The sequence below is a fragment of the Sinohyriopsis cumingii genome, unplaced genomic scaffold, assembly GCF_028554795.1.
Source record: "Sinohyriopsis cumingii isolate HCF-2022 unplaced genomic scaffold, ASM2855479v2 utg000160l, whole genome shotgun sequence".
In the NCBI taxonomy this organism is placed as follows: domain Eukaryota; kingdom Metazoa; phylum Mollusca; class Bivalvia; order Unionida; family Unionidae; genus Sinohyriopsis; species Sinohyriopsis cumingii.
In genome coordinates this window covers 8,698,666-9,103,978 of record NW_028315873.1, presented here as the reverse complement: position 1 = coordinate 9,103,978, position 405,313 = coordinate 8,698,666, and the positions used below count along the sequence as shown (strand labels likewise).

Genomic DNA, 405,313 nt, shown 5'->3' with positions numbered 1-405,313 from the left:
CGAGGAAGAGGTCTGAGGCTTCCAGGAACACTTCGTTAATTATTCCAGCATCAACTTTTGATTTACTTGATGCTGCTAAACAACTAAAAATGAAAAACTTCAGAGGTGTTTTTATGCTAGATCAATTCCCACAACGACCAAACAGCGTTGAAACAGGTATTATTAATCTTGATGATAATTCAGGACCTGGTATTCATTGGGTAGCAGCAGAATGGGTGAACAGACCAAATTACCCGAGCAAAACCCTTGTGTTTAGACCAAAAAAAATCCGTGCTCGTTCATATAGGTCATACCACGTCTACGATTATTGTTTGTCCCAAACAAGATTGTAGACGAACCCTCTCTGCTGCTATTCATGTTGCAAAAGAAATTTTTACCACCATATCAAGTTTGATGAATATTTCTCAACGCGTTCTCCTCATCTGTTTCATCTTTATTTATTCTATGTTTCAAGTAATATTCAAGTTCTGATGGTGGTTTTGGATTTACGTTCTTTCTTTTTCTGTAATAGTTCATCAAACTTCTGTATCGATCTCCACCGTAATTTTTGCAAATCTGATATAATCCTCTAACGCCATTGTTACATCCAACACAACTTCGTGGACCAGATTGAGGATTTTTCTTTAAAATATAATTATGTTTTTTACAATATTCTCCACGACACCTTTTGCTGCATTTATTTGTTGTTCCTTGAATTAACCACGCACAGTTGTTCATTATATTAATGATATCTGTTTAATTAAATTTATTAATTTATCCAAATATTTTATCAAGACCCACACGATAGTAGTTAAGTGGGATACTATACGTACAATGGGAATTAGCATTACGGAGACCCCTGGGACAATATACGTACAATGGAAATTTAACATGGCGAAAAATCGTGGGTCAATATACGTACAAGGGGATTTAACATGGAGAAAAATCGTGGGACAATATACGTACAATGGAAATTTAACATGGAGAAAAACGCTGGGCCACTTTAGGGACAATGGGAATTTAACATAGAGTTTGGGTCTGTCTAGGGACAAGGGAAATTAACATGGGGAATAGAGTTTGGGCTTTTGGCATTTTTTTTAATTTTTTTTTTAAAGTTTTTTTAAATTTAAATTTAAATTTAAATTTAAAAAAAGGGGTAGGCAATGGAATGGCTATCTCTTTTCGAGAAATATGGCTGGCCCTGAAAAGGGCCTTTGGGTTTATGTTAATGTATTCATTAACATAAATGGTACCGCATTGGTCTTCTTCTTGTCCTTAGGCTACGTCTCACTGTTGGTCCGTAAATCAGCACTCTTTTCAGGCATCCTTGTCTTTCTACGTAGATCCTAAGTATCCACAGGCTGGTGGGTATGTCCGTTCGGAACATCATGGAAGACACAAGCGTAGAAGATTGCACATCGGTCCACATCTTGAAGCGACGACAACAGGTGAATCAATGCACTGAACTGCGCTTATTTATAGGTAGAGGCAGGATTGAAACGGATTGAGTTCATTCACCAATCCAAACACGCGTTACAAAATTCAGTCAGCCCGCATCCAATCCGAAGAGAGTAGTCTGTGACGTCAGTTGGTCTATATAGATTCGCTAGCGCTTGTGTGCAGTCAATCTATGCGACAGTGATTCAACATGACGGAAACTCAGAAAACGATCCATTGGGGTGCACCAGCAGGGGAGACTGCCCAAGGGAACCCGGACTTACTTTCAGAAGAGGTAAATTGGGATTTTGTGGATTTTCTTACCTCGCAAGAATTTGTTCCGGAACCTTCGTTACCTTCTTCATTACCGCAAGTGGAGAATTTTAGACAGAGACAGAAAGAAGAATTGGAGAAATTTATGCAACGACAAAAGGAAGCGGAACAAGCTTTTCTCCTACAGCAACAGCAACAGCAACAAGAAGAGGTAAGAAAAAAAACAACAGCAACAACAGCAAGAAGAAGTAGCAGCAAAGAAACAAGAGGGTGAAAATCAAACGGCTACGGTACTGTTGGACATTTTAGCGGAGTTAAGAAGTCTGAAACAAATGTATCAGACTTCTTTATCACGACCGAAGAGAATACGACCTTCCCGAGCTAAACACGCCAACCCTGTGACTAAGCCTGTCGTACCACCCTTAGTGATTTCAACCCAATCATCAGAAGTAGGCCTTGGCCGTGGCAAAGGCTTAAGGCAGTTAAAGTTGATTGGTTAAACTCACTCCTACACCATAAAGAAAAAAGGCCCTTTTCAGGGCCACCCACATTTCTCGAAAAGAAATACAATTTCAACTTGCCAATAACTCAAAAATAAACCCACCCATTTTACCCTTATAGTACGTGTCTGTGTATGAGTGCGTGAGTGTAGCTTCTTATTTTAAAATCAAAACTCAAAGACACTTACCTTATATCATTCATGTATTCTTTTATCCATTTTTTTACAATCCAATTCACAATTCACCACAGAACACTTTAAAAAGTTCGTACACTTCTTCTTTTTCATTATTTAGTCTCTCTGTTTTTTGAATTTCTTCACCGTTTTTTCCTCATTTTCTTCCCTTCTTCTTTTCTTCTCCTGTTTCTTTGCCTCTTTTAAATAGAATTGTCTTCTTTCTTCCTCTTCTTCCTCTGAAGAATCCCTCTCTTCTTTTGAAGAATCCTTCTTTTCTTCTGACTCCTCTTGTTTCTTTTTTGGGCAATCTGGAGACCAATGTCCTTTTTCTTTACAATAATAACAGGTATCTTGACTTTTGTCTTTTTTAGCCCCTGTTTTTGTTCTTTTTTGACAGTCTGGACACTCTGAAGACCAATGCCCTTTCTTCTGACAGATATAGCAAGTATCTTGACTTTTATCTCGAAAGGAAGGAGAGTAGTCTGTCGGCTGGTCTGAAGAGAATTTTCTAATGACCCCTCGCAAAGCTCTGACGAAACGTTCCATCTGGGTAGTCTCTTACATCGTTGTGCTCAGCTTGAGAGTGAAATGAATAGTGAAAGGACAAGACACACACCCTTTTTATATACGCTGGTTTGCCAAGACTATAAATTAGTCTATGGTGTTTAAACTTGAGTCATTTGACGTTTTGCACTCAAGATGAAACGATCCCATTCATTCGAGAAGAAAGAAGAAGAAGAAAGTAAGAGGCAGAAACGTGATCTATCGCCTCGTACCAGGGCTGAAATCTTGGCACAGATTCATGCCAGTGATTTTGAAGAGGACATGAGTGAACCAGAATTTGAAACCTCTAAACCAAGTTCGTCACCCTTAGTCAACCCTGAAAAATACTATTCCATTCGAGAGACGGAAAAGCGCTCCTCTAGAAAATTTAGAACCACGGCTTACACCTACACGGTGAAGTTTAAAGATTTCAAGGCCGACGTACCCTTGGAGAAAGCAGAAGGGTTCATCACCGAGATGTGGGATTCTTTGCTCACCGCACTCAAGCGACAATGTCAACCCAAAGAAGACGATCGCTTGACACTATCCATAGATCACGACGGTTTGAAATCCCCTGTTTGGATCGAGTTTAGCAGACCTGCAGAACTAACCCCTTCCAAAATCATGGACAAGATTCAACACGTACAACAATCTAATGACCAGTTTGACATCACCGATGGTAAAGCCACACTGAAAATGGCCCACGTCTCTCTTCCTCAAGGGACAGGACGCAGAAAGATGTTATTGGTGAACGAGCTTCGCAGCATTAAGCGTAGTCTTGTCCAAATTCACAATCCTCATGACCAGATGTGTTTAGCCCGTGCCATCGTGGTGGGACGAACCTATGCCAACAAGAACGACACGACAGAATGGAAAAGAAACTGGAACACTATTCAACGATCCGATCGAGCCAAACAACGAAACGAAGCAGAACTCCTGTTGCAACAAGCTGGCCTGTCCAAAGACACACCCTGTGGCATTCCTGAGATGCAAAAATTGCAAGATGCCCTAGCTCCACGCTACACCTTGAAAGTGCACCCTCAAGAAATGCGCGGGTCTCTGTTGTTTCGAGGCCAGGATTTTAAGGACGGAAAATACATTCATGTTTATCATCACGATGACCATTTCGATACCATTACCAGTATCACCGGATTCCTGGGATACGGTTATTATTGTGAGAAATGTGATTATGGTTATAACAATCGAGAGCAACACAAGCATTGTGGATTGAAATGCCCAGGATATTTGGCCTCTCCACCCTGTCTGAGCGAAGAACCAGTGCCTTGTTCGACTTGTCTGCGCACGTTTGTCAGCCCTTCCTGTTACCAGCAACATTTGAAAACACAAGGTTCACAGAAGAAATGTGCTTGTCAACTCCTGAGATTGTGCCCTACGTGTGGACAAGGCATACTTACCAACAATGCCAAGGCACACGTATGTCGAGGAAAGAAAAAATGTCACATTTGTCACCACATCGTGGACTTGGAACACGAATGTTACGTGCAAAAATACCAACCCCCACCAGAGAAAGAGGACGGTCACAAGAAGAAAGGCAATTTCATCTTTTTCGATTTCGAATGCATGCAAGAGACTGGCATTCACATCCCTAATTTCTGCGTGGCTCATCGAGCGTGCGAGAAGTGCATTCAAGAACCTATCTTCAGTCACTGCCCTCACTGCAGCAAGATTCCTGGAGGACGTGAAAAAATCTTTCGGGGACCAAACACGTTAGCCGATTTTGCCCAATGGGTCTTAGACCCCATCGACAAGACGTGGAGCCAAGAGGACATCGAACGTTACGGAGATTGTCATCGTCATGCCACGGTGATGGCTCACAATTTCTCCCGATACGATGGACAGTTTCTTTTGAGGTACTATACGGAACATGGCACCGAACGTCCTAAAGTGATTTTGAACGGAGCCAAAATCATTTTCATGCAAGTGGGACAAGTACAGTTTAAAGATTCGATGAGTTACTTGGCCATGCCTTTGAGCCGAATGCCTAAAACGTTTGGAATGACAGAAATGGCTAAAGGGTACTTTCCACACTTTTTCAATACGGAAGCCAATCAACATGCCGTTCTACCCCATTTGCCTGAGGCTCACTATTACGACCCCGACAACATGCGTACCGAACAACGAGAAGCTTTCTACGCTTGGCACCAAGCTCACGCCTGGGACCCTTTCGACTTTCAGGAAGAAATGTTAAAGTATTGTCGTTCCGACGTGGACATTTTACGGCGTTGCTGTGGAAAATTTCGAGAACTGTTCATGGAACACGGAGGGGTCGATCCTTTGAAAGAAGCTTGCACCATTGCCAAAGCGTGTTCCTTAGTGTACCGCCAACGATTCATGCCTGAAAACACCGTGGCTGTCATCAGTCCTCAAACGACCCACTATGTCAACCGTCAATACTCGGTCAAAGCCCTACGTTGGTTACATTACTTGTGCGACAAGGAAGACAAATGGATTCAGCATGCCCGCAACGGAGGAGGCGAAAAGACCATCGGAACGTATTCGGTAGATGGCTGGGACTTAGAAAACCCCAAGATCGTGTACGAGTTTAACGGTTGCTTATTTCACGGATGTCCCGTCTGTTACCCTGACCGTGACACTAAAAATCAGTTTTTGCAACGAACCATGGAAGACTTGTACCAGGACACTTGTCAGCGACGCCTAAAGTTAGAACAGCAAGGATACCAAGTGGTGGAAATGTGGGAACACGAGTACGATCACCGTTTGAAAACCGATCCCGAGTTTAAACGCCTCGTGGAAAGTTACCAGTTCATGGACCCGCTCAACCCGAGGGATAGTTTGTACGGAGGAAGGACCAATGCCACCTGTTTGCTGTACCAAGCCGACGAAGAGAAAGGAGAAGAAATCAAATACTTGGACGTGTGTTCGCTGTATCCCTACGTGTGCAAATATTGTCGCTTTCCTGTAGGGCACCCGCAATTGTTCACGGAACACACTGACCTGAAAAACATTCGACAATACGAAGGCTTGATCAAGTGCAAAGTTTTGCCTCCCACGAACCTATACCATCCCGTCTTACCTCACCATTGTCAAGGCAAACTGATGTTTCCATTGTGCCGTACTTGTGCCGAAACGTGCAACCAGGACCAACCTTGCCATCACAGCCAGGAAGAACGTGCCTTGACGGGAACATGGGTCAGCGTGGAATTGTTCAAAGCTCTGGACATGGGATACCAACTGTTAGAAGTGTACGAAATTTCCCACTTTCCCAAGACACAACAGTACCACAAGGGTGACCCTACTCAGAAAGGCATTTTCGCCGACTACGTGGATGCCTTTTTGAAACTGAAACAAGAAGCCAGCGGCTATCCTTCCTGGTGTCACACTCCCGAAGACCAAATACAATTCAAAGAGAAATACTATGAACAAAAAAAAAACGAAGGCAGGCGATCGTTTGCCAAAGTGATGTTAAATTGCTTGTGGGGTAAAATGGCACAACGACCGTGTTTACCCAAGACGGAATATTTGACAGAACCTTCCCGCTACTTCCAGATGATTCACGACAAAACCAAATACATGAAACACGTGGACGTCGTTCGAGAGAATTTGATCTTGGTCAATTACGAAGAAGATCTGGACTTTGTACAAGACGACCCTTTTGGAAATGTCATCATTGCGGCTTACGTGACAGCTCATGCTCGCTTAAAATTGTACGAAGCTTTAGAACTGTTAGAAGAACGCGTCCTGTACTTTGACACGGACAGTTGCATTTACATCCATCACCCGATTCAACAGCACCCTGACATCGAAGGAGACCGTTTAGGAGCCTGGACAGACGAGCATCCCGACGACAAGATTCTAAGTTTCGTCAGTGGTGGTCCCAAAAATTACGGCTACGAATACCGGGACAAACAAGGAGAAGTGTACACGACGTGCAAAGTGAAAGGACTGACTCTGAATCATCGTACCAGTCGAGTGGTCAACTTTGGGGTATTGAAAGAAGCCTTGCAATCGGGAGAGGATGGAAACTTTAAAGTGACCACCTATCAACCGAACAAGATTGTACGTTTACCCACTCACCACATCGTCAGTCGACCCTTGGAAAAAGTCTATCAAATTGTATACCAGAAGCGAGTGCGATTCCCAATCACTTCACCTTACCGTACGGTCACGTCGGTATTGGTCTGTATATGAAAAGGAACCCTAGGCAAGATCGATAGTTCATTGTTCATTGAAGTAACTTACCATGTCGTTGACGAAGAAGAAACCAGATTGGTTAGGAGTCAAATGTTGGACATCACCGAGACCAGGGTTTTGAGGCTTGGACACAAGAGGTGGCCCAGTATGCACGAGAGTTATTCAAGGAAAAAAGTTACTTTTCAACCTGTGTTAGTGACGGTGCCAGAAGAACCCGTCACCCAGGACAGGACTGTCGTGGACAGGCCTGAAAGACCCTTTCGGGAGGACACTTGTGTGACCTTACCCCTACTATAGAACTGGTTAGAACTTTACCCAAAACATGTTGTACAGACACTTGTGTTTATTCCACGTTCATGGTTATCATGTGCCTTTTATTCTTGTACTTAAGCCTTTGGCTTTTATGCATTTTTGTCTTTCGTATTCATGTTTGAAACATTCAATAAACGTGTTCTGAAAAAGCATATAAACTCTTGTCTTGTTTGTTTTTTCGTGTCACAAGTGACATTCCTCACACCATGGCTACCTCTACTGTCTCTGCTCCCTCTTCCTCTACTGTCAAAGTCATCGACGAACACTTAGATCGTGCCATTTGGGAGGCTTTGTATCTTCGCCATCCCTTTAACATGCTCATTGCTGGACCTAGCGGTTCAGGCAAAACCGAATTCGTCAAACGTTTGATCGAACATAAACATCATTTGATCGATCGACCCCCTCAACGAATCGTGTGGTGTTACAAAGAGTGGCAATCGGCGTACAGCCTCTTGCGAGAAAGTCAAGGCGATTCCATCGTGTTTGTGGAAGGCATTCCTAAAGAAGACGACGGCATCGTCTCTGACTCCCGTCTAACTCATTTGGTCATTTTCGACGACATGTTAGGAGAAGACGAAGAAGAAATTAAACTGTGGTTCACGCGCAAAGGGCATCACCGTAATGCCAGTGTCGTTTACATCACCCAAAATTTGTTTCAACAAAGTAAAGCCCATCGCACCATCAGTCTCAATGCGCATTACGTGGTCTTGTTTAAAAGCCCTCGAGATAAATCGCAAGTGCAAGTCTTAGCCAAACAGTTAGGAACGCCTTGGCTGACTCAGGCGTACGACGATGCCACTCAAACTCCACACGCCTATTTACTCGTCGATTTGAAACCTACGACTCCCGAGGATTTGCGATTTCGTACCCACTTGTTTCACCACTGGTGCCAAGACGGAGGGCCTGTCCTGTACACGTCTCCGTCCTCGACTTCATTTCACTCCCCATAAAAAAATCTATAAAAACCTCAGACCCTTTTTCGTCTGTCTCACTCTCAGTGCGAACATGACGTCCCTTCAGTCGCATCTTCCCGTCAAATTGATTCGTGCCTTGTATGGCATCAGTCGAGAAAAAGATCCACAAACACGAGCTCGTGTCTTAGAAGCTAGTCTCAAAGAAGTCTTACGATGGTTCACGGTGACGGCACGTCAATTACTCCAAGGAATCATTCAGATTCCTCATCAAACCAAACGCTTTTTCGATCGAAACAAAGTCGCTTTGGTCCAACTGGCCGATCCCCGCATCGACACTCAAACCAAAAAACAAATCATTTTGAAACCTGGAGGGAGCGGTACTCTAGGTGGTGTCATCATTCGCTCACTCTTAAGATGGGATCCTAATGCCCCCAAAGTTATACCCAAGACAAAAGTCCAACGAAGCCCCAAGAAGAAAAAGACCAGGTCCCCAAGGAGAACTTCTCCAGTGGCAGGACCCTCCTCTGACCAGACACCACCCCAGAAAAAGAAAAGAAGCCCCCAGAAAAAGAAAAGTCCACAGAAAACTAGTCGCAAGAGAGGCACTTCGGCCAGGACGCAACCTTACACTCGCAAACCACGACCTGCCACAGCGGTGACTGCGTCTGCGGCAGCTTCACGTTTGTCCACTTCTCCGTTAATGACACCCAGAACTGAAGAGTACTTGGAGACGTTGATCACACCAAGAACTTCTCCGTTGATGACCCCCAAAAGAACTTCCCCAGTAGCAGGACCTTCCAATTTAGTGGCAGTGGCTGCTGCTCACAAAGTACCTTCTCCCAAAATCAAAGTTCAAGAAAGATCGGGCATGTTACAAAGTTTACTGGATTTGTCCAAGCAAGAACTGGCTCGATTTAGTCCGTTGCGTACCCCTGCACGACGTGTCATGCCTGTCCTCAAACTGATACGACGTAAAGACAATCAGTGGCGACGCGTTCCAGTATAAAAAAGGCCTGTGACCAAGTCGGGTATCAGTGTTTTTTCGGTGCTCCTGAAGACTCAAAGATGTCACCCTCCAGAAAACCCCAAGGAAAGAAAAGGAAAGGACTGCCACCACGTTTAGCCAAACATGGGGACATGTCATCTGTCCTGTCCAAAGCTTCTCCACCCCTACGAAAAAAACTCATTCAAACGGCCTCCAAAAAGGTCATCGATACCGTGTGCGAATGTTGTTTGAACGTTTTGAAAGGCACGATCCCTTTGTCCAAACACCAGAAACAATGTTAAAGCAAACATCGTCACGTTCTTCGCCAAATGGTTCGAAAGAAAATTCCCATTCGTCAAAAAAAGAAGATGTTAGTGCAACGTGGAGGTATTTTACCTCTCTTGTTAGGCCCCATACTGAAAGGAGTCTTGGGAACCATGTTGGGAGGACTGGTGGGAGCAAGATAAAAAGGCCTTCGGAAGTCCCAAGATCTCAGAATCGACCCCTGACAACCCCATGGAAGGACGAAAACTAGCTTTAGTGCCTTACAAACGATGGATGGAATACCATCGGTGGCAAGAACAACGCACCCCGCATTTACCTCCCAATCCCCATTTGAGCGAGATGTCCCAGTTACAACACGAATTGCAGTCCTTGATGGATCGCCAAGATTTGTCCGAAACAGAAAAATCGCAAAAGTACGGTCAACTCTTGCAACGACTGCAACTCTTTCACCAGAAAGCTTTAGACGAAACAGCTCTACCCACTCTGAAAGATTTTAAGATCTTGATGAAAAGTCCAGCACCATCACCAGTACCAGTACCAGTACCACCAGTACCCGTGACCAAGACAGAAAAAGGAGAAGAAGAGGAAGGGTTTCAAACTCCACCAGAAAAAGTTCGCAAGTTAACAACACCACCTACCTCCAGAATTGGATGGATTAAAAATATGATGGCCACCCCTTCTTCCTCACAAGAGAAAAAGAAAGTGAAGACAGAAGTGAAGACAGAAGTGAAACAAGAACCGATATCCCCCGCTCAGACATCCTTCTCCTCTTCGACGCCTATTGCTGGCCGCACACGCAAAGCATTACAATCCAAGAAAATACCCCAAGAGAAAAAGAGTAGCATCCTCCAAGAGTGGGTGTCTTATTAACACACCAACCAACACAAAAAAATGGAAAAAGTCTTAGCCAGCATTTACTACGATCCCTCCCATCCTGCAGGTTACGCAGGAGTTCAAAAATTGTATCGTGCTGCCAAAACTCGACTGAAAAGTCTCCGTTTACCTCAAGTGCAACGATGGTTACAAGAACAAGCTACCTACACTTTACACAAACCCATTCGACGCAAGTTTGCCAGAAGTCGCACCCGAGTGGAAGGCATCGATCATCAATGGCAAGCCGATTTAGCCGATGTCTCTCATTTGGCCAGCTACAATCGTGGCTACAAATATTTGTTTTGTGTCATCGACGTCTTTTCCAAATTTGCCTGGGTCGTGCCCTTGACTTCCAAATCGAGCAGCGAGTTAGTGCGAGCCCTGCAACGGGTGTTGAAACAAAGCGGTCGTCACCCTCTTCGATGGCAAACGGACAAAGGCACCGAATTTCTGAACCAAGCTTTCCAAAAAGAATTAAAGAAACGTGACATTCATTTTTTTACCACCGAGAATCCCGAAACCAAAGCCAGCATCGTGGAACGTTTTCAACGCACTTTGAAAGAACGCATGTGGAAATATTTTACGCATCACCACACTCTGAAGTACATCGACATCTTACCGCACCTGGTGCAAGCGTACAACCAATCTTACCATCGAAGCATCGGACGTGCCCCGCAAGACGTGACTCCCGAGAACGAAGTGTTGGTGTTTGAGCGCCTGTTTGGTACGTCCCCGACGAGGGCTGTCCCCAAGAAAAGTGGAGAGTTGGCCGTAGGAGATTGGGTGCGCATTGGCAAAACCAAACGCACTTTCGACAAAGGTTACTTACCTAACTGGGCGACCGAATTGTTTCGCGTCACTGGACGAGTGCATGGCCGTCATCCTGCCGTCTATAAATTGGAAGACATGAACGGAGAAGTGCTCAAAGGAACGTTTTATTTGCCCGAGTTACAACGTGTGACCAAAAAAGAAGACGACGTGTACGACATCGAAAGCATTCTCGAACGCAGAACCCGTAAAGTGGGCAAACGACGTGTCAAAGAAGTCAAAATACGTTGGAAAGGATATCCGCCCAGTTTTGATTCTTGGATCGACTCTTCGCAAGTCATCGACTATAAAAAGAAGTGACCATCATGCCTTTTCACACAGCAGACGCAGCTACGTCGACCACTCCTCCTTCCCCTAGTTCTTCTGTGCAAGATTTACAAAAACAACCCTTGTGGGTGTGGTGTGGAGAACGTGTGCCTAAAACGCAAATCGTCTTTTTCTGCCAAATCTTCGTGGTGTATTGTGTCATCGGGGCAGCCATCGCCAATTTGAGTTTGCAACAAGGAGACAAACAATTGTGGACCATTTTATTGAGCAGTTGCATCGGTTACCTGCTTCCTAATCCCTCCCTGAAATTCACCTCGAACGGGAACCCCGGGAACCTTGTGTCCAGTGCCAGTGCCAGTCACCACTTCAATCACAACCAGAACCCCATTTTAGACGGAGACACGCCTCTGACGTCCAGTAACCCCTCGGACAGTCACAGAACTCTGGAATTATGAGTCACCAAAACCAATTTTACTTAACTTTACCCAGTGACAGTTCCATGGAGGTGTTTCCCAAGAACACGTTGTGCTGTTACACGGCCAAATTACCTCAGGCCATCCAGTTAGATCACGAAGCCCATTGTGAAGTATCTTTAGTAGAAATGATTCACCCGACCCAAGTCCTCAATGTCCTTCCCAATCAAAATTTTTTTGATGTGGAAGTTCGTGACGAGCAAATGCAACAGTGGATGGATAGCAATGTCAAATATGACAAGAAAACCCGTACACAAAAGTACACCACCTATCACTTGTTCATTCCCCCAGGCTATTATTTTAGTGGTCAACATTTGGTCAGCACCATAACCTCCAGGTTTAATGTCGTGTTTCTGAAAGCTTTGGAGCATGTCAACAAAAATGTCACCATGGAGTACCACAAAGCAGCTCGTCGCTTCTTGATGAAATTTGAACGAAGTAAAATCGTGTCCATTTTATTTTGTCCTGAATTGTTTGACATGTTGGGCGGAGACATGGACATGAGAAAGACCATGCTCAAGAAAAACGAATTACCCATCGTTTACGACAACGAGTCTTTTAGCAAGTTATTTCGTGCCCCGGTAGAACTGAACCAAGGACTGAATTTGATGTTCGTGTATTCCGATGTGGTGGAGTACAACGTGGTGGGACACACCTCCGTACCGTTACTGCGTGTCATTCCTTTCAAAGTGGATTCTGCCACGAACGCTGACGAGGAAGGTGGAAACACTTACCACGTCCACCGCGAATTTGTCCATCCTCACTATTTGCCTGTCAGTAAGTCGTATTTGGACACGGTCAACATTGCTATAAAAGGAGATCTGGGACAAAATATTCCATTCACCAAAGGAAAAGTCACGGTGAAACTCCATTTTCGAAAACGGTTCTCTCACGACTCGTAAGTAAGTCATGTATCCAGTGTACCGAGGGGTTGCTCGACAGCGAGGACACGGTTTAGGAGACATGTTAAAATCGGCCTTTCGTTCGGTGGCCCCGGTGTTGAAACCGATGGTGACACGCGGATTGCACGCCTTGAAAGATGCGGCACTGACGCAAGGCAAAGAATTTCTCCAAAATGTCATCATCGACAAACAAAACCCTAAAGAAGCCTTCATGAGGGCAGGCAAAAATGTCTTGCTGCAAACGGGCAAAGACATTTTAGGCCAACGAGAAACACCTATAAATGCCCTGTACGCTACCGAGTCAGGCATTCAGCAAGGACAAGGCAGAAAGAGACGACGAAGAAAACACCCTTTCACCAGACTTCAAGCGAGAAAGGCCAAGAAAAGAAGAACCGTTCGAGACTTAGACGTTTTCGATTATTGAGAAAAGAGACAAAAAAATGATGCATCGAGAATCTTGCGCTTGTTCCAAGACGGAACTGGATCTGTTTGCCATGCCCCCTACCATGATGACCATGCAAGAATCCCAGTGGGTGGAATTTCACCCCGTCTCCTCACTGACCGATTCCGCTCCCATCGAGTTTGAAATCAAAGGACAGCCCGAAGATTACATCAATCTGAATAGCAGTTACTTGTACCTGAAAGTCAAAATTCTAGATAAGACTGGAGGTGATATAGACGATGAAGCAGTAGCTCCCGTCAACAATTTCATGCATTCCTTGTTCAGTGGAGTGGACTTGTACTTGAATAACAAACTGGTCAGTAGCAGCATGGATACTTACCCTTATCGTGCCTACCTGGAAAATCTCTTGACGTACGGAATAGATGCCAAGAACACTCATCTCAATGCCTGTGTGGTATGGGAAGCTGACGAACCTACCAAGTTTGAAATATTGGAAACTGATGAAAAGAAAGACAACAATGATGGATTTGTAGAACGAAGAAAGAGAATCACGGGAGCCAACACAAGTTTAGAACTGATGGATCGTTTGCATTTGGACATGTGGTTGCAAGAAAAGTATTTGCTGAACGGGGTGGATGTCCGCCTGAGACTGAATCGTAGCAGTGCCGCTTTCCATTTGATGGCTGATAGTGACGGTTACAAAACCAAAATCCTAGAAGCCAGACTCTACGTACGCCGTGTGGAAGTGTTACCTAAAGTGGGAAACGACATCAGTCAGACTTTGAGTAGAACGACCGCCAAGTATCCCATACGACGCGTGGAAGTGAAAACCTTCACCATTCCCAAGGGACAGCGATCCATGATCGAAGATCATCTGTTCCAAGGACAGTTACCCAAACGTTTGATCGTTGGTATCGTCGAGAATACAGCCTTCAACGGAGCTGCCGAAAAAAATCCTTTCTACTTTCAACACTTTGACGTGTCCAAAATCGAAGTCAGTCGCGATGGCAAGACCTTGTGTACCCGACCTTTCGAACCTGACTTTACCAAGAAGAATTACTTGAGATCGTACTTGTCCCTGTACGAAGCCACCGGACAGTTAGGAACCAATACCAGTCACGGTATTACGGACGAGGATTATGCAGGAGGCTACGCTTTGTGGGCTTTCGATTTCACTCCAGACCAAGGCAGCGACGAGGGACATTTCCACCCTATAAAATCCGGCCAGATTCGTGTCGAAATTCAGTTTAAAGACCGAGACCCTGATGAAACGGTGAACGTCATCCTGTATGCAGAATTCGATAATACCATAGAAATCAACAGTTTGAGAGAAGTCATCCTAGATTACTAGAAACCATGGAAGGCTGTTATCCCTCTTTACCTAGTGGAGAAACTTTTAGTGTTGGATTATTGTTAAAAAATGTTAGAGTTCTTGTTGTTTAGTGTTAAGTGATTTTTGAATAAAAAATGTTGTGTTTTGAAAAAAATTGTTTGATGTTATATTGTTGGATTATTGTTAAAAATGTTAGAGTTGTTGTTTAGTGTTAAGTGATTTTTGAATAAAAAATGTTGTGTTTTGAAAAAAAAATGCCTTTGTCTTTTGTTTAGCTATAAGAATGTTGGATTGATGCTCTTTCATTTCTTATTATCCCTCTCATGACACTCACTAAACGTTGCGACTCAAAAACCGTGTGGGGGATGTTTTCCTTCACTTCCGCGCTTTAACTTTAAGAACCGGGTTGTTTCCAGTCTAACCATCCATTGTCGACTCATCCTCCTAAGAAGATGTGCTCCAAACTAGCTAAACTCAATGAAGCCTACGTGAATTTGCATAGGGTCAGACACGGTCTGATACCGAAGCCAGAAGAAATAGAGAATGTGAGAATGTTAAAAATCACTGAAGACCTGATAGAAGAGCTCTTCAGAGAAGAAATGAACAGGGAAAAAGAAGAATGGACAGAGAAGTACAGACTTCAGAGACAGCAGCAACAACAACAACAAGAGCAGCAGCAGCAGCAACCTGAACCTGACAGAGGCTTTGTCGATTGCCGTATCGACACCAAAGAGTTCTTCTTTTCTTTCCGAAGAAGCAGACCTATCGCCAGAAGGTCTATCCTCAGAGGACATCGCATTCTTAGAAACTGAAAAAAGAATGCCATAGCAAACAAAAAAAAAACAGCCCTTTTCAGGGCTACCCCAATACTCTAGAAAAGAAATAACGATCGATTTGCCAATGTGTGTAGGTAGAGTAGTGTGAAAATAAACACTAACTCTTTTTTAAAAAATGTGAGGGTATGTGTTTGTGTGTTAGTAAGTGCTTAAGTAAGTTGGTATGAATAGTAGATTAAAATCATGTTTTTCTTGGTGTTTGAGGTGTATATTTGGAGTTAGATTGGATTGCTTTGCGTATGTCGATAGTCTAATGAAGTGATTTATAAAAAATTTTAAAATAGTGATGGGTAGCATAAAAAAGTGAGTGAGTGTTTCTTTTAGGTCCGCGCGTTGTTGTTTTTGGTCATGATGTAGGTAACATCAATTTTATGTTTTTTAGGGGGATGTTTTCCTTCACGTCCGCGCTTTCACTATAAATTGAAACTCGCTGGGGAGTCTAGCTACCCTTGTTGATTGATCAACACCAAAAATGAACACGAGACTGTCTAAACTGTTGGAACTTCATGTGCATCTGGAATATGCCAGGCGCCTGTTGAATGAACTGGCCGCGGAAGCCATTGTGGAGGAGGGAAGGATAAGAGAGGAGGAGGAAAGAAGAAAAAAAGAAGAGGAGGAGAGAAGATATAAAGAAGAAGAAGAAGAGGAAAGAAGATACAAAGAGGAGGAGAGAAGAAACAAAGAAGAGGAGGAGGAGAAGGAAAAGAAGAGAAGAAGAATAAATTTCAGAATCCCAGAGAGCGAAAATTGGGATTCTGAAGCGACATATCCTGCCTCTGCTCTCTCCCCCCAAAAAGTAAAAAGTAACTGGGGGATAAGATGTGTATGTGGCGCCAGGCCTGGAAGGTGCCACCATTAACCAGGTGTCCATGAAGTTCCAAAAAAACAGCCCTTTTCAGGGCTACCCAATACTCTAGAAAAGAAATAACCATCAATTTGCCAATGTGTAGGTAGAGTAGTGTGAATATAAACACTAACTCTTTTCTAAGATAGTGTGAGGGTATGTGTTTGTGTGTTGGTGCTTGTAAGAGCTAAGGTATGTTTGTGTGAATAGTAGATTATGTGTTTCTTTATTGTTTCTTAGCGTATGTGGAGAGTATAGTTTGGGTTTTGTAACCGCTCACGTACGATTGTGTGGATCGTAGATTATGGATTTGTTTATTGTTTCTTAGCGTATGTGAAGAGTATAGTTTGGGTTTTGTAAGCGCTCACGTACGATTGTGAGGATAGTAGATTATGGATTTTGTTTATTGTTTCTTAGCGTATGTGTTTGTGTGTTTGTGTTTGTGTTTGTACCCGCTCACGTACGATTGTGTGGATAGTAGATTATGGATTTGTTTATTGTTTCTTAGCGTATGTGTTTGTGTGTTTGTGTTTGTGTGTTTGTGTTTGTACCCGCTCACGTACGATTGTGTGGATAGTAGATTATGGATTTGTTTATTGTTTCTTAGCGTATATGGAGAGTATAGTTTGGGTTTTGTAAGAGCTCACGTACGATTGTGAGGATAGTAGATTATGGATTTTGTTTATTGTTTCTTAGCGTATGTGTTTGTGTGTTTGTGTTTGTGTGTTTGTGTTTGTACCCGCTCGCGTACGATTGTGTGGATAGTAGATTATGGATTTGTTTATTGTTTCTTAGCGTATGTGGAGAGTATAGTATGGGTTTTATTATATGAAATGAAAAAGTAGGGGATGTTTTCCTTCAAGTCCGCGCGTTGTTTGGTCATGATCTAGGTAAGATCAATTTTACGTTTTAGGGGGATATTTTCCTTGACGTACGCGCTTTAAGTATAAGAACCCACAGTATTCGTCGTTCAAACCATTCTGCAAAGAATAAAAAAGAAGATGGCTTCTAACCAAATGGACAAAATACAAACATTACAAGACGTTTTAGACAACTTAGGAATGATGGAGCAGATGTTGATAAGACTGGTTGAAGACCATTATTCCTATAGTCCCCATCGTGTAAAGATGGAAATTAATAACTTAAAAAAGGTAAAGGACAAGATTAGTGGTGTCATGAAAGAGATAAAGGAGGAGAAGGAGGATGAAGAGGAAAGAATAAGAATAAGCAAATGGAACGAAAAGATTGAAAAAGAAGAAGAAAATGAGAAGAGGAAGAAAGAAGAGGAGGAAGAGAAGAAGAAAGAAGAGCAGGAAAAAAAAAAGAAAGAAAAGAAGAGAAAGAGTGTTGGAGATAAAATAAGAACTTGGTGGAGAAAAAGAAGAAACTAGAAGCAGAAGAAAACCCAAAGGCCCTTTTCAGGGCCAGCCATATTTCTCGAAAAGAGATAGCCATTCCATTGCCTACCCCTTTTTTAAATTTAAATTTAAATTTAAATTTAAATTTAAAAAAACTTTTTAAAAAAAAATCCCAAAAGCCCAAACTCTATTCCCCATGTTAATTTCCCTTGTCCCTAGACAGACCCAAACTCTATGTTAAATTCCCATTGTCCCTAAAGTGGCCCAGCGTTTTTCTCCATGTTAAATTTCCATTGTACGTATATTGTCCCACGATTTTTCTCCATGTTAAATCCCCTTGTACGTATATTGACCCACGATTTTTCGCCATGTTAAATTTCCATTGTACGTATATTGTCCCAGGGGTCTCCGTAATGCTAATTCCCATTGTACGTATAGTATCCCACTTAACTACTCACGATATCTTGTTCTAGGATCATGTACATTTATTGTTATAAATCCATGCGGAGTAGCTTGCGCTCGTGAAAAGAAATTTCTGAATTTAATTATATCCATGTCACCGCTGCACCAAGTTTGATGAATATTTCGCAGCGTGTGTGTGTCTACGCCATTAAACACAACTAAAATATTACAATTGTCCCTGATTACTTTTGGTATTTGTGTATATCGCTGAGTAACATAGATAACATCTGTATTTTTATGTTTGCCGCGAGAAAATATCCTGGCTGGATTTGATTGTTTATCTAGCATCACATCATCATACACAACTAAATTATTAATAAATCCGTCTAAAACATCAACGGACGGTGCTTCATCAATATCTGTTATAAACTCTATGACATCATTATCTTCGTCCAGTAATCGCTCGTTTTCGTTAAAATCTTTTAATACTTCATAACATCGTTGATCATCAACGGATGGTGCTACTAAATACAATTTATCCCATTTCAACCATCTCATTATCAGATTAAGTAATAACTGCGTCTTACCCGATCCAGATGGTCCTATGATAATCATTCTGATGGAATTAGGTAGCGCAGGATGATGCTTAACAGGTTCTCGCTGCCGAGTTGCTGAGAAATCTATTATATCCATATATATTATAACATGAATTTATATTGTTTACGCTGTAGAGTTAAAACTCCGACTACTGATTTAGCTACAGTTATAACAAAAAATAAAAAAATAGCGTATGGTGGAAAATGTTCTGTGTGCGGTAGAAAGAAATTTTCGTTTTTACCTAATAAGCGCGGTGGTGATATTGCTAATTTGATGTCAAAGTTTCCAGGTACTCCATGGGCTAAATACCCAGGAGAAAAACATCTACCAGGATATAATTATTGCGGTCCTGGTACTCGACTCGATATCAGACTTGATAATCAGGATCAACCAAAGCCAGGCGAGGAACCAGTAAACGCTATTCATCGAGCTTGTCATATTCATGATGTAGCTTATAAAAGTAAAAATCTACAAGACAGACATATTGCAGATGTGAAATTAATTCACGCGTTAAATTCCATAAAAAATAAAAATATTAGAGAATCATTATCTAATTGGTTAGTAAGATCTGTGATGAAAGGTAAATTAGCGTTTGGGGCTGGTAATTAATAATGGAATTAATTTATTATTCACCAAGAGGATATTGGAGAGGCAAAGCAGCAATTGGTAAACTCGCTGATGCAGCAGCGGTTAAACATTCTACTGCTAGCGCGTGGTTATCCAAAGAGGCAATATGGCAAATTTATCTACTACCACCGAAACGAATTCAGTACGCGTATTTCGATGTTAGTGTTCCTAATGAAGTTCGTCAAGCAGATATTCTGTTTTTACCACATGATACTGTGCATGGAAAAACGTACAAGTACGCGTTAACTGTCATTGACGTTGCAAGTAGATATAAAGAGGCAGAGCCGCTATCAACGAAAACATCATCTGAAGTAGCCGATGCGTTTGAACGAATTTATCAACGAGGCGGTGGACCACAAGGTGGTCTGCGATGGCCACAGCTGCTACAGGTTGATCCTGGTAAGGAATTTCTTGGTCCAGGATCATCGTCGATGAAACGACATGATACCAAAATACGACGAGGTCATACTGCAGTTCACCGTGATCAGGCAATTGTTGAGCGATTTAATCGAACACTTGCTGAGCGGTTATTTGGATATCAATATGCTAAGGAATTTATTCAAGATAAAAGATCTCGTGAATGGGTTGCAAGATTACCAAGCGTGATAGCTGCATTAAATTGCGAGATCACACGAACAACCAACATGAAACCCATTAGCGCAATTACAAAAAAAAATATACCAATACAGCGAAAAGATACTGAAAAACAAAAAATATTGGGTGATGTTACAGTTAGATATTTATATGAACCGGGTGAACTTGAAGGTGGTAGCGCGAGAGCGACTGATCCTATTTGGAGTGTTACCACACACAAAATATCCACCGTGACAAGATCGCCAGGTAGACCTGCAATCTACAGACTAGATTCGGCTGCTCCTCAACGTGGATTTGTACGTGAACAACTACAAATAATTCCCACGGATACACAATTACCACCACAATCACTTAACTAGCATTGGTGGCAGCACCCAAGGCGCTGGCGCCTCTACGTCGATTACACTCAAGACAGGTCAACATGGTATTTTCTCGTGTATGACCGCGACTATTATCTTTTCTGTCTACGGTAAATTGTCTTGAATCATTACTCGAATACCTCCACAGCATTATACAATTGCAACTTGTGCAATGATTATTCTGCTGCTGTTTTAACTCAGTAATAAATTCAACATCAAGATCAAAGTCGCGTTTATTTTTTTTATCAGATTGTTTGTATCCGATTAATTTTTTTCTTATTATATCATCATCAATGACGTTGAATTTATTGACAATTTCAGGAATTATAATTCTACGTAATTGAGATATATTTCTCACCCTCGATACCGCTAAATAGACTAAATTTGACCACTCGATGTGATCGTCTACAATCCAGACTCGTGTGTCAGAAATAGTTAATCCCTGAGACGAGTGGATCGTCATAGCGTATCCCAACACCCATGGAGATTTGTCAGCGTGTAATGCATCTTCGACCACACTGATATCAACAGCGACAATATCATTTAATACGAGATTTTGCTTCTCAGTCTGTCCTGGAATATCAACATTAATATTCTGTTTTCGTGTATCTGATGGTCTATAACACAACGGTACGGGTAATTCTGAATATTTTTCTTTATGCAGCTGAAATAACTGCTGTTGTAAATCGTCTCTGACTATTTTTCTGCTTGCTACGATGAAATCGTTGGGTCTCCATAAATTTAAAAAAATCGTTCATTGAGGTCTCTCAGATCACTCCACGTATTATTTCACACTGAATTTTGTTTGATTGTAATCTGATTAATTTTTTAAATTCCTTTAAATTTGCATCAAGAGCTCTATGATCATCGTCTATTTCTTCGTAATAATCAACGAAATTTTTTAACCAATCATGTGGAGATGGTCCAACAAAAGGCGGTGGTTGACCATGATCGCCACACATTATTATAGCGGTATTTTTCGTCAACAACCAATCAAGAAACATTTTTAATGTATCCAACGACACCGTACATATCTCGTCCCAAATAATTGTTTTAGGTATATATTTTTCTCCCATTCGCTCAGGAGTCCATGTATCCCCGCGCCACCGAAAGAAACTATGATACGTGCACGATTGTACTTGCCGTTGTTTCATCTCGCGTGCAAGTCTATGTGTGGGTGTCAGCACGATCATATCTGAATTTCTAAAAACATTAATCGCTCGAGTCGTTTTGCCGCATCCACCAGGTCCATTGAGATATACTGTCTTATATCTAGTTATTGGATCACTCAACGATGGCGCTTTCGACATTTCTGATATTTTATTACACTTACGATAAAAATGTCTCATCGGAACATCTGACGATTCTGTATAATTGTGTAATATTTCCTTTTTTATTCTCCACGAACTCCATCGTTCATCATTACTTGTAAATTTCATAACAGACTCTAAATAATTACTCGAAATATAAAACGAATCTGTTGTGACTCTGACTGCGGTCTCAGGAAATCTATTAATCATCGATAATAAATTTATAGAAACATCAGCCAACATGGAAGATCTTAGATGAGTATACTGTGGGGAGATATCATTTATGTAACTAACGATCGTACCCAATTTTGTTCCGTCGGATAAATAAACACTTTCTCGATTTACAAATATATTTCTCGCTGTTGTATCAGCGATTATAAAATCGTACTCGGCATCATCTAAAATTAATCGTGTGTGATGTCTTTTATGATCATATGCACCACCCTGAGTAAATTTACCTATTATTTTTCTACCGAGATCTTTTGCGGTTTTGAGTTTAATCTCGAGAATTTTAGGAGCTTCTTTGATAATATCATCTTCGGAAACATCAGGACATTTTTCCTTAAACTCGCTAATAACTTCATCAGCACTAATAGAATCTGACATGGGCAACCAAACTTCGGTCTGCGCGTGATATGATATAATCGCCTCACTGACAACCAACGATGTCAGTACAGCACAATCTAGCATATATCGTAATAAAACTATAGGCGCCCAACGTTTTTCACAAAAATGTCTGCCAAACCAAACATAACAAATCTTGTGAAGATTTTTCTTAAGCTCGAATGATTCAACACAAGCGAATCCAGTCAGATCAAAATCAGGTAATGGTCCATTAATTGCCACTCGCGTCATCTCGTTTGTAGGGTGACCGAATCTTTTAAAGTATACAGAACAATCTCCGTATCCTAGAAAATTTCTTGGATAACATGCAACCATATCAACCGAAATAACATCGTTGTAATTATATTTGGTATTCCACAATCCGCCGTGTCCGTATTCGACGCAACTTGCGCTTACATCTTCAAGTAAATCAAATCATGTTGGTTTCCATGAATTTCTTTCTCTAGCGAAATGAGCCGCAACAGATGGAACGGTAAAGCAATTAGTTAGTAATTTGTCAGTATTTTCCGCGGAGTGCTTGCACTCTAAAAACTTCTCCACGAGATTTTTCATCTCGTCGTGGAGAGATTCTGTTCGATATATTTCAAAGTTTGGTCTAACAAACTGATCATATTCACCTTCCTCATTAATTTTAAATAACCATACCGATACAGGATCGTTTTTACTTATTTCGTTGATAAAATCAAACATATCTTGGGGGTAAAATCTAATAGTTCGAAATATTGTCACTGCGCTGGTCCATGCGTGCGCGTTATGATCAATAATATTTATTGGAGCTCCTTTCGATTTATATTTCGATTCGTACAGTACTTCTCCCTTTATTGTCGCTACGGTTATTGGAAATTTTAATATTTTTCCTAACTCAGCAACATCTTTTATTGTAGCACCGGTATCCTTAACTGAATCAGCCCACGAGTTTATTTATTTTTACGTCTTAAATCAGTTAATCCATTTCCACTTATCGCGTTTGTAAAGTGTTCTATTACTCGCTCGGCTACACAGTTTAACCTTGAAAATTTCATGGGTGTCAGTTTATCAACGTTGGGTTTTTTATTTATCTCATAGATTCCATAAATAACCGCTGTTACAGGATACGCTCGCTCATAATACGGTTTGTCAATACCCGTCAATAGACCCGGTCTGGAATTTTTACTTAATATGGCAATTTTATTATTACCAAGGACAGGATCATATTTGTCACGGATAATCCAACTACCTGTCTCTGTTAATACAATAAATTTTACTCTGAAGAAATATTTTTGATTGCCCTCATACTCAGCGATGTAGTTAATGATAGTTGCCGCTCGCTTGTCATTCATTGTGGCGTCCTTGACAGTATTGCGTATAATCTTGAACGTTGACCATGTATGAGATGCACCCTCCGTGTAAAATTCTTTCTTGGCGTCGTGAATTTTATTGATCAAACTTTTATTTTTCGGATCAACCAAATCTCGTACTGGTAAATCAGAAGATAGTCTGTCGAGGTTGAATTTATATTTAACAGGCCTAGTTTGGGATAATCTCTCAAACTCATTCATATAATTAAAACAAATATTTAAATAAAGAAAATTATATATATACAATGTCTCAATGCAGATGGTTGACGATCGGCTCAGTAAATCGATGCAACAAATCCTGCAGAAAGGAATTTTGTTGGATGCACTTACAAAGTATACGACGAGGAAGTCTTGGACCAATACCGTGTCTGCGATGTGGTATTGGAGTGCGAGGAAAAACAGGATTATGTGGAAAGTGCGGTGGAAAACGGTTCAGAGAACTTAAAAGATATTTTGACAAAAAAATTAATAATAGTGAAAACGCTATAAAATCCGTGGAGGATTATATATCAAGATTTCAGACAAACAATGATTTGAACAAATAATATTATTGCATATATGGAGCAAAATATATTTGTCCCACATCCTCTCATCAAGAATTACGAATCAGATCGTAATGGTGTTATTAGACACTGTAGGTTGAGGAGACCAGTTGGTCATGTCATTAATTCTGGTTATCTAGCGTTCACATATGAGGGAGGAAAGAAAAGCTATCTCTGTCATAGATTTGTGCATGAATGTCATAATGGGATGATGAATGACGGTCTTGTTATTGATCATGTTGACGGGGATCCTCAGAACAACTCCTTATCCAACCTTCGTGTTGTCACACAAAGCGTGAACTCTGCACGTGGTAATACTGGAAGATGTAAAACAATCGGAAAGAGGGCGGTAAATTCCACAAACACAGAAACTGGCGAAGTAATTATATTTCGTTCGATGTATTCAGCTGCGAAATACTTTGATATCTGCATGCCTTCAGTGCAAAAAGTAGCAGAAAATATATATAAAACCGCTTTCTCAAAAAAAATATAAGCAGAAAATCACCTTTCAGTACTGTTAACTATCATCACCACCTCGAATTATATTTTTTTTTGGGGGGTCAGAAATTGTCATTATTATACTACTTATTTTTTGACTCACGAAAGGGAGGTAATTTATGGTCATAATCATATACAACATTCAATGTCTGTGATGCCTGGTGGAGCAAGTTGAACAGTATGCATTACAGATTTCTAACTTACAAAAATATGCAGTTCGTGTATTTTTCTGCCCTATTAGAACAGTGCAACACATAGACATTACATCTAACCTACAGAAAACTGACATGTATATTCTAGCCTACTGAGTGCAGAATCCAGCGTCTAGTCTGTATCGTGTGGCGGGTTAATTTTAGATAATGTACAATGTACTGACTCATAGGTCCACGATAGTGTTTGGAATTAAAAATCAGTTGCATTTTCCTTGTTCAGTGCAGAAATATAATGCGAGATTGTGTATGTATGTGTGATTATTTATTTATCGAGTAAACTCCCTTTGACCAGTCTAGCAATTAGATGATCTAGACCGGATGTTCTATCATACATGGCGTGGTAGAGTAAATAGGAAATTCCTTAATTTAGCTTTGTTTGGTGAAAATATATCATATAAACGTATTTCTTGAATTCAGAATTGTATTTTGAGTAAATATATTCGAAATTAGTTCCTTTTCAATGATTATTAGCTATATATTAACTTCCGAGACATATGTTTGTAACAAGATTTGATAGCTCAATCGGTATCGTAGTGGACTGTGACGCTCGCGGTCCAGGATCGAATCCCCATGGCTGACAACATGTCGGTGGTTTGAGCATAATTGCGATTTTTATAATAATTGGGGGCTCCGCCAGATCCCCCCGCTCAGCAAAACTCAACCACATATCAACCGGTGGTTGATACATATTTTCGTATCACCCACAGGCTTGATTATTGTGGGTGGGTTTTTGCTGAGCGTATATGTTTGTGCCGTCCTTTATTCATTGTATATATTTCATTGATACTTAATGAACTTGCTAAAAAAACTCGTTTCATAATATATGTTTGTGCCGTCATTCATTCATTGTATATACCCATTTCATTGTACATACCCATTTCATTGTATATACCCATTTCATTGTATATATCCATTTCATTGTATATCTTCACCAAACACACCCTCTTGGGCCTCTAGTCCGTTGTTTGACGGGTTAGGGACTCTCATAGCGGGGTAGTGTTTCGTGTACCTGTACCTTGAACTCGCTAAAGACTCGATAGGGGTTCAGGGATAATTTTTTTGTATTTTAAAGATTTACATATTATATAATGAACCATGAAAATATCAAAGACATTATTTCTGCTATTAAAAAACTAGAAGAAAACGGAATTAATATATCTGATGAACTAATTCCTGAAAAAATAATATCTGATTTTGAAACATTAGAAGAACTTAAAAATGAAAATAAGTATGTTCTATCATCTCAATATAAGTTCATAAAGCGGATTCAGGCAGCTATGTTTCAGTCACTGGCTATGGTGAACGATGATCAAGTAAATGAATTTATTCCTCTTTCTGTTGCAATAGAAAAGATCAGGTCGGGATTATCCAGCGAATACGAAACAAAAAAAAACATTCAGTACCCGCATACGATACTTAAGAAAAATTATGTAAGCGGATAACGACTGAGTAGTAATATAATTTCCCTCACTGTATATCACATCAGAATTAATTTACATAAAAAAATAAAATATTTCAGAATAATAATAAAATATTTTTTGGAAAACTGATTGATTTCTATACTTTTAAGTACCAACCACCCCATCAGAATTAGCAAACTGATTGATTTGTATACTCTTAAGTGGCAATCACCCCATCAGAATTAACACACTAATTAATTTGTATACTTTTGAGTAGCAACCACCCCATCAGATTGATTCATAAAAAAATAAAATATTTCAGAATAATAATAAAAATATTTCAGAATAATAATACAATTTTTTTTGTAGTATTTTTTGGAAAACTGATTGACTTGTATAATTTTCAGTACCAATTACCCCATCAGAATTAGCAAACTGATTGATTTGTATAATTTTCAGTACCAATTACCCCATCAGAATTAGCACACTGATTGATTTGTGTAATTTTCAGTACCAACCACCCCATCAGATTGTACAAAATTGATTAATTTATCCCATCTGTGATTATATTTATTTATTCTGAAATATTATTTTTTTAAGTTGATCGAGTTTAATACAGGAGTGTGTATAATTTAGAATCTGATCTCTCTACAGATGATCTCGACTCATGAGCTCATCTAACTGTTCTCGCTTCCGTATTCATCAATAACTAAATTAACGCTAAATTACTCTGTTTTGAAAACACTGTTCTGATGGCGTTTTTCAAGTGTATAAAAAACAATCACGTGCTGGTACATTATATAACATTTACTGGATTAATTAAGATTTCACATACAGATTTATCACAAGCTCTTCTCCACGCATGTCAATTAAGCGATTAAGGTGGTCTGTGAGCTTAAAATTTATTCGTGTTAACATATTATTGTGACACCGCAGATACACAGGATTAGTTGGTTCTTGCACGATTAAACTTCCAGGGGGAACTTGTGGTGTAAATGTATATAGGATGTATCCTTGTTGAGCCTGATTTGATTTTCCGAGGCCTATTTGATAGCTGCCATCGACTACGTCACAAACCAGATTGACCACAATCGTGCTGGTTATATTAACGATTCCCGGAGATATGTGCTTACCGCCGCCATGTCGATCATTATTATGTCTGAGAACAGTTGGAGGTGGTGTTAGTTTTTTCCACGCATCGAGTATTTTAGGAAAATATTCATCAATGACATCATTGACAGATTTTCTTAATTTATCTGGATTATAATCAGGGAACTTAAATGTTGCAATATCAGCTTCGGATATTTTGTACTTGGTTGCAAAGGATTTTTTATAATCGCTTGATGACGCAAGAACTACATCTATAATTTTATTATAGATAATTTCAGAAGAATCAAGTATAAAATTTAAAACCTCTATGTACCTGATGATATTATCGCGCGCAGATGTCAAATCAGATAAATACTCCCGAAAACTATCATGTAAATTATTTAACTGTATTTTATGGTCTGAGTTCATTGAAGAAAATATAGGATCAATATCCAAAACAATAATACGTCTAATAAGATAATAAAAAATAGAGTCAGGATCATAATAAAGTCCTCCATCTATCACCGTTGGTTTTATTTCTATGTGACCTAACCAATTTGAATTCATTTCAATATCGTGACGAGAGCTATTTGTTGACGTAAAATCAGATTTTTTCGGTTCTGGTGGTCCTTCACACACCGGGGGAACATCCGGCCAACCTAGTACAGATCTTATCGTGGATTGATAAATATCAACGGCATAATCAGGAGAATGTATCTCAACCATCGAGAACAGCGTCGGTTCATGAACGTTAATTGATATTTTTGTTTCTTTTCCGGTTATTGATTTTATTCTACGTTGAAATTCTTCATTGATTTGTTCGATCTCATAACTACCAGTGGGTATTCCAACATCTATCCAGTCAGGAGTACCATCTGGTTTGTTCTTGTTAGCAAATACAAGCAAATTATTTGCTGGTGTACCATTAAATGATTTTGATCTGATATTTGGCCAGCTGTAATATACTCGTAATTGAGCTAATGCTATTTCTTTTACTGGAATTGTAGTAGGAAAGTTAATACTAAATTCAGGATTAGTTGAACTTACCGAGATCATCGTTATCTTTGGCGGAGTTGTGTTAGTCACGATCTGCTGGAGTAATCCTGTCATTATTAGTATTTATGTCTTTAATACCGATACCTTCGTCGTATATTTTAGTCATCATTGAAAACTCGACATCAGATATAATTCCATCACTGAGACTCGCTAATAACAACGAAGACAGCTTCGAGTATGCGACCGTCGCTGTATGCAATCTTATCATGTAATCGGATAATTTTTCATTCATGCAGGTGCATATTTTTTTGTGATGATATTAAGCTCACCTTCAATCGTTGTTGCTGCTGAAATACAAATAGTTACGGCTGCTGGTGCCATCATTGTCACCGCTGATAATATAACACCGGTTCCAGCAACAACAGCGGATACTGAATAAACGATCACGTCCACGATAACTAATCGTCGTCGATATTTTTGTACTTTTACTGTATATTGTTCGACTTGATCTTTTAGCGTCGCCTGCCATTCACGCGCTTGATTGTATCTGTATTGTGCACCGTCCATATATTTTTATGCAGTAACCAATTGAGGTGTTTCAGCTACAAATTCCAAACACCACCAGTAAGATGTTGCGGTTAATTTCTTATCATCTGCTTCCAGGATAAATATTTCTTCGGTTCCGCTATTTAATATAACAGATACAACCCCGAAAAACCTATCCGTTGAATGACGCCATGGATACGTTGTAAATATCTCAAATCGCGCACCACTGAACACAGACAGCCTGTACACGCCAGTGACTGTAGCGGTTTATTTTATGGTTTTATTTTGCTGCGACCATGTTGTAAATCCCGATGATACAGTGCATACGATATTTGTGATATGCCCAGGAGTTATTCCGGCTGGAATTTTAATCAAATTGGTTTTATTAACGATATCAGGAATCCCCGCTACGACGTTTTGCTGTGTTTGTTTGATCGTGTCTAAGTTAGTTTTGATATCAGAAAGTTTTATGTCAACGGAGTGCGGAATGCCGAAGAATTCTTCTGTGGTTCTTTGATGGTTTCTGCGAAATCTTGCAAAAGCGCCAACGTGAACGTCATACTCGGCCCGCAGCGTGGATAATTTACCATCTACGGTGTCGACGTATTTTTTTGTTGCTGCATCTTCGTCGGATGTTGGATCTCTTAAAACTACTATTTTATTTCCGTTCATGCTGAGTTCACCCGTCATTGTGTCACCGGTATTTTTTACGCGATTAGCAACGCTTCTTGCAATTTCATCTCTGATGGTTGTAAATGATACACTTGAATCTCTGATTCTACCACCGTCAGTAAACACATGAATATTATCTGTAGCTGCACCGAGTACTCGTCGAACTATATCATTCCATCTGATATTGCTCGTTTTTAGTTTACCATATCGATCTTGAAAAATAACGACCTCATCTGGGTCAACTCCAGCCAGGCTCATGATATCAGCGAGTTCATCTTTAGTCGCATACTTCGACAGATCAACATCGCTGGATTTTCTCTTAACGCGGAAAGATCTTCTTCCGTAAATATCAACCATTATATTTTAAGATCTATTTAAAACGCTTTAAGCGCAACGAATCGGTTGCTTGTATAATCATGTACAACTTTATGTGGCGGTTTGGATGATTTTGATATAGCGTCGAGTACATTAATTACTTCACGGCCGCATATTGGAGGATCTGTCATTGTTTGGGTGGGTAGCGTTGAATACCAAACTTTACAACCAGAGGTTCTTGTGTGGAGTGGTGCGACATACTTGATAAATTCAGCAGGTGGAGCTAACCCGTATGAATCAAAATAAACGATTCCACGTGGATCAACCGCGTATGATACCCAATGACTACCGGGTCCTGAAGTCGAGTCTAGATTAATAATACCTGTTTCGAGTTTGTTTGGTTGTTTTGGTAATTGATCTCGCATAAAAACACCTCTAAAGGCTTTTATTTTTAATCGTTTAGCAGCATCAAGTAAATCAAAATTTGATGCTGGAACATCTAACATGGGAGCCTCAGACCGCTTCCCCAGCGAGATCCCGGTAATCTTAGACCGCGTCCCTTTTTTTGTACCCATTTCCTGTTGCTTTCTTTAGAGCCATTCCAGCAGCTGTTCCAACAGCACCTAACGCGGCTGACTTTGCTACGGCTGGAGCGGCAGCAGCTATTAACGCTGGAATAGCCGCAAGAAGTGGAAATATACCACCCGTTTTAACCATGTCTTTGATGGCACTCGGAGAAAGACGTAATTGAACTCCAGTTTTTTATTCTAGGGCTTTATTGAAATGTTTAATCTGATTATTTGCCAACGATAATTTGTTTGGACCACCACCCATCTGATCTCGTTTTAGTGATCTTTTAGTTCCGCATTTGCTGGTGGTTTTTGATTGAAGCTTTTTGACCTGACCAGGAGTCAGAGTAACATTAACATGACTATACGACATTTTTATATAAATAATATTTTTCTGAATAATTAGAGATTTTCCACTGGTGCATCAACGACTCTCATTCGACCACTACCACCTTCAAGTAACATGGCTTTATCGCTGAGTATGACCGCGATTGCTCTATAATTAGCACCACCTGTATTCAATGTTGCTTTAAGATGTGCATCAACGACAGATTGTTTTGATAGATCAAGATGTTCCAGTGAAAAATAATAAATCGGATACAAAGTTCTGAAATCATATTGTGATATTTGCAAACCGGTATCAACATTTTGATCACGTCCCATGAATGACATTAAACGATGATATGCACGTCCTATACGATTCTGTTCATAATTTAGTTGTATATTTTCTGCTGGTTCTTGTTGTCCGTTTATCCGTAAAGAAATATCTGTGATACCTAGTTTATCAAATATCATATGAGAGTGAGTTTGTGAGCCTAATCGATTAGTATCCTGAAACGCAACAAAACTATTTCGCGGTGCAGAAACACCCTGTTGTGATGCTATATGCCATGTAAACTGACCGCTAACGTTAGTTTGCATACTATCTGTGCTTGTTGTTAACCATGACAACAAGGATTTACCACCAGTGTCCATGAAAGAAATTAATTTTTGTTCTAATGCGATCGTTGGAGTCATTACCGGCATCCATAGTGAAAGTTTAGACAATATTACTTTACCAGCATCACCAACAGGACTCCACAGAGCATCGTTGTCATCACCTTTTCGCACAAGAACAACCGTGTGTCTAGCTCCAAAAATAACCTTTCTAAAATTTCTACAAAATCCAAAAATATGCGATAGTGGAATTGCACATGAAAATCTTCTATTGTTTCCTAGTAACATATTTTTACGTGCTGCAAATCCCAAGTTGAAATTTTCGCTAGAACCATGAACCACTGGGGCCACATCAGCATCAGCGTTATTGGCAAAATTTCTTGGTCGTCTTATATTATACGGATCGCTTTCAGGGTTATTGGAGTTATCTTTCACAAACATCATTGTGGGACCTGCTGATCTTGTATAATCATCAGAATATCTTGCTAATCCTATTATTGTTGTAGCAACGTATACATCTTTCTGAATCGATTCAATATTTGTTCCATCGATCATATAAGTGGCGCTATCAAACAACGCCATAATCCCATTGTTGACAAAACCAACTTTTACTGCACCTCCGTAATTAGTATCATCAGTTTTTACAACTGTACCTTCTACCTCAAGAAAAGCCTCAGCGGGTAAAAAGTATCTACTTGTATCATGAACTTGTAGTTCAATTCTTCCACGTTGATCTGGTATTCGTGCCTCATAAGAATAAAACTGATAATCACGCACCGATTCATCTTTAAGGACAGGTGCCTCCATATCAAATGCTTCATTGGATTCACGTTTAAACATTTTATTATAATTATTTTCGTCTAACACGAAAACCGTGTTTGGAAACTCCACTTCCTGATATCATGCTTGAAATATTATTTCCTGATTCACTGAGTCTTTGATCTATCAAATTTGGTGTTATATTTCTTTCTGCCTCTTCAGATAATTCCGCTAGTTTTTGATTTGCAGCCTGATTTATTATTTTACTTACGTCTGCGGGCATAATTTCAGTACTTGCCAGTTTCACTGGTGGTTGTTGTTTTTGTCGCAATAATCGTGCTAGTCTTTCTTTGATTGCCGAAACTCCTTACCAGCAACATTGACAATTGCTCCAGGAGCTTTTTCACGAACAATATCGATAGCTTTCATCGATATTTGTTTTGCAACGGGTGCTGCTTTTGGAGTTATCCTTGTGAATAATCTCCGCACAACATCACCAAGTCCATCTCCGTAAGTAGCTCTGTAGATTGGTAATCGTGAGTTCACCGCTCTGACCTGTACAGGTTTACGATGATTATTATGTATGATCATCTTTTTTAATTTACTATTTATTTAACAACTAGTCATCAACAAGTTCATCGATAAGTTCTCGGTAAACTCCGATATCCATGATACCACCTTGAAATAATCGCCGACAAATATCAGCTGCTTCATTAATTATTTCTGGTGAATTATTTCCGGCACGTTTTCCTCCTATGAGAACTTCTAACCGTGACACATCATTAATGATATTATCAGGACATAAACCAGATCCTGTTTTAGGTTCATCTTGAGGTGTTTTAAATACTGATGGTTGCATCACCGGATAAAGTACTTCAGTGGTGACCGGGGATATGTCAGGTGAGTCACTTATTCGAAATCCATGTGGTGAATCTATCGGTGTAAATGTCATTGCCGGCGCAGAAATTTTTTTACGTTGTAAAGGTGGAGGAAGCTGATACTGAGCGAGTTGTTCTTGTTCTTGTTCTAGTCTCTCTCTGCGAAGTATTTCTACTTCTTTATAAAGATCTTTGTATTTCGAATCATCACTTTTAACCTGTCTTTTGTTTGCATGTATGCGATATATCCATTTAATAAGATCTTCATTTTTTACTTTTTCATGACGGGGTTTTAAAATCCCAGATTTGTCAGATATATAATCTAATATTTTTTCGGGTAATTTTTCTATTTCAGTATTCCTAATTTCTTCAACAACCCCTTCCTTAAATTTTGCAATTAATTTTATATTTTCTTTTACTGGCTTGAATTTAGGTGCATGTTCTTTTTGCACGTCGGCGACTTCAGTACGAAGTTTTCCAATACTTTCAAGAATTTCCTCACCAACAGGTGGAGGTTGAGCCGCAGCTATTTCCCTGGCTATGCCAGGTGGAAGATCTCGTAAAATCTTCTTTGTCTGTTTAGTTCTTCTTGCTATTTTTTCAGTTTGTTCTGCTGCTTGTTTTGATACCAGAAGAAGATCTTCTTTGATGACAGTTGTAACCTTTTTAGTAGCTGCAGTGACGGGTTTAAACAGTTTTTTAGTTTCTTCTTCGTACTCAACTTGTGCTTCTTGCTGCGCTTGTAGATTTTTTTCTAAATGAGTCTCTGACAGGAAGAAATTTTTTAATTGCTTCTAATCGTTCTCGTGCTATTCTTGCAGTATGAGATTCTGGATATACCATTATTTTAAATATAACAATTTTTTAATTGATATCAGCAGAGAGGGTGTAAATTTAATTAAACAGATATCATTAATATAATGAACAACTGTGCGTGGTTAATTCAAGGAACAACAAATAAATGCAACAAAAGGTGTCGTGGAGAATATTGTAAAAAACATAATTATATTTTAAAGAAAAATCCTCATGCTGGTCCACGAAGTTGTGTTGGATGTAACAACGGCGTTAGAGGATTATATCAGATTTGCAAAAATTACGGTGGAGGTCGATACAGAAGTTTGATGAACTATTACAGAAAAAGAAAGAACATAAATCCAAAACCACCATCAGAACTTGAATATTACTTGAAACATAGAATAAATAAAGATGAAACAGATGAGGAGAACGCGTTGAGAAATATTCATCAAACTTGATATGGAGGTAAAAATTTCTTTTGCAACATGAATAGCAGCAGAGAGGGTTCGTCTACAATCTTGTTTGGGACAAACAATAATCGTAGACGTGGTATGACCTATATGAACGAGCACGGATATTTTTTGGTCTAAAAACAAGGGTTTTGCTCGGGTATTTTGGTCTGTTCACCCTCTCTGCTGCTGGGTATCATACGCAATTTATCCACGTGGAATCGTTTATTTTGATTCGTACGGGTTAGGTCCACCACGTGAGTTTATCAAGTATGTCGCGCCACTTCACGCAAAAGTTTGGTATTCAACGCTGCCAACACAAACAATGACAGATCCGCCAATATGCGACCGTGAAGTGATTAATGTTCTTAATGCTTTATCAAAGTCTTCCAATGCACCTCATAATGTCGTGCATGATTATACAAGTAACCGCTTCGTTTTAAACAGATCTTAAATTATATAAACGTTGATATTTACGGAAGATCTTTTTCTACCAGCGTTACGAAAAAAATCGACGATACTGATCTGTCGAAGTACGCAACTAAAGATGAACTTTCTGATATTATGAATCTTGCTGGAGTTGACTGAAATGAAGTTGTTGTTTTTCAGAATAAATACGGTGTTTTAAAAACGAGCAACATCAAATGGAATGATATAGTTGGACGAGTACTCGGTGCGGTCATGTATAACATTCCAGTATTTACCGACGGTGGTAGAACCAGAGACTCATGTATATCGTTTGCAACCATCAGAGATGAAATTGCAAGAAGCGTTGCTAATCGTTCGAAAAACACTGGCGGCACAATGACGTACGAACTCAGCATGAATGGGAATAAGATGGTGGTTTTGAGAGATCCAACATCCACGAAGATGCCGCAACGAAAAAATACGTTGACATTAACTACAACACCGTAGATGGTAAACTATCCACGTTGCGGGCCGAGTATGATGTTCACGTAAGTGCGTTTATAAATCTCCGTAGAAATTTTCAAAAACTCAATAAAATCGCAGATGAATCCTTTCGTCATCTGTTGACCGTTGACGCAAAACTCTCTGATATCAAGACGAACATTGACACGATTAAAAAAACACTCGACGACATCGTAATTGGGATTCCTGAGCATTCAGCTGATAAGATTTCTGGAGTTGTGTCTATCATATTAAATAAAGGGGACGAAGAAATATTTATTCTGGAAGCAGCTGATATGAAATTAACCGCAACATCTTACTGGTGGTGTCTGGAATTTGTAGCTGAAACACCTCAATTAGTTACTGTATACAGTATAATGAGTACCTCAATCTACGTTCAAAAATTCAGGTACAATCAATCACGTGAATGGCAAATAAAATTAAAAGATACCGTCGAACAATACATGGTAAAAATAAATAACAAATACCGTAGACGATTAGTTATCGTCGACGTAATCGTTTATTCAGCATCCGCTGTTGTTGCTGGAACCGGTGTGTTATTATCAACAATGACAATGATGGCACCAGTAGCCGTGACAATCTGTATTTCAGCTACAACAACAATTGCAGATGTTCTTAATATCATTGCAAAAAAATATGTACTTGCATGAAAGAATAGTTGAATGATTATATGATAAAGTTACACACAGCGACAACAGCATATTCCAAGTTATCTTCGCTGTCATCATCAAGTGTTTGTGATGGAATAATGTCTGATTTTGAGTTTTCAGAAATGATTAAAATATATCACGATGGCACTGGTATTAAAGGTACCAGTATATTCAATAATGACATCACAAGAGCTACTCCAACAGATCGTGACAAGCACAACTCCGCCGAAAACCATGATGATCTCAGTAAGTTCGACTAATCCTGAATTTAACATCAACTTTCCAACTGCGATTCCAGTAAAGGAAATCGCACTAGCACAATTACAAGTATATTATAGCTGGCGAAACATCATATCAAAATCATTTGGTGGATTGCCAGCAAATAATTCGCTTGTATTTACTAATCAGAACAAACTTGATGGAACACCTGACTGGGCTGTTGTTGGGATACCAACTGTAGTTATCAGATTGAACAAATTAATGATGAATTTCAGCGCAGAATAAAATGAATAACCGGAAAAGAATCAAAAATATCAATTAACGTTCATGAGCCAACTTTATCCTCTGCAGTTGAAATACACTCGCAAGATTACGTCGTTGATATTTTTCAATCATCATTAAGATTCATACTAGTTTGGCCCGATGTTCCACTGGTGTATGAAAATCCACCACCACCGAAAGAAGATGAATTTTTTACTAACGAATCTAAAATGATAACTATTCCAAAATATTGATTTTCTTAACCATTTCCCGCATGGACAGATTCTATTTCTGCTGCTGGAATAGAACCTTTCCCATTAATAATACCTTCCCTTATTGATATCGATCAAAAAACTTCAACTACGATTGTTACTGAAAGATATTCCAGAATAATGGTTAGTAATATTAAAACTGAATATACAAATACATCCATGATATTGGTACAGTTATTTAAAAAATATATCATGGAGTATCCTAATAACGATCTGAAAAGGAAAATAATTGAAACAATACAACCTTTAAATCAAGTTTTGTCAGACATTATGCTAATCAGTATCTCGTTGATTTTATAAATAGAAAAACTAATATAGGTATGGGAGATAAAAGTATCAAACAAACTTATATTGATCATTATAAATTAACTGAAGCTGAATTACGGACATTTATATTACCAGGATTTGAAACTGAAAAGAATCACTCAACGATATTATCAACGAAAATTTTCCTAAAGTACTCGATGCGTGGGAACAAATGACGCCACCTTCAGTTATTCTTGGATACGATAATAATCCATACGGAGGCGGACGTCACATCTCACCAAAAATAGTTAATATAACATCAACGATACGGTTAATCTCGTTTGTGATGTAATCGATGGCAGCTATCAAATAGATCTTGGAAAGTCGAATCAGGCTCAACAAGGATAACTTTTATACACATTCACTCCGCAAGTACCCCCTGGGAATTTGATCGTGCAAGAACCAACCAATCCTGGTTATCTACGGTGTCATAATAGTGTCTTATCACGAATAAATTTCAAACTCACCGATCACCTTGGACGCCTAATTGACCTACTTGTAAATCTATATGTGAACTCTTAAGATTTTTATCGTGAAAATAATCTTCGTTTTCTGAAATTCATGAAATTTAGTCAAATTTGTCACTTTTTTCTGCTATTTTTCTTTGAAAATCAACTAAAATAACCGAGAAAAATGACAAATGGATTGTCGAAAAAAATATTTCTGATGATAAATATTACAGAATATTTCTGATGATAAATATTCCTGATGATGATAAATATTACAGAATATTTCTGATGATGATAAATATTTCTGATGATGATAAATATTACCGAATATTTTTGATGATGATAAATATTTCTGATGATAAATTTTACAGAATATTTATGATGAAAATTATTTATGATGATAAATATCACAGAATATTTCTGACGATAAATATTACAGAATATCTCTACTCAGCGCTGACAGAAGACAAACATTCATTTTCACTTTCACCAGTTACTTTGTACCGCTTCACGATCTGGCATAATTTTTCTTAATTGTCTTATACGAGTATCAATTGGGGTTTTTCTTGCTTCGTATTCACTGGATAATTCTGATCAATTTTTTTTTTTATTGCGATAGAGAGAGGAACGAATTCCTTCACTTGATCATCTTATACTGTAATTAGGGACTGAAATATCGCCGTCTGAATTCGTTTTACGAACTTGTACTCGGATGGTAGTGTGTATACTCCCTGAGTTTTAGGTTCTTCTAAAATTTCAAAATCAGAAATAATTTTTTCGGGATTCAGTATATCAATTCCGTTTTTTTTTCTTCTAGTTTTTTAATAGCAGAAATAATATCACTGATTTTTTCATGGTTCATTATACAGTATATATATATATATATATATATATATATATATATATATATATATATATATATATATATATATGTTGAATGTTGACATAAAATAAACAGTAGCATGATGAGTGGTTATCAATTCATGGGGGTCTCTTTCCTTCAGGCCTTTGTATCTTTCATGGGTCCTTTTTTGAGATCTTTCTTATGGTCTTCTCGGCACCCCACGACCGTTTCTTTTGGCCGACATTTTTTCTGAATGTTTTTGTGGGGTACCCTTCAGTGAGATTTAGAGCTTACATCCACGCTACTGTTTATTTTTGGGGGCGTCACAAGTTCTTTCATAAACATTCCTCCAGAGAATTTTCTAAGCGAAACGAAATGTTAGAATATTCAGAAGGTTGTTGTATGCCTTTTGAATTTCATGCACACCTCCCCCAGGATCAAACCCCAATGCAAGTGCAAAACGCACTCACCACGTTTTCTGACGTGGTGAGGAGGTGTACATGAAACGCTTTCGGGCTGGCGCCCTCATCTTATATAAGAAAAACCCTATTATCGGTACCGTCGACACTATGCCCGTTACGAGATTCGAACCACTGACCCCAGAAGGATAATTAGCCACGCTACCACTGCGCCATGTTCTAATCTACTGGTATATTTTCAGAAATTATTATATAGTTAACCGTTAACAGAGAAATCATTATATTATGAGGTTAACCGTTAACATTTCTCAGTTGGATGTCAAAATACAACTGAATTTTAGTTCTGAACACACGAATTCAGATTTGAACGTATTTCTACCTAACAAATCAGATTTGAAAACTTGGATAATATATGTACCCAAATATAATTCGGGAAACGTTGTGGCCACTCGTTTTGTTTTTTTAGCTATAATCACGGAAAAAATACAGATGAATCAAGAAACCGAACGAATTTAATGAACAAAAATATTGTTTTCTTAAAAAAAAAATTCTTCTTAAAAAAAAATATTATTTCTTATTTACCCTTACACGTACCGTAATTTCAAGTACAGAGGAAATAACAGTACTCTTCCCGTAAGCCAATATCGGCAAACAAGTACAGTTTTGTCGAATTAAGATTATAATATTACGATTTCTCAACTAACCACTATGAACATTTAGACGAGGCGCAAGTGTAACATTCATTCTTATCATGCATGCACAACAATTTTCCGCTTGCACCAGAATGTTTGTTGGTGATAGTACGTGGTAATATTCATCTGCGTATCTATATTTATCCGTAAATATGTCTATAGGTTTGTGACATGGTCAAAGGAGAGGTAACTATAGATGCGTTCCTCAACGGAGTTATCTCCCTTAAAAAGTTATAATTTTAGCGATGTAGAATACAATTTTTGTTTTAAATAAATGGATTATAAATATTAAATCCTACCGAGATAGCTTATATCTAACAATATTGGAAGATGATTTTCTGTTTATATTTTTTGAAGGAGCGGATTTGTATATTTTTTTTGCTACTCTTTGTACTGAAGGAATGCAGATATCAAAATACTTTGCAGCAGCATTCATTGATTGAAAAATTCTCTCTTCACCAGTCTCTATATTTATGGATACAACTACTTTGGCACTCTTATTACTACAGCCAGTGTTTTCAAATGTACAATTTTGACTTTGCGTGACAATTCTCAGATTGGATAAAGAATTGTTTTGAGGGTCTCTGTCAATATGATCGATCACAAGACCATCCTTGATCAACCTCTTGTAACACTCCTATGTGAATCGATCACAGTAACATTTTTTCTTCCCATCAACACCAAACATGAGATAACCATGATTATTAACAAAACCAACTGGTCTTTTCAACCTACAGTTTCTGGTGTCATAATTTGTCCCGATGATTACTTTGAGAACATAGGTAGATAATCCTCTGCACACTTTATAACTCTGTCACTGTCATTATTTTTCTTATCATAATATCTCTTGAGTTCCCTGTATTTGTTTACCACCACACTGTGCACACAACCGTGTTTTGCCTCTAACCCCAACACCACATCGCAGATACGGTATTGGTCCTAAGCTTTCATTACGAACACTTTGCAAATGATACCCGCAGAATTCTTTTACACAGGATTTATTACGAGGAGTCAGTGAACCTATCATCAGCCATTGACATTTACCTTTTGCTTGAGACATTGTATATATAATATTTCAATTTAAATGTTTGTCTTGAATAGAATAAGAACGAATTCGAGAGATTATCCAGGATCAAGCCATCTAAAGATAAATTTAATCTCGACGGAATATATCCTGACCTGCCAATAAAAGATCTAGTTGATCCGAAAAATAAAAGTTTAATCAACAAAATTCACGACGCGAAGAAAGAATTTCACAAAGATGGTGTATCTCACGTATGGTCAACGTTCAAAATTATACGCAATGACAAAGTCATCGACGAAGTCATGAAAGACAAATGAGCTGTAACTATCATTAACTACCTTGACAATCGAAAATATTTCTTCAGAGTAAAAAATGTTGTGCTAACAGAAACAGATAATTGGATTATCCTTGACAAATATGATCCTGTCTATCATAATGAAAAAATTGCCATACTGAGTAAAAATTCCAAACCAGGAATGTTGACTGGTATTGACAAACCGTATAATGACCTAGCGTATCCTGTAACAGCAGTTATTTATGGAATCTATCCGATAAATGAAAAACCAAGTGTTGATAATCTGAAGCCAATGAAAATTTCAAAAATAAATTGTGTAGCCGAACGAGTAACAAAGCATTTTATAAATGCGATGCGTGGAAACGGTCTGACGGATCTACGACATGAAAAAATAAACGAATGGGCTGGTTCAGTCAAGGATAAGGGAGCTACAATAAGCGATCTTGCTTAGTTAAAAAAAAATATTAAAATTTCCAATAACCGTAAAAACAATAACAGGGGAAGTATTGTATGAATTGAAATATATATCGAAAGGAGCTCCGATAAATATCGTTAATCATAACGCTCACGCGTGGACCAGTGCCGTAACAGTGTTTCCACGAGATTGAATTGTAAGATTTTACCCAGAAATATGTTTGATTTTACTAATGAAATAAGTAAAAACGATCCTGTGTCAGTGTGGTTTTTTAAAAGTTCACATGATGAAAAATATGATCAATTTGTACGACCTAACGGTGAAATATACCGTAAAGAATCTCTCCACGAAGAAATGAAAAATCTTGCGCAGAAATTCTCAACAGAAAACATTGACCAATTACTAAATAATTGTTTCACTATTCCGTCAGTTGCAGCTCACTTTGCAAGAGAGAAAAATTCGTGGAAGCCAACACGATTTGAACTTCTCGAATTCGTACAATTAAGTTGTTGTGAATACGGACACGGCGGATTGTGGAATACCAAGTATAATTACAACGACGTTATTTCCGTTTATATGGTTGTGTGTTATCCGGGAAGTTTTCTTGGAATGGGGGAGTGTTCTGGATACTTTAAAAGATTTGGACACCCCACAAACGAGATGACAAGAGTATCGATAAATGGACCATTAACCGATTTTGATTTAACCGGATTCACTCGTATTGTATTATTCGAGTTTGCTAAGAGTCTTCATCCTCTTTGTTATATTTGGTTTGGTAGGCATTTTTCAGAAAAAAATGCTGGGCACCAATGGTGCTGTTACGTTATATGCTTGATTGTAAAATATTGATATCGTTGATTGTAGGTGAGGCAATTATATCATATCAGAAGCAGACCGAAGTTTGGTTACCATCACCTGATGAGGATAAAACCGCAATGGATCTCGGTAGAAGAATTGTTGGTAAATTCATTCAAGGTGGAGCATATGAGCATAAACGACGTTATGCACAATTAATTCTAGATGATGTTTAATACGATTTTATAATCGCCAATATAACAGCGAGAAATATATTTGTATCTGACGGAACACGGCTGGGTACAATTGTTGGTTATACTGTTGGCGAGTCACCTCAGTATACTCTTTAAAGATCTTCAATGCTCGCTTATGTTTCTATAAACTTATTATAATAATATTATCGATGATAAATAAATTCCCTGACACTGCAGTCAGAGTTGCAACGGATTCGTTTTATATCGAAAAAAAAATACTCGAGATTACTGGCTCGTTCAACAAACACTGATGCATCCTGGGTTTCGTGGAGAATAAAAGAAGAAATGTTATATAATTATTTCGAATCCGCAGATGTTACGATTAAGGATATTTATTACAAAAATAATCAGATATCAGAATTATCATCTGCGGCATATGTGTATGATCCAGTATCCTAACATAAGACCGTTTATCTAAACGGACCTGGCGGTTCTGGTAAGACGACTTGAGCGATCTAATTACTTCGACGTAATTCAGATATGGTTATTTTACCACCTACACACAGACTAGCAAGAGAAATGAAACAACGAGCAGTGCAATCATGTACCTATAACAGCTTTTTTCTATACAATGTTGACACAAGGACTCCTGATAGAATGGGAGAGAAATATATTCCAAAGATTATAATTTGGGATGAAATATGTACAGTGTCGTTAGAAACATTAAAAACATTTCTTGATTGTTTTGTTTTTTTTTGTTTTTTTTAAATACAGCTGTGATAATGTGTGGCGATCACGGTCAACCACCAACTTTTGTTGGACCATCTCCACATGATTGGTGAAAGAATTTTGTTGATTATTATGAAGAAATAAATGATGATCATGGAGCACTTGATGTAGAATTAAGGGAGGTTAAAAAATTAATCAGACTACAACCGAATAAAATTCAATGTGAAATAATGCGTGAAATAATTTCAGAGACTTCAATGAACGACTTTCTGCAAACGTGGAGACCAAATGTTGCAAGTAGAAAAATAGTTCGTGATACACTTCAACAGCGGTTGTTTCAGTTACATAAAGAAAAGTTTTCAGAATTACCAGCTCCGCTGTGTTATCTACCAGCAGATACGCGACGTCAGAATATTGACGTTGATATAGCAGGACCCTTGACAGAGTCAAGGAAACAGAATCTAGTATTAAATGATATTATTTTAGTTGATGTCAATATTGTTGAGGATGCGCTAAAAGCAAATAAATCTCCATGGACGTTAGGATACGCGATGACAATTCACTCATCTCAAGGGTTAACTATTTATGATACGCGAGTTTGGATTGTCGATGATCGTATCGAATGGTCAAATTTAGTTTATCTCGCAGTGTCTAGAGTCAGAAGAATATCTCAGCTGCGGATAATTGTCATAGACGCTACAGAAACCACTGGCGGTGTCCTCGATGATAGTGATATAATAAGAAAGAAATTAGCTGGTTATAAACAGTGTGACAAAAAAAATAAAATAAAAAATATAAAACACCCGATTTTGACCTTGATGTTGAATTTACCACAGCGCTGAAACAACAGCAGAATAATCATTGTGCGAGCTGTAACGCAGTAATGTTGTCGCAGTACTCGAGTAATAATCCAAGACAATTCACCGTAGACAGAAAAGATAATAGTCTTGGTCATACACGAAAAAATACGATTTTGACCTGTCTTGAGTGTAATCGACGTAGAGGTGCTAGTTAAGAGATCGCAGTGGTAATTGCGTATCTTCGGGAATCACCTGTAATTGCTCACGTGTAAATCCACGTTGAGGAGCAGTTGAATCCAGTCTTTAGATTGCTGGTCTACCCGTGGATCTTGTTATACTAGATATCTTGTGCATCGTAATGCTCCAGATAAGATCAGTCGCTCTTTTTTTTACCACCTTCAAGCTCACCGGGTTCATATAAATATCTTACAGTCACATTACCCAGCACTGGCTGCGCTGAAAAATCATGCCATTGTACGGGTATATATTTTTTTTAAAATTGCATTAATGGGTTTCATGTTGGTTGTTCGAGTAATCTCATTATTTAACACAGTTATCACACTTGGTAATCTTGCAACCCATTCGCAAGATCTCGTATCCTGAATTATTTCCTTCGCGTATTCGTATCCAAATAACCGCTCAGCAAGTGTTCGATTAAATCGTTCAACAATTGCCTGATCACGATGAACTGCAGTATGCCCTCTTCTAATTTTAACGTTATGTCGCTTCATCAAACGATGATACTGGACCAAGAAATTCTTTGCCAGAATCAACCTGTAATAGTTGTGGCCATCGTAGACCACCTCGTTGATAAATTCGTTCAAAAGCAGAAGTTACTTCAGATGATATTTTAGCTGATAATGATTCTGCCTCTTTATACCTACTTGCAGCGTCAATGACAGTTAATGCGTATTTGTATGTTATTTGACGTCTTCCAAGTTTTATAGTATCGTGTGATAAAAACAAAATATCTGCTTGATGAACTTCATTAGGAACACTAACATCGAAATGTGCGTACTGAATTCGTTTCGGTGTTGGTAGATACATTTGCCATATTGCCTGTTTGGTTAACCATTTTTCAGCAGTAGAACGTGTATCATTCGCTGCTATACCTCTCCAGTATCCCCCCTGGACTATAATAAATTGACTCCATTTATAATAATTAATTAATTAATTACCATCCCTTAACGCCAGTTTGCTTTTCATCGCAGATCTTACCAACCAGTTAGATAATGATTCTCTGATATTTTTTTTGATTATATTGAATTTAATGAATGAATCAACTTTACATCTGCAATATGTCTATCTTGTAGGTTTTTATTTGTATAAGCCACATCATGAACGTGACATGCTTTATCAATATCATTTATAGGATACTCACATGGTTTTGGCTGATCTTGATTGTCAAGCCTGATATCATGTCGAGTACCAGGACCACAATAAATATATCCTGGTAGATGTTTTTCTCCAGGGTATTTAGCCTGGGGTTCCTGTGAATTTTGACATTAATGTAGCAATATCACCACCGTCTTTACGTTGAGTTCTGGGTAAAAACGAAAACGTCTTCCTCTTACATATTGCACATCTTCCACCATATGCTATTCTTTTATTTTTTTGTTGTAACAGTGGATAAATCAGTAGTTGGAGTTTTAGTTCTACAACGTAAGCAATATCAATTCATATAATTAGATATAGTATGGATATAATTGATTTCTCAGCGACTCGAAAGCAATAGCCTGTCAAGCACCATCCAGCGCTACCAAATTCTATCCAAATGATAATAATTGGTCCATCTGGATCGGGTAAGACGCAACTGCTACTTAATTTAATAATGAGATGGCTAAAGTGGGATAAGTTGTATTTGGTAGCTCCGTCAGCTGATGATCAGAGATGCTATAATGTACTTAAAGATTTTAATGAAAACGCAAGATTGTTGGATAAGCGCGGTGATAATGTCATCGAATTTATAACCGATATTGATGAAGCGCCGTCTGTTGATGAACCTATTACTAATTTTACTAATTTCGCTGTATATGATGATGTGATGCTGGACAAACAATCGAATCCAGCTAGGATTTTTTCTCGAGGCAGACATAAAAATACTGATGTGATTTATGTTACTCAGCGATACACACAAATACCAATAGTTGTGTTTAGTGGAATAGACACACATACGTTGCGAAATATTCATCAAACTTGGTGTGACGGTGACATGGATATAATTAAATTTAAAAACTTCTTTTCACGAGCACAGTCAACCCCACACGGATTTATAACGATAAACTTACATAATCCCAGAACAAGATCTCGTGTGGGCCTTGATACAGTATTTGGTTAATAGCGACAGAGAGTGCGCGGCCTCAAATTGGTTCGTTTTCGTAATATATTACGCTCTTGAGGAGTTTTCAGTCAGAGAAAAAAAATATATAAAAAATGAACTAACCCCCAAGAGGAACTCTTAGAGAGGGAATCCTCAACGTGGTTAGTTATTTTGATTTTTTAAGGTATTTACGTCATTTTAATCTGTTTTTTTTAGGAAGGCTTATTTCGGTATTTGGACGCTTCTAAAACTGGACTGTTCGCCCTCTCTGCTGCTACGACTAAGTCAGCAACATAGTCAACGACTCTGCGACCCAGTCGGCGACCCTGCGACCATGACTGCTACACATTCGACGACCCTACAATCCAGTCGGCGACACAGACGACGATCCAGTCGATGACCCTGCGACTCAGTCGACGATACAGTCAGCGACCACAGGACACCCATTCGACGACTGAGTCGGCAAGCCAGTCGGAGGCAAGAAGCCAGGAATACGACGTGTTCCAGCTGGGGTAGAAATCTGTCGCACTCTGGAGAGTCAGTTCTCAAACAGATTCAGCAGGGTATCACTCCAAATACAAAGACCTATCCTAAAGAACCCCGAGATAGCGATATTCGGGTAGTGTAGCCGAGAGAGTTTCTGCTGAAGTAATATTAATAATCCTAAGGAATTAAAACGGTGTTCCTCTCTCAATTGATTTTGCAATTCAGTCGTTATGTCATTTACGCTTTTAACGAAATTTATGCTATAGTTTATGTCGAGTTTTTAATTCATGTGACAACAAAGAATTTAAATATCTAAAATTGTATTTATTGTTGATTAGAACGTGCTTAATTATCCAAAACCCGGGAAGCACTCTCATTCTGATGATTGTCTTACTACAGTCCGACAATGTAAGACATCGACCCTGAAATTTATGTTTTGATGTCTAACATTGTGGGACTAAAAAGTCTCAAGAACCATTGATTTCAGCCTTGATGAACATTCATGCTGGCCTTTTCTCTTTCCCCGATGAGGGGACTATTTCGTATTTCGCCGACTAAAACTACAAAGCTTAAATTTTCCATAACACCGGTTTACCGGAAGTTTACCTTTTTCTATGCCCACGTGTATAAGTGTTGCGAATTCCTGCAGTTTTGATATTTCACAGCTACCGTGTGTCAGTGATGGTAGTGGAGCAAAGCTCTTCAGCCTTAGATAGAGCACAGCGATGTAAAGAAACAGGGCTTAGTTAAATTATAAACTTTAAATTTATCACTAAGCTTAACTGAATTTATTCTCTGATTTTGTTGATCACGCACTCACACTCACAAATTTTGGTCGTATCATTTATCGATTGTGTATGGTTATCCTTTGTTAATAATATCAATCCTTTATATAAAGGACCACTACAATTACAGAAAATGGCAGATCTTTTTATTAGAGCCCTTTGTAGAGATTGTAATAAATACAAAAGTGACTAACAACTTTCTGTATTCCAGAAAGCATCTTGATGCAGTAAAATGTCTGAGGCAAAGAAGAGACGAGTTCCAGAAAAGGGGAAAAGCTCTTTAACTGTTGCTGAAGACAAACACTCCAGTGACCCTCAGCATGAGAAAAGACCAGTTAGGAAGGTAAAGGTGCTAATAGAATAAAACATAATTTTGGTTTTTATGTTCAAATATAGAATGGGCATTATGAAGAAAAATAGTAGGTATGGGGTAGAGTTTAAATATTTCTTCCACACCCATTTTTAGAGCAATATTTTTTTGATGATTTACTGCATTGATATCTTTATTTCTGTTGGAATACCCCAGTACATCTTGCATTGTTTGATAGTACATTGATGTCAATATTACGGCTGGAAAATCCATGTGTATTAAGATCCATTTGCTAAATATTGTCAGACTGGTTCCCTACTCAGCAAGAGAATCCTCAAGTCTCAATGATGTTTCATTTAAATAATTTTTTATTTAGTTGGAAAATCGTGAATAATTTGTTCATCATTTTTGTTTATTATTTTGCTGATTCAGGTAAGAAATATAATTGACAGATTTAATACCAATACACAAATATGTATCATTACTCTTTGCAACATAGACATTGCATGTAGAAGACAAATAGACATGGTTGTCATCTGTATTGTGTTATATATCATCAAACTTGTATTGTATCATGGTATGTAGTGTATTGCGGCCCAAGTCATGTGTTCTATCATGGCATGTAGTGTATTACCACCCAAGCCATGGCGTGTTGAATTATGCTTTGTAGTGTATAACCACTGAAGTCGTGCTCAGGTGTTATCAATTACAAATCCAGCCAATGGGATTTTTAACATATTTTATTTACTGTCATTATCTAATGTTGATTGCAAAATATTGATATGAGAAACATGCATGCTTTATTTAAATGAAATCCACATGAAAGACTGAATATTATATAAATGCTATAATTTAAAAACTGTATTCAAGTATAGAATTATTTTTTACGATTGAATTTAAAACTATGTCACTTTCTGATAGACCCTGCTACCACATTTTAGTATGGAACAAAAATTGCTGCTCATACAAATTTAATATTAAGGATATTTTGGTAACTGCCATCCATGTCTCTATCACATCCTAAACCACTAGGTGGGGATTTACAGAATGTGGCAGCTATCTTGTTTCTATGGTAGTCATCTGCAATGTGGGGTGGGTCCTAGTTTAGGCTTCTTTCCATGTCGTTCCTAGGATAGAGATAGATGTCAGATATATCAAATTTGTACTATTTCAAGAGTTTGAAAACCAAAGTTTGTATATGCGGTCATATCAGGAGAAAACACACACACACTCATGCATACATACACACATATGTATATAAATATAAAATGTGGTTTGGATTTTTACCTCTTTTGTCACAGTCAAGAAGCAGGTAGTAAGGGAAATTATCAATACATGTAACAAAAATATAGAGATCTGAGAAGGCAGGCCATTTAAGTTGCTGTACTCATTTTGCAGCGCAATTCTGAATTATCAGTTTATTCACAGTTCCTGTGTTCACTTTAGGGTACACCATAACTTGTTCATGTTGACCTTTAGTGTACACCATAACTTGTTCATGTTGACCTTTAGGGTACACCATAACTTGCGACATAATCTTCTATACCTTAATTTGCTGGCTTTCAGTGTTGAAATCTTCAGAAAGCTTAATTATATCATACTTTGTATGGCTTTGTTTTATTTCAGACCCACGTGGATCAGATCAAGGAGAGTCAGTCACGAGGTTTCATAAAGCATGTTGCCACGGCAGCAAAGGTTTTGGTGGCCATGTTACTTATACCACCATTTCTGAATTATGCAGCATTGCAAAGGGAGATTACTCATCTCAAACCAGAAATAGGTACATGTAGGATCATGAACATAGTCTGCATAAACTTTCCTACATGTATATAGGGGTCATCACACTGATTTTAATTAGCATAGTTTTAAATCCACATATCTTTATAACAACCACTTCACTGCTAAAAAAGTTTTTGTTTGTATAATGAGGCATATTCAGATAATTGCATGGTTTATTTAATTGCAGAAAATATGCCTTAAAATTCTGGTACAGTTACAATCATTATTATCTTGTATAAAGTAAAATGTCAGCTATCTTTACCTCACATGGGTGTCAGCCACTTGTGGTTAATTAGTTATCTGGATATTATAGTTTTTGTGGAAATGTGTGGCTGTCAGTGGATATATCTGGAATTAATTAGTACAAAATTTATATTGTTTCCCATATATGTATTGGTAATTAAGGAAATATTAATATTTGTTTGAGATCTGACATGTTTAAGAGCAGAAGGGGTACAAACCATAAAATTAATGTCAGGATATAATAGATACATTGTGGATTATGGAATACCCACTCAGTCTGGTGGACATGGACAGAGGGGTAAGAGATTAAGTTCCCACTTGGAGCAATGGATGTTCACTCAGTCTGAAACATTTTCACCAAGTCTAGTGGAAATTCACTCAATCTTGCAAAAGTCTTTCACAGGTTTTATTGGAGCTGTACTATGTTTTATAGCACTCCTTGCTGATTCTGTGATGTTCGTTTCATGAGTCAACACACTAAACAAACAGATGGGAGAAAACCCAACACCATAAACCCGATCATGGCAGGTGCCAATGTCATATCATTAGCTGTACAAACAATACAGTCATTCTTGTGGTATTTATCAGTCGCTTAGCAAGGGATTCATGAAGAAGAATGAATGTAACATATGGATATTTTCTAACATATATCCATAACAGTGTGTTAATCATATACATCATAAAATTTTCCTGGCATTAAAGTACATCCCAGTTGATTTACTACATATGTACATACCTGCTAGCATATACAGAAGTGGAAATTTACATACAGTTCTGCATCAAGCAGTGACTTCCATGTTCTTGCTTGTATTTAGTTATTGTTAGTGTGTGAAATTTGCTCTGATATTCCTTGGAATTAGAGCGTCTATTCAGTAATTTGAGTATAAGCAAAAGGGTCACTTACTAGTCCACAACCTATGTTCCACTTGAGAAGTAGGGAAAAAACCCACTTGTCTGTGACTGCAGATTAAATCAATCCCAAACAACACTTTTTTTAAATTTCAAAGCTTTAGAGTTATTCCATATCAGCAATGCTTACAGATTATGACATGACTTCACAGTATATATCATGGTCTATCCTTGTCTATGTCCATGAGTGTTGTGCAATATCCTTCATAAAATACCAAATGCCTAATTAATTTATAAAAGTATACATTAACAAAATTAATGGAATGTGTGACTAAAAAGGGGATATGTAATAAATACAAAACCACATAAATGTTTTGTTCCGAGTCGTTGAAAGAACTATTTTGATATGGGGTAGGAACCTTGGCCTGACTACCTTGACATTCCTAACTTGTATCAAACTAGTTTTTTTCCTCACTCAGAACAAAATACACACACACACACACACACACACATATATATATATATATATATATATATATATACTCTTTTATGCACCGGTTGAGTGGCCAAGTGGTCTACAGTGCTCTCTGTTACGGATCACTGCCATCTCACCTCTGTCTGTGTGATTTCGAGTCTCGGATTCAGCCAATGTGGGTATGTGAGAAAGCTTGCCAGTAGCTTCTCGTGGGTCGGTGGTTCTTTCCGGGCTTTTCCCAGGTTCTTTGTGTGCTTAAAAATGGTGTTAAACCCTACAACAACAACAACTTCATATAGTTTTGTCTGTATATGGTATAGTGATAAATGAATTTCTAACGTATGTGACATTGTGATACATAAAGTTCTAATGTACGTGACAATGATGCATACAGTTCAGATACATATGATGTCGTAAATGCAGTTCAATTCATGGATATTTAATTTGCAATGTCTGTTATTTATTTTATTTTTTTTACATTATGTGTTATTGATAATATGGTATGCTGGATTTGTCCTTGTCCAAGGTCAAGTTCATTTTCTGTTTGACCTGAAGCCTTGATTTTCTTAACTCTGCAAAGAACTAATACACTTCTCACTCGATAACTTGCTCACAACGGGGTCCACAAACATAGGCCGCGCTATAAACGAGGGCGCGAGTTACAGAGGGACCTCTAAAAATTGAAAAAAGCAGCTTAGACATCAATAAAACCACAGCAGGGGGTACGTGGTATGGAACTGGGCTGTTAATGACTGAATCCTCATTTTATACTCACGTCGATAATAATTGTTAATAATACTCTTTCAATAATAAAAGTGTTAGTTTTTCTGTATAAATAAAATTCATTTTCAAAATATCCAATGAAAGATCGTTCCAGCTGGTTTCAACAACCATCATGTGCATACGAAAATTTCTGTGTATTACATCACTGCTTTTTGCTTTCTTGATTAGTCTGGTTCCCGGAATGTATTTAAAAATATAATGCCATGTCTGGAGAAAAAGTTGCAGTAAAATAGACTAACTGTTGATACACCACCAAACAAGATTCTTTTTTTAAAAATAGATATTTATTTTGTGAGACAATTGGCTACATCACATCTCAATTTTTCTATTGTTCAGTTATTACAGTATTGATATCGTGATTTCATTGAAAGTAAATAGTGAAACTTCTTATCATCCTTGAGGATATCTCTAAGTGCCAGTTTGGGAATTCAATGAAACTCCCTTGCCCACAATGGTCCATATCTGTGAAACCAAGTTCATTGTTTTAAGAAGTATTTGTTTTGCTTGGTTGCCTAGATGTCTTTGATCACAGATAATATTGAGTTGGTTAATTTAAAGTAGTTTAATTATATTCCATACACAATAACATTTATAACAGTTTTCGACTGATCAACTGAAGTGAGGTCACCCGACATATGGCGGGGGCTGCTAGAATTTAAGACGGATTTGCATGTCTTTTAACTTTTCTTTTATTCCACCTCCTTTATTTGATTCAAAATACATAATTAACGTGATAATATAAAGGAAGCCAGCTTTTAATTCAGTGCAACAATACAACAAATGCTTCTACAAGTCAGTTATGAAAGCATGGTCGGCACTTAATTAGGTTCTTGGAGAAACGCTTGTGGACATAGCTGTTATGGTAGATTGACACATTTTATGTTTAATACACATTGCATTTATGATGATTACACTTAAGAGGAACTAAAAGATAAAATTAAAAAATAAAAATTATTTAATTGTCATTTAAATATTAATGTACTGCCTACACTTCGTGTCAGTAACATTTTCTTTAAATGTCTTTAATTATACCAAGAATGTCGTTTGGAAAGAAAATGTAACTAATTATGTGACTTTCATTAAAAGTTGATGATTTCAAAATGTTGATTAAAATTTCCAGGTCCAATAAACCGTTTTTGACCATAAAACGAATGATATATCATTGTTTCAGTTAGCAATTTTGATTGCGATTTTCTTCAAGTTCAAGAAATGGGATCAATTTTGTTTGTATTTTATGGCTTAAAAAATGGGATCCATGCCTGACCCTGCATTATAAGTGGGTTCGCGAGTTATCAGGGCACGAGTTATCAAGGGAGTGGCGTACATAGCTAAAATATTCTCTGTGTGTATGGGTTAATTATTAGCATTACATGTATTATCTTTATCTGTGTGTCAAGGACTTCGTGTTTACCATGTTCTTTATTATAATTATTTAATCAAATAAACATTGGGAACATCGGGAACGTTTTTTCCATTAGATAATAGTTGTTATTGGAAAAATGTTAATTATGACCTGAGGTCAAATAGAGGACTTTATAATCTTGTTTTTCTAGAAATTATTCTTTTGTGCAATAAGATCTGAGCAGAATCAGTTGTATTTTTGATGTGTCCAGTACTTCATTTTTGGGCAGGAGTTATATTTATTCGAATTATTTATTCACTGGAAATGCAAAGTGCTAAAAAAAAATAACCCTTTTGGAAATAGCGACTTGAATTTATAGTGAAATTTCAAATAATAATTTATTCTTGGATTGTATTATTGTAATCCAACAAAAGACTTTTTGCACATCACCACTACAAAAGCCACTACAGGCACATCAAACTTCCAGTGTTGGATTTTATTTGCATTTCTACTTTAATCATTAGAATGTATGTCTGTAATTCTAGGATTATTTGGGATTTAATTAGCAATACCTTGAGTTCCTTTTTTCCATTGTTATTCGTTATTCTAAGGAAATACATTATTTGTTGAATTTTAGAAAGCCTGTAGCTTCTTACATCTGACAGTTTAATGCATACAGCATGCAGTTCTAATACATACGATGTAGCGGTTCATGCAGGTCTAATACATATGACAGCTATACATGCATTTTAATGCATACAGCATGCAGTTCTAATACATATGACAGCTATACGTACAGTTTAATGCATACAACATGCAGTTCTAATACATACGATATAGCGGTTCATGCAGTTCTAATACATACCATGTAGTGGTTCATGCAGTTCTAATACATACCATGTAGTGGTTCATGCAGTTCTAATACATAACATGTAGTGGTTCATGCAGTTCTAATACATAACATGTAGCGGTTCATGCAGTTCTGATACATACAATGTAGCAGTTCATGCAGTTTTAATACATACGATGTAGCGGTTCATGCAGTTTTAATACAAATGGTGTAGTGGTTTATGCAGTTCTGATACATATGGTGTAGTGGTTCATGCAGTTCTATTACATACCATGTAGCGGTTCATGCAGTTCTAATACATAACATGTAGTGGTTCATGCAGCTCTAATACATAACATGTAGTGGTTCATGCAGCTCTAATACATACCATGTAGTGGTTCATGCAGTTCTAATACATATGACGTAACAGTTCATGCAGTTCTAATACATACCATGTAACAGTTCATGCAGTTCTAATACATATGATGTAACAGTTCATGCAGTTCTAATACATACCATGTAGCGGTTCATGCAGTTCTATTACATACCATGTAGTGGTTGATGCAGTTCTAATACATATGATGTAACAGTTCATGCAGTTCTAATACATACCATATAGCGGTTCATGCAGTTCTAATACATACCATGTAGTGGTTCATGCAGTTCTAATACATACCATGTAACAGTTCATGCAGTTCTAATACATACCATGTAGTGGTTCATGCAGTTCTAATACATACCATGTAGTGGTTCATGCAGTTCTAATGCATATGATGTAACAGTTCATGCAGTTCTAATACATACCATGTAACAGTTCATGCAGTTCTAATACATACCATGTAGTGGTTCATGCAGTTCTAATACATACCATGTAACAGTTCATGCAGTTCTAATACATACGATGTAGTGGTTCATGCAGTTCTAATACATACCATGTAGTGGTTCATGCAGTTCTATTACATACCATGTAACAGTTCATGCAGTTCTAATACATACCATGTAGTGGTTCATGCAGTTCTAATACATACCATGTAACAGTTCATGCAGTTCTAATACATACCATGTAGTGGTTCATGCAGTTCTAATACATACCATGTAGTGGTTCATGCAGTTCTATTACATACCATGTAGTGGTTGATGCAGTTCTAATACATACCATGTAGTGGTTCATGCAGTTCTAATACATACCATGTAGTGGTTCATGCAGTTCTAATACATACCATGTAACAGTTCATGCAGTTCTAATACATACCATGTAGTGGTTCATGCAGTTCTAATACATACCATGTAGTGGTTCATGCAGTTCTAATACATGCCATGTAACAGTTCATGCAGTTCTAATACATATGATGTAACAGTTCATGCAGTTCTAATACATACCATGTAGTGGTTGATGCAGTTCTAATACATATGATGTAACAGTTCATGCAGTTCTAATACATACCATGTAACAGTTCATGCAGTTCTAATACATGTAGTGGTTCATGCAGTTCTAATACATATGATGTAACAGTTCATGCAGTTCTATTACATACCATGTAGTGGTTGATGCAGTTCTAATACATATGATGTAACAGTTCATGCAGTTCTAATACATATGGTGTAGTGGTTCATGCAGTTCTAATACATATGATGTAACAGTTCATGCAGTTCTAATACATACCATGTAGTGGTTCATGCAGTTCTAATACATACCATGTAGTAGTTCATGCAGTTCTAATACATACGATGTAGTGGTTCATGCAGTTCTAATACATACCATGTAGTGGTTCATGCAGTTCTAATACATAACATGTAGTGGTTCATGCAGTTCTAATACATACCATGTAGTGGTTCATGCAGTTCTAATACATACCATGTAGCAGTTCATGCAGTTTTAATAGAGTCATTTTAATTCACAGCATTCTCTCAGTTATTGATATTCAACATGAAATAAAAAATGAATTTTATGATGTTGTAGGAGAGCTGTATGACATTGGCTGGGGACAGAAACTCTTCTTAGCCTGTCAAGGAAAAGACCCTCCTACAGGTATTCCATTATAATATGTACACTCTACTACCTTATAAGTCAAGATTTAAAAAAACAAAACACAAGAAACATTTGCATGATGCAGTTTGGGTCTCAGCATATAGACCACAATAGAAAAAATCTGGTATTGCAAGCCAAATATAAATCTCCCCAAAACATGCCCATTTTGTACAGCATGAAGTCTGTGGCTGGTGATGTTAGTCCACAGAGAACTTTGTGCTAAAAGCAAAGTCAGTTATTAAAAATTTACATATAAGCCAGCATATGCAGTAACAGTAGAAAATATTCTTGTCAGTACATAGATGTTTTTGGCTAGATTCACTCCAGTTTATTAACGATCATATACAAATTATCATTTATGTATATTTTATAGATGGGGTTGAGTTGGATTGAGGTATAATAAATGCAAGTTTTGAGTCCCGCTAATTGGTAACTTTTGAGATAAATAGGTTACAAGGACTCATTTTGTAATCAAAGTTTAATATACACAACGGAGCAGTTAAAAATCCTGATTTAAGGTTACCTAAAATTTCTGATATTTTGCACTGAAATGTTGAATTATTTTGTGGACTAGGCAATGGTTTCCCCATGTAATTTCATTTTCTGGATATTTCAATAATTTTGTTCAGTCTTACCCATTGTCAACATGTGTTTTCTTCAGTTATTAACCTTTGTCTGTGAGAATTTTCTTTTAAATCTAATACAGATTTCATCTATGCTAATTGTTGAATATTTGCCACTTGTTTTTGGAACCAATCATATTCCTTGTATTATTAGCACAAACTCAGATATGATCTATGCTAATCATTGGCTGCAACTTGCATTAACAAATGAAACATGTCTATAAAAAAAATAATTGTCCAGTTTGCAGCATTTGCTGAAGCAAATCACCACCTGAAATTTTACATTTTCTTTGGAGAGCAACAGTGCCGGCATAGCATAATTGCTAATGAGTAAGGCATGGCCACCAGGGACTAGCATAATGTTCTGTCAGCTCATGGTCAGTATGCTGAATACATGGCCACCAGGGACTAACATAATGTTCTCTCAGATCATGGTCAGTATGCTGAATACATGGCCACCAGGGACTAGCATAATGTTCTCTCAGATCATGGTCAGTAATCTGAATACATGGCCACCAGGGACTAGCATAATGTTCTCTCAGATCATGGTCAGTATGCTGAACATTGGCCACCAGGGACTAGCATATTGTTCTATTAGATCATGGTCAGTATGCTGAATACATGGTCACCAGGGACAAGCATAATGTTCTGTCAGATCATGGTCAGTATGCTGAATACATGGCCACCATGGACTAGCATAATGTTCTCTCAGATCATGGTCAGTATGCTGAATACATGGCCACCATGGACTAGCATAATGTTCTCTCAGATCATGGTCAGTATGCTGAATACATGGCCACCAGGGACTAGCATAATGTTCTCTCAGATCATGGTCAGTATGCTGAATACATGGCCACCATGGACTAGCATAATGTTCTCTCAGATCATGGTCAGTATCCTGAATACATGGCCACCAGGGACCAGCATATTGTTCTGTTAGATCATGGTCAGTATGCTGAACACATGGCCACCAGGGACTAGCATAATGTTCTGTCAGATCATGGTCAGTATCCTGAATACATGGCCACCAGGGACTAGCATAATGTTTCCTCAGATCATGGTCAGTATGCTGAACACATGGCCACCAGGGACTAGCATAATGTTCTCTCAGATCATTGTAAGTTTGCTGAACACGAGGCCACCAGGGACTAGCATAATGTTCTCTCAGATCATGGTCAGTATGCTGAATACATGGCCACCAGGGACTAGCATAATGTTCTCTCAGATCATGGTCAGTATGCTGAATACATGGCCACCAGGGACTAGCATAATGTTCTCTCAGATCATGGTCAGTATGCTGAATACATGGCCACCATGGACTAGCATAATGTTCTCTCAGATCATGGTCAGTATGCTGAATACATGGCCACCAGGGACTAGCATAATCTTCTGTCAGATCATGGTCAATATGCTGAATACATGGCCACCAGGGACTAGCATAATGTTCTCTCAGATCATGGTCAGTATGCTGAATACATGGCCACCAGGGACTAGCATAATGTTCTCTCAGATCATGGTCAGTATGCTGAATACATGGCCACCAGGGACTAGCATAATGTTCTCTCAGATCATGGTCAGTATGCTGAATACATGGCCACCAGGGACCAGCATATTGTTCTGTTAGATCATGGTCAGTATGCTGAACACATGGCCACCAGGGACTAGCATAATGTTCTGTCAGATCATGGTCAGTATCCTGAATACATGGCCACCAGGGACTAGCATAATGTTTCCTCAGATCATGGTCAGTATGCTAAACACATGGCCACCAGGGACTAGCATAATGTTCTCTCAGATCATTGTCAGTTTGCTGAACACGAGGCCACCAGGGACTAGCATAATGTTCTCTCAGATCATGGTCAGTATGCTGAATACATGGCCACCAGGGACCAGCATATTGTTCTGTTAGATCATGGTCAGTATGCTGAACACATGGCCACCAGGGACTAGCATAATGTTCTGTCAGATCATGGTCAGTATCCTGAATACATGGCCACCAGGGACTAGCATAATGTTTCCTCAGATCATGGTCAATATGCTGAACACATGGCCACCAGGGACTAGCATAATGTTCTCTCAGATCATTGTCAGTTTGCTGAACACGAGGCCACCAGGGACTAGCATAATGTTCTCTCAGATCATGGTCAGTATGCTGAATACATGGCCACCAGGGACTAGCATAATGTTCTCTCAGATCATGGTCAGTATGCTGAATACATGGCCACCAGGGACTAGCATAATGTTCTCTCAGATCATGGTCAGTATGCTGAATACATGGCCACCAGGGACTAGCATAATATTCTGTCAGATCATGGTCAGTATGCTGAATACATGGCCACCAGGGACTAGCATAATGTTCTCTAAGATCATGGTCAGTATCCTGAATATATGGCCACCAGGGACTAGCATAATGTTCTGTCAGATCATGGTCAGTATGCTGAATACATGGCCACCAGGGACTAGCATAAAGTTCTCTCAGATCATGGTCAGGATGCTGAATACATGGCCAGATATCAGAGGGCCAAATTAGACTTGCATTATGTTCTGCCAGATCAGGTCATAATGCTGAATAAAGGATTTGGATTGCTGAAGGTTATAATTGATTGGCATTATATAAGAATACAAAAAACACATTGACCAGTTTCTGAAACATTGTCAGGGTTTTAGTCATTTTGTTACATGAAACTGATTATTTGAAAATATAAAATATATGAAATAATTTTATGGTTTTCATGACATATACCTATTATTGCACAACCTTTGTTGCAATATACCCCAGGATAAAGTAGCCTTGTGTAAAAACAGTAAGCTTTTAAGGTTGAATGCCATTAGAGTCAGGCTAACATGAATCATAATATTTTCAGGGCAGTTATGTTTTAATAATTCAGCCAAAAAAAAACTTTATTTAGGGAAAGATTATTGACTTTAAAAATTTATATTTAGCTAATCATTAAATCTTATAATATTCATGGATCCAATTTGCTGTGTTGTATTTTATCAAAGATTGGTTAATGTATTTTATGATTAAACATAATGACATAATGGCATTTCAGTAGTATCTTGTTTCTTGCTTAAACATAATGACTCGTGGCATTTCAATAGTATCTTATTTCATGCTGAGATATAATGACTCTTGGCATTTCAATAGTATCTTATTTCATGCTGAGATATAATGACTCTTGGCATTTCAATAGTATCTTATTTCATGCTGAGGTATAATGACTCATGGCATTTCAATAGTATCTTATTTCATGCTGAGATATAATGACTCTTGGCATTTCAATAGTATCTTATTTCATGCTGAGGTATAATGACTCATGATATTTCAGTGGTGTTTTATTTCATGCTGAGATATAATGACTCATGGCATTTCAATAGTATCTTATTTCTTGCTTAAACATAATGACTCGTGGCATTTCAGTAGTATCTTATTTCATGCTGAGATATAATGACTCATGGCATTTCAATAGTATCTTATTTCATGCTTAAACATAATGACTCGTGGCATTTCAATAGTATCTTATTTCATGCTGAGATATAATGACTCATGGCATTTCAATAGTATCTTATTTCATGCTGAGATATAATGACTCATGGCATTTCAATAGTATCTTATTTCATGCTGAGATATAATGACTCATGGCATTTCAATAGCATCTTATTTCATGCTGAGGTATAATGACTCATGATATTTCAGTGGTGTTTTATTGCATGCTTAAAGGTAATGACACATGGCATTTCCTGTAATGCTTTTTTTTAAAAGTAAAAATGTCTTTAATTTTGTCTCCTGCAGTTGTCATGGATGCTCCTACAGGTATGACGTCTGATGTTTGGACCTTGGTGTGGACCAAACTAGCCATGTACTCTAGAGTAGGTAGACCAGAAAAGCTTATGGTATAGTCTGTTGACTTTTGTCCGTCCATTGGTTAGCACATGTTTAATATCACAACTCTGAAACTACTTGGATGATTCCCATGAAACTTTATGCATCCATTAATTCCATGATGTTATTGGTTCCAGATGAAAATGGTACTGCTCAGACATCCATCACTCTAGAATGGATGGGCATATCAATATGGGGTTTTCAGAAAAAGACTTTCTATGAATTATAGTTGGATCGTTTAGGGGCCATCTTGAAAATCTTGTTATTTCTACTCATCTAGAATGGAGAATCATTACAGTTGAAGTTTCTTGTGAATGCAAGGTCCTGTATGAAAATTACGTTGGTCTGATATTCCATACAGCAATGACATTGACCGTCTTGAATATCTTACAAGTTTGTTATTACTGATTCTGCTGAATTTGTGTTTGTGTCAGTATGGGAAATTTGTTATGTCAGTATGGGAAATTTATTGTTGTGTCAATATGGGAAATTTGTTGTTGTTTCAGTATGGAAATTTGTTGTTGTGTCAGTATGGAAAATTGTTATGTCCATATGTGAAATTTATTGTGTCAATATGTGAAATTTGTTGTCATATCAATATGGGTAATTTGTTGTGTCAATATGGGAAATTTGTTGTTGTGTCAATATGGGAAATTTGTTGTGTCAATATAGGAAATTTGTTGTTGTGTCAATATAGGAAATTTGTTTTCATGTCAGTATGGTATTTTCACCTTAAAACTTCTTATGATGTCTTGTTGGTTTATTTGAAATGCTGCCAATCTGACTTCCATTTTGTCCACCACATCAGTCATCTTGAAATATTGTTATTGCTATTCGTTATGAATGGTAAGTATTATTAACATGATGTTTTGCCTTGTTAGTGTTAAGTAAAAATGGAAAGTAATTTTAACATGATGTTTTGTCTTGTTAATATTAAATTAAAATGGAAAGAAATATTAACATGATGTTTTGTCTTGTTAATATTAAATTAAAATGGAAAGAAATATTAACATGATGTTTTGTCTTGTTAATATTAAGTAAAAATGGAAAGTAATATTAACATGATGTTTTGTCTTGTTAGTGTTTAGTAAAAATGGAAAGTAATATTAACATGATGTTTTGTCTTGTTAGTGTTAAGTAAAAATGGAAAGTAATATTAACATGAGGTTTTGTCTTGTTAGTGTTTAGTAAAAATGGAAAGTAATTTTAACATGATGTTTTGTCTTGTTAATATTAAATTAAAATGGAAAGAAATATTAACATGATGTTTTGTCTTGTTAATATTAAGTAAAAATGGAAAGTAATATTAACATGATGTTTTGTCTTGTTAGTGTTTAGTAAAAATGGAAAGTAATATTAACATGATGTTTTGTCTTGTTAGTGTTAAGTAAAAATGGAAAGTAATATTAACATGAGGTTTTGTCTTGTTAGTGTTTAGTAAAAATGGAAAGTAATTTTAACATGATGTTTTGTCCTGTTAGTGTTAAGTAAAAATGGAAAGTAATTTTAACATGATGTTTTGTCTTGTTAATATTAAATTAAAATGGAAAGAAATATTAACATGATGTTTTGTCTTGTTAATATTAAGTAAAAATGGAAAGTAATATTAACATGATGTTTTGTCTTGTTAGTGTTTAGTAAAAATGGAAAGTAATATTAACATGATGTTTTGTCTTGTTAGTGTTAAGTAAAAATGGAAAGTAATATTAACATGAGGTTTTGTCTTGTTAGTGTTTAGTAAAAATGGAAAGTAATATTAGCATGATGTTTTGTCTTGTTAATATTAAATACAAATGGAAAGTAATATTAACATGAGGTTTTGTCTTGTTAATATTAAATAAAAATGGAAAGTAATATTAACATGATGTTTTGTCTTGTTAATATTAAGTAAAAATGGAAAGTAATATTAACATGAGGTTTTGTCTTGTTAATGTTAAGTATAAAAATGGAAAGTAATATCAGCATGATGTTTTGTCTTGTTAATATTAAGTAAAAATGGAAAGTAATATTAACATGATGTTTTGTCTTGTTAATGTTAAGTAAAAATGGAAAGTAATATTAACATGATGTTTTGTCTTGTTAATATTAAGTAAAAATGGAAAGTAATATTAACATGATGTTTTGTCTTGTTAATGTTAAGTATAAAAATGGAAAGTAATATCAACATGATGTTTTGTCTTGTTAATATTAAGTAAAAATGGAAAGTAATATTAACATGATGTTTTGTCTTGTTAATGTTAAGTAAAAATGGAAAGTAATATCAACATGATGTTTTGTCTTGTTAATATTAAGTAAAAATGGAAAGTAATATTAACATGATGTTTTGTCTTGTTAATGTTAAGTATAAAAATGGAAAGTAATATCAACATGAGGTTTTGTCTTGTTAATATTAAGTAAAAATGGAAAGTAATATTAACATGAGGTTTTGTCTTGTTAGTGTTTAGTAAAAATGGAAAGTAATATTAACATGATGTTTTGTCTTGTTAGTGTTAAGTAAAAATGGTGCTGATCTAATTCCATGACGACAATGTTGTTATCACTACTTCTTCTGAATGATAAATAATATTGCTGTGGCGTTTTCATCTGAATACTTCTTATTATGTTTATTATTTTTGTTTCTAGGTGTGTGTATATGACAGAGCAGGCCTTGGTTTCAGTGACAGGCCTCACCAGGTATGTAGCACCAGGTAAATAGCACCAGGTATGTAGCACTGGACAGTAAGAGGAAGAAAGTTCCTGCTCATTTTAGGTCATGTCACTGGCCACTGGGCTGTCAAAAGTTGTTTGGTCACTGGGCTATCAAAAGTTGCTTGCATACAGTTTGAACACTGGGCTATCAAAAGTTGCTTGCATACAGTTTTTCTACCATGATATAACCAGGATTCCAGCCATTTAAATGTGTCAAAAAGTGTGAGTGTGGGTTTATTATTAGAGAATTGTGTCCTAAATAAATAGTTGATACAATTATGTACAGATGGGATGGGTTTATTGTCTAGCATAGACCAATCATCAACCATGGGTTGTCATCAGGCATGGGTTATTATTAACCCCTACTCCTTCCTGCACCATTTGAAACTTAACCTAGTTAAACAAATAAATCTTTTAATGGGCTTTAAACCTTTGAATCGGAAGGTTGTGCAGGTGTTAAAATTCTATATATAGAAATTCCCCTCCCTACCAGACAGCAATGATCTGTATCTAATATAGTTATGGATTCCTCACTGGTAACGATCTTCATAGAAATTAATTATGTTATACAATGGATGGAAATGCTATGAGGTGGTTGAAAATTCAATTATAGAATCTTTACCTGGGGTGGTATTTCTATATGGATGAAAATTTAATTATAGAATCTATACATGGTGGTAATATTTCTATATGGATGAAAATTCAATTATAGAATCTATTCCTGGTGGTAATATTCCTATAAGGGTGAAATTTCAAGTATAGAATCTTTACCTGTTGGTAATATTTCTATATGGATGAAAATTCAATTATAGAATCTTTACCTGGTGGTAGTATTTCTATAAGGATGAAAATTCAATTATAGAATCTTTACCTGGTGGTAATATTTCTGTATGGATGAAATTTAATTATAGAATCTTTGCCTGGTGGTAGTATTTCTATAAGGATGAAAATTCGTTTATAGAATCTTTACCTGGTGGTAATATTTCTGTATGGATGAAAATTCAATTATAGAATCTTTACCTGGTGGTAATATTTCCATAAGGGTGAAAATTAAATTATAGAATCTATACCTGGTGGTAATATTTCTATAAGGGTTAAAATTCAATTATAGAATCTTTACCTGGTGGTAGTATTTCTATAAGGATGAAAATTCATTTATAGAATCTTTACCTGGTGGTAATATTTCTATATGGATGAAAATTCAGTTATAGAATCTTTACCTGGTGGTAATATTTCCATAAGGGTGAAAATTAAATTATAGAATCTGTACCTGGTGGTAATATTTCTATAAGGGTTAAAATTCAGTTATAGAATCTATACCTGGTGGTAATATTTCTATAAGGGTTAAAATTCACTTTGACCTGAAGAATAGATAAGAACTTGGGTCCATGAAAGGTCAGTATGAACATGAATATGCATTCCATTTGGTGACAAGGTAGACACATCATGTGGTACACAAATATGGTTACTAGGAAGACACATAATGTGGTACACAAATATGGTTACTAGGTAGACACATAATGTGGTACACAAATATGGTGACTAGGTAGACACATAATGTGGTACACAAATATGGTGTTTAGGTAGACACACAGTGTGGTATCCATATATGGTGACATAACAAACATTTGGTACACATATATGGAGATATGGTAGACACATTGTTTAGTACATACATGTAGGTAGGGCTCTACAGTTTCATATTTTGCATAGGGTTAGAATTTTAAAGAAAAAGAATTTCCATGGCTTTCCTCACTGGTTATACTTGCTATTTAAAAAAAAGACCATGTATATCTTAGGTATAGTTCAAAGAACCTTTAATTTCCTTTATTTTTGGTGTATGATTGAAGGGTGTAATATGGGTTATAGAGTATACAGCTTGGCCTTACTCCAGATGTGCACGTTACATAGTGCTAGCTCCACTTGGCCATTTTCACTTCCTGAACTTCAGTGGTAAATTGTATATAAAAAAAGAGCCAATAACTTTTTTTTAACATTTTTATATATTTGGTAATTCATTTATTGTACTTTCAGAAGTTGGTATTGTCTAGTCTATCAAAATTCATTTTCCTGCTAAGCTGCTAAGGATAGTGTACTTTAGAAAAATTCAGGCTGATTTTTGGAGCACAAGGGTACAATATCCACATTACATTAATGTATCATAGAGGTATGCCAACATTCTCTCCATTGTGCATATTTCAAATGCAAACAGCTTCACTTTACATACATCGCTCTCTAAAAAGTACATAATAACTAGTGAGTGCCCCCATAGTGACATAAACATATTTTTGGTACATAAATATGGTGACATAGTAGACTTAGTTTGGTACACAAATATGGTGACATAATAGACGCATTGGTACACAGATATGGTGGCATAGTAGACATATTGGTACACAAGTACAGTGATATAGTAGACATGTTGTTTGGTACACAACTATGGTAACATGGTAGTCACATTGCTTGGTGCATAAATATAGTGACATAAACACACTGTTGGTACATAAATATAGTGACATAAACACAGTTGGTGCATAAATATAATGACATAAATACACTGTTGGTACATAAATATAATGACATAAACACACTGTTGGTACATAAATATAATGACATAAACACACTGTTGGTACATAAATATAGTGACATAAACACACTGTTGGTACATAAATATAGTGACATAAACACAGTTGGTGCATAAATATAATGACATAAATACACTGTTGGTACATAAATATAATGACATAAACACACTGTTGGTACATAAATATAGTGACATAAACACAGTTGGTGCATAAATATAGTGACATAAACACAGTTGGTGCATAAATATAATGACATAAATACACTGTTGGTACATAAATATAATGACATAAACACACTGTTGGTACATAAATATAATGACATAAACACACTGTTGGTACATAAATATAGTGACATAAACACACTGTTGGTACATAAATATAGTGACATAAACACGCTGTTGGTACATAACTATAATGACATAAACACGCTGTTGGTACGTAAATATAGTGACATAAACACACTGTTGGTACATAAATATGGTGACATAAACACACTGTTGGTACATAAATATAGTGACATAAACACTGTTGGTACATAAATATAGTGACATAAACACACTGTTGGTACATAAATATAGTGACATAAATACACAGTTGGTACATAAATATAGTGACATAAACACACTGTTGGTATATAAATATAGTGACATAAACACACTGTTGGTACATAAATATGGTGACATAAACACACTGTTGGTACATAAATATAGTGACATAAACACTGTTGGTACATAAATATAGTGACATAAACACACTGTTGGTACATAAATATTGTGACATAAATACACTGTTGGTACATAAATATAATGACATAAACACACTGTTGGTACATAAATATAGTGACATAAACACACTGTTGGTACATAAATATAGTGACATAAACACGCTGTTGGTACATAAATATAATGACATAAACACGCTGTTGGTACATAAATATAGTGACATAAACACACTGTTGGTACATAAATATGGTGACATAAACACACTGTTAGTACATAAATATAGTGACATAAACACTGTTGGTACATAAATATAGTGACATAAATACACAGTTGGTACATAAATATAGTGACATAAACACACTGTTGGTATATAAATATAGTGACATAAACACACTGTTGGTATATAAATATAGTGACATAAACACTATTGGTACATAAATATAGTGACATAAACACACTGTTGGTACATAAATATGGTGACATAGTAGACACACTGGTACACAGATATGGTGGCACAGCATAAAAATTGGTTCACAAATATGGTGACATAGTCACTTTGTTTGGTACACAAATATAGTGACATAGTAGACATAATTTGGTATCATTATGATGACCGACACATTATTTGGTATCATTGTGATGACAGACATATTACTTGGTATCATTATGATGACAGACACATTATTTGCTATCATTATGATGACAGACACATTATTTGCTATCATTATGATGACAGACACATTATTTGCTATCATTGTGATGACAGACATAGCATTTGGTATCATTATGATGACAGACACATTATATGGTATCATTGTGATGACAGACACATCATTTGGTATCATTATGATGACAGACACATCATATGGTATCATTATGATGGCAGACACATTATATGGTATCATTGTGGTGACAGACACATCATTTGTTATCATTATGATGACAGACACATCATATGGTATCATTATGATGGCAGACACATTATATGGTATCATTGTGATGACAGACACATCATTTGTTATCATTATGATGACAGACACATCATATGGTATCATTATGATGGCAGACACATTATATGGTATCATTGTGATGACAGACACATCATTTGTTATCATTATGATGACAGACACATCGTATGGTATCATTATGATGGCAGGCACATTATATGGTATCATTGTGATGACATACACATCATTTGGTATCATTATGATGACAGACACATCATATGGTATCATTATGATGGTAGACACATCATATGGTATCATTGTGATGACAGACACATTATATGGTATCATTATGATGGCAGACACATCATATGGTATTATTGTGATGACAGACACATTATATGGTATCATTGTGATGACAGACATATAATTTGGTATCATTGTAATGAGAGACACATTATTTGTTATTATTATGATGACAGACATTATTTGGTATCATTATGATGACAGACATTATTTGGTATCATTATGATGAAAGACATATAATTTGGTATTATTATGATGACAAACACATCATTTGGTATCATTATGATGACAAACACATCATTTGACAGACACATTATTTGGTATAATTATGATGACAACCACATTATTTGATACACATGTATGGTAACATATTAGACATAATTTGGTAAACACATATGGTGACATAGTAGACACAGATAGATATAAATAGAAGTATCTGAAACAGTAATTGATGAAAATGAAGGAAACTTGTACATTTTTCTTCACATATAAACTTCAGGAGATTATTGCATATATTTCATTTTGATTTTTTTAATTATAGTTTTTGCTATTGATCATCCATTTTGTTTGATGCTGATACTTTTATTTGAAATCTTGTTTAATCGATACCTACATTTGAACAGACTTTGTTTTCTTTCAAAGTTACCATATCAGTAGTCCATTCAGTGGTCACATAGTAGATATTATGAGAAGGAAGTTAAAAAATAATATCCAATCATTTTAGGGAGAAAGTGATTAATTCAGTGAACTTTTTCTTTCCCTGCAGAATCATACAGATGCCGATGGACAGGATGGACAGAGTAACTACAAAAACAAATGGACCCCCTATACAGTAGAAAGGTAATTACAATTCCGATAGCATTACCTTGGTACACATGTGGATCTATAATGAAAACCTGGGCACATACATTATTGTTACTAGCTTAGTATACCCTGAAAGCTTGAAAATCTTTATTTGGTTCCATTCGTCTGTCCACACATGCATATATTTGTCATCCCATCATACATAAATAAAGCTATACTTCTGTCTGTCCATTCATATGTGTATACTTAAAGATGTGCATCTGTCCTGCCCATCCCACCATAGATGCATATGTATATCTGTCTTGTCCATCCCACCATACATACAGCTGTCTTGTCCATCCCACCATACATACAGCTGTCTTGTCTATCCCACCATAAATACATCTGTACAGCTGTCTTGTCCATCCCACCATACATACAGCTGTCTTGTCCATCCTGTCATACATACAGCTATACATCTGTTTTACATATAGCTACCACTCCGGTGGCCTAATGGTTAGAGCATCTGCTTCAGATGCAGGAGGTTGCGGGTTCGAATCCCAGCCAAGTCATACCAAAAACTTATGAAAATAGTACTAACAGCTGCCTTGCTAGGTGCTCAGCATTAAGAGGTTAGTGTTGGGACTGGTCGGCCTTGTGTCAGGACAATGTGATAGAGTGGGACATCATGCTACATGTCAGCAGCATGATGCCCCGTGCTAGACATCACTATAAACTGTCACACTGTAGACATCATAGCGATATGACTGAAATTAAACACACATATATACAGCTATTTTGTGTCTGTCCTTCCACATATACAGCCATACATCTGTCCTGTACATTCTAGGAAGCTTGTTACCATGGTGACACAAAAACTAAACATGACAAAGACAAACAAGATTTTGTAGGCATATTTCTTTTCCTATGTAGATGACTTGATTATCATGGAAATTGTGGATTTTACATGCATTTTTTGCTTCACCTTTTGAACTTGGACTTTTTATATTAGACATTGTCATCATCATTAAGCAGCAAGTGCTTGACCAAGGGAAATTAAATTTTTTTAAAGTGTTTATGTTATGTAAGTCCTGAAAATTCTAATTGCATTCTTAACGCTTAAGCCTATGCTTGTGTTTGATTAAGTTTTGAGAACATGATTCCTGATTAGTTTCATTTTGCGATTAAAATAACTTTGACAAGCTCTTTCAGGTTTTTTGTGGCATCATATTTTTTATCTCCAGTGGATCTTACATGTTTTTCATTTGTCTTTTTTTGTTTCTTATTTTGAGTAAAGTCTGGATACCTGAGCTTACGGGATATACTTGCATGTAGTCTGATCCATTTGCATGCAACATAGTCCCAGATCTGCCAGTGCATTCAAAGCCAGGATCCCAGATCTGCCAGTGCATACTAAGCCAGGATCCCAGATCTGCCAGTGCATACTAAGCTGGGATCCCAGATCTGCCAGTGCATACTAAGCCGGGATCCCAGATCTGCCAGTGCATACTAAGCCAGGATCCCAGATCTGCCAGTGCACACTAAACCAGCAGATTTGGTCTGTGCATACTAAGCCAGCAGCTTTGGTCTGTGCAGTTTGCTAGAGGCAATCAGTTGAACAACCAGCATAGATCTTTATCAAAGTCAATGTTGTTTGCAGTTGGACACAACCTATATAAGCATATAGATACAGTAATTGTATAATATAACTTGTATTGCAGGATGGTAGATGATCTACAACACCTTCTGACCAAGTCCAGTCAGCAGCCAAAGCCATTTGTTTTTGTTGGAGCTGAGTTGGGGGCACTGGTATCCCAGTTTTATGCTCAGCTGTATCCAAGGTGATTTATTGCAGTAGGACTAGATAATGTTGTCATTTTCTCTTATAAAAATTTATAATGTAAGTTTTCATAAGACAAATAAAGTTTTGAATGTGTACCACATTAATGTATATGAGAAAAAAAAGTAAGTAATGGCCAGAAGTGGAAGTGTCCATGTCCGGTGTTGATTAAAAATTACAATGTTAAGTTCAAACTTGGCTCAAGCTTTTCATGCTGATGATTGCTTAAATTACAGTCTGATAATTGAAATAAACACTAATTTTAAAACAATCTAGTTTGCATGATTGGGTGTAAGATTCCAATGGTTGAATTTATCCTAAATTTTAAACGTGCTAATTACATATGTGGTTGTTAAGTTGGTTACATATGTGGTTGTTAGGTTGGTTACATATAAATCTGTAGTTGTTAGGTTGGTTACATATGTTTTTGGTCAGTTCAGATGCAGAGTGTGAAACATATATTGATATGTTTTTGACAACAGGTATAATTTAATTTGGATATATACTCTAGCTTTCAAGGTTTTTGAAATCAGACAGAGAAAATCTGTATTTCACATGCAGAAAAACCACTGTTATAAGGTTTTACAACAACCTTACATTCCCCAGTTTTGTATTAGACAAGACTTGATCAAGTATACATGAGGCTGCAGCAAGATTACATGTGGCTGAGCCAAATTTTTCACACAACATTCAGACCCTGATGATAAAACTTTCCAATATGACACATATGAATAAAATAATGAGAGGCAAAGTCAAAGCAGCATATGGTGACTACTGATGTGACATTCAAATAGTAAACATTAATTGAAAATTTCCTCACCTTAATATAGAGTGTAAAACTTTAGTTTAAACTAAAATAATTCAGAGATGGCTAAGGTAATGGCTGTAGACAAACTTGTACTGCATATAGCTTGCACATTGATGCAGATGTGGACAGGTAAAAAAAGATGAAGTCCACTTTTATGGATAAGATTGTTTGAGATGGACAGAACTATTGATAATGTCCTCAGTTCAGCTTTGATCTATAATCAACTTTACATTTACTAATAATAATGAGAATATGAATTATAAATAACACTTAAATCTGTTTTTCAACTCCGACTTGGACAACAGAAGTGGTACATTTGGCTAGGTTGGTCACTGCAAAATATCCTATTTGTGGGACAGTACATGAATGTATTGTAGACAGCGTGTTTATTGATTATTGGGAAGGACTGATGATGGATATCAGGGAGTTTTTGTTACAATGTGTGTGTGTGCACATTCTTGCAGTATAGGGTCAAAATAGGCCTCAAATCAGGATAAGGGTCAAAATAGGCCTCAAGTCAGGATAAGGGAGACATGTAAGGAGGATGAGTATTTAGGTCAAATTAGGCCACTAGTCAGGATGAAGGTCAAAATGGGCCCCAAGTCAGGATGAGAGTCAAAATGGGCCCCAAGTCAGGATGAGAGTCAAAATGGGCCCCAAGTCAGGATAAGGGAGAATGTAAGGAGGATGAGTGTTTTACACATTCACATTCCATCTTGAAAAGTCTCAATACATGCTGATAGGGTATGTGGGAATTAGTCTGTATAAATGAGAAGTCTATATACATGATGATAGGGAATGTGGGAATTAGCCTGTATAAATGAAAAGTCTCAATACATGCTGATTGGGAATGTGGGAATTAGTCTGTATAAATGAAAAGTCTATATACATGATGATAGGGAATGTGGGAATTAGCCTGTATAAATAAAAAGTCTCAATACATGCTGATAGGGAATGTGGGAATTAGTCTGTATAAATGAAAAGTCTATATACATGATGATAGGGAATGTGGGAATTAGCCTGTATAAATGAAAAGTCTCAATACATGCTTGTAGGGGATGTGGGAATTAGCCTGTGTAAATGAAAAGTCTCAATACATGCTGATAGGGGATGTGGGAATTAATCTGTGTAAATGAAAAGTCTCAATACATGCTGATAGAGGATGTGGGAATTAGCCTGTGTAAATGAAAAGTCTCAATACATGCTGATAGGGGATGTGGGAATTAGCCTGTGTAAATGAAAAGTCTCAATACATGCTGATAGAGGATGTGGGAATTAGCCTGTGTAAATGAAAAGTCTCAATACATGCTGATAGGGGATGTGGGAATTAGCCTGTGTAAATGAAAAGTCTCAATACATGCTGATAGAGGATGTGGGAATTAGCCTGTGTAAATGAAAAGTCTCAATACATGCTGATAGAGGATGTGGGAATTAGCCTGTGTAAATGAAAAGTCTCAATACATGCTGATAGGGGATGTGGGAATTAGCCTGTGTAAATGAAAAGTCTCAATACATGCTGATAGAGGATGTGGGAATTAAGCTGTGTAAATGAAAAGTCTCAATACATGCTGATAGGGGATGTGGGAATTAGTCTGTATAAATGAAAAGTCTCTATACATGCTGATAGGGAATGTGGGAATTAGCCTGTATAAATAAAAAGTCTCAATACATGCTGATAGGGAATGTGGGAATTAGTCTGTATAAATGAAAAGTCTATATACATGATGATAGGGAATGTGGGAATTAGCCTGTATAAATGAAAAGTCTCAATACATGCTTATAGGGGATGTGGGAATTAGCCTGTGTAAATGAAAAGTCTCAATAGATGCTGATTGGGGATGTGGGAATTAATCTGTGTAAATGAAAAGTCTCAATACATGCTGATAGAGGATATGGGAATTAGCCTGTGTAAATGAAAAGTCTCAATACATGCTGATAGGGGATGTGGGAATTAATCTGTGTAAATGAAAAGTCTCAATACATGCTGATAGAGGATGTGTGAATTAGCCTGTGTAAATGAAAAGTCTCAATACATGCTGATAGGGGATGTGGGAATTAATCTGTGTAAATGAAAAGTCTCAATACATGCTGATAGGGGATGTGGGAATTAGCCTGTGTAAATGAAAAGTCTCAATACATGCTGATAGGAATGTGGGAATTAGCCTGTGTAAATGAAAAGTCTCAATACATGCTGATAGGGGATGTGGGAATTAACCTGTGTAAATGAAAAGTCTATATACATGCTGATTGGGGATGTGGGAATTAGCCTGTGTAAATGAAAAGTCTCAATAGATGCTGATTGGGGATGTGGGAATTAATCTGTGTAAATGAAAAGTCTCAATACATGCTGATAGAGGATGTGGGAATTAGCCTGTGTAAATGAAAAGTCTCAATACATGCTGATAGGGGATGTGGGAATTAATCTGTGTAAATGAAAAGTCTCAATACATGCTGATAGAGGATGTGTGAATTAGCCTGTGTAAATGAAAAGTCTCAATACATGCTGATAGGGGATGTGGGAATTAATCTGTGTAAATGAAAAGTCTCAATACATGCTGATAGGGGATGTGGGAATTAGCCTGTGTAAATGAAAAGTCTCAATACATGCTGATAGGGGATGTGGGAATTAATCTGTGTAAATGAAAAGTCTCAATACATGCTGATAGGAATGTGGGAATTAGCCTGTGTAAATGAAAAGTCTCAATACATGCTGATAGGGAATGTGGGAATTAGTCTGTATAAATGAAAAGTCTATATACATGATGATAGGGAATGTGGGAATTAGCCTGTATAAATGAAAAGTCTCAATACATGCTTGTAGGGGATGTGGGAATTAGCCTGTGTAAATGAAAAGTCTCAATACATGCTGATAGGGGATGTGGGAATTAATCTGTGTAAATGAAAAGTCTCAATACATGCTGATAGAGGATGTGGGAATTAGCCTGTGTAAATGAAAAGTCTCAATACATGCTGATAGGGGATGTGGGAATTAGCCTGTGTAAATGAAAAGTCTCAATACATGCTGATAGAGGATGTGGGAATTAGCCTGTGTAAATGAAAAGTCTCAATACATGCTGATAGGGGATGTGGGAATTAGCCTGTGTAAATGAAAAGTCTCAATACATGCTGATAGAGGATGTGGGAATTAGCCTGTGTAAATGAAAAGTCTCAATACATGCTGATAGGGGATGTGGGAATTAGCCTGTGTAAATGAAAAGTCTCAATACATGCTGATAGAGGATGTGGGAATTAAGCTGTGTAAATGAAAAGTCTCAATACATGCTGATAGGGGATGTGGGAATTAGTCTGTATAAATGAAAAGTCTCTATACATGCTGATAGGGAATGTGGGAATTAGCCTGTATAAATAAAAAGTCTCAATACATGCTGATAGGGAATGTGGGAATTAGTCTGTATAAATGAAAAGTCTATATACATGATGATAGGGAATGTGGGAATTAGCCTGTATAAATGAAAAGTCTCAATACATGCTTATAGGGGATGTGGGAATTAGCCTGTGTAAATGAAAAGTCTCAATAGATGCTGATTGGGGATGTGGGAATTAATCTGTGTAAATGAAAAGTCTCAATACATGCTGATAGAGGATATGGGAATTAGCCTGTGTAAATGAAAAGTCTCAATACATGCTGATAGGGGATGTGGGAATTAATCTGTGTAAATGAAAAGTCTCAATACATGCTGATAGAGGATGTGTGAATTAGCCTGTGTAAATGAAAAGTCTCAATACATGCTGATAGGGGATGTGGGAATTAATCTGTGTAAATGAAAAGTCTCAATACATGCTGATAGGGGATGTGGGAATTAGCCTGTGTAAATGAAAAGTCTCAATACATGCTGATAGGAATGTGGGAATTAGCCTGTGTAAATGAAAAGTCTCAATACATGCTGATAGGGGATGTGGGAATTAACCTGTGTAAATGAAAAGTCTATATACATGCTGATTGGGGATGTGGGAATTAGCCTGTGTAAATGAAAAGTCTCAATAGATGCTGATTGGGGATGTGGGAATTAATCTGTGTAAATGAAAAGTCTCAATACATGCTGATAGAGGATGTGGGAATTAGCCTGTGTAAATGAAAAGTCTCAATACATGCTGATAGGGGATGTGGGAATTAATCTGTGTAAATGAAAAGTCTCAATACATGCTGATAGAGGATGTGTGAATTAGCCTGTGTAAATGAAAAGTCTCAATACATGCTGATAGGGGATGTGGGAATTAATCTGTGTAAATGAAAAGTCTCAATACATGCTGATAGGGGATGTGGGAATTAGCCTGTGTAAATGAAAAGTCTCAATACATGCTGATAGAGGATGTGGGAATTAGCCTGTGTAAATGAAAAGTCTCAATACATGCTGATAGGGGATGTGGGAATTAACCTGTGTAAATGAAAAGTCTATATACATGCTGATAGGGGATGTGGGAATTAGCCTGTGTAAATGAAAAGTCTCAATACATGCTGATAGAGGATGTGGGAATTAGCCTGTGTAAATGAAAAGTCTCAATACATGCTGATAGGGGATGTGGGAATTAATCTGTGTAAATGAAAAGTCTCAATACATGCTGATAGGGGATGTGGGAATTAGCCTGTGTAAATGAAAAGTCTCAATACATGCTGATAGGAATGTGGGAATTAGCCTGTGTAAATGAAAAGTCTCAATACATGCTGATAGAGGATGTGGGAATTAGACTGTGTAAATGAAAAGTCTATATACATGCTGATAGGAATGTGGGAATTAACCTGTGTAAATGAAAAGTCTCAATACATGCTGATAGGGGATGTGGGAATTAGCCTGTGTAAATGAAAAGTCTCAATAGATGCTGATTGGGGATGTGGGAATTAATCTGTGTAAATGAAAAGTCTCAATACATGCTGATAGAGGATGTGGGAATTAGCCTGTGTAAATGAAAAGTCTCAATACATGCTTGTAGGGGATGTGGGAATTAGCCTGTGTAAATGAAAAGTCTGAATAGATGCTGATTGGGGATGTGGGAATTAATCTGTGTAAATGAAAAGTCTCAATACATGCTGATAGAGGATGTGGGAATTAGCCTGTGTAAATGAAAAGTCTCAATACATGCTGATAGAGGATGTGGGAATTAGCCTGTGTAAATGAAAAGTCTCAATACATGCTGATAGGGGATGTGGGAATTAATCTGTGTAAATGAAAAGTCTCAATACATGCTGATAGAGGATGTGGGAATTAGCCTGTGTAAATGAAAAGTCTCAATACATGCTGATAGGGGATGTGGGAATTAATCTGTGTAAATGAAAAGTCTCAATACATGCTGATAGGAATGTGGGAATTAGCCTGTGTAAATGAAAAGTCTCAATACATGCTGATAGGGGATGTGGGAATTAGCCTGTGTAAATGAAAAGTCTATATACATGCTGATTGGGGATGTGGGAATTAGCCTGTGTAAATGAAAAGTCTATATACATGCTGATAGAGGATGTGGGAATTAGCCTGTGTAAATGAAAAGTCTCAGTACATGCTGATAGAGGGTGCGGGGATTAGCCTGTGTAAATGAAAAGTCTCTATACATCTGATAGTGGATGTGGGAATTAGCCTGTGCAAATGAAAAGTCTCAATACATGCTGATGTGGTGGGGGTGGGAATGAGCCTGTGTAAATGAAAAGTCTCAATACATGCTGATAAGGGATATGGGAATTAATCTGTGTAAATGAAAAGTCTCAGTACATTCTGATTGGGGATGTGGGAATTAATCTGTAAATGAAAAATATCTATACATGCTGGTAGGGGATGTGGGAATTAGCCTGTGTAAAATGAAAAGTCTCAATACATGCTGATAAGGGATGTGGGAATTAATCTGTGTAAATGAAAAGTCTCAGTACATTCTGATTGGGGATGTGGGAATTAATCTGTAAATGAAAAATATCTATACATGCTGGTAGGGGATATGGGAATTAGCCTGTGTAAAATGAAAAGTCTCAATACATGCTGATAGGAATGTGGGAATTAATCTGTGTAAATGAAAAGTCTCAATACATGCTGATTGGGGATGTGGGAATTAGCCTGTGTAAATGAAAAGTCTCAGTACATTCTGATAGGGGGTGCGGGGATTAGCCTGTGTAAATGAAAAGTCTCTATACATCTGATAGTGGATGTGGGAATTAGCCTGTGCAAATGAAAAGTCTCAATTCATGCTGATGTGGTGGGGGTGGGAATGAGCCTGTGTAAATGAAAAGTCTCAATACATGCTGATAAGGGATGTGGGAATTATTCTGTGTAAATGAAAAGTCTCAATACATGCTGATAGGAATGTGGGAATTAGCCTGTATAAATAAAAAGTCTCAATACATGCTGATAGGGGATGTGGGAATTAATCTGTGTAAATGAAAAGTCTCAATACATGCTGATAGGAATGTGGGAATTAGCCTGTATAAATGAAAAGTCTCAATACATGCTTATAGGGGATGTGGGAATTAGCCTGTGTAAATGAAAAGTCTCAATAGATGCTGATTGGGGATGTGGGAATTAATCTGTGTAAATGAAAAGTCTCAATACATGCTGATAGAGGATATGGGAATTAGCCTGTGTAAATGAAAAGTCTCAATACATGCTGATAGGGGATGTGGGAATTAATCTGTGTAAATGAAAAGTCTCAATACATGCTGATAGAGGATGTGTGAATTAGCCTGTGTAAATGAAAAGTCTCAATACATGCTGATAGGGGATGTGGGAATTAATCTGTGTAAATGAAAAGTCTCAATACATGCTGATAGGGGATGTGGGAATTAGCCTGTGTAAATGAAAAGTCTCAATACATGCTGATAGGAATGTGGGAATTAGCCTGTGTAAATGAAAAGTCTCAATACATGCTGATAGGGGATGTGGGAATTAACCTGTGTAAATGAAAAGTCTATATACATGCTGATTGGGGATGTGGGAATTAGCCTGTGTAAATGAAAAGTCTCAATAGATGCTGATTGGGGATGTGGGAATTAATCTGTGTAAATGAAAAGTCTCAATACATGCTGATAGAGGATGTGGGAATTAGCCTGTGTAAATGAAAAGTCTCAATACATGCTGATAGGGGATGTGGGAATTAATCTGTGTAAATGAAAAGTCTCAATACATGCTGATAGAGGATGTGTGAATTAGCCTGTGTAAATGAAAAGTCTCAATACATGCTGATAGGGGATGTGGGAATTAATCTGTGTAAATGAAAAGTCTCAATACATGCTGATAGGGGATGTGGGAATTAGCCTGTGTAAATGAAAAGTCTCAATACATGCTGATAGAGGATGTGGGAATTAGCCTGTGTAAATGAAAAGTCTCAATACATGCTGATAGGGGATGTGGGAATTAACCTGTGTAAATGAAAAGTCTATATACATGCTGATAGGGGATGTGGGAATTAGCCTGTGTAAATGAAAAGTCTCAATACATGCTGATAGAGGATGTGGGAATTAGCCTGTGTAAATGAAAAGTCTCAATACATGCTGATAGGGGATGTGGGAATTAATCTGTGTAAATGAAAAGTCTCAATACATGCTGATAGGGGATGTGGGAATTAGCCTGTGTAAATGAAAAGTCTCAATACATGCTGATAGGAATGTGGGAATTAGCCTGTGTAAATGAAAAGTCTCAATACATGCTGATAGAGGATGTGGGAATTAGACTGTGTAAATGAAAAGTCTATATACATGCTGATAGGAATGTGGGAATTAACCTGTGTAAATGAAAAGTCTCAATACATGCTGATAGGGGATGTGGGAATTAGCCTGTGTAAATGAAAAGTCTCAATAGATGCTGATTGGGGATGTGGGAATTAATCTGTGTAAATGAAAAGTCTCAATACATGCTGATAGAGGATGTGGGAATTAGCCTGTGTAAATGAAAAGTCTCAATACATGCTTGTAGGGGATGTGGGAATTAGCCTGTGTAAATGAAAAGTCTGAATAGATGCTGATTGGGGATGTGGGAATTAATCTGTGTAAATGAAAAGTCTCAATACATGCTGATAGAGGATGTGGGAATTAGCCTGTGTAAATGAAAAGTCTCAATACATGCTGATAGAGGATGTGGGAATTAGCCTGTGTAAATGAAAAGTCTCAATACATGCTGATAGGGGATGTGGGAATTAATCTGTGTAAATGAAAAGTCTCAATACATGCTGATAGAGGATGTGGGAATTAGCCTGTGTAAATGAAAAGTCTCAATACATGCTGATAGGGGATGTGGGAATTAATCTGTGTAAATGAAAAGTCTCAATACATGCTGATAGGAATGTGGGAATTAGCCTGTGTAAATGAAAAGTCTCAATACATGCTGATAGGGGATGTGGGAATTAGCCTGTGTAAATGAAAAGTCTATATACATGCTGATTGGGGATGTGGGAATTAGCCTGTGTAAATGAAAAGTCTATATACATGCTGATAGAGGATGTGGGAATTAGCCTGTGTAAATGAAAAGTCTCAGTACATGCTGATAGAGGGTGCGGGGATTAGCCTGTGTAAATGAAAAGTCTCTATACATCTGATAGTGGATGTGGGAATTAGCCTGTGCAAATGAAAAGTCTCAATACATGCTGATGTGGTGGGGGTGGGAATGAGCCTGTGTAAATGAAAAGTCTCAATACATGCTGATAAGGGATATGGGAATTAATCTGTGTAAATGAAAAGTCTCAGTACATTCTGATTGGGGATGTGGGAATTAATCTGTAAATGAAAAATATCTATACATGCTGGTAGGGGATGTGGGAATTAGCCTGTGTAAAATGAAAAGTCTCAATACATGCTGATAAGGGATGTGGGAATTAATCTGTGTAAATGAAAAGTCTCAGTACATTCTGATTGGGGATGTGGGAATTAATCTGTAAATGAAAAATATCTATACATGCTGGTAGGGGATATGGGAATTAGCCTGTGTAAAATGAAAAGTCTCAATACATGCTGATAGGAATGTGGGAATTAATCTGTGTAAATGAAAAGTCTCAATACATGCTGATTGGGGATGTGGGAATTAGCCTGTGTAAATGAAAAGTCTCAGTACATTCTGATAGGGGGTGCGGGGATTAGCCTGTGTAAATGAAAAGTCTCTATACATCTGATAGTGGATGTGGGAATTAGCCTGTGCAAATGAAAAGTCTCAATTCATGCTGATGTGGTGGGGGTGGGAATGAGCCTGTGTAAATGAAAAGTCTCAATACATGCTGATAAGGGATGTGGGAATTATTCTGTGTAAATGAAAAGTCTCAGTACATTCTGATTGGGGATGTGGGAATTAATCTGTAAATGAAAAATATATATACATGCTGGTAGGGGATGTGGGAATTAGCCTGTGTAAAATGAAAAGTCTCAATACATGCTGATAGGGTGTGTGGAAATTAGCATGTGTAAATGAAAAGTCTGTATACATGTTGATAGGGAATGCGGGAATTAACCTGCATAAATGAAAAGTCTCAATACATGCTGATAGGGGATGTGGGAATTAGCCTGTGTAAATGAAAAGTCTCAATACATGCTGATAGGGGATGTGGGAACTAGCCTGTGTAAATGAAGTCTCAATACATGTTGATAGGGGATGTGGGAATTAGCCTGTGCAAATGAAAAGTCTCAATACATGTTGATAGGGGATGTGGGAATTAGCCTGTGTAAATGAAAAGTCTCAATACTTGCTGATAGGGGATGTGGGAATGAGTGTGTGTAAGCCTTGGTCTTCGATCAGTATCTAGCTACATTGTTTGTATCTAATTTTAAACAAAGACCTACATTATTTGTATCAAATTTTAAACAAACACCTACATTATTTGTATCTAATTTTAAACAAAGACCTACATTATTTGTATCTAATTTTAAACAAACACCAACATTATTTGTATCTAATTTTACAGACACTTTTTATACTCTGAACTGCAATCTACACAAGGACATGACACATGGAACAGCATCCACTGCCAAAACAAACTCATTTCTGCAAGAATTATTTTTACCCTAGAAGTTTGAATAATGCAACATCTAATTTGAATTTGTAAACATATTTGTCAAAATTTAGTGCAGATATGACTTAAGTAACAACTTACCCAACAAGGTTTGGTGTTATATACCAATATCTTCCAATCAGTAATTTGAAATGTATTCACCATATCATCATGTTTCCTAAACCATGTGTAGAAATAATTTCAAGAAGAAAACTTGACCTGGATACATTGGTAACTATTGTGAATGTTGTGTTGAAATGGCTATATTGATAACTTAAATTGAATACATTGATAACTTGAATCAGATACATTGGTAACTATGGTGAATTTTGAAATGGATATATTGATAACTTGAATTGGATACATTGATAGCTTGATTGGATACATTGGTAACTGTGGTGAATGTTGAAATGGATATATTGATAACTTGAATTGGATACATTGGTAACTATGGTGAATGTTGAAATAGATATATTGATAACTTGAACTGGATACATTGGTAACTATGGTGAATGTTGAAATGGATATATTGATAACTTGAACTGGATACATTGGTAACTTGAATCGGATTCATTGGTAACTATGGTGAATGTTGAAATGGACATATTGATAACTTGAATTGGTTACATTGATAGCTTGATTGGATACATTGGTAACTATGGTGAATGTTGAAATGGATATATTGATAACTTGAATTGGATACATTGGTAACTATGGTGAATGTTGAAATAGATATATTGATAACTTGAACTGGATACATTGGTAACTATGGTGAATGTTGAAATGGATATATTGATAACTTGAACTGGATACATTGGTAACTTGAATCGGATACATTGGTAACTATGGTGAATGTTGAAATGGACATATTGATGACTTGAATTGGTTACATTGATAGCTTGATTGGATACATTGGTAACTATGGTGAATGTTGAAATGGATATATTGATAACTTGAATTGGATGCATTGATAACTTAAATCAGATACATTGGTAACTATGGTGAATGTTGAAATGGATACATTGATAACTTGAATCGGATACATTGGTAACTATGGTGAATGTTGAAGTGGATATATTGATAACTTGAATCGGATGCATTGGTAACTATGGTAAATGTTGAAATGGATATATTGATAACTTGAACTGGATACATTGATAGCTTGATTGGATACATTTGTTACTATGGTTAATGTTGAAATGGATATATTGTTAACTTGAATTGGATACATTGATGACTTGAATCGGATACGTTGGTAACTATGGTGAATGTTGAAATGGATATATTGATAACTTGAATTGGTTACATTGATAGCTTGATTGGATACATTGGTTGGTGAATGTTGAAATGGATATATTGATAACTTGAATTGGATACATTTATAACTTGACTGGATACATTAATAACAATGCTGGATGTTGTAGTTACTCCACTGTCTGCCTGAAAATGTTTCTTGTATTTAATTAGATCATACTTTGTGAAATCATAGTGAAATAAAAATAGAGAAAGTATTTTAATAGAATTGATTTACATGACATAATTAAATGAATAGGAAGTTAGACAGCAAAGAATTTTCATGGCTTTCCTGTAAATAATGCATGGATCCTTGTGAGTCTCTTACAGATCCTGTCTTGTTACGTCAAGCAGAACTCTCCCAAACATTACTTTAGAGGTCATGTGACACTTCCACTGTGATTTTGAATCAAATAGAGTCTAGTCAATTGGAATTCACTGAAACATTTCTGGGGAGATCAGCTGGACTCGTACCTTTTGGGATCTTGAATCAAAGCTTGTCTTGTCAGATCAAACTTACCATACATTACTACATTTGACTTACCCTTTGGGATCTTGAATCAAATCTTGTCTAGTCAAATAGATCTTCTCTGCATGTTATTAGATAGGTCCATGTGACTCTCCCCTTAGGGATTTTGAATCGGATCCTGTCAACAAGAACTTATCTCTATGTTACTAGGGAGGCCCATGTGACTTGCCCCTTAGGGATCCTGAATCAGATTTTGTCTAGTCAGGGGGTGCTCACCAGATAATATGTACTTTTGAGAGAGTGACGTATGTAAGGTAAAGTAGTTTGCATTTAAAACATGCACAGTGGAGAGAATGTTGGCATACCTCTATGCTACATTAATGTAATGTGGATGATATTTCTTTTGGATATTGTACTTTTGGAAATTTTACATGATTTAAGGACACTGCTAACTAAAATGACTGCTCCCTTGTGTTAAAAAATCAGCCTGAATTAGTCTAAAGTACACTATACATAGCAGCTATTAAAATAGGGAAAATGAATTTTGCCAGACTAGACAATACCAGCTTCTGAAAGTCCAATGAAATGAATTACCAAATATGTAAAATGTTAAAAAAGTTATCAGCTCTTTTTTATACAATTTACCTCTGAAGTTCAGGAAGTGAAAATGACCAAGTAGAGCTAGCACTTTTTTGAAAGGTTCACATTTGAAGTACGGCCAAGCTGTATACTCTATAACCCATAGTACACCCATCAATCATACATCAGAATAAAGGGAATTAAAGGTTCTTTTAATTATACCTAAGATATACAAGGTCCTTTTTAAATAGCCAGTATAACCAGTGAGGAAAGCCAGGGAAATTCTTTTTCTTTAAAATCCTAACCCTATGCAAAATACGAAACTGTAGAGTGCCACCTTAAAGAGGACTTATCTTTACATTACTAGGGAGACCCATGTGACTTGCCCCTTAGGGATCTTGAATCAGATCTTGTCTAGTCAAAGAGAACTTATCTTTATGTTACTAGGGAGACCCATGTGACTTTCCCCTAAGGGATCTTGAATCAGATCCCTATAGTCAGATTGAACTCACCCATTCATTACTTGGGAGGTCAGTTTGACACTTCGCGTTGGTTTGGTTTTGTAGGTTTAATGCCATTTTTTCAGCACATGATAGGCTATATATGGCAGTGGAGAAACAAGCCAGGAAAACCCTGGGTAAAAATTAATATTTGGAAACTACTGGCAAGCTTTCTCTTACCGCAACAGGCTGAGTCAAGACTTGAATCCCCACAAGCAGAGATGAGATGTCAGTGACCTGTATAGGCAAGTTCCTTAGGCCTTTTAGTCACTCAACGTTTTCACTTTTCTTTGGGACTTTGACACTCAGCCACCAAGGTCCTCACTTTTTGTCACCTTGAATCAAATAATACTTAACAAAATGGAAATCAGCCAATCTTTTACTTCACCAGATTGTGTATGTCTGATATGTACCTTGCGGTTCCGAGTTTTTAATGTTTGCTCTTGAGTAAAGCCTTCTGAAATAGAGATCCAGTCTAGAGGTCCTATAATACTTAACACCATCTATTGAGATACAATAAAATACTTTATTCTTTATTTCCCTTCTCATTATGATCATGTATAAGAGCCAGTGTCAACCATCCATGGTCTGTGTCAACCATCCATGGTTAATGGTATTATTTAGGTGAACACTAAAAGTGCGATACAGGCCCACCTTTTTGCCGTGTGTTCCAAGTGTACATGGTTAAATCATCTTGTTAATGGAAATCATACAGATTTAGCATCAGTAGGACACTACTTCATATAATTGTGGTGTTATATTTTGTTTTCAGTGATGTAGCTGGCCTCATTCTAATCAACCCCATAACCGATGACCTTTTTGACCTTGATGGTGGGATCTGGAGACATCACTGGTGAGTTTATTTAGGAAAATATGTCACAGTATGTATGTGTGTTTCATGACAAGTCAGCACAATACTGGTTTAATAGTGCCAACTAACAGTTAAGTTCTGAAAATATAAAGATAAAAACCCAACAAATATTTTGCTAAAAAAGAAGCTGACATTTCATTCACAGGATCAGTTTAGTCTGAACTTACTGAGCTTATGTTTGGCATGATACTTAATGTTTGCTGTGGCTGCTGGATGATACCTAATGGTTACCATAGCTACTGAATGATACATAATGGTTACTATGGCTACTGAATGATATATAGTGGTTACTATTGCTATTGAATGATATCTAATGGTTACTCAGTCTACTGAATGATACCTAATGGTTGCTATGGCTACATAATGATACCTGTTGGTTTCTATGGCTACTGAATGATACCTAATGGTTACTATGGATATAGTGGATGATACCTAATGGTTACTATGGCTACTGGATGATACCTAATGTTTACTATGGCTAATGGAGGTTACAAAAAGCTCTGTAGAGTCAGCAGTGTAGTCACTGATTACACTCAGTTTTTTTTGGAGTGGGGGGGTGGAGTCTTGCCAAAGTAATGGAGTTTCAGGATTACAATATTTTCAGTGTTTTATTTCATGTTGCTGCCCATTAAACATTATTACCTTACATGCAGGTAATTTCTCCTTTCTTCTGATGTAAATTTTATGGATGTTCTAATCAAAGCCAGTCAGAATGATTGATGCATTACTATAGTTATTAAATCTAACTCTTCCGATCTTTTCAGGATGATTGATGTTTTACTGTACTGATTGAATTCATGTCGTTTGGTTAGTCAGGATGATTGATGTTTTACTGTACTGATTGAATTCAGATCTTGTTAGTCAGGATGATTGATGTTTGGTCTTCTGGTTAGTCAGGATGATTGATGTTTTACTGTATTGATTGAACTCAGACCTTCTTGTTAGTCAGGATGATTGATGTTTTACTGTACTGATTGAATTCAGGTCTTCTGGTTAGTCAGGATGATTGATGTTTTACTGTACTGATTGAATTCAGATCTTGTTAGTCAGGATGATTAATGTTTTACTGTACTGATTGAATTCAGATCCTGTTAGTCATGATGATTGAGGTTTATAACAGAATAGACCTGAATGGATGCTTGGATCGAATGACAACACAACATAATGTAACGAAAGATGAAAATTCATGAATTAATAAAAATTATATATATATATATATATATATATATATATATATATATATATAAAACAAATACAGTGATTCTTTCATGCTCCAAACATACGTCTCATTCAAATACTTTGTGCAAACATTCACAAATAGGGAAACAAAAAAAATTTCAGATGAAAGTGAGATTCAAATAACCTCTTGGAATGTACGTGAGATTCACATAATCTCATGTAATCAAAAATAAAGATTCGAATAATCTTATGTATTCAGAATGACTCAGTTATACTTATTTGAAACAACCAATTGAAACAAACATGACTCGAGTCATTTGTACGGCCATATGATTTATAAATATTTGTAAAACTTGCAAAATGTGTCCATGGACAAACCACACAGCTCTCCCGAATTCTTGGGTTGGCCCTCACTTGTATTGGCGATACACACCCTTCATGGATCCACCATGCCCACAAGTTTACAAACTAGCGGTTTCGTCTTGGTATGGCCTTGATGGTTACATCATATCGACCCACAGACTGCCAGACAGATAGCCTGAGATACCCGCACGCACATATGCACCAACAGCACACAATTTTCCTAGATTTTGTTGGCCCACTTGTATTGGCTACATCCTCCCTTCATAGGTCCACCATGCACACAGACATACATATAGAGAGCTACAGACAGCTTCAAACAGCTTCAGACAGCCCATAACAGCTACAATAAAACTAAACTGGTCATAATAATAGGTTTGGAATTAATATCTATAGATATGTGCTACTAAATGAAACTAAAAGCAACTTGTAATTCAAAAGTTCACAGCATTTTAAAACTGCATAGTAATAAATGCATCATTTCACTATATGACATTACAAACTGAATACGCTTCACATATCAAATAAAATAAAAATGTAACACTTACCCCTATGGCTGGAGAACACAAATGGAGAATGTTCACTCCTTGACAAGATCCATAGACCATTATGTTAGTTATAAATGGAACATGCCTTAAATCCACAGCAGAGTGAGTATTAGTCAGGGTAAAATACCCGTGGGTACCGTACTTTTAGTGAATTTCACCAAAATCTTATCTACGATGAGGTACATGTTAGTTCAGTTGCTTACATAGAAAAACAATTACTCACCCTAGGCAACGTTGTACACATGAACGACAAAAATGATCAAATCATTCTAAGACGAAACCAAGTTATTTCTTGCCTTATTCTGTGACAATGTTTTACTGTACTGATTGAACTCAGATCTGATTTAGTCAGGGTGATTGGTGTTTTACTATAGGGTACTAAGTACCAAAGCAGCTCCTATTTTGATTTTATTTTCTATCCTGAATAATTGCTGATATTTACTAATTTAAATTTGTTTGAGACTATGATTGACTGAGGTCAAAATCTAACCTAATAACAGGACATAAAACTATTATTTTGATCGAGTTTTATTTATTTCCAGGTTTGGTCACATAGTTCCATCCTATCAGACATTACAGCTTGGAGCAGCCATTGGCTTGGCACGGCTTGCCATTATGTTTGGGCTGCTACAGCATCCACTGCACATGGCCAGAGGAATTTCAGAGGATGTTGAGAAAAGACAGGTAAGACAGGCAGATACATTCAAAGACATATAAACAGGCAAACACAAATCTTGGGGCATTGTTATGATTTGAATTTGGCAAGGATCCCAAAATCTTCTGTTATGAAAGGTTAATTGAGTGTTACAGGACCTTGAAGAGCACAAGGTTGAACATACATGCATACATACATACATACATACACACACACATACATACATACATGCATACATACATACATACATACATACATATGTACATATGTGTGTGTGTACATATTGACATACAGATGGCTATCCTTGGTTGGCTCTTTGCCATTTCACCTCTGTCCACATGGGTTCAGGTCTCAGGTTTGGCCATTGTGGATATGTGAGAAAACTTGTCAGTAGCTTCCCATGGGTAAGTAGATCTTAACAAGGTTTAGCCTATCACAGGGGTCGGCAACTTATTTTACATAGATCTTAACAAGGTTTAGGCTATTACAGGGGTCGGCAACTTACTTTACATAGATCTTAAGAAGGTTTAGCCTATCACAGGGGTCGGCAACTTATTTTACATAGATCTTAACAAGGTTTAGCCTATCACAGGGGTCGGCAACTTATTTTACATAGATCTTAACAAGGTTTAGCCTATCACAGGGGTCGGCAACTTATTTTACATAGATCTTAACAAGGTTTAGCCTATCACAGGGGTCGACAACTTATTTTACATAGCATGCCACTTTTTCTGGATTAATTACAAATATAATGAGCACAAGCCACCAGTTAGAGAGTAACACTGTTAAAATCAAGATTTTTGGCTGCCCTTTGCATGCCACACAAGACCTCTTGATGTGCCACCTTGTGGCACATGTGCCATAGGTTGCTGACCCCAGGCCTATCAAATACTGAAAAACTGCATTAACTCTCAAAAGTAGACAGACATGTATGATTCCATCCATCCATCCATCTGGATGGACAAATGAGGTCCCAGATGGTCAACTTTAAGATGCATGCCATTATATGTCATTGGCATCTTACCATATGGGTTTTGAGTCTCAGGGTCAGTCAACAATGGTGTGCAAGAAAGTGCGTCGATAGCCAGTGGTTCTATCCAAGGATTACCTGGGCCCTTTTTCCACCAGCTATACTTACACCATTTATATAGCCTGTGATATGCAGAAAAATGGCAATATGTCCACATCATCAACAACAGCAACAACAAACAGACACAATTTACATAAATCCTGGCATGGTGCTAGAGGTTCCCTTATACAACATCTGTTTGGATAGCAATAGCATCCTCTACACATGGTTAAAGGAGTCTCAGTGGATAATCAGAAAACATAGGTATGCATACATACAAACATATGACAAGGTTTGTATGCACCTTGAATATCCTTGAGTTTTCACCAAAAGTTGACTATGTGTCCTTGAATATCCTTGAGTTTTCACCAAAAGTTGACTATGTGTCCTTGAATATCCTTGAGTTTTCACCAAAAGTTGACTCTCTGTTCTTGAATATAATTGAATTTTGTGTAGCTATATACTTATATATTTCTTTTGCTTTATTGTTCACATTTTGAAAAATAATTGGCATTCAAAATTGTTTGTTTGTGAGTGAACATGTCATCTGCTAATTGCATATATGTGGTCGTCCTTATACAACATCCTGTGGAACATTGCATGTGAATGGTCTCCCTTATACAGCATCCTGTGGAACATTGCATGTGAATGGTCTCCCTTATACAGCATCCTGTGGAACGTTGCATGTGAATGGTCTCCCTTATACAACATCCTGTGGAACATTGCGTGTGAATGGTCTCCCTTATACAACATCCTGTGGAACATTGCATGTGAATGGTCTCCCTTATACAACATCCTGTGGAACATTGCATGTGAATGGTCTCCCTTATACAACATCCTGTGGAACATTGCATGTGAATGATCTCCCTTATACAACATCCTGTGGAACATTGCATGTGAATGGTCTCCCTTATACAACATCCTGTGGAACATGTGCGTTCCGGGAGTACACTTTCTTAGTTCATGAAGAACCGCTCCGGTGGCCTAGTGGTTAGAGCGTCCGCTTCGGATGCGGGAGGTCGTGGGTTTGATCCCTGGCCGAGTCATACCAAAGACTTACAAAAATGGTACTAACAGCTGCTTCACTTGGCGCTCAGCATTAAGAGGGTAGTGCTAGGACTGGTCGGCCCGGTGTCAGGATAATGTGACTGGGTGGGACATCATGCTACATGTCTGCGGCATGATGCTGCAGTGCTAGACATCACTATAAACTGCCACATTGCTGACATCGTAGCGATATGACTGGAAAATTGTTAAAGCTACGTTAAAAAAATCCAAATCACATCCAAATCACAGTTCATGAAGAGTGTACCATGTGGTTGTTTACAGAAGGTCAACAAGTAAAACAAAGTGAATGATCACTAATGAACTATCCCTTTAAACAAAGTTCTTGTTGCTCTCACAAAAAATGGCTTGAGAGGAAGGAATGTAAAGACTGGCTTTGGAGAGTGACAAAAGTGCTTTGTAAGCATATAGCTTTCTATGTAAAAGGCACATTCTTAATTTGGCAGTGGGAGAGTTTGCATTGAACAGTTGTACAAGCAGAAATAAACATTCAACTTTAATAAATTTAAATTGACCTGGTGTTTCAATTACATGTGTCCATTACTGCGAAGCTAGCTACTGCCAATGTATCAACATGTGGAGCCCCAGATCACATTGACCTGAATTTGACCAGTTTGAGTAGATTTGCTGCAAATGCATCAGAGGTTTTGAAAGCAGAAATTTTGTGGTCTGTTAAAATTGTCACAAGCCATTTTAGGTTTCATTCTTGTGATGGCATTTCATATATTTTTAAGATCATGTTTCCAGACAGCACCATTGCCAAGCAGTATAGATGTCAAGAATGCAAGTCATGTTACCTTGCCAGTGTTGGTATAAACATCACATTTTTCACCATTTCTAGGGCAGAAAGCTTGAATGATGATCTTCAAGAAAAACACTCGGATATGCACATCAGAGTTGAATTGTTAGGACCTTATCAGCATTATGGTTCAAAACACTGAAATAACTCTTTCTGCAATGCAACTCAAATCACTGGCAGAATTGATGGAAATTGTTTTGACAGCATCTTCTTCTACTTTTGTGGCAGTCATGGAAGAATTAGTAAGAAGGCACTTAAGATACATGTACAATATAAATGTACAGACAGACAGACATGCAACTTGAAGACTATCAGGACTTATATCTTAAGACATATTGAGACTCCTGCAGTATGTGCATTTCATTGTCAGAGCAACCAGTAGAAAATAGAAGTTTACAGAAATGCGTCAAATCACAAGTACCACATATACAACATATACCAAAAACAAAACAGGTAATGTTTTTGCAAGGTAAGAAGGTATTGGTATATTCTTTTTGCTAGGCAGGTTGGTGTTGGTTCATTTTTTGGCTGGGTAGGATGGTGTTGGTACATTGTTTTGATAGGATGGCGTTGGTACATTTTTTGATAGGATGGTGTAGGTACATTTTTTGGCTAGTATGATGATGTTGGTACATTTTTTGGCAAGGAACAGTCAATAATGCATATCAATATTTGAACCACAAAATTTGAATATGATGCAATAATAGGCACTTTAAAGATGCTACAAGCCAGTCACTGTGACCTAATTTTGTGTTTTATGTTGAGTATTTGTATTTAGCAGAGAACTGCATTGATTGGTGCATTATTCGTCAACCAAAGGTAGGAGTGGTTAGTTTTACTCTTATATTGGCAAACAAGACAAGAAAATATATGTATATGACAAGTAACCAAATATTACATGTATATGACAAGTAACCAAATATTACATGTATATGGCAAGCAACCAGATATTACATGTATATGACAAGTAACCAAATATTACAAGTACATGACAGGTAACCAAATATTACATGTATATGACAGGTAGCCAAATATTACATGTATATGACAAGTAACCAAATTTTACATGTACATGACAAGTAATGAAATATTACATGTATATGACAAGTAACCAAATTTTACATGTATATGGCAGGTAACAAAATATTACATGTATATGACAAGTAACCAAATATTACATGTATATGGCAAGCAACCAAATATTACATGTATATGACAAGTAACCAAATATTACATGTATATGACAAGTAACCAAATATTACATGTAGATGACAAGTAATGAAATATTACATGTATATGGCAGGTAACCAAATATTACACGTATATGACAATAACAAAATATTACATGTATATGGCAAGCAGCCAAATATTACATGTATATGACAAGTAACCAAATATTACATGTATATGACAGGTAACAAAATATTACGTGTATATGACAATAACAAAATGTTACATGTATATGGCAAGTAACCAGATATTACATGTATATGGCAAGCAACCAAATATTACATGTATATGACAAGTAACCAAATATTACATGTATTTGACAAGTAACCAAATATTACATGTAGATGACAAGTAATGAAATATTACATGTATATGGCAGGTAACCAAATATTACATGTTTTTGACAATAACAAAATATTACATGTGTATGACAAGCAACCAGATGTTACATGTATATGACAAGTAACCAAATATTACATGTATATGACAGGTAACAAAATATTACATGTATATGACAAGCAACCAGATATTACATGTATATGACAAGCAACCAGATATTACATGTATATGACAAGTAACCAAATATTACATGTATATGACAGGTAACCAAATATTACATGTATATGGTGGGAAAGCCTGCCAGTAGCTTCATGTGGGTCAGTGGTTCTTCCCTGGGTTTTCCAGTGTTCTTCCTCCACCAGTTATACTGGCCGCCATGTATAGCCTATCTTGTGCTGAAAACTGGCATTAAACCCTACAACAACAACAACAACATGTTTATGGCAATAATAAAATATTACATGTATATGGCAAGCAACCAAATATTACATGTATATGACAAGTAACCAAATATTACATGTATATGACAAGCAACCAAATATTACATGTACATGACAAGCAATGAAATATTACATGTATATGACAAGTAACTATTCTTCTAACCCAATACCAAAGGTAATTAATTTGAGTTTATGGACCTGCTGTTCTAGTTGTCATATTATGATATGCTGTACCCAAAAACATATTTAGAAGAATGGTGATTGTTGGTACATGTCATACATCACCATCAAATTAAATTGCATTGAAGGAAAATTGAAGTGCTTGATTGTGTGTGCTATGTAATTTCGTAGCTTGAATGCATGATTTGTTTTTAAAAACTACAATTAATAAAATTTGTACTTTCAGAAACACTTGCTGTGTCATCCAAGACACCTGAGTACAGTGGTGGATGAGCATTACTTCATCAATGAATCTTTTGCACAGTTTAGGTAGGCAGCCTTGAAGCAGAATGGTGCTCTGTAGTACTTAAAAATAAAAACTATTTTTATGTATAATTGCCTATATGGGTTTACATATGGGAATTTGACAGTTGATGAGTCAGTTGAAAATCCGAGTTCACGGTTGACATACAACATATACCAGTAGGGACATCTTTGTGACAGAGTTGAAGAAAGTTTTTGAGGACCCTGGGTGGCCGAGTGGTCTAAAGTGCATGCATTTACTGATTACTTCCATATCACCTCTGTCCATGTGGCTTTGAATCTTCGACCTGGCCACTGTAAGTATTTGAGAAAGCTTGTTAGTATCTTCCCTTGGGTTGGTGATTTTCTTCCCAGGGCTTTCTCAGGTTCTTCCTCTGTCAGTTATACTGGCTAACATATATAGCCTATCATGTGCTGAAAATTGGCATTAGACCTACAGCGACAACAATGAAGAAAGTTTTAGTACATGCATGTTGATTGCTGTAGTCAAAGAAAGTACATGGAAGGAATTTATATAATAAGTACATGAAATTTAGAAATTGTGTTACATTAACATTGTCAATGTGTACATTATTCTGCTGTTGGGAGACATGTTGAACAGAACCAGAAATTATGCAGGTATTCTAAACTAATGTGTCTTAAATTGTATAGAAATAAATCACCAAACATGTTACATTTATATAAATAAATTACCAAACATGTTACTTGTATAGAAACAAATCACCAAACATGTTATGTGTGTAGAAGTAAATCACCAAACATGTTACATGTATAGAAACAAATCACCAAACATGTTACATGTATAGAAACAAATCACCAAACATGTTACATGTATAGAAACAAATATTGGGAAAAGTACGAGATTAAAATTCATGGTTAGTTTTGGTCATATGCATATGTAGGAACTGTACAATTAACATTTTACTTCTGTGTATTAATATGCATTAAGCATTTCTCTGGCATGTTTCATTACTTTTTATACAAGCTTTTATTTACTTTTGTTATTAAATGGTTTATCTTATGTTTTCCTTCTGAGGTCAGAGTTTTAAAATCTGAAAATCCTCTTTTTAATTTTACCCAGACACAATTAGTTGGAGTTGCTTTCAGAGGACACAGACCATTTTTGTCCACAATAAATGTGTAGAGGCATATGGTTTCTGCTTGCATTTCATCATGCATGGTTTTAGTTTTGTATTTCCTTGTGTGAGATTTTTCTGGGGATTACTTATAAGGTCTTGTGATTTAGTGTACAGATTCAGCCCAGATAGAAAAAACTGACACACTAAAACAATAAGTTACCATAACCAATATTTCATGCTTTTATTGAATAAAATTCCATGGGCATTTGGTCAGTGTATTAGATAACTTTGTGTATCATATTGCTGTATTTATGGAACCATTATGATGGGTACTACCACATTGTATCAAAGTAGGTCACTGGGAACTAAATGCAGTACACTGAGGACTTGGAATGAGCTTTCTATATGTCACCTTATCATCCATATTGTGGGTTATGTATCATTTTAGCTTTACCATTGTTTGTACATGACACCTTCATTTCAAAAGGAGGAGGATGTGACAATATTTCATGTTTTATTATATTTCTTCAAAGTTGCTTGTTTGGGATCAGCGTCATGTGCACTATTAACTCAACAAGTACATGACTTTATCAATCATGTGGGTAGTAGCTTTGTTGGCTTCAATATTGGAGAGTGATATGTTCATCATTTATATTATTTACTGAGATTACAGTACAAAATACTAAACTAATTATTCCCAGAAAGACAATACAAAACACCAATCTGGCCATTTTCCAAAAGGCAATACAAAATACCAATCTGACCATTCCCCAAAGATAACACAAGATACCAAGCTGACCATTCCCCAAGAGCAATACAAACTACCAATCTGACCATTTTCCAAAAGGCAATACAACCTACCAAGATAATCATTCCCCTAAAGGAACTTACAAAATACCATAATACCATTTTGACCATTGCCCACAAAGCAACACAAACTACCAATCTGACCATTCCCCACAAGTCAATACAAAATACCAATCTGACCAGTCCCCACAAGGCAATACAAACTACCAATCTGACCATTCCCCACAAGGCAATACACAATACCAATCTGACCATTCCTCACAAGGCAATACAAACTACCAATCTGACCATTCACCACAAGGCAATACAAACTACCAATCTGACCATTGCCCACAAGGCAATACCAACTACCAATCTGACCATTCCCCACAAGGCAACACAAACTACATGTTGACATGGATGTACAGTCTGCAGGGTGAGCTATGTCACAGGTTGACATGGATATAGTCTCCAGGGTGAGCTGTGTCACAAGTTGATATGGATATACAGTCTGCAGGGTGATCTATGTCACAAGTTGACATGGATATACAGTCTCCAGAGTAAGCTATGTCACAAGTTGATATGGATATACAGTCTGCAGGGTGAGCTATGTTACAGTTTGGCATCATACTCTGTAGGGTGAGCTATGTTACAGGTTGGAATTTTGGTACACATTCTGTAGGGTGAGATGTGTTACAGGTTGGCACTGACATGCAGTCATGGTGTGGGAGAAGAGATGTCTAACAGCCAAATACATTACACTGGGCTTCCTGCAAATACAAACAACTGCTGTATTATTAGTTCTTTATTTAAAAATAAAAATGCAAATGAATGATGAATACTTGTGAGTTTTGAATATAAAGTAACTTTTCAAAGATAAGTCCATTGTTAATGATTCTTCAAATTTTATATTTATATTTGTATCAAATTCACAGATTAATGTTGCATGAGTGAATCAGTTCACTGCTAGTGCCACGTCCCATCCTTAATTTCACCCAGGCTACTTTTGATTGTAACCTGGTCTGTTGATATCAAACACATTCAGGTACTGTGAGTTGAAACATTTTATGCCATAAGGTTTTTGCCTATTCATACAATCCATATATTCCTTGAAATATTTATTTAAGTTTGAGTTATCAACCATTTACTCTAAGTGATAGAGGAGCAGGGAATTCTTTGACACAAACAGTCAGTCGTATTTGTGTTTCTCTTTTCCAGAATTGCTCGATTGATGCGGACTGTGCCAGAGAATGTAACAGTAACTTTCCTGTCAGGAAATTATTACGATGAACAGATGCCAAGTGCACTGAACAAGGTACTATATTTCACCCTATTTTAAACCTAGGTGCCCTGAAGAAGATACCACATTTCACCCTATTTTAAACCAAGATGTCATGAATAAGGTACCATATTTCACTCTGTTTTAAACCCAGATGCCCTGAACAAGGTACCTTATTTACCCTATTTTAAAACTGGATTTGCCTTCACATAATGCACCAGTTATTATAAGAAGGCTTGACATTTAAATAATACTGATATGTCACTTATGCTGCAAGAATTCTTGTGCCATATTGTCTTGTTTCACTCCAGTATATACATGTATGTATGAAGGAATACAACAGTTCATATTAGTGTTCCCATGTCTGAAGTTGTACTGGGATCCAGGAATACAGGTGCCCATTGGTCTAGTCTAAATGAGGTATTTCTGGAATGGTGCCTTTAATTTACTGTGGTCTTTTTCTCAACCTGTCCTTGATATCTGCCTTACCCTTGGGTTGGGGAAGAAGCCCAATGATTTGATACCTGGTATATTGAAGGTCAATGTCACTGGAGCTGAAATATGTTTTTCCTTTCAGCATGATAGGTCAAGTTTCATCAACCTGGCTCATTATAAGGCATCATTTGCATCACTTGGGCAGGGGTAGCTTCTATTGATTTTGAGGCTGAGAGGTGAAAGGTCAAGGTCATTGGAGCCAGTAGTGTCATTTTTTTGTTTCTACCTGGTCAGATTGTGTAGATACAGCTTTATTGGTTGTCTATATTTATGAACAGGCACCTCTCTATCTATTTCCTGTGCCCAGATGTCAAAAAAGAACATCAATGCAGCTAACATAGTAATTTTGTGTTCCACGTACTAAATCAATATTTGTGCTTCAGTTGGTTAGGGTGATCAGTCATTCTTCTAATGGCAGCTTTGTATACATATAAAACTGATTAGCCAGTCAACTTTTGTTTTTAACTTATTTTCCTCTTCAACCACAGGCATGGGCAAAGGCAGAACAGAGTTTAATGTCCAAGATTTACCCCAGGGCACAACATATTGTGGTGAATGGTGGAGACAGACACCTGATATATAAAAACCCTTACTCAGTTATAGAACCAGTCCAGAAAGTTGTCAAACTGTGGCAAACAAGACACAGAACCAGCCAAGAAAGATAGCAATGATTTTATTTAGTTGTGTTTTAATTGTTAGCTAATTATTGTCCCTAACCTTTTCAGTGACATAAGACTAAATTTAGTTATTACTTTTCCATCAATGGCATCAACATTTGTAAAATACATGGTTTTCTATTAGCAGACATTTGCCAGAGCACAAGAAGAAATGTTTTCCGCCTAGGGGTTCAAAGTCATTTTTGTTTATTCTGGCAAATGTTTATATACAGTAAACCATCTATTATCATTACTCTTATGTGACAAACTATTGGTTGAACACATTGCATACTAAATGCATACTAATTGCATACTAAATGCATACAAAAATGAGGTTATGCATGTAAAAATATCCATATTAAAGCGGGATTTAAAATTCCAATGTTTGAGTTCTTTTTATATCACAAAACACAAAGTTCAACAAGCAAGAATGCAGCCTGATCATTTGAGAACTGTCTTGAAGTTTGGCGTTGAAGTCTTTGACATTCGCATAGTATGTAACGGAGGAGATGTATTTCCAGGAACAAATGTTAATGGTTCATAAATAACTATGGTAACCATTTTTTAAGTAGTGTTTGCTCCCTTTGTTAGCAGTGCCTGATTGTTTTAATTAATTTGCCCTCACAGATTTGTTGCAGTTCTCCTTCTACATGCTGATTCAATGTGCAGTTTATATATTTAACAAATGTTTATGCAATCCATACAGAATGTTAAGTTATGAAATCTTGTTTCAATTGTGATTCATCTACACTGTTGTATTTGAAATGTATTAATTATATACATTTTCGTATTAATAAATCAAGTGTTGCAGTGTGTATTTGTAGAGTCAAGCATTGTTTGTTATTTTTTCAAGCCATTTCTAAATCCTTAAACGTTTCATTCATTGCTCTTTTTCAATTTTTGTCTTGCTGGCAACAAATCTCACAAAGAATGAAATTTATGAGTGACATAGGTACTACTTAGTTCAGCAAAGTTACCATACATCTCAAATGATTTTTGCTTATGTTATGTCAATGACTTTGTGTGTGTGTGTTTGTATGTATGATTTGGATTTTTAACATAACTTTAACAATTTGGAGTCATATCACTACAGTGTGTGCAGTGTGGCAGTTTAGTAATGTCTACAACTGAGGCATCATGCTGCAGAAATGTAGCATGATGTCCCACCCAGTCACATTATATTGACACCAGGCCAACCAGTCCAACACTAACCTCTTAATGCTGAGCTCCTAGCGAGGCAGCTGTTAGTGCCGCTTTTATAAGTCTTTGGTATGACTCAGCCAGGGTTCGAAGCTGCGACCACTCGCATCTGAAGCAGATGCTCTAACCACTAGGCCACCAGAATATGTCTTTGTAATAGTGTCTTAAGTTTAATGATATGCAACGTACAGTTTCTAGTCTGTGTAACTTAAAGTAGAAGTCACAGTGAGGTTATTATATTATATGGAAGTCAGAGTTTTGTTTATGGGAGCTAAATGCTGTACGGACACAAATGTCACAGTCAGGCAGAGTGATCTCCTCTTGATATGGTACCAAATCCAGTCCAGTGTGTACCTCAGTTAATGATTGCATTCATACCATGTATCAATCACTCTCCTGGTGAGAGATCTTGCAAATCATCTTCAGTAATTTTGGATTCAATGTTAGTGTAAGAGCTAGTTGAAGGAGTTCCCTCCTCTCAATATATTTCCAACATTTTTGCACCTTTCTTTTGCAGACAAGGTCTTTTGATCTATTGCTGAATTACAACTTTGTTGTAATCACAGGTACCTTTCTGTACTTACCTGTGTGAGTCACAGGTACATCCTATCAGTCAGGGATATTAGTAACGATTGATAGTGTTATGCAAGTAATCATTGTGTTATACAAAACTTGGAGTTGCAGTGGTTATTTAAGTTAATGATTGATAGTGTTGTGCAGGTAATCATTGTGTTATACAAGTTCATGATGCACATTTAATTCTGTATAATTTCCACTTCAGTCGGAAATCTACTGGTACATTTTCTGAAGTTAATTTGTATCCATAGCATCCACTTTTTAGTTTTATTTTGTTTTTGGGCAGTCTCTTGGGCCTTTCTGTTAATTAAGTACACATCATACGGTTTATATAATGGCATTTATCCTATCCAACAGCTTGCATATCAGCAAGAAACTACATGGAAATGGTGTTATGTTATCCAACAACTCCTTGCATGTCAGCATGAATCTACATGAGAGTGGTGTTATAGTCTCTCTAGTGTAATGAGGGGTAACTCTTGCTTATTCTCTTAAGATATTATGATTGGGTAATACATACGTGGCAACCATTATGCTTTTGGTGTAATCATAACACGGTTTTTCCACTAAGTTATGTCTTATGCATAAATGTATTCGGATTAGGTGTTTTGGGTATATCCCCCTCCAAAAAATATTAATAATTTGTTTTCATGTTTGTATTAACATCCCATTAATCCAACACACCATATTCTAGAAAAGACTACTTGTATGTAACTAGGACATAAGAATACGCTTGTCCATAGACTTGCATACACTTTCCTAACAGAATTATGTTCTATTTATAACAGTTGCCCTATTTCCAAGAAACATGCTGGTTTCTCCTTTCAACTTTTGACCTCAGTTTTTATTTATAGCAGCTATATGGTTTAGGTAGGAGAGAACAGACTGGTTATCTAACTTTTACTCTTTGCTCACAGATTCTTTGTTCTAATTCACTTCTGGTACTGAACCAGTCTGTAAGTATTTGCTGCTAAAAGTCAAGTTTGATTTATTCTAGTTGATGTGTGTGTTAGAGCAAAAATATTTTTCAAATAATTTTACAAATGGATTAGGTAAAGAGGAAAAACTGATTCAGAGATGAATACATGAATTACACAATACAGTGTTCCATTGCAGGCTGTGTGGAAAGGATTTTAATACTGGTCATGGTGGTAAAACAAAGAAACCTTGAATTAACTCGTTTTACTAACTCCAGTACTAAGGTAACTTCATTTTTACAGCAGAACTAAATTGTGGATAAGAATTTTATAAATGTAGAGGCACTACCAAGTTCTTATTGAAAAACGGACTACCTTTAGCTGTACAGCTTAGTACTCTACTGGTGTGCAAAACATTCATTGTCTCACCTGGTTCAAAGTGTTTTGAAATGCAATATGAGAGTCTGTTGCTTTTTAAATCTCAAAGTGTTATATACAAAAACTTGAAGCAGTAATTGATGTTAAAAGTCCAGAGGGATATATAATTTTGTACATATGTTTATTGAATTTTTATCATGTTATATGCGAGTTACTCTTTTTCTGCTTGGATTACTCTTTTTGTCCACTTGGATTACACTTTTTCCTAGCCAGGGGTTGGCATGTATGGTAATATGTTTGAAGAAAAAACCAGTTTTTTTAGAGTAAAATATGATTGTTTGATATCCCTTACCCAATAACAAAACTGATAACCCTCCCAGCCACCCATTAGTAATATCTTACTAGGAGAGCATGCATTTTGCTCCAGTAGTAAGTGAACAACACATGATATGGTGCCAATCTCTATATCAAGGGGAATTACTCTGTCTGACCGCCACATGGCATGGTATTAACAGTAATAACATGATGTGCAAATCCCTATATCAAGAGGAATTACTCTGTCTGACTGTCACTTGGGAGATATGATTGTGTGTGTATTGTGAAAGAAATGTATTTCACTAGAAACATTGGTTCCTCTGATGATAAAGCCCAAGGCATTAAGACTTTTAATAGGTAAACTTTTTCTAAAAGAGCATTCTTACATGAGAAATTCCCAAAAAGTAGGATGGGTTTAGCATCAGAGAAGCAAGGAAATTATTCTCCAAATATGGAGATAATAAAATTGAAAATTATGGAAATTAAAATACAAAAATTATGAAACTATCCAACCCAAATTTTACAGAATAAAAACAGCAATGGTCTGGTTTAGTTTTGTGGCAATAAACACTATTTTCAGCACATGATAGCAATATATTTGGTGGCGGAAAAACGACCAATCCACAGGAGGTTACTGGCAGGCTTTCTCATATACCCATGTTAGTTGAGCTAAATTCATGCCGACTGAGGCAAGATGTGAAGGCAAGCACGTTAAATTACTCACACCCACCCACCCAGGACTGCCAAAACTGTAAGAACTAATTATCATCCTTAACAAACAGTCAGTAAAGATAGTTGTTAAAAGGTAAGGACTGGTTGTAAGCATAAACAAAGAATTATTGATAATAGCTGTTAAACTGAAAGGACTGGCGGTTAATCTGAAACAGTTGACGGAATAGACTACATATTACTTTGAGGACTCTTCATTTTATTAATGTGGCAATGCTGACTTAGGTTAAACTCAGATAAAACACAAAGTACCATATAAACAAGTATACCACTTAGTACAAAATATGTCTGGCACCATGTTTTATTCCTGAAATAAACACTTTTTCTCTCTCGTCGATCCATTTATAATGATTGGTAGGACTTAAATTATCATGTAAACTTATCTTGTCAGATTGCATAGAAACTTTCACTGTACACCATTACGTGACAAAATTCACAAGGCTTCTTGACATCATCATACCTTGGGTCATAATCTTGGTAGGATCTTTGTAACGTATAAAGCAACTCAAATACCAAGTTTTATTTGCTACAGATTTAAACCTATTGACTTGCTGTTGGACTTTCTTGGGTCACATTGACCTTGGTAGGATCTTTGTAACGTATAAAGCAACTCAAATACCAAGTTTTATTTGCTACAGATTTAACCTATTGACCTGAAGCTGTTGGACTTTCTTGGGTCACATTGACCTTGGTAGGATCTTTGTAACGTATAAAGCAACTCGAATACCAAGTTTTATTTGCTACAGAAAACCTATTGACTTGAAGCTGATGGACTTTCTTGGGTCACATTGACCTTGGTATGATCTTTGTAACGTATAAAGCAACTCGAATACCAAGTTTTATTTGCTAGATTCAAACCTATTGACTTGAAGCTGTTGGACTTTCTTGGGTCACATTGACCTTGGTATGAGCTTTGTAACGTATAAAGCAACTCGAATACCAAGTTTTATTTGCTACAGATTTAAACCTATTGATTTGAAGCTGTTGGACTTTCTTGGGTCACATTGACCTTGGTCTGTGGATTCCTAAATTCACAGGCTAATCTTTTGGCAACATGTAAAGCAACTAAAATATCAAGGTTTTTGGGGTACATGCTGAAGAACTAACATTAATGCCTGTAGACCTTGACCATTCACCTTTGCCCTTTCACCCGCCAATGTAAGTAGTTCTTTGTCTTTTATAGGATAAGCCACTTGCAAAGTTTGATGAAAGCTATATTGTTTTGCAGAACCCCATAACATAATTCATGTGTAAAAAAAACAATTAAATTTTTTTTCAAGTTGGAGCAATTTTATTTGACTGCATTCACAAGATGTGTCTATATGTATATACAGTATATGTTCTTACAACATACATAATTATACCATCACAGAATGCCATCATTAAACAACATCACTGACACATTAACTGAACTTGTCTTAAAAATACAAAATGGAAGATATATGTGACACGTTATTACTGTGATAAATAGAGGATATTAAAAAGAATTCTAAATTTCAATGAAATTTGTCAAATAAATTCCATTATTTCTATCTTTTGCAAACATTGGTAAATTAAAGATTGAAACAATGAAACTCCTTTCATAAATGAAACGGAAATGAGTACAAATGTAAAAATCAATTTATATTGTTACCAATACATCATAATGAGCGGCAGTGGAATAGACAGGAATTCAATTGGCACTGCTAACGTAAAATTAAACAACTGTGACATCACAATATGTCCCTCATACCAAGTATGATGTCATTAATTTTAAAAAAAAATTAAAAGAGGTAAAATAAAGTCGTGTGACATCTGATAAAGAAACACAAATGCAAACAGTGCCACCTGTTGTACAAATATAATGACACCCTGAAATAATTTTGTGGCCAAAGAATAAATTCGGAAAAATTATAAAGACACAAAATTTGTACAGCAAGTTATTATTAGGTATCTGTTTACTATTTCCAGCAGCAGGAAATTATGAATTTTTTTTCTTTGGGACATTTTCGTAAGTAATAACAAAATTATCACTACAGATATGAAATGGTTATCGCTACAGATATCAAATATTTTCATTACAGATATCAAATTGTATTCATTACACACATTTAATGCATATCATGACAGATATCAAATGATTTGGAAAATAAATTCTGTGTTGCATCAAGGGCAAAGCTATGATACTTGTACCGTTTGCCTACCTAATTTGCCGGCATCTAATATATACTGGATCCATGACAAAAAGGGTAAAAGTTCAAATCATACCACCAAATCAGCTGAGATCTGCAACTGTAGAGTGTCCTTACGCAAAGAACTTTATTCAACTGATATGGCACAAAATGATTACATGTTTTGCTTAAAAATAAAGTACCCAGCCAAATAAAACAATTGAGTTAAAAACATTTAGTTGCTTATTGCAAAATCAGTTGTCTAGAAATACCGTTGGAGTTGCCTTCTTTTAAAAAGTTGTAAACAGTAACATGAATGTGAGTATGTCACAGCACCAACACTATTTCATTCACTAAACAGGTTTACCTTGTCAGTTCAGTAGTGACTATATACATCTCCACTTTCGATCCTAATACTGTCCATCCCCGAAGTGGCCTAATGACAAGTGCTGACTAAGTACTATATATAATTTCTTCAAGCTGACTTGTGACCATCATATGGCCAGCCAACTGTTGCATCACTGCCTGTATACAATTTGTTTGAACACATTAACAGATAACACCTTGAAAGACTTTACATATCCATACTTTACATTATGCTATTTTTCACCCAACTGTAGTCAAATCTTTATGATACACTCAATATTGTGAGTTAAATTTTTGTGTAAATTCTGAAATTCAGTCTGATTTAGAAATTCATATATCAGTGTATAGACAGTACACAAACAACAGATCAGATAACCAAAACAGGGACAAACAGTGTAAACAGATCAGATAACCAAAACAGGGACAAACAGTGTAAACAGATCAGATAACCAAAACGGGGACAAACAGTGTAAACAGATCAGATAACCAAAACAGGGACAAACAGTGTAAACAGATCAGATAACCAAAACAGGGACAAAGACTAGAACTGAACACAAGTGGTAGACAGACTACATAAAAAAAAATAAAATACTTTCATACTTTTTGGTAAAAGTGTTCGTAATTTTAGTGTCAAACACACTATCTCTGTCTGGGTTTTATGTAGTGATTGTTACATAATTATACAGTTAATACATCAATTTGTAAGGATATATATATATGATCTGTATGCTTTTATACTGAATAATTTCATTGTTCTGATCCTATAATGTAATATGTACAAATTATTAGTACATACCAAGTAACATGTACAAAGTATTATTACATACCAAATAATGTGTACAAAGTATTATTACATATTATTACATACCAAGTAATGTGTACAAAGTATTATTACATACCAAGTAATGTGTACAAAGTGTTAACATGTATCAAGCAATATGTACAAGGTATCAATACACTATTTGTTGGCTAAAATATTAAACAAAAATGTGCACATCAACTGGCAAGATTGCTTTTTGATTTGTGGCCAGGCATGTGCTTGATCTAAAATATTTATTATCAGATCTTGTACAAATCATTCCATATTGCTGAATAATAACATTCAAAACTGAAAGAAAAAATATAATTTTCTAAAGGAACATTTTGTCTTGTTTAATCTCAAAATTTTAGAAAATATTGCATTACTGAAAACTTACAGTTTGCAGTTTAAAGACAGATGCAACCTAAGATTAATGAAGGCAGTTTGTATGCAAAGTGGACTTCAATTTCACAAATTAAATGTTTCCCCATATTGCTCAACAATTCCATTAGGGCTTTTCCAATCAAACATACATGGTACCAAGGGCTATTCCAATTAAACATACATGGTACCAAGGACTATTCCAATCAAACATACATGGTACCAAAGGCTATTCCAATTAAACATACATGGTACCAAGGGCTATTCCGATTAAACAAACATAGTACCCAGTGAAGGCACTTTTTTAAAACACATATACCAGATGTTTCTGAATATACAGCAAGTTCAAATGATCATGATATAAAATTCTAAAGTACATCAATGAGTTACAGCTTCACATTAAAAGTGCCTTCCCTGGGTCCAATGTGTGTTTTAATAGAACAGGCCTAAGATTGAATAACTAAACCAAATGATAATTCAGGATTTTCAAATAAGGTTGTCCAAAGAAAACTGCATCTAGTGCAAAAAGAATATTTTCCCTAAAGAGCAGGATTTTGTTTCTTCACAGACAATATTATTTACACAGATACTGATAAATCATTGCACATGACTATTACAATACAAACAGGGATAATGTAAGTATGGTTAACAGGATGCTACAGATATAGCATACACAATGTAACTAAACAATTTTTTTAGCTGCTGTTAAATATATGGATACATAGTATATTTCTTTGAAAGTACAATTAAATTCTCTCCTTTTTTAAATTAGATAAATGCTGGTAACAAAAACTGACTTTGGAATTTTGGCAGTTAACACAATACATAAGTTTTTAAGGTATCAAACATGAGTAAATGACATCTAGCTATGTAAGGAAATGACATGGGGCTATATAACCAAATAATATCAGGCTATATAACTAAATGACATCAGGCTATATGACCAAATGACATTGGGCTATATAACTAAATGATATTGGGTTATATAACCAAATGATATTGGGATATATAAGTAAATGATATTGGGCTATATAACTAAATGATATTGGGCTATATAACCAAATGACATTGGGCTATATAACTAAATGATATTGGGCTATATAACCAAATGACATTGGGCTATATAACTAAATGATATTGGGCTATATAACCAAATGACATTGGGCTATATAACTAAATGATATTGGGCTATATAACCAAATGACATTGGGCTATATAACTAAATGATATTGGGCTATATAACCAAATGACATTGGGCTATATAACTAAATGATATTGGGCTATATAACCAAATGACATTGGGCTATATAACCAAATGACATTGGGCTATATAACTAAATATACTTATGCATTAGTTTCATTCTTGAAGACTAACTGGAAATAATGGCAAGATACATCATCCAATTTAGGACTGAAAGTTACCTGAATGATGCAAAACACTTCAACCAGTGTTAAAAACCATATTCAATAGACGCTGGAGGACAACAATATTATCTCAAAACAATAAATGTAATATTTAGTTAATTTTATTCATCAATCTAATTACTGATAATGAAACATTTTGACAACAACAAAAAAAACACTGAAAATGTTATTTGATATTATTTTTAGCACCTATGAAGCCTGAGTAACTAAAGTTGTCCGCGTGAAAACTGAAGAAAGGAGTACAAAACACACCAACCAATACTCAACTGGTTCTACTGGATATGTGTCTTGGGAAGAAATGCAGAGAATTTCAGAGAAAATGCTGAATGCTGGAACACATTGTAGTGATTGGTTAATGCCATATATCTTAACAAATAACTCTGGTTCTGACACTAGGACATTATTTATTGACCCAATTTTACATAACAGGATATACATCATCAATTTTGATTGTGTTGGTTTAATGGCACATTAAATATATTGTCTATATCATGCAAAGGAAGTAATGATGTAGACCCTTTTCTGATGGTAGATTATTTGTGAACATTGATGGTTTTACAGGCATAAAAATCCATTGCATCTAAAAATGGATCTCAATTTGCAGAAGATCCTCAAATGCAGGCCGCCTCAAATAAAAAGCAACAGCAAAATTATCAATAACATCTTAAAATGCAAGGAAAATACATAAAAGTTAGTCTTAAAGATTGAAGGTGTCTGTTTGAATACCTTTCCAATACATAAAAGTCAGTCTTAAATATTGAAGGTGTTCATTTGAATGCCTTTCTAATACATACAAGTCAGTCTTAAAGATTTAAGGTGTTCATTTGAATGCCTTTCTAATACATACAAGTCAGTCTTAAAGATTGAAGGTGTTCATTTGAATGCCTTTCCAATAGAGAAAGGTCAGTCTTAAAGATTGAAGGTGTCTGCTTGAATGCCTTTCCAATACATAAAAGTCAGAATTAAAGATTGAAGGTATTCATTTGAATGCCTTTCTAATACAGAAAAGTCAGTCTTAAATAATGAAGGAGTTCATTTGAATGCCTTTACAATAGAGAAAAGGCAGTCCTAAAGACTGAAGGTGTTCATTTGAATACCTTTCTAATGCAGAAAAGTCAGTCTTAAAGATTGAAGGTATTCATTTGATTGCCTTTCTAATGCAGAAAAGAATGCCTTTTCAATAAAGAAAACTCAGTCTTAAATATTGAAGGTGTTCATTTTAATGACTTTTCAATACAGAAATGTCGGTCTTAAATATTGAAGGTGTTCATTTCAATGCCTTTCTAATGCAGAAAAGAATGCCTTTTCAATAAAGAAAACTCAGTCTTAAATATTGAAGGTGTTCATCTGAATGCCTTTCCAATACATAAAAGTCAGTCTTAAATATTGAAGGTGTTCATCTGAATGCCTTTCCAATACATAAAAGTCAGTCTTAAATAGTGAAGGTGTTCATTTGAATGCCTTTCTAATAGAGAAAAGTCAGTCTTAAATATTGAAGGTGTTCATTTGAATGCCTTTACAATACAGAAAAGTCACGTCTTAAAGATTGAAGGTGGTCATTTGAATGCCTTTCTAATTCAGAAAAGTCAGTCTTGCAGATTGAAGGCATTCATTTGAATGCCATTTCAATACAGATAGGTCTGTCTTGCAGATTGAAGGCATTCATTTAAATGCCTTTCTAATTCAGAAAAGTTAGTCTTAGATATTGAAGGTGGTCATTTGAATGCCTTTCTAATTAAGAAAAGTCAGTCTTGAATATTGAAGGTGTTCATTTCAATGCCTTTACAATACATAAAAGTCAGTCTTAAAGATTGATGGTGTTCATTTCAATGCCTTTCTAATGCAGAAAAGCCAGTCTTAAAGATTGAAGGTGTTCATTTGAATCCTTTGTCAATACAGAAAAGTCAGTCTTAAATATGGAAGTTGTTCATTTGAATGCCTTTCCAATACAATATAGTCAGTCTTAAATACTGAAGGTGTTCATTTGAATGCCTTTTCAAAAGAGAAAAGTCAGCTTTAAATGTTGAAGGTGTTCAATGGAATGCCTATTCAATACAGAAAAGTCAGTCTTAAAGACTGAAGGTGTTCATTTGAATGCCTATTCAATACAGAAAAGTCAGTCTTAAAGACTGAAGCAGAAAAGTCAGTCTTAAATATTGAAGGTGTTCATTTGAATGCCTTTCCAATAGAGAAAAGTCAGTCTTAAATATTGAAGGTTCATCTGAATGCCTTTCCAATAGAGAAAAGTCAGTCTTAAATATTGAAGGTGTTCATTTGAATGCCTTTCCAATAGAGAAAAGTCAGTCTTAAATATTGAAGGTGTTCATTTGAATGCCTTTCAAATAGAGAAAAGTCAGTCTTAAAGATTGAAGGTGTTCATTTGAATGCCTTTCCAATATAGAAAAGACAGTCTTAAATATTGAAGGTTCATTTGAATGACTGTACAATACTAAGAAGTCCATCTGAAAGATGGAAAGTGTTAATTTTTAATCTTTTTCCATTCTATACTTGAAATGCATCTACGATCTTAAAAAGATCACATGAGGTGTACTGAACAAAAGTTTCTTCCATTCAAGTTTGGTCTTCATTGTCAGTAGGTAATTTATATAATGATAGAAATGCAGAGCCACACATGCCGTATAAATGTATGTAAGCTTTTGGCAAATAAGTATTAGTTGCGGGGTCCGATTTTGGGGGATCTTATCTTGCACAACCCAAGCAATTAAAAATGAAACAAACACTGATGCCCCTGTTCGCAAGTACAGGCCAAAAAAATAACATGTTCTAGCATCACTATTTGAATGAATTCCTATGAAGCAAGTCCATAGTAATCACTTGGCAAAGTGTACACACTCTGTACAAAGGATACTTGCCAACAAAGCATAGGATTCAACCTTTGATTGTACTCTCATATAAAGCTTGTTCATCAAATGTGAACAGCCTCAGAACCGCTTTGAAATGTATAATTCAATTAAGATATCCAAAATGTTACAGAATGGCAATCTCTTTTTTCTTCAAAACAGATCTGGGAACTTATGTTAATGACGACAAGCAACAGCCACTGAGAACTTTTTCTCATGGACTTTTAAAGGGCTTCCAAAACTTTTCAAGGAAATTGAACTCTCTCCACATGCTACTTTCTTACTCCATAAACAGTTACAATGTAGATGGAAAACCACTAATTACTAATTAGCAAGCTAATACAGCAAAGGGATTAAATCTGTGCCATGTGACCAACCAAATTGTATCCCATTTTATGTACTTATCTACTGACTTTGGAAACAAATCTGTAGTTTAAAAAAAAACAGATTCTGCCAGTAGTAATGTCTTTGTATTCTCTAAAATAAATTAAAGTCATGGAAAACATTCAAGTTTTTTTCTTCAAGGAACTTAAAGACTTTTGAGATATAAACTTTCTCAAAACTAAAAATGTTTTCAAGACAAACACTTAAACAAAGTATGGAATTGTACGCTCAACTCTAAAGGACAGAATCAGTACTCTGCATCTACATGGTAATAAAAAAATTAAAAAGAATAATTGTCACGCACAAAATCTTTACATGTTAAAACTGTATTCGTCAATTGTTAATTAGATATATTTTATGATAAAAATGAACATATAAAAATTAAATGTGGCAAGATAAAGATTTCATTTCTAAACTAATAATTTTAAATAATAAGTATATGCAGCACATCTCATAAAATGACGTAAGGATCAGTTTAATAAAATCGAAATATGAAAACGTAAGATCTGTTAATGTAAATGGTCACCACAAGATCACAGAGAAAATGGCCAGGTTTTCTTTTAAAGCCTCAACTACTAACTTCCCAGAGTGCGTCGGTGGTTCTTCCCGGGGTTTTCCCGGGTTCTTCCTCCACCATTAATACTGGCCGCCATGTATGGCCTATTGTGTGCTGAAAAATGGCGTTAAACCCTACAACAACAACAACTAACTTCCCAGAAGCAAAAATATCTTCTAGCAAGGTAGTGTCTGATTTTTCTGTCTTTTTATGTTCAATTTTCTCTCCATTCAGTGGCCAAATCCCTAATACATGTATGGCCAAATCTCTTATATGGCCAAATATTTTACTTCCATGCTGGCTAAAAAAAAGATTGGTTTCAATGCCGGGCTTGAGAGGCACATGCTACAGGGACGCAGTTAAAACAGGGTCCAAAAGTTGACCCCATCTTTAATGTATTACTTTATAAATTACATGTAATAGTTTGAAATTATTGACTTTTATTAGCTTTTTCTTGAGTACTTAGTACATCTACTGTTGTCCATCTAAAACCTTAAAGCATCTGTTTACATTAATATACCTGGAAATTAGACTCATACTATAATCTATTGCAGTGCAGGTGCCAATTATGGCTTGGTCCTTGAGGATCGAATCATCTGCGTATCTCTGACTGAAGTGCTTGCTCAAATGATATTCAAATATAACATGAATAATAAAGAAATTTTCAAATATATTTTCCGTCTGAAAGTGGCACTTTACATGATGATCTTACAATCTGATTTTCCAGTTTCATAAGGTTTGATTTTCTTGCTGTGGCATTTAACGTACTTTTTCTGCACATTATAGGCCATACATGGCTGCCAGTATATTTAGTGGAGGAAGAACATTGAAAGAGCTCAAGAATAAACACTTAACAACCGGAAGCTACTGGCAAGCTTTCTACATTGTTTGAGCCGAGACTCTCACTGAAGTGACCACTTTAGACCACTGAACCACCTGAGGTCGCATGTTTAATAAGGAGACAAAATTTTGATTGGAGAACATGCTAAAGTTGAGATACATATATTTTACGAAAGTCAAGGTGCTAACCAAATGTGACAAAATGCAGATTAAAAACAATAAAATGCACAATTTTCCTGCCATGAACTTTGCTGCTAACATAACTAAAGTACAATCTTCAAGACTGCTGCAAAATACAATTCCTAAATTGTAACAAATATATACATATTTAACTGTTAAATCATCAAGAAAATTTAATTAAACGCTTAAAAAGAACTAGAAGATTGCAGTTTTCTAACTGAACTTCAAACTACATGCAAATTTCAACTTGCTGTGTCAACTGTCTAAAACTGTATCAAGTGACCAAAAAGAGGTCACTCTTACATCAACGCTCTATCTGTTGTCTGTTTAATGGTAAATTCTGCCAAAAAGATGCATAGAAAGAATTAAAACTTGCAAAATAGAATATAACAAACTAGAATATAACCGTGCATAAAAAGAATCTGTTGGTAATAATATGATGAATGTGTCAAGAGGAGTAACAGATTGATGAATTGATGAACTATTACAATCAATTCATTATTTGTTGGTCGTTTAATGTTAAAATGCATCTGTGGGCAACAAACTGATGAAGGGGAATAACTCTTACAATCAATGCACAATATGTTGGTTGCCTAATGTTAAATACTAGGCATCTGTGGCTAACAAATTGATGAAGGGGAATAACTCTAACAATCAATGCACAATATGTTGGTTGCCTAATGTTAAATACTAGGCATCTGTGGCTAACAAATTGATGAAGGGGAATAACTCTTACAATCAATGCACAATATGTTGGTAGCCTAATGTTAAATACTAGGCATCTGTGGCTAACAAACTGATAAAAACCTGTGTGACTTGTGTTTTTGATACACTATACCACCATATGAATTAGTAACACAAAATAATTAGAAATTCTAAAAGCAAACAATTAATGTTAAGATCTACTAAAGTCTATTTGATATATTTTATTCCACACTAGCAACATGTTATTTTGCATTAGCTTCAATTCATTCTTCTATAAAATGTATTCCATTAGTTTGAGCATGTTTTACAAGTAACATTGACACTACTGCTATCAGCTGCCTTCATGACAGTATAAATGAAAAAAGAATCTTTGGTTACATTGGTGAAAAAAGATGGCTTTGTACTGAAATTATGGGGTGGAAATTACTCTTGCACAAAAAATCCGACTCCACCTAACCCACTAAGAAAACAAAATTGTTAAGGAGATAAGAAAATAAATTACGAAAGTTCTGAACTTGGAAAAGTTATTAAATATTATATATTAAAAATCTTAAGATTCTCAACCTGTGTGGAAAAAACCTTTCTCTCCAGAATTTAGGTTCTGTTGCATGCTGTTGAAAATGTAAATACACACACACACACACACACACACATATCATTTTGGACTTCAATTACTGCTTGTTAATAATTTAAGTTTTAATAAAAAATGTTGTTAGCATTATGATGTGACTGTCCCAGCATAACTTATCTAGAAATTTAATGTAGTGTTCTAGAGAAACTATTATACTGGAAAGTCTTGGAAATATATTTAAATATGGATATTATTGCAATAGGAACCTTTTTATTGGTGAATAATTGCCAAGTCATTTGGAATTGCTTAAATTCATAGAAAACTGCAATGTGTTTTGGAATACACCAATTCATTTTTGTTTATAAATTTGATTTTTCAAGTGCTAGTGACCATAAGCCTGTACAAAATCAAGCAAAGTCATTGAAATAAGCAAATATATGCTAAATTGGCAGTTTATGGAAGATGAATAAATCTCAAAGCAGGAAGCACTACTTAATAATTATATATACTTCATTGAAATATAATCAGGTTCACAATTAATCAATTATTTTTATTAAAATTTATATTAAAAAAAGCGGTGTTTTAGTATTGACTCTTCTTCTAAATTATGGTCAAGAGAATGCATATTACAAGTGGATCCATAATGACAATACAACAGAATTGAGAAAAAAATAATGTCTTACTAATATTACTTTAGTATTTTAGAAATATACATGACAAAACTTGTCACCATATCCACTGAAAATTAACCATACTTCATTTCACATAATGAATTATTTTCCTTTTCTTAAAACCAAATTAATAAATTGCCTGCAGAGAGCATGTGTGTATGTTTGTGTTTAACACCTAACTGTGGAAAACACCAACCTGTCAGATCCATCTGGAACGTCATATCAGGGTCTGCACTCAGTATGTACTGTTTAGAGGTGTGACCAATGCACAGGGACAACTAACATACATCTAACTAGTGTTGTCCCTTGTTGGGAGAAATTTACTATTACACATTTCCAGATATAAAGAACACAGACTATTTTAGCGATCTACAAAATCTGTAATTATATATCCACTGAAACTGAATATAATTATTTGGCTCAGTATCAATCTATATTAGGTAAAGACCCTTATGTACAGCATCAACTGGTGAAGATCATATAGAACAAAAACTGCATATTAACATTTCCGATGATATCTAAACAAAGTTAGAATTGCAAGATGTGAATACATTTTTGTATGCATGAGTACACAGACTAACAGCTCTCAAAAATACAAATAACCCTTTATGTATTTAAAGAATATTTTCAACAACACTGGACCAATAACAAACCAATTCAATCTTTCTAGCAGGACCACTTATTGAAACAAAAGCAGGGCTGTCCATATTCAAACACCGCAGAACTACATCTACTACTGCATTATGCGACCACAGATATGGATCTATATTATACACCTTGCAAGAGGCCAATGTGGACCTCATACCATGTACCTGGCTTAAATAACAGTTGAGAATTTCTCTAAGCATTCTTACGTAGTATGATAAGAACAGAACTCAAAGTAAATTAATTCAAAACTTTTATATTGTGTCAGTTTTGTCTAGTTTGACAAAACTTATTTTCAAAGACACAGACATAGTTATTGTTTGTAGATTTGATTCCAAAATCAAACTTGTTTATGATTTCGATGATATAAACCATATTACCATGGTTTATTGAACTTACATGAGAAAGCAAATTTTGAAGTAAATTATGTTTCTCCAAGAATACTTACCGAATCACAATAAGTTAGGAATATTAGCCTGCTTCCTCATGAATCCAGCCCTACTAAAGACAAAAAACATCTTATCCTTGAAGCCACCAGATGTCGCCAGGTTTGAGCAAAACACTAATGTGGCTGCTTGCATGGCAGGGTGGTTGGTAGCATTTTTAAGTAATGTGATTGGGTAAGTATTCTCATAGAAACATAATTTGCTTTCTCCTTCGAACATGTTCCCCAAACACATTATGTTAGGACAATAAGTAATAAGAGGAGATTATACTGAGCACCTGACTTCTCCCTCGGGTATCCTTCTGAAGGCTAAGCACCCGACCTCTCCCTCGGGTATACTTCTGAAGGATGAGTGGTTGGATTCCCCATAAGAAGGATAACCCATTCTCCTAATAGCACAAGCAACACACCCTGGGGTCCCTTGCTCTAGGATGCTTATATGGTTGAGAAAATGAAGTTGAAATCTTCTCACTTAAACAAATTTTCACTGGCAAATCCAGCAAAGCTAACAGGCTGTGTTGATTGATCTAGCTGGGTCTGGTGGCCATCTGTGCTGCTGCCACCAACCCAACAAGATCTCTATGCAGTGCTAAATGTCTGAGGTAAAAACTCAAGAAGGTAGACTCTGCAAGCCAGCCAAAAGCTTCAATAATATCCGAGATTGAAACATTGTGTTTGAAAGCAAGGCTCACAGAAATGGTTCTAATCTTGTGAGCTATAATCCTCATGAGGCAACTCTGATCTTGCGAGATCTCAGAGTACGCTGAGCATATAACTTCAGCAATGAAGCATGGGCTTAGGGGTGATGTTTTCCAGCCTTGACCAGGAGGAACAGACATCTGCAAGAGACACGACTTGTCTATGTGTGGCTCAAGTAGTACTTGAGAGTGCAGACAGGATCTTACATGGCTGCTGCGCTCAAATTGTCTATGGAAGACAGAGGATGAATGATGATGCATTGGTTACCTATGGATGGCAACTGATAGTTGGCAACTAAGCCTGGTTCTGTAAGGAGGACTACCAAACTATCCACACTGAACTGAAAATAGTTCAGGTCGACTGAAAGGGCATGCAGCATGTAGAAGATAAAGGGGACGTGGCAGATTCAGGCTGGTAAAAAAGTCATTGCCAAGATGTACAAAATTCTGGGATGGACAAAGAGGTCTGACTTTCCCAGTTCATGAAAAGGTCTATATGGTCTAGAAAAACAATGAATTGATAACGATGTGGCAGTAAACAGAATGGGGAAATTAGCGACAGAAGGGGTGGATAAAGATGTGAAAGTATGCATCTGTCAGATCAATAATGACTGCAAATTCACCTATCTGATGGAGAGACTCCAGTTGATGACGGGCCTCCACCTGCTGTTTGCATTCCGAAAAGCTACAATCCTAAAAAAGACGCTGGGGAATGTGGCCTCAGCCTTAGCGCAAGCTTCCATGCCTTTTATGAGCGACCATATCCAGTTGTCAGAAGGCATCCATCTTCTGATCTATTCATCTAGAGGGGCAAGAAAATTATTGATGAAAGAAACTCGAAACCCCTCTGACTGATGTGAATCAGCACCCCCCTCTTTCAAAGGGAACAGAGGTGTTCAGTGAGCTCAAAATCGGTTTCATACCACCACTGTATTATTGCAACAAATGGAACAATGTGGGTACTCATGTGACTCAGGAGTTCCTTGCCCTAAGGCTTCTGAACATTCCTTCATACTGATGGGTACTGAGTGGTTCCAAATGCCTGTGTGTGCCTGAGGAGGAGGGACAGTACCTGAGCTACCTACCTCCAGTCTCCCTCGAGGCTTCCTCCAGAGCAGCGGGCACCTAAAGAGAAAGGGAGGGTATGATAAGGTAGGAGTGACATGGATCGCCCACATGCTACACATCGTATCAAGGAGACTGGTTGGACCTATCAAAGATCTGGCCATGGTATGGTAAGCAGCCCATGTAAAATACCCTAGCAAACCTGGCTGTCGCCTTCCAAGTGTGGGTGTTCAGTCTGTTTCTTCCTCCGCAATGACATCTACCATTTCTTTAGAGCAGTGGCTAGGGTAGGGACATTCAGAAGTAGCCAACTCCGATAAAAAGAAATTGTCCTTGACAGCGGCTGGAAAGCTAACTTCAGTCCATTCCTTGGTCGATTTGATGGAGTTCTGATGCACGCACTGTGTGACATGGCCTAACTGGGTCTACTTGCAGCACTAGATGAGACATGCCAAGTAGTATAAAGTCTCAATTCCATCCTCGTTAAAAGACAGGTTTGTCAGTGACTCATCACCCTCACTGTGTACCACATCCTCATCCAGCTCAGCATAAGTCATGCCATGTGGCCTTGATGACTTTGCTTGGTCATATCTAAGACATGAGCTCTCCCATGAGGATAAGCTAAGAGTAAGCCTTTCCAGCACTAAGGGCATCGCTGGGCCTTCCTGCACTGCCAGCCTGCTGCCTGGTGTAAACTGTGTAGGTCGGCCTTGAGACATGGCTTGACGGTTTTGAAATGTATTAGATCCAATGGATCTAGTGTGAATGGCGTGTTGTCAGCTTGGGTGCTGGCAGTATCCAAATGGCCTGGCAATCGCTGGTACTAGCTGCACAGAAGGCCTGGTTGAACGGATAGATTTCTCACTGAAATCTCGGGTATTGTAATGATAAGATTCTGATTGATCATTAAGATCCCCATATGAACTATTGGCTGGACTGTCGGTGTCAGCTGGACTATTGATGCCAACTGAGTTGCCAATATTTATGCACAATGCATAGTTTATTAAAGAAGGGAAAATGTATACATACTACAGACAGAACCAGAGTCATGGTAGACTTCCATGCTGAGACAAAACTAAACAAACACTAGTAAAATGTTGAAGTAACTAGGTTGCTAAAACAAAAATACTGTCATAACCACATGTTATGGATGCTGCATAACAGAAACAATGTATACATGATATAAACAAAACAGGAGTCATGGTAGACTTCTATGCCCTGAAGTTGCATATAGAATGTTTACATGATATTTTGCTGAAACAACACAAGAAACATAAACTAAAGCAGACACTAGTAATGTGTTGAAATTTCTAGATCACTAAAATCACTGTTGTAACTAACAGATCAGTGAAGTGACATCTCAGGAACCTATGGCCCTGTTTTAAACTTAGCTAATAATTAAACCATAATTCTATCAAAACAGTGTGAAATATGACTGAACAATTTCTCTATAAACCGATTCGGCCCTGATCCCGTCTGTAGGCGTGATGAGGCTGTACCCTACTTCAAAGCTCTGCAGCATCAAGGCCATTTAAGATACACCAACGTGGGTGGTATTAAAAAAAAGCAGGCAGATATAGCTCTAAAATGATATCAAATAATCTGGAAGTTCTAGTTGCACTACAAAATACAGAGAGAAAAACCTCATTTTTTGGACCCATTTTTTTTCACCCAAAATTCACTCGAGATCGGAATGCGATTTTGTGTCCGGATTTTAGACCTTTTGGCCTCAGATCTAAGGCATACCAGTCTTAACTGCACACAGACAGGTGAACCTTTGCAAAAACTAGGATAAGGTGGGCATTTGGAATAAATTGCAGTCTCCATACGAAAATGATGAGTATATAAAGCAATAAAAAATATTAAAAAACTACCATTTACCCTTCAGCTCATACCCAAGCAAAATAACCAATGGAAAATGATGTTTCTAATACAACTAGGCATTATTATCCTGGATAATCTGTTGAAAACCGCTGTATTACAATGCATTCAGAAATAGTACCCCAAATGTCTTTCCTACGCACATTTCAGGCAAAAACGACAAAAACCTCTAGGGCCGAATGAATTAAGGGCTCCATAACAGACAGAGCAAGCAAATCAAGACTAACTCGTAATGACCATGTGTAAGATCAACAATAGCATGGTGGGATGGTGGTCCTACAAGATAAGTCTGGTCAAGTATCAAATCTCTCAAAAAATTGGCAGAAATTGTAAAATAAAGCATACAACCTCTAGTAGACAACATAAATGCAAAATAAATGTTGGATGAGTCCACAGGAACACAAAAAAGGGCTGGATTATCCTAAGCTATTGCAATGCATGTGTCTCAGCACACAGCAAAACTAAAAACAGGCAATACCTGGTGGTATCAAGGGGAGTTAATGGTCAAGAGTTACTGCTCTTTGTTCATCTAAAAATAGACAGGATAAGACATTTTTCATCTTTAGTAGGGTTAGATATGAAAGGTAGCACGCTGATATTCCAAACGTAAGGTGATTGTGGAAAATATTCAAAGGAGAAATATTGTCTCTTGAAAGGTAAAACTCTCAGGCAATCAGATGCAAGTTCAGTCAATAAGAAGTAAAATGACCCAATTAAAGTGCATAGGCCTAACTCATAACAAAACCCACTCAACAACATCATCATATCAGCTTCAAGTTTCATCAAAATCAAGGCAAAATTATAGTCTCTAAAGTGGTCATATGCTCCATCAGATAAAAAGTAATTAATATTCATAGTTCTCACTGAATAAAACTGAGGGAACATTTTGATTATATACGACTATACATAAAATGTAACTAAGATCATGAGAGATATACAGTCTCAGAAGCAGTAACAAGCTCAGGCCGTTGGATGCAAATCACATCAAGCAATTTAAATGTGTGGATAGATATCATCATCGAAGTTGTTTCAGATCTAGATGATATAAGCTTATGTTCTGAATTTAATTTAATAAATATGACATCAAGCGTAGTAACAAATCATATGCAAGATCACATATATAATAAGCATGACTTGTTGGCTTCATCTCATAACCCAATGCTCAAAGATTTACATCAGAATCAAAGAGTGCAAAATAGTAACAAGCTTAGCCAATCAGACACAAGACAACTCAATAACACACATAGATCTCAAACCTGTACAAGATTTTGACAACATAAACCCAAAAACCAAGCTTGATAAAAAGTGTATCAGACATTTAGCATCCAGAGTGCAAGAGCACCTCAATAGACATGGATCTCACTCAATAAGCATGGATCTCACTCAATAAGCAAGGATCTCAATCAATAAGCATGGATCTCAATCAATAAGCATGAATCTCACTCAATAAGCAAGGATCTCAATCACTAAGCATGGATCTCACTCAATAAGCATGGATCTCAATCAGTAAGCATGGATCTCACTAAATATGGAACTTATTCAAATCTTGATGTTTGCTTGATCAAGAATCGTATATAGTCTTTAACAAGCTCAGCCAATCAATTAAAACATGACCTTCAGACCAATATCAGTTAAAGTCATAGAAGGAACAGTCCAGACCAATATCAGCTAAAGACATAGAAGGAACAGTCCAGACCAATATCAGCTAAAGTCATAGAAGGAACAGTCCAAATCCATATCACCTGGCATATTATACATCAGGGAACATTGAACAAGGCAGAAGCCTATCATATCATAATAAACGGCTACAGGAATAAATGCAATCTGAGGTCACCCATTGTGAAAGTTGAAAATTGCATCCTCTAAATGCACAAAAGCATAACAAGTTTAACAAATATATCTGTATACAACAAGAAAACCTAAAAATACATCAAATGAGTATTCTACGACCTGATCCTAAAGTCATGAAACATCCTAAGTACATTGATAACAAGGACTCTTCCAAGCATTTACTGTTCTGAAAGCTTCCAAGGTTACAGCATACAAATTTCTATTTTGCTATCTCAGTACTCTATGTATTATTCCAGATGCCTGAGTACTCTGTGTTATTTCCAATGTCCAAGTACTCTGTGTTATTTCCTATGTTCAAGTACTCTGTTATTTCCTATGTCCAAGTACTCTGTAATTTTTCTCATGTCTGCGTATTAATCTTATGTCAACATATTTTTTTTGTTTCATTACTTCATTATTTCTGATCTCAAAGTATTATTTCTGATGTTTAAATATTATTATTTCTGATGTTCAAATATTATTATTTCTCATAATTAAATATTATTATTTCTGTTATGTCTAAGTATTATTTTTGACGTTTAAGTATTATTCTGCTGTCTATTGGCTCTTCATTTGATTTCTGATTTTTTTTAAATCTTATGTCCCAACTAAAGTTTGTTTTCATTCACTGTCGTATATACAAAGCCTGGACTGTATGAGATAGGTGAACTCTCACATTCCATTCAAGAAGAATCAAACCTGACCATCATGAATCTTGATGAAATCCAACATGACAATAAGTGGTAGGACTGGACAATCCGAGGCAGTTACTGAGCGGAAAGAAAATAACCCAACAAATACATGTAACCAGTCTTCTCATCCATTGTTATTGACAGGAACAAGGCCATTGTAATCCAGTGTTAAATCTCATCAATGGTATATATCAATCTGGCAGAGGTTCGACAAAACTGATTGGAAATACACCGCGTCTGCTTGGGTCTCCTTCAATTTCTCCCTCCTGAAAGATATAGAGAAACTAATGAATACAATTTTAGGAAAATGCAACATTTTCCCATTTTTGTAATTTTAAATTCATACATTATTCATGATATCTCTCTCTCTATATATATGTACTGAGCTAAAGACAGACCTGCCAACGTAATCAGACCTTTTTAGTAAGGCAGTTGATGTTTCTTTATCAGTTAAACAAACTTTCCGTAATGTGTAGTGAGATAAGATACACTGGTTTTGTCAACATGGAAAATATCCATTTGAAAAGTTTGTAAGTGTGGTCTGATACAGTGAATGCAATATCATGTTTCAACTAAAAGGTTCATAATGTAAACATGAACTTTAAATTCATAATCTATGTTCCAAAACCCACTGGACGTCAACCCCCACTTGCAAAATCTCTCAACTCGATGTTTGATTTCTTTTCAATTTCATGTGGTGGCAAAAGTTATCTCCCCTGTCATGAGCAGTAATCAAATTGAGAAATGGTGTTTAATAAAAGTTAAATAAACAATGAATGAAGAACCATACCATAAACTTTCTTCCTACATGGCCTTATGGCCATTCTAAATAGATGATGCATTACGTACAGTGGAAAACATAATGAATAAAATACCATACCACAAACTTCCTACATGGCCTTATGGCCATTCTAAATAGATGATGCATTATGTACATTGGAAAACACACAACGAATAAAATCCCATACCACAAACTTCCTACATGGCCTTACGGCCATTCTAAATAGATGATGCATTATGTACATTGGAAAACACACAACGAATAAAATCCCATACCACAAACTTCCTACATGGCCTTATGGCCATTCTAAATAGATGATGCATTATGTACACTGGAAAACACACAACGAATAAAATCCCATACCACAAACTTCCTACATGGCCTTACGGCCATTCTAAATAGATGATACATTATGTACACTGGAAAACACACAACGAATAAAATCCCATACCACAAACTTCTTACATAGCCTTATGGCCAGATGAGTTACAATTTTAACTTTGACTTCCAAGTCAATGATGATGCCACCGGAAACATGATATCTGTGTTTCAGTATTGCTTTTCAGGAGATGTAATAAGAAGTCAGTTATGTACAGTATCCCCAAAATTATGTAAATTTAATAATGTATACATCATGTACAGTATCCAAGCAGTTATGTACCATGTTTTAATTATGTACAATATCCTAATAGTTATGCATCATGTTTTTCAACAGAAGTTGTTATCCTCTTTCTGAATATAACAAATTTCTTCAATTTATAAATAACTCAGCTTTCAAAAACTGTGATAGAAAAATTTCTCTGATCTGTGGTGTGCATTATTGTACTAGAGAAGAAATGGATACGAGCTGTAGACTGGTTATCTACCACAATTTTTCAAACTGCTTATGTAATATCCACAAAAATCTGTACCCATCACTTCCCTGTTATCACTCACCCATCTCTCTTCTTCATACTCCTGTATCAGGATCACAATTTGTCCTGCTCTCACTTACCCAACAGTCCCTTATCACTTACTGACCATTCCACTAGTATCACTTACCCACCAGTCCCTTATTATCACTTACTGACCATTCCACTAGTATCACTTACCCACCAGTCCCTTATTATCACTTACTGACCATTCCACTAGTATCACTTACCCACCAGTCCCTTATTATCACTTATCTGTCATTCCCCTATTATCACTAACCGACCACTCCACTAGTATCACTTACCCACCAGTCCCTTATTATCACTTACAGACCATTCCACTAGTATCACTTACCCACCAGTCCCTTATTATCACTTATCTGTCATTCCCCTATTATCACTAACTGACCATTCCACTAGTATCACTTACCCACCAGTCCCTTATTATCACTTACTGACCATTCCACTAGTATCACTTACCGACCATTCCACTAGTATCACTTACTGACCATTCCACTAGTATCACTTATATCCACCACTGTTATCATTTAGCTACTATTACCCTGTTAAAACTCATGCACCACTCTCCTATTATCATTTAATCATCACTCATCTATTATCACTTATGCAGCACTCTCCTGATATCACTTATGCACCACTCTCCTGAATCACTTATGCACCACTCTCATATTATCACTTATGCACCACTCTCCTAATATTACTTATCCACACTCTCCTGATATCACTTATGCACCACTCTCCTATTATCACTTATCCACCACTCTCCTAATATTACTTATCCACACACTCCTGAATCACTTATGCACCACTCTCCTATTATCACTTAACCACCACTCTCCTAATATTACTTATCCACACTCTACTGATATCACTTATGCACCACTCTCCTGTTATCCACCACTCTCCTAATATTACTTATCCACACACTCCTGAATCACTTATGCACCAATCTCCTATTATCACTTATCCACCACTCTCCTACTATTACTTGTCCACACTCTCCTGTGTCACTCATGCACCACTCTCCTATTATCACTTATCCACCACTCTCCTGATATCACTTATGCACCACTCTCCTATTATCGCTTATCCACCACTCTCCTGATATCCCTTATGCACCACTCTCCTACTATTACTTATCCACCACTCTCCTAATATCACTTATGCACCACTCTCCTATTATCACTTATCCACCACTCTCCTGATATCACTTATCCACCACTCTCCTAATATTACTTATCCACACTCTCCTGATATCACTTATGCAGCACTATCCTGATATCACTTATGCACCACTCTCCTATTATCACTTATGCACCACTCTCCTATTATCACTTATCCACCACTCTCCTACTATTACTTATCCACACTCTCCTGATATCATATACACCACTCTCCTATTATCACTTATCCACCACTCTCCTGATATTACTTATGCACCACTTTCTATTATCACTTATCCACCACTCTCCTGATATCACTTATGCACCACTCTCCTACTATTAGTTATCCACCACTCTCCTAATATCACTTATGCACCACTCTCCTATTATCACTTATCCACCACTCTCCTGATATCACTTATCCACCACTCTCCTAATATTACTTATCCACACTCTCCTGATATTACTTATGCAGCACTATCCTGATATCACTTATGTACCACTCTCCTATTATCACTTATGCACCACTCTCCTTTTATCATTTATCCACCACTCTCCTACTATTACTTATCCACACTCTCCTGATATCACTTATGCACCACTCTCCTATTATCACTTATCCACCACTCTCCTGATATCACTTATGCACCACTCTCCTATTATCACTTATCCACCACTCTCCTGATATCACTTATGCACCACTCTCCTACTATTACTTATCCACCACTCTCCTAATATCACTTATGCACCACTCTCCTATTATCACTTATCCACCACTCTCCTGATATCACTTATCCACCACTCTCCTAACATTACTTATCCACACTCTCCTGATATCACTTATGCAGCACTATTCTGATATCACTTATGTACCACTCTCCTATTATCACTTATCCACCAGTCTCCTACTATTACTTATCCACACTCTCCTGATATCACTTGTGCACGACTCTCCTTATATCACTTATCCACCACTCTCCTGATATCACTTATGCACCACTCTCCTATTATCACTTATCCACCACTCTCCTGATATCACTTATGCACCACTCTTCTATTATCACTTATCCACCACTCTCGTGATATCACTTATGCACCACTCTCCTACTATTACTTATCCACCACTCTCCTAATATCACTTATGCACCATTCTCCTATTATCACTTATCCACCACTCTCCTAATATTACTTATCCACACTCTCCTGATATCACTTATGCAGCACTATCCTGATATCACTTATGTACCACTCTCCTATTATCACTTATGCACCACTCACCTATTATCACTTATCCACCAGTCTCCTAATATTACTTATCCACGCACTCCTGAATCACTTATGCACCACTCTCCTATTATCACTTATCCACCACTCTCCTACTATTACTTATCCACACTCTCCTGATATCACTTATGCACCACTCTCCTATTATCACTTATCCACCACTCTCCTGATATCACTTATCCACCACTCTCCTAATATCACTCATCCACACTCTTCTGATATCACTTATGCAGCACTATCCTGATATCACTTATCCACACTCTCCTGATATCACTTATGCACCACTCTCCTATTATCACTTATCCACCACTCTCCTGATATCACTTATGCACCATTCTCCCGATATCACTTATCCACCACTCTCCTAATATCACTTATGCACCACTCTCCTATTATCATTTAATCATCACTCATCTACGATCACTTATTCACCACTCTTCTATTATCCCTTATCCACCATTCTCCTAATATCACATATGCAGCACTCTCCTAATATCACTTGTCTGCCACTCACCTATTATCACTAAAAATCACCATCCTCCTATAATCACTCACCCGCCACTCCTGTTATCACTTATTCACCACTCCCATATTATCACTTACCCATCACTCCCCTATTATCACTAACACAACAATCCCTTATTATCACTCACCCACCATTCCCTACCATCACTTACCCACAGCTCTATTTTAATTACTTATGCGCTGTTCCACTACTATCACTTACCCACCCAACTTTGACAAATTGCTTGTTACAGGACACAATACGCCAATAAAATTTAGATTAAAAATCATTCACGTTAAGCCCAAAAAACCAGATATGTCAACAGTTATGACAAAATACATATTGCAACAGGTGCTTGAATATTTTTTACCATTTCAACAAGTAAAGGTGAATGGCTGAATACAGTTGTATACTGTGCAGGGTACATTTTCATATGTGCAACTTGAAATTAATTTGCTGGAGTTCTTGCGCATTACTGCTTTCCAAGTGCACAAATTCGTACAAATTTTGCATGAATCATGCGATCGTGTACCCTGGGAGCATCTTTGCTACTATCACTTACCCACCATTCCTCTTCTTCCTCCTGTAGAAGGATCACAATTTCCCCGATGCGGAATGTCAGCTCATCATCATTATCTGCATCACAGTCATAAATTGCACGCCCTCGTCTGAAGTTGGCTCTTTTGGGCTAGCATGGAGGAAACAAATCACAATGCAAGTAAATAATAGTCATTACCGTATAAAAGATAACACCACGTCTTAATGATTATGATAAAAAAATCATTTTGATGAACTGCTAAAACTTTTCTAGCAAAACACCATTTAATTGATAGTGCAAAACTTCTGCAGGTGTACAATAACTGCTGTACTGAAAGGCTAACTAACAGAATTAAATTACAGGATTTTATATCAAATATATACTTTTTTCCTTAAAGGAAATTTTTAGGCAAATTTTATTTCTCTGAAATGCTTAACCATTACATTGAAGACCCCACCCCCCAACAAAAACCATCTTTCCATCTATAGATCATCTAGCTAAGGGGCAGCAACTCTTACACATTAATTCCACTTGTTCCCACTCTATGGCCACCCACATCCTAGATGTCACCAATTTAAGCTCGAGTGAAACATCACATTTGTGGGGAATGTGGGAGGATTGATAGTAATGTGATTGGCAAGTATTGTTTGAGAAACCTAATTTACTAAAACTTTTCCTTTCCCCATCCAAAACATTATCCAATCAGATTAAAACAAGGAGAGAAAAGCAAGACAAGGAGGGGAATCTTGAGCATGCAAGTTCTACCCACATCATCCTGTAGGTGCACAATAACTGCTGTACTGAAATCTCAACTTCTCCTAACCAAAACTTGGTACAACTTAATATAATTTATTCACACACATGGGAGGATGATCCCTGTGGGATGTCACCTTGGCAAAGGCCTCATATGCAAAGCTTTCAGGGTTAATCCAGAAAAAAGCGCATGGTCATGCCTGGGTCCAAGATTGTGCTGCCATGTATGATGTGTGGTAACTGTCTTGGCAGCTACCAGCTGCTTGACAAGATTGTGCTGCCATGAATGATGTGTGGTAACTGTCTTGGCAGCTACCAGCTGCTTGACAAGATTGTGCTGCCATGAATGATGTGTGGTAACTGTCTTGGCAGCTACCAGCTGCTTGACAAGATTGTGCTGCCATGAATGATGTGTGGTAACTGTCTTGGCAGCTACCAGCTGCTTGACAAGATTCAGCTCTCTTTTGCAAGGTCACAGAAATAGAAACTGTAGAAAACAGACTGCATACCATAAAAAGGACTTTATTTTGTCTCAAATTGAGACAATGTTTGATGGCCAGACTTGTGGAAATGGCTCCTATTTCACCAACTGAATTCTTTATGAGTTGTACCAGATCTGTGAGCATTCTTGGATTGTTAATTTGTGGTTGATGATCAAAGGTAACCTGTTTTTAGCAATCCTACCAGGTTACATCAGTAATAAAACTGAGCCATCAGAACTGGACTGTTTCAAGTTCAAATCCATGAACAGTGCACACAGCTCACTCACAGTGCATGCTGCGGATAGTGCTCTCAGGGAACAAATCTTGCTTGATAACCGCTTTACTGAGGTGAAGACAAATGATGAAACTCGACATGCTGAACCATGTCACAACCCAAAAGATGTTTCCTTCTGGGAACACCTTATGCCAGGAATCCTTTAGAAATTACATGTATGAAGAAAATGTTGGTCCAGACACATTTGGAATAAAGGCAACAACAGCTGTCTGAGCAGCATGGGGATGACCACAAATTTCCTGGGTATGTCCATTGCTAAATGAAGCAGATCACTGATTCAGGATCTATAGTGTCAGAGAGAGGGGCAATCAAAACTACTTTGTAAACCATTCCCCTTATTTGCTTGATTAGTTTCAGTAACTGAACAGCTGGAATGGATGCACATACCCATATTCCCTCCCAGATAACTGAAGTGACATCAATGACCCATGTTTCTGGTTCCAGGAATGGAGAGACAAAATGGGGAATTTGTGGTTCTACCTCATTGCAAATAGGTCAATTATCCGCCGGCCCCACATTGCACAGACTCAATGAAAGAAAGACCAATGCAGAGAACACTGAATTGTCCAACATTGTAAGAACCATCATCCTTTGGATGCATTCCACCAATGTTTGGAACACTGAGAACGGCCTTAATTTCCAAGAGAATAATGTTTTGATGTCTCTTACTTGATTCACTTGCTGCTAACAATTACCAAGCCCAGTAGCAAGTGTACCCAACAACCTGAAAAACTTGCATCTATATAGATTGTGATTTGTATTATGAGTCTTCTAAAAATACTCCTGCAATACTTCTACACATACTGCATACAAAACACATGGGGGTGAGGAATAATAATTTGTGAAAGCAAGACAGGTCTCATCATTTTCCTCCATAACTTTTGTTTCAAGTCTACTCTGTTAATAAGTAACAGAAGAGAGTGAAAAGCAACAAGCTTTGTAAAATTCAACAAATAATTTATTTCTCTAGAATACAAAGTGAAAATGAAAAATGAAAAAGAATAATCCCAGAATTACAGACATCAGTCCTAATAATAAAACTTCTTAACAAACTTTAGTGGAAATCAAAATTAAGTACAGAGGTGAAGGTTTTGATGTGCCTGTGGCACCCTGTGTCTTGTTTTGGTACCAACAGTCTTTTGTTGAAACACAGTAACATAATTCCAGGTTTGAATTCGCTATAAATCATAGTGAATGTCTCTGTCCAAGAATATTTATTTTTTATGAGGACTCTGTATTTCCAGAGAAAAATCACTTCAATAATTTGAAGAAATAAATTCCAGCCCAAATGAATACTGAACACAACAATAACAAATGAACACTAAAGCATCTGCACTTCATGCACCTGATTGAGAGGAAAAAAACAAAAAAACATGCATACCTTCTGTCTAGGGGCGGGTACAGGTGGAGGAGAGTCCTGTGGTGTCACAGCATTTGACAGTGGTCTGATACCTGAATGAGAAAACAAGTTCATTATCATGTACACTTGCAACAGTTGCTATTTTCAAAAACATATACCAATCCAAACAATCTCACCACACCACATTACCAACATCAACAATACCTTGGGCCTTTGGCAGAAGCTTTATGTCTCAATCAATGGCTACAGTCACTTGAAACACATTTAAAAATTAGAGCAGCTCTGGCAAGAAAACAAGCAAGCCAAACAGCCACTATTTCTGAACAGTGTTTTTCATGAGCATTCTTTCAAATGATTGCCAATAATTATATTTTGGGTAAAAAGTTCATCATTATGCATGTTCCATTCAATCAATTTTGAAATATAAGGTATATTTTTCTTAAATATTACATCTCTCTGCAAATACTTACTTATTCACATTAACATTACAACATATAAGCCAGTTATCTCCTGAATCCAGTCCTACCAAAAGACAAAAAATTCAGCTTTTCTGTCTACATTATATAGACAAAGGGCAATAACTCTTGCCCAGTACCTCCCACTGCCATCAATAGGTGTCACCAATTTTTAAACTGAGCAAACTACCAAAAAAGGGTTGATGGTAGGGTCTTTAAGTAATGTGATTGGGACAGTAGTCATGGAGAAACATAATTTATCAGAAAATCTGCTTTCTGCTTGGAATACAGTCCCCAACCACATTAATATTAAGAGAATAGGTTGGAGCAGTCTACTTGTGCCTTGGGTATCATTCAAGGGAAGAAAGGTAGGACTTCCTATGTGAATGATAACTTAAATCAACATGACATATGGTCACATTAACTATGACAGCTCTATCAGATTATTAAGATAATTACTGAAATCTTAATGTTAAATTTCACTGGCAACTCCAGTGAAATCATGATGCTGTGTTGGTTTAACTGAGTCTGGTATGCATCTGGGATGCATACACGAGACACACCAGATTCAAGTTTTGTCTCTGGGAAGCTAAACCAATGAGATAACAACTCTGTATGCTAGCCATCAGCTTCTGAGATGTCTCGGATCAAAACATTACCTTTGAACATGAGGCTAGAAAAGAGTGATCTAATTACATGAGCTGACATCCTTATGAGGTGGCTCTGACCTTTTGAGATGTCTGAGTTGGAAGAGCAAATAACCCACTAAATCCATGAAGAACAGGCTTGGGAGGTGATATCCTGCTTTCCTGGTGAGAAAATCATCTGCAGTTGCTGCAACTTTTCTCTGTGTGCTTCAAGTAGTGCTTGAGGGCAAGGACAGTATCTTGCATGTCCACTGCTCTAGACACATCTACAGACGAGAGGGAATGTATGACAACTCTCTGACTGCCATCGGCTACAAAGCCTGGTTGTGTCATGAGGATCACTGAACCATCCAATCTGAACTGAAGATAGGGTTGATTAAAAAGGCATGTAAACCACTCAGCCTCCATGCTGAAGCTAAAACTATCAATAAACTGGTTTTGTATGGCAACAGCTTCAGTGCAGTCATGGAAATAGGATGATGGAATTTGATCAATTCTAATCAAAACTGGCTAGAAGGTCTGAGAGTCTTTATCATGAGATATCTCTTATGTGTCAGATATCATGGAATGGCAGCCTTCGATGGCAATTGGTGCCTACTTTTCTCTTCACAAAGCCAGAGAAAAAGTCAGGCCACTCAAGGATCATACACTCAAAGGGACAATTTTATTGACTCAATACCAGTCCCTGGAAACATGCCACTCTCCCTCATAAACCTTCAGAGTGGAAGGCCTTCTTGCCCTTAAAATTCTCTCTATGATTGAAGGTGTAATTCTCTTGCAAGACTGGTTTGAAAAGAGTCAGGTGTGAAGAAGACAGTCTAAACATGTAGTGGAACACCTGCAACAATGGTCACTTGCAAAGATTCATTTTGGAAGTAATATTCCTGGGTAGGTGTAATACTAGAGTGAGTAGATCACTGACCCACCAAGCACTTGTTCCATCTTGTAGAATACTCTTGCAATTTTGACCCCTTTTTCCTGTATTATCTTTGGTAGTAAGACCATGTTGAGGGGTAGGCAAAGACACTGTATCCACAGCCCAAGCTTCAGGGTTTGGAACCAGTGAGATAAAGGTGGGCCATTTGTGGTTCCACCCTGCTGCATAAAGGTCAATTGTTGGATGTCCCCAAAGTGCAAAAATCTAATGAAAAACCAACTAAAGAACCTTTCCAAATGGATCACCTGACCCGTTATGTGGAGAAAGTCAGCCAGGACATTGAGTATGATGGCAGTGTGTCTGACTTGTATGTTGATCTGAATTTGCAGTACAAACAAATAAACTACCAAACCAGCATGCATAGGTCAGGCAATTTGGTTCAACCTTCTGTCTGTGGAGGTAGTCACCACTATCTGAACAACATGTAGAGAAACAATAGATCCCTTCTGCTTGGTTTACTTATCCCTCCATTGTGGGAAGTATGGCTGGATTAGGATTAGGATATTTTTTTTACAACGTAGCTTTAACTATTTTTCAGTCATATCGCTACGATGTCTGCAGTGTGGCAGTTTATAGTGATGTCTAGCACTGGGGCACCATGCCACATACATGTAGCATGATGTCCCACCCAGTCACATTATCCTGACACCAGGCTGACCAGTCCTAACACTAACCTCTTAATGCCAAGTGCCTAGCGAGGTAGCTGTTAGTACCATTTTTGTAAGACTTTAGCCGGGGTTCAAACCCACGATCTACAGCTTCTGAGGCGGATGCTCTAACCACTAGGCCACCGGAGCAGTCGCAGGTATGGCTTGTTTTCAAAATTAAAATAAGGGTGAAGCGGCATGTAAAGAAGTATTTTTTGAGCTGCCTACCTCTGGACTTCTTTAATTTTGCCCACATACAACAAAGGGGTAAGCCAAATGGCTTAAAATACCTTAAACTACTTCCTGTAGATGTATTTGGTGACATGATGCAAGTTGCTCACCATCTCTTAAACTCAGTTTGATTGTAGTTGCAACTTGTACATGTCCAAAGAACATCTTGCATCAAAACCCACTCCACTGTATATTCAACAAACAAAGTGAATGAAAGAACTCAAAACTGATTTCAAAATTCATTGAATGGTTTGTATGGATTAAATTGTTTCTTGTCAGTAATGAATCACTCTGCTTGCAGATACATCATTTTTTAATTTCTGTGCCAAAAAGTAAATTGCTGACACAAGGGCAAAAGTATGAATGCATTGACTTGCACCAGTGTATAACAATGAACAGTGATTTGAAACTGGACAGGTTCCATCAGTTCATGTTGCATACCAGCAACTATACTACTCTTGCCAAGTTTGGACTTCTTTAAGTCTATGATTTGTGATTTATTTTTAAACAAAAAATGCCTCAGAGAAGACAATACAGTCTAGTCTTAATAATTCAACTTATATGACTATTGTGTTACGACAATGAACTAAACAGGAGATGTTAATGAAGGTTATTGAGTTCTTCCATAATCCAACCATCAATTAGGACTATTTAATTTAATAATAGGAGAGACTAATGAAGGTCTTTCAATTTTCCCATAATGCAACCTTCAACATGGACTATTCTATTTAATAATAGGAGAGACTAATGAAGCTCTTTCAATTTTCCCATAATCAACTTTCAATTAGGACAATTTCATTTAATAACTGGAGAGGCTAATGAATGTCATTAAATTCTCCCATAATTCAACCTTCAATTAGGACTATTCCATTTAAATCTACCTGTTGGAAGATAACACTTTTTCTGTATGTAGCTGAGTGTCTGAATCTTTTTTTGGCTGTATAGTTTCATTTCTGTTTTATCGGTGGTCCCCTTAAAAAAAGTGCCTCCTCTCAACCACTACCACTTCCAGGCAATTTCTTTAGTGTACCATCTTTATCTGATGATAAGTCCAACAACATTTTTTACTGTACTGTATTTGTATGAAGATAAGTCCAACAACATTTTTTACTATACTGTATTTATATAAGTCCAACAACATTTTTTACTGTACTGTATTTATATAAGTCCAACAACATATCTTAACAACACTGGGAAATATTTAGTTAGGATATCTTTACCTGACAACAAATAAACCACGTACTGTGAAACAAATTACAACAACCATCATGGGATCTGATGTTTGAGGCATACAAATGTATTAAAGAATCATTCTAATATACTATGAATAAAGTGCATCATATGGAATTATTATATCATATTTATTTCTCATCCTGAGATAAACAATGTATTACATTTTTGCTCATTTAATAACTTGAATCTTCTAGTCAAATTGAAGGCTCATATAAGATAAAAGTTTTCTTCAAACCCATTCAATAAATTTCATTTTAAAAATAGGATGATAACTTGGTTGGTTGGTACATACTGGTACTTTGATCACAAAATCGGCTATATCATGCAGAGGAAATGGGAGCTAATCACCTTTCCCACCAACAGAGAGAGGCAGCTGACCAAATACGGCCTGGTGTGGTACTGACCCTACAAAACTTGGATTACCAGTTTCATGCTTTATCATGGCTTCCTAAGCAGTCAAAGACATGTACAACCCTCTATTTACAGTCAGAACAGGGAAAGGTTTATTCTAGATCATTCACAATGGAAATGCCAGATTGGTCCTATACTTATAAAGGAAATGGACTGCACTATATTTTTGAGACTTGACTACATATATGACATCCAGGTTGGCTTACTGTTATTGGCAAGGTCCTTGATTGGGTTAGTTGGTCTGGGTGGGACTGCTGGCTTAGCATCTCTGAAATAGATTAACATTAAAACTACATTAAACTACATGAATGATTAGATATTTCCTAGTATATGCCATAATAATTGATGATTTTCAATAATACATTCCATAATAATAGATAACATACAGATTGCATGCACTGAAACAATATTTTCAACCTGACGGTAACTTCTAGATACACTAGAACAAAATGTTCAACCCCACTGTTCTAGAGAACATACCAACTACATGCACTGCTATGTAACAAAATGTTCAAATGACTTGTGGATAACATGCTGACTGTATGTTATGTAACAAAATGTTCAACCCCCAATGTTCTAGATAACAGACAGGCTGCATTCACTATAGCAAAATGTTCCACTAGACTGTTCTAGATAACATACAGATTGCATACACTATAGAAAAATGTTCACGAAAGCCATACACACTGCATGTATTACATGTTCATTTCTTTCGGACTGCCACCAGAGCTAACGTATATGCATCAAGATTTGCCTTCAGTAAAGACTAAATACTGGTTATTGGTTCTGTCTAATGGAGTAAATTATTTCATCTTCAAAATACTCTATCTCTGCCATGATGCACTCTACAATTTTGTAATTACAAAAAAACACCCATAACACTAATGGACCTATTTAAGAATTAGCAGTTTCCATTTGAAAATTCCGTATAAAAAAATATAATCACTTAGGAAATGTGTGCTGTGCATCAGACTTCCACCCTACTTGGTGTGTGCAGATTGAAATAACACAACAGTAAATCACAAGGATGAATTCAGAAATCTATTAAGTTAACTGACTATTGCAAATAACTCATCTTTTACTATCCACCATCACCACCCTAAATTCCATTCTGAATATTCATCTCAAATTACAACACAAAACATTGCCTAATGGAATGAAAATGATTTTATAAAATGATCTCTTGTATCTTTAATACAGGTCTGAAGTCCAATAGACATCTTTAAAATTTGTCCTATAAATAAGTCATGTGGACTATTGGTTTGTATATAATATACATATACAAGTAAAAACATAGAGGTCGGCATATGACAGATCAGGAAATATGCCAAATTTATGCAGGGAACTTCTGACTTAAAATCAGGAAGAATTCCAGCCTCCCAATTTTTTGCATCCAAATGGACCAAAATGGAAACTAGTGGATAAATTTCCTTTCTCAATATTAAAACATGCGTATCATCTCATCATTTCAGTCCTTCACTGTAACTTGTGCATAGTTTGACCAACATGGTCTATTCTTTGGGGCCTTTCAATGGAATGACTATAAGGTCCAAGCACTTACACAAGAGGTTATGTGTGTAGTTTGACTAACATGGTCTATTCATTGGAGCCTTTCAATGGAATGACTATAAGGTCCAAGCACTTACAAAAGAGGTTATGTGTGTAGTTTGACCAACATGGTCTATTCATTGGAGCCTTTCAATGGAATGACTATAAGGTCCAAGCACTTACAAAAGAGGTTATGTGTATAGTTTGACCAACATGGTCTATTCATTGGAGCCTTTCAATGGAATGACTATAAGGTCCAAGCACTTACAAAAGAGGTTATGTGTATAGTTTGACCAACATGGTCTATTCATTGGGGCCTTTCAATGCAATGACTATATGGGCCAAGAACACATATAAAAAAGGAATTATTATGCATTTTCATGCAGGGTCATGTGTGATATAAAGCATGATGGATGCAGCATTATTGCTTTCACCATATATACTCATGTATAAGTTGTGTCCAAATGATACTAATAATATCGACTCTGATCTGTCATCACGTAATGCAGCAGTAAATCTGGGTCTATGCAGGTGGATCTGACCTGTACATTAGCATATATAGTGTACCTTTTTCCTGAACTGATTAGGCCCTATTTTCTATACAGTACAAAAAGCAAGCTAGAACAGTAACTAACAAAAGGTGGTGTGTACTTACACAATACCAGGTGGGTGATTTGGTGGAAAAACTGGCACGGCACCTACAAAACAAATTAAAGACAGCACTGTTGATCAAAAACCACTGATAAAAGTATACCACAGTTGCTCACAAAAAGAAACACATTTATATATATATATATATATATATATATATATATATATATATATATATATATATAGAGAGAGAGAGAGAGAGAGAGAGAGAGAGAGAGAGATAGATAGAGAGAGAGAGAGAGAGAGACTGATTTATAACATGAATCCACAGCTTAAATTTAAATGTTAGTCTATGTTGTAACATTGTAACATTAGGAAATGCCTGAGTGTGTGAAATATATTACATCATCAACCATTTTCAACATAATACGTCCACTCTGCATGTAAATAAGTACACAATAAGGTATTGAAAAGTAGTTGTGACGTCTCCCAATATAGTTGGAGCAAATGAAGCAAATGAACAATTTTTTTAGATTGATTTAACCAATTAAATTAAGTAAAAACATTTCAAGTGACACGTCCAATAAAATCTGGATGTTCCTGACAAATTATAGCTCCCATGTTCCGCTTATGAGATACCATGGGATAAAGAAATGTGAGATCTGTAGGCAATATCTTTTATATTTCTGACCAAAGTGGTGAGGCTGCTTATTAAGACAGCAATAACTATTACATGAAATACAGTATAATGGGTCAAAGTTAAAGCCCCAATGCAACCATTATGTGCTGACAGTCATACATGCCAAATCATCTGAATAATACTGATTCTTGAAATATAAACATCATTGGATTCTGTAAGATCACATAATATCAACATTATATGCCATGTAATTCCTACCCTGCCATTTTCCACATGTGTACGAATTAAACTAATGTTAACTGTTAACATCTGTGGTTCAAGCGATTTCAGTTGAAAGGTGGCATACAAGATCTGATGATATCACCATTGTACAGATGGTAGTTAATACAAGATCTGATGATGTCACCATTGTACACATAGTAGTTAATACAAGATCTGATGATGTCACCATTGTACAGATGGTAGTTAATACAAGATCTGATGATGTCACCATTGTACAGATGGTAGTTAATACAAGATCTGATGATGTCACCATTGTACACATAGTAGCTAATACAAGATCTGATGATGTCACCATTGTACACATAGTAGCTAACACAAGATCTGATGATGTCACCATTGTACACATAGAAGCTAATACCATGCTATGTTGGATTGTCTTCAGCCCATGTTCACCCTTCAATGTATATTCTAGTGCTCCAGCTGACCACCAAATTCACTCATCTTACTTTTATCTAATGCACATGTTTTCTTCTCAAATCTATTTACAAAACAGGCTTGTCTTGCTGACTACACTACATACAATCCTCAATGCTGATGACTACACTACATAAAATCCTTAATGCTCATGACTAGACTACATAAAATCCTTAATGCTGATTACTACATTACATAAACTCATCAATGCTGATGACAACACTACATAAAATCCTCAATGCTGATTACTACACTACATACAATTCTCAATTTTGATGACTACACTACATCAAATCATCAATGCTAACTACACTACATAAAATCCTTAATGCTGATGACTACACTACAAAAAATCCTCAATGTTGCTAACTACACTAAATAAAGTCCTTAATGCTGATGACTTCACTAAATAAAATCATCAATGCCTACAATACATAAAATCCATAATGCTCATGGCTACACTACATAAAATCCTTAATGCTCATGACTACACTACATAAACTCATCAATGCTGATTACTACACTAAATAAAATTCTCAATCTTGATGACTACACTACATAAAATCCTCAATGCTGATGACTACACTACAAAAATTCCTCAATGTTGTTAACTACACTACATAAAATCCTTAATGCTGATGACTTCACTACATAAAATTCTCAATTTTGATGACTACACTACATAAAATCCTCAATTCTGATGACTACACTACAAAAAATCCTCAATGTTGCTAACTACACTACATACAATCCTTAATGCTGATGACTTCACTACATAAAATCATCAATGCTGATGACTACGCTACATAAAATCCATAATGCTCATGGCTACACTACAAAAAATCCTTAATGCTCATGACTACACTACATAAACTCATCAATGCTGATGACTACACTACATACAATCATCAATGCTGATGACTACACTACATACAATTCTCAATGTCGATGACTACACTACATAAAATCCTCAATGCTGATAACTACATTAAATACAATCATCAATGCTGATGACTACACTCCATGCAATCATCAATGATGATGACTACGCTAAATACAATTATCAATGCTGATGACTACACTACATAAAATCCTCAATGCTGATGAAATCAGTTATACAGTTTGCTAAAGAAGTGGCAGCAATGCCTCTCTCTTTTAAATACAGTAAAGATATTACATAATGAAATAATAAACCTGGCGTTATATGGATTGTATTACGATTCTCCAAATTTCGAACATCTCCTGGTCGTAATGGCTCAGATGGGGAGCGTCTGTGTGTCCAGATTTCCCCTCGATCTGGATCAGAATTTGTACGCACGTGACTTCCAGCAGTACCATTCCCTGGAAGGGGTACAGGGAGTTTCTTGCGAGGGGGTAATGGTGGCTGGTCAGAGGAGGAAGTTGGACTAGTTGGGACTGTGAGTGATATTTGTTGACTAGATAAACTGTTATTTGAGCCTGGAACTGAAAATAAAAATATCAACAATAATTATCAGTGTTATGATTCTGTGTTCCAAATACTGTTGCTAGTATGGGTCAATGACGTGATAAAAGCAGTACAAAATATAAAAGTTACTGAATTTTCCTAATGAAATATAGACAGAGAATTATAAATATCCAGACAGAATGGAAAGTGCTATCCCTGGATTCCAATGGAAGACTGCTTGATAATAGTAGGCAGAATATAACACTGATTGAGTAATGTGATGTGATGTGATTTTGATTTTTAATGTAGCTTTAACAATTTTTCAGTCATATCGCTATGATGTCTGCAATGTGGCAGTTTATAGTGATGTCTAGCACTGGGGCATCATGCCGCAGACATGTAGCATGATGTCCCACCCAGTCACATTATCCTGACACCAGGCCGACCAGTCCTAACACTAACCTCTTAATGCTGAACGCCAAGCGAGGAAGCTGTTAGTACCATTTTTTAAGTCTCTGGTATGACTCGGCCGGGGATCAAACCCACGACCTCCCGCATCCGAGGCGGATGCTCTAACCACTAGGCCACTGGAGCGGTCACTGACTGAGTAACATAATTCTCTAATAACAATGAGAAACATAATTTTGTAATAACCTGTGGATCTGGGTTCGAATCTCTGTAGAGTACAAATTAAAAATTCTCAAACCTGTATGATAATATTATTTGTATTATATATATATATATATATATATATATATATATATATATATATATATATATATATATATATATATATATATAGGGGTGGGGGTGCTAAGCCTTTCCTTAACTGTACATCTTGGGACCAAAATGTTGTCTCTTTTATAGTGGTTACCAAAACAAATGAAATTGAAATAGTGTCCAAATGGCTTTATTTGAACCAGAATATGAAGCCAGTCTGCTGAGAAAACCAAGTTCCACTGGGGCAAGTATGGAGCTCAGCAGTCTCTGAAAACTGCTACAAAACTTATTTATCATTCCCTGCAGAGAAATGCGGACATGAGGGAGAAAGACAGATTCATGTGTTTTTTAATACCAATTCATTTGTATTACTAATTATGTACAGAAAATAGACTTGTGTTACTAATTATGTACAGAAAATAGACTTGTGTTACTAATTATGTACAGAAAATAGACTTGTATCACCAATTATGTACAGAAAAAAGACCATTTCATTCAATAGAGAAATATTGCTAAGCCTACTGGTGACTATTCAGTTCAGTATGTTCATATTATAACAAGAAAACAATGACAGCCAGATTACAAAGCTCTGGTTCGTCTTAATGGTCTTTTTGTCATGATCCTTCCATGTATCATATTATATTTGTCCACAAGCAATAGTGTACAAAACACTGTACTAAATGCCAAGTCATATAGGCAACAGTGTATCAAAACACTGTACTAAATACCAAGTTATATAGAAAGCAATGTACCAAAACAATGTACTAAATGCCAAGTTATATAGAAAACAGTGTACCAAAACAACGTACTAAATGCCACATCATACAAAAACAGTGTACCCAAACAATGTACTAAATGCCAAGTGATATAGAAAACAGTGTACCCAAACAATGTACTAAATGCCAAGTTATATAGACAACAGTGTACCAAAACTCTGGACTAAATACTAAGTCACATGTCTTTGCATGCAGCAGTTTGAGCAACTGCAGTAAATGCAAAGGTTCATGTTAATCAGTAGATACTAAAATATTTCTATAATAAGGTCACAAATACCTAGTTTTGACTAAAGCATCAAGTGTTTCTTATGATACATTTACATATAAAATTACCTGATTCCACATACAATAGTGCAGATCTACCAACCCTAAAGAGACCCCAGCAAACCAGTCAAGATTTTCCCCCATGTCTTATCAATGTAACAAAATGTCATATATTGCCAGTGTTAGCATGGAAACAAGAACTAAAAGTTTACAATTGCAATCTGATGCTGTGAAGGCAAGATTTTGTTCAAGTAAACCTACACTTAATGACCTCCAGTTTAGTTCAGAAAATGAAGTTCCACAATCTCTGGAGGTCTTGATCTCTCAATGCAATGTAATCTTTATGGGTTTTTATTCAATTCTTGTGGCATTGGCAAGCATCTCTCCCACCATGAGCACTACTCAGATCAACATTATATCTTGTGGCATTGGCAAGTATTTCTCCCACCATGAGCATTACTCAGATCAATATTATATCTTGTGGCATTGGCAAGCATTTCTCCCACCATGAGCATTACTCAGATCAACATTATATCTTGTGGCACTTGCAAGCATTTCTCCCACCATGAGCATTACTCAGATCAACATTATATCTTTTGGCATTGGCAAGCATTTCTCCCACCATGAGCATTACTCAGATCAACATTATATCTTGTGTCATTGGCAAGCATTTCTCCCACCATGAGCATTACTCAGATCAACATTATATCTTGTGGCATTGGCAAGCATTTCTCCCACCATGAGCATTACTCAGATCAACATTATATCTTGTGGCATTGGCAAGCATTTCTCCCACCATGAGCATTACTCAGATCAACATTATATCTTGTGGCATTGGCAAGCATTTCTCCCACCATGAGCATTACTCAAATTAACATTATATCTTTGGGGCACTCACCAGTTATTATGTACTTTTGAGAGAGTGACATATGTAAGGTGAAGTTGTTTGCATTTAAAACATGCAAAATTGAGAGAATGTTGGCATACATCTATGCTACATTAATGTAATATGGATGATATTTCTTTGGATACTGTACTTTTGGAAATTGTACATGATCTAAGCACACTGCTAATAAAAATGACTGCTCCCTTGTGATAAAAAATCAGCCTGAATTAGTCTAAAGTACACTATCCATAGCAGCTATTAAAAAAGGGAAAAATAATTTTGCCAGACTAGACAATACCAGCTTCTGAAAGTGCAATGAATGAATTACCAAAATAAAGTTATCAGCTCTTTTTTTATACCTGTGAAGTTAAGGAAGTGAAAATGACCAAGTAGAGCTAGCACTTTTTTGAAAGGTGCACATTTGAAGTAAGGCCAAGCTGTATACCCTATAACCCATATTACACCCATCCACCATACACCAAAATAAAGGGAATTAAAGGTTCTTTGAACTATACCTAAGATAAACAAGGTCTTTTTTAAATAGCTAGTATAACCAATGAGGAAAGCTGGGGAAATTCTTTTTCTTTAAAATCCAACCCTATGCAAAGTACGAAACTGTAGAGCACCAGCATTATATCTTGTGGCATTGGCAAGCATCTCTCCCACTATAAGCATTATATCAATATTATATCTTGTGGCATTGGCAAGCATTTCTCCCACCATCAGCGTTACTCAGATCAACATTATATCTTGTGGCATTGGCAAGCAACTCTCCCACTATAAGCATTACTCAGATCAACATTATATCTGGTGGCATTGGCAAGCATCTCTCCTGCCATGAGCATGACTCAGATCAACATTATATCTTGTGGCGTTGGCAAGCATCTCTCCCACCATGAGCATTACTCAGATCAACATTATATCTTGTGGCATTGGCAAGCATCTCTTCCACCATCAGCGTTACTCAGATCAACATTATATCTTGTGGCATTGGCAAGCATTTCTCCCACCTTGAGCATTACTCAGATCAACATTATATCTTGTGGCATTGGCAAGCATCTCTCCCACCACGAGCATTACTCAGATCAACATTATATCTTGTGGCATTGACAAGCATCTCTCCCACCATGAGCATTACTCAGATCAACATTATATCTTGTCCAATAGATGCAACTGTCTCCTTTAATGGCTTTTTTCCCACCATCAAGACTGGTTGAATTTCTTGATACTTATGCACTGACTGTGCTTTTTCAAAAGTCTGTTTTCTCATTGCCTTCAAAGCTTTTGTCTCCTGGATATTTCTAGACCATAACATAAGCCTGATATGTGGCATCATGCATGGTACACTTCAGTGTATGTGCTACTTCCCTGTGTAGTAAGTCTGGTCTCCTGACAAACACCAATCAATTGAATGTGAAAATTCCAGATCTGGACCAAACCTGAACAAGCCAATATTTGGATCTGATTGCAGTGGTCATATTATTCTCTTTGTGCTATTATTCCATAGGCCTGTAATTTAAGGATTCTTTCATTCTTTCAGTAAGCATTTTGGTGAAATTGTAAGGTTGGTCTAGTCTACTAGTGTCCAAAAACCTGAGCAACATACAACAGTTAATGTTGATCAGTGGTGTGTGAAATATTTTTCAGTTATCTAATGTTGATCAGTGGTGTGTGAAATATTTTTCAGTTATCTAATGTTGATCAGTGGTGTGTGAAATATTTTTCAGTTATCTAATGTTGATCAGTGGTGTGTAAAATATTTTTCACTTACCTAATGTTGATCAGTGGTGTGTGAAATATTTTTCAGTTATCTAATGTTGATCAGTGGTGTGTAAAATATTTTTCACTTACCTAATGCTGATCAGTGGTGTGTGAAATATTTTTCAGTTATCTAATGTTGGTTAGCAGTGCATGGAATATTTTTCAGTTAATTAATGCTGAGAAAGACAGCTAAATTCATGACTCTGCATAAAGAAAGAGAGTAAATGAGAAAGACAGTTAAATGCATAACTCAGCAAAAAGAATAAAAGTGTCTGCAAAAGAAAGGTAAATGCAAATCTTATGAGTTGATGGAAGACAGACTGATGCATGTATGGATGGACAGACAAGTGAGTGGAAGACAGATACCAGTACTGAGAGACAGACAAGTGGATGGAAGACAGATGAACACAATCAATCCATAGGCCAAAAGTTATTCTGCAATCTTGAAAATATTCAAACATCATAAGAAAGTAAATCTTTGAAAAAATACAGAAAAAATGAAATAATTACAATGAAATAAATTTTACAAGGTTTGAAGTTTTGGAATTTGTCATGACCATTGGAGTTATACAGACCATTCAACAAATGTAACTAGCTACACAGACTCAGATGAAGGATGAATAAGGTCAACTAGGATTCTAATCTGTTGGGGAACACCAAGGGATTCATTATACAGATAAGGTCAACTAGGATTCTAATCTGTTGGGGAACACCAAGGGATTCATTATACAGATATAACTACAAAGACTCAGATGAGAGGTCAAGATGGTAATTGAGATCTTAATTAAACAATTTAAATAAACCAGAAATAATATTATGTTTTAATTTAAATAATACAATAAAATTTCTCTCTGGTGAAGCAATTCCTTATTTTTCATTGTCCCTCAAAAAACTGATTACTGTGATCTAACTTGGGAAAAAGTTTACATATAAATCACAACCAAACCATGCACCCAATGGTATGCCAGCTGGCAAGATGACAAGCAAAACATGCACCATTGGCATGCCAGCAGCAAGATGACAACCAAAACATGCATCAATGGTATGCCAGCAGGCAAGATGACAAACAAAACATGCACCAATGGTATGTCAGCAGGCAAGATGACAACCAAACCATGCACCAATGGTATGTCAGCAGGCAAGATGACAACCAAAACATGCACCAATGGTATGTCAGCAGGCAAGATGACAACCAAAACATGCACCAATGGTATGCCAGCAGACAAGACGACAACCAAAACATGCACCATTGGTTTGTCAGCAGACCAACTGACAACAAGACCAAAAAACAATTGTGTGCCTACAGGCCAAATGACAACAAAAAAAACATTCACAAATGGTGTGGCAATCCAGGCCAACTTAGAACCAATTATGCACCAATGAAATTCAAGCAGGCCAACTCAAAAACAACCCATGCATCAATGGTGTTTATGGCAGGCAAGAAGATAAGGCTATATGGTGTTCATTTAAGTTCTTAAGCAGTGGGTCTGAATCAACTGTCACATGACACCAGTTGTTATCATCCTACACAACTGTTTTGTTAGCTGTAGACACAAAATGTGCCTTGTGTTACATTTTAATGTCTCCCTCTGGTAGTTCAGTATGTTCTGCATGGAGTGAAGAACACTGATCATGCTAAAACTGGTTGCATACAGCCACTGATGTACATTCTCATGCAGCAACTGGTACATATCCTCATGTGGTAACTGGTACATATCCTCATGTGGCAACTCACACATATCCTCATGTAGCGACTGGTACATATCCTCATGTGGCAACTGGTATATATCGTCATGTAGCAACAGGTGCATTTCCTCATTTCCTCATACGGCAATTGGTGCATTACTCTTGTGGAAACTGATGACAATTGGGGCACATCCTTATGGGGCAATTGGTGAATATCCCCAGGAATGAACAGAGAAGACACTGATTTACCAGTTTAGGATGGGACTTAAGGATGTCCACTATGATGGTACAACTCAAAATGATATAATCATTGCTTTATGATATCATCAGAGTGTATTATATGATCAGAGTGTAATATATGATCAGAGTACATTAAATCATCAGAGTGCATTATATCATCAGAGTGTATTACATCATCAGAGTGCATTATATCAGAGTGTATGATATCATCAGAGTGTATTATATGATCAGAGTGCATTATATTATCAGAGAGTATGATATCATCAGAGTGTATTATATCATCAGAGTGTATGATATCATCAGAGTGTATTATATCATCCGAGTGTATGATATCATCAGAGTGTATTATATCATCAGAGTGTATTATTGAACTCTAAGGTTATCTACTTTGACTGAATTACATCATGTGACAGAAGATCAGGGCCCAAACTGTGTTTACATTAGAAATGAATATATATATATATATATATATATATATATATATATATATATATATATATATATATATATATATATATATATATAACAGTATAAAAGTCACACAGTATGAGTGATGTCAGGTTGAATGTTACAGATAGCTACCAGAGCTCTAGCTACAGCTTGTAAAACAGGGGTGCAGGAATTTCTGTTAAAATCAACTTGCCCACAGACAAGTAACAAAAAGTTTAATTGTCTGTTAAAAAAAAGACCCACCTGTCCATATTTGTTTCATTCAATGTTTCATAATCTGGTTCCAGCTTCATAAGAAAACAAACTGGCTAGATGCATTCTCAGGACATTTCATTGTAGTCATGCACAACAATTTCAACTAAAACGTTTAACTGTCTAAAAAAAAGACCCACCTGTCCAGATTGTTTTCATTCAATGTTTCATAATTTGGTCCAAACTTCATAAGAAAATAAACCGTCCAGATGCATTACCAGGAAATTTCGTTGTAGTCATGCAAGATGCTTTCAAAATGTAAAGCAACTGGTTAAAAATAGCAGGTTCTTCATGGAAGCCCTATCCTCCAGCCAATTAAATTAATTATAATGCAGGTAACTATTAAGAGATATCACCTAAACCAATACTGTCTGTTCCATTGGTTGTATCCACAGAAGCTGTGACTGGTTTATGAAACAATTGATCAATTTTAGAATACATTATATAAATATACAATGCACCCGTATGGCACTTGACGGTAAGTATGAATGGCACTTGTGTAAACAACTCTCAAACAAAACCAGAATTAGTGTCCTTTCAAGTTAAAGAATACAATTTATTATCAACCGACAAGAAACCTTGCAAAAGTTCTCATTTGTAAGAACAAATTTCCATCTTGGATAACAAGGACAATGGATTTCGGCACCCCTGTTATAATATGTATATATTTTCAACAAACTGACTAAAAATACACCAATAAATACTTTCATGCATTCAAAGCATACAAAACATTTGTAAGCATTTAGTTTTCAGCATATTTCTCATGACACAAAAAAACAATAAATGTTAATTCCAATGTAATTAATATAAAATATGCCATCAAGACGTTGTGTTGTGCACATTTTAAATGATGGAACACAATTATGGTGGAAACCATTCACCAAACATTCGTATATCTGCCATGAGACAGGCCTGGTCTTTAAGACATTTGACACAATTTCAAAGGCATATTTGGTTTGTGTTTGTATGTTTTAATGGCACTTTTAGCACATTACTGGCTATATAATGCTGAAAAAATAGAAGGAAATTGCCCTTCCCCAACTATGTCTGGCCTTGGCTGGTAATAAAGGACACATTAAGGCAGCCAACCATGTTTGGCCTTGGCAGGTACTTATGGACACATGAAGGCAGCTGACCATGTCTGGCCTTGGCAGGTACTTACAGACACATTAAGGTAGCTGACCAACCATGGCCTTGGCAGGTACTTAAGGACACATCAAGGCAGCTGACCATGTCTGGCCTTGGCAGGTAATTATGGACACATTAAGGCAGGTGACCATGTCTGGCCTTGGCAGGTAATTAAGGATACATTAAGGCAGCCAACCATTTCTGGCCTTGACAGGTACTTATGGACACATTAAGGTAGCTGACCAACCATGGCCTTGGCAGGTAATTAAGGATACAGTAAGGCAGCTGACCATGTCTGGCCTTGGCTATTACTAAACCCATGACCCTTGCAATACAAGTCCAATACTTGATCAACTGAGCTACCACAGCTCCCCTCAAAGGCATGTTAAATGGCTTCATGATGTCTTCATGACTAAGATTTGATTTATATCAATGGCATGATAAATGACTTCATGACTAGGATTATATTTTATATCAAAAGTATGATAAAAGACTTCATGATTCTGTTTCATATCAAAAGCATGATACATGTATTCATGATAAAGGTTCAGTTTTTAAAAAGGCATGCTAAATGTCTTCATGACAAACCTTTAGTTCATTACTGAATGCATGATAACTGTCTTCATGGATAAGGTTTGATTTTATAACAATGGCATGAAAAATGTCTTCATGACTAAGATTTGATTTTATATCAAAAGTTGCAATGTACAGTATTTACAAAAAGATCCTATCAAAATATCAATGCATTTTAAATCGAAGAGTAAAAATAGTGAATGGATTAAAATTTTATCTATAGCTCATATCAAACATGATTCAGGCACATTGCTGACTTGTGATAATCATTTTCCTGCAGTAAATTCCAAACTAAGTTCAACACTTATGTCTATTAGATGTGCAAAGCTCATCTTAAAATATGACTTCAAGAATGCATATGTGCAATGTGTCAAGCTGAAAGAATATACATGAAATATTTAATAATAAAATGAGAGACTGCATTATACAAATGTTGTCAAGGACAAAGTAACACAGCATTATGCCAGTGTCAAAACTGCTTGGAACAAAACATAAATTATAAGGGTGGAGAGATCGACTAATATAATCAAACATCTTACTCCTGCTGCTCTGCAGTGAAGCAAGTTCACAGTTATAAAACAAATGTGTCAATGAATACTAGGTGGGGTTTTTCCTCTGTCCTTTTGAGGATGACTCAGTAACTTTTTTAGGAACTCAACCTGAACCCAAGCAATTGAATGGTTTAAACAAAACTGTTGAATTCTGTTGCAGGAGCATTACTAGGTCAATATCTTTAATCGGCTGAAATGCATTAAGTACATATAATATTGTAGTACACGTTTCATTTTAAAAACTCTGTCTGAATTATGCATTATATTGTCAGTCAGAAATCAGACCCTTTGTCCAAAAAATATTGCAGAAAAAAACCACCTGTCTCAAACATCTGTGCAAATGTATTAGTAAGAATTTAAATGGATTTGAATGGACCTAGCAAATGTTTTTAATTACAGAAATTATGCTTCTTTTTGCACATTTCTGGTCGAATTGCTATTATGAATTTTAAAAAAATATCTGACTGGTGAGTACTTCTACACAACTATTTACACTAATGTTGCATATTTTATATACATAGAACTAAATATTAAACATGTAACCACTGTTTAAAGTACTTGTTTAATATGGGAGAAGTTGATATTTAATATGCATTGATTTAAGACAGTAACTCTGCCAACTGTGCTTTTATTACACACCCGCCCCATCATTTTTAGGAGCATGCATCATTTTCTTCAGCTGACTTGGTTGATTATAGCATGGTTCAGTACATAACACTGTCATGTTTTATGAACCCAAACCATTGTATTATAGCAGGGGTCACATTGTACCATATAGACCAAGGGAAATAACTCTTACAGATTACATCCCTTTCCCCAATTATGTGGCCAGTCACATCCAAGATATAATTTTAAACTTGAACAAAACTTACAACAGAATGTTCACATCCATGGGGAAGGGTGAGAGGGATTTATAGTAATATGATCAGGCAAGTATTCTTGAAGAAACATAATCAACTACAAAGTTTTCATTCTCATCTTAATGCAATATTCAAATCAGAACATTAAGAGAAGGTGAAAATGCATGAGTATCCAATCTCTACCCATGTCATCCTGTCAAAGTCTGCTCTACTAATAGGATGAACTTTTCCAACAATCATGGCTGCACAGCTTAAGGTTATACCTTCATAATCATACAAAAGAGATCCTTGTGGAGTCCTGCATCTGGCTATTGACTTATCTGTTGTTGTTGCTGTTGTTGTTGTAGGGTTTAATGCCATTTTTCAGCACATGATAGGCAATACATGGTGGCTAGTATTAATAGTGGAGGAAGAACCTGGGAAAACCCTTTAAACCCTTTAAAGAACCACCAACCCACGAGAAGTTACTGGCAAGCTTTCTCACATACGTACATTGGCTGAGTCTGAGACTCGAACCCACACAGACAGATGTGAGATGGCAGTGATCCATAACAGTGAGTGCTTTAGACCACTTGGCCACTTGACTTGTCTGCAAATGGTTCCTAGACAAATCCAGTGAAAGCAATGAGGCCATGCCTGCAACTAGGCTGTGCTATTGTGAATGGGGTCTGGTAACTGTCCATCAGCCACCAATGGCCTAATAAGATTAAGCTCTGATCCATAAATATAAACTTAAAAATGTAGACTTGGCATAGCAGTCAGATCTTCTGGAGTCCTAACTAATCATGTGAGAGCTCAATATATGCCAATCTATTGATTCCACACTTGTGGGTTACATCTAGCTTTCCAGCCTTAACTGGTGGGAATAGCCTCTGACAGATACCAGATACCATGGCTGTTTTACATGTACCACTGGCAGCATCTCAGACTGTGAACTGAGATATGCAGTTTCACCTCTCTTTATGGGTTGATTGAGGTGAGGAGATGAATAATTACTTTGATTACCTGTAGAGAGTAAACTGTGTTCATAGCAAAATCCAGGTAAGGATTAGCACAATTGAGCCTTAGAAATGAAACTAAAATGCATCCTGCATATTAAAGCCAGTGGTTCAAACACGAATCTCATCAAGGCCAAGGAGAGGAGTTATTGGGAGTACAAGGTGAGCAAGCAGAGCTTGTATATGTCAATCTTGGAGAAAGATCCTTCATCTGGCCATTGTCATCTCTTCCATGATGGCTGAAATCATGGAATGGTATCCCTTAATCAGAATATATGCTAACTTATTGTCCTCACGAAGGAAATGAAAGAAGACAGTCAACTGAGGGGTTTGTGAGTGATATAAGATTGTTCACTCGATATCAGTCAGTACAAATATGCCACTTCTGCTTGTAAGACATTTAGAGTGCAGTGTCTTCTGGATGAAATCATCTACATGATTTAAGTGCAGATCTTTTCAAGTAAAGTCCAGGCACAAAGGATAGTTTCTCTGGACTCAGGTGGAACACTGATGCCCTCAGCTGCTCAATCAGTGTGCAGGCCAGTACACTTGGCTTGGCATAGCCCACTGTCAATGTTCTTTGGTCTTTATCTATTCTCAGATCTGCAAACACTGAAAAAATCAAAATCAGGAAAATCACCATTAAAAATCAGGAGGCAGGGTAGAAAATCTGGAGGTACATGAATAAGGTGTATATATCATGATAAAGATGTCTACTTTTGTTTTTTCAGTCCACTGTATGTTGCAGCTTTGTTTTTCTGCAAAAGTTCATAATTTATTTGTCCTTGGGTGCCAAAGTTTCTAACAAGAATAGCTTCCAGGGTTGATGCAAACATTCTGGCTCTTTGACTAGTTCTGTTTTATTTCTGACCATTGAGAATGCTCTCTCAACATTGTTGTTGCTATGCAGTACTGAAAGTATTAACAGCATTACTCTCCCAAGGGTTGGATGGAAACAACAGCTGGCCAGATCCATTATTTTTTTGTTCCTGAGAGTAACCCACTGATGAGCTGATCTTTCAACATTCAATTCTGCATCTAAATTGTAGATGTGGTCATGCTGAAGCTCTATGCAGATCATCAGTGTAGATTCTTTTTTCTGGAGTTGAAAAATAGGATTTATCTTAAAAATCGGGGAATTGGGAGATAGGTCCGAAAATCAGTATTCTCCCACTTTTTTTCAGTAGGGTTGGCATGTCTGTCTATACTAAACACGCGTAAGTGGTAGGCATCGGTACGTGACGCATAACTGTGGGGTGACAAAACTACAGGTAAATGACTTGTCATAAAGAAGGCTTCAAGTTACCAGGGTCATAACTTTTATCCAAGTGAAGCCTGGTAATTCCAGCAACCATTGCCAATTGCATGAAGCATAACTTTTATCCAAGTGATGCCTGCTAATTCCAGCAACCATTGCCAATTGCATGAAGCATAACTTTTATCCAAGTGATGCCTGCTAATTCCAGCAACCATTGCCAACTGCATGAAGGAAAACTTTTATCCAAGTGATGTCTGGTAATTCCAGCAACCAATGCCAATTGCATGAAGCATAACTTTATTCCAAGTGATGCCTGCTAATTCCAGCAACCATTGCCAATTGTATGAAGCATAACTTTTATCAATGTGATGCCTGCTAATTCCAGCAACCATTGCCAATTGCATGAAGCATAACTTTTATCCAAGTGATGCCTGCTAATTCCAGCAACCATTGCCAATTGCATGAAGCATAACTTTTATCCATGTGATGCCTGGTAATTACAGCAACCATTGCCAATTGCATGAAGCATAACTTTTATCCATGTGATGCCTAGTAATCACAGCAACCATTGCCAATTGCATGAAGCATAACTTTTATCCAAGTGATGTCTGGTAATTACAGCAACCATTGCCAACTGCATGAAAATTGTTCATCTTCTTCAAAACTCTACCAAGGCAATCACTTTAAATGCTTTATTAACTGTTGGAAAAGGAGTGCATTCAGAAAGTGACCAGATTACATATATTTCTTCTATTGCCAAAATTATATATATTTCTTCTAACGCCACACTAATGCTCAATTTCATCCATTTGATAGTTCAGCAAGTTCATGGAAGACAATGACATCATCCTCATTGATTGAGGTGGGGTGGGTGGGAAGGAATTGCCCCCCTCCTGCCCATTATGGAATCTGAATTTAGGTGAATACTCAATACATTGTAAATGGACAATTTAAAATATGTCCAACTCACTCTGCCCTTCAACTGCCTTTCTAAGACATTTGACCATACATCTTTAACCCACAATGCACACACAACGCATGCTTGTAACGGTAAACATTTAGTAAATGCAAGGCATGCCTCTTGCTTATCTTCATAAGCCTGATTCGCTTGCATTTCTCACACTTGCTTGACATCTCTGAAATGAAAGAAAATACAAGTGCCTACAACAAATATGCATATCATAGTTAGTAAGCAAACTTGTATTCCTGGGTGACATATGCAAAATACATGAAGCAGAAAATAACATGCAAGTTTTACTAACAGACATTACATGGACAATAACAAATGGCAGATTTATGAATTAATTCAACAGACAAAATGCAAATGTTACATTTGCTAGATATATCAATCTTACAAATTACAAACCCACTGACAATATTTCCTGGATGGTCTCAATGTATGAAAATTTCCATTGGATTTCAAAGGCACTGCAAAAAACCTTTCAGCACAAGCTAAACTAATGAACAACCAGGACATCGGAGGACACCTAGCAGAGGCAAGGGAGGAAAATCTAGAAGAGTTACTTCCCTCTGCTAATATGGTACACAGACATTTTTTCACCTTTCTGGTAGGGTTAAATTTAGGGTAGTAGAGGTAATGTATTTGAAGAAGAATTTGACGTAAATACAAACTTAAATCACTGCTGAATCAAATACAGGTCACAGATATCTAAATTTTGTCTGATAATAGTTTACTTAGATACATTTATACATAAAATTGTTTTCATTCTATGGGCAATGTTGATTAAAAAAACTCAGGTAACATGTAAAATGTAACCACTGCTGAGTAAATTAATTTTCACAGCAGCCCTAAGTACTTTTGGTGGACTGCATTGCTATGGTCAATAATACTAGATAAACTGTTAAACTAAACACTGAAGTTAAGCAGGGTGTGATGACTGGACAGAAACAATGATAAAGGTAACTCCTTCCACATTCAAGGAAGGATGTTCAAATATATAACGAATGAGAAAATATTATATCAATCAAGCCATTATGGACATATAATAAAAAATAAACCAATTTTAAGTCCAAACTTAAAATGCAAGCTTAGCAGTGTACAGAGGAATAAATACATGCATATACATTGAATAATGAAAGCAATTTCCAACCAGTCAAGTATAAGAAAATGACAAGGGTGAATTTACAATTTAAATTCTATCCATGCAATATGATAGCAGACACTGCAAGCATGTCATTTACATATGTAGATAGACAGGTTACCAAAGGATAATAAAAAGGTATCATTAAATGTTTGAAATGCAAATTTTCATTCCTTATAATGGCTGGCAATGAATGGACAGGTTATAGAGTTATGCACAAAGTTCATTCCTAAGAATCGCTGGCAATGAATGGATGGGTTATAGAATTATGCATAAGGTTCATTCCTACGAATGGATGGCAATGAATGGACGGGTTATAGATTTATGCACAAGGTTCATACTGTGATTCTACAGAATTAGTGAACAGTCATGACTTACAGTTTTTACTGATATTGTTTCGAAACCGTGTAGGATGAGTTAGATGTTCTACAAACGAAATAAAACAACACACTGGGTAATATGAAAACTGAAAACAGGTTTAAAAATCAAAATATATTATTTCTATAAATTCATAGACATTAGTGTCTGACATAATCTCACTATACTTCCATGCCAATATTACATTTATTATCAACATGCTGCTATGGCCATTATAAAAAGAAAATGTTTGTAATTAACACACTAAATTTAATGCACATAAACCATTTTTTTATTAGAAACATGGCCACAAATGTATAAACCCCAGAATCTAAGGTTTCTTTGCTACCATATGTACAATGCATTCATACAATTTGCTAAAATTTGGTAAAGGAACTTTAGAATAAAAGTTATTCAAAACCCATTTTTTTAAAAAAACACATTGATTTTAACCTTTTAACCCAAAATCCATAGGAATCTTCTACATCTTAAGAGCAAGTCTCCCAGAAAATGTGGTCAAAGTATTATGCAAAAAATATCTTGCTCTTTCAGTCACAATGACCTTGAACTTTGACATTGTGACCCCAAAAATCAAAGACTTCTGTCTCACACAAAACGTACATCATTCACTGACTTTGGTGTAGCTACATGGTCAATGACTGGAGTTTGTGTTTGGTTAGATATAGATGGTGGAAAACTCAAGACATTGTTCGAAACCATTTTTCTCTTCAGTCACTGTCACTTAGTCTTTGGACCTTTAGATAGGGTTCTTCCCCATCACAAGTGCAAACCATCCACCAAATATGAAATCACCTTGTAGATTCCAAAATGGATAATGTTCTTCCTTACCCAAAGTTCCTCCACAATGTTTGGAAACTGTGGATGGGTGTACAACTCAGATTATTGTTCAGAAATGGAAAAGACGCACAAATGGACAGGCTGACATACAAAATCATGACATACCTTACTTAGGATTTATCAAAAGATGCACAAGTCCAAACATTGATGGATTTGTCTTGGTGGATTAAAACAGATTTATTTAACATTACTTTCTGTTCACTGTAACTGCAACTTTAACTTTTTAACTCCAAAATTTAATTTCATAAACCATAAATATAATGCTCAGGAATGCAGTGTCTAACCTAATTTGCCTTGACATGACTTAAAAATACTGTGTCTAACCTACTCTGCCTTGGCATGACTTAGAAATACTGTGTCTAACCTACTCTGCCTTGGCATGACTTAAAAAATGATGTTTCTAATCTACTCTGTCATGGGATGACTTAAAAATGCCATGTCTAACCTACTCTACCTTGGCATGACTTAAAAATGCTGTGTCTAACCTACTCTGCCTTGGCATGACTTAAAAAGGCTGTGTCTAACATGCTTTATCATGGCATCATTTTATAATAATGTGTCCTACCTGCTTTGTCATGGTGTAATTTAAAATCTGTGTGTGATTTGGATTTTTAACGTAGCTTTAACAATTTTCCAGTCATATCGCTACAATGTCGGCAGTGTGGCAATCATGCAGCAGACATGTAGCATCATGTCCCACCCAGTCACATTACCCTCACACCAGACTGAAAAGTCATAACACTAACCTCTTAATTCTTAGTGCCAAGCAAGGCAGTTGCTAGTACCATTTTTATAAGTCATTGGTATGACTCAACCATGGATCAAACCCACAACCTCCCACATCAGAGGCAGATGCTCTAACCACTAGGCCACTCAAGTGTTATGACTGCACACCAAACAGAGAAATGAGCTAAAACAAAAAAACACTTACTGTAACCATGGAACATAAAAAGTTTCTGTCACCTACTATTGCCCATGATAAATGACACTAAGATGAATATGCCAATCAAATTCCACAGAAAAAAACACATATAGTGAAACTGAACTAAATACAGGAATTTAACATTACCAATGAGGAGTGAAAAGTAGGTCATAATTACCTATATTTGATAAAACCCTCAAAGATTAATAAACCCGTCAAGTGCTATGACTTACATACAATGGTGTCAGAGAAACTAAGCTAAATAGAAAATTTGAACATAATGGAAAAAGGAAGAAAATCAGATCTCCGTGACTTATTTTTGGCATGTGGTGAGCAGTGTCCTCCATCCAAGGTGAATGTACCAATTAAAACACAACTGTATGTACAACAGAGAATTCAGCTAAATGAATTCAGCTAAATCATAATGTTAATGCCTATACTGTAATTGTAAAATTTATAAAATAAGGACATATTCTGTCAAGAAAGCAAGGATATCACTTGATGCCCATCTCAAAGTTTAGACATTATGATGTCCTTATTTCCCTACAATGTATGCGTAATCAGTGATTTTGTGAATCTCTGCTAATCAAATTTCCCCTTTTAATAACATGTGCACAATAATAGGCACAACTGACTTGCCATGAACAAATTCTTTAACATTCATTGATATTAAATAAGCTCAACTTAATAATGTAAATGCTTGAGTTTGGGACCCTGGGTTGCTGAGTGATCTATGGTGCTTGCCTTTACAAATCAAACACACATCTCATCTCTGTCTGTGCGAGTCTCCACCCAATCAATGTAGATATGTGAGAAAGCTTGCATGTAGATACTGATGGGTTGGTGGTTCTTCCTGGGTTTTTCCCAGGTTCTTTCGCAACCAGATATAATTGCTGCCATGTGTAACCTATCATGTGCTGAAAAATAGTGTTAAACCCACACAACCAACCAAAAAATAAGCATTTCAGATAAATATTATCTGCAATACTGGTCTTCACATCATAAATACAGATGATTTTCCAGGTAGTGAAGCATACTGAAATGTTTCAAACCCCAAAAAAACAAATCAAATGCTTGACCTCTGACTTTTCTGTGATTTCCTAGTTATTAAAAGCTTTCTACTAACTGTGATTGGAGAGTCTGTAAAATTTTGTACTGGGAGTTGATGTCTTTTCTATTACATGCAGTTCTGATGTAACACCAATATCATAACACATAAATGCTGCTGCTGTGTTAATAATGAAGATAAACAAAGGTCAGTTTTATACTTATTCATTAAAAGTTATTTACCACATATATGTTTCTTGAAACTTACTAAATGACTTTTTGCAAATGATTATCTACTTAATACAAGTATTTTAAACCACACTTGGAGAGGTTGTTCATTGGCAGACTTGCTGGTTCTATCATTTGATGGCAATGACTTTACTATTTCCTGCAGTTCTATAACATACAAGATAATGCCATTGCCATAACATAAAACTGGCTTCCACTGTCTCACTAATGAAGTTAAACAAATGTAAGTTTTATCTATATTTATTCAAAGTTATTTATCCTACAAACACACATTTGTTGAAACAAATGGTCCAATCATTGGTATTGTTCTCATATAAAACCCACCCTCCATACAAACTGAAAGTCACATCACCTCGAATAACTATACATAAAGTCACATCACCTCGAATAACTATACTTAGGCTTGGCAATTCTATTTAGGCTAATACAGACTCTGAAAGTGGGAATTTTACCAGTAAAATTAAAACAGAATGCAAACATAACTCAAAATTAACAAATCGCAAAATCAGCACAAATGCAATGAATGAAATGCAAAATCAACACAAACGCAATGAATGAAATGCAAAATCAAGGCAAACAACATTCAGAGTGTATTTTTAAGCAATCTGAAAGTACAAAATGCTGAACAATGAAATCATAAAAAGATCAATAAAAAATGAATGGATTTCATGAGTGGATTTAAAAAATAATTATTTTCAAGTTGCCGCTAAATCTCCAGGAAGAAAATAATTTACATGCTAACCCCGAATCCGATTCATTACAATGTGCGAAAATTGACTTCTCTTTAAAGGTGAAACATTGTTCTAGTCAAGGTAGATATTAAAAACCACCACCAATGGGAAGGCATAATGTTTTTTTTTCCTGTACAAACTTGAATGTAAGGAAACAAAAATAAAACTTACACCAACAATGCTAAAACTACACATTTACACTGCTGCAGTAATATTCTACTTTATAATGAGGTCATTTGCCATTTTTTACCTTTGCTATTTCAATGAAGCACTTTTTAACTGGACAATATACAAAAGCTGAAGTTAGTTCTCTCCTTCTATCAATCTCAGAAATAGTTAATCAATCTTCTGTAAATAAATTTCCATTTCATTCCAAATGAGTGAAGATGAAATCAATGTATGAAGGAGATAGATGCAAAATCTGATGGCATTTCTGAGACAATAAAATAAAAATGATGAGATGTTAGAAGAAATGCAAATGGTAATGTAAGACCAGTGGAAAGCTAAACAGAACACAAATGAAACACATATGAAATGCAAATTTGGTAAAATTATCAATTTCATAGTCTGTACCCATGGTAAATGTATGTAGGTTCATCACCATGGTAACTGCATTAAGGATCATGACCTCATAAACTTGACTTTGGTTAATCACCATGGAAACTATACATACACTTATCACCATGGCAACTGTACAGTAAACATAAAATATGATGGCTTATAAAGGACCAAGCTTATCATATTTGGTGCACATGAATTGTTGATATAAGCATTACTTAAATGCATTAGAATCCTCATGTTATTACTCTCAACATATCAATTTGCAACTGTGTCATAGGAATTATATTTAGATAATTATAATATCTGATAACGAAAAGGAGAAAATCCCTATTACATAAAATTGACTCCTCCTGCAATATAATGACAATCTGCCATCATATTAAGCATGTAATACACTTAATCCAATAACTATGGAAATTGTACTTTGACTTATCACCATGGTAACCATACCATTGGTCTGTGTTGTAACGTACTTAGGCCAATCACAATGGAAATTATACTTCTGACTAATCACTATGGTAACTATGGCATTGGTCTATGTTGTACTGTACTTTACCCAAGCACTATGAAAGCTGTACCTTGACTTATCACCATAGCAACTATATGATGGTCTCACACTGTACTGTACTTAACCCAATCACAAAGAAAATGTAACTCTGACTTATACCCATAGTAACTATGCCATTGGTCTGTGTTGTACTGTACTTACTTCTAGGTTTTAACTGATGTGATGGTTGTAGAGGTCCAATTGTGTCACGGGCTAAAATCTGAGAAGGATCAATAAGACTAGTTGGTCTTGACTTTGGTTTTCTCACATTCTCCGGCTACAAAACAGAAACAATGCTTCAATTGAAACAAACAGATCACACACTTCCTTATGGATATTCTAACAACCAGTATTTGAGATTCTGTTAATCCTGAAAGGGATTATGTTGAAATGGAAGAAAAACACATCATGTGACACAATGTAAAATTTACATTTTGAGTGGGGAAAAATTAATTTATATGTACATAAGAATGAAGCTGGTTGCAGAGAGACCAGAAGGTAAAAATTCTGCTACACTTAAAGCATATAAATAAAAAAATTAATCAAAATAAAAATGCTTCATAACATAAGAACTGATGATGAGTCTAAAATTGTCACCACTGACAGGAAAACCTGGTACCCATACTCAGTGCTAATAGTAATGCCTGGTACCCATACTCAGTGCTAATAGTAATGCCTGGTACCTATACTCAGTGCTAATAGTAATGCCTGGTACCCATACTCAGTGCTAATAGTAATGCCTGGTACCCATACTCAGTGCTACTCTGTGCTAACAGTAATGCCTGGTACCTATACTCTGTGCTAATAGTAATGCCTGGTACCTATACTCAGTGCTAATAGTAATGCCTGGTACCCATACTCAGTGCTAATAGTAATGCCTGCCATACTCAGTGCTACTCTGTGCTAATAGTAATGCCTGGTACCTATACTCTGTGCTAATAGTAATGCCTGGTACCTATACTCAGTGCTAATAGTAATGCCTGGTACCCATACTCAGCGCTAATAGTAATACCTGGTACCCATACTCAGCGCTAATAGTAATGCCTGGTACCCATACTCAGTGCTAACAGTAATGCCTGGTACCCATACTCAGTGCTAACAGTAATGCCTGGTACCCATACTCAGTGCTAATAGTAATGCCTGGTACCCATACTCAGTGCTAATAGTAATGCCCGGTACCCATACTCAGTGCTACTCTGTGCTAATAGTAATGCCTGGTACCTATACTCTGTGCTAATAGTAATGCCTGGTACCTATACTCAGTGCTAATAGTAATGCCTGGTACCCATACTCAGTGCTAATAGTAATGCTTGCCATACTCAGTGCTACTCTGTGCTAATAGTAATGCCTGGTACCTATACTCTGTGCTAATAGTAATGCCTGGTACCTATACTCAGTGCTAATAGTAATGCCTGGTACCTATACTCTGTGCTAATAGTAATGCCTGGTACCTATACTCAGTGCTAATAGTAATGCCTGGTACCCATACTCAGTGCTAATAGTAATGCCTGGTACCCATACTCAGTGCTAATAGTAATGCCTGGTACCCATACTCAGTGCTAATAATAATGCCTGGTACCCATACTCAGTGCTAATAGTAATGCCTGGTACCCATACTCAGTGCTAATAGTAATGCCTGGTACCCATACTCAGTGCTAACAGTAATGCCTGGTACCCATACTCAGCGCTAACAGTAATGCCTGGTACCCATACTCAGTGCTAATTGTAATGCCTGGTACCCATACTCAGTGCTAATAGTAAGACCTGGTACCCATACTCAGTGCTAATAGTAAGACCTGGTACCTATATTCAGTACTCATAGTAAGACCTGGTACCCTTACTCAGTGCTAATAGTAAGACTAGGTACCCATACTCAGTGATAATGGTAACACCTGGTACCTATATTCAGTACTAATAGTAAGACCTGGTACCCTTACTCAGTGATAATGGTAACACCTGGTACCCATACTCAGTGCTAATAGTAACACCTGTTACCCATACTCAGTGATAATGGTAACACCTGGTACCTATATTCAGTACTAATAGTAAGACCTGGTACCCTTACTCAGTGCTAATAGTAAGACTAGGTACCCATACTCAGTGATAATGGTAACACCTGGTACCTATATTCAACACTAATAGTAAGACCTGGTACCCTTACTCAGTACTAATAGTAACACCTGCTATCCATACTCAGTGCTAATAATAAGACTAGGTACCCATACTCAGTGCTAATAGTAACACCTGGTACCCATACTCAGTACTAACAGCAATACATGATACCCATACTCAGTGCTAATAGTAATGCTATTTATTGTAATTACATCAATGCCAATAATCTAATGCTATTTCATGTATTTACATTGACACATAATCTAATGATGATGTTACAACTATATGATGGTCATAAACTAACAGAAGGAAGCAAAACAACAAGTTTTGTAAAACTTAATAAACAAAGGTTTAACTCAAAATGTGAAATGAACTTACAGTATCACGAAGTGAATCCAAAATAATCCTGGAAAAGTTCTATTAAAGTCCAAAATAATGAAAAGTTCCCAATATAAATTTCAGAATCAGAAATGTACTCATCTGCCAAGAATTGTAACACTGTCAAAAGAGCATTGTCCAGAACTCCCTTGAATAATTCAGAATAATATTATAGTCAAAATAAATTAGCATTTTTTTTATTTCCACTGAACAATCCAAATAAATGTTTTTCTCTAGTACAGCATAAAACACATCTGCAGACTTGAAGTTACAACAGGAACACAAGCAATAAGAACAACTCCAAAGTAGGAATGAATCATATTGCTCAGTTCTCTCCTTATATACATATTCAATAGTCTATTACAACTATATGCCTCAATATACCCCATGTGACAGATCTTTACTACTCAATCTAATATTTCAAGAAATCTATTCATGTGACCTAACTCATCCAATAGGAATTAACCTGATCCTTCTAAGAAACCACCTGACTGATCTGACCAACTGGAAAAAGGTTGAAACTCATAAACATATTTACTAATAATTCTATTATTAGTTACCATCAAGATGTATGTAAGTTTCTGTTTATAGATCCAATGTAATTTTACATTTACGAATATATTAAAACAGACCTCATGCATTAACAATATCCTGCAATAAATAATCACAACAATTTACAAACATGGATAAAATCTACAAAAATCAGACAAAATCATATACCAGGATATACAAAAAATATAGATATACATTACACTAATTAATGTAATTGCATCAATGCCAATAATCTAATGCTATTTAATGTAATTAAAACAATGCCAATAATCTAACGCTATTTAATGTAATTAATCAATGCCAATAATCTAACGCTATTTAATGTAATTAATCAATGCCAATAATCTAATGCTATTTAATGTAATTAATCAATGCCAATAATCTAATGCTATTTAATGTAATTACATCAATGCCAATAATCTAATTCTATTTAATGTATTTACATCAATGCCAATAATCTAATGCTATTTAATGTAATTACATCAATGCCAATAATCTAACGCTATTTAATCTAATTACATCAATGCCAATAATCTAATACTATTTAATGTAATTACAGCAATGCCAATTATCTAATGTTATTTAATGTAATTACATCAATGCCAATAATCTAATGGTATTTAATGTAATTACATCAATGCCAATAATCTAATGCTATTTAATGTAATTACATCAATGCCAATAATCTAATGCTATTTAATGTATTTAATGAATTTTAATGTAATTACATCAATGCCAATAATCTAATACTATTTAATGTAATTACATCAATGTCAATAATCTAATACTATTTAATGTAATTACATCAATGCCAATAATCTAATGCTATTTAATGTAATTACATCAATGCCAATAATCTAATGCTATTTAATGTATTTAATGAATTTTAATGTAATTACATCAATGCCAATAATCTAATGGCATTTAATGTAATTACATCAATGCCAATAATCTAATACTATTTAATGTAATTACATCAATGCCAATAATCTAATGCTATTTAATGTAATTACATCAATGCCAATAATCTAATGCTATTTAATGTAATTACATCAATGCCAATAATCTAATGCTATTTTATGTATTTTAATGTATTTACATCAATGCAAATAATCAATGCTATTTCATGTATTTACATCATAGACAATAATGTGATGCTATTTACTGTAAATATGTTAGCCATTGCTTAGTCAGCTTGCTAATTTCAAGGCACTGTATTTTCTCTGTAAATTATTCAATATACTGAACAATGTATCTGTTCTCCGTATAAACATACAATATTAAAGTCCTATGTATTTCAAGAGAAACTGTTACCAAGAAAACCAGTCTTGCCATTGCACAGAAGTATTCATATGAAGAAAATAATCCATTAATCCATGCATGGATATGAAATACCATATAACTTCACCTATTCATATGAATATAAGCACAACTGCGAAGAACTTGCAGACATATTAATCTAATTCAGGAACTGATGGGGGTGGGGTGGGGGAGTGAGGCAGTGTTTCAAAATGCAAAATAATGTTTTTTATTCATGCTTTAAAAATGTTCTGAGAATTTCTGTGTCATCAATGAAGTCAGATATATAACACAAGTAATTGTTTTGGTTTAATTCCCTTTGATAACATGGTTTAAATACCTTGGATTCCATTGTTTACTGCACTTTGATTCCATGGTTTACTGCACTTTGATAACATGGTTACCATCCCTCTAATATGTTTAACTTCCCTTTGATACCATTGCTTACTCCTTTTAGACACCATGGTATACTACCCTTTTACTCCATGGTTTACTGGATTTTGATATCATGGTTAACATCCCTTTATTACTGTAACCTATCTTTCATACCATGGTTTACTTCTTTCGATAACATGATTTACTTCCCTTTCATACCAGGGTTTACTTCCCTTTCATACCAGGGTTTATTACCCTGTGGTATGATGTATCAACCTGACAACATATGTGGATGATGCTGATGACACTGATGCATGGTGCCCATCATATGCTCATCTACACTCATCATTATGAACATGTATGAAACTGAGTTATCCCTTAAAATTCATAATGAGAAAAGATGAGGTATTATTGCGTGCACATACCTCCAGATCATCATCACTATAATCTTGAGGATTCATATCATCCTGAAAAAGAGAAAGAATAATTGCCATGTAGACTAAAATACATCTTCAAAACAGACAGTAAAATAGTATCAACAACAATAATACAGACAGTAAAACAGTATCAGCAACAATACTACAGACAGTAAAACAGTTATCAACAACAACACTCCAGACAGTAAAACAGTACTGCAGACAGTAAAACAGTATCAACAACAATACTACAGAGAGTAAAACAGTATCAACAACAATACTACAGAGAGTAAAACAGTATCAACAACAATACTACAGACAGTAAAACAGTATCAACAACAATAATACAGACAGTAAAACAGTATCAACAACAATACTACAGACAGTAAAACAGTATCAACAACAATACTACAGACAGTAAAACAGTATCAACAACAATAATACAGAAGACATTAAATTATATTATTTATATGCAGGAATATCAGACATTGTCACAATTTCTAAATATTCATCCACGTATCTATCTACAGATCTATCTTTGAAACAGCCAAAAGGCACTCAATGTGATTGTTACTTTGTCAAAGTTGTAATATTACTTTGCTTTCGTCCCATGCTAAATTTCACAGTGAAACCGCCTTCCCATGGGGTTACCTTTTTAAGTGTACCCAAATTCTGAATTATAGTTATGGTGTCACCTCCTGTCCTTTGGGTACCAAGTTAAAATGTACAAAATGATTTGAACTACACATGGACATTCAACCAATCTGTTTATATACCTCTTTTCATTGTAGGTTGAAATATTATGTCATGGATTTTATGTAAGTCTCAATTGGGTGGAATGGAAAAGGGGTTAGAGAAACTTAAAGTAACAGAAAGCAATTGAAATTTGCAGTTGTCAATTACTCTTAGCTTAGACCGCTCATGCAGCCTAAAAGGTTAGAGCATCCACCTCGGATGCAGGAGGTCATAGGTAGGACCCCCAGCTTAATCATGAAAGAGACTTATAAAAATGGTACTAAAGGCTGCCTTGCTAGTTGTTCAGCATTAAGAGGTTAGTGTTAGGACTGGTCAGCCTGGTGTCAGGATAATGTGACTGGGCGGGACATGATACAACATGTCTGTGACATGATGCCCCAGTGCTAGACATCACTATAAACTGCCACAGTGCTAGACATCACTATAAACTGGCACACTGCAGACATTGTAGCAATGTGACTGAAAAATACTTAAAGCTATGTCAAAAATGAAAATCACACACACAAGCACACTCTTAGTTTAACCTTTAATAGTGTAAATTATCCTGTCACATCCCTGTACAGTTATAATAGGAAAATTCAACACAGCATATATAATGTCACATCATTGTACAGTTATAATAGGAAAATTCAACAGCATATATAATGTCACATCATTGTACAGTTATAATAGGAAAATTCAACACAGCATATATCCTGTCACATCACTGTACAGTTATGATAGGAAAAGTCAACACAGCATATATAATGTCACATCATTGTACAGTTATAATAGGAAAATTCAACACAGCATATATAATGTCACATCATTGTACAGTTATAATAAGAAAATTCAACACAGCATATATCCTGTCACATCACTGTACAGTTATAATAGGAAAATTCAACATAGCATATATACTGTCACATCATTGTACAGCTGTAAATGGACAATTCAACACAGCATATATACTGTCACATCATTGTACAGCTGTAATAGGAAAATTCAACACAGCATATATACCCACTAATATGTCAGGTCCAACTGCAAACTGCATAGAAAAATATTTACAATAATGCTATGCTAGATCAGGGTCTATGTTGGATGGAGATGGACCCAACTTATGAGTGACTATTGATGGCACTGTTTACAATATCAAATTTTTGGGAAGTTCATGTCTGTAAAGTTATAACACATAAGCCATACTACATCATGTTCTTTACAAAAATAAGATACTGACAATGAAAATCATGTCCTTTCATAAGATATAAAATGTTTTTTAACAGGGTACCGCACATACCATGCCACCACATGTGGTTTAACAGGTCATCACACAGACCATATTGCATCATGCCCTTTAACAGGATACCATATGGACCATGTTGTGTCATGTCCTTTAACAGGATATCATACAGACCACGATGCATCATGTCTTTTAACAGGAAATCATGTGGACCATGTTGCACAAAGTCCTTTAACAAGATATCATACAGACCATGCCACCTCATGTTGTTTAACAGGTCATCACACAGACCATGTTGCACAATGTCCTTTAACAAGATACATACAGACCATGCTTCATCGTGTCGTTTAACAGGAAGTCATGTAGACCATGCTGCAACATGTCATTAAACAACATATCATATAGACCATGCTGCATCATGTCATTAAACAACATATCATATAGACCATGCTGCATCATGTCATTAAACAACATATCATATAGACCATGCTGCATCATGTCCATTAACAGGACCATATTGTATCATGTCATTTAACAAGATATCACACTGACCAGAGTGGATATTATTCTGATTAGACTTTCTATCTTCAAAGGTGAGTTAAAAATTGCTACTTACAGGTAGTTCCCATTCAAAGTTGACATGTTCGAACAAATCTTTTCTTCCAGCTAATGAAGCTTTTAACTGAAATGTAATTAAAAGAAAAATTAGTTATTGTACAATTTATAAAGACTGCTTTAACATCATGTACCAAAAGATTATTTGACTTCAAACAAGAATCCATCAAAGGGACTCACACTCTACTGGCCATAAATAATTTCCTTTTCTTTCCTTTAATTTTTTATTAATTGCGGAGTACTGAAACCATTTCAGACAGTCTTAAGAAATTCTACATACCAAACTTGGCTACAAAAATATTTTCTTAACGGTCTGATTTAACAAATCTGTAAGATACCTCATCACACATTTTTACATCGAACCTGGTCTCATGGATAGAAAATCATTAAACTTACCTCAGCACTTACGGAACATACCCACTTTCTATGTTTGGTTAAATGGATAACTATTATTTGGGGAGGGGAGTAAGTTACTGCAATGATCTCATTCAATGCATTCAACAGATACATCCACAAAATGGGTTGCATAAAAATCAATTAAAGTCATCATGCTAACTGGCTGGAACAGGTCAATACCCGAATCAAGAAATCTGACTTTAAAATTAAGGTGAAATTGCTGGCTAAAAATTTAGTGGAATGCAACGAAACTTGAAGTCTATGCATAATTCATTGGTATATGTACAAGTCACTGACTTCATACACTCAGTAAAGTACAAAAATCGAAACAAATGATCTTTAACTTTACCCCAACATCCACTAGATCTAGTATTGAAAATCCTTCATTTAAGTACAGATGTCCTGTTAAATCTACACTAATTTAAACAACTAGTTATATACTGCAAGAAGAGTCTGGGTGAAAACCCATGTGACAGTGCTTTCATTCATTCAAAAGGGGATAGTAAAAAACCATGGGACAGTACTTTCATTCATTCAAGAGGGATAGTGACAAACCATGTGACAGCACTATCATTCATTCAAGAGGGATAGTAAGAAACCATGTGACAGTGCTATCATTCATTCAAGAGGGATAGTAAAAAACCATGTGACAGTGCTTTCATTCATTCAAGAGGGAGAGTAAAAAACCATGTGACAGTGCTATCATTCATTCAAGAGGGATAGTAAAAAACCATGTGACAGTGCTTTCATTCATTCAAGAGGGAGAGTAAAAAACCATGTGACAGTGCTTTCATTCATTCAAGAGGGATAGTAAAAAACCATGTGACAGTGCTTTCATTCATTCAAGAGGGATAGTAAAAAACCATGTGACAGTGCTATCATTCATTCAAGAGGGATAGTAAAAAACCATGTGACAGTGCTTTCATTCATTCAAGAGGGATAGTAGAAAACCATGTGAAAGTGCTACCATTTATTCAAAAGGGACAGTAAAAAACCATCTGACAGTGCTTTCATTCATTCAAGAGGGAGAGTAAAAAACCATGTGACAGTGCTTTCATTCATTCAAGAGGGATAGTAAAAAACCATGTGACAGTGCTTTCATTCATTCAAGAGGGACAGTAAAAAACCATCTGACAGTGCTTTCATTCATTCAAGAGGGATAGTAAAAAAACATGTGACAGTGCTATCATTCATTCAAGAGGGATAGTAAAAAAACATGTGACAGTGCTATCATTCATTCAAGAGGGATGGGAAAAAAACCATGTGACAGTGCTTTCATTCATTCAAGAGGGAGAGTGATAAACCATGTGACAGTGTTATCATTCATTCAAGAGGGATGGTAAAAAACCATGTGACAGTGCTTTCATTCATTCAAGAGGGATAGTAAAAAACCATGTGACAGTGCTTTCATTCATTCAAGAGGGATAGTGATAAACCATGTGACAGTGCTATCATTCATTCAAGAGGGATAGTAAAAAATCATGTGAAAGTGCAACCATTTGTTCAAGAGGGACAGTAAAAAACCATTTGACAGTGCTTTCATTCATTCAAGAGGGATAGTAAAAAACCATGTGACAGTGCTTTCATTCATTCAAGAGGGAGAGTGATAAACCATGTGACAGTGCTTTCATTCATTCAAGAGGGACAGTAAAAAACCATGTGACAGTGCTTTCATTCATTCAAGACGGATGGTAAAAAACCATGTGACAGTGCTTTCATTCATTCAAGAGGGATAGTTAAAAAAAACATGTGACAGTGCTTTCATTCATTCAAGAGGGATAGTAAAAAACCATGTGACAGTGCTTTCATTCATTCAAGAGGGACAGTAAAAAACCATGTGACAGTGCTTTCATTCATTCAAGAGGGACCGTAAAAAACCATGATTATAGGCTAAGACCAGTCACTCCAAATGGTGGATGGACAATGGATGACAGGCCATCCCATAAGTCTAAGACCAGTCACTCCAAATGTTGGATGGACAATGGACAATGGATGACAGACCATCCCATAAGTCTAAGACCAGTCACTCCAAATGTTGGATAGACAATGGACAATGGATGACAGGCCATCCCATAAGTCTAAGATCAGTCAATCCAAATGTTGGATGGACAATGGACAATGGATGACAGACCATCCCATAAGTCCAAGACCAGTCACTCCAAATGTTGGATGGATAATGGACAATAGATGACAGACCATCCCATAAGTCTAAGACCATTCACGCCAAACGCTGGATGGACAATGGACAATGGATGACAGACCATCCCAGAAGTCTAAGACCAGTCATGCCAAATGCTGAATGGACAATGGACAATGGACAATGGATGACAGACCTTCCCTGTCTAAGACCAGTCATGCCAAATGTTGGATGGACAATGGACAATGGATGACAGACCATCCCATAAGTCCAAGACCAGTCACTCCAAATGTTGGATGGATAATGGACAATGGATGACAGACCATCCCATAAGTCTAAGACCATTCACGCCAAACGCTGGATGGACAATGGACAATGGATGACAGACCATCCCAGAAGTCTAAGACCAGTCATGCCAAATGTTGAATGGACAATGGACAATGGATGACAGACCTTCCCTTAAGTCTAAGACCAGTCATGCCAAATGTTGGATGGACAATGGACAATGGATGACAGACCATCCCATAAGTCTAAGTCAAGTCATGCTAAAACCATGCAAACTAAAGATAAGCATTTATCTGCTAAAATGACAATATTTGAAGTCATTAAAATTGATTCTAGTAAAAAAATTATTATAGTAAAATAATAAACAAAGAAAGTGTATTTAAATCAATGGAAAAAATGTTGTTATGGACTTTCTAGTATTTAAGCATCCACCTCAACAATGTAATTATGTGCCAAGCATTAACAACTTCCATACTCATCAGCTGCACACGTGTCGCTGCATACCACGGATTGCTCTTGGTGACACACAGCATTGTAAGTGGTCATGTATTTTGGGGTAAGATATATACCCCTTTCTCTCCATGTGTTTATAGGGAGAGAAAAGGGCATCGTGTTTAGATAATGCACTTTATAAATCAAGTGTAAAACCGCACAGATGCAGCTCTGCTGTCACATAATGCCTTGTTAGAAATGTAAAGCCTTATAATAAATTTTGTAACAGTCCATGAAATTCTTCAAACTATATTGAGTTGAAACAATTGTCTGATACAGTTAAAAGGAAAAGTTGCAAGTAAGAAAGGGGCCATAACCCCATAAAACTCTGTTGATGAATAGTGAAAATCATTTAACCTAGGTCTTCTAAATGTAAAGCCTCTCATCATATTTGTTGGTATCCATGACGTCTTCAAAACATGAGCCAAATCAATATTACTCATTGACAGGACAGAAGGGCCTAGGTAACACAATATGCCTTGACTATCCACTATATATATATGACAGGATGTGACAGAGGGGTCTAGTACTACTATATGCCTTCTCCATACATATGACAGGATGTGACAGAGGGGTCTAGTACCACTACATGCCTTCTCCATACATATGACAGAATGTGACAGAGGGTTCTAGTACCACTAAATGCATTCTCCATAGATGTGACAAGGCATTAAAAGCCTTTCATATCAGACTGAATAAGTCTCATGTCTTTTTTTACACAAAATTGTGGAATTATGTTACATCCAAAGACAAATAGGCTGAATTACATGATTCCACATTAATTCACATAAGACCATGTAACTTGAGTACAATGAACAGATTAGACCCTGAATCGTCTAGATGAGATATACAATTGCACATATGAATCCATAATATCATGTATAATTATGGTATTGAAGATTTCCCACCATAGGTCAACATGATAATATCCTTACCAGTTCTGCACAGATCTGGTTATTTGTCTCCACTGCAACATCCATTGCTGTCTTGCCCTGTGCATTCTTCAAAGATGCTATATCTGGTTTTGTACGTAGGATACATTTCATACATTCTGTTTGATTGTATTGTGCACATAAATGCAGCACTGTATCACCATTCTTATTAGGTCTTGATAAACAATTTCTGAAAACAGAAAAGAGATATGCAGGGCTTCCATTATGAAATCAACATAATGCTAATTTAGTGATTTCTTTTGTCAACACACTATAACATCTATGTAACCACTTTTCAATTTTTATATTTATGTCCCATGGAAAACTGGTTTTTGTAAAGTATCTGACAGCTTTAAAAACAACTTGTAAACTATGTCATTTTCCATAATGTCAATTAAAGATAATAAAACTAGAACAGACTACTAAATTTTCCCTGGTGTTTTCTAACTTGTCAGCAAAATGACACAAAAAGACCAAAATGTCAATTTAAAGAGTCACATGACTGAGGGACAAGCATCTTTGTGAAGTTCCTAAAAAGAACAGGTACACAAATGTCCAAATGGTATTTCCAGGAATTCAAGATAAGATTTTTAAAATATCTTTCTTAATGCTAAGTGTTGAAACCATAACTCATATTCCTGAGCAATAAGATTTTCAAATTAGCCATCATGTATGCAAGATCAACTCGATTTTCATATTGTTTATCAGCAAACAGGTAAATACAGCAAAGATAATGCAATATTTAAACCATCTGAATGTTTGTACATGCATACAAACATACATACATACATTACTTTACACACATACATACATACATACATACATACATACATACATTAAATTACATTGATAGGGCATGACTTTAAATATCATGTATCCTGCAAGTACTCTGAGGAAGTTGCCCATGCAATAAACTAAGTACCACTAACAAAATATCTTAGTGCAGTTCAATCAAACATTAATTACTTACAGGTTACAGTTCTGTACAAGGAAATCCACTAACGGCAACGTTGAACCCTCCTCAATTCTTACAGCTAAGTGAAGTGCAGTGTCCCCATTTGCCTGTGAAATACAATATTTGTATAATACAGTGTTCTGAAGGGAAACAATCTATAACAAACAATACCATGAATCAAACATATGACATAAAACTTTCATAGTGATTTATATATAAACTAAAATTCATTACTCTATTATCCATTCTGTTCGGGCAGCCACAGTGGTTAGCATGAAGTGGGTGCAGATTTAAATCCTACTGTAGGACCAGCCCAGGTTGGTTACTGTGATGGATCGCAGGGTAAGGCACTTTACTTCAACTGCATCAGCACTAATCTTCCCATGTTTCTGCACCATACATCACCAAACCAAACCAATCTCAGTTACAACTAAATACTGTAAAATTACTAATGTCAATTAGCGGAATGTCAGTAAAATTGGAACACTTCTTTACTAGTGCTATGGTATATCTGCAAACATTTCTTCCAGTATCTATAAACTTATTTATTACATATGTATGCTACATGAACAAGGTAATCAATATACCAACATTACTGGAAAGGAATTTGATACATAACGGTTCATAAAAACTCATAACTTATCTTGCTGCTATTTTAATTCCATATATCAAATTTCATTGCATGAACATAGTTAAGTGATCCTAACAGAAACAACCTGAAAACTGAGATATAATCACAAATATATTTTCAGGGAAATCAGGTCAAAAAATTATCACACTCTGAAGCTAACTTTGAGGAAAAGCATAATGACACTAAGCATAATGACACTGACACTAAGCAAAATGACACTAAGCATATTGACACTGACACTAAGCATGACAGTTAGCATAATGACACTAAGCATAATGATACTAAGCATAATGACACTTAGCATAATGACACTGACACTAAGCATAATGACACTGACACTAAGCATAATGACACTTAGCATAATGACACTAGGCATAATGACACTAGGCATAATGATAAGCATAATGACTCTAAGCATAATGACACAGACATTAAGCATAATGACACTTAGTATAATGACACTAAGCATGACACTAAACATAATGATACTAAGCATAATGAAACTAAGCATAATGACACTTAACATAATGACACTGACACTAAGCATAATGACACTTAGCATAATGACACTAAGCATAAAGACACTAAGCATAATGACACTAAGCATATTGACACTAAATATAATGACATCGACACTACGCATAATGACACTTAGCATATTGACAATAAGCATAATGATACTAACCATAATGACACTTAGCATAATGACACTGACACTAAGCATATTGACACTTAGCATAATGACACTAAGCATAATGATACTAAGCATAATGACACTTAGCATAATGACACTGGCACTAAGCATAATGACACTCAGCATAATGACACTAAGCATATATAATTATTTTCCTGAATTGGACAAGTTCTAACACTAAGCATATATAAATAATTTTCCTGAATTGGACATGTTCTAACACTAAGCATATATTCTGAACTGGACATGTTCTAACACAAAGTATATATAATTATTTTCTTGAATTAGACATGTTCTAACACTAAGCATATATAATTATTTTCTTGAATTGGACATGTTTTAACACTAAACATATATAATTATTTTCCTGAACTGGACATGAGCCAACACTAAGCATATATTATTATTTTCTTGAACTGGACATGTTCTAACATTAAGCATATATAATTATTTTCTTGAATCAGACATGTTTTAACACTAACCATATATCATTATTTTCTTGAATTAGACATGTTTTAACACTAAGCATATATCATTATTTTCTTGAACTGGACATGTTCTAACACTAAGCATATATAATTATTTTCTTGAACTGGACATTTAAGTGTATATAATTATTTTCCTGAACTGGACATCAGCAAACACTAAGCATATATAATTATTTTCTTGAACTGGACATGTTCTAACACTAAGCATAAATAATTATTTTCTTGAATTGGACATGTTCTAACACTAAGCATATATAATTATTTTCTTGAATTAGACATGTTCTAACACTAAGCATATATAATTATTTTCTTGAATTGGACATGTTTTAACACTAAGCATATATAATTATTTTCTTGAATTAGACATGTTCTAACACTAAGCATATATAATTATTTTCTTGAATTAGACATGTTCTGACACTAAGCATATATAATTATTTTCTTGAATTAGACATGTTTTAACACTAAGCATATATTATCATTTTCTTGAACTGGACATGTTCTAACACAAAGCATATATAATTATTTTCTTGAATTGGACATGTTTTAACACTAAGCATATATAATTATTTTCTTGAATTAGACATGTTCTAACACTAAGCATATATAATTATTTTCTTGAACTGGACATGTTCTAACACTAAGCATATATAATTATTTTCTTGAATTAGACATGTTTTAACACTAAGCATATATAATTATTTTCTTGAATTAGACATGTTCTAACACTAAGCATATATAATTATTTTCTTGAATTAGACATGTTCTAACACTAAGCATATATAATTATTTTCTTGAATTAGACATGTTCTGACACTAAGCATATATAATTATTTTCTTGAATTAGACATGTTTTAACACTAAGCATATATTATTATTTTCTTGAACTGGACATGTTCTAACACAAAGCATATATAATTATTTTCTTGAACTGGACATGTTCTAACACTAAGCATATATGTAATTATTTTCTTGAACTGGACATGTTCTAAAGCTAAGCGTATATAATTATTTTCCTGAACTGGACATCAGCGAACACTAAGCATATATAATTATTTTCTTGAATTGGACATGTTATAACACTAAGTATATATAATTATTTTCTTGAACTGGACATGTTCTAACACTAAGCATATATAATTATTTTCTTGAATTAGACATGTTCTAACACTAAGCATATATAATTATTTTCTTGAATTAGACATGTTTTAACACTAAGCATATATTATTATTTTCTTGAACTGGACATGTTCTAACACAAAGCATATATAATTATTTTCTTGAACTGGACATGTTCTAACACTAAGCATATATGTAATTATTTTCTTGAACTGGACATGTTCTAAAGCTAAGCGTATATAATTATTTTCCTGAACTGGACATCAGCGAACACTAAGCATATATAATTATTTTCTTGAATTGGACATGTTATAACACTAAGCATATATAATTATTTTCTTGAATTGGACATGTTATAACACTAAGTATATATAATTATTTTCTTCAACTGGACATGTTCTAACACTAAGCATATATAATTATTTTCTTGAATTAGACATGTTCTAACACTAAGCATATATAATTATTTTCTTGAACTGGACATGTTCTAAAACTAAGCATATATAATTATTTTCTTGAACTGGACATGTTCTAACACTAAGCAAATATAATTATTTTCTTGAATTGGACATGTTCTAACACTAAGCATATATAATTATTTTCTTGAACTGGACATGTTCTAAAACTAAGCATATATAATTATTTTCTTGAATTGGACATGTTCTAACACTAAGAATATATATAAAAAAAATCTTGAAATGGACATGAGTTAACACTAAGCATATATAAAAAAATTCTTGAAATGGATATGTGCTAACACAAATCTACACTATTTAAAGTCCTCAGATGCAAGAACTCTAAATATTTGATGGGGTAATATTAGTCATTTTACAGCATCATGATACAGTTTCATTCACTCTGATGTAAATATCAACAATTTTTAACCAATATCGTCATCAGGGCAAAAGTGTCAGAAGTTTAAACCTTATGCCACTGGGAGTTTTTTTCTTCAAAATTTTGGGTAACAAAAAAATTTTAACAAATATTTAACAAGGTAGAAAAACCATAGAGCAAGCAAGTATTCCACTACTTGCTACTATGTATTTGGAGCCCTGTTAAGTTTCAAAACTCCTGTGCCTTTATGGAAATTTTGCAATTTGCATTTATCACTCTGAAAAATTTCTTTTCCATTTCATCTGAAAGGAAAATTTTCAATATTTGATAAGGACATTTTCTGCATCATCTTGAATTGCCTGCATATGATATATATTGCATATAATATGTAGAATTGTGTCATGTCTGTCTTAAGTTTCCAGTCCATGTGCCAGTTGCCATGGATGCAAGATGCTGAAAGGAGTCTTAAAGTTCCTAACCTGAGCATATATTTTGCAGTTTCCAATATAGCAGTCTATGTGAGATGGTATCTCTTTGTATTAATAAAGCAGTCTATGTGAGATGGTATCACTTTGTATCAATACAGCAGTCTATGCGAGATGGTATCACTTTGTATTAATATAGTATTCTATGTGAGAAGGTATCACTTTGTATCAGTAAAGCAATCTATGTGAGATGGTATCACTTTGTATTAATATAGCAGTCTATGTGAGATGGTATCACTTTCTATCAATACAGCAGTCTATGTGAGATAGTTATCACTTTGTATCAATACAGCAGCCATGAGATGGTATCTCGGTATCAATTAGCGGTCTATGTGAGTTGGTATCTCTTTGCATCAACATAACAGTCTATGTGAGATGGTATCTCTTTGTATCAAAACAGCAGTCTATCTGAGATGGTATCTTGGTATCAGTAAAACAGTCTATGTGAGATGGTATCTCTTTCTATCAAAAAAGCAATCTATATGAGATGGTATCTCTTTGCATCAATATAAGTCTATGTGAGATGGTATCTCTTTGTATCAAATAGAAATTTATGAACTGTAAAACAATTTGATTTGTATACTGGCCATTGTATTCACTTTATTTTTTCATAAAAAATGGGAGTGGGGCAGAAAATGGCCATTATTCATTAATCTTTGTACTACTATGTGCTTCATTTTGAAAACACTTAACACAGTTTGAGCTAATTTGCTTGCATTATATGAATATAGATTGATATTCCATATTAAAGAACATAATGCAAACTGAAAATCAAGGGAAGTAGAAAGGAAATTGATGTTATTAAATAAGATGAACTGACGGGGAGTTTACTACACCTCTCTATTGATAACTCATGCACAACATATCCAAAATCATAGACCACACTATCCATAACGGTGAGAATTACTAAGGGATCTCTGAAAAATGAAGACAAGGATGACATCCTGACCAGACATCAAGAACACAAGGATGGGGGAATGGTTAGCAGCAATGTTTAATGGCTGAATGCTCGTTTTATAATTCACTGGGAATAATTGCCAATAAATATCTTTCTTAATGAAACTGTTCACTTCTGATATAAATTAGGATTATTTTCAAGATAAATAATGTACAAAATATTGTTAAAAGCACAACTCCAAGATGTTTCAACACATCAAGTACACATGTGCCCCATTGCCAAACATTGTGTACTCTGTCACTGCTTTTTACACAAAAAAAACAATATTGATATTGTTCAAATGGTAGAGACATTCTTTTTTATCTGTCAACAAACTAAACTTTACAAAATTGATTTTTCATTGAAAATCTGATGCAAGTAATAATGAAACTTCTGCTTACCCTTGAACGCCAATACAGGAATCTTAAGTTCAATACAAACTTTGGAACCTGCTTTTCCATAAATAACCGTACCTATCAAACAGACTTTGAATTGAATGAGTATTCCTTTTGCTAGGTTGCCTTGCTATCTTTCATCACATGTGAATGGAAAGGTTAATTTAAGGTAGTTTTAACTTTTGTTTTATTCCATGACCAATAGCTCTCAAATTTGCATGCCTTTTAATTTTTGTTTTATTCCATCTCCTTGTCTGATTGATACAAGAGACATAATTAGCATGATAATACAAAACAGGTCTACTTTTAACTGAGAGCAACAACACAAGTATGTCTACAACATATTTCACACGTGAATAGAGAAAGGCATTCTGCATCTATCCTGATTACACTGAAACAATTAAAATATACAACCAATACAAAAATTTCATAGAACAAAGCTTGCTATTTATTTCTTCAAGTGTTGCCACTGGCAGACCATGTGAGATTTTCACTGTCCAAATTACAAGAAATATTTGCTGCGAATTGATTTTATAAAAAGAAAATGCAACAAAAAATACAGGACTAATATAAGGTTGAAATTGTCACCAATATAATTCAAATTTCTGTACTCAAACCAACAATTTCGGACGATAAAACGAGAACTATATCAGGTTTTGTTTATCCACTTCAATCACGATTTTCTTCACATTCAACAAATAATGTAAATTCTTCTGGTATTTTCTATGTTAAAAAAGTGGGATCTATGCCTGCCCATGCATTAAAATCAGGTTCATAAGCTATCCATCAGGAAGTTATCAATGGTGGAGTGTACATGCTAGTTATCAGAAGCAATGTGTAACGGACAATAGTTAATCTCACTATACAACATTTTGTATCCTTCAGAATATTCTAAAAGGTTGCATGCAGTGATGATAAAATAAACAAAAGCTTTCAAAACCATTTAGAGTGTGTATTTTAACAAAATTACACTTGTTTTACAAAAGGCATCAACTTGTACAGAATTTGCATATCACTGCTACTGACCAAGTCTGGAAGTGCCGTCATCAGGTCAAGACCCTCCGCGTAGACTTGTAACAATGCCTGAATCTCACGACCTTCTATTGCTAACTTCAAGTCCTGAAGTAACTCAGATGTATCAGTACACGTCTGAATGGCAAAGCGATGCTGTACATACTTTGCCTGGATAAATTCTTCTCGTTCTTTCCTGTAAGAAAACCATAAATACTGAAAATACTGTGGCGAGACCTGTCCATAGAGGACACTCAAATGGATGCATCATATATATAGTGGACACGCAAATGGATAAAATGATTAATATTATCTAAACAAACGGGAACCAGCATTGCTTTTGGACAAATTCCCTCTTTACCAAAGCCAGTTTCTGGTTTAAACAATTAACTGGCCTGGATTTCTGTTGGAAAAGGAAAGACAAATCCAACAATAAGAAACAAAAGGAGCCACCAAAACAATCAGCTTGTAAAAAATAAAAATTAGTAAGAATGTTTGAAAATTATCAATTTGTGTTAAGCATGTTATACCAAAATACAAAACTAAAATAAGTAAATGATGATCTATAGTATGAATTTTAACCTATCAGATGTTAATTCTTTCATGAATATATGAGTTATGTGAATATACACTGCTGTGTGCCTAATATATATGTATATATATATATATATATATATATATATATATATATATATATATATATATATATATATATATTCATTAAATATTTGTCACTTGTATCACTGAAAAATGATAAATCTTTAGCAACTGAAACAAAGCAAAGAAAACAGCAATGGAATATAACCAAATGTGATCTTGAAGAATTAGATTTAGAAATAGAAAAATGATGAATTAAGAAAAACCTGCATCAAATAATTTTAGGAATAAACAAACACTGAAGTGATGTTAAGCATAATTTGCAATGTGTAAGTACTGTACCCATGGTAAACTAAAAGCAGCCTGTGAAATATGAGTTTTTACTTACCTTTATTTTATTTTAAGAGAAATCAGAAAATATGTAGATGCAAAATAAATAACACAAAAACAATTATAACAGTTTATAGACATGGTATTTTGTCTTCACATTTTTGTGTCTATAGGTATTCAGACACCAAAAAGTTTATATCTTTTACATGCATATAAGACTTGGGCAGGAAAACATTTATTATTTGCTCTGGTTTTATGGTTTATCATCATTACATTATGTCTTGTCTGTGAATGGCATGACAAAAGTAATACTAATGTTCTGTCACACACAGGCAAGACAAAAGGTAACACTCTTGTCATTCACATGCATAACAAAAGGTTTTGTTGTAGGGTTTAATGTCATTTGTCAGCACATGATAGGCTATACATGGTGTCCTGTATAAATGGTGGAGGAACAACCCGGAATAACCCCCGGAAAGAACCACTAACCCACGAGAAGCTACTGCCAAGCTTTCTCATATAACCACATTAGCCAAATCCAAGACTCGAACTCACACAGACAGAGGTGAGATGGCAGTGATCCATAACAATGAGCGCTTTAGACCATCTGGGGCCCCACGACAAAAGGTAATACATGTCTTGTTAAACAGAGGTGAGACAAATGGTAATAACTATGTCTTGTCATACAGAGGCAAGAAAAAAAGTAATACACAGGTGAGACAAAAAGTAATAGACCGGTGGGACAAAAAAGTAGTAACTACATCTTGTCATACACAGGCACAACAGGATTCAGCAGAGACAATATAGATAATACAAAGACAGAGAAAGAGAGAGAGAGAGAGATCAATTGAAAGACGAAGATGAATAGATGTAGAAAAATAAGAGACTTACATGGGACTATTAGGTTGAGGTTTTATTGAATGGTCTAATCTGGCCTCTAAAACTTCATTAAAGTTGTCATTTCCTATCATGCTCAATATCTGCAAAAGAAATATTTCTGTCTTTAATCTATTATATCAAAAATATCATTGATTATAAAGATATTATTGATTATAAAAATATCGTTGATTATATCAAAGATATCACTGATAATAAAAATATCATTGATTATATCAAAGATATCATTGATTATAAAGATATCATTGATTATAAAAACATCATTGATTATATCAAAGATATCACTGATTATAAAAATATCATTGATTATATCAAAAATATCATTGATTATATCAAAGACATCATTGATTATTGAGATATCATTGATTATTATAAAGATATCGTTGATTATGTCTTACCTACAGCAGGTACTATTTAAATTACAATAATCAACCTCTGAAAATACATAACATTGAATAATCTTGAAAATGACAGAAGTTATTGTTTTCTTCCCATGATCGAAATTTTGAATCAGAAATGATCCTGTTATTATAAGAAATTGTGCTTTTCTATTTAAGTCACATTCTATGTTCTACTGAGTTTTAAAGAGTTCATGTCTGAGCCAAATTTACAAAATTAAATAGTCAAAAGTACTATCAGTAAAGTATTTTCTAAACTAAAATCACCACACAATTACTTAATATGTAGAGACAGCAAAGTTGTAAATGTTTTCACAAAAAATCAAAATTGGTTTTGCTTCTGACGCTTCCAGTTTTGTTCATATTTCCAGGTGAATGATGTGCTAATTGTGTTGGTGTACTTTCAAGTACTTTGAAAGCACCTGCTATATATTTTATGGAAATCATTAATTTCAATAACTCTTTCTTTTAATTCTTTTAATTCACTGCTATCCTTCATCCAGAAAATTTGCACAAATCACACTTTTGAGATGATCTGTGCAATGGTTTCTGTGATGCTCACATACAAACATACACACATCCATTTTGTTTATCATGTTAAACCATTGACCTTAAAATCATTATCCACTTCTAGGCGATACATTTTACTCATTGAAAGTTGTCAGCTGTGTATGATCTTGTCACAAGTCAAATTTAACTCAGTGAAAGTCACAATTGAGGCCTGAAATTAAATATATGCATCATGCAATCCACTCGTATAATTCCTATTTGATTTCACAGATACAATACACAGCAAACCTTAATAGAGTAACCTATCACAATATACAACATAGTCATTGATATGGAATGTTTACCACTAAAGAAACAAATTTATTCCCACTTCAAGCTGCAATGGTCAGAAAGAGCCTTCAGAGTAAGCTATGGGGACTTCAGAGTAAGCTATGGGGACTTCTGATTAGGCTAGGAGGACTTATAAGTAAGCTAGGGAGACATACGAGTAAGCCAGGACAAATATAACATTAAAGAATCTAGGTAGTCATGAAACAAATACAAAAATTCAAATCTGTAACTAAGGCATCAATTGCAGGCCCCAATGGTAATGGCGTATTGTTAATAATATACCCTGAAAAAAACAGTACATACTTTTACGATGAGGATGTTGTACTTGTGACAATGCATTCCCTTACCATGATCCCAAGTACAAACAGTATGTGTGCCAAAACATGAGATGACTGCACAATCTGATGCCAGAATGTACAATGAATGAACATTCACAAAGTTAACCACCTTTGCCCCATTTCTAAAGAGCAGGTGCTCTGAATGGAACTAGGAGAATTATGGTCAAAATGAAGTGGACAAGTATTTGCTTTTGCAGACATCAACGTCAGTGTTTATTCAATACCTCCACTCTACTGAAACTCCAAGAATGCTGAGTACTTGAAAATTATTAGAATCCTTCATATACATTGGCATATAGTATACGAAAATACCAGCCCACCATGACAACTCTGTCTACGTTGACCTGTACATCTGACATGAGGTGGCATCGTCCCATCCAACACCGATGCATAATGAAGGATTATTTTTTCACATTCTTGAAAGAGAAATGAAGATCGAAATCAAAATGGCATATTGTTCATAAATAGGCCACATTCAAGTTGAAAGTACATACTGGAATTTTCCCTCTTAAAACAGTAAAAGTGAAGCATACATTGAAAAATTAAATGTAAACTGTAAATGACATTCAAACACATATCAGCATCTAATTGGTTGTAGTAATGATAATGCATAGCATCCAAATTTTTACTAAACTGGGGTGTAGAGTTTAACTGGTACACAGTTGTACTGTGATGTGGATCCTGCCTGTAAGTGTAACATGTGAACCAGTTTCTGTTATATCTCTATAAACACTAAAGAATTTTTACCATTAGTTTTAATTTATTCACCTGCATTTTTTGTCTCATTTAATTTCTTTTGATCCAGCCCACCTTTACCCTCATCTCTGAAAGCTGTTTCCATAGAAAAAGTTAATTTAAATGTAAATTGTGTTTTGCCAATAATACTTACCCGATCACATTAAGACATAAGCCTGCTACCTCCCAAATATAGCCCTAGTAAAAAGATGAAAATTTGTCTTTTCTATCTCACATAGCAAAAGGTAGTTACTTCCCCTTGCCACCATATGATGTCAGTAGTTTTGTTTTTAAGATGAGTGATATAACAACAAGGATGCTTGCATGGCATTATGGCTGGGAAGGTTTGTCAAGTAATGTGACCAGGTAGGTAATAAGAATTAACATTATTTGCTTAGAAGTTTGCTTTCTGTCAAATATATGCCTCGATCACATCAACGTTAGGAGAATAATTAAGAAGAAGAAGGAAATACTTTGAAAACTACCGATAGCTTGGAAGAAAGATTGGATTCCCTATGTGAACAATGACCCTATCTAAAGCAACACAGCATATGGTCAATGAACATTACCACACTGTCTAGTTAAGATGATTATTGAGATCTCTTTACTATCAAAACTCACTAGCACATCCAGCAAATCTAAGAGGCTGTGTTGATTAAACTGGGTCTGGTCATCATCTTAGCCTCAGCAAGAGGACCCGCCAGATTCAGGTCTTGTCCCTGCAAAGCTACACACCCCGAGATAAAAACTCCAGAAGGTCGATGCTGCATGCCTGTCAACAGCCTCTATGATGTATTAGAAACTTTGCCTTCAGATGTGAGAATTGCAGCTATCTTATTTCATGAGCTGAAATTCTCAAGAGGTGACTCTGAGCATATAACCCACCTAAGCCACAAAGATTTGACTTGGAACGTCATACCTGCTTGCTCATTTTCACAAGGAGAAAAAGACTTTTGTTCATTCCATGACTTGTATCTGTGTTCTTAAGTGGTGCTTGCGGGTGCACGGCCCCAGGTCTCAACTTTTCTACAGACAAGAAGGACCACATGATGACCATCTGACTGCCCACTAATTGTAAATGCTTTCTGGCTACTAAGCTTGGTTGAGTCATGATGTTCAACAAACTATCTGATTTGAACTGAATCTAGTTTGAGTCGACTATCAAGGCAAGTATCTCAACCTGTACGCCAAAAATAAAATTGTCAGGAATCTGGTTAGTATGGTAGCTACTTCAGCAAGACTTGGACTAATGGCTTGAATTTTTCTGACATAAGCCATGACAAGATCCAAGACAGACTACATTTTGAAACATTGTTAGAGATTTTGGCATATTCAAATAAAAATTGGATTGTAGATATGACAGGTTTTTATCATGACCAATATCTCTTCTGCCATGATACCTGAATGTTTCAGATAAAATGATCAGTAGCTTTTAATGGTAACTGGTGCCCACTATTTCTCTTCATAGAGCTTGATAAATAAAGTCAGCAAGTTGAGGGATTGAAGCACTCAAAGGGACTATGCTACTGAGTCAACATAAATTCCTGAAAACATAACACTTATAAGCATTCAGAGCTGGGAACTTTCTTGCTCTTGAGATTCTCTTCACAATCAAATTTCTAAACTCTTTCTCTTGCAAGGCTTTCCTGATAAGAGTGATGAAATGACAGGGATGTACACTTGCAACAATGGTAGTATGGAGAGATTCAGTTTGTACCTAAAATTCCTGGGTAGGTCCATTGCTGGATCATGTAGATCACTGACCAAGGTTTGTCCCATCCGTAAGGAGCAATCAGAATTATCATACAATCGTGTCCCCTTATTTTCTGTAATAATTTTGGTACTAAGACCACTGGAGTTATGCAAATATCCATAGCCCCTCCCAACAGATTGCCATTGGCGCTAGGCAAATATCCATAGCCCTCCCAACAGATTGCCATTGGCATTAGGCAAATATCCATAGCCCCTCCCAACAGATTGCCATTGGCATTAGGCAAATATCCATAGCCCCTCCCAACAGATTGCCATTGGCATTAGGCAAATATCCATAGCCCCTCCCAACAGTTTGCCATTGGCGTAAGGCAAATATCCATAGCCCCTCCCAACAGATTGCCATTGGCGTTAGGCAAATATCCATAGCCCCTCCCAACAGACTGCCAGTGCATCCAAGGCTCAAGCCTAAGGTACCTGAACCAGTGAGACAACTTTGTAGCAAAAAAGTAGATCATTGAATGCCCCCAATCCAAAAGATGAAAGAACCCTTCTGTATAACTTGAACCTTTCTGGGGAGAATGTCAGCCAGACACTGAGTCTTCTGGGAATGTATCTGTTTATTATTATACTGATCTGAAGTTGCCCAGCATTCCTCAAAAAACTGCCAAACCAACACACATAGGGCAGGTGATCTGGTGACCCCCTGATGGAGGAGGTAAGTCACCACTATGGAGTTGTCCAAGATAATCAGGACTGACATCTTGAAGAAACTGTCCTTCAACAACCGAATGGTATTTATGTTAGCTTCCATATGGACATTGATTTGAACAGGTAGTTGCCCTCCTCCCAATTGCTATTGACCTTATTTGAAGTCGGACAAGAATTGCGCTACCCAACTGTATATTACTGGCATGAAGCCCCAATGGAATGACTTTAATCACCCATTCATTTTGTGGAAATAATCGCAGGAGTTTGGTACCCCAAGCTGATTATCTACAGATGGTGGGGATGTTAAGTCAGCAGCATGAGACAGGAGAAACTTTGGTTTCTTACCTCCATAGCCTCCTATGACTGGTACAAACTTTGGCCTCCTTACCCATCTTCCATCCATTGTGGCAGGGATGGCTAGTTTTCAAAACATAGATACACCTGGAGCAGAAAGGTGGAGGGGTAGTACTTCAGCAGCCTGCTTCCAAACTTTGACAAATCTGCTCCAAAACTTGGGGGGGAGGGAGGGGCTGGGGGTAGTTTTATGCAGCAAAAACATGCACTATGACATATCAAATTGAGACTGGTAGAGGCAACCAACAAATTCACAGCTGAATGGTAAGCTTCTCTCTTAATGACCTGAGCGATTTGGGCCATCGACTCCAAGGCATGTTGGATGGCAGAGTTTTTCTCCCAAGTAAGAAAACCTGCCAAGGAGGCCAAATATAACAATGAAGACATGGCCACAATGTTCCAAACCCACTTCAGTGAAGCAGATTTTTTTATATTCCACTTTATAAAAGGCGGGGTTGGGCAGACATGTTAACCACCATGAGTTCAGTATGATAGGAGGTGGAATGTGTCTTGTACCAGACGGTTAATAAATTCCCTTCCATTTTGGGATAAATCATTCCCTGTGGCAACAATGATGTAATGCCATTGTCTCTATATAATTCATACCTAATACTCTGCAGGTTAGCAATGAATAAAAAAGAAGCAGATTTTTCCGTACTGGTACAGACAGCTGGAGTATAGATGGTCAAGTGGTCTGGTTTATATCAGTCCCAGCTGTATTGCAGGCATGTCTGAATGGATAGATCTATCACTGAAATCCCTATCATAATGTGCCTGGGTAGTCTTATGCCAGGAAAGACGGATGCCAAGATCTCTCTAATTATATTTGTAATTTTATGTACCATAGGCGTATTAAGATGGACAAATCTATCACTAAGATATCCATACTCGTAGAGAAATAAAGCTGTATACCTGACATGATGGAGGAATCTATAACTAAGATCCCCATAATTGTAACTGTATGTAGCTGTAGCCATGCTAGGATGGAAAATCTATCATTAAGATCTCTGTAATTGTTAAAAGATGAAGCCGTAATCCTGATGAGAAGGACGGATCTTTTAGTAAGAACTACTGATTGAGATGACAGGGCTGCTGGATGGACAGTTCATCTGGTTTGTTTATCATAGGCGGCTTAGGATGGATACACAGTAGTAAAGGATAGATCCACTGGATCTGTTAATAATCCCATGCACCAGACCCACAGGTCTGTAGACCTTGCTCAGACATGTGAGGGGACTTACATCACCTGGGCTGCCAACAAACTGGGATACACTCCCCAACTGTATCATAATTACTTGTAGGAATTATTAATTTTGCATCATCATTATCCTCTTTCTTTGCCTTCGTCAACTTTTGCAACCTAAGTCAATATACCCTCATACCATATAGCACAAACACTACATGGTACTGGTGAAGTACATTACGTACACACAAGGCATGACTTCCTTGGCCTTGAACTTGTTGCATTTATTATACTTATTATATTTATTATACAAATTTCAATGAAATGCACAACAAAAAAATATAAATTAATGATTCAGACTTAATAATTCACTAAACAATCACAAGTTATGAATTGGACAAGCAAACAATATGCAATGTGCGTGAAACCATGACTAGCAACATGAATCAACAATAGTGTCTTGTACCATGTGGTCTTAAAATTGCCAAGTCCGAGAAAGTGTAAAAATTTGAAAAATTATTCACAAAATTAAAAAATATTTAACACTTTTTAAGGATGAACACTAATACAAAAAAATTCAAAAAAAATCTTTTCTGCATGGTATAAATTTAACACAGTTTGGTTTGAATTCACAGGATGTGTCTCATACAATGTTGTACAAACACAACTCTTTCAAACTAGCAACAGCTGGTGGTGGCAAGGGGAGGTAATGAACAAATGTTATTGCCCTTTGTCTCCATAAGCTGGACTGAAAAGTCAAATTTCATCTAAAAAGTAGATGCTGGATTTGATAGCTAGGAGACTTATATCAGGGAACATATCTGATGGAGAAAATGATTGAACTGTATCACATCAGATGGATCTATCTATCACACTGGATGGATGTATCACACCGGATGGATGCATCACACCAGATGGATGTGGTGCCCGTAGTCTCATATCAGCTTGTGCAAATTAAAAAGCAAATTGCCATCTGCCATAATGTTTTGAAAGACAGACCTCCAGGAAAGATAGAGGATTAATTGATAACCTTGTCATTTGTCAAGAATATAATGTGGAGGTGATGTTCCCAGGTGGATTGATGAATATAAATACCCATACACAAAATCATCTCATCATACTGTATGCTCAAGGTCAGCTGACACTGTCTCTGAGTTATTTCTGGAGTCATAAATATAACGCACCTGATTAATATCAGCTATTTAATCTACATGCAAATGAATAAGATGGAAAAGCTATTCTTGTGGGACTTACATATTTTGTATAGTCTCATTATAGAGACTCTGAAAAACAATACTGAAAGATCAAATCCATGCTGAACTACAGAATGCTTTGGTTGCACCATATTTACTATGACAGATCAAATCTGTGTTGAACTGAGGTATTTTTTATTGAACCACATTTGCTATGACTGATAAAACCTGTGTTGAACTGAGGTGTGCTTTGGTTGCACCACACTTGCTATGACAGATCAAATCTGTGTTGAAGTGAGGTGTGCTTTGGTTGCACCACACCTGCTTTGTTTGATGTGTTCATGGTCTTGACACCTAATGGGATAACCAAACCTCTGCATATGGTAGCTATTTTTATGGCAGAATCAGCCATTATTTTGCAGAATGACCTTATTCCAATTATGTATAAAATCTCTCACAGATGTCATTATAGCATTTGTACAATCTGTTCCCAAAATGGAATTATGGGTTTAAAAGAAAGAAAAATAAAGCAAATGCTAGTATCAGTTCATCTGACATGTAATTTACTGGCTAATGCAACCAGAGAGTGCGTAAATTAAACAGATTAATAACCAATAATTGATGTGATGTGAAGTGATTTTGATTTTTAACATAGCTTTAACAATTTTTCAGTCATATCACTACGATGTCTGCAATGTGGCAGTTTATAGTGATGTCTAGCACTGGGGCATCATGCCGCAGACATGTAGCATGATGTCCCACCCAGTCACATTATCCTGACACCAGGCCGACCAGTCCTAACACTAATCTCTTAATGCTGAACGCCAAGCGAGGCAGCTGTTAGTATCATTTTTAAGTCTCTGGTATGACTTAGCCGGGGATCAAACCCACGACCTCCTGTATCCGAGGTGGATGCTCTAACCACTAGGCCAATAACTGTGATATGAACATCTTTAAACTGCTTACCACTGGCTGTGATGGGAACATATTTAAACTACTTACCTACTGCTGTTATGTGAACATTTTTAAAACTGCTTACCTACAGTTGTGATGTGAACATCTTTAAAATTACTTACCTACAGTTGTGAACATCCTTAAAACTGCTTACTAACAGTTGTGATGTGAACATCTTTAAAACTGCTTACCAACCATTGTGATGTCAACATCCTTAAAACTGCTTATCTAGATATGTGAAAATCCTTAAAACTGCTTACCAACAGTTGTGATGTGAATATCTTTAAAACTAACCAACAGTTGTGAACATCTTTAAAACTGCTTACCAACAGTTGTGATGTGAACATCATTAAAACTGCTTACCAACAGTTCTGATGTGAACATCTTTAAAACTGCTTACCAATAATTGGGATGTGCCTAATTGGTCAATAACAATACTCTGAGTTCTGGATACATGAACACCCAGCTGTCGATGAATTCCACAGCATTCTAAACAAATCAGGACACCCAGATTGGTTGACAGCCATTCTGGACCTGCAATTACATTAGGTAGCACATTGGTATTACTTGTTTCAATTAACATCATGCAGAATAATTAGAAGCAAATCAGTTTCACTGCTTACTCATATATTTCATAAGCGATGTTAACAGATATCAATACAGTCCTAAATCCAATAGATAATCCATAATCCATTACACAGCCCTAAATCCAATGCCCATCCATAATCCATTACAGTTCTAAATCCAATAGACAATACATAATCCATCACAGTCCTAAATCCAACAGACAATCTATAATCCAATACACAGCCCTAAATCCAATGGCTATCCATAATCCAATACACAGCCCTAAATCCAATGCCCATCCATAATCCATTACAGTTCTAAATCCAATAAACAATCCATAATCCAATACACAGCCCTAAATCCAATGGCCATCCATAATCCATTACAGTCCTAAGTCCAACAGACAATCCATAATCCATTGCACAGCCCTAAATCCAATGGTCACCCTTAATTCAACAATCCTAAATTATCAAAACTATACAAAAAACTAAGATTAGCAAAGTGGTACCTCTTAAAATACAAACAAAATTGATTATGTTCTTGAATCTGAATCATATGGTACTGACCGTTTATCTCATATAATTTCTAACATCTAAAAAATAATGGATATCTACATTTTCTGAGTGGATATGAGGAAATATTTCATGAGTGAAATGGACACATTGTATTGTCATGACTCAAAAACAACTAGTGACAATACAAAATGTTTCCACTTTACATGTGAAATATTTCCTATAATCTACAAAAAAATACTGTTTTCATATAAAAATGAATAGACTTTAAATTCTGTTACAAGAGAAAAAGGAAAAGAAGAAAAAATTAAATAGATCTAAATATGGAAATACAAATCTGAATAACATATATAAGGGTAGATATACTTAAAAAGAGCAAGATCCAAGTCTGACACCTACATCACAACTAATATACAGAAAACTATCCCTTTTTGACTTCGATCTAGAGTATAGGACATCAGAGCAGGGTGGGAGGAATGAGTGTGTGTGTGGTGTATGTGTGTGATTTAGATTTTTAACATATCTTTAACAATTTTTAGTCATATCACTATGATGCCTGCAGCATGGCAGTTTATACTGATGTCTAGCACTAGGGCATCATGCCGCAGAAATGTAGCATGATGCCCCACTCAGTCACATTATACTGACACCAGGCCAACCAGTCCTAACACTAACCTCTTAATGCTGAGTGCCAAGCGAGGCAGCTGCAAGTATCATTTTTATAAGTCTCTGGTATGACTCAGCCGGAATTTGAACCCGGGACCTCCCGCATCCGAGATGCACACTCTAATCAATAGGCCACAAGAGTGGCTGGAGGAATGAATCTTTGCAACAGTACCAGGTAAGTATAACATAATTATATTTACCCACCCAAAACACTACATTTTAATAGCAGTAATAATACAACACCTGTTACAAATGTATTGCCAAATTTACCAGGGTCAGGTCAGAAGCTGATGACCTCAACATCTCTGGTATTAAAAACTATTGTAAGTAGCTTTATGGTAGGTGTGTTCACTACTGGACGCAGGAAGGTCTAGGCCATATTTTGTGCTGTTACTATGAGACCCAATTAAAAGATGCCTTCGCTGTGATGCATCAAAGGTTGAGAGCAAAATAACGAGAAGATAGCATGGACCACCAAAAGCCAAAGATGAATGAGTCAAATAGGCCATATATACAGCAAGATGAATGATTCAAATAGGTCACACACACACACACACACACACACACACACATATATACATATATGTATATATATATATATAGCAAGATGAATGAGTCAAATAGGCCATATATATATAGCAAGATCAATGAGTCAAATAGGCCATATATATAGCAAGATGAATGAGTCAAATAGGCCATATATATATAGCAAGATGAATGAGTCAAACAGGCCATATATATATAGAGAGAGAGAGAGAGAGAGAGCAACAGACCTAACTTTATTGGCTTTAATTCTCAAAATGGAAAGGCCACTCTCAGTGAGGGACTGATAATCTCTCTTGATAATGACAACAAATCAACCGATAAATTGCTGATTGCAAAATATCAATGGAACAATTAATATATAGGAACAGATGCTTATGACTGTTCACTGCCCTTCTGAAGAAGCCAAAAAGTTCCTTAAAATCCTAAGAAAGCAAAGGATCATATCTTGATCAACCCCATCACAGACACAGCTAACATTAGGAACATCAAAAGGGTAACTGATTCTTAACCAGAAACCTATGTTGGTTACTCTTTTTGTTGTGGGTTCAATGCCATTTTTCAGCACAAAACAGGCTATACATGGTGGCTAGTAAAACTGGTGCAGGAAGAACCCTGGAAAATCCTGATAAGAATCACCAACCCACAGGAAGCTAATTGTAAGCTTTCTCACATAACCACATTAGCGGATCCTGAGATAAAAACCCATACAGACAGAGGTGAGACAGCAGTGATCAGTTTAGAGATTGGTTCAGGCAACCCTTAAAATCACTCAGATACCCAAAACTTAGGTTGACAAAGAGAAGCCAAATCATAATTACCATTGAACCTTAAACAACCCTTTTCTTCTGACAATGCATGAAGCTCAATCCTTCTCCTCAGTGAGGAAAGGGACACATGAAAAGTGTCTGAAGGGAAAGATTCTCAAAGGAAGCATTTCTAAAGTTTCATATGGATGGTTTGAAAATGCCAAAGAACACGCAAAAAGATTCCATCCTGACATAGTGAGCTAAATACTGGTTTCTGAAGCTCAAAATACCTGATGAGATCGGAACGATGGAAGTCACTGGCTGAATCCTTAGAGAAGATGACTGTTAGAAAGGTCTGCCCTACAGCCATTGACATTCTCCACAACAAGAAAGATTAGTAAATCTGCAACTACGCTCAAAAGGGGACAGATAAGATTAATGCATTTCCCACTGCAACAACCACAGAAGCTTTTCCACTTTGCATCATAGGTCAAGGAAGGGGATAGCATCCTTGCATCATAGATCTTGGAAGGGGATAGCATCCTAGCTGAACAATGCATTTGTCAATCCTTTGTTGAAGATTAGTCCTGGCTGATTGAGGGCTTGGGGTGAACCATGTGTTAAGGCAGAGAATCTGTAGACTACTGTGGAGGAGAGCTATGTGATGTGACAGCGGGTCCGTCCTCTGTGATAATCTCCTGGGCTCATAAACTGCTTCACCACAACTACAGGGGCCCACAAAAGGCTACCAGGATGAATGGAGCAGTGATGATCATGACTTTTGTAGAGCACCATGCAGAATCATTATTGATGTGAAAAGGAATATGCAGACAGATGATCCTGCATTAGACTTCAAGTGCTCACTGCCCAATGCCCAAGGGCCTCTCATCTGGGACTGGAGAAACATAAAAGATGAGGCTTGTTGAGTCTCTAAACAAATCAAATCCACCAAAGGTTTCCCCACATTTGGAAAAGTGCAACTGATGGGTATATGGACTGCAATGAGAACTGCAATGCTCCCTCTGAATAGGCTGTCTGATAAATGTGATGGACTTAGTGTTTTCGAATGAGGCTGCCCAACAGAGGAGATTCCTGACTTCTATGCAAAGAAAAGGAATATGTAATGATATGTTGTCTGATGTGACCAGTACACAATGATACCTATTAATCATGTAGGGCTAGAAACAATGCTCACATTTCCAGGCAGTTTATTTGAAGGGTTACTTCCTCCTGGGACAATAATCCCTGTAGAACTATGCCCTCTGGCTCCAAATGAGTTCCCTCACCTGAATCTGATGGGTTAACTGTAGAGAAAGGAGTGGAATTTTGAGATGTGAATTAGGACTCAAGACATAAACCAGTCCCAATTTAGCCACCAACTCAGATGGTGGTGAAAACTGTATCCCAGGGGTATTGAAGAAAGCTGTATCCCAGGGGTATAGAAGAAAATTGTATCCCAGGGGTATCGAAGATGAGAGAAGATCATTGTGCAGTCTCCAGTTTACGAGAAGCAGAACTGAAGAAAGCATAAGTAAAGTCTTTCTTGGGGAACAAAGTCAGCAATCAAGTTCCAAATCACCAGGAACATGTGGTTAAAGGTGAACCAATAATGAAGTCTATGCCGGAAGAGTTGATATGAAGTAAAGGAATTTTTTTATCTTTCTTGAGGATGGTTATAAAATTCAACTGCACATATCTTAAGTCCTAAGAAAGGATAAGATCCAACTTCTCTAGGTTTAGGATAAGACTATGATAGGTCACTGTGGTTGAACACAGGGACATGTCTTTTGAAAGAGAACCTCTGTTGATATTATGCATCAAATAGTCATTGAAATACTGAAGAATGTTAATCCTGAAAGACCTCATGTGGGATGTGACTAGCCCCATTACCCTGGAAAAAAATCTCTGGAAGTGGGGGCCAAGGCTGAACAGACAAGCCTGAAATTTAAATACCATCCTGGACAAGACAAAACCAGACATATTTTCCACATGTAAGGAGGATTGGGATGTGACAGTGTGCATCCTGAGGATCAATGGACTCTGACCAGTCATAGGCCTTATGGCATTCCTGACCAAGATAGGAATCTCTATTGTGAAGTGTTCTTCACAAAGAAATCTTTTCATGGCAAAAAAGAAAATTGTTAGTCATACATTTCCACCTTTATGACACCAGAAAGATCCAGATCCCAGCTTCACATCCCTTAAATGAGCCAATTATAACTAGTGAAAAAGGTGGTCCCATTATCAGGAAGAATGTTCCCAAAAATAAAGCCACTAACCATCCTTAAAGGTGGAATGGACCAACTCATTGTCCATGGCACCCAACCAAACCCTTGAAAACAGGGCTAGATGATCTCCTTCCAGGGTTCAACTCCCTAGGGCCAACCATGACCCTCCTTGAGAAAGAGGAAAGGGTCTGACAACATTCTCTATATTCTCTATTGGCTTTTCTGACCATCTCATTTAGCACATGATGGTTGAGATAATACTGAATTGTGACTGCTTGTGAGATTCCAGTTGCATATGCTTGAAAAATTTGGAAGAAAGGTCCACAATATGGTCAGAATGAGTGCACATCTTGGCTGTTTGGATAAGCCAGAAGACTCTGCCATGGACTGGAGCTGATGGTCTCCTAAAACCTGAAATGCCACAGAGGGGATTATTATCTCCATAAGAGAAGCAGACCTTAGAAGGTTCTCCCTGTGGTACAGGAACATCTTCAATGTCTCCAAAGATGCTTCCCAGCAGAGATGAAGTAGCTCTGCAAAGAGCACCATGGACATGTAGTACCTGACATGTTATCTTTGCTACAGCCTCCAGCACATGTGCAACTCTCCTATGGATGCTGCAAAACATGCTTGCCACACAGGCAAATTATTCTTCGACCAAAAATGAAAAGATACAGAAGCCTTCTGGGAATGGTGGGGAAGATGAGTAGGAAAAGTTTCATTCCTAATTGGAGGGAATTTAGCTTGGATGACAGATTATAAGTCTCAAAAAAGAAAGCAATGCAATAGTAGCAGGCACACATGCCAACCCAATGTGTAACTATTGCTAAAATAAGCTGCAAAAAGCATAATTTTGCATAAAAAAATGTAATATATATATATATATATTAAAAGCCATAATTAGAGAACAAGTGATGAAAAAGCTACATTTTATTTTTGCTATTACCTGATCTGCTGCTGGTTAAAATTCTTGTCACAAATGTGCAAAAGCTATGTGGATTAGTACCAGAATACAAACACAAAACATGCTAACCAATTATTATATAAAACACTCACTTTAACTAGTCTATATGTCTACTTTTTGCAGAATGATCTTAAAGGCAATGAGCATGTGTTCAGTCTGAGTGCTGTATTACATCACATTCTTTTTTAATTTGTAAAGCATTGCTGATTTGTCTTTTTTCTGATTGAACATGATCTGAAGTTCAAAATGTTACATCTGCTGAAACATTTAAGAGTCACATAACCTCCATCAGTCACATCTATAAAGCCTGTTTAACTTAATATGTATTGCCATGGGTTTTAAAGTATATACTAGTCTGCTGGGTATATATATATATATATGGTCTATGGTTCACATTGCCGGGGTGGGAGTGGGAGACAAGCGCCCCACTCCTCCAGAAATGTCCCATATGGGTTACATCTCTGATTGCCTCTGTCAACTAAAATCCAACTCCTGGCCTTCACGAGTGGTTTAGAATTGAAGTCCGGCGGACCACGTTTCCCCTAAACAGGAGGAGTGAAAGCGGGCCTCTGACGCCTTAAAAACAGTTACTTTGGGTAGATGGGACTCGTAAACCTTGGACGGTACCTCATCTAGGAGAAGGAAAACTCCGATTCAATACCTCTGCTGCCTTGCGGATATACCCACTCATGGGAAAGGCTAAGGGAGTAAATCCCAAAAGAAAATCCGGAGATTGAGTCCCTAAGGCGGTCTGACACTGACTTCAATGTCATTCCAGCAGCTCCTGCAACGCCGTTGGTGCCAAGCTGTCTCAGCATTCATCCTTCTCTTGGGCCCACCAGCTGCATGGAGAGGAGGATCTGCTGCATGGACAACAGCTGATTCTCCATACCACCCTGCCCAGGCTTCATAGCTCCACTGAAGAGGACACTCCAGAGTCATCATACAGCATTGGCACGAGAAGTAGCAGTTTACCGGTTCTAAGTCAAAGCTCAACTGGCGTAGAGCTTCGTGCAAGGGGTTACTTCTGACGGTGGGAGAGATCACGAGGTCTCACTGGACAGCTACCGCCTGCCTCAAGCTGGGCAGCCCCCAGTCAGTAAGGTGCTGCCTGCCATGGCCTGCCTGCTTCACTTGGTGTGTGGAGCTTAGAGAACCATCTCAACAAGTGGGCCACAAAACTACGCACCAGGAAAGACTCAAAGAAGAAATAAGACTCCAGCTCTTCGTTTTGCAGCCTGGAACATCAGGACCATGTGTTTTGGATTGACCACTGACCTATAGCAGATCGACGATGCACCGAAGACTGCCATCATTGACAGAGAACTCTCCCAACTGAACTCTGACATTACCTGCCTCCTGGAGACCCGACTGACTGACAGCAGCACCATGCTGGAAGCCAATTACATGTTCTTTTGGTAGGGGAAGCCCTTGGATGAACCTAGGCAGAATGGTGTAGGCTTTGCTGTAAAGAACATGCTTGGCACTTTCATTGAACCTCCAACATCAGGTACTGAGAGAATCCTTGCCCTCCGGCTGTCAAAATCCTTAGGCCCAGTCAACATCTTTAGTGTGTATGCCCCAACCCTCTGCTCCACCCACAAGGAGAAGGACAAGTTTTATGAAGCTCTGGATCAGGCAATATCCAGTATCCCCAACAATGAAGGCCTTTACTTACTAGGAGACTTCAATGCTAGAGTGGGAGCTGACCATGAGGCCTGGTCCACCTGTCTCGGCTTTTAAGGAAAGGGGCAAGATCAACAAGAATGTGCTGCTACCACATGTGTAACCAACACTTTCTTCAAATGCAAGGAGATCCACCAGGTGTCATGGAGACACCGACGTTCACGCCACTGGCACCAGCTAGACATCATCACCAGGCATGCAGAACTGGCCAGTGTCCTCCTCACCCGCCGCTACCACAGTGCCGACTGTGACACTGACCATTCTCTCATGGCCAGCAATCTGTGAATATTACCCAAGAAGCTGCACCATGCCAAGAAGGGTCACCCACGCATCAACACCTGCTGTGCAAGCAACCCAGAGAAAACACAGCAGTTCATCAGCAAACTGCAGGTAGCTCTCACTAAAGTTACACCTGATGAAACCATTGACTCCAAGTGGTCCCATCTCCATGACTATGTGTACAATTCAGCCATCACAGCTTACAGGAAGAGGGAGCGAAGAAATGTTGACTGGTATGAGGCAAACTGGGAGGAGATGGAGCCCGTGACTGAGGCAAAGAGGAAAGCCCTCCTGGCATACAAGACTGCACCTAGCCCTAGACCACCACAAGCCCTCAAGCCTGCAAGGAACAACGCCCAGAAGACCACCCGACACTGTGCCAACACCTACTGGCTGAACCTTTGAAATAGTATACAGACAGCTCACGACACCGGGGATGCAAGAGAAATGTATAAGGGTGTCAAGAAGGCGACCAGGCCCCCCACCTCCAAGACCGCCCCCCTCAAGTCCAAGACAGACGAAGTCATCACAGACCAGGGGAAACAACTGCAGCGATGGGTTGAGCACTATCTCAAGCTATATGCAACCCAAAATAACGTCAATGACACTGAACTGGATGCCATTCTTGACCTGCCTGTCATGGAGGAACTAGACACACAGCCCACTCTGGAAGAGCTCGGAAAAGCCATTGATTGCCTTACCTGTGGGGAGGCTCCTGGAAGTGACGTCATTCTGCCTGAAGTTGTCAAGAGCGGGAAACCAGCACTGCTCCAGCCCCTACATATACTCCTCTGCCTCTGCTGGGAACAGGGATACATACCAAAGGACATGCATGATGCCAACATCGTCACTTTGTACAAGAACAAAGGAGACCGTAGCAACTGCAACAACTACCAGGGCATCTTCCTCTTCAGCATCGTCAAAAAGGCTTTCGCCCATGTTGCCTTGGCATGCTTGCAGATCCTAGCCTCCCACGTCTACCCAGAGTTTCAGTGTAGATTTCAATAGACCTGACGAAGCCATTTGACCTGGTCAGTTGGAGTGGACTCTTCAGACTCCTGCAGAAGACTGGCTGCCCCCCCCACGTCTGCTTGCTTTCCTCATGTCGTTCCATGAGAACATGCACAGCACACTGTGCTTCAATGGCATAACATTGGAGACCTTCCCAGTCATCAGTGGAGTCAAACAAGGTTGTGTGCTTGCGCTGATGCTCTTCGCCATATTCTTCTCCATGCTCCTCCAGTACGCCTTCAAGGGCTGCAGCAAGGGAGTGTACATCCATACCAGGGCTGACAGCAAGCTGTTCAACATAGCCTGTCTCTGTCCTGAGACTAAAGTCACAGAGGTACTCGCTATTTGCCAATGATGCAACCTTGACATTACAAACGGAAGATGGACTTCAGCAGCTGGTATGCCACCTCTCCCACGCATGCAAGGAATTTGGACTGACCATCAGTTTGAAGAAAACGATCGTCATGGCGCAGGACACAGACTCCCCTGCCTTTGTCATCATCGATGGGTACAACTTGGAAGTTGTCTAGAACTTCACATGCCTCGGGTCCAACATCTCCAGCTCACTCTCCATTGATTGTGAGGTGAACGGCAGGATTGCCAAAGCAGCAGCAGTGATGGCCAGACTTAACCAGAGGGTCTGAAACAACCCCAACCTCACCGAGAAGACCAAACTGTGTGTCTACCACGTCTGCATGCTCAGCTCACTCCTCTACAGCAGCGAAACATGGACTACCTATGCAAGACACGAGAGGAAACTCAATAGCTTCCACCTGAGATGTCCACAGCACATTCAGCACATCCAGTGGCAGAACAAAATACCCAACACAGAAGTTCTACAATGCGCCAACATCAACAGCATGTTCTCCATTCTCAGCGAGAGGCGCCTTCGGTGGCGCAGCCATGTCAAGACAATGGACACGGGCCATATTCCCAAGGACCTGTTATATGGGGAGTTAGCAGAAGGTGAACAACTGACTGGACGACCATGTCTATGCTACAAAGATGTTTGCAAGAAGGACATAAGACGGCCAACATCAATGTTAACAACTGGAAGAGCTTTGCTAACGACTATTCCACGTTGCGTCTAGCTGTCAAGCAGGGAGTTCAAAAAGCCAAGGAAGACATGAGAAGAAAACAAGCTGAAAAGAGAGCTAGAAAGAAGGACAAACAAAAGCTTATTCTGGAGCTACACCATCGTTTCACGTAGATGGATGGATGCCAAAATTTATATATATATATATACACATACATAATTAATCAGTGAGGCTAAGATTGAAACTGAAGAAACCCATCTGCTTATTTTAAAATGTGTCATACACATTTGCTATAAATAGAAAATAAGGAATGCACATGTAGGTCTAGGATGGACAAATATAAAATTTACCCGATTTTTATGCAGCAGTCTTTATAGAATATTCTCAGATTTATAAACTGAGTGTGGTTAAAGTTATGACAAATAATTTATTGCTTCATTTTTATGTTTTTATCCACTGAAAAAGCATTATCCATACAAGGTGAGCATAAGACATAATTAGTTAGAAAAAAGCATAATGATTACACCAAAAGCGTAATGGATGGCAAGTATGAGCAGGTGATGTATTACGCTATTAAAAGACAATCTGGCACTCTCTTCTAACAAACCTGCAATATTTCCGATGCTAAATTTTCAATAAGTAAAGCTTCCAACCCTACAGATTTGCATTTAGTAGAAATTCTGAAAATAATTAATGAACAATACCTTGACAACAGCTCCGTCCACTTTGATGGTCAGTACTGAATTAGTGGAAAATTCCAAAATAAAACTAAAACCAACTATTTACACAACATACATGTACAAATATATCTGCAGTCATATTTACTGATATACTCAAACTGCACTTGTTCTTATGGCTTTTTGTAAAGATAAGATGCTGTGCCACTTTTGTGTCTTCCACAAAAAGCATGATGTACATTTATCTTAGATGGCTGAATGTAAGGACAATTTCTGGTGTATTCCAAACTAAACTTCTCTATCTGGGGAATATATTTCTTTTGCCCTGGTGGTGAAGACATTCTAACTGTATAAAATGGTATTAATCCAGAAGACGCATCACAAAAGAAACAAACTAAAAGAATGTGAAATCCAGTGAAAATGAAGAACAAACAGGATTTAGATTTAGTCTCAAGATCTTAATAAAACTGTCAGATGAACAAATAACAAGGTTTAAAATGGCACCAAATGGAACAAATAACAAGTTTAATATGGCATCAACTGGAACAAATAACAAGTTTAATATGGCATCAAATGGAACAAATAACAAGTTTAATATGGCATCAAATGGAACAAATAACAAGGTTTAAAATGGCACCAAATGGAACAAATAACAAGGTTTAAAATGGCACCAAATGGAACAAATAACAAGTTTAATATGGCATCAAATGGAACAAATAACAAGTTTAATATGGCATCAAATGGAACAAATAACAAGGTTTAAAAAGGTACCAAATGGAACAAATAACAAGGTTTAAAATGGCACCAAATGGAACAAATAACAAGGTTTAAAATGGCACCAAATGGAACAAATAACAAGGTTTAAAATGGCACCAAATGGAACAAATAACAAGTTTAATATGGCACCAAATGGAACAAATAACAAGGTTTAAAATGGCACCAAATGGAACAAATAACAAGTTTAATATGGCATCAAATGGAACAAATAACAAGTTTAATATGGCATCAAATGGAACAAATAACAAGGTTTAAAATGGCACCAAATGGAACAAATAACAAGGTTTAAAATGGCACCAAATGGAACAAATAACAAGGTTTAAAATGGCACCAAATAGAACAGATAACAAGGTTTAAAATGGCACCAAATGGAACAAATAACAAGTTTAATATGGCACCAAATGGAACAAATAACAAGGTTTAAAATGGCACCAAATGGAACAAATAACAAGTTTAATATGGCATCAAATGGAACAAATAACAAGGTTTAAAATGGCACCAAATGGAACAAATAACAAGTTTAATATGGCATCACATGGAACAAATAACAAGGTTTAAAAAGGCACCAAATTCACTCAAATTTATCCAAATCTGATGCTGCAGAATGTCTACATTGCAGGAGCAAAAATATGAACATGTGTGACTACATGTGACTGGTTCATCTAATTAGTGATGGTGGTACAAGCACAGAAAAATTATGAAATCAAGCAAATATCCGTAAAGTACGATATATAATAATCTTTCAATATATCACAAATTTCTACACTCGTCTATTCCAAAAATAGCCAACATCATTTGCTGTTTCAATAGTCTATTAATTTTTTTAAAAAAATGCTCAACTGGGATCGAGTGTCTTCAAAAAACAGACCAATACATTCAGCAATTCCACCCAATTTTGAACTCGGTTTCATGCCCAATGCTGTTCCTGGGTACTTCTGACAACATTTACCCATGAATATCATCTTAATCATGTTCTTTGAAACAGCTGTCTTCATTGCTGAAAGAACTGACCATTGCTATGCATATGTGCCACTTATTTACAAATCCAGTTGGGCCCATTTTCTTGACAAGTATTTCAAAAACTTCTGTTATAAATATAGATTAAAACACATTACAATGTTTGCTACTGGGCAAACTGTACCAATTAGATACAGTTCTACTAATGTTGTGACTAAAAGTAGGGGACTGTTATCACCACCACTGCTGATATCATGACTAGCACATAATGGGATAAAGGTTATTTTATTCCAGATTTAAGCCAATTCAGAATTTGGGAATTCATGATCTTTTTGCATGTGGCATGAATCTATGATTCGCTATCCAGAGTTGTAAAATTCATGCCAAAATCTGATAGCTGGCAAATCTGAATAAGTAGTTAGACTGAAATTTCCTGTTCAGGCAAGCAAATATTTGACAACAAATGCATTTTGAACTTTTTCTAGCTGCTAGATTACCAGCGCAAAATGAGGCATTTAAATAACACAAGAATAGCACAATAACAAAGACATATGCCAGGTTTACATAGATTCATTATACACAGAAGATTTGAGCCAGGTGGCTGAAATTTACTGACCTGGTGCTCCACAGTCGCAACAGACCCCGTTGCCGGGCAGTTGTTTGATTCTTTCAATAATGCTTTGAGTCAGCTCACGCACACTCTGGTTCATTGTCTGTGAGGTGCTGTTGTCCTGGAATGCCTTTAGAAGAACTTCCTCCTTAGCGTTACTTAATACTGATATCCACCTGAAAATATGACAACCATTATAAATACAAATCTGATCAAGAAAAATTGTACACTGAGATTAGCAATTGCATCAATAACTTTATGGTGTAATTTCAAATATATCAATTTGCTTGTTTTTATCTTTCATCTATTTGATTGTAAATGATTTAATATAAATGTATAAACCGGTTTCTGTTCTTCCAAAAAAACGGAAAATCCTAGTTTCATTTTGTCATTCTGCCTAACTTCAAAAAGGTCTACTACTAAGGGTATGTTCAGATTTGATTAAAATCTAAAGTAATGAATGGATTATTCTATGTGAATTGCTTGATTCTGACTGGACAGCGAACCCACTTGGACACTGATGTGGCAGGCATACATTTGGATTTTTCAATGATAAATCCACGCAAGAAAATCCTAAACATGGCAGAGATTGGTGAATTTGGTCCCCCTATAAACTAGTATGATGACAAGTTCTGATCAACAATACTACACGTAAGTGACACACACTTTAGTCCAAAATCCAAATGAATTCAAGCTGGGCCATCATGAGATTGGATCTATGTTTGTTGAAAGGAATCCAAGGCAAAGCAATAGAGAAACAAAGCCCTTGTGCAGTATGTTATCCACATTGCATTTTTTGGTGGAAGCTGTACGGATAATCCAATGTCACAGGCATGGAGCTGTTCCTAAGGTGTGACATTACTACTACTAATAATAATGACTTTATTTAAAGATGGTGACACAATTAGTTGCATGGAACTGATCTTCCTTGTGTCTCTCCATTAGATGCATATTTACATACAGAGTACATGTACAGAGTTACAACACAACATACACACATACACACGCACATGCACACACACACACAAAATCATTGATAATAAGCTATATTTATACAAGGACATAATAAACAATTTTAACTGAACATGCTCAAACTAGGTACACTGTGTATATATAATACAAAATCAATGAGACAATAAAGTGGAAGATTAGTGAATTCATACTTTAAGTTGTAATGGATTTATCAAATGAAACTGGTTCCACTCTTTATACATTGAATAAACTCATCTAATTTCATATCAATGTATAGTTGTTAGTTCTGTGACTCAGCTGGATGTACACATGACGTAAATTACTCATCAACTCCATCATGACTGTTTGCACAATGAAAAATACACATAAATTATTCATCAACTCAGTCATGACTATGTTAGCACAATGAAAAATACACGTAAATTATTCATCAACTCCGACATGACTATGTTCGCACAATGAAAAATACATGTAAATTATTCATCAACTCCGACATGACTATGTTCGCACAATGAAAAATACACGTAAATTATTCATCAACTCCGCCATGACTATGTTCGCACAATGAAAAATACACGTAAATTATTCATCAATTCCATCATGACTATGTTCGCACAATGAAAAATACAGCACTGAAGAGGATTACCGTACACAATAAATGTTTGATTAACTGATGATATATTTTTCTTCATTTAATAATTTCTTTCTTCAAAGCTAAACTGAAATTTAATTTTGCGAATACAGTGTGCTAATATCTCAAGCATTCAGGAGGCAATAGTTTTTACAGGCCCAGTCCTACATTGTCTATATTCATAGCTGGGACCTTGGTTTCAAAAACTGTTGGGTTCTGTAAAAGGATAGGGTGAAGTTAATTGGGAGCTGTCATTGATGCTAGGGATGTATAGTTCTTTCTTAAAGAAATGCAAGTCATCAATGACTCAACAACACTGTGGTAGATTTTGAATAAAGGCTGGTTCTTGCTTAAAATGTTTATGGATCTGGAAATTCTAAATGAAGCCGCTTAAAACAGGAGGTGTAAGAGGCTGAATATTCACTGCACATCCCTGGATTAAGAAGGGAATTGCAATCAAATATCTTCAAATCCACATGAGAATAGAGAAGCCTCCTGAAATATTAGTGTGAGCTAAACAGGGTTACCATACATGTGGAAAGGAAAATTGCTTGAACCAATACTGTATGTGAGCTGTGACAGACTGGAACCAGTGAAGTAAAAGTCTCGTGCCAGTCCATGTTGACTCTGTCATCGCAGTACAGGACTTCACGGGAAGATGAAAGGATTTGGGACAGAGAAGTTCAGGAAGGCAGACCACCAAACCTAGACTTGACTCCACCAGATACAAATCATGCCTTAACTGTAGTTCATGAGGAATGATGCCACCAAATGCCAGGCCTCAATGTCCAGTACTGTCTAACAAGTAATAAATCACCATGACCAGTAATGGGGTATATGATTGGTACAGAATATTCCTGGGCCAGTCCACATGAAATTCTGTACCCTGTACAAGTTGTACAGGTGTATGATTATCCCCCAGACTCAGACAGTTTAAATTTCTTGCAAGTCCCACATCTAATACATTGTGAAGTTTAATTAGAGAGACAAAACAAACACAAAATCATTCAAATGTCATGATTAGCATACACAGATGAGAATGCAATGAAATGACATTAGTGCTAAACAAAACCTACTGAAATTATCAAAATTCCAATATTAAGCAACCATTTAACTAAAGTAAGTTACCTACAAGGTCAAGTACTTAGATGGCATGAAAATGATATCAACTATAGGAATAGAGAAGATGGTGCAGTATCGCACATTATTTGATGTAACCGACAACTGAGATCCAAAATATTCATCAATGATGAGGTTAGAGCAAAATCTCAGTAAGAGAACTGATGATGAAGTTGGAGCAATACCTCATTGTGGGAATAGATGGTGAGGTTAGAGCTAAAACTCAGTAAAGAGAATTCATTGTGGGAATAGATGGTGAGGTTAGAGCTAAAACTCAGTAAAGAGAATTCATTGTGGGAATAGATGGTGAGGTTAGAGCAAAACCTCAGACAGTAAGAGAACTGATGATGAAGTTGGAGCAATAATTCATTGTGGGAATAGATGGTGAGGTTAGAGCTAAAACTCAGCAAGAGAATTCATAGAGGGAATAAATGAAGTAAACATTCCTAGCCATAAGAAAACTCCTTACATTGTTCAAACTTATCAAAATTGATAGGAACTTTTGATACCTATGAACAAGCATAGCTAACAAACAGAATAAGTAACTAATAAATAATGGAATCTGGTAACAAACCCTCGTACCATGAGGATACCTTTCTCATCTGATTTCTGTCTTGGTAAGCAGATAGCAGTTTAAATTTAAAACAATCTTAGAACAAAACTAGGCAGAAGACATAATGGCCTCCTTTCACTTGGAAAGACTATATTTTCAAGGTAGTGGAATGGCTACAAGTGCAATCTGACCTAATGTAAGTGAAAAAACTGAGTTTCAGCTAAATACAAACTGTAACCTAAATATCCATAAAAGATGGATGGACAGATATCAATCCACTATAGGCAGGGCTCATAACATTGAGAAAAATACAGTATTAGTTATACAATACAGCTTTTAGTATTAAATTACCAAACACCTATCCCTAATGAATACAATACAACAGTTCCTTTTTATACAAACTATAGAAAATGTAGCCATCAGAGGAGAGGTTGTTGATTCCACAGCTGTAAACTTCAAATGACCTTGACATATATCTGACTTGGCAGAGTTATGCATATTCTAAGTTATTCACACTAAAAGTCTTTGTGTGGAACAAATTGCAGTTTCAGTGCCAGCAATGATAACTTTACAGCTCAGCCGTAAAAACTGATTAGAACCAGCTACTGTTCAAGTCTAGTTATACTGGTCAAGTCTAGTTATACTGGTCAAGCAAGTCTAGTTATACTGGTCAAGTCTTGTTATACTGGTCAAGTCTTGTTATACTGGTCAAGTCTAGTTATACTGGTCAAGCAAGTCTTGTTATACTGGTCAAGTTCTGATGAAAAATATATGGTCCATGTAAATGTACACTGAGTTCTGAAACCATGAATGTAACTCTGACATTCATCATTAATAGCCTCTGACATAATGGCTGCTTATTCAACTGGCAGCTGCCAATCTGCAGTCAAATGCAACATAGAAGTTCAACAAACTAGGTAAAAGTTGACATTTCGTGTGCAACCCAAAAAATCAATTACAGTTCCAATAACCTCGACCTCTGTCCTCTCCACCTGAATAGCAACAGAAAGATGCCTCTCTCTCCAAGTGTAGTCTACCAATAAAGTCAGGTGAACTTTAAACCAGGAAACTTGAATTATCATCCAAAATCCAAAATAACTCTCTCCAAGTGTAGTCTACCAATAAAGTAAGGTGAACACTAACCCAGGAAACTTGAACTATTATGCAAAATCAAAAATAACTCTCTCCATGTGTAGTCTACCAATAAAGTCAGGTGAACACTAACCCAGGAAACTTGAATTATCATCCAAAATCCAAAATAACTCCCTCCAAGTTTAATCTACCAATAAAGTCAGGTGAACACTAACCCAGAAAACTTGAATTATCATCTAAAATCCAAAATAACTAAGTTCCAGAGAGGTCATCCATACCTACTTTGAGACAGAAGAAATCATGGGTAATGGAGGATGATAGCTGATGGGTGACAAAGTACTATAAGGATCAAGCCATCAGACATGTTCTCCTCCCTAATTTCGTCTTTTACAGACCATTTTTCCATCTTCCATCTTTCCTAAAGTGTGTGTTTGTGTGAGATTTGGATTTTTAATGTAGTTTTAACAATTTTTCAGTCATATCGCTATGATGTCTGCATTGTGACAGTTTATAGTGATGTCTAGCAGTGGGGCATCATGCCGCAGACATGTAGCATGATGTCCCACCCAGTTACATTATCCTGACACCAGGCCAACCAGTCCTAACAGTCTTAATGCTGAGCGCCAAGCGAGGCAGCTGTTAGTACCATTTTTGTAAGTCTTCTTTTCTAAAGTTATCTTTTCTTTCAACACGACTCACTGCTGATGCATTTTACACATTCTCTAATGGATAACCAATGGATCAATTAGCTATACCCATCTAGGTCACACTTCAATTGGAAATCGTTGATAGTTAATGCAATATGACAGCATATCTTAATCATAAAGCTGCAATACGACAGCAAATCTTAATCATAAAGGTGCAATATGACAGCAGATCTTAATCATAATGGTACAATATGACAGCAGATCTTAGGGGGCGCTCACCAGTTATTATGTACTTGTGAGAGAGTGACGTATGTAAGATGAAGTAGTTCACATTTAAAACATGCACAATGGAGAGAATGTTGGCATACCTATATGCTACATTAATGTAATGTGGATGATATTTTTGGGATATTGTACTTTTGGAAATTTTACATGATTTAAGCACACTGCTAACTAAAATGACTGCTCTCTTGTGTTAAAAAAATCAGCCTGAATTAGTCTAAAGTACAATATATATAGCAGGTATTAAAATAGGGAAAATGAATTTTGCTAAACTAGACAATACCAGCTTCTGAAAGTGCAATGAATGAATTACCAAATATATAAAATGTAAAAAAAAATTATCAGCTCTTTTTTATACAATTTACCTCTGAAGTTCAGGAAGTGAAAATGACCAAGCAGAACTAGCACTTTTTTGAAAAGTGCACATCTGAAGTAAGGCCAAGCTGTATACTCTATAACCCATAGTATACCCATCAATCATACACCAAAATAATGGGAATTAAAGGTTTTTTGAACTATATTTAAGATATACAAGGTCTTTTTTAAATAGTCAGTAAAACCAGTGAGGAAAGTCGGGGAAATTCTTTTTCTTTAAAATCCTAACCCTATGCAAAATATCAAACTGCAGAGCGCCACCTTAATATAAAAGTGCAACATGACAACAGATCTTAATCATAAAGGTGCAACATGACAGCAGATCTTAATCATAAAGGTGCAATATGACAGCAGATCTTAATCATAAAAGTGCAATATGACAGCAGATCTTAATCATAAAAGTGCAATATGACAGCGGATCTTAATCATAAAAGAACAATATGACTGCAGATCTTAATCATAAATGTGCAATATGACAGCAGATCTTAATCATAAAGGTGCAATATGAAGCAGATCTTAATCATAAAGCTGCAATATGACAGCAGATCTTAATCATAAAGCTGCAATATGACAGCAGATCTTAATCATAAATGTGCAATATGACAGATCTTAATCATAAAGGTGCAACATGACAGCAGATCTTAATCATAAAGGAGCAATCTGACAGCAGAGCTTAATCATAAAAGTACAATATGACAGCAGATCTTAATCATAAAAGTGCAATATGACAGCAGATCTAAGTCATAAAAGTGCAATATGACAGCAGATCTTAATCATAAAGGTGCAATATGACAGTAGATCTTAATCATAAAGGTGCAATATGACAGCAGATCTTAATCATAAAGGAGCAATCTGACAGCATAGCTTAATCATAAAAGTACAATATGACAGCAGATCTTAATCATAAAGGTGCAATATGACAGCAGATCTTAATCATAAAGTGCAATATGACAGGATATCTTAATCATAAAGGTGCAATATGACAGCAGGTCTTAACCATAAAGGTGCATGCATTCAATCAATGATCCCCATCTGTATATGATCAAATGAGATAATGGACAATCAAGTACATTGTTTGATCAAACCATAATTTTGAATTTTAAAAAAATAATGCATTAGGTATGACAAATCATGATAACTACAGTTAATTTACATGGTCTTTTGGGTTTGAAAAGTTTATGTGAGAAACTCATAATCTTGCTGTCAGGCAGCATCTCCAAGGCTCAGAATCATTATAGAATTGCCTCTGTTTAAATGTAATCTACTAATGAAATTTAATGAAAATGAGGCCAAGGACACCTGACTTATGAGCCTGAAAGGAAATCACATACTTATCTTGGACTTTGATATAGCAGCCTAAAAATCAATACACTTCTATCTCTACTCATAGGTAAGATACATACGAGGTTTGCAAAAATAAAAGACCACAAAACCACTTAATCTATAGACACTTTGAAGTCAATATCACTATATTAGCAGCAAATTTTGTCAATGGAAAGAAAATGTAAATGGTGGAATTTCATACATAAATTTAGCTGGATGTTAACTTAGCAGAAATGCAATGTTACTTTTCAAACATACTTAACATTATCTGACATGAAAACCAGGATAATAACAGTTGTGCTTCAAACCAAGTCTGTCTAATCACAATAATGCTAATCTATACATTTGTCCCTGAATGACTAAATGTAAAAGTACAGTTATAAAATCTTTATGGACCACTCCAGTGGTCTAGTGGTTAGAGTGTCCGCCTCGGATGCGGGAGGTCGTGGGTTCGATCCCTGGCTAAGTCATACCAAAGACTTACAAAAATGGTACCAACAGCTGCCTCGCTTGGTGCTCAGCATTAAGAGGTTAGTGTTAGGACTGGTCGGCCTTGTGTCAGGACAATGTGACTGGATGGGACATCATGCTACATGTCTGCGGCATGATGCCCCATTGCTAAACATCACTATAAACTGCCACACTGCATACATCGTCACACACACACACACACAAAATCCATATGTGATAATCATCTAACAAGACAAATGAAAAACAAGGACATATAATAAAAAACAAGCTGCAAGGATGGATGGAAATTGTTAATGAGTTTCACATTTTTTTGATGCATATCACAGAAAAGTTTAAGATTAAGCAAAAGGCAACTTTCTGGTTGAAAATGTTTTGTTTAGCCAAATAAAACCGAAGTATTTACAAAAATGTTGTGCATCATTTCATAAATTCTGAATTAAACTTTTAACTGATCATACCTTGGTTTCAATTTACTTACTTTTCCATTTCAGTCTGGTCATCAGCTTGAAAGTGGTATGTTCTGTTACCTGAAAACAAATGAAATGGTAATCAGTCTGCATCAGTCTGCACCCACCCCCAGAAAAGATTTGAATTTACTAACCTAAAAAAGAAAAACCTGAAGTCATGCAATATTTGTTGATTCTGACATTGTTTGTCAATGAATCTTCTTCTAAATCCTGTAGATTACTGTTTTTCACTTTCTCTAGTATAGCCATAGTGCATGACAAATTCTCAACATTTGAGATATTGACATACGAAGTACTAGAGTTGATTCACATGTATTTAGGCCACAGTGACCTAGTTAATGCTGTACTGGTTTAGATTTATTCAAAAGTAAAAATGTGTAAGACAGTGTTCTCAATACAAAGAAAATATTGAATGTGCATGACAAACAGGTACCAGTGACCTCCTTTAATTATCCAGACCAGCCAACCCGACCAAGAACTTCTCAAAAAGAGTCACAAATGCTCCAGTAAGTCACATTAATTTTCAGTAGGGTATAATATAATTTAATGTAATACTATTGTCTACTTGGAAAAATGCATTTAATAAGTTCAGAAATATGATATGAAACTAATGCAGCAAAGACAAACATCAAATTCAAACTAAACATGTTTGTAAAATACAATTAGACCTTAATTACCTCCAGTACAGTTTTAAAAAATGCAACTCCATGTTAGACTGATTTCAAAGACTTCTTGCTAGATCTCTGAATTTGATGTAATGTTTTGATTTAATTTTTAAAAACATATTTTCCTCAATTTCAAGTACTTAAGTCAACCATCTATCATGTCATGAGACACACTTAAATCGACAGGACATGATGCCCAATAAACATAACTGTTTTTCTGCTCTTTTCCAAACAATTTCAATATTACTTATTATACTTTTATGCTAAATGTTTAATATTTTATGAGATTTATTTCCTCTTTCATCTTAAATGTTTTGTTGTTTGACAACCATTTCTAGAAAATGCTATTATCACCAGTTTGATCAAGCAGGCAGAAACTATTAAAACCTCTGAGGTAGAAACTATTGAAACTTCTGAGGTAGAAATTATTAAAACCTCTGAGGTAGAAACTATTAAACCTCTGAGGTACTTTTATGACAGTTAGCCTGATTGTGCAGTCAACTCCAAAGAAATGGACAAGCCAGTTTTAATGAAAATATTTTATAATTTTTGCTTTTATTCAAAAAGCCTGTAAATTTAAAAGATATTTCCAAGAGATGTATGGTCAAATCATACAGCTATCATGGAAAAAAACACCACAAATTTGGCATAGATATTACAAATTATTTAAATTTTAAAACAAACCAAGACAATACAGTTCTGCTTAATATTAAACTGCAAAGTAACATGAAAATGTCAACAAATGGTGAAGGACATGAGAACACAGTAAAAGTCTTATCTACTCACCATGACTTGAGACCAGATCAAAGCATCTTTTACTGGGATCATCTGGAACCAGCTGAAAATATCAATTAGAAGGTACCAAGCTTGTGACCAAGTCAAAATAAAATGCAAAATAACTTTATAAGTACATGTATCAATTTATTCTAATGCCCTAACTGTGTCGGAAATCTTCAACACATCAAATGTTAAAATAATTGTAGTTTTTCAAGTAAACATGAAATTGGCTAATTAGGATGATAAAGCAGCATAGTGCAAATAACCTTGATTGAAAAACTTGATGTCCATATGGTGTTCAGGCTGTGATTAACAACACAATGATTATACCTTATTAAAGTTTAGCATATGGTGTTCAGGCAGTAATTAACCAACAGTGATTGTGCCCAATTTCATTCTAGCATATGGTGTTTAGGCAGTAATTAACCAACAGTGATTATGCCCAATTACATTCTAGCATATGGTGTTCAGGCAGTAATTAACCAACAGTGATTGTGCCCAATTACATTCTAGCATATGGTGTTCAGGCAGTAATTAACCAACAGTGATTGTGCCCAATTACAGTCTAGCATATGGTGTTCAGGCAGTAATTAACCAACAGTGATTGTGCCCAATTACAGTCTAGCATATGGTGTTTAGGCAGTGATTAACCAACACAGTGGCCATGTCCCAATTAGTCTAGCAAACTAAAGAATTATAAATAACCCAACCCTTCCTTAAAGTTTACTTAGTTTGACATACATGCTTATATACCAGTTCACAATGATTAACTCACTCTCCTCAAAATCTTTCAGGTCATATCACTACAATAATGATGGTTTAACCTGTAGGTGATCTATGCTTTAGTTCAGTGTCTCCACAACAGAAAATAAGAAATCTACGTCCCACTATCACAGCAGACCAAACTCAACGTAGCATCAGATGACATTATATTGTAACATTATTGATATATTTATATCTGTATAGGAAAACATACTATGCTGTAGAATCATTTGTCCTTGTATATTATGACATATTACACTGTAATATATTTGGTGCCTGCATATTATGGCATGTTACACTGTAATATATTTGGTGCCTGCATATTATGGCATATTACACTGTAATATATTCAGTGCCTGCATATTATGGCATGTTACACTGTAATATATTTGGTGGCTGCATATTATGGCATGTTACACTGTAATATATTTGGTAGCTGTATATTATGCCATATTACACTATATTAAATTTGTTGCCTGTATATTATGACATGTTAGAATGTTACATCATTGGTACGTGTACATTATGGCATATTACACTGTGAAATCATTGGTAAATATATGTCATGGCATATTACACTGAAATCATTAGTACATGTATGTCATGGTATATCACACTGTAATATATTTGGTGCCTGTATATTATGACATGTTATACTGTTACGTCATTGGTATATGCATGTTATGGCATATTACACTGTGAAATCATTGGTACATGTATATTATGGCATATTACACTGTAATATATTTGATGCCTGTATGTTATGACATGATAGACTGTTACATCATTGGTACATGTATGTTATGGCATATTGCACTTTGAAATCATCGGTACATTGTACATTATGGCATATTACACTGTGAAATCATCAGTAAATATGTCATGGCATATTACAGTGAAATCATTAGTACATGTATGTTTTGGTATATCACACTGTAATATATTTGGTGCCTGAATATTATGACATATTAAACTGTTACATCATTGGTATGTATGTTATGGCATATTACTCTGTGAAATCATTGGTAAATGCATGTTATGGCATATTACACTGTGAAATCTTTGGTCCTTGTATGTTATGGCATTGTACACTGTAATACATTTGGTGCCTGTATATTATGACATGTTAGACTGTCACATCATTGGTATATGTATGACATGGCATATTACTCTGTGGAATCATTGGTAAATGTATGACATATTCTCATGTGCTACCGTATGTGATCAATTACCATCAGCAACAAATCCAACAAATTTTTACTCCAACAGATTATATAAAATATTCATGATGTGCATCAAAGACACCAGTGATAAAATATCACCGTAAATACAGTCTAAATAGTAGTAAAAAAAAACATATCAATAAATACAGTTTGTTCAGTGTGGCATTTTACCACCAAATTTACACCAGTATGACCATGATATGCCACCATGTTATGCCACTAATGTGTGGCTTTATGTATTCAACAGTGTTACAATTTCTTACCACTTCTGTCAAAATCAAACTACATCAAAATACAATATTAATACAATATTTAAAAAATGTTCATTATAAAAAGTTGCACTCCAGAAAGAAACAACACTGAAATTCTGTAGTGTCAGCCATAACTAATGATGTCCATCAAGGTCAAGCTAGATTTCCACTCACCTTGACCTGGCAGGTCAGTAGATTCAATTTAACAGGAGCCTTTGTCTCCTAAAACAAAAATGACAAGCATTATGTAAATAACACAGGCATCACTCAACCAAACTTGAGTTGTGTGATCACATATAAAGGATCCAGCACTTGTGGAATCACATGTAAACTATTAAAAATTTGTGTAATCTCATATAAAGGATCAATAAATTATGAAATCACATGCAAAGGATTCAAGATTTATGTACCCACATAAAAAAGATTCATGATTTGTGTAATCACATGTAAAGAATTCATGTTTTCTTTAATCATGTTTAAAGGATTATTGACTTGTTTAATCACATGTAAAGGATTCATGATTTGTGTATTCAAGTGTAAAGTATTTGTGTTTTGTGTAATCACATTCAAAAGACTCATTTGTGTTACCACATGTACAGGATTCACCCACATGTCAAGGATTCATGATCTGTGTAACCACATGTAAAGGATTCATGATCTGAATAACGACATGTAAAGGATTCATGATCTGAGTAACCACATGTAAAGGATTCATGATCTGAGTAAAAACATGTAAAGGATTCATGATCTGAGTAACAACATGTAAAGGATTCATGATTTGTGTAACCACATGTAAATGATTCATGATCTGAGTAACCACATGCAAAGGATTCATGATTTGTGTAACCACATGTAAAGGATTCATGATCTGAGTAAACACTTGTAAAGGATTCATGATTTGTGTAACCAGATGTAAAGGATTCATGATCTGAGTAACCACATCTAACGGATTCATGACCTGAGTAACCACATGTAAAGGATTCATGATTTGTGTAACCACATGTAAAGGATTCATGATCTGAGTAACCACATGTAAACGATTCATGATTTGTGTAACCACATGTAAAGGATTCATGATCTGAGTAACCACATGTAAAAGATTCATGATCTGAGTAATAACAAGCAAAGGATTCATGATTTGTGTAACCACATGTCAAGGATCCATGATCTGAGTAACCACATGTGAAGGATTCATGATTTGTGTAACCACATGTAAAGGATTCATGATCTGAGTAGTCACATGTAAAGGATTCATAATCTGAGTAACCACATGTAAAGGATTCATGATCTGAGTAACCACATGTAAAAGATTCATGATCTGAGTAACCACATGTAAAGAGTAACCACATGTAACGGATTCATGATCTGTGTAACCACATGTAAAGGATTCATGATCTGAGTAACCACATGTAAAGGATTCATGATCTGAGTAACCACATGTCGTGTAAAGGATTCATGATCTGAGTAACCACATGTAAAGGATTCACGATCTGAGTAACCACATGTAAAGGATTCACTATCTGAGTAACCACATGTAAAGGATTCATGATCTGAGTAACCACATGAAAGGATTCATGATCTGAGTAACCACATATAAAGGATTCATGATCTGAGTAACCACACATAAAGGATTCATGATCTGAGTAACCACATGTAAAGGATTCATGATCTGAGTAACCACATGTAAAAGACTCATGACTCATGATCTGAGTAACCACATGTAAAAGACGCATATGATTAACCACACGTAAAAGATTCACGATTTTTGTAACCACATGTAAAGAATTGCTAAACCATAATTTGTAAAATTACAAATTTGTGATTTTTGTACTCACACATGAATGATTTATGACTTGTGTAATCCCATGTAAGCATTATAACAACATATAAAGTAAATCCATTTAACAGACAGGTTAATCAACAAAATGTAATGTAATAATAAAAGTATAATTTTCCCTCATTATAATGCTGTCCATTGGAGCCATAGAAAATACTGCATTATATTGGTGAGTCATTTTATATATATATATATATATATATATATATATATATATATATATATATATATATGCATGCCCATACTTGCCTTATAACAGTTACCGGATCATAATGAAAGGCCTAATAACAAGAACCATGTAAAAAGAATTATACTATAATGAATGGCCTTATATTTGGAACCATGTTATAATATATGGTCTTGCTGCAGGAACCATGTTATAATGAATGGCTTTAGTGTGAGGAAGTGCTGTGTGTATGTAGATAGGATTTAACATTTTAATCCTTGTTAGATAGTCAAATGAGTTTAGGCATCCAAAAAAGACATTAAAAAAAGACATTACAAAATTGTATCCAAAAAGACATAAAAATGTCATTAAAAAAGGCATGGCAAAAAAAAAACATCCAAAAAAGGCATCCAAAAAAAATACCTCAAAAAGGCAAAAAAATACAAAATACAAAGTGAAGATTTTTTCATATAGACATATCACTTATAAAATGTAAAAGACTTTGTCAGCATCAACATCATCAAACAACACACCCAAAAGACAAAATGGGTGCCCCCATTTATAGCCTCTTACATCATGCATGTGGGCATAATGGGTCTATTTTACATCCCAAGCCTGCACGGGATTGTAAAAATAAAGATTAGATGGGGTTTTCCTTTTCAAGAGTGAGAAGGAATATGAAGATACTCACATCAGAGTGACTTATCAACATGATGCCATCATTGATGCAACACTTCCTTTTCTGCCAGATCTTTTTAAATTTGCCCTCGCTCTTCTTTAGCAGGTACCCCTCCATCATACTGCCATGACTTTTGTTCCCTTGCAGTTGGTGGAGACTGTAGCCACAAGAATTTTGAGGAGCTGAGATTGTACTGGGCTAATAAAAATAAACAGTAGAGTAAAATTACAATAATTAAGGTCAATACAAGTTTTCTACAGTTAATGAAATCTAAAATACTTTGTATTCTTGGTGGGTTAGAATAAGTCATAAAATGACTAACACAATATGGAATAAAATTTATCTTTTCTTGACAAGACTTTTAAACACTTGTTAACTAAACAGTGTCAACACAATGTCTTGCAACTGATAATGATGTAACAGAACATACATTAATGAGAAATTATTTTGCTTCAGGAGGCTTGTCATTAGTGCTAAGGTCCATGATGTTACAAAATTATATAGGATTCCAAACAATCAACCTGTGACATTCACACTTCAGTAGAATTGTTGAAAAAGAAAAAGAAAGAACGTTGTTCTTTAGCCGTATTTTATCATGTCTGAAAATGTCATGGTTTCAATTTCATTTTAGCAAATAAATAAACCTACGAGTTCAGCTTTGTAGGCAGGGTACCCAAATTTTGTCTTTGTACATAACATAAACTTTTGTTTACATATCAGACCTGTCAATCCTTTAAAACAAAACTCACTATGTGATGCAGCAAAGATGACAATTTCCAACGTTTCCAATCATGCCTATGTACCTGAATACTTATTTTATACTAATGTGCTGATTTTTTTACTTTTAAGTGGCTAATTGTATTCTATTTTAACTGTATTTTGTCAAATTACACCATGACATAAAATAAAAACCTGACTGAAAAACAGGGAAAAAGCATCTGAGGTACCCATGTAAATTGACTGTAACAATTTAAATTTTCATATTTCTTGTTACTGTTACATGGTTCTAACATTTCAAACTATATATGCATTATCTTTGCCCCACCTCGTCTTCAAATCAAAGATATGCTAAGAAACTGATGGGAAAATTATTTGTGGAGCTTATTTGTAAAGCATCTATCTTTCTTGATTCAACTGAATTGAAAACTGAGTAATCTGAAATCCTATTACATTCTCTAGTGTTGGTTGCTGTGGTACTACCACTATAAGGAAAGCTGTTTTTAATGTTAATACTACTGTGGTAATACCACTAAGGAAAGCTGTTTTTTTAATGTTGATACTACTGTGGTACTACCACTATAAGGAAAGCTGTTTTTTAATGTTGATACTACTGTGGTACTACCACTATAAGGAAAGCTGTTTTTTTATGTTGATACTACTGTGGTAATACCACTAAGGAAAGCTGTTTTTTTAATGTTGATACTTCTGTGGTACTACCAATATAAGGAAAGCTGTTTTTTAATTGTTGATACTACTGTGGTACTACCACTATAAGGAAAGGTGTTTTTTAATGTTGATACTACTGTGGTACTACCACTATAAGGAAAGCTGTTTTTTAATGTTGATACTACTGTGGTACTACCACTATAAGGAAAGGTGTTTTTTAATGTTGATACTACTGTGGTACTACCAATATAAGGAAAGCTGTTTATAATGTTGATACTACTGTGGTACTACCACTATAAGGAAAGTTGTTTTTTAATGTTGATACTACTGTGGTACTACCACTATAAGGAAAGGTGTTTTTTAATGTTGATACTACTGTGGTAATACCACTAAGGAAAGCTGTTTATAATGTTGATACTACTGTGGTACTACCACTATAAGGAAAGCTGTTTTTTAATGTTGATACTACTGTGGTACTACCACTATAAGGATAGCTGTTTATAATGTTGATACTACTGTGGTACTACCACTATAAGGATAGCTGTTTATAATGTTGATACCACTGTGGTACTACCACTATAAGGAAAGCTGTTTTTTAATGTTGATACTACTGTGGTACTACCACTATAAGGAAAGCTGTTTTTTAATGTTGATACTACTGTGGTAATACCACTAAGGAAAGCTGTTTATAATGTTGATACTACTGTGGTACTACCACTATAAGGAAAGCTGTTTTTTAATGTTGATACTACTGTGGTACTACCACTATAAGGAAAGCTGTTTTTTAATGTTGATACTACTGTGGTAATACCACTAAGGAAAGCTGTTTATAATGTTGATACTACTGTGGTACTACCACTATAAGGAAAGCTGTTTTTTAATGTTGATACTACTGTGGTACTACCACTATAAGGAAAGCTGTTTTTTAATGTTGATACTACTGTGGTAATACCACTAAGGAAAGCTGTTTATAATGTTGATACTACTGTGGTACTACCACTATAAGGATAGCTGTTTATAATGTTGATACCACTGTGGTACTACCACTAAGGAAAGCTGTTTTTTAATGTTGATACTACTGTGGTACTACCAATATAAGGAAAGCTGTTTTTTAATGTTGATACTACTGTGGTACTACCACTATAAGGAAAGGTGTTTTTTAATGTTGATACTACTGTGGTACTACCACTATAAGGAAAGCTGTTTTTTAATGTTGATACTACTGTGGTACTACCACTATAAGGAAAGCTGTTTTTTAATGTTGATACTACTGTGGTAATACCACTAAGGAAAGCTGTTTATAATGTTGATACTACTGTGGTACTACCACTATAAGGAAAGCTGTTTTTTAATGTTGATACTACTGTGGTACTACCACTATAAGGAAAGGTGTTTTTTAATGTTGATACTACTGTGGTACTACCACTATAAGGATAGCTGTTTTTTAATGTTGATACTACTGTGTTAATACCACTAAGGAAAGCTGTTTATAATGTTGATACTACTGTGGTACTACCACTATAAGGAAAGCTGTTTTTTAATGTTGATACTACTGTGGTACTACCACTATAAGGATAGCTGTTTATAATGTTGATACTACTGTGGTACTACCACTATAAGGATAGCTGTTTATAATGTTGATACCACTGTGGTACTACCACTATAAGGAAAGCTGTTTTTTAATGTTGATACTACTGTGGTACTACCACTATAAGGAAAGCTGTTTTTTAATGTTGATACTACTGTGTTAATACCACTAAGGAAAGCTGTTTATAATGTTGATACTACTGTGGTACTACCACTATAAGGAAAGCTGTTTTTTAATGTTGATACTACTGTGGTACTACCACTATAAGGATAGCTGTTTATAATGTTGATACTACTGTGGTACTACCACTATAAGGATAGCTGTTTATAATGTTGATACCACTGTGGTACTACCACTATAAGGAAAGCTGTTTTTTAATGTTGATACTACTGTGGTACTACCACTATAAGGAAAGCTGTTTTTTAATGTTGATACTACTGTGGTAATACCACTAAGGAAAGCTGTTTATAATGTTGATACTACTGTGGTACTACCACTATAAGGAAAGCTGTTTTTTAATGTTGATACTACTGTGGTACTACCACTATAAGGAAAGCTGTTTTTTAATGTTGATACTACTGTGGTAATACCACTAAGGAAAGCTGTTTATAATGTTGATACTACTGTGGTACTACCACTATAAGGAAAGCTGTTTTTTAATGTTGATACTACTGTGGTACTACCACTATAAGGAAAGCTGTTTTTTAATGCTGACACTACTGTGGTACTACCACTATAAGTATAGCTGTTTATAATGTTGATACGCCAGCTGGATACAACATAGCTATAGTTTTACAACAGTCAATTAGGACTTCAAAAAAAAAAAATCTTTGAAAAATTATGGTGATTTATTCTTACATTTAATATTTAATCAGACACCGTAACTGCTACTGTAAATTAGAAAGAGAATCAATAAATCACACCAGTACTTGTTAAGAACCTTTACAAATAATTGAAAGTTTAGTGGTATAGTAGTTAGTTAAACCAGCAAAGATAGTTATGGATCTTGTGTTTATACTACATGTGAACTAATCCAAAAGCATTATACATCCCTCACTATTGTACCCTTTAACATGGACCACAATTTGTTATATAAGACTAAAATTACATCTATAAGATAACTGAGTATAAGCAAAACTCACTATAATGTGTTATACTCTAAAATACAATTCAGAGATGAATCACATGAAAACAGACCATATCTAAACTCCAAAATGCCTATACCATGTATGGATAGTTACAATGTGACAGGTTTTTCCCATTAGATTAAGACAAAAGAAGCATACATGTCACTATGAAAAGAAAGGATTAGAAACAGCACACATGTACTCTTGTCGATCTCAATATAAACTCGGCATAAACTTTCATGAACTTTATTACATTTTGTCATGATGCAAAAGTTGATTTAGTGACAAATAATCTGAATCCATGGTTAAAAAAATCTTTTCCAGTATGACTTGGCTGGATTTCTCTATTTTATCCACACAAGGTGGATTTTAATTTTTGGTCACCAAATGCATTCAATTTTTGAAAATAAAAAAACAGTAAATGGTCAGTTTCAAGGTCATTTTCATGATACAGTCAGTATGTGCAGTGACGAACATCAAGTGAATAATTTTGCAAAGGAAATATAAAAACTTGTCTACCCCAAATGCCCAGGGAAAAACATGGGATCCTTCAAATCGAAAATAAAAATAATACAAGCATAGTAAGCAAAATTTAAGTAAATGCATATGCTTTAAAAAGCAACTTAAAATATATAAAAATGACAACAGTTATAAACTTAATATAGTAAAAGGAAATGAGCATCACACAGTGCTGTATCAAAATCTGTAACATAAAGTACAAAATTATTTCAACTCCCCTACAACAAACGGTGCCACGTATATTGGCCAAAACAGCTGTTCTGAAGACTTCTCTGCTTTTTATTTTCATCCTTTTATTTTCCTTTTCAAACACTCAGATTTGCAAACTTCATATAGTTTTTGGTCGATTATTTTCCATGGCTACAAAAATCAGCAAGGACTCTGTGGTTGCTGCAAGCCAAAATGTACAGAATCCATGAGAAAAAAAATCACGTATCAACAATAGTACTCCCTTCTTAAATCCACCAAAAATTATCCATCTGTGTAAACAATAGGATTTACTTGTTAAGTCCATTAAAAATTACCAATCCTGGAGAACAATATGACTCCCTTGCTAAATCCATGAAAAATGTATTATTCTGTGTAAACAATATGACTCCCTTGCTAAATCCATGAAAAATGTATTATTCTGTGTAAACAATATGACCCCCTTGCTAAATCCATGAAAAATGTATTATTCTGTGTAAACAATATGACTCCTTTGCTAGATCCATGAAAAAGGTATTAGTCTGTGTAAATAATTGGAATCCCTTGCTAAATCCATGAAAACGATATTCTTCCATGTAAACAACAGGACTCAGCTGCTAAATCCATGAATTCAAGCAATAACATCAGTGCCAAAAATATCATATAGCGTGTACATGAGATAATGTGATACCTGTATCTCACTGGATGCACTTTCAGACAGGTGAAGCATAGTGAATGAAAGATAAAGTTTGAATTCTTGCTTTTTAAATTACATGCACAACAAACATGCTGTACATGAAACTAACAGTATATACATGAAACTAACAGTGTGAGAGAAATCTTCAACAACTGTATAATTACCACTAATCCCAAAGTTACTAACTACACAACATGATAACAATGTGACCATGTAAGGCGATCAACTATCAAAATTACCCATAATCCTCCTGACCAGCGGTGATGTGATTGCTTGGAATAAACAGTAAATGTGTTAAAACTCTCATGCAATTTTCAAAGAATAACATCTTTGTTCAACAGATTAGCAGAATCTATGAACAAATTTAGAAAATAAAGTCATGTTTATGAGTAACTTGATTTCCCAATTGATTTATAATTACACGTGGTTTGTTTGAACATATGTTTACAAGCAGCCTGGCTTATGTCAAATGATGCCACAATTTAATATTTATTACAGTCAAAGATATTCGCTTGAAAACATTGCCTGGATAATAATAATATTAATAATGATGCTTTATTTATAGAGGGTGACTCATTAGTCAAGGACTAGTCTCCCATGAGGCCCTCTTAAGGAGAGTATAACAATGCACATTATATGAAGATAGCAATAATTACTGTTTATTTTAACATGTTTAGTATTAAAATACTAAATTCCATTATCTGTTACAAACACATACATGCTCATGATATCTCTTCTTAAATACTCTAATATTTTCAGCAGATTTTACATGTAGTGGAAGCTTATTCCACAGAACTGTACCAGAGTACTGGAAGCTCTTTCTAAATTGCTCTGTTCTTGGTTTTGGTGGTAGAAGGTTTCCATGTGATATTGATCTCAACTGGTATTGTGTGAAAAAGGCCTGAATAAGTCCTGAAGATACTCTGGTGCAGTTCCATGGAGACATTTATATAAAAGAACTGCCTTGTGAAAATCTATCCTGTCATATATTGTGAACCATTTGAGTTCTGTAAATAATGCCTTCGAGGGATGATCAACAGATGTATCTAAAAGTACACATGCTGCTCGTTTCTGAAGTTTATAAATCCTGTCAAGCTCAGATTAGCAGTTTCCCAATACATTAGAATAATAATTCATTGTTGGAAGAATATATGACTTGTAGTTTCCACAGGTAAATATTTCTTGATTCTGCGAAGGGCAATTTTGGATGACAGTGTTTTACAAAGCTTATCAATATTGTCATTCCATAATAAATTATTATCTACAGACACACCTACAAGCCTTTCATGCTTGACATTTTCTAATGGATGATTATTTATTGCATGAGACAGTTTTGGGTTCCCTAACTTGTGTAGCTTTTGTGATGTCCCCAAAATCATACATTTTGTTTTACATTCATTAATTACCATCCTATTTTGCTGTGCCCAGTTTTGGACTCTAATAAGGTCTGAGTTTAATCTTGTTTGGATAACTTCAGCATCAGAACTAGATGCATACAAGGTTGCATCATCTGCAAACAAATCTATATTTGTGAATTCATTATTTAATGGTAAATCATTGATATAGATAAGGAAGAGCAGAGGGCCCAAAACTGAACCTTGAGGGACCCCTGAATGAATAGTGCGAATTTGAGAGCTAATATTGACAATGCTTACTTGTTGAGACCTTTGGTTTAGGTATGATCTAAACCAGTTTAAAGAAGGATTGTCAAACCTGTAACAGTTTAACTTTTGCAGCAGAATTTCATAATCAACAAGATCAAAGGCTTTCTAGAAGTCAAGGAAAACAATCCTAGTCATATGTCCATTATCCATTTCCTTCAGCCAAAGATCAATTAATTTGGTAAGTTCTGTTTGGCACGAGTGGTACTTTCTAAATCCTGATTGTGCTTTATGAAATAGAGTATGTTTCAAAAACTTTATAGACCTGAATGGCTACACGCTTTTCAAATAGTTTTGACAATACAGGAAGAACTGATATTGGTCTGTAATTTCTTGGATCATCCTTTTCTCCTTTCTTAAAGATAGGTGTAACCTTTGCACATTTCAGTGTTTCTGGAAAATTACAACTCATTATACTTAAGTTTATGATATGCGTTAATGACTTTGTTATTGCTGGTGCAGCAATTTTAAGAATTTGTGGACCAATACCATCCAATCCAGAGGATTTATTAATACTCACCTTAATTAGCATATAAAAAAGCTTCACTAACATTAGCTACTGAAAAATAATTGTTATCAGGAATTTTAGCTTTTATAAATAACAGAAGAGCACCAAGTTCAATTGGGATGTTAGTCTGGTTCTGAATACTGTTACTGGATACTTAAAAGATAAGTTCTAGCCATGCATGATTTTTCCATCTTCTCTTCACCTGGGGTCAACTTTTGAAGCACCACATACCACATGTGCTCCAACCATAATGTAAAGATGCTGTAAGTGGAACATGTGCATTTCACACATGCAAGGCATAACTCAGGTATATCTTCCCTATTTATTTTTTTAACACTGCTGTACTTAGCAAACATGTTTACTGAAACAATAAAGAGAAACAAGATAAATAAATTAACACCTAGAGTGTTAATAATTTGTTAAATAACACCCTTTATTAACAGACTGACAAGAGACAGTGTGTTTGAAAATGTGATTCACAACATGCAATAGTAATAGTGTATGGTACTATTGGTCTAAAAAATGACAGACCAAATATAAGAAAGCAACAAAATTCATCAATATTTTTGTAAATTCAAAACAATACACACCTACTGTTTCTGGATGAATATTACACAAAATAAATCCAAAATCTTCCATAAATGGATGAATTCAAACTTAATTTCACTTGGATTTATGAAAGTTGTCTAAAACATCTAGTTGCTGTATGCAAGCAAAGCTTAAAAACTAGGGACACTTAGTAGCAGCAAGGGGAAGTAATGTGCAAGAGTTACTGTCCTTTGACTATATGATATAGACAGAAAATACAAATTTTCGTCCTCTGGTTGGGCTGGATTAAGAAGGATTATATTCCTAATGTTAATGATATCTGGAAACATATTCAAAGGATAAAGCTTGAGCAGGCACCAAGCACTGCATTTTAACAGTTAATTCATCAGAATCATAACTCTTACATGATCAGGCCATTTCACTTGGTTTGATGAATGCAATCTTTTTGCTTTAGCCTGGCTCAAAAATTGGAATGACACATGCTGTTTGAGTAGTTTTTCTTTTTGTTCAAACAATCCTTGATTAAGTGTTTGATAAATAACTTATATAGTCAGTAATTAATCATGTAACAATAACAATCATATATGCTTTGTTATGTGCTAATGTTTGCTGGAACTGTGCAGAAAGCCTATGAACCAGGCTTAACCTCCTCAAAGCAGATGTGTATAGGAGTGTGTATGTTCTTAAATACATGACTTACTTCTTTATACGATGTCATGGAGCTAGTGAGATTCTTCTTGAGGTCGTTAAGTTTCTGCCGTTCTTCATTATGTTTCTGTTTGATTTGTTTCAGTTCATCTCCAAGTTTCTCAACAAATGTATGGTGATACTCAACTGTTTTCTTGCCCTCTTCAAAATACCTAAATAGCGAGGAAACATTAAAAATCAGAATTTGGGGAATTTTTGGTTCGTGTCAGCCACTAAATGATCTAAGAACCAACAGTAGTCAACTGAACAGAAACCTTAAGACAGTGTAACCTATTTTGTGGATGTGAATATTAGTGATAAAACTATATGAACATATTACAATTCATGGCTGCTGAAGCAACAATGTGACTAAATTGGAGCTATGTGCAACACTTTGAAACAACAGGAACACAGTGATGAAAACAATCATTCCTAACATAAGATCTACATGGGCCTGGTATTGCTAATTAGGTTTATACAATATCTTGCCATTTGTATGCAGAGACGAAGATCATAATTAACTGATATAAACCTATACTCCAAGTTTGATCAAAATCTGATATGAAATACAGCCTCTAGAGTAGTAAGAACCTTAGCTTTAAACAGACCAAATGTAGTAACCTCAGCTTTAAACAGACCAAATGTAGTAATAACCTCATCTTTAAACTGACCAAATGTAGTAATAATCTCAGCTCTAAACATACCAAATGTAGTAATAATCTCAGCTTAAAGACCAAATGTAGAAATAACCTCAGCTTTAAACAGACCAAATGAAGTAATAACCTGACAGCTTTAAACAGACCAAATGTAGTAATAATCTCAGCTTAAAGACCAAATGTAGTAATAACCTCAGCCTTAAACAGACCAAATGTAGTAATAACCAAAGTTCTAAATAGACCACATGTAGTAATAACCTCAGCTCTAAACAGACCAAATGTAGTAATAATCTCAGCTTAAACAGACCAAATGTAGTAATAATCTCAGCTTAAACAGACTAAATGTAGCAATAATCTCAGCTTAAACAGACCAAATGTAGTAATAATCTCAGCTGAAACAGACCAAATGTAGTAATAATCCCAGCTTAAACAGACCAAATGTAGTAATACCCTCAGCTTTAAACATACCAAATGAAGTAATAACCTGACAGCTTTAAACAGACCAAATGTAGAAATAACTTGACAGCTTTAAACAGACCAAATGTAGTAATAACCTCAGCATTAAACAGACCAAATTTAGTAATAACCTCAGCATTAAACAGACCAAATGTAGTAATAACCTCAGCATTAAACAGACCAAATTTAGTAATAACCTCAGCATTAAACAGACCAAATTTAGTAATAACCTCAGTTCTAAACAGACCAAATGTAGTAATAACCTCAGCATTAAACAGACCAAATGCAGTAATAACCTCAGTTCTAAACAGACCAAATGTAGTAATAACCTCAGCATTAAACAGACCAAATGTAGTAATAACCTCAGCTCTAAACAGACTAAACGTAGTAATAACCTCAGCTTTAAACAAACCAAATGCTTTTTAATATGCACAGATACCACTGATAATCGAATTCATCCAAAACATTGTGATAATATACCACTGATAATTGAATTCATCCAAAACATTGTGATAATATACCACTGATAATCAAATTCATCCAAAAACATTGTGATAATATACCACTGATAATTGAATTCATCCAAAACATTGTGATAATATACCACTGATAATCGAATTCATCCAAAACATTGTGATAATATACCACTGATAATCGAATTCATCCAAAACATTGTGATAATATACCACTGATAATCGAATTCATCCAAAACATTGTGATAATATACCACTGATAATCGAATTCATCCAAAACATTGTGATAATATACCAGTGATAATCGAATTCATCCAAAACAGTGTGATAATATACCACTGAGAATCGAATTCATCCAAACCAGTGTGATAATATACCACTGATAATCGAATTCATCCAAAACATTGTGATAATATACCACTGAGAATCGAATTCATCCAAAACATTGTGATAATATACCACTGAGAATCGAATTCATCCAAAACATTGTGATAATATACCACTGAGAATCAAATTCATCCAAACCAGTGTGATAATATACCACTGATAATCGAATTCATCCAAAACAGTGTGATAATATACCACTGATAATTGAATTCATCCAAACCAGTGTGATAATATACCACTGATAATTGAATTCATCCAAACCAGTGTGATAATATACCACTGAGAATCGAATTCATCCAAAACATTGTGAAAATATACCACTGAGAATCGAATTCATCCAAAACATTGTGATAATATACCACTGAGAATCGAATTCATCCAAAACATTGTGATAATATACCACTGAGAATCAAATTCATCCAAACCAGTGTGATAATATACCACTGATAATCGAATTCATCCAAAACATTGTGATAATATACCACTGAGAACTGAATTCATCCAAACCAGTGTGATAATATACCACTGAGAATCGAATTCATCCAAAACATTGTGATAATATACCACTGAGAATCGAATTCATCCAAAACATTGTGATAATATACCACTGAGAATCAAATTCATCCAAAACATTGTGATAATATACCACTGAGAATCGAATTCATCCAAAACATTGTGATAATATACCACTGAGAATCAAATTCATCCAAACCAGTGTGATAATATACCACTGATAATCGAATTCATCCAAAACATTGTGATAATATACCACTGAGAATCGAATTCATCCAAAACATTGTGATAATATACCACTGAGAATCGAATTCATCCAAAACATTGTGATAATATACCACTGAGAATCAAATTCATCCAAACCAGTGTGATAATATACCACTGATAATCGAATTCATCCAAACCAGTGTGATAATATACAACTGAGAATCGAATTCATCCAAACCAGTGTGATAATATACCACTGATAATCGAATTCATCCAAAACATTGTGATAATATACCACTGAGAATCGAATTCATCCAAAACAGTGTGATAATATACCACTGAGAATCGAATTCATCCAAAACATTGTGATAATATACCACTGAGAATCGAATTCATCCAAAACATTGTGATAATATACCACTGAGAATCGAATTCATCCAACACATTGTGATAATATACCACTGAGAATCGAATTCATCCAAAACATTGTGATAATATACCACTGAGAATCGAATTCATCCAAAACATTGTGATAATATACCACTGATAATCAAATTCATCCAAACCAGTGTGATAATATACCACTGAGAATCGAATTCATCCAAAACATTGTGATAATATACAACTGAGAATCGAATTCATCCAAACCAGTGTGATAATATACCACTGATAATCGAATTCATCCAAAACATTGTGATAATATACCACTGAGAATCGAATTCATCCAAAACATTGTGATAATATACCACTGAGAATCGAATTCATCCAAAACATTGTGATAATATACCACTGATAATCAAATTCATCCAAAACATTGTGATAATATACCACTGAGAATCAAATTCATCCAAAACATTGTGATAATATACCACTGATAATCGAATTCATCCAAAACATTGTAATAATATACCACTGAGAATCGAATTCATCCAAAACATTGTGATAATATACCACTGAGAATCGAATTCATCCAAAACATTGTGATAATATACCACTGAGAATCAAATTCATCCAAAACATTGTGATAATATACCACTGATAATCGAATTCATCGAAAACATTGTGATAATATACCACTGATAATCGAATTCATCCAAAACATTGTGATAATATACCACTGATAATCGAATTCATCGAAAACATTGTGATAATATACCACTGATAATTGAATTCATCCAAAACATTGTGATAATATACCACTGAGAATCGAATTCATCCAAAACATTGTGATAATATACCACTGAGAATCGAATTCATCCAAAACATTGTGATAATATACCACTGAGAATCGAATTCATCCAAAACATTGTGATAATATACCACTGAGAATCGAATTCATCCAAAACATTGTGATAATATACCACTGAGAATCGAATTCATCCAAACCAGTGTGATAATATACCACTGATAATCGAATTCATCCAAACCAGTGTGATAATATACCACTGAGAATCGAATTCATCCAACACATTGTGATAATATACCACTGAGAATCGAATTCATCCAAAACATTGTGATAATATACCACTGATAATTGAATTCATCCAAAACATTGTGATAATATACCACTGATAATCAAATTCATCCAAACCAGTGTGATAATATACCACTGAGAATCGAATTCATCCAAAACATTGTGATAATATACAACTGAGAATCGAATTCATCCAAACCAGTGTGATAATATACCACTGATAATCGAATTCATCCAAAACATTGTGATAATATACCACTGAGAATCGAATTCATCCAAAACATTGTGATAATATACCACTGAGAATCAAATTCATCCAAAACATTGTGATAATATACCACTGAGAATCAAATTCATCCAAAACATTGTGATAATATACCACTGATAATCGAATTCATCCAAAACATTGTAATAATATACCACTGAGAATCGAATTCATCCAAAACATTGTGATAATATACCACTGAGAATCGAATTCATCCAAAACATTGTGATAATATACCACTGAGAATCAAATTCATCCAAAACATTGTGATAATATACCACTGATAATCGAATTCATCCAAAACATTGTGATAATATACCACTGATAATCGAATTCATCCAAAACATTGTGATAATATACCACTGATAATCGAATTCATCCAAAACATTGTGATAATATACCACTGATAATCGAATTCATCCAAAACATTGTGATAATATACCACTGAGAATCGAATTCATCCAAAACATTGTGATAATATACCACTGATAATTGAATTCATCCAAAACATTGTGATAATATACCACTGAGAATCAAATTCATCCAAAACATTGTGATAATATACCACTAATAATTGAATTCATCCAAAACATTGTGATAATATACCACTGATAATCGAATTCATCCAAAACATTGTGATAATATACCACTGAGAATCGAATTCATCCAAACCAGTGTGATAATATACCACTGATAATCGAATTCATCCAAGCCAGTGTGATAATATACCACTGATAATCGAATTCATCCAAAACATTGTGATAATATACCACTGAGAATCGAATTCATCCAAAACATTGTGATAATATACCACTGATAACCGAATTCATCCAAAACATTGTGATAATATACCACTGAGAATCGAATTCATCCAAAACAGTGTGATAATATACCACTGATAATCGAATTCATCCAAAACATTGTGATAATATACCACTGAGAATCAAATTCATCCAAAACATTGTGATAATAGACCACTGAGAATCAAATTCATCCAAACCAGTGTGATAATATACCACTGAGAATCGAATTCATCCAAAACATTGTGATAATATACCACTGATAATCAAATTCATCCAAAACAGTGTGATAATATACCACTGAGAATCAAATTCATCCAAAACAGTGTGATAATATACCACTGATAATCGAATTCATCCAAACCAGTGTGATAATATACCACTGAGAATCGAATTCATCCAAAACATTGTGATAATATACCACTGATAATCGAATTCATCCAAAACATTGTGATAATATACCACTGAGAATCGAATTCATCCAAAACAGTGTGATAATATACCACTGATAATCGAATTCATCCAAAACATTGTGATAATATACCACTGATAATCGAATTCATCCAAAACAGTGTGATAATATACCACTGATAATCGAATTAATCCAAAACATTGTGATAATATACCACTGAGAATCAAATTCATCCAAAACATTGTGATAATATACCACTGAGAATCAAATTCATCCAAACCAGTGTGATAATATACCATTGAGAATCGAATTCATCCAAAACATTGTGATAATATACCACTGAGAATCGAATTCATCCAAAACATTGTGATAATATACCACTGATAATCGAATTCATCCAAAACAGTGTGATAATATACCACTGAGAATCGAATTCATCCAAAACATTGTGATAATATACCACTGAGAATCGAATTCATCCAAAACATTGTGATAATATACCACTGAGAATCAAATTCATCCAAACCAGTGTGATAATATACCACTGAGAATCGAATTCATCCAAAACATTGTGATAATATACCACTGAGAATCGAATTCATCCAAAACATTGTGATAATATACCACTGATAATTGAATTCATCCAAAACATTGTGATAATATACCACTGAGAATCAAATTCATCCAAACCAGTGTGATAATATACCACTGAGAATCAAATTCATCCAAACCAGTGTGATAATATACCACTGATAATCGAATTCATCCAAACCAGTGTGATAATATACCACTGATAATTGAATTCATCCAAAACATTGTGATAATATACCACTGAGAATCGAATTCATCCAAAACATTGTGATAATATACCACTGAGAATCGAATTCATCCAAAACATTGTGATAATATACCACTGATAATTGAATTCATCCAAAACATTGTGATAATATACCACTGATAATTGAATTCATCCAAAACATTGTGATAATATACCACTGAGAATCAAATTCATCCAAACCAGTGTGATAATATACCACTGAGAATCGAATTCATCCAAAACATTGTGATAATATACCACTGAGAATCGAATTCATCCAAACCAGTGTGATAATATACCACTGATAATCGAATTCATCCAAACCAGTGTGATAATATACCACTGATAATCGAATTCATCCAAAACATTGTGATAATATACCACTGAGAATCGAATTCATCCAAAACATTGTGATAATATACCACTGATAATTGAATTCATCCAAAACATTGTGATAATATACCACTGATAATTGAATTCATCCAAAACATTGTGATAATATACCACTGAGAATCGAATTCATCCAAACCAGTGTGATAATATACCACTGAGAATCGAATTCATCCAAAACATTGTGATAATATACCACTGAGAATCGAATTCATCCAAAACATTGTGATAATATACCACTGAGAATCGAATTCATCCAAAACAGTGTGATAATATACCACTGAGAATCGAATTCATCCAAAACAGTGTGATAATATACCACTGATAATCGAATTCATCCAAAACAGTGTGATAATATACCACTGATAATCGAATTCATCCAAAACATTGTGATAATATACCACTGATAATTGAATTCATCCAAAACATTGTGATAATATACCACTGATAATTGAATTCATCCAAAACATTGTGATAATATACCACTGAGAATCAAATTCATCCAAACCAGTGTGATAATATACCACTGAGAATCGAATTCATCCAAACCAGTGTGATAATATACCACTGATAATCGAATTCATCCAAACCAGTGTGATAATATACCACTGAGAATCGAATTCATCCAAAACATTGTGATAATATACCACTGATAATTGAATTCATCCAAAACATTGTGATAATATACCACTGAGAATCAAATTCATCCAAACCAGTGTGATAATATACCACTGAGAATCGAATTCATCCAAAACATTGTGATAATATACCACTGAGAATCGAATTCATCCAAAACATTGTTATAATATACCACTGAGAATCAAATTCATCCAAAACAGTGTGATAATATACCACTGATAATCGAATTCATCCAAAACATTGTGATAATATACCACTGATAATCGAATTCATCCAAAACATTGTGATAATATACCACTGAGAATCGAATTCATCCAAACCAGTGTGATAATATACCACTGATAATCGAATTCATCCAAACCAGTGTGATAATATACCACTGATAATTGAATTCATCCAAAACATTGTGATAATATACCACTGAGAATCGAATTCATCCAAAACATTGTGATAATATACCACTGATAATTGAATTCATCCAAAACATTGTGATAATATACCACTGATAATCGAATTCATCCAAACCAGTGTGATAATATACCACTGATAATTGAATTCATCCAAAACATTGTGATAATATACCACTGAGAATCGAATTCATCCAAAACATTGTGATAATATACCACTGATAATCGAATTCATCCAAAACATTGTGATAATATACCACTGATAATTGAATTCATCCAAAACATTGTGATAATATACCACTGATAATCGAATTCATCCAAAACATTGTGATAATATACCACTGATAATTGAATTCATCCAAAACAGTGTGATAATATACCACTGATAATCGAATTCATCCAAAACATTGTGATAATATACCACTGATAATCGAATTCATCCAAACCAGTGTGATAATATACCACTGATAATTGAATTCATCCAAAACATTGTGATAATATACCACTGAGAATCGAATTCATCCAAAACATTGTGATAATATACCACTGAGAATCAAATTCATCCAAAACAGCGTGATAATATACCAAGGAGACTCAAATTCATCCAAAACAGTGTGATAATATACCAATGAGAATCAAATTCATCCAAAACAGTGTGATAATATATCACTGAGAATCAAATTCATCCAAAAACAGTGTGATAATATACCACTGAGAATCAAATTCATCCAAAAACAGTGTGATAATATACCAATGATAATCGAATTCATCCAAAACATTGTTTAAATATACCAAATCTAACAAAGTCAATGCAAAACAAACCTGTAAGCTAATAAATCCAACTAAAGAGCTGATACCAATGTTTAACACATGCCTCATACTTAAGACAGAAATGTACAAAAAGCAAATCCAGCATTTTCCTTCATCAAACAGGATTACAAAAAGTAACCCATTAAACCAGACTGGAAAAAATATTGCTACTTATTGAAGGATCTAACAAAGAATATAACTTTCTCTAATTCATATTATTCAACTATTAGCAAGGAAATTCCTATCACTTCTGCTAAACTATCAACTAACTACATATGTAAATCGTATTAACATGATAGGTAAATGTTTTGACCAAAGATACAAATATACCACAGTAAGAATATCATTTTCTAATGATGTAATAAGTTTCATTTAAATACTTATGTTGCCATTTGGCTAATAAAAAATATTTCAGCCTTAAGTGCACTGAAGAAAATGTACATTGTAATTAATTCTAATGGTACGAGTATCTAGATTACATTTTAGTAACTAGTTACAGGTAAAACTATTTAATAAACTGACACTTAAAGAACCAATTCATTTTTGTTAGGTTCTACAGTTTCTACAAACAAGAGTCACCAGAAAGGACTGATGCTCTTCAGGCCAAAAGGATTTTCCAGGAACTTGTCATAAAAAAATATTTCATTCTTTTAACTCCTGAGCATTGAAAGCATGTTTGATATTCTTCAGCGATAACAAGCATTTCAAATTTTCAAATTAGCTCATGATGTGATATTGGTGCCATTTTGATTTAGGACCAGGCAGATATCATTTGAAACCTTTTGGTAAAACTTAATATAAACATACATTCAGGGCAATTGGAGGCAACAAAATTTCAAGATGGCATTCACAGTATCAGCTACACACTTAGCACCACTCTCATTCATAGTATCAGCTACACAGTCAATTAGCACCACTCTCATTCATAGTATCAGCTACACAGTCAATTAGTACCACTCTCATTCAGGTATACTTACAATTTTAAAGCCTTGTAATACTCAAGTAGATTATGTAACAAATCGGCTCCTTTCTTTGTCTTTATTTCATTCACCTTCACCAAATACTGAAAAACAACAAACATTTTTAGCCATACACATTGTCTCAGAAAAAGGGTTTGAATTCAACTTCTTAAAAGAAACTACCACTTGAAAAATAGAGAGATTGTTATTTCATAGAATATCAAGCGTTGGTTAATAATACCAATGGATCTGCAACATATTAAGTGCAAAGAGCCTGATTCAAGCAAAGGACGCATTATTCTTATCAACAATCAAATGAGAATGAGCATTTTCACCACCATTAAATATTTCTTAACATGAAAGTAACACAAGTTTTACAGTAACCTCAGTTATTGTGTAACATCATTACCATGAATATAACATGAGGTTTACCATTACCTCAATTTTATTGTGCAACATCATTAGCAGATATGCAAGAATGAAACCGATTCTTGTGTTGTCATGACATCCCATTCAATGGAAGTAATTTCCACTCAATCATTTTAATCCAACGAAGCAAGGCTAAACTGCAACCTTATATTTTATTGCTTTTTGTTATGGTATTGGAGGGGTATCTTCCATATCTTTTTCTATTTTTTTTTAATTATTTCCTGTGCTGATTGATAATAGAATCAGAAAACAACAAAAAATGTGACCTTAGGAAATACTAATAACTTCAGGAAAGCTTTAACGTTTCTAAATGAATATATATATTGCTAATTTCATTTTGGTAGTAGCTTCCATAGTCTGCAGTGAACTTCATCAATATTACAATGCACTCTTAGCCCTGCACCTTCCTGAACTTATGCTATTTCCTCAAGTCCTTTAAATAGTCTTATGTTCTACTGGTTGAAAAGAATTTTGTAGGAATTCATGTCAAGACTGAGTATTCTGTCCCTGTATTGCTTTTGTAATTCAATCATCTCAGATAGTCTTGAGGAACTCCAGCATACCAGATACTAAATTTGATAACCAAAATATTTCCTTATACAAATGGACCAATATGTTTGCAGGACAAGTATGGTACAAAATTCTTCCCAATCATTGCCCCTGCTGACCTTGAAATTTATAACACTGAAATCAACTCTGACCTTGAGGCACACAATGCTTAACTCAGTTCAGATATAATCAGAACATCCTCAACTCTTTCTAATGCAGGTCCCTGAGTGATCAAGTGGTCTAAAGCACTCACCATTGGACTGTGCCATCTCACCTCTGTCTGCATGGGTTCGAGTCTCCAGCCCAACTAACATGGGTACATGAGAAAGCTTACCAGTAGCTGTTCTGGGGTTGGTGGTTCTTCCCAGGATTTTCCCAGGGATTTTCCTTCACCAACTTTACTTGCTGCCATGTACAGCCTTTATCATGCTGAAAAATGGCATTAAATCCCCAAAACAACTCTAATGCAACTGTAATTTTTCTTACATAATCATCACCATCTTCTGAATTTATGTCAGCTTTGTACTTAATCCTATACACTGCCTGAAACATGAAAAGCTTTAATTCTGTTTGACTGAATATGTTTAATTTCTGTATATAGATTAATCTATCTTTTGCCAATTATGGTCTTTTACTGCTGGAGAAAATTTTCTTTTAAGAGGACTCAGTTCATTAAAACAGAGAGTTGTGAGACAGTTTCTGTGAGTCCACAAGACGCACAAACATTGGACATTAGTGTATCAAAGACAAGAATTTGAGAGTTCTGGAAGCAATGTAAGCACTTACAGTAAGCTATCATATATTGAAGAAAATGAATTGCCTAATGATGTAAGACTGTAATGACCTCTATACTTCTTGACCACATGCAAGCCTGTCTGCAGGTTTTAGGATTTTCATTTAATATGAAAGCTTCAACTGCACAATTTTTCATTCCTGAAATAGTGACCATTTCTGTATTTAAACTTGCATCAGATTTCTTGTATTGCATGCCACTTTCTTAATTAAAAAAAAAGTATCTAAAAGGAAAACAGTAAATGAGTATATATTAGAACTGACTTCCTTTATTGATAACCAAAAGAAAAAGTAAAAACATGAATTTTGTGTGTCTACATACCAAACACATCTGAAGTTGGAATATTTTTCATTTTATGTGTCTACATACCGAACACATATGAAGTAGGAATATTTTTAATTTTGTGTGTCTACATACCGAACACATATGAAGCAGGAATATTTTTAATCTTGTGTGTCTACATACCAAACACATATGAAGTAGGAATATTTTTAATTTTATGTGTCTACATACTGAACACATCTGAAGTTGGAATATTATTCATTTTACGTGTCTACATACCGAACACATCTGAAGTTGGAATATTTTTCATTTTATGTGTCTACACACCGAACACATCTTAAGTTGGAATATTTTTCATTTTACGTGTCTACATACCGAATACATCTGAAGTTGGAATATTTTTCAATTTATGTGTCTACATACCGAACACATCTGAAGTTGGAATATTTTTCTCTCTTTATCAAGCTCTTCTGCAACCTATATATAGAAAACAAGAAATTTCATGTCAGCTGACGAAATACTGAGCCATTGTTTATTTTACCAAATAGTGATATATTTAATTCACAAAAAACTCGGATTAGAAAATTCCCCATAATACAACATCTGTCTGCTTAATAATAATGTTACCTTCTGAAAGATTATACATTCATACAAAGTCCCTGTAATATCCCTGTAAATTTATCCCAAGTCCCTGTAATATCCCTGTAAATTCATCCAAAGTCCCTGTAATATCCCTGTAAATTCATCCAAAGTCCCTGTAATATCCCTGTAAATTCATCCAAAATCCCTGTAATATCCCTGTAAATTCATCCAAAGCCTCTGTAATATCCCTGTAAATTCATCCGAAGTCCCTGTAATATCCCTGTAAATTCATCCAAAGTCCCTGTAATATCCTTGTACATTCATACCAAGTCCCTGTAATATCCCTTTACATTCATACAATATCACTGTAATATCCCTGTAAATTCATACAAATTCCCTGTAATATCCCTGTACATTCATCCAAAGTTCCTGTCACATAGACTTTATACATTCAGCAAAATCACAAAACATTTTCAAAAACATTGCTGTCAGCAACCTTAAAAAAACCTTTTAATTATTACCACAACAATAACTACAATCAGGAATATTATCAGAAATTTATGAAAATTGTTTTCAACCAAACATTAAGGGTTATTTTTCACCTTAAAATTTACCAACAACTCACATAAGACATTTATTTAAGATGTAAATAAAAAAGCACTTGATAATTACCTCTGACCCAGTGAGCTCTTTCCTATAAAAGCCCTGTTCACTGGCCTGTTTCTTCTTCTCCTTCTCCAATTTGGAGCTAAAATAATAAAATACATACATTTTATCCAGCATATAGCTACTGTATTTGGAAAAATAAGACAGCACCAAAATGCACAAAACAAAATTTTCATCAACTTTGTTTTCAAAATGAAAACTATATATGGAAGAAACCACAAATGTCTGCCCCCATCCCTCAACACCACCCCATCCCAATCCTGGTGCTGAATTCAGTAGTTCAAACCACTGTTATGATCTACTCAGTCTCCTAAATCTTCATATATAATACAGTACTCCACCTCTATAATGATATTCATCTTCATACATAATACACTACTCCACCTCTATAATGATATTCATCTTCATACATAATATAGTACTGTCTCTATAATGATATTCATCTTCATTCATAATACAGTACTCCACCTCTATAATGATATTCATCTTCATACATAATACACTACTCCACCTCTATAATGATATTCATCTTCATACATAATATAGTACTCTGTCTCTATAATGATATTCATCTTCATTCATAATACAGTACTCCACCTCTATAATGATATTCATCTTCATACATAATACAATACTCCACCTCTATAATGATATTCATCTTCATACATAATACAGTACTCTGCCTCTATAATAATATTCCTCTTCATACACAATACAGTACTCTGCCTCTATAATGATATTCATCTTCATACATAATATAGTAATGTCTCTATAATGATGTTCATCTTCATACGTAATACAGTACTCTACCTCTATAATGATATTCATCTTCATACATAATACAGTACTCCACCTCTATAATGATGTTTGTCTTCATACATAATACAGTACTCCACCTCTATAATGATATTCATCTTCATACATAATACACTACTCCACCTCTATAATGATATTCATCTTCATACATAATACACTACTCCACCTCTATAATGATATTCATCTGCATACATAATATAGTACTCTGTCTCTATAATGATATTCATCTTCATACATAATACAGTACTCCACCTCTATAATGATATTCTTCTTCATACATAATACAATACTCCACCTCTATGATATTCATCTTCATACATAATACAGTACTCTGCCTCTATAATAATATTCCTCTTCATACACAATACAGTACTCCACCTCTATAATGATATTCATCTTCATACACAATACAGTACTCCACCTCTATAATGATATTCATCTTCATACATAATACAGTACTCCACCTCTATAATGATATTCATCTTCATACATAATACACTACTCCACCTCTATAATGATATTCATCTTCATACATAATACAGTACTCCGCCTCTATAATGATATTCATCTTCATACATAATATAGTACTCCACCTCTATAATGATATTCCTCTTCATACACAATACAGTACTCTGCCTCTATAATGATATTCATCTTCATATATAATACAGTACTCCACCTCTATAATGATATTCATCTTCATACCCAATACAGTACTCCATCTCTTCAAAGCTGCTCATCTTCATATGCAATATAGTACTCCATCTCTAAAATGTTGTTCATCTTCACACCCAATACAGTATTCCATCACTATAAAGCCTCAATCTTCATACTCAATACAGTACTCAATCTCTATAAAGCTATTCATCTTCATACCCAGTACAGTACTCCATCACTATAAAGCTCTTCATCTTCATGCTCAATACAGTAATACATTTCTATAATGCTCTTCATCTTCATACCCAGTACAGTACTCCATCTCTATGAAGCCCAAATCTTCATGCCCAATACAGTACTCCAACTCTTTAAGGCTGTTCATCATCATACCCAATACCACCACTCCATCGGTATTATGCTGTTCATGGGAACCATATAAGTGTGCTGCCTTATAGATGAGGTTACCATAGAGTACAATATTTTATACAAAATACAGTGTAACCCTGCTTCAGTACAAAGTGCCAGTGCATAATCTTATATCTGTTGCAATATTTAGTTGGGTAAATGGATGATGCAATTAATTATTTATGAAAGAATTCCTGGGACAAGTAGATGGATCATGATATGACTTGCTGACAATTCAGTCAAGTTAAATTTGGTGGTTTAGTTTTCGTACTGATGAAGAAACAAAAATAGTGCCAAGCAGTTTCAAAAACAATATGCAGTGGGATTAATGTTGATGGTTTGCAATTCCTTATTAAATAGATCAATTATTTTACTGATTTGGGTGATAAACATATTTTAGCAATGGCATTGTTTGGTGTATGGGTATGTAGGCTTGTTTATTTAACAGTAATTGGTGGTCTATTGTTTGTCCTGAATTAACAACAATTTACACACAATGAATTAAGGGCAAACGCACTGAAGAATCATTATCCTTATTGCCAACAGTACAAAAGTGCAAACATGCAAAGCTTGTTTCTATGGGGATTTCCATTTATTACTATTATATAATGAAACTGTATCCTTATCCATACCATGCCAGCTTCTTACTGTGGGGGATTCCCTATGTTTCTATTACATAATGAAACTGTATCCTTATCCATACCATGCCAGCTTGTTACTGTGGGGGATTCCCTATGTTTCTATTACATAATGAAACTGTATCCTTATCCATACCATGCCAGCTTGTTACTGTGGGGGATTCCCTGTATTGCTATTCCATATTAAAACTGTGTATTCATGTCTATACCATACCAAGCTTGTTACTGTGGGGGATTCCCTGTATTGCTATTCCATAATGAAACTGTATCAAATGTCCACACCATACCAAGCTTGTCATTGTGGGGTTTTCCCTGTATTGCTATTCCATAATGAAACTGTATCAAACGTCCATACCATACCAAGCTTGTCATTGTGGGGGTTTCCCTGTATTGCTATTCCATAATGAAACTGTATCAAATGTCCATACCATACCAAGCTTGTTACAGTGGGGGTTTACCTGTATTGCTATTACATAATGAAACTGTATCCATGTCCATACCATACCAAGCTTGTCATTGTGGGGGGTTTCCTGTATTGCTATTCCATAATGAAACTGTATCAAATGTCCATACCATATCAAGCTTGTCATTGTGGGGGTTTCCCTGTATTGCTATTCCATAATGAAACTGTATCAAATGTCCATACCATACCAAGCTTGTTACAGTGGAGATTTACCTGTATTGCTATTACATAATGAAACTGTATCCATGTCCATACCATACCAAGCTTGTCATTGTGGGGGGTTTCCCTGTATTGCTATTCCATAATGAAACTGTATCAAATGTCCATACCATACCAAGCCTGTCATTGTGGGGGTTTCCCTGTATTGCTATTCCATAATGAAACTGTATCAAATGCCCATACCATACCAAGCTTGTTACTCTGGGGGTTTCCCTGTATTGCTATTCCATAATGAAACTGTATCAAATGTCCATACCATACCAAGCCTGTCATTGTGGGGGTTTCCTTGTATTGCTATTCCATAATGAAACTGTATCAAATGCCCATACCATACCAAGCTTGTTACTGTGGGGGTTTCCCTGTATTGCTATTCCATAATGAAACTGTATCAAATGTCCATACCATACCAAGCTTGTTACTGTGGGGGTTTCCCTGTATTGCTATTCCATAATGAAACTGTATCAAATGTCCATAACCATACACTTCGTAAACAGGGCCACATTAGAGTGAGGGGCCAAATTAGAGTAAGGGGCAACATTAGAGTGAGGGGCCAAATTAGAGTAAAGGGCAACATTAGAGTGAGGGGCCAAATTAGGGATGTTGTATAAACACTTTACTGATACTCTGTTTCAAAGGGGCTAGATTAGTGTAAAACCACATTAGGGACGTTGTATAAACACTCTATCAATACTCTGTATAAAAGGGATCATAACAGTGAAAGGGGTCACATTAGGGAGCTGTATCATCAACTTACAATGGCATCATTAGCACAATTACTAATGAAAACTACATTCATACAATAATTACAACACAGCATTTAAACTCATACTTCAATCATTTTCAGACAAAACCTATCAATCAAATGATATCCATCAAGTCTGCTGGTACATATATTTGTCACGAAAAATAAACCACTACTTGTTGACTCAAACAAGTTCTGCTTTCCAACGGCCACATATAGGTATGATCTTCACATATTTTCATGTTATCCACAATTATTCATTCAGCAGTAATTGACTTAATTGACGAGTTTTTGAAGTCTACAAGTACATTATACTGATCTTCGCTCTGGACATCTTCCATTTCCCTGATAGTCTCCGTGACTTAATTAGTACACCAGTTGAGAAAATGTGATTTTAAATCTCTTCGCTGTAGTCTTTATTTATTGTAAAGTCTAGTGGTTGAAGTTGGTTTATACATGAGGCAGGATCAAACAAAGGATTCCATTATTTTTTAATCAGTTGGACTCTGATGGTCTTTGAACACATCAAATGTCGACTCTGCTAATTCCAATGCGTTAGGTGCAACTGTACTTTATTACCAATCAGGATAGTGTATATTTGCTGCCTTTGATGTCAGGGGTGAGTGATTGATCTTGACATGTGTTTGATTCATGTTCCTACTGTTTTAATCACCTAATGTGAATACCATTAGTTGTCAACATAGTATTTTCTTTTGTTTTCGTTACTTTGGGTATTTGGTATTACCAGAGGTCAATTCACAAGATACCTCCAAACATGCAAATTTTGACAGAAATATCAAATTAGGTACCCACAAAAATGGCCTTGTTTACAAAGCCATAAAAATTGAGACCCATCAAAATAAATTATACTACAGTATATGTTAAAACTTAAATGTAAAAAGACACGGACCTGCCTATCAATTTATCTACCTGACTGTACTATATATCTCTGTGGGTTGGGGGCCATAATGTCATAATGCCATACCCAAATCCATTTATGACACCAACATGGAAGACCAAGAAGGCATGTACTCCTGTTACTATTTCCTTTCTCTTATTTTCATTCATGAACAAGACCAATCTTTTGATGCTGATTAATTTACACAGATTGGTCAATAGATATATGTCCTTGCATTTTTCAAATAGTTTCCTCAGGAACAATCTGGGGTCCCCGAGTGGCTGAGTGGTCTAAACCGCTCTCCGTTATGGATCAATGCCATCTCACCGCTGTCTGCGTGGGTTTGAGTCTCTGATTCAGCCAATGTGGGTATGTGAGAAAGCTTGCCAGTAACTTATCGTGGGTCGGTGGTTCTTTCCAGGGTTTTCCTGGGTTCTTCCTCCACCATTAATACTGGTCGCCATGTATAACCTATCGTGTGCTGAAAAATAGCGTTAAACCCTACAACAACAACAACAGGAACAATCTGCATCTATATCTTACTAAATAAAATAAAAATATAGATAATAAAAGCAGATAACAGTAATTGGACTTAAATATATAAATTTTTAAATAGTATTCCATAACTAAATGCCATGACTATTATATACAATTCCATTTGAATTCTCTGATAGCAATCCCTTGTCAAAAAGTCCTGACTACTTGCACATACTGAAGTGATAGGTTTCCCTACAGTAATCGCTTGCCATCAAAGTCCTAATTACTTGCACACCTTAAGTGATAGGTTTCCCTATAGTAATCCCTTGTCAACAAAGTCCTAATTACTTGCACGCCTTAAGTGATAGGTTGCCATATAGTAATCTTTGCTATCAAAGTATTGATTACTTGCACACACCTGAAGTGATGGGTTTCTCTCACAGTATTTCCTTGCCATCAAAATCATGATTACTTACATACAACTTGAATGATGGGTTTCCCTCATAGCAATCTACTGCCAACAAAGTGATTACTTGGACACACCTGAAGTGTTTCCAAAATAGTAATTATTTGTCATCAAAATCATGGCAACTTAAACACTTTAAGCGATAGGCTTCCCTTTGCTTGCTATCAGAATCCTGGTGCCATAAAAATATATTGATTCTGAGATGTCAAACACTTCTATTTCTGGATGAGTGAATCCGTCTCCACATGAAGTAGTAAGCTGAATGGTGTGGGATGAGTGAATCCATCTCCACATGGAGTAGTAAGCTGAATGGTGTGGGATGAGTGAATCTTGTCTCCACATGGAGTAGTAAGCTGAATGGTGTGGGATGAGTGAATCTGTCTCCACATGGAGTAGTAAGCTGAATGGTGTGGGATCAACATTATGAAAGCCTATGACTTCAACTGGAGACAGATACGATCATAAGATTTATACCAAAATGCCGGCGGGCAAAATTTCAAAATATTTAAAAGAACTGAGACAATTTTATCTAATTTTGTATCAATACTGCATTTTATTTAGTCTGATCTCAAGAAAGGTAAAATATGCAGAGGGTCCTTATGAAAACAATGCCATCTTGTAGAATAAGAAAATATTTGCAATTAAGGTAGAATTTCAATTACAAAAGAACATGTCCTGACATTGTTTGTACTGGAACGAGTTCTAGCATAGATCACCATGAAGGTGCAAATTTTTACAAATAAATAAGCATATGGTTCCCACACTTTTTCTTGTTTTCACCACTTCCTCAAGATCTAAACACTGCAAAAAACAGTCCCTCAAAAGACTGACACTGAAAAGTCTCCAAAATAATTCCAGTCACCGAAGTCCATTACTGCTTTTAACTGCAGAGTTTACTGCTTTTAACTGCAGAGTTTTCTGTGTCTACATAGCCTATGGGCATGTACTTGGGAGTTCACATATAAATTTTTCAATTACTTACAATTTAGACTCATAATCCTTCCAGGCTTTATCAAAATTCTTCCTCAAGTCCCCTTTGACACCCTTAATGTCCCCTTTCAGGAAAGACTCCAGTGGAAATAAGAGACTGTTATTAAGGGATTTTGACTGAAACAAAAATATGCATAAATCATGCCTGAAGCTACAGCAATGCAACTTTTTCTGAAACTAATTTATTAGTGTTGGTTCTTTTATTTTCACAGATAGGTATTTGACCAAAAAAGCAAAGATTTTTACATTTCTGGTAAACATTTTTAGGTGTCTCAGATTGGGAAAAGGACATTGCTTTCGAAATGTCTCTGAATGGAAAAAGGACATGGTCTTCAGAATGTCTCTCACTGGGTAAAAGGCATTTTGTCTTCATAATGTATCTGATTTGGAAAAAGGACATTGTCTTCAAAATGTATCTTATTTGGAAAAAGGACATTGTCTTCAAAACATGTTTATGATTTGAAAAAGGACATTGTCTTCAAAACATTATTCATGATTTCGAAAAATGACATGTCTTCAAAACATTATTCATGATTTCAAAAAAGGACATTATCTTCAAAATGTTTATGATTTGGAGAAAGGACAGTGTCTTCAAAATGTTTATGATTTGGAAAATGGACAGTGTCTTCAAAACATGTTTATGATTTGGAAAAATAACAATGTCTTCAAAATGTTTATGATTTGGAGAAAGGACATTATCTTCAAAATGTTTATGATTTGGAAAAAGGAAAAATAACATTGTCTTCAAAATGTTTATGATTTGGAGAAAAGACATTGTCTTCAAAATAAAATTTATGATTTGGAGAAAAGACATTGTCTTCAAAATGTCTATGATATGGAAAAAGAACACTCTTCAAAATGTCTCTGACTGGGAAAAAGGATATTTTCTTCAGTGTTTCTGACCGGGAAAAGGTTTATGTCTTCACAGATTGTTAACTGTTTTATGTCTCTCAATCTATGCTTTGTAGCAGCTTGAAAAACCATGCCAATCAGTACCTCACATTGCTCGCAAATGACAAGGTACAATACAGGCCAATTCTGGCCCACAAATTAGTGATAAATTAAAGTGCTTGTGTGAGTATTTGTTATTGTTATGCCATATACATGATATACACTATTTGTCAATTGCAACATATGTACACATGTTATACTGATTCAGAATTAGTTTGAAATCAACGGTTAAATTTGTTTATAAATAAACGTGTGTTCAATCAAACACTAATTTTGCCAGATTTCTGCCTCTTTGAAGCCCTAAAAAACTAAAAGCACATTTGAGAACATGTTTCATTTTTAGACACATGATATTCGTTGTAATCATCTAATACATATCCAAATTTCATACATGTTCCAGTTTGATATGATCACTAATGAGCAGAAAAAATGAAGGCAAATTGTGTAACCTTTTCTTAACTATATGCCATTTTCCGTGCCATACAATTTTAGGGTTCACTTCACATTAAAGCAAAATGCCATTTTATGTTTCTTAAAAAACAACTGACATTCAAATGTCAATTCCTATATGTATGAGTCATTTTATTTTATTATTTTGCTGCATGTTGCATTTTGAGGCATTCTTTGGCACAAGTCATGATAAGAATATTCAAATGAAATACTCATGCAATGATGTACCTAAGAAATTCATCTGGGATCTTTTCTTTGAGAGCTGAACTGACAACCTAAAGAATCTAGCATAAAAAGCCTCAGCTGATACACTATCCCTTCCTTCCTTCATTCCTTCCTGCCCTTAAACAGAGAGATCTCTTCAGATCTAGCCAGTACACATACACATACCATTATCTGCCCACCAAAACCAAACTGACTTGGAAGCAAAAATGATGAGTCAGTAAAACAGATGGTAGCGGTTCAAAGGAAGCATTGTTCAACCATGTTTTAACTAACTGCATGTTTTGTTGGGGAAACAGGTCGAGGCCGCTGGTTGACAAGTTGAAATTTGGCTAAAGGTTTGAGAGATCTTTGTACTGAGGTATGTCTTTATGTGATTGAAAAATGTGCTTTCATCTCTTTGGAAAGCCACATGAGAAAGTAGGCTATTCGTGGTATCAAGGGCTGCATAAGAGTTGTTTCAGAAAGTCACATGAGAAAGTTGACTATTTGTGGTATCAAGGACTGCATGAGAGTTGTTTCAGAAAGTCACATGAGAAAGTAGGCTATTTGTGGTATCAAGGGCTGCATGAGAGAGTTGTTTCAGAAAGTCACATGAGAAAGTTGACTATTTGTGGTATCAAGGACTGCATGAGAGTTGTTTCAGAAAGTCACATGAGAAAGTAGGCTATTTTTGTGGTATCAAGGGCTGCATGAGAGAGTTGTTTCAGAAAGTCACATGACAAAGTAGGCTATCTGTGGTATCAAGGGCTGCATGAGAGAGTTATTTCAGAAAGTCACATGAGAAAGTAGGCTATTTGTGGTATCAAGGGGCTGCACGAGAGAGTTGTTTCAGAAAGTCACATGAGAAAGAAGGCTATTTGTGGTATCAAGGGCTGCACGAGAGAGTTGTTTCAGAAAGTCACATGAGAAAGTAGGCTATTTGTGGTATCAAGGGCTGCATGAGAGAGTTGTTTCAGAAAGTCACATGAGAAAGTAGGCTATTTGGTATCAAGGGCTGCATGAGAGAGTTGTTTCAGAAAGACACATGACAAAGTAGGCAATTTGTGGTATCAAGGACTGCATGAGAGTTGTTTCTTTCTCTACAGCACTGAGAGGATCCTCTCAATTTCCTGTCACAAGCTTTCAAAGGGGAGAGCCATCTTACCCAAGCAATTCTGTCCACTTGTTCACAGAAATATTTCTTTCTGGGCACTTGACATGAAACAGACATACAGGCTTCAGCATTTTTCTGTTCTGGGATGGAAAACATGCCTCAAAGCTAAGATGCTTCCTGTCAAATTTTGAACTGTATAAAGGCATGTCTATTTTTGGAAAAGCAGCCATATTTGATGACGTGTACCTACTTAAATGCCCTACATGCCTGGAAGCTTTCTGTAAAATCTGGTTAAATCTGTTAGAGTAGCTCATAACATGAAGCTTTATTTTCTATAATAATTGACTAATTTAGTAATAGTGGCCAATTTGGTATAATAATTAAAAGCCCTTTCATGCCAGTATGTCAAATATGGTCAAATTCTATTGCAAAAGTCACACAGGTCATGCATGTGTTCAGAACCAATTATTTCAGTTACAGTAATGGTTGTCATTTGATAAAATGACTAGCCATACATGTACCTTTAAAAGGCAATTATTCACTTTATACAGATCCTCATCCATCCATATTACTTTGGAAGGTCATTATTTACATACCAAAATGCACTTACGGCAAAATCAATGTTAAATTATGTGTGGACATGTTTGGTTGAGGTCAACCTAGAAGTGTGATGCCATACAAAACTGGACTAAATGTTGCATGCTGTGATGTCAAAATGAAAGCTAAACATTATTTTTACAAATCTGTACTACCTATGTTATGATAACTGGACCAAATGTTCTCTTGTTTTTACTCAGTTTAATACCTGACTACCAATGCAAAAGTCCATTGTGATTTCTATCTAGAAGATTTTTGATGAAATTTGAGGTGCAAAGCATTCAGTATTGAGGAACGAATAAACTTTGGTACTACTATTTTAGCTTTGAAGTTTAGAACAACAATTAAAATTTGAGTAAATGCTCACTCATGACCTTGTAACATTTAATATAGAGTGGTTATTGAGAAGTCATTTAAGAGTCTTTCCATTTCTAGTGAAACATGCCAGATTTGATGGTGAATTGCTTTTCCATTACTAGTGAAACATGCCAGATTTGATGGTGAATTGGTTTTCTATTTCTGGTGATACATACCAGATTTGATGGCAAATTAATTTTCCATTACTAGTGATACATGCCAGATTTGATGGTGAATTGGTTTTCCATTTCTGGTGATACATACCAGATTTGATGGCAAATTAATTTTCCATTACTAGTGATACATACCAGATTTGATGGAGAACTGGTTTTCCATTTCTGGTGATACATACCAGATTTGATGGCAAATTCATTTTCCATTTCTAGTGATGTATGCCAGATTTGATGGTGAACTGGTTTTCCATTTCTGGTGATACATACCAGATTTGATGGCAAATTAATTTTCCATTTCTAGTGATGTATGCCAGATTTGATGGTGAACTGGTTTTCCATTTCTGGTGATACATACCAGACTTGATGGCAAATTAATTTTCCATTACTAGTGATACATGCCAGATTTGATGGTGAATTGGTTTTCCATTTCTGGTGATACATACCAGATTTGATGGCAAATTAATTTTCCATTACTAGTGATACATGCCAGATTTGATGGTGAATTTGTGTCCATGCATAGCCAGAACACTAAAATGGTCATATTTGGGTCCATACATAGCCAGAACACTAAAATGGTCATGTTTTGACTCCATGCATAGCCATAACACCAAAAAAGAGCATATATGGTTCCATGCATAGCCAGAACACCAAATTGGGCATATATGGGTCCATGCATAGCCATAACACCAAAAAAGGGCATATATGGTTCCATGCATAGATACAACAACAAAAAGGGCATATATGGTTCCATGCATAGCCATAACACCAAAAATGGCATATATGGGTCCATGCATAGCCACAACACCAAAAAGGGTATATATGGGTCCATGTATACAAAAGGTCAGTTCTGACATTACAAGGTCTGTAAAATCTGTCATCAGCTCTGACATTGTTATTGAGAAATGTCTTAATATAGAAGGAAATACTGAAGTTAGATAGGATTCTTCAATGAAATAAGACCTGTTTACATTTGAATGCTGGAAGCTGCCTTTTGATGACTTTCCTGAATGATAACAACTTCCTTATAGAAGCTTTTAGTGGCTCTTGAACACACTTGTTGCCCATGTCTCTAAGTTCAAACCAATGCAAAGAGGTATCTCCATTAGTGTCATTAATACCCCATATAGCTCACAGGCATGGTAATTATTCTCATCCAGCTTTACATTATTACATATCCCACTCTAACCCTGCCCATTATTACCTATAATTATTACACATTCCACTCTTAAGCGTGATCATTCTTACCTATAATTATTACACATCCCACTATTAACCCTGCCCACTGTTACCTATAATTATTACACATCCCATTCTTAACCCTGCTCATTGTTACCAATGATTATTACACATCCCACTATTAACCCTGCCAATTGTTACCTATAATTATTACATATGCTACACCTAACCCTGCCCACTGTTACCTATAATTATTATACATCCCACTCTAACCCTGCCCACTGTTACCTATAATTATTACACATCCCACTCTAACCCTGCCCACTGTTACCTATTATCACACATCCCACTCTTAACCCTGCCAATTGTTACCTATAATTATTACACATCCCACTCTAAACCCTGCCCACTGTTACCTATAATTATTACACATCCCGCTCATAACCCTGCCCACTGTTATCTATAATTATTACACATCCCACTCATAACCCTGTTCATTGTTACCTATGATTATTACACATCCCACTCTTAACCCTGCCCATTGCTACCTATTATTATTACACATCCCACTCTTAACCCTGCCCATTATTACCTATGATTATTACACATCCCACTCTTAACCCTGCTCATTGTTACCTATGATTATTACACATCCCACTATTAACCCTGCCAATTGTTACCTATAATTATTACACACCCCACTCTTAACCCTGCCCACTGTTACCTATAATTATTACACATCCCACTCTAACCCTGCCCATTGTTATCTATAATTATTACACATCCCACTCTTAAGCCTGCCAGTTGTTACCTATAATTATTACACATCCCACTCTTAACCCTGCTCATTGTTACCCATGATTATTACACATCCCACTCTTAACCCTGCCCATTGTTACCTATTATTACACATCCCACACTTAACCCTGCCCATTGTTACCTGTAATTATCACACATCCCACAGCTAACCCTGCCCATTGTTACCTATAATTAGGGAAGGAAAACAATGGCATATACAGGTAAAATCAGTCAAGCATCACATTAAAGCAGACACCAGTTGTTGAGATGGATGTTTGAGAAAATTATTGAAATTATATATTTTCCAGACACTATGCATAGGTATAGAATCATCTGACATCTGTCTTGGCAAGAGGACAACATTTCAGCACTTTCATTTCTAAGAAGATAATGTTAAAGCCTTTTCTCCCATTTTTGGAAGGGCTGGTTTATTAGGCAGTTGATGTTCTCCCAATGTATTATAATCAAGTAATGTATCTGAATAAGAAAGAAAGTGGTAAATAGTGCAGTCATTTCTCCATACAGTAAGTTTACTTTACAACTGGCATTTTAAAGTGTTAATGAATTATTATATATAAAAATTATGATATTTCCAATGTATTACTAAACTCATCTGTGTCAGAAAAAAAAAACAAGATTTTTCTTGATAATGCAGTTCATTACAGCCACAAAAGTAAAGTGCTCTCTCTTTATTATGAGTTCATTACAGCCACAAAAGTATAATGCTCTCTATTTATGAGTTCATTACAGCCACAAAAGTACAATACTCTCTCTTCATGATGAGTTCATTACAGCCACAAAAGTACAATGCTATCTCTTTATGATGAGTTCATTACAGCCACAAAAGTACAGTGCTCTCTCTTTATGATGAGTTCATTGCTCTCTCTCTTTATGATGTGTACATTACATCTAGAAAAGTACAGTGCTCTCTCTTTAGGATGCCGTTCATTACAGCCACAAAAGTACAGTGCCCTCTCTTTATGATGCAGTTTATTAGAGTTGTACAAGTACAGTGCTCTCTCTTTATGACCCATTTCATTACAGCCATGCAAGTACAGTACTCCTTCTTTACTATGCAGTTCATTAGTCACACAAGTGATCCAAGTTGTAAACACATGTACTATATAATTATGTATGACCAATCAATGCATTCATAAGCAGATAAGCTGTATAGCAGGGTCTTTAAAAGCAGGCGAACTGTATAGTGAGGGGCTTTATAAGCAGTCTAACTGTACAGTGATGGGATTTATGAGCAGGCTAGCTGCATAGTAGGGGCTTTATATATGCAGGATAGCTGTATAGTGATGGGCTTTATAAGCAGCCTAGCTGTATTATAGGGGCTTATAAGCAGGCTAGCTGTATTATAGGGGCTTATAAGCAGGCTAGCTGTATTATAGGGGCTTATAAGCAGGCTAGCTGTATTGTAGGGGCTTATGAGCAGGCTAGCTGTATTGTAGGGGCTTATAAGCAGGCTCGCTGTACAGTGAGGGGCTTTATAAGAAGGATAACTGTACAATGAGGGATTTTAAAAGCAGGCTAACTGTATAGTGAGAGGCTTTTTAAGCAGGTTAGGTATATAGTAGGGGCTTTATAAGCATGTCAACTGTATGGTGAGGAACTTTATAAGAAGGCTTGTTGAATAGTAGTGACTATATCAGCAGGCTGGTGGAGCCCTGAGTGGCCAAGTGGTCTACAGCGCTTACGATTCCAGATCACTGCCATCTCACCTCTGCTTATATGGGCATTGAGAAAGATTGCCAGTAGCTTCTCGTGGGTCAGTGGTTCTTCCCAGGTTTTCCAGGATTCTTCCTGTTCTGATTATACTGGCTGCCATGTATAGCCTATCTTGTGCTGAATAAAGGCATTAAACCCTACAACAACAACAACATAAGCAGGGTGGCTGTATAGTGCAGGAATTAAAAGAAGGTACAGTAGGGGCTTTATAGCAAGGATCAGACACTTATAAATCCTAACTACTGTGAAAAGCATGTCATTGCGATGAGACACTTATAAATAAGACACATATAAATCCTAACTACCATGAAAAGCATATCATTGCAATAAGACATGTATAAATCCTATCAACCATGAAAAGCGTATCATTGCAATTAGACATGTATAAATCCTAAGAACTGTGAAAAGCATATCATTGCAATGAGACATGTATAAATCCTAACAACTGTGAAAAGCATATCACCGCAATGAGACATGTATAAATCCTAACAACTGTGGAAAGCATATCATTGCAATGAGACACTTATAAATCCTAACAAGTGTGAAAAGCATATCATTGCAATGAGACACTTAACAAATCCTAACAACTGTGAAAAGCATATTACAGCTATGAGACACTGGTTTTGCGATATTAAAAATGAGCGATGCAAAAGACCTATTAAGATCCTGAAGACATGTATTTGCCTAAGGTCAAGTTCTTACCATGTCCTCTAAGAGTGCAGCTAAATCTTTAGTTACTTTGGCAAATTTCTGGAATGCTTCTTCTGCAAAGAACAGAAAAATGAAACTGAAAAATTGCTGTGGACAAAACCACTAGGTCCTAAAATGTGTTTTTTAATTGTACATAAAGTTTGGATAGGAAGGAAATTAATACATATCTTCTACTGTTGGATATCTTATTCAAATGCAGATCTGTGCAACTTGTGTTCCAGCCAGAAAAAAAAAATATTAAGGTGCCAAGCTTTATCCCTCACATCCTGCAGTGTGCCCCAAAGCCTTCTCGAAGTGCAAAATTGATGTCTTTATAAACACTAATTATTTAAACTGGTTGTTCTGCATGGGTTTGAGTCTCAGATTTGGCCAATGTGGGCATGTAAGAAAACTTGCCAGTAGTTTCCCGTGGGTCAGTGGTTCTTTCTGGGGTTTTCCCGGGTTCTTCCTTCACCATTAATACTGGCTGCCATGTATAGCCTCTCATGTGATGAAAAATGGCGTTAAACCCTATAACAACAACAACAACAAAAATTGGTTGTTTCTATAGTTTTTCAAACATAAATCATTTGATTTTTAATTGATAGCAAGTTACATTAACTTGAATTAAATGCCAAACAGATGGTGTATGTCTTTTCCTTAAGCTTGCTTTAAGAACATAACGCAAGCTGTCTGGTTTGGAAACATATATGTCTTTAAAGTTCAAAAATAAAAAAGATGCCAATTAATTGTAAGTGTCAAAGTCTAAATATTCCAGGCATAACCCAATTTTGTAAATAAAATGTAACCAATGCATTTATGAACTTTAACATTTAAAAACATTTGTTGGTGATATCTGCATGCAGATCATAAATGTCAACGTTACTTGTTCAAAAATCAAGAAATAAAAGTTACAAACATCATTCAGTAATTACCATTTGGCAAGCAACAGCTCTTCCATAGCCAGCCTAATTTTCATGTGGAAAGGATAATTAATTTACTTAGCAACCACAACGTGAAACATTGCACTGATAAATTAATATACAGAAAAATTGCTGTGATAAAAAAAAAATCCATCATGAATAATAGCCATATCATTTATTCCATAAAATTCTTTTTCTTTATTATTAGTAAATTTTGACTACTGTTGATGTTCACACATAGATTAATTCCCATGTAATACGAATTACTACATGAATTTATGATATTGTACAGCCATCCCTGGTTTGTCAGCAATAAAAAGGACACCACATCCATCCCACCTTTTTATTTTTTATCACCAAGTAATCATAGTGGTCTACACATTTATTTCATTTTTGAGTAATGCTTCAGGTACAGTCAAACCTGTCTGAAGGATCACCTTGACTCAGCAGTCACCTGTTCACAATAGCCATTCTAAATCTTCTTTGGTCAGTGGCCATGTGTTAACAAAGCAGACATGTACTTAAAGTGGTCACTCAGTCTGTCCAAAACTAAATTTTTGCCTTGTGGGAAAGGCATTATTAGATAAATGTATTATGTAAATTGATGTGCAGACATTTTTTTTTATCTCACTTGTATTCTACACTGCAGTCACGCTAACAGTGCAACTCAAAAGATTCAATATGTTAAATTCAAAAGCATGGCAGTTTTTATCATTTAAGCAGAGAGTTGAAGTAATTCATTTGCCAGATGGATGGAAAAGTAGTTATCTCAAAAGAAATAGAAGTCACCTTTTGTGCCAGTGTAACAAGTAAAGTTAAATATCTTTATCTATTTGCATGTGGATTAATGATATCTCTAAAGATTAAAGTTAATCTTTCAGAAGAGATACGATATCCTTTGTTATTAGGGTCAGGGGTCATTAATAAACATTCAAAACTTGTCTGTAAAGACAGGCAAATTTGGGTCAAGAAGAATAGCCCCATACAGCTTCTTTTGAAATCCTATTCACAACAGACTTCTCACCACATACAGCTTCTTTTGAAATCCTATTCACAACAGACTTCTCACCAAATACAGCTTCTTTTGAAATCCTATTCACAACAGACTTCTCACCACATACAGCTTCTTTTGAAATCTATTCACAACAGACTTATCACCACATACAGCTTCTTTTGAAATCCTATTCACAACAGACTTCTCACCACATACAGCTTCTTTTGAAATCCTATTCACAACAGACTTCTCACCACATACAGCTTCTTTTGAAATCCTATTCACAACAGACTTCTCACCACATACAGCTTCTTTTGAAATCCTATTCACAACAGACTTCTCACCACATACAGCTTCTTTTGAAATCCTATTCACAACAGACTTCTCACCACATACAGCTTCTTTTGAAATCCTATTCACAACAGACTTCTCACCACATACAGCTTCTTTTGAAATCCTATTCACAACAGACTTCTCACCACATACAGCTTCTTTTGAAATCCTATTCACAACAGACTTCTCACCACATACAGCTTCTTTTGAAATCCTATTCACAACAGACTTCTCACCACATACAGCTTCTTTTGAAATCCTATTCACAACAGACTTCTCACCACATACAGTTTCTTTTGAAATCCTATTCACAACAGACTTCTCACCAAATACAGCTTCTTTTGAAATCCTATTCACAACAGACTTCTCACCACATACAGCTTCTTTTGAAATCCTATTCACAACAGACTTCTCACCACATACAGCTTCTTTTGAAATCCTATTCACAACAGACTTCTCACCACATACAGCTTCTTTTGAAATCCTATTCACAACAGACTTCTCACCACATACACCTTCTTTTGAAATCCTATTCACAACAGACTTCTCACCACATACAGCTTCTTTTGAAATCCTATTCACAACAGACTTCTCACCACATACAGTTTCTTTTGAAATCCTATTCACAACAGACTTCTCACCAAATACAGCTTCTTTTGAAATCCTATTCACAACAGACTTCTCACCACATACAGCTTCTTTTGAAATCCTATTCACAACAGACTTCTCACCACATACAGCTTCTTTTGAAATCCTATTCACAACAGACTTCTCACCACATACAGCTTCTTTTGAAATCCTATTCACAACAGACTTCTCACCACATACAGCTTCTTTTGAAATCCTATTCACAACAGACTTCTCACCACATACAGCTTCTTTTGAAATCCTATTCACAACAGACTTCTCACCACATACAGCTTCTTCTAAAATCCTATTCACAACAGACTTCTCACCTAAGCTGGCTGTTCTTCTCCTGTACAGAGCTGAGCTACTAGTTAATATGGATATTATTTTTAAAGTGTGGACAGTTACATCAAAACCCAACTTATAAGAGTTAGCTGACCAAGGAATCAGTGCCCTGTTTTTTTAATATGTAAGCACTCAATCAGTTGAGTAATCTGTGTATTATTATGTTACACAAAAAAACTAAGATCAGTGATTATTTTAAGTCAGTGAGGATTTATTTTATAGAATGGATTAAAATGCACAGGATAGATTAATCTTGTGCCAGAACATTATCCACTTTTTTGATGATGAATCTTGATATCAGCAAACACTGAACAATATTGATAATGTAATAATAATAATAATAATAATAATAATAATAATAACAATAATAATAATAATAATAATAATAATAATAACAATAATAATAATAATAATAATAATAACAATAATAATAATAATAATAATAATAACAATAATAATAATAATAATAACAATAATAATAACAATAATAATAATAATAATAATAATAATAATAATAATATTGGTGTTTTAAAGGTCATGATTAATCACAGGTAACTGTTTGCAATCAACATCCTAATTTCCACCTAGCTAATTACCTTTATAAATGCCCTGTATGTAATGGTCATCTGCCTTAAGCAGTATTGGTGCATATCTACCGTGACCACTCAGTGTATGCAAAATCTAAATTTTTGCCTCATGGGGAAGGTAATATCTTTTAAAGGAATATCATTCAAATTAATCTGCAGACATTACATGCCTTGTACTTCGAACTCCATTCACACTGACAGTGTAGTTCAAATGTGTCAGTACATGTATATTAAATTAAAAAGCAAGGCAGATTTTATCATTCAAGCAGAGAGTTGAAGCAATTTATTTGCTGGATGATGGGAAAAGTAGATGTATTATCACAGCAGAAATGGAAGTCACCTTCTGTGCCAGCATTACAGATACAGTTTGATGTTTTCATTTAATTTCTGTGAATTAAATCTATTTCTGGAGAAAAGTTTGTTTTTAAGAAGAGGTATGAGTTACATCCCTTTTCATTGGGTCAGGGATCATTTAATATTTAAAACTTGTCTATAAAGACAGGCAAAATTTTGGTTCACAATCACAATGAATAGCCATATACAGCTTCTTATGATTTCCGATTCATCACAGGTTTCTCACATAAGCTGACTATCTTTTGACCTGTGTATATTTGCATATAGAGGTCACCAGTATACAAGAACCAGTTTTGCTTTTTCCCCACAACTGGACACTAATGACAGATTTGACTCTTTGTTCAAAAACCAATTTTAAAAAAGAACAAGTGTACAGATGTCACCTGTGTACAATGGAGTTTTGTCCTTTTCCATGGATGGCCAACACTGACAGGTTTGACTGTATTTTTGTTCTTTAAAAATACATCCCACATTCAAATACACACACACATCTAATGTAAACATAAATAAACATTGTGCAAAACTTTTAAGAAATCTGTGATTAAAATATTTCACAAGAACATTTTCATCATATTTACATTCTTTATTATGGAAATTAGGCGAGTCTGCCATCATGGCTGCTGAAATGGATTTAAGACTGGCATCATATTCATTTGGACAAACTATCAAACATAAGACTGGCACTATATTCATTTGGACATCTATCAAACTTAAGACTGGTACCATATTCATTTGGACAAACTATCAAACTTAAGACTGGCACCATATTCATTTGGACAAACTATCAAACTTAAGACTGGCACCATATTCATTTGGACAAACTATCAAATTTAAGACTGGCACCATATTCATTTGGACAAATATCAAACTTAATAAGTATTTTGGTGAAAACCATGTCAATATGACCATCCAGTGTGGAGAAGTAGCACTAACAAGACTGTGATATGACCCAACTTGACACCATAAGAAGTCTTCTGGTGAAAACAGCATTTCAAGTTTCATGGCAATCCTTCAAGTAGTTTGGGAAAAGTAGTGATAACAAACTTGTGCTAATTGACGAAATGACACTGGAGATAAAACTGGTCATCATTCAGTAAGCTTTTCTGGTTTATGACCAGTAGAGCTAAGAAAAACAAACATGTAAACAAAACCTAATAGTAATATTAATAATAGCAAGTATAATAAAATTTATAACAGAAAATATAATCAAACAAAAGAAGTTCTAGCAAAATCCTACATTTCTATGAAAGTGACAATGACCGCAATGGGCCAGTAAGTATGTTACAGAATAAAATGTCTTAGTTCCATATTGATTCAACCGAAGGGTCAAGAAAATCCATCATGGCATTTAGAAAATGAAGTCATTCAACCCAAATATGAAGAAAATTCATCAATGAATTTAGAAAATGAAGAACTTCAATTAAAGCCTCACATGCACATTTTCTATGACTGTGATCTTGACCCCAAAAAGGCAAGCCATCATATCATCAAATGAATTGTCTTTGATTCATAATTATTAATCTCAAGTAAGAAGAAAATCTATCAAAGGGGTTTAGAAAATATAAGCAAATGAAAAATCTTCAATCAAACCACTGTGCCAATTTTCTCTATCAATGAAATTTGACTCCAAAAGCAAATGGTGCAAGCCAGCATTTCATAGAGTGAATTGTCTTAGTTTGATAAAGATTCATCCCCGTTATGATACAAAAATAAATCAAACAGTTTAGAAATTACATGCAAAACAAAATCTTTAACCAAACTATTTAAAAACGGTTGATGTCTCCATAGACTTTGAAAATTGACCATATCTTGATTTTGGCTAATATGGGCTTAAGAATAACACATTGTGATATATATATATAAGAAACTTACTTATTTCTGTTTCTTCATTGCTGGACCCTTTACCAATGCGATCCAAGTTCTCAGCTATGTCCTTCTCATTCTCAACATGTCCTGGTGTCAAAAATAAAACCGATAAGCAATTAATGACAAGAGGCAAAAATATGGATTAAAGACAGTAGTATATCTTCCAGAACATGGCAAGAGTTCACTAAATTAGAGCAAACAGATTTATCATTACAAACCTGAGAGCCAATAAAGATTTAAAGATGGTCAATACATATTGATCTCTGTCCAATACTATCACTCACAGGCATTACGTATGGATCTCTGTCCAATACTATCACTCACAGGCATTATGTATGGATCTCTGTCCAATACTATCACTCACAGGCATTAGGTATGGATCCCTGTCCAATACTATCACTCACAGGCATTAGGTATGGATCTCTGTCCAATACTATCACAGGCATTAGGTATGGATCCCTGTCCAATACTACCACCCACATGCATTAGGCATGGATCTCTGTCCAATACTATCACTCACAGGCATTAGGTATGGATCCCTGTCCAATACTACCACCCACATGCATTAGGCATGTATCTCTGTCCAATACTATCACTCACAGGCATTAGGTATGGATCTCTGTCCAATACTATCACTCACAGGCATTAGGTATGGATCTCTGTCCAATACTATCACTCACAAGCATTAGGTACGGATCCCTGTCCAATACTACCACCCACATGCATTAGGCTTGAATCTCTGTCGTAAACTATCACTCACCGGCATTAGGTATGGATCTCTGCCCAATACTATCACTCACAAACATTAGGTATGGATCTCTGTCCAATAATATCACTCATAGATATTACATATGGATCTCTGTCCAATACTATCACTCACAGGCATTATGTATGGATCTCTGTCCAATACTATCACTCAGAGGCATTAGGTGTGGATCTCTGCCCAATACTATCACTCACAAGCATTAGGTATGGATCTCTGTCCAATACTATCACTCACGGCTAGTTGGAATAAATTGGTTTCATGCTCTAACACCTAGATTATTGTCACTAAAATTACATTCTAATTGAAGAAACCATAATTTAAATCATTTTTCATCCAAGTAACATAAAATGTCCTACAAATACAAAGTACTAACACAAACACATCAGCTTAATGTCAAAACAAAAACTTTGGTTTTACACAAAATTCAATATACATGAAGAGATTGGACCTTTTTGGCTCGAGAAATTGGTCAGTTCTACATCAGTCATGTAAAGTGACAGAGTACATCATGATATTATATTCTACACCAAGTCCATAAATGTAAATCTACTTCACTTATAGCACAAATAATTTATGATATTTTTAGGAAAATTTGAAGAGGAATATTCTTAAGAACTAGTCATTCTATGAACCCTCTTGTATCTTTATCTAGTCATTGAATACCCTCTTGTATCTTTATCTAGTCATTCTATGAACCCTCTGGTATCTTTATCTAGTCACCAAATACCCTCTTGTATCTTTATCTAGTCATTATATGAATCCTCTTGTATCTTTATCTAGTCATTGAATACCCTCTTGTACCTTTATCTAGTCATTATATGAACCCTCTTGGATCTTTATTTAAACTGTCAGCAAAGCCCCAAGCTAAAGTATATACCCATTTTAAACTGTCAGCAAAGCCCCAAGCTAAAGTATATACCCATTTTAAACTGTCAACAAAACCCCAAGCTAAAGTATATACCCATTTTAAACTGTCAACAAAGCCCCAAGCTAGAGCACCACCAATGAACTGTGTTAGCAAACCCCAAGCTAAAATGTTACCCATTTTAAACTATGCAAACAAAACCCCAAGCTAAAGCACTATCCATTTTAAAATGTCCAAACACAACCTCAAGTTTAAATCATGTATCCCTCTTAAAGCATGAAAGCAGAAACCCAAGCTAAAGCACTATCCATTTTAATCTGTATAAACAAAACCCCAAGATAAATTGTGTACCATCTTTAAAGCATGTATGCAATACCCCAAGCTAAACCATTAACTATTTTAAACTGTTTAAACAAAATGCCAAGCTAAATTGTGTACCATCTTTAAAGCATGTATGCAATACCCCAAGCTAAACCATTAACTATTTTAAACTGTTTAAACACAATGCCAAGCTAAATTGTGTACCATCTTTAAAGCATGTATGCAATACCCCAAGCTAAAGCATTAACTATTTTAAACTGTTTAAACACAATGCCAAGCTAAATTGTGTACCATCTTTAAAGCATGTATGCAATACCCCAAGCTAAACCATTAACTATTTTAAACTGTTTAAACACAATGCCAAGCTAAATTGTGTACCATCTTTAAAGCATGTATGCAATACCCCAAGCTAAAGCATTAACTATTTTAAACTGTTTAAACACAATGCCAAGCTAAATTGTGTACCATCTTTAAAGCATGTATGCGATACTCCAAGCTAAAGCGTTAACTATTTTAAACTGTTTAAACACAATGCCAAACTAAATAATGTATGCCTTTCAATCCATCTGAATAAAATCCCACACTAAAGCATGACCCAATTTAAGCTGTGTAAACACAATGCCAAGCTAAATAATGTACACCTTTCAAACCATCTGAATAAAATCCCACACTAAAGCATGACCCAATTTAAACTGTGTAAGCACAATGCCAAGCTAAATGATGTACACCTTTCAAACCATCTGAATAAAATCCCACACTAAAGCATTACCCATTTTAAACTGTGCAAACACAATGCCAAGCTAAATAATGTACACCTTTCAATCCATCTGAATAAAATCCCACACTAAAGCATGACCCAATTTAAACTGTGTAAACACAATGCCAAGCTAAATAATGTACACCTTTCAATCCATCTGAATAAAATCCCCCACTAAAGCATGACCCAATTTAAACTGTGTAAACACAATGCCAAGCTAAATAATGTACACCTTTCAAACCATCTGAATAAAATCCCATACTAAAGCATGACCCAATTTAAACTGTGAAAACACAATGCCAAGCTAAATAATGTACACCTTTCAATCCATCTGAATAAAATCCCACACTAAAGCATGACACAATTTAAACTGTGTAAACACAATGCCAAGCTAAATAATGTACACCTTTCAATCCATCTGAATAAAATACTACACTAAAGCATGACCCAATTTAAGCTGTGTAAACACAATGCCAAGCTAAATAATGTACACCTTTCAAACCATCTGAATAAAATCCCACACTAAAGCATGACCCAATTTAAACTGTGTAAGCACAATGCCAAGCTAAATGATGTATGCCTTTCAAACCATCTGAATAAAATCCCACACTAAAGCATTACCCATTTTAAACTGTGAAAACACAATGCCAAGCTAAATAATGTACACCTTTCAATCCATCTGAATAAAATCCCACACTAAAGCATGACCCAATTTAAACTGTGTAAGCACAATGCCAAGCTAAATGATGTATGCCTTTCAAACCATCTGAATAAAATCCCACACTAAAGCATTACCCATTTTAAACTGTGTAATCAAAACCACAAGCTACTGTAATAACCATTTTGCACTGTGTAAGCATGACCAAGCTAAAGCATGTACCCATTTGATACTGAAAACACAACTAAAAGCAAAGGCATGTATCTATTTCAAACTATAAACAAAACACCAAGTTAAAGTGCCACCCAAATTTTAGTATAGTGTTGGGTTTTGGGGGGTTTGGTTTAATACCATTTCTCAGCACAACATAGGCTAAACATGGTGGCCTGTATAATTGGTGGAGGAAGAATGCAGGAAATCCCAGTAAGAACCAATGACCCATGGAAAGCTACTAGCAGATTTCTCACGCACCCACACTGGCTGATTTGAGACTCTAACCCACATGGACAAAGGTGATCTGTGAAGGCAAACCACCTGGGACACCTGTTTCAGAAAATTAGCATGCTAAAACTGAAACAGAGTTGGTACCTATTACAAATGAACTAATGCCACAAAGTTTGTCAGCTTTAGAATGTGATGAACTTTTAAAAAAAAGTTGACTCATAAATAAAACTATTCAGAGGGTTTGGTTTGTTTCTTTACAAAAGAGAAATACAAGTAGGTTATTTAGTGCCAGGGCAAACTGGAGTGAAGTGACAAGCTGATCTAGGCTGGTCCAATGATAGGATTCAAACCCACAGCCTTTCAGTCCTAAGTCTGGCATTTATCCACTGAGACACTGCAGCTCACTATCTCAAATGGACAGTCAATATGAATGATATGTGGAAGTATAACTAAAATGGAAGAAACTACATGATTGTGTATCTCCTACCACAAACCATCAGGAACAAATGGTACAGGAACAGAGATACAAGAATTTCAATGTAAAACAAGAATTACCTACTCTATTTTATTACCAAATAAAACATAGAAATCTGCCCTAGGAAGTTATATGTATGTGACCTAATGACCTATACAAAGCTGTTCTCTAGTACATACTCATCATCAATGAAGATAGTCAATATCTCAGTATGTTTATGTCCCCAGCAATTCCTCATTGATTTTGTATACAGTCAATCTATCAGTATGTTCATGTCCCCAGTAATTCCTCATTGATTTGTATATAGTCAATCTCTCAGTATGTTCATGTCCCCAGTAATTCCTCATTGATTTGTATATAGTCAATCTCTCAGTATGTTTATGTCCCCAGTAATTCCTCATTGATTTGTATATAGTCAATTTCTCTTGTATATAGTCAATCTCTCAGTATGTTTATGTCCCCAGTAATTCCTCGCTGATTTTGTATATAGTCAATCTCTCAGTATGTTCATGTCCTCAGTAATTCCTCATTGATTTGTATATAGTCAATCTCTCAGTATGTTCATGTCCTCAGTAATTCCTCATTGATTTGTATATAGTCAATCTCTCAGCATGTTTATGTCCCCAGTAATTCCTCATTGATTTTGTATATAGTCGATCTCTCAGTATGTTTATGTCCCCTGTAATTCCTCATTGATTTTGTATATAGTCGATCTCTCAGTACGTTTATGTCCCCTGTAATTCCTCATTGATTTTGTATATAGACAATCTCTCAGTATGTTCATGTCCTCAGTAATTCCTCATTGATCTGTATATATTCAATCTCTCAGTATGTTTATGTCCCCAGTAATTCCTCATTGATTTTGTATATAGTCAGTCTCTCAGTATGTTTATGTCCCCAGTAATTCCTCATTGATTTGTATATAGTCAATCTCTCAGTACATTTATGTCCCCAGTAATTCCTCATTGATTTTGTATAATAGTAAATGTCTCAGTATGTTTATGTCCCCAGTGTTCCTCACTGATTTTTTATATAGTCAGTCTCTCAGTATGTTTATGTCCCCAACTATTCCTCATTGATTTTAGACACATTAGAGACCCTGTCTGAAAAGACCATCATGGTCCCTTAAGACAGGTGGTCTTTCAAGACTGTTATATTTAATATACTAAGGACTAAGGTTGTACAATTATATTCAATATACTGAGGACTAAGATTGTACTGTTATGTTCAATATACTAAAAACTAATAATAATAATAATAATAATGCTTTATTTATAGAGGGTGACTCATTAGTCAAGGACTATTCTCCCTTGAGGCCCTCTTAAGGAGAGTATAACAATGCACATTATATGAAGATGGCAATAATTACTGTTTATTTTAACATGTTTAGTGTTAAAATACTAAATTCCATTATCTGTTAGAAACACATACATGCTCATGATATCTTTTCTTAAATACTCTAATATTTTCAGCAGATTTTACATGTAGTGGAAGCTTATTCCACAGAACTGTACCAGAGTATTGAAAACTCTTTTTAAATTGCTCTGTTCTTGGTTTTGGTATTAGAAGGTTTCCATGTGATATTGATCTCAACTGGTATTGTGCTGAAAAAGGCCTGAATAAGTCTTGAAGATACTCTGGTGCAGTTCCATGTAGACATTTATATAAAAGATTGGACTGATATATTCAATATACTGTGGACTAAGTTTGGACTGTTATATTCAATAAACTAAGGTCTAAGATTGGACTGTTATATTGAATATACTAGGGACTAAGTTTGGACTGTTATATTCAATATACTAGGGACTAAGTTTGGACTGTTATACTGAATATACTAAAGACTAAGATTGGACTGTTTATTCAATATACTGAGGATTATAGGACTGTTATATTTTGCACATTAACCCCTGGTGACGGGTTTACGTGGCAGGAGGTAGTAACCTACTGCCGAGCTCTGTAGCATCAAGGTCATGTATGATATACGAAAATGGGTGGTATTATAGAAAGGTAAACAGCCGTAGCTCGACAATGATGTCAAATAATCTGGAAGTTCTAGCTGCACTACAAAATACAGAGGGAAAAACCTCTATTTTTGGACCTGATTTTTTTCCACCCAAAATTTGCCCATTATTGGAATCCAATTTTGTGTCCAGATTGTAGACTTTTTAGTCTCAGATCTAAGGCAGACTGGTGAAATGCAAAAAGACAAATGAACCTTTGCAAAAAGTAGGACAAGATGGGCATTTGGAATAAAGAGTGGTCTTGATATGAATAAAATGGGTTTGTTAAGCAAAAAAATACCCCCCCCCCCAAAGAAAATAACTCAAACTTTTACCCTTCTCATCATGTACAAGCCAAACAGCCAATGAAAAACGATGTTTCTAACTAGGCATTATGTTATTGGAAAATCACCTGGAAGTGGCATTCTTAGGATTATTTCAGAAATAGCTTTCAAAATGTGTTTCCTACTTGAATTTTAGGCGAAAACGACAAAAACCTCTAGGAGTTAAGGGTTAAAATTGCACTGTTATATTCATTATACCAAAGACTAAGACTGGACTTATTTTCAATATACTGAGGACTAAGATTGGAATGTTATATTCAATACACTAAACACTGATTGGACTGTTATATTCAATACACCAAAGACTAAGACTAGACTTATTTTCAATATATTGAGGACAAAGATTGGAATGTTATATTCAATACACTAAAAACTAAGATTGGACTGTTATATTCAATATACTAAGGACTAAGATTGGACTGTTATATTCAATATACCAAAGACTAAGACTGGACTTATTTTCAATATATTGAGGACTAAGATTGGACTGTTATATTCAATACACTAAGGACTAAGACTGGACTGTTATATTCAATATACCAAAGACTAAGACTGTTTTCAATATCTTGAGGACTAAGATTGGACTGTTATATTCAATACACTAAGGACTAAGATTGGACTGTTATATCCAATACATTAATGACTAAGATTGGACTGTTATATCCAATATACTAAGGACTTAGACTTTAAACTTCTACTCTTCCTAATGGTATCATGTACTCATATAACAACAAGTCTTCCCTCCTTATCTAGAAAGATGAAATTTGTCCTTATACCCACTCTCCAATACAAGTGGAAAACACTTGTCCTTACATCCATACCTCACTCTTCAGTATAAATTGAGCAAATGTTTTGAAGCCTTGAAACTAATTTAAACACAGCTCCAGTTAAATTTTACCATTTAAAAGTCCCTTAGAAAAAAAAGAGCTCATGTTTGAATGTATGCAAATAAGATCTTTCAGAAAAAAATGATGACATAAAACTACCATTCTGCAGCAGGGTATAATTTTCTGTGCTAAGTATATCACATGACCATTTTGCTCTGGTTAACTTGCTTCATCACTCCATGATCCAAAAGACATAGTGGTTTCTACAGTAATAAAAATAGGTGGATGTGGCATATTATGCAGCTGTGATTATTACTCATAAAAAGCACTTACAAAGTGCAATAGCACTACAGCACCAAATTTACAAAACTTAAGCCTGACCTAAAATCTTAATGTATCCAGTGAACTGTGAAAAGTAACCTACTTTTTGCTAGCAGTGACAAGATTGATGCACACAAAAGGTTTTCAGTCAACAGTGTTGAGAAAATGATGCAAGAGCTGGCCATATGAAAGTTGATCATTGTGACCTACCTTTGCTACCACTAAATAGGCATATTCAAGATCAAAACATCCATAAAATGTTTTGACTATGCAAAGTGACATGCAATAATATAAGACAGATTGAGCTAAATGGAAGCAATCTTCAAAATGGAGAAGAACAAGCACGCTATATATTCCTTTACATCCAGGACAAATACTTACCTTACATTCTCACATAATTGAGACTCAACCGCAAACAGCACTGACACAGATCTGTCTTCATATAATCCATGGGCAGATCTGAGCCTGTGTAGTTTATGATGACTAAGCAAAAAAAGCAAAATAGACCCACATCTGCTGGAACATTATGTGAAGACAGAAACAAGACAATGAAGTCTGGTAGACCAAACAGTAACACAACATGGACCCAGATCTGCCATCATGCATGCACATATCTGGGTCTATCCACTTTCTAATGACTAATCAGCAGGAAAAACCCACATAGCCCCACATCTTCTGCATGTGTGGGCAGATCAGGGTCTAAGCAGTCATTTTGGACTAAACAGTAAAAACATGGACCCAGATCTGCCATCACATAATGCATGGACAGATCCTGTTCTATACACTTTGTCTGGACTAATCAGCAGAAGAAAAAAAAACATGAACAAAGGTCTGCCATCATAAAATCAGTGAGCCGATACGAGTCTATGTATTTTGCGAGGAGTAATCAGTTTTTTAAAAATACAACAGACAACACTGAGCTGCTTGCCTGTTCTGCTTAGGCAGATCTGGATCTATGCAAACTGTAAGGACTAGTCAGAAGAAGAAAAAACAATAGAACCAGTAATGCCATAGTATAATACATGAACAGATCTGGGCTATTTGTAAGGACTAGTCAGAAGAAGAAAAAACAACAGAACCAATAATGTCATAGCATAATACATGAACAGATCTGGGCTATTTGTAAGGACTAGTCAGAAGAAGAAAAAACAATAGAACCAGTAATGCCACAGCATAATACATGAACAGGTCTAGGCTATTTGTAAGGACTAGTTAGCAGAAGAAAGCAAAAACAATAAAAACAAGCAATGCCAAAGCATAATACATGAACAGATCTGGGTCTATGCAATTTGTAATGTCTAGTCAGAAGAACAAACAAAAAACACAACATAAACCAGTAATACCACAGCATAAAACATGAGCAGATCTGGTTCCATACAGTTTTGTTTTAACAAGGTAATCAGTTAACAGTACAACATATTCCCATCTCTGCTTGCAGATTATATGTAGGCAGATCTGGTTCCATGCAGTTTGTTATAAATAATTAGTTGAACATACAGCAGAGATCCATATGTACTTGCACATTATGTGTGGGGCAGATCTGGTTAAATACAGTTATATTTTATTTTGAAAAAATATATAGTAAGTACAACACAGATCCATATCTACTTATATGTGGGCAGATCTTTGTCTATGCAGTTTGTTTGAAGTAATCAGCGGGGGGGGGGGGGACAAAGACCCATTTCTGCCAACACAGGATATGTGGAGACCACAGTAGTGACCTTGTTTAATAAGTGTCCTTTATAAACAGGCATGCACAAAGGTAGCTGTCAGGGTTTCAATCTTGCAAATTGCTCCGTTTACTATGTTCTTGTTCTTTATCTATTTCAAGCAAAGAGAGATCTTCTGCAATTCAAAAAAGTTTTCAAAATGCACTTATTTCAAGTGACATAAAATTCCAGTTAGTAAATCCAGTATTACTGACCTATTCACACAATGAGAGCTGTTTGTTTAAACTATATATCAGCATTAACACTCCCTTCGCAATGCAAACTGGAGGAAAACTAAGCACCTTCAGCTGCATCCAGGATGTGCTTATCTGCCTTCCTGCAATCGTTCATTTTAAGATGATCACATGAGTCATTTGTCACTGATAGCACTGACTTTATTAATTTCTGATAGTAGATAGAACTTCCTATTATTTAAAGTATGTTTCCTGTTTCTACCATTACTTCCTTGCTAACTTCAACAAACTAACAAATTACTGTACTTCCTTATTTTGTTATATCTATCCTGCAGACCAGACCCAAACCCCAAACCCTACAGTATCCACCTCTTTTGTTTTCCTGGGGTGGATGGGTGGGTAAAGTTATACAAGCAAGTCCCAAACTTGGTGCATATACAGTACTGTGCCTATATATTTGAATGAATACAGTAGCAGATAAAGATGGGATGGGGTAGGTGGGGTGGGTTTTCTCCCATTTCTTGTAACAAATGTAGACATTTCAGTAAAGTATGGATGAATTTCCATCCACAATTAACCATTCTGTCTTTAAAACCCTCCTAAAAATAAATAATGGTTCTGTACAATGTACAGGTACTTGTTATCATCATAGGGGGCTTTGTAGATATACAGCCTTTATTTTACATACAGGAATTTGCATCATAAATAATGGATGCACATAATCATAAACACATGCAGCGCTAGCTCAGCTGATGGAGTACCTGACTTACAACCTATGTGACAAGGGTTCAGTACCAAGCCTGGCCAGAACAGACTGGCTGCCTTTTTGTGTACAAGTGCTATGACTCTATGGTAATAAACTAAGTAACAGAAAAAAGCAAAACCAAACTTAACAAAAAATTTAGTTATCAAAGCTATAAATGAAAATATGAGAGAAACTTACAGTATTGTGAACAGAATGAAAAATAATCCCAATAAAGTTCTATAAAAAGTTCAGATGAATGAAAAGTTCAGATGACTGAAAAGTTACATATAAATTTCAAAACCGGAAATGCTATGGTCTGCCAAGTATCATGACGTTGTCAAAATGTCATTGTCAACAAATGATTTAATTATTCACAATAGTTCCAGAATAATATTATAGTTCAGATAATGAGCACTTTCCATTTCCACTGAACAGTCCAGACAACTGTTTGTCATCTCAAATAACATCTATGTACAAAATAAAATGTGTTTACGAACTTACAACAGGAATACAACAAACAAGAATGACTTCAAAATAGGAATAAATATGATTGCTCAGTTCACTCCTTAACCCTTTACCTCACAGAGCATAGTTATAAAGTGGAGCGTGCTATAAATAGAACACCTGTTACATATTTGACTCTATAAGCATAGGCCTACGTGTGAACTGTTAAGCAATGTAGTGTATGTTATGTTTAACAGCAATTTTAACCATTTTACATTTTTGGTACAAGTCTATTATATGTGGAAAAATTTAAGAGTAAAGTCTGATTGTTATAGCTGTGTAATTATTTTTCATGTAAACTTTTGTTATGTGCTTTAAAATCTTGAGAGAACTTGTTCACCGTCATGTCAGTGAGGCCACGTGACCAACCGTAGCTACCATTTCTCATACTCAAAATTTACAAGTTTTTTGTCTGTGTCTACATCATTAAGTCATCTGAATTTGATAATTTATAAAAACTAATTGCTGCCTACATCAATATGAGAGCCTTTACCTAAGTTATTGAATCTTTCACAGTTGTGATTCTAATCTTGAAAACTTCGCAAGTACTGAATGAAATCTGTGACTGCCATTGAGAGTGGAGATTATGACCCAGATACTTTAAATAGCAGATATCAACCAGTGCATAAACAGTGACCACATGATCTGACGTAATTGTCATTCACAGAAATGAATGTAGTATCTAAGTAACAGGGGGTTTCCCCCGAAGGTGGTGCTATGAAAACCGGCTCAAAATGGCTGGTGTTTACAGCAGGCGTCAAAGGCGCTTCCATTTGAATGAAGTAGAGGCATCAAAAGGCGCTTCCATGGGAATGGAGTAGAGGCATCCAATGATGCTTGCATGAGGTAAAAGGTTAAATACTCCTTCTATTACAACAATATTTCACAAAATACCCCACATGACAGCTCTTACAACCAAATTTATCTTGAAATTGCCTGCTAATGTGACCTAGCCCAACCAATTGGAAGTTACTTAATTCTTGTAGAACAATGTAAACAGCAAAGGAGATGTTAACCCAGTCATCATTTAGTCTTATTATTAAGATTATTATTAGTGTGTGTATGTGAGATTTGGATTTTTAACATAGCTTTAACAATTTTACAGGCATATCGCTATGATGTCTGCAGTGTGGCAGTTTATAGTGATGATACAGTACCCATATATTCTAATACTGTCCACTGGATCCAGACTATACCAACATATAGTGAGATGGCCATATAATGAAGTACATGATATGGCATTCCCTCATTATAATACTGTCAACTGGATCCAAAAGTATACCACCATATAATGAGATGGCCTTATAATGATGTACATAATACAGTACCCCCACACTGTAATACTGTCCACTGGATCCAGAGTATACCACCATATAGTTTTGTTGTGATTTGGATTTTTAACGGAGCTTTAACAATTTTTCAGTCATATCGCTATGATGTCTGCAGTCAGGCAGTTTATGTTGATGTCTAACACGGGGCATCATGCTGCCGACATGTAGCATGATATCCCACCCAGTCACATTATCCTGACACCAGGCCGACCAATTCTAACACTAACCTATTAATGCTCTGCGCTGAGCGAGGCAGCTGTTAGTACCATTTTTATAAGAATCTGCTATGACTTGGCCGGGGATCACACTCACAACCTCCCACATCTGAGACAGACACAATGACCACTTAGGCCACTGGAGCAGTTCTCTAGCTAAAGACAATCTTTCTGCACAATTTACAAACATGAATAAAAAATACACAAATTAAATAAAAAACATGTAACAGAGTTACAAAAAACCATAGTATAATAACAACTAAGGAAATGCACTTAGCTCCGATTTCATTGGTATGCTATAGCCAAACAAAGTGCTAAACATGTCATTAAAACCATCCTGTCCAACTTATGATTACATAATATTTAAAAGAAATAATGTGGAATGCTGAACATTAAATCTTGCTTTAATGGAAGACCCTCTTTTTGTCTTACATGTACAAAAAGAACTTGAACATTAAGGATAATGCAGGGTGTAGATAATGTATGTATGCACAGACACAAAGACTGCTATGCGGAGCAGATATTAAGGTATGCTGCTTCCTTTGTATGACTGTCAAACATTTGTTGTTTTTTTAAGCTGTACTGATTAATCGCCCATATTCATAATTGGGCCAATTATTAGAACAATCGGTATAATCAGTATTGGCAGAAATAATCGGTGACGATGAAGAAAAAATCCAAAATATAATTTCGGTCATAACATTCATCTTCACGTGGCTTGAATTTTAAATCAGAATTAAATAGTGGAAATTAAGGAATAAACATTTGATTTGGGGGTTATTTGAAAGACAAATATATTCCTAACAGTAAATACTTTTTAACACACTTGCTGTAAACTACCACTGATTGTCTGCACACAACAAACTATCAATAGCATTCATGCACTCATCCCAATCACAGCAGCCAACCAGCCAATGAGGCCTCATGTGGCTGTTGAACTTCCAGCATACACATTAGCAGATAGCTAGGCAGATTAGATAGCTAGCGAAATTTCCAACTACTATGAAACTATAACTTAATATAGTTAATCTGTTCTTTAGCCAGTCATTCAATGCTGCTAATCAACAAATAGCAGTCGCACGCTGAGTCAGCTGAATGCTGACAAATATTACATAGCACTGATATTGGCAGGTCAGCGCCAGTGATGTTACCCCAGCTGCTGAGCTGCTTCAGCGCGCGACTCACAGTGTGGTTCATGCATCCATCCAGCCACGTGAACAACTTCGTAGTAACTTACTTTAAAACATTATTTTAAGAGCGCTAAATCGATTGGATTATTAACATTGACTAGCAATTGTACACTATTAAACAATGGATTATTGTTCTAATGTATGGGGAAACTGTGCCAAATCTGAGCTTGACAGGATTTATAAACTTCAGAAACGAGCAGCACGTGTAATTTTAGATGCATCTGTTGATCATCCCTCAAAAGCATTATTTACAGAACTCAAATGGTTCACAATATATGACAGGATAGATTTTCACAAGGCAGTTCTTTTATATAAATGTCTACATGGAACTGCACCAGAGTATCTTCAAGACTTATTCAGGCCTTTTTCAGCACAATACCAGTTGAGATCAATATCACATGGAAACCTTCTAATACCAAAACCAACAACAGAGCAATTTAAAAAGAGTTTTCAATACTCTGGTACAGTTCTGTGGAATAAGCTTCCACTACATGTAAAATCTGCTGAAAATATTAGAGTATTTAAGAAAAGATATCGTGAGCATATATGTGTTTCTAACAGATAATGGAATTTAGTATTTTAACACTAAACATGTTAAAATAAACAGTAATTATTGCCATCTTCATATAATGTGCATTGTTATACTCTCCTTAAGAGGGCCTCAAGGGAGAATAGTCCTTGACTAATGAGTCACCCTCTATAAATAAAGCATTATTATTATTATTATTATACATATTACCAAGCTTAACCATAACGTTGAACTCGAAACACTCAAGTTTAGTCTGGAATTACTACAAAGTAAATGCAGTCAACGAATCCAAAGTAAATTGCACACTTTGCAAAGCATGCATTTCCAGAGGTGGAAAGGATTCTAAAAACTATACCATATCAAATCTTGTCCAACACTTGCACTGCAAGCACATCGTCGAACACGGCCTGTGTCTGGCAGATAAAAAAGAAGAGGATGCTGCGCAGTTAACCTCAGCAGCTGCAGTAACTCCTCGTACTCCGACTATTTATGCCATGCTGGACCGGAAGCAGCCAATTGCATCTGACAACCCAAGAGCTATTAGTTGGCACAAAGCTGTTGCAGACTTCATGCAGCAGATGTGCAGCCATTTTTCATTGTTGAAGACATTGGATTTCAATATCTGATGGCCAAGGCAGGACCGGGCTATAAAATTCCAAGTCGAAAGTACTTTTCCACATCTCTGATACCTGCATGCATAAGGAGATACAAAGCAAGGTGTGTGATTTATTTTCTGCCCAATCTGACCTTAATTTGACCTCTGATACATGGTCAGACCTGTCCATCGGTTATGCCTTGTTGAGTCTTATGGCTGATGGAAGACTTTTAGTTGAAGCACGTGATTTTAGCAGCAATGAATCACACACAGGTGAATATCTGGCGAGCAAACTTGACAAATTATGCGAAGAATAGAAGATTCCCAAAACTCATATCCATGTTCTTCTGCGTGACAGAGGTACAAACATGGTTAAAGCAATGCATCTGGCTGAACTCGACAGCATCAGCTGTTTTGCACACACACTGCAGCTTGTTGTCAGTGATGTCATTCTGTTGCAACAAGCTGTCAAAGATGTCTTGGCAATGTCAAGCTCCATAGTCAGCAAGTTTTGGCACTCCATCCTGGCACAACAGCAGCTTGAAGAGCAGCTGGAAAATTTGGTGCTGCCATAAGAAACTCGTCCAGGATATACAAACACGTTGAAATTCTGCATACAATATGTTGGTTTCGTTATATGAACAAAAGCAAGTCTTGGGGGTTTAATCTACTCAGTATGACCTACCTAGTCTAACCGCCCAACAGTGGGTCTTGATTAACAATATTGTGGTCATTAGGCCTATTCGCAGACATTACCAAGGAAGTAAGTGATTGCCAGACATCAGTATCCATCATAATGTTGCTGGCTCGAGGGCATGAAGCAAGTCATGGTTTCAGACAAGGCACCATGATATGTAAATGTCACTGTACACATACTTTGCTGTCATTGCCGGCAACAAGAGGATTGTCTTGGACACCATCTTGGATCCACAATTCAAACATCACCTATTCTGCAAAGAATTACTTGCGACCAGATCAAAAAAATGGCTTAGAGCAAAATGCACCATAGTTGCATCAGCTGACAAGCAGAAGGAACCCCCCCCAAAAAAAAAAAGAAAAAGAAAAACTGAAACTTAAACAAATGCCACTGGACCATTAACGTTGAGTCTCTGGGATTTGTTTTATGTGGCTTGTGTTGAATCTGTCTGTACCGTCTTAATACATTAACCCCTGGTGACAAGTTTACATGGTGGCAGGAGGTAGTAGCCTACTGCTGAGCTCTGAAGCATCAAGGTCATCTAAGATAAACTAAAGTGGGTGGCATTATAGAAACGTAGACAGATGTAGCTTTACAATGATACCAAATAATCTGGAATTTCAAGTTGCACTACATATTACAAAGGGAAAAACCTTCTGTGGTCGAAATCTGATTCTGTGTCCAGATTTTAGACTTTTTGTTCTCATATCTAAGGTATGATCTACAGACAGACAGATGAACCTTTGCAAAAAGTAGGGTAATATGGGCCTTTGGAATAAAGAGTGGTCTCGATACAAAAATAATTGGTCCGTTAAGCAAAAAAATACCCCAAAATATAATCCAACTTTTACCCTTCTGCTATTGCGCAAACCCAATAGAAAATGATAAACTATGTTTCTAAGACAACTAGGCATTATGTTATTGAAGATCACCTGGAAGTTGATGAATTAGTATGTATTCAGAAATAGCTTTCAAAATGTGTTTCCTACTAAAATTTCAGGCGAAAATGACAAAAATATACAGGGGTTAATGTGCTAATGGGTGCATTTTTATGACGTCACCAAATCTGAATATTCCTTGCCTATTTTATTATTTATTTATTTAATTACTTGTGCATCAACATTACACATAAATTACAAATTTAGCCATTCCTTGATGATTTGTACAAAAAAATTAAAATCTTTGTTAAAGCATGCGTATTATTCATTTTATTTATTATTGGACTATTGTTATTACATTTGTTAGTCATTTATTGAAATACAGTAATGTCGACCTGCATCACTGAATGTAAGCTAAAAAACTAATAACTTAATATATTTTGATTCATTTATATCTTGAATTGGCAAACCATAAGTTTTATCAGTTAGTTTTAAAGTTTTATGTGTGTGTGATCATTGTTTTCTATAAATAGCGATGTACCTCTTATCTGTGTTCTGTTTGTTTTTGTACAGAAGTTCAAATTCACTTGCCTTATAAACAACTTTGTTATCACTCACAGCAAAATACATGCTTGCATTTCACATATAGGTTTATGTTTCTGATTCAGTCATTGTTATCAAACAAACAATAATGAAATAATTGATCTATATATATGTAATTGGTATCAACAATTTTAATAATTGGCAAAAAGTGACAGTGGTACAACTTTAGTTATTTTAACAAAACAAATGTCAACCAATTTCTTTGAATAGTGTTTGGCATGTTTCTGTATGTGGTATGTTGCTTTCCAGCTGCAGTTACTGTGGCAAATGTTGATGTTCTTCTTATTGTAGGGCTTAAAGTTAACGCCATTTTCAACACAAGATAGGCTATACATGGCGGCCATTATAAATGGTGGAGAAAGAACACAGGAAAACCCCAGAAAGAACCACCAACCCACAAGAAGCCACTGGCAAGTTTTCTCACATACCCACATTGGCGGAACCCGAGACTCGAACCCTGGTGACCAGAGGTACTGCATGGTAGGTTCACATGTTCATTTTTGAAGATAAATGCTTTTATGCAAACAAATAACCAATCACAAAGAAAGCAATCAGTATCATTTGTTGTCTTTGCTATGTGTTAATATTCCATGTGTTAAATGATAACCTAAAAGCCCACATCAATTTTTCTGCAGATTTAATTTCTTTGCCGTGATAACATAAAATATACTCTGGTAAATCATATTGCATAACCACAGGCTATGCCATTGTTTTGATTCTCGTAAAAGAGAAATCAGTGATAGAACACAAGCCTTGTGAGCTATTCAGTTATCAAGGTTTTGCATTTATCAGTTCATTCCATTCTCTGCATTAGTCGGATCATCTAACCAAAGATTATTAATCAGAGCTCAAACCAGCTGCTTAATATGAACAATGGTCTTGTTCTGAACTACTTACAAATATATAATTCGACAACTTCTATCAACAATGTGAAAAATGAAACTTGACAATTTGGCTCCAATGTTGTTATCAAAATGAATTCCTGCCATTGTAACAGAAGCATTAAGCAACCCAGCTGTACAAAATCTCAAAAGTTACTTGGACCAGGATAATCATGTACCCATTATGTTGTATTACATATTGTGTATCAATGATATAATGGTATATTTATCTCAACCCATTATGTTGTATTACATATTGTGTATCAATTATATAATGGTATATTTATCTCAACCAGTACACTTCTGCATCAGATAAAATTAATCTTTCAATTTTTTTCTTTTCCTGTTCATTTTCTCATTGCATACTATTCATCGAACAGAAAAATGAGATGAACTGGTTCAAAAGCATTTCTAAATCATTAATAATTTTAGTAAAAGTTTCTCTCTCTGTCTCATAAAATAGGAAATCCAACCACTACTGTACAACTTACTATAATCAGTTACACTTAACATTAGAAACCTTTTTGATTCGTAAAAGTTTAAGTATTCCCTGATTTAAAAGCTTTATCCATCGAGTACCCTCATCACTCACACACAGTCAAGATGTCCCTGTCATATAGTAGCCTCATCATTCACACACAGTCAAGATGTCCCTGTCATATAGTAGCCTCATCATTCACACAGTCAAGATGTCCCTGTCATATAGTACCCTCATCATTTACAGTCAAGATGTCCCTGTCGTATAGTAGCCTCATCATTCACACACAGTCAAGATGTCCCTGTCATATAGTAGCCTCATCATTCACACAGTCAAGATGTCCCTGTCATATGGTAGCCTCATCATTCACACACAGTCAAGATGTCCCTGTCATATAGTAGCCTCATCACTCAGTCAAGATGTCCCTGTCATATAGTAGCCTCATCATTCACACACAGTCAAGATGTCCATCATATAGTAGCCTCATCACTCAGTCAAGATGTCACTGTCATATAGTAGCCTCATCATTCACACAGTCAAGATGTCCATGTCATATGGTAGCCTCATCATTCACACACAGTCAAGATGTCCCTGTCATATAGTAGCCTCATCACTCAGTCAAGATGTCCCTGTCATATAGTAGCCTCATCATTCACACACAGTCAAGATGTCCGTCATATAGTAGCCTCATCACTCAGTCAAGATGTCCCTGTCATATAGTAGCCTCATCATTCACACACAGTCAAAATGTCCCTGTCATACAGTAGCCTCATCATTCACACACAGTCAAGATGTCCCTGTCATACAGTACTCTCATCATTCACAGTCAAGATATCCCTGTCATCTAGTAGTATCATTCACACACAGTCAAAATGTCACTGTCATACAGCACTCTCCTCATTCACACAGTCAAAATGTCCCTGTCATACAGCACTCTCATCGTTCACACACAGTCAAAATGTCCCTGTCATACAGCACTCTCCTCATTCACAGTCAAAATGTCCCTGTCATACAGCACTCTCATCGTTCACACACAGTCAAAATGTCCCTGTCATACAGCACTCTCATCATTCACACACAGTCAAAATGTCCCTGTCATACAGCACTCTCATCGTTCACACAGTCAAAATGTCCCTGTCATACAGCACTCTCATCATTCACACTGTCAAAATGTTCATGTCATCAGCAGCCTTATCATTCACACACAGTCAAGCTATTCCTGTCACCAAGCAGCCTCATCATTCACACAGTCAAGATACCCTGTCATCTAACAGCCTCATCATTCACACACAGTCAAGATGTTCATCATCTAGCACACTCTTCATTCACACAGTCAAGATCTCTGTCATCTAGCAGCCTCATCATTCACACAAAGTCAAAATGTCCCTGTCATCTAGCAGACTCATCGTTCACACAAAATCAAGATGACCCTGTCACCTAGCAGACTCATCATTCACACAGTCAAGCTGTCCCTGTCATGTAGTAGCATCATTCAGTCAAAATGTTCCTGTCATACAGTAACCTCATCATTCACAGACAGTCAAAATGTCCCTGTCATACAGTAGCCTCATCACTCACACACAGTCAAGATGTCCCTGTCATACAGTACTCTCATCATTCACACAGTCAAGATATCCCTGTCATCTAGTAGCATCATTCACACAGTCAAAATGTCACTGTCATACAGCACTCTCCTCATTCACACAGTCAAAATGTCCCTGTCATACAGCACTCTCCTCATTCACACAGTCAAAATGTCCCTGTCATACAGCACTCTCATCGTTCACACACAGTCAAAATGTCCCTGTCATACAGCACTCTCGTCGTTCAGACACAGTCAAAATGTCACTTTCATACAGCACTCTCATCATTCACACACAGTCAAAATGTCAGTCATACAGCACTCTCCTCATTCACACAGTCAAAATGTCCCTGTCATACAGCACTCTCATTGTTCACACACAGTCAAAATGTCTGCCATACAGCACTCTCATCATTCACACACAGTCAAAATGTCCCTGTCATACAGCACTCTCATCGTTCACACACAGCCAAAATGTCCCTGTCATACAGCACTCTCATCATTCACACAGATAAGATGTCCCTGTCATCTAGCAGCCTCATCATTCACACACAGTCAAGATGTCCCTGTCATACAGCACTCTCATCGTTCACACACAGCCAAAATGTCCCTGTCATACAGCACTCTCATCAATCACACAGATAAGATGTCCCTGTCACCTAGCAGACTCATCATTCACACAGTCAAGCTGTCCCTGTCATGTAGTAGCATCATTCAGTCAAAATGTTCCTGTCATACAGTAACCTCATCATTCACAGACAGTCAAAATGTCCCTGTCATACAGTAGCCTCATCACTCACACAGTCAAGATGTCCCTGTCATACAGTACTCTCATCATTCACACAGTCAAGATATCCCTGTCATCTAGTAGTATCATTCACAGTCAAAATGTCCCTGTCATACAGCACTCTTCTCATTCACACAGTCAAAATGTCCCTGTCATACAGCACTCTCATCGTTCACACAGTCAAAATGTCCCTGTCATACAGCACTCTCCTCATTCACACAGTCAAAATGTCTGTCATACAGCACTCTCCTCATACACACAGTCAAAATGTCCCTGTCATACAGCACTCTCCTCATTCACACAGTCAAAATGTCCCTGTCATACAGCACTCTCCTCATTCACACACAGTCAAAACGTCCCTGTCATACAGCACTCTCATCATTCACACACAGTCAAAATGTCCCTGTCATACAGCACTCTCATCATTCACACACAGTCAAAATGTCCCTGTCATACAGCACTCTCATCGTTCACACAGTCAAAATGTCCCTGTCATACAGCACTCTCATCATTCACACTGTCAAAATGTTCATGTCATCAGCAGCCTTATCATTCACACACAGTCAAGCTATTCCTGTCACCAAGCAGCCTCATCATTCACACAGTCAAGATACCCTGTCATCTAACAGCCTCATCATTCACACACAGTCAAGATGTTCATCATCTAGCACACTCTTCATTCACACAGTCAAGATCTCTGTCATCTAGCAGCCTCATCATTCACACAAAGTCAAAATGTCCCTGTCATCTAGCAGACTCATCGTTCACACAAAATCAAGATGACCCTGTCACCTAGCAGACTCATCATTCACACAGTCAAGCTGTCCCTGTCATGTAGTAGCATCATTCAGTCAAAATGTTCCTGTCATACAGTAACCTCATCATTCACAGACAGTCAAAATGTCCCTGTCATACAGTAGCCTCATCACTCACACACAGTCAAGATGTCCCTGTCATACAGTACTCTCATCATTCACACAGTCAAGATATCCCTGTCATCTAGTAGCATCATTCACACAGTCAAAATGTCACTGTCATACAGCACTCTCCTCATTCACACAGTCAAAATGTCCCTGTCATACAGCACTCTCCTCATTCACACAGTCAAAATGTCCCTGTCATACAGCACTCTCATCGTTCACACACAGTCAAAATGTCCCTGTCATACAGCACTCTCGTCGTTCAGACACAGTCAAAATGTCACTTTCATACAGCACTCTCATCATTCACACACAGTCAAAATGTCAGTCATACAGCACTCTCCTCATTCACACAGTCAAAATGTCCCTGTCATACAGCACTCTCATTGTTCACACACAGTCAAAATGTCTGCCATACAGCACTCTCATCATTCACACACAGTCAAAATGTCCCTGTCATACAGCACTCTCATCGTTCACACACAGCCAAAATGTCCCTGTCATACAGCACTCTCATCATTCACACAGATAAGATGTCCCTGTCATCTAGCAGCCTCATCATTCACACACAGTCAAGATGTCCCTGTCATACAGCACTCTCATCGTTCACACACAGCCAAAATGTCCCTGTCATACAGCACTCTCATCAATCACACAGATAAGATGTCCCTGTCACCTAGCAGACTCATCATTCACACAGTCAAGCTGTCCCTGTCATGTAGTAGCATCATTCAGTCAAAATGTTCCTGTCATACAGTAACCTCATCATTCACAGACAGTCAAAATGTCCCTGTCATACAGTAGCCTCATCACTCACACAGTCAAGATGTCCCTGTCATACAGTACTCTCATCATTCACACAGTCAAGATATCCCTGTCATCTAGTAGTATCATTCACAGTCAAAATGTCCCTGTCATACAGCACTCTTCTCATTCACACAGTCAAAATGTCCCTGTCATACAGCACTCTCATCGTTCACACAGTCAAAATGTCCCTGTCATACAGCACTCTCCTCATTCACACAGTCAAAATGTCTGTCATACAGCACTCTCCTCATACACACAGTCAAAATGTCCCTGTCATACAGCACTCTCCTCATTCACACAGTCAAAATGTCCCTGTCATACAGCACTCTCCTCATTCACACACAGTCAAAACGTCCCTGTCATACAGCACTCTCATCATTCACACACAGTCAAAATGTCCCTGTCATACAGCACTCTCATCATTCACACACAGTCAAAATGTCCCTGTCATACAGCACTCTCATCATTCACACACAGTCAAAATGTCCCTGTCATACAGCACTCTCATCATTCACACACAGTCAAAATGTCCCTGTCATACAGCACTCTCATCATTCACACACAGTCAAAATGTCCCTGTCATACAGCACTCTCATCATTCACACACAGTCAAAATGTCCCTGTCATACAGCACTCTCATCATTCACACACAGTCAAGCTATTCCTGTCACCTAGCAGCCTCATCATTCACACACAGTCAAGATATCCCTGTCATCTAACAGCCTCATCATTCACACACAGTCAAGATGTTCATCATCTAGCACACTCTTCATTCACACAGTCAAGATCTCTGTCATCTAGCAGCCTCATCATTCACACAAAGTCAAAATGTCCCTGTCATCTAGCAGACTCATCATTCACACAAAATCAAGATGACCCTGTCACCTAGCAGACTCATCATTCACATAGTCAAGCTGTCCCTGTCATGTAGTAGCATCATTCAGTCAAAATGTTCCTGTCATACAGTAACCTCATCATTCACAGACAGTCAAGATGTTCCTGTCATATAGTACACTCATCATTCACACACACTCAAGATGTCCCTGTCATCTAGCAGACTCGTCACTCACACAAAGTCAAAAAATGACCCTGTTACCTAGCAGACTCATCATTCACACAGTCATGATGTCCTTCTTCTAGCAACCTCATCATTCACACACAGTCAAGATGTCCCTGTCATCTAGCAGCCTCATCATTCACACACAGTCAAGATGTCCCTGTCATCTAGCAGCCTTATCATTCACACAGTCAAGATCTCCCTGTCATCTAGCAGCCTCATCATTCACACACAGTCAAGATGTCTCTGTCATCTAGCAGCCTCATCATTCACACACAGTCAAGATGTCCCTGTCATCTAGTAGCCTCGTCATTCACACACAGTCAAGATGTCCCTGTCATCTAGTAGCCTCATCATTCACACACAGTCAAGATTTCTCTGTCATCCAGCAGCCTCATCATTCACACACAGTCAAGATGTCCCTGTCATCTAGCAGCCTCATCATTCACACACAGTCAAGATGTCCCTGTCATCTAGTACCCTTATCATTCACACACAGTCAAGATGTCCCTGTCATCTAGTAGCCTCATCATTCACACACAGTCAAGATGTCCCTGTCATCTAGTAGCCTCATCATTCACACACAGTCAAGATGTCCCTGTCATCTAGCAGCCTTATCATTCACACAGTCAAGATGTCCCTGTCATCTAGTAGCCTCATCATTCACACACAGTCAAGATGTCTCTGTCATCTAGCAGCCTCATCATTCACACACAGTCAAGATGTCCCTGTCATCTAGCAGCCTTATCATTCACACACAGTCAAGATGTCCCTGTTATCTAGTAGCCTCATCATTCACACACAGTCAAGATGTCCCTGTCATCTAGTAGCCTTATCATTCACACAGTCAAGATGTCCCTGTCATTTAGCAGCCTCATCATTCACACACATTCAAGATGTCCCTGTCATCTAGCAGCCTCATCATTCACACACAGTCAAGATGTCCCTGTCATTTAGCAGCCTCATCATTCACACACATTCAAGATGTCCCTGTCATCTAGCAGCCTCATCATTCACACACAGTCAAGATGTCCCTGTCTTCTAGCAGCCTCATCATTCATACACAGTCAAGATGTCCCTGTCATCTAGTAGCCTCGTCATTCACACACATTCAAGATGTCCCTGTCATCTAGTAGCCTCATCATTCACACACAGTCAAGATTTCTCTGTCATCCAGCAGCCTCATCATTCACACACAGTCAAGATGTCCCTGTCATCTAGTAGCCTCATCATTCACACACAGTCAAGATGTCCCTGTCATCTAGTAGCCTCGTCATTCACACACAGTCAAGATGTCCCTGTCATCTAGTAGCCTCATCATTCACACACAGTCAAGATTTCTCTGTCATCCAGCAGCCTCATCATTCACACACAGTCAAGATGTCCCTGTCATCTAGTAGCCTCATCATTCACACACAGTCAAGATGTCCCTGTCATCTAGCAGACTCGTCACTCACACAAAGTCAAAAAATGACCCTGTTACCTAGCAGACTCATCATTCACACAGTCATGATGTCCTTATTCTAGCAGCCTCATCATTCACACACAGTCAAGATGTCCCTGTCATCTAGCAGCCTCATCATTCACACAGTCAAGATGTCCCTGTCATCTAGCAGCCTCATCGTTCACACAAAATCAAGATGTCCCTGTCACCTAGCAGCCTCATCATTCACACACAGTCAAGATGTCCCTGTCATCTAGCAGCCTCATCATTCACACACAGTCAAGACGTCCCTGTCATCTAGCAGCCTTATCATTCACACAGTCACAATGTCTCTGTCATCCAGCAGCCTCATCATTCACACACAGTCAAGATGTCCCTGTCATCTAGTAGCCTCGTCATTCACACACAGTCAAGATGTCCCTGTCATCTAGCAGCCTCATCATTCACACACAGTCAAGATGTCCCTGTCATCTAGCAGCCTCATCATTCACACACAGTCAAGATGTCCCTGTCATCTAGCAGCCTCATCATTCACACACAGTCAAGATGTCCCTGTCATCTAGCAGCCTCATCATTCACACACAGCCAAGATGTCCCTGTCATCTAGCAGCCTTATCATTCACACACATTCAAGATGTCCCTGTCATCTAGCAGCCTCATCATTCACACACATTGAAGATGTCCCTGTCATTTAGCAGCCTCATCATTCACACAGTCACGATGTCTGTCATCCAGCAGCCTCATCATTCACACACAGTCAAGATGTCCCTGTCATCTAGTAGCCTCATCATTCACACACAGTCAAGATGTCCCTGTCATCTAGCAGCCTCATCATTCACACAGTCAAGATGTCCCTGTCATCTAGCAGCCTCATCATTCACAGTCAAGATGTCCCTGTCATCTAGCAGCCTCATCATTCACACACAGTCAAGATGTCCCTGTCATCTAGCAGCCTCATCATTCACACACAGTCAATATGTCCCTGTCATCTAGCAGCCTCATCATTCACACACAGTCAAGATGTCCCTGTCATCTAGCAGCCTCATCATTCACACACAGTCAAGATGTCCCTGTCATCTAGCAGCCTCATCATTCACACACAGTCAAGATGTCCCTGTCATCTAGCAGCCTTATCATTCACACACAGTCAAGATTTCTCTGTCATCTAGCAGCCTCATCATTCACACACATTCAAGATGTCCCTGTCATCTAGTAGCCTCATCATTCACACACAGTCAAGATTTCTCTGTCATCTAGCAGCCTCATCATTCATACACAGTCAAGATGTCCCTGTCATCTAGTAGCCTTATCATTTGCACAAAGTCAAGGTCTCCCTACCGTAACTATTCTTCTTGATTCTGCTTATGTTTTTCACCAATCTGACTTTCAAACTGAATGCAAAAATGCTTATTAACATTACCCAAATTTCACTTTCCCTACCTTTACATGTCAACATTCTTACACAATCATCACAAATATTAAAAAACAACCATTTATAAATTATGAAAGTTTTTAAGTTGAAAGAAAAGTAATTCTAAAATAACATAGCATCCTGGAGGAAAATAAATTACTGCCAGTGGGAGAGAACTCAATACCTTGTAAAAGAGAGAGAGAGAGAGTGTGTGTGTGTGTGTGTGTGTGTGTGTGTCTGAGTCACACACTTTATTCACTCTAATGCAGCTGTAAAAGTAGTATAGCACATACAAAAACATGCCAAATACTATTCAAATACATTAGTCTACAATGGGGGGGAGGGGGAGTGGCTCAATAACAAAATGCACTGAAAGTCACGCAGAATAAATTGAGCACTTTAATATCTGCATAAAAATTTTATAAGAAATAGATCAATATAATGATTAGATTACTTACATATTAATTCCATATGATATAATACTTTTCCATGAGAAGTTTTTTAAATATATCTTTTCCCCTTAAAAAATAACCAAATAATTAAGTACATGTGCCATGATGTGGAGACAATACATACATGGAGAATGCCCTTATTTTTTTGGAAAATTAAATGTCAATGAACATTTGCTATTTGACAGTTTTCCACATTATTATTCATGTCAGCTTAATAACGACATATTATCAAACTTATGTTGTTAATTGCATGACCAAACATGGGGCTGTGAAGTACAACATTCCAAGTCGGATGGCTTTTGTGATAGGAATTCGTCTTAACCAATCTGATTTTATATTTTTATGCCAGCCATGTTAACATTCCTCTCTGCCTTGATTTCTGTAGAACATCTACTGATTTTATATTTTTATGCCAGCAATGTTAACATTCCTCTCTGCCTTGATTTCTGTAGAACATCTACTGAAGTCAAATTGGTATTAGGGAGACAAGTTAATTTCTTACGTAAGCGGTAAATGCTTGAGAGCAACTGCCTTGCCACGATTTGAACTATATAATAGACATTGTTAAATTCGTTTTTCTTACAACAAATTTAACCTGTGATGAAACAAAAATAATGTCTGGGCTTCTTAATAGATACGTACCCTTGGAATTTAAATGTTACCCATTTGTGACACGTGAAAATCGCTAACTGTGTTTTTATGATGCATATTGACTTGTGCCATAGCAACATTCTTCATTACCCTTGATTGGTTGACTTGTGCCATAGCAACATTCTTCATTACCCTTGACTGGTTGACTTGTGCCATAGCAACATTCTTCATTACCTTTGATTGGTTGACTTGTGCCATAGCAACATTCTTCATTACCCTTGATTGGTTGACTTGTGCCATAGCAACAGTTTTCATTACACTTGATTGGTTGAGTTGTGCCATAGCAACAGTCTTCATTACCCTTGATTGGTTGACTTGGGCCATAGCAACAGTCTTCATTACCCTTGATTGGTTGACTTGGGCCATAGAAACAGTCTTCATTACCCTTGATTGGCTTCTAGCATAATTTCCTACTGAGTGTAAACTGTCCATAGAACTGACCATATGCACCAATGATTGACATGTTCTTGACTAATATATAACCATAATTGGCCATCATGCAGAATCAATATGAACTGCGCTGACCCCACAGGATACTGATGTCAGGCTCAGCTGGTCATAGCTGAATCAAGGTGTGATTGTTTCAAGATTATATTTGAAGTAAACTTATGCTAGAGGAAGAGTAAATCAATTATGACTTAACTGGATTATATCTGAATCAAATATCTTGAGTTTGCTTTATTGTCCATTAATATGCATGTGATTGTACCTGTGGTAGGACAAATATACCATTTTAAATGCTGTCTCCCACGAATTTTTAAAAAAAAGTTTTTTTAAGACAAAAATAATTCATATATTTGTGCCCCCCAACCCCCATATTACAGTAACAAGTGGGAACCAGTCTACTGGAGACCTAAAATGTAATACTGGTGCAATGATGTGTGGTATCCAGTAAAATGATGAGTGGTAAACAGTACAATGATGAGTGGTAATCAGGACAAGGATGACTGGTAAACAGTACAATGATGAGTGGTAATCAGTACAATGATGTGTGGCAATCAGTGCACATACAGGTGTTTGCAATAAGCTTTTAATTTATTACAATACTGCTGTAATCTGAAGAGCTGAGGTCAAATGTGGGATGTTTTATGAGGTGTTATAAGAAATAAAGGGATCAAAGGTGGATCAAGTCTTTTAATACAATTCTGATGACCTTGGATTTTTGCACTGTTGAACTGTCCTTGCATTGCTCAAAAAGCTACATGGGAATATTTAAGGAAGTCAATAAAAGCTTACATGGGGATATTTAAGGGAAGTCAATAAAAGCTTATATGGGAATATTCAAGGGAGTTACATGGGAATATTTAAGGGAAGTCAATAAAAGCTTATATGGGAATCCGTAAGGGAAGTCAATAAAAGCTTATATGGGAATATTTAAGGGAAATTAATAAAAGCTTATATGGAAATATTTAAGGGAAGTCAATACATGTTTTAGTTCAATTTATGTCAAAATGCAGAAACATAAGCTTTATCCAAATAATAAAAACAGAAAAAAAACAATGACTTAAGAAATATGAAATCCAGGAAGACATCTCATGTTCAACTCTGAAACTGTCTCCTTAGGGTAAGCGTAGCTTGCTGATGTTTTAGAGAGCAGCCAGCAACTTTAAAAACCCAGCAAAACTGAAGTTTTATCCTTCTGGCAGGCTGAGTGTGGTTGTTTTGTCACTGCCACATTCTAATGCTGATAGAGAGAAGACATTCTCCATTGATCTCAAAAACAAAATTATTCACAAGGAAATCTGAACCAGAAAAACAACCAAGAGCATGCAAAGAGTTAAACTTGATATTCACCATGAATTCCATCAGTGGTCATCCATCAGTGATTTTGGGATTGAAACTATAAATGCTTGTAGATTTTATTTATTTTTTTAAATTGTGGCAGTGAACTGGGATGTACACGTCTTCCTTCATTAAACTGACTCACATTAATTAATCACAATGGCTGAAGGAGTATATTTTCTTTCCTGTCTCAGTAATGACCTGCCAGTGATGGTCATTATAACCCTTAGACTCCAAGAACCAGTAAGTTAGTAACAATTGAGGGAAGGAGAATAAATCTCCTAACATTGTAAGAAATCATAAGCATCAGTTACAAAATACCGTACAACTTTACTTAACATGAAACAAGAAATCATTAGCATTAGTTACAAAATACTGTACAACTTTACTTAACATGAGACAAGAAATCATAAGCATCACTTACAAAATACTGTACAACTTTACTTAACATGAGACAAGAAATCATAAGCATCACTTACAAATTATTGTACAACTTTACTTAACATGAGACAAGAAATCATAAGCATTAGTTACAAAATATTGCACAACTTTACTTAACATGAGACAAGAAATCATAAGCATCACTTACAAAATATTGAACAACTTTACTTAACATGAGACAAGAAATCATAAGCATCACTTACAAAATGCTGTACAACTTTACTTAACATGAGACAAGAAATCATAAGCATCACTTACAAAATGCTGTACAACTTTACTTAACATGAGACAAGAAATCATAAGCATCACTTACAAAATGCTGTACAACTTTACTTAACATGAGACAAGAAATCATAAGCATCACTTACAAATTATTGTACAACTTTACTTAACATGAGACAAGAAATCATAAGCATCACTTACAAAATGCTGTACAACTTTACTTAACATGAGACAAGAAATCATAAGCATCACTTACAAAATATTGAACAACTTTACTTAACATGAGACAAGAAATCATAAGCATCACTTACAAAATGCTGTACAACTTTACTTAACATGAGACAAGAAATCATAAGCATCACTTACAAATTATTGTACAACTTTACTTAACATGAGACAAGAAATCATAAGCATTAGTTACAAAATATTGCACAACTTTACTTAACATGAGACAAGAAATCATAAGCATCACTTACAAAATATTGAACAACTTTACTTAACATGAGACAAGAAATCATAAGCATCACTTACAAAATGCTGTACAACTTTACTTAACATGAGACAAGAAATCATAAGCATCACTTACACAATATATTGTACAACTTTACTTAACATGAGACAAGAAATCATAAGCATCAGTTTGCTCTACAAATAACAATTCCAGCTACAAGAGATAACAATTCCAGCTACAAGAGATAACAATTCCAGCTACAAGATAACAAGTCCAGCTATAAGATAACAATTCCAGCTACAATAGATAACAATTCCAGCTATAAGATAACAATTCCAGCTACAAGAGATAACAATTCCAGCTACAAGAGATAACAATTCCAGCTACAAGATAACAATTCCAGCTACAAGAGATAACAATTCCAGCTACAAGAGATAACAATTCCAGCTATAAGATAACAATTCCAGCTACAAGATCATGCTTCAAACACAAATAAATCTTGAGATTTCAGTTTTGACTCCTGAAATTTTCATTCTGACTCTTAAGATTTTGGGGTCAAGGGTCAAATGACTCTTCAGTTTTGAAATCTATTGATGCCCCTGTTGGAAAGGACATTCTAGCCCCACAAATTAAATGGTCAATCCCCATGAGTACAATTACTCAGAATTAAACCAGTTCAAAGTTGTGTATGTCAGCATCATGACACTGCTTAAGGACTAAGCACATGGTTTGTATTTCAGTGAAAACTTTGTGTTTTCTATCTGATTGTTTTATTCAACAGGAATAGTTGTCATCTGGAACTTAACTGACCATATCTTTGTTAATTGTCCATATCTCTAATAATTGTCCATATCTTTGTTAATTGTCCATATCTGTATATTGTCCATATCTGTTAATTGTCCATATCTCTGTTAATTATCCATATCTCTGTTAACTGTCCATATCTCTGTTAATTGTCCATATCTCTATTAATTGTTCATATCTCTGTTAATTGTCCATATCTCTATTAATTGTTCATATCTGTTAACTGTCTATATCTGTTAATTATCCATATCTCTTAATTGTCTATATGTGTTAATTGTCCATATCTCTGTTAATTGTCCATATCTGTTAATTGTCCATATCTCTGTTAATTGTTCAAGTCAGTCAACCATTTCTAAATTTACATGTATGGAAATTATTTTGCATTGTCCAAAAATATATGATCAGAATAATGATGATTAAGTCTTCAAATAGTACTTGATAATCACTCCAAACATGTCTTTCCAAGGGAAGTTTTCATTTATTGACAGTTCAAACTGCTGATTTGTGGGTATTTATCTCTCGAAGGTCATTATACATGGAGGGGATTAATTCCCCCAATGCAAAACATAAGGAATCTAAAACTTGTGAGCTGTAATTTATCATGATACTGTATGGTATGTTATGTATATTTAATCTAGTTGATTGTTTGTTGGTTTCAAAAATAAATTATTTCATTACATGCAACTGCAATGTAACATTGTATGTCAGACTTGACCTTGTCCAAAACCGAGTTCATTTCTGCTCGAGTCAAACTGACTTTTTATTATTATTCAATGTAAACAACTAATACATAGCTTTATTATTCTGTATGTTTATGAGCTTAATATCAGAATTATTAATAATAGAAGTAAATATGTTCATTTGGTTGAGGGTTTTGGACTCTCCTATGTGAATTTTACAGGTTACGGTTTTGATTTTGTAAACATCAGGATCATTCTACAAGGTTATTCTCCATTAGGTAATGGGTTGTTTTAGAAATGCTAATTGTGACCTGAGGTCAAGTAGAAAACTATATAATCTTGTAACTGTGAGGACTTGGTCATTTGTGCTTTAACATCTAGCACTTTTAAGTTGTATTATATGTTGTGAACAGGAGCTTTGGGCTGGAATATTTTTGGTTCAAAATAATGAATTCAAGTGATTATCTTCTCCAGAAATACAAAAGTGCTCTGAAAGAATTCTTGGATAGAGACATTCACTGAAATTTATAGTGTACTCCAACCTGGAATTATATTTCTGTGATTCAACAAAAGGCTACTGAAACATCAACACTTCAACAGCTACCACAGACATCCCACTGACTTCAGTTTTGGGATTTTTTCTGGAAATTTACTGAATTTTATTCAGGACTTTAAATTACTAGGACTTGTGTCTGAAATTCTTGGATTAATCTGGGATTTAATTTGCAATACCGTCAGGGTTTTTTCCTCTCTCTTTTAGACTATGTATTCTAGGAAAATAAATATAAATTGTTAAATTTTAAAAAGCTTGTCTTTCACTCTTTTCTGTTACTTATTTTAAGAGGATAGACTCGTAACAGGTAGTTTACGGCTTTACTGTTGGTACTTACTTTTTGTGGTGTTGTACAAAGCTTTCACAGATTTCTTCAGCTTTGTCAGTTCACTTCTGTCATTGTCCAGTTGCTGCAAAAAATAAATACTCAGTGAAAAAAAGGGAACTACATGGCCCTATAGTTTACCACAGCCAATCACCATGCTTTAATAAATGTTCCCTACTCCCAGCCTTGATCCTGGGAACTGCAGACCCCTCCAAACCATGATCCAGTTATCATACCCCAAAATCCATTAAATACAGGTATATGCCCTCCTCATTCACATATGTACTTGTATAAAGTTTGTTTTTAAAAATCAAACTCAATTTACTTGAAAGTTTTAAAGATCTGCCATCTGACTTCATGATCCAAGTAAACCCAGAGGATGAGCCCAAAAAGCACACCCTTTGTACAGATGATCAACACATGAGAAACATAATGTACTAATTCTGATGAATTTCCATCCAGCAGTTCAAGATGAAAAGTGGTTACAGAAAGATGGGCATCCGGATTGATCGAATGAGGATATTCAATTATTTCTCCAATAAAGTGTTGGAATAAATATTTCTGCTCTGGCAGAAAGAAACCTTGGAAAAGCAAATAATTGATTTCTTGCAATAAAAACACCTTCTGTCAATTCATTTTGTTTTCTGGACATCAATTTGTGGATCAACCCAACATTTTTGTACTTAAACTTGTGGTTGTGAAATGGAGTCAAACTGCCTGGTTGTTTTTATAATGGATCTTTAAATTTATTCTACCACGTACAAAAAAATACACCTCAAATAAAAGCAAACTCATATTAAGTGTATATAATTAACTGAAGAAAAATATTAATTAATCTATGTTTTATTTTGTGTACTGTCCAAACAAATAATAAATCTGTATTATTTTGCTTCATAATTAAATAAAGTTTACAGCCAAAAAAGCTTTCTGATGACCTATGACCTCAAGAGTCCTAGACCCTATGACCTCAAGAGTCCTAGACCCTATGATCTCAAGAGTCCTAGACCCTATGCATTCTGAAATGCGAGGTCCAGATAGGAAAACATGAGGTCCGCAAGAATCTTATACCTAATGATCACAAATCTGACACCCTGATAGGAAAACTGAAGGTTCCAGCTTGAGTGATGGGTCTTTTTGTGTTCACATATTGGCGGAACAAGCAAGAAAACTGTGGGTCCCAATGAGAAATGAGGAAGTTCATCCCTGTAATGAAGATACAGTACACATTCATTATAAAGTACCACTGGAGAAAAGTATACCACCATATAGTGAGATGGCCTTATATTGAAGTACATGATATGGCATTCCCTCATGATATTACTGTCCACAGGAGCCAAATTGTACCACTATGTAGTGAGATCACCTTATAATGAAGTACGTGATACAGTTCCCCTTCAGTATAATACCAGTCCTGTAAACAGTATACTGCCTTATAGTGACACCAATAATGAAATACATGATACAGGATTCCCTCATTATAAAGATCTCCATGGGATGCATACATTATTCCACCTTATGGTGAAACACCTTGTAATGAAGTACATGATACAGGATTCCCTCATTATAAAGCTGTCCATAGGACACCAACAGTATTCCACCTTATGGTGAAACATTTTGTAAAGAAGTATATGATACAGGATTCCCTCATTATAAAGCTGTCCATGGGATGCATACAGTATTCCACCTTAGTGAGACACCTTGTAATGAAGTACATGATACAGGATTCCCTCATTATAAAGATGTCCATGGGACACAAACAGTATTCCACCTTATGGTGAAACACCTTGAAAAGAAGTACATGATAAAGGATTTCCTCATTATAAAGCTGTCCATGGGATGCATACAGTATTCCACCTTATGGTGAAACACCTTGTAATGAAGTATGTGATACAGATTCCCTCATTATAAAGCTGTCCATGGGATGCATACAGCATTCCACCTTATGGTGAAACACCTTGTAAAGTATGTGATACAGATTCCCTCATTATAAAGCTGTCCATGGGACAAAACAGTATTCCACCTTATTGAGACACATTGTAAAGAGAAACATGATGCACATTATTAATGCTAAATGAGATCATATTCATGTGCATACTAACCTTATAACTTGCCCCATGCTATATCGATGGACGGATTGCCGTGATTTCAAAGAATGCTATAATAATGGGCCTTATGGTGTAAGATTGTTGTGCTTTACAAGAATGATACAATAACGGGCCTCATGTGAGGGACTGCTGTCATTTCAAAGAATGCTATAATAATGGGCCTTATGGTGTGAGATTGACATGCTTTCAAAGAATGCTATAATAATGGGCCTTATGGTGTGAGACTGACATGCTTTCAAAGAATGCTATAATAATGGGCCTCATGTGAGGGACTGCCATGCTTTCAAAGAATGCTGTAATAATGGGCATTTTGTGAGGGATGAGTCTACTTTCAAAGAAGGGGCCCTGAGTGACCAAGTGGTCTAAAGCGCTTTCCATTATGGATCACTGCCATCTCACCTCTGTCTGCATGGGTTTGAGTCTCGGATTCGGCTAATGTGGGTATGTGAGAAAGCTTGCCAGTAGCTCGTTGTGGGTTGGTAGTTCTTTCCGGGGTTTTCACGGGTTATTCCTCCACCATTATTACTGTCCGCCATGTATAGCCTATGGTGTACTGAAAAATGGTGTTAAACCCTACAACAACTTTCAAAGAATGCTATAATAATGGGCCTTATGCTGAGGGACTGGTCTACTTTCAAAGAATGCTATAATAATGGGCCTCATGTGAACGACTGCTGTCATTTCAAAAAATGAAATAATAATGGGCCTTGGTGAGGGATTGCCATGCTTTTAAAGAATGCTGTAATAATGGGCCTTATGGTGAGGGATTGCCATGCTTTTAAAGAATGCTATAATAATGGGCCTTATGGTGAGGGATTGCCATGCTTTTGAAGAATGCTATAATAATGGGCCTTATGGTGAGGGATTGCCATGGTTTCAAAAAATGCTATAATAATGGGCCTTATGGTGAGGGATTGCCATGCTTTTAAAGAATGCTATAATAATGGACCTTATGGTGAGGGATTGCCATGCTTTCAAAGAATGCTATAATAATGGGCCTTAAGGTGAGGGATTGCCGTGCTTTTAAAGAATGCTATAATAATGGACGTTATGGTGAGGGATTGCCATGCTTTCAAAGAATGCTATAATAATGGGCCTTATGGTGAGGGATTGCCATGCTTTTAAAGAATGCTATAATAATGGACCTTATGGTGAGGGATTGCCATGCTTTCAAAGAATGCTATAATAATGGGCTTTATGGTTAGGGATTGCCATGCTTTTAAAGAATGCTATAATAATGGACCTTATGGTGAGGGATTGCCATGCTTTCAAAGAATGCTATAATAATGGGCCTTATGGTGAGGGATTGCCATGCTTTTGAAGAATGCTATAATAATGGACCTTATGGTGAGGGATTGCCATGCTTTCAAAGAATGCTATAATAATGGGCCTTATGGTGAGGGATTGCCATGTTTTTAAAGAATGATATTATAATGGACCTCATGGTGAACTTTCAAAGAAAGGCAAGTGATTGCTGTTTTAACAGAAAATTAACAAATCTTATTCCTTTTGAATATTATAAACGGCTGCTTTCAATTTAATGTTCACATCTTCTGACATGTTTAAGTCTCCATACATGCTTCTGTTTAACAAAAGAACTTCATATCACACCAGTTGATGTTTATAAAGCCCACCATAATTTAACACCATGATATTTCGACAATACAGTTGATGTTTATAAAGCCTACCATAATTTAACACCGTGATATTTCGACAGTACAGTTGATGTTTATAAAGCCATCATAATTTAACACTTTTGATATTTAAAGAATACACCAAACCAGCAATACCATCTTTAGGTGTTCTATCTGATCCACATACAGCTTACTGTAGGGTGGAGGTCATTCTGCCATACTTCCAATTGGCACCATGAATTTCCCATAGTCAAAATGATAACTACAAATCCTTTCTTACAAATGCTTTTCTAATAAAGGTTTCAAGTCCAACTAGATGGGCAATTGTAGTTCTCTTGAACCTGAATCTACAATGAAAATTTAGCAGTTTGCTGGATCCAAGACACCAGAAGGCTGTCATTTATCAATCCAGTCTTGCAAATTAACTTTAGATTACTGTGCATTACCATGACTGCTCCACCTCAGATTTTGTGGGTTTGACTCTCGGCCAAGTCATACCAAATACTTATAAAAATGGTACTAACAGCTGCCTCGCTTGGCACTCAGCATTAAGAGGTTACTATTAGGACTGGTCTGCCTGGTGTCAGGATAATGTGATTGGATGGGACATCACGTTACATGTCTGCGGCATGATGCCCCAGTGCTAGACATCACTATAAACTGCCACAATGCAGACATCATAGCGATATGACTGAACAATTGTTAAAGCTATGTTAAAAATCCTAATCACACACACACACACACAATGGGCATTACCATCAATCCATTCTTGAAAATGAACTTTAGACCACTGGACATTACCATTAATTCAGTTTTGGAAAATGAACTTTAGACCACTGGACATTACCATCAATCCAGTCTTGGATATTAACACCACACCACTGGCATTAAAATCAATCCAGTTTTGGAAATTAACATGAAACCAATGTCATTAACTTTAGACCACTGGGAATTACCGTCAAAATATAGGAAAAAGTTTGAAGTGAACAAAATGAGCACTGCATAATTCTGAGTTAAAACTGAAAATTCTCTCCAATATTTATATATAGATAAGGTACTTGGACCATGAATGCAACCCTTCCTTCCAAAGAAACCTACTCATGGTTGTAAGCTAGTAGTCTGGCTTAATGCAAATGAAATAACTAATCAAACATATTACATGTACACGTATTACCAAAAATAATCCAGTCATTTCTCTATTTGAATTGACTAATCAAATATTACAAAACATACCAGTAGTTCAATTATTTCTGGATTTATGCACTGCATTGTTTGCAACAAATTAATCAGATCTTGGAAAATAGCTGAAAGAGTCTATGTTGATATGCAAAGTACTAAAGGTCAACATGATTTTATCTAAAATTTGTTTCAATAATAAAAATTCCAATTTTAAAACAAATAGTCATTCATAGTATCATGCCAGGTATTGTTGATTTTTCTGTTAGCTCAGTTCAATAAAAAAAAAATGAACTGATTACATGTACCTGCCTGCTGTTGTAAAAATGATATTAACATTACAGAAGCATTAGTCATCATAGCTAACTTTAGGAAATGAGCTGGACTTGCCAAGATAAATGTACCTGGGGTAAACATTGTTTTATTGATTAATGTGTTCCAGACTAGACATTGTTTTATTGATTCCTGTGTCCCAGACTAGACGTTGTTTTATTGATTCCTGTGTCCCAGACTAGACATTGTTTTATTGATTCCTGTGTCCCAGACTAGACATTGTTTTATTGATTCTTGTGTCCCAGACTAGACACTGTTTTATTGATTCCTGTGTCCCACACTAGACAGTTTTATTGATTCTTGTGTCCCAGACTAGACATTGTTTATCGATTCCTGTGTCCCAGACTAGACAGTTTTATTGATTGTGTCCCAGACTAGACATTGTTTTATTGATTCCTGTGTCCCAGATTAGACATTGTTTTACTGACTCTTGTGTCCCAGACTAGACAGTTTTATTGATTACTGTGTCCCAGACTAGACATTGTTTTATTGAATCTTGTGTCCCAGACTAGACATTTATTTATTCTTGTGTCCCAGACTAGACATTGTTTTATTGATTCCTGTGTCCCAGACTAGACATTGTTTTATTGATTCTTGTGTCCCAGACTAGATATTGTTTTACTGATTCTTGTGTCCCAGACTAGACATTGTTTTATTGATTCTTGTTGATTCCTGTGTCCCAGACTAGACATTGTTTCATTGATTCCTGTGTCCCAGACTTAAAGCAGTTTTTATTGATTCCTGTGTCCCAGACTTAAACAGTGTTTTACTGATTCCCGTGTCCCAGACTTAAACAGTTTTAGTGATTCCTGTGTCCCAGACTTAAACAGTTTTATTGCTTCCTGTGTCCCAGACTTAAACATTGTTTTACTGATTCCTGTGTCCCAGACTTAAACAGTTTTACTGATTCCTGTGTCCCAAACTTAAACGGTTTTATTGATTCATGTGTCCCAAACTTAATCATTTAGGCTGGGTCCATTCCTAGGGCACCTGCACCTAATATCTAACTGAAGTCACACAAACCATGTAAAATAGTACCATTAGGTACACTGTACTATATATAAATGGCAAATTCATGTAAAATAGTACCATTAGGTACACTGTACTATATATAGATGGCAAATTCATGTAAAATAGTACCATTAGGTACACTGTACTATATATAGATGGCAAATTCATTTTTATGTTATACATGTACCACAGTTTTTCATTATCATTTCTGTCTAGACCTAGAGCTATGAGATTCTTCATAGTTGTTTTACTCTTATCAGTTGGTTTGGTGTTTTATGGTACAGCAAAATAAGTAGATTATTTAGTGACAAGTACATTGGTCCAAACCAATTACATGTATGTTGGGGTTTTCCTGTTGGATTAATAGCTAGGTCCCTTTTTAAATATTGTGGATTCCTGACCTCTGGTATAGAAATGATTCAGTCCCTAAATGGACTCAAGCTTTACTGACTGTTCATTTCCAAAATTAACTATATCTCCCCAACTTTCTGAGATTAATTAATCCAGGAAATGTATTTGTTTCAAACATGCATTTTTTTTTCTTCATCTTTCGTGTAAGAAAGTTCGCTCCATTCTGCCATAAGGCACATAAAGAAGATCTAAGTAAATAAAGCTGGAAGATCATTACAGTTGATTTAAGGCTTAACTGAGCACATTCCAAGCTTACTGAATACAGTGCACTCACTGCCAAAGAAAGATAATAAGATGATCAATTTTTTTGCCTGACAAAAATGTCTGATTTTGATTAGTCTGGTTGGCAACTAAGATCCCATGCTCCATGTTTATTGATCAAATCTTCACCCAAAACACATTAATTACCAAAGCAGGATAACGGGAAAATAAATGCACTCAACAGTCCAAAATAAATTCTTTATAGCGGTGAATGGTTACTAGAGCATGAGGAATTCAAATCCCAATAACGAAAACTGATTATGATCACGGTCACTCAGGTGATGCATTTGTTAATTTCTCTAATCAATATTTATGTTTAAAGCATACCACAGTCACAAGAAAAGAATACAGCAGTTTGCAACAATTTCCTTGTCAACTAAAGGAAACATGACATGTACAGTGGACACAGCTATTTTAGCACAGAAGAAACTTCTATAAAACTGTGTTGTAGTCTGACTCCACATCAATTGGTCCAAAGCATATAGTATATAATGTGGAAAACTGACTAGTTATTTCAGAAATTAAAATATCCATGATGCGAATGCCTGTGACAATGATACACATTTCAATTTCTGGAATAAACAATAAACTATTTGTGGTATGTGAGATCCATTTGGGGTATACGAGATCCATTTATATTTCCTACTTGACCAGATTTTTCAACTGAGTATGTGGCAGTGGGACACACTTCTAGTTTTCGAATGAACACTTACAGAGAGTCATGGAAATAAGAAATAGGGCCACTTCTCCCATGCATTTTTTGGTGCACTATTCATTCAGTTTTCATGTTCATTCAGAACCTCCAATTTGCAGTTCCATATTAGGAATCAGTTAACAACGATGTTCCACAAATAGAAGTCAATGAACCCTTTTTTTCCATAAATAGGAGTCAATTAACCCCAATATTCAATAAACAGGAGTCAATTAACACCTATGTTCCATAAATTGGAGTCAAATAAGCCCAGTGATCCATAATTAGTAGTCAATTAACCCCGATGTTTCATAAATTGGAGTCAATTAAACCTTATGTTCTCAAAATCAGGAGTCACATTCAGATTTTGAGAAGTCAATGCTGATGGTTGCATTGTTTTCTCTAGGGTACAAGATTTACAACAAAAATTTCCCCTTTGTGTCCAAAATAGTGGACAGATTAAGTCAAAACCAAACCATTCTGTCAGGGGTCAATTAAAAATTTGGGGTCTCTGAAGCACAAATGAGGGTATCTTAGGAAACATTGCTGGTTGATACTAATTGTGTCCGAGTGATAGAGTACCTTATCTCATAAGGCAGTAAATGAACAAGACTGACTAGAATGTAGACTTAGATCTGTCTGCACGTAATGCACCACCATTGATCTATGGAGTTCACTTTAAATCACCACTGATCTATTGGTCTATGCAGTTAACTTTAAATCACCACTGGTCTATTGGTCTATGCAGTTCACTTCAAATCACCACTGATCTATTGGTCTATGCAGTTCACTTTAAATCACCACTGGTCTATTGGTCTATGCAGTTAACTTTAAATCACCATTGATCTATTGGTCTATGCAGTTAACTTTAAATCACCACTGGTCTATTGGTCTATGCAGTTAACTTTAAATCACCACTGATCTATTGGTCTATGCAGTTCACTTTAAATCACCACTGGTCTATTGGTCTATGCAGTTCACTTCAAATCACCACTGATCTATTGGTCTATGCAGTTCACTTTAAATCACCACTGGTCTATTGGTCTATGCAGTTAACTTTAAATCACCATTGATCTATTGGTCTATGCAGTTAACTTTAAATCACCACTGGTCTATTGGTCTATGCAGTTAACTTTAAATCACCACTGATCTATTGGTCTATGCAGTTCACTTTAAATCACCATTGATCTATTGGTCTATGCAGTTCACTTCAAATCACCACTGGTTAATTGGTCTATTTATTTCACTCCAAATGACCACTGGACTATGCAATTAACTTAAATTCACCAAAGGTCTATGCAATGCGCTTCAAATCAGTGGTCTATACCATTCACTTGTCTATGCAGTTCACTTCAAATCACCACTGGTCTATGCAGCTCACTTCAAATCACTGGTCTATGCAATTCACTCCAAATCACCATTTATGAATTCTATCTAAATTTCTAATTTGTACAATGGATACAATAGCTAAACTGATGCTATTCAATTAAATGTTTCAATACACAACCTTTACCCACATATGCAGACTAGACTTTGTGCTCACACCTATTTATATTATATAAACCAATCACAATATGCCATTCTTCACTCAACATGCAACTGTTTATTTTCTGTAAATCAATTATATCTTAATATGACAGGATTCAGTTCCTAAGACACAACTTTCTTCTAATTTATAATTTATTTGTAGTTAAAAAATCCTAAAGATCACCCTGATATTGTTTTCTCCTGTTACATGTATTCATTTTAATGATTGCCTGTTAATTTTTTTAATTCAATAAAGTATGAAGAAGGAAAAAAACACTTTGCAAACTGGATAATCCGTGAAGATTATACAAAGTTTTATAGTTCATAGTACATGTATATTTAATTTTTAAAAATAAACAGTCATTCCTTATATTATATTCAACAGTATAAATAACTCGTAGTTAAATAACATTCTTTTATTTAATCATATTCTGAACTTCATAATGCGCAATAACAGAACAGTGAAGATTCCTGTTGTATATCTACAGCCAATCAGATCAAAGCATTTTTTTTAAAGCCCACTTCTCAGATGAATATGAGCCTAGCATTTCAGTTGAAAAATAAAAATGCATATCTGAAAAAAAGTAATCATGATCCACAAAGATTCTTTCATTGCTTTCAGGCAAAATGCAATTCTGTTTTCATTTTCATAAAGGTTTAGGACTGTATACAAATCCCTGTGCAAAATGCCATTTCACAATTTACCATCATGTCTTCACATCATGATATGTAAGCAGACAACATTTATTTATTCATTTAAAATGTATTTTACTTGTGGAATTAGCAAAGAAAGCTCATTTATTTGAAAACGGTCCAATATTTGGTTAATAATTAAAATCTTACATAATAAGTCTGAGTTTGAGTGATCCTATGTTCTAAATATAGTCCTAATTGAGTATCACGTACATAAGAGTGGTGCAGGTGGATGTGGCTTTAAAAAAAATTGGGTACATATCTGTATGAACCCAAATATCGAAAAGGGCCTGGCCAATCAGGTTCTTTTAAATCATAATGATAAAAGAAAATTTTAATTATAAGATGATAAAAAAGTCAATTATGCGCATGTAAAGATGATATACAATGACTATAAGAAACTACAATGGCTCCAAAAATGTAAAATAATATTAACTCATCAAAGGTTATCCATTATTTTAAAGGTAAGTACCACAGTTTAAAGAAATTTTGTCAGCAAGATCAGTAAATCAACTATGTGTGTGTGTGATTTGGATTTTTAACATAGCTTTAACAATTTTTCAGTCATATCGCTACGATGTCTGCAGTGTGACAATTTATGGTGATGTCTAGTTGTTGTTGTTGTTGTTGTAGGGTTTAACGCCATTTTTCAGCACACGATAGGCTATACATGGTGGCCAGTATTAATGGTGAAAGAAGAACCCGGGAAAACCCTGGAAAGAACCACCGACTCACGAGAATCTACTGGCAAGCTTTCTAACATACCCACATTGGCTGAATCCAAGACTCGAACCCACGCAGACAGAGGTGAGATGGCAGTGATCCATAACAGACAGCGCTTTAGACCACTCGGGGGCCCCCGGTGATGTCTAGCACTGGGGCATCATGCCGCATGATGTAACACCCAGTCACATTATCCTGACACCAGGCTGACCAGTCCTGACACTAACCTCTTAATGCTGAGCGCCAAGCGAGGCAGCTGTTAGTACTATTTCTGAAAGTCTTTGGTATGACTCGACTGGGGATCAAACCGATGACCTCATACATCTGAGGCGGACGCTCTAACCACTATGCCACCAGAGTGGTCTATGCACAATTTAAGTAAATAGACATGTACAGCAGACTTTTGTTTTGGTGCCCTTTCAAGAAAAGTCAGGGGCCATTTGAAATTTTGGGGTAAAAAACAAACACACACTTAACCCAGGGATCGTCCTGGGCTTCGCCAATGTCGCAAATTGCGATTTTTTTTCTTTATTGGCGACAAAAATATCCCATCTGGCGATTTTTTTGGCGACATACTTTTTGGTTATTTAATTTGTACATACAATCATGGATTTGGACTGGATAAATTAAAAGGCAGAACGAAAGGAAGCCACAAACTTGACTAAGCAATGCATTGGTATCAATCTGTTACACAAACAATCCTTTGTTCTTATTGACAACCCCATCTTTACAGTGCATTGTTACATCATAATCTGCTTATGCTGACATCTGGGCTGAGTACTGTATGCTGCGATACAGTCAATCATGCTACCGCACTATACCTACAACTGACCGACTTCTGAAGACGCGAATAGAACAGATACAGTTAATTGAATGGCTAATCCTTCTGGTTTTTTTTTACACATATACCAATACAATAGTTTTGCTGAACCTTCATAGAAAACTGATAAGCTTTGAAGTACCGACAACTGTGTATAAATACAAAGCAAATGGAAACAATCTAAATCACAATTACATCTGTCGCCAGTGCAGCATTTTACTCATTGATCTTTTCCTTTTGCCATCAGTCCTGTGTTACGGCTGCAGAGACTTAAACTCCGCAACAAGAAATAGCAAATAAAAAAAAAAAACAGTTTTGCATAATTAATAATAATTATTTATTTCTCAAAATACAGGAGTGAAAGAATCCCTAAGTTGGGTGTGAATTTATGCTTATATATACGGTCCAATATTGCCAGGTGTTGACTCGTGTAAGTTTCATTCGTGGGAATGGAGATCCTATTTTTCTTGTCGAGAAAATTTATAAGCATTCAGTGATCATTCTTGAGATTTAGGAAGCAATTCGCTACAAGCATTGTGAAGCTAGCCATAAAGGGGGGGGGGCTGCTGAGAGACTACTGGTGTCACCTGTCAGCACTGTACACTGTGAACGTGGATTCAGTAAGATGAACTTCATAAAAACTGACATCAGAAATAAGCTCTGCATCTCATCTCTCGAGAATTTAATGAGAATCAGCAGCATGTACAGATGTGAAAAATTAGACTTTGAAACTGCATTCAACAAGTGGGCAGCCCTAAAATCGCGACGGATCTTCATGTAACACTTTGTAACATTTTGTTAATGCTTCTTGTAATTAAAGTATTAACTAATCCATCTTTTGTAATTTTCATTGCCTGTTACATTAATAGACTAAATTAACACTTGGAAAAATGTACACTACTTTTTTTGGCGACACTTTTTGAAAATTGGCGACAAAATATTGAGGTTGGCGATTTTTTTGGCGACAGCTTTTTAAAAGCCAGGACCATCCCTGCTTAACCTGATCCAGCCCTGCATATAGAAATTCAGTATAAGAGTGACCATAACTTCGTCATCATCTTGATAACAGTAAAGGGTCGGTATGCTTTTAGGAATAATTGTTATTTTTCTATGATTATGCAACAAACATGAGAACTATGCTTTCATAAGTTTAAATTACCCCTCTATAATCCTGTGATTTGATGTCCGAAGAAATAGTACAACAGATTACTGAGACTCATGCATGGGGTAACTGTTGGAACTTGTGCAATACTGTTTCACTTCAGTCAAGTATGGATGCAATTTTACTGTAGAACGGTTTAGTAGCTCTGTCTTTTGTTATCATTTGCCTGGAGTGCAATACTACTGAGTTGCATATCATATGATATGATTTTTTAAAATAAGATTCAATGTGCTAAATATAAATGGATCCATTATCACTTACTTAAATTTCTGTGTTATTTTATGATTCCGCAATATGCTGTATAAAGCACTATGGGGGCGCTCACCAATTAATATGTACTTTAGAGAGAGTGACGTATGTAAGGTGAAGTAGTTTGCATTTAAAACATGAACAATGGAGAGAATGTTGGCATACCTATATGCTACAGTAATGTAATGTGGATGATATTTCTTTGGATATTGTACTTTTGGAAATTTTACATGATTTAAGCACACTGCTAACTAAAATGACTGCTCCCTTGTGTTAAAAAATCAGCCTGAATTAGTCTAAAGTACACTATACATAGCAGCTATTAAGATAGGGAAAATGAATTTTGTCAGACTAGAAAATACCAGCTTCTGGATGTGCAATGAATGAATTACCAAATATGTAAAATGTAAAAAAAGTTATTGGCTCTATTTTATACAATTTACCTCTGAAGTTCAGGAAGTGAAAATGACCAAGTAGAGCTAGCACTTTTTTGAAAGGTTCACATTTGAAGAAAGGCCAAGCTGTATACTCTATAACCCATAGTACACCCATCAATCATACATCAAAATAAAGGGAATTAAAGGTTCTTTTAATTATACCTAAGATATACAAGGTCTTTTTTAAATAGCCAGTATAACCAGTGAGGAAAGCCAGGAAAATTCTTTTTCTTTAAAATCTTAACCCTATGGAAAATGCGAAACTGTATAGCGCCACCTAAACCAATTTGACACAAATATAAAACCAAATTTGATATCATTGCTACTCTTAGGTCTTTTATTTGTGTAAAGTCATTATGTCTTGTAAATGTAAATTGACATCCATCAATTTATTGATCGATCAAGAGAGATATGAGAAATCAATCCCATGTCTTAATCCATTTTAGCTGCAAAGCAGTAGACCAAATAAAGAAATCCACTAAAAACTTTTAAAAGAAATTGGTTTGCCTGTTTATTTTTTTGTCTCAATAGCCAAATGCTCCAACAGCCACAAACAGGGAACTGCATTAAATGATTACAAGTATAAGATCTATGTTATGGTTAGGTTATTGATACATCATTTTCATCTGACAGATTAGTTTTTTCTATCATATATTTTTTAAAAATATTTTACCTTACATGAATAGACAAATACCAGGACACATATGGATACAACCATGTAGAATGCCTTCATTTTGCTGAACATTTAAGATTGACGTAATGTGATTTTGAACGTAGCTTTTAACAATTTTTCAGTCATATTGCTACGATGTCTGCAGTGTGGCAGTTTATAGTGATGTCTAGCACTGGGGCATCATGTTGCAAACATGTAGCATGATGTCCCACCCAGTCACATTATCCTGACACCAGGCTTACCAGTCCTAACACTAACCTCCTAATGCTGAACGCAAAGCGAGGCAGCTGTTAGTACCATTTTTGTAAGTCTCTGGTATGACTCGGCCGGGGATCAAACCCATGACCTCCAGCATCCGAGGCAGATGCTCTAACCACTAGGCCACCAGTGTGGTTAAGATTTGACAGTTTTCCACATTATTATACATTTCAACAAAACAATGAGTCAGACTAATTAGGATCAATTACCAAACATCTGCTGTTAATTATGGGACCATAATTTGGGCTGTAAAGTACAATGTGTCAAGTCAGATGGCTTAATGTTAAAAACGCACCTTCCCCACGCTGAAATTAACATCATCTTGTTATGTTAACATTTTATATCATTGTTTGCATTGGTTACTGCCTTTATTTTGCAAGTCTTTATTAGAAAAAGATCATTTAAGTTTTTTTTTAAAAACAAACTTATCTTGTGATGAACAAAAGAATAAAAAAAAATCAGAAAGAATAATATAGTCCCATAAATTAAATGACCAGTGCAGTACCTTACAGTATAAATGCAGTCAGAATGGAACTAAAGCTTGTAGTAGCGTACATGTATTTTCAGTCTCATGACTGAGTCATTACTCTTTAACACATTAAACCCATGAGGTTTCTGTCGTTTTCACCTGAAATTCAAGTAGGAAACACATTTTGGAATCCATTTCTGAATAGATCCTAATTAATCAACATCCAGATGATTTTCCAATAACATAAAGCCTAGTTGTGTTAGAAACATCATTTTTCATTGGCTATTTGGCTTGCGCATGACCAGAAGGGTAAAAGTTCGAGTTCTCTTTGTCTTTTGCTTAACGGACCCATTATTTTCATATCAAGACCACTGTTTATTCCAAATGCCCATCTTATCCTACCTTTTGCAAAGGTTCATCTGTCTGTTTGCGGTTCATACCAGTCTGCCTTAGATCTAACTGCAAAAAGCCTAAAATCCCGACACAAAATCAGATTCTGACCATGGGCGAATTTTGGGTGGGAAAAAAAATCAGGTCCAAATAATGAGGTTTTCTCTCTGTATTCTGTAGTGCGACTAGAACTTCCAGATTATCTGGTATCATTGCAGAGCTACATCTGTATACCTTTCTATAATACCACCCAATTTAGTGTATCATAGCATGACCTTCATACTAAACAGCTTGGCAGTAGGCTACTACCTCCTGCCACGTAAACTCTTCACCAGGGGTTAATGTGTTAAGGACTAAAATGTGGTCATCATTTATGCACAAATTCAGTATTTTCTTTCTTGTGTTTTGTTTATCTTATTTTTAACAGAGTAAATGACTATCATCAGGAATTTAAATGTATATACCATAGAAGATACTTTTCATGTTTAAACTGCAGGATAACTCTACACTGCTGAAGAGAAGCTAAACAAGGTCTTGTTTGTTCAGAAAGTAAATGCATACACTTTATGCAAAAGGTGTTGAGCAGATAAAAACTAGAACAGTATTAGTATAAAGTTTTGAATCATTGTGTCTATGTTAATATTATCTAAAATTTGAATTGACATTATATCTATTATTTTATCTTCATTAGAACTAGAAAATGTATATAATCATCTGATAATAAATTGTCAATTCTTTCTATCCATGAACTTCTAAAGAGCATGCTTTCAGGGATCATACACAATAAACCATGCCATTTGATACAGACTATTTCCACTCAGCATTGGTCATCTGCATGATGTGTAGAGCAATTCTCCGTAAGCCACCAAGGCAACTCTGTCGGGATATATGGAGAGATGGTGGAGGATTTTTTTCTTAATCCTCTCCACCCTCTCTTCACTGCCACCAGGTTGCATTGGGTTCCAAAAATACACAAGCTGTACTGTATATAATTTAATTGGAACAGGTAGTTCATGCATTAATAAGAGTCACATCAAGGTATGTTTGCACGGTTACAAAGCCTGCAAACGCTTACTGGGATTAAACAGAACAATTTTGTTCACACATATGTAAATGCTGCAGCCTTATTTATCGTAGCATGACTTAAAATATATCTTAATGTCACCAGATAACTAGTTCTTGATTTGCAGGCACACATTTCAAAGTGTGCTGAATTTCTAAGAAAAAGATATCGTCCAACAACAGCTTTCACACCAAGCAGAAATGTTGAAATTAGTTCAAAGATTAACCAATTGAAACAAACATAATTTAATATGTCAAAATTTCCGAACCCTCTTTAGAATCATTAAATGAATTAATTATTAATATTATTATAACATCAACCAATTTTTTTAATTTTCTTTAATTCCGCAATAATAATACAAGGATTACAGAAATTATATCCTAATAGTGCCTGCAACTGTCAATGCAACCCTTTATGTAAGAAATTGCGGAACATATATTAATATACCCCAACTCCATAGTTAATTCAATCCCGCCCACAATACAATTATTGCAATGTTAATACAAACGTACTTCCTCTATACAGTTGACACTGTTTCGACAAGGTCCCATTTGCTTGTCGAATGACGACGTGGTTGGCGAACTGAAGTCCTCCCATGTCTCTCTGATAAAATCCGAGACACCTAGTAGCTCGGGCATTGTTGATTTTTACTAAATTCCTCAAGAATTGGCCATTTGTTGATTTTAACGAAATTTCTTCCAATAACGGAAGTCAAGTATCATGGTACTTGTTTATATTTTATTAAAGCGACTAAAGAGGATGAACATCAATTGTACACCAGTCAAAATATATTATATCCTAAAAGACAGCCAGAAGTATGGCTTTGATCTTCTTATTCACAGTCTTCAAAACACGAATTAGCGAAAATATTATTTCACCGGATTTTGAAATTATATCGATGAAGTAAGAAAATGTTAAAATAACGTTGTTGTTTTTTTTGTTACGTGTTTAGGCTCGAATAAACAGGATCATAAGAAAGAGTGAAAACAACAAGCTTTGAAAACTATAATATAATAATTTGTTTTCCTTGGAAAAATTATGTACAAATGAAAAATATATGAACTTACGGTTTTAGGAATCAAATCCACAACTAATCCAAGAATAATCCACGAATAAAATGTTTGAAGTCCTAATTACAAAATGTTCTACTGATTTCAAGACTCCAAGATGGAAGACGATGACGTATGCTGTAATATGTAGTGTTGAAGTCTACAGTTCCTTGTTAAAACAAGAATTATCACTCCGGTTTTAGAAATCTGAATACATTTTTATAAAAACTGTCCTTGTTCAACAATTTCACATTAACACACCAATTTTGCAGGAAAAAATAATTAATCTTTTTAAATCCAAGTAATACGAAATAACTCATATCCAAGTTATTTTAAATAATTCAAAACAGCACAACATACAACTTCCATTGTAAAGAAAAAGCCTAGCTTCTACTGAGAATATCTCTCCAAAACAAATGTTATATCTTAATCTAACACGCAAAAGGGGGTCACGTGATCATGTTAAAGAAAGTCGTAGAAATTACGTACTTGTTAAAGATCATGTATACCCAGAGTGGCCGTGACGAAAACTAATCATTTTACTCTAAGAAATAAAAAATAAAAAAAATTGTTGACATCTTAAACACGTAGTACCATCATGACCTCGACAACAACCAATCAATTTAAAATAAAATTAGAACTTATTTACGTGGTTGCTACTAATTTTAAATCAAGGACAGGATTTAGATCAACACCTGGTGTTTATAAAACGAACAGTCAAGGTCAAAATATTTTATGGAAAACGTATCATCTCCAGTGAATAAATTTACATTACAATAACACATATTGAAGAAGAATTGAAAACTGACAATCAAATTGAAATAAATATATATTAAATCAAACATAATTAAATCAAATATAAGTAACATCATGAGAAAGAAAAATACAACAGTTTAATGGGATTATTTCGAATCGTACTCATGGAACATCAATGGTAAATGAAATCTTTAATTAATTCAGCTTTTGTATATAAAGCAATCACAATAACCAATATAGCAGCTCGAGGGTTGACAATGGTCAAAACAGTTACAGGCGATGATAGCAGGTCAGTATTTGTGGTTCTAAACCTAATGGTTATTCACAAGACCCCTCATTTCCTTAGAAACAGAGATTATATTATTCAACTGCTTCCAGTCTCTGCGTTTTACGTTTCTGCATGCCTATGTCTTTCACAAAACAGAAACCGCTAACCCTTTTGTGTAATAGTATACACGTATACTTGTGGGTATACTGTGTGTAAGCACTCCTACCCTTTTGCGTTTTTACGGACAAGCAGAAAATTATTTTCTGAAGAAGTAGAAACACGCCAAGTACGATGCAAATTGGTATTATTTTTATGTCTATACAGGACTATGTTACTCTAATTTTGTCTTAATGTTAATATCTCTCTGTCAATCGTTTGTTTCGCGCAAATTGATTATATCCAAAGCAGTATAACCGCCTTAAAACTGAAAATTAAAATTGGGAAATTGAAATTGACAAGAAAAATGTTTTTAAATAAAAATTGAAAATGAAAATTAAACATCGAAATTCAACATAGAATATTAAAATTAAAAATGAAAAATAAAATGAAAAGCAAAAGAGCAAACTGAAATTGAAAATTAAAATTGAACATAATAACTTTTTATGAATGAAATTTGATGCTTAAACATATGCTGCGACCCTATAACCTCAACTAAGTAATAAAACCCAACAAATTTTGTAAAATTCAACAAATACTTTATTTCCTTTTAATGCAAAGGAAAAATTCAAAATATACTGTATTATGAATTAAATCCCAACCAATCCTAGATGCTCTATCTCAAGTCCAAAAGTATGGAATTCGAATAATCTTGAATGTCTTGATGTAACAAGAGTCTTCAATATCTTGATGTACCAATAATCTTTAATATGTCGATGTGCCAAGTGTTTTGATGTATCACAAGAATATAATCCAAACTGTCTTTGAATGAATTCACAATAATATCAAAGTATTGTTTTACTCCAAACAAATAAACAGAACAAGAGTGATTGTATTCCGCAGAAATGGCTATTTCAGAAGTTATGAAAAGTGGTACAATGACCCTATAGCGGTAAAGATTGACACATATTACAAAGATATAAGGTACACATTTTCTTTTTCTTTAAAAAAAATTAAACAAAATTGGGGAATATGTGCCTAATTCAACTATACTATTGAAGCCTATGCATATTTTGAAGCAAAGGTTTTCAAAATTTGGCAAAATACTTGTAAATGGTTTGCTTCATCTAGTTGACTCCCACTCTTGATTATGGAGATGAGGTTTGGGTTTTTATAATGCCAATGATATTTAAAAACTCTGCTCCAAATGCGTGTATAATGAAGTAGGAAGAATTAGTATGCAGAATGTAAATATAAATTTTGGCTTAGAATTCTAGAAATGACAGAAGACAAATATCCTAAACGATGTTACAATTTACAACTAAGACCGGGAGAAAATTATAATTGCTGGTCTAACAATGTTAAAATGCTCTTATTTACGTATGAATTCGGCAAAGTTTGGTGTATTCAGGCATAAAAGATAAAACCACATTTCTTAGAAGATTTCATCAGAGATGTGAATATTGTTTTAGAAACCTCTTCATGATGAGATGAGATAAATGGATGGACTGCGTTTCTATAGGTCACCGAATTCACTTGCCAAATATACATAGAATTGGTATCAGGTAGAAAAGTTTGATAAGTACTCGCTTTGCTCATATAACTTGTAAATCAGAGGATATGGACATCTTTGGTACGTAGAAAGATTGTGTCAAGTTTGTAAAGTAAATATCAAAAAGGGATGTAATTTTAGTAATGGTTGTCCGCTGTGTGGGGAATTACGAAGAAATATTTACCATCCTTTGTACATAAAAATTCACTCTTACACAAATTTAGGATTTGTATACAAAATAATACTACGAATTTAGCAATGATTACTAAAAAGCCTTAAATATTAGAGAATGCGTTTTTATCAGCAACTCCTGCTACATGGACCCTAGATCAATATCACAAAACTAAGGTTGACTCCATGAGGCTTTATTATGGTTCTCGTTAATTTACATTGTTTGATTACTGTGTAATATTGTTATGTATATTAAGTTGTGTTATTCGTTGGCTTTTTTAATGATAATCTGTTATGTACATGACCTTGTCCAAATTCAAGTTCTTTGTGTACCTGACCAGGGACATTTATTTTGTAAACATCACAATACATGGCTAATATTTATATGTGACAATATATTAGATATTCAACTCACTATTAGTAGTAAACATGTTTACTTCACTTTAAGTTAAATATATAGTCTTGATTCTGACCTTAGAAGCTTCCAGATTGGAAAGTCTCTTCTTAGTGACATAGTTCTCTCAGAAAATGATAATTGCGACCTCTCAGAAAATGATAATTGCGACCTCTCAGAAAGTGATAATTGCGACCTCTCAGAAAGTGATAATTGCGACCTCTCAGAAAGTGATAATTGCGACCTCTCAGAAAGTGATAATTGCGACCTAGGTCAAGTAGAGGGGTGTATGCTCTTCTTTACCAACGAATTATTCACTCTTGTCTTAACTTCTGAAGCAAAATAACTTTTAATGTTGTTTTCAGTTTTTCATTTGGTCGATTAATTTATTAAAATCATTATTCACTTGAGTTATTATTCACTGGAAATACAAAGTGCTCATCAATAATATTCTTGGACTGGAACATTAATTTGGAATTATAGTGAATTCAGACAGGACTATTTGGTATTATATTATTGTGACACATTAAAAGTCTGTTAATACATCGACAAAATCCAGACCACTGACATATTAGCACATCAACACATTCAATATTGGAACTTAATTGGAATACCGCTGGAATTCAGTTGCAACTTCACACATTTGGACTTGTGATTAAATTGTTAGACCTATTTGGGATTTACGTCTCAATGCTCAAAATTCTCTTTGCATTTTCAGTTTGTATTCAAGTGAAAAAATTTAATTGTTCATCTTTTTTCATCTGTGTATCTTTTTGTCTTTGAATATTCAAAAAAGACTGGAATTCATATTCCCATCTTCTGTGTGTATCATCGCCCTTGCGACAAGTAAATTCAACGACTTTTGTTTCATCACTGCATATATAATTATAGCGTGGAATCAGTCACTTTACCAAAAACAACCTCCTGACATACATGAGGAACGTACGAAAGAAAACTATGCCAGCCTTATAGTAGACAAAGTTAGCTGACATTTGTTGAAAAACATTGTCGGATTTTGCATAACATCATCGGACTTCATCTGAAATCCATACTTTTAGAATGTGTTCTTGAAATTTATTTGCAATTTATAGATAAAGTAGGTCTTTTTCGTCTTGATTGTTTTTAATTTAAAAGTATCAATAAGAGATTAGCAAATACTTATTTGGGGTGCGTCTTTCTCATTCGCTCTCTCTCTCTCTCTCTCTCTCTCTCTCTCTCTCTCATCATTAAAAAATTAATAATAATGATGATGATGTTTTATGGTGTGTAACCTCTTGAATAAGTCTTCCTTTCTCTCTCACTCCATCTCTCTCTTTCTTTCTCTCTCTCTCTCTCTCTCTCTCTCTCTCTCTCTCTTTTACACACACACACACACACACATCTTGAGTAAGTCTTCCTTTCTCTCTCATTTCTCTCTCTCTCTCTCTCATCTTGAGTAAGTCTTCCTTTCTCTCTCATTTCTCTCACTTTATATCTCTCTCCTTCCCTCTCTCTCTCTCTCTCTCTCTCTCTCTCTCAGACACATCATGAACATTTAATAATAATAATAATAACAATAATAACAATAATAACAATTATAATAATAACAATAATATATTAATGAAAACAGACTCCTGTTGCAAAAGTTATAACTATATACGGTATCTAAATTAAAGTGAAGAGCCACATATAATGTTTTATTCTATGCTCATTTTTTTCCTCCGTTAACTTTACATTGTCAGAATCGTTCAGTATTTTACGATATTGAACTCGCGCGCAACTTCATATTGCATTCATAAAGGATCTACTTTCTACTGTACACAAAAAATGGACGCAGACGCCAGCACTTTTAATTTGAGAACAAATCGTGTACTCTCATGTAGTAGGCGGTTTACGTTTTTGTTGATTAAATTTGTTTCTGAATGAACTAAAGCAGATGTTTCGTTGACTGCCACATACAAGCTGCTTTGCTACATTCCGCGTAAACTTTTTTGATACAATGTTTCGGATTTAGATGGCGGTATACGCCAGATTTCATAAAATAGCTGGGTACCTACAAATAACATGCAAGTGACAAGGTATAAACTGTCTTATTTAGCTGATAATAAGAATGTCAAAAATATACCAACAGTTTTACATCCTGAATTTCCTCAAAATGTACGTTCTTAGTACTGCAAATCCGAATTACATGAGCCATGTCATGGGTTCTCAAGCTTGATATTACATTTCGAAATTGCACTGTAATTTTAACTATATTCCAAGTGCAATTACCTCATCCTTACTGCACTCAAAACGAAACTACGGAATGTGTGGTCACGCTTGCACTCCTGTCAAATATGAGTATATTATAAATGTGGGTCCATGTTTGTTTTGGTGGGTAAAGGGAATTATTTTGAGGTATATGCTTCTTTTGAACAGCAGGAAATTGAAACTAAACCTTCGGAGAAGACTTGGAATATTTAAAGAGAAAGCATGGGAACAATAGACGTATTGACAGAAAACATTTAAAATAAATAATCGAATATTAAGCTATGATATACATATTTTAAATATAGTTGGTCGAATAACGTAAAGATGTATACAATATTTTGAATACGGTTGGTCGAGCAACGTAAAGAAGTATACATTATTTTGAATATGGTTGGTTGAATAACGTAAAGAAGTATACAATATTTTGAATCCTACTATTCCTTGTAAGCACTAATAATTATTTAATTCAAATAGATAGACACATGCATGATTTATTTATTTTTATAGATATTTTCGCGATGATTTCAGACACGTGTAAATTATGAATGGCTGAATGACAGACCCTTACTAATACGTGTCCTTTCAGACCTTTACGATTAGTTTTGTCCGGAAGCTGTCCACTTTACACATGGCGTCTTGACAAGCAAAAGTCTGAAAGGCAAACTACCTTACAGCGGGCTCTGCCCAACCAAGCCAGGTGTTGATTGTGTGTTGAAAAAGACATACAGAAATAACCTTTACGATTAGAGGATAGAGAACCGTTCGGATTATTCGACTGGAACTGCATCAGTCACATGGGGCCATCTTTGTCATCTACTCTTCCATGTCCAACTTCACAGAAATAATACTAGAAACCTCCCTCCCTCATAAAGAAGGCGTTAGGTGCAAGAAGAAATGACTCAATGAAGGACGCTCGCACGGACACGACCAATACAACATACCCACAAAATTGCGTATGTTAAAGAAATGATTGATTGTATTGTTCAAGTATCTAATATAACCACTCGATCAAGCTGAAAGCTGTGATAGGGGAGAAAAAGCATAAAGGTTTATTCGCTTAGTGTATTGTAATTTTGTTAGTAGTCTCCCCTGAGTAAACAGATGCGATGGCGAATTGCAAAATCAAGTTAAAATTTGCATTTATTTTAATTAAAATGGGGGAGGCTTTTGGATACCGACCATTACTGTTCACTTGACTATTCGTCAGCGGCCATGAAACCGGTAGTGTTAGTCTTTTTATGCAATAATAATAACAGTTGTCGCTGAAAACATTAATAATAGTGCGTTCGTCATCGACTAGGGAAACGAATTATGCAGCTACATATATTCCTTCCTAAAATCTAATGGTCTTGACATTTAAGTTAGGGAGCTGACAATACAAATTATTTTAGGTAAAACATCGTTAGAAATATACCAGGTAATTTTAAGGTATAGATAGGAAATGGAAATAAGGTTTTAAGTGAATTGTGTCTTTCTAATGGTTTGGTCCTCCTGATACTAGTTGTGTCTTAGCGATATAATACCCTACATCTTAATGCAATAGACGAAGAAGACTGCCAACAATATAGACTCAGATATGTATGCACATAATGCACCACCACTGGTCTATTGGTCTATGCAGTTCACTTCAAATCACCATGTATGTACCATCCAGAAATCTTTGATGCCTTCTGGAGGAGTATGCACCTTCCAGAAATGGTTAATGCCTTTTGGAGGAGTATGTACCATCTAGAAATGCCTTCTGGATGAGTATGTACCACTCAGAAATATTTAGTATATTCTGGAGGAGTATGATCAATCCAGAAATGTTTAATGCCTTCTGGAGGAGTATGTACCACCCTGAAATGTCTTCCGGAGGAGTATGTACCACCCAGAAAAGTTTATTGTCCTCTAGAGGAGTATGTGCCACCCATAAATGTTGATGCCTTCGGGAGGAGTATGTACCAGCCAGAAATGTTTAATGTCTTCGGGAGGAATATGTACCAGCCAGAAATGTTTAAGGCCTTCTGGACGGGTATGTACCATCCAGAAATGTTTAATGTTTTCTGGAGGAGTATGTACCACCCAGAAATGTTTAACGCCGTCTGGAGTCTTCGTATCATGAGTTGTCAAAGCTACTTATGCGATTACAAAGAAGTACTTTCAAGTACGTCACATTATTTGTTTTGGTTTAAACACGGATTTTATTTAGTCTTAAATTAATATTCGCCGGTTACAAAAATCTCAGTTAGTGGGTCTCACGATAACTGAAAAAGCATATGGCTTTTAGTATTGCTTCAACAAACATGCGGTCCGTATTTAATTCTTACGATAAGTTTGACAAATCTTATGACACGTTTGACAAATCGATACGTTTGATAAATCTTATGATACGTTTGACAAATCTTCTATTTTTATAATACGTTTTCCAACAGATCATACCAACGGATTAGTGTGTTATGTATATCCATATTATGTGTTTAATTTTTGTCCGTGATTGTAGATTGTAAAAAAGATCATTGATAAAAACGATATTGCATAGCTAATTATTGCCCATGAGTGATGAACCTTTGTTAACATAATGAGCTATAAATGTGTTGTCTATTTGGGTTTGTATTCAGACAATGAAGCTGTGTACAGGTTTAAGTGATTTTCAGATTGGATGGTTGAAGTGTCGCGACGTATGTGAAGTGGGAATGTATGTTTTCACGACACAGTGCCCCAATTCATTCCTACGTGACATGTCACGTAGGAATGAATTGGGGCACTGTGTCGTGAAAACATATAATAAGAAGAGAAATGAACAATTATTCCATTCCTATTTTTATTTCTGTTCTTAGTTTATTTTCAGTCTGCATAAGTATTTAATGTTGTCAAATTTTATTTGAGACGAATCATTTATTTAAATTATTTAATAGAATTACAAAGAGCCCATATGACGGTGTGGATTAAAGTACTATTTTGGGATTAATCTGCATTCATTCAAAGGAGATCTAGACAATACCATTTTGATGCAGTAAGATTGCTGGCACTTCGACACATTCAAGTTTCTGGGTACATCATCAAATTGAAGACATAGAATTCACTCCATACATTTTTTCTCTTTTGGATTTGTGAAATAATTATCACATTATTTGGGATTTAATTCTCAATACTATACGTTACTCTTAAATTGTCATTTAGAACTTGTTGACATTTACAAACGATAACCTTAATAATAAGACTCAATGACGACTTTGGGCTTGGACGGTTCTAGGTGAATTCAGTAACTTCCCATTGGTTGGGCTAGGTCACATGAATAGGCAATTTCAAGATAGATTGAGTAGTAAGATTTGTAACGTGGGTTATTTTATGAAATATAGTCTTACTAGAGTATGTATTTAAGAAGAGAACTGAGCAATCAGGTGTATTTATATATTGAAGCTATTTTTATTTCTCGTATTGTAAGTTCGTATACGTGTTTTATGTTGTATTTATATATTATTCGAGAGGAAAAACATTTGTTTGGACTGTTCAGTGGAAATGGAAAGTGCTCATTATCTGAACTATACTATTATTCTGGAACTATTGTGAATAATTCAATCAGTTGTTGACAATGACATTTTGAAAACGTCATGATACTTGGCATAACAGTATATTTTTTGTTTTGAAATTTATTTGGAACTTTGCATCCATTTGAATTTATAAGGATTATTTTGGATTCACTTCACAATACTGTACGTTCCTCTCACATTTTCCCTTATAATTTTGATAATTAAATTATTTGCTAAGTTCTGTTACTTAAAGACCGCAGAGTCGTAAAAATGAATATTTCACCTTTTATAAAAGGTTATAACATAGATGATTGGTATGGTTTTAGGATAAGACTGTGTATGACAGCTAGTGTAGAGCTTTCTCACAAACCTACATTGGCCAAGCGGAGACTTGAACCCACGCGAATAAAGAGGGGAAATCTCAGTTATTTGAAAAAGCACAAGACGACTCGGCCACTTGGGGTCTCTAACATATATGAATGGAAGTTAATAGGAGAAATCAGTTTTGATGGAATAATTAAGAAAGACAATTTAGCATGAGAGAGAGTGTGTGTGTGTATGTGTGTGTGTGTGTGTCTGTGCGTGCGCGTTCGTGTGTGTATGTGTTTTAGTGTATCTGTTTGTGACTTAGATTTGTAATGTACTTTTAACAATTTTTCACTCATATCGTTACGATGCCTGCATTGTGGCAGTTCATACTGATGTTCAGCACTGGGATATTATTCCGCAGATATATATAGCACCATGTACCACCTGAAACCAGGCCTAAAAGTAACCTCCTAATGCTGAAAGCACAGTCAGGCAGCTGCAAGTAACATATTTATTAGTCTTTGGTATTTCTCGAACGGGGTTAGAACCCGAGATCTTCAGATACCGAGGCGGACGCTCTAACCACTTATGCCACCGGAAAGGTCGACACATACATACATACATGCATACATACATGCGTAGGTGCATACGTACGGACCACTCCAGTGGTCTAGTGGTTAGAGCGTACGCCTCGGATGCGGGAGGTCGTGGGTTCGATACTTATAAATATGGTACTAACAGTTGCCTCGCTTGGCGCTCAGTATTAAGAGGTTAGTGTTAGGACTGGTCGGCTTGGTGTCAGGATAACGTGACTGGGGGGAACATCATGCCATTTGTCTGGAGCATGATGCCTCAGTGCTAGACATTGCTATACACTGCCACACTGCAGACATCGTAGCGATATGACTGGAAAATTGTTAAAGCTAAGTTAAAAATACAAATCACACACACACACACACACACACACACATGCGTGCGAGCGTACATACATACACACATACATATACATACACTTAGGACTTGTTTCTTAATGTAGCTTCTTCATACAGTATTTAGGGCATATTGTGTTTTATACCTGTTTTGCACGAATTATAATTTATGTGCGAACAGGAATGATGGCATATAGATCATTAAAAAAAAATAGATTTGGCGCACCTTGCATATTTAGAAAGAAATAATAGTGTGTGTGTGTGTGTGTGTGTGTGTGTGCTTCTACTTCATGGGGAGAAGTTCATTATGTTGGCTGTCTGTCACTAAACATGACACGAAACGAGACAATGCCAGTGAGTGTAACTTATATACCTGGTAAAACAAAGAATGAATTTAATCTGCCTAGTCAGTAACAGCCACCTCTGCAATGAGATATTTGTCATGCTCACCTGAAATAGTGGTAGGAGTAAAATTTTGGGGTTACTTTGAATATATTCAGATACATTAGTCCTACTATGTAAGACCATGGCGTTGATATTTATGTTTTGGACGTCAGGGTCTTACTGCCTAACAGCGCCGTGTAGTGTGTTTTGATGTCGACTAACATCGTAAAGAAAGTCAAACTTTTAGGAATTTATCCCGCAACTGGCAACTGAAATAGCGGCGCTTTTCTACAAAGTAAAGTCATAATGTTTTAGTCAGACTTTACTTACTCTGGTATCTTTTCTCTAATAATATCAAATTCTCACAAAAGAAATGGACCTGTTTTCAAGTTTCGTTGGCCTACATTTCAGTTGACTGGAAAGCGATGAAAGCAGGGAATGCCGAAATCGGGTTAAGTTGAAATATTATTCTTTAACAAAACGAATAAAAAATATGTTATGTCTATTGGAACAGTAAAGCAACGTTTCGTTTCGTTCAAGAAACATATCAGCCACATGAACCTACTTAAACATATCGTCGAATTGCAACATATTCAACTGTATGTCAACGGAACATCAAAATGCGTCCATTTTCTAGTGTCATATTTTCATTCCGCCAGGATAAAGACAGCACAGTAAGTGTATTAATTACACATAAATTAGTGGAAGAGTGTCGATATAGGCTGCCAAGTGTGTGAGATATTCCTGAAAATTTGACTACTCGTTCCGATGTCAACGACATCAGAACACGCTATACAAGGCCGTTATTTGGATAGTAAAACATAGCACTAAAACAAAACCAACACGTTCTATATCTTACGTTGTAGGGACTACCAAATACATCTGCTTCCAAGAGATTTTTGTTTAGCTCGTTTGCTGGTTGTACAACAGAATGTTCTGGATTGTCTGTTTTGCTTGCGTATGTGCAGAAGAAAGAAAAAATGACCCTTTTTCTTTCTTTGTTTACTTTTTGGACTCGGTTTACTTCAAATCACAAACATATAATACTTTTGCAAGTTAACATGTTCGTGAGCAGTTCGGATCGGTCTACTTTAGGTATAACGGTACCAATTGCGCAAGTCCAGGTGGGCGGAGTTTAAGGTGTATGGAACATTGTATTCAGAATTAAAGAACAACGCTAGCTGTGATTGGTGCATAATGTAAGAGTTGTACTTTCTGTTTGGCTTGAAAAAGAAGTTGAGCCTCTTGGCAACATGTGAGTTTATGTTAATTTCTATCATGATATTTTGTATTTTTTTATAATTTTTTTTTTAAATTTGGTACACATGGCTGAAAATGTGCTTGTTGTGACTAGATAACTCTTACCCTTGTCTAGTTAGAGCAGAGTTATCTCTCTTATATGCAATGGAGTACCTGGTTATGTCATTGTCAAATTGACAATCTAGCATTGTTCTCTATGACAGTGTGTGACATGCATGCTCAAGTAGGATAGAAATAATATTTATTTCATAAAGCATTAGCACTGAGGTCTATGGAAAAGCAATTGGTACCGTGATACCTTTAGAGTTCAGGCCACAAAGTCTAAAATCCGGACACAAACTCCGGTTCAGACAACCTTAAAGTTTTGGCCTAACATAATCAGGTCTCAAAAATTACGGTTTTCACGCTGTATTTTGTAATGCGAATCGAAAGTCTACATTATTTGGTATCCCTGTAGAACTACAACTGTCTACATTTCTGTAGTATCAACCACTCTTTTTATCGTAAATAATATTGACGGTACAGAGCTCGGAAGAAAGGTATAACCAAATGACGCTTTGACCTGGTATGCGGGGTTCATGAGTAAAGTTAACCTGCAGTCAGTATTTCTGAACACAAATTTTACACCTGATTCAAGTGTGAAATATGTAGAAGTTTGGTAATTGGACCATTATTATCAAAAGATTTGTTGAAAATATTTTTTTTATGATTACAGTATTAGTGTTCTTTTGGCATCGAGACTACGAGACCTGTATTTTCGTACCCAAATGTGAATTTCTTGTACACATTTCACTATATAAGGTCCATTAGTGTAGTATTTTTATTTGCAATACACGTGTCCAAAATGAACAAGATTTTACATATACAATAACAGACACTAGAGATTGAATTTTTGTCGCAAATATCTGCATTTTGTTTTTACATAAAAATTGTGTGCCTGAATCTCCAATTCCTACCTAAACTTCAAAACTTTTGGTGTCATATAATGTTCATTCACCTTCATCACCATACAAAGTACATGATGGCGGTCTTCTTTACTCTCTTGAGTTTAGGTTACAGCAAATGTACAAGCTGCCAAAGTGACATCAGACATACCCTACCCCCACCTCCACCCGAACTACGTCTTGGATACGAAAACTTTTGTTGCCATCAACTCATCCTCATTAAACCCTATATCCCCACCACCCTTTATTGGCGGTATAGAGGGAGTTCAGTTTACAAGAAGAACGAATGTATAGACGGACACAGACGGATAAACAACCGCAACATATCTGGGAAAATGCTAATGAAATGACAATCAACAAGGCAGGTTAGATACGTGAGTCAAAGTTTTATTAAAATTTTATAAATTCGATCACAAAGTGAATTGTGAAACCTTTTTACATGTAACTATATGTCACAAGATTATAAGAAATAGAATACCAGTACTCTACAATGAACCACATGTATACTTTTTACAGCCTTCACTCTATTATCAATTTCTTTTAACAGGAAACTAGATGGCTTAGCAGTAACCATTAGGAACACACACACACACACACACACACACACACACACACACACACGCACACACACACACAATTTTTGTATTTGATTGCATAACGCCATAAATTGGCAATTAACTTAATCCTAAATCATTTACCCATATCGTTATATTCGTTTTACTTCAATTTACACGTGGTGTGTGGATGACTAGCCATACAACTATACAGGAACGTTTCCATCTATGTAGTACTCTTCTTCCGGTATTTTGTTCACTCTATCAGAAGGCATTCCTATCTTTTTAATGTATCATAAAGGTGGGCCGCATATAATCATTTTATCTGGCAATCTATATTATTCAAATTCTCTCAAAATAGTATTACCTGAATTTAAATCGGTCTGGTAGACAACAGCAGATCTAAAACTTTCTAACAAGTACGAGTTCGAGTACAAAATGTCACACTATTGGTATAGAAAATTAAAAATGACACGACTCAGAAATGTTAACGGTATATTTTAGATTTGTTAAAATTCTATCTATACCGGTTTAGGAGATGGTACTCCAACAGTCTCTCGTTGGCGTTTCATTGCCGTCGCGTAAATTCTATCTATACCGGTTTAGGAGATGGTACTCCAACAGTCTCTCGTTGGCGTTTCATTGCCGTCGCGTGCCAGTCTAGCTGGGTCACGAGAGTATTGATGCCAGTTTTCATATAGTCATTGAGTGGTTTGCCTTGCTCGTCCAACGCCTCATGTACTTTGGGAATTCCAAAAATGTTAGACACGCTTAGACATCCAAGTTCTCCCAGCATGCACCGCAACTGCATGGCACATCGCATTCCGCCAAATTGTCCTGAAATTTAATTAAGTAAAATCAACACTTCTTATACGTCAATGGAGCTCACAACTGTATCTCGTCTGGTGTGTAAACATTGTTAACCATGGATTTCTAGTCGGGTTTTCTGTCATTCATCAGCTGAATAACACAGTCGGGTTCTACCTTTTATACGGGTTTGCCAATCAAACAGAACAAACCAAAATAGAAATTTGTATTCACTAAATCTATACTTCTATGTCAAAATGTATATAGCAAAATGAAATGAGTAGACAACTTTAAATCCGTTTGCAATTCAAATAATGCGCTGTTCAACATATATTTTCCTAAACAATAATTCAACAAAACAAATTACTAAAAATAATGATAAGTAATATAATGCACAGCGAAATTCTAAATTTGACGTGTTTTTGTCAAGTTCATATAAATCAACATGTTTCAGAGAAATATGACAATAACACGAAACCCAAGTGGAACATGACACGTCGCGGGTGATTTTTTTCTCACATAGCCAAAACACAAGGCAAAAAAATTATTTACAATACCGAACTGAGGAATACAGGGAAACTCGATCGTGTGAAGGAGACACGAATGTTTTGTTCTTCGACACGTGATATTCTGTGCGCCAGTCACAGATACAATTACTTTTACGAGGCATAATCACATAATTTGGGAACATTTCAAACGTCTTGTTAATCTATTTTCCAATATAAACTTATTATTTTAATGACCGCTTCGGTGGCCTAGTTGTTAGGGCGTTTGACTCGGATGCGGGAGGTCGTGGGTTCGATCCCCGGCTGAAGCATACCAAAGACTTATAAAAATGGTACTAACAGCTGCCTCGCTTGGCACTCAGCATTAAGAAGTTAGTGTTAGAACTGGTCGGCAAAGTGTCAGAATAATGTGACTGGGTGGGATATCATGCTATATGATGCCCCAGTGCTAGACATCACTATAAACTGCCACACTGCAGACATTGTAGCGATGTGACTGAAAAATTGTTAAAGCTACGTTAAATATCCAAATCACACACACACACACACACACACACACACACTATTTGAATGTCCTTTAACATTCTTGTTCTAGAATTGCATGTACTTTAATATAACTTTTACGTAAGGTACGATAGAAACATGTGAAACAGGAAACCAGGTACTTGGTAATATAAACAAAGCACGCCATTTCTAGGAGTAAATGGTAGCGAGTAAGAGAATCGCAGTGTGTTATTACATACCTAGCATTACAAGGTCCAGGTTCAAATCATCGCCATACCAGGTCGGGTCAGATACCTCTGGGCAAGACCATTTATATTATTTCTCAACACTATTTGGCAGTGACGACGCAAGAAATTATACCCCACCCCCGCAACATTTGATGATGGGGCCTTCAGTGCGATGTAGAATTACTTGCTTTGATATTCAGTGAAACGACAAACAATTAATCAATCCTTACACAACAAGTTGATGTTTTGCCCATATAGAAGGTCACATTTTATTCTTAAATGACAAGAGGTAAATTCAACAAGCTGAAAGCCCTTAAAATAAGAAGTAAAAAAAAAAGGTCATCATTGGGAATTTCCTTGCCCTCTAAATGATCTTTACCGGCTTCAGGAAAAGTCCATTCGCGGTAAATGGGTGAAATCTATTTGATAACATATACACAGAAGGGAACAAATATTTGGTCTCTGAATCCAATGTCTACTTTTAATATTTCTCAAAAGGTTTAACAAAATCAAAAGAGCAAGGGAGCTAACTTTGTCAATGGGTTAAATGAATGTAATTCCCAAAGTCACGAAAACTTCGGAATTATTCAGAGCTTGTCGAAGTTGAATAATGACTTCACTCTTGTTGTCTAAGATCACAATCTGATTAAAATCAGATCCCCTCTGTCCTACGTGAAGATCTGATGACGATCGCTTAAGGGTTACGTTCTGGTGACCTTTGAATCAGCCAATGGAAATGCAGCTTTCAAAAATTTCAAAGTGAAGCAACTCGTTTGGTACAAATTCATACTCTTCATCCGCACTGCTCAGTCTCCAAACGAAGATATAATACTCCAAGTGATTGGCTGATAAAATTAGTGATTATGGTAATAACACAGGTTACCAGAATATGATCCCTAAGCGGTCTCTGTCAGATGTTCATGTGTAACAGTGGCTATTTGATTTTAATCAGATTATCTAACAACACAGACTTGCCTCCGCAAATGTGGCGACCTGGTTAATAAGAAACTCCTCTTTGGATTGAAATGCGAACGAGATGACAGTGTTAGAGGCAACGTAGAGACAATCAGAAATTATAAATTTGCATGTGAATAGACTAAGTTTGGTGCCAATACAATACTTGAAAGCTAAAGTCTGAGCGATTCATTCTTTGATCCTAATCTTGAACTTTGAGTCCACATCACCTTGCAATTTACATACCTGGCGAGTACGTTACAATTCCGCTTGGTCTCCAGGCAAAGTGTGGAGGTGCAAAGTGGTCAAGCGTGTTTGCCAATGCGGGCGGGATGGAATGGTTGTACTCGCATGACACGACAACAAATGCGTCTGCCTCCTGAATCAATTTGTCTGTTTCTTGCAGAACTTTTGGCGCTTTAGACTGGTCAGGGTAAAAGAACAGCGGTTTCTCCAATAACGGAAGTTTTAGTTGGACTGGATCTGGAGAAAAAAAAGATTATGAGCGCTTGGTATATATAGCTAAGCGCAATGATTTTTATTATTGATTTCTTCATCCATCCACAAATTACAAAATGCATCCATCCAGTCACAGCCACACACATATACCTACCAACCTACCTACCTACTACCTATCTTCCTACCTACCCACACCCCCCCACACACATTCGTGTAAATCCATGCATAATCGGTCGGATCATGTCTCAATCAACAATCGAATTTCTTTTGCTGCCATAATTTCAGGTAGAAGAGCACATGATATTTGACTGTTCAGTAGCTACGTGGTTTGTAGATTCTTCACAAATTGTTAGCTAATTTTTAATGAAAACTGAGTCATACCTATCAGGTGAACTTCGTGATTCGTGCTCTCAAGGTATTTCGTTACAAATTTCGCCACTCTGTCGCCCATTCGTCCCTCTCTGGTAGATCCCAGGAAGACAACAACTTTCAATTTGGCCTCCTGTTTAGACATTGCTAGCTGCCGCACATAAGCTCTGTACATAACCTATGTAGAGATTATGTGAAAACAATTGATTTTATTTCAGTACTAAAAGCATAGTCTAACTCTGGTGCAAAAATAATCTTCTGCCGGTTATAACTGGTTTTGTTAAACAATATAGCATGTATGACGTTCATCTAAATTTAAGTCATAATCGACTGAATGGGACATTACGGCCGTAAAACTGATAATTAGACTCCTTCCAAATTGACAGATATTCATATGTATGTATACAGTGTTGTTGTAGTCACTGGAAACATTAACTATTCAAGAGTACGCCCCAATAAGTCGATTATGATTGAAATCTAACTGGGCGTCAAACAATGTTTGCTCGCTATGCCTGTCAGAAATCCAGGTACAACTAGTCGATTACTTTATTTTTGTTTTCACACATGATCATATCTGCCGGTAGTGTTATTATATTCAATAGAAACATTAAACATGCAAGGCCAATTTAAGCTTAAGAGTGGCATGTTTAAAAAATAACAGGGTCCGTACTGTCATTAAAGGTCACGGAAAGTGATTGAGGAATGAACACCTCAGTTCAAGGCCTTGAAAGTAATTGATATTTAATCCGGCTCATTGAAAGACGTTGAATTTTACAGATTTTGCTTAAAAATAAAATATGATGGACAATTTTATTTTCAAGTAATTTAATTTACGTTGTGTCATGATTTTAATTACGGTTTAATTTTCCGTCATATGCTTGCAAGTCCACCATTAACATAATCCACATGACTTATTCGGATATCATACACATCGCCCGCTTCGCATAACGTAATTAACGTGTGCAAACTCTTCAACTTCACTAAGCTTAACTGACACATTGTGTCCTGGGCAAAGCATTCTGTCGTAGTTTATTGTTGTTGTTGTTGGGTTTTAACGCCATTTTTCATCACACGATAGGCTATACATGGGGGCCAGTATTAATGGTGGAGGAAGAACCCGGGAAGTCCCCGGAAAGAACCACCGACCCACGAGAAGCTAATGGCAAGCTTTCTCACATACCCACATTGGTTGAATCCGAGACTCGAACCAACGCAGACAAAGGTGAGATGGCATTGATCCATAACGGAGAGCTCTTTAGACCATCGGCCACTCGGGGCCCCCTGTCATAGTTTGAATAATACACGAAGGAAGTTTTATTTTGGTATATTTAAAATACGAGCTACCTAGAAAACCCAAAAGGGCAGAATCCCAGCGAGGTACATTTTTAGATGAGGATGACAAAGCAGGTCAGCATCAACTCGAGGACCAAAATACCATCAATCGGTATCTGCATTTGATGCGTTGTCCTTCCCCCCTCTCATTACCAACATCCGGTCAATGTCCTAGTATCATACATTAATGGAGTTACACAAATGAGACCAGCATAACCCTCAGTGACAGAAGTCAAGCAGTCTGTACCTAAACGCAGTAGACATGGTGGTGGTTTTTCTTCTGACAACACAATTGTTTATATGCCATCTGCCAAAAATTAGACCATAAACTAGTCAATTCAATATTAAATGATCCAGACCAAGATAAGATCTCATCCATCCTGCCATATAAACCCCAAACCGAAAACATGTACCTTCTACACTCTGACGATCATAAATTGAATGCGAACGACAGGGCTTGCGACGGATATATGTGGGTCAGTAAAAGTGGCTATGATATTTCAAAAAATAATCCATCATTATCTCCTCGAAGCTGCAATCTGAGCATGCAAAAGCGTGACTCCAAAGGTACTGACCAGTTTCAAGGAAGAGCTTACATCAACGAAGACATCGGTTTAAGATTAGTTCATTACATCGGAGATAGTCATTAAATGTTCCAAGACCACATGCCAATGAAAAACTGAAAACCAATACTCAACGAAAAGGCTTCTACGCAACAGCCGAGTAACTTTTACAAACAGATGGCAAGCAACGGTGTACCAGGTGTGTACCAAGGCGCGAGGAACCAAAAAACAAGATCCAGACAAGTAGAAAAAACATACATCATTAAACCGAAAACAAATGGCTTTCACACTATGAAATTTATAGTACCTTACAACTGGTATGTCACACTGAAGCTGTAATTTATGATATCACTGTTTACCTATATATGCGTTGTATCACAGCCCATTCAGACATTTTGTCCGAACTAAAGAAGGTCTTAACTGTGAATTCCGACGAGCCTGCACTGTTGTCATCTGATAATATGTGTAACATATGTGACTTTAACGTTTCCGTAGTCGTTTTGAAACACGTCGTTATCCAATGTACCGTTACAATCCCTACAGGTTTCCTGACTCATGACCGTCATAGCGACATGCTTAGCGACAAGTTTTGGAAAACTATGGCAAGAGTGGTTAAAGAAAACCGATCCTGTTATTTTGACAGACCGCAAACAAGCGATCAAAAACGCCATTTTATGTAACCTACCTCAAGCCCGTTTTTTGTTGGCATTCTTGGGACCATATAAGCATAAACTATTGGCGTAAAGACAATGGTATTAAAATGGAAGACAACACAGTATATTCAAGTCAGGTCAAAGAACTACTACATACATCTTCAAAGGTGAATTCACAGATCTGTACAACAGCCTTTCTGCTGATTGGAGTGCACCGTTCCTCGATTATTTTGAAACCAATCTAAAAGAAGGCCTAATACAACCTGCATGCCGTTGAGTACTTGAAGACCTAATATAACATCCATGCCATTGAATACTAGAAAACATAATACAACATGCATGCCGTTGAGTACTAGAAGACCAAATACAACATGCATGCCGTTGAGTACTAGAAGACCTAATACAATATGCATGCCGTTGAGTACTTGAAAACCTAATACTACATGCATGTCGTTGAGTACTAGACGACCTAATACAACATGCATGTCCTTGAGTACTATAAGACATAATGCAACATGCATGCCGTTGAGTACTAGAAGACCTAATACAACATGCATGCCGTTGAGTATTAGAAAGCACTGAAGATTACGACAAATACTCTGGTGTTACAAATGACATTTGTGAAGGTATGAACACAATAATAAATCACCTTATTGACTAGAATGAAGTACCCCATGGCAACGTTGTTCTGACCTTCAATTACTTGCAAAACTACTTCGTTCACAAACTTTGACGTGGTTTTTGTGGTGTTGGAAATTACAGGCTAAAATTAAATTATCACTCGTCTGCAGTCATCGAAAGAGCAAAAGCGCATACCACAGAATGTATGCGAACCCATACATAATGGATCAAACCAAAACGGAAATATTTACATGGGGATAAACACAATGACAAAGAAAGCTGAGACTACAGCAAAATCATCTGTAACACAACACAAATCAACACACAGTTCCACAAAACGCGCCTTCGCAGTTGCAGCGGTACGCGAGAAAAAATAATTTAACATGTTTCTGAAGCTGTGTACTTCATAGCGGACGGTTCCAGGGTTGACACGTTTGTTCGGTTCAGTTATATCCAAAGGAAACCTGCTTGTGTCCATCTATTTGGCACATGTTACCATGTCCTGACAGCTATAATGATTACTGACATCGACAATCTGACAGAAACAAGGGTTTAAAATGTAACTTCGCAAACCCACTAGAAAACGCACCAGCAAAAAAGACTGGAAAAAGCAACCACGGTTGGATGACAAAAATGCGGATTCTGCAGTGAAACAAACCTATTTCATATATCCAAAGCCTCGACTAAATTCAAACAATAACGTTGTGAAAACACCTCGCTCCATTATGAGGAGGCAACGCAAATCACCGGTCCTAGTTCAAAAAAACAAAATCAAGTTCGAGAGCTCTCTTCTAAACAACTCTCCTGCAAATGCGCCAGAGACACATGTTTCACCAATTACGCAGTCCAGTTTGCATTTCTATTTCTCCTTGCTATGTTCCAAAATCCTCTGAAAGTAGTCCTCATGGATGCTTCCAGATATCGCCAGTTTATGTACAGACATGTACCGTTGTATCAACACCGCTCATATATACTTCATTTATATAATTTTCAATGATTAGAATACAAAATATAATATTGTTTATGATTAATGACTGGATATATCTAAGATAATTTTTTTTGGTATAGAAATGTTTGGTACAGGTTACACTTTTGAGTCCATACCCACAAAACAAATAGTGCTCATTTCCAAGGCTCGAAAATATGTTACACTGCAAATGTATGTTATGTTTCTGACCCAAATCATTACACCATATAACAAATTGGTAACTTTTTCAAATACCAGATATGTACTTTTAATTGGATTGACTAGCTAAAAACGTATGCACTGTTCATTTGCTGATTAGTATTTCTAATTTTAATTTACTGCTCAATTTCAGGTAATTCATATTCTTTTAATTGTCTGGAGTTTATTTGTAAATCAGTGCAAGGTGAATTTTAATGCACAGTCGGGGTCGATTTATCGCCAAATTATCCTAGACCGAAAAAACATGGGGATACGTTATTTCACTGTCTTTTTAATTCACTTGAAGAAATGTAGGCATACGCGAACATTTGTTTTAGCTTAAGATACCATAAAAAGTGTTTACAAGTGTTGACAAGAAAACTACTGACCTCCAAGTTCGGAATTTGACTGCATGCTCTTTTTTAGATTTTAATTTTTAATCAGATCCAGGCGTAATTTCTTAGGATTCGTAAGTGAAGAAAACCCCGTAAATATGTAATAATAAGACACCGGTAAATCCCAAAAACGTTAATAACTCTCTTTAAAAATATAGTCAAAATATCTTGAGCATAGCTACATACAAACCGATTAGCTTAAATGACATTATCTAGGCCAATCATACGTCCATGAAGCTAGGATTCACGATTTAGAGGACAGGATAACAGCGTTAATGAGAGGTTCTGATGCCGAGATTGTATGGTTGTGGGCATGGCAAATGCATGCCTTCGTTTAAGTCCGCTGGTACATTAGAATGTGTGCATGTATCGGAGTAGCGTTTAACGGCACCTCAACCCAGTAAGTGGCTATGTCGTTGTTTGTTTTTATTGATTTTACGGTACTTTATAGGATGCCAAAGGAATGGGAACTGGGTACCTTTTCCACAGGACACTCTCGAGACGTATGAATTACGAGTCTGACTCACTATCAAATGAGTGGCTCTTTGGTACCGAATGAGTGGCATCAAATGAGTGGCTTTGGTATCAAATGAGTGGATTTGGTGGTATCAAATGAGTGGCTTTGGTATCAAATGGGTGAGTGGCCTTGGTATCAAATGAGTGGCTTTGGTATCAAATGAGTGAGTGGCATTGGTATCAAATGAGTGGCTTTGGTATCAAATGAGTGGCTTTGGTATAAAATGTGTGAGTGGCCTTGGTATCAAATGAGTGGCTTTGGTATCAAATGAGTGAGTGGCCTTGGTATCAAATGAGTGGCTTTGGTATCAAATGAGTGAGTGGCCTTGGTATCAAATGAGTGAGTGGCTTTGGTATCAAATGAGTGGCTTTGGTATAAAATGAGTGAGTGGCCTTGGTATCAAATGAGTGGCTTTGGTATCAAATGAGTGGATTTGGTATCAGATGAGTGGATTTGGTGGTATCAAATGAGTGGCTTTGGTATCATATGAGTGGCTTTGGTATCAAATGAGTGGCTTTGGTATCAAATGAGTGAGTGGCTTTGGTATCAAATGAGTGGATTTGGTATAAAATGAGTGAGTGGCCTTGGTATCAAATGAGTAGCTTTGGTATCAAATGAGTGGATTTGGTATCAGATGAGTGGATTTGGTGGTATCAAATGAGTGGCTTTGGTATCAAATGAGTGAGTGGCTTTGGTATCAAATGAGTGGATTTGGTGGTATCAAATGAGTGGCTTTGGTATCAAATGAGTGGCTTCGGTATCAAATTGAGTGGATTTGGTATCAACTATGTGGCTTTGGTATCAAATGAGTGGCTTTGGTATCAAATATGTGGCTGTTTGGTTCAGAATAAAAGTAAAATTAGAAACACATAAAACTGAATTGCATAAAACCAGATGGAAGATAAACCACTCCTATTAAACTTAAGATGTACCTAGATTCAAATATTAGTGGTTGCATAGTTGTTAATAACTATAAATTAGTTGTCGCTTTGAGAGAAGTCAGGGGCACAATTATATATATGTGCAAAATTTTCTGCGTGCGCATTATGCCCCGACATATCAAGGTCTATAATGTTTGTTAGAAATATGAAGAAAAAAGCCCAATAAAAATCCTGATCATCCAGTGCTTTAAGCACCTGCAGAACTTAGTGTACACTCTTCGAAAATAGGTGCGTGTTAATCATCAACGAAAATACGGTAATGCGGCATGTACGAACGGGAAATAGTCAACAGTCAATAAATAGATCATATACATTAAATAGGAGTTTCTGTCATATGAAATAGATTTGTACGAAAAAATTAAGCCATTTCAAATATCTTCAGCGTTAATATACATATATATTGAAAAGTATACAGGCCACTCAGGCGCATACACTCAAATTGTAGTTTAACTAAAGCCTTTTGAATTGCGAATGTTGCACCTTAATTGCCATCAAAAAGACTTCCAGACAAAAATTATTGATCGCTACTGACGTGTACAATGGTAGCTGGTACTAAATTGGGCAAAGAAGAAGAAAACGCCTGGATTATCATAACAAATAACGGGTAGAACGTATTTGTTTTCAACCCTCGCTGCTTTTATTTTGACATCACAGCGCGCGACCTTCAATCCGGTTTAGACAGGATCACACCTTTGGGTTAACCTTGTCCCAAAATTTCAACACGCTTTTGCGTTGATTTTGGCACTAGTTCTTTACTCGTGGAATGTAGATGGTGACCTTCCAAAGAAATATGGATTTATGAGGATTCAAATAAAGTGAATAATTTCCTTTTACAGGGTTTTGCAGTCCAATTTTAACAACTGACACCCATAGATGAAATAGCTGCGTCGGAACGCCGACATGACTTGTGTGAATTTTACTATAGTCTACGCTTACTTGACAACAAGTCGACTATTAAAATCGGTAAACAATATAAAAGTGAAAATATGCAGGCAGCTCTACATCTATCATACATAATGAACACAAATGCAAAATTTGCAATATCACATTTCCAAATACGATGTTTCCATTCCACAGAGCACAATACATTAAACACTGTCGGAGCATCAAACCAGTGTTATATTAATGCAATGATGTTACGCATCTGCTTGTATGACGTAATTATGAGGCATTCAGAAAACATCGGGGTTTTCTATAATGACCAATCCGTCTATGGTGCACACGAATGTCGTGTACGCGCTCTGAATAACTTTTTGTAGCTATATGTGTCATTTTAGATCAAGTGATTTCACATCCCTCTAATGGCATTTATTCACTTTATTTCGCTCCTTGATCATCAAAATTCCAGTGAAGATTATTGAATAATTTCTCTAGAAATGTTAAAGGGATAATTCATAGGCAACGTACATCGACATTTTTAGACGCAATCACAAAGCAGAGTGAACACGTTTAATCCGGCTCTTTCGCGCGCTATATGTAACAGGCAAAGCGCTTGCTGCTGGGAAGGTGTGCTTCAAATATAAACAGAGGCGCGATAATGTCATCTCATATATATAAACATGGCATTTCAAGTGTTGGTATAAAGCAGTGTGATATACCAATACTGTTGTTATATCAAATTGTGATCCGCCCATGGCACAATAATATGCTTATATAAACATTTTCGCGCGCGTCTGTGTTTGATTCTATATCAATGATAAATTTACATACATTAATCATTAGTTACGTATGAGAATAACGATAAAAAGTATTAATAATCCCCTTTTTCTAAATGACTTTAGTATCGTACACATTTTCATCAAAATCATTTCTGGTTTCTGTTTCCCCTTCCCCTCTCATGCATAACGGACAAACTACACAGAAATGTGGAGTGAGAGAGAAAAGGAACATTGGCGGGATTAAAACCTTGAAATAGAAATTACACAAAATAACCTACATGAAGAATACGGTTCGTCGTAACGATATCTGTACACTTTCCTTGAGATCATGCTACAGTATTAATCAATGATACAAAGTTGCAAACCATGTCGACATTATACGGTAAATTCCTCGGTTACGTGGTACACATACTGTGATGTATTTAATGTTTTATTGTTGTTGTTGCTTCTTTAACATAATGTAATGTTCTAAAAACCGATTATTATAAATTATATATGAAAATGTCCATAGGCTTCTCTCTCTCTCTCTCTCTCTCTGGACATCGTAGCAAGACACGGACTAAAATCTATGAAATGACGAGCGTACAGGATTTTCGTTTGTGTCATCCCAAAATGTCCCTGGACTTAGGAATGATGGTAGAAGGTAAGTCAAACTGATTAAAGGATAAGAGAGAGAGAGACAGAGAGACAGAGACAGAGAGAGACAGAGAGAGAGCTTATAGTAGGTGGTACTGTTACTAAAGCAGAGTAATGACTTAGATCAACTGTACAGATATTACAATATTTTAATTACCTCTTGCTGGTTCTTCATTTCGCTTAGTTTCTACTCCACATTAATTTCCATGCACCTGTACGTAAATGGTTAAGCTTTCATGTGAATGGCTTAGCTAACCATGTTTTTGTAGTGCTCTACGTTTATCGTTAAAACTATCTTTCATGTTTAAGTTATAAGTGTGCATTATATTGGTTTAATCAATGTGAAGAAAATAGAAACTAAAATAAAGAAAATAACTTATCAATATGGAAAGGTGCAATAAAAGGCATACAACTACATTTTGTAGCGGGATGTGCGGAGTTCATTTACTCGTTCAATACACATCTGCCTGTAGTAAATCTTCACTTCATTCAAAGGGCAAATATAGATATATTTGTATGCGATATAAATAAAATATATGTTCAGTATGTACGCTATATCAATGATATACCACTTGTTGTATAAAGCCTCGTTTCCTTTAAATGAAAAATTGATACATCACGTGGCATATCATTGATACAGCGTACTATATATATATATATATATATATATATATATATATATATATATATATATATATATATATCAAAGCATGGGAAAACACGGGCAGAAAAATATGGCACACAAGCTCCATTAAACTGGAGGTACGTAAGTAACTTTGTATATATCATATATATGGTAAGTCGTGTCTTATACTTCTGTTCGTACATATTACCTATTTTCCCGTACAAATATCTTCCTTCTTACACGTAAAAGATGTTCAAGCGACTGTACCCTTATTCCGTTGCACTAGTACTAGTTCAATCCAACATCAACGTTCTTGACCTAGTCTGATTCCTAACTGCCCTGGTAAAAGTCCATAGCGATGATAATTTTCGTCTTGAAGTTTTGTAATTACAATTTTTGTGCAGATCACTCATAAATCACAAATGCATAAATCTTGTTGGAACTATATTACGATTACGTTATAAAACTAAAATTAGTTTTATAATTTATATCAGTGAATGCACAGAACTTACTTCATTGATTGATTTATAATTTCAAACCTTACTATGACCAGACCCTAACACTGTTATCGCGTTTCATTCCATCGGAAGTTTTAAATGTAAACGACGACCTTGCTCGCCGGTCATTTCCAGTTCCTGGACAAGTTCATTTTCAGCCAAGGGGTGGACTCATGACCACACATCGAAGGTAAATACTATGTCGTCTGCTTACAATGTCGAATCAAGCAAAGGAAATAAAATATAAAAAAAAAAAATACAAATTTGCCTTCCCCGTAGATTTAACAAGCGGCGTAATTTCTATGCACATGTGTGCAAAAGAGCTATACATCTCAAGTCTCAACCTTATGGTAATTTACGGAATTATCCGACAGTTGCCGAACTGGATGAATCATGTCATTATGTAATTCGAGCAAAAAAAGACTCGCCCATTTGATTGATTGATTACTTGGATTTACGTCGCGTGCGCCCAAAAGGGCATGTGCAACTGGTTTATTTAGCGGATACTAAATGCTCATGGGGGAAGGAATTAGTACCACATCCCCCAAGCGTTTATGTGCTCAAGGAGCACTGCTAATTTAGCAATCAGGTCATAGGACTATATGTCTCTAACGACCTCAATGAAGGGCTTTCATGAGTGGGAATAGGCCCAACACACACTCACGTTAACAAAGAGTTGATTTTAGTCCGTTATTGACTTTACTAGGTGTCCACCAAGCAGTATGTAACGCCAGTTGCGATTGGTCGCAACGATGACGCCCCATCGGGACACCTAGCTTTAGGCGGGTGGAAATTGTTCCACATCTCCGCCGTTATACGATGTCCGAGAGAGAGGCAAGAGGGCAAGGAACACGGCAAGCCAGCCATGGATGTCGTGCACTCCCAAGAACGAAGCCCGTACTTAGTCATATTTAGTATAGTTGTATTAATGGACAATACAAAATGACAATAATGTGTTAACCACCTGTGCATTTGGGTCAAATCAAAACAAGTTGTAAAATTTTCATACGTCCTAACACTCGCAAAAATTTTAGTACTAGACTCGCACATGGTGTACGCAATATAGCACAGTGTTAGTATGAAAAGTTCGTTAAGCATGAACCCGCGCAGACGACTACCGTGTTAGGGCCACCCCGGTCTCAGTCCTTTTAGAAATTATAAATCAGTGAATAAAATTATTAAGTTCCAAGCGTTTTTGTTCAATCACATTAAAGAATTTCGTTACTGAAAGCGTTAGTGGGGTTGGCGATTACAAACAAAGGAGATTTATGCAAAAACTATATAATTGGTCATTTATGGCGCCGCTATCTAAATACTTTCGGGCGCGTTGTTCTCAGAGATTACAAATTATTACGCAGATGGGTAAGATTCACATAAATATTCTTTTAAAGATTAAAGTAATATATTTTAAAGAACATAAGTATCAACAATAAGAATGAAACGTTAATAGCTGTACAAACCGGTACAAGGAACCCATAAATCCAAATATTGACGGTTTATGACGTGACGTCACTAGCAAAATTTTAAAGTGGCTTATACGTCATTTCCGGAAATTTTGCAACACATACATAAAAACGATGCCTTAGACTGGTAGCCAGTTTGTACAAACCATACAAAATGACGTCGGGCAGTGAACTAAACTGGAATAGAATGTCCGTGTACTGTATTTCAGACCATCACATCCCGACGTTATAATGGTCGCAGAAAACCAGTTGTTCCGAATGCACTAAGCGTAAATACGTGTGTGAAAGTGAAAACAAGAAATAAAATCAAGAAAATGTTGTGATTTTGTAGACAGTGTGAATGACAAATTTTCGTTGTTCAGAGACGGGTTTTATTTTACGTTAGGCCGTGAATTACTGGATTGTCTGAGAGAAAAATATCATTTTTAGCTGGTCTTAAATAATAATAATAATAATAATAATAATAATAATTTAGTACAACGCATAATGTTTAGAAGCTCTGAGAACTTTACAATATTAAAAAAATGTTAAAACATAGATAACGACAATATTTAAAAAAATAAAAAGATAAAAATAAACACAATAAATGCGGATAACATTACAACCTTATAATTAGCAGACGCTACTTAGCCGAACGGTAAACATAACTGCTTCCATTAAAGACGAATGTAATTTAAATCAATCAAGGGCGATTTTTTGTGTGAATTTTTTGTTGTTGTTGACGTTTTGCGAGATCCAGTAAGAAATCTGCTACTTCAGTCTCAAACATTATATCTTGCGAGCCAATACGTCTGAGCATACAATAAAAAAGAAATTTTCTTGCTTTTAGTGAATAAACGATACATTTCATCTCGTGGGTGAAATATATCCGTTATTCACTCATTTCAAACAAAAACTTCAGTATTATTATGATATAGGAAAGTCAATCGAACACAATCTAAAATCGGGAGAAAGAAACGAAAACGATAATGAATTTATCGTCTATATACCCGTATCATTATGTATTCAAACATGAAACAAGAAGACCCTGGGTTCTTTTTATTTGTTCAGTTTGGAGAGGCGGAGCGGGGTCGGTGGGTGGGTAGAAAAGAAAAATAGTTCCATCGCATCGCTTCATCGCTCCATGGCATCATAGTATTTTGCACACTGGCGACAATAAACTACAAATCACGTGGCTTTTATCAAATTTACAAAATGGCGGCCGTAGATGAATCGATAACAAGCTACGAGTTGCTAGAAACACCGAAATAAATTCAACAACCGAAATACGCACTGGAATGCACATATTTGTGTACCATACTACTCATGTAAATATAATTTGTTTTGAATAATGAGAAAGCAAAATTAAATTTGATTTCAGCGATTTTTATACCAATTAAAAAAAAAAAAATTATATTTATAGATCCATTCGTCAGTGAAGTATCTAGGTCGTACTTGATTCGGCTGCATTTACCTCGTTTTGTCTGATATGTCTTTATTTAATATAAAATACATAAATATATAATATTTCCACAGAAAATATGTAAATGAACATTTTGGATTCTCACAATCATTATCTCACTCCTATATTTCAAGTTCTGACCAATCCGCCATTTATCACGCCTGTCTAATCTTGTAAAATCACGTACGAGTTAGTGACGACATTACATGGATTGTGCCAGAAATGAGAAAAAAGTAAACATAATTCGTATCAAAATTACTTAAATCAGAGCTTTTTTTGCCTGTTATTATTATTAAAACAATTACAAACCATAATATCAAGCTGTACATCAATATATACACACAGACGTCGTAAATAATTGTGTATTTCAAAGGGTGTTTCAGCGTATTCGTTTTTTTTAGCGTATTTCGGTGGTTCTAGTAACCATGAAGCTACTTCAAGAATAACTATTTTCATTCGGGATACTTCTGCTTTCAAGGCTGGAAAGAAATGTCGGTGTGAGGCAAGCAGGCAATTCAATCCTTTTTATAAACTAATACGTGCTTTATAGCGATTTAAATGTTTGCATGCAAGTTGAATAGCTGCATGTCATTCTTTATCTTGCGGAGGATATTAACCAGATAACCACTTTTGATTATCAGCAGAAATTTTCTTTCTCACCAACATATTGCCAGCTTAATATAGTATATTAGTCAGTTTATATTCATAAACATATTGCCAGCTTAATTTAGTATATTAGTCAGTTTATATTCATAAACATATTTTAGCTTAATATAGTATATTAGTCAGTTTATATTCATAAACATATTGTCAGCTTAATATAGTATATTAGTCAGTTTATATTCATAAACATATTGCCAGCTTAATAGTATACTAGTCAGTTTATATTCATAAACATATTTTAGCTTAATATAAGTATATTATAATAATAATAATGAGGACTTTGTATAGCGCCTAATCTTTAGAAGCTCTACGCACTTTACAACTTTAGACAACACCTATAAGATAAGAAACATAATAATATTATTACAAAAACAAACAACATGAAATTAGAAAAACAGGAACAAAAAAAAAAACATGCTGAGAATATTTAAGGTAGGAAACATTATTAGGTCTTTAAGTTTGTTATTGCTGTCGAAATAAGTGAGTTTTGAGAGCCCTCTCGAATATGATCACTGTGTCTTTGTGTCTAAGTTCAGTGGGCAATTCATTCCACGTTGCTGGGCCCTGGTATGCAAAAGAACCCTGTCTATATGACTTTGTTTTCATACTTGGAATAATGAGTATACGATTGTCAGAAGAGGAGCGTAAGTATCTTGCTGGTGTGTACACATGAGTGAGGTCAGGTAATTATGTTGGACTAGCGTCCGACAGTGAAATGTAGCAAGAGAACAAATTTTTTGTTTGATTCTGGATCGAATGGATAGCCAGTGTAGGGTACAGAGCAGCGGGGAGGTGTGCTCTGATCGTGGTACTCTAAGTATGATCCGAGCAGCTGTGTTTTGAACTTTTTGATGTTTCTGAAGCAGATATTGAGATGAACCAGACAGAATTGAGTTACGATAGTCCAGTCTTGAAAGTACTAATGAACACACAAGTGTTTTAGTGGCATCAACTGAAAGATATTTGCGAATTGAGCTGATGCGTCTCAGCTCAAGATATGCAGCCTTGCATATATTCATGCCATGTTGGTGCAGTGTGAGAGTACTGTCCAGAGTAATACCTAGGTTTTGTACTGATTGTGTGAATTTAATGTTGGCGTTGCTGATATTTATTGTTTTAGATAAAGGATGTGAATGAGAAAGTCTTTGTGTTGTGATCAGAACAGCCTCAGTTTTATCATTATTAGTCAGTTTATATTCATAAACATATTGCCAGCTTACGATAATATATTAGTCAGTGTATATTCATAAACACAGATGGCTGAGCGGAGGGCTAGTGGGTGTGAATGGGTAACTTTTTCAGATGGAAGGGCAAAAGTATATTGAGTAAAAGATGAAAATAGGTTCTTAATTCACCAACGTTTTGTCGAGCCCGCATTAATAACAGCCAGATGGGTTTGTGGTGTTAGTCTGTCCGTCCTCAGTATGTTTTGCTCATTATCATGAGTCGTGAAACTTGGTTCATAGGTTCCATCTGAATTAACACAGAATCGTGTTGATAATTTCGGGTACTTTGGTGGAGAGGTTAAAATTGATGGTTGGGAGGGGAAGAGGTGGCGGGGCTTGACATATGATGGTTTACTTCATATTTTATTTAGATAACTTGAGTACGTTTCACTGGGATCAACGAGCGTGAACACTATTTTTTTAAAAACACCTTTAAACCAACTTGTTGAGTGCGGATTAAGAAGAGGGAATAAATAAACGTATCTATGTCCACTGTGTATTTCAAGTAGTCTAATATCTAGATAGATAAATGTATCTATGTCCACGGTGTATTTCAGGTAGTCTAATATTTAAATAGATACATGTATCTATGTCCACGGTGTATTTTCGGTAGTCTAATATCTAAATAGAATTCACCTTGTATTAAAGGATCACATTACCATTAAAATATATGTCTCATTTAAAGATATGCAGTATAAAGTAGTTATACAATTATAAGTCAAGGGGAAAATAAAACTGCACATAAGCATACTTATACCGAATGACTTATAACATCACCTACTCACCAGTGTAACACACACACACACACGCGCGCGCGCGCGCGATCTGGATATGGATAAATGAAAGCTGACATTTTGTATTTGAAATAAGATGTTAGGCAAATGATAGTTAAGTAATTTGTTGGTAAACTTAAGCCATTAATATATTGCAGATGTGAACCTTAATTATTGCAGATATGAACCTTAATTATTGCAGACAGAAATGAGGTTAGCGGCAGAGTTTCTGAGATGTCGAAGAATGTAGTTTGTTTTCTCGACATGGAATAAACAAATGGAGGTAAATAATCGCAAGTATATTTCTTCTGTTTACTTTTTATGAAAATGTTTTATAAAATACTTTTAAATTTTGAAATTTTAGTACTTTCATAATGTTGTTAGAATTCGATCTTATAGTACAAGGAGAATACATTTTGTAAAAATAATTTCGTTTTGTAATGAGAAACATCTTATTCAATACATTTACAAAGCAGAAATGTTTTTTTTTTTTTAAAGAATACTTAAGATAAACAGTTTTACTTTCTTCTAAATAGCCAGCATAACCACTGAGCAAATCCTGGAAAATTATTTTTCTTTACAGATCTAACTGCAGGCAAAATACACAATTGTTGAGCGCCATCAAGAGAGACCCACGCTGTGACTTACTTTTGTAAAGCGCATTTAGATTGGAGGAAATTATCAAATTTTCTTTAAAAGACAACGAGGCAAGCCGAGTTTCTTTTAATGAATTTTTTTTTTCAACGAACATACAGCGTACATACTGTACATATATTTTATTTACATAACATACAAATACATATATTTGCCATTTGAACGGAGTTAAGATTTACTACAGGCAGCGAGTGAACGAACTCTTCACATCCTCGAGTGCATCCGCTTTAAAATGTAGTTCTATGCCTTTTGTATTCACAACCATTTTGCATATTGACAAGATGATTGTGTTAGTTTTTTAGTTTATATTTGTCTTCACATTGATTAAATCAATATAATGCACACTTATGATTTAAACATCAAAGATGGTTTGAATGATAAAAGAAAAGCAATACCACACATGGTTAGCTACGCCAAATACATGAAAGCTTAGTGATTCACGTACCGGCGCATGGAAATGAATGTGGAATAGAAACTAAGTGAAATGACGAACCAGCAAGACGTAATTAAAAGCTGATGCATTTAAAGTTGATCTAAGTAAATATTCTGCTTTAGTAACAGTACAACCGACCATAAACTCTCTCTCTCTCTCTCTCTCTCTCTCTCTCTCATCCTTTGGTCGGTTTCACCTAACTGTTACCATTATTCATAGATCCAGAGATATCGTGGGATGACACAAACGAACTCCTCTACGCTAGTCTTTTCAAGGATTTTAGTCCGCATCTTGCTACGATGGTTACGAGAGAGAGAGAGAGAGAGAGAGAGAGGCCCTTGGATATTTTCATATTTAATTAATAATAATCAATTTTAAAAACATTATAATATGTTTAAGAAACAACAACAAAACATTAAATACATCACAGTATGTGTACCACGTAATCGAGGAATTTATAGTTAAATGTCGACATGGTTTGCAACTTTGTATCATTGATAAACATTGTAGATAAACCCGAAGGAAAATGCACATGTATCGTAACGACAGACCATATTCTTGTAGGTTACTTGGATTAATTTATATTTCAAGCCCGAATTCCTTTACTCTCTCACTCCACATTTATGCGTAGTTTTTCCGTTATGCATGAGAAGGGAGGTGGGAACAGAAAGCAGAAAGGATTGTGATGAAAATGTGTACCATATTAAATTCATTTAGAAAACGGGGATTATTAACACTTTTATCGTTATTTTCATACACCATTAATGCTTAATGTGTGGAAAGTCATCATTGATCAAGAATCAACTGCAAATTTATCTCCACAAACTATTGCATCGTTACATTTGGGATCTAATTCATGATACCATAAGTTCTTTTTAAATTTCATTTTGTATTCTGGGAAAAAGAATTATTTGTTGAATTGTACAAAACTTGTTGGTATTTTGCTCTTTCCTGTCACGTAGTTTAAGACCATAGAGTCAAAATAGAAGAAGACCAATGACGCGATGCCACTTATGTGAACCAGCTTTGGTTTAATCTGGACCCTTTTCCGAGTCACTCTATCACTAGAAGACTGATATCTTCATCTTTTTTGACAATCAGTTTTAATTTTTATGTGTATGTATTGTTAAGTAAAACATACAACTGCTTTTACCGCTTCCCTTGAGATAGTATGTTATCATGTACCGGTATAGCAGTGTGTCTGCAAGCACTTCCAACCCTTGTAAATGATAGTATGTGTTTGCTTGGTTGAAAACGTACATTTACGTTATAAGGACATTTGTTTCCAGCTATACAAGCAGCATTATTTGCTTGTATGAATAGCTACTGGTCATGAAGCGTATCATCCATTTATTAAGGGTCGTCATTTTAATTAAAAGTCACGTGATATTGGGTGACTAGATTAACCGAAATAAAGTTATTTGCCGTAATAAATATTGAAAGAAAAAGTAAAAACAGGAATAATTATTTAACACCAAAATGAAACGAAGATTTAGGACTTAAATTGTAAGCATGTTTAAGTGAAATTTTGGTGTTAGTGATGTTTCCGTTACAACATTTGCAGTAAATGATGAGATCAAGATGTAACGTAAATTGCGTATTGGTCACTGTAGGTACAGTCGAACGTCTTGATTAAAAATCGGACATTTAGTGTAGTTTATGGGAAAGATGAATTCTGTGGGAAAATCATATTTGCAATACAAATATGAAAATTAAAAATAAACCAGAAGTGTTTACAACACAAAATTGTTAAATTGCATTATTACAAGTGAGCCAAGGTCTGTTTGAAAAGAAATAAAATCTTCGCTTTATTTTTGTATTACATACTATTCCGACAATTACTGTCATCCTGGCATAAATTCCGGTAAATATCTTTATTCTGGTTAATCTAGCGGTTTGATTAAAGTCAGATCTCCATTGTCCAACGTGAAGATCTGACAGCGACCGCTTAGGGGTCATGTTCTAGTGACCTATGTTGTTACCACAATTTGCTAGGGGCCCCGAATGGCCGAGTGGTTTAATGCGCTTTCCGTCACGGATCACTGCCATCTCACCTCTGTCTGCGTGGGTTCGAGTCTCGGGCTCGGCCAGTGTGGATATGTGAGAAAGCTTGCCAGTAGCGTGGGTCGCTGGTTCTTTCCGGAGTTTTCCCGTGTTCTTCCTCCACCATTAATACTGGCCGCCATGTATAGCCTATCTTGTGCTGAAAAATGGCGTTAAACCCTATAACAGCAACAACAACAATTTGCTGATTTTATCTGCCAGTAAGACAAAGTCTTGTGTCTTCGAGTTTAGAGTGTTAACAGTGTGGATGAAGAGCAACAATGTGTGGAAACGATTTCATTCACTTTCCGATTTTTTAAAGCTGCATTTTCTATTGGTTAATTAAAAGGTCACCAGAATATGACCCCTAAGCGGTCGCTGCAAGAACTTCACATAGAACAGTGGAAATCTGATTTTTAATCAGATTGGTTAATCTAGTGACTGCTTGATTTGTAGTTTATTCTCGACCGCGATGACGCGACTAATCACTTCTTCGCTCCATCGCAGGGTTTCATCACTCCATCGCATTGATTCATCGCTTCATCGCCCGATCAAAATGCTACAGGATGGAGCAATTGGACCTTACAGGTTTCCATAGAAAAATAAAGTGAAAATCAACAAAACCATCCCAAACATGAATTTAAATGTAACCGGTCATATATCAGAGATCTTGTGTTGCATTTAAATTTAACCGGTCTGAATCTGAGATCTCGAGTTCCGGTTATGGCTTCACTGTTTACATTCTACTTTAGTTTTGCTGATGGGTACCTGGATGTAACGTCTTATACAACTGAATAATCCAGACTGTCAAATCGTACTGATACATAATACCATTAAAGAGAGAGAGAGAGAGAGAGACAGACGTCACGTCGATTTTGCCTACCTCAGCGATATCGATTTGCCTAACTCAGCGAGATGGCCTGGTCATCAAAATCTGAGAATAGACGAAAGCTAGATATGCCCGAAATATCTCCCATAAACATGAGTCACGTGATATGTAGCCACCATTTACAACGAATAAAGGTTAACAGCTATTGCATTTCTTTACTTGGAAAGTTCGGTCGGCTTTTTATCGATATGTATTCACCATTAGTATGTACTTTGTTAAGTAACCATAGGTAACTAAATGAACACACTACCTACAGGAGTAATAGTCATGGAATAACGTGTCCCTTGACATCAATATCTAGATGTTTAGTACAAGCTACTGATGGTTGGTTGGCTCCTGAGGGTCACTTTTAACTCATTATATGGATAATGCCCAGGTAAAATGCGAATTAAGTGACTTCCCAAAGAGACTCCAAGGCAGCCGACTCGTAAAGTAAACAAATACATAACACTTGTTAATCATTTGTTGTCTTTGTAGCCATATATGAAGTTTATTGAATGACATATTTGTTTCTATTTTCGCTTAAAACAGTAAAACAGTTTTAGTTATCAAAAATATAGGGGCAATAAATTTAATATTTATAAAAAATAAAAGAGATACGACAGTAAATATCACATTCACCATCTTAACCTAATGCAGCTGGATACACAAACGCAAGTATACGGTGTTTGCCAAGTGATATAGACTATTGTGATAATATAATATTTTGGTCCTATTTTTTATAAAATCGGTCCAAGATAAGCAATAACCTGTAGCAAGAAACTAGAAGGATTTAATCTGAGAATGCAGATATACTAGTTCATCCAATATGAGCAAGAACTTACACCAAATGTTCAATTGGTCACTTCCTAATAATGTTTTCACAAATATCCGATGCTAAGTTAACACAATGCAAATTAATTCGTAAAAAGTTATTAAAATTGTGACGTAGTATTGTAAACATAGAAGAGATGTTACATAGTTTTATCTCACTTTTACGATTACACTTGCAGTGGACTAATGTGTTTGAAACTTTATACGACAATGACTAATAATGACTATTCGGTGAGTTGATTTCAAATCAGGAGATATAAATTTTATATGCTTAGTTCAGATCAACTTCTAACAACATATCTCAGACCATGCTGTACTAATATCTATTACTTGCACCCAAGTTTCCAGTTTTGCAGTCTGTGGGGCCATCCATAAATGACGTCACGCGATTTTGGCCGATTTTTTAAAACCCCTACACACACCCTCGTCCCACATTTTTTAAACAAATTCCTTCCCCTTGTCACATATCGTCACAAATTTGTGACCCCCTCCCCCTAGGTGTGTGACGTTATTTATGGACGGTCCCTGTTGTTTGCTACGTTTCTTTAAAACAAAGATTTTCGTAAATGGATTTTAGGGAATTCTGTTTTTGCAAGTTCATGACTTTATTTCGCGCTCATCGAAATTATTCTGTACTAAAAGTTTTAAATAGCAGCTTTCCTTTGTGTGGGATTAAATAAATTAGCCACTGAGTCTTGGAACATTTTCCAAGGTTTTCTTACAATCAAACACTTCCTCGATTTGGAATTTAAATAAACTGATCACTGGGTCTTGGAACATCTTCCAAGGCTTCCTTACAATCAAACACTTCCTTGGTTTGGATTTAAATAAAATGGCCACTGGATCTTGGAATGTCATCCAAGGCTTCCTTACAATCAAACAATTCTGCTTATCAGATATTCTTGGGACAATTCATATATGTAGATCAAACGAAAGGGAAGCCAACAGCAACAACACGCATACACACATTTATATAGCGTGAAGTCTAGTTTGATACATAATTACGATGTACACAGAAACAAACATGCAGTGCCTATGTGATACAGATTTCTGTGACAATACAGGACGAGTTGACCTCTGTGGCAATATTTTGACTCATGATTGATGGGTGTAATTTGGGTTAGAGGGTGTACACTTTGGTCTTACTTAGATATGCACCTATATATAAAAAAAACTGCTAGCTCCGCTTGGTCGTTGTCACTTTCTGGACCTCAGAGGTCCAATGTATAACAAAAGAGCAGATGACAACTTTAAATTTTATATATTTTACAATCAATTCATTGTATTTTCAAAAGCTGGTATTGTCTTGTATCGCAAAATTAATTTTCCGTATTTTAATAACTGTTAAAGATAGTGTACTTTACACTAATTCAGGCTGATGTTTTGGAGCACATGGCGGCAGTCATTTTAGTTAGCTGTGTGTTTAGAGCAGATACTGTTTCCACAAGTACATCCAAAGAAATTTCAGTCAAAATACATGAAAGTAACATAGAGGCATGCAAACATTCTTTCCATTGTGAAACCTATGAATTGGAGTATATATGAATGTGATGGATGTGTGAATGAATGAGCGAGGAAAAAAACCTATGACGACTGTGGATAAGTAATGATGAAAATGATAAGTTGTTGTTGTTGTTGTGGGATTTAACGCCATTTTTCAGCACGATAGGCTATACATGGCGGCCAGTATTAATGGTGGAGGAAGAACTCGGAAAACCCCGGAAAGAACCACCGACCCACGAGAAGCTACTGGCAAGCTTTCTCACATGCCCACATTGGCTGAATCTTAGACTCGAACAGCCGCAGACAGAGGTGAGATGGCAGTGATCCGTAACGAAGAGCGCTTTAGACCACTCGACCACTCGGGGCCCCGAAAATGATAAGTAAATACAGGAGTAAATAATTATATGTATGAATGAATGATTTTTTATGAACAACTAAATGAAGCAACAAAGAAGAGAGATGACAAAATAGACGAGTAATTAGAGAATGCATGAATTAATGATAGAAGAAAAGAGATGACCAAAGAAATGAGTAAATAATGAATGAATAAATTAATGATAATGTAAAATAAATCCACATAAAATGAACTTAAAACGAATGAATGACGAATATATAGATGAATGGGCTGACACGATGAATACATAAGTTCTTTGTTTTCGGTTTAACGCCGTTTTTCGGCACGCAATAGGCTACAAATGGCCGTCAGCATAACTGGTGAAGTAAGAACGTCAAGAAACCTTCGTAAGAACCAAAGATACCAGGAAGCTACTGCACAGGCACTTGATTCAGGAGGAAACTAATGTGAAAATTCACTAATCAATTAGTCTTCCTCTGAACCAAGTGCCTGTGAGCTACTGGTAGCTTTCTCAAATACTCATATTGGCCGATCCCAAGACTCGAACTCACGCCGACATAAGTGAGATGGCACTAATCGGAAAAGGAGAGAGTTTTAGACCCGGGCCCGTATATGAATTCCACCATATGATTACATTTATTATCCATCTCCTTCCGCTAGTTGGTTGGCATGAGTCTTCTATTCACTGGTCCAGCGACATTAACGCATGCCATAGGCGAAAAGTCGCTACGCTCGTTTTTCATGCATGCTGACTTACCGAACAATACAGTGAGAGAAAATGGAATGTAGAGGGATCTTCAGACATTTTAATATTTAAAATGGTTATGCATTAAAAACCTTATTTTAGGTTAAAAAATTAAAACAGAGCAAAGCCTTAAATAAAATACAGTATGTGTGTGCCGCCTGTCCAATGAATTGACTGTAGTGCCGTCTCATCCGGACATATTATTCTAACTTTTTATCATTGGTGTCGTGAAACAGGGAGCGTTTACACATACCATTATACAGAAGCAGGTTCCTATAGGTTACTTTCTGAAAGTTCTTTATCATGCAGCTTAAAATTCGTTTATCTCTGTCACTCCACAGATTTGACCTATATGGCATGAGAGAGAGAGAGAGAGAGAGAGAGAGAGAGAGAGAGAGAAGGGGATTTTGATGAAATTGTGTAACACGTTTTATTCAATTAGAATTGGGGATATTAATATTATTTCTCATTGTTTTCTTATTTTAATAATTACCAATACGATGAAATTCATTACCCATATGGAGGAAAGAAGCTTTCGTCTACTACTTAAAACAATAATTATATGCGTATTCATCTGTCATGGGCGAATCACAATTGTATATACCAACAGTATTGGTATATCAGTTTGCAGTATACGAAACTTTAAAAGCCGTTCTATTTTTAATATATAGCTATGATTATTTTCGATCCGATTTGGCTTATATAGAACGAATTAGAATTGAATTAGAATTGAACTAGAATTGAATTAGAATTGAACTAGAATTGAATTAGAATCGAATTAAACCCCATGCTGTATGATATGTAAATGGTTGTTGTTGTTGTTGTTGTAGGGTTTAACGCCATTTTTCAACGCATGATAGGCTATACATGGCGGCCAGTATTAATGGTGGAGGAAGAACCCGGGAAATCTCCGGAAAGAACCACCGACCCTCGAGAAGCTACTGGCAAGCTTTCTCACATACCCACATTGGCCGAATCGGAGACTCTAACCCACGCAGACAGAGGTGAGATGGCAGTGATCCATAACGGAGAGCGCTTTAGATCACTCGGCCACTCGGGACCCCGATATGTAAATGGCAAATGGATGATACATTTTTCCTGGTAGTTGAATCTTAATAAGCACATTTGTCCAAATTTCACAAAAATTTTCACATTGTAACTTTATAACAGTTCGATACACCTTAGCGTACTCAGCTGTCTACTGTAATATTTTATTTTTAGTTCTGAAGAAGCTTTTGCTGTACTTGATATATAAAATAGGAACTGAAATTCGTCTTGTATATAAAAATCGTTGCGTATATAATGAAGTTGAGCTCTGTATATTCTATTAGTATAACATATACACGTTTAGATCCATGTTTTCTGTTATTACCACATCTAACCTTTCATGTGTTTCTACTATGTAATGACCATGTCTATCCGTTCATGTCTTTATATTATGTAACGATCATGTCTACCCGTTCATGTCTACCCGTTCATGTCTTTCTACTATGTAATGACCATGTCTATCCGTTCATGTCTTTCTATTATGTAAAGAACATGTCTAACCGTTCATGTCTACCCGTTCATGTCTTTCTACTATGTAATGACCATGTCTATCCGTTCATGTCTTTCTATTATGTAAAGAACATGTCTACCCGTTCATGTCTACCCGTTTATGTCTTTCTACTATGTAATGACCATGTCTATCCGTTCATGTCTTTCTATTATGTAAAGAACATGTCTACCCGTTCATGTCTACCCGTTCATGTCTTTCTACTATGTAATGACCATGTCTATCCGTTCATGTCTTTCTATTATGTAAAGAACATGTCTACCCGTTCATGTCTTTCTACTATGTAATGACCATGTCTATCCGTTCGTGTCTTTCTACTATGTAACGACCATGTCTACCCGTTCATGTCTACCCGTTCATGTCTTTCTGCTATGTAATGACCATGTCTATCCGTTCATGTCTTTCTACTATATAATGACCATGTCTATCCGTTCATGTCTTTCTACTATGTAATGACCATGTCTATCCGTTCATGTCTACCGGTTCAGTTATATTCATTGTGTAAGTACCCCGGCTAACCGTTTCGATAAGAAATCGATATTTTTCAACATGTAATAGCATTCGTCTACGGTTAGTAGTCCAATCGGGTCGATGGTACCTTCACGTAATTGGTAAGGCAGCTCAAGGATAGTGCTAATTCATCGTCAGTCAAGTATCAGAACATTGGCATTGAATAAGAAGAGTCCAATGTCATGGCATTGTAAGAGAACAGTCAAATATCGGAACAGTGTGCGTCAAGGTTTATTTTACCATCTTTGTCCCAAACTAAGTGTAAGCCCAAATTTGCCATCACACAATGACCAGCAATCCGGCAAGACGCTAGTCATTCTTGTAAAGATTTTAAAAGGACCGCACAGACCCTGATCTCCTGGAGTACTATGCAACTGACGAGGGCCTGTTTTATGCACAATTGGTACGCATTATATACGAGTAAAGATAATAATAATAATAATAATAATAATAATAATAATAATAATAATAATAATATTGGGCGGTTAATGGAAAGGGTTTTGAGACAAACTTTTAAAATATGGAATTACCCTGTTGCATTCGTAATTTATGTCTGGCTTAATCACGAGATAATAATATTGACCCAAGACAACAGTATTCTTACTCGTTTACTATCGTCATTTTGTTAATTTATCAGTGTCAGCAAAAAGACAACGAAAAATGACATTGTATAAGCATATCTTGGTAATCCATTCACAGTAGATAACGTGCTAATTGAGCTTTCTCCTTTTGATTCCATGTATACTGATCTCGCAACCATACCGCCACCCCTACCCCCTGAAAAAGCGATTAAATACCTACAAATATACACAGTATTATAAAATACGATGCAGTGTCAATATCCCTATGTTTTGGTTAATTTATTGAGAAGTTCAATATTCATCCTGGCCACATCCTTCATGAATCTAATTCCTTGCGGTTTTTGTTGTTGTTGTTGTTGTTGATGATGCTGCTGCTTGAAACCTTTCCCCTTTCTAATCATTAAAAGAATCCAGTCCGAGCTCAGAATTCTAGAATCTCTGGCCGCGTCTGTCTTTGATCTTTATCTTTGATATACTACGAGATGCATAATCTTTTCATTCAACAGGAAACGAGGTCAGTCGAGTTTCCTCTTAATTAAATTTGTATCCAAGGAGTGGTATATGAAAGATCCGGCGCACATACTATGGATGCACTTAATTTATGCCACACACATATTCACTTACGTACGCTTATAGCGGAGTTAAAACTGACTACAGAAACAGAACTGACGAGAGCAGTGAACTCTTTACATCACTTCCTAGTGTGTCCGCTAGAAATGTAATCTTTTTATAAAAAGTTTTAAAGCTTTTACAGCCATTCCCAGTCCTTTTTTGGAAATTTATAATCTGCATCCTCTCTGAGCTTCTATTTTCATTCATTCATATTGTTTAAAAAAGCAAGAGACACGCTAGTGACTTAATCATGAAAGATGGTTTAAATGAAGTAAAACACTATACGTATTGCACGACTAGCTCATCCAAGCGTGAGCGCGGGTATATTGAAACCAGTAGGCAATATAAACTACGAATCAACAAGTCATAAATCTGACATTTCATTTTATTTCATGTGATTTCAGTCATGATTCGTCATTGCTACCTATCATATCATTGCTTTTATTTTCCATCTCTATCCTACAGTCGATTTGTGTTTGTATTATCGTTGTACGTCAAGCTATATCCTCGCATGCGACGCTCGATTTTCATGCATTTTCACGCGCAGCTTCCAATGATGAGAGAGAGAGAGAGAGAGAGAGAGAGAGAGAGAGATATTTAAATGAAATTATGTAACACTTTACTTCATTTAGAAAACGAGGATATTAATATTACTCTTCTTTCTTTTTTCAAGAAAGTCATATAAATTTTTAATTAAAATGAAACTCGGCAAGCCTCGTTTCCTTTTAATGAAAAATGTATACATCTCGTTGTATATCATTGATACAGCGTACACACAATACATACATACATACATACATACATACATACAGACAGACAGACAGACAAACAGACATGCATACATACATACATAAAAAACTTGGCTTTTAAAGTGCTGGTGTAAGCAGTTTGATATATCAATACTATTGGTATATCAAATTGTGATCCACTCATGTCGAAAATAATACGAACATATAAACATTCATGGAATTGTATACTTTCGGTTCTATTCCTATAGATCAATATGAATTTCTACTCATTAATCACTCATTCATCATTAGTGACGTATGAAAATAAAGATACAATTTAATAATAATCTCAGTTTTCTCAACGAATGTAACATTACACAATTTCATTGCAGTCCTTTTTCCGTTTCCCCCTCCCCTCTCATGCATAAGGGACAAAATACCTAGAAATCGTGAATGAGAGAAAAAGGATTCGGACTGGATGAAAACCAGCAGCAGAGGGGGCGAATCGGACATTTTGTCCAATCGTTATTTTGCTTAATTATTACTTTCTGCACTTAACGATCTAGTGTCGTCAGCGCCTGGTAAAAAAAAAACGACGACGTCGCTGGGGAATCGTCGCGTCGTCATTTGGTTTAATTAATACCTTCTGCGCGTCGATCCCCAGCGTCGTCAGCGTCCGGTAAGCACATCGACGACCGCGTCGATGTCATCGCCCCCTCTGCTGCTAAGAAGTTATTTACAATGATCTTACAAACAGAGTGATCACTAACTCCTCCTCCTGTAGATCAATTAGGTTATTTGACTGATCGGTAATTCTAAAATTAATTCTCGTTAAAAACCGATTATGGCATCTCATATAGACCGGATTAATCGGACTCTCAACGATTAAAAATCCGGGAGGGGCTGTTGGTGAAAACGAATAAAGGATATACCCCTGTTGAGCTTGATTTGATTGCTTGGTATTTACCTGGTAACTCCCTTCGATAACATCACACACTAGATTAATCGCTATCACCGATGCGATATTTACGTTGTACGGGGCGATATGCCTACCACCATCTCCGTTATCGTGTTTGAGGATATAAGTTGATGGACCGAGAAAATCATTAAGAGATTTTCTTAGTTCTGGTGCGTTGTATCCTGAAAACTTTAAATCGGGTAAATCGGCTTCTGTGATATTATACTCGGTTAGGAGTTTTTGTTTATTACCATCGCTGTTAGCGGATATTATTTTAACGATTCGTTCATTGATATATTCCATGTCTGATATAAGTTGATTTAACACCTCAACGTGTTTTCGTGCTTTTGTTTGCCGTAGCTGTTCTAGTTGTGAATGGTAAATATAATTAATCTCGGCAAACGCATTAGTGATATCATCTAAATTAACTGTTAATACGACGATCGATTCAGGGGTTTTGTCATACTGAAAATACCATTGCATGGTATTCCCGTCTTGAAATATAAACCTGCTGGGTAATGACGTGTTTTTCATAATAGACAAATTATCTCGATACCCGGGATTAATCTCATGATACGATTTCTCATTCGTGTGCAAGTCCGCGGGTGGATTCTCAGGCCAACCTAGTATGGTTCTTATTGAACTGTTATAAATATCAACCATATACCCCGGTGTGTTTATTTCAATCGTTGACGATAACGTCGGTTCATGAACCGTAATAGCGATTTTTGATTCTTTTCCTGTGATCGATTTTATCCTGCGTTGAAATTCTTTATTGATTTGTTCTATTTGGTATGACCCAGTTGGTATTGTAACCTCATTCCAGTCTGGGGTCCCATCGGGCTTATTTGTCCATGCAAAAACCAGCGAGTTATTAGGTTGTTGTCCGTTAAATGCGTCTGCTCGAATATTAGGCCAACTGTGATATACTCGCAATTTTGCCAGCGCTATTTCCTTTACTGGAACCGGCGATGGGAAGTTCACACTGAATTCGGGTTTCGTTGATGTTATCGATATCATATTTGTTTGTACCGGAGTGGTGTTCTCCGCGATCCGCTGAAGTAATTGAGACCCTTCGGGGTTCAGCGACATTATTATTATTCGTTGTTTTTAGTGTCTAATTTTAACAACCAGGTGGTTTCGGCTTCCAGTTGAAAATCCTCGATTTTTGACATCGCGGAGCTATACAACTGGACCATCGTGGAGAATTCAACATCGGATACGAACAAATTATCAATCGATAACGAGATCAACCCGGATAATTTCGAGTATGCGTCGGATACTATTTGATGTTTTACTGTATACTCGTTGAGTTTTTTCTGAAAACACGATGATATCTTCCTAGTGATTGCGTTGGCAACTCCGGCAACTGTTGTCATCGCGGAGATAGCGATTGGAACAGCGATCGGGGTTATCGTGGTCACCGTGGATAAAATAACACCGGCGCCAGCTACTATACCCGATACCGAGTACACGACCGCGTCGATGGCGGTTATTTTTCTGCGGTATTTTTTTATTTTTGCACGGTATTGTTCGGAAAGCGTTTTCAAATTCGCGGAAAATTCTTTTGCGGTATCGAATCGATATTGATGTGACGTCGGTGATACCTCTGATTCAATTTCCTTGGTGGTCATTTTTATTTTAAAAGAGCTAGTGTTTTTAATTACTTAGATTCGCTACAAATTCCACATACCATGTAATGTCTGCCCTAAATATATTGCTATCAACGGTCTTAATCACAAACCGTTCAGTTGCGTCCTTGTCTATAATTGTTGATATTGTATTGTTAAACCCGGATGAACTCGACGATGATATACTAAACTTCGTATTTGAAATCAATGTCAATCGATAAATACCCTTAACAGTTGCGGTGATATATACTGTATTCTGTGTAGGAGTCCAATCGAATGATCCATGCTGAATTGTGTATACTGTGTTGATGATATTCTCATGAGAGATTTTTATTCTTTCGGATTGATCTGTTTTCAATAGTGATTGTCTAAACGCTTCAGCAATAATTTTGATTTTTTCTATTTCCTGTCCATACGCAGTGATATCATTTATAGTTATTGTGATTTCATCCGGTTTGATATTTTTTTTACCAAAGAATTTATCAACGGCGCTATCAATCTTGTTAACATTTTTTCGTAACGAGGATAAATTGGCCGACAGTATCGTAAACTCCAAAATAGTATTCTTTATTGTTGTAATATTTGGTTCGGTTACCGGCGGGGTCCCGAAAAAACTAGCGGTAGTGAGCTGTATATCGGTGATAGATTTTTTCACCTGCGCGTCAAGTTCGGTCACCGATTTATCCAACCTTGTAAAACCGTCTCGGATTAATGTTATCGTCGATAGATGTTCACCCGGTTTGAGTCGTCCGTCGCTGGTATACAGCGCGATAGTGTCCTCGGCGGCATCACGCTGTCGTATTAAAACGTCATTCAGTGACACATTACTGGATTTCAATTTACCCTGGCGGTCTTGAAATACAACTATTTCGCCCGGGTCAACACTGGTTAAATTCAACGTATCAGCGATTTCATCCTCAATTAGTTTTTTTATGTCATCGGTGGCGGGCGTTTCCGTGGGTTTTTTCAGCGCCGAAACCGGTCGTTCCCAAATATCAATCATTATTATTGTAAATGTTATTCTCTAAAATCCGTTGAGCTTCTACGACCCCACTAGTATATTCGTTTACAACCATATGAGGTGGTTTTCGCGATGATGAAATCGCCGCAAGTACGTTCAATACCTCACGGCCACATATCGGTGGGTCGCTTAATCGCTGTGTTGGCAGCGTGGAATAAAAAACCCGGGCTGAACACTCCCGGATATACCGCATGAACTCTTTCGGCGGGGCTAACCCGTATGAATCAAAATAGACGATCGCACGCGGATCAATCGCGTATGCAACCCAATGAGTTCCCGCTCCGGAGGACCCATCGAGGTTAATTATGCCGGTTTCAATATTCCTTGGTGCCGCCGGTAATTGATCCCTCATAAAAACACCTCTGAAGTTTTTTATCGCTAGCGCGTTTGCGGCGTTTATTAAATCAAAATTAGACATTGGAGTCATTAACTCCCGAGTCAATAAACGGTTCCCGGTAGTCTTAGACCCTTTCCCGAGTACCATGAATACGGGGTTCCCGGTAGTCTTAGACCCTTTCCGGCCACGGGTCGTTTTTTTTTGTAGCCTTTCCCGGTTGCCTTCTTTAATGCCATTCCCGCCGCGGTACCAACGGCTCCTAACGCCGCCGCCTTAGCCACTGCTGGGGCCGCCGCGGCAATCAACGCTGGAATCGCAGCTAACAGCGGAAATATCCCACCGGTCTTTTCCATGTCTTTGATCGCTGCGGCCGAGAAATCTACCTGAACACCCTTTCTGTTCTTCATCGCATTATTGAAATGTTTTATTTGACGCGTCGTCAACGATATCTTATGATTACCACCTGCCATCTGTGATGGCTTCAGCGTTATTGTGGTTCCGCATTGTTTAGCCGACTTTGATCGTAATTTCTTGACTTGACCATCAGTCAACTCTACACTGACAACACTATACGACATTTTATTGTAAACGCGTTTTGTGCTTTCAATTACATGTTTTCCACTGGCGCATCAACGATTCTCATTCGTCCGCCAGCACCTTCTAGCAGCATTGATTTATCGCTGAGGATGACAGCAATAGCTCTATAATTAGCAATAACGCCGCGAGTTACATTAGCTCGGAAGTGTATATCAACGACGGACTGTCTTGTTAAATCAAGATGTTCCAGCGAAAAGTAATAGATCGGATATAGTTCTTTGAAATCATATTGTGATATTTGCAAACCAGTGTCGACGTTTTGATCACGACTCATATATGACAGCAACCGATGGTACACACGTGCGACATGGTTTTGACCGTAATTAAGTTGTATATCCTCGGATGGTTCCTGCTGGCCGTTTATTCTCAGCGAGACGTCAGTAACGCCTAATCGATCAAATATCATATGGCTGAATAATTGATTATCAACTCTCGTCATATCCTGCAACGCAACAAATATATGACGCGGAGCCGAAATGCCTTGTTGTGATGCCAGGTTCCATGTGAATATACCATTGATATTTGATTGCTTAGTATCTGTTGTTGTTGTTAGCCAACTTAGTAATGATTTTCCTCCCTGCTCCATGAAGGATAGCAATTGTGCCTCTGTGGTAATGGATGGAGTCATTACTGGCATCCACAATAATATTTTAGTTAAAACGACTTTACCAGGGTCATTATTTGGATTTGCAGGATCCGCTGGAATTCTCCAAATTGCATTTCTATCATCACCTTTTCGCACAAGCACCACGGTATGCTTTGCTCCGTAGATAACTTTTCGCACGTTCCTACAAAATCCAAATATATGATGCAGTGGAATCGCGCATGAGAAAGATCTACGCGCCCCTGTTAACATTGATATGCGTGTTGCAGCTCCGATGTTAAAATTAGGATCGCTGTTTATAATCATATTCTCAACATCAGCATCATTGTTATTAGCATTATTTCTTGGTCGTCTTACCACAAATTGCGAGTTTCCAGCAGTGTTTCTAGTATCCTTTGCAAACATCATAGATGGACCCGCTGATCTTGTATAATCGTCTGAATATCTTGCTAGCCCGATTATTGTTGTAGCAACATCAACATCGCGTTCTATAGACTCGATCTCTCGCCCGTCAATGAGATATTTTGCGCTCTCAAACAGCGCCATTACGCCGTTATTGACTAAGCCAACTTTGGTACCATCTGGATACGGTGCTGGTACAGCAGGAGTATCGGCCTCTGTTACAAGTTCTCCTTCGATTTCAATAAACGCTTCACACGGTAAAAAATATTTACTGGTATCATGGACTTGAAGTTCAATTCGCGATCGTATGTCGGGTTGTACTGCATGATAGGAATAAAATTGATAATTACGGACAGAATCATCCTTGTGCACTGGTGCGTCCATATCAAACGCCGGGTCAGCTGTTCGTTTAAACATTTTATTTAATAATACGCTGATGCATCTAAATCATCGTCGTGGTTTTAAACCACTTCCCGCTATTATGTTTGCGATGTCATCTTGATTATTGTTTACCAACGACGCTAGTTTTTCTTCCACGGCGTTATTTATCACTTTACTGACATTCGCAGGCATCACTGTCGTTGATGGCATCACCGGTGGTTTTTGCTTTTTTCTCCTCACCAACGACATTAGTTTGTCCCGCGCGGCTGAAAGCGCCTTTCCGGCAACGTCTCCAATAGCACTAATTCCCTTATCACGAATAACATCAATAGCCTTCATTCCTAATTGTTTGGCTAACGGCGCTACTTTTGGAGCCATTCTTGTAAATAACCCCGCAATGGTGCTACCGAGACCATCTCCATAGTACGCGCGGTAAACAGGCAATCGCGAGTTTACCACGTAGACGAGTACTGGTTTATTGTGGTTGTAGTGTATGATCATCCTTATTAAAAACACCAGTTTTCCAATTAATCATCCACGAGTTCGTCTATGAGCGTTCGATATGCATTAATGTCCATAATACCGCCTGCAAATAAACGCTTGCAAATATCAGCGGCCTCATTGATTATTTCCGGAGAGTTATTTCCGGCTCGTTTTCCTCCAATTAGTACCTCTAGCCGTGATATATCACTGAGAACACTGCCAGGACAGGTAACGCCGTAGGATTCTTTACCAACAGAGTATCCTTTTCCTTTTTTTGGTGTTATACTCTTAACTTCCTTGTGGAATGCGTCGTAATCGGATTTACTACGATGTGGTAATGCATCTTTATGTTTACTCGCTAAATACACTATTCTTGCCCAGTCCTTTAACGACTTTATATTTTTCTCGTAACCGCTATTGATATGCTTCTTATCTCGTATGCTCTTAGCAAAATTGTTGGCAGTAAAATTAATTAATTTTTCCCTGCTGCTGAAGCCTCTAATTTCATCTATTGTGCTCTTCTTGAGTACAATACGGGGTATATTCCCCTCTTTTTCTTCCGGTATTTCTTCTTCTGGTGTTTCTTCGGGTATTTCTTCTTCTGGTTCTTTCGCAGTAGCGCCTAGTTCTTCTTCGTCGGCCATTGTAACATAAGGTTCTTGTGGTTCGGTTATAGCGAGTGGTGGTGGCCTCCGTGTTGTAGCAGCCGCTATTTTTGCAGGGAGTGTTTCTAAAGACCTTTTTGTTTGTTCGGTCTGAGTTGCTATCTTTTCAAGCGCACCAAGAACGGGTACAGTTGCCGCCGTAACATCCTTAGTCGCTTTAGTTACCGGGGCAAAGAGTTGTTCGCTTCCAACAGTAAAATCGGTTTGTAGTTGCTGCCGCGTTTGAAGTTGCTCTCGGACCCTGTCTCGTAACGGTATGAACTTTCTAAGCGCTGCTAGCCGCTCTCTGGCTAGCCGAGTAGTGAGTGATTCACCTATCATTATTGCAATTGCGAAGCAATTTCTAATTTCTCGCCGGAGTTTTCGTCTATAATCCTTCTAATGTTTTTGATCTTACTAGAAATCTCCCGGCGTCGTTCATAAACACGTCCGAGTTTTTTTCGTATTATTTCAACGGCAGTGAATAGTCCAATGAATGCATTTGCGTCATTGTGGTACAAGTTTTCATTGATCGTATGTTGTAATCGTTTTATGAAAAAATACTCGCGGGCCAGGGTAAAACGCCCCCGTTTCGACTGTTCGTTAATAATCTCATAATCGGATAATATTTTTTCACTGTCGAGACCATCAGATAATTCAATTCCTTGATTTTTTAATTTTGAAATCTCGGCTAATATATTATTGATGTCTTCGATATTCATTATTCTTATAAAACATCTTGTTTTTAAATAAAAAGAAAAATGAAACCCCGTGTATCAATTCCGAAGGTGTTTAATAATTCGTTAGACGTGACCTCGTCAGCGCCATAGGAGCCGGTGACTTCGTCACGGTGACCTTGTCACTCGCTGATATGAAAATCGAATTCTATGCCCGGTCTTTTTTGAGATCGCTGAATTCTGTATTCCTTCTGCAACAAATCGTATTGAGGCGATATAAATGTCAAAATATTTTCCTGCCTCATTCATCGACTGAAATATTTTTTCCTCGTGAGTTGTTGTATCAAATGACTTTACGGGTTTTGCTTTCTTTGGGTATTTACCGGTTTGGCCTTTTTTGGTATTCTGACTTTGCGAGATAGCTTGCAAGTTTGTAAGAGAATTATCAGTCTTATTATTATTAATATGATCAATCACAAGCCCATTTTCGATTAATCCGTTGAATGCTTCAAATACAATCCTGTGAACATAATAGTTTTTTCCTCCTGCAGTAAATTGCAAGTATCCCTGATTACTTACGGTGCCAACTGGTTTCTTCAGTTTGCGGTTTCTAACAATGCCGTCGCGAGATGCCTCGTAATTGACGACCAGGGGATGCGGCTGAAATTCTTGGTCCATTTGTATAATAATACTATTTGTCTAATTTATTATTTGGTTTAATTATGAATCTTTCAACGTAGTCCTGGGGGTTTTTGATGACGAAATCGGCGGTGGGGTCAATGACGGCGTTTTTAATTCGCTTGTCATAATAGCGTTTTAGTTCCCTGTATCGCTTTCCGCCACAATTAATACACAACTGCGATTTTCCTCTTACACCGACGTGACAAACCAAGCACGGGAGGGGGCCAAGAGAACCATTACGAACGCTTTGTAAATGATACCCGCAGAATTCACCTCTACATGATTTATTGCACGGGGTTGTCGACCCAATCATCAACCATTTGCAGTGATTCATTATACTATATTCTTTCATTTAAATACTTGTTTTAATTATATGGATGAGTTCGAGAGATTAGCAGTAATTAAGCCCCGGAAAAATATTAAGTTCAATCTCGATAGAGTCCTCAAGGACACACCAAAAGCGTTAATAAACGATAGAACCCTGTTGAATAAAATACGCGATTGTATCAATGAATTCAAGCGTGATGGTGCATCTCATAGTTGGTCAACATTTCGAATTGATGGTGTTGTTGATGCTACCATGAACGACAACCGCGCAGCAACGATAATATCACAACTTGACGGTAAAAGATATTTCTTCAGAGTAAAATTCATTGTCCGGGTGAAATCAGGCGATTGGATCATACGTGATAAATTTGAACCGGTTCTCAGCGACAAGAAAACAGTCATTGTCAGCCGCGACTCCAAGCCGGGGTTGTTAACCGGAATTGACAAACCATACTATGAACGAGCGTATCCTGAAACAGCAGTTGTTTATGGAATATACCCGTTAAATAAGAAACCTGATATCGGAAAACTGAAACCAATGAGACAGTCAATGGGGATAAATTGTGTAGCAGAACGAATAATAGAGCATTTTACAAATGCGTGTCGAGGAAACAAATTGACTGATTTACGACGTAGCAAAATCAACCAGTGGGAACTAACCGTAAAAGAGCGTGGAGCAACCATCAGCGACATAGCGAGATTAGAAACGTCGTTGAGATTTCCAATAACCGTTACAACGATAACCGGTGAAGTATTATACGAATCGAAGTATAAATCGAAGGGAGCCCCAATCAAAATTATTGATCATAACGAACACGCATGGACGCCCGCGATCACAATATTTCCACGGGATAGAACAGTAAAGTATATACCCGAAGAATTCCTGGGAGAACAATTCTCCAGGGATGGTTTTCTCGCGGAGAGGAAACTATTTGATGCTATTGCCTACTTGTGTAAAAACGACCCTGTATCAGTGTGGTTACTTCGCAGCGCTGAAAACGATGCGGATACCTTTGATCAGTTTGTAAGACCAAACGGCGAATTATATCGCACTGAAGCATTTCACAACAGGATGAAAAAAACCGCCATAGAATTTGAGGAGCATGATGAACAACTGCTAACAAATTGTTTTACGATTCCATCGGTTGTAGCTCATGTTGCAGCAAGGAAAAATGCGTGGAGACCAACGCGCAGGGAATTTCTACCGGATGTACAATCCAGTTGTTTGGAATACTATCACGGTGGACTATGGAACACTGAATACAACCGCGACGCTATGATCTCGGTTGATATGGTTGCCTGTTATCCAGCGAGTTTTCTCGGGTATGGATCCGCCGCTGAGTACTTTAGACGATTTGGACATCCCAGACATGAAATGACTCGTGTTGCTATTAATGGACCACTGCCTGATTTTGATTTAACCGGATTCGCTCGCATAGTATCATTTGAATTCGCGGCAGGACTCCATCGCTGTTGCTATATTTGGATCGGTAGACACATGGCTGAAAAGAAGTGGCTGCCAATAGCGCTGCTACGGTATATGATTGATTGTAGCATGCTAGTTTCGTTGATTGTCAGTGACGCGATTATATCATACCGGGCACAGACTGAAGTCTGGTTACCAGAACCGGAGCGTCTAGATAGCATAATTGACGAATCCAGAAAAAACATTGATGCCGACGAGGAATATATCATCGAATGGTCCAGGAGGATATTTAACCAACGAAACCGCGAGGCAAAAGATCTCGGTAGAAGAATAATTGGTAAGTTCACACAAGGTGGAAAAAACCACGACTACAAACGATATTGCTCACGGCTGATTATAGATGACGCAGAATATGATTTCGTAATCAAGGACACAGTGGCAAAAATTAGATACGTGAACTGCAAAACAGCTTTCTTGTCCAATGGAACGAGGTTGGGTACAGTTGTTACCTACAGCGATGGAGACAGCCCGGCGTATCCACATTTGAGGGCGTCTATGCTGGGATATGCCGCTATCAATTTATTCTCGATGATAAATAGATTCCCCGATACCGCGGTTAGAGTAGCCGTTGATTCGTTTTATGTTGACGTAGCGTATAAGGGAAACGTAGCCGAGTTTACTAGTCCGGACGAGAGTTGGGGTACATGGAGAATTAAAAATGAAATACGACGCGATTATTCCCCGTCAGCAGATGTCACCGTTGAGAACAACTACTTACGCGGTGATAAATTGTCAGAATGGTCTAATGCACCATCGTGTTCTGATCCAATTTGTAGACACAAGACGGTTTATTTAAGCGGCTGTGGCGGATCAGGAAAGACGACTCGGGCAATTGAATTATTTCGAACGCGGGCAAGTATAATCGTGCTTACACCGACCCATAGACTAGCGCGAGAGATAAAACAACGAAATGTTGACGCCGTTACTTATCACAGCTTTTTTCGATACAGCGGCGGTGAGTGGACTCCTGATCGAATGGGTGAAAAATTTATTCCCGACATTATCATCTGGGATGAGATATGTACTGTTTCGTTAGATACTTTACAAATGTTTCTTGAGTGGTTGCTGCGCGCGAATACAGCGGTAATCATGTGTGGGGATCATGGCCAACCACCACCATTTGTCGGCGAGGGTCCACATGATTGGTTAAGGGGTTTTGTGGACTATTATGAAGAAACCGATACTGATTACCGAGCACTTGATGAACAACTGCGCGAGGTTAAGAAATTAATCAGATTACAGCCGGATAGAATTCAATGTGAAATAATTCGCAAGGTGATTCCGGAAACGCCGTTAAATGAATTCTGGGAAACATGGAGACCAAACGATTTGATTGTAGCGAGTAGAAAGATAGTCAGAGACACACTTCAGCGGAAGTTGTTTACGTTGCATAAGGAAAAGTTTCCAACGCGTCCAGTGCCGTTATGTTATAGACCCGCGGACACACGGCGGCAGAACATTGAAGTTGAAATTCCAGCCCCGACAGCGTCGGGGACAAAAAAACAAATTCTCGTGCTGAATGATATCGTGCTCGTTGATATCAGCGTCGTCGAGGACGCGCTACGTGCTGATAAATCCCCGTGGACGCTAGGATACGCAACAACAATACATTCCTCGCAGGGACTAACCATCACGGACACAATTGTTTGGATAGTTGATAATCGCATCGAATGGTCGAATCTAGTCTATCTTGCAGTGTCCAGAGTACGAAGGATAAATCAGCTTCGAAGAATTGTTATTGACGGAGCCGGTGACGGAGTCACTGACGAAGCCGGCGACAAAGTCACCATCGATGCAAGCGTCATTGATAGAAAACTCTCGGGTTACCGCCAACAGGATAAAAAAAAACAGCGGCGTTTTGATATTGATGCCGAATTAATAATCTCGCTACGACAACAACAGAATAATCACTGCGCGAGTTGCAATTGTATAATGAGTTGGCGTTATTCGGATAAAGACACTCGCCAATTTACCGTGGATAGGATCGATAACAGTCTCGGTCATGTCAAAAACAATGTGAGGTTGACCTGTCTTGAGTGTAATAGACGCAACGGCGCTAGTTAAGACCACGCGGGGGTAATTGAGTATCGTTAGGTATCACTTGTAGTTGCTCGCGTGTAAATCCGCGCTGAGGAGCAGTTGAATCCAGTCTATAGATCGGTGGTCTACCAGTTGATCGTGTTATCGTTGATATGTTATGTGTGGTAACACTCCAAATAGGATCGGTAGCCCTTTTTTTACCGCCTTCAAGCTCTCCTGGTTCATATAGATATCTAACAGTGACATCGCCAAGAATCGGCTTAGAAACGCTATTTATTTTTAATTTTCCGGGTATATACTCGTATTTAATCGCGTCGCTGGGCTTCATGTTGATTACTCGGGTAATCTCGTTATTTAACGCTGCAATTACACCTGGCAACCTTTTAACCCATTCACGAGATCGTTTTTCTTGGATGAATTCCTTCGCGTATTGATATCCAAATAACCGTTCAGCGAGAGTCCGATTGAATCGTTCAACAATTGCCTGATCACGATGTAGCGCAGTATGACCTCGTCGTATCGCGACGCTATGATGTTTCAGCGTTGATAAAACAGCGCCGCGAAATTCACTACCAGGATCAACTTGTAATAGATTTGGCCAGCGCAGAGGACCTCTTCGATAAATCCGCTCAAACGCATCGGCTACTTCAGTTGCTGACTTTGTTTTCAATGGTTCCGCTTGTTTGTATCGACTCGCAACATCAACTACGGTTAGCGCGTATTTGTAACCGTTGTCATGCGGCAGAAATAGTATATCAGCCTGATGAACTTCATTAGGTACGCTGACATCAAAGCGCGAGAAGTTGATTTGTTTAGGCGGTGGTAGATAGATTTGCCATATAGCCTGTTTGGATAACCAATTAGCCGCAGTGGTCTTTGTTACCTTTGCAGCGCTTGCAAGCTTACCAATTGCGGCCTTCCCCTTCCAGTATCCTCTCGGAGAATAATAGATGGAATCCATCGTTTTTCTTGGATGATTGTTATTAATTACCAGCGCCAATTATTAATTTACCTTTCATAGCCGATTTTACCAACCATGAGGCCAATTTTTCTTTGACGGATTTATCAGGAATAGAATTTAGCGCGTGAATTAATTTTACATCCGCGATATGACGCTGTTGCAGATCGCTACTTTTGTAAGCAACATCATGAGCATGACACGCCTTATCGATAGCGTTTATTGGATACTCACCGGGTTTGGGCTGATTTTGATCATCGAGTCTGATATCTAATCGTGTTCCGGGGCCACAGTAGCTATATCCTGGGAGGTGTTTTTCTCCTGGATACTTTGCCCACGGGGTTCCGGGGAGTTTTGCCAATTTGGCTGCGATGTCACCTCCTCGCTTTTTTTTAAAACATCTCCGGGTCTAATAGAAATAAATCTAAATTTCTTTGTACCGCATTGTACACACTTGCCAGTAAGCGCCGATCTATTATTCCTTGTTGTAACGGTTGTCATATCATTTGTGCCAGTACGCACTCTGCACTTCACACAATATAGATCCATAATTTATGTATAGAGATATGAATATAATTGATTTTTCGGCGACTAAAACAAGAGAACCAGTTAAGCATGTTGCAGCGTTACCAAACTCGATCCGGATGATTATCATCGGACCATCTGGATCCGGCAAGACGCAATTGTTACTCAATTTAATAATGAGATGGATGAAGTGGGATAAGTTGTATTTGGTTGCTCCTAGCGTAGATGATCAACGATGCTACGAGGTGTTGAAAGATTTCAACGAGAATGCATCAGCGATCGCTAAAAAAAATGTTATTGAGTTTATTACGGATATCAATGATGCACCGGGTATTGATGATATTGATGGCGACGTTAACAATCTAGTCGTGTACGATGATGTTATGTTAGACAATCAAAAAAACCCAGCTAGGATATTTTCCAGAGGCAGGCATAAAAACACTGACGTGATATATGTCACTCAACGATACACTCAGATTCCAAAAGTAATCAGAGATAACTGCAATATTCTTGCTATATTCAACGGCGTTGATACACACACGCTACGAAATATTTGGCAGACATGGTGCGGCGGTGACATGGACTTTAATGTTTTTCGAAACTTTTTTAGTCATGCTCAGTCGACCCCACATGGATTCGTAACGATAAATTTACATGATCCTCGGACACGATATCGTATCGGACTTGACCAAATATTCGGTTAGTTGTAAATAATTTTCATTGTAAATAACCACTTAGCAGCAGAGGGGGCGATGACATCGACGCGGTCGTCGATGTGCTTACCGGACGCTGACGACACTGGGGATCGGCGCGCAGAAGGTGTTAATTAAACCAAATGACGACGCGACGATCCCCCAACGACGTCGTCGTTTTTTTTTTACCAGGCGCTGACGACACTAGATCGTTGAGTGCAGAAAGTAATAATTAAGCCAAATAACGATTGGACAAAATGTCCGATTCGCCCCCTCTGAACTTAAACCAAGTAACCTACAAGAAATGCGGATTTTCGTTAGAGTATGTGTACACTTTCCTTGGGATTTGTTCATATAATCAATTATACAAGGTTGCAGTACCTGTCTTGTTTACGGGGCACACGTAAAATAAGGGTTTTTAATGCTTTGTTGTTGTTGTTGTTGTTTCTTAAACCTATTATAAGGTTGCAAAACTGGATTATTCCTGATTAAATATGAAAATGTCCAAAGGCCGCTCTCTCTCTCTCTCTCTCTCTCTCTCTCTCTGATCTACCATTCAAGCAAGAGACACACGAAAATCCACGAAAAGAGGAGTATAGATGATTTTCGCTTGTTTCATACCATGAAGTTTCTGGATCTATGAAGAATGATGGTAAATGTTAAGTCAAACCGACCAAAAAGGAAAAGAGAGAGAGAGAGAGAGAGAGAGAGTTTTATGATCGGTAGTAATGTTAATTAAAGCGAAATAATGACTTAGGTCAACTGTACATATATTTAAATATTTTAACTACCTCTTGCTGGTTCATCATTTCGCTCACTTTCTGTTTCACACTAAATTTCATTCGCGTGTACGTTAACGGCCGACATTTCAGTGTTGTAACAATGTTTTTGTAGAGCTCAACTTTCATCATTTCATGTATAAATCATACGTATCTTATTTTGATTTAATCAATATGAATGAAAATAGAAACTCAAAAAAGAAAACAATCAGCTTATCAAGACGCAAATGTGATTGTAAATAGCCGCAAAGTCACAAAAGGTGATTGTGAATAACAAAACATGCAAAGAACTACATATTGTAAAGCGAATACACTCGGAAGGGATGTGAGTTCATTCACACAGTCACTATACAGTTGCCCGCAACCAGTCTTAACTCCGTTCACAAGGCAAACATTTGCATTTGTATGTGATATAAATAAAATACATGTATGCTGACAAATCAGCCCTTCACCCGTGATGATGTTGATTTTCGTGATATGGGCTGATATCACCTGTTCATGAAAAGCTGCAATCATTTGCTGCCAATTTTGGCTGCACACATTGGTGTACAATTTATACACTCACCTGTATTTATCTTGATCGCGGAGTTACCGTCGGCTCAAGTCTTCTTTTGGTGACATGTAAATTATATCTCCTGAGCAAATTCTACGTTTGGTGACTTGTAGATTCACGTGGTATATCATGAACATCATCCGTCTTGTGTCCATTTTGAATTTCGCGCTAGATATGGCTGTTGCCAATTATCCGTATGGGTCAAAATGTACGCATAATTGTTCCGGAATGATTTGCATGCAGCAAAGGTGCACATTTTAATGAACAGATGACATCAGACCCACCTATCTTCGATCAGTATCAAAACAGCTTTAAGCGTTGACTTATCGGACTAATATAATATGTACACTGTATCAATGATATGCCACTCGTTGTATAAATTTTTCATTAAAAGAAACTCGGCAAGCCTTGTTTCCTTTAGCAGCAGAGGGGCTGTACAGACCGAAACTTTTTGCACAACAAACCCCTCCAGGAAACTATTCCTCGATAGAGGGCTTATTTCGACGAAATAAACCCTTCTATTCAGAATACAGGACAAAAAAAAATGTCCCCCGAAAACTCGAAGAGTTTCCAGGGACAAACTCGTTGAGTTTGCACTGACAACTTGGGTTACTTCAATAAATCTGAAACAGTTTCCGTGGCGGGGTCGTTATTGAAAAATCCATGGGTCGGGTCCATCCCCTCTGCTGCTCTGGGAAATGAGTTTCCAAGGAAAAACATTTTTATGTTGCAAATAGTGTATCAAGTCCAATACGGTATCTTGTTCTGGGATCGTGTAAATTTATTGTCACAAATCCGTGAGGTTTTCTTTGAGCATGACTGAAGAAATTTTTAAATTTATTTAAATCCATATCGCCACCACACCAGGTTTGATGAATATTTCTCAGTGTATGTGTATCAACTCCATTGAATATCGCAAGAAGATTACAATTATCCCTGATTACTTTAGGAATTTGTGTATAACGCTGAGTAACATAAATCACATCAGTGTTTTTGTGACGTCCCCGGGAAAATATTCTTGCGGGATTTTTTTGCTTGTCCAACATAACATCATCATACACTACTAGGTTGTTAATTGATTCATCAAGATCCTCGACGCTGGGGGCTTCTTCGATATCAGTGATAAATTCAACAACATCCTCACCGTCTTTACTCAGCGCGCTTGCACTCTCATTAAAATCTTTTATAACGTTATAGCATCGTTGATCATCTACAGATGGAGCTATCAAATACAGTTTATCCCATTTCATCCACTTCATTATCAAGTTCAGCAACAGCTGTGTTTTACCTGAACCGGATGGCCCAATTATAATCGCGCGGATAGAGTTTGGTAGCACTGAATTATGCTTAACTGGCTCTTTCTTTTTTGTCGCAGAAAAATCTGTAATTTCCATTTGTATATAAAGAATAATAATTATGGATCTATATTGTGTGAAGTGTAAGGCACGAACCCCTACGAATGATCTAACAACCATTACAACAAAAAATAACAGACAAGCACTTTCTGGTAAGTGTACGCGATGTGGCACAAAAAAATTTAGATTTCAAAAAAAAAGCGAGAATTTAGCGGAGGTGACATTGCAGCCAAACTTGGAAAGCTCCCCGGAACTCCCTGGGCAAAGTATCCGGGAGAAAAACATCTCCCAGGATACAATTACTGCGGTCCAGGGACCCGACTAGATATCAGACTTGATGAACAATCTAAACCAAAACCGGGAGAGTATCCGATAAACGCTATCGACGCAGCGTGTCACATACATGATGTTGCTTATCGAAGTAAAGATCTACAAGACAGGCATATCGCGGATGTGAAATTAATTCATGCACTAAGCGCCATAAAAAATAAATCATTTAAGGAGTCACTCGCTAATTGGTTAGTAAGATCAGCGATGAAATCTAAATTAGTATTAGGCGCTGGATAATTTAAATAAAAATGCAAGCATTTCCAATGCAAGCGATTTATTATTCCCCAATCGGATACTGGAGAGGTAACTCAGCAATTAATAAACTCGCCAACGCGGCATCAGTAACACGCGAGGTTGCCAAAAATTGGCTATCAAAACAAGCAATATGGCAAATCTACTTACCACCACCTCGACAAATCAACTTTGCACATTTTGATGTTAGTGTGCCCAATGAAGTTCATCAGGCTGACATACTATTCCTGCCTCATGATACTGTCCGTAGAAAAATATACAAATACGCGCTAACAGTAGTTGATGTTGCCAGTAGATACAAAGAAGCAGAACCGTTAGCGACTAAAACAGCGTCCGAAGTCGCCTCTGCGTTTAAACGAATTTATCAACGAGGACCTCTGCGATGGCCACGATTATTACAAGTTGATCCTGGCAAGGAATTTCAGGGCGCGGTGTCATCACTGACAAAGCAGCATAACGTTACCATACGACGAGGACATACTGAAATTCATCGGGATCAGGCAATTGTTGAGCGATTTAATAGAACACTCGCTGAGAGATTATTCGGATACCAGTACGCGAGGGAATTCATTTACGATACGAGATCTCGTGAATGGGTTGCAAGACTGCCAAACGTGATAGCCGCACTGAATAATGAAATTACCAGAACAACAAACATGAGACCTGTAAATGCAATCACAAAAAAATATATACCCCGCGTCAGTGAACGCGGACAACAGCAACAAAATGTTTCAACGCAGCCAGGGACGCTAGCGTCCCCACTGCTGGGTAATGTCACCGTTAGGTATTTATACGAACCAGGCGAACTAGAAGGAGGAAAAAAAAGAGCAACCGATCCCACATGGAGTGTTACTACACATAAGATATCCAGCATAACCAGATCAACTGGGAGAAACGCAATCTACAGATTAGATTCGACTGCTCCTCAACGCGGATTTAAACGCGAGCAACTTCAGGTGATTCCCGAGGATACACAATTACCACCCCGATCACTAAAGTGATCCGCACTGAAGTGATTCAATCATTTAAATAACTGCAGCAACACCTCTGCGTCGATTACACTCAAGACAGGTCAACATCACATTTTCACGTGTATGACCGCGACTGCTATCTATTCTATCTACGGTGAATTGCCTTGGGTCGTTTTTCGAATACTGCCACAGCAATAAACAATTACAACTCGCACAGTGATTATTCTGCTGTTGTTGTAATTGTATTACAAATTCAACATCCAAACTTTGTTTGGGATCAAACTCTCTACCATTTTTTTTGTCGCTCTGTTTGTAACCGGCTAATTTCTTTCTTATTGTGTCATCAGCGATTGAGCTGTCGTTGACAACATCATCTAATACAATTCTTCGTAACTGACCTATCCTTCTTACTCTTGACACGGCTAAATAAACTAAATTTGACCACTCGATGCGATCATCAACAATCCAAACTGTTGTATCTGAAATAGTTAGTCCCTGCGAACTGTGGATGGTCATAGCGTATCCTAGCGTCCACGGGGATTTGCTCATTTTCAGTGCCTGTTCAACAGCATCAACATCAACTGTGACAATATCATTTAATACTAAATTCTGTTTCTCCGGACCCGACGCAGTCAGGCGCCCTGGAATATCAACATCAATATTCTGCAATCGCGTATCAGCTGGTCTATAACACAACGGCACTGGCAACATGGGAAATTTCTTCTGATGTAACTGAAATAACCGCTGCTGAAGTGTGTCCCTGACTATCTTTCTACTTGCCACAATTAAATCACCTGGTTTCCACGTTTCCCAAAAGTCGCTCAGCGAAGTCTCTGGAATTATTTCACGCATTATCTCACACTGGACTTTATTGGTTTGTAGCCTGATCAGTGCCTTAAACTCTTTCAGCGTTTCATCGAGTGCTCTAACATCGTTAGTTATTTCCTCATAATAATCTACAAAAGTTTTCAGCCACTCGTGTGGAGATTCACCTGTAAATGGCGGTGGTTGGCCATGATCGCCGCACATAACAACTGCGGTATTTTTCTTTAGCAGCCAATCCAGAAACTGTTTTAATGTATCCAACGGCACAGTGTCTATCTCATCCCAGATGATTTTCTCGGGAATATATTTCGTTCCCATTCGTTCAGGTGTCCACGTGCCGCCGCTGTATTTGAAAAAACTGTGATACGTGCTCGCGTTAACATCCCGTTGTCTCATCTCCCTGGCAAGTCTGTGTGTGGGTGTTAGCACAATCATGTCAGAGTTTCTAAATAATTCAATCGCTCGAGTTGTCTTACCGGAACCACCAGGACCGTTCAGATAAACTGTTTTGTGTCTTGTAACAGGATCGTGCACCGGCGGCAACAACGAAGTTGTCCCCGACGAAACCGTCGAAGATATTTCTGCGCTGCGATACTCATCCTCGATTTCAACATCAGCCGATTCACAATATCCGTGTAACATTTCATTCTTTATTCTCCACGAGCCCCACGATGGATCATCCGATATAACATTATCCAACAGCGCTGAGTGTTTTTTATCGATATAAAATGAATCCGTTGCAACTCTCACTGCGGCAACGGGGAATCTATTGATCATCGACAACAAATTTATGGATACATAAGCCAGCATCGAAGATCTCAAATGTGTGTACTGAGATGATTCTCCGTCGATATAACTAAAAACAGTCCCTAGTTTTTCCCCGTTTGACAGAAACACATCTTCGCGGTTACAGAACATGTTGTTCGTGGCTGCATCAGCGACAATAAGATCCAATTCAGTCTTGTCCATGATTAATCGACTGTGATGTTGTTTATGATCATACGCTCCACCTTGAGTGAATTTCCCTATTATTCTTCGTCCTAGATCTTTTGCTGTGCTTTCATCATTTCTGAGTTTGCTTTTAAGTACTTCAGGAGCTTTCTTGATGATAGCGTCGATAGAAGTTTCTGGATATTCTCGTGACCAATCTTCGATGACTTCTTCTAACGTAACCGGCGTTGGAGTTGGCAACCAAACTTCGGTTTGACGACAATAACATATAATCGCTTCGCTGACCGTCAGCGACAATAGTATTCGACTGTCAAGCATGTATCGCAATAACACTATCGGTGCCCATCGCTTCTCAACGAAATGTCTGCCAAACCAAACATAACACACAGGATGTAAATCCTTAGCGAATTTAAACGACGACACACAAGCAAATCCGGTCAAGTCAAAATCGGGTAAAACACCGTTGACAGCTACTCTTGTCATGGTATTGCCAGCGTGGCCAAACCGTTTAAAATATTCGCTGCATTCTCCACGCCCAAGGAAACTTCCTGGATAACACGCCGTCATGTCCACGGATATCATACCGCGGTGATCATACTGAGTATTCCACAAACCGCCGTGTCCGTATTCGACACAGCTCTGCTGGATATCAGCAAGAAAACTTTTCGGAGTTGGTCTCCATGAATTTCGTTCCCGGGCTACATGCGCGACAACACCCGGGACAGTAAAACAGTGTGTCAGTAACGTATCAGTGTTGCCAGCATGATATTTTTCTGCGAGTTTTTTCATTTCCTGCTGTAACGCCGTTGTTCTGTATATTTCCCCGTTGGGTCTCACAAACTGATCATATTCTCCATCTTCGCTACTTCTGAATAACCACACAGACACTGGATCGGTTTTACTTATCTGATAAATAAAATCAAACATGCTCCCAGAATTGCTTTGCGAATAATACTTCACAACACGGTCTTGCGGAAATATCCTAACCGAGTCAGTCCAGGCGTGACTGTTATGATCGATAATAGTTATTGGTGTTCCACGGGAATTGTATTTACACTCATACAATACCTCACCGGTTAACGATGAAACCGTTATAGGAAATTTTAGTAATCGCTCTAGCTCAGCAACATCATTTATTGACGCTCCTTTATCCGCTACTCGTGTCGCCCACGCTGTTATTTTAGTTTGTCTTAGCGGTGTTAGGCCGTTTCCTCGCATTGCATTTTTAAAATGTTCCATTACTCGCTCAGCTACACAATTCAACACCGACACCTTCATCGGTTTGAGTTTATCAACGCGTGGTTTCTTCATCGGATAAATTCCATAAATGACTGCGGTCACAGGATACGCTCTGGAATAATATGGTATATCAATCCCAACAAGTACTCCCGGTTTTGAGTCTTTACTTAACAGAACGGTTTTTCCGCCCCTTCTGGCATCAAGAACAGGGTCTAGTTTGTCTCTGATAATCCACGTTCCCTCGCCGACTCCAACAATAAATTTTATCTGTACGAAATATCTTCTATCGTCGAGATACCCAATTATGTTACGCGCGATTGTATCGTTCATGGTAGCATCAATGATACGGTCACGAGAAATGCCTTGCATTTCCCGAGAAACGCTCGCGTTTCCGAGGATAATTTTATACGAAGACCACGTGTGTGCGGCACCATCACGACGAAACTCTTCTTTGGCATTCTTGATAACACCAATTACCTCTGCTAACTCTCTTCGTCGTGGATCAGCGGTTAACCGGTCAAGATCGAATCTAGAACCTGATATGGGTTTTATTCTGGATAGTCTTTCAAAACCCATTATTATAATTAAGACAAATATTTAAATAGACAAATATATTATATGATGAACCAATGCAAGTGGATCAAACTAAATTCATCAGCGCCGTGTAGCAAACCCTGCAGAGGCGAATACTGTGGACAACATGCTCAACAGGTCCGCGGTGGGAGTCTAGGACCGATACCGTGTATCAGATGCGGCATTGGAGTACGAGGAAAAACGCAATTATGTTCAGCGTGTGGTGGAAAACGCTATCGAGAACTAAAACGGTATTATGATAAAAAAAATCCAGACTGTGATAACGCTCTCAAATGCGAGCGTGATTACATAAATAAGTTTTCAGACAAATTATGAATTAGACAATGATTTGCTTATAGTATAATGAATCAAGAATTCGTCCGACATCCAACTATTCCAAATTATGAGGCAAACCGAGATGGCATAGTGAGAAACTGCAGGCTGAGGAAACAAGTTGGTACAGTTGATAATGGTGGTTATTCAAGATTTACTGCCGCCGGAAAGAGGTATTTATGTCATCGTGTTATTTACGAATGTTTCTTTGGAGTGATCCCTAAAGGTTTTGTCATTGATCACATTAACGGTAACATACTTGATAACTCTATAAACAATCTTCGTGTGGTCACTCAGAGCAAGAACTGCTTACTGGGTAACACAGGGTGTCGTAAAACAGTTGCAAGAAGAGCTATTAAATCTATAAACGCAATTACAGGTGAAGAAATTGTATTCCAGTCAATAGCCGCAGCCGGTAGGTATTTCGATATTTGTCCACCTTCTGTACAGCATGTCGCAGATGGGATCTACAAAACAGCATTTTCAAAAAAGCTTAAACAGAAGATCACATTTAGTTATGTACCTTTTTATCCCTGACACAAGCGACGGTAACTCCTCCGGGAATGTGCAACGCTTTGCAGAGTTGTCGTTGGGTCAGAGGATTTACTTCCCCTGACAGAGTCAAACCTGATAAAATATTTTATCGAGTTCATAACATGTAATCATTTATTTACCGTAGAATATATATTTTTTTACAAACAATATCCTCGTTTTACTGAATATATCCGACTGTTTTGCTCTTCTGTGCTTGTTATATGACCGCGCTTAAGAAAACATACAATTAAAATATTTTAAACAAGTCCCGCCCACTGCTAGAGCGAATTTCCAACTCGCAAGTAACAGTTGGGTTATATACGAAATCGCTCCCTAAGACCTTTGGGTCGATCGAAAGTCAGCACGCGCAAGCAAAACCATAAATTTAATCCGCCAATGGCGGGTGTCTTTTGTGCACCATCCAATGGTCGATTCAATGGATGGTTTTGCTCTGCTGCTGACCGTAGAAAATGACCCACCTGTGTATGTTTGTGTCGTCATAGGATAAGGTCTTAGGATAAGTTAGGATAAGATTACATGTTCATTGTGCCTTTACTTGCTGTCATACTCGAATCAGAGGTTAAAGGTTGTCTGTTCTGTACCGTCTCTTAGGATAAGATTACATGTTCATTGTACCTTTGCTTGCTGTGATACTCGAATCAGAGGTAAAGGTTGTTTGTGTTGTCAAATAAATGTTTGCCGGGCCTGCTAGAGAACTCGATCCTAGAAGCCAGGGCTGTCTCGTCTTGTAAATAAATGTGCCTCTGAGTCACTTGGCAGTCAGAGGGGTCCGTCCTTAGGATAAGTTACGTGTTATATGTTTGTCCTTGTCAATTCACTAAACACGTCCTCTTGAGACTATAGAACGTTATTTGACGATCTAGAGGCTCTTGCAGGGGATAAAGTGTTTCGTGTTACATGTTGTATTGTCATGTCGGAAGCAGTCCTCGTGGGGTTCTAGAACGTTATTTGACGATCTAGGCCCTTGCAGGGGATAAATGTTTCCGACTGTCTCGTTTTGTTTTGGAAAGCTAGCGTTTCTCATGCAAAGTGTTTCTATTAAAAATATAAAAATATATAATAATATGAATCACGAAAATATAAATACCATACTTGTTGAAATTAAAGAATTACAACAGCGAGGTTTTAATATTTTACTAGACACTGAAACAATTATGTCAGATTTTGAATCCTTGAATGAGCTATCACGCTTGGGGAAGAACAATCTCCCTGCTCGTTATAGGTTCATTAAGGGTTTGCAAGATCGTGTTTACAGATCACTTGCCGGGATAACTGAAAATCAGGTATCTGAATTTATTCCACTGTGCCGTGCAGTTGAGAAGATTCGTCTTGGATTGTCACAAGAGTATGAGACTCGAAAATTAATTAACACTAGGGTGAGACGGTTAAAAGGTTATATAAAGAATCTAGACACGGAAATGCCTTGCATTTCTGACAAAAATACTAGTGTTTCTGACTACGAGGCCGACAAGGAAGTATAAACCGCATAGCGTGTGACTCACAGCACAAAGTGAAAGTAGAACCTGAGAACGCTAGCGCCCCCCCCCCCCCGCTTGGAGTGTAAAGCACATTTCCACGGGTAAAAAAAAAAGTGTATTATTTTTTTTGCCCTTGGAAACTCAAAGAGTTTCTCAAGTGAAGGGCGCTTTCAGATTTTCAGGATTTGCTTAAGCGTTTCAACATCAATACAGGAATGAGAATAGTTCATAATCTGTTCTCGTTGACACCAAACTATGATCATATGATTTTGCTGTAGCTCTGTTAATTGTGACGGAGTTAACAAGAAGTCTTCGTCACCATACACGTCAATAACTATTTTAACGGGGAAATACTGTTCTGGGAATGTCTGTATTTGAAATGCGGTTTTTATTGCCTCGTAAAGAATTTGCTTATCATGAATATGAACTCGTGCATGAATGTACTCGGGTTGATACATTATACACAACCGTTTTTTTTTAAATGCGTGCTAGCACTTTCAACGATAACTTATGCTGGTTTTGATAGGGTATTTGCACGATAAAATGACGAAAATGGATCAGTGCAGAAAAAAAACTATTATAAATATTATGGATCCCTTGACTTAGGACTTCACCAGTAAGTTTATACTAACAGTCTCGTCACGCAGGTCCAACAAATTCCCCCTCTGGTCGGTGAGTTTGAAATTTATCGTTGACAACCACGGGTTATGACACCGTAGATAGACCGGATTGATTGGTTCTTGCACAATCAGAAAACCAGGGGGGTCTCTTGGTGTGAACGTATACAGGATAAACCCCTGTTGTGCCGTCGTAGTATCTGATGCGCTGTAACTGCCATCGATGACGTCACATACAAGATTGACCGCAATAACATCTGTGATATTTACGATCCCGGGTGAGATGTGTCTGCCATCGGATGCTGTACTGTTGTCGTGCTTGAGAATAACAGGTTGTGGTTTTATTCGTTCGTACGCGGCAAGAATATCTTCGAAAGATTGATCGATGAGATCAGAGACTGATTTTCTCAGCTCGGGCACGTTATATCCAGGAAATTTAAAATCTGAAATATCATTCACTTGAATACCATATTTAATTGCAAAATCTGCTCTGGCTATCTGTCTATAATTATCATCGATATAGTCTTTAAGATCCAGTAAAGCCTGAATTATTCTTAGATTTATAGTTTCCATGGCCGATGCGAGTTTGTTTAGTTTTTCTATGGTTGTGATAATATTATCACGCGGACTTGTTAAATCAGAAATATAATCTTGGAAATATACTCGCAGGAGTTGTAGCTGTTGTTTATGTACTAGATTGATCGGAATAAATAATTCAGATTCTATATCATCTAGACGGTAAACACGGAGCTCCTGCCCCCCCTTAACACGTGGAGCTTCTATACTCCAAGTATCGGGCATTAAAGTACTTTTTCTTGCTAGTAATTGATCTGCAAGGAGTAAATAATAATTGTACTCGAGGTCGTGTAGTGCTTCTTTATAGGTCATAAAATCCGATTTTTCAGGTTTTGGTGGACGAGGTTTAACCTCGGGGGCCTTTGGCCATCCTAATAATGTTCGGATTGAGCTGTTATAAATATCCACGGCGTATCCTGGCGTTGAGATTTCAATGACCGCAGACAGCGTTGGTTCATGAGCTGTTATAGATATTTTGGCTTCCTTGCCGGTGATTCGTTTTATTTGGCGTTGTATCTCATTATTGATTTCTTCGATCTGATAACTCCCAGTGGGAAGTGTAATTGTATTCCAGTCAAGTTCACCCTGTTCGCCGGAGTCGGCTTTGCTTTTCCCGAACACGAATGAATTATTTGGCTGCAGACCACCAAATGATGCCGACCTAACATTGGGCCAGCTGTGATACACACTGAGCTTTGCTAACGCGATTTCACTCACTGGAATTGGAGTTCGAAAATTAATACCGAATTCTGGTGTCGTCGAGGACACTGAGATCATTGTGGTCCTTACCGGTGTTGTGTTTGTGACTATTTGTTGAAGCAGTTCTATTGACATTATTTATTTGTTTAGTTTTCAAATAGTCATTGTACGCATCTGACATTAGTTTGAATTCAGAATCTGATATCGTAGCGTCGCTACTTTGCACGTCTAACGATGATGATATCAGCGATGATAATTTCTGATATGCGGTCGTGGCTGTATTTAATTTTGTCGTGTAATCGTGTAATTTTGTGTTAGCACATGATGATATTTTTTTTGCTATGATGCCGAAAACTCCAGCTGTTGTTGTGGCCGCGGAAACACAGATCGTGGCGGCGACTGCTGCAGTTACCGGAGTGACCGCTGATAGTATTGCTCCGGCAGATGCAACAACGGCAGATACTGAATAAACCATAATATCCAGCACTGTTATGCGGCGCTTGTATTTTTTTACTTTTTGACTAGTTACTTCGATGACAGTTTTTAACTCAGATTGCCACTCACGGACTTGATTGTATCGATATTGTTGAGCATCTGGCGTCGTTGACATTATTCAATTACGCGGTAACCAATTGAGGCGTTGCAGCGACGAATTCCAAACAAAACCAGTAAGATGTTGCTGTTAAACTATCGTCCTCGGCTTCAAGCATAAATGTTTCCTCGGTTCCGCTGTTTAGTATTACAGTGCAAACCCCGGAATACTTATCGGTGGAATGTCTCCAAGGATATGTTGTGAAGATTTCAAATTTAGCGGCTGAAAACACAGACAACCTGTAAACACCGGTGGCTGTTGCTGTATATTTGATAGTGTTATTTTGTCGTGACCATGTTGCGAATCCCGATGATACCGTGAATACGATGTTGGTGATATGCCCCGGAGTAACTCCAGTGGGAACTTTAATCAAACTGGTTTTGTTAACGATATCAGGAATACCCGATACGATATCCTGCTGTGTTTGTTTGATCGTGTTAATGTCGGTCTTTACATCAGCGAGTTTTACATCGACGACTGGAGGAGTCCCAAAGAACTTATCCACGACCTCATCAGTTTTTACGAAGTTTCTTCGAAATCTTGTAAACGCGCCCACGTGAACATCATGCTCTGCACGCAGCGTATTTAGTTTACCGTTGACGATGTCCACGTATTGTTTGTTTGACGCATCCTGGTCGGATTCGGGATTCGCTAACGCGGTTATTTTGTTGCCGCTCATGCTGAGTTCGCCTGTCATCGTGTCACCGGCTTTTTTCACACATTTATCAACACCTTTATCAATACTGTCTTTGATGCTTGCGATTGATATATTCGAGTCCTTGATCCGGCCGCCATCACTAAATGCAACGAAGTTATCCTTGGTAGCTCCAAGAACTCTGCGAATTATATCATTCCACTTAATGTTGCTCGTTCTTAGTTTTCCTTGCCTGTCTTGGAAAATAGCAACTTCATCTGGGTCAACTCCAGCTATATTCAAAAGATTGTCGACTTCATCTTTGGTCGCATATTTTGAGAGATCAGCATCTGTGCTTGGTTTACCTCCTCGTGTGAAAGGTCTTCCGTAAATATCCACCATTATTCTTATTGCTGTTTTTCAAATGCTAGCATTTCTCGATGCGGTATATTCATACACTACTTTATGAGGAGGAGTTGCTGGATTTCTTGAGATTGCATCAAGAACATTTAAAACCTCCCTCCCACAAATGGGCGGATCAATTAATGTTTGTGTTGGTAACGTCGACTGCCACACTGGAACATTAGAAAATCTGCTGACATACTTGAGAAACTCAACTGGCGGTGCTAAACCGTACGAATCAAAATAGATAATTCCACGTGGATCGATCGCGTAAGCAACCCAGTGAGTTCCCGGACCATCTTTGTTGTCGAGATTGATAATGCCAGTTTCTGGATTATTCGGTCGTTGCGGTAATTGATCTCGCATAAATACGCCTCTGAAATGTTTTACACGCAATTTTTTAACAGCATCGAGTAAATCAAAATTGCTCAACGGCGTTAGAATTTTTTTGGATACCATGATGGTGGAGTTCCTGGTAGTCTTAGACCGCGTCCCTTTTTTTTCTTGTATCCTTTTCCCGTTGCCTTTTTTAGTGCCATTCCAGCTGCAGTTCCAACTGCACCGAGTGCTGCGGCTTTTGCTACGGCTGGTGCTGCCGCGGCAATCAACGCCGGTATTGCTGCGAGAAGAGGAAATATTCCACCGGTTTTAGTCATGTCCTTGATAGCTGCAGCAGAGAAATCAAGTCGGACACCGGTTTTTGCTGTTAGTGCCTTATTAAAATGTTTAAGCTGAGTATTAGTCAACGACAATTTGTTTGGACCACCAGTAATCTGATCTCGTTTTAGTGTTATTGATGTCCCGCACGTGCTTGCGTTCTTTGATTGCAATTTCTTCGTTTGACCGGAAGTCAAGGTGACATTAACATGACTGTATGACATTATATCCTAAGTTTGATTTTAATTGCGTTACATATTCTCGATTGGAGCGTCGATGACCCTCATTCGTCCGCCAACACCTTCAAGCAGCATTGCTTTATCGGAGAGTATGACAGCAATCGCTCTGTAACCACCAGCAGGAACACCTACACGAGCTCGGAAATGTAGGTCGACAACAGATTGTTTAACCAGATCAAGATGTTCCAGCGAAAAGTAATAAATCGGATATAAACTCATAAAGTCTCGCTGTGATATTTGCAGGCCAGTGTCTACATTAAGGTCGCGCCCCATAAATGACATCAGACGATGATACGCGCGTGCGACACGATGATGTTCGAAATCTATTAATATATCCTCAGATGGCTCCTGATGCCCATTTATTCTCAACGAAACTTCAGAAACTCCAAGTGTATCAAATACCATTGGATTTCTTTCCTGGCTATCTGTTCTAGCACGGTATTGAAATGCAATGAAAATATGTCGTGGTGCTGATACTCCTTGTTGCGATGATATATGCCATGTAAACAACCCACCATTATCACCCTGAATAACGTCTGTGGTTGTTGTTTTCCAGGATAGCAGTGATTTACCGCCCGTGTCCATGAAAGACAACAGTCGTTGTTCTTCGGTGATTGACGGAGACAACACTGGCATCCACAACCACAGTTTAGTTAGTATTACCTGACCAGGGGCAACAGCAGCATCTCGCCAGATAGCGTCATTATCATCAGGTTTTCGCACAAGTACAACTGTGTGTTTGGCACCGAATATGACCTTGTGGACATCTCTGCAGAATCCAAAGATGTGAGACAATGGAATCACACCTGAGAACTCTTCATCTCCACTTAACATCGATCTACGTGTTGCAAAACCCAAATTAAAATTTTCGTTCATCGATGCAACTGCGTCACCGGCATTATTCATTGTTACATTCCTGTTCTCGGGGCTGTCGGTTATATCCTTTGCAAACATCATTGATGGTCCGGCTGATCTGGTGTAATCATCCGAGTATCTCGCCAACCCGAGAATTGTTGTGGCAACGTCGACGTTATCATGAATTGTTTCAATTTCTTTTCCATCTATCATGTAAATAGCGGATTTAAATAACGCCATGATGCCGTTGTTAACAAATCCAACTCGGTCGCCGATTCCGTAGTTAGTGTTATCATTCTTTAAAAGCCTACCTTCAACTTCGATGAAGGCCTCAGCGGGCAAGAAGTATCTACTTGTATCCTGGACCTGTAGTTCAATTCTTCCGCGTTGGTTAGGATCACGTGCTTCATAAGAATAATATTGAAAATCACGTACAGAATCATCTTTAAGTACTGGTTTGGACATATCAAACGCGTCATTGGATTTTCGTGCAAACATTATTATTATTTGTGATGATCTAATTAAAATGTTATCGTCACCGGAAACCACTACCAGCTATCAAATTAGCAGTTACACTATCTTGCAACGCTTTGGAGGTAATTCCTGCTGTTGCGATCTCAGCTAATTTCTGATTTACGGCCTTATTTACTACGCTACTAACATTTGCCGGCATAGCTTCAGTGGATGGTAGTTTTACTGGCACCAACCTCTCGACTGGGTTTTTTTTTCGTATCAGCTGTGCTAGTCGATCCTTGATTGATTGAAATGCTTTCCCGGCAAGACTACCAACAGTGCCAATGGCTTTATCCTTGACAACATCAGCGGCTTTCATCGCGAATTGTTTTGCTAACGGTCCAGCTTTCGGAGCGATTCTTGTGACTAAATCCCTAACAACATCACCGACTCCATCTCCGTAAACAACCTCGTATACTGGTAATCGTGAGTTTACTACTCTGACACTTCTTGGTCTGCGAAAAGAATCGTGTAGTATCATTTTATTTAATTATTGTTTCTCTAACTAAATTTGCTAGTCGCTGTGGTAACCGTCTGCGAGTTCATCAATGAGTCCACGATAGATGCCGATATCCATGATGCCACGCTGAAATAGTCTCTGACAGATATCTGTGGCTTCATTTATAATTTCCGGAGAATTGTTTCCGGCACGTCTTCCTCCGATGAGAACTTCCAACCGTGATACATCATCGATGATATTATTAGGGCAGGCAATAAAACCGGATCCTAAACCCCTCCCTGTTGTTGATGGTACAATTCTTGGGGATAAAATGTCTTGCGGCAAACTTTCAGAAGATGTTGTTAAGTCAATTATCGGCGACCTAGTTTGTTTGGATTTTTGGCCCCGTGGACTTCCTTCAGATGCAGCCTCGTATTCACCTAACGGAGTTAGGTCAGGATCTATTGCTCTTCGCCGTGAAGGATATTGTTGTCGTTCTGTGTGTTGCAACGGTGATTTTTCTTCTTGAGGTTGCGATGGTGGAATTTCAAGTTTACGTATAGCATCTACAAGTCTATCGTATTTTGTATCGTCCCTGCTGATTTGTTTTTTATTTTCACGTATACGATACGAATATTTGATAAAATTATCATCTGTCATAGAACCGTGTTCTGGGTTTAAAGACACATCTCTTCTAATCAATCCTAACAGTATTGTCTCAGGTAATTTCTCTTCTGGTACATTTTTAAGAAGTTCAATATAATCCGGCGTAAATCTTTTGGCGGGGTCAGTAATTCTCCCTGTTACTCGCTTACCAGCAGGTACTGACACAACAACTTCATCGGGTGGAGGCGGGGGTTTAAGTCCAGCTGAAATATCCTGTAAAATTTTCCTTTGCTCTATTAAAGCCTCTTTGGTAACAGCTGCGGATTTTTCAGTAGCTTTGGTCACGGGTTTAAATAATTCCTCCGTAGTCTCTGCAAAGCCTTCCCGTGCTTGCTGTCTTAGTTGTAATTTTTGTCTGACACTATCACGGACAGGAAGAAATTTCTGAATTGCTTCGAGACGTTCTCGAGCTAATCTAGTCGTATGTGCTTCTCCAATATTTGCCATTATTTATTTGTCAATGATTTAATTCCGCTAACATAAAAATGTTTTTCCTTGGAAACTCATTTCCCAGAGCAGCAGAGGGGATGGACCCGACCCATGGATTTTTCAATAACGACCCCGCCACGGAAACTGTTTCAGATTTATTGAAGTAACCCAAGTTGTCAGTGCAAACTCAACGAGTTTGTCCCTGGAAACTCTTCGAGTTTTCGGGGGACATTTTTTTTGGTCCTGTATTCTGAATAGAAGGGTTTATTTCGTCGAAATAAGCCCTCTATCGAGGAATAGTTTCCTGGAGGGGTTTGTTGTGCAAAAAGTTTCGGTCTGTACAGCCCCTCTGCTGCTCCTTTTAATGTGAGGTGATGTGATTTTGATTTTTAACGTAGCTTTAACAATTTTTCAGTCATATCGCTACAATGTCTGCAGTGTCGCCGTTTATAGTGATGTCTAGCACTGGGGCATCATGCCGCAGACATGTAGCATGATGTCCCACCCAGTCACATTATCCTGACACCAGGCCGACCAGTCCTAACACTAACCTCTTAATGCTGAACGCCAAGCGAGGCAGCTGTTAGTACCATTTATTTAAAGTCTCTGGTATGACTCGGCCGGAGATCGAACCCACGACCTCCCGCATCCGAGGCGGACGCTCTAACCACTAGGCCACCGGAGCGGTCTGTTTCCTTTTAATGAAAAATGTATACATAACGTGGTATATCATTGATACAGCGTACACACACACACACACACACACACACACACACACACACACATATATATATATATATATATATATATATATATATATATATATATATATATATATATATATATATATATATATATATATCCTTTCGACATTGCCATTGTGTTTGGCATTTATAGAAGGAATTAGAATTGAATTAAACATGTTGCGATATGGTAGTTGATGTGCATTGACAATGGATTATCCATTTATTAATGTTTACCTGGTAAGTATGGTTTCATAAATATATTTGATCAAATTGCATACATTTTTCACATTACGACTTTTAAACAACTCAGTGTCAGCACACTTAGCTGTCTGCAGAAATATTTTCTTATTAGTTTTTGTCGAAGTTTTAACTACGCTAGATATACAAACAGAAAATAAAATTGGTCTTTTATATCACAATTGCTGCGTCTATGATGTAGTTTATTTCTATATATTCTGTTACTACCTCATCTAAACGTTCATAATTATGAGATTTGTTTCCTTCGTCATGCCCTTATCTAACCATTAGGATCTATTTGTTATGTTTGCATTCCACTAACCGTCTCAATAAGAAATCAGTATTCTTCAATATGTAATAGCATTCGTATTCAGGTAGGTCAATCAATCGATTTTACCTTCACATAATTGGTAAGGCAGCTCAGGAATAGTGCTAAATAGTGCTAATTCATCGTCAGTCAAATATCAGGACATTGCACGCAGTGGTAGTTTCCTGTTAAGCTTTGACTATGACTTGGTACACTAGATCTGTAAACAAAGAAATTTGTCTTCTTTATCACAACTGCTACGTCAGAATGAGAACAATCAAATATCAAACAGCAGACTTTAGTTGAGTTGAGGTATGCAAGAATGCACGTAGTCTAATAATAGACAGTGAGAAAAGAGTTGGAAGAATTTATATTTATAGGTATGTTAGAACTGTTAACTGTTCTTTTTTTAAAGTAATTGTAATAGATTATACACGCTTATATCAGACCATTGAATAAGACCAGCCAAATATCGGAACAGTGTAAGTTACGGTTAGATCCAGATTTATGTCATGTGATTTGTGATTTGTATTTTTTACGTAGCTCTAACAATTTTTCAGTCATATCGCTACAATGTCGGCAGTGTGATAGTTTATAGTGACGTCTAGCACTGGGGCATCATGTCGCAGATATGTAGCATGATGTCCCACCCATTCACATTATCCTGACACCAGGCCGACCAGTCCTAAGACTAACCTCTTAATGCTGAACGCCAAGAGAGGTAGCTGTTAGTAACATTTTTGTAAGTCTTTGGTATGACTCGGTCGGGGATAGAACCCACGAACCCCCGCATCCTAGGCGGATGCTCTAACCACTAGGCCATCGGAGCGGTTAGACCCAAATTTATCATCACCTAATGACATGAAATCTGGCTACAAGCAAGTCGTTCTTGCTAAGATTTCAATAGAACCGTGCAGACCGCCATCTCCTGGAGTACTATGGAACTAAAGAAGGCATGTGTCATTCACAGTTGGTGTGCATTATAAAGGGGTAGAGAGCATATTAGCAACAACAACAACAACAATAATAATACTGATGAACTGTTAATTGAAAGGATATTATAAAATATTGTCATATAATGAATTACACTGGTGCTTAATTCTTGATAAGATATGCAAAACGTAAAGCTGTCTGGTTTTATCACAAGATAATATTACTACTGTTTGGACTTGACATAAGTAATAGACAAGAGTGAGAAACAACAAGCGTAATAAAATTCAACAAATAATTTATTTCCCTGAATACAACGTGAAAATACAAAGAAGCGATATTGCTAATTAAATCCCACATATTCATATAATTTCATAGACAAGTCATAATGATTAAGGTTCTAAATAAATATTAACGGTAATCCAAAAAAAATCCAATGCTAGAAGTGTCGATGTGCCTATGGTGGCCCGTGTTGTGATCATGTTCCATATTTCGTTTGTTGACTCGCAATACATGTAATACAAATCCAAGAATAAATTCCTGATTTGACATTTCACTATAAACCAGAGTCTCTGTTTCCAAGAATGAAATTATGAGTACTTTGTATTTCCAGAGAAACATAAATAAAATTCAATAAATTCCATCCCAACTGAAATACTAGACACAGCAATGATTCTACCTCGAGATCTTATATGGGAATGAATTATTTCTAGAAAGACAAGATTATATAGGCCTCTACTTGACCTTAGGTCACAATTAACATCTTTGACACGTGTATAGTCTGACTCAACATCCCCGTTTGTTTTGTACTCCCCAACAGATTTAAAAAAACGAGTGGGCAATTCATAACGTTGAGAGTTTTGTTGTTGAGTTTAATCACAGTGGCATGTCGCACAATTGTGCTTTGGAATTATATCCCTTTGCATATATGAACATAGAAATTAAACCGCTTGTTAAATCTACATGAAAAACAAATTTGTAGTTGTCATCATTTTCCTTTGCTTGATTCGACACTGCCAATATCGGAAGCAGACAACTTATGTATGCACATCTTTAGTCGTGATACACCCCTTTGCTGAAAATGGACTTGTCCAGAAACTGGAAGTGGATCCGAGCATGTCCGTCTAGTACACTAAAAACTTCTGTTAAGCATGAAACGCGCATAAGATGACGGTTTTAGGGCCACTCTACACAAAGTCAGGTTAGAAACTATAAATCAATGAATGAATTGACTAAGTTCATTGCACTTTTTATCACATTAAATGTTTCCATTATTTAAATCAGTAGGGGGCATACAGAACAAACGGGTTTGAATTGTCAGACAATAGTAAAAACAGTCCATTCAGCAGTAACTCTAAAATTATCGATATTCACAGTTTCAAGGAGTTCAGGGTACTGGAAATTAAATTCAAAGCTGTTAAAGCAACAATAAGATATTCAGTCGGTTAAAAGAAAATATTTTTTGAAAAGTGAAAATAGTTTCATTGGAATGCTCGACAAGACTTCGCTCCTTAGGGTAATAGCAAAGAATACATTTAATTATAAAGCTCCGATTAGAACCAAGATACAAAAACATGATAAACATGAAACTTTGTCAAGGAAGCAAGGCTGCGCAATTGGCGTAAATTAATGGACGAACTCTCTGGTTCTAAACGTTGTACAAAGACACAAAACTGATTCGCTTTAATTTTAGATTTCTACATAGAAATATTGCCACAGACCAGTTTTTGAAAAAGATTAATTTAAGTGCTAATAATAAATGCACCAACCATAAGTAGGGAAAATAAAAAATTGAGCACTTATTCGACGATTGTTCAGTTAGTAAACATTTTTGGAAATCATTTGTGGAATTGACTAATGTATTATATGTATATGGTGTATGTATGATATGCATGTAGTATATGCATAGTACATGTATGATCTGTATGAGATGTATACAGTATATGTATGATACGTATATAGTGTATGTATGATATGCTTTTAGTGTATGTGTATAGCATATGTATGATATGTATATAGCATATGTATATGTATGTAGCGTATATATATATATATATATATATATATATATATATATATATATATAAATGATCTGTCTGATATGTATATAGCATATGTATGATATGTAGCGTATATACAGAGAGCTGTTCTTTGTTCCCCTCTAAATAAGCATATCGACCGTCATGACGTTTTTAAAATATGTCTTTCGATATTTTATTAAACGGAAAGAAAATGTGGAAGATAATAGAAGGCATTATTGAAAATATCACTATTCAAATGGGTCCTTTTTATTTCTCGAAACATTTTTTTTTTGTGTTGTAATTGAAATAATATTGAATTGTACACGAATAGCTGTGCGGCTTTTTGTCGCATTTTGGTTTGATTTCATCAATGAAGGCAGACATTTTAGTCTATGACTAATAAATAATTTCAAAGTACTTGGAAAGTGTCAATAATGCGGTCTGATATTGGTAAGCAAAAATAACATGACCGTATAATCTCTCACTTGAATATTTTTGAGGACCTAAACCACTTAAAATATTGTAAAATATTGGCATCAATGTGCATTTATTATTTCTACAAATTATGACTTGCATAATCAGCGTGTACGATGAATATATACACCAATTCAGAGTAACTCTTGTAGATATGTGGAGTGATAGTAGAAGGGAGGTAACTGTCAAAGCGTTGTTTAATTAGGCTTGATCTCCATTATCTCCTTCTCTAACTCACTTTTAAATCTGTACACGACATAGCATCACGGATAATGTGAAAATACTTTGGAGATGATAGTCTCTTGAAGGGGAATAATTCTCACAAAGTTTTGCCCGTTACACCTGCCGGGGTATAGGCCGCACACAAAAGATCGCTAGAGGCTTCTGTCCAGTGCCATCCCTTCAAGCTGACTCCAGGTGTAACCCATCTTAGTGATGTCCGCCTCAAGGTCGCGTCGCCAGGTGTTTCTTGGTCGTCCCCTTCTACCCTTGCCTTGAGGGTTCCATTTCGATGCTTATCTGGTAATGTTGGTTGGCGACTTACATACGGTGTGTCCTATCCAACCCCACCTTCTCTTCTTGATCTCGTCCTCTACTGGAAGCTGGGAGGTTCTCTGCCACAGGATGGTGTTGCTGATGGTGTCTGGCCAGCTGATCTGAAGAATTCTTCTTAGGCAGCTGTTGATACGGTATGAACTCTCTTTATGGTCGACTTGGTGGTTCTCCAGGTCTCTGCTCCATACAGTAGGACTGACATCACATTGGAGTTGAACAGTCTGATTTTGGTAGCTAAGGAAATTTCACTGGAGCTCCAGACGTTCTTGAGCTGTATGAAAGCTGCTCTCGCCTTTCCGATCCTTGCCTTGACATCTGCATATGTGCTACCCTGCTGGTTGATAATGCTGCCCAGGAACGTGAAGGACTCCACCTCTTCCAAGGGACTTCCCTGCAGTGTGACTGGGTTGTTACTGGCATAATTGATCTTGAGGATATTGGTCTTGTCATTGTGGATGTTGAGGGCAATCTGTGCTGATGTGGCTGCCAATATGTCGCTCTTGTCCTGCATTTGCTGCTGACTATGGGACAAGAGTGCTATGTCATCGGCAAAATCCAGGTCCTCAAGTTGACTCCACAATGTCCACTGGATCCCATTTCTCCGCCCATTGGTGGACGTCTTCATAATCCAGTCGATGGCGAGAAGGAAGAGAAACGGCGACAGCAAGCAGCCTTGACTCACGCCAGTCTGCACTAGGAAGCTGTCTGTGTGCTGTCCTGCATGAATGACTCTGCAGGACATTCCGTTGTAAGTGTTCTTGATCAGGTTCACCAGCTTGGTTGGGATGCCATAGTGGCGAAGAAGTTTCCAGAGTGTCTCTCGGTCCCCGCTGTCGAATGCCTTCTCATAATCGACAAAGCTGATGTGGAGTGAAGAATTCCACTCCAACGATTGCTCGACTATGATGCGAAGAGTAGCTATTTGATCCGTACACGATCTGTTCTGCCGGAAGCCCACTTGCTCATCTCGTAACTGTGGGTCAACGGCCTCCTTCATCCTCTCCAAGAGGACGCGGTTGAAGACTTTCCCTGGTAAATTCTCACAACGACAACGTTTAATTACTGTACAGTTTTATGCGTATCAGCAGAATTATTCGTGTTTTTGTCAAAGTAGAACTTTTAGCCCGGACTTCAATTGTGCATTGTGGGAAAGGTCTTACCGTTTCTTTCAGATCACTTTCAGAGTACAGCACTGTGTGTCGTAATTAAGTAGTATGTTATGAAAGCAATTTGAGCTATGTCATCTTTTCTGTTAAACATCAACAACGTCATTTTGGAATTTTTGTTATAAACCATGTCATTTTTTGGGGGGTGGGGTGGGGGTGTTGTTGTTGTTGTTGTTATACACTACCGCTATTTTTTTGTTATAAACCGCGTTATCTTTTCTTATATATTATAAATAACGTCATCTTTGCTTTTTGTCATAGACTACTTCATTTTTGTCTTCAGTAAACCATAACAGTTTTTTTCTTCGTGATTATAAACCGCGTCATTTTCTTAAATAAACCTACAGGCCAATAACAACTATTACTTCAAACTAGACACAAGATGGTAAAGCAATATCCGTTTGCCCATGCCCATGCCCATGCCAGTTTGTGGCAGCTTTTCAAAGGCTTGTTTGACAGTTTAAGGTGAAATGTTACTTTACGACGATTGTAAAATGAGTTTGACAACTCGCGTAAATAACACAGGGGTTTCATATGCTGCCCTCACAGTTATCATGGTGGACCAGACTGTGTGAATTAGGATTCATCTGTACTGAATGGGCAGAATGATGCCCATCATTGGGAAAAAGTGCATTGTGTGGCACCCTTTGTCCCGCGCCCCCGTAAAGCATACGTTCTATACGTAGCTGTAGCATATACGGTAACCCAAGCATGCTGGCTTGTTATTTGGATTGGTATCTCATCTAAAGTTTGTTATGAAACATTCGAAGATTCTACAACAGTGCTTGCTTTTCAGATGGATAAAAGAAAATCCCATTTGTCTGATCGATGATTGCACTTGACATGTATCTCTAGAACATTGGAGGAACACCAGGTAGCATGCGATGAGACTGATGGTGGAATGTGCGTTGCTTTTTGTTTATTATATTTTGCGTGCTGTAAATGACTCTTGTACTGCGATTATTTCGTTTTCATGCTAAACGTAGTTTGGACTGCATCGTCATCTTCAGCTAACATAAAGAAGATGACGAGCTGAGTTTAAAATTGGACAAGATCCTGTCATCCCTCTCTGGAAATATTCTCCACAAAAGACATTCGTTCTGCTTGACTTACTCTGAAAAAAAATTGCAATTCTTTGTAAAACCACACATTGGGCTGTAGCGGACGATAAAGAGTTTGTTTTTTGTTTGATCAAACATTTAATTTTACCTAAGCCGCTTGGTCCTGCATTCGACATGTTAACGGAATGGCTAAAATATAACGCCTCACATCTTTGAGATCTGACATTTTCTTCAAACAATTCCACTGCTGACTGCAAATTATCTGCAATAGAAATGCCAAGACATTTTATGCATGAGATGAACATTGTTCGTATTTAGCTTCTTCCCAATACGGTAAATTTACACTTTCAGATCAGTACCAGCAGCAGTAGAGAAAAGCCATTTTTTTCTCGGTCGAAGAACAATCGGTATCAATTGTTTTTGTTGCGGAGACATTCATTCATGTTAAGAACGAAATTTAGACTGTTGGCAAAGCCTAGTGTCCAGGCATTGAATCCAAGACACATCCAGTTGGCAAAGCCTAGTGTCCAGTCATTGAATCCAAGACACATCCAGTTGGCAAAGCCTAGTGTCCAGGCATTGAATCCAAGACACGTCCAGTTGGCAAAGCCTAGTGTCCAGGCATTGAATCCAAGACACATCCAGTTGGCTAAGCCTAGTGTCCAGGCATTGAATCCAAGACACATCCAGCTGGCAAAGCCTAGTGTCCAGGCATTGAATCCAAGACACATCTAGTCGCACAGATTCTGTCGTATGGATTGTCCAGATCACTTGCTACACAAATTCTTGGAATGTGAATTGTGTCAACAGTGAATATTTATTTTATTATCACAAGACATTGAACAATACGGATTGCTGTTGAACATTCAACATTGCTGGGCAATCATGTCTCTTCAAGCAAAAGAAATCCATGAATACAGTGACTAACATGCACACTACACGTCGTCCTAAAATTTCAATCTGACAATTTGAATATTTTCCATCCAATCAGCTCACTTATGAAATTCGAACACCAATGTTTAACATTTTTCATTTAGGGTACCGTTGATATTTGCGTCTTGCTTGAATCCTAACGAAATGGTTGCAAACGTGTTCTCTCGGTTCTGAACGTAAACTCTGAATGAACTCTTTCGATGTGACATGATGATGATAGTGACAAAAGTTAGGTACCCCTCTCGTTTACCCTTTCTCTAAACACTTTTCAGGCCAGCAAAGCAAAGGTAGTAACACTATCTGGCATGTTCCTTGAAGGCTAGCTCTTTATATTCCGTATTGTAGAATTACTGGCCACAACTAAAACACTGAACATTGTCTTATTCTCCAAGTACATCAATCCCACTATACCTAAAACCATGGAAGTTACTTTTCGAAGATGTTATGCCCATCTCATTTGCGACGTGTTTTCTCTCCTGGATGTCACAAATTGAGAATACGACCCTTTCTCAACAATGTACCAAATAACTGCAAAGGCATGGCTGCTCAGTCCCGTACAGTGTAATCATCACAACATGAAAATAAATGGCAATACAGTTGCATGCAATGAAGATAAACATATACAAGCAATGGTTCGAATCACTCCAATATATCTTATCAAGCAATATAGTAATATCATTTTTTTAAATAAATTATTCTGTATTTGATCAGACTCTTTACTTACTCAGTTCCCGAAAAGAGAGACCCGCTTTGTCAGACGAAGAGAGATATTTGATACCCATTCCTTGTGATACTTTGATTATCGTTATCTAGGAAATATTCGACCACGGTGTTATCTCCCAGATCGTGTAAACGATAAAATAAACTAAGAAATTAATGTATGGAATAGTAGAGAACTTAGCAGGGATATAGAATAGAACAACATGAGCCCCCGTATATAAAATATAACAATTTAATAAACTTCAGAAAGGAAATTAAATTGAATATGAGATTTGAATGATTCTTTTTTTCTTAGAAATAAGAGTTAAAAATGTTATGCCATATTCCATAATCTGCTCCGTTATACCAATAAATAGATTTCATCATATAATCGACTGACTGGTCGAACTCAAATTGCCGTCATGTCAGCATAACCATGTTAATTCCGGTCCTTTACAAATCACTGTTGGTGACATTTTCAGCATTGTTGCCGTATTTTTCATTCTCTCTCTCTCTCTCTCTCTCTCTCTCTCTCTCTCTCTCTCTCTCTCTCTTCACTTCTCTTCGGGTCATCAATCATCTTGGTTGTAGACTGCGCTCTTTTCCACTGTGCAGTACATGTATGGAGCTATTTTGTTTTCCTTCAAATAAAATATAAGTAAGATATCGTCTTATCGTAATTCAAGAGAATTAAGCTAATATGGTCAGTTCGCAACCTGATAGACACTCACAACCCTATTATCATCAATTAATATCATTTTAGCAGCAACTTATTAACTAGAACCATGTCACAACTAGACCTCTCTGATAAACCAGTACACCCGACTTTGATGTTAATTAATAGCTCAATGATATCAGTCGATACGCGTTCGTAATGTTAACACCATCGATTCTCGGTTGAAAGGAAATCACGACATAATTACACAAATGAATTAATGGACTTCACTTTTTGTTCTAACTACGTTACTTACTAATTAGCGACTTAATTACATATACATGCTAACATAAATTCTAAGTATAACTGATCCAAATCATTTAAGATATAATTTAATTCTCATAATTAATATAAGAAAAAATGCACTTATGATACATGATTCCTATTACATTCAAGATTGATTCATACAAACCGTTAACTTCCGAACTCAAGAAGAATAGATGAATGAATAAAAAAAAATCAATAAATAAGAACAAACACTCATCAATGCACATATCGTATGCAATTGAGACAATACCGTTGTCCCTTTCCCGAGACTCGTTTTTTATGCAGTCGTATATCTGCTTTCTTCGTATCCCTCCCTTCCCGATATACGTTCCTTTGACAATTTAGTGAGAAAAATGTGTTATTTATCGGAGCTAAATTTCTGACTTCCCTCAGAAACTTAGAATGACAAATCTTACGAGAAGTGGTACGTAAAAGGTTGAATTTCGTTTGAGACCATCTCCCTCGTTTAGTATTGCTAATAAGGATTAACTTTTTCTAACCGCCAAAAAATTGCAATACTCACATCGGAGTCAAAATAATTATTTACAGACCGCCTTTATCAATAACTAATCTGGAAACGAATCACTGTATGACACCTATTTCATGCAGCCCGAGATTTCCCAAAAGTTTTTCTCTGGCTTGTCTTGACTTGTTATTTCCTGCTACGTGACCTTGCGTTAACATACCTGTGTTACCGTTGTCAAACAGAGTCCAATTAAAATTCACCTAATGCCCCATACAAATCAGCAGAGGTTATCAATCAGAAGCTGCCAAGTTATTGCGAGGCAGACCCATACGACAATCTTAATAGTAACTTGTCAAGTTAACCACTTTAGAATGTATTGCGAACTACACAGTTTTGTACCTTTACAACCCCATAATCGCATCAGTTGCTTGGCAGTGACAGGAAGTGGGAATTCAGAGATAGCTTCAACTGAATTTCTATTAGTTTAATTTGACCATGTTCAAAAAAAATGTCCAAAAGTGTAAAAGAAGCTCCACAAAATTCATTTTTACTTCCATTCATTGTTAAATTTGACTCTCGGTCAACCAAACAATTTCCTGATAGTTTCAAGGTGATTTTTCTTTTTTCTTCTTTCTCCACGTGTAGCTGTATATAATGACGTCATCAATGTACGTGTAACAGCCATTTATACAAGCAGTGTTCCTGATCATTACATGCTGGATTGTTGAGGGAGAAGTTTTCGTACCGAATGATAACACCTTAGATCGATAAAGTTGATCTTGAGTTGCAGCCAAAATTTATATTGGATTTTCCATGAGTGGAACCTACCAGAAAACTTTTTAAAGGTCGAATTTCGTGAAATATTTTGAATTTCCAATTCTGTTAATGCAGCCATCGATTCTTGGTATTGAAAAATGAAAATATTTTAGTGAGACAGTTCAATTTTCTGCAATCAGTAGACATTTAGAAAGTATTATCTTATCGTTGCGCTAAATGTCTCATCTCAAATTATATCTAAACATAACACAAAACATATGTAATTATCTAAAATAAGATATTAATAATTGATGTGATATCTCCTTACACGCATACAGGCATAAAATATGTTAATAACTGCTCCTGTGGAATAGTTCACACACACACACACACACACACACACACATATATATATATATATATATATATATATATATATATATATATATATATATATATATATATATATATATTAAATAAAAGGTAAGGCAGAAAAGGTACAAACATCAAAGTGCAATGTACATCACATTAAAGAATAGAAGGAATCGTTTGAGTTGGTGCAAAATTATTTTTTGCAAATACTTATGATGCAAAATTCTCTCTTAAATACAATGTTATACAATATGTTGATCTATGATTGCTGGTCTTAGAGGATTTTTGTGCTTTTATTGCAAAACAAAAGAAAAACAATCCTGTCAGTATCTTTCAGTTTTCGAGTACAATGTAAGTACAGCAAATTACCAGATGCAAGGTACCTTTAGATTAGCAATGAAAATCAGTTAAAAACATAAGAACAGTATCATAGCAGTTATAGTTTCTGTTTTCATTTCAGTGTTTTCTTTCTTACTGTCCCAGTCTGAACATCATGAATTTAGCAAAAGAGAGTTGGGTGGAGGTGCTATAAAACCAGATTTCAGTGGGATTTCACTGTGAGTGAAATATATAGATTATTTCATTTGTACATAACACCCAACTTACTTTCAATCATTTAAAAATAATATAATGCCCCAAAACTAAATGCATTGCATATTATAACAATGTAACATTATTTCTGATTAGTTTAAGACAGTTCAATTTATCATATATTCAGTGTTTTCAGTATATAGTACTGTACTTTATTCAAGCATCCCCTCAGCAACGTCACATCAAAATTACATAGGTAAGGAAATGGCGGTGTCCCTCCTGTGTTCTAAAAAAAATGAATATTTTGGTCTGATATTTTGTTTGCTTTGTCCCTCTCCTCCCTTTATTATGCTGTGATAATATACATGGTACTAGTTTTTGTAGCAAGACTTTACTATGAGGTATAAAAAAGTTGATGTCATATTTTATTTGAGTTTTATAGTCCTTGTTATAAATTCATGAACTTGCGCTGTTACTCCCCAACCCTCCGGCATTATGCCCTGGAGTGTTAGTTTCCTCCGCCTATTTTGTGTTTACATTTTTGCATTGTGTTTAATGATGTGACCTTTGCCATGATCCTTGCTTGGTCTCCTTTAGTTGTGTGTGCATTGTCTGTGTTTTGTCAATATTTTGTGTATGGGGACTGGCTTATCTAAGACATATCTTGGAGTTTCTATTTATTTTAAGTATTATTTAAGTTGGTTAGGAAAGAGTTTCTTAAAGGCTTTCAATAAGAATTGATTAAAATTTGGTATATATATGGTGTTTTGTGTCTTTTTATTATGGATGTATTATATGTGCTGAACTTTTCACTGTGTCCAAATCAATACAAATCATATGTTAATCTTAAATACCTTCCAAGATGACTTCACGGTGAAGTTCCTTGTCATTGCTGCACTGACATTTCTTTGAGAGACTGGACTGTAAACAAAGCAATGTGCAATGGAACACAATAGTTTACTTCCGGATCATCAACAAAGCCTTATGATGTACCAATACACTGTACACTGTTGCCGGCAACACATACAAGCATAAGCTCATATTCAACAGAACAAACCATGACCTTGAAATCCACACCAATAATGCATAAATCTATTGGATCACCACAAAAGGGAGACGGGAAACAGTGCTCTAAAATTAGACTTGGACTACATCCGTATGTTCTGAACAGTAATCTGATCCCAGGACTGTCTTCTTTCATCCTGTTTACTTGTGCGGTTTAGAGCTCTATCCTATAGTTATATACGTGTGAGTTATCTTTATAAAACTGGGTCATTAGGCTTTGGGGTCGCATGCACTTATTTTGTGTCATGTACTAGGAAGTAAGTGGGGTTTTGTCTGTTTGGTGTGTGTGTTGTTTTCCGGAATCTATAATCACCAACATGAACATATAGGTAGCTGATATATTATTAAAAAAGCAGGCCCCTTTCTTGCTGACTACAAATTGCCAAGAAGCATTTAATTCAGCTTTTTGAACCAGCCATTAATGCCTACACCCCACCCCTCTTTCAGGCAATTATAGACAGATGGGATAGATAATGTCTCTTCTCCGCTTAAATTTGAGTAAGTTCTAATTAGTACTTTGCAGGTCCTGTGTAGCGTCCCATATGTATTAGATTATAAACCTCTATTCACTGCTGAATTAAATCCCAATTCCTGGGATCTCAGTTATTTGTAAAGGCGAGCGCCTTGGACCACTCGGCCTCCCGGGGCTCCAACATATATGAATGAAACTTGTAAGAAGAACTCGGTGATGATGCAAGGAGTAAAAACGCCATTTTAAAAAGATACAGAGAATGAGTTTATGTACATATGGATGGATGCATGTATAAATATAAATATATCTGTGTGTGTGTGTGTGTCCGTGCGTTTAAGTTGACTTCTACTTCATGGAAAGAAGTGCATTCTTTTGATCGACTATCACTAAACATGTCAAGGGAAGCGACAAATTCGGCGAGTGCAAAGTATATACCTGGTACAATAAGACTGGATTTAACATGTCCTAGTGGCTAACAGCAACTCCTCTATTTAAGTTAGTCTGCATTATCGTATGTCCGAGTACACAATTTAAACTATGCACGAGTCAGGTGTTCAATATATAAAGGTTGGTAAATCTACCTGTATTATTATTATTATTAAAGTTGACGGAATTTTGTTTTAAATTATGTGTTTGACTATAGCTTAGTGCTCAGTAAGCTTCGAGACTATGAGGTTTAATGTATCATAAAAAAATGTAAAATGTGAACGTACAAATTTCACCATACATGACCCATTAGTGTAGTATCATTATTTGCAATACACGTGTCCATAATGAGCACGATATCACAGACACTAGAGACGGAATTTAATCGCAAATATCTGCACTTTATTTTTTTAAATACCGAATTGTCAAAACCTACCACGAGAGACCTATTCAGAATGCAACGTCTTCGGTGTTACCTACCCAACCTCATTCAACATCGTACTAAGTAAAATGACTGCCGTCTCCTTTACTTGTTGTATATCTAGTTCAGGTTACAAGAAGTCTCCAAGCTGCCCATGTGACCTCTGACACACCCTACCACCACGCCCCGTCCGAGCTTCATCAAGGGTCGGAAACCTTAGTTGCCAGCAACGCCACCCATACTGTTGAAACATTATACCCAATATAGTGACCCTTTTTTAGTTGGTGTAAATGGAGTTCAGGGTGCAAGAAGACCCTACTGACTAAATGATAGACGGACACGGGCGGATTACCAATCGCAACATATATTAAACGTGCTAATGAAACGACGATCAACAAATAACTATGTAAGTCACAATTTTTTATGACATTTTATAAAATCTCTGAAACTTCTTATTGATGCCACAGTCTTAACTATATATCACATTATTTAAAACAAATATAATACTAGTTTTATTTAATGAATGACTTTTTTAAAACCCTTTTCACCCATTATTCTATATTGCAGTTCAGAACACTTGGCTTAGCAGCAAACATTAGAAATAAATACTCTTTATGCGATTGCATGACGTCATAAGTTGGTAATTAACAAACTCATAAATTTATATGAACGTGATATTTTTAAACTTCAATTTATACGTGGTATGTGAATGTAAACCATACAGGAAATGTTCCGCCAATGATGGAACTTTTCTCTCGGTATTTGTTCTCACCGCGTCATGTATTCTTATAAATGAAGTAAGCAAATAACGATTTTAACTGATAACTTAATAGCATAGAAACTCTCAAAATGTTGTTACCTGAATTAAAATCGATATGGTAGCTAAAAGTAGTTCTAAGCTTTGTAACAATAAATATTATTAGTATAAAACGTAGTAATATTTGAATAGAAATTTAAAACTAATGACACTGAGGTGTTAACGTTATAGTTTAGACTAATAAAATTCTATCTACACCGGTTTAGGAGGAGGTGGTACTCCTACAGACTCTCGTTGGCGTTTCATTGCCGTCGCGTGCCAGTCTAGCTGGGTCACGAGAGTATTGATACCAGTTTTCATATAGTCATTGAGGGGTTTGCCTTGCTCGTCCAACGCTTCATGCACTTTGGGAATTCCAAAAATGTTAGACACACTTAGACATCCAAGTTCTCCCAGCATGCACCGCAACTGCATGGCACAGCGCATCCCTCCAAATTGTCCTGAAATTTAATTCATTAAAATCGATAATTCATTGACGTCAATGGAATTCACAACTATATCTTGTTTGATGTGTAACCATAGTGAACCATGGGATTTCTAGTCGGGTTTTCTATCTGTCTTCAGCAGGAAAACACGTTCTGGTTGTATGTTTGATAGGGGTTTGCTCGTCAGCAGAGCACCACAGAACATAAATTTGTATGCTTTAAAACTTACGTTCTTCATCAAAAATATATAAATCCAAATGAAAAGAGTGGGCAACTTTAAAATCGCTTTGAATTCAAAGAATGTGATGTTCAATGTATGCCTTACAAACAAAATAAACAATGAGAATAAACAGCCTTACAAATTTTACGTTGGGTTTATATCAAATAATATGTTTACGAGAAATGTAGACCACAAAGCCATGAAACCCTAGTGGAATATGACATGTCGCGAGTGATGCTCACTTCTCCAAAAAACAAGGCCAATAAATTGTTTACAATACCAAACTGAACAGACAGGGTAACTCGGTCGCGTGAGGATTTCGAAGTTTCAATAGTATATTTACCAAGATGAAAAAACATTTGCTTTCTGAGCTTACTTTTTGAATGACCTTTAACATTTTTGGTCTAGAATAATATATAGTTTGATATAAAAAAGTGCGGGGGTGGGTGGGTGGGTAGGCAAATACTATAGAACACACGGTACTAATGATACGGAAAAATGGGAACCAGCCTGGAAATGGGTGAACCTAAAATAGAGTACATATGGGTTTGGCTGACCAGGATTGGTTAATAATGTAAGTTATGATTTAGGAAAAAAATCTTTTGAGAGCTTATCCTAGTTGTAAGTGAAAAAAATAGAGACATTGTTTGATTGATGGTATTTCATTCCTTTAAAAGTCCTGAGTTTGGAACACTCATTACTAAAATTAGCACCGGACTCTTTGGTGCGGAATTGAAAGCACATGTTTCAAACACATGCAGGTCCAGAAAATGCCGCGGCTCATATCCTTTCCTCTACACAGAAGCTGACATCCAGGTTTCATCTGTGCTGATAAATATAGGTTTGATAACGAGTACTCAAAAACTGTAAGTTATTGAACTTTGAAGATCATGGGGTTTGCATAGGTTTACTATGGGAACTGAATTAGTACCGTGAGTCCAATACTTGAAACAAAAGTATGAGCGATTGATTCTTTGATCCTAGTCTTGAACTTTGAGCCCACATCACCTTGCAATTTACATACCTGGCGAGTACGTTACAATTCCGCTTGGTCTCCAGGCAAAGTGTGGAGGTGCGAAGTGGTCAAGCGTGTTGGCCAATGCGGGCGGAATGGAATGGTTGTACTCGCAGGACACAACAACAAACGCGTCTGCATCCTGAATCAATTTATCTGTCTCTTGCAGAACTTTTGGCGCTTTAGACGGGTCAGGGTAAAAGAACAGAGGTTTCTCCAGTAGCGGAAGTTTTAGCTGGACAGGATCTGGAAAAAAGGTACAAGCATTGGATACACACAGCTAAGCGCAATGACTTTTTATATATAAAACTGAGATCTATTTTCGGCCATCCATAAATTCAAAAATTAAAATAGACACACTCACATCCATCCATCCATCCATCCATCCATACATACATGTCAGATCCTGCAAACTCGACCCGATCAAACCGCTCCGGTGGCCTAATGGTCAGAGTATCCGCTTCGGATGTGGGATGTCGTGGGTTTGAACACAAGCCGAGTCATACCAAAGACTTATAAAAAAAATGGTACAAGCATCTGCATAGCTTGGCGCTAAGCAATAAGAGGTTTGTGTTAGGACTGGTCGTCGTGGTATCAAGATAATGTGACTGGGTGGGGGCATCGTGCTGCATATCTTCGGCGTGATGCATCAGTGTTAGACATACTTCTAAACTGCCACATTTCAGACATGGTAGTGATATGACTGGAAAAAAAAATTAAAGCTATGTTGGCAATCCACATCCCATTCCCCCACACCCACATACACTCGACCGGATCATGTTTAAATTAACAATCGCTTGTTATTTTGCTTTTATAATTTCAGAGAAAAATTATACAGTATTTTGCTATTAAAGGTTAAAATAATTGTTTAACATTGAATTTTTTTAAAGAAAATCTCCGTATATTCATAGCGCAGAGAGAGAGAGAGAGAGAGAGAGAGAGAGAGAGAATTTCCTGCACAAATTATTCGCTAATTGTTAATGAGAACTGAGTCATACCTATAAGATGCACATCATGATTCGTGCTCTCGAGGTATTTCGTCACAAATTTCGCCACTCTGTCGCCCATTCTTCCCTCCCTGGAAGATCCTACGAAGACGACAACTTTCAATTTGGCCTCCTTTGTAGACATTGCTAGCTGCCGCACGTAGGTCCTATACATAACCTAGGAAGCAAATTATGTGAAAGCAATTGATTTTGTTCAGTGTTATACGCATGGGCTAACTAGTGTGTGTAAAAATAATCTTCGGCTGGTTGTAACTGGTTTTGTTAACATACGGCAAGAATCGCATGACATCCATTTAAACAGAAATCATAGACGACGGAATGGGACAGTACAGCCGTACCAAGCAGGGTGTTGAGTAGTCCTACGTGTAAGACCTCGACGCTAATATTTATCTTGTGGGCGCCTGGGTCTTACAGCTTACCTAGCGGCGCTGTGCAGCGTCTTTTGGTGTCGCCTAGCATCGTAACGAAAGTCAAATTTTCAGGAATATCTCACAAAAACGGCGCTTTGCTACAAAGTGAAATAACATTTTAGTTATAATTTACTTACTCTGATGTTTTTTCTCCAATAAATTTAAGTTCTCAAAAGAAATGGACCTGTTTCAGTTTCATTTGGCTGGAAAGAGATGAAAGCCGGGAATTCCGAAATATTATTCTTTAACGAAAAGAATAAAAATATATTCTGCCTATTGGAACTGTAAGCAACGTTTCGTTTCGTTCAAGAAACATATCCCCCAAATGAACCTACTTGAACATACCTCAGAATACCGCGAATACCGTCGCATTTCAACAAATTCAAATGTATGGCAGCGGAACGTGAAAATGCGTCCATTTTTTGGTGTCAGATTTTGATTCCACGATGATAAAACAGTACAGTAAGTATATTAATTACATATCAATTTGTGGAAGAATGCCCCTATGGGATGCCAAGTGTGTGAGATATTCCTGATATTACCACTACTCGTTCTGATGTCAACCTATTTCGGAACACGCTATACAAATCCGTTATTTGGGTAGTGAGACGTAGCACTAAAACATAAATAACTTGTGATACGTTTTAACTGTAGAACTAGGTGTTGAGTAGGCAATTCCGGTTATGTTTATCATGATAATAATTCTCGGGAAGCTTTAACTAAATCTATTGTTTTTAAACGCTTAATAATGGATATGTATTGACAAATACATACGATAGGACAAATAATTTTTTGCTTTGTATCGAAAATACTAATTTTGCAGACTACAGCGTATTTACCTTCTCCACCTACATTCTCAAATAGACTCTTCCAGACTATATATATATATATATATATATATATATATATATATATATATATATATATATATATATATATATATATATATATATACGTGTGTGTGCATTTTTGTAGTGGGAGGTTTGATAAGTATAAAAAATGAGAAAATTATATTTATTTTCATATCCTTTTTACACCAAGACACATTTAATACTGGTTCTAAAGTTAGAACCTGAGCTTTTGTACTTGAAGCTATGATTTGCCATTTGGCGAAATGGGCAGGAGGGATAATAGCCTTGTTGTTGCATTTGCAAAATGCGCAATGGAGAGACTGTTGGCATACCTACCTCCATCATATTTTCATGTACTGTGGCTGAAATTTCTTTGTATATTGTACTTGTGTAAACTGTACGTGATCTAAGCACACAACAACCAGTTCGACTGGTTCTGTGTGCTCGACAAATCAGCCTAAATTAGTCTAAAGTACACTATCTTAAGCAGTTTTTATTTTTAAATATGCAAACGAATTTTGCCAGACTAGACAATACCAGCTTCTGAAAGTGCAATTAGTGAATTGCCAAATATATAAAATGTAAGAAAGCCACATGTTATTTTTTTACCATTTACCTCTGGCGTCCAGGAAGTGAAAATGTCCAAGCTGAGCCAGCAGTAATTTGATTGGTTCACATCTGAATTAGGGCCATCAATCATACACGAAAATAATGGGAATCAAAAGTTATGCTACCAATTCTAAGATATACAAGTTTGTTACTTTCTTGTTTACAAATAGCCAGCGTAACCAGTTAGGAAAACCACTTAACCCAATGCAAATACTAAAATGTATAGCGCCACCATGTGTGATTACAAGCATAGGCGGCTATCTGAACACTTTCGCCGGACAGAGATTAAAAATCGTCTATGTAGCTAATAGTTACACCAATTTTCTTTAAATGATTAAATTCATATCTTGCAAATCACGTCATTTTTAACAACAATAATTAAAAGTTCAAGTCTATACAAATGGATACAAATAACTCTGATATCCAGAATATTTATAGTTTTATGGCGTCATTAGTAAAATTAGAACGTAGCTTATGCGTGAAGGATTGCAATGCATACATATAAAACAGATGCCTTAGACTGTGGCAACCAGTCTGTATGGACTATAAAAAATAGCGCCAATAATTGAGATTAAACCGGTCTATAATAGCCGCGAAAAGTAGTTCCGTCCACTATATACCATATGTTATTATGTTCGCAGAAAAATCAGATGTTCCGAATGTACGCGGAATTACGCGTGTGAATGTGAAAAACAAGAAATGCATTGAAGGAATGTCATGATTTTGTAGACAATGTGATAACAAAATACACGTTGATAAATGAAAGATTATATTAAAATAAGAAAAGTTCTTTTTTAATTGGGGACGTTGGGGGGGGGGGACTTGGAGAGATCGAAAGTTCAGGATAAATATGCACCGAGACGACATTTTAAACTGTGTTTAGTTGCTACTTCAGCAGACTCATACTACACCTTACAGAGTGCTAAATGAAACTGCCACATACGGTTAAGGCAATTCGTGTCCACGTCCCTTAATAATTCCGTAAGTGGAATCGGGTCACAATAGTTCTAGTATATTTTTAGAACATTTTTTCCTTTCTCATTTTGTTGGTGATAGAAGAGTTATAGTTATGCATTTTTGGTAGGGAATTAAAAGTAATTGTTTATTCTTGAGAATATGAGCTCAGGGTGTGCGTTTCCGTGTGTATTTCGGCGGCAGTGCACAGTGAGTAATAAGGCCTTGGTGATGATCCGGCAGTGAAATCTGTGTTCTGTTTGCATGCTGCTCCGTTGACAGTCCTGCCTCTCAAAAATTTCAGAACAATCTTTGATAGGAACTTCACCGTTAAGTCATCTTTGAAGGTATTTTAAATTAACATATGATTTGTATTGATTATCACACATCGGAAAGGTCAGTATTGAGAAACAAATCTAGAGAACATAAAGTAAAATTAATTGTGTTCTATGTTCAATTGTGTCATGTCTGCCACCACTCTGAAAAGTAACACTATCTCCGCAATTCACAATGACATCCTCGAGGGAAGTCACCCTGAATAATAAGTATATGTTAGAATAATGGTTATCTTAAATGAACACTAAGCACGTTGTCAGGCGTATCAGTTAGGAATGATTAAAGGTATGTTCATCAAGCAGTCTACCAGGAATGCTACCTAATGACGCTGAATGAAAGTCTTATTCGAGGCAGTGCACATATCCAGTACTCTCACTAGTCCATGCCACAGTCCTCTCACTAGTCCACGCCAAAGTTCTCTCACTAGTTCATGCCAAAATCCTCTCAATAATCCATGGCAAATCACTCTCATTAGTCCATGGCAAATTACTGTCACTAGTCCATGGCAAATTACTGTCACTAGTCCATGGCAAATTACTCTCATTAATCCATGGCAAATCACTGTCACTAGTCCATGGCAAATTACTGTCACTAGTCCATGGCAAATTACTGTCACTAGTC

The 405,313-nt window shown here is 36.5% G+C and overlaps 4 protein-coding genes across 9 annotated transcripts in view; 1 reads left to right on the top strand and 3 right to left on the bottom strand.

Moving 5' to 3' along the window:
- Positions 1 to 46,175: 46,175 nt before the first annotated feature.
- Positions 46,176 to 97,876, top strand: LOC149774741 (uncharacterized). 4 transcript variants are annotated; one of them, XM_089944765.1, is made up of 13 exons: positions 46,176 to 46,433; positions 47,297 to 47,434; positions 49,022 to 49,175; positions 55,656 to 55,724; positions 60,141 to 60,217; positions 62,853 to 62,903; positions 68,242 to 68,315; positions 69,980 to 70,099; positions 84,486 to 84,566; positions 87,214 to 87,355; positions 92,675 to 92,757; positions 95,835 to 95,931; positions 96,879 to 97,876. In XM_089944765.1, exons 2-13 carry the CDS (start codon positions 47,318 to 47,320, stop codon positions 97,053 to 97,055), a joined length of 1,242 nt encoding a protein of 413 aa, XP_089800891.1. In that variant the 5' UTR covers positions 46,176 to 46,433; positions 47,297 to 47,317; the 3' UTR covers positions 97,056 to 97,876. The 4 variants fall into 4 exon arrangements, with proteins under 4 accessions (XP_089800891.1, XP_089800892.1, XP_089800890.1 ...); XM_089944766.1 differs by lacking the exon at positions 46,176 to 46,433 and adding an exon at positions 46,896 to 47,027 and having other exon boundaries at positions 47,297 to 47,428; XM_089944764.1 differs by lacking the exon at positions 46,176 to 46,433 and adding an exon at positions 46,896 to 47,027.
- A 4,553-nt stretch (positions 97,877 to 102,429) lies between these two features.
- On the bottom strand, positions 102,430 to 307,364 carry LOC149774740 (arf-GAP with SH3 domain, ANK repeat and PH domain-containing protein 1-like). Its single transcript, XM_089944763.1, has 29 exons — positions 307,162 to 307,364; positions 290,576 to 290,648; positions 257,874 to 257,954; positions 251,851 to 251,912; positions 243,587 to 243,711; positions 236,830 to 236,905; positions 235,999 to 236,052; positions 233,541 to 233,626; positions 223,871 to 224,030; positions 214,962 to 215,147; positions 212,442 to 212,489; positions 210,041 to 210,092; positions 208,601 to 208,649; positions 200,664 to 200,833; positions 187,795 to 187,928; positions 178,973 to 179,061; positions 177,170 to 177,350; positions 170,576 to 170,667; positions 169,609 to 169,795; positions 165,365 to 165,430; positions 162,780 to 162,821; positions 157,801 to 157,915; positions 152,745 to 152,792; positions 137,630 to 137,899; positions 135,164 to 135,206; positions 133,167 to 133,228; positions 128,421 to 128,491; positions 125,534 to 125,659; positions 102,430 to 120,572 (listed from the first exon to the last, which is right to left on the bottom strand). Exons 1-29 carry the CDS (start codon positions 307,285 to 307,287, stop codon positions 120,498 to 120,500), a joined length of 2,949 nt encoding a protein of 982 aa, XP_089800889.1. The 5' UTR covers positions 307,288 to 307,364; the 3' UTR covers positions 102,430 to 120,497.
- Positions 307,365 to 320,868: 13,504 nt separating this feature from the next.
- On the bottom strand, positions 320,869 to 336,007 carry LOC149774739 (uncharacterized). Of its 2 annotated transcripts, XM_089944794.1 has the most exons (4): positions 335,946 to 336,007; positions 324,895 to 325,060; positions 324,301 to 324,537; positions 320,869 to 321,893 (listed from the first exon to the last, which is right to left on the bottom strand). In XM_089944794.1, the coding sequence occupies exons 2-4, from the start codon at positions 325,055 to 325,057 to the stop codon at positions 321,649 to 321,651; spliced, it is 645 nt and encodes a 214-aa protein (XP_089800920.1). In that variant the 5' UTR covers positions 325,058 to 325,060; positions 335,946 to 336,007; the 3' UTR covers positions 320,869 to 321,648. The 2 variants fall into 2 exon arrangements, with proteins under 2 accessions (XP_089800920.1, XP_089800921.1); XM_089944795.1 differs by lacking the exon at positions 335,946 to 336,007 and having other exon boundaries at positions 324,895 to 325,136.
- A 62,713-nt stretch (positions 336,008 to 398,720) lies between these two features.
- Positions 398,721 to 405,313, bottom strand: part of LOC149774738 (uncharacterized) — a 7,953-nt gene continuing 1,360 nt past the window's right edge. The window contains exons 1-4 of one of the 2 annotated variants that reach the window (XM_089944834.1): positions 402,080 to 402,156; positions 401,524 to 401,689; positions 400,535 to 400,771; positions 398,721 to 399,305 (exon numbers count right to left, since the gene is read on the bottom strand). In XM_089944834.1, the coding sequence (XP_089800960.1) occupies positions 399,058 to 399,305; positions 400,535 to 400,771; positions 401,524 to 401,686 (648 nt within the window). In that variant the 5' untranslated portion in view covers positions 401,687 to 401,689; positions 402,080 to 402,156 and the 3' untranslated portion in view covers positions 398,721 to 399,057. Of the gene's footprint in view, positions 399,306 to 400,534; positions 400,772 to 401,523; positions 401,690 to 402,079; positions 402,157 to 405,313 lie in introns of those variants that run through there. The other variant, XM_089944833.1, reaches the window with a different exon arrangement.

What these genes read in the sequence shown, in the direction of transcription:
- LOC149774740 (XM_089944763.1), bottom strand. Translation starts at nt 307,287, where the DNA reads ATGCCCGAGCTACTAGGTGTCTCGGATTTTATCAGAGAGACATGGGAG. An exon ending in GTGTCAACTGTATAGAGGAA is followed by an intron (nt 290,649 to 307,161) that starts GTACGTTTGTAT and finishes TATTTTTTGCAG; the next exon opens with CAACTGGACAATGACAGAAG. An exon ending in TATTACAAGGCTTTAAAATT is followed by an intron (nt 224,031 to 233,540) that starts GTAAGTATACCT and finishes CTCGCTATTTAG; the next exon opens with GTATTTTGAAGAGGGCAAGA.
- LOC149774741 (XM_089944765.1), top strand. Translation starts at nt 47,318, where the DNA reads ATGTCTGAGGCAAAGAAGAGACGAGTTCCAGAAAAGGGGAAAAGCTCT. An exon ending in GACCAGTTAGGAAGGTAAAG is followed by an intron (nt 47,435 to 49,021) that starts GTGCTAATAGAA and finishes GTTTTATTTCAG; the next exon opens with ACCCACGTGGATCAGATCAA. An exon ending in TCAGTGACAGGCCTCACCAG is followed by an intron (nt 62,904 to 68,241) that starts GTATGTAGCACC and finishes CTTTCCCTGCAG; the next exon opens with AATCATACAGATGCCGATGG.
- LOC149774739 (XM_089944794.1), bottom strand. Translation starts at nt 325,057, where the DNA reads ATGTACAGAGCTTATGTGCGGCAGCTAGCAATGTCTAAACAGGAGGCC. An exon ending in TCACGAAGTTCACCTGATAG is followed by an intron (nt 324,538 to 324,894) that starts GTATGACTCAGT and finishes TTTTTTCTCCAG; the next exon opens with ATCCAGTCCAACTAAAACTT. An exon ending in AATTGTAACGTACTCGCCAG is followed by an intron (nt 321,894 to 324,300) that starts GTATGTAAATTG and finishes ATTAAATTTCAG; the next exon opens with GACAATTTGGCGGAATGCGA.